Here is a 491,317-nt window from a genome sequence, read left to right as displayed (position 1 = left end):
AGGCAGGCAGATCACAAAGTCAAGAGATCCAAGACCATCCTGGCTAACACGGTGAAACCCTGTCTCTACTAAAAATACAAAAAATTAGCTGGGTGTGGTGGTAGGCACCTGTAGTTCCAGCTACTCGGAGGCTGAGGTAGGAGAACGGTGTGAACCACGGAGGTGGAGCTTGCAGTGAGCCAAGATTGTGCCACTGCACTCCAGCCTCGGTGACAGAGCAAGAAAAAAAAAAAATTCCATCTTAAAGGTGTCAGACTCAGACTCTCAGTTAATCTTTTGTAGATCTGGACAAGGGAGGGCTCAGAGAAAGCCTGGCTGCATCCATGCAGTGTTTTTTTTGTTTTTTTGATTTTTTTGTTTTTTTTTTTTTTGAGTTGGAGTCTCTCTTTGTCTCCCAGGCTGGAGTACGGTACCACAATCTCAGCTTACTGCAAGCTCGGCCTCCCGGGTTCATGCCATTCTCCTGCCTCAGCCTCCCGAGCAGCTGGGACTACAGGCGTCCACCGCCATGCCCGGCTAATTTTTTGCATTTTTAGTAGAGACGGGGTGTCACCATATTGGCCAGGATGTTCTTCAACTCCTGATCTCAAGTGATCTGCCTGCCTCAGCCTCCCAAAGTGCTGGGATTATCGTGCCCGGCTCCCTTCCGTTTTCTCTGCAGATGCCAATCTCCCCCACACAAGACAGTTTTTCAGCTATTTTTGTATTTGCAGCCGTCCTGAATAGCCATCTTGAAATATATCAAAGAAGTATATTTTGGGGTGAAATATTTTGGTTTCCTTCAATACAGAGAGCAGGGAGGAAGACCAAGGCCAGGGTGGGCTAGCGCTTCAGGTTCAGTGACAGGAGATAGGCCTTTCAGGGGACACTAAAAATCACCCAGCAAAAGAGAAAAACCTACAAAGTGCTTGCCATTGAAGCTGATGGAAAAGTTTCAACAAAGGGGATGTGGTCAGCACTGTTCATTGCTATTGGGAGAGTTGAAGTTTGTGGAAGTCCTGGCAAGCTGAGGGAGAGCCGGGGGAAGCCAGATGGGATTGCCTTGAGGAGGGGCAGGAGGCAAGAGAGATGGAAAAAATAGACTTGCTTGTTTTATGCCTCTACTGTCCTGCAAGATAGGAATTGTGTGGTCCCTGTCTTAAAGATAAAGAAACTAAGGCAGAGGGACACGGTGGCTCACGCTTGTAATCCTAGCACTTTGGGAGGCTGAGGCAGGCGGATCATCTGAGGTCGGGAGTTCGAGAGCAGCCTGACCAACATAGAGAAACCCTGTCTCTACTAAAACTACAAAATTAGCCGGGCGTGGTGGCGCATGCCTGAAATCCCAGCTACTTGGGAGACTGAGGCAGGAGAATCGCTTGAACCTGGGAGGTGGAGGTTGCGGCGAGGCAAGATCGTGCCACTGTACTCCAGCCTGCGCAAAAAGAGCGAAATTCCATCCTGAAAAAAAAAAAGAAAAGAAACTAAGGCTCGGAGAGGACGCCAATATCACACCATCAGTGAGGCAAAGCCAAATTTTTTTTTTTTTTTTTTTTTTTTTGAGACAGAATCTCACTCTGTCACTCAGCCTGAACTGCAGTGGTGTGATCTCTGCTAACTCTACCTTCTCCTCCCAGGTTCAAGCGATTCTCCTGCCTCAGCCTCCCGAGTAGCTGGGATTACAGGTGTGTGCCAACATGCCCAGCTATTTTTTGTAGTTTTAGTAGAGATGGAGTTTTGCCATGTTGGCCAGGCTGGTCTAAAACGCCTGACCTCAAGTGATCCACCTGCCTCGGCCCCCCAAAGTGCTGGGATTACAGGCATGAGCCACCACGCCTGGCCAAAAGCCAGGATTCTAATGCAGGTGGTTTTCTGGCTTTGTGGCACTTGGCTATGATGTCACCAGCAGCCCCATGCCTCCTAGTTTGCCACTGACATTAACCCAGTTGCCTGCCCAATCTGAATAACTTCTTGGCAAAGCATAAGCCTAAAATTGTCCAAGGGGCGGGAGGACAGCAGGAAATCGTGGTCATCTGTGAAGAGAAAGGCCACACTGTCCAAAGCCTGAGAAACAGCTGCTAAGATTAGTTTTGAGTCAGCCTACCCTGTGACTTGGAGCCTGCTCCACTTCTTTTCCAGCTCCTGACTCAGGCAGGCCCACTTCAACTCAGGGGACTGCTCAGCAGTGTCTACCTAGTGTTTTAGGCATCCTGGGGACACGCTCCTTGCTTGAAATTGAACTGTGCAGGAAGTGGGGATGCTTTGGACTGTCGGGGAGGCCTGTCAACACCCCACAGCATCTCCAGGCCAACAGCTGAGATGCCCACACTCCCTTTCCACATCCCCCACACAGATGGAGAATTTTTCCTCCATGAAAGCCATCCCTGGTACACGGTATATAGAGCAGGGTCAGAACAAAGCCAACGGATTGGAATGCAGGTGATTCGGGAGTCTCTGCTCTGGCAACACACATGGCTCAAGTGAGAATGAGCGTTACCTAGCATCTCCCAAGCTCCTCATGTTAAGTTACCCATGAGAAAACAGAGGCCGCGACACAAGTCACCTGCCAGGGTCAGAAGACCAGTCAGTAGCAGAACCAGAACAGAATTCTAGCCTTTTGACTCCGAATTTAGTGCTCTTCCAGCTCAAATAAAAGGCAGACCATTCTTGGAAAGACTAATCACTGGAATATTTTTTTTCACTGAGAAAATATTTTCAGGAGTTCAAGGCTACAGTAAGCTATGATTATACAACTGCATTCTAGCCTGGGCAACACAACAAGACTCTCTCTCTCTCTCTCTCTCTCTCTCTCTCTCTCTCTTCTCTCTCTCTCTCTCCTCTCTCTCTCTCTCTCTCTCTTTCTTTCTCTCTCTCTCTCTCTCTCTCTCTCTATCTCTTTCTCTCTCTCTCTATATATATATATATATTTCCCTCTGATTTCAATATAATTTTCATTTTATTTTATTTTATTTTATATATATATATTTTTTTTTTTTTTTTTTTTTTTTTTTGAGACAGAGTCTCGCTCTGTCGCCCGGGCTGGAGTGCAGTGGCCGGATCTCAGCTCACTGCAAGCTCTGCCTCCCGGGTTTACGCCATTCTCCTGTCTCAGCCTCCCAAGTAGCTGGGACTACAGGCGCCAGCCACCTCGCCCGGCTAGCTTTTTTTTGTATTTTTTTTAGTAGAGACAGGGTTTCACCGTGTTAGCCAGGATGGTCTCGAACTCCTGACCTCGTGATCCGCCCGTCTCGGCCTCCCAAAGTGCTGGGATTACAGGCTTGAGCCACCGCGCCCGGCCATAATTTTCATTTTATTTATTTTTATTTATTTTTTGAGATGGATTTTTTTTTTTTTTTTGAGATGGAGTCTTGCTGTATTGCCCAGGCTAGAGTGCAGTGGCACTGTCTCAGCTCACTGCAACCTCCGCCTCCTGGGTTCAAGCAATTCTCCTGCCTCAACCTCCTGAGTAACTGAGATAACAGGTACCTGCCACAATGCCCGGCTAATTTTTATATTTTTAGTAGAGACGAGGTTTTAACCATGTTACCAGGCTGGTCTCGAACTCCTGACCTCAGGTGATCCACCCGCATTGGCCTCCCAAAGTTCTGGGATTACAGGCATGAGCTACCACACCCGAACTGTTTTAGGGGTTTCACTATGTTGGCCAGGCTGGTTTTGAACTTCTGTCCTCAAGTGATCCACCTACCTCAGCCTCCCAAAGTGTTAGGATTACAGGCATGAGCCACTGTGCCTGGCCTATTTATTTATTACTATTATTTTTGAGATGCCTAACTCTGTTACCCAGGATGGAGTGCAGTGGCGTGATCTTGTCTTACTGCAACCTCTGCCTCCCGGGTTCAAGGGATTCTCGTGCCTCAGCCTCCCAAGTAGCTGTGACTACAGGCATGCACCACCGTGCCTGGCTAATTTTTTGTGTTTTAGTGGAGACAGGGTTTCACCATGTTGCCCAGGATGGTCTCGAACTCCTGAGCTCAGGTGCTCTGCCCACCTTGGCCTCCCAAAGTGCTAGGATTACAGGCGTGAGTCACTGTGCCCGGCCAACTTACTCACATTTTCTAGTCAAAATAGAAAACTACTTAAGTCACTGTCTGCAGAAGGGCAAAAAAAAAAAAAAAAAAGAAATAAGAAATAAAAAATTGAAAACTGCTGATCAGATTCAGAAAAACATAAGATTATTAACTACCTAAAGAGAAAAAATTTCAGCCGAAAGGGAAAAAAAAATTCATTTTTGTCTTAAGGCAAATTCACAATTTTTGAGATTTTAACAAAATACATGCAGAAAGACAAGGTCACCCTGTAGAACGTGCACACAACCCTAGGCTTGGAAATGGCTGGATTTAATAATATCTGGTCTTTCTCCATCCTGGCTAACACAGTGAAACCCCGTCTCTACTAAAAAATACAGAATGGCCGGGCGTGGTGGCTCAAGCCTGTAATCCCAGCACTTTGGGAGGCCGAGACGGGCGGATCATGAGGTCAGGAGATCGAGACCATCCTGGCTAACATGGTGAAACCCCGTCTCTACTAAAAATACAAAAAACTAGCCGGGCGAGGTGGCGGGCGCCTGTAGTCCCAGCTACTCGGGAGGCTGAGGCAGGAGAATGGCGTGAACCCGGGAGGCAGAGCTTGCAGTGAGCCGAGATTGCGCCACTGCACTCCAGTCTGGGCGACAGAGCGAGACTCCGCCTCAAAAAAAAAAAAAAAAATACGGAAAAATTAGCCGGGCATGGCGGCGAGCGCCTGTAGACCCAGCTACTCAGGAGGCTGAGGGAGGAGAATGGCATGAACCCAGGAGGCAGAGCTTCCAGTGAGCCGAGATCACGCCACTGCATTCCAGCCTGGGCAACAGAGCGAAACTCCATCTCTAAATAATAATAATAATAAATAAATAATATCTGGTCTTTCTTTGAGCCCTGAAATTCTCTAACACTATGTCTTGGAACATAATGTTACTGTTTTCAGTGGTTATAGAGATTTGCTTTACAACTTAGCATTAGTCTTTACCCATGATTTTGTTTGATGCCAACTTGTTGGGCAGGAATGCATCCCCCGCCCCCTGCTTTGTTATGGCCTTGCTCCTAGAGGGAAAGAACCTCTGCTTTAAGGCCGGGCGTGGTGGTTCCCAGCACTTTGAGGGGCCAAGGTGGGCAGATGACCTGAAGTCAAGAGTTTGAGACCAGCCTGGCCAGCGTGGTGAAACCCTGTCTCTACTAAAATTACAAAAATTAGCTGGGTGTGGTGGCGCACACCTGTAATCCCAGCTATTTGGGAGGCTGAAAAGGAGAACTACTTGAACCCGGGAGGCGGAGACATATATATATATATATATATATATATGTATGTGTGTGTGTGTATATATATATATATATATATGTCTGCTTTAAGTGTGCAGGCACGTGTTTGTGCTGAAAGGCAGGAATGCCAAACTCGGTTGCATGGTACCAACTAGGGCCTGCAGAGTTCCAAGGAGAATGAACAGTTGGTTCCTGAAGGCTGGGGACTCGTATCAGACCCTGAAGACTAAGCATGTGCTGGGTCCATTGTGGTCCTGCACCCATGGTGGTGCACTAAACACCCAACCTATATTTAAGTGTTTTTGTTTGTCAAAAAAATGTCTTTTTTTTTTTGGAGTCAGAGTCTTGCTCTGTCACCCAGGCTGGAGTGCAGTAGCATGATCTCAGCTCACTGCAGCCTCCGCCTCCTGGGTTCAAGCGATTCTCTTGTCTCAGCCTCCCAAATTGCTGAGATTATAGGCACACACCACCATGCCCAGCTAATTTTTGTATTTTTAGTAGAGACGAGGTGTCTCCATGTTGGCCAGGTTGGTCTTGAACTCTTGTCCTCAAGTGATCCACCTGCCTCAGCCTCGCAAAGTGGTGGGATTACAGGCATGAGCCACCACGCTCGGCCTGCCTTGTCCCTTCTTAAAATGAGTTGTCCATTTGTAAGCTGCTGATTTCTTTTTTTTTTTTTTGAGACGGAGTCTGGCTCTGTCACCCAGGCTGGAGTGCAGTGGCCAGGTCTCAGCTCACTGCAAGCTCTGCCTCCCGGGTTTACGCCATTCTCCTGCCTCAGCCTCCCGAGTAGCTGGGACTACAGGCGCCCGCCACCTCGCCCGGCTAGTTTTTTGCATTTTTTAGTAGGACGGGGTTTCACCGTGTTAGCCGGGATGGTCCCGATCTCCTGACCTCGTGATCCGCCCGTCTCGGCCTCCCAAAGTGCTGGGATTACAGGCTTGAGCCACCGCGCCCGGCCAAGCTGCTGATTTCTTTGGGACATTGTCTCCATAAACTTTTCATAAAGCATCAGTGATTTCACCATTCTTCCACCCAAGCTTCACCATAAATTTGTTGTTTGTTCTTGCTTCAATTTTAGCAGAATTTCTTTAGCTCTGATAAGGGCTCGCTTCACACTGAGGTCTTATCCTTCTTAGTGCCTCAAACTACATCCTGATCACTCATGTTATAGCAAGTTATTATGAGTTTATTTTGGTGCACAAACATTTTTTTAAATCCATGCAGTGTTTTTCATAATACGTATTTTCCATGAACTTTGTGAAGACCCCTTGTAGATGTCTGCTCTTTAAACCACCCAGTTTACTGTAATTTTTTTTTTTTTTAGATGAAGTGTTGCTCTTTCACCCAGGCTAGAGTGCATTGGCACACTCTTGGCTCACTGCAGCCTCTGCCTCCCAGGTTCAAGCAACTCTTCTGTCTCAGTCTCCCGAGTAGTTGGGATTACAGGCTCGTGCCACCACGCCTAGCTTATTTATGTGTTCTTAGTAGAGACAGGTTTTCACCATGTTGGCTAGGCTGGTCCCTAACTCCTGATCTTGTGATCGGCCCGCCTTGGCCTCCCAAAGTATTGGGAGTACAGACATGAGCCACTGCACCCGGCCTACAGTAATTTTGTAACAGCCCAGGCTAAGATAGCCATTTCTGGGTATAAGAATGTAATGCTCAGCAGGCCTGCAACTGTGAGTAAAAGTCTGCAAAGAGGAGGGGCAGTGGCTCACATTTGTAATCCCAGCACTTTGGGAGGCCGAGGCAGGTGGATTACCTGAAGTCAGTAGTTTGAGACCAGCCTGACCAACATGGTTAAACCCCATCTCTAGTAAAAATACAAAATTAGCTGGGCGTGGGTGGTACCTGCTTATAATCCCAGCTACTTGGGAGGCTGAGGCAGGAGAATCACTTGTACTCAGGAGGCAGAGGTTGCAGTGAGCCAAGATCGTGCCACTGCACTCCTTTCTGGGTGACAGAGACTCCATCTCAAAACAAAACAAAACAAAACAAAACAAAACAAAAACAACAAAAAAGCCGGGTGCGGTGGCTCACGCCTGTAATCCCAGCACTTTGGGAGGCCAAGGTGGGCGGATCACAAGGTCAGGAGATTGAGACCATCCTGACCAACATGGTGAAACCCCGTCTCTACAAAAATTACAAAAATTAGCCGGGTGTGATGGCGGCGCCTGTAGTCCCAGCTACTTGGGAGGCTGAGGCAGGAGAATAGCAGGAACCCGGGAGGTGGAGCTTGCAGTGAGCCGAGATCGCGCCACTGCACTCCAGCCTGGGTGACAGAGCCAGACTCCGTCTCAAAAAAAAAAAAAAAAAAAAACCAACAGGTAGGTCACAGTGGCTCATGCCTGTAATCCCAGCACTTTGGGAGGCTGAAGTGGGCAGATCACCTGAGGTCAGGAGTTCAAGACCAGCCTGGGCAACATGGTGAACCTCTGTCTCTACAAAAATACAAAAATTAGCCGGGCATGATGGCGGGTGCCTGTAGTCCCAGCTATTCAGGGGGCTGAGGCGGGAGAATCGCTTGAACCCAGGAGGCAGAGGTTGCAGTGAGCTGAGATCTCGCTATTTGCACTCCAGCCTGGGTGGCAGAGTGAGACTCCGTCTCTAAAAAACAAAACAAAATAAAACAACAACAACAAAAACCCAAAATATATATTTGTATTTAATTTAATTTTATTTATTCTATTTTGTTTTATGTTAATTTATTTTTTTAGAAACAGGGTCTCATTGAGGCCAGGCATGGTGGCTCAAGCCTGTAATCCCAGCACTTTGGGAGGCCAAGGTGTAGGTGGGCAGATCACCTGAGGTTGGGAGTTCGAGACCATCCTGATCAACGTGGCGAAACCCCATCTCTACTAAAAATACAAAAATTAGCCGGGTGTGGTGGCACATGCCTGTAATCCCAGCTACTTGGGAGGCTGAGTCAGGAGAATCACTTGAACAAGGGAGATGGAAGTTGCAGTGAGCCAAGATTGTTCCACTGCACTCCAGCCTGGGTGACAGAGCCAGACTCCATCTCAAAAAAAAGAAAAAAGAAAAGAAAGTAAAAGAAACAGGGTCTTACTCTGTTACCCAGGCTAGAGTGCAGTGGTGCAATCATAGCTCATTGCAGCCTGGAACTCCTGGGCTCAAGTGATCCTCCTGCCTCAGCCTCCTCAGTAGTTCAGACTTCAGGCATGCACCACCATTCCCAGCTAATTTTTATTTTATTTTGGTAGAGATGAGGGTCTTGCTATGTTGCCCAGGCTGGTCTCAAACTCCTGGCCGCAAGCGATCCTGCCTTGTTGGCCTCCCAAAGTGCTGGGATTACAGGTGTGAGCCGCTGTGCCTGGCCTAAAAATATGTATATGAAAATATATAAGAAATGGGCCTTCCAGGAATTAAGGTGTTTGTGGGAGTCTTGGTCCCCAGTTTTTCTGCCAACACTCCCTGTTCCCACACATGACCTGGTCTAGACCCCAAACAGCTGGGCCCAAAGGACAGGTGAGGTGAGGCGAGAACTTGTGCCTCCCCATGTTCCTGCTCTTTGTCCCTCTGCCCTACTTAGACCCAGAACTAATATTTGCTTTGGGTACCACAAACAGGAAATGGGGGAGGGACAGGAGCAGGGCTGGGTGGAAGGCAGGGGAGGGACAGGAGTAAGGCTGGGTGGAAGGCAGGGTAGGACCAGAAGCCTCGCTAGGCCTGGCCTGGGGCAGGCAGCCAGGGAGAAGGAGGGCCATGCAGTGGAGACCCAGGGATTTGGAGTAGCCCCTATTCCAGGACAGGCGCAGGTCCTGGGAGGTGACAGAAGATAGACCAAAGGCCCAAGAGTCCCTGGACCTGACTCCTCCTTCCAGGCAGCTGCCACACACAAACACACCTCCAGGCACCCCAGACAGGAAGGGGGAGAAATGGGCCCCTCCTCCAGTGGCTGAGAGGCTTGGGCAAATGTTGGCTGTTCCTATTCCTGGTGCATCCCAAGGCGAGGGGCAACTTCCATCAGGCCACACCTTTTATCTTTGTCTCTATTTTTGATATCTGTGTATTGTGATTACACAAACCCCCACATTGGCCTATATGCGCAGATCTGATTATTAAGAACTTACAATATTCCATGGCTTTCCATTCCTAATCTCCTTTAGTCCTCGCAACAAAGTATTATTCCCATTGTACAGATGAGGAAACTGTTGCACGCAGAGATGAAAAGCAACCACCACTGTATGTTAGGATTGGAAGGAGCTCCAGGAAAGTCTCGTAGCCCCACTGGCCAGAATGGGCTAAGTCTCAGAGAGGGAGGATGGGAGATGGGGGTGACAGTGACCTTTTTTTGTGACTCCTCCTAGACCATCTGTCCCTGGTCCCAGAAGGACCTGTCCTCTCAGATGGCATGGGTAGACAGGAGGACTATCTACCCACCCGTCCCCATGGCCCTGACCCTCTGACCTCACCCTCTCCGCTGATTTCTTCATGTTAGTTCAACATTAACCCAGAGGGGTCAGGACAGACAATTCCTCAGTGACCCAGGAGCTGACACACTATGGCGCACGTCCGAGGCCTGCAGCTGCCTGGCTGCCTGGCCCTGGCTGCCCTGTGTAGCCTTGTGCACAGCCAGCATGGTAAGGGGGTGCTTGCAGCCTGGAACAGGCTGGAGGATTGGGGTGTGGGCCCATGGGCCTGGGTCTCCTGGCTGGACAGAGCACACGGAGCTGGCCCCTAGGTAGGTCTCAGCCCCAGGCGGCCAGCTTGGGGAAGAAGTCAGGAGCTCAGGGCTGGAAAGAGAAGGGCTGCTTCTCTCTTCCAATATGGGGAGCAGGCTGGGGGCAAGGGGCAGTGTAGGAGGGGCACAGGGGGCCACCTTTAGCAGCCTTCCAGGCACTTCCACCAGCCCAGACAGCCCCTCTAAGAAGCCAGCAGGGGAGGGCGGGCTTGCTTCCTGCCCCTGCAATGGCCAAGACCACCTGCTCCTGAGGCCGCTGTCCCATGACCCCCCCACTGCAGTGTTCCTGGCTCCTCAGCAAGCGCTGTCGCTACTCCAGCGGGTCCGGCGAGCCAAGAACGGCTTCCTGGAGGAGGTGCTCAAGGGCAACCTGGAGCGAGAGTGCGTGGAGGAAACGTGCAGCTACGAGGAGGCCTTCGAGGCTCTGGAGTCCTCCACGGCCACGGTGAGCCTGGGCTGCTTGGACGGCTCCAGGGCCTCAGAGCGGGCCCAACTCTAGACACTTCCACAGAGAAGCAAGCGAGGAACGCCACAGCCCCTTCGCCGCTCACAGCTTCATTTCAACTCTGAGCCCCTCCTCACGAGGCTGGCTAGAGGAACGGCCTCAGCCTTTCCTGGGGGTCCCTGTGCCTGGACTCTGTCAAGGTTCCGGGGTCCTGTGTGGCTCCAGGATGTGGGGAGGCCTCCACAGTCTTCAGACATCCGCCTGCCCTGGGGCTCTGTGTCCACATGGCCTCCTCAGCAGCAGCCTCCTGCACCACCCTTGAGGGGTGGGACTCTGGGGAGGCCTCCACAAGCCCCGGACTCAAGACTCAGTGTTCCTGGAGCTCTGTGTCACCTTCCCTGTCTATAGGGCTCTGCCAGGGTCCCACGGCCTCCTCTCCTCCCATCTCCCCCTCTTGTTCAGTCTCGGTGTGTGTGTTGGAGAAACTCCCCTATCCTCAAATATTCTTCTCCTTTTGGAAACAAAAGTAGGAAACTCTGCCACAAACCTCCCCAGATCCTGCCCCCTGCGTGACCAGGGTAAAGGAAAGTGTGAGGAGGAGACATGACGTTTACTAAACACAAAACAGGAGCTGCCGTAGCCTCACTCCCAGCCCTTGTTTTTCAGGACGCTTTCTGGGCCAAGTACACAGGTGAGCACCAGGAAGGATTTGCCCCAGGAAGGGAGGCCTGGGACCCCAGTGAGAGAATTCTACCTGGAGAATCTTCTGCTGCACCCAGCCATCCACCTGTCCACCCCTTCCCCACTCCTTCCTCCGTCCCTCCCATCTGTCCATCCATCTCTCTGTTTCTCACCAACATCCCATCCACCCTTGACTCCAGCCCATCCTGGCTATACCCCAATCACAAGGGTAAACACCGGGGTCTTTTCCAGCTTGTGAGACGGCGAGGACGTCTCGAGATACGCTCGCTGCATGTCTGGAAGGTGAGCAACTGACACGGGGTTGGGGGTCAGGACATGGAGGGGAGCCCGAGAGAAGAGCTCAGGGGTGGGTTTGGAGTGTGGCAAGTGGAGGCCGAGGCGGTCCCCAGTGTCTGACATTGCTCCCATTCCTGGGGTCAAGAGGTGTCTTTGTACCTGGATCTGTGTCTGGCATGCAGTAAGATGATTCAAGTTGGAGGAACGAATGAATGAATGAATGGATTAATTAATGTTTTTTTTTGGAGACAGAGTCTCACTCTGTCGCCCAGGCTAGAGTGCAGTGGCACGATCTCAGCTCACTGCAGACTCCACCTTCCAGGTTCAAGCAATTCTCTGCCTCAGCCTCCCAAGTAGCTGGAATTACAGGTGCCCGTCACCACGCCCGGCTAATTTTTGTATTTTTAGTAGAGACTGGGTTTCACCATGTTGGCCAGGCTGGTCTTGAACTCCTGACCTCGTGATCCACCTGCCTTGGCCTTCCAAAGTGCTGGGAATATAGACGTGAGCCACTGTGCCTGGCCATGAATTCATGTTTAAGGCTTCATTCTCCTTTGCCTGACCCGAGTCTCTGCCCCAACCTAGTCAGAGCTCTGATGATGTCACATTCCCCTTCTAGCTTTAGGTGTCATTGCACCAAACGGGGACCCAAACCCCCAGCTGCTCTGACACCAAGGACTTCCCTAAGCGTGCCAAGGTGTTTCTAGCACCTGGCCTTGCGTATGTTGTCGATTTCCTCTGGAGCAACCATCACCACCCACTGAATACTTCCCTGTCCTTCAAGGACTGCTTCAAATGTCGCCACTTTTGCTGAGACTTCAGGGAGCACCCTCCCTCCTGCACTGCATTCTGAAGGTACCTTTAGCACGACAAAAGGCTCCATTACTTGGAACTCTTTATTTGTTTATTTGTTTGTTTATTTGTAAGAGACAGGGGCTCCCTTTTTTGCCCAGGTTGGTCTTGAACTCCTGGGCTCAGGCAATTCTCCCATCTCAACACAAGTGTGAGCCACCGCACCTGGCTGCCGTACTTTTTTTTTTTTTTTTTTTTTTTTTTTGAGACGGAGTCTCACTCTGTAGCCCAGGCTGGAGTGCAGTGGCACAATCTCGACTCACTGCAAGCTCCGCCTCCCGGGTGCACGCCATTCTCCTGCCTCAGCCTCCCGAGTAGTTGGGACTACAGGCTCCTGCCACCTCGCCCGGCTAGTTTTTTGTATTTTTTAGTAGAGACGGGGTTTCACCGTGTTAGCCAGGATGGTCTCGATCTCCTGACCTTGTGATCTGCCCGTCTCGGCCTCCCAAAGTGCTGGGATTACAGGCGTGAGCCACCACGCCCAGCCCTGTTTTTTTTTTTTTTTTTTTTGAGATGGTGTCTTGCTCTGTCGCCCAGGCAGAGTGCCGCAGTAGGATCTCAGCTCGCTGCCACCTCCTCCTAGCGAATTCAAGCAATTCTCCTGCCTCTGCCTCCTGGGTAGCTGGGATTACAGGCACATACCACCATGTCCGGCTAATTTTTTGTATTTTTTAGTAGAGATGGGGTTTCACCATGTTGGCCAGGCTGGTCATGAACTCCTGACCTCAGGTGATCTACCAGCCTCGGCCTCCTGGGATTACAGGCGTGAGCCACCGCGCCCGGCCTCATTTGTTAAATTACATACTCAACAGATATTTTGGGAAGTTCCTGCTATGTGCCAGGTACTATATCAGGTGCTGGGGATTTTAAGAGAATCAAATACAGTCTGCCTTCAAGGAATTCACAATCTCAAAAGAGAACAAAAATACAAAATATTAAAGTGATTGCGGCCGGGTGGGCTCAAGCCTGTAATCCTAGCACTTTGAGAGGCTGAGGTGGGCGGATCACTTGAGGCCAGGGGTTCGAGACCATCCTGGCCAACATGGTGAAACCCCCACCTCTATTAAAAATACAAAAATTAGCTGGGGCGTGTTGGCACGTGCCTTTAATCATAGCTACTAGGGAGGCTGAGGGGGGAGAATTGCTTGAAGCTGGGAGGTAGAGGTTGCAGTGAGCTGAGATCGTGCTACTGCACTCCAGCCTGGGCAACAGAGCAGAACCCCATCTCAAAATAAATAAATAAAAACAAAAAATAAATAATTAAATAAAGTGATTGCAAGAAAAGTTCCGTTTAAGGCACCAAGAGAACACAGGAAAATGAGTGTCTGGTTTGCCAGAAGAACGAGAGATGACTTCCCAGGAGAGGCAGAGTTCTGCCTGGCCTCGTGGGATGCATGGATGAACAAGCGGGCATTCCAGGCAGAAGAAACAGCCCGTGGAAAGACCCAGAGGCACGAGGAGCCAAGCTAGCAGGGACAGGTAGACCAGGGCCAGATGAAAAGGCCTTGGTCACTTTTTCATCCTGCTGGCCAAGAGAAGCCACTGAATGGAAGCTCCATGTGGGAGCTCCACAGCTCCATGAGGGCAGGGCTGTGACTGTCCTATTGTTTGATGTGTGCTGAGCACCCGACAGTGCCTGTCACATGGTAGGCACTCAGCAAATATTTGGCGGCCACTGTTGAGTGAATGGGAGAACTACTGGATGCAGAGGAGGAAGGGCTGGGTGAATGCAGGTTAAGGATTGTGGACCTGCATGAGCTTGGAGGCGGGGGATAGACAGAACTTTGCTGGGAGAGAGGAAATAAGTCCCCAGGCTCCAAGGCTGACCGGGGTGGGGTCTCCGCAGGTAACTGTGCTGAGGGTCTGGGTACGAACTACCGAGGACATGTGAACATCACCCGGTCAGGCATTGAGTGCCAGCTATGGAGGAGTCGCTACCCACATAAGCCTGAGTGAGTGAGAGGCCGGCCTTCCCACCAGGGGCTGAGAACAGGGAGCAAGGATATCTCGTGCGCAACAGCCTCCTGTTGGGCAATTTCCTGTTCCAGAATCAACTCCACCACCCATCCCGGGGCCGACCTGCAGGAGAATTTCTGCCGCAACCCCGACGGCAGCACCACAGGACCCTGGTGCTACACTACAGACCCCACTGTGAGGAGGGAGGAATGCAGCATCCCCGTCTGTGGTGAGCTGGGGCCGGGGGGTGGCCCATGGTCAAGGCCCAGGGGCTTCATGGGGCCTGGCAGCCTGGGATGGGAACCAAGAATGCTGGCGGGCACAGTGGCTCACGCCTGTAATCCCGGCACTTTGGGAGGCTGAGGCAAGTGGATCACCTGAGATCAGGGGTTCGAGATCAGCCTGGCCAACATGGCAAAACCCCATCTCTACTAAAAATACAAAAATTAGCCAGGCATGGTGGCGGGTGCCTGTAATCCCAGCTACTCAGGAGGCTGAGGCAGCAGAATCGCTTGAACCTGGGAGGCGGAGGTTGCAGTGAGCTGAGATCGTGCCATTGCACTTCAGCCTTGATGACAAGAGCAAAACTCTGTTTCAAAAAAAGAAAAAAAAAAGATTCTGACCACCTTCAGAGCTGGCATCAGTCATTCAGATCATATCTGTGCCTGTTGCTCAGTGAAGTCAGGGAATCGGGATCTGAGTGGGGGATCTACCAGCCTCCTCCTCCCGCTTCCCACTCTTGACTTCCTTATGGTCCAGGCTGTGGCTCGTTCCAAACATGCCTCCTTTCTGATCAAGGCACTCCTCCCTCCGGGAAGCCCTCCCTAGCCATTTCAGTCCACACGCCCTGTTCTGAGTATCACAGAGCAAGCCTTGTGCAGTTTGGCCCTGCAGGATTCTGTCATTATTATTTTCCCTGGTGTGTTAAGTAGCTACAGCTACCCTTCCCCAAGGCAGACCACAATAAGCATTTCTTTTTCCCATGAGGGTTGGCGGGCGTGGCGCTGCTGATCTCAGCTGCACTCGCTGATGCGTCTGTAGAGTCAACTGACAGAGGCTGGCCCTGGCTGGGTGGCTCTGATTCAAATAATGGGTCCAGCTGAGCCTGGTTCCTCGTTGAGTGTTGGGCCTAGATCTGCTCCACGTGCATTCATGCTGGGGCTGAGGCTGAAAGACAGCAGTACCTGGAAAAACTCTTCTTATGCTGATGACAGACACAGAAAACAATGAACAGAAAAGCATCTTCTGTCCTGAAGGCCTAGGCTCAGAACAGGCAGAGTCAGCCCTGCTCACGTTCCATTGGCCAGAGCAAGTGTATGTTCAAGGCTAGGGTCAAGAGGTAAACTACACTTCAGCCTGTAAAATCACAGAGCAAAGGATGTGGATGCAGCCAGGGTAAAGAATTTGTGCCGGTTACCAGCCCACAAACATGGGTTGGTATTCTTTGTTCTCTAGGCATCCCTGTCGGGTCCATTGCTCGTTGCTGGGGTTGGTCTTTTTTTTTTCTTTCTGAGACAGAGTCTCACTCCCTCGCCCAGGCTGCTGGAGTACAGTGGTGCGATCTCAGTTCACTGCAACCTCCGCCTCCCAGGTTCAAGCAATTCTCCTGCCTCAGCCTCCTGAGTAGCTAGGATTACAGGTGTGCGCTACCACTCCCGGCTAATTTTTTTTATGTAGTAGAGACGGGGTTTCACCATGTTGGCCAGGCTGATCTCAAACTTCTGACCTTGTGATCCTCCCACTTCGGCCTCCCAAAGTGCCGGGATTACAGGGGTGAGCCACTGTGCCCAGCTTTTTTTTTAATTTTTATTTTTTGGACAGAGTCTCATTCTGTTACCCAGGCTGGAGTGCAGTGGCACAATCTTGGCTCACTGCAACCTCCACCTCCTGGGTTCAGGCGATTCTCCTTCCTCAGCCTCCCATATAGCTGGGACTGCAGGCATATGCCACCACACCTGGTTAAGTTTTGTATTTTTAGTGGAGACGGGTTTCTCCACATTGGCCAGGCTGATCTCAAACTCCTGATCTCAGGTGATCTGCCCTGCTCAGCCTCCCAAATTTCTGGGATTACAGGTGTAAGATACTGCAGCTGGCCCCTGGGATTGGTCTTATAGCAAGTTTATCCTAACAAAAACAGCTACCATTTACCCCCCAACCCCCATACACATGCGCACACACTGATGATAAATAAGTTGCAGGCTTGCAGAAATTGACCTATCAAGGTGAACAGCTTAGTGATCCCAGCAAGCTTTCTGCTGTGCCACCATAAAAACACAGACTCCTCCAGCAGCCCCAGGCAGCCACTACCAGTTGATTACAGATAGCCCAGCAGGCCAAACCGGGTTATTATCTCTGGTTTATTATGTGCCAGACACGCTGTATATTTTGTTTAATCTTCTCAACAAGCCTGCAAGAGTGGCATTAGTAACCCCTTTAAAGGCGGACAGACAGAAGCCCAGAGAGGTTAAGTAACCTGAGGTCACACAGGCAGAAAGCAGCAAGACCGGGGTTCACATCCCTCTCTGTTCCGGTCCATGTGTGGTCTCACTCACTCTGCTGCCTCCTTACCCCTCACCCACCAGGCCAGGATCAAGTCACTGTAGCGATGACTCCACGCTCCAGAGGCGCCAGTGTGAATCTGTCACTTCCGTCGGAGCAGTGTGTGCCTGATCGGGGGCGGCAGTACCAGGGGAGCCTGGCAGTGACCACACATGGGCTCCCCTGCCTAGCCTGGGCCAGCGCGCAGGCCAAGGCCCTGAGCAAGCACCAGGATTTCGACTCGACCGTGCAGCTGGTGGAGAACTTCTGCCGCAACCCAGACGGGGATGAGGAGGGCGTGTGGTGCTATGTGGCTGGGAAGCCTGGTGACTTTGAGTACTGCGACCTCAACTATTGTGGTGAGCTGCCTGGGTAGGGGCCTGAGATGCAGGGACAAATCCTGGTGGGAATAACAACAGTTGCTTCTGCTTACCGAACACTTACCACGTTGAGTGTGCTCATTACAGCCTTACAGTAACCAGGTAGGGGTAAGGTCCTGTGCCCATTTCATAGATAAGTACACTGAGGCCCCAGGAGGTTATTGCCTAGTAGCCCAACTGTGCATGCACGCTTAACCTCTGCACCAAACGGCCTCCAAGGCCCGTAGGGGAATTGGGGGGATCTAGGGGATGGGTGAGGAATGGCCCAGCCGAGTCCCAGCCGGTGCCTGGGTCCCAACAGAGGAGGCCGTGGATGAGGAGACAGGAGATGGGCTGGGTGAGGACCCAGACAGGGCCATCGAAGGGCGTACCGCCACCAGTGAGTACCAGACTTTCTTCGATCCGAGGACCTTCGGCTTGGGAGAAGCAGGTGAGGTAGTAGGCATCCGAGGGACACGGGGCTGTGGGGCTGGTGGCCAGGACTTGCCCCTCACCGCTTGGCTTGCTCTGCAGACTGTGGGCTGCGACCTCTATTTGAGAAGAAGTCGCTGGAGGACAAAACTGAAGGAGAACTCCTGGAATCCTACATCGACGGGCGCATTGTGGAGGGCTGGGATGCAGAGATCGGCATGTCACCTTGGTGTGTCCCGGATCCCTGTGCTACCCTTCACTCTTGGGGGCAGGTGTGCTGATGGCCCCCCACCTCAGGCCCTGCCCACATGCCGGGCTTTACAGATGACAACAGCTGAGCATCCAGGATCCCACCAACTCCGCACAGCAGCCACATGAGATGGGTTATTTACTTCTTCTTTTTTTTTTTTTTTTTTTTTAAGATGGAGTCTTGCTCTGTCACCTAGGCTGGAGTGCAATGCTGCAGTCTCGGCTCACTGCTGTGATCTCGGCTCACTGCAACTTCTGCCTTCCAGGTTCAAACGATTCTCTTGCCTCAGCCTCCTGAGCAGCTGAATTTACAGACCTGCGCCACCACACCCAGCTAATTTTTTTATTTTAAGTAGAAACAGGGTTTCGCCATGTTGGCCAGGCTGGTCTTGAACTCCTGACCTCAAGTGATCCACCTGCCTCAGCCTCCCAAAGTGTTGGGATTACAGGCGTGAGCCACCACACCTGGCCCATGGGTGCTTTACTTCTAAGCAGATGGTAAAGCTGAGACTCACAGAGCTGGTGGCTCACCTCCGCACACTGCTAATGGGTTTGAATCCAGTTCTTCTGATTCCAGAGCTGGGCTACGCTCTGTGAACTCTGGACTGGAAGGACCTAGTAAGGGAGTACAAAAAGCAGGAGGCAGGTCAGGCGCAGTGGCTCACCCCTGTAATCCCAGCATTTTGGGAGTCCAAGAAGGGAAGATCACTTGAGGTCAAGAGTTCAAAGTCAGTCTGGGCAAAATGGTAAAACCCCGTCTCTACTAAAAATGCAAAAATTAGGTGTAGCAGCCCATCCCTGTAGTCCCAGCTACTAAGGAGGCTGAGGCGGGAGGATCGCTTGAGCCCGGGAGGTTGAGGCTTCAGTAAGCTGTGACTGTACCATTGCACTCCAGCCTGGGTGACAAGAGGGAAACCTTGTCTCAAAAAAAAAAAAAAAAAAAAAAGTGTGAGGCAGTCCCTTAGCATCACATGGAGGCTCCAGGCCCCAAGGGCAGCCAGCCAAGCTTGGATCTGGGCCCCGGAGGCAGCTCTGCCCAGCTGGATTCTTAGACCCTGGACTTGCTACTTCTAGGGCTGGTGTAGAGGCAGCCCCTTCACCCTCAGCTCCTAATGCTTCCTGCTCCCCCTCCTAGGCAGGTGATGCTTTTCCGGAAGAGTCCCCAGGAGCTGCTGTGTGGGGCCAGCCTCATCAGTGACCGCTGGGTCCTCACTGCCGCCCACTGCCTCCTATACCCGCCCTGGGACAAGAACTTCACTGAGAATGACCTTCTGGTGCGCATTGGCAAGCACTCCCGCACCAGGTACAGAACTGGTGGCCTGTGGGTGTCTGGCAGGGGTCTGAGTCCTCCAGAGCGATCATGAGTAGCCCTGGTGGCTCCGGGACACGTGGGATGTTCTGTATACCTCCCAGAATATGACATCTCGGCAGCCTCTGCTGGAAAGTCCATTTGGTCATGTCCTGACTGAGGCTTGGAGCTAGAGGGGAGAAATCTGTCTCCTGGGCCCTCCAACACCAGGATATGGCCCATGTGGGAGTCTCTGAAAATAGAGTCTGTCTGGACCAGGGCGTGCAGCCTGTGCCCTTGTCCCTGTCCTCCTGACTGTCTGACTCCAAAGCCCTGCACGGCTTTAGGCCCAGGAAGAAATGGCCAGGGGGCTGCCACGGCAGGAGCCAGCCCTCTCCCCTCCCTGGTGGCCTGCAGGACACCCTGTCTCTCAGACCCCAAGGGCAGGCAGTTTCCTGCCCCTTGCTGGGTGAACCTGCGGCTTCTCCATTTCTCTCTTGGGGTCTCTGCAGGTATGAGCGAAACATTGAAAAGATATCCATGCTGGAAAAGATCCACATCCACCCCAGGTACAACTGGCGGGAGAACCTGGACCGGGACATTGCCCTGATGAAGCTGAAGAAGCCCGTTACCTTCAGCGACTACATCCACCCTGTGTGCCTGCCCGACAGGGAGACGGCAGCCAGGTGGGCCACCAGACGCTTATTAGCTGAGGGGCAGAAGCGGAGTTCTGGGCCTGGCTCTGATACCAGGCAGCCTTGCAGGAGCCCCTTTCCCTTTTCCAGGCCTCAGTTTCTTGGAGTGAACCCAAAAGTTCTTTTCAGCACTGGCATTTTATTTTTTATTTATGTTAAATAAACATAATAAATAATTTATTGACGGAGTTCCACTCTTGTCTCCCAGGCTGGAGTGTAGTCGTGCGATCTGGGCTCACTGCAACCCCTCCTCCCGGGTTCAAGCGACTCTCCTGCCTCAGCCCCCTGAGTAGCTGGGATTACAGGCTAATTTTTGTATTTTTACTAGAGACTGGTGGGTTTCACCGTGTCAGCCAGGCTGGTCTCAAACCCCTGACCTCAAGTGATCCGCCTGCCTCGGCCTCCCAAAGTGCCGAGACCAGAGGCATGAGCCTCCGTGCCCAGCCAGCACGGACGTTTTAGATTCTGGTCTCTAAGAAATGGCGTTGGGGCCAGGCGGCTCCTGCGAGGGTTGGCTCTCACCAGGCCCTTCTTCCTTCCCCAAAGCTTGTTCCAGGCTGGATACAAGGGGCGGGTGACAGGCTGGGGCAACCTGAAGGAGACGTGGACAGCCAACGTTGGTAAGGTGCAGCCCAGCGTCCTGCAGGTGGTGAACCTGCCCATCGTGGAGCGGTCGGTCTGCAAGGACTCTACTCGGATCCGCATCACTGACAACATGTTCTGTGCTGGCAAGTCTGGGGCGGGCTGAGGAAACAGTGGGGCCCAGGTTGGGAGGACTGAGTTGTGCCTGGGTTCAAGGCATGTGACTTTGGGCAAGTTGGCTAACCTCTTGGTGGCTCAGTTTCTTCCTCTGTAAAATGGAGGTAAAAGTCTCTATCCCATAAGGTTATGGGAGGGTTAAATGAAGTAGCATATATTAATATATTTGGCATAGTATCAGTCACCAGTGAAGTGTTCACTCTATGTGAGCTCAAGTAGCAGCAAGAGGCTGCGGGTGGGGAAACGCCATTCATTCAACCACTCAGCAGATATTTATCGAGCGCCTATTACCTTCCATGCAGTGTTCTAGGGTATACAGCAGGGACCCAGACCGACAATGTCTGTGCCCTCAGAGAGCTTCCTTCCTAGGAGGAGGGCACATCCGTAAACAGATCTAAAACAGCAGTCCCTGACCAGTGCTGTGAAGAAAAATGAAGCACAGGGAGAGAGAAGGGCTGATGAGGTGGGCTTCTAAATAGGGTGGCCAGACGAAGCGGGCAGATCACTTGAGGTCAGGAGTTCGAAACCAGCCTGGCCAACATAGTGAAACCCCGTCTCTACTAAAAATACACAAATTTGCCAGGCATGATGACGCACGCCTGTAATCCCAGCTATTCAGGAGGCTGAGGCAGGAGAATTGCTTGAGCCCAGGAGGCGGAGGTTGTAGTGAGCTGAATTCGGGCAGTGAGCTGCACTCCAGGCTGGGCAACAGAGTGAGACTCCATCAATCGATCGATCAATCAATCAATCAGGTGGCCAGAGAAGGCTGGAGAAGGCCTCCCTGAGAAGGTGATGTCTGGGCAGAGACTGGAAGAGGGGAAGGAAAGAGTGAGCAGCATGTCTAGGGGAGGAGCACCTCAGGCTGGGGGCATGGCAGGCACAAAGGCCTGAGGTGGGAGCACACTTGTCTTATCTGGGGAGCAGTAGGGAGGCCTGGGGTGCTGAGGAGGGGCAGCAGTGGGTGAGGGGAGAGAAGGGGCCAGGCAGAGGATAGCCACTTCCTTTAGGGCCTGGAAGGACTTTATTGAATGAGATGGGAAGTTATCGAGGGGCTTGAGGCAGGTTAAGAAATGATCTGGGCCGGGCGTGGTGGCTCAAGCCTGTAATCCCAGCACTTTGGGAGGCCGAGACGGGCGGATCACGAGGTCAGGAGATCGAGACCATCCTGGCTAACACGGTGAAACCCCGTCTCTACTAAAAATACAAAAAACTAGCCGGGCGAGGTGGCGGCGCCTGTAGTCCCAGCTACCCGGGAGGCTGAGGCAGGAGAATGGCGTGAACCCGGGAGGCGGAGCTTGCAGTGAGCTGAGATCTGGCCACTGCACTCCAGCCTGGGTGACAGAGCAAGACTCCATCTCAAAAAAAAAAAAAAAAAAAAAAAGATCTGACTGACTTGAAAAGTAAAAAATAAAAATTTAGTGTAATTTCAGACTCACAGAAAAGTTGCAAAAATAATACAAAGATTTCCTGTATACTGTCATCCAGATTGTCCTCCATTCTGTGGATGTGTGGGAGTTATATATATATATGCATAGTTTGAGAGCAAATCGTGAATATGGTTTCTTTTTACCCATAAATACTTAAGTATTTCAAAAAAAAAAAAAAAAAAAAACCCAAGGATGTTCTCTTATATAACCACAGTACAAATATTAAAACCCAGAAATTTTTTTTTGACACAGCCTTGCTGTCACCCAGGCTTGAGTGCAGTGGCACAATCTCGGCTCACTGCAACCTCCTCCTCCCAGATTCAAGCGATTCTCTTGCCTCAGCCTCCCGAATAGCTGGAATCACAGGCATGTACCACCATGCCCAGCTAATTTTTGTATTTGTAGTAGAGACGGGGTTTCACCATGTTGGCCAGGCTGGTCTCGAACTCCTGACCTCAGGTGATATGCCCACCTCAGCCTCCCAAGGATTACGGGCATGAGCCACTGTGCCAGGCCATACGTTGTTACTACTGTTATTTTTTTTGATGCTCAGATGATCCCAAGTTTGGCCAGTGGGAGTCCCTTCAAGCTGGCTTCTGTGACTTGGGGAGATGTTCTGTCATTCTTTGAGTACTTTCTTACTTTCTGGCATAACAAGATGTTTCAGGTTAATCCTACTTTCCTGACTGTACTGTTGGAAGCAGCCATTTCTCCAGGGAACCCTTCTAGTGGAGACTGGAATTTAGAACTGAGATCTGGGTGCTGGCATGTGCACATTGCTAGTGGGATGTCATTACTTCTAGGCTCTCTTAGTGGACAGGACCAGAAAAAAATTATACGATGTATATACCAATATCTCTCATCTATATAAAAAACCGTGAGTTCCTACTGAAACCTCCAATTCCATTCTAACACCACAGGATTAATTTTAGCTTTTCATTTGCCATATTTGTAACTCTCTCTGTTGACAGTAAGAAACCTGACCCCCATTATCTGTAATGCATTTGCCTATTTGAGCAATACTAGATTATAGTTTCAAAATCCTCCATCCATAACACTGTTAAAACCAATCCTATGGCTGGGCTCGGCCCACTGCAACCTCTGCCTCCTGAACTCAAGCCAACCTCCCACTTTAGCCTCCTGAGTAGCTAGGGCTACAGGCACACACCACCATGCCCAGCTAATTTTTGTATTTTTTGTAGAGGCTGGGTCTTACTGTGTTGCCCAGACTGGTCTTGAACTCTGAGCTCAAATGATCCACCCAACTCAGCCTCCCAAATTTCTGGTATTACAGATGTGAACTATCATGCCTAGCCTCTCCTAGGAAATTTTTAGAAGTAGAGTTGTTAGGTCAAAAGGCAAACATGTATGTCATTTTTTAGAGATTTTAAAATTTCTTTCCATAAGGGTTGTAGCAGTTTACATTTCTATCACAGTGTATAAGAATGCCTGTTTCCCCACAACCTTGCCAAAAGAATGTCACAGTTTTAAATTTTTACCAATCTGAGAGGTGAGAAATAGTACATCAAAATTGTTTTAATGGACAGCTTTCAAATTGAAAATGAGGTTGTGGCTGGGCGCGGTGGCTCACGCCTGTAATCCCAGCACTTTGGGAGGCTGAGGCGGGCGGATCATGAGGTCAGGAGATCGAGACCATCCTGGCTAACATGGTGAAACCCCATCTCTACTAAAAATACAAAAAAAATTAGTCGGGCGTGGTGGTGGGCGCCTGTAGTCCTAGCTACTCGGGAGGCTGAGGCAGGAGAATGGCATGAACCTGGGAGGCAGAGCTTGCAGTGAGCAGAGATTGTGCCGCTGTACTCCAGCCTGGGTGACAGAGCAAGACTCCGTCTCAAAAAAAGAAAAAAAAAAAAATGAGGTTGAACATCTTTTTGTATGATTAAGGACCTTTTTTTTTTTTTTTGAGATGCCCTCTGTCACCTAGGCTAGAGTACAGTGGCACGATTTTGGCTCACTGCAACCTTCACCTCCCGGGTTTCAAGCGATTCTCCTGCCTCAGCCTCCCAAGCAGCTGGGACTATAGGTTCGAGTCACCGTGCCGAGATAATTTTTGTATTTTTAGTAGAGACAGAGTTTCACAGTTTTGGCCAGGCTGTCTCGAACTCCTTACCTCGTGATCCTCCCGCCTTGGCCTCCCAAAGTGCTGGGATTACAGGCATGAGCCACCACGCCTGGCCTAAGGACCGTTTTTATATAATTATTTTTTTTGAGACAGAGTCTTGCTTTGTCACCCAGGCTGGAGTGCAATGGTGCAATCTTGGCTCACTGCAGCCTCCACTTTCCCTGGTTCAAGTGATTCTCCTGCCTCAGCTTCCTGAGTAGCTGGGACCACAGGCACGTGCCTGGCTAGTATTTGTATTATATAATTTTTTTGTGAATTCTCTCTTCATGGTTTTTTGCCCATTTTTTGGTCCCTTTCTTATCAATTTTTGTGAGTTCTTCACATTTATACTAGGCCTTTATTTGTGATATACATTGCAAATGTTTTCTCCTAGTTTGTCAGTTTTTTTTTTTTTTTTTTTTTTTTTTTGAGACGGAGTCTTGCTCTGTCGCCCAGGCTGGAGTGCAGTTGCCGGATCTCAGCTCACTTCAAGCTCCGCCTCCCGAGTTGACGCCATTCTCCTGCCTCAGCCTCCTGCGCAACTGGGACTACAGACGCCCGCCACCACGCCCGGCTAGTTTTTTGTATTTTTTTAGTAGAGATGAGGTTTCACCGTGTTAGCCAGGATGGTCTCGATCTCCTGACCTCGTGATCCGCCCGTCTCAGCCTCCCAAAGTGCTGGGATTACAGGCTTGAGCCACTGTGCCTGGCCATTTGTCAGTTTTTTTAACTTCATGTATAATTTTTTTGGCCATGTAGTTTAAATAATTACTAGGTAGTCAAATTTATCATTTATTTTATTAAATCTGGATTTTGAATCAGAGTTAGATAAACTTTTCCTGGCCAGGTGTGGTGGCTTACATCTGTAATCCCAGCACTCTGGGAGGCAGAGGCGGGGGATCACCTGAGGTCGGGAGTTCCAGACCATCCTGGCCAACATGGTGAAACCCCCATCTCTACTAAAATACAAAAAATTAGCCAGGTGTGGTGGTACACGCCTGTAGTCCCAGCTACTCAGGAGGCTGAGGCAGGGGAATCACTTGAACCCGGGAGGCAGAGGTTGCAGTGAGCTGAGATGGCGCCACTGCACTCCGGCCTGGTGACAGAGTGAGACTCCATCTCAAAAAAAAAAAAAAAAAAAAAATTTTTTTAAATTAGCTGGGCATGGTGGCATGTGCCTTGTAGTCTCAGCTACTTGAGAGGCAGAGTTAGGAGGATTGCTTGAGACTAGGAGTTCAATACTGCAGTGAGCTATGACCGCTCCATTGCACTCCAGCCTGGGCGACAGAGTGAGACCCTGTTTCTATTAAAAAAAAAAAAAATCGGCCAGGTGCGGTGGCTCACACCTGTAACCCTAGCACTTTGGTGGGCCGAGGCGGGCGGATCACCTGAGGTCGGGAGTTCAAGACCAGCCTGACCAACATGGAAAAACCCCGTCTCTGCTAAAAATACAAAATTAGCCAGACGTGGAGGCGCATGCCTATAATCCCAGCTACTCAAGAGGCTGAGGCAGGAGAATCGCTTGAACCTGGGAGGCAGAGGTTGCAGTGAGCTGAGATCCCGCCATTGCACTCCAGCCTGGGCAATAAAAGCAAAAACTCCGTCTGGCCAGGCATGGTGGCTCACGCCTGTAATCCCAACACTTTGGGAGGCCGAGGTGGGCAGATCATGAGGTCAGGAGTTCGAGACAATTCTGGCCGACATGGTGAAACCCTGTCTCTACTAAAATACAAAAAATTAGCCAGGTGGCGTGCGCCTGTAGTCTCAGCTACTTGGGAGGCTGAGGCAGGGGAATCACTTGAACCCGGGAAGCAGAGATTGCAGTGAGCCGAGATGGCACCACTGCACTCCAGCCTGGTGACAGAGTGAGACTCCCTCTCAAAAAAAAAAAAAAGTCTATGAACTAGTGATTTGAGATTTCATGTTTATCACGTTCTAGATTGTATTTTATTTTCATTTATTTATTTGAAATAGAGACAAGTCTCCCTATGCTGCCCAGGCTGATCTTGAACTCCTGGCTGGGCTTGAGCAGTTCTCCCGCCTTGGCCTCCCAAACTGCTGGGATTACAGACATGAGCCATCATACCTGACCTAGGTTTTAGTTTTTAGTTTTATTTTTTCCTGCACCCAGCTAATTTTATTTGATTTGTAGAGACAGGGTCTTGCTATGTTACCCAGGCTGGTCTCGAACTCCTGGGCTCAAGTGATCCTCCTGCCTTGGCCTCCCAAAGTGTTGGGATTACCAGCATGAACCACGGTGCCCAGCCCCACATTCTAGATTTCTATGGATAGAGTATGCTTAGGGATGAGTATGTTTCTGGACGTTTGACTTGGCTCTCCTGGTCTGTTGTCTGTGCACAGCGTCACATTGTTTTAATGATAGAGGCTTTAGCATACATAGCTGGGAAGGCTAATGTTCTTTTTTAGTTTTTCTTTCCAGTGTTTTCCTGGCAATTCTTACATGTTTGTTTTTCCATATGAACTGTAGTATCAATATATCTAGGTCTATAAAAAAAGTTGGTGGTGGCCGGGCGCGGTGGCTCACGCCTGTAATCCCAGCACTTTGGGAGGCCGAGGCGGGCGGATCACAAGGTCAGGAGATCGAGACCATCTTGGCCAACACGGTGAAATCCCGTCTCCACTAAAAATGCCAAAAATTAGCCGGGCGTGGCGTCGGGCGCCTGTAGTCCCAGCTACTTGGGAGGCTGAGGCAGGAGAATGGTGGGAACCCGGGAGGCGGAGCTTGCAGTGAACCGAGATCGCGCCACTGCACTCCAGACTGGGCGACTGAAGACTGTGTCTCAAAAAAAAAAAAAAAAAAAAAAAAAAAAAAGCTTGGTGGTATTTTTATTGGGATTATGATACTTTAATAAATTAACTGGAAGAATAGACATAGTTTTTATATTGAGTCATTTTATCCAAGGATAAGAAATGTCTTACTATTTGTTCAAGTCTATTTTTTTTTTGTTTTTTGGTTTTTTTTTTTTGAGACGGAGTCTCACTCTGCCACCAGGCTGGAGTGCTGTGGCCAGATCTCAGCTCACTGCAAGCTCCGCCTCCCGGGTTCACGCCATTCTCCTGCCTCAGCCTCCCGAGTAGCTGGGACTATAGGCGCCCGCCACCTCGCCCGGCTAATTTTTTGTATTTTTAGTAGAGACGGGGTTTCATCGTGTTAGCCAGGATGGTCTCGATCTCCTGACGTCGTGATCCACCCGTCTCGGCCTCCCAAAGTGCTGGGATTACAGGCTTGAGCCACCGCGCCCGGCCATCAAGTCTATTATTGTATCTTTCTTTCTTTTTTTTTTTTTTGAGACGGAGTCTCGCTCTGTCACCCAGGCTGGAGTGCGGTGGCGCAATCTCCACTCACTGCAAGCTCCGCCTTCCGGGTTCACGCCATTCTCCTGCCTCAGCCTCCCATGTAGCTGGGACTACAGGCGCCTGCCACTGTGCCCGGCTAATTTTTGTATTTTTAGTAGGGACGGGGTTTCACCGTGTTAGTCAGGATCGTCTCGATCTCCTGACCTCGTGATCCGCCCGTCTCGGCCTCCCAAAGTGCTGGGATTACAGGCGTGAGCCACCGCACGCAGCCTATTGTATCTTTCTTGACTGCTGCAATGTATTCTAATTTTTTCCCTTGGTATCTTATTTTATGTATTTGTAATATCTTATTTTTCTTGAGTAAATTAGCTAATGGTTTGCCGATTTTCTCAAAACAAATACCTAGGGATTTGATTTATGAAAGTATTAGGCCTATTATTTTTCTTTTTTTTTTGGTTTTGTTTTGTTTTGAGACATAGTCTCACTCTGTTGCCCAGGCTGGAGTGCAGTGGTGTGATCTCAGCTCACTGCAACCTCCACCTCCTGGGTTCAAGTAATTCTCCTGCCTCAGCCTCCCAAGTAGCTGGGATTACAGGTGCATGCCACCATGCCTGGCTAATTTTTTTATATTTTTAGTAGAGACGGGGTTTCACCATGTTAGCCAGGCTGGTCTCGAACTCCTGACCTCGTGATCTGCCTGCCTCAGCTTCCCAAAGTGCTGGGATTACGGGCGTGAGCCACTGCACCCGGCCATTTTTTTTTTTTTTTTTTTAATTTGAGACAGTCTTGCTCTGTCACCCAGGCTGGAGTGCAGTGATCTTGGCTCACTGCAAGCTCTCCTGCCGTAGCCTTCTGAGTAGCTGGGACTACAAGTGCACATCGCCATGCCTGGCTAATTTTTTGTATTTTTAGTAGAGACAGGGTTTCACTGTGTTCGCCAGGATGGTCTCCATCTCCTGACCTTGTGATCCGCCCACCTCAGCCTCCCAAAGTGCTGGGATTACAGGTGTGAGCCACCACGCCTGGCCCGGCCTATTATTTTTCTATTGTGGTTCATTAATTTCTGCTTTTATCTCTTAAAAAGTTTTCTTATGTTTCTGTCTGGTTTACTTTGCTGTTCTCTTGCTAGCTTTTTTTTTTTTTTCTCCAGATAGGGTCTTGCTGTGTTGCCCAGGCTGGAGTACAGTGGCACAGTCATAGCTCATTGCAGCCTTGAACTCCTGGGCTCTAGCAATCCTCTTCTTGCTTCAGCCTCCCACGTATAGCTAGGACCATAGGTACATGCCACCATGTCCAGCTAATTATTTTATTTTTCAAGATGGAGTCTTGTTCTGTCACTCAGGCTGTACTGCAGTGGTGCAATCTCGGCTCACTGCAACCTCCACCTCCACCTCCTGGGTTCAAGCAATTCTCCTACCTCAGTCTCCCGAGTAGCTGGGATTACAGGTGCATACCACTATGCCTGGCTAATTTTTGTATTTTTAGTAGAGGCAGGGTTTCACCATGTTGGCCAGGCTGGTCTTAAACTCCTGACCTCATGATCTGCCTGCCTTGGCCTCCCAAAATGTTGAGATTACAGGTATGAGCCACAGCACCTGGCGAAGGTGTGGATTTTCTGTGTAGGTTTTATTGTTGTTAGTGTCGTTCTGTATTGTTTGTAGAGGTTACATGGGGAGATTTGGGTAAAGACAAACTACTACTATTATCCTCATCAGACTTGTAGGTCTAACTTTTTTTTAATTTTTAAATTTTTCTTGGTCTTTTATTATTAATTTTTTTGAGACAGGGTCTCACTCTGTCACCCAGGCTGGAGTGTAGTGACACGATCATGGCTCACTGCAGCCTTAACCTCCCAGGCACAAGGGATCCTCCTCTCTCAGCCTCCCAAGTAGCTGGGACTACAGGCATGTGCCACCACACCCAGCTAATTTTTTGTAGAGACAGGGTTTTGCCATTTTGCCCAGGTTGGTCTTGAACTCCTGAGCTCATGTGATCTACCCGGCTTGGGCATGAGCCACCTCCCCTGGCCTGGTCCAACTTTTTAAAAGCATTATTCTGCCTGTTGGGTGGAGAATACATTGTAGGTAGGCAAAGAATGAAGGAAACTAGTGGTTCAGGAGCTGGAGCTAGAAATGGTGAGAAGGGGTTGGATTTGGGATCTATGTTGAAGGTAGAGCCGACAAGATTTGCTAGGACTGGATGTGTAGGGTGAGGAAGTGAGGAGAGCAAGAATGACTGGAGGGGTAAGTGGACTGTCACCAGCTGTGTCTCATGAAGGGGCGTGGCTGGGCTATGAGCTATGCTCCTGAGCACGGATGGCTGTTCTCTCTCAAGGTTACAAGCCTGATGAAGGGAAACGAGGAGATGCCTGTGAAGGTGACAGCGGGGGACCCTTTGTCATGAAGGTAAGCTTCTCTAAAGCCCAGAGCCTGGTGAACTCATCTGGGGATGGGGAGAAACTTGTATCTAGAAACAGTTGCCTGGCAGGGGAATACTGATGTGGCCTTGAACTTGACTCTATTGGAAACCTCATCTTTCTTCTTCAGAACCCCTTTAACAAACGCTGGTATCAAATGGGCATCGTCTCATGGGGTGAAGGCTGTGACCGGGATGGGAAATATGGCTTCTACACACACGTGTTCCGCCTGAAGAAGTGGATAAAGAAGGTCACTGATGAGTTTGGAGATTAGGGGGCCACTCATATTCTGGGCTCCTGGAACCAATCCAATGAAAGAATTATTTTGCTGTTTCTAAAACTATGGTTCCCAATAAAAGTGACTCTCAACGAGCTTCAGTGCTCCCAGTGCTATTCATGGGCAGCTCTCTGGGCTCAGGAAGAGCCAGTAAGACTGCTGGATAAAGAAGACTTAAGAATCCACCACCTGGTGCACACCGGTAGTCCCAGCACTCAGGAGGCTGAAGTGGGAGGGTTGCTTGAGCCCAGCACTCCAGCCTGGGTGACAGAGTGAGATCCTGTCCCAAAAGAATCCACCATCTTCAGAGCAGGGCCAGGTGAGAGGAAAGATGGCAGGTTGAATTTACAGGCATTTAAGATATTCCACCCTCTGGGCTTTAACGGATTATCTCATTTAATCCTCATAAGAGGTAGGTGAGTAAACTGAGATTTGGAGAAGTACCTTGTCTAAAGTCACATGGCTAAGAAAGGTCAAAGTAGGACTTCAAATATAGAAAATATTGAGTGAGGCCGGTGCTTTTTTAGTTAACTCCCTACATCTTCCCTCATATCATTTAAAATGATGTCAGATCAGGTGGGGCATGGTAGCTCACATCTGTAATCTCAGCAATTTAGGAGACTAAGGTTGAGGCTAGGAATGCGAGATCAGTCTGGGCAATGTGGTGAGACCCCAAAAAATAAAATTAGCTGGGTGTGGTGGCATGTGCCTGTAGTCAAGGTTACTTGGGAGGATCACTTGAGCCCAGGAGGTTGAGGCTGCAGTGAGCCATGATCACATCACTGCACTTGCACTGTAGCCTGGGTGACAGTGAAACCCTGTTTATAAAACTCAGGGCCGGGTGCAGTAGCTCATGCTGGCACTTTGGGAGGCCAAGGCGGACGGATCACAAGGTCAGGAGATCGTAGACCATCCTGGCTAACACGGTGAAACCCTGTCTCTACTAAAAATACAAAAGTTAGCCGGGTGTGGTGGCGGACGCCTGTAGTCCCAGCTACTCGGGAGGCTGAGGCAGGAGAATGGTGTGAACCCGGGAGGCGGAGCTTGCAGTGAGACAAGATTGCACCACTGCACTCCAGCCTGGGCGACATCTTAAACAGAAAAAACAATCGGATCTGACTGGATGTGGCCCACACATGTAATCCCAGCACTTTGGGAGGCTGAGGCCGATGCAGACAGATCATGGGATGGAGCATGGCTCCGTCTTGATAAGTCTCATCCATGAGCTCAGGGAAAGAATGAGTATCAACGTCTGCCTTAGGCACAGGATAGTGGAGTGGAGCAGGAAAATCCTGTGGCTATAGTACCTGGCCTAGGATCTTCTAACATGGTTTTCAGCGGGAAGGGACCTGAGATAGGGATCTTTAGCGCCCTCCCCTCAACCTTTTTTTTTTCTCCTCATTTTTCAACACATCAGAAAACAAGTAGGACAGAGTTCCTTGGCCTCATTCTTTGGTTCTGGTTGACCGAAAGGTAGTGAGCTTGCAGGATGTGGCAGCCCAGGGCATCATCTCGATCAAGGGGGAAGGGATTCAGAATTGCCTGTAACATGCAGGACCTGCTTTTTAAACAAGAACACACATTCTTGTAAGTCTGTTTTCTTCCAACATAGCAGTCAGTGTTGTAAGCTCTAGGTACTTGGGTTTTTCAAGTCAGCTGTGCTAATTCCAGAACCGGAGTACAGCCACTCTTTTTTTTTTTCCCTCCTCATTTTTGAGACAGGGTCTCGCTCTGTTGCCCAGGCTGGAGTGCAGTGGAGTGATCATGGCTCACTGCAGCCTTGACCTCCTGGGCTCAGATGATCCTCCCACCTCAGCCTCCCAAGTAGCTGGGACTACAGGCTTGAACCACTATACCCAGCTAATTTTTGTTTTTTTTTGGTAGAGCCATGTTGGTCTTGAACTCCTGGGCTCAAGTGATCCACCCACCTCAGCCTCCCAAAATGCTAAGGTTATATGAATGAGCCACCAGGCCCAGCCTTTGTAGCCATTCTTTCTAAATATGTCTTTCCACTATAGAAGCAAACGCCTCCATCATCCCTCAGTGGACAAATACCCACTCCCATGTTCCCACTATAAAGGAGAGACAAGTTTAATTTCAGGAGGCTCCAGGGTCACCTGAAAACGATGACTGGAACCTTTACAGGATTAATCTTCCATCAGTCTTTCATTTCTTAGACATCAATTGAGTTGAAGGTAGGCTACAACAGACAAGTTCCTTTGAACTTTACAACTGCCCAAAATCTCCTCCTCAATCCAGAACCTTTTCATCCTGAAGAGTTTTTCTGACTGTGGAGGGAGGTCCTGTGGAATTTATTCCAGAGGTGAATACTCAGCTTTCTCATCCTTACTCTGACTGAACGTGAAGCAACTGTTAGCCTGGACCAAAAGAGACTCATATAACCAAGCAGGAAACCACTAAGCTTTCCAAACTCCATGAGTCAAATGAACACAAATCTAGTTGTAGTGTGAGAACCACTGAAGCCCAGCCAATCTCTGGGCGCAATCTTGTGTGCCTTTGGTCAGCAAAGTGGTAGGATGCCCAAGAGCTCCTTCAAACAACTGGTGATGAGCAGAGGGAAATCATGACCAAAATCTCAAAACAAGGAAGGATGAGATTTTTCTGCTCCCTAGGCGCTGCATGTGGAGAGCAGGAAAGGAGAGTTCCTTCCATTCCAAAGGAATAAAAGACAGCTTCAAGTCTGTGAGCCAAGAAAAAGGGAAGCTCTGTAAGCAGTAATGAACCTTCCTCTAACTGGCTCAATACCCAGCTGGTACCAAAAGAAGTTAAAAAATTGCTGCCCAACACTCCATGATATGGAGCATCTTGGGAGTCAGGTATAGTTAATGCAAACTTTATTTATAAAAGACTCTTAAATTAGTTGTATCATGCCATGCATTCATACAGAATACAGTGACCCTTCAGGGCGACAGAGAAGAGCTCACAAACTGAAAGGAAAACTATTAAAGAGTTTCTAATATTAACTATTAGAAAGCTAGGAAAGATTAGGACAATTTTACAAATGAGCAATTAAAAAGAAAAGGATCTGGGAACTAGACTGAGCAAAGGGGGCAGCTGTTTACAAGTCTGTACACTAAACTCATCCACGGACAGTCTTCTAGAGCAGCGGGACCCTGACGAAGAGAAGCAGAGTATGTACAAGTACTTGTGCCACAACGACTCCTCCCCCAGCTCCACGGCATGATACGTACAACCAGTCTGTATACACTAGGCCTGCTGAGGCCACTTTAAACTATGAGGACTTCTAGTTTAGTAAACTAAAGCTGCAGGGTGCCAGGGGAATGGGGCAGCTTCATTTGCGACTGCTCTTTATTCTCTCCAGTCTTTTTTTCAAGTCGTCTATGTTAGCTGTGGAGGAGGAGGAGGTCACAGTTCCTGAAGAGTGAGTCTGGTTAGAATCCAGGTCTGAATGCTGGTGCTGCTCCCGAGACTCCCGGAGCTGAGAGAGTTTGCTGTGGAGCATGTCTGTGGAAGAGGCAACAGTAGGAACTGCTGGTTTGGAGAGCAAAGAGGTCAAAGGAGGTCGGTCATCTTGCTATTGAGAGAAGGAGAGAGATTGTCTAAGGTCAGGTCAAGCAGGTCAAGATGCAGCTCCAGAACCACATACAGCAAGTCTAAGCTTTACACTTCTCTGTGGGCCAGCCTGCCTCGGACCTGCTTGTGACTACCCTCCCTGAGCTGCACAGAAGAAAAAGAGCAGTACCTTTGTGTTGTCCAGACCACATCGCTGTCGGAGGATCTTTAGCCTTTCCAGGTAGACAGATGGCCCCACTTCTTCCCCATTTGTGTTACCTATGGAGGACACTGTGCTTGTGGGTGTGGGCACACATGTGACCTCCATCTGAGGGGAGATGCCTAGAGAGGAAAAGGTAGAAAGAATATTCAGATATCCACATATCCCCCTTCTAAAGTGCCTTGGTTAATGTCCCACCAAAAAGAACAATTAAGAATTTCCTGGGGCTTGAATATTGTTACTATACTTGAAAACTAAAAATTCCACGAGAATTTACCTGGAGTTGGTGATAAGGGTGCTCTGAAATATACAATATAAGCTTCTTGAGAAAAATTGATAGAGAAAGGCAGAATGTAAATTGGGTCATCCATCTGCATCCTGGGTTATGCAGGGGATTATACTCCAGTAATCCCAGGGCTGACTTGGGCAATCCAAAAAGCTGAAGCTACTCCTGAGGATACTGTAATTGCCCAACTGAAAAACCAGAGGACCTTAAATGTTTGGAAGAATTAGATTACGTTTGGACCAATGTCACATAGGAGACACTCATTTGAACCTGTGAAGGAAGCAAGATGTCCAAGGCTATGGTGTATTCATGGGGAAGAGAAGGAGGTGTCCAACAATTACCTAAAGAGGGCGTCGAACTGGAGGGTCTGTAACCTACCACTAAGATCAATATCTGGCAGGAGAGAGGAAAACCAAAACAAGAAAAAATCCATCACACTTCCTAAATTTCTGAGAATGAACAATGATACAACGCAGGCCTTTAAAATATTTCACTTGGTATCAATGCAAATGCACTCCACAGGCCCCAAAGGTAAGATACTGGGAGGAAACACTGCCTTATGGTAAACAGAAAGGTAGAACAGGTTACTCCAGGGAAAAAGGACTCCTTTAATGTAAAGATGAGGACAATCCTCAGAGGGGGTGAAAAATGAACTATGTAAAAGCCAACAGTAAGAGATGTCTGAATACTCTAAGGCACAAAATCAATTTAATAATCAGTGGGAATACATGCTGGGTTGCAAATGTGCTGTTTAGGCCAAAATTATCACATGTCGAACATCCCCAAAAAGGGCTTTGGAAATGAGGATAGAATGCCTGCCCTGATCAAACCATGGTATGTTTACATGTGGCATACTGTTTGACATTTTGTGCACCACACTTTAACGCCTTAGAGGTCTTTTTCATTAAAGACCAGCCTGGGCAACAAAACAAGACCCTGGCCAGGCCCAGTGGCTCACGCCTGTAATCCCAGCACTTTGGGAGACCGAGGCAGGTGGATCACTTAGAGGTCAGGGGTTCAAGACCAGCCTGGCCAACATGGTGAAACCCTGTCTCTAAAAAAAATTCAAAAATTAGCTGGGGATGGTGGCTCACACCTGTAATCCCAGCTACTCGGGAGGCCAAGGCAAGAGAATCACTTGAACCCAGGAGGCAGAAGCTGCAGTGAGCCTAGATCGTACCACTGCACTCCAGCCTGGGTGACAGAGAGAGACCCTGTCTCAAAAAAACCCCACAAAAACAAAGAGACCTCATCTCAAAAAATAAAAAGACTTGTAAAGTCTTGGAAAGGCATAATTTAAGGTGTCAAAAACAAGAACTCCTGTTTAAGAGAACAAAATTAACTGAAGCTTCAGCCCAGCAAGACACAGGCTGAGAGTAGATATGATCAGGGTCTGAAAACCACAAAGAGACATGACATGCTTTGACAGGCAAACACATTCTCAAATGTAAGAGCAGGTGAATGTCACTAAACTCGGAAAGAACTAAGCACAGGACTGATGAGAGAGCACTTTTGCACTTGGGTCTGTCTTGTCTTGGTTTAAGGCTCATGATAGTTATTCTTTTTTTTTTTTTGAGACGGAGTCTCGCTCTGTCACCCAGGCTGGAGTGCTGTGGCCGGATCTCAACTCACTGCAAGCTCCGCCTCCCGGGTTCACGCCATTCTCCTGCCTCAGCCTCCTGAGTAGCTGGGACTATGGGCGCCGCCACGTCGCCTGGCTAGTTTTTTGTAGTTTTTAGTAGAGACGGGGTTTCACCGTGTTAGCCAGGATGGTCTCGATCTCCTGACCTCGTGATCCGCCCGTCTCGGCCTCCCAAAGTGCTGGGATTACAGGCTTGAGCCACCGCGCCCGGTCTGATAGTTATTTTCTATAACTGAAACCTCCTAAGTCTTCTGTTTGTCTCTAGATCCTGTGAGCAGTTAATTCTCAAACAGGGACTTTCTAACTGTGGGGGCAGTAACATTTCAGCTTAAACTTAGTTACTGCATTCATTCATATCATTTAACGAATAACATCATGTGGCTTAAGGGCAGGGGCATGTTCTGAGAAATGCATTTGTTAGGTAATTTCATAGTTATGCGAACACCTAGTTGGTATAACCTGCCACATATCTAGGCTACAAGCCTGTATAGCTTGTTACTACACTGAATAGTGTAGGTAATTTTAACACAATGTTAAGTATGTATCTAAACAGAGAGAGGGTACAATAAGAATGCCATATAAAAGATAAATGGTACACCTGTGTAGGGCATTTACCACGAATGGAGCTTGCAGCACTGGAAGTTGCTCTGGGTGAGTGAGTGGTGTGTGAAGGTGAAAGCCTAGGACACTACTGTCAACTTTATAAACACTGTACACTTAGGCTACACTAAACTTATACAAAAATAATTGTGCTACGACATTATGACAGCTATGGTATCATCAGGTGATAGGAATTTTTCAGCTCCATTATAATCTTATGGGACTGGCTGGGCATGGTGGCTCACACCTGTAATCCTAGGACTTTGGGAGGCCGAGGTGGGTGGATCACGAGGTCAGGAGATTGAGACCACAGTGAAACCCCGTCTCTACTAAAAATACAAAAAAATTAGCTGGGCGTGGTGGCGGGTGCCTGTAGTCCCAGCTACTCGGGAGGCTGAGGCAGGAGAATGGTGTGAACCCGGGAGGCGGAGCTTGCAGTGAGCCGAAATCGCACCACTGCACTCCAGGCTGGGCGACAGAGCAAGACTCTGTCTCAAAAAAGAAAAAAAAAAAAAAACACAAAATTAGCTGGGTGTGGTGGCATGCAACTGTCCAGCTACTCAGGAGGCCAAGGCAAAAGAATCACTTGAACCTAGGAGATGGAGGTTGCAGTGAGCCGAGATCGTCACTGCACTCCAGCCTGCATGACAGAGTGAGACCCTGTCTCAAATAAATAATCTTATGGGACCACCATCATATATGCAGTCCATCATTGGCCAAAATATTGATATGCATGACTAGACACAGATGCTGAACAATTAACCTAATAAATACTACATTATATAGTATGTTAGAGGTGTAAGTGCTATGGTGGGGTGAGGGATAGGTTGTAAGTTTTAAACAATAAGGTTTTACTGGCCAGGCACAGTGGCTCATGCCTGTAATCCCAGTACTTTGGGAGGCCAAGGAGGGCAGATCAACTGAGGTCAGGAGTTGGAGACCAGTCTGGCCAATATGGTGAAACCCTGCCTCTACTAAAACTACAAAACTTAGCTGGGCATGGAGGTGCACGTCTATATTCCCAGCTACTCGGGAGGCTGAGGCAAGAGAATCTCTTAAACCTGGGAGGCAGAGGCTGCAGTAAGCCAAGATCGTGCCACAGAATTCCACCCTGGGCGAGAGGGCAAGACTCCATCTCAAAAAAAAAAAAAAGGTTTTACTAAGATGGTATTTGAACAAAGATGTGAAAAAGGAAAGGGAGCTAGGCAACAAAGCCATCTTAGGAGGAGCATTTATTTGTAAGAAATAGCCAGTGCAAAGGCCCTAAGAAGACACATGGCTGGTGTGTTCCAGAAACAACCGGGAGAGAGGCCAGGCATGATGGCGCACACCTGAAATCCCAGAACTTTGGGAGGCCGAGGTGGGTGGATCACTTGAGCCCAGGAGTTAGAGAGCAGCCTGGGCAACAAGGAGAAATCCCGTCTCTACAAAAAATACAAAAATTAGCCAGGCATGGTGGCATGCACTTGTAGCCCCAGCTACTCGGGAGGCTGAGGTGGGAGGACTTCTTGAACCCAGTGAGCCATGATCACACCACTGCACTCCAGCCTGAGTGAGAGAGCGAGACCCTGACTCAAAAAGAAACAAGGGGGCTGGTGGGGCTGGAGTGAAACAACAGGAAGAGGACTAGGGGATGAGGTACTAGAGGCATTCGCAGGTCCTATAAACACAGGACCTCAGAGACCTTTAAAGGGCCTTTTGCTTTTGCTGAGTGAAAGGGAGAGCCTCTGGAAAATGTTTCATTAGAGTCATTTTGATGCTATGTGTAGGAAAGAATAGAGGGAGGCAGGGTAGAAGCAGGGAGATCAAGTAGGAAGACAGTACAATAACACAGATGAGAGAGAACACACCACACCAAGGTAGTAGCAGTGAAGGTGAGGAGAAGTGTGGATGAATTCTGCATATGGTTTGCAGGTACAGCCAAAATAATTTCCTGACAGAAGAGAAGACTCAAAAGCTTTGGATCTGAACAAACTTGAAGGATAAAGTTGATGTCAACCAAGATGGAGAAAAATGTAAATGAATCGGCTGGGCGCGGTGGCTCACGCCTGTAATCCCAGCACTTTGGGAGGCCAAGGTGGGCAGAACATGAGGTCAGGAGATCGAGACCAGCCTGGCCAACATGGTGAAACCCTGTCTCTACTAAAAACACAAAAAATTAGCTGGGCGTGGTGGCAGGCGCCTGTAGTCCCAGCTACTTGGGAGGCTGAGGCAGGAGAATTGCTTAAACCTGTACTGCACTCCAGCCCGGGCAACAGAACGAGACTGTCTCAAAACAAAACAAAACAAAAAACAACAAAACAAAACAAAAGTAAATGGATCAGGCTTACAGGATGATCAGGACTTTAGTTTTTTTTGTTGTTTGCTTTTGAGACTGGCCAACATGGCGAAACCCCATCTCCATCAAAAATACACACATTAGCTGGGTGTGGTGGCACCTGCCTGTGGTCCCAGCTACTCAAGAGGCTGAGGCAGGAGAATCACTTGAACCTGGGAGGTGGATGTTGCAGTAAGCGAAGATTACACCACTGCACCCCAGCCTGCTGGGCGACAGAGTGAGACTCTGTCTCAAAAAAAAAAAAAAAAAGAAACAATGTCTATTTGAAACCCAGGTGGAGATATCATGTAGGATATAGCAGTTTGGAAATCAGGAAGGAGGTCTAAGCTGGAGATTTAAATGTTATTTAAAGTGGTGAAGTAGATGAATTCATCAAGGAAATAAGAGAAAGAGAGAAGACAACCATAGACTGAACCCTGGGGGATGTCCGCATTAAAAGGTCAGAGTGAGGCCGGGCGTGGTGGCTCATGCCTATAATCTCAGCATTCTGGGAGGCCAAGGCAGGCAGATTACCTGAGGTCAGGAGTTCCAGACCAGCCTAACATGGAGAAACCCTGTCTTTTTTTTTTTTTTTTGAGATGGAGTCTCACTCTGTCCCCCAGGCTGGAGTGCAGCGGCGTGATCTCGGTTCACTGCAACCTCTGCCTCCTGGGTTCACACCATTCTCCTGCCTCAGCCTCCTGAGTAGTTGGGACTATAGGCGCCTGCCACGGTGCCCGCCACCATACCCGGCTAATTTTTGTATTTTTAGTAGAGACGGGGTTTCACCGTGTTAGCCAGGATGGAGAAACCCTGTCTTTACTAAAAATACAAAAAATTAGCTGGGCGTGGTGGCGCATGCCTGTAATCCCAGTTACTCAGGAGGCTGAGGCAGGATAATCGCTTGAACCCAAGATTGCGCCATTGCATTCCAGCCCGGGCAACAAGAGCGAAACTCCGTCTCAAAAAAAAAAAAAAAAAAAAAAAAAAGAGGTCAGAGCGAGTGAGCAAGAATCAGTCAAAGGCCAAGAAGGAATAGCCAGTGAGACTGGAGGAAAACAAGACAGCACGGAGAACTGGAAGTGAAGTGAAGAAGCTGTCTCAAGGGCAGGGAACAATTTGCCACTGTGAAATACTGATGATGGGCCAATTCAGGTGGCTAAGAATTGACTACTGGATATAGCAATGGGAAGATCATTTGGTGACCATTAAGTATTGAGGTTCATGGATATGAATTTAAACCAACCAAAACTTCAGGTTCCTGAGCTAGGAGCTATTTTGAGCTTATTCCTGGAGCTAGAAAAGGAAATCATACCTGTTGAAGTGGAAATACGACCTTTGCCCTCCCTCTCCATCTCAATCACCCGAAGGCCTCTTTCAACATAGCTCTGGAAGAACTGTGAGGAATTTTTCAGAAATGGTTCAATGTCAGCATCTGAGTATTTCTTCTTATATTCATATAACTCTGCTAGCCCCTGGTGAACAGGAAAAGGGAAGAGGTGGGGATGAATGTTAGTGTCCCTTTACCATAAAGCAGACCCCTATTCAGATTAACCCTTTCACTCTCACCTCTTTAGTGTTTTCTTTAGAGCCAATCTTCTTAAAAATCTCAGCTAAGAAATCATTCACTTTGGCCTTTGATGATTTTTCATCCTGAAAAGTTGAAAGACATAAGGAAGAATTGGTTAGACTTGAGTTATTAACTAGGAACTGATGGTTGGATGTGAACAGAAAATATCTCAAAATCTGGGGCCTTATTGGTATGTTCCTACAGATAACAGATGCACCAATGATGCAGGTCTTGCAGCAGAAGCACTAACATTCTGGGTTACTGAATGCCTCCAGTCTCAGATTTCCACCTCAACTTGATGGAGAAGGAACTGACACATTCTTTCCAGGTTGAGTAGAGCTAGCTATTTATCTGGTGACCAATGCCTTAGGCATCTTTCTTGGGGACCAAAAAACACATGGTTATATTTAGTTTAGATTTTAAAATTTCAAGGTGGAAATGGTTACTGCACCACAGCAGGAGACTGACTGGACCAGTCCACGAACCTTCACCTTGGACCTTCGGAAAGAGTATCCTGGTGACCTACAACTTAGATAAGATCACTTCCGGTATAGCCTCATTTCCCTCAATCTTTCCAGTCAGGCCACTCACTATTCGAGATGCTCCCTTTTCTGTTTCCTTATCAGACTTGCTCCCAGTCTGGTCCATACTGTGCTTCATCATCCGGCAGAGATGGGCCTCCAGCTCAGACTCGTTTTTGTTGTCGATCATCGTTAGGTGGTCCAGGATCTGAGGGAGACACATGCACGACTGATAGCATTGCCATTTCTATGATTTTCTCTCAAGCTCCCTCAGAGACCAGTTGTGATTCTTACTCACCTTGGGTCCTTTTAATTTGCATAAGGTGTGTAGCAGGGTCTTTAGGGTCCTTATGGGAAATTCACTTTTGCATTGCTTCAGTTTCTCTTTGGGGAAGACCTTCATGAAAATGTGGATATCCAGAAGAATTCTGTCTAGGTTAATGCTATTGATGGTATCAGGCAATAGTCGAACCATTCTCCAGAGACACTATTGAAAAAAGAATAAAAGAGTTAGAAGGAGTGACTGAAGAATGAGGATAATTTGTCACCATTCATATTCCCTAAGCTCTGGGCTCACTTCTAAAAGATGGCCAGGGCTATAAATGTGGCACATCATATCTTTCAAGTTCAGCTGCTAAAACATGAAAGTTTTAAATCAATTCTATCATGACACCAGCTGAAGTGTGTCCAGTCATTCATATCTAATCATCCATCTCCACTTCTTCCCACTCCCCAGAGCTAGGGGCCATCATTTAACCTGGTGGAAATTCTCTCTTGGGTTTCCTTGGTTCCTGAGAGTAAAGTAGTTCATATTGCTTAACCAAATCTAATGCAAGGGGACAAAATATCTGATACTAATTCAGTGTAATAACAGTATTACAATGTTATAAATATGTTCATTTGGTCTCTTTCACAAAAGAGGCCAAATATCATAGGGCTGTACATATCTTTTTCCCCAAAATAAATGAAATCTGCTTCAAACTTCTTTCCTTTTGATCCTCACAGAATTAGTAAAATATTTACAAAATACCTCCTCCCTTTCACTGTTTGAGGCCACGAACTGTTTAGGCCTGAACTTAGAATACAAATTGTAGGAAGGGAAAAACTGAAGACCAATTCATATATATATATGTGTGTGTGTATGTATGTGTATGTATAATATATACATATATAATACATATATATAACACACACACACACACACATATATATAAACCATAAACACATATATATTTTAAAGATTGGGTCTCACTGTTGCCAAGGCTGGAGTATAGTGGTATGATCAAGCTCACTCCTGGGTTCAAGTAATCTCCTCACCTCAGCCTCCCGAGTAGCTGTTACTATAGGTGCATGCCACTGCACCTGGCTAAATTTTTTAAAAATTATTTTATTAATATTTTTATTATGAAAAATATATTTTCAGGTATGACTTGGTTGATATGAGCCTATGTCTTTCTTAGCTCCAATTCCTCTTTCCCCATACTTTTAACAAAGTGATTGCATCTTTGAAAGAAAAGAGATCAAATCATTTCAACTTCACCTTCATAACAAGCTCTGAGAATTTGGGAGAACTGGCTGTTGCTAGCAGGCTGTCTTGGAGCAAAACAAGTAGGGCACTGGAAGAAAAATCCAACACAACAGCATTAAGTTTCAAACCTGCATTCCAATTAAAATCAATAGTTGAAAGGGCAAGTGAGATTACTCTATTCATCTAATAAATTGAGAGGTCATGGATCAGGAATTGTCTTGGACTACCTAACGTTCAGTTAAGAAAATAAAACATTGTTTAAGCCTTTTAAGTCACCACTTGGTAAGTGTAAGGTTTGTGACTCTATTTTTCATTGTCATTGGTAGCTGAGAAAGAATAAAAGGCACCTGAAATGTACAAGAAAAATGTAACTGACAAACTTTACAGTCCTATTCTAGAAAATGCATGATATTGGCTGGCTAAGTATTTACTAGTTTTAGCTATGGTCTCAGGCTAAAATACGTTTGGTCCACGATGAAGAAGAGTAATAAATCAACTTCCTCGGCACGCTCAAAGTTATAACTGATATAACTACATCAGTTATAACTTTAAGCGTGCCGAGGAAGTTGATTTATGATTGTTAGCTTGCCTAGGAAGTTGACTATGGATGTTATGGTTTCTAAGCGTAGACAAAAGAGAGGATGCCCCAGGCTCTATTGACTGAGAGTACAGATATACCTCAGGATGTTGGTCTGGTCTGACTTCTCCAGAACCTTCACCACCAAGAGGTTCACAGAGCGGATGACCTGTTGTCCTTCCTCAAGATCTTCAATCCGAGAATCAAGCATTAAGGTGATGAGGCCATGCATTAGGTCTTTTAGTACTCCAGTGGACGCCTCCCGGGCAAGGCTCTCTATCTGAAACAGCTATCCAGACATACTTGTGTCAGGGAGGTGTAAAACTCAATATAGAGAGTGAAGAATAGAAATGTGGGTGGCATATTCTGGTAAACATTCAATTATGTTGTTTTTTTTTTGAGACAGAGTCTCCTCTGGTGCCCAGGCTGGAGTGCAGTGGCGTGATTTCGGCTCACTGGAAGCTCTGCCTCCCTGGTTCACGCCATTCTCCTGCCTCAGCCTCCCAAGTAGTTGGGACTACAGGCGCCCACCACCACGCCCAGCTAATTTTTTGTATTTTTTTTTTTAGTAGAGACGGGGTTTCACTGTGTTAGCCAGGATGGTCTTGATCTCCTGACCTCATAATCCACCTGCCTCAGCCTCCCGAAGTGCTGGGATTACAGGTGAGAGCCACTGTGCCTGACTATGTTGTGGTTTTTAGTGTTTACAGTATTAACGAAAAAACAAAATCACCACACTCCCCAAAGCCTCTAGTAATAGGCAAAATTAATCAGTGTGCTTCTTTCTAATTGTAAAAGTTTGTTTTTGTTTTTTTTTTGAGATGGTGTCCTGCTCTGTCGCCCAGACTGGAGTGCAGTGGCATGATCTCGGCTCACTGCAAGCTCTGCCTCCTGGGTTCAAGCAATTCTCTGCCTCAACCTCCCGAGTAGCTGGGATTCCAGGCGCCCGCCACCAGGCCTGGCTAATTTTTTGTATGTTTAGTAGAGATGGGGTTTCACCATCTCGGCCAGGCTGGTCCTGAACTCCTGACCTCGTGATCCACCCGCCTCGGCCTCCCAACGTGCTGAGATTACAGGCGTGAGCCACTGCTCCCGGCCAAAGTATTTGTTTTTACATGTGAAATTATTTATTGTTATGCCAAATTTGTAATTTCTGGCTAGTTGGTATCATTAAGTCCACCCTTTTAGCCCCAATTTAAGAAAGCATACTGAAATCCGAGTGAGGATGTCTTTATTATCCTTACAATCTGCTCTAAAGGTAAAACATTGACACATTTTTTCCCTTTTATTTTTAGCTAACATGTAATAACTGTACAAATTTATGGAATACAGTGATATTTCAATACATGTATACAATGTCTACTGATCAAACCAGGCTAATTAGCATTTTTAATGTAACCATACTTATCTGTGGAAAGGCAGCTATGGCCTACCATGCCTGATGAAGAAACTGACAGCAAGAAGCTAGGTAGTCTGTAAGCATTTTACTTTATATCCTAACAGTAAGGTGGGATGGAGTGTAGCCAAACATTCAATGGAGGCCATCAGTAACTTGCTATACAATGCATGTAAAATTCTACCAAGTGACACAGGACTCACTGCAACATCTGCATAGACTCTGGCTTTTGAACCTATGTAGGCTGAGAGATTGATGGGAAGCTGAAATCCTGCAGAGGTGCCCTTACCGAAATCATGTTGCCAATGATACAGCTATACAACTTGATGATCTCATCCTTCTCCAATTTCTCATCTGCCATGTGTGTGTTGTAGATGAGTCTTAGCTGCATAAACGTGGCTATCAGAAACTGATCAATATGGCCGGACATGGCTTCAGCTTTGTCTTCCTGTCTCAGGACTTCATCGATCTGATAACAAAATTTTCAAGATATATTTTCCAAGCTTTATATTCTAAAGTAGCAGGAAGACACTATACGAAACTTCTCTGTAAGAATATTTAATAGCAAAGCACTTCCAAAGTCTTACCTTAAAAAAAAGCCCATTTACTTTATTTATTTATTTCATTCATTTATTATTTTGCTCTTTCACCCAGGTTGGAGTGCAGTGGCACAATCTTGGCTTACTGCAACCTTCACCTTCCGGTTTCAAGTGAGTCTCCTGCGTCAGCCTCCTAAGTAGCTAGGATTACAGGCGCCTGCCACCATGCCCAGCTAATTTTTGTATTTTAAGTAGAGATGGGGTTTCACCATGTTGGCCAGGCTGATCTCAAACTCCTGACCTTGTGATCCACCCACCTCAGCTTCCCAAAGTGCTGGGATTACAGGTGTGAGCCACCGCGCCTGGCCCCATTTATATATAAATAACTAGTCCTTAGGGATTCAGTCATTCAACAAATATTTACTGAGCAAGATATTAGATAAATTAGTCACAGGTTCGATTCTAAGAGGCTCATTGTCTAATTCAGGGAATAATAATCCTTATGTTTGGCTGGGTGCAGTGGCTCACGTCTGTAATCCCGGCACTTTGGGAGGGCAAGGTAGGTGAGTCACTTGAGGTCAGGAGTTGGAGACCAGCCTGGCCAACATGGTGAAACCCCATCTCTACCAAAAATAGAAAAATTAGCCTGGTGTGGTGGCAGGCACCTGTAATCCCAGCTACTCGGGAGGCTGAGGCAGGAGAATTGCTTGAGCCCAGGAGGCAGAGGTTGCAGTGAACCAAGATCACGACACTGAACTCTAGCTTGGGCGACAGAGCGAGACTCCGTCTCAAAAACAAAACAAAACAAAAATCCTTATGTTTAAATGTTCAATTTATTAAAAAGAGTGCTTTTTAGACTCTTTAGACAGGGCTGATATTACGATCTCCATTTACCAGATGAAAAGTGAGGCTCAGAAAGATCAGACTACTGGTCCAAACTCAAAACCTCAGCTTTCTCACATATTGGTCTAGTGTCCTGTTTCAGTGCACTGGTTGTCACTAATGGTAATAAGGCATTGTTTATATCCAATCTATTAGCAAGTTCTGGATTCTACTTCCAAAAGAAACCCTGAAACCATGACTTCCTTCCTCTTCACCATTATCATCCTAGTGGCACATAGTACCTTTCTTTTTTTTTTTTTTGAGACGGAGTCTCGCTCTGTCGCCTGGGCTGGAGTGCAGTGGCACGATCTCCACTCACTGCAAGCTCCGCCTCCCGGGTTCACACCATTCTCCTGCCTCAGCCTCCCATGTAGCTGGGACTACAGGCGCCTGCCACCACGCCTGGCTAATTTTTGTATTTTTAGTAGAGACGGCGTTTCACCATATTAGTCAGGATGGTCTCGATCTCCTGACCTCGTGATCTGCCCGTCTCGGCCTCCCAAAGTGCTGGGATTACAGGCGTGAGCCACGGCGCCCGGCCCATAGTACCTTTCATATAAATTTTGGCCACAACTTCCTAAAAGAATTACTGGAATTCACTCTTGCCTTGAATGTAATTTCTTCCACAATTAACACAAACAAAAAATCTGCAAAGGTGAAAAAAAAAGTACATTACAGAAACGTTGAAAGGGTGGTAAAGGAACTCTTTTATCCTGAATCATTTAAAAGTTGTCAATCTGATGTTCCATGACCCTGATACTTTAGGGTATACTTATTAACAACAGGGACATTCTCCTTCATAAGTACAATAAAACCATCAACATCAATAAATTAACATTGATGTCACTACAATCTAATCCTCAGACCCCATTCCATTTTCTCCAATAACCTCAATTATGTCCTTTAAAGCAAAAGACCAGTCTAGAATCACGCACTGCATTTACCTGTCATGTCTCTCAGTCTCTTTATAGTGTAGGACAATTCTTCAGTGTTTCCTTGACTTTCTGGACCTTCAATCTTTTTTTTTCTTTTTTTTTGAGATGAAGTTTCATTCTTGTTGCCCAGGCTGGAGCGCGATGGTGCAATCTTGGCTCACAGCAACCTCCACCTCCCGGATTTCAAGATATCCTCCTGCCTCAGCCTCCTGAGTAGCTGAGATTACAGGCGTGCGCCTCCATGCCTGGCTATTGTTTTTTGTATTTTTAGTAGAGACAGGGTTTCTCCATGTTGATCAGGCTGGTCTCGAACCCCTGACCTCAGGTGATCTTGCCCACCTTGGCCTCCCAAAGTGCTGGGATTACAGGCGTGAGTCACTGCACCCAGCTTTGACCTTGAATCTTTATAAAATGTCCTTAATTTGTACATGTTTCCCATGATTCAGGTTATGCAACATCAGAAATATCAGCAAAGTGATGTAGAACTCTCACTGGATCCCATCAATGTAGCACCCTACGCAGTGTCTCACGCCTGTAATCTCGGCACTTTGGGAGGCCAAGGCAGGTGGATCGCCTGAGGTGAGGAGATTAAGACCAGTCTGGTCAACATCATGAAACTCTGTCTTTACTAAAAATACAAAAATTAGCTGGGCATGGTGGTGGGTGCCTGTAATCCCAGCTGCTAGGGAAGCCGAGGCAGGAGAATTGCTTGAACCCAGGAGGCAGAGGATTCAGTGAGCTGAAATTGCCCCACCGCACTCCAGACTGGGCAACAGGGTGAGACTCCATCTCAAAAAAAAAAAAAAAATTACAAAAAAATCTCATTTTGTCACATTGTTGTTGATTCACTTTGGGTTATTTTTAAAATTTTATTAATTTATTTTTTGGGGATGGAGTCTCGCTCTGTCACCCAGGCTGGGGTATAGTGGCACGATTTCGGCTCACTGCAACCTCCGCCTCCCGGGTTAAAGTGATTCTCCTGCCTCAGCCTCCCGAGCAGCTGGGACTATAGGCATGCGCTACGACGCCCAGCTAATTTTTGTATTTTTAGTAGCGATGAGATTTCACCATACTGGCCACGCTGGTCTCAAACTCCTGACCTCATGATCCACCCACCTTGGCCTCCCAAAGCACTGGGATTACAGGTGTGAGCCACTGCACCCGGCCTATATATATTTTTTTGAGACATGGTCTCACTCTGTCGCCCAGGCTGGAGTACAGTGGTGCAATCACAGCTCACTGCAGCCTCAACCTCCCAGGCTCAAGCAATTTTCCCACCTCAGCCACCTGAGCAGCTGGGACTCCAGGCAGGAGCCACCATACCCACCCGTGACTTGTTTTAAAAAATGTCTAATGGTTTCCCATCATAATTGAAATAAAATCCAAACAACTCACCCTGGTGCTTTTAAAGCCCTACATGATATGATCACTGTCTGCCTCTCAAATCTCATTCTGTATCATTCTCCCCCTTTAACACTATGCTCCAGGCACATGAACCTTCTCTCATTTCCTTGAACTTCAAGCTCATTTCTGCCCTAAGGCCTCTGAATACGAGCTCTTTCCTCTCCTTGGAGTACTCTTAGCCCCGAGGATATCAGGAGTTTTCCTGATCACCCAGTCTAAGTATCTACTCAGTTCCTCTCTGTCATTACCCCATTTAAGTTATATTTACACAGTTGTTACAACTGTGTGATATTTTGTTTACTTGTCTCCGTCCACTAAAATCTGAGTAAGTTCCATGAGAGTTGGTCCTTACTTGTTAGCTGCTGTTTTATCTCTAGCCTCTGGTGAATCAATGCAATTATAAAAAATGCAAGGCTTAGCCAGGTGCAGTGATGCAAGCCTGTTGTCCCAGCTACTCAGGAAGCTGAGACAGGAGGATTACTTGAGCCCAAGAGTTTGGGGCTGCAGTGTGCTATGACCGTGCCTGTGAATAGCCACTGCACTCCAGCCCAGACAACATAGTGAGACCCGGTCTCAAAAGAAAAAAAAAAAAGTAAGGCTCTATTAGAGCCACATCCTTTGAGGCACATGATGACTGAGTGGCACCTGTGCATTTCTCTCCTCGGGAAAGTAAGAAACTGCCTGCATCCCCTAATACTATGACTCTGCGAGTGTGCAATTCATCACATTTATAGCCTCTATGTCCACCAATGGAATCCCTGTCACGGAAGCACACCCATTACCTGTGTCAGAGCTTGGATACTTGTGTTGATGTCACCACTGGCTACTTGGGAGATAATGAAATTGATTGTGGATGCTGTATTACTATGCATATCATCGAAGTGTGGAGAAACAGCCCGGATCCTGGATAGCAAAGCAAAGAGAAAACTTCAATCTCTATTACAAGACATCCCAGTCAGTTGGAGTTATACAATTCTCCACTAGGTCCAGGTCTTAGTTAACAACTGCTATCATTCAGAAAGTAATCAGTTCTAAAAAGTTTTAACTGCACATTACCACAAAAGGCACATTTCACGTATGCCATCTGATCATATGAACTGCTCATATTTAAATGAAAGTTTAACTCACTTGGGTTCAGGAATAAGGACTGGCTCAAAAATGTCATCCAGTTTGTGCTGAACAAGTTCTGGCATTTCACATCGGACTGTACCATTGTCATTCTCAATCTCATCTAGATCCAGCTGGAATTCTCGGCGGACCATCTGGGCTGCCTCAGGATGCCCACTCATGCTTCGGGCTTGGCTAAGGGAAGCAAAAGGAGGCTCCTGAACTAAGAGAGACTTCTTAACCAAAGGGCAAGAGTAGCACTGTCAGTTGCCCCAAAGCTTCAGGACAGATGTTCAACTTCTGGTTTCAGCCCCCCTGAATGATTTAAGTCCCTGAGTCTAAGCAAGTGCCTTTAATAGGCAACAACATTGGTTCATGAATATCCTAAGAGGGCAGATAACTTTAACTTGTACTTACATTACCTGCCAAGTTATAAGTATTTGTTCTAGTTCACTAAAGTCCATAAACCTTGTACTTCTATTCCTGATGGGGCAGAAAACAATAAAACATATTTATATTGACTCAAAGTTCACTACTTATGGGCAAATATATAAGAAAAATCTAGACTGGCTGGTTCTTTTCCAACAAATTAACCAGTGCTTTAATTTTGCTAATCATAAGTACCATTCCATGCAGTGTTCAGCACATTTTATACTTTGTGAGACCACTAGTCACCCCTTTTTAGAATATTCACTCTTGACAGGTCAGGGCCAGCTTTACATCCAAGAAATAGGGATTCAAAGTTTCCAAATTCAAGTTGGTTAAAATTATACTCATGACACAACCCAAAATAGAGCTGTCTTGCTTAGGAGGCAGTATTTTGAGTCCCTAAGCCAATTTTGGGTTGCATGTATTTTATTTAGCCTTATCTCAAGAATAGGAAACTAAGCACAACCAAGTATAACACAAAGAAGAAAGTGAATCAATATTTTAGCCACATGACATTGAACTTTTGTGGAAGACTTGATTCATGGGGTACTTATGGACACCCTCTACCCTGATTATAAACTCTAAGCTAGTCACCCTCCAGAGGGGATGAATCCAAGTCAGAAGTTAGAAAGATATAAGAGCCCTGCTAATGAGAAATTAGCAGGCAGTACTTACATCCTATAAGTGCGATACATAATTCTGTCCACGGAAAAGCAGTGAAAGAAGGCACAAGACCATTTAGAAGTGGTTTTGAGACAAAGACAAAGACAATGAAGACTGAAGGATCAGACATTTGGTTACAATACATTTACCCAGACACTCTGTCATGCATGATAATGGCTACAAGAACTCAAGATTATGTTACAGGACAGGCTGTGAGCACACAAGGCAAAGGCCATAGAGATGCTCTTAGACAAGTATCTCTATCTACATACTTGAGTTTGGAAGACATGTCCTCAGCTGGTCCCTTGCGTAACATGTTGGCATTGGAGCTTATGTTCTGTGCACGCTGAGGTTTCTCTTCCACTTGTTTTATTGGTGCAGCAGAGGGTCTCTTTGCTGACCGCTTAATCCTCTCCTCAAGCATGCTCATATCCTTTTCAGAAAGCTGTAAAAAGAGGCCAAATTTAGAAACCTAACTGGATAACTCAATAATATCTATTTTCATATCAAAACAAATAGAACCTTCTATGTTAGGACATGTTTACTTTCAAAGCACCACACTTCAAAATGAACTACTGTTAATACCTGCCTAGCTGCTAACAGGAAGAGGAGATACGAAAGAAGGAGAGGGGCTGGGCACAGTGACTCATGCCTATAATCCCAGCACTTTGGGAGGCCAAAGCAGGAGGATCACTTGAGCCCAGGAGTTTGACACCAGCTTGGGCAACATGGTGAAACCCTATCTCTATAAAAAGTATAAAAATAAGGTGGGCATGGTGGCACACGCCTATAGTCCTAGCTACTCAAGAGGTTGAAGTCAGAAGATCACTTGAGCCTGGGAGGTCGAGGCTGCAGTGAACCATGATCACACCACTGCACTCCCAGCCTAAGTGACAGAGCAAGACCCTGTCTCGGCCGGGCGCGGTGGCTCAAGCCTGTAATCCCAGCACTTTGGGAGGCCGAGACGGGCGGATCACGAGGTCAGGAGATCGAGACCATCCTGGCTAACATGGTGAAACCCTGTCTCTACTAAAAACACAAAAAACTAGCCGGGCGACGTGGCGGGCACCTGTAGTCCCAGCTACTCAGGAGGCTGAGGCAGGAGAATGGCATGAACCCGGGAGGCGGAGCTTGCAGTGAGCTAGGATCGGGCCACTGCACTCTAGCCTGGGTAGCAGAGCGAAACTACGTCTCAAAAAAAAAAAAAAAAAAAAAAAAAAAAAAAAAAGACCCTGTCTCAAAAAAAAAAAGGAAAGGATAAAAAAGAAAGCCAGTTAGTAACTACAAATAAAAAGGTCAAAAATTAAATGAAGCTTCCCCATTTTTTGTTATCTAGCTGTGTGACTATGGGCAAGAAACTTCATTTTTGGTCATCTATAAAATTCCCAACTGCTTTATATTCTTCACTGAGTAGTAGTGAGAATTAAATCAGAAAATATAAGTAAACATATTTAAGCCCAGTGTAAATATATGGTGACACTATGAGGTAGCTGAAGACAGAGGTCCAGACTCACTCAAATGAAATAAGAGGTCAGAGGCAGAACCTAATATGAGTGGAAAACTGGCTCATGGCTGTAGCTCAAGACATGATCTGACAGATACTGTTATCCACACTATACACAAGTAAGCACTTTCTAACCAAAAACTCCATGCAGTAAAAATTACAGAGCAGACTGCCAGGAGGAATTTAAACCCGGGACTAGCTCAGATTTCTTGATTCAAAAATAGCACTCATTTCTAAAGCAAATTTGCTATGAATAGAATGCTCAGAAAAGAAAACTTGATTTCCATTAAAACAGCCTAATCAGAGACACCTCAAGGGTCTATCCGGATTCTAGGACACATTGATAGGTTGAGTTGACTAAAAAGTAGTAAAAACTTAGCTATAGTTGAGAGGACAGGAAACCTAGCACCTAGGAGATCTTGCAATTCTTTTCACAACATGCTGACAGTGTTCAGAGAAGTCACTCACATTTCCAATCAGTTTGAACACCTGATCCCCATGTACATTGTACACCGTTACAATGGTGTTGAGTGCAGCATTGCGTACAGCATTGTCACGGTCTCCTATGTGAACAGCTATTTCCTTTAAGGCTTTTCCTGGGGTTGGTTGGCAAACATTCATGCCATAGGACTCAACCAGACATCCCAGCTCTTCCAGGCACTCTGATGGGGGAGAAAGGCTAGATTAATGAAACAACACATATTTGGGATATAGACTTATTCTTACTAGAGAAATTTCCCTTGGCATATATGAAGGACTTAAATCTGACTCTGGCTCTGCCTAGGATTTTTTGTTTACTGCCTTTTATCAGTTAAAAAAATGGTATTTCAGCAAGTGCTCCTGAAAGGAAGAGATGCCTGTGAGTCAGATGGCCCCTGTGCACTTGATTTTGTCACCAGGGTGATACTGAGTGGTGCCTGTATCACCTGATACCATGGCTCCACCAGTGTGCAACTCATCACTCTCACAGTCTAAATCAGGAGGTTGGAATCAACTACATAGGCACTGGAGAAATTTATTTGTTCATCTAGAAACTATTTCTTCTATAGTCTACTGCTGCAGAGATTCACATCTCAGTTTAAACTATTTGCTTCACCTGCTCTCTGCTTAGAGTTTTTGGATTTGGTTCCTTCCATGATAAAGGGAAACATCTTGCTAGCTGGGTAGACAAGGCACATCCGGTTCAGGATGGCACGAACATCTTTACGAATGACGTCCTTTGGTTCTCCAACCTAGTCAACAAGGAAAATAATGATTAAGTGAGGCATTTCCTAAGTAGCAATGATTCTCCCATGCATTACTATGTTTTGAAAGAATAGGGAAATAGGGATGAGTAGGGAAGGTACCATGATATAATCAGTAAAAAAGGGAGAGGAAATAAAAGTATAGAAACTGAGGTCAGCTGGGAACTTAAGCAGTCTCCCAGAGAGAGAACACCACATTACCTTGACAACAAGATAGGGGATGAAGGAAGATGCTTCACTCTCAGTAAGATGATATTCTTCCTCACTTAGCAAGGTGAAGAGCAATTTTAAATATTCTAGTGCTTTCATCAGGACACTTGTATTGGTGTCAAAAAACCTCAGGGTAAGCCACTTTAAGATAAGATCCAGGCAACCAATAACACCTTCTTTTTCACTCTCCAAGTGCTTAAAATAAAACAAAACAAAACTCCCACAAATAAGAATATACAAAATCTCAATTCTACTAGGCAAGTGTCTCTTAAAATTTTATTGGAGCCCAAAAATAAAATGACAGATTTTTAAGCCTTCAATTAAGACCTAAAAAATATACACACATTCATTTATTCTACCAAATAATAAAACAGCTCTAAAAAATAGAGAATATAGTATATTCTACTTCCTTTTCAAGTCATGCAAACTTCAGATTATTTCATAGGGCTCAGTATTTTTACATGTCTGAGATACATGTATATTTATCTATTGCAGACTTACATCAACCATAACAGCCAGGGCTTTGTTATGATGCTGAAAGTCTGAGTGAAACATCTCATCTTGTAACCATTTAGCCACACAGCTAGACATTTGAGTCTTTAGTTGCTCAATGTATTCATCCCGTGGGGTAGTAAAATTCCACTTTAGCACCTGGAAAAAACAAACAGTGAAAAGTAGCTACAGGGTGTTCAACTGAAATGAGGTAGAGAGCCTTATATAATGCAGCTGCAGGAACAATTTAATAAAATTATTTAAAAATTCAACAATATTCATTTGTAATTAAATATGAATGCAGATTTCAAGGTGTCATACTTCTTGAAGCTTAACAACTCTGAAAATCTTATAGGAATACACATTTTTGGAATTCTTTGTTTTTGAGACAGAGTCTCGCCTGTTGCCCAGGCATGGCAGAGTGCAGTGGCACGATCATAGATCACTGTAGCATTAACCTCCCAGGCTCAAGTGATTCTTCTGCCTCAGCCCCCCAAGTAGCTGGGACCACAGGCATGCACCACTATGCCCAGCTAACTAAAAAACATTTTTTGTAGAGACGAAGTCTCACTATGTTGTCCAGGCTGGTTCTGAATTCCTGGGCTCAGGCAATCAATCTGCTTGCCTTAGCCTCCCAAATTGTTGGGACGACAGGCATGAGTCACTGTGCCTGGCCTTGCAATTCTTACTAAAGAAAAAAAAAAAATCAATCCTACATGTAACTATATAACATGGTGGACACTGCTGCCACATCTTTGATAGAGAGAAAATTTGAAATATCTATCAAAATTACGCATATCGTCATTCTAGGAGTTTAATATAGATACACTCACATATGTGTAACAAAGACCTACATTCAAAGATATTCACAGCAGCACTGTCTGTAATAGTGAAAGACAAGAAACAACCTAAATGTCCAACATAGTGGGATAAGGATAAAGAAAGGTATATACATATAATGCACCAATACAGTGATACACACATATATACACAGATACGAATGATCTTTCAGATATTTCAAACATCATTAAAAGAAAATAGTGAGATACAGAACAAACAATATGGCATGTCCCCATCTGTATAAAAGGAGGGCTATATAAAAATATACATATGATAGTAGAGGTACAAAATATTTCTGGAGTAATACATTGAAAAAATGAGTACTAATATCCTCCCTGTGGAGGGATACTGGAACAGAGACATGCTTTTCATACCATACTTTGCACTTTCTGTACTGCAAATAATTTTTAAAAAAGATTATGCATTTTGAAAACAAATTTAAGTACCTAATGAAATCAAAGCAACATAAGATAAATTACTGAACTAGCCATTTATACAGTCACAAAATCTGCCTTGTAAGGTCTTAAAAAGAAAGATTAATGAAGAAACATATATCCAGTTAATTAAAAAAAAAATGAATACATTTCATTCTTTGATTTTAAAAATGAAGATACCAAAAACCTACGAAATCATTTATTTCTATTTACGGGGAAAAATAGGCAATAACTCTATTCTATAGTTTATTTGTAGGAATTAATGCTCCCATAAACTAAAGAATAATATAATTTATAAGCAAAAGAAACAATTCCTATTTCACAATAACATGGATTTCAGACAGCAAAACTATTCTTGAATAACAATACAAGCAAAAATCTCCTGACGATTCTTAATCCTTCCTTACCTTCAATCCTTTTTCATCTTTCATCCTTTGCTCTTTTCCATTTGGAACAACAATAAAAATAGGCCCAGATTTGTCTTCATCCTCCTTTAAGCTGGTTTTGCTTGGCACCTTCTTCCCTTGTGCACTCTACAACCAAGGTTCAGGGAATACTGATTAGCTTGGCCACCTCTCCTTAAGAATATGATGCTGCTGCCCAGTAAAAGGGCACCATAGAAAACAGAGAAATCTTTCTACATGATATTTCACACACAAAAAAACATGCATCATAGAATCTTGTATATGTTTTTGAACAGGTTCTTTAGAAATTTTTCTGAGAATATTCTTTTTTTTTTTTTTTTTTTGAGACGGAGTCTCGCTCTGTCACCCAGGCTGGAGTGCAGTGGCGCGATCTCGGCTCACTGCAAGCTCCGCCTCCCGGGTTTACGCCATTCTCCTGCCTCAGCCTCCCGAGTAGCTGGGACTACAGGCGCCCGCCATCTCGCCCGGCTAATTTTTTTTTGTATTTTTTTAGTAGAGACGGGGTTTCACCGTGTTAGCCAGGATGGTCTCGATCTCCTGACCTCGTGATCCACCCGTCTCGGCCTCCCAAAGTGCTGGGATTACAGGCTTGGAGAATATTCTTAAGTAACTGTTGGTTAGTTCTTGGACTAGCATGTTATGTAGTTGGAAAAGCTGCTATTACTGATCATTAGTCTAGGTCACAAACTTTTTGTTTACTGGATACTTTTTTTTTCTTGAAATCTTCAACATTATAGCTTTCCCTATTAATGACATTCTTTTTTTTTTTTTTTTTTGAGATGGAGTCTCACTCTGTCGCCCAGGCTGGAGTGCAGTGTCGTGATCTCAGCTTACTGCAATCTCCACCTCCTGGGTTCAAGTGATTCTTCGGACTCAGCCTCCTCAGTAGGTAGGACCATAGGCACCCACCACCACCCCTGGCTAATTTTTGTATTTTTAGTAGAGACGGGGTTTCACCATGTTGTCCGGCTGGTCTCGAGCTCCTGACCTCAAGTGATCCACCCACCTCGGCCATTAATGACATCTTGAATGGCATTTACACATTTCAAAACACTTAGTTTGAAAGCTTTTCTGTTTCTTCCCATTGATATTTAAATGTATCTCTATCATAATAGTATAACTGAAGACCTTTTGAACTTGCTTCTAGAGAAAGTTACAAGAAATGCTTTACATACTTAAGTCACTAAAGTGGTTTTAAAAAATAATCCAAGATTTAAAATCTTCATATCAAAGAAAATAGTACACAATAGTACACATATTTAAGGTAAAATTCAAATTTCTTTACTGGAATCATTATTATTATAAATGTAGCATGGCCACTATTTCTAGTTGGCCAGAATTTCTTTCTAGTATAAACACTAAAGTCATTCAGACCAAACAAATATGAGATCATTTATATGAAACTGCTTTGTAAGCTTAAAAAGATTGGAAAAAAAATTACGGCATTAAGAACAGAGTCAAAAATACTGCAAAACACTCGTGATCAAAACTAAAATAAGCACTTGTTAAATCTGGGATGAGGACAGGCAGACAGGAAAAGAACAACATCATTGGATAGTTTAAATTAATTCACTAAGGAGTTAAAGGGCCCGAGCATAGGGAAGAAAAATGGTTAACTGTAATATTTAGAAGAATGGCCCCAGAGTGTATACTCCAAAATGGGGGTGTAATAATACATGTACTGGCTAAAAAATATTCTCACTCTATATTTTTTCATCAATTACAGGAAGTAAATTAAATTCTCTATTTAGATTATTAGATTTACTAACCATTGCAGTTTTGCAATTTTCCTTTTGTAAGTATTCAATAATTAACGTTCTGAATATGTTTATTAATCTGAATCTTGATAGAGATAATGATAATTTTCTGTGATTTATAAACCTAATTAAATGAAAAAATCACCCAGGGGATAAAGTTGAACATTTGAACACACTGCTTTAAATTGTCCAACTCTCCATGAATACTGAAAGAATTGGTGATGCATCAAAATAAATCCCATTGGGACAAACGGTGTTTCCCTGCAGACTAACTGAAACATCTTCTAGTATGACAACAGTGCCAAATTTGAAGGAAGTTGATTTAACTTCCTTTTCTTAAATCCAAATCAGCCTAATATGCCAGAGCTACAAATGCTTTCTTTCTCCTTTTTTTTTTTTCCCCCTGAGTCTCGCTCTGTCACCCAGGCTGGAGTGCAATGGTGAAATCTTGGCTCACTGCAACCTCCACCTCCTGGGTTCAAGCGATTCTCCTGCTTCAACTTCCTGACTAGCTGGGATTACAGGTATTTGCCACCATGACCGGCTAATTTTTGTATTTTTAGTAGAGACAGGGTTTTGCTATCTTAGCCAGGCTGGTCTCGAACTCCTGACCTCAAGTGATCCACCTGCCTCGGCCTCCCAAAGTGTTGGGATTACAGGTGTGAGCCACTGCGCCCGGCCCTTTCTTCTTTCAATAAAGTATCTTTCCCTGAAAATCTACATGAAAGGAAGATGACAGCACCTCTTGAGAGCAGGACGTCTCTGTTTTAGGACCTTATTAAAAATGAGCCACAGAAATTTGTATAAATAATTTGATAATATCAATAGCAGTGATGTTCTTTTATATATAATGTGATCCTTCCTAATAGAATGACTCAGTGTATAAAATATATTTAAAAGCAAGTCTACATCAAAGTATACAGAGTTAACATACCTTTGCTTTAGAGGATAATCCTGGAGCTTTGGCCTTTTTTGGATCAGGTTTGGGTTCTGCACTGCTGGAAATAGAATCTTCAGCAGGTGCTTTGAGAAAAAAATATATATACTATAAACTTTAACTAATATTTTATTTTGGACAGGTTAAATATATGATGATGACAAGGAAGCCTGCAGTCTTAAATGTATCAGTTTATAAGATGTTTTCAGTTAGTTTTTCTTTTTTTTTTTAATGAGACAGGATTTTGCTCTATCTCCCAGGCTGGAGTACAGTGGTGCCTTCACGGTGCTCACTGCAGCCTTGACCTCTCAGGCTCAGTGAATTCTGCCATCTCAGCCTCCCTAGTAGCTGGGACTACAGGCCCGTGACACCACACCCAGCTAATTTTCTTTGCATTTTTTGTGGAGACAGGGTTTCGCCATGTTGCCCAGGCTGGTCTCAAACTCCTGGGCTCAAGCAATCCACCCACCTTGGCTTCCCAAAGTGCTGGGATTACAGGCGTGAGCCACTGTGCCTGGCTCAGATTTTTTTTTTCCTAATACTTTTTCTCCCAAAATCTCTCTTTAAGCATAATCTATATCTCATTTACCAACATTTAAACTGTAGTTTCATTTGTTTGTTTAGAGACAGGGTTTCTGTCACATAGACTAGAGTGCAATATAGCATGATCAGGGCTCACTGTAGCCTTGACCTCCCTGGCTAAAACAGTCCTCCCACCTCAGCTTCCTGAAGAGCTGGGACTATAGGCGTGTACCACCAAGCCCAACTAATTAAAACAATTTTCTTTTTTTAGAGACAGGGTCGCACTATGTTGCCCAAGCTGGTCTTGACCTCCTTGTTCTCTCAAAGTGGTGGAATTACAGGTGTGAGCCACCATGCCCAGCCCAGACTGATACTTTTTTAAGGGTAAGGACATCTTTGATATTCAGTATCTGCTACATAGCAAGATCCCAATAAAAGTTAAAACTGAATATGCACTTTAATAAAGAGTTTTACACATGTAAATTTTTTTTTTTTTTTGGAGACTGGTTCTGGCTTTGTCACTCAGGCTGGAGTGCAGTGGTGTGATCGTGGCTCATTGAAGCCTCAACCTCCTGAGCTGAAGTGATCCTCCCACCTCAGCCTCCTGGGTAGCTGGGGCCACAGGTGTGCGCCACCAAGCCTAGCTAATTTTTGTAATTTTTGTAGAGATGGGGTTTTGCCATGTTGATCAGGCTGTAAAATTTCTAACTTTATAGCATCAACAATTTCTGTTCCACTAAATTCAAGAATATTGTTAAGCAGTAAGTCTAAAAATGAATTGGTCACAGGTTATATATTATCGAATTTTACTTATTTAGTTTGAGACAGAGTCTTGCTCTGTCCCTCAGGCTGGAGTGCCGTGGCGTGATCTTGGCTTACTGTAACCTCTGCCTCCGGGATTCAAGCGATTCTCCTGCCTCAGCCTCCTGAGTAGCTGGGATTACAGGTGAGCACCACCACATCCAGCTAATTTTTGTATTTTTAGTAGAGGTGGGGTTTCTCCATGTTGGCCAGGTTGATCTCAAACTCCTGACCTCAAGTGATCCACTGGCCTCGGCCTCTCAAAGTGCTGGGATTACAAGCATAAGCCATCCAACCTATTATGGAACTTTAGTATCAGGATAAAGAAATCAAGAATTTTCCCTTAAAGAAGGTTAATAAAGTAGATTAAGCTAGATTCTCCCAATTCCTCTTCTAATTATAGTATCCAGGAGCAGAAAACAGTTGTGGAAACCTTAAATGTAGGATGCAACACTTCAGAAAGGACTATTTTGATGTGCTATTCCAAAACTCCTTTTGGGGTCAGGTGTGGTGGTTCAAGCCTGTAAGTCCAGCACTTTAGGAGACTGAGATGGGAGGATCGCCTGAGGCCAGGAGTTTGAGACCAGCCTGTGCATCACAGCAAAACCTCATCTCTACAAAAAGTAAAAAATTTAGCCAGCTGTGATGGCGCATGCCTGTAGTCCCAGCAACTTGGGAGGATGAGACACGAGGAACACTTGAGCCCAGGAGTTCGAGGTTGCAGTGAGCTATGATCATGCCACTACACTCCCTCCTGGGTGACAGAGCAAGACCCCAACTCTAAAAACAAAACAAAACAAAACAAAACCAAAAAAACCGTTTTAGAATTAGAAACCAAATTAGTCACCTTTGTACTCTTAGTACAGTTTCTGGCATAAAATAGGTACTTGACTACTTGACAAGTGTTTGTGAAAGGAAAGTAAGGAGAGAAGGAAGGAGAGCTTGGATCTAAGCTGTAAGGAAATGTGATTTAAAAAAGACAAGGCTGAATGTCTTTTTAGAGTTCCTCAGGGCTATTTCCTTCCCCTTTAACCCTCTTAAGATAGAGTTACCTGATGCAGGCTGGAATTTGGCTGGAGCAGACCCTCCCATTGGTTTAGAAGTTGCTTTAGCGGGTGGAGCAGGCTTGGCTGGCATGTTAGCTTTGGCTTTCTCTAGCATGGCCAATACCTGATCTTTAGAAGTTGGCTAGAGAGACAAAATAACATAAAAAGTGAGAGGTCACATAAATGATAAAGTCATACAAAGCTTATGAACAAATCCTTTGTCAAACAAATGACTGAGCTCCTGGTTTTGAAATACCACTGAAGTAAGGGAGGCAGCACATGGTGTCAGAAGTCACACACATTATGAAGTCACACTAAGGTAGGTATCATTCTAGAAGGTCACAGTTTTCACTCCTGTGAAGTCAGCAGATTTTTACTTCTACACTGCTTAATATTTTATTTTTGCTTGTTATGATTTCAAATTGAGACTCACAGGAAGTAATATGGTTTTCTGCTCATATAAATTCATGTTTAATATATATATTTTTTTGAGACAGAGGTTCGCTCGTTGCCCAGGCTGGAGTGCAGTGGCACAATCTCAGCTCATTGCAACCTCTGCCTCCTGGGTTCATGCAATTCTCCTGCCTCAGCCTCCCAAGTAGCTGGGATTACAGGCATGTGCCACCAAACCTGGCTAATTTTTTTGTATTTTTTGTAGAGATGGGGTTTCACCATGTTGGCCAGGCTGGCCTTGAACTCCTAACCTCATGATCTGCCTGCCTCGGCCTCCCAAAGTGTTGGGATTACAGGCGTGAGCCACCGTGCCTGGCCCATGTTAAATGTATTTTTTAATAGCTTTTAACAGCAGTAGCAGCAACAAGAAGTAGTACCTTTAGTTTCCCAGTAGCCTTGGCCATTTTTTCAAATCCTAAATGCATCATGAAGAATGGCAAAGCATCTTGGGCCTTCTTTCGCACATCTCCATTTCGATCTTCTAGGCAAGAGTAGAGATGAGGAACACAAAGGATAAGGTCTGTAGGGGTGGAACGAAGAGTAGGTAGTTTCTCAGCCAGCCAGCCCAGAAGCTGCCAAAAGAAATAAAGACTAGTTACACACTTCAAATGAAGACTGTTATCATGTATGATCTCAGGCTTAGTGATTTCATTAGTCTCAAGCGCTGAATTAGCTTTCACACTGTAACTTTTCAATATGAAATCAGTACTTTTCTTTTTTTTTTTTTTTTGAGAGCGGAGTCTCGCTGTGTCGCCCAGGCTGGAGTGCAGTGGCACGATCTTGGCTCACTGCAAGCTCCGCCTCCCGGGTTCCCGCCATTCTCCCGCCTCAGCCTCCGAGTAGCTGGGACTACAGGCGCCTGCCACCGCGCCCGGCTAGTTTTTTGTATTTTTAGTAGAGACGGGGTTTCACCGTGTTAGCCAGGAGGGTCTCGATCTCCTGACCTCGTGATCCACCCGCCTCGGCCTCCCAAAGTGCTGGGATTACAGGCTTGAGCCACCGCGCCCGGCCGAAATCAGTACTTTTCATAATTCAAGAACTGTGCTATATTTAAATAATATATTCAATGATGACAATCATCTTTAAGATAAGGACACATTTCTCTGGACTGTATTTGGGTATTAAAGTATAATACCCAAATTAATAGTTATTAATAGAACTATAATTAATAGTTCTTAACACATCTTAAAGATGAAAAAGTTTGACTTATCTCCCTTTAGTTCTGAAAAATATTTAGCTAGAAGACCCAAAGCACTTATTGTGATCAAAAGGTTACAAATTTTACCAAGACTTCTATTTTTTGCCTTATGTTGACATTTTTTTCTATATATCCCTAAAATAGTTCATATTTGTATTTTTCATTTTTGAGACAGGGTTTCACTCCCATCACCCAGGCTGGAGGGCAATGGCATAATCTTGGCTTGCAGGCCAGTGGGATTGACTTTAGTCATGCAGCATAATTCCTTGGAGATTTATCTGAATTGTTGCATTTACCAGCAGTTTGTTCTTAATTGCTAAATAGTATTCCATGTATGGATATACAAGAGATTTGTTTAACCATTCACCTATTGAAAGGTATCTGAACTGTTTCTAGTTTTTGGCTATTATGCAGTAAAAATCTCTACCCTTGAGCTATAATCCCAGTTTTTGGCTACTATGATTGAAGTTGCTATGAATATTTGTACATGGATTTTTGTATGGACATAAATTTTCATTTTTCTGAAATAAATGTCCAAGAGTGCAATTGCTGGCTCATATAGTAACTGCATGTTTCGTTTTTTTTTTTTTTTTTTTTTGGAGACGGAGTCTCGCTCTGTGGCCCAGGCGGGAGTGCAGTGGCCAGATCTCAGCTCACTGCAAGCTCCGCCTCCCGGGTTTACGCCATTCTCCTGCCTCAGCCTCCCAAGTAGCTGGGACTACAGGCGCCCGCCACCTCGCCTGGCTAGTTTTTTGTATTTTTTAGTAGAGACTTTCACCGTGCTAGCCAGGATGGTCTCGATCTCTTGACCTCGTAATCCGCCCGTCTCAGCCTCCCAAAGTGCTGGGATTACAGGCTTGAGCCACCGCGCCTGGCCGCATGTTTCGTTTTATAAGAAAATGCCACACTGTTTCCTGAAGTGGCTATACCATTTTACATTCCCAGCAGCAATGCATGACTATTTAGGTTTCTCTAGCATTTCACATTACCATTATTTTTAATTTTAGCAATTCTGATGATTGTATAGTGATATTTCATCATAGTTTTAATTTGCATTTCCCTGGTTGCTAATAACACTGAGTATTTTTTTGTTTTGTTTTTTTCTGAGATGGAGTCTTGCTCTTGTCACCCAGGCTGGAGTGCAATGGCAGGATCTCAGCTCACTGCAACTTCCGCCTCCCACATGCAAGCAATTCTCCTGCTTCAGCCTCCTAAGTAGCTGGGATTACAGGTGCCCGCCACCACACCTGGCTAATTTTTGTATTTTTAGTAGAGACGGGATTTCTCCATGCTGGCCAGGCTGGTCTCAAACTCCTGACCTGGTGATCCGTCTGCCTTGGCCTCCCAAAGCGCTGGGATTACAGGCGTGAGCCACTGCGCAAGGCCAACACTGAGCATCTTTCATTGGCTTATTTGCCATCTGTGTATCCTCTCCAGTGAAACATTTGTTCGTGTCTTTTGTCCCATTTTCTATTTTAAAAGAAATTTTCCCCTAAAACAGGCTTGGCCATGGATACCCATTTTCTGATTTTTCTGTTGTTGTTACTATTGAGTTTTCAGAGTTCTTTGTATATTCTAGATATCAGTCCTTTATTGGATACTGGCTTACAAATCTTTTCTGTTGTTCTGTAGCTTGTTTTATTATTTTCATGTGGTTTTTTTGCAGAGTAAAAGTTTTTATTTTTCACGTAGTCCAATTTATCAACTTGACTTTTACGGATTATGGTTTTGGTTTTAAGTCTAAGGATTCTTTGCCAGCCTTACATCCTGGAGATTTTCTAGTTTGCGCTTAAAAGTTCAATAGTTTTATGTTTTACATTTAAGTCCATAATCTGTTTTGAGAGTGTGAGGTTTAGGGTGAGGTTCATTTTTTTGTTTACGGATGTTCAATTGCTCCAGAATCATTTGTTGAAAAGACTATACTTCCTCCATGGAATCAGTCTGTAGCTTTGTAAAAAATTAGTTGATCATATTAGTGTGGGTCTATTTCTGGGTTCTTTCTGTTGTTCCAATGATCTATGTGTCTATCTCCACCCCATTCTCCTACTACCACTATCACAGTGTCTTGATTACATTAGCAATATAGTAAGCTAATTGTAAAGTGATTCCTCCTTTTTTTGTTTGTTTGTTTTTGAGACGGAGTCTTGCTCTGTCACTCAGGCTGGAGTGCAGTGGTGCAATCTTGGCTTACTGCAACCTCTGCCTCATGGGTTCAAGTGATTCTCCCGCCTCAGCCTCTAGAGTGCTGGGACTACAGGCGCATGCCACCACAACCAGCTAATTTTTGTATTTTTGGTAGAGACGAGGTTTCACCATGTTTGCCAGGATGGTCTCGATCTCTTGACCTCATGATCTGCCTGCCGTGGCCTTCCAAAGTGCTGGGATTACAGGCATGAGCCACCATGCCTGGCCCTCACCATTAAATTTCATGTTATCTATAGAGGTTGTTATGCAGATGCTTATATCAAGTCGAGGTAATTCTCTTTCATTACTAACTTGCTGAGAGTTTTTAATCATGAACGCATGCTGGATATGTCAAATGCCTTTTTTGCATCAATTGATATAATCACGAATTTTGTTATTCTGTTGTTATGATTACTCTGATGGATTTCTGAATGATTTTTTTTTTTTTTTGAGACGGAGTTTTGCTTTTGTCGTCCGAGCTGGAGTGCAACGACGCGATCTCGGCTCACTGCAACCTCCGCCTCCCGGGTTCAAGTGATTCTCCTGTCTCAGCCTCCCGAGTAGCTGGGATTAGAGGCGCTCACCACCACGTCTGGCTAATTTTTCTATTTTTGGCAGAGACGGGGTTTCATCATGTTGGCCAGACTGGTCTCGAACTCCTGATCTCAGGTGATCTACCCACCTTGGCCTCCCAGAGTGCTGGGATTACAGGCGTGAGCCACTGCAACTGGCCTATTTTTTTTTTTTTTTTTTGAGATGAAATCTTGCTCTATTACCCAGGCTGGAGTGCAGTGGCGTGATCTCAGCTCACTGCAACTTCTGCCTCCTGGATTCAAGCGATTCTCCTGCCTCAGCCTCCCAAGTAGCTGGGATTATAGGCCTGCACCACCACACCCAGCTAATATTTTGTATTTTTAATAGAGATGGGGTTTCACCATGTTAGGCAGGCTGGTCTCCAACTCCTGACCTCAAGTGATCTGCTCGCCTCGGCCTCCCAAAGTGCTGGGATTACAGGCATGAGTCATTGCACCCAGCCTCTATTTTTATGTTCTGATTAAAACCTCTGATTTTCATAAGAGCTATTTATGACAAACCTCACAGTCAATATTACACTGAATGGGCAAAAGCTGCATGGATTTCCTTTGAAAACCAGCATAAGACAAGGATGCCCTCTCTCACCACTCCTATTCAACATAGTATTGGAAGTTCTAGCCAGGGCAATCAGGCAAGAGAAAGAAATAACGGTATTCAAATAGGAAGAGAGGAAGTCAAATTATCTCTGTTTGCAGATGAACATGATTGTATATTTCCAAAACCCCATCCTCTCAGCCCAAAAACTCCTTAAGCTGATAAGCAACTTCAGCAAAGTCTCAGGATACAAAATCAATGTGCAAAAATCACAAGCATTCCTATACACCAATAATGGACAGAAAGCCAAATCATGAGCAAACTCCCATTCACAATTGCTACAAAGAGAATAAAATACCTACGAATACCTCTTCAAGGAGAACTACAAACCACTAATCAACGAAAAAGAGAGGACACAAACAAATTGAAGAACATTCCATGCTCATGGATAGGAATAATCGGTCTCATGAAAATGACCATATTGTCTGAAGTAATTTATAGATTCAATGCTATTCCCATCAAGCTACCATTGACTCTCTTCACAGAATTAGAAAAAAACTACTTTAAATTTCATATGGAACCCAAAAAGAGCCTGTATAGCCAAGACAATCCTAAGTAAAAAGAACAAAGCTGGAGGCATCATGCTACCTGACTTCAAACTATACTACAAGGCTACAGTAACAAAAACAGCATGGTACTGGTACCAAAACAGATATATAGACCAATGGAACACAACAGAGGCCTCAGAAATAATAGCACACATCTACAACCATCTGACCTCTGACAAACCTAACAAAAACAAGCAATGGGGAAAGGATTCACTATTTAAAAAATGGTATTGGGAAAACTGGCTAGCCATATGCAGAAAACTGAAACTGGACCCTTTCCTTACACTTATACAAAAATTAACTCAAGATGGATTAAAGATTTAAACCTAAGACCTCAAACCATAAAAATCCTAGAAGAAAACCTAGAATACCATTTAGGACATAGGCATGGGCAAAGACTTCATGACTAAAACACCAAAAGCAATGGCAACAAAAGCCAAAATTGACAAATGGAATCTAATTAAACTAAAGAGTTCCTGCACAGCAAAAGAAACTATCATCAGAGTTAACAGGCAACCTACAGAATGAGAGAAAATTTTTGCAATCTATCCATCTGACAAAGGGCTAATATCCAGAGTCTACAAGGAACTTAAACAAATTTACAAGAAAAAAACAACCCCATCAAAAAGTGGGCAAAGGATATGAACAGAAATTTTCAAAAGAAGACATTTATGTGGCCAACAAACATATGAAAAAAAGATCATCACTGGTCATTAGAGAAATGCAAATCAAAACACAATGAGATACCATCTCACGCCAGTTAGAATGGTGATCATTAAAAAGTCAGGAAACAACAGATGCTGGAGAGGATGTGGAGAAATAGGAACCACTTTTACACTGTTGGTTGGAGTGTAAATTAGTTCAACCATTGTGGAAGACCATTGTGGCAATTCCTCAAGGATCCAGAACTAGAAATACCATTTGACCCAGTAATCCCATTACTGGGTACTACCTAAAGGATTATAAATCATTCTACTATAAAGACACATGCGGCCGGGCGCGGTGGCTCAAGCCTGTAATCCCAGCACTTTGGGAGGCCGAGACGGGCGGATCATGAGGTCAGGAGATTGAGACCATCCTGGCTAACATGGTGAAACCCCGTCTCTACCAAAATATACAAAAATCTAGCCGGGCGAGGCGGCGGGCACCTGTAGTCCCAGCTACTCTGGAGGCTGAGGCAGGAGAATGGCGGGAACCCGGGAGCGGAACTTGCAGTGAGCTGAGATCCGGCCACTGCACTCCAGCCCTGGTGACAGAGCGAGACTCCGTCTCAAAAAATAAAAAATAAAAAAAAAAAAAATAAATAAAGATACATGCATATGTATGTTTACTGCAGCACTATTCACAATAGCAAAGACTCAGAACCAACCCAAATGCCCATCATGTTAGACTGCATAAAGAAAATGTGGCACATATACACCATGGAATACTATGCAACCATAAAAAAAGATTGAGTTCATGTCCTTTGCAGGGACATGGATGAAGCTGGAAACCATCATTCTCAGCAAACTAACATAGGAACAGAAAACCAAACACTGCAATTTCTCACTCATAAGTGGGAGTTGAACAATGAGAACATATGGGCACAGGGAGGGGAACATCACACACTGGGGCCTATCGGGGGTTGGGGGGGCAAGGGGAGGGACAGCATTAGGAGAAATACCTAATGACGATGGCGGGTTGATGGATGCAGCAAACCACCATGGCACATGTATACCTATGTATGTAACAAACCTGCACGTTCTGCACATGTATCCCAGAACGTAAAGTATAATTAAAAAAACAAAAACCACAAAACCTCTGATTTTACCATTTAAATGTTTAAGAAAAGGGAAAAATTCCACAAAAAGCCTAGTCCTCTAGAAAGTGTTATTGATCAAGAAGCATGTGAAAGGAAGAAAATGGAAGCACATGAATACAAAGGCCCCAGGAATGTGGTTTCATTTTATTAACTGTTTTATAATGAAACTCATTCTAACCACAAATGCGCATTTATCAGACAGGCCCAAGCCCCTATGGAAGTAAATGACATGAGTAATGCACATGATTAATTTGTGATACTAACCTCTTGCCTCAAGAAAGGATTTTCCTTTTTGAGCTCTTCAGAAAGATCTTCTCCTTCCAGCCATTCCTTCATGCCAGTCTGTTCTGCCCAAGCATTTACAGTCGCAAGGGCAGCAGCTCGAACATTGTTCTAAATGGAGAAGATAATCAGCAAAAACAATATCTACCACAGTTTGGAGGTAGGGGGTAATCACTGTTGCTTTATGAACATGAACAATGGAGGGTTCTCTAAGGCCCACATGAACATACATGAAGCCATCTTCTCTAAAACAGAAACTAGTTCTATGATTGTACTAAAACTCCAAAGTAAAGTAGAAATATAAAACTCCAAATTGTAAAACTTGTGTACTCAGTTAATCAGGCAAAACAGTGAGTGATCTGGGCATAAAATATCATGTAAGAATAAACTCTTATATTTTGCTTCCTGAAAAGCTGGGGGCATTTACGTCCATGTCTGTCTGCTAAAGAATGAAATTCTAAATGTTAAAGACATCATAATGGTTAAGACTGAAATTGCTAATAAACTGACTGAAAATTATTTATGTTTTTATATTAATTTACATTAATATTAAAATAGCACAAATTATATTAAATAAAGTTACTCAAGTTAAATAAATTATACAACATTATATTCAAATATTTAGTCTAGGGCTAAACACTGTAACCTTCAATGATATTTCAGTGACTTCTAGGACTATGAAACTACAAATATCTTGCTGAGCTACTAGAAGATCCCACTCTAATAGTTCAGAAAAATAAAAGTAGAAAATAACTTAATGAACTCCAAATTCATGTATTTATTCACTATAGCAAAATGTTACACAATTATGTTATAATCATAATAGCAACCATTTGTTGTGTGCATATTATATGAAACAGGCACAATAAAATGTACCTTACATACAGACTCATTTAATTCTGTCAGAAAGAAATTTCACAGATAAAGAAACTGACCCTCAAAGAAGATAGCTTATCTAAAAGTCACAAAACTAGTAAGTGATATCTGGTCACCTTAATCCTGCCTGGAAGATAAAAATGTTTACTGTTTTTCTTCTAATATTTTCATCTTTATAAAGTTTATAAGGTCTTTACATTACTCTAAAAAGATAATTATCTTTAACCCAAGAATATGGCTGGCCTATTGCAGAATGGAGCCGTGGTGAAAAGAGTTAGGTTTACCTTGCTGTCTCCAAGGACTGTGATGATAGGGATGCCTAAATTTTTTACATGTTGCTTAATATTTGGGCCCATGGCTACTGCCAGTTGTTGCAGGATATTCAATGTTTGCTGTACCTGAGTGGAAAGATCCAATACTTTATGTTGAAACCATAAGCAAGTTGTGTGCAAACTTCCGTAAATTTGCTGCTATACTGTCAATACAGCAGGATATTTCTGGCCTACTCAAGAGACAGAGACATTGGCTTGTCATGCTATTCTACTTAGATTATTCTAATTATTTTTTAGGCAGTGGCCTCTCTTTTTATCATCAGTTCGTAAAACTAGATTATCAGAATTTTAGACCAGAGATTATGGTACTTTACAACTTTAAGGTAAAACCTAGTTTATGGAAATCCTGATATAAAAATCCACATTTAAAAACAAGAAATTATTATGTTTATGTACATTACAAGCAGTTTTATACAAATATATTCAATACTGGATTTCTGCAAAAAGCAAATTCTGAGACTCATAAAAATTTGATGACTAAATCTGCCAACTATCATCATATCTTGAGATACACTTAATAAATTAAAGGCAGCTATTTCTAGTTCAATGCAAAGAAAGTAATCACGTATTTTTTGCTAGTGAAGGCTACACTGAAAAGGTAACTCCTGCAGCAGTGGGGAGGGAAGATAAAAAGAATAGCCATATGCTCTACATACCAAGATTTTATTTGAATCATTGAGTCGACCCTTCAAGGCAGTTGGAAGTTCACCTATATTCGGTTGGATAAATTTTGCTTCATTGATAATACCTGCCACTTCATCAAGCCCTTCTTTCCTAATCTTCCAATTCTTATCACCAATCTTAGATACCAACTCTGAAGTGATTTTATCACTGAAAAACAGAAAATAACCTTTAATTCCAGACTCCAAAAATGATGATATCACATAAGTTCCCCTCACTGAATTCAAAAAGAACATTCAGAATTCAACACGATGAATGAAATAAACCATTTCACAGACTGGAACCTACCTGATCTCTGTCCTCGGCAAAAGATCAACGACATCATTGCTCCCATCATCTGGTTCATCTCCATCTTCTCCTTCATCTGTACCACTTGTGCTATGCTTGGAAATTCCCCTGGTTGGAGCAGGTGGGCTTTGTCCCTGCATCTATACACAAATGAATGAGTAAGGGTAATGAAATTTATATAGGATATGAGAACAAATAAATTAGAGAGGGTGCCCGTGTCAAACTCTCATTCCTTTATAATACCTATTTACACAGTAGGTAATTTGACTGCTACCTAGATTACAATTTTGAGACTGTATGTCAAAACGTATTTTTATACAAAACCTACTAGAAGGCAGGGTGTGGTGGCTCACACTTATAATCCCAGTACTTTGGGAGGCCAAGGTGGGTGGATCATCTGAGGTCAGGAGTTCGAGACCAGCCTGGCTGACATGGTGAAACCTCATCTATACTAAAAATACAAAAATTGGCCAGGCGCGGTGGCTCAAGCCTGTAATTCCAGCACTTTGGGAGGCCGAGATGGGCGGATCACGAGGTCAGGAGATCGAGACCACCCTGGCTAACATGGTGAAACCCCGTCTCTACTAAAAAAAAAAATACAAAAAACTAGCCGAGTGTGGTGGCGGGCGCCTGTAGTCCCAGCTACTCGGGAGGCTGAGGCAGGAGAATGGCGTAAACCCGGGAGGCGAAGCTTGCAGTGAGCTGAGATCCGGCCAATGCACTCCAGCCCGGGCAACAGAGCGGCGAGACTCCGTCTCAAAAAAAAAAAAAAAAAATTAGCAGGGTGTGGTGGTGCACACCTGTGGTCCTAGTTACTCAAGAGGCTGATGCAGGATAATCACTTGAACCCAGGAGGAATACGTTGCAGTGAGCTGAGATTGCCCACTGCACTCCAGCCTGGGTGACAGAGCCAGATTCTGTCTCAAAAACAAAACAAAACAAAACATTCCCCCAAAACGCATTAGAATTATGAAGCTGTCTTTTGACTTATATACTCAAGACAATACAGAGCAAGTGTACCAACACTCAGCAATTTCAGTTAGAAATATTATTTGAGGAGGGTCTTCTTTTTTTTTAAGACGGAATCTTGCTCTGTCGCCCAGGCTGGAGTGCAGTGGCGTGATCTCGGCTTACTGCAAGCTCCACCTCCCGGGTTCACGCCATTCTCCTGCCTCAGCCTCCCCGGTAGCTGGGACTACAAGCGCCCGCCACCATGCCCGGCTAATTTTTTGTATTTTTAGTAAAGACGGGGTTTCACTGTGTTAGCCAGGATGGTCTCCATCTCCTGACCTCATGATCTGCCCACCTCAGCCTCCCAAAGTGCTGCGATTACAGGCATGAGACACCGCACCCGGCCGAGGAGGGTCAAGTTTTTAAATTTATGTTTTTATTTTAAATTTTTCAAAAATGTTATATTTGGCCAGGAGCAGTGACTCACGCCTGTAATCCCAACACTTTGGGAGGCTGAGGTGGGAGGAGTGCTTGAGCCCAGGAGCTCAAGACCATCCTGGGCAACAAAGGGAGACCTTGTCTCTACAAAAAATTTTAAAAATTAGCTGAGCATGATGGCATGTGGTTCCAGCAACTTGGGAGCTAAGGCAGGAGGACCACTTGAGCCTGGGAGGTTGAGGCTGCAGTGGGACATGATTGTGCCAATGCGCTCCAGCCTGGGTGACAGAGTAAGACCCTGTCTCTAAACAAAATTAAATAAAATGTTATATTTAATGTACTTTTTGACCAGGTAATACATTTACAACGTTTGACATTGTATCAAAGAACATAAAGAGAAAAATCTCCCATTCTATACCATAGCTACCTAGTTATCTTCCTCATAGATAAAATCATTGGTTGGTTGTGGTGGCTAACACCTGTAATCACAGCATTTTGGGAGGCCAAGATGGGCAGGTCACCAGAGGTCAGGAGTTTGAGACCAGCCTAGCCAACATGGTGAAACCTCATATCTACTAAAAATACAATAATTAGCCTGGCATGGTGGCACATGCCTATAATCCCAGCTTCCCAGCTGAGGAGGCTGAGGCAGGAGAATTGCTTGAATCTGGAAGGTAGAGGTTGGAATAAGCCCAGGAAGCGCCACTGTACTCAAGCCTGGGCAACAAGAGCGAAATTCCATCTCAAAACAAACAAACAAACAAAACAACCCAAAAACAAAACAGACAAACAAAAAAAAAAAATTATTTTTTTTCTTTTTGAGACAGTCCTGCTCTGTCACCCAGACTGGAGTGCAGTGGCATGATCTTGGCTCACTGCAACCTATGTCTCCCGGGTTCAAGTGATTCTTATGCCTCAGCCTCCTAAGTAGCTGGATTCCAGGGCATACCACCACACTCGGCTGAATTTTTTTTTTTTTTTTGAGACAAAGTCTCGTTCTCTCGCCCAGGCTGGAGTGCAGTGGGGCAATCTCGGCTCACTTCAAGCTCCGTCTCCCGGGTTCACGCCACTCTCCTCCCGAGTAGCTGGGACTACAGGCACCTGCCACCAGGCCCGGCTAATTTTTTGTATTTTTAGTAGAGATGGGGTTTAGGCATGTTAGCCAGGATGGTCTCGATCTCCTGAACTCGTGATCCACCCACCTCGGCCTCCCAAAGTGCTGGGATTACAGGTGTGAGCCATGGCGCCCAGCCACTCGGCTGATTTTTGTATTTTTAGTAGAGATGGAGTTTCGCCATACTGGCCAGGCTGGTCTCCAACTCCTGACCTCAACTGATCTGCCTGCCTCAGCCTCCCAAAGTGATGGGATTATAGGCATGAGCCACCAAGCCCAGCCAAAATCATCAATTTCTTATGAACTCTTCCAGGAATACTTTATTGTGCATAAAAGCAAATACATATTCTTCATTCCAGAAAGACAGAGTCTCAGTATGTTGCCCAGGCTGGCATGCAGTGGCTATTCTAATTGTGATCCCACTACTGATCTGCATGGGAGTTTTGACGTGCTCTGTTTCTTTTTTTTTTTTTCTTTTTCTTTTGAGAAAAGGTCTGTCTCTGTGGCCTAGGCTCAAGTACAGTGGTACAAACATGGTTCATTGGAGCCTCAACCTGCTGGGCTCAGCTGATCCTCCCACCTTGGCCTCCTGTGTAGCTGGGACCACAGGCATGTGCCACTATGCCTGGCTAATTTATTTATTTATTTATTTATTTTTGTAGAGACAAGGTCTCATTTTGTTGCCCAGGCTGGTCTTAAACTCCTGGGCTCAGGGGATCCTTCTGCCTTGGCCTCCCAAAGTGCTGGGATTATAGGCATGAACCGCTGCACCTGGCCGACCTATTCTGTTTCTGATCTGGGCCAGTTCACCTCTCCTTGGGCAACCTGGTGGCCTCAGCTCCTGGGAGGTCACAATACTAATGCTGAACTTACTGTGGACACCCAACTGGCATAGCACACTACAGCCCCCAAAACATCTGCGCTTAAGCAATCCTCCTTCCTCAGTAGGAGTAGCTGGGACTACAAGTATGCACCACCACACCCAACAGTTTAGTCTTAATTAATGAGATTCTCAAGTCCACTAACAGATTGTATCATTTGTGGAAATTTTACCTTCTCAAATTCTGCATCTATCTGGGATAGGAGGGCAGGTTTCTCATCCTCAAAGAACATTCGCAAAGAGGGACCAACATACAGATACATCACGCCAAGCAGGGTTATGGCAGCAGTCCTCACAGCCTGCCAGACAGAAGAAAAAGAACTTTTTAAATTACAAAGATGGCAATAATAACTTTTTAAATCACAAAGATGGCAATACTGCCCTATATATGTTGTTATGTACTCACTGGGTTTGTTGCAGCAAGAGCTGTCTTCACATTGCTAATGAAAGCTTTCACATTCAACCTAGAAGAAACACTTAGAATTAAAAGCAAACAAACGAAACCTTCAAAATACTCAATAGAGTTTTATAAAGCCAGACTCTAGGACTGGCTCCCTTTGGCAACGTTCTCACTTTTTCTCTTCCTACACTAACTTTATTTTATTTTGTTTTATTTATTTGAGACACAGTCTTGTTCTGTAACCTAGGCCGGAGTACAGTACATGATAGCTCACTGCAACCTCTGCCTCTCTGGTTCAAGCAATTCTCATGCCTCAGCCTCCTGAGGAGCTGAGATTACAGGTGTGCAACACCACACCCAGCTAATTTTTTGTTTGTTTGTTTTTAGTAGAGATGGGGTTTCACCATGTTGGCCAGGCTGGTCTCACACGCCTTACCTCAAGTGATCTACCTGCCTCAGCCTCCCAAAGTGCTGGGATTACAGGCTTGAGCTACCACACTCAGCCTCCTACACTAACTTTAAAGTGAGCTTTAGGCCAGGTGCGGTGGCTCAAGCCTGTAATCCCAGCACTTTGGGAGGCCGAGATGGGCGGATCACAAGGTCAGGAGATCGAGACCATCCTGGCTAACATGGTGAAACCCCGTCTCTACTAAAAAATACGAAAAACTAGCCGGGCGAGGTGGCGGGTGCCTGTAGTCCCAGCTACTCGGGAGGCTGAGGCAGGAGAATGGCGCAAACCCGGGAGGCGGAGCTTGCAGTGAGCTGAGATCCAGCCACTGCACTCCAGCCTGGGCGACAGAGCAAGACTCTGTCTCAAAAAAAAAAAAAAAAACAAAAAAACAAAACAAAACAAAAAAAAAGTGAGCTTTAAATACTATCTATATGTTGACAATCCTTTCATGCTTAAATACAACTCTTAAATCCAATCTTGAACTCTCTCCTGAACTCCAGATTCACATCATCCAGCTGCCTTTGTGATATTTCCATTTGTATACCTGGAAGACAGCCTACACGTAATATGTTGAAACCAAACTCCTGATTGTCCTTACTCCAATCCCAAAACCTGTTCCTCCCAGTCTTCTCCACCTCAGTAAAGAGCCACATTTTTCTTCCAGTTGCTCAGGCTATCCTTGACTTTTTGAAGTTATCCCTGACTTGTCTCTCTCTTATATCCTGTTCTGTTCTACTTTTTAAATATCTTATCAGTTAAAACACTTCTACTTCTACAGTCTATGTCCAAGCCACCAGAATTTCTCGACAGAATTATTCCAATAGCCTAATAATTCGTCTCCCTGTCTTTGATCTCCTGTTTTCTCTGACAATAGTCAGAATATGAACCCGTTACTCTTCTGCTCAAAAATCCCTAATGCCTTCCCAACTTACTTAAAATGTTGAGGCCCCACATGACCTGGCCCCCTATTCTTTCTCCAGCTTTATCTCCTACCACTTCCTACCCACTCACTCATTGTCCTATAGCTACATTCTGAAGGAAATACACTCCTTGCTATTTTAAATATATCACATGTGCTTCTACCACAGAGCTTTTGGCATTTGCTCTTCCCTTGGTCTAGAATGCTCCTCTCTGATTATCACAGCTTGCTCTCTCATATCCTGGTCTCTGCTCAGATGTCATTTTTTCAGGAAGAACTCTTCAACTACTATATAGAAAACAACATCATCTAAACTATACCACATTATTCCATTTAACCCCTCATCCTGCTTTACATAAACATACATATGTAAAAATATATGTATCTATTTTTTGAGATGGAGTTTTGTTCTTGTTGCCCAGGCTGGAGAGCAATGGCATGATCTTGGCTCACTGCAACCTCCGCCTCCTGGGTTTGTTCACATGATTCTCCTGCCTCAGCCTCCTGAGTAGCTGGGATTATAGGCATGTGCCACCACACCCAGCTAATTTTGTATTTTTAGGAGAAGTGGGGTTTCTCCATGTGGGTCAGGTTGGTCTCCAACTCCTGACTTCAGGTGATCTGCCTGCCTCAGCCTCCCATAAGTTCTGGGATTACAAGCATGAGCCACCGCACCTGGCCTGCCTGCCTCTCTCTCTTTATATATATATATGTACTGTTTATTACCTATCTTTCTTTACTCAAACGTAAATGCATGAAACAGAAATTTAATTTTGTTCACGATGTATTCTGAAGGACTGGAACAAACAATTGGAACATTGTAGTAGCCAATATGTAATTGTTTAATACATGAATAAATGAAAGATCATAACAAAAAAGAGGAAAATATGTGGCTTTTATAAGTGACATGCCAAGAGATTCGTGCTATATCAAAGACTATACAATTAAGAGGAATTATAACAATATCCTCAACTATGGAAGAACACCACAGATAATAACATAACAAACATCAAGCCTGTAATCCCAGCACTTTGGGAGGCCGAGACGGGCAGATCACGAGGTCAGGAGATCGAGACCATCCTGGCTAACACGGTGAAACCCCGTCTCTACTAAAAGAAATACAAAAAACTAGCCGGGCGAGGTGGCGGGCGCCTGTAATCCCAGCTACTCGGGAGGCTGAGGCAGGAGACTGGCGTGAACCCGGGAGGCGGAGCTTGCAGTGAGCTGAGATCCGGCCACTGCACTCCAGCCTGGGCGACAGAGCAGCGAGACTCCGTCTCAAAAAAAAAAAAAAAAAAAAAAAAAAAAAAAGAAAACATAACAAACAGTTCTTTGCTATTTGAGTAACTTCTAGAACAGTGTTTTTTCAATCAGTAGAACTCAAAATACCCTTTTACGAGATATTAACAGGCATGTTGCAAAATGTAGCATGGCACAGACAAAGGCAACATAGTATAGCAGTTACATCATTCTTTCTCCAAACCAGAATGCCTGGATATTTGGTTTTGCCACTTTCCTAACTATGATGGGCCCAAATTACTTAAACTTTCTGCGCCTTAGTCCTCATCTACAAGATAGAGATAACATAATGCCTCACATAGTTTTTATGACGATTAAATCAAATGAATTATGATTTAGAAAGTGCTTTTTAAAAGTACCTGGAATAAAGTAAACTGCATAAAGTTTTGTTGTAAATAAACAACTGTGCTCTATATGCAAATAAGTTTGGGAACAGTGGGTTAAAGTTAAATAAGCTCTTCTATTGAAGATTTCTGAGAGCATTTCATTCGCCAAGGCATACTATAGGTCTTTAAACAAATGTAATTATATACAGAAATTTCCTAATGTATTTGACTAGAAATTCTTGGAACTGGATTTTCTGTGGGACAGCTATTAATGCTTAAGGAAAAATAACTTAGGGAACTCTTTCAGTGAATATCAAAATGCAGGAACACAAGCCAATATAGACCTTTGAGAACAAAGGTAATTTTATTTTATATAAATGAGACAATCCAGCTCTCGCGCTTCAGAAATAAGCAGCAATAGCTACGATGAATCATGACTTAGAAACTGACAGAACATTTAACTATTTTCCACTTGATTTCGTTCCGACTTACCCAGAAAAACCAAATTCTTTTATGGCATTTGATAGCCAATTCAGAGTTTCTGACTGATTTTTGGGATTCTTTTGTGAGAAAGCCATTGACACAACCTGAAACAGGGGAAAACCAACAGATCTGTGTTTTATCTCGTATTTCTTATAGAAATACACACGACATTAAGGCAGATGTGCATTAAACATAGTTTTCTGATGCTAAAACAACTGCAAGAATGCCTTAGGAACAAGAGTTAATCTACACAAGAAAATGAGGTGAGTGACAGTGGGACTAAAAGGCATTCTGGACTGTTTATAGCTTTTCAGCAATTACTCTGCATTATAATGTCTTTTATTTTTAGAGACAAGGTCTTGCTCTGTCACCCAGGAGTACAGTGGCACAATCATCAATCATTGCAGCCTGGAAAGCTCGTGGGCTTTCACCGTCTATAGAATGTTTTGTTTGTTTGTTTTGAGACAGTCTCACTCTGTTGCCCAGGACGGAGTACAGTGGCATGATCTTGGCTCACTGCAATGTCTATCTCCCGGGTTCAAGTGATTCTCCCGCCTCAGCCTCCCTAGTAGCAGGCATTACAGGTTAATTTTTATATTTTCAGTAGAGACGGTGTTTCACCATGTTGGCCAGGCTGGTCTCAAACTCCTGGCCTTACGTTGTCCTCCCTCCTCGGCCTCCCAAAGTGCTGGGATTACAGGTGTGAGACCCTGTGTCTGACCAAATATTTTTGACTAACATAAATTTTCATCACTAGGCAATAGAGTATTTTTAAAGGTAAAAATGGAAATGCAGTATCAAAGGGCCGGGTGTGGTGGCTCATGCCTGTAATCCCAGCACTTTGGGAGGCTAAGGCAGGTGGATTACCCGAGGTCAGGAGTTTGAGACCAGTCTGGCTAACATGATGAAATCCTGTCTCTATTAAAATTCAAAAATTAGGCAGGTGTGGTGGCAGGTGCCTGTAATCCCAGCTATGCGGGAGGCTGGAAGCAGGAGAATCACTTGAACCCAGGAGGGTTGCAGTGAGCCGAGATTGCACCACTGCACTCCAGCCTGGGCGACAGAGTGAAATTCCATCTCAAAACAAAATGCAGTATCAAAAAAGATTTTACTTGAGAAGATAAAAACTAATGTTTAATTAGTAAGCTTAAAGTTTGGGTAAAAAAATGAGGAAAACTGGAGGAATAAGAGTTCTATGTTACTAACCTGTTCAGCAGTCCACGGTAACATACAGGCTTCAGCTATTGCTGTCATAGCTTCTTTTGCATTGTTCCCACATTTCACATCTCCAATCTTGTCCACAAGGCCATCTAACACAATCTGAGCTGACGTTTTGGAAAAATTTCCCTTCTGGGCAATCAAAGCAACTATGTGAAGCTTCATTTGCATCACCTGAACAAGGATAAGTATCATAAAGTTAGGAGCAAGCCAAGGACATTTATTTATTTACTTGTGTTAACAGCATGTAACAGATATGACACAGTTAGGGACAGCTGAGAACACAACTAAAGTAAAAGGAGGATTTTAAACAAATATGCAAAATAATTTGTATCCTTTAATTGTTACCAATTACTTAACTGACAGTGAACAGAGGGAAAAAAAAGCTACTCAGTGTTCCAAAATATTAACAAGTAATACTGCACAGAAAGTTTATGAATTGAAAAATCTGATTTTTAAATTTTCCTCCTCTTATGATTATTTGCATTTAGTACTGAATACACATCCTAAAATACACAACAAATTACTACTGACTGCATAACAGAATTACTACTAGGGCTGCCTACAAAAACACTACAACTCTCTTATACACACACACAACACAGAACTTGAGAGATTTTAGAGAACTTGTTGGCTTTTAAGTAAAAGAATAAAAACATCTGTGGACAATAATTTAAAGATATTATTGTGATGACAGATCTATGGGATTAAGGACCCCTTTGCTCATAAATATTTTTCTTTGTATTGTGTGAATATTTTAACTTTGTTAAGCCACTAGAAATTCTATTATACAGATTCATTTAGGTGACAAATACCCTCACTTATTTATTTATGTATGTACGTATTTATTTATTTGACAGAATCTTGTTCTGTCACCCGGGCTGGAGTGCAGTGGTGTGATATCAGCTTACTGCAACCTCTGCCTCCTGGGTTCAAGTGATTCTCATGCCTCAGCCGCCCAAGTAGCTGGGATTACTTATAGGCACCTGCAACCACGCCTGGCTAATTTTTGTATTTTTAGTAGAGATGAGGTTTCACCATGTTGGCCGGGCTGGTCTCGATCTCCTGACCTCAAGTGAATGTCAAGTGGATCTCAAGTGGATCTCACCTCAGCCTCCCCAAGTGCTGAGATTACAGGCATGAGCCACTGTGCCCAGCCACACAAACACCCTCTTTAAAATGCAATTATTGCCTGGCTCATGCCTGTAATCCCAGCACTTTGGTAGGTTGAGGCGAGAGGAATGCTTGAGGCCGGGAGTTCAAGACCAGCCTGGTCAATATGGAGGGACCCCAGTTCTACAACAAGTACAAAAATTAGTTGGGTGCGGCCCTCGCCTGTAGTCCTAGCTACTTGGGAGGCTGAGGTGGGAGGATCACTTGAACCCAGGAGGCTGAGGCTGCAGAAAGACATGTTCACACTACTGCACTCTAGCCTGGGCAAGAGAGTGAGACTTTGTCTCAAACCCCCAAAATTTGACATAGCAGGCGTGTGAAAAAAATAAAAAAGTAGGCCGGGTGCGGTGGCTCAAGCCTGTAATCCCAGCACTTTGGGAGGCCGAGACGGGCGGATCACGAGGTCAGGAGATCGAGACCATCCTGGCTAATACGGTGAAACCCTGTCTCTACTTAAAAATACAAAAAACTAGCCGGGCGACGAGGCGGGCGCCTGTAGTCCCAGCTACTCGGGAGGCTGAGGCAGGAGAATGGCATAAACCCGGGAGGTGGAGCTTGCAGTGAGCTGAGATCCGGCCACTGCACTCCAGCCTGGGTGGCAGAGCAAGACTCCGTCTCAAAAAAAAAAAAATAAAAATTAAAATAAAAAAGTAAAAAATTAAAAAAATAATCCCAAACCAAAAAACAAAACAAAGAAATGTAATTATCTTGAGTGGGACTTCTGCAATTGTAGAGTCAATACCTCTGAAAAACTGATCTTCCTTAAAAGCAACAGAACACTGGCAAAAACTATCCAAATCAACTTACCTCACAACTTTGACAATTAAAAAAGGCTTGTAACAATACAAGAACCATTTAAAGACAGGATGCTGAAATTTCAGTAAGGACAGTGAGGTTTCTGGTGATTTAACTTGCCTTGTTCCCCTTTTCTTCCAGCTCCACAGTAGCCTTCAAAACCTGAAGTCTTGTAACCATAGCAACTATGAAAACCAAGAGCTGTGCAGCCACTGGCAGGTGGGGGGACAGCTCAGGTTTGGACTTCCTCAAAAAGTTTTGACCCAAAGTACCGTCTTTTCTGGCTGCTTCCTAGAAAAGCTCCATTTGAAGGGCCTGTTATTTGACCGGACTCTAGCTAGCTCAGTGGGAAAAGCCCTATCCCCAGGGATTTTGTTGAAAACAACAAAAACAATGAGTGGCAACTGCTTAACATCTAACATCAGAGCTGTGCAAGTCCACAATACCAGTTGGGAGAAACCAGCTTGGTCAAAAACATAAAAGGATCTAGGGAATAAGGTATCCACAGAGGACTCTGAGAATCTAGAAGGTCATGTGAATATTCACGGTTGTGTGTATGCCCAGGAAAGACTGAAAAGGGCCCTAATCTCGGATCTCTGACTGACTTTCAAGACCTTGCTTAAAAAGTGAATTCCAGGGTAAAGCTGTAAAGTGCCTGAGTATCTCTGGCATGACCCAGCGCGCACACACACACAAACACACACACAGACACACATACACACACACACACACAACCCCGCCCTTGGCAGAGGGTGGGAGACAGATCATATTGGTTCAAGGCATTTAAGAAAATCTGTCCAGGCCGGGCGCGGTGACTCAAGCCTGTAATCCCAGCACTTTGGGAGGCCGAGACGGGCAGATCACAGGGTCAGGAGATCGAGACCATCCTGGCTAACATGGTGAAACCCCGTCTCTACTAAAAATACAAAAAACTAGCCGGGCGAGGTGGCGGGCGCCTGTAGTCCCAGCTACTTGGGAGGCTGAGGCAGGAGAATGGCGTGAACCCGGGAGGCGGAGCTTGCAGTGAGCCAAGATTGCGCCATTGCACTCCAGTCTGGGCGACAGAGCGAGACTCCGCCTCAAAAAAAAAAAAAAAAAGAAAATCTGTCCAATCATTAGCTCGTCATTAAGTTAACCAAGGAGAGAGTCTTTGGTGGCTGAAAATCAAAATCACAATGAGATTACACTTCATACTCTCTAAGAATTTGAGAAAAAAATTAGCAAGGTGTAGTGATGCATGCCTGTGGTCCCAACTACTCCGGAGGCTAAAATGGGAAGATCTCTTGAGCCTAAGATGTCAACGCTGCAGTGAGCCACGTTTGCACCACCACACTCCAGCCTGGACAACTGAGTGAAGGCCTTTCTCAAAAAAAAAAAAAAGTGCTGTGAGAGCAAGAGGACAACTCAAGAATCTTTTAGAATATTTAGCCTTTGTGGAGCTGGCCTATACGAGTAAGGTGCTATGTAACCTATGTAACACAATCTAAGGGAAACACAGTGTATGAGAGACCTAAACATCCTAGAGGCAAAACAAGAGGTGGCAGCAGAAGAGAAACCAAAAAGAGACTAGCAGGATGCCAAAAATAAACCTGATACATTTCAAGTTTGTTTAGCATAAGATCTATTTTATGTACATCTAGAAAAAGAGAAGGAAACTTTTTCTCATTTTCCTTCCTGTACCACTTTCCTGTACTTCCCTCTATACCCACCCCTTAGACTAATAACTTGGTACTGCTAAATTTCAGTTCTATTATCAGTTAATGGGGCTATACAATTGATTATATTGTAAATTTTCATTGGTAATTTAAGGACTGCTCTTATTTTTTATCCCATCAAATAAAAAAGCTATCTCACTGTTTATTTCTCCCTTGAATATGTAAAGATTAGATAAGAAGCCTTCTAGGCCTAAAAATGAGAAGAAAAAAATGCATATATCTAAATTATACAAATTATATATGGATGTATATATTTACATATTTATACATATATAAATTCCTAGTTATATAAAGTTATACAGTTGACCCTTGTACAACATGGGTTTGAACTGCAAAGATCCACTTATGCATGAATTTTCTTCTGCCTCTGCCACTCCTGAATCAGCAAGACAAACCCCTTTTCTTACTTTCTCCTCCTCAGCCTATTCAACATGAAGATGATGGGAAATGAAGACCTTTATGATGATCCATTGCCATTTAATAAATAGTAAATATGTTTTCTCTTCCTTAGGATTTTCTTAATCACATTTTTTCTCTAGCTTACTTTAATTGTAAGAATACAATATACAATACATGTAACATACAAAATACGTTAACTGACTATGTTATCAGTAGGGCTTCTGGCAACAGTAGGCTATTAGTAGTTAAGTTCTTGGGGAGTCCAGAGTTATATGTGAAGTTTCAACGACACAAGGGGTAGTGCCCCTAATTGCCACATTGTTCAAGAGTCAACTGTAGTTATGTGTTCAATCAAAATGCACACACCCCATTGTTCATTAAAAATCATTACCAAGCCAGGCACGGTGGCTCACACCTGTAATCTCAGTACTTTGGGAGGCCAAGACAGGCGGATCATCTGAGGTCAGGAGTTCGAGACCAGCCTGACCAACATAGAGAAACCCGTCTTTACTAAAAATACAAAATTAGCTGGGCGTGGTGACGGGTGCCTGTAATCCCAGCTACTCGGGAGGCTGAGGCAGGAGAATCACTTGAACCTAGGAGGCAGAGGTTGCAGTGAGCCAAGATCATGCCATTGCACTCCAGCCTGGACAACAAGAGTGAAACTCCATCTCAAAAAAAAAAAAAATCAAAAAAAAAAAAAAAAATTCATTACCAAAACTATTCCGCTGTATTACTCCATAGGATGATGTAATGTAAATTACTTCAATAAAAGACATCAAATCTCACATTTTAAATACCTGAAAATTAGTTTCTTTCCATCCAGGTTTCTTGGCTAGCATCCTCACTAATGCCTGGCATGGCATTTCAGTTCGGTCCATTAGCTCAACAGCCTTGAAGTAAATTAAGAGAATAAAAGAGTTAAAGGGTTAAAGATTTAGTTCCAAAGAAAATACCAAAGTCAAGTAAGTGGTTACCTCTGAAGAAAGGAGTGGAATAGAACTGAGGAGGGTTATTGAGGGAGCTTATATAGCTTCTGCTGTTATGCTTTATTTCTTTGTGTTTTTATGTCTATGCTTTATTTCTTAAGCTAGATGGTTGGTATATGGCTGTTAAATTAGTATCACTGAACATTTATCTCACATTTCAGGAATTCACAAAAAGTTTGCACCATGCAAAATAATAGTTTTCATTTGCCTAGTATGTAGCAGAAACTGCTTATACATATTTTCTCTTCCTTGATTTTCCTAAAAACAGTAAAGCAGAATAGATTCGAAGTTCTAAAGTACTGAATATTAAAGATGTACAAACTCAGATCTAAACCGAATGGGCAGCAGAAGCAGGACTGGAAGGCTTCTCTGCCTTAAGTGACAGTGCTCTTGCAGTTGCTCCTCACCCTTCCTCATTAGAATCACCCGGTATATGCCAAAATGAACTGCCATGTTCCTTTACAACACAGGTTTTTGAGAGGTTTTGTCCAATTCTACCAAGGAATCATGATGATAAAGCCGGAAAAAAGTACTGGATGAGGGATGGTTTAAGTAGAGAGACCTATTTGCCTAGGAAGTTTATGAGCAAGTATCATAGTTAAAAAATTAATCTAAGCTGGGCTGGGCCGGGCGTGGTGGCTCATGTCTGTAATCCCAGCACTTTGGGAGGCCGAGGTGGATGGATCATGAAGTCAGGAGATCGAGACCATCCTGGCTAACACAGTGAAACCCCGTCTCTACTGAAAATACAAAAAATTAGCCAGGCGTGGTGGCGGGCACCTGTAGTCCCAGCTACTCAGGAGGCTGAGGCAGGAGAATGGCATGAACCCAGGAGGCGGAGCTTGCAGTGAGCTGAGATCACGCCACTGTACTCCAGCATGAGCAACAGAGCGAGACTCTGTCTCAAAAAAAAAAAAAAAAAATTAATCTAAGCCTTATAATTCAGAATAAGAATATAATTTTCTTAAGTATTAAGTCATGAGCTTATAGAGGCCATAGAATACTGATGTTTAAAATAGCAAACACTACACAGCTACAAAAAATAAAAAGTCCCACCTCATCTTTAATGCCATGAAATGTGTTCACTGGTTATAAAACACCACAATTAGGACAAATTCTTTATTATCAATTTCACTGCTTCCATATAATCTGATTTTCTTTCATACTCAATTCATCCCTATGCACTACCTTCTGGAACTCTTCCATACAAGCCAGCCTTTCTTTCCAGTTACTGCTGTCAAGAAACTGTATACAGGTAGGGGGAAGAACAGCCGAAGCTTTTTCTTCACATACTTCTATCTGTAAGATACAAAAACATACTAGAATTAGGAATTGCTTAAGGGAACAGATGACAAAAATGTAAACATACTCCAGTCAAAACTAAAAGAATACTCCCGTGGTATGCTATAGTTTCTGAGGCTTCTATTATACTTTGATAAAGGAGACTGTCCCAAGGCAGTTCCAATAAGCTAAAAGATATCAATTAACTGTATGTTGCAGAACCCACCAAGAACTCCAGTCTTCTCATAGGTCTCACTTTGCAGGGTTCATGAGTTTCAGGCTTAGTGTGTAATACTGACCGAGAGCTCAGGCTCCACTATTTCTTTGGTCTCCAGTCCTTTCTTGTTCTTGGTTCCAGTATTCCCTGCGCCTCCTGGTGCAGCTGGTTTCCCCTTCTTCGGTGGCCCACCAGCCTAAAACAATTTAAAAAATAAAAATTAAACCACTTAAGGATTTAAAATGGTGGAGTTATTTTTTATTTTTTTTGAGACAGTGTCTCATTTTGTTGTCGAGCCTGGAACGCAGTTGCACAAGCTCGGCTCACTACAGGCTCAACCTCCTGGGCTCAAGGGATCTTCCTTCCCACCTCAGCCTACTGTGTAGCTCGGACCACAGGCGTGTGCTACCAGGTCTGGCTAATTAAAAAAAATTTTTTTGTAGAGACAGGGTTTTGCCATGTTGCCCAGGCTGGTCCCGAATTCCTGGCCTCAAGTGATCCTTCTGTCTTGGCCTCCCAAAGTGCTGGGATTACAAGCATGAATCACTGTACCCGGCCTAAAATAGTGGTTTTTAAACTTTTATTGAGTCACATTCTCCCTCAAAAGTTTGATTAAAATGAGGGATTACCCTAAAATAAACATTTTTTGTACCTACAAAATTTAGCACAGTTTCAAGGTCAGACAGAACCCCTGAAGACCACCTATGGGGTAATCTGTAGACCCCATATTAAAAATTTGATTTTATAATTAATGAGATAAATGAAACAAGAGATGGCCTCAAATTATACTACATTTACAAATTAATTTGAGAATGACATCCCGATACCTTTTTTTTTTTACATTTATTTGGGGTTTGTTTGTTTTCTGAGACAGGGTCTTGCTCTGTCATCCAGGCTGGAGTGCAGTGGCCCGATTACGGCTCACTGCAGCCTTGACCTCCTGGGCTTAAGTGAGCCTCCCACCTCAGCTTCCCAAGTAGCTGAGCACAGTAGTTCACACCTGTAATCCCAGCACTCTGGGAGGCTAAGGATCCCTTGAGCCCAGGAGTTTGAGACCAGCCTGGGCAGTATGGCAAGACCCCATCTTTACAAAAAAATACAAAAAATATTCATTCCACTCGTTTTCAAAAGTCCCAAGATACAAAAGCAGAATATGTATGGGGGGAAAAGTCACAAGAAAATAGTATATCACAATGTACACAGCAAATGATAACTATATTATGGCAACACGCATCACCATTCACATTGTTCCTTCTACCTATTTTGGATATTTGTTATGAAATGCCGCAAACCTAAAAAGAAAAGATAAAATAACAGAGGACCAAATTAATCTTCAGCATCCAGAGTTGTTCTGAAACTAATGTTATCTTGAATATATTCCAATATTTTAAGTTGTAGTTAGCAAAACCAAGGATGCCAGTTTTTAACTAAATGGAAGCCTGTAATACTTACCATGTCATATCAACAGTATGGTTTTGTTGGTTCATAGTAATAACCCCATAAAGGGATTTATATTCTAACCCTAAAAATAGAAAATTCTGTACTTTTTGATTAACTACGATACCTCTTCTGGATCTTTCTCTGTAACAGCATTCTCTATATGCAGAGATACTTCAAATAACAAATCTCCTACTATTCTTTTTGTTGTTGTTAACAGACATCAATTTTTACTTATTAATTGACAGATTTGCTGAGGCTGGGCATGGTGGCTTATGCCTGTAATTTCAGCACTTTGGGAGTCTGAGGCAGGCAGATAATTTGAGGTCGGGAGTTTGAGACCAGGCTGGACAACATGGTGAAACCTTGTATCTACTAAAAATATAAAAATTAGCCAGGGGTGGTGGCAGGTGCCTATAATCCCAGCTACTTGGGAGGCTGAGGCAGGAGGATTCCTTGAATCTGGGAGACACAGGTTGCAGTGAGCCGAGATTGCATCACTGCACTCCAGTCTGGGCAACAGAGCGAGACTCCATCTCAAAAATAAAAAAGTTAAGACAGTAAATTTTATGTTAAATTGATAAAAATACACTTCTGTGCCTTTGTTACCATTTTTATCTCTATTAAAGCTTCAAATAGCTGAATTTATTGCTGGAATATCCTATCTTCATTAACAGATTTTCTGCTGTATTTTTAATGTGGCAAATGAATTCATTTCTCAAACAAAATAATTTTAGAGGAATAACCATGAACCTGAGACTCAGACCCTTCCTTACTAAATTCTATTTTCAAATAACCTATTAACCTTAGCAGCAGGTGCCTTTTTTAGAGGTCCTGGTTTGGGTGCAGAAATGTCCTTTGTGTCCTTATCTCCTGCAGCCCCTGAAGCAGCAGTCCTTCCAGGCAGAGGTTTGAATTCCTTCTTATCAGCAGCTAGTCCAGCTTTCTTACCATGTATTAGTTCTACCTTTTCTGAACATTCTTTGATCTGGAGAATGAAAATGAGATGAACATCATTAAGCCCAACTTTGAAACACAACCACTATGTTATTACATTTCTAAACCACAACTACACGTAAGAATTCAGAGAAATGGCTGGGCAAGGTGGCTCAAGCCTATAATCCCAGCACTTTGGGAGGCCGAGATGGGTGGATCACTTGAGGTCAGAGGTCTGAGACCAGCCTGGCCAACATGGTGAAACCCTGTCTCTACCAAAAACACAAAAAAATTAGCCGGGCATGGTGGCAGACGCCTGTATTCCCAGCTACTTGGGAGGCTGAGGCACAAGAATCGTTTGAACTCAGGAGGCAGAGGTTGCAGTGAGCTGAGATTGTGCCATTTGCACTCCATCCTGGGTGACAAAGTGAGACTCGTTCCCCCCCAAAAAAAAAAAAAAGAAAATTCAGAGAAAAAATTTCCTTTTCAACAAAGATAAATTATCCACACTTTTCTGGCAGTAGATAGGCATATGTAAGATATTAATCTGACGTTTTATTTCTTTACAAATTAGAATTGTAATAAACTTAAAATGACCATATTGTTTATGGAAGACATTCACATATAGGAAGGTAACTTTCCGGACTTTAGAAATAAATTTATCTCACAGAACTGTTTTCATCTTCTCTACAGATTGGTCACTCAGCTTTTTTTGGTTACAATTTGAAAGATATTTCTACTATTATCACCATCATAGCCTTAAATGAAACTTAAATTCTCAAAAGCTGTTTTCAAACTCTAGGTATGAACTACCAGTGGAGGATGAAATAAATTTCCTGAGGTGATATCAGCATTTTTTTTCTTAGTAAAACAACAGACAAAATTGAAGACAAAAAGTACCAGAGAGCATCCTCCAAAACTTGTTTCAATTATGCATCTCTTTCCTACTGTAAAGGGCGATTTTTTAAAAAATCAAGAAATCCTGATCAAAAGAATACCAGTACTCTCCAATTGTCAAGAGACAAAGCCATGATGCAGAGAGACAGGACTGTTGTCCAAATTCAGTCCAATCCATTACTAACCTACCTTATCAAGCTTGAGTTTGTCCACATCAGCTAAGAATGGGTTTACTGCTTTCTCGCCAACCACCTTCAAAGCAGTACCCAATGCTTCAAATGCAGCATCTCTGACTTCAGGAGCAGAATCATTGATGTGCTATAGTCCAGAAGTAAGCAAAATATTAATGCAAGGTATTTTAGGCATTACTCATTTTAATTCAGACTGATGGTTGCTGGATAAAGAATTTGCTTTTTACAATTTTCTGAAGCTAAGTGTAGCTTTCCTTGTGCCAACTGACAGTTCCTCTTTCAAAAATTCTTTCTGGGCCAGGCATGGCGGCTCATGCCTGTAATCCCAGCACTTTGGGAGGCCAAGACAGGTGGATTACCTGAGGTCAGGAGTTTGAGACCAGCCTGGCCAACATAGTGAAACCCCATCTGTACTAAAATACAAAAACTAGCCAGGCATGGTGGCACACACCTATAATCCCAACTACTCAGGAGGCTGAGGCAGGAGAATTGCTTGAGCCTGGGAGGCAGAGGTTGCAGTGAGCCAAGATTGTGTGACTGCACTCCAGCCGGGGCAACAGAGCTAAACTCCATCTCAAACAAAAAAAACAAAAACAAAAACAAACAAAAAAATTCTTTCTGGGTTAAGGAAACCCTTGGTAATCCATTTAGCAAAATTAAGTGCTTCCTTTTCCTCTTACCCTCTATCTAAAATGACTCATTCCCAGATGATCTTCAAATACTCCACATTTGATGCCTATGCTTGGCCAGATCCAGCTGAACACCAGTATATGGGCCAAGTAAGAAACAAAATATTTAACAGTTAATGGAATCATAACACTAACTTGTGCTTTCTTTAAAGAAGAGGAACACAGTTATGAGAATTTGGATTCAGTTTCCAAGCTGCAAAGAGTCTGTTCCTCAAAAGATTATGACCTCTATAGTCTGAAAGTCAAGTAGTCACTGTACATAATTAGCAGGAAAAAAATCTTGCCTAGGTATAATTTCAATATTCCCCCAATTTCAAGGAGAGTCTGTACCTTAAGTAGTGCAGCACAAAAGGGCTTTAGCAAGCTCTTTGGCAGGGTAGAAGCAGTGCAGTGGCGGAAACTTCTTGCAATAAAAAGAGATGTCTGCTGCTTGATGGTTGGATTTTTATTATCCATTACTGCTAAAACATCCTCACTGATGTTCTGTAGTGTGGTCTTTAGGAAAAAAATGTGCTTAATGAACTTTTTTCAATTGTAAAGAACAATCAAAATATTATATTGACAAACTTTACTTCAGATAAAACTACAAACTCACGCTGTCAACTTACAGTAAGGAAGATTGCATCAATTGCCTCCTGCAAGGCTTGTACCACTTGAGGTTTCTTCTCTTTGAATTTCTCCAAGATGGTTGGCACAACCTGTAAAAGTGAATGGCTAGAACATTATTCAGCAACAAAGAGGAATGATATATTTATGTATACCAGAACATGGCTGAACCTTAAAAATAGTATGCTAAGTTTAAAAAAAGCCAGTCATAGGCTGGGCACAGTGACTCATGCCTGTAATCCCAGCACTTTGGGAGGCTGAGGCAGGTGGGTTACTTGAGGCCAGGAGTTCAAGACCAGCCTAAGCAACAGAGTGAGATCTTGTCTCTACTAAAACAAACAAAAAAATGAGCCAGGTGCGGTGGTATGTGCCTGTGACCCCAGCTACTTGGGAGGTTGAGGTGGGAGGATCACTTGAACCCAAGAGGTCAAAGCTGCAGTGAGCTGTGATTGCATCACTGTATTGTAGCCTGGGCAACACAGCAAAACCCTGTCTTCCAAAAAAAAAAAAAGCAGTCGCAAAGACCATGCTTTGTACGATGACTCCATTTACATGAAATGCTAAAACCACAGAGACAAAAAAGTAGATTAGTGGTTGCTAGGGTCAAGGGCAAGGAGCAGCACGGGAAGTGACTGTTAATGGGCAAGGGGTTTCTTTCTGGGGTGATGAAAATGTTCTGGAATTAGATAGTGCTGATAGTTACATAACATTGTGAATATTCTAAAATCATTTTAAGAGGGTAAATTTTATAGTATGTAAGTTTTATCTCAAAACTTACTTTCTAAAAACCACCTTGTAAATTCTATGGCACATAAGTTTTATCTCAATAAACCTTGTCTCCACCAAAACAAACCAATAAAGCAAACATTTAAGTGGAATAAAAAGTCATTTCCTTTCTTGAAGGACATAGAATCTTATGCTGCAACAATGAAGAGTTCTCATTCTCTCCCACTATGGCAGTGCTTCTCAATCTATTTGCTGCCTCTGCACCACAGGGTCTCGCTCTGTCACCCAGGTGGGAGTGCAGTGGGATGAACATGGCACACTGTAGCCTCGGCCCGCTGGGCTCAAGTAATCCTCTCATCTCAGCCTCCCGAGTAGGTAGGTCTCAGGTATATGTCACCACATCTGATAATTTTTTTTTTTATTATTAATTTCTTGACCACTTCCCTGTAAATATAATTTTTTATTTTATTTTTTGTCGAGACGGGGGTTTCTCCATGTTGCCCAGGCTGGAGAAGGAAATTTCTAAGGTCCAAAGGACACAGTAAAGCTCAATGGCATCCAAAAAAAGGAAAAAATTGTTTTCAAGATTTCACAGAAGTGGTTATAGACTACTTGGTATAGTCCAAGGACTATGGTTCCCATGGAAAAAATATGAGACTTTTTAATACTAGTTATAAACTTGAACATCAAGATATTTTAATGTCTATAAAGCTAACGTTCACTTTTATAAATATTGCCAAAAAGACAGTTTGTAAACATTTAAAGAAAATAAAGCCAAGTCACTAACATGCTTGATACTAACACCATATATATTACAGTATTAAGGCAGGGGAGACCCCAAACTATAGAGCAATGGAGACATTCTTTACCAGGACAACAAAGTGAAACAAAGCCAGAATCAGAACTCAAACTGGAAAGCCAGGCAATTATCCGATCATAATTTGGTAAATTAAAATGAATTTTAGGCCGGTGTGGTGGCTCAAGTCTGTAATCCCAGCACTTTGGGAGGCTGAGGCAGGCAGATGGCTTGAGCCTAGGATTTCGAGACCAGCCTGGGCAAGATGGCGAAACCCCATCTTTACCAAAAATACAAAAAGTAGTCAAGCGTGGTGGGGTGTGCCTAAAGTCTCAGCTACTCGGGAGACTGAGGTGGGAGGATCACCTGAGCCTAAGAGGTTAAGGCTGCAGTGAACTGAGATGGTGCCACTGTACTCCAGCCTGGGTGACAAAGTGACACCCTGTCTCAAAAAAAAAAAAAAAAAAAAAATTAAAATTATTCTCTGAACTGATATTTAAGTGGTTTAGGAAAAAATTGTTCTTTATCTTGAAAAATTATTCCCAATACAAAAGTGAAATATCCTACTAAGTAACACAAAATTGACCAAAATAGCATATACACATAGATATTATATAATACTGATTGCTATAAAAATATATTTTAATTTTATTTCAATTTATGATGTACATGTCTAAGGGTTTTATAGTCCCTTATTTTTATTTCCCTAGTAATAAGCCAGTCATGATTTATTTTTATTTGGTAGTGTCTTCTTTTTCTTCAGTTAAGTTCTCTGAGATTATTTTTAATGCTATGAGTAAGCAAGCTCCAAATACCATAGCTCATGTGAGGCTAGATATTAGCTTCACAATGTAAAATGGACACATGACTAGGGACTATTAGGAAACTCCTAAGTCAGTCTAGGGAATCAAATGATGAAGTGGCTAGCAAGCTAAACTCTAAAGATCAATAAGGTCAATTTTTAGGATGAGCCATTCTTAGTAATTCAGACCAGATTTAGAGGCCAAAGGACAGAAGTCACAGTTAAAGAAAACATCTTAATTAATTAAAATTATTACCAAATTTGATTGGAAACAAACTTATACAAATAGTATAGTCAACAAATGTCTCCAGTCAGATTTTCTTTGAATAAGTAAAATGGAGATAACCTACATAAAATATACAACATTGTAACCTATATAGAAGTCTCAAATACATAATTATATATTAAAATAGGAAAACACTATAAAACACATTTTATATATTAACCTCATAGTTTTACATTTATAGTTTTTTATTGCCTTTCCTACTCTCATTTTCATTCTGGTCCTGGTCGTTACAAGTTTTGTTTCATCTTGTCATAATGTGTATAACATTGTAAGAACAAAGTAAGATACTAGTAAATAAGTAATAAGCAAATAAACCAACTCAACTAAGTACTTTAGGCCTAGTCCCTGACTTTCTACACAAGGCCTATAAATTTTGTTATAACTGACATCTACTGAAATTTATAAGATATGCTGAATATTAACAAAACAGAGAGAAATTTACTGGTACAATATATACACATCTATGCCAAGGAATTGTTTTAAAGCAAACAGCAAACTAGGCCTACCATTTTTGATAAATTTTGTTGATCTGTATCTAAAAAGGAGTGTTACTTACATGTCCTGCATATTGTCCAAATTTCTTCCTTAGCCCAACAGCCAGGCCAGTAAGACATTTTGCTGCCAAAGCCACCAACATGACATTGGTATCCTTTCCAACAACCTACAAAGCGGGGGGGGGAGGATGTGGAAAGGAAAACAAAATAGTCACAGCCATGTAGAAGAGTATTGAAATTTTATTCTCAAAAGAACTCTGAGGCCAGGTGCAGTAGCTCATGCCTGTAATCCCAGCACTTTGGGAGGCAGAGGTGGGTGGATCACCTGAGGTCAGGAGTTCGAGATCAGCCTGACCAACATGGTGAGACCCTGTCTCTACTAAAAATACAAAATTTAGCCAGGCATGATGGCGGGCACCTGTAATCCCAGCTACTTGGGAGGCCAAGGCAGGAGAATCACTTGAACGCGGGAGGTGGAGGTTGCAGTGAGCCAAGATTGCACCATTGCACTCCAGTCTGCAACAAAGCAAGACTCCATCTCAAAAAAAAAAAAAAAAAAAAAGAACTCTGAAAGCTCTTATGCTAATATATGACCAATTTTATTTACTACAAGACAGGAGAAATTCTTCTTTTATTGTATTGAATTTAGGAGCTTCCCTTCATTATGTTTAGTCTTCTATCTTGAAGTTCTACTAATAAAACATAGATAAAACCACAACATCAAATTTCTCACTATCCAGTAGTGGCAGTCTGGGCTGCCAGCACTGTTCAACTGTGCAGGAAATGACCCTGATAATGGCAGATAGACTAGAGGTCTGCTGACTTTGCTTTGGGACAAGGAAAATGAAAAGACAACGTATCTCTGAAAGACACGACTGGGCAACAGCTCTAGCATTCATAACCAAGAAGCACCAGTAGAAACTGCTGCAGGTACGTTCAGGAAGTCCATGGGGACTCTAAATTGTTAATGCTATTGCAACCATTCTTCTGAGGAAGCTTCTGGCCTTGAGGCTGCCACTTCAGTCATCTAATGATGGTTAAGCTTCGATTCAGAGTCTCAGCTGATTCTCCTCTAGCACTGCTTATACTACTGCCCTCCTATGCCACACCCCACAAAGCCCAGCACTTATCTAAACTCATGGGTAGTAGCTGCATCTGTGTCAATTTAGCAAGACAGTGATTATGACTGGGTTCCTTCCTGGTAAGATTTTGCTGTGGTACACTGCCCAATCAGCTGGTGTTAAAAGGCTGCTTTATTACACAATAATATAGGCACGGTGGCGTATGCCTGTAGTCCCAGCTACTTGGGAGGCTGAGGCAAAAGGATCACTCACTTGAACCTGGGAGGCAGAGGTTGCAGTGAGCCAAGATTGCGCCACTGCACTCCAGCCTGGACACCAGAGCAAGACTCTCTCTCTCTCATATACACACACGCATACCCACACGCATACACACACAAACACAACTGCTTTATTTATAAATGTCCCCAAACTCTTCTTTTTTCACTCTTTTCCTAGTAGGAGTAATGCCTCCCATCTACTTTGAATTTTATCTAGTCCCTACAATCTAGTGTTCCATAAGCAGAATGCTTTCTTCTAGATTCTCTGCATTAAACAACTCCTAACATGCAACATGCAGGAAGTTCTACTTGGCACTTATATGCACTCCTTAAGTGCTGAGGAATAAGAATGAATAAACTAACATTTATTAAAAAAACAAATTAGACACCAACATTTTGTAGGCACTTTATAATCCTTTTTAAATTTAATTTTCGCCCAAACCCTATGAGGTAAGTACTATTACTATTTCAACTTTGCAGATTCACAGCCAGGCGTCATGGTTCACGTTTATAATCTCAGGACCTTAAGAGGTTGACGCGGAAGGATCGCTTGAGTCCAGGAGTTCAAGACCAGCCTGGGCAACATGGCGAAACTCTGCCTCTACCAAAAATAGAAAAATTAGCCAGGCATGGTGGCACGCGCCTGTAGTCCCAGGTACTCAGGAGGCTGAGGTAGGAGAATCGCTTAAACCTCGGAGGCAGAGGGTGCAGTAAGCCAAGATCGTGGCACTGCACTCTAGCCTGGGTGACAGAGCGAGACACTGTCTCAAAAATAAAAAACAACAAAAAATGTGCAGATTTCAAAAAGAAATTTTTTTTTGAGACAGAGTCTGGCTCGATCTCAGCTCATTGCAACCTCCCCCTCCCAAGTTCAAGTGATCCTCCCATCTCAGCCTCCCGAGTAGCTGGGACTAAAGGCAAGTGCTACCACACCTGCTAATGTTTCTATTTTTTGTAGAAACAGAGTTTCTTCATGTTGCCCAGGCTAGTCTTAAACTACTGGGCTCAAGGGATCAGCCCCCCTCGGCCTCCCAAAGTGTTGGGATTATAGATGTGAGCTACTGTACCCAAACCAGATTCTAAAAATTAAATAGAGATTAATGTGCTTACAGTCAGGTAGTTAGCAAATGGTAATGCTGTGCGATTCAAACCCAGGTCAATTCTGACTCCAAAGCTTTTGCTTCCTTTATTAAGTAAAGCATGTTCTTCCTCTAAACTTGTGTTAAGTCCACTTTCCTCACGAGAGGATGAGATCAGGGTCGTAATAAACATTTTGTTAAATCTCTAATTACTGTAAGTCTATGGAGAAAAAATTTTCCATTCATTTCTGTATTGAAATCACTATTGGTATTTACAAATGTTTTGATTATTTTTCCTTACCAAAATATTTCTCAGATATGATTCAGATGCTAGACTTTATATTTAGCATCTAAATATATATTCTAGGAATGGACACCAGAAACATGTAAGACCCCATTCCAACAAATTCTAGTTCAATGAATCCAGGATGAAATTTGGACATCAGTATTTTTATATGGCTCAAAGGGTGATTTTGTCATATGGGCTCAGTTAAAGAACTATCATTCTATCCCTTTCTTAAAGAATACCTCTTCCTACCCATTGTTGGAACAGTAACCAGTGGGAGCTAAACTCTAGACACTCATGATCTTAATGTATAGTATTGAAGAAGATACCGTGAATCTGTTAAATTTCAAGATTGTGAAGGCTCAAATAAACTTATAAGTGAGCAATGGACCAGATACCCTAATACAGTATCTGCCTATCACACTCATTGACACGTATCCCATAAACAAGTTATTCTCAACTGGAAAATGAGAGTAGGAAAGATGGAGAAGTGTTTATTTTTAAGAAAAGTAACATTATGTGGGGAGACTCCATTTCAGAGGTAACAATCTTTTCAGTAATTTCTGTTCTAGACCAGGGAATGGAAGCTTTAGCTCATAATCTCAATATAATCTAAACAATAGGAAATTTTGTACACAGTTATAAGTACTGTCACTTTTCTCATAAATTGAGGCCTACAGTATTAAAACACAAAGTGCTTTAAAGTAATTATCAATTGGTATTTATCTTTAACTAGAAATGAAAGCCATTAGTTAATAATAAACAAAAACACACTGTTGACAGAGGGAAGGAAGCAAATTAATGAAATTTATTACGAATTACTGTGTTTAGAAAACTATGACGAATACAAGCAATAATTAAGAGGGGAAAGTAGAAAGAACAAGTGAAAAAAAGATTAATAATACCACACAGAAGTCTAAAGATTATATAAGAAAGCACTTTGAAAATCCAAATCTTAATGTAAAGATAAATAAATTATATATATATTAAAAAAACCAAATGCCCATAGGCATAGGCAAGTGACAAAATCAAAGAAGCGATGAGGTAGGAGGGAGGCATCTTATAAATAAAAGAACTATAGGCCAGGCACAGTGGCTCATGCCTGTAATCCCAGCACTTTGGGAGGCTGAGGCAGGCGGATCACTTGAGGACAGGAGTTCAAGACCAATCTGGGCAACATGATGAAACCCTGTCTCTACTAAAAATACAAAAAAAAAAAAATTAGCCGGGCATGGTGGCACACGCCTGTAATCCCAGCTACTCGGGCGGCTGAGGCAGGAGAATCACTTGAACTCGGGAGGTGGAGGATTCAGTGAGCTGAGATCGTGCCACTGCACTCCAGCCTGGGTGACAAGAGTGCAACTCTGTCTCAAAAATAAATTAATTAATTAAAAATAATAGAAAAAAAAAGAACTATAATCTGTGAGAATAGGAAAGCCCACATAATATGCTAAATCAGGTGACAACTCAAAACAGTTTAAAAATAATTTCAGGAATACCATAAGAAATTTTAAAGTGCATGTCTTTTTACTACTTTCATTAAAGGAAAAAAACTGAGAAATGAATGGGATTACTTGATTTATACAATACAAAGAAGAGATTATTATGGAGGGAAAAAGGATTGGTCTGTAATCTATTCTTCAATCTCATCCTCTTTTTTCCATTTCACCATTTCCCTACTTTTGTTATGTTTCTAGGAAGTCAACATAATACAAAGTTTGTGTGTACATATAACTAAAATCAAATGGAAAAAATAAAATGTCGGTTGGGCACCGTGGCTCATGCCTGTAATTCCAGCACTTTGGGAGGCCAAGGAGGGTACATCACCTGAGGTCAGGAGTTCGAGACCAGCCTGGCCAATATGGTGAAACCCTGTCTCTACTAAAAACACAAAAATTAGCTGGGCGTGGTGGCAAGTGCCTACAAATCCCAGCTATTTGGGGGGCTGAGGCAGAAGAATCACTTGAACATGGGAGGGAGAAGTTGCAGTCAGACGAGATCGTTCCTGGGCAACAACAGTGAAACTTCATTTCAAAAAAAAAAAAAGTCTCTGTCACTACTCAATGCAAAAAGAAAAGAAAATGTCTTGTTTCAGGTTAATTTTTATAACTGAAGTTAACTTTTCATTGTTTTAAATATTTTAGCTACAAAATTCACTTTCTTTTTACTTGTTTGTGGTCTTTAATTCCCTCCACCCCACCATGTGAAAAGGGAAAGAAATTTCTACTGCTACCCTGGATCTCTCAGAAATCAAAATCCATGATGCTCTCCTTATATAGTACAGCAAGAGATTATATTTACATTCACAATGCCAGTGGAAACCACAGAACTGTCTGTGTGAGAAGCTAATATCCTTAGAAAATGCATGTAGAAAACACATAATGATAAGGAAAAAGAAAAGGTTTTCTTTGACACATTGAGAATTCAGCACCAGAGCAATAAGATTTCTAATAATAATCATATGCTGGAAGAACTGACGGAGAATCTGTAGCTCTCTTCATACGCCACTGGAATCTGACTTTCCCTTTCTCAGTGTCCTCTACTATTCCCCTTCCCATTCTTTCCTCTCAGGTTCCAGGATGGTAAAACTCTTTTTCCCCTAGGGCAATTCTCTTTTAATTTATTTTACACAACTGTGGCTCTTCAAGATGGAAAACTGATGCCTGAACAAAGATTTCATAAATCATATCTCAGCCTCCAAGTCCCACAGGAGGAAAGCCTAGGAAGGTTAACTACTAGAATATAGTTGATCCTCATCATTCACGAATCCATATTTGCAAATTCAACTACTTGCTAAACTTACTTATAATCCCCGAATCAACATTCATGGTACTTTCCTGGTCATTCACAGACAAGTTCAGAGCTGTGAACATTTTGTGTTGTCTACTGTGCACATTCCCAGCTGAGGTAGACAAGATAACACTCTGCCTTCTTGCTTCAGCTCTTACACTATAAACAAGTGTCTTTTTCATGGTTTATTCAGTGCCATGTTTTCGCATTTTTGTGTTTTTTGTTGGTGCTTTTGTTGTTTAAAATGGCCCCTAAGTGTAGTGCTGAAATGCTGTCTAGTATTCCTAAGTGCAAACAGGATGTGATGTACCTTAGGGAGAAAATACATGTGTTAGGAAAAGCTTCGGTCAGACAAGAGTTACAGTGTTGTTGGCCAAGAGTTCAGTGTTAATGAATCAACAATATATATTAAATATGGTATCTCCAAACAGAATAAAACAAAGTTATGTATTGATTGATGGAAATGTTGTGATCAAAGGGTTGCAGGATCCTAACGCTGTATTTCTCTTAGAGGCAACGATTCAATATTCACTAATTTAGTGTTCTCAGTGGCTTTACAGAATATAACTACTACGAGTAATGAGACTCACTATACTTAGATGTGCGTATAATTAAAAACCAACTTCCTCCCATCACCATTATAATCCTCTGTAATTTTAGACTGAGGAAGCAAACAAAACAAAATTTTCATTCTTGCTGTATTCAAGATGTTTTCAGAGTTTGTTCTTAAGCACTATAATCATATCCACAGTGTTTGATCTATACTTACAGGTTTCATAAAAAGTTACTACATACAAAATGTCCACCAGCAGCATTCAACTTGCTTGGACCTAAGCAATACCAAAAGAGTATTCTCTAAAAATGTTTATTTCTTACTTAGTACTTGCCTGTTTCAAAATTGATCACATATTCCTATACTCTTTATTTTACATACTGATACAATGTAGTGTGTTATCATTTGCTATCATCATGTTTAATATTTGTCCAATTAAATACAGCTAACTTAAATAGCTCATCCTATAGAATTATAAAACTGGAATATGTAGTTTTAGATCAGCAACTCTCTTTTCCTAGAGAGTTACAGAAGCTATCAAATAGCATACCTAAAGTCAAAGTGACAAAAAACAAAGACTGAAAATGAAACTAACTCACAACAGTAATTTAAAACAATCCTTTAAAATTGTATGTCTATAATTCAAATACTATCAGTAATGTTCCTTAAGGGCAATGTATATGTAATTAAAAAGATGACTGATGAGAAATGCAAAGGCCTGATTGTTGTTACGATACCAGTACTGAAAGTCCTCATATTTACCTTCTTTAATGCTTTTACTAAATCTGCATAATCGCCAGCTTCCAGTTTGGGGTTTTTTACTAGTACTTCTACAGCCTCTAGGGCCTCTTTTCTCTCTTGCCATTTTTTTGCCTCCTGCAAGATACAATATGAGTTATTTGTAACAGAAAATAAGAGAGCAGAATAAAAGTCTATTTTTTGCACTCTGTTAATTCAAAGATATATAATTTTTTTAAAAAGTTATAAAACTGGCCAGGCACGGTGGCTCATATCTGTAATCCCAGCACTTTGGGAGGCTGGGGCAGGCAGATCACGAGGTCAGAAAATCGAGACCGGCCGGGCGCGGTGGCTCAAGCCTGTAATCCCAGCACTTTGGGAGGCCGAGACGGGCGGATCACGAGGTCAGGAGATCGAGACCATCCTGGCTAACATGGTGAAACCCCGTCTCTACTAAAAAATACAAAAAAACTAGCCGGGCGACATGGCAGGCGCCTGTAGTCCCAGCTGCTTGGGAGGCTGAGGCAGGAGAATGGCGTAAACCCAGGAGGCGGAGCTTGCAGTGAGCTGAGACCCGGCCACTGCACTCCAGCTGGGCGGCAGAGCAAGACTCCGTCTCAAAAAAAAAAAAAAAAAAAAGAAAATCGAGACCATCCTGGCTAACACGGTGAAACCCTGTCTCTACTAAAAAATACAAAACATTAGCCAGGGGTGGTGGCAGGCGCCTGTAGTCCCAGCTACTTGAGAGGCTGAGGCAGGAGAATGGCATGAACCTGGGAGGCAGAGCTGGCAGTGAGCCAAGACCACGCCACTGCACTCCAGCCAGGGTGACATAGTGAGACTCCTTCTCAAAAAAAAAAAAAATTTTTTATAAATATATATATTTTATTATATATTTATATTTGCCTAGTATATATATACTTATATATACATATATATATTTATATTTATCATCTAGTGGATAAAAGCCAGAGATGCTGCTAAACATCATACAATGCATGGGATAGCTGACAAAAAACGTCAACATGCAACTTATATTTTATTAAAGGCAATCCTTTATTTCTATATTTATTTTATAAATATATATATTTTATAGCTATATCAGAAGCAATTATATAATATATATAATTATATATGTGTTTATATGTTATATATTGTATATAAATATATATCTATAATATATATTTTATAGATATATATTTTATAAACATATAAATATCTTATAAACATATATAAATATATATTATATATATAAAAAACTGGAGGCAATCAGAACAATTGTTCACATATATAAATTTTTGTTCATATATAAAAGTATTTTCATAAGATATTATAACTAAAGTAATATAATAAACAGAATGCCATAGACGTTTCATTCTCATTTTCTAGGCAAACATTAGTAAGCAGATGTCAAAAAGAAAATATTAATAGAAAGCATTTCTAGCCCACCCATCTCACAGTGGCACAATTACAGGAGAGGAATTTCTACACTGACAGCATTAAAAAGACCAGAGAAGAACAATCACATAACCAACAACTCACTACTACAGCGGTGGTTGGGATAAGACTGTGTTTCTCAACTGGGGATGATTTTGTCTCCTAGGGAACATCTGGCAATGTTTGAAGACATTTTTGATTGTCATGACTTAGGCAGATGGTATTACTGACATCTAGTGGATAAAAGCCAGAGATGCCGCTAAGCATCATACAATGTACAGGACAGCTGACAAAAAAATGTCAGCAGTGCTAAGGTCAAGAAACCTTGGGGTAAAGTAGTGGCAGTAGAAATGGAGAAAGGGGAGAAATCTGGAGATCTTTAAAGTTAATCAGAGAGAAAATGAGAAAAAGGAAGTCAAGAATGTTCTGGTTTTATGGCAAGACATGTTTTTAAAAAGTGCTATAATATATATATGTATAAAGCAGTGTGGGAGCAAAGAGGAAGAAGCAACTAACTCACTCTACTAGGGAAGATATGGGGTGGAAGGGGGTGCACCAGGCAAAGGCTCAGCAGAGTGTTCTAATTCTATTCAAGTAATTATTTTACAAGAAATAAATGAAAGAAGTTTAACTATTACTTACAATTTTGTCATAAAAGTCTTTGGGAAGTTTGGAAAGGATTTCTACAGCTTCTAAAAGCTCATAAGCATCTATCTGTGGCACCTCATCACCATCATCACCACCTTCAAGGAGAAAAACAAACCTTAAAAATGGTTAAAATTGTTTTACTTATCAGTTATATCAGTCCTTTCACAATCCTGATGAAATTTTAATAGAGAAGAGACCAGAGTTATTAAAGCTACTTGCAACTTATATTTTATTAAAGGCAATCCTACAAAATATGCCTAATGAACACAGATTCTTGTGGCAGTGCCAGTTCTGGTTAATTTTTGCAGAAACCAGTGTTTAAAATTGGCTTACCTCCTTCAGCATCTCCACCAGCAGACTGTTGTTGTTCCAATTTAGCTTCTAGCTCTTGTTGGGAACGAAGAAATCGAGTAGGTCTAGGAGCACTTGTTGGCAATTTGACCCATTCTTCTTCTAGTTCTTTCAACTGCAAATATCATATAATATTTTAAATAACATCTGCATCTCCACCATTAGTTTAACATACTTAATACTTACATTTATTGACATATCAGGACCCATTTCTTTCTTTTTTTTTTTTTTTGGAGACAGAGTCTTACTTTGTCACCCAGGCTGAAGTGCGGTGGCATGATCTTGGCTCACTGCAACCTCCACTTCTTGGGTTCAAGCATTTCTCGTGCCTCAGTCTCTCTAGTGGCTGAGATTACTCGAGTGGCTGGGATTACAGGGGTGCACTACCACATCCGGCTAATTTTTGTATTTTTAATAGAGATGAGGTTTCACTATGTTGGCCAGGCTGGTCTTGAACTCCTAACCTAAGGTGATCCTCCTGCCTTAGCCTCCCAAAATGCTGGGAATACAGGTGTGAGCCACCGTGCCTGGCCTCCAATTTCTTATTTATGTGGCTCTACCAGGGCAAACAAGAAAAGATTCATTCATTCATTGAGAGACAGGGTCTCAACTCTGTTGCACAGGCTGGACAATTTTGGCTCACTGCAGCCTCCACCTCCCCAGGTTCAGGTGATCCTCCCACCTAAGCTTCACGAGTAGCTAGGACTACACGCCGTGCCACCACGCCCGGCTAATTTTTTTTATTATTTATAGAGATAGGGTTTGCCATGTTGCCCAGGCTGGTCTCGAACTCCTGGGCTCAAGTGATCTGTCTGCCTGGGCCTGCCAAAGTGCTGGGATTATAAGTGTGAACCACTGCACCAGTGGAAGAAAATATATAATTAAATTATATTTCTTTTACAGCATAAGTCAAACCAACTTGAATTTACTATAAGGAAGACGTATGTCTAAGCACTAAGAAAGAACAGTAAGTCCCACTTTTTAAGACACTCTCATTAGTTCATTAATTCAGATACATTTACATCATCAGAAGAGTCTCCAAAACCAATTGTAATAAAAAGCCAGAAAGAATGTACTTCACATAGATAGTAAGTTCTGCCACCCAACAGAATTGCAGAGAAAGTTAAGTTATGCTCAGAAAAGCTGACTTCAAAATTAAGAATGAAAAATAATAATAATTTTTTTTTTTTTTTGAGGCGGAGTCTCACTCTGTCGCCCAGGCTGGAGTGCAGTGGCTGGATCTCGGCTCACTGCAAACTCCACCTCCCAGGTTTACGCCATTCTCCTGCCTCAGCCTCCCGAGTAGCTGGGACTACAGGCGCCCGCCACCTCGTCCGGCTAGTTTTTTGTATTTTTTAGTAGAGACGGGGTTTCACTGTGTTAGCCAGGATGGTTTCGCTCTCCTGACCTCGTGATCTGCCCGTCTCGGCCTCCCAAAGTGCTGGGATTACAGGCTTGAGCCACCGCGCCCAGCCGAAAAATAATTATTTTTAAGGATAGAATATCAAGAACGATAGGCAGAAAATATTTTCATATTAACCTTACTCAAAAGCAACCAGAAAACTTTTTGTCTCACCTGAACAGAATTTATATTTTGTAATGGGGGTCTCAGAGCATCTCGAATCCATCTGTAAATCTCCACAGCAATCAGTTTGGCTTCATCTCGAACAGCCTTCTCTCGAGACTCAAAGAGTTTTGGCAACACTTTGATAATTGGCTTAAGCAAGATGATTTTGGAACCAAATTCACTACAAGTAAAAAATTGGGGAAAAACTGTCAACATGGAATGCGATTAAGTAAAGCATTAGCTTTTCTTCATTCAAACATAGTTTCATATCTATATAATTAGAAGAATTACATAAGTTCAGTTTTTTTAAGGCAACAAAAGGAACTCATAACCACTTACCTACTAAGGTGTTGTTCTTCCAAGAATATTATTTAATGTGGAGGGCCCAAAATAATATTACCATTTTAAAACACACTTTCTAGGTAAGCAGACTAGGAATAATTAAAACCTGTAAAGGATCAACATGTGTAATACCTTTTTTTTTTTTTCGAGATGGCATTTTGCTCATTGCCCAGGTTAGAGTGGTATGGCGTGATTGCGGCTCACTGCAACCTCTACCTCCCGAGTTCAGGTGATTCTCCTGTCCCAGTCTCCCAAGTAGCTGGGATTCAGGCGTGTGCCACCACACCCAACTAATTTTTGTATTTTTAGTAGAGATGGGTTTCACCATGTTGGCCAGGCTGGTCTCGAACTCCTGACCTCATGTGATCCACCCACCTTGGCCTCCTAAAGTGCTGGGATTACAGCTGTGAGCCACCATGCCCAGTCTAATACCTCAAATATATATGTATATACATACAAAGCTTACAAATATAAACTAGTTTATAAATATTTAGATGAATGAAATCTACTTTTAATAAACCTTTAATAGCTCCTATAATTAAAGTGATTCATTTACCTAGATAGATCACAAATCCTGGCAGTATTTTGTTCCTGACTTTGTGGCTATCACACTATAACTCTGGGCATCTTAAATCTTTCACTGCGTCAGTTTTTTATGGGGAAAACAGTTGCATTTTGACTTCTTTCAAAAAGCATATTTTGCCGGGCGCAGTGGCTCACACCTGTAATCTCAGCATTTTGGGATGCCGAGGCGGGTAGATCACCTGGGGTCAGAAGTTCAAGGCCTGCCTGGCCAATATGGGGAAACCTCGTCCCTATAAAAACACAAAAATTAGCCAGGCATGATGGTGGGCGCCTGTAACCCCAGTTACTTGGGAGGCTGAGGTGGAAGAATCACCTGAAACCGGGAGGTAGAGGTTGCAGTGTGCTGAGATGGCGCCACTGCACTCCAGCTTGGGCAACAGAGTAAGGCTCCATCTCAAAAAAAGAAAAAAAGCGTATTTAACCTTACATATCTGTCATAGATTACATTTCCACGTTCCCAACTGGCCAATTTTAGCTATCTAATATCACTATTAACATTTCTGGGCCGGGCGCGGTGGCTCAAGCCTGTAATCCCAGCACTTTGGGAGGCCGAGACGGGAGGATCACGAGGTCAGGAGATCGAGACCATCCTGGCTAACACGGTGAAACCCCGTCTCTACTAAAAAATACAAAAAACTAGCCGGGCGAGGTGGTGGGCGCCTGTAGTCCCAGCTACTCAGGAGGCTGAGGCAGGAGAATGGCATAAACCCGGGAGGCGGAGGTTGCAGTGAGCTGAGATCTGGCCACTGCACTCCAGCCCGGGCGACACAGCGAGACTCCATCTCAAAAAAAAAAAAAAAAAGCATTTCTGAGTATCAAATTCTAGAGCAGAAGAGATTTATTTATGAAAGAACACTGAAATTCTGTATGAGTAGTAGGACCCAAATGTATTATTTTTCTATTATCTAATGTGCACAAATTTATCTCATGTGAGCAAATGGAACAAAATTATTCAGTAATAGCTACTAGTGTACTCCAGTGATTTTTTTTTCTTGGTTTTTGTTTTTAATTTTTTGGAGATAGGGTCTCACTATGTCATCCAGGCTGGAATGCAGTGGTGTGATCACAGCTCACTGCAGCCTTGACCTCCCCTGCTCAAGCTGTTCTCCAGACTCAGTGCCCCAAGCAGCTGAGACTATAGAGGTGCACCACCATGCCCAGCTAATTTTTTTTTTGTATTTTTTGCAGAGACGGGGTTTCTCCTTGTTGCCCAGGCTGGTCTTGAACTCCTGGGCTCAGGCAATCTGCCTGCCTCAGCCTCCCAACCCAAAGTGCTGCGACAATACAGGAATGAGCCACTGCTCCTGGCCTTAATCATCATCATTATTATTATTATTATTGAGATAGTTTCTTACTCTGTTACCCAGGCTGGAGTACAGTGGCACAATCATAGCTCACTGCAGCGTCACCCCCTGGACTCAAGTAATTTTCTTGCCTCCTGAGGAGGTGGGACTACAGGCGCAATAAAAAAAGAATTTTTAATAAGATACCTGGCTATGCAATATAGTTTAAGTATAAATATCATAAAAATAACCTACATAATCTCTAAGATTTCTTTTAAAATGCCTTTATATTGGGCTCAGTCGATTAAAGAAAAAATGAGAAATTATAGTGGCAATAAACCATTTTGTTTTAGTGATATTTAACATGGTGCCTGAAGAACTTAACATTTGAGATTTCTTAAATCTTCCTATATATTATCACTGTTTCATCTGACTCTTTTTTCCTTACAGGCCTACTTCTGTAAGGAAAAAAAAGATGGAGCAAGTCCACATGGAAAATAGACATCTTAATAAAACAAAACCTAATTTTGATACTAAACATATCACTATAGAAAACACAAAAGGGTACTAGAAACCTGTTTTAGGTACCACAAATGTTTCTGGTCACCTGAAGCTCTCACTAACAATGCTTTAGCAAGCTCTGGAACCCAGGATCAAGCAGTTTGGCCTCAGGGTTCTTGAGGGTCCCAGAGAGCTACCTAGTTAAACTATAGATTCCGAAATGCTTTAGGACAAATAAAGAACCACACAGCGATGGGATACATAACAACATCTATGAGGAAAACATGAGATATACCTAACTTGTTATTATCCTACCCTTATTTTCCCAGTTTAGCTAAAAAATGAAATAACCAGAATACACAGTACTCCAGACTAGAAACTTATAATGTAAACGTAGAAGATTATAGGCCAGGTGCGGTTGCTCACATCTGTAATCCCGGCACTTTGGGAGGCCGAGGTGGGATCACTTGACGCCAGGAGTTCCAGACCAGCCTGAACAACATGGTGAAACCCCATCTCTATTAAAAATACAAAAATTAGCTGGGCATGGTGGTGCTCACCTATAGTCCCAGCTACTCAGGAGGCTTGAGGCACAAGAATCACTTGAACCCAGGGGCGGAGGGTGCAGTGAGCTGAGATCGCATCACTGTACTCCAGTCTGGGTGACAGGGCGAGACCTTGTCTCAAAAAACAAAACAAAACAAAAACACCAAAGATTATAGTATATTTTTTAAATTCAGACACCACTAAGGACACAAAAGATTTATTGATATAAGTGTAGTTCTGATAACTAAGACAAGTCACTAAATTTCTAAGACGATAGAATGAGCATACTGTTACTACTCAGAAAAACACCTGCTTGCTATACCATAATCGGCTAGAAACAAGGAAACTTCATTCACGTAAGAATCTAAGCAAGTCAAATTTTATAAAAGTACATTATGAACAAAGCAAAAATAATATTAAAGACCTATAAATCAAAGATCGTTCAACAAAATTCAAGAGTTTTTATACTTTCACAGAAGATAAACACCAAAGGAAACATTTTTCTCCAAGATATAGGTCATACACAAAATCACGAGAGGTGAGGTGGATGATCTTCATTCTGTGAGGGTTTCACTATAGCCGCTTTCTAAAATATCTCATATAGACAGTACTTGGGGACAGGATATCAGATTAGAAGAACTGCCAAATCTGAACAAACTAGTGATCTGTCTAATTCAGATTTCCACAGCAAATTACAGCCACTTGTTCCTGAAAGAGATCCTATTCATGAAAAATTTCATGGCCAAACAACAAGGAAGTCTAGGGTTGAAAAGAATTTACTACGTAAGAGTAAATGTTACTTTTCTATTTGCTTTCATTGTGCTTCTCTTTAAAGGCATATAGCATTTGCTTCTACTTTACTAAAAAGGCACCTAAATAAAGGTTTGCTTTAGTCCATAAACTATATCTTTAGCCAACATCTCAAAGTATAGACTTCGAAAGTCTATACTTAACAAGAGAAAAAGAGCTGCTTAAATACCCTGAGGAGTAGTTTTCCAACAAAAGGCCAGTACTTTTTTTTTTGCAGTGCTTTTCCACCAAAAGGCCAATTTTTTAAATGTATTTATTTATGTATTTTTGAGTCTTGCTCTGTCGCCCAGGCTGTAGTGCAGTGGCGTGATCTCGGGTCACTGCAACCTCTGTCTCCCAGGTTCAAGCGATTCTCCTGCTGCAGCCTTCCGAGTAGCTAGAATTACAGGCACGTACCACCATGCCCAGCTAATTTTTTTGTATTTTTAGTAGAAACAGGTTTCACCATGTTGGCCAGGCTGGTCTCAAACTCCCGACCTTGAGATCTGCCTGCCTCGGCCTCCCAAAGTGCTGGGATTACAGGAGTGAGCCACTGAGCCTGGCCATTATTTATTTTTTAAAGAGACAGGGTCGTGCTCTCTCACCCAGGCTGAATTGCAATGGCACAATCACAGCTCAGTGCAGCCTAGAACTTCTAGACTCAAGGAATCCTCCCTACCTCAGCTTCTTTTTTTTTTTTTTTTTAAGAGACGGAGTCTCGTTCTGTCACCCAGGCTGGAGTGCAGTGGCGCAATCTCGGCTCACTGCAAGCTCTGCCTCCCAGGTTCTTGCCATTCTCCTGCCTCAGCCTCCCAAGTAGCTGGGACTACAGGCGCCCGCCACCACGCCCAGCTAACTTTTGGTATTTTTAGTGGAGACGGGATTTCACCGTGTTAGCCAGGATGGTCTCAATCTCCTGACCTTGTGATCCACCCACCTCAGCCTCCCAAAGTGCTGGGATTACAGGTGTGAGCCATCGCACCCGGCCCTCAGTTTCTTTTTTATAGTGGCAGGGTCTCGCCATCTTGCCCAGGCTGGTCTTAAGCTCCTGGCCCCAAGTGATCCTCCTAACTCGGCCTTCCAAAGTGCTTGGATTACAGGCATGAGTCACTGCCCTCAGTTGAAAAGCCCAATTCTTAATCTGATAACAGGTCAGAAATCTCTATTCATCTTCATTAGAAAGGGATGCAGATAAAATAACTATACAACACACTTGAAGGCTAAAATTAGTCACACTTGGGGAATGACTTTCCTTGCTCAGGTCACTTTTCTTGCTTGTTTTGGCATGCTAAGTCAAATTCTGCAGTTTCCATTTCTGTTTAAACCAGGAATCCAAACTCAACTGAGATACTCTAGTTCAGGGGTCCCTAACCCCTGGGCTGTGGAGCAGTACAGTGGTCTGTTAGGAACCAGACACAGAGCAGGAGGTGAACAGCTGCCAAGCAAGCATGACCACCTGAGCTCTGCCTCCTGCCGGATCAGCAGAGCATTAAGGTTCTCATACGAGTGTGAACCCTACTGCGAACTGCACACGTGAGGGATGTGCATACTCCTTTTGAGGTGGAACAGTTTCATCTCAAAATCATCCCCCATCCGCAACACACAATTCTTCCGTGGAAAAACTGTCTTCCATGAAACGGGTCCCTGGTGCCAAAAAGGTTGGGGACCACTGCTCTAGTTAACAGAACTAAAACAAAGTCTTACCTTAAGGCTTTCCTCAGTGTCTCTACACAGGCCACTATGATCTTGGGATTCTTATTGTCTAAGCCTTTCAAGAGCTCTTCTTGCACAGCCTCTCCTTTCTCAATCTCTATGTACATAAGACAGATCTCTATGCCCAGCTCCTTGGCTTTGGCTTTAGGTTGGTTGAATACTTTACTTACAACACCTGACACAACTTCTCCTGTGGTTCTGTAACATATTATAAAGAACAAAGACCCCACTTTAGTAGTAAGAATTGGAAAATGGTCATGGAAAGGGGGTGTACAAATACTTTTACAAATGCTAGAAATACAGTAAATGATTAATTTTTAAATTTATGTTCAAGAATATTTTAAAAACTTATGTTAACCATAAAATTTTAAGACATGTCATAGCAGACATAGTAACAGTTTATAAATGTAGAACATTCAAACAAAAAAGTAAAGATCCCTTGATATTCCACCACCCAGAGAAAACTTCTTTCAACTTTTTGATATCCCTCCTTCCAGACCTTTCTCTAAGTGTGTGTGTATATGGACATACAAATATATTTTATAAAAGTAGGGTAACAGAATGCTTGCTTTTATTTTTATTTATTTGTTTGTTTGTTTGTTTGTTTTTTAAAGAGACAGGTTCAGTCGGGTGCAGTGGCTCATGCCTGTAATCCCAGCACTTTGGGAGGCTGAGATGGGCGGATCACCTGAGGTCAGGAGTTCAAGACCAGCCTGACCAAAATGGTGAAACCTCGTCTCTACTAAAAATACAAAATTACCCAGGTGTGGTGGCGCATGCCTGTAATCCCAGCTACTCAGGAGGCTGAGGCAGGAGAATCGCTTGAACCCGGGAGGTGGAGGTTGTGGTGTGCCAAGATCGCGTCATTGCACTCCAGCCTGGGCAACAAGTGCAAAACTCTGTCTCAAAAAAAAAAAAAAAAAAAAAAAGAGAGAGGGTCTTGTGCTGTCACCCAGTTGGAGTGCAGTGGTGGGATTATAGCTCATTGTAACCTTAAACTCCTGGGCTCAAGCGATCTTCCTGCCTCAGTCTCCTGAGTAGCTAGGACTATAGGCACATGCCACTGCATCTGGGCAAAATTTTTTTTAAGTCGTTTTTAACACTTTTTAGGAAAAGAGGATTTCTTCACAGAGGGAATGGATATGTACCTTTAATAACAAAAGACTACTCTTGACTCCTTAATAAGACTTTACAATAGCTTTACTGCTTTGAATCTCTTCTAAATGAAATGAAACCTATACTACTGGGAATTAGAAGAACTGAGTGGGTTGAGATTACATGCAGTATTTATCAAAAAATAGCTTCTGGTATCAGAAGAGAAATTAAAAAGTGATAGTTTTGCTAATGGTAAAGGAAACCCAGTGATGCCAGTTAACCAAATTGTCGAATTAATGATGATCTTTACTGGTATAATCTTTGAAGTTAAGTCAAGTATGTATTTCTTGTGCAATTAAGTCAAGTGTTTCAACTTTTTTTTCATATGGAGGGTTCCTTTCCTTTCAATAACCCAGAGACTAGAGTTAGGAAAATCAGGTCTATGAGGTATGGAATAGTAGGATGACTAGAAATCTGTCATTCACAGATCAAGTTAAACAGGCCAGGAGTCACTGAGGTTGTTTAGTAAGCATTATCTCCCCCAAGAAATAAAAATGCCTAATGAACACAGGGAGATGATTCTAATATCACCTAAGAACCCTTGTAAAAAATTTAGTTTTTTATAACGCCCAAATCTCTTCAGTGGAATTCTGATAATTCCTTTACTGACAATCTCTCAGTTTATTTTTGAAGTTTACTGACTCTTCCTTTTAGTTTAGAATAATTCCCATACAAAAAGCTTAAAAGGAAAACCACTTGGTCATCAAACCTTAAAGTAAACTCTCAAAATATTATTTCTAATTTACTCCTCTACAGATCTCATGTACCATTTAGATTTCGGGGAATAAAGACTGAATGAAAAACAAGTATTAAGAAACTGTGAGGCCGGGCGCGGTGGCTCAAGCCTGTAATCCCAGCACCTTGGGAGGCTGAGACGGGCGGATCACGAGGTCAGACCGAGACCATTCTGGCTAACATGGTGAAACCCCGTCTCTACCAAAAAATACCAAAAACTAGCCGGGCGCGGTGGCAGGCGCCTGTAGTCCCAGCTACTCGGGAGGCTGAGGCAGGAGAATGGCATAAACCAGGGAGGCGGAGCTTGCAGGGAGCTGAGATCCGGCCACTGCACTCCAGCCTGGGCGACAGAACGAGACTCTGTCTCAAAAAAAAAAAAAAAGAAAGTATGAAAGTAAGAAAATTCATCTATTCTAAAACTGCTAATAACTAAGGACAATGATCTACAAACACATATAACTTATGTAACACCAAACAGGGGTTTTTATCAGTAAAGTTGGAAAGAAAGTACTTACTTTCCTGCTACATGGGCATTTTCAACGTAAACAAGTGCAGCTTCTAATCCTTTCAATTGAACCACTGCATTGGAATCAGTGACAAATTTTTTGATCAATCCTAAAAATTTGGACCATTCTGGGCTCTTTTCATCCTTTATTTTCTGGAAGATCTTCAGGGCCTCTTCATACCCACTTAACCTTGCTTTCCACAGCTAAAAGAAAAGTAGTATTTTGAAACAAAACACAATTTAATGATATTATCATCTACTGTTAATTTGAGCGGGAGGGTGTGAGAGTAAAAATGAATACCCCACGTCAGGTAATGTGAACAAAGGACCCCATGACTGGAAACAAAAAAAGAGTTTAAGAAATTGGCAGTTTTCAAAAAAGATTAGCTAATAAACTTCTTACAAGTGTTTAGTGTTTATGATACTCTGCCATTCATAATAGGCCATTATAAATGAATATCACATTGTATCTAAGAATTAGTTATTACTTCTTTATAATATTGTATTAAAGATGTGACAACTCAAACATGAGAAATCACCCTGATGAAACTGCCCCATCTCCAAAGTATATGCTGTTTTTTGGTTCTATTTTTGTATAATCATTAGGCAGCTTTATATTACACTGTATATTAATTTCAGCCAGTAGATTTCAGACATTTTTACTGAAGTATTCTTTTTTCATTAATTTATTAAACAGGTGTTTAATAAACAAAAATCAATTCAGCTCTGGCCCTTGTGGAGCTTACACTCCAGCAGAAGGGGACATTAAGCTATCTTACAAATAAGTTTAAAATTAACAAAACATTAAGTACTACAAAGGAGAAGCAACTTGGTGCTATGAAAGTATATATTATAAAAGGCTTTGTCTCCGTGTTAAGAAAAATTTTCCTGAGAAACAGTAATTGAGCTGAGCCCTGAAAGACAAATAGGGACTAATCAGGAGAGAGTGGCAAAGGGGTAGAAAGAACATTCCAGAAGGAACAGTATACTCCAAGGCCCTATGGCAGCAGGGAATATGGTATTTCCCACTCCTATAAAGAAAGAGAAGGGGAGCATGGTACAAAATAAGCTGCAGAGGACTGGAAAAGGCCAGACCATGCAGGACTATGAAGGCCAAAGGAAAGATTCCACTCATTATTCTAAGATCAATGGGAAAGCAATGAAATGATTTGGGGGCAGTTAAATGAGAAGTTAGTTTGTGGGATGATCAAATTTGCATTTACTGTGTTAGGCATTAGTGAAGAATTAGATGTCTGTCCTCTACACTATTAGATCAAAGAGACAGAAGGATCAACATATGATTGAAAAACAGAAATAATTTACATGTTATTTGTTTAAATGAAAATGTAATTTGGGGCAGGTGCTATGCTCACAGAAAAAACTGTTCCTTCTAAGGAAGGAATGCTGCCTAACCCACTATAAGATGAGTTCATTAGGAAGAAGGCATTACCTATTCTGCAACATTAGAGTGACGTATAACATAAATTAGTATCATAGTTGTACATTTACTAATCAATGTAAACCAGATTTATTTATTTTTTTTAATTGGGCAACATCTCATTCTATAAAGTAGAATGAGTGTTCCCTAAAGCAGATTTAACATCTCTATTCTTTAAGTTTCAAAAACACATAATAAATGCTTAAAAAATGAAAAAAAAAAAAGCACCAAATCACACGAGATTGAAAAACTCTTAGCACATATTAACCACTCAAAAATTGGAAAACCTTTAAGATTTATATATTTTTTCTGCCCCTTTCAGCGAGAAAATACATAATCTACCAAAAAAAAGCATTATAAATAGTTATGATTCTAAATAAGTTCCAAAATTCGCCCCAAAATTTTTGTTGCAATTTAATGTACTACATACCAACAATTTCTATGCAAATTAGAATAAAAACCAACTAGCTCACTGTTAATCTGGTCTTATTTGAAGAGCTACATGTTGATTTTTGATACAGTATTCAGCCTTGGCTAATTTATTATATAGGATGAAGGAATGGTTCTGTGGAGGATATAGGGACCATGGCTCCAAATTTCTACTCTACATACGTAGAACTGTATGTATACAACTGTGTAAGTTAGTATATTTTATTCAGTATTTTTAATAATCAACAACCATAAATCTTGAATACTCAAATTCAAAGCAAGGCCGGGCGCGGTGGCTCAAGCCTGTAATCCCAGCACTTTGGGAGGCCGAGACGGGCGGATCACGAGGTCAGGAGATCGAGACCATCCTGGCTAATACGGTGAAACCCCGTCTCTACTAAAAATACAAAAACTAGCCGGGCGAGGTGGCGGGCGCCTGTAGTCCCAGCTACTCGGGAGGCTGAGGCAGGAGAATGGCGGAAACCCGGGAGGCGGAGCTTGCAGTGAGCTGAGATCTGGCCACTGCACTCCAGTCCGGCAACAGAGCGAGACTCCGCCTCAAAAAAAAAAAAAAAAAAAAAATTCAAAGCAAACTTTAAAAGAACTGTCAAGAACATAAAGTGTGCCGGGCACGGTGGCTCACGCCTGTAATCCCAGCTCTCAGGGAGGCAGAGGCGGGAGGATAGCTTGAGCCCAGGAGTTCGAGACCCGCCTGGGTAATACAGCGAGACCTCGTTCTCCACAAAAAAGGAAAAAAAAAAAAACACACACACACACAAAAAAGAACATAAAGTGGTTAACCTGAGGACTTTGAGTAGACTACATTTACAAGAAGAAATGAAATTCTAAAATCTACCAGATGGTAGATGTTTGTAGTTTTTAAAATGATTAAAAATAAAAGAAACTAGAGGCGGCCGGGCGCGGTGGCTCAAGCCTGTAATCCCAGCACTTTGGGAGGCCGAGACGGGCGGATCACGAGGTCAGGAGATCGAGACCATCCTGGCTAACAGGGTGAAACCCCGTCTCTACTAAAAAAAAAAATACAAAAAACTAGCCGGCGAGGTGGCGGGCGCCTGTAGTCCCAGCTACTCGGGAGGCTGAGGCAGGAGAATGGCGGAAACCCGGGAGGCGGAGCTTGCAGTGAGCTGAGATCTGGCCACTGCACTCCAGTCCGGGCAACAGAGCGAGACTCCGCCTCAAAAAAAAAAAAAAAAAAAAATTCAAAGCAAACTTTAAAAGAACTGTCAAGAACATAAAGTGTGCCGGGCACGGTGGCTCACGCCTGTAATCCCAGCTCTCAGGGAGGCAGAGGCGGGAGGATAGCTTGAGCCCAGGAGTTCGAGACCCGCCTGGGTAATACAGCGAGACCTCGTTCTCCACAAAAAAGGAAAAAAAAAAAAAACACACACACACAAAAAAGAACATAAAGTGGTTAACCTGAGGACTTTGAGTAGACTACATTTACAAGAAGAAATGAAATTCTAAAATCTACCAGATGGTAGATGTTTGTAGTTTTTAAAATGATTAAAAATAAAAGAAACTAGAGGCGGCCGGGCGCGGTGGCTCAAGCCTGTAATCCCAGCACTTTGGGAGGCCGAGACGGGCGGATCACGAGGTCAGGAGATCGAGACCATCCTGGCTAACAGGGTGAAACCCCGTCTCTACTAAAAAAAAAAAATACAAAAAACTAGCCGGGCGAGGTGGCGGGCGCCTGTAGTCCCAGCTACTCGGGAGACTGAGGCAGGAGAATGGCGTAAATCCGGGAGGCGGAGCTTGCAGTGAGCCGAGATCCGGCCACTGCACTCTAGCCCGGGCGGCAGAGCGAGACTCCGTCTCAAAAAAAAAAAAAAAACAAGAAACTAGAGGTATAGTTGGGGAAAAAATAAGATAATCTGAAAGGATGCCCGCCAAATAATGACATGATGTGATAAATTGTCTCTTATTAGCTTAAACTAGAAAATAAAGATTGGGGCCGGGCACGGTGGCTCAAGCCTGTAATCTCAGCACTTTGGGAGGCCGAGACGGGCGGATCACGAGGTCAGGAGATCGAGACCATCCTGGCTAACACGGTGAAACCCCGTCTCTACTAAAAACACAAAAAACACTAGCCGGGCGAGATGGCGGGCGCCTGTAGTCCCAGCTACTCGGGAGGCTGAGGCAGGAGAATGGCGTAAACCCGGGAGTCGGAGCTTGCAGTGAGCTGAGATCCGGCCACTGCACTCCAGTCCGGGCAACAGAGCGAGACTCCGCCTCAAAAAAAAAAAAAAAAAGAAAATAAAGATTGGTAGATTCTGAGGGTAAATACTGGAATGCAGATTATATACATCAGAGAACCAAAAAATGTTGGATTTCTAAGGTCAAATTCAGAACACATCTCCAAAGAAGAGTCTCTATATAATAAAATGTTAGTAAGTACTTAGGTATCAGAGGTATATTGTACTGTATATAGAAGGAGATGAAAAAACTAGCCAGTTACTAACTTTTTATAGATACCACTTACTTTTCACTTCACTAATATCTTTTCTTGGAATTCTTTCCAGAGACCCAAAATAATTTTTAGTTGAGCTAGAGAAACCTATTTTCAATGAGAAAAAATAACATATCTAACAAGGCTTCAGTATTTTTGAAACTGCCAATGTTTTCACATGCTTCTAAGTAAGATGATAGTATAACTGCTGACAAAACAAGCCAATGACACTGAAATCGAATTTCAGAAGAGTCTTACCTTGTGTTCACATTTCTGATCAACTGGTAGTTTCAACCACTCACTGTCATCTCCCATTGTGCTTCCAGGTTTTCCTTAGAATTAAGAGTATTTCCTGGTCAGATAAAGGCAGAAACCTACTTAGCAATCAGGCAGTCTCTTAAGACAAAAATAACTTTTCTGAGATTATTATTTTATCATTCATGCAATAACAAGAGTAAAAATCCCATTCTTTGGTCAGATCCCCACTTAATTCAATTAATATAACTTTTTTTTTTTTTAAGTCACTCAAAAGACAGGGCATGGTGGTGGCTCACGCCTGCAATCCCAGCACTTTGGGAGGCCGAGGCAGGCATATCACCTGAGGTCAGGAGCTCAAGACCAGTCTGGTCAACATGGTGAAACCCCGTCTCTACTGAAAATACAAAAATTAGCTGGGTGTGGTGGTGCACACCTGCAGTCCCAGCTACTCGGGAGGCTGAGACAGAAGAATCACTTGAACCTGGTAGGCAGAGGTTGCAGTGAGCCAAAATCATCTCACTGCATTCTAGCCTGGGCAAAGAGTGAAACTCCATCTCAAAAAAATAAAGTCACTCAAAAAATATAAATATAAATATATTCAAGTCTGGGCAACATGGTGAAACCCTGTCTATGCTAAAAATACAAAAATCAGCCAGGTGTAGTGGTGTGTGACTGTAGTCCCAGCTACTTGGGAAGCTGAGGTGGGAGGACTACTTGAGCCCAAGAGACAGAAGTTGCAGTGAGCTGTGATCATGCCACTACACTCCAGCATGGGCAACAGAGCAAGACCCTGTCTCAAAAAAACCAAAAATTTGTTTTTTAAAAAATGATGCTTATATATTCTCACAAATGAGAACTTCTTAGATATAAAAGAAAGCTAGAATAAAACTGAATTGCTGAGCTATCTGGCCTTTTAAAAGGCCAAGAAAAAAGTTTTGGAAAAAGTCATACTTTCACCTAGAATTACTTACAGAAAATAATCAATATGGGGGCCAGGTGCGGTGGCTCACGCCTGTAACCCCAACCACTTTGAGAGGGCAAGGCGGGCAGATCACGAGGTCAGAAAATCGAGACCATCCTGGCTAACACAGTGAAACCCCATCTCTACTAAAAACACAAAAAATTAGTCGGGTATGGTGGTGGGTGCCTGTAGTCCCAGCTACTTGGGAGGCTGAGGCAGGAGAATGGCTTGAACCCGGGAGACAGAGCTTGCAGTGAGCCGAGATCGCACCACTGCACTTCAGCCTGGGTGACAGACTCCATCTCAACAAAATAAATAAATAAGTAAATAAAAGAAAACAAAGAAAATAATCAATATGTAAAAGTGTTGATGCTGCCAAGCTCCCTTATTCTGGCAAACATGACTAGTCAATGTTTACATAAACGACTACAAAATTAAATCCCTGAATGAACCTTTATACTTATTCTTTATGTAAACCATTTTTTTTTTAAGTGAGGCTTACAGTCAACATCCTTTTAATAACTTTATGCTACCTATCTTCTTTTTTTTGAGACAGCATCTCGCTCTGTCGTCCAGGCTGGAGTAGAGGGAACACGATCTTAGCTCACTGCAACCTCCACATCCTGGGCTCAAGCAATCCTTACACCTCTGCCTCCTGAGTAGCTAGGAGTTGCTGGGACTGCAAGTGTGCACCACTATGCTGAGCTAATTTTGAAATGGGTTGTAGAGACAAGGTCTCATTATATTGCCCAGACTGGTCTCAAACTCCTGGGCTCAAGTGATCCCACTGATCGTGAGCCACCACAACCACTCCTATGCTATCTACCTAGACAACACCTTTTTCTTATTATAAAAGTAATGTGTGTTAACTGCAGAAAATTTAGTAACTACAGAAAAAACATAAGTATTAAAACAATTTCACCACCACCTAATAACCATGAGGAACACTAAATTATGTATCCACTTGACTCCTTCCAGTTTTTTTTCAATACACATGTAGTGTATAAATTATATGAAAAAGACAGGCATAATCCTCTTATAACATTTTTTTATATGATCACAAACATTTTCCCAGATTTGAGAATATGATGTTTAAAGTCTACATAGCATTCCATTTTACGAATGTACCATAATTACCAACCCTACCATTGGACATTTGTTTTCAATTTTTCTTTTTCATTTTTGAGACACTCTCACTCTGTCACCCAGGCTGGAGTGCAGTGGTGTAATCATAGCTCACTGCAACCTTAACGTCCTGGGCTCAAGTGATCCTCCCAACCTCCGCCTCCAGGTTCAAATGATTCTTTCGCTTTAGTCTCCCGAGTAGCTGGGACTACAGGCACATGTCACCATGCCCAACTAATTTTTAGTTTTTGTAGAGATGGGGTCTCACTATGTTGCCCAAGCTGGCCAATTTTTCAATACTAAAAATAACATAGAAGAGGTCCTCCTTAATTCTCCATCCCTAGTTCTGGCTTGACACAAAATATGTTTTCAATAAATATTTGTTTACTGAATATATACTCTGATATTATCTATTCTGAATCAGGCACTGTGCAAAGTACTTTTTAAACATGCTAATTCACTTTGTACTAACATCAACTACATGAAAGAAATATATTCTCATTTTACACTAGATTCATAAAGATTAAGTAACCTGCGAAAACAACAAAACTGGTAAGCAATGCAATTAAACTAAGATGCAGTCTGTGCTTCTTCCTTTACATCTTCTTCCCTCCCATCGCAAAGAAGAAAATATCCCAGAGAAAGATGGAATTGTAAAAGTTTATTAGGATATGTGGAACTTTCACTAAGACTTTTCTTCAAAATCCCTAGGATTGCTATGAAACAGCAGCAGCGTAATTTAAAGGAGTCGAGAGAATCTGCAGGAACTCAAATACAGCAATGATGGGAGACAGAATAGAACAGTCTGGAAAACTGTATGGCGTTATCAGATACACATGCCCTACAACCCAGCAACTCTATTCCTAGGTGTATAGCCTAGAAACTGATGCAAATTACACCAGAAAACCTATATAGTGATAGTCAGAGCAATGTTGTTCACAATAGTCAAAAGCTGGAAACAGTTCACATGTTCATCAAAATGTGCTTTTCAAACTCAGAACCAGTCTTCCCCCACCACCCCCACCAACTGAATACTGGTATGTCTGTAAAATACAATAAAAATTATTATATCTGTGCATTTTTTAAGTTGAATGCCAAATGGCCCAGCTGCTGTGAATGCAAAATGGTCTAGCTGCTGTGTAAAACCATTTGGAAGTTTCTCAAAAAATTAGAGTATCATACAGGGATGAGCAGACTGATCTGGATTTTATAAACAGATATAAGAAGCCAAGTTTTTGGTACACAATAGAGTTTGATGCCTAAAGAGCAAATAAAATTGCCAACAAAGAGAAGCATTAATAAGATTAATCTGAACTATATATATAATGCTTGCTGTGGTTTATCTGATCTAGTCCCTACTAAAGACACATATTCAGAAATTTCAATTATTCAGAGCTCTCAGATTTTTATCCCAGTCTAAAATAGAGGCAAAGACAAGGAGGCCAGCTAAAATAAGTACGTTTTACAGAAATATTATAATCATATACCGCTGATCTAAAAATGTCTACCTAAGAGCTCAAATACCATATAGTCCATGTTATTGCTGAAAAGGTTTAGGTGTAATTGTTTATTTGTAGACTAGAGGTTAAGAAACGTTTTCAAGGTTATACATGAAGGCAGAACTTAGAATAAATTCGAAATTGTCTGATTTTTCAGTTTAGTGTTCAAATAAATAACAAATTTCCTATTAAATATGCACTATATCCCATCATAAAAGAGACCCCAAAATCTGTGCATTTTCTCATTAACCAACCAGTTAAAAGTAAGGGACAGAGAGATTAAGTCATGAGTAATATTAGAGCTGGGCCTAGAACCTATGTCTCTTACTTCCCAGTCTATCTCTCTTCCCTACAACCCATGGGCCCAAATGTGGTGTCTTTTTAGTTTAAATTCCTGTATTTTGACAATCTATAAGAGTAATTACAGAGCTACTGTACAGATTATTTTCTCTTCTACTTAGAAAAAAACCACTGGCAGTACGACTATTTTATGGCAAATTCGCAAGCTCTTGACCTACAAAGGCTCTTCACTATCACAATACAAGAGATCTGAATTTGATTACCATTCCTGGACTCTCACTTCTGGCTAAGGAGATGCTATTGCAGAAGCACAGAATTACGTGAACAGAAGTTTGAGAAAAACTTCTGCTCTATCAAAAAGCAACCCATTTGAATGACCACTGAGTGTGATGATAGGCTCATAAAAAAAATTATTAAAAAAAAAAAAAGCAATGCATACACATGCCCAGAAATCTACTCAAACCATGTCTAGGAAGGACAACTGGATTAAAGAAACATAACAACTATGTAACTGTCGTAGAAAACTTAAGATTTTTATTACTTAACCAAAATCTGACAAATTCCATCTCTGAGTAGCAGGTGGCAAAAATGACAAGACTTTCCCTCAAATTAAAAAAACCTCACTGTCTCCGGGTATTTCCCATTAACAAGGACAAGTGTTATCCTCTTGCTGGAGTATTCTGCATTACCAGGCGGCCAGAAATCTGAACTGTTTTCTAGCTGATTATCTCAAACTTTGGTGTGTTTGCTTTCCTAATCTTGGGATGGTGGTGTCCCACAAATTCCTTTAGAGACGGAGAGGGGTAAAGAGCTGTCTCTTTCACACGGTGCTCTTCGTATCAGGAGGAAAGAAGGTTAACTGGACTCTTCCTAAGAGATGATCACTGTCAACATATCCAAAAGGGTACGGGATACCACCAATATAGGCCTCTGGAGAGACAGAAAGCTAAACCTGCTGTGAATTAGGACAACGTGGAGTTGCTGCTCGCCTGTACCAAGGTAGATGAAAACCTAATGCTTACTCATCCCAAAGCTACCAAGGTCTTCAAATACCGGGGTAAGGATCCAAGGCCCAGAGCAAGAGATTCAGCTCCACCCATTCAGCTCAAATGGGTTATACTCTGGTAAAAGCAAACCTCTCCTCACCCCAAGTAAGAACCAGGCGGGGGCAAAGCCAGGTTGTGGGCACTGCTCACCCATTGCATACCCAAACAAGCACCCTACGGCTGCTGTCACCACCCAGAAGTAGAGCAGATGCCCTGGCTTTAGCTCACTGCAGCCGGCATTGTTTACGCTCTTTCGCCGCCTTAGCCTCTGATAGGCCAGGAAAGTCCCCAGTACTGTCCACCAGGACTTGCAGCACGGTCGCAAGATGCTTGCCCCTTGCCTGTGGTTTGACACTTACGCTCCCTGGGCAGGGAGAGGTCACGGGACCTAAGGTCCGAGCAGGATCAGCAGGAATACCCGGCAGGCTGTGGCGGCGGCGGCGGCAGCAGCATTGGTGCTGCTGACCGCTGGGAAACGCCTCCTCCGAGGGCGGGGCCCGGAGCGCCACTGCCAGAGTGCCCGCCCCACCCTCAGTTCCTCTCCCCGCACACACTGAAAGCTTAAAGGGGCCGCAGCCCAGAGGTTTGCAGGCCTCAGGCGCTGCTTCCAGGTCATAGGCTTTCCAAGGCAAGAGGCAAATGATGGACCAACTAGGAAGACTACTGCGGTTCGGTGGACCTCTTTTTTTGGTGGTATTACACATAATATTCCAGAAACAAAGGAGATAACCAGTTCCCACTATCACAATCCTAATCCCTCCTCCAAGGGTGAAAAAAATTACTGCAGGTAACAGCCAAAGCATCAACGTAAATACACAGCCCCTCATTATATGTAAGCTGCTTACTTCATGAAACTCCTTTGGACTCGAGCAGTTCTTCAAATGGCATCTCAAAGGCCCGGAAAAGAACCTAGAATGCTCCACCTCACCTTTTCACGGAATTCCTTCTTTATGAAACTGGAGGAGGAATCCTGGACAATGATACAAGATGAGCAGGAAGGTAATAGAAGGTGAAATAGAAAAATACCAGCCTGGGCAACAAAGTGAGACCCCATCTCTACAAAAAATAAAAAATTAGCTGGGCATGGTGGTACAAGCCTGTAGTCCCAGCTACTCCGGAGGCTGAGGTGGGAGGATCCCGAGCCCAGGACTAGGCTGCAGTGAGCCAGACTGCACTACAACACTCCACCCTGAACAACCGAGTGAAACCTTACCTCTATAAAAGAAAAAAAAGAAAAATAACCTTCCCCTTCTTGTGTGTAAAATGTGATCTTTCAAAAATTGCCCTAAAAGTCAATGTTAATAAATGTACAAGTCTATGTAAGTAATCTTGCATGCCAATACAATTGTAATGTGCAGTCACCTAATGTAATATGAGGAGTTCTTAAGAAAATTGTAGTAGAAACAGCATTAATATTTCAAGGAGTTAAGTCCTAGTCTCTGAGATCTCCAAAGGTTAGCAACTAGTTTTAATTTTTCTTTTTGTAGAAAGAGTTTGTCCTGCCGGGCGCGGTGGCTCAAGCCTGTAATCCCAGCACTTTGGGAGGCCGAGACGAGGATCACGAGGTCAGGAGATCGAGACCATCCTGGCTAACACGGTGAAACCCAGTCTCTACTAAAAAATACAAAAATCTAGCCCGGCGAGGTGGCGGGCGCCTGTAGTCCCAGCTACTCGGGAGGCTGAGGCAGGAGAATGGCGGAAACCCGGGAGGCGGAGCTTGCAGTGAGCTGAGATCCGGCCACTGCACTCCAGCCTGGGCGACAGAACGAGACTGTCTCAAAAAAAAAAAAAAAGAAAAAAAGAAAGAGTTTGTCCTGAATCCTAGTTTACAAAGTTTGACTGCATTTTGTGTCTCCCATCATACCAACAGGAAAGATATGTGCTTTTTAAGTCCGTATTACTCCACCTAATTTAGATGACTCAACACACCTCCTTAAAGCCTTAGGCCATCACCAGATCAGTACAGGAATCAATGTAGTAAGCTTAAAGACCATTTGTAAGAAACCCAATTTCTCCTCTCCCCAACAGGAGTAAAGCAGAAATTTAAGAATCCAAAGAACAGTTATGAAGATTGCTCCACCAGGGAACAGACTCAGGTTACTCTTATTCTGAAGGTTTTAGAGAACCCTAACTTAAAGTTGCCAAGTACCGTTTCCTTACTTGGGTGGGGGCGGGGTAGATAAATAAATAAAGTTGCCAAATAAAAAACTGATTCAGATTAAAATAGTCTGATTTTTGAACTGCCAAGACAATCTCATTCTAAAATGCATTTAACTGTAAAGAATACCTCTGAATTACGTAATTAAGACCTTCGTTCATTATATTCCCATCAAGCTTAACACTATTCTGAGAGTAATAGTTTGCAGATCAGCCTTTCTCATCAGATTGTGAGTGCCTCAAGGGCAAGGGCTGGAATGTATCTTAATTATCTTTTTCTCCCAATGTGTGATACAAAATAAGTACCCAACAAATATTTATCACAAGAGGTATGACCAACATTTTCTGTTATGTAGCATTCTAGTGACACAGGACTTCAGTTAACCACAATAAACATAGTACAATGAGTGTATGTGTACATGTACACACAAATGGATAATACCCTGTGCTGTGCTTATGAGTGAATTAAACATTTTAAAAATTAGAGAAAAAAAATCTACTAACAGTCACAAAAAAAGCCAAATACTGTATGATCCCACTTTTATGAGGTATGCAAATTCATAAATTCATAGAACCAGAAAGTAGAATGGTAGTAACCAAAGATGGAGTGGGGGTGTGCCTCGGGAGGGGGATAGGAGAAATATTTAGATACAGAGTTTCACATCAGCAAGATGAGAAAGTTCTGGAGATCTGTTTCATAACAATGTGAATATACTTAACACGATTGAACTGTACACTTAAAAATGGTTGGCCGGGCGGGGTGGCTCAAGCCTGTAATCTCAGCACTTTGGGAAGCCGAGATGGGCGGATCATGAGGTCAGGAGGTCGAGACCATCCTGGCTAACACAGTGAAACCCCATCTCTACTAAAAAATACAAAAAACTAGCCGGGCGAGGTGGCGGGCGCCTGTAGTCCCAGCTACTCGGGAGGCTGAGGCAGGAGAATGGCGTAAACCCGGGAGGCGGAGCTTGCAGTGAGCCGAGATCTGGCCACTGCACTCCAGCCTGGGCGACACAGCGAGACTCCGCCTCAAAAAAAAAAAAAAAAAAAATGGTTAAGACGGTAAATTTTACACTATTGTTTTTATTTTTTTATTTTTATTTTTTTTGAGACGGAGTCTCGCGCTGTCGCCCAGGCTGGAGTGCAGTGGCTGGATCTCGGCTCACTGCAAGCTCCGTCTCCCCGGTTCACGCCATTCTCCTGCCTCAGTCTCCCGAGTAGCTGGGACTATAGGCGCCCGCCACCTCGCCCGGCTAGTTTTTTTGTATTTTTTAGTAGAGACGGGGTTTCACCGTGTTAGCCAGGATGGCCTCGATCTTCTGACCTCATGATCCACCCGTCTTGGCCTCCCAAAGTGCTGGGATTACAGGCTTGAGCCACCGCGCCCGGCCTCACTATTGTTTTTATACCATACACAAAAAATGAGACATTCATTTATATAAAAATTGCTTTGCAAATATTTAAAGAAAACAAAACATGATATGGAAGACAGAAGTAACTATATAAATACAGTTGACCCTTGAACAACATGGATTTGAACCGCACAGGGTGACTTGCCTGTGAATTTTTTTCTGCCCGTCACCCCTAATTCACCAGGACCAACCCCTCCTCTTGCTCAGCCTATTCAACATGAGGATGATAACAAGGATGAAGACCTTTATGATGATCCACTTCCATTTAATGAATAGTAAATATATTTTCTATTTACTGGGCAATAAAGTGAAACCCTGTCTCTAAAAATAAAAATAAAAAATTATCTGGGCGTGGTGGTGCATGCCTGTTAGTCCCAGCAACTCGGGAGGCTTAGGTGGAAGGACTGCCTGAGCCCAGGAAGAGTGAGTCAAGAGGGGACCACAGCACTCCACCCTGAAGGATGAAGTGAGAAAAATATTTTTTCCTCCTTCTGATTTTCTTAACATTTTCTTTTCTCTAGCTTACTTTACTGTAAGAATACAATATATAATACATATACAAAATATGTGTTAAACAACTGTTTATGTTATCAATAAGGCTTCTGGTCAACAGTAGGCTATTAGTAAAGTTTTGGGGGAATCTAAAGTTATATGTGAAGTTCCCACTGCACAGGGGGATCCCTAACCTTGGCATTGCTCAAGGGTCAAATGTGCCAATGTGGAAGAAATCCATTAAGTTTTAAGAAGAAATTTGCAAGACAGTATATGAAGTCTAATTCCTTTTTTGCGTGTGTGTGTGTGTGTATATATATATATGTCTCACATACACATTTACATATGCATTTGTGTAAGCTAATAATGACCCTCAAAGAGATCAGGTTGTAATCCCTGGAACTTGTAAATGTTACTTTATTTGGAAAAAGGGTCTTTGCAGATGTGATTAAATTAAGGATCTCGAGATGGGGGGATTACCCTGGATTATCTGGGTGGGTCCTAAAGGCAATCACATATATCATTACGGGCAAGACAGAAGGAGATTTGACACAATGGAGAAAGTGATACGAAGAGGGATCGGAGAAAGATTAGAACAGAGTAGAGTAAGATGGCCACAGGCCTAGAAGTGCCAGCAGCCACCAGAAGCTGGAAGAGGCCAGGAACCGATTCTTTCCTAGGGCCTCTGGAGGGAGTGTGGTCCCGCTGACTGACACCCTGATGTAGGTCCATAAGACTCATTTTGGATTTCTGGCCTCCATACTTTGAGAGAACAAATCCCGTTGTTTTAAGCCACCAAGTTTGTGGTCATTTGTTACAGCAGCCATAGAAAACTAGGACAACATTGTACATGTTTGAATGTACATAAACATTTTCTGGAAGGATCTGTAGAAAATTGTTAACCATGGCTACTTCTGAGAGTGTGTCTAAGGGTTAAGCAAAGAAATTTTTTTAAAAAACTTTTACTTTTAACTTTAATACCCATCCATGCCTTCTGATTTTTAATAATGAGCTTCAGCATCTTTTATAATAATTTTATATTTTTTATTATTAAATTTTTTTCATTTACTTTTTCTTTAACTCCCACTTAGATGATAAATAATGCTTTTAAAAGCTTTATAACTTTAAAATTCCCACTTAGAGCCTTGAAGCTGGATCATCTGCCTATATTCATCCCAAAGGCTACACTTCACTTTCCCTCTTAACATTTTTCTTGTGTGCATGATATCTCCTTTGTAAGAAGGAACTCAGTTTTATTCATTATCCCAGCATTGAGCATAGTGCTTTGTACTCTAGTGTAAAATTTCTAAAATGGCACCATTTCATCAAGTCACAGAAGTCTTTTTGTTTTCTGTTTTTTGGGACAGGGTATTGCTCCATTGCCTAGGCTGAAGTATGGTGGTGCAATCACCGCTCACTCTAGTCTCAACCTCCCAGCCTCAAGTGAGCCTCCTGCCTCAGCCTCCTGAGTAGCTAGGACTACTGGGGCATGTACCACCACATCTGTCTAATTTTTAAATTTTTTTGTAGAGACAGGGTTTCACTATGTGGCCCAGGCTGGTCTCGAAGTCCCAGGCTCAAGCAATCCTCCTGCCTCAGCCTCCCAAAGAGTTGATATTATAGGCATGAACCACCCAGCCAGAAGTTTTTTTTTTTTTTTTTGAGATGGAGTCTCGCTCTGTCACCCGGGCTGGAGTGCAGTGGCCGGATCTCAGCTCACTGCAAGCTCCGCCTCCCGGGTTCACGCCATTCTCCTGCCTCAGCCTCCCGAGTAGCTGGGACTACAGGCGCCCGCCACCTCGCCCGACTAGTTTTTTGTATTTTTTTTTAGTAGAGACGGGGTTTCACCGTATTAGCCAGGATGGTCTCGATCTCCTGACAGTGATCCACCCGTCTCGGCCTCCCAAAGTGCTGGGATTACAGGCTTGAGCCACCGCGCCCGGCCCAGAAGTCTTAAATATACAATAATTGTATCTTTTTTTTTTTTTTTTTGAGACAGGGTCTTGCTTTGTTACTGAGGCTAGCATGCAGTAGCACCAACAGGGCTCACTGCAGCCTCAACTTCCTGGGCTCTGGCAATCCTTCTGCCTCAGCACCTCATATGGCTGGGACCACAGGTATGTGCCATCATGCCCAGCTAACTTTCTTACTTTTTGTAGAGATGGGGGTCTCACCATCTTACCCAGGCTGGTTTTGAACTCCTGGACTCAAGTGAACTGCCTGCCTCAGCCTCCCAAAGTGCTGGGATTACAGGCATGAGCCACCACACCTGGTCTTATAAAGAAAATTTTGTAGAATGTGTATTTCAAATGTGTTGAGAAAGCAAGATATATTTAATTAAATTCTGAAGTAAACCCTTTTCTTTTTTTTTCTTTTTTTTTTTTTCTGAGACGGAGTCTCGCTCTATTGCCCAGGCTGGAGTGCAGTGGCCAGATCTCAGCTCACTGCAAGCTCCGCCTCCCGGGTTCACGCCATTCTCCTGCCTCAGCCTCCCAAGTAGCTGGGACTACAGGCGCCCGCCACCTCGCCCGGCTAATTTTTTTTGTATTTTTTAGTAGAGACGGGGTTTCACCGTGTTAGCCAGGATGGTCTCGATCTCCTGACCTCGTGATCTGCCCGTCTCAGCCTCCCAAAGTGCTGGGATTACAGGCTTGAGCCACCGCGCCCGGCCGTAAACCCTTTTCAAAGTGAAAATAAATCACTCAGTAATATTATTTTGAAATTTTCCAAGATTTTTGCCACTGTTTTCCTAGTTACTTTTTTATTATAAGATCTACTAAAGAGGGTAATTTCATTTTTAGAATCTTTCACTTTGGCAAAGCCATGGCAGTAGAACAGTTGCTTGAAGGAAATCTTACTGCAGAACGCTCTACTCTAGATTAAATTTAGTGTAAACCTGGAGTCATGTTGAGCTCTGGAGGTAGACAGATTGAGTTGTAAACCTTGCTCTGCCACAAACCAGCTGATCCTCAGTTTTATCAATCATCATAACAATACCATCTTCATGTTGCTCCCTATTTAAGACACACTTCTTGAGCATATATTATGTGCCAGGCACTATCCTAAGCACTTCACATGTATTTACTCATTTAATCCTTAAAACCCTTAAGTTGATATTATTATCCCTATTTAATAATAAGGCAATTGAGGCAAAGAGGGTAACTTGCCTAACATGACTCAACTAATCATTGTTGTAAAGATTAAATGTTGTACATGTTGGCCGGGCGAGGTGGCTCAAGCCTGTAATCCCAGCACTTTGGGAGGCCGAGGTGGGCGGATCACGAGGTCAGGAGATCGAGACCATCCTGGCTAACAAGGTGAAACCCCGTCTCTACTAAAAAATATATAAAAAGGCCGGGCGCGGTGGCTCAAGCCTGTAATCCCAGCACTTTGGGAGGCCGAGACGGGCGGATCACGAGGTCAGGAGATCGAGACCATCCTGGCTAATACGGTGAAACCCCGTCTCTACTAAAAATACAAAAACTAGCCGGGCGAGGTGGCGGGCGCCTGTAGTCCCAGCTACTCGGGAGGCTGAGGCAGGAGAATGGCGGAAACCCGGGAGGCGGAGCTTGCAGTGAGCTGAGATCTGGCCACTGCACTCCAGTCTGGGCGACAGAGCGAGACTCCGCCTCAAAAAAAAAAAAAATATATATATATATATATAAAAAAATTAGCGGCCGGGCGCGGTGGCTCAAGCCTGTAATCCCAGCACTTTGGGAGGCCGAGACGGGTGGATCACAAGGTCAGGAGATGGAGACCATCCTGGCTAACACCATGAAACCCTGTCTCTACTAAAAAATACAAAAAACTAGCCGGGCGAGGTGGCGGGCGCCTGTAGTCCCAGCTACTCGGGAGGCTGAGGCAGGAGAACGGCGTGAACCTGGGAGGCGGAGCTTGCAGTGAGCTGAGATCCGGCCACTGCACTCCAGCCAGGAGACAGAGCGAGACTCCGTCTCAAAAAAAAAAAAAAAAAAAATTAGCCAGGCGTGGTGGCGGGCGCCTGTACTCCCAGTTACTCGGGAGGCTGAGGCAGGAGAATGGCGTGAACCTGGGAGGCGGAGCTTGCAGTGAGCAGAGATCACACCACTACACTCCAGCCTGGGCGACAGAGTGAGACTCCGTCTCAAAAAAAAAAAAAAAAGAATTTCAAATAAATTAGGTAGGTACTCCACCCTAAGACCAAGGAACTCCCCATTCCTTAAGTGTGGGCTACAAACAGTGACTTCCCTTCAAAGAATACAGTATAGAAAACGAGGGAAAAAAAGTAAATTCACACTGTAGAAACCTCACAAACACTATTTCAGGTCAATATGAACAGTCAAGGTCAATATTAACAGTCAAATCATGTTGATAGCATGTACCCTTGATATGATATGATGAAATGGCACTTTACCTCTGTGGTCTTCCTTCCTAAAACCCATAACTCCAGTCTAATGAGAAAAACATCAGACAAATTCCAGTAAAAGGACATCTTAAAATGTATTTGACTAGTACCTCTCAAAACAGATTAAAATTTTTTTTAATTCAGATCTATAATTTTTCTAACTTTCTTAGTTGAAGTCTTTCTGAACTAGTCTAAAATAAAGTTAATTTTGAGACTAATTGAGACTGTTGAGATACTGCTTACACCCAAAGACACACGAACAAACCTGGTGCAGCGGCCCACGCCAGTAATCCCAGCACTTTGGGAGGCTGGAGCCAGAGGACTGTTTGAGGCCAGGAGTTCAAGACCAGCTTAGGCAACATACTGAGACTGTGTCTCCACAAAAAGAAAAAATTGAGGGCCGGACACGGTGGCTCATGCCTGTAATCCCAGCACTTTAGTACTTTGGGAGGCCGAGGCAGGCAGATCACTTGAGTCCAAAAGTTCAAGACCATCCTGGGCAACATAGTGATACCTTGCCTCTACAGAAAAAAAAAAAAAAAATTAGCTGGGCGTGGTGGCACTCGCCTGTAGTCCCAGTCACTACAGGCTGAGGTGAGAGGATCCCTTGAGCCTGGGAGGCGAAGGCTGCAGTAAGCAGAGATGGGGCCAACACACTCCAGCCTGGGAGACAGAGTGAAACCCCATCTCAAAAAAATAAATAAATAAATAAAATAGCTGAGCCACCCTTGTCACAGTATTTTTTTTTAGAATATAAAAATCAAAATAAAAAAAGAAATACAGCCAACTGGTTAGTCAGATACTGTTTTGGTCACTTTGTCATACAGAGAAGATGATGTCAGTTTTGGCCAATTTTGTTCAACAAATATTTTTGACCACCTAGTTTGTTGCAGGCATTGTTGAGCCACTGAGGTAAACTCGCAGGAAAAAAAAAAAAAATCTATGCTGTGCTTTCATTTCTACGAGAAAATCTAACAATATATAGACAAACAATAAACAATTATATAACAATATATGCCATGAAGTAAATAAGGAAAAGTGAAGTAAAAGTGACCAAGAGGGCTCCTCTAATTAAGAGCTGAGAATAGTATCTCTTTAAGGAGATATTTAAGTTGAGGCCTGAGAGTGCCAGTAATAAAGCCTGGGGGTAGGGGTAGAGTGACGTGGAAGTTCCAGAACAGAATGCAAAGACAGAAAAGAATAAGCATAATGTGTTGGAGTTACATACATCAAGTAGGTAGAGTAACTGCCCTGATAGAAATGACCTAAGTAATGTATTCTAAACTCCAGAGGCAAGAATAGGAAAATCATTCAAAAACCTTAAAACTCTCCAACATTGACTACCAAGAATCCATCAATCCTAATCAGATTAAGAACTCAATTTTTATGCATCCCTTTAGCTACCTCCCGCCACCACTGTCACAGTTGTCCATCTCCCATATGGTAAATGCTATTCTGCATTGCCCCATCTTCCCTCTAAAAACTATCATGCTGGTCATTCACATTTCATCGCATCTCTGGTAGAAGTACTTTTTTAAAGGGGCTGGGGGAATTCTACCCAGAAATTGCTCTTGCATTCTCCTACAGATCCCTACTTCATGTAGTACAACCATAGGTTAAGAGCAAAGGCCCTAGAGACACACTAACCTGGGTTCGAATTCAGGTTCCACCACTTAGTTCTATGATTTTGAGCAAGTTGCACAGCCTTTTAAAGACTCAGTTTCCTCATCTGTAAAACACTGTGAGGATAAAAAAAGATAAAATATAGCTGGGCGTGGTGGCTCATGCTTGTAATCCCAGCACTTTGGGAGGGTGAGGAGGGCAGATTGCTTAAGCCTAGGAGTTTGAGACCAGGCTGGGTAACATGGCAAAACCCTGTCTCTACAAAAAATACAAAAATTAGCTGGATGTAGTGGCATGTGCCTGTAGTCCCAGCTACTCGGGAGGCTTAGGTGGGAGGATCGATTGAGCCCAGGTTGAGGCTACAGTGAGCCATGATCACACCACTACACTACAGCCTGGGTGACAGAGCGAGACCCTGTCTCAAAAAATAAATAAATAAAATAAAATAAAATGTGGGACCCAGTAGGCATTCAATACATGTTAGCTACTGCTAGTAAAATTATTTGGGCATGTATTTTATTCAAGGAACAGAGCTGAGCCCAGAGGGATTACAGAAACTATAATTTGCTACAGTAAATTGTTTGAGAGATAAAACTGTCAAACTCCCTTAGGTCAGGACCTTTGTCTTTTTCTGGTTCACCAGTGTATTCCCTGAATCTAGAACAATGTGTAACAGACATTAAGCATCAATCTCAATATCTGTTCAATGAATGAATAAGACCTCATTAAAGAAGCAGAAGAGAGCCTGGCTTTACCTTAACATATTCATTCCTGTCAACATTTTTAACACTTATCCTAAGGCACTGTTAAAGATGTTTATTACTTTTAATTGCTTACCAAAAACCTAAACAGTGTTCATAATATTAAGGCACTCAAATTTATTGCAATTAAAACTTTGCTGCTGGAGCAGCTGAGAGCTGAAAACATGGTGGTCCCTGGAGCATGGTATGCCCAGAGAGGGCATGGAAGCTCCATGCCTCTTCCCCTATACCTCACCCTATATAGCTCTTTGTATCCTTTGCAATATCCTTTATAATAAACTGGATGGAAAATGTGTTTTCCTGAGTTCTGTGAACAGCTCTAGCAAATTAATCAAACCCAAGGCGGGGGTTGGGGGATTGTAGGAATGCCCATTTATATAGTCAGTCTACAGAAGCACAGGTTAAAAAAAAAAAAAAAAAAAACCTGGGGCTTGAGATTGGCATCTGACTCGGGGGGAGATTGGCATCTGACTCGGGGGCAGTCTTGTGGGACTAAACCCTCAACCTGTGGGATCTGACACTACCTCCAGATAGAGAGTGTCAGAATTGGCCAGACACGGCGGCTCATGCCTGTAATCCCAACACTTTGGGAGGCTGAGGTGGGCGGATCACTTGAGGCCGGGAGTTCAAGACCAGCCTGGCCAAAATGGAGAAACTCCGTCTCTACTAAAAATACAAAAAATTAGATGGGCGTGGTGGTGGGTTCTTGTAATCCCAACTACTCAGGAGGCTGAGACAGGAGAATCGCTTGACTCCAGGAGACAGAGGTTGCAGTGAGCCAAGATCATGCCACTGCACTCCAGCGTGGGCGACAGAGCGACTCTGTCTCAATTAAAAAAAAAAAAAAAAAGTCAGAATTGAACTGAATTAGAGGACACACAGCTGGTGTCCACTGCTGAAGAACTATTTGCTTGGTGTGTGGGGAAAAAAATCCCACACATCTGAGGTCACAGAAGTTTTCTGTATTGTGAGAGTATAAGATAAACTTATTAAAGTTTCTTATTCTATATTCTCAGAATTAGTGTCAGAACTGGGATTTGCTAGAATGACTTTGGCTCACAGACACATATGGTTTGGGAAGAAAAAGGATAAAAGGATAGGGATGAAGAACTTTGATTCCTAGGTGGCTAAGTGGTCACCTATGGCAAGGAGCCGAAGTTATGCTGCCATCTTACATTACTCAAGGTAAAAATTATCCATGGAATCTAGAGATGGATCCAATTGCCTGGGAGTTGGTTCACAGGATGCACAAGGAAATGCAAACTAGTATTAAAAAAGTGAAATGTTGGCTAGGCATGGTGGCTCACGCCTGTAATCCCAGCACTTTGGGAGGCCAAGGCAGGTGGATCACAATGTCAGGAGATCAAGACCATCTGGCTAACATGGTGAAATTCCATCTCTACTAAAAATACAAAAAAATTAGCAGGGCGTGGTGACTCACATCTGTAATCCCAGCTACTTGGGAGGCTGAGGCAGGAGAATCACTTGAGCCTGGGAGGCAGAGGTTGCAGTGAGCTGAGATTGTGCCATTGCACTCCAGCCCTGGAGACAGAGTAAGACTTCGTCTCAAAAAAAAAAAAGAAAAAAAAGTGAAATGTTAAATCCCTTGGTTATTGTTATCTGTAAGAGCTAAAATGAAATTAAAAGAGAGTGGTGGGTTGGACCTTCCTGCTAGACCAAGCTCAGACTTCAGTGAGTGTGAGAGCTTGGGCCTCACACTAGCCTCAAAGCTGTCCCCCAAGGGAAAAATTTATGCCGGGACCACAGAAAGTGCTTCTAAGACCTCTGGTAACCAAGAAGGTGGTCTGCGAAAACCAAAGAACTATAGAAACCAGGGGGTACAATGTGAAGGAATTGTTTGATTTTGTACATTAGTATCACAAGCTCCCTGAAGGGGACAGTCTGATTCCACCTATAAATGCCAAGTGGAACACCCCAGATCCAGATAAGGCCACGGATATGCTTCATATGCAAGCCATGTGAAACTGGCTTTATGATGACTAGGACATTTGCCCTCTGAATATGCCCACTAGCCAGTCATGGTAAATGCTGTGGTTAAGGGTGACCCCTTAATGTGGATAACTTTACTGTTGCAAAATCAAAAGACAGGTCGAGAAGCCTTATCAAATGTGCTGTCTCAGTTTCCTCTCGTGAGTCTTACAGATGCTAATAAAACTATTAAGTTAAGAGAATGGTGAGACAGAGGACAAATGGATTCATCCTGGAAGGTGGAAATTTTTAAATGGTTATTAAGAAATAAGGTAGCAGGGTGCGGTGGCTAATGCCTATAATCCCAGCACTCTGGGAGGCCAAGACGGGATGATCACTTGAGCCCACGAGTTCAAGACTAGCCTGGGTGCCAAAGGAAGACCCTGCTGGTGTCCCAACATTAAGGGGTTCCAAACAAGTTTGCTATATTTACCCTAGTTTGCAGAAATTATAAGTCAGGAGGCAGATTAGAATAAAAATCTGATCTGAAATTGTGGAGGCAATAGGTAGATGAGTCAAGATAAAGACTGACAAATGGACAAGAGTCTCTTGGCTCAATCACCTGCTGGGGACCCCAAGCCTTCTGTATACAAGTAGGTAAAATGGTCAGGGAGTGGCGAAGAGAAATTCCTGGGGCTCCTTCATATGGAAGCCCCAGGCACAGTGGTACCAAGAGCCATTGGTGAAGCCCCGAAGAGGACTACAATTAGATTCAGAGAAGGCCAGGCGTAGTGGTTCACACCTGTAATCCCAGCATTTTGGGAGGCCGAGACAAAAGAATCCCTAGAGCCCAGGAGTTCGAAACCAGCCTGGGCAACAAGGCAAAACCCCATCGCTACAAAAATTTGCCAGGCATGGTGATGCACATCTGTAGTCCCAGCTACTGGAAGGCTGAGATGGGAGGATCACCTGAGCCCTGGAGGTCGAAGCTGCAGTGAGTCATAATTGCAGCACTGCGCTCCAGCTAGGGCAAAAGAGTGAGATCTGATCACACACACACACACACAAAAAAAACCAAAGATGTAAGTGTTGACAGAACTATGAAAGTTGGAAGCTGTGTCTCCTATACATAAATGTTTTATGGGAATGGATATTATGTCTGGCTGGGGAACACTTCCCCTACCTGGTATTGCAAAAACAAAACCTGTTGATGAAGTCCTAATAGAAGCTCCAGTTAGAAAAGTTAGGGTTAGCCAGGTGTGATGGCTCACACCTATAATCCTAGCACTTTGGGAAGCTGAGGCGGGTGGATTACTTGAGGTCAGGAGTTTGAGACCAGCCTGGCCAACATAGTGAAACCCTGTCTCTATTAAAAATAGAGCTACTTGGGAGGTGGAGGTGGGAGAATCGCTTGAACCCAGGAGGCAGAGGTTGCAGTGAGCCGAGATCGCACCACTGCACTCCAGCCTGGGCAAAAGAGCAAGACTCTGCCACAAAAAAAAATTTTTTTTAAAATAAAAGAAAGAAAAGAAAAGTGAGGGTTGATGGAATTAAGATAAAAGTTTAGGCCGGGCGCGGTGGCTCAAGCCTGTAATCCCAGCACTTTGGGAGGCCGAGACGGGCGGATCACGAGGTCAGGAGATCGAGACCATCCTGGCTAACACGGTGAAACCCCGTCTGTACTAAAAAAATACAAAAAACTAGCCGGGCGAGGTGGCGGCGCCTGTAGTCCCAGCTACTCGGGAGGCTGAGGCAGGAGAATGGCGTAAACCCGGGAGGCGGAGCTTGCAGTGAGCTGAGATCCCGCCACTGCACTCTAGCCTGGGCGACAGAGCGAGACTCCGTCTCAAAAAAAAAAAAAAAAAAAAAAAAAAGTTTACAGGAGAGTTGGTATATTCAAACACACTTCATGTGAGCATAAGAGCTCTACACCCTTCTCCCATACCTACTAGCCCTATGCCTCTCTTCATCTGTATGATTTGTAGCATCATTTATGATAAACTGTAAAAGTAAAAAACAAACAAAAAAAAACACTAAAAAAAAAAGCTGCTGCTAAAACTGAACTGTCAGTTGTAAAAGACTGTGATGGAATTACCACATACCATTGTTCAAAATTCAAAACTGATCAAGACTTTAAAGTAATGGAGAATAAAGTAAAAGGCATGTTAATTGTTACGGAATACCTTTGCTTGCCATTGCCTCAGTGAACAGCCTTTAAATTTTTTTTTTTTTTTTTTTGAGACAGAGTCTCGCTCTGTCACCCAGGCTGGAGTGCAATGGCTGGATCTCAGCTCACTGCAACCTCTGCCTCCCGGGTTCAAATGATCCTCTTGCCTCAGCCTCCCAAGTAGCTGAGATTACAAGTGCCCGCCACCACGCCCAGCCATTTTTTGTATTTTTAGTAGAGGGAGAGAGACGGGGTTTCACCATGTTGGCCCGACTGGTCTCGAACTCCTGACCTGGTGATCCGCCCGCCTCAGCCTCCCAAAGTGCTGGGATTACAGGCGTGAGCCACGGAGCCCAGCCTAAAATCTTATTTTAAAAAAATTTTACATTAGTTTACCAACTAGATTTAACTTATGGTAGCAAAATAAATTGATTTCACATTTATCTATATCATTAAATTTTATAAAAGCATTACAGTTTGTCCAGTCACTTCAGAGAAGTCAAAAGTCTTTTATAATTTCTTAAAAGTTTCAAAAGATTCTTAGCTTAATTTATTGGCTCTTTAGGTCAAAAGAAGGACTTCTCAGGGTGATGAAAATGGGGGAAGGAGGAACTCACCTTTCTAAAAATGAGTTTTCAATTACTATAATTATGCATAAGAAAGGCAGCATTTCTGGGCCAAGATTTGATGCCTTGGTCCCATGAGAATTAAATTAGAGCCATGCATAAATTTGGGGCGAGTTCTGCAAAAGCACTTCAACCTCTATTGATACTGAATGAAAAACTCATTGTTAAGATTCATCAACACGAATATATTTTCTAACACACACTAGCCACTCTGGCAACATCCCTTTCATCATTTTCTATCCAAGAAACAGAATGGAATGCATTTCAATCCTGCCCAACAATGACCACGATTACAAGTCGGGAGACAGCTCAAAAGTAAGAATCTAGTTCACCGAGCCCCGATCTAAAAGTAGCAAGGCCCAGCCCACATTGCTGGCTATTGTATTGGTTCCCCCACACCTCCAGGGCTGGAAGGACACCTGAACGCTCCCGACACCTTGAGAGAGAGAAAGCCAAACGTTAAGGGCGGGGTGGTGGATGATCGGAATCGTTCACATCGCAGCAAGCCGGGAGGGACACAGGTGTGCGGCCAGGCCCCGCTGCCGCTGTCCTTGCCACGCTCCGAGAAGACAAGGCCCTTCGCAACCACCACAGCCCTAGTAGGCGCTTACTTATTCATTCGCTTGACAATTACGCGAGGGGCACTCTAGCAGGGCCGGCTCTCGGGGCCCCCGCCCCAGTCCCGGTACACCGCTGCCGCCAGGCGCGGCCCTGCGCCGCCCGCGCCCCCCAGACGCTACCACCCGTGCCCCGCTGCGGCGCGCTGTGGCACCCGGAGCCCACCCCCGGCCTCCGCAGCACACCAGCGCCCACGCCCCCCGCCCTGCCCGCCGCAGGTCCCCCGGCCTCCGCCCCGCTTCGCCGCCTCAGACCTGCCGGGTTCGTGTGGCAAAGGAGGCGCGCGTCTGGAGGACCCCAGCAGCCCAGGATCCAAGGGCTCCTCTGAGCGCGCGATGGCTCCACTCGAGGGCCTCGCGGGTGGGGCCACTGACCACTCACCTCAGCCGGGTCAGAACCAAGGGGCCTGCTCTAAGCCGTTTGAAACCGCTTGGGCCGCCGCACACCCCGCAGTGTCCTCGTTCTTTATTGGTCCTCGACAGACCGCCCATCGGCCTTTTATTGGTCCATTTGAAAGGCCTATGGGCACGCGCCGCCCGCAGCCTTAAAGGGGCCGCGAGCAGCCGTGTTTCCCTGTGGACCAGACGCTGCCTACACAGGTGGGGACGCTGGTCGCTGCCGGGGGCAAGCTGCCGACGACTCCAGAAAGAAGGGCGAAAGATGTGTGTAGACCTGGGCATCCCTGGCCATCAGCATGTTTGCTTTATTTAATTACAGATGTTCAAGCTGCTGTCAACACCTGGCAATTTTTTTGGTCATTATTCATTCGCCTGAGATTGACTGTGAAGCTAAGTGCTGTGAGGGAAACCAGAGGCAGCTGAAAGTAACAGCGAATGAAGCCAGGACGCTGGATTCTGACCTCGGACCTGTTCTGAGTAAATCACTTTTCTCAGTAAATCTTCTGGAGTTGTTTCCTTATCTGTAAAATGGGATAACGATGTTTCCCTTACAATTTAATGGGAGGAGTTAATATAACTAATAGAATGTCTTGAGAAAAGCCTTTGTGAACTGTAACGCATTCTGCAACTGCTGAATACTCCCTTATAAAAATGAGAGGCTGGGTTAACGTGATCTCCAGAATTCTAGCTTAGTTCTACATTCAGTGTTTCTATGAATGAGTTCAGGTCCTTACTTCCAAGGAATTTGTAATCTACAATGGTTAGAGGAATATAACATACAGAGTAGTCACTAAAATTCAAAGCAGTGTAATAACTGTATAAATGAAAAGCTATAAATGCTTAGACACAGGAGAAATTTGATGGGGAGGATCTGTGAGGAAGGTGAATTTTAAATCTAGGATTTAAAGAATGTGTAGATTCTCAACAGGCTAAAAGATGGAGAGGGGATGGATAAAAGTAAATGAAACAATTACATGTTTTTTAATTGTCAAGTTGGCAGAGATGAAAAAGTTCAACAACCTTTGGTTGGTACAGATTTGGAAAAACAGGCCGGGTGCAATGGCTTATGCCTGTAATCCTAGCACTTTGGGAGGCCGAGGCAGGGGGATTGCTTGAGGCCAGGGGTTTAAGACCAACCTGGGCAACATAGCAAGACCCCGTCTCTGTTTTTTAAAGTAAAAAATAAAAAGATTTGGAAAAACGGACACTCAAAGTCACTATTGGCAAGAGTATAGTTGGTACAAACCTTTAGGAGAACAATTTGGCAGTAACTAAAATGTACATAATCTAGTTCTGGCCCAGTAATGCCACTATGAGGAATTTATCCTACAGATCTGTGCAAGTATGCAAAGAAAAATGTACAAGGATGTTTACTGTGGTACTGCCTTTTTTTTTTTGAGACAGAGCCTCACTCTGATGCCCAGGCTGGAGTACAGTGGTGCGATCTCGGCTCACTTCAACCTCCACCTCCTGGGTTCAAGCGATTCTACTGCCTCAGCCTTCTGAGTAGCTGGGACTACAGGCGCATGCCATCATGCCCAGCTAATTTTTTGTAGTTTTAGTAGAGAGGGGTTGCACCGTGTTAGCCAGGCTCATCTTGATCTGCTGACCTCGTGATCTGCCCACCTTGGCCTCCCAAAATGCTGGGATTATAGGCGTAAGCCACTGCGCCTGGCTTTTTTTTTTTTTTTTTTTTGACAGAGTCTCGTTCTTGTCGCCCAGGCCGTAGTGCAATGGCGTGATCTCGGCTCACTGCAACCTCTACTTCCTGGGTTCAAGTGATTCTCCTGCCTCAGCCTCCCAAGTAGCTGGGATTACAGGCACCTGCCAACATGCCCGGCTAATTTTTTTTTTTTTTTTTTTTTTTGTATTTTTAATAGAGATGGGGTTTCACCATTTTGGTCAGGCTGGTCTCAAACTCCTGACTTCAGGTGATCCGCCTGCCTCAGCCTCCCAAAGTGCCGAGATTACAGGCATGAGCCACTGTGCCTGGCCCATTTTTTTTTTTTTTTTTGAGACGAAGTCTCGCTCTCTTACCCAGGCTGGAGTGCAGTGGCACCAGCTCAGCTCACTGCAACCTCCACCTCCCAGGATCAAGCGATTCTCCTATCTCAGCCTCCCAAGTTGCTGAGATTACAGGCATGCACCCCCAAGCCCAGCTAATTTTTTGTATTTTTGGTAGAGACAGGGTTTCACCATGTTGGCCAGGCTGGTCTTGAACGCCTGACCTCAAGTGATCCACCTGCCTCAGCCTCCCAAAGTGCTGGGATTATAGCTATGAGCCACTGTGCCTGGCCAGCACTGCTTAAGATTAAAAAAAAAAAAAATTCTGGAGGCCAGGCACGGCAGCTCATGCCTATAATCCTAGTGCTTTGGGAGGCTGAGGTGGAGGATTACTGAAGTATGGGAGGTCAAGGCTGCAGTGAGCCATGATCATGCCACTGTACTCCAGCCTGCGTGACAGAATGAGACCCTGTCTCTAAACAAAAAATAAGTAAATAATCTGGAAATTACATGTTCATCAACAGGGAACCTTTTACATAAATTATGATATATCCATTCAATAGAACACTATGCAACTGTTAAAAAGAATGTGGTTAATCTATGTGCTGGAACAAAAACACGCAAAGATTTTACTAATTGAAAAAAAAGCAACTTGCAGAACTTGTGGAATGATTTTATTATATATGGTTATAAATGTATGTGTGTTTGAGGGCATGCCTAAAAATGGTTAGAACATTCCTGGAATTATAAGAAACTTAATAGGAGTGGGACTCAGGAGGGAAATGAATTTTTACCATTGACGTGGTGTGTTTCTTTTTTCTTTCATAGAAGGAGCAGAGAGTAGTGGAGAAAGTGTGAGTCAGGGCACAGTAACAAGAAAGTGCATCGTATGTATAGGACTGAACATGTGGGGTTGATTTTAGGACTGAAATTATGTTGGGAAGTAGTGGAACACAAGATTGACACAGAAGGTTAGGAATAATTCTTTTTTTTTTTTTTTTTTTGAGACAGAGTCTCACTCTGTTGCCCAGGCTGGAGTTTAGTGGCGTGATCTCAGCTCACTGCAACCTCCACCTCCCGGGTTCAAGCAATTCTCCTGTCTTAGCCTCCCAAATAGTTGGGACTATAGGCGCAAGCCACAGTGCCGGGCTAATTTTTTTGTATTTTAGTACAAAAAAATACAATAAGGTGAGACGGGGTTTCACCTTATTTCCCAGGCTGGTCGCAAACTCCTAAGCTCAGGCAATCTGCCCGCCTCAGCCTCCCAAAGTGCTGGGATTACTGATGTGAGCCACCGCGCCCGGCCAGGAACAATTCCTAAAGGATCTTGAATCCCAGGGTATGGAATTGGTACTTTATTAAGTAGATAATGGGGGGCTATTAAAGTTCCTGAGCAAGAGAGTGGCAAAATCAGAGTTGTACTTTAAGAAAATTAATTAGCTTGATTGTCTAAAATGGTTTAGAGTTGGGAACCCAGCTAGGAGTCTTATATGAGGTGTTAGCAGTGGAGAGGATGAGAGCAGATTCAAGAAAGAATGAAAGATTTGGCAACTGATTAGATTAGGTACAAAGGCAAGGGTGGGTCCCATTTAGGGAGGTGAGTCAAAGAGAATTCCAGGATTTGATTGCGCAATGGAAGTAGGAAGGCAGGAGAAGCCGGTCTCAAGGGGAAGGTGAGGCATTTAAATTGCAACCTGTTTACTTTTAGGTACCAATGATGCATTCTAATGGAATCATCTGAGTAGGCTTAGAAAATACACGATGGAAGCTGGAAGAATAGATGCAGAAGCAATGATATAGATTTGGGAATCACATTGATAGAGTGAATGAGACCACAGATCGGGGGGTTGGAGAGAGTGAAAGGATGGATAATGAGGACAGATCCACATATAGGAGAAGAAGAAAGGAATGAAAGCAATACGGTCATGGTAACCTTGGAGAAATTGGTGAGGATATACAGAAAGTTTTCTTTAGTCATTGGTCGTTGGCATATTTACTTTATTTAAATATTACCAGAAATAAACTGAAGATTACATTTAAGGAGAGGGTGTGATGGTAATCTGGAATTGGCTTAATAAAGGATATGTGTGCAGTCTGGGTCCTGGAGAGTTTTAGAACAAGATGGCAAAATCCCTTTTTGTCTTGGATGACTTAGATGCAGCCCTACTTTAAGATGAGAATTAGATGTCTGATTTTACTCATTTATGCATTCAACAAATATTTATCAGCACCTAGTATGTGGTGGGACACTTCTAGGCACTGCAATGATCAGTAGACAAAATAGGCTCCCCAACATTTCCTCCCCTTGTGGTGCTCACACTATAGTGAGGAAACATTGACAATCAATACATAAATAAATTATATAGTATGTTATTAGACAATATGTCCAGTGGGAAAAGAAAAAGAATAAAACTTGGTAAAGGGATAGGGAAATGGGTTGGAAAGACTGTAATTTTATTTTACTTTTCAACCTGTATTTTAGAATTGAGGGTACATATGCAGATTTGTGATAAAGGTATATTGTGTGATGCTGAGGTTTGGGGTATGATTGAACCTAAGTAGTGAGCATAGTACCTAACAGTAGTTTATGAGTCCTTGTTTGCAGGGGTCCGTCCCACAGACCTTGACCCAATAACGGATGAATAACGTACACTAACACAGATATTCTGCCTGTCAGTCCAGCTAAGGGTCTAGGCCCCTCACAGACACCAAGAAAGGTTCTGTAAAGAGTAGCAGCTGTCCTGATCAGCCAGTGAAGCTTGCATTTATTCAGTATAGGTTAAATAACAAAGGTTTTCAAAGGTCTTGAGTAAACACCACTAGAGGGTTATTGACCTGTAATTGCCAACACCCCCCACCCCACCACGGTTATGCACCCACGATTGATCAAAGGTTGGTCTTAAGATCATATGAGTAAACAAGCTATTTAGATAAACTATACTACATTCCTTTGTATCTACTTTAAGCTGTTTATTCAAGGTAAGGATTAGGCTGCTTTCAGCCATAACCCTATCCTGACACTTTTGCAAAACCTTCCGGCTTTCCAAGAAGATTTGTGTCTATATTTTATAACTTCATCTTAAAATTTTTCCCACCATCCTGACTGAACTCCCACACTTGCTCCTCTCCTACTCTCCCATCTCTAGTAGTCCCAAGTGTCTATCGTTCCCTTCCTTATGTCCATGTGTACCCAATGTTTAGCTCTTATTTCTAAGTGAGAACATGCAATGTTTAGTTATCTTTTAGTTTGTTTAGGATAATGGCCTCCAGCTGCATCCAGGCTGCTACAAAGCACATTATTTCATTCTTTTTTATGGCTGCGTAGTATTACATGGTATATGTACCACATTTTCTTTAATCCACCATTGATGGGCACAAGGGTTGAGTCCACGTTTTTGCTATTGTGAATAGTGCTGCAATGACATATGGGTACATGTGTCCTTTTGGTAGAATGATTTATTTTCCTTTGAGTATATACCCACTAATAGAATTACTGGGTCGAATGGTAGTTCAACTCTTAGTTCTTTGAAAAATCTCCAAACTGCTTTCCACAGTGGCTGAATTAATTTACATTCCCACCACAGTGTACAAGTGTTCCCTTTCCTCTGCAGCCTTTCTAGCATCTATTAATTTTTTACTTTTTAACAAAAGCCACTCTGACTGGTATGAGGTGGTATCTCCTGGTTTTGATTTGCATTTCTTTGATGATTAGTGATGATGAGCATTTCTTCATATGTTTGTTGGTCACTTGTATCTCTTTTGAACGTGTTTGTTCGTGTCCTTTGCCCATTATTTATTTATTTATTTATTTATTTAGAGACAGAGGCTCATTCTGTCTCCCAGGCTATACTGCAGTGGCGCAATCTCAGCTTACTGCAACCTGTGCTTCCTGGGTTCAAGCGATTCTCCTGCCTCAGCCTCCCAAGTAGTTGGGATTACAGGCACCCACCACCGTGCTTGGCTAATTTTTGTATTTTTAGTAGAGATGGGGTTTCGCCATGTTGGTCAGGCTGGTCTCAAACTCCTGACCTCAGGTGATCCGCCCACCACGGCCTCCCAAAGTGCTGGGATTACAGGCGTGAACCACTGCACCTGGCTTGCCCACTTTTTAATGGGGTTGTTTTTCACTTGTTGATTTAAGTTCTTTATAGATTCTGGATATTAGACCTTTGTTGGATGCATAGCTTGCAAATATTTTCTCCCATTCCGTGGCCTATTATTCCCTTGATAGTTTCTCTTGCTGTGCAGAAGCGCTTTACTTTTAGTAGGTCCCATTTATCCATTTATCAATTTTTTTGTTGCAATTGCTTTTGAGGACTTAGCCATAAATTCTTTGCCAAAGCTGATATTGAGAAGAGTATTTTGTAGGTTTTCTTCTAGGATTTTTATATTTCAAGGGAAAGGCTTTTTGTTTTGTTTTGTTTTGTCTGTTTGTTTTTTAGATAGGGTCTTGCTCTGTCACCCAGGCTGGAGTGCAATGGCGGGATCTCAGCTCAACTGCAGCCTTGACCTCCTGGGCTCAAGTGATTGTCCCACTTCAGCCTCCCGAGTAGCTGTAGCATGCATGAAACCTCCTTTTTTTTTTTTTTTGTAGAGACAGGATCTCATGTTACCCAGGATGGTCTCAAACCCATGGACTCAAGCAATTCTCCTGCAACAGCCTCTCAAAGTGCTGGGATTACAGGCGTGAGCCGAGGGCAGGTGGATCTCCTGAGGTCAGGAGTTCGAGACTAGCCTGGCCAACATGGTGAAACCCGTCTCTACTAAAAATACAAAAATTTGCCAGGCATGGTGGCAGATGCCTATAATCTCAGCTGCTCGGGAGGCTGAGGCAGGATAATCTCTTGAACTCAGGAGGCGGAGGGTGCAGTGAGCCGAGATCGTGCCATTGCACTCCAGCATGGGTGACAGAGCATTACTCCATCTCAAAAAAAAAAAAAAAAAAAAAAAAAAAAATATATATATATATATATATATATATGAAAGGGCAGTCAGGGTAGGTTTCACTGAGATTACATTTGAGCAAAGACTTAAAGAAGGTGAAGGAGTTAGCCATGAGTATATCTAGGGGAAGAAGTGCCAGCAAGGGCCAACAGCTGTGCAAAGACCTTACGTTTTTGAGGAAGATGGAGGCTAGTGTCGCTGGCCCAGAGTAGGATGCAGTAGGGGGGTAGTAGGAGATGAAATCTTGTAACAGTTGGGGGTGAGAAGTGGCAGATCCCACAGGGCCTTGAAGAAATCTTATACAGTACCTTGCCTATAGTAGGTATTCAATAAATGTTTGCCCAGTCATCTTTTGCCATCTAGGATTATTATCAAATAGCATTTATCTGTGTATTTATTGGAGTTACGTGTGCTTTCTTTATTCTAGGGTCCTCTCAATAGTCCTTTTACATAAGGAGTATATTTATGAACATACTGCCCTCCGAGGGCAATGAAACCCTTGTGGGCATTAGAGATCAAAGTGAATGCTATATTTTTGAACTGCAAACAGGAAACAAATGTCAAATACTGTGGCTGCTGAATAACTGTGCTGGGCATTTCTAAAAAGTTTGTTAGGGTTGGGACAATCCTCATTCTTTTGTAATCACAAGCTGAATTCTGGTTGAAGCATCCCTACCATGGGATATGTATCCATATTTCTAGCCTAAAAGGAGCAGCTTCAGTGATGAGCTTCCTTCAACTTTCAATCCAGGTGCCCTCTGCATTATTTCCCTGGAGATAGAAGTGGTGGCATTAATACAGATTTTAAGTGGCTGTGGGTTTTAGTGCCTTAACTGTCTTCCAGGATTGCAAAGCCTACCCTGGCTTGCACTTGATTGCATTTAGTAGGTGCTGGTTGAATGAAGGAATGAATAGCCTTTATTTTTTCTTTTCTCATACTCATTTTCCATAGCCCCCAAAATATAGACTGTCCAAGAACTTTGACCACAGAAGCATCAGCCCCACCAAAGAGGAAAGGGAGAAGGGAGAGATAGAGACCTCATTAGCAGGCTATCAACAGGCTTTTAGGGCCTGGAGGGAAAAACATCAGGAAGGGCAAGATATGTGAAAGTTCTTCGCTTTTTATGTCTTATAAAATGAAATAACCAGATTGTGTAGCTTGGGGCTAACTTAGCCTTGGGTTTAAACTGTGACCCTTAGTTAGGCTGTCTGGGTCTGTTTTAACACTATGTCAAGGAGACCAGAGTTATGAGTTGGAGCCTTGACTGGACATCAAACTCTATTCCCTATGTTGAGCTCTGCTAGCCTCTCCAGCTGGTTAACAGGAGAATGGTGTGGAGAGAAAATAAGTGGGCAGATGAGGGAATGTTTCAAAACAAAGACTGCCTAAAACATCCCAAAACACACATCCTATTATGTGGATCAGTTGACTCATCTTCACATTTGAAGAAAAGATATATTACAGAGTGTTTCGTAGCCATAAAAAGGACTCAACCACATTTCTTTTATCATTATGTTCATAAATAGAAACCAGAGAATTTAAGCTCACTGGATAACCTTGGATGTCGGTGCATTATTGGGTCCTCTTAGAACCCTCTTAGATACCTATGCACCCTCAGCTTTTGTAGATGCTGCCTCTGAGTTCCTATGCATTGACTTTGTGTTTTCTTCAGGCCTAAGTTTGGTGAGAGCTTCCGTTTATGCCATAGAGTCCTTTCTATGGGCCAGAGATCCTTTCATTTTAGATTCCACAGTTTGTTCACACACCATAGACAGACCGTGACTGTATTTTGAGTGAGTTTGCAAAAATATGGTCAGTTTGTTAGAACTTGACCCACCATCTGCTCACTTATCAGTTTCAGGGTTTTTTGTTTTGTTTTTCTAGTGACAAGGTTTTGCTCTGTTACCCAGGCTGGAATGCAGTGGCATGATCATAGCTCACTGTAACCTTGAACTCCTGGGCTCAAGTGATCCTCCTGCCTCAGCCTCCCTAGCAGCTGGGACTACAGGCATGAGCTACCACACCTGGCTAATATTGTTAAATTTTTTTGTAGAGATAGGGTCTTGTCATGTTGCCCAGGCTGATCTTGAACTCCAGGCCTTAAGCAATACTTCTTACTTCTGTCCTGGCCTCCCAAAGTGATGAGATTACTTTGGTCTAGCCACTGTGCCTGACCCTAGTTTCAGATTTTATATCCAGAGAACTAGACAAGGAATTCCCAACCTTTGTTTTATCCCAAGATGTCCTCCTTTTCTTTTTTCCCCTTCAAAGAGAACAGTGGGGGTTGGAGGGATGGTTATCCTTGGGCTATTCTACTTGTTTTTGTTCTGGCACACCTACTCCTCACTACAGTTAGAAAAATTATACACTGTAGTTTATACTCAGATCTCTGGCCACTGAAATACAAAAAGCTTCAGTCTTTCTTGCTTTCTTTTTTTTTTTTTTTCTTTTTTGGGATGGTAGTGGTAATGGTGTTGTTAGACTCTAAGTTCTATAAGATTATGTCTTTGTTTAGGCATGGGCAGTGCCTAGTCCACAGCAGATGAATGAATGAATGAATGGGAATATTATCCTATAGATGGTGTGTGGTTTAGAAAATCAACTATTGAGACTTGACATGAAATTCTACATCGGGCATTGAGACTAACATGATTCCCAATTTTCACTGAGGGATATCACATCTAGAGAACCTGAGAAGGGATCCCTAGAGCTCCTTGTTCTAGCCTTGAGAAGTAGTGGATGAGCTATAAAAAGACAGCCTTTAAAAATAAATGAAATCGGCCGGGAGCGGTGGCTCAAGCCTGTAATCCCAGCACTTTGGGAGGCCGAGACGGGCGGATCACAAGGTCAGGAGATTGAGACCATCCTGGCTAATACGTTGAAACCCCGTCTCTACTAAAGAATACAAAAAACTAGCCGGGCGACAGGCGGGCGCCTGTAGTCCCAGCTACTTGGGAGGCGGAGGCAGGAGAATGGCGTAAACCCGGGAGGCGGAGCTTGCAGTGAGCTGAGATCCGGCCACTGCACTCCAGCCTGGGCGACAGAGCCAGACTCCGTCTCGAAAAATAAAATAAAATAAAATAAAATAACAAAATAAATAAATGAAATCCTAGTGATAATTTGATCCACTCTCAGACTAACTATGAAAGTTGACTAAGATCAAACAGAGCTGGTGGCAGATCTGGGACTGGAATTAGCCCTCCATGTCCCCAGCTCCAGTACTTTTCTTACTACCTGAGATAGTCTTGCCAATGACCATCACTGCAAGGGAAAGTAAAGTTCTGTGACAAAGACCTAGAACAGAAATAGATGATACATGGTGTACATGCCATGCCATTTCCTTCCAGTGCACAAAAGAGATGTCACTAGCCATATGACATTCTTCCCATTGGGTGTGAACAGGCCCTCAGGCAGCCACTACCAACCAATCAGAGTTGGCACTCAAGAAGAAACCCATCTACCATTCCTCTTCCAGAGGAAATAAAGGTTTCATCAGTCAACGAACTCTGGCCTCGACCTGTCTTCTCCAGATGAGCTGAAAACTCCAGGAGGAACCTTACACTCTTTATTGCTCTTCACTGTCCCCACATCCACAAAGGACTTAAAAGTGACGTCTGTAAGCAGGTTTTCCACAGCATGGATCTGCCAGACAGAGCAGGTGCAGGATTAGTCATGACTCCAAGCCAGGCAAGGTGATTAAGAAAAGCTAAATTTATATTAAATTATCATAAAGTCCTAAAATACTGAACATAGTGGTTAAATAACTCCAGAAAGTCCAATCTCTCCAGTGAGTAACGTTAAAACCATTACACATGAGCATGGGAGAATCGCTTCCATTAGTTTAGGACAGAGAGATTTTGCTTTTTACAGAGTAAATCAGTGCTCAAATAGATACTTCCTCAAATATGTCCTTTCTACATTCTGAACAGCCCAAGTGCAATAAGATCCTTCCCTCTTTCCAATCAAGGAAATGCCACTTTTCTACTTGCTCTTCCTCCCCAGACATGAGTGTAAGGACCCAAATTGCTCCCTCCTTTACTGCTTTGTCAAGTGTAATGTGGGGAGGCTGTAATGTGGGGAAGCTCAGACCTGGGGCTGATGCTACTGAGAGCAAGGCTAAGGGCTTGGTATCTCTCTCTAGCAGTCTTAGAACTGACTTGATCTTGTCCTTTTTCACCCATGTTTGGTAGCTGATTTCTCAATACCAGTAACCACAGGAGAAGTTTCAACTCAGGAAACTTCCCCTAGAAATTCTCCCCTCCATTCCCAGCCCCTGTTGTCCTCTCCTGCCACTTCTAATTCCTGGGGGAGAAGAGGTCTGGGTCTGCCGTGGGCTAGGAGGGCCTCATCAGTGGTGCTCTCTACCTTCCCACTCCTTGCCTACCTCTTTGCATCTTTATTTATTCAGCCCTCCCACCACAGGACTTTGGAGATTGCTGGTGCCACAAGGCTTGGTCAGAAAAAGCAAATTAGGCAAAAAACAAACGGGAAAAAAAACAAAAAAACAAAAAAACCGACCCACGAAGAACAGCTAGGGAGACGTTTTAGGGCAAAAATAAGTCTCAATTTCCCTCATACTAGGCTGAGACACATGCCCTTTGTGTGAATGAGCATGAACCAAGTGATGGCATCCCACACGGAAACTAAGCCCCTTAGCTGAGGAGACAGCTGGAAGAGGAACGTCACCACCCCACAGCCACAGGCTCGCTGTCCACTAATTTAGATCCCTGAGCACTTGAGAAAGAACACAGGAAGTTTGACAGGAAGTTTGACCCTCATGGATACTTCTCTTTAGGCCCTGGGTGTCCCAAGTCTCCAACCTGATTGTTCTTTCTGACCATTTATGACAACTTCTGGTTTTTCTTTGAAAGCTTGTTTCTAGGTCTCTTCCCTAGAATCCCAGGGAATGAGGGAGAGAGGGTTTAGGTGGTATATACCATGTTTGGTCTAGGCAGAGCTTCTTAGACTTTTCAGAGACTCAGCCCCCAAGGCCTAACATTCACTCAAGCCACTGGCTCACAACCTGGTTACTCTGATCAAAGACTTAGGAAAGATACTGGCCAGTGGTGGCACCAGGAGGGAATTCATATTAGCCAGCAGCCTCGTGATAGGGGCCCCCGTTATCCGAAGGTAGAAAGAGCTCCACACATTCTAGCAGGAGGAAGAACAGCTTGAGCCACCCCCATCTCACCAGTATCTGCTGCTGTAAAGGCAGTGACTCTTAGGGCAAGAATAATGTCCACTGCCAGCAATGGACCAGACACCCAGACCCAACTACCCCCCAAAGCTTTTTCATGTTACCAACACACTTGAGGCTGAAGGTTTCCCAGATGCCCATACCTGCTGGGCTGACTTTTCCTTCTTCTCTCAGCCTCTATCCTTCATCCCTCTTTACCCACAACCCCTTGTCCCAGCCCCTGATGGGCAAGTTCTCTCAGAGAAGCAGTCATGCTGGCTGTGATGGGGCAGAGCACAGTCCTGGGTCATCAGCTGCATCAGCACTGAGAAGCAGGCACTGAGGGTACCGGGGGAAGGGGAGGTGGAGCTCTACGCTGGCGAGGAATCATGAATAAACAGTTTCAGGGGGCCCAGGACGGAGTACAAGATGTGAGGTTCATGGTAAAATCCAGGTCTAAATTCTCGAGATGCGCCATCATTTGTTGTGCACAGGTAGTTATGGACTCAGGTGGTAAACAGCTCCGGTGAGGGCTTAGGAGCAGTTATGGGGTGGGAGGAGGAGGAGGACGAGCACACAGAAGAGGGGCCTGCGGTGTAAGCGAGCACAAGGACTAGACGTCCATAAAGGAGAAGGAACAGGCAGGCAGGGAAGAGAACGCGGGCATTTAGACCTGGCTCTCTGAGGAGAGCTTGCGTTCATGTTTCCAGCCCGTGTCTGGCAGAGAGCCTCGTCTTTCTGGAGTGGCTGCAGTATGGACGCTGCTACACTCAGACTGCTCTTCCTGTAACAGCTGCTCCGTCTCTGTGTCATCCAGGGAGCCAGAGCTGGCCTGGATGGACACTGTGTCTGTCTTCATGCATACATGATCCCGGAGGAGGCCCCCCCGTGAGCTTCGCAGTTGCTTGAGGTCATCCCACTCAGCATCATCCCCAGAGAGGAGGCAGATTCCCTCTACGATCTTGATCTTCTCCTTGGTGTAGTTATGGTCAGGCCCTCCCTAGGGTGGAGAGTGGGCAGATATGGTCAGTCAGTTGGCTTTCTACAAAGGATCCCATGGTAAACTGAAAAAGGAAGTGGATGGGGTAAGAGCAGGAGTGAAGCGCACAAAAATCCCACAAACAAATGTGGAAATGTGATTGGGCAAATGTATGAGGCCTAGCCTAAAAGTGGAGGGGCAGCTATGATGATTATTACCATTATCGTACAGGGAGGAGGGAAAACCATGGCTTCCAGTCCTGCAGCAGCCACTCACTGGCTTTATCACTTTGGGCAAATTATTTCACATTTTTAAAACTCAGTCTCTAAAACTCTGCAGTGTGAGGAGAGTAACAGTATCCATACCTCACAACCAACTGCTGTCAGGTTAAATGAGGTGATACATGGAATGCAGTTATCAGGGTGCTTGACACAAAATGCACTATAACATGTTAGCTATGTGACATTGTTACTATGGTTTATTAATGGGACATCATGCTGATATAAATCATCAAAAGCAATTGGCAAGAGCAATTAAATGTACATTTATTCAGGATGTTAAGTTACTTTAGGTGTTAGTTTCTCAATTATCTCTTTTTTCTAATTTTGTTAAGGAGAAAACTTGAGAGGTAAGACAGGGGACTCTAGAAAATCCTCTTATCTGTCCAGACGTGGTGGCTTACGCCTGTAATCCCAGCACTTTGGGAGGCCCAGGCGGGCAGATCACTTGAGTTCAGGAGTTCAAGACTAGCCTAGTCAACATTGTGAAACCCCATCTCTACTAAAAATACAAAAATCAGCTGGGTGTGGTGGCGGGTGCCTGTAATCCCAGCTATTTGGGAGGCTGAGGCAGGAGAATCCCTTGAACCCTGGAGGCTGAGGTTACAGTGAGCCAAGATCACGCCACTGAACTCCAGCCTGGGTGACAGAGCAAGATTCCATTTAAAAAAAAAAAAGAAAGAAAGAAAGAAAAAAAAAACTAAAAAAAGGAAATCCTCTTATCTGGGTCCTAAACATCACTCCAGTGGGGTCCTGCAACTTATAACCTTTTTTGGGAGGTTACTCTGGCTTTGCTGCCATGAGTCCTGGGACCATTCCCAAGCAAAACCTGGGACTCTTCCAGGCACAGCCTGGAGTTCTGCTCAGCCCTCTCCCTTTACAGCTTCTTCAAAGAGTAGCCTCATTCCTGGCTGCTGGGGTATACCAACTGACATGCCACCACTGCTAGAAGAAAATGGATCATCTTGGGTTCTGTCCCTGGGGTAGTATTCCTGCCAAGAGTTCTGCAACTGTGGCTGTGGCTCTATTTTTGTAACAATTCTATTCCACAGATATTTACTGAGCCCCTATGTTAAGCAGGAGACTCTGCTAGGTGCTTTGATGATTATGCAATAAAAAACATGGTCCCTGCCCTCTGAGAGTGACAGTCCCCTCAGCCATGCAGAGTGGGACATAGATAGCACACAAGCTAACACACAGATGTCCGTTCACCCAGCACACCCTCCAAGATGAAATCAGTGTAAGATGCAGGCCACTCAGTGTCTTAATCAAGAGACATGCTGGGGAAGTTAGGGAAAGGTGGGGGACATGGCACTTGCAATTTGGGAAACAACACTCCCTCTACAAACACCCAGCAACAGGTACCTGAAATCAAGAGGAAATCAGAAGAGAAAAGGTGAAAGACTATCAGAGGGGTGAAAGAGCTGCTGAGGAAGAAACACACAACAGAAGAAAGAGGTTACACTATTTTAATTGCCATCCTGTGGCCTTCATTGTGGTTCTTTTCTGGAGCATCAGATACTCCAGGAACCCAAGAATCTTCAAGAGTCTTTCTCTCCAAGATATTCAGGAGGGGTCTACCATTCCTAGAACTACAAGCCACCCCTGCACATTCTGTTTTGACTGCAGTAGAAGCTTTTAAAAAAGTTTTTTTAATTTAAAAATTGTTTTCAAACATCAACTTGAACCAGAAGTAATGGAAGCTTTTTAAATATGGGAATTCATGGATGCAGAAAGCACATGATTATTATGTGAAATATGTTCATTACACATGAGAGCTCTGCAGGTGTGAGAGCAGGTTCTGACTGTGCTAGATAGGCCAAAGAAGTAGACCGATTAGGGTCTTCATAAGGAATAACTTCTGATGAAGAGTTACAGGATTTTAGAGAAAAAAACAAGGCTTATATTGGATTAGGAAAATCTGAAATACCAGGTATAGTTCCCTTGTGGAAATGGGACTTTTTTTTTTTTCTTTTTTCTAGACAGGGTCTCACTCTGTCACCCAGGCTGGATGGTAGTGGCATGATCACAGCTCTCTGCAGCCTCCAACTCCTGAGCTCAAGTGATCCTCCCACCTCAGCCTCCTGGGTAGCTGGGACTACAGGCACAAGTCACCACACCCAGCTAACTGAAATGGGACTATTTTTCATGCCTTAACATTGAGCAAATAATTTTCCATTGAAGTGACAAAGAAGTTAAAAAAAACAAAAGCATGTAAACCTTCAGAATTCTAGAGAAATTTCTGTGATAAGAGGAAGAACAGTGAAAAACAAGCCATTCCCAGCCATAGGTGCTACTAGCTTGGCTAGTAATGGGCAAGTCCAGGAGCTCTTGGGTTTTTTGGGTGTCGTCTGGGAGAGCTCTCTTGTTTCAGAAACACATAGCCCTTTGTAGGGGAATGACAATTCCTGGAGGGAAAGAACCTATGAGCTTGGAAAAATATCTCCTGGCAGGACAACTGCTTTCAGACCTAAATCTTCTGAGATCTGCCTTCTAACCTGGCTCTCACTAAGGTCCCTCAGGCTAATCCCTCAGAGATTCTAGAACTTCCCAGAAACCCAAATTATATTCAGTTCTTCTGTTCACTATAACTTCCAAAATGGTAGATGGGATTACTCAGCAGCCCTTACTGACTTATTTGGGCATTTGGAGTATAACCCCTCCCCACACCTCCCCAAAAAGACCCTTGAACGTAAATTTCAATTTTTACCTCTTTCTTATAGCACAGCTGGTTGTACATGGCTGGTTTGGGGATTGCTTCAATCTTCACTTCCTGTGTGGATGTTCGGTAGGAGGGGTTGCTGTAGGTGAGGTTCCCCATTCCAGGATCAGTGAACTTGGATTTTTTATGTCTTTAGGAGGAAAGGTGATGAGAGATTAGTTGAGATCTTTAAGGGGGTGATACCTGGGAAAGCTGTAAACTGAGTCCAGTAGGCAGCCTCTAAAATGATCCCAGTGACTCTCACTTCCTGGTATTCATGCCCTTAAGAATCTCCTCCCCTTGAGTGTGGACTGGTCTGGTGACTTACTTCTAATGAAAAGATTATGCAAATGTGATGGCTACTAGATTAGGTTACCAAGAAACTGGTTCTGGTCTTGAGTTGCCCTCCCTCATTCTTTCTTGCTCTTGCTCTGGGAGAAGCAACCTGCCATGTTGTAAGCTGTCCTATGGAGAGGCCCACAAGACAAGAAACTAATGAGGAAGGCCTCCAGCCAACAGCCTATAAGGAGCTGAATCCTGCCAACAACTATGTGAGTGAGTGTGGAAGGGGATCCTTCCCCAGTCAAACCTTGAGATGAGACTGTAACCCCAGCTGATATCTAGATTGCAGTCTGTGAGACACCTTGAGGCAGAGGCACCTAGCTAACCTGCATCCAGATTTCTGACCCATAGAAACTGTGAGATAATGGTTGTCATTTTAAGTCACTAAGTTTTAGGGTAGTTTGTTATGCAGCAATGGAGAACTGATGCACTGAGCTTTAGAGTCAGACAGATCTGTTTCAATTCCACCTCTGTGATTTATTAGCTAGGACCTTGATAGATATAATCTAAACTCTGTGGCTGAGTGCAATGGCTCACACCTGTAATCTCAGCACTTAGAGAGCCTGAGGTGGGCAGATCACATAAGGCCAGGAGTTCGAGACCAGCCTGACCCACATGGAAGAAACCCTATCTCTACTAAAATACCAAAAAAAAAAAAAAATAGCTGGGCATGGTGGTGCACGCCTGTAGTTCTAGCTACTTGGGAGGCTGAGGCACAAGAACTGCTTGAATCCAGGAGGCAGAGGTTGCAGAGAGCCAAAATTGCACCACTGCACTCCAGCCTGGGCAACAGAATGAGACTCTATCTCAAAAAAATAAAGACCAAAAAAAAAAAAAAAAACTTTCTGAGCCTCAGATCCTCATCTGTAAAGTGAAGAATAATAATACCTGTATTATGAGGTTGTCATGACATTGATCTATATCCATTAATGGTAACTGTTACGATGATAATGATGATGAACAACAGCAGCAAACTGCAAGCTATATTTAAAGCATTTGAGGGAAAATATAAAGAAAGAGGGACATAAAAAGATTCTAAATGACACATTCTGCCTTTCCAGAATGATTGCTACTGAGCAATGATGTACAAACCAATATTGTAGTAAAAGGCTGTGTCTGTATAAGGGAAAAATCATTTCCAATTTAAATGGTTTGAAGTGGGGAGTACTGGGAAAGCAAAGATGTTAAGAGTCAGTCTTAGCTTTGCCTCTTACTTTGTGACCTTGGGTAATATCCTTGGTGCCCTCAACATCCCAGTCTATAAAGAAAACCCGAAGGGTTGTTGTAGTCATTCAATAAGGAAAATGCTTAGGCTATGACTGGAGAAGTATTTAGGTTTCCACCCTTTCCTTCTGCTGCCCTGACCAGGCACCCAACCTTGCAATAAGGCTGGTCAGAGCTTGATTCAGTGAACTGCAGAGGTTTGGGAGATCCCAGACATGCTCATGAAGACCAATGAGCATGTGGCCCCTGCAGGAAGACTGAAGTTACCTGTACAGCATCAAAGCTGCAATCACCACCAAAATCAGCAGAATACTGAGGAGTCCACCAATGGCGTAGCTGATACGAAGTCCTTCCCCTAGGAAAAATAGAGAACACTAGGCAGGGGCCACTGACAACTTTCTAGCTGGTGCTGGTGTGAGGAATGGAAAGCTGAAGGGCTCCTTTTGTAGGTGTTGGATCCTATATCATCTGAGGATGGCTAAGGGCCTCCTTTTCAGATAGGTGAATGGGAGGTGCAGGGAGGAGGCTGAGAAGAAATCTGTCACTCTGCCAGTATCTCTGATCCCATTTCGACCCCTTCCTAGCTATCCGACATAAGGCAAGGTGCTTAACTTGTAAGCCTACATTTTCTCTTTAGTTATACGTAAATAATAAATTGCTCATAGGACTGGAGGAGAGTATATGAGAGCATGTATACATACATGTGCACACACATGTATGTGACATATATATGGCTTATCACATGCTTGGCATATGGAAAGCAAATCATAAGCTGTCACTGTAAGTGATGAGAGCTATTATGATTATTATTTCTATGGATTTAGTTTAAAAAGAGTTCATCAACCTCAGAGTCCCAGTGAAGGTTATGAAAGATATCAGTGGAGACTTAGATTCATTACATCTTCTTTTCCAGAACAGTGGGGTACTCAGGGCTTACCTGGAGCAGCAGGAACGGCCTCATTGGAACGTGCACAGAGGCCCAGCCTGGCATCCCTTTCAGAACATCTGTGGGGCACAGAAAACTGAATGTGAAGCCTACTTATACTCAATGAAGATCATGCCTTCCTCCAGGAAAGGGGGAAAGGCCTGTAAGCGGGGGCTTTCAGGTTTGAGAATGTACCAGATGGAAGATATCAGAAGCATGGAGAGGGCAACAGCAGGAAATGGAGAGAAATCTGTGCAAGGCACTGTTTTCAAGCGTTATACCATGTTTAAATGTGTTATAAAATATGTACCTTTAAAAATGAGAAGCAGGTTTGGGAGTGAGTTGGAAGTCTGCAGAAAGAATACTAAGGACATCAATATTAGGCTTTCTTAAACTACCAGGATGAGTCAGAAGAAGCTGCTAGCCAAGCCAATCTGATTGGATAAAAATTATCACAAGAGCTAAATATCCCAAGGTCAAAAAATGTTTTTCTTCTCTTCATTCTTGCACAAGGGAATATGCAAGACATCCAGAAGGAGTGCTCAGATAACTAACTTGAAATGCTCAGAAGGTGACTTCTTTGTGGTACATTATGAGCAGGCAATCAAAGGCATCTCCTAAACAGCCAGAGAAAAGCTACTTGCAAGAGCATTTGGAACCAAGATGCACTGAATTTTCAAATAGAACTCTGACAATAAGAAAAGGTCCGAGCAGGGGTCAAAAGTTTTCTAAATAAACCTAAAGAAAATCAGAGAGTAATAATGACTGATAGTACTTAAAAGTTAGTGAGAAAGGCACATGTTTATACCTGGGTGTTTCCTTTTCTTTACAAACTGTAGTAAAAACAGAGAATGGGGGCACACAGCATATGAATTTGATCATGTGCAAATCTTGTAACTTTAGGGACACTGAGTCTAAAGTTTTTATTTGGGATTATTATTATGTTTCTGCTTTCAGAATTGAAATCAAGTGTTAACTACCTTGTAAGCCACTGATGATATTAAAAATAAAGAGACCAGTATGTTGCAGTGGGAAAAAAAAACTGTTCTCATTAGAAAAATGTCTAGAAAGGATAGACATCAAAACATAAGAGTAAATTATATACAGGCATAGGATATTCACTTCTTTATTCACATCTGTATTTCCAGATTATTTATTTATTTATTTTTGTTTTTTTGGTTTTTTTGAGACAGAGTCTCAGTCTGTCACCCAGGCTGGTGTGCAGTGGCACAATCACAGCTCACTGCAGCCTAAACCTCCTGGGTTCAAGCGATCCTTCCAACCTCAGCCTCCCAAGTAGCTGGGACTACAGGTATGTGGCACCATGCCTGGCTAATTAAAAAAAAAAAAACTTTTCTGTAGAGACAGGATCTCACTATGTTGTCCAGGCTTGTCTTGAATTCCTGGACTCATGTGATCTGCCCACCTTGGTCTCCCAAAGTGCTGGGATTACAGGCACGAGCCACTGTGCCTGGCCCAGATTATTTTTTATAAAGTATAAATGGAAAACACGGTCATTAGAATTTTTTGCCAGGTGCAGTGTCTCATATCTATAATGCCAGCACTTTGGGATGCCTAGGCGGGTGGATTGCTTGAGCCCAGAAGTTTAAAACCAGCTTGGGCAACATGGAGACGCCTCATCTCCAAAAAAGGTACAAAAAATTAGCCAGGTATAGTGGCACACACCTATAGTCCCAGCCACCTGGGAGGCTGAGGTAGGAGGATCACATGAAACTAGGAGGTCGAGGCTGCAGTGAGCTTGAACTGTGTTCATGCTACTGCACTCCAGCCTGGGTGACAGAGTGAGACCCTGTCTCAAGAAAAAAAAAAAAAAAGAATATATCTGAATTGAATGTAACATAATATTTAATCAATTTTAAGATGTTTGTTTTTTCTATGGTCTACCATCTCTGAAACAGGAATGTAACTTATGATCAATAGCATTTCACATTTGCTGTTGGTTATCTTTTCAGTTTAATTTCTCAAATCAGGATGCATTTTATAATGAATAGCACCTTTAATTTAATGAAATAAGATACTTTATATTTGCTTTGAGAACTGTTCGTGTTTATGCTTACTTATTTAATAATAGTGTTTGTGTATGTGTGAGGGAGGTGCACGTGTCATTATAAGCTAAGGCCATCATATCTCTGGGGAAGCCTTTTTGTTTCAAGTTATCAAGCCACAACCCAGAGACTACTGTTGGACAAGCCAGTATGCCAAACCTCTGATGTGAGAGCAAATGTCACAGAGAGAAGAAGGAGGAATACCATGTGGGAGGGTCCTCCTAAGTGATTTCTGTTTAAAGTTTTTTTGTTTTTTTTTTTGTTTTTTTTTTTGAGATGGAGTTTCGCTCTTTGTTGCCCAGGCTGGAGTGCAGTGGCGCGATCTCAGCTCACCGCAATCTCCACTTCCCAGGTTCAGGTGATTCTCCTGTCTCAGCCTCCCGAGTAGCTGGGATTATAGGCATGCACCACCACGCCCAGCTAATTTTGTATTTTTAGTGGAGACGGGGTTTCTCCATGTTGGTCAGGCTGCTCTCGAACTCCTGACCTCAAGTGATCCACCTACCTCGGCTTCCCAAAGTGCTGGGATTACAGGTGTGAGCCACTGCACCTGGCCTTAAAGTTATTCTTAAAGCTTCTTGCCCTCAGAGCTAAAAAGGGAATCACTTGCAACAGTCTACAAGTCTGAATATCACCTTCTGTCCCAAATAACAGGGACTGGTAGCTCATGACGTAATCTACCTCCCAACTACCTGATCGAGCTGGGACTATGAGCTACTGGTCGTGGGATGGTGATTTGAATCAAAGGGCTCACGAGCCTGCATTGAACCTATTTACCTTCCTTCCACCTCCTCCAGAGACATGCGGGTCCGGGTGGTTGAAGAATGCAAGGTGGTAGGTAGTGTGTTGGGTAGCACCGGGCTCTTTTCACTCATGCCAGTGGACCTAGGAGCTGGTGGTACCAGGCCAGGCACTAGACAAAAAAGAGGATTGGAGTGGGCCACTGGAACCACAGACCTCTACATATGGCCCAAGAGTAGCAGCTGGAGAACTTGACAAAACAATCTTTTAGCTGCCCTAGTCACAGGCACCTTCATTAGTAGCCCTTCTTAATACTATAAATAAAAAGGAGTTAGATTCTATAATAGTAGCTCTGGATGGGACAGCTGGCTCACCAAAGTCAGGAAGAGAGAGTGATGCACAGGCCACTGATTATCCTACAGCAGGGACCTGGGAATCAAGAGACCTGAATTCTTGCAAATGCCAGAGGGCAGACAAACCCAGGTCTGAGCAATTCCCAAAACCCAAGCAGATTGCTACCAATCACTCCACTAATAAGACCTTCTATATGGGGACCCCACCCAGAAGGACAGATCAGACCAGGATCAGAGGCTGCTGACCCTCAGCCCTTCCAGGGGCTCTGCTGAGTGGCTCCAGCCATACAGTCCAACTCACCAAGAGAGCAGGGCTGGCTCTCAGGTTCGTCAGGACAGGCACATACGAAGTCCGAGGCTCTGGCAAAGCAGAGGTGGGTGCAGCCACCATTGTTCACACCACAGGCATTGGTCCCTAGAGGCAAAGTAGATGAGTGTCTTATCTGGGACAGAATCAGGTCTCCCAATTTAAGGCTTCTCAAAAACAGGAAATCCAGGATTACCCTACTCCCAGGGACAGGGGAGCAGGAGATATACAACTGTGAGGGAGTAAAAAGGTTTAAGCATTTAAAATGTGAACCAAGAAACTCTCTTGTGGCCCTGTCTTGGTCCCTAACAGTCCTTGGGGTGACAGACCAATCCCACAGATGTTAAGGAAGCAGGCTCGGTACCCGGGAGCCCACCTGTCTGCCGCTGAGGGGAAACCACGATGATATCCATGAGTCCTTCCACATTTGCCAGCACTGTCTCCTTGTTCCGGCCTGAGTATTTGTCAACACGCTGGATTGACTTGGTCTGCCAGTCTGTCCAGTAGATCCACCTGTCTTGCTACTCAACAGGAGAAGCCCACAAACAGTAAATGTTATTCAGCAAGCAGACTCCCTCTTGTACAGCTTCTATGCCTCACCATTGGCCACTGCCTCTGCTGAAATGACCTCTTCATCTCTTCCTCATTTCTGTGCATCCCCAGACATGACACTGTCAAGGAAATCTCCCCAAATCCATATAGACTTCACCATTCTCTCCTCTATACAGTTCTGCACCTTGTAGTCACTTGCCCAAGTGCGTTTTTATACTCAAGCAATTTGTTTACAGGTCTGTCCATCCTACCAGATTAGTTCTTCAAGGGCAAGAATGTGTTCTATTCATCTCTGAATTTCTGGCACCTAACATTCAGTCCCCATTCAGTTGATTGACTGGCTCCCTCTCTAGCAAATAGGAGGAAATCTGAAGGTTATTCTAGGTTCCTCTGGGCCCTTTGCTCAGAGCACTGCCCCAAATCCTCTGCTTACTTCTGTAGGCAGTTTTCTTCTAATGCAATGATGGTGAAATTCTCAGCCAAGGGTAGGGAGGGGCAATGAAGGTGTTCTCATCCCCATCCAAGGGTATATATCAGAAACTGTGGGGAAACCTATAGATTGAAAAACCTATATACAGTATTACCCTGTAGTTTTACATTTAGAATATGAAAAAAAAGCCTATCATTAAGTAAAACCAGATAAAATCTTTTTGGCTAGGCCAGGCGTGGTGGCTCATGCCTGTAATCCCAGCACTTTGGGAGGCCGAGGCGGGTGGATCATGAGGTCAGGAGTTCAAAACCAGCCTGACCAACATAGTGAAACCCTGTCTCTACTAAAAATACAAAAATTAGCCGGGCATGGTGGCATGCACCTGTAATCCCAGCTACTCGGGAGGCTGAGGCAGGAGAATCACTTGAACCCAGGAGGTGGAGGTTGCAGTGAGCCAAGATCGCACCACTGCACTCCAGCCTGGGCAACAGAGTGAGACTCCATTTCAAAAAAAAAAAAAAAAAAAGAAAAGAAAAAAAAATTAGCCAGGTATGGTGGCGCATGCCTGTAATCCCAGCTACTTGGGAGGCTGAGGCAGGAGAATCGCTTGAATCCAGGAAGCGGAGGTTGCAGTGAGCCAAGATCATGCCACTGCACTCCAGCCTGGGCTACACAGCAAGACTCCATCTTAAAAACAACAACAAAATAACAAAAATCTTTTTGGCTAGTAGAACATAATACAGAATACAGAGTTGATAATATTTGGCAAAAAAGGGTCAAATTTATTTCTCTTTATTTTCTTTCCTTTCTTCTTTTCTTTCTGTCTCTCTCTCTCTCTCTCTCTCTCTCTGACTCTCTCCTCTCCGAGATAGCATCTTGCTCTGTTGCCCAAGTTGGAGCACAGTGGTACAAACGTAGCTCACTGCAGCTCAACCTCCTGGGCTCAAGTGATCCTCCTGCCTCAGCTTTCTGAGTAGCTGAGACTACAGGTGTGTACCACCACACCTGGCTAATTTAACAAAAAATTTTGTAAAGACAGGGTCTCGCCATGTTGCCCAGTCTGGTCTCAAACTCCTGGGCTCAACTGATACTCTGGCCTCAGCCAGGGTGCTGGGATTACAGGCATAAGCCACTACACCTGGCCAAGATTTTTAAATGATTGAGAATTCCTGTTTTGGCCTCAGGCCTGGTAGATCTTCTTTTCCTCGCCCAAATTATTTTTGTGTTAGAACTCAAAAGTGACAGCTAATAATAATTAAAATGGGTAGCGATAACATGCGTGTGGTGCTTACTGTGTGCCAGGTACTATATTAATGCTTTGTCTCTATTTCAGGAGGATACTATTATTAGGCTGATTTATTTTGTAGGTAACTGAAGCTGAGAGAGGTTCAGTCACTCCGGTTCAAAGTTACCCAGTTATTTAATAATACAGATAAAACTTGAACCCAGGTACCTGGCACATTGATGGTATCCATTAAATACTTACAAACTGGCTAGATGCCTCAAAACTCTGGCTTTTAGTCACTCCACTCTGTTGCCACTAAGTGAGCTCCCTAAGCCCAGATGCTGGGACCACAGCATTAGGATTAACTGGGGAACTTATCAAAATGTATTTTACTGTGCCCAGCCCTCATGAAGCTGCTTCTCTATAACCTCTATAGTCACGGCCTAGGAACCTGCCTTTTAACAAGTGCCACATCTGATTCTGTATACCACTCTTTGAGAGCCACTCCTTTGAATGCTAGAACATGGGAATGGCAGGATAGGAGTATGAGGGCACTGGGTGGCCCTAGCAACCTACCAAGGCTTCAGGGCACAGGAAAAATTCCTAAAATGAGCTTCAATAGCATGTCTGTTCAGTAGCAGCTACAGCTGAGACTGCTGACTTAGAACCCCAAAGAAACATCCCAGTCAAGGAGGTTAGTTACCTCTCTCCTGAGCCAGTACCTGTGTGAGGGCAAAGGGGTGGGACACATGGCTGACCAAGACCTGCCGCAGTTTCCCGTTGAGGTCAGCACTCTCGATCCGGTCCAGATGGGCGTCTACCCAGTAGATCCTGCGAAGAAAACGAAAAGAGTGGCTGCGCCAAATGCTTGCCAGGAAGCCCAGCTCTTCCCCCTAAGAACTTATCTGTCCCCTCCTGAGCTGACTGGCAGGTGCTATGAAAACTCAAGAAGCACCCTTAATGAGGAGTCACTGTGAGTCCCAAAGCTGAAGAGGGGAGCTGGTGGTTCATGGGTGGGGAGGTCAGGGCTGCTCTGGGGAGGCGCAGAAAGTCTAGTGACCTCAGAGGAACCACCACCCAGCCTCATCTTCAGGAATTTGATTGCCCTTTGACTCCTACTCAAGAATCAAAGCCCAGATTCTTACAAATGGTCTTTAAGAGAGCTCAGTTGGCCGGGCATGGTGGCTCACACTTGTAATCCCAGCACTTTGGGAGGCTGAGGCAGGGGATCACTTGAGGTCAGGAGTTTGAGACCAGCCTGGCCAACATGGTGAAACCCCGTCTCTGCTAAAAATACAAAAATTGGCCAGGCGCGGTGGCTCAAGCCTGTAATCCCAGCACTTTGGGAGGCCGAGACGGGTGGATCACGAGGTCAGGAGATCAAGACCATCCTGGCTAACATGATGAAACCCCGTCTCTACTAAAAAATACAAAAAACTAGCCGGGCGAGGTGGCGGGTGCCTGTAGTCCCAGCTACTCGGGAGGCGGAAGCAGGAGAATGGCGTGAACCCGGGAGGCGGAGCTTGCAGTGAGCTGAGATCCGGCCACTGCACTCCCGCCTGGGGCGACAGAGTGAGACTCCGTCTCAAAAAAAAAAAAAAAAAAACAACAAAAATTAGCCAGGCATGGTGGCATGTGCCTGTAGTCCTAGCTACTTGGGAGGCTGCGGCACGAGAATCGCTTGAACCCAGGAGATGGAGGTTGCAATGAGCCGAGATCATGCGACTGCACTCCAGTCTGGGCAAAAGAGTGAGACTGTCTCAAAAAAAAAAGAAGTGAGCTCAGTCTACATGGACCTCACTGAGGTTAAAAGAAGAAGGCATTCTACCACCGTTCCAGAAGTCTTGGATTCCCTTTCCCTTCTTTTGGGTCAGAAGGGGGCACAGACTTCTTCAGAGTCCCTTCCCCCTGCCCTCAGCATTTCTTATCTAGACAAGTAGTTGTACATTCTGGAGCCTGGGTCAGGCGTGGTGGCTCATGCCTGAAATCCCAGCACTTTGGGAAGCCAAGGCAGTAGGATTGCTTGAGTCCAGGAGTTCAAAACCAGTCTGGGCAACATAGCGAGATGCTGTCCCTACAAAAAATTTAGAAATTAGCTGGGCATGGTGGTATGTGCCTATAGTCCCTGCTACTTGAGAGGCTGAGGTGAGAGAATGGCTTGAGCCAGGGAGGTTCAGGCTGCAGAGAGCTGTGACTGCGCCACTGCACTCCAGCCTGGGCAACAGAGCAAGATGCTGTCTCAACAACAACAAAGTTCCAGAGCCTGAAGGGATCAGGATTTGTTATATTATAACAAATACAAGAATCAGCCCTTAAATGAGTAGGGGTGTGAGACCTGTGGTCCAGCCAGAAGACATGCTCTGCCAAAGGCACTCAAATTAGGAACATGTAAACCAGCCAAACAAAACCCACCTAAGGGTTGAGGGCTGGATTTAGCAATCGCTGCTCTAAGAATACATTCCCTCATCCTTCTCAATGGTTTCTCTTCCCCACATACCAAGAAGCTTTCTATCTTTTCATTTTTCCATTTTAATCTCAACCATTCTCTCTTCTGCCCACCCGATCTCCAGGAGGCTGTTTGGTGCAGGACTCCCACCTGCGGGTATCATAGTCCAGGGTGAGGCCGTTGGGCCAGCCCAGGTCTGTGTTGATGAGGACCTTCCGCTCAGAACCGTCCAGGTTCGCCCGTTCGATCTTGGCAATGTGGCCCCAGTCTGTCCAGAAGAGGTACCTGAGACACAATAGTGCCATCATCATCAAGGCAAGGGAAGACGGCACCCAGAGGTTGAGAGAACACAGCAGGTAACACCATCTTTTCTACCCAGCCCTTCTTCCCTGGATCTCTTTTCTACTGGCCATAAACTTACCCCTTCCTGGGGAAAACAGCAATGGCCCGGGGCTCATCCAGGCTATTGTTGATCAGCACTTTGCGGCAGGAACCATCCAGCCTGGATGCCTCAATGGTATTTCGACCTGTGTCTGTCCAGTACAGGTTCCTGGCCACCCAGTCCACTGCCAGCCCGTCAGTGGTCTTCAGCCCACGCCCGATCACTGTCTCCATGTTGCTGCCATTCAGGTCTGCTCGCCTTGGGGAGAGCCCAGTGTTGGATGAGCAACCAGACTGCCCCAGAATAGAGTAGAACTCCTTTAACCCATGTTCCCATAACTGGACCCCCACTGAACTGTAAGCTCCACAAGGACAGAGACCAAGTATCTGTGAGTACATTCCTCAGCACCCAGCATGATAAATGCTCGATAAAATAATTGCAGAATGAATGAACCAATTCTTAGGAAGATAGAGTATTTCCTGCTAACTGGAAATAGTGGCGGTTGCCAGGGGATGTCTTGCTAGAAGACAGGTTTATCATTCCCCACATATCTTTGGGAAGAGACAAGGATTGCTAGGTGGTGATTATAAGAAATACAGATTTGTCAAAACCTACCTGTGCATTTTTTAAAAGTTAAAAACAATTTTAAATACAAGTAGATATGAGGTTTCATTATGTTGCCTAGGCTGGTCTTGAACTCCTGGGCTCAAGCACTCTTCCCGCCTTGGCCTCCCAAAGTGCTGGGATTACAGGTATGAGCCACCATGCCCGACCCTACCTGTGCACTTTTGCAGAGGCCCTACGGGCAGGAGGGAACTCTACCTCAGAATGGGGAGCATGTCACTGTCACCTAGGGGACTTCCCGAAATTGCATATGCCTACCTGTCCCCAGCTTGAGATTCTAATACATCCCTTGGGGAGAGCAAAGAGGAATGTTCCCTGTTCCTCCCTGTGAGAATCTCTGCCATGGGAAACCACTCTTACTGGTAGCAGGGCATCATATTCCTAAGCTTTGTTAGGGCCACAAATTTAAAGAATTAAAATAAAACAACAACAAAATAAAAAACAACAGCTTTGTAAACCACCATACGCCTTGGCATTTGGCTGGGGCTCCTTTACTGCAATACAGATACTGGTAATGTGGCCTACTCATCAGTAAGTCCTTGGGGATTCTTGGAGCTCCTTCAGGGCACAATGGTAGATGTGAAAGGCTCCAGGTCCCCACCCTGACTTTACCTGTTTTTTATTGTTGTTGTTTGTTTTACATACTAGGTTTCCATGTAATCTCTAAACAAACAAAAGTTTGAAACTCTGCTCTAAGTGACAACACTACAAAGTGAACAAGTCAGGATTAGAACTCGCTATCCAAAGTGCCAAATCACTCATCCATTTAGCGGTCAGAACATAACCTCACCCATGGGCGATCAGAAGCAAATCTGTGTCCTCTGGAGGTTTCAGTGTTGCTCATACCTGATAACATCCAGGAACACATCTGTGTAATAGACCTTTCCATCCACGCTGTCATAGTCCAGGGAGATGACATTGTTGAGCTCAGGAACAGGGACATGCACATCAGTGTGGTCACTGGTGTCCAGTGAGATACGCCGGATGGAGCCACGGCTGGAGAAGAGCAGGTAGGTCTCAGGAGAGGGATCACAAGTCTTCCCATCTCCCTTCAGCTGGATGCCAGTGGGACAGGCACAGGAGAAGCCAGAAGGCCGAGGCAAGCAGAGGTGGGAGCAGCCGCCATTTCTCGAGCCACACTTGTTAAAACCTGGTGATGAGAAGCACAAGTGTTCACGCCTAGCTTGGAACATCATCTGAATCTTACAAAGGTCCCAGTTGCTTGTGGCTGACTCTTTGCTGTTCTAAGTGACAGGATTCAGTGCCTGGCGGGGTGAGGCAGAAGAAGGGTCTGCAGGAGGATCTCCAGGAGTCCTCTGAAGGTGACAGCTGCAGTACCAGCCATACCCAGAGAGAACACAGCCCAATCCTGAAAGGGAGCTTAAACAGGTTACTGTCTTTCTGGCTGTAAAGGAGCTCTGTGCTCTGGATCTATCTCTGATGTTGAGATGGCCCCAGAAAGCCAGAGGCTCTGACTCACAGCCCCAGCCCTCTGACTCTCACCTAGTGGCTGTGCCCGGTCCACAGCCTGGATGTCCATGAGGCCTGGCAGGTTGGACCTCACGAGGATAACGTTGCTGCCAGTACCCTTGTCGGCACGGTGGATGCTCCGGGTCTGCCAGTCAGTCCAGTATATATAGGAGTCGAGGAGGGTGAGGCCATATGGATGTTGCACCGGTGACACCAACGTATGCCGACTGGCACCATTCAGGTCAGCAGCCTCAATTCGCTGCAGAGGAAGGAGCGGGTGGGGGGTGGTGATCAGCAGATAGGGAACTATCCGTGGAGATCTGAGGCAGGCCCTTCCCATCTTCCCAGGCTCCTGGGAAGCACCAAGGGCACGGCTCTCACCTCGGTGTGGGCATCGGCCCACAGCAGTTGGGAGCTGGCCTTGTCCACAGTCAGTCCATTGGGCCATCCTAGGTTGTTGCTGATGAGCACCGTGCGGTCTGAGCCATCCATTCCGGATCGCTCTAACTTGGCATTCTCCCCCCAGTCTGTCCAGTACATAAACCTGAGTGAGGAAGAATATTAGCTATATTAGCTAGTTATTCCAGCAGCTACCACATACCATGAGTACTTAACAGTATGTCAGATACATTTGAGTACTTATAGTATGTCAGGCAAAATTTTTGCTTGACAAAATGCTTTGCAAAATACTTCATGTGCATTATCTCATTCTTCATAAGGGCGACAAGGTATGTATTTTCACTAGCACCTCCATTTAATAGATAGGTAAGGAAGCTGAGAATCAGAGAGGTTAAATACTGGACCCAAGTGATATAGCTAATACATGATGAAAACATTTCAATCCTGGGATTCTGATTCCAAGGCTCATGCTTTTAACTTCTACACTGTACTGTCACCCTGCGAGAAGTCACAGGAGAGTGGAAGAGCCCCAAGGAGGTGACCTTGTTCCTGTGATGCAAGCTTGCTCTCTGCTACCCACCTTCACCCCATCATAACCCCAGGTGAGCTGACCCCCCGCACTACCCAGTGTGATATAGGCAGCTCTCACCCCATCTCATGGTACAGTACGATTGCCCGGGGACTGTCAAGGTTCTGCCACACCAGCACTTTCCGCATGGACCCGTCCAGGTTGCCCACTTCAATCCGGTTTGTTCCCGTGTCTGTCCAGTACACTTTCCGGCCAATGGCATCCACTGCGAGCCCATCTGTGGTCTGTAGCCCTGTGGGAAGTCAAAAGAGCACACTGGCTCCTATTTTTAAACAGATGGGCTATTTCCCCAGCCCTGTCGCCAGACAGGTGGTCCCTGGGCTGGGAGGAAGTCCCACCTGTGGTGATGATGTCCTCGTGCTGTGAGCCATCCAGATTGGCACGGCTGATCCTGTGCAGTGTGCTGTCAGACCAGTACACTTTTCCTGGAGAGGGAAAGCTTGGCTCAACCAAGACCCTCACCCCCTACAATGGGACACACACAGCTGATTCGTGTCCTGAAACACCAGAGCATGTCAGAGAGCCCTGGAGCCTCTAGCAGAGGAAATCAAGGAAAATGCAGAAATAGCATAGCAGGATAGCTCTTGGCAGAGATGGAGAGAAGAGGGCCCCAAACCGTGCTCTCACAACCAAAGAGAAAGTGCTAGAGAGACAGGGACAGGGGCTATGCCAGAGGGTATGGGAAACCCCTGGCTCTTGGCAGGAGACAAAGGTGGTGGGAGAGGAAGGACAGTAATTGCTGAAGGGCAGGGACAGAAGGCCAGGTGGGAAGGGAGGGCCACACAGACCTTCCTGGGGGTCTACTCCAATGGCAATGGTGTTCTTCATGGTAATGTTGATTGGTACCACCACATCAGCAAAATAAGGGATGTCCAGGGAGACCATGCGAATGTCTATCCTCCTGGCGAAGATGAGGAAACTGTTCATGCCTGCCAGGTGGAGAGGAGGGAAGAGATCACTTGAGCACAGCCATTAAGTGGATTTGGAATCAGGCAAACTGAAATTCATGCCCTGTTCCTGCTAGTTTCTAGCTATGTTATTCTAGGCAAGATATTTAAATTATTATTATTTTTTGAGACAGCGTCTTGCTGTGTCACCCAGGCTGGAGTGCAGTGGCATGATCATGGCTTACTGCAGCCTTGACCTCCTGAGCTCAAGTGATCCTCCCACCTCGGCCCCCTGAATAGCTGGGACTACAGGCACACGCCACCATGCCCAGTGAATTTTTGTATTTTTTGTAGAGATGGGGTTTCATCATATTGCCTAGGCTGGTCTCAAGCATCTGCCCATCTCAGCCTCCCAAAGTGCTGGGATTACAGGCGTGAGGCACCACTCTCAGCCTAAATTATTAAGCCTCAGTTTTCTTATCTATAAAATGGGGACAATAATAGGGTGGCTGTAAGGGTTAAAAGATCATGTACATGAAGCACTTACCATTAGGTCTCACACATATTCATAAATAATGCCTCTTTATTAACATTATGAAAGTGGCTCTCTTTGATGGACCCTTTACCATGAAGATTAAGAAAGAGAAAAAAAGAAAGGGAATAAAGGGACCCCAGTGGGCTCTACTCACAATCTGGGAGGCACAGTTCACAGCTGCTTTCTCACTCAAATTCCCAGGGAGGTTAGAGTTCAAATGCAGCCTGCCCTGCAGCATGTCCTAGGGGAAAACCTTGACTTCCAACATCTGGGTAGCCAGGTACTGCTTCTGGGACCCTCCAATAAGGTTGCCACCTAGGTTGTGTACTCACAAAAGTGGCACATCTAAGGGGGAGGGTACCATGACATTGTAGATAGCATACATTTCTGTTTTTATTATACCAATTTTAGGCAGTTAGAAGTGTCTTTTTTTTTTTTTTTTTTTTTTGAGACAGAGTCTCACCCTGTTGCCCAGGCTGGAGTGTAGTGGCGTGATCTCTGCCCACTGCAACCTCTGCCTCCTGGGTTCAAGCGATTCTCCTGTCTCAGCCTCCCAAGTAGCTGGGATTACAGGCACGTGCCACCATGCCTGGCTAATTTTTGTGTTTTTAGTAGAGATGAGGTTTCACTATGTTGGCCAGGTTGGTCTTGAACTCCTGACCTCTAGTGAGTTGTCTGCCTCGGCCTCCCAAAGTGCTGGGATTACAGGTGTGAGCCACCGTGCCCAGCCAGAAGTATCTTATTCCAACCAAATCAGTATATTATGACAATGTACTAAGAGATGAGAGGAAAGTGTCTTGAGAAAGGAGCAACTTTATCTAATATGCATGAAGACATTATAAGAACTAGGTGGACCCTGCCTCCAGTCCTTTCTATCTGCTTCCAAGGGCCTCTCCCCAGGCCCCTCCCCTTTTCTAAAAGCCACGAGTCTCTCCCCTGGGCCTCTAGAAGCAGCAGGACTCATGGTTCCTCAGACCACATTGGAGCCCATCTGCAAGGAAGGAAGAGAGTCATTGCCCCCTCCCAGAGAGGCTGCATCTAGATCTGTGATGCTTTCACTCACCTGGTGAGCAAGTCTTGCCATCAGGCAGCAGGTTGATGCCTGTGGGGCAGGTACAGCTGAAGCCGCTCGGATTTGGGGACCTAAGACACAGGTGGCTACAGCCGCCATTCTCCATAGCACATGGTGTAGACACTGGGTAGAGAGGAGGGGACGTTCAATGGGGAGGGTTAGGGCATAGGAGGGCCAAGGAGAAGCCAATGCGAGCCAAGGGCTGGTCACCTGGGGGCCGGCGGCGGTGGAAGACATGGATGTCCATCAAGTTCTCCAGGTTCTCCTGCAGAGTCTCCCGGTCCAGCCCTGTCAGCCGGTCAGCGCTCTGTATACTCTTGGTCTGCCAGTCAGTCCAATAGATGCGCTCTCCATAGAGGGTCAGCCCAAATGGGTGGGGGAGCTGGCTTCCGATCAGCACCTGCCAGGGCCCCAACACTGTGTCATCTTCAACAAAGTCTGACAGCACAGAGCAGTGGTAAATAGCTCACTGTGGACTCAGAAAGTGGCTCTCCCACTAACACCTACTGTGTGACCTCCAGTAAGAGCTACTTATAAAATCTCTCTGAGCCTTGCTCTATCAATCTGTGACTTGATCGTGCCTGGCTCTAAGGGTCATGTGATGGTTTCATTGGAATATGTTGGAAGTCATCTGTTACTCACATCATCTCAAAGTATCTCTGTACAAATTACTTATTAAGTACAAAAGAAAAAAATAGCAACTTTATAGTGGACACTACCTTAACCATACAATAGCAGTAAGTATCACAATAATGGAACAGGCCAACACCTGTGTCTACTGATGAGACACACTGAGAACTCAAGGACGTGACTTCACTTAGGGTAGTGTTCCTGCTGCAAATGCACACTATGAATCCAGTCACAAGGAAACATTAGATAAATCCAAGTTGAGAGACATTATAAAAAAATAACTGGACTTTACTCTTTAAAAAATGCAAATGTCCACTTTGGGAGGCCAAGGTGGGCGGATCACCTGAGGTCAGGAGTTCGAGACTAGCCTGGCCAACATGGCGAAACCCTGTCTCTACTAAAAATAGAAAAAGTAGCTGGACATAGTGGTGGGCGCCTGTAATCCCAGCTACTTGGGAGGCTGAGGCAGGAGTACTGCTTGAACCCAGGAGGCAGAGGTTGCAGTGAGCCGAGATTGTGCCATTGCACTCCAGTCTGGGCGACAGAGCAAGACTCTGTCTCAAAACAAAACAAACAAAAAATGCAAATGTCAAGAAAGCCACAGAAAAGCTGAGGAAATGTTCCAGATCAGAGAGTAAAGAGACTAGATTAGCTGGGCCCAGTGGTGCACAGCTCCAGCTACTCAGGAGGCTCAGATGGGAGGATCCCCTGAGCCCAGGTCAGCATGGGCAACACACCAAGACTGCAGTCTCAAAAGAAAAAAAAAGTAAGCTATGTGTGGTGGCTCATGCCTATAAACCCACATTTGGGAGGTCAAGGCAGAAGAATTGCTTGAGGCTAGGAGTTCAAGACTAGCCTAGACAACAAAGTGAGACCCCCATCTCTACAAAAAATAAAAAAATCAGCCGAGTGGCCTCAAACCCATAGGCTCCTGAGTAGCTCGGTTGCAGTAGTAGGTGCCTGTGGTCCCAGCTATGCAGGAGGATCCCTTGGGCTCAGGAGGTTGAGGTTACAGTGGGCCATCTTTGTGGCACTGCACTCCTGCCTGGGCCACAGAGTGAGTGTCTAAAAATAAATAAATAAATAAAAATTAAAAGAGACATCATTACTAAACACAATGGGTGATCCTTATTGGATCCTAGATTAACAAAGAAAAAAAAGTGGGGTGAGGGGAGCTATAAAGGACATTATTGAGGCAATCGGTATTGAAATTGAGCAAGGACTATGATTAGACAGTAATATTGGGCTGGGCATGGTGGCTCACGCCTGTAATCTCTGCACTTTGAGAGGCTAAGGCAGAAGGATCGTTTGAGGCCAGGAGTTTGAGAATAGCCTGGGTAATACAGGAAGTCTCCACCAAAAAAAAAAACTAGCCAGGCGTTATGCCTCATGCCTGTAGTCTCAGCTACTCAGGATCGGAGGAGGTCGAGGGCGCAGTGACCCAGTATCGCACCACTGCACTCCAGTTTGGGTGGCAGAGCATGACCCTACCTCTAAATAACCAAAAACCAAAAAAAAAAAAAAAGATAGTAATATTGGATCAATGTTAAATTTCCTGATTTTGATCGTTGTACTGTGGTAATGTAAGACAACATCCTTGCTTTTAGGAAATGTGCACAGGAATAGTTTGGAGTCAAGGGTAGGCTGTCTGCACTCTAATCTTAGACAGCTCCAAAAAATAATAGCGTGTACCAAAACAGAATGATAAAGCAAATGTGGCAAAATTTTTTTTTTTTTTTGAGACGGAGTCTCGCTCTGTCGCCCAGGCTGGAGTGCAGTGGCCGGATCTCAGCTCACTGCAAGCTCCGCCTCCCGGGTTTTACGCCATTCTCCTGCCTCAGCCTCCCGAGTAGCTGGGACTACAGGCGCCCGCCACCTCGCCAGGCTAGTTTTTTGTTTTTTTTTTTTTTTTTTTTTTTTGAGACGGAGTCTTGCTCTTTCGCCCGGGCTGGAGTGCAGTGGCCGGATCTCAGCTCACTGCAAGCTCCGCCTCCCGGGTTTTACGCCATTCTCCTGCCTCAGCCTCCGGAGTAGCTGGGACTACAGGCGCCCGCCACCTCGCCGGCTAGTTTTTTGTATTTTTAGTAGAGACGGGGTTTCACCCTGTTAGCCAGGATGGTCTCGATCTCCTGACCTCGTGATCCGCCCGTCTCGGCCTCCCAAAGTGCTGGGATTACAGGCTTGAGCCACCGCGCCCGGCCGTTTTTTGTATTTTTAGTAGAGACGGGGTTTCACGGTGTTAGCCAGGATGGTCTCGATCTCCTGACCTCGTGATCCACCCGTCTCGGCCTCCCAAAGTGCTGGGATTACAGGCTTGAGCCACCGCGCCCGGCCGCAAAATTTTATTTATGTATTCTTTTTACCTGTTCTTGCAACTTTTCTGTAAGTTTGAAATTATACCAAAATAAAAACAAAAAGAGATCAATCATGGGCCCACAGTGCAACTGGTAATTAACAAGCAATAGTTGTGCTGGTTCACAGGAAAGTTTGTGCATTTACATCCCCAGCTCATAATCCACACAAGTCTTTTCATCATCAACCAGTAGTCCTTTCCCACCACTGCCCCCAAGCTCTGGACAGCACCCACAGCCTCAGAGAAACAGCACATGCCCCATGCTGGTCCCCTTAGCTCTGATCAGGACCAGTGCCAGCCGAAAAGTATCATCCTGGAGGCTGTCAAGGCCGGGGGAAGATGTTTTAGTGCCACCCTTACCTTCCTCTTACTGCCATCCAGTCCAGCAAATTCAATTGTCTTCATGCCGGCGTCAGCCCAGTATAGCCGCTGGGAACCGTAATCAATAGCTAGCCCATTAGGCCAGGTCAGATTAGAAGAGATAATGACTTGGCGGCCTGAGGCATCCATGCCCGCTCGTTCAATCTTGGGGCTCGCACCCCAGTCAGTCCAATACATGTACCTGAGCAAAGGCAAGGCAAGGGAGGTCTTACAAGCTAGTTAATATCCAGCAGGGACTCAGAGTACCTAGGATTTCAGGGTTTCTGCCTGAAGTAGCTACCTCAGCCTCCTGCTTCAGTGTCCAGCCCAGCCCTGGGCTCAGCGCTATCTCTGAATGCCTTGTCTTCTATCATTATCAAAAGCTACAGGGTCTTAATAAAAGCAGAGGCCACAGCTTAAGCAGAACTCAGCAAATAAAGTGTACATGGGAATAAAGAAAGAGGAGGGGTGAAAATGAATAAGAAATGTTTCCTTGGCCAGGCGCCATGGTTCATGCCTATAATCTCAGCACTTTGGGAGGCTGAGTTGAGAGTATTGCTTGAGCCCAGAAGTTTGAGACCAGCCTGGGCAACATACTAGGATCCCATCTCTACCAAAAAAAAAAAAAAAAAAAGTGCCAGATATGGTGGTGCACATCTGTGGTCCCAGTTACTTGAGAGGCTGAGATAGGAGGATCATTTGAAACCAGGAGGGCAAGGCTGCAGTAAGCCATGATTGCGCCACTGCACTCCAGCCTGGGCAACCAGTGAGAGTCTGTCTCAAAAAAAAAAAAAAAAAAGAAATGTTTATTCACTGGATGGGTTAAATAATTTAACAGAACTCTATATAACCAGTAAGAACAACATAGGCCAGGTGCAGTGGCTCACATCTGTAATCCCAGCACTTTGGGAGACTGAGGCGGGATTGCTTTAGCCCAGAAATTTGACACCAGCCTAGACAACAAAGCAAGACCCCATCTCTACAAAAAAAAAAAAAAAAACCTGGAAAAATTAGCTAGGCATTGTAGTCTGTGCTTGTAGTGCTAGCTACTTGGGAGGCTGAGGCAGGAGGATTGCTTGAGCCCAGGAGGTTGAGGCTGTAGTGAGCCGTGATTTGCACCACTGCACTCCAGCCTGGGCCACAGAGCAAGACCCTGTCTCAAAACAAACAGCAACAACAAAAACAAGGTAGATCTATACACTCAACTGGAAAGATACACAAGATATATAGGCAAGCAGAAAAAAGTCACAAAAATATGCTATTTTTGTAAAACCAAAACCATCACCACCAACAACAAATGTTTACATACATTTAGTAGAAAACCCGGAAAAAAAATAACCTAAATTGTTAACTTACTGCTGGAGAGTGAGATCACAGAGAATTTTTACTTTCTACAGATTAAAATTTTTTTAACAATGAGTTACTTTTGTAAGCTAACCAACAATAAAAACGAGATAAGGAAAGGAAGAATTGAAAAGTTTCCTTGTCCACAGAGAGTACAAAGTTGTCACCAGCCTCTGGTTTCTGTAGCTGCTCTTGCTTCCTTGTATATCCATCAGATTTGGCCACTCTTCCTAATCTTTTGACTTCTCTCTGGAACTCAGATCTTGGGAGGGGTGAGTGGAGGTCATTCCCAAGGGGCAGCCACTCACCCGCCCATGGGTTCCACCACGATGTCCCGAGGACGATCAAGGTTCTCCCAGATGAGTACTGTTCTCATGCTGCCATCTGTGTTGGCTACTTCAATCCGGTCTGTACCTACCAAGAAGGGATACAGAGATTAATTCTAGTCTTGTTCATTCACGCTCTTACCTTCCATGGCCAACACAAGAGCCTGGTATGTGCCAGCGGAGCACAGAGTAGGTACTCAAAAGATATTTTGTGACAGATGCACAATGGAAATTTAGTGACTTGAACTGTAAGAAGAAATTCAAGGATGTGGTCAGTTGGATTTCTTGAAAAAGCAAGACTTCCCAAACATAGGCAACCATAATTTAAGGCAATGATTCTCAAACCTTAGTGTGCGTTAAGAATCAGGAGAGCTTGTTAAAACACAGATTCCTGAACCTAACACCCAAAGATTTTTTTTTTAAATAAAAATATTTGGCCGGGTGTGGTGGCTCACGCCTGTAATCCCAGCACTTTGAGAGGCCAAGGCGGGTGGATCACGAGGTCAGGAGTTCGAGAGCAGCCTGAACAACACGGTAAAACCCCATCTCTACTAAAAATACAAAAATTAGCTGGGCGTGGGTGGTGCACACCTGTAATCCCAGCTACTTGGGAAGCTGAGGCAGAATAATTGTTTGAATCTGGGGAGGCAGAGGTTGCAGAGAGCTGAGACTGCGCCACTGAACTCCAGCACGGGCAGCACAGTGAGACTCTGTCTCAAAAAAAAAAAAAAAAATTCTAGTCCATTTCATGCTCACTACGCCCCTAAGATTCTGATTCAGTAAGTCTTGTCTTTTTTTTTTTTTTGAAGACAGGGACTTGCTCTGTTGCCTAGGCTGGCATGCAGTGATGCGATCATGGCTCACTGCAGCCTTAAACTCCCGGGTTCAAGCAATCCTCCCACTTCAGCCTCCCAGTAGCTGGGACTACAGGCATGTACCATTACACCCAGCTAATTAAAAGAAAAAAATTGGGGGGGGATCTGGGGGGGTCTTGCTGTATTGCCCTGTATTGCTGATCTTGAACTCTTAAGCTCAAGCGATCTTGCCTTGGTCCCCCAAAGCGCTAGGATTACAGGTGTGAGTCACCATGCCCAGCCCTAATTCAGTACGTCTAGGGTGGGGCCCAAGAATCTGCATGTCCAACAACTTCCCAGATGATGCTGATGCTGCCACGCAGAGGAGGCAAGGTTGTCGTCAGCCTCTGTGGTCCAGCAACCACACGCCGAGTAGCACTTGTTCAGGGTGTCCCCTTGCCTCCCAAACCCAACTGGCTAATTAAAAATGCCTGATCTGGCCGGGCGCAGTGGCTCACACCTGTAATCCCAGCACTTTGAGAGGCTAAGATGGGTGGATCACGAGGTCAGGAGATCAAGACCATCCTGGCCAACATGGTGAAACCCCGTCTCTACTAAAATACAAAAAATTAGCTGGGCATGGTGGTGCATGCCTGTAGTCCCAGCTACTCGGGAGGCTGAGGCAGGGGAATAGCTTGAACACGGGAGGGGGAGGTTGCAGTGAGACCATATCGCGCCACTGCACTACAGCCTGGCGACAGAGCAAGACTCCACCTCAAAAAACACAAAGCCTGATTTACCCAGAAAGTTACGGAAAGAAAACCACAAGGCATAGGTTCACGACCTGAGATGCCTTAAAACACTCCCCAGCATCAACCACACAGCAGAAGCAGCTGCCACAATGTGAGCTTCTCACGTGGGAGCTTCTCACTTCAGCTCTGCAGCAGACCTCCTGCTTCTGACCTACCAAGGACTTCAGGTGAAGACAGAAGTGGCCCAGGAGGGGCACAGGGCCCCTTCTATCTGAGGCCAGGGTTTTAAACAAGAGGAATCCCAGGAAGCCAGGCAGGCCATGGCTCCCCTATACATACCTGCATCTGTCCAGTACAGTTTGTTGGTGACCCAGTCAATGGCCAGGCCAGCTGGGCTCTCCAAACTGGTATCCACTACCACCTGGGCAGGAAGTAAAGCTGTATCACCAACTGTACTTCCACTCTAGTACTGGAGCCCAAACTCCACCAATTCTCAAGGTTGGCAAAGGTATGGGAAGCCCTTACCCTGGACATGGCAGATTCCACCCCTCGATCTCCCCACGCTGGGCCCTACCTCCTGTCCTGTTCCATCCCACTTGGCCCTGCTGATGGTATCAGTGCTGACATCTGTCCAGTACACGTGGTCATCCCGGGAGTCCCAGTCAAGGGCCACAGCACTGCGTACGTCAGCCAGTGGGATGACATCATCAGACAGGTCCTCTGTGTCAAAGCTGATTCGACGGATGTCCATCCTTCGGGCAAAAAGCAGGAACTTGTCAAGACCTGATCAAAGGCCGAAAGGGGTCTTCTTTTAATGCTCTAAAATCCAAGAACAGTGACAGACACAGACGCTCACCTGCGTGACATCTGGTTCAATCACAACTTCCTGGGATCTGGTGCCCTTTGCCCCCTATGCTTTATACCTCAGGCTCTCTTTAAGCACTGCCATGCTGGCAGAATCAGACTTCTAAATCAAATGGAGACAGACTCTACCACGGTCCCAGAAGTGCATGCTGTTTAAGCATCTGTCGGCTTCATCTCAACTTTTCTGTCTTCTTACTTTTCTCCACCTCTTCTGGTGCCCTGGCTTGCCCACTGCCAACCCCTGACCCCTACTTCTCTGATGTTCATGACTGTGTCACGGCTCCTGTCCCTCCACTCCATCACCTGGATCCCTTCCTCTTGCTCTCCTCTTCACAACTTTAAGCCAGTAGCTTAAGCTGAGCACTTTCCTTGCCAGGCACTGTGCTTGGGGCTTTTTTGGTCTCACACCAAGCTTCTATTGTGTGTTATTCTCATTCCCATTTTCTAAATGAGCAACCCTGAGGCTAACAGAGATTAAGAAACGTGCCCAAGATCCCATGGCTACAAAGCACCAGAGCTGGGACTCAGGTCTGACTCCGGAGGAAGAGCTCTGGCCACTCCTCTACGAAGTTTACTTTCATCCTCTGCCTTCCTCTGGCCAGTCTGAATACTTTCTCAGTAGACTTTTCATCCAGAAAGGCACTTCCTGCCTAACGTTGCCAAATGTCTTCTTCCTAGCGCTGGGAAATCCTTAAGGGGAAGCTGGCAGGGGACAGGGGGCTTTACTTCTTGCATCTCACTAAGACCACAGGGGAAGTGCTGGGCACAAAAGAATTCAAGGGGAAAGGGCCGGGCATGGTGGCTCACGCCTGTGATCCCAGCACTTTGAGGGGCTGAGGTGGGGGCATCATTTGGGCTCAGGAGTGTGAGACCAGCCTGAGCAACATAGTGGAACCCCATCTCCACTAAAAATACAAAATTCACTGGGCGCGGTGGCTCATGCCTGTAATCCCAGTACTTTGGAAGGCTGAGGCGGGCAGATCACAAGGTCAGGAGTTCAAGACCAGCCTGGTCAATGTAGTAAAACTCCATCTCTACTAAAAATACAAAAATTAGCCAGGCATGGTGGCAGGTGCCTATAATCCCAGCTACTTGGAAGCCTGAGGCAGAAGAATAGCTTGAACCCGGGAGGTAGAGATTACAGTGAGCCAAGATCATGCCACCACACTCCAGCCTGGGTGACAGAGTGAGACCCTGTCTCAAAAACAAACAAAACAAATAAAAAACCCCACAAAATTCACCAGGTGTGATAGTGTATGCCTGTAGTCCCAGCTACTTAGGGGCCTGGGGCAGAAGGCTTGCTTAAGCCCAGGAAGTCGAAGTTGCAGTGAGCACTGTTTGCACCACTGCACTCCAGCCTGGGTGACAGAGCAAGATCCTGTCTCAAAAAAAAAAAAAAAAAAAAAAAAAACGCCAGATGCGGTGGCTCATGCCTGTAATCCTAACATTTTGGGAGGTGGGCAGATCATGAGGTCAGGAGTTCAATACCAGCCTGACCAACATGGTGAAACCCCATCTCTACTAAAAATACAAAAATTAGCTGGGTGTGGTGGTGCACACTTGTAATCCCAGCTACTCACAGGGCTGAGACAGAAGAATCACTTGAATCCAGAAGGCGGAGGTTGCAGTGAGCCTAAATCATACCACTGAACTCCAGCCTGGGCGACAGAATGGCTCTTTTAAAAAAAAAAAAAAAAAAAAAAAAACCCGGGTGCAGTGACTCATGCCTGTAAGCCCAGCATTTTGGGAGGCTGAGGTGGGCGGATCACCTAAGGTTGGAGTTTGAGACCAGCCTGACCAACATGGAGAAACCCCATCTCTACTAAAAATACAAAATTAGCCAGGCGTGGTGGCGCATGCCCGTAATCCCAGCTACTTGGGAGGCTGAGGCAGGAGAATCACTTGAACCTGGGAAGGGGAGGTTGTAGTGAGCCAAGATTGTGCCATTGCACTCCAGCCTGGGCAACAAGAGCAAAACTCTGTCTCAAAAAAAAAAAAAAAAAAAAAGAATGCAAGGGGAAAACTCAGAGCGTGAAATTAGGTTCTTAGTTAATATGTGTATGAATGAAACTTTTGAATGTTTTCCCTAACCACACTCTCTAGAAAGGACCCAGGTCCCAGGAGAATTTTATTTTACCCAGATTTCAGAGGGTCAGTCGGGTACGCAGCAGTAAACAAGAACAGCTGCTGATGTGTGAGGAATCACCCCAGGCCCCCTGCTGGTCGTGCCATACGCCCGGACTGCTCCTCTCTGGACTATTCTTAGAAAAAGTCATCATGTGCAGAGCTCTCCAGGGCTACCCTCTCAAAGCAGTAACCCCGCAGGAGCCCAAAGGAAGCCAAAGTAGTAGTTCAGGGAGAGACCAGGGAATCCCACAATCTTCCACTTGTTTGACACATATTTATCCAGGACCTGCTCACACAGAACATCATCAGAGATTCTAACTTTGGCTTCCTGGTTTAACGGCCGAAAGAAAGTCTTCAACAGAGTGAGGCTAAAGGTAAAAAGGTAGGAAATCATTCCCCTGTTTTCTAGAAGAGCATAAAACCCTCTTGCTGCCTATGGAGAAGGTATCCTGCCTGGTAAAATGACACATGAGCCTGATTGCAGGTGTTCACACTCGACCGGGTAGTGTTGCTGAGCCTTCAGCAGCTAGAGCTGGGTCCTCAGTCCTCAGCTTTGATAGAAGATCCCTCAGCCTCTTAAGTTCTTCCTCTCCAGGGCTCCCTGAGGAATGTGGTTTTTCCCACCACAGGCAATCCCTCCACCTCCTATCCCTTGTTCCTTCTCCCCATCCTCACAACAGCCTCCGTAGAGGCTGGTGTTGCAGACCCACTTACTCTGGGCACAGGCGTGGCTGCTGATCTTGCGGAAGCCAGTGGGGCAGGCACAGGTGTAGTTCTGGCCACTGGGCAGACACAGGTGCGTGCAGCCTCCGTTGTTGTCCCCACAGCGGTTCTGCCCTGCTCAAAGAGCCCAGGGCAAGAGGATTAGCAAAGGTTTGCAAAAGTGACCCCAAGACTAAGGAATAGGGGTTTAGGTAGGGTGATAGTTCCCTGAAGGGAGAAACTATGTCTTATTCTTTTTGACATCTGCCCCCAGCTGCTAGCACAGTGAGTACCCGGCACAGAAGAGATGGCCTGTAAATGTCTGCCTGAATTAGATGGGAACGGTGAAGCCTAATGAGTCTTTTCGTGAATCTTGTTGTACTGCCCTGAATGTCCAGCAGAGGGAGGAGTTAGCCCATGTCAGTGCCCCGCTGGGTTTCCCCATCAGAAGAAATGGCAACTCCTAAGGGGAAGGAAAGTTCTCAGAGGCACCAGAGGCCACCTCAACCATGAGACTACTTTGGCTCACCCAGTGGGCAGTTTTTTACCTGCAGGTTGGCGCTGCGGGTGCAAGGTGTGGATGTCCATAGGGAAGTGGAGTTTGTTGCGAATGATTTCCTGGTTCTTCCCTGTAAATTTGTTAGCGCTATTGATGCTCTTGGTGTGCCAGTCTGTCCAGTACAGGCTGTCTTCAAACACTGTGATGGCGAAGGGATGCGGAAGGCCTGGGGAAAGTCCAGGAAGACCTCAGTCTGGACGTGGTCTGCCATGGTCTCTGGGCCCAGGCCTGGCAACTACACAAAGCCTCTGCCAAGGCTCCTGGGGGGCAGGGACAGGGGCAGGAGGACAAGAGATGGAGAGTGAAGGAAGGGGCTCACCCTGGCTAATGACAGCCTTACGGTGACTCCCATCCAGATTGGCCCTCTCGATGACATGGTGCTTAGCATCCACCCAGTACATACGGCGCCCAGCATAGTCGATGGTGAGGCCATTGGGCCAGAAGAGATGGGTATCAGCAATGATGCGGCGTCCAGAGCCATCCATGCTGGAGGCCTCAATACGGGGGGTGTTGCCCCAGTCTGTCCAGTAAATGGTACTAGGAAGAGAGAAAAGTAAATTGGGAAGTGGGCAGCAGAAAACAGGTAGGTAACCAGGAGAATAATCAGGTAGGGGGCTTTTATCCATTTAACTCAGGGGACTCCAATGTTTGGTCCACAGAATGCATTTTTTTTTAGACAGGGTCTCATTCTGTCACCCACGCTGGAGGGCAGGTGCGATCACAGCTCACTGCAGCCTCAATCTCCTGGGCTCAGAAGGCCTCCCACCTCAGCCTTCTGAGCAGCTAGTACCACTACACCTAACTAATTTTTTTTATTTTTATTTTTGTAGTAGTAGAGATGAGGTCTTGCTATGTTACCCAGGCTGGTCTCAAACTCCTGAGCTCAAGCGATCCTCCTGCTTCGGCCTTCCAAAGTGCGGGGATTACAGGCATGAGTCACCATGCCTGGCCTCAGAATGCTTTTTAAGTGTTTGAGTTTAAATGTCTTTAGACAGGGCATTTATTCATTTAATAATTTTTTTTTCGTACTGGCAACAGGCAGGACATACTATCTTAGGCACTGGAAATCCAGTAGTGAACAAAACAGACAAAGCCTCATAAATGACAATACAATGTAATATTAGGACAGGCACTTTCTTCTTTGTCACAGTCTCTTCCACTGCCTTTTGTATTTTATTTTATTTTATTTTTGAGACAGAGTCTCGCTCTGTTGCCCAGGCTGGAATGCAGTGGCATGATTTCAGCTCACTGAAACCTCCACCTCCTGGGCTCAAGTGATTCTCCTGCCTCAGACTCCTGAGTAGCTGAGATTACAGGCAGCCACCACCATGCCCAACTAATTTTCGTTTTTTTAGTAGAGATGGGGTTTCACCATGTTGGCCAGGCTAGTCTCAAACTCCTGACCTCAAGTGATCCACCTGCCTCGGCCTCCCAAAGTGCTGGGGTTACAAGCTTGAGTCACCACACCCGATCCCTTTTGTATTTTATACACACACACACACACACACACACACACACAGAGTTTCTAAAACAGTTGACACATACTGCAGGACCTTATAAGACACTCCCTTCATTGACTGAATAGAATTTTTAAAAGCCAGACGTAAGAAATTCATTTCGGGAGTTTTTCTTTAATTCAGATTTCTGAATTTTAAATTTAATTTTTTTTGAGATAGGGTCTCACTCTGTCATCCAGGAGTGCAGTGCCATGATCATGGCTCACTGCAGTCTCGAACTCTGGGACTCAGGTGATCCTCCTGCCTCAGCCTCCTGTGTAGTTGGAACTACAGGCATGCACCAATAAGTCCAGCTAATTTTTGTACTTTTTATAGAGATGGGGTTTTGCCATGTTGCCCAAGCTGGTCTTGAACTCCTGGGCTCAAGCAATCTGCCCACCTCAGCATCCCAAAGTGCTGAGATTACAGGCGTGAACCACTGAACCTGACCAGATTTCTCAATTTTATTTATTTAACTTTTTTTTGAAACAGGGTCTTACTCTGTCACCCAGGCTGGAATGCAGTGTTGCAATCACGGCTCCCTGCAACCTCGACCTCCCAGTCTCAAGCCATCCTTGCATCTCAACCTCCCAAGTAGCTGAGACTACAGTCATGCACCCACTAAGTCAGGCTAATTTTTAAAAAAATTTTGTAGAGATGAGGCCACACCATGTCACCCAGGCTGGTCTTGAACTCCTGGACTCAAGTGATCCTCCTACCTGGGTCTCCAAAAGTACTGGAATTACAGGTGTGAGCCACCATGCCTGGCCCCTCTATTAATTTTTAGGCTATAATAATTAATTACAATTCTTATGAATTACTAATAACTTAATTTGTATTAATTAGGTCAACCTTATGAGCTAATAATAAAAATACTAAACACCTACAACTTATCTAATGTGTATTATATGCAATTTAAAATGCATCACCTCATTTAATCTTCACACAACTATGACGGAAGTATTTTTTTTAATCACCAATTTAGAAATGAGTAAACAAGGCAGACAGAGATTAACTGGCCCAAGGCCACACAGCCAGTTACTACAGAGCCAGGATCCAGACTCAAGTGTGGAGGACAGGGCCCATGTTATTAACATTACACCTTTTTTTTTTTGAGACAGAGTCTCGCTCTGTCGCCCAGGCTGGAGTGCAGTGGCGCAATCTCAGCTCACTGTAACCTGCGTCTCCTGGGTTCAAACGACTCTCCTGCCTCAGCCTCCTGAGTAGCTGTGATTACAAGCACCCGCCACCATGCCTGGCTAATTTTTGTATTTTGCAGAGATGGGGTTTCACCATGTTGGCCAGGCTGGTCTCGAACTCCTGACCTCAGGTGATCTGCCCGCCTCGGCCTCCCGAAGTGCTGGGATTACAGGCATGAGCCACCACGCCCAGCTATACCACACTTTGAAGATGTACCCCCAGAACATCTAGTCCAGGTAGCCTGGGAGCTGTCCCGAGAAGTAGCAAGAGAGATTCAGCAGCCTGAGATACAACTTACCCCTCCATGGGATGCAAGGCAATGGCCCGGGGCTTCTCCAGGTTCTGCCACAGCAGCACCTTCCGGTGGGCCCCGTCCAGATTGGCCACCTCAATCCTTGAGGTGCCTGAGTCGGTCCAGTAGAGTTTGTCATGGACCCAATCCACAGCCAGGCCCCCTGGTGAGAAGCAGCACAAAAAATGTCAAGGAGTCAACCCAGGCTCCCCTTTCCCATAGTAACAAGAGCAAACTCTTACAGGAAGCAATTTCTTGGGCCAGGCACTATTGTCATCATTTTAGATACATGAATTCATTTAAGCATCACAACTCTGTGAGCTAGATACTGTAATTTCCATGAGGATGAGGAAAGTGAGGCACAGAAAAATCAAGTAACTGTCCAAGGGCATGCACTTCCTCCTCACAGCCAACCACACCTCACTTCCTGAATTCCGCCTCCCTGACGCATTCCCAGGGTCCCCCACTGCTCTGACCCTGGGGTTTGTAAATTGTCATCTAGGGTTTTGCAGAGGCATTTCAGAAGTTCTCTAAGCATTTGAGTCCAATGTGCTTGATACCAAATTAGAATTTGACCACTTCACCTGTTTGTAAAATAGTCAGAGATTGCCAAGTGAGCTGTTTCTGTGGTTTGTTTGTTTGTTTGTTTGTTTTGAGATGCAGTCTCACGCCCATTGCGCAGGCTGGAGTATAGTGGCACGATCTTGGCTCACTGCAACCTCCACCTCCTGGGTTCAAGAGTTTCTCCTTCCTCAGCCTGGCAAGTAGCTGGGATTACAGGCGTGCTCCACCACGCCTGGCTAACTTTTGTATTTTTAATAGAGACGGGGTTTCGCCATGTTGGCCAGGCTGGTCTCAAACTCCTGACCTCAGGTTATCCACCTGCTTCAGCCTCCCAAAGTGCTGGGATTACAGGCGTGAGCCACCACTCCTGGCCTGTTTTTGCTTTTTTTTTTTTTTCCTTTGAGACGGAGTTTTGTTCTTGTTGCCTAGGCTGGAGTGCAATGGCACGATCTTGGCTCACCACAACCTCTGCTTCCTGAGTTTAAGCAATTCTCCTGCCTCAGCCTCCTGAGTAGCTGGGATTACAGGCATGTGCCACCACGCCCGGCTAACTTTTGTATTTTTAGTAGAGATGCGGTTTCTCCATGTTGGTCAGGCTGGTCTCAAACTCCCAACCTCAGATGATCTGCCCACCTCGGCCTCCCAAAGTGCTGGGATTACAGGCGTGAGCCACTGCGCCTGGCCTGCTTTTTTAAAACCTATAAAACATTTTGATATACTTATCCAGGTCAATCCAAATATTCCTAATACTAAGCAGTTGAAACAAAACTTAGAAATAAACTAGATGCAAAGGCTGATAGAGAACTCTGTCATCCATCAATCTGATTCCCATGATTACAACCACCAACGTGCTCCGATTATTCTCACTGAATGAGCTCAATCATAAGCAAATGTTATATTTGAACCTATAAAACATATATATTAACAAATGTTTTCTATATTAGAGCTCCAGCTAAGATTTCCCTGCCTAAGGTTTGCAAACCACTGGCCTGCTCCTCCCACCGTTGCTGCGCGTGTGGCATGGCTAAGCCCCTCTCCATGGGGGCTCATTCCCTACCTGGGCTCTCCAGCCCAGTAGACACAACCTCCTCCACGTTGCTGCCGTTGAGGTTGGCACGGAGGATCCGGTCCAGGGTGACGTCTGACCAGAAGACAAGCTCGCGGCGGTGGTGGAAATCAAGGGCAATGGCGTTCTCCAGGTTGTTAAGCAGCAGTGTGTACTCAGAGCGGTGCGGCAGCACCTGCCGGATGTCAATGCGATTGGCGAACAGCAGCACAGGCTCTGGCCCTGGGACACAGTATAAACATGGGGTCCCCACTGGGTTTCAGAGCCGCCCCTGGTACCCATCAGCAGGTCTTCAGCTGACCGATGGAGCCACGTGCCCACAGGGGCATGCCCCAGGCTGTCAGCATCAGTACCAGAAGAGTAGCAACCCTTAAACTATACTCCTCCACCCCTCCCCACCCCACTCCACCACGGCAGCTTTTCTTGGGGCTCAGAATGCAACTGTTGCTCCGTTTTACTGCGATGGAAATCTCTCTACCTCTCTGCAAATCCCTGAGCACCAGAGCACTTGGCCTTCCTCCAGGCTCAGCCCTCTCCCCACCCAGCCAAGTGCCAACAGCCCTTACCCAGAGCCTTGCAGCTGCGCCGGTCGGGCCGTAGTTCATAGCCTGTTTCGCACCAGCACTGGAAAGCCCCTTCGCTGTTGGTGCAACCCTGGCTGCAATACCCCTCCTCGGCACACTCATTCACATCTGGGAACACCAGGCACGTCAAGAGATCTCCCTTCTGTCGTCTTCCCACCCCTGCTCCCAGGCTGGCGAGCTGCTTTTCTGCCCATATCCCCATCTACTTTCCAGGCCTAGTGGGAAGGTTGTCTAAGAAATAGTTAAGGGCGGCTGGGCATGGTGGCACGCACTTATAGTCCCAGCTACTTGGGAGGCTGAGGCAGGAGAATTGCTTGAACCCAGGAGGCGGAGGCAGCCGTGAGCCGAGATCGCACCACTGAACTCCAGCCTGGGTGACAGAGCAAGACTCCATCTCAAAAAAAAAAAAAAAAAGAAATGGTTAAGGGCTTTAAGGTCATGTAGACCTGGGCTGGAATCCCAACTCTGCTGCTCACCAGCTGTGTGGCCTTTGGTAAGTTACTTATCCTCTCTGTGCTTCAGTTTCCCCATCTGTGAAATGGGAAGGATGATCCCCACCTCCTAGGGTTATTTTGAGGATGAAATGAGGTCACAGCCTTCACATGCCTGACCCATAGGAAACACAGCTGCCTGTCTGCTGCCCCTGCTCAGAACCCCGACTCTGCTGCAAACCAGGCCTCAGCTCACCTTGGCACGTGTGTCCATCCTCTGTGAGCCGGTAGCCTGTGTGGCAGGTACACTGCACTGCCCCCCGCACCATCTGGCACTTCTGGGCACAGCCACCGTTGTTAACATTGCAGTTCTCCTCACCCGTCCGGGGCCCTGTGCCAGCCAAGCCAGAGTTGGGAGTTGAGCCCAGAATCCTCCCCCAGACAGCCAACTTGGCATTCCACCTGGACCGGGAACAACAGCTCCCAAAGCTGCAAGAGTCCTGAGGGAGGATTCCCTTTGAACCCTATGGGTGGGGTTCGGCCACAAACCATGGGCCAGGTCCGCCCACTGGGGACACTCACGGCAATTCTGCTGTGGGCTTTCGTCGCTGTTGTCACCACAGTCGTTGACCCCGTTGCACAGCTTCCTCTGCCCAATGCAGCGCCCATTCCAACACAGAAACTGGTCCGAGGCACACTGGGGGCTTCCTAGGGAGAGGGAGGGTCAGGTCACAGCAAGGCAGGGCTTGGGTCAACAAAGAGATGGGAATCTGTCATTTTCTAGGGTAAGCTGGAGACAGATGAGACTCAAGATGGGAGGGTGAGGGTCCTGGGCAGGAAGCAGCTCAGACAGGGCTGGCTGGATGTCTGCATTTGCTTTCTCCCCAGGACACCACAGTGGGATGATGAAGAATATGGAACAGAATGAAAAACTACATCCACATGCTCAGTACTGGGTATGGCCAGGGGAGCACCCATGGGGGCTGCCAGATGGAAGGTAGTCCTTCCTCAGTAGACCAGAGCTAAAGGCACTGGCTGTGTGTGAGTTAGAATAGGAGTGGCAATTGAAACTCGCAGCTCTGATACCATGCTCCAGGCCATAAGGCCGCAGGTTAATGATGCACCTGGATTTTACACTGGTAAAACCTCAACCCGACTGGAAAGACAGCAATAACACCCTCTTTTCCACCCTTCCACCCCAACTATAGGCTAAGGGTTCTGGGGCACCCTGGGAGACACCACCTGTATTCTCACAGTTCTCTTCATCGCTGTTGTCCGCACAGTCGTCCTCCCCATCACAGCGCCAGGACAGGCGGACGCAGCGGCCTGAGCGACAGCGGAACTGTTCTGCTGTACACATGGAGGTGGCTGGGCAAAGCAAAGGCCTAATGAAAGGTGGGCCCCATTTCAGCCTGAAATTCTCCCTGCCACCCAAAACTGCAGCTTATGTCAGTACCCATGCCACTCTTGACACCAGGATCACAGCTGGTCTATATGGCATCTTTGTGTGAATCAGAAAAAGGTATCCTTTCCTCAAGACACTTTACTGCCATCTGCTGGAAAACTGCCATGATGATTATATAAATCTATTATGTGACTGGCTTCCCTTTGAACATATTGCCTCTGCACAGTGCACAACCTACACAACTGTACATGGTGGTCTTACCCAGTGTCTTCAAGATTTATGGGTAGTGGCCTCTTTGTCTTTTTTTTTTTTTTTTTTTGAGATGTCATCTCACTCTGTCACCTAAGCTGGAGTGTAGGGATGCTGTCTTGGCTCACTGCAAACCCTGCCTCCTGGGTTCAAGCAATTCTCCTGCCTCAGCCTCCCAAGTAGCTGGGATTACAGGCATCTGCCACCACACCCGACTAAGTTTTGTATTTTTAGTAGAGATGGGGTTTAACCATGTTGCCCAGGTTGGTCTCGAAGTCCTGACCTCAAGTGATCCACCCGCCTCGGCCTCCCAAAGTGCTGGGATTATAGGCGTGAGCCACCGTGCCCAGCCAGTAGGGGCCTCTTTGGCTCCACAAGCCTTCTCCTTAGTTCAAGCCCAGCCTAATACCATTCCCCCACTCACTGCAGTTGCGCTCATCAGACTGGTCATCACAGTCCGCGTCACCATCGCAGCGCCAGCCTGCATTGATGCACAGGCCACTGTCACACATGAACTCCCCAGAGCGGCAGGGCTGGTGGGAGGCTAGGGAAACACAAGACTTCTGTCTCTAGCCAGTCTGTGCACAGTGTCCCATGGCAGACTAGAAGGCCACAGTCCCAGAATCCCAGTTCCTCCATCTCTTCCAAAGAGGGACCAGAAAATCCAGAAACTCCTCTCTGAACTCCTGCCCCAGCTGGCACCTGTGCCTTGCCACCCGAGGAGTTCTTCCCAGTCTGACCTCCCCACCTCCCAGTTGGCTGGAGCACTCACAGCAGTCAGACTCGTCCGACCAGTCTCCGCAATCATCGTCGCCATCGCAGTGGTAGATATCGAGGATACAGCGGCCATAGGCACACTGGAACTCCTCCAGGTTGCAGGGAGGTGCTGGCACTGCTGAGGCTGGAAGGAAGGCAGGGGTGGGGAGGGGCACATACTCAGGCCTGGATGAAGGAGAGGGGCCCTGATTCCTCAAGCAGGCAGGATGCTCAGGCAGGAGAGCTTCTTCAAGTGAGATGCAACCAGGTTTCATCTGGGACAGCCCTTATAGACACCCATATTCAGGTGGACCAAAGGGAGCCTTCCTTTCCCACCTGGGGAACTTGGTCCCTCCCTAGCTCAGCCCAGGAGGAGCTGCTGCTGAGGCACCCATGCTCCTTGCCCTTGGTATACGCACCCCACAGCCTCACCCTTAGCCCATGGGCAGAACCATGCGCCCTTATCCAACCCAACAGCCTGAGGTCTGGGGCCACTCACGACAGCTCTCCTCATCAGAGCCATCTTTGCAGTCGGTGTCACCGTCGCAGTACCAGTGCTCAGCAATGCAGCTTCCGTCACTGCAGCGGAACTCCTTGTCGGAGCACTTGCGCATGTCTGGGGGGATGCGATGGGACAGCAGTTCTGAGAGGGCCCCACAGGCAACCCTCTCACCCTCCTCTCTGACTCCCCAACCTCACTGGCTTTGGCGGGTCTGACCCAGGCCCTGAAAGGCACCCCAGAGTCAGTGCAGACTCTCCATGAAGAATGGAGGCCCTGGAGAGACTGGGCCTCAGCCTCCTGGTCCACAGTTTCTCGGGGGTCTGAGCACCTCTGCCCCCTCTGCCTTCCTCTAGCTGCTCCAGATATCTGGGCAGTTCAAGGTTTGGCAGTGCTGGGGCCATTGCTGCTATCTCTTCCTATGGCCAGGCCACCCACTGGCCACCTTGTCTGCCTCCCCCCATTGGGGCCACCCACCACACTGCTCATCGCTGTTGTCACCACAGTCATTGTCACCATCACAGTGCCACAGACTCCGGATGCAGTAGCCGTTCTGGCAGGGAAACTCGTCCTCCTCACACTCCCGGGGGGCTGTGGACACAGAACAGTCAGTCTGCTGCAGGCAGTGGGGGTCTGGTGCCTGGAAGCCTGACTTAAAGCCCTCCGGAGCAGTCAAGTAGCTCCAGTGCTGCCCCGAGGGCTCCGAAGGAGGTGGCTGCCTCTCAGCAGCTTATCTGACTGCTAGAGGAAGTAAAAGGACAGGACCAAGTGCTGAAAACACAAGGGCTCATGTGGACCTGGGACATCACTTTCTGATTGAAAATCCTTTCCCAATAGAACTCAGTGGAGTTCGCCCAGCCCCTGCCAACACTTACGACAGTCCTGCTCATCCGAGTCATCCTCACAGTCGTTGTCCCCGTCACACACCCAGGAGCGGCGGATGCACTTGCCATTGTCACAGTGAAAGTCGAGAGGGGAACAGGTAGGTAGCACTGAATCCCAGGAAAAGGAAGGAAAAGTCAATCAACCTGGTATACTTAGTCAGGCTCAACTAGGCCAGATAGCCTTTTACTCCAAATTCCCTTGTCTTTTTTGTTTTCCTTTTTTGAGACCGAGTCTCACTCTGTCGCCCAGGTTGGAGTACAGTGGCGCAATCTTGGTTCACTGCAACCTCCGCCTCCTGGTTCAGGCGATTCTGACTCAGCCTCCCAAGTAGCTGGGATTACAGGCATGCTTCACCACACCCAGGGGAGGTTTTTTTGTTTGTTTGTTTTTTTGTTTTTTTGCATTTTTTGCATTTTAGTAGAGACAGGGTTTTGTCATGTTGGCCAGGCTGGTCTCGAACCCCTGACCTCAGGTGATCTTCCTACCTCAGCCTCCCGAGTAGCTGGGATTACAGGCATGCTTTACCACACCCAGGGAGTTTTTTTTGTTTTGTTTTGTTGTTTGTATTTTTAGTAGAGACAGGGTTTCGTCATGATGGCCAGGCTGGTCTCGAACCCCTGACCTCAGGTGATCTTCCTACCTCAGCCTCCCGAGTAGCTGGGATTACAGGCATGCTTTACCACACCCAGGGAGTTTTTTTTGTTTTGTTTTGTTGTTTGTATTTTTAGTAGAGACAGGGTTTCGTCATGATGGCCAGGCTGGTCTCGAACCCCTGACCTCAGGTGATCTTCCTGCCTCAGCCTCCCGAGTAGCTGGGATTACAGGCATGCTTTGCCATACCCGGGGAGTTTTTTGTTTTGTTTTGTTTTGTTTTTTTGAGACACAGTCTCACTCTGTCGCCCAGGCTGGAGTGCAGTGGTGTGATCTCAGCTCACTGCAACCTCCACCTCCTGGGTTCAAGGAATTCTCATGCCTCAGCTTCCCGAGTAGCTGGTATTACAGGTGCCCACCACCACGCCTGGCTTTTAAAAAAAATTTTTTTTTTTTTTGGATTTTTAGTAGAGACGGGTTTTTGCCATATTGGCCAGCTGGTCTCGAACTCCTAGACTCAAGAGATCCACCTGCCTCGGCCTCCCAACATGTTAGGATTACAGGCGTGAGCCACCACGCCCAGCCCCCTTGTCTGTTTTATAGTCCTTCCTTACTGACTCCTCGGCTCATCCCCAGCTGATGGAGAAGCTTAGCAGAAACTACACCTAAGACAGAGATTCAGAAGGCAATTGTGGTGAGGGGTTCACAGGGCAGGGGAAGAAGAATAACCCAAAGAACTCACAGGCACTAAGAAAACATAAGAAAAACATGAGCAAGAGAAAGAAGCGCTTTTTTTCCCCTCCTTTCCGTTTGTTAAATGATTGACACACCTGGGCTCAATTTCCAGTTAATTACGTAGCACTCTGAGCAAGTCATTTACCCTCTCTGAGCTGAAGTCTTTTGGGCTGTACGATGGGGATAATTATACCCAGTTCATAGAGGCCTTTTGATATAATGCCTATGAAAATGCTACATGAAAGTGAAGCATTTATCATCAACACAATTAGCTGAACTGGTTAGGGTTAATGAGGTCCAGGTTGTACCGCCGTTCCCATTAGACTAATTAGTCAGCCTCAGACATAGATGCCACAGGTAGGTCAGAGATTGCACCTCTAATCCAGACAACTGGCTTAGCAGGGATATTTCTATATATCCAAGACAGGTCACCCTGGCCAACTGTGCAGATATTACCATGCTAGGGGAAAAGGGACATTTAAAGAAAATATAGGCCAGGTGCGGTGGCTCAAGCCTGTAATCCCAGCACTTTGGGAGGCCCAGGCGGGCAGATCACGAGGTCAGGAGATCGAGACCATCCTGGCTAATACGGTGAAACCCCGTCTCTACTAAAAAATACAAAAAAAACTAGCCGGGCAAGGTGGCGGGCGCCTGTAGTCCCAGCTACTCCGGAGGCTGAGGCAGGAGAATGGCGTAAACCCGGGAGGCAGAGCTTGCAGTGCGAGACTCCATCTCAAAAAAAAAAAAAAAAGAAAGAAAATATAAAATTCCTTCTTTTTTTTAGATGGAGCCTCGCTCTGTTGCCCAATCTGGAGTGCAATGGCACAATCTCAGCTCACTGCAAGCTCCACCTCCCGGGTTCACGTCATTCTCCTGCCTCAGCCTCCCAAGTAGATGGGACTACAGGCGCCCGCCACCTCACCTGGCTAATTGTTTTGTATTTTTAGTAGAGATGGGGTTTCACCATGTTAGCCAGGATGGTCTCGATTTCCTGACCTTGTGATCCTCCAGCCTCAGCCTCCCAAAGTGCTCGGATTACAGGCGTGAGCCACCGTGCCCAGCCTAAGAAAATACAAGATTTCTTACAAAGTTTATATTACTAAGAAAGGTGTGGCCGGGTGTGGTGGTTCATGCCTATAATCCCAGCACTTTGGGAGGCTGAGGTGGCTGGATTGAAGTCAGGAGTTCGAGACCAGCCTGGCCAAAATGTTGAAACCTCATCTCTACTAAAAGTATATAAAATTAGCCGGGCATGGTGGCACATGCCTGTAGTCCCAGCTACTCAGGAGGCTGAGGCAGAAGAATCACTTGAACCTGGGAGGTGGAGGTTGCAGTGAGCCGAGATCATGCCCCTGCACTCCAGCCTGGGCCACAGAATGAGACTCTGTCTCAAAAAAAAAAAGAAAAAAAAGAAGGTTTTATTGTACAAAATACCAAAATAAGAAACATAGAAATAATCAATATTTGTGTATAGTATATAAATTTTAAAATGCACAAATATGCGGTACATATACACAAACATATATTCACATAAATACAGAGAGACCTATTTAAAGAAACTCCCTGTTGTTTCAAGTGTGTTCTCTTCTTTTACACTTGTTTTCAAGTTTGTTTTCTTGGACATATATGCATGAACCAACAAAAAGAAACACAGGAGAGTTGGAGCCATATATAGTGAAGAAACCACCCAAATGTCACTATCTATTAAGCTTGCAAAAGATCAACTCTCTGAGTCCAACACAGTTGACGCCAAGAACACTCCATCAGCCTTGTCCTTGCCCCCTACCCCCGGGTCCCTCTCCACCACCTCCCACTGCCTCTGGGGAGGTACTTACTACATCCGTCCTCATCGCTGTGGTCCCCGCAGTCATTGTCTCCATCACACTGCCACTGGGCAGGGATGCAGGTACACTCGCCAAGAGCACTCACTGCACATGTGAAGTGGCTCCGACCACAAGCACACTCGGGGCTGCTGGCCAGGCCTGGGCAGAGGGAAGAGGAATCAGTGAGGGCTCAGCTCCCGCTCAACCAAAGCCCATTCCGAGGGGAAGGTAGAGGGGCCTAGTTAAGGGGCACTGTCACTGGGAGAGTCACAGTGACACTTCAAGGGAGATGCAGGCGGTAAAACCATGTCTCCTCCAGGGCATAAACAATCCAGAAGATACCCTCTGACTTTGGGCTTACAAAGAGTCCAAGTGACCCCCTCTATGACAGGGCTTTTTTGCATAGCACCTCTAAGGGCCCAGAGACAGATGATGCCACCTAGGCTAGGCACAGTGGCTCATACCTATATCACAGCACTTTGAGGGGCTGAGATTGGAGGACTGATTGAGCCCAGAAGTTTGAGACCAGCCTGGGCAACGTAGTGAGACCTTGTTTCTACAAAAAACTAAAAAATTAGCTGGGGGTAGTGGCACGTGCCTGTAGTCCCAGCTACTTGGGAGGCTGAGGTGGGAGGACTGCTTGAGCCTGGGAGGTCAAGGCTGCAGTGAGCTATGATCACACCACTGCACTCCAGCTGGTGCAACAGAGCAAGACCTTGTCTCAAAAAAGAAAAAAAAAAAGAAACAACCCCCACCCCAAAATAACAAATAATGCCACTCAGAGGTTTAGTGCTCTTGAAGAAGAGGAACAAGGGACAGAAGGAGTGATGTTGAGAGGCCTCCATATCCTTCTCACCAAAACTAGGTTGAGATATGGATGCTCTGCCTCTGTCCTGGACCAGACCCTGGGATGTTGGCCAGGGAGGGCAAGAACTAATGGTGGAATTAAAATGCTGGAGCCTCTTTAAGATAAGGAATCCACACAGGGGAGCAGGAAGCAGGGTGGGCTGCTATGAGTCCCCCAGGCCACCTCAGGGCAGAGGAACTGGGACCTGCCAGGGCCTTCTTGTCTGTGGCACAGGCCACAGCCTTGAGGAAGGCTGGCAGATGCAGCCCCTCCCCCGGCTTCAGCAGCACGCAGCTGGGCTTCCCTATTGAGCATCGAGCTATCTGCCTGGCCAAGTCCCATGACCGGCTGCTGTGCCCCCTCCCCAGCGTGCCCAGCAGGATGCCCTGGGATGGCGTGTGAATGGCTCAGTGCCCCGCTCCAGCCTCAGCTGGAACAAAGGGTTCTGCCAGGGTCACTCTCCCCCCTCCCAGCATTCATCCAACCCGCTGGGTTGCTCTGCTCGCAGCTGGGGAAGGAGGGGGCCGCAGCGCATGGCTCATCTCTCCCCCTTCCTTTCTTCTCCTCTTCCTCCCCTCAGCTGGGCCCTGCCCTCAGTCTGGGCTGAAACAGAGACGGAGTCAGCTCGAAATTGTCACCCCTCCTTCTATTCTCTGTACCTGGTCCAGCTTTTCTCTCTCAGCTCATCTCCTTGATGTACATCCTTGTCTCACATTACAATTCCTTGGCCTAGTCTAGGGCTTAGGGCCCGGGATAAAAAGGTGTGCTGCCATGCCCTCCAAAAGCAGGGAGAGAGCTCTAGAACTTTCCCTCTCCATTTCAACCCCAAGAGTAAGTGTGAGCATAAGGTAGAACTTCCTAGCCTGCGAAGGATGGATGGATGGATGGATGGACAGACAGATGGCTGGCTGGCTGGCTGGCTGGCTGGCTTTTGGGATCTGTGAATCCCTGATGCTATAGGTATAATGTAAGTTTCTGGGTAAGGAATCACAGCTCTCACCAGATTCTCAACTGAGGCCTGGCCCTCTCCCTCCACATGCTATGGGAATCAGCTGCCCTAGAAAAGATGCGGGATTGCGCTGGGCACGGTGGCTCACGCCTGTAATATCAGCACTTTGAGAGACTGAGGTGGTGGGTCCCTTGAGCATAGCAGTTTTGAGACTAGCCTGGGCAACATGGTGAAACCCTGTCTCTACAGAAAAGAAATTTACAAAAGTTAGCCAGACATGGTGGTGGACGCCTGTACTCTCAGCTACTTGGGAGCCTGATGTGGGAGGATCACTTGAGCCCAGGAGGTTGAGGCTGCAGTGAGCCATAATCTCATCACTGCACTCCAGTCATGGTGACAAAGTGAGACCTTGTCTCAAAAAAAAAAAAAAAAAAAAGATGCAGGATTTCCTGCGGAAGCCAAGTGAGGTCCAGTTGTGAGGTGCAGTGTCTCTAGACCTCACAGGAAGGCCTTGCTCCAAGCCCAGTGCTCCTGTCTCTTCGGGTCTCTCTGCAAATGCAGGGTAGAGGATTCTTCCTCAGGAAGCACTAAAAGACACAGCTGCTCCTGCCCCCACTCCATCCTTTCTGGCCTGAGAACTCTGAGAAGGGAGGAGGGCTTTTCTCAGATCCTGGACAACACAGCCTGAGGAACTTCAGTACTATGACAGGCTCAGCACAGCTACAGGCACCCTTTTGGTGAACTCTAGCTGGACTGAACAGCAAAGATGTTTAATCCCACTCCATGTGATGGGGCTCCCCAGTACACAGATCCCCTTCCTGGGGTATCATGGTGAGAAAAAGGATAAGGCTAAATCAGTGGATCTCAACTGGGTATATTTTGTCCCCCGGAGGACATTTAGCAATGTTTGGAGACATTTTTGGTTGTCATGCTTCGTGGTGCTTACCGACACCTGGTGGGTAGAAGCTAGGGATGCTGCTAAAGATTCTATAACTGTATAATTCTATACAGGATTACATGCCTGCAATCTCAGCACTTTGGGAAGCCCAGGTGGGCGGATCACCTGAGGTCAGGAGTTCAAGACCAGCACGGCCAACATGGTGAAACCCCCATCTCTACTAAAAATACAAACATTAGCCAGGTGTGGTGGTGGGCACCTGTAATCCTAGCTACTTGGGAGGCTTAGGCAGGAGAATCGCTTGAACCCCGGAGGCAGAGGTTGCGGTAAGCTGAGATCGTGCCATTTCTCTCCAGCCTGGGCACAGGAGCGAAAATCTGTCTCAAAAAAAAAAAAAAAAAAAAAAAAAAGATTCTATAACGTGCAGACAGGCCCCTATGATAAAGAATTATCTGACCCGAAACATCAATAGAGGTTGAGAAATGCTGCTAACCACACACAGTACGGAGTGGGGATATACCAGAGGGGAGTTCAGGATGAAAGGTGTGACAAGGACAGAGAGGAAGATGGGGCGGGTGGGGGGGGGGAACTGGAGGAGGAGGTTGGGCAGAGGACAATGCACTGGACCTGGAACAGACAGACTTGGGTTCCATCAACCAGCCAGGTGACCTTGTGCAAGTCACGTAGCTCCCTAAGCTTCAGTTTTCTTGTTTGTAAAAAAGCCACAAGGAGCTGAACCTGGTGGCTCATGCCTATAATCCTAGCATTTTGGGAGGCTGAGGTGGGCTTGAGGTCAGGAGTTTGAGACCAGCTTGGCCAACATGGTGAAAACCTGTCTCTACTAAAAATATAAAAATTGGTTGGGCGTGATGGTGCACGCCTGTAGTCCCAGCTACCAAAGGAGCCTGAAGCGAAAGAATTGCTTGAACCCCGGAGGCAGAGGTTGCAGTGAACAGAGATCATGCCACTGCACTGTAGCCTGGGCAACACAGCAAGACTCTGTCTCAAAAAAAAAAAAAAAAAACCAACAAAGATTAGACAAGAAAATAAAGGTGGAAAAAACTAACCTTGTGCCTTGGCACACCAAAGATGTTCAATAATGGAGGCTGGGGTGTGCGGATGCAGGGGTGTGCAGATGCGGGGCCGTGGGGGTTAAATTTTTCCAAAAGGCCTTGATATTAAAAATTGGAGTACCAGAATAGAGCAAGTGTAGAAGAGTCCTGGGGCTGTGTGCAAATGAAAAAGCGTACTGGTAGGGAAGAACCTTAAGCTCTTTTGTTTCTTTAGGGCCCCACCCCCGCCTTTGGCTGAGTGATAACAGAAGTCCTGATTTCCCCGCGCAGACTTTAGGAACAAAGCATTCCATCGGTGGGCATCAAGTTAGTTGCAGGCAGTTGAAGGGCCTTGACTTCCTGCATGTCAAATCAACATCTCAGCATCCGCTGCAGTGAAGGGCCGGCAGCCACTGGTCAGGCAAACGCTTGACTTGGGCATTCATACAGTAAACAGACACATTATACTCCAGAAAGCCAGCTCTTCTGGACAACTGCTGTCCCTCTGGGGTCCTCAGAGGTGGAATTCTGCCTTTTCACTCAAGTCCCGGCTGTGATCATAAAGGCAGCTTTTAACCCTTTTTAAGGAAAAGAATGGTGAGTGAAGAAAGAAAACAAATGACTGTGGGTGGCAAAATGCAGCCTTCATTTTAAGAAGTGTTGAATTAGAACACTCTGCTATGCTCTGGCCTTGAAAGCTGCCAGCCGCACTGCAAGCTCCCTTAGCGTCCAGGGGCCTGGGCTCTAGCCCCTCCACCTAATGCGATTCACCATGGAAAAGGTCTCTCTGCAAAGTATCTTTGATCATGAGGCCATCCAGCTTTTGGGATTTATGTTAATGTGCTCATAGGATTTTTCTCTAGAGGGTAACTAAAATCTTCCCTTTTATATCTCGTCTCTCCCGCTCCCGCCACCTTACCAATTTCTCACTGCTTTCATGTAAAGCAAGCTTGTCCAACCTGTGACTTGCATGGCCCAGGATGGCTTTGAATGCGGCCCAACACAAATTCATAAACTTCCTTAAAACATGAGATTATTTGCGATTTCTTTTTTCTTTAGCTCATCAGCTGTTGTTAATGTTCATGTATTTTATGTGTGGCCCAAGACAATCTTTCTTCCAATGCAACCCAGGGAAGCCAAAAGATTGGACACCCCTGATATAAAGGAAAGAAGGGAAACATCCATCTGGTATACAAGACACCCTAACTTAGTAGTAGACAACAGAGATTCTAGAGTCAGAGAGACGAAGGTTCAAATCTTGGTTCTACCACAAATTCTACAACTTTGAGCAAGTTAATCCCTCCAGGCCTCAGTTTCCTCATCCATAAAATGGGAATATGAACAGTTCTATCTCAAAGGGCTTTGTAAAGATTAACCCATATGAACTGCTTAGCACAGGGCTAACACACAGCAAAAGCTTCATAATAATACAACCATCATTTTTTTTTTTTTCCAAGATGGAGTCTTGCTCTGTTGCCCAGGCTGGAGTGCAGTGGCGCGATCTTGGCTCACTGGAACCTCCGCCTCCTGGGAAGCAGTTCTCCTGCCTCAGCCTACTAAGTAGCTGGGATTACAGGTGCCCATCACTGCGCCTGGCCATTTTTTGTAGTTTTAGTAGAGACAGGGATTCACCATGTTGGCCAGGCTGGTCTTGAACTCCTGACCTCATGATCCGCAAACCTCGGCCTCCCAAAGTGCTGGGATTACAGGCGTGAGCCACTGTGTCCGGCGCCATCATTTATTAAATACTTACCAGGTGCCCTCCGAGTACTTTTCTAAGTACTTTTCGTATGCTACATCACGGAAGGCTCTCAACAACCCTTGGAGGTGGTAGTGTTATTAGGCTGACGCAAAAGCAATTGCGGTTTTTGCCATTACTTTTAACGACAAAAATCGCAATTACTTTTGTGCCAACCTAATATTATCACCACTTTACAGCTGGGGACAATGAACCACAGAAAGGTTAAGTCTATAGATAGATTGCACAAGTACTAAGGGTTGAGGCCAGCATTCACACCCAGGCAGGTGATTATACTGCTTCCCAATAAATGGTATTACTGTTGTGAGAATCTCCAAAACCCCAAGGTCAAAAGGGGGAATTTACAACTTCTGGATCCTTCTCTTTTATGTGTTCTCCAATAGCAAATATGCAGTGAATTTATGGGACTCAAACAGTGACCTCTTTCTGGTTACTGCTAAGGTAAAGACTTATTTCCCTCGCCTGAAGGTAAAGTAATGAAGCGGGGAAAGTCTAGCATCCCAGCACTTTTGAATCAGCACTGGAGTGTTGTTGGTCCAGGAAGGAACAGTGCTTCTGATAACAAATAATTACACTTTGCAATTCCTCTTTAGTGTGCAAGCTACTTTTGCATATGCACTTGCATTCTCATTGAATCATTACAATAACCCTGAGCACTGACTGCAGGGCCTATTCAACAGGTAAGGGCACCCGCTTTGGCCAAGGTCATGAGGTATGTGGGAGAGCCAGGATGGCAGCCCCATTCTGACACTTAAACTAGTATTCTTCTCTTAGTGTGATCTCAGAGTCTGGACTTTCAGTAAGCTTTCCGGGTGACACCGATGCACACTCAAGTGTTGAGAGGCGCTGCTCTCCACTATTCCACAGAATGCACAGCTGAAGGTGGACCACACCTGTCACGTGGAGGCACATGGGTAGACCGTGACTACACACAGCTACAGAGCAGCTTTTTCAAGTTGAACCAGAGATGAGAAGGCTTAAGGAATGCCCTGTGAGTGTTCTGGAGTCTGGTGGCTACCCCGGTGTGGAAGGTATTAGGATTACAACGAGAAAAGGAGGAATCACCATTCATTTATAATATGCTAAAGCATATTAGCATATGCCTCTCTCCTTTTATCCACTGGCAGCAATAAATACAAGTTTGTTGAATGAATGAATGAATGAAATACTCCTGTAGAATCTTGTGAAAGCTGGAGTCAAAGGAAAAGGGACTCAGAATATCATAAATAAAAGTAGTTATTTCCTACCTAACCAGTACCCAAGAGAAGAGATATCTTTTCCTTTGCAAGGCAGCCTCTTAGTCCTATCCAGGTTTTGTTTACTCCTTTCTCCTACAAGAGTTCTTTCACCAGCTGTATTATCCAGCTGTAAAACTGACACGCCATGACTCTACTTATTTCTGTCCCATGGTCCCTTTTATTCCCCTGATCCCTAGAGGCCAGCTTAACTTGGTTGGTTTGGAAAATCTACCGGGTGAAGTCTTCTCCTCAGTGGGCCGTTTCAAAAGGGACACTATCAGGCACGTGATTACAGGTCCAAGCAAGATCAGCCCTCTCTTGCTACTGTTACATATAGAAAAGAAGTCCTTAATGGTTAGCCTCCAAAGTTATGAGGCAGAAGAACATAATGTTAAGCACATAGGAACAAAACTTCCCAGAATAAAAATCCTGACTCTGCTAGTTCCTAGCTGTCTGACCCTGGGCAGTTATTTAATCTCTTTCTATCTAATTTTCTCATCAGGAAAATTGGGACAATAAAAGCCCATACCTTACAGGGATGTTATGAGAAATAAATTAGTTAATTCATAAAAAGGACTTAGCATTACTGCCTGGCACATACTAAGTGCTCAATAAATAATAGCTCTTGCTATTACTATTAAAGATTTGGCTTACCCCAGAACTGTCACATCCAGCCACTCCATGATTAAGACCTGCTATTTTAGGACTTGAGATGTTTGAAAACCCTACCATGTACCAGGCAGCAGTACCACCCCCCTTGGGTTAAGTTGGTGGCATGAATAACCACAGTCTTGCTTTACTGCCTTTCTCTGGAAGAGCTTGAGGCACATGGTATCCTTTATCCTTGCCTTTTTTTTTTTTTTTTTTGAGACGGAGTCTTGTTCTGTCACCCAGGCTGGAGTGCAGTGGCACAATCTCAGCTCACTGCAACCTCCATCTCCCGGGTTTAAGCCATTCTCCTGCCTCAGCCTCCCAGGTAGCTGAGACTACAGGTGTGTACCACCATACCCGGCTAATTTTTGTATTTTCAGGGTAGAGACAGGGTTTCTCCATGTTGACCAGGCTGCTCTCGAACTCCTGGCCTCAAGTGATCCGCCTGTCTCGGCCTCCCAAAGCACTGGGATTACAGGCATGAGCCACCACACCCGGCAGATCCTTGCCTAATTTATCACCAACTAATTCTGAGGAGCCAAGGACAGGAGAGAGAATCCAGAACCTAAAGCAATTAAAAAATGGATTTGTTTCCACTGTTGTAAATCAGGAGTAATAACAGCATCTATTTCATAGGGTTGCTAAGAGGTCTAAATGAGATAATACATATGAAGTTCATACTAGACAGCTGTTACTGTTGTTCTTGTTACTTGTACTAATCCCATTATCTTCATCTGGATATGTCCTCTCTCTCAACCCAGTAATGTAGCCAATGCCAGGCTATCTTGGTATAGATGCTCAAAATTCTACCTGCCCTACCTGGAAGCTGTCAACAGATTTCACAAATCCAACAGGGCTCAAACATGGCTGTGCTCTGTGAAGGGCTGCTCAAAATATTGCTTTCCTCTCCCCCTGCATCTCAAATCAGAAAGTCCACACAGTAACAAACTACATTTGTTTGTGGTTGCTCAGGGAGCAACAGACCACATTTTCTGGAAGCCTTTTAAAGTCTCTCGCTTCTTCTGAGCCCATGAGTTCAAGGCCACAGTGAGCTATGATCATGCCACTGCACTCCAGCCTTGGCAATAGAGTGAGACCCTGTTTAAAAAAAAAAAAAGTAAATAAAGTCTCTCTCCCTCAAAAAGGACCTGAGAAGTAATTTGTTATGCATTGAGACTCCCTGAGAAGGAGATGTCTGAAAACAGAAAGGAGAGGTCAATCCAAGGTGAAATATAGACCTTCCCAACCTAGATCTTCTGGGATAGCCTGGCTTGAAAATACTCTATTTCGAGAGGTAGCATGGATTGGGGGTTAACAGCTTAGACTCTGGGTTCAAATCCTGGTTCAGTTACTCACTACTTGTATGACAGCAAACTGCTCTAAGCCTGTTTCCCATCTGTAAGATGGGAATCTGTTTTTTGTTTTTGTTTTTTTGAGATGGAGTCTTGCTCTGTCGCTCAGCCTAGAGAGCAGTGGCACAATCTTGGCTCACTGAAACCTCTGCCTCCCAGGTTCAAGCGATTCTCCCACCTCAGCCTCAGTCTCCTGAGTAGCTGAGACTATGGACATGTGCCACCACGTCAGCTAATTTTTGTATTTTTAGTAGACATGGGGTTTCACCATGTTGGCCAGGCTGATCTCGAACTCCTGACCTCAAGTGATCCACCCACTCCAGCCTCCCAAAGTGCTGAGATTATAGGCGTGAGCCGCCACACCTGGCCAATGTAAGACAGGAATCTAATGATACCTACCTCATAAGGATATTGTGAGGGATAAACGTGATATCATATACTAAATGCTTATCACAGTGCCAGGGACACAGCAAAGCTCTCAAAAATGCTAACTGCTCCAGAAATATATTTGGATTTTTTAGACCACATATCCCAGTTTGTAAATCCACACTTCCCACAATTTGCAAAAATTGTCATTGGAGGAGATCATTCCTAGAAGAACAGAAATTCTCATTTGGGGAAGATACATTGTAGAGTTGTTGGCTTTTACTGGCTTTCAGAGCCTGTAGTTGAAACTTCTTGTTTAAACTGCCCAGGGCTAGAAGGTGGAAAGCCTGGGGCTCCCCTTTCCTATTTGCTAGGCTTGTGGATGTCATAACCTGGCCTCTCCACTTGGTTAGAAGGAGGCTACAGTCAACTCAACAGAGAAGCTGTCTCTTGTGCTCATCCAGGCTGGCACGTGGTTGCAGGCCAGCCCCAAGGCTGGGGCCGGGGAACACAGGAAGGGAACACTTAGAGCACTACCCCTCCCCACCTCCCCCTAGGCGTGACAGGAAGTGGAGCTGCTGAGCTTGGAGAGATCCCTGGAGGCACTTACAACCTTGCAGCTTCTTTATTTCACATGCTAATCAGGTGTCTCTCCGGATACCCTTCTCTGTACCTGCTTCGCCCTACACCCAGACAGAGGGAGGGTACCTCTCCTGCAAAAAGGCACTGCCTGGAGCCAGGAGCTTTCCGGCTCCAGAAAACCTCTGGTGATACATTATGCAGCAGCACCTCGGTGTCACTGCCTCTCAGCCAGATGGGAGGTTTGCTTTTGTTTCTGGCTCTGCTTGCCGCTCTGATCCTCAGCTCTGCACAGAGGTGAGGGGGAGCTCCCATAGGCCAAGTCAGGGCTTGCAGCAAGTCCCAGCCAGGCTTTCCCCAGTTGGGTCCCAGGCAGCGCCCCTTCTCTCCTCTTTCGAACCTGAATGATGGGGGAGTCCTATTCTGCAGGGGAGACAGGGCGTCAGGGAGCGCTAACAGTCAGTCCGCTCATCTGTGAGCAAGGATGGGAATCTACGAGCAGTGAAAGAATGAAGCCTGCTTAGACGGGCGTAAGAGGCACTCAAGGGCACCTAGGATGTTTGCTGCTTGCTAAATCAAAAATGCACAACAGAAAATGGAGTCAAACGACCGCCAGGAAGCTAGAGAATTGGCTCTTTTTAACAGCTGCTCTTGGTTACGGTCAACTTTCCGCAGCTCCCAAAAACATCACATCACTGGCACCAACTTAAAAAGAAGAAACAAAAGAGACAACAGAGGTCAAACTTTGAGGTGGAGGAGCTGGGGGTTGGGGGCCGTTCGGGGCTGGAGACCCACATCAATTAGGCCTGCACACTGACAGGCTTCCTGATTGAAAAGGGTAGCTGCGAAGGCTCCACAACAGCCCAGTCCCAAATTGGGGCAATTACTACCTTATGAGCTCTGGAGCCTGACTCCTTTCTCAGGCCAATGGGAGAGAGGGCTTGGAATTCTAAACTGTTCCAGCTACAAGAGTCCCCGGCCAGCCCCTTTCACCCCATGTCACAGGAATCTTAGGGGGAGAAGTTGCTAGGCTGCATCCCTGACCACTTAAGAAGGGAAGCTCTCAGAGGAAAACCTCCACTTCCCCAGACCTCTCTCAAGAGAACTAAGGTGACATGAGTTCCCCTAGACTGATGTTATAGCTTAGTAGATCACTTTTCTAGGAGTGGGCACAAGTGGGAACTATGCTTCGGTTCTGTCACGTTTTCAAGGGGAGAAAGAAGGGGCAGATCTTTAAAAGAGACAAGCAAAAGACCAGCTGCAATGAATGAAGGAGCAAGTCTCAATTTTAGCACGGAACACGGTAGCATAATTATTTATCTGGCTCCCATGTTCTAAAGCCAAGAATCATCTCTGATCCACTTACCTGACTTTGCTTACAGCTAACTTTTATCTAGCTCTATAGTAACACAGTAGTTGCCAAGCTCTGTGCTGCATAGTTTGAACATGCTATTATCTCATGTAAGTTTTATGATATTCCTATGTGATAATTTATTACTACTTTTCTTCCTCTACCCTACTCACCTTTGCAGGTAACAACCCTGAGGTTCAGGGAGATTTTGCGCAGGGTCACCAAGAATTGCCAGAGCCAAGATTCAAACCCAGGTCTGTGGGTGCTTCTTAATTACCGAGCTTCGTATACAGTGATTATATTAATGCTTGACATATGTGTGCTTGCTGAATGAATGAACAAGTGAATGGGTGTGGAGCCCAGTTTGAGGAATGCTCCCGATTGTATGAGGAAGAACTCATCCCTGCCAGCTCTAAGCCGGAGTGAGAGTGGCAAACCCATGCAGTCATCAGAACTATTTATAAGGCCAAACTCAGGCTCTGCCAGCTAACCAGTCAGCACTGAGTCTTCCCTGGGACACTGAATCCTCACAGGCTGAGGAGGGGAGGAGGGCTTCCGCTGCTAAAGATGAGATGGCAGTCCAGACATAGTCTGGGGCCCAGATGCCCCATGTCCAGGCAACTGTGACAAAACTCATGGCTAAGCTGCATCAAGGAATGTAGAGAGACCCTGGCTGGAACAGGCTAACAGACCTAGTCGACGAAGGGCACAGACTGTCTCATAATTTTGCCCAATCATAGAAAAGACAAGACTACTTCTTAAAGTAGTCCCTGAAATTCTGTTCCTATTCAGGAACCTTCAGTATTTATTTTTTCTTTAAAGGGGCAGCAGCATAAACAATTTTTCCCATTTTCCTTCTAACAGTTAAGACTGGCAGTTAATCAGCAGAAAGAGTGAGCGAAGAGCTATAAAACACTCTGTCTTCTGTGACCTCCTGTGTTCTTTGCTGGCCCAGAAGATGGACATACCCAACGTGCTCTGTATCAGACATGGCCAGACTTGGCTCCCTTGCACCTGTCATTCTTAATACCACGTGCCAGTCCAAAAGATGTTATCTGATATTCATCAGGGTACAGAAGAGGAAATCCAAAATCAGTGACAAGCCAAGTATGTTTCACAAGTCCAACAGATCAAGGACAAGGTCACTCAAGCACCATGACAACCATGGTCACGACAACAGCGAGATGGAAAGCAGACCAGTCTCAGCTCAATTGCTCTGCACTTATTCTCAGATACAACCTTCTATCTACCCAAGCATACCTAGGCAGGAAGTTTTAACATTTCCCTTACCTGGATGAGACCTCCAGAACAAACACAGTTTCCACTCTTCCAAGGCTTGTCATCTATGCCCTTACTTCAATCTTCAGGATGAAAATGCTCAGGGCTATGACCAGCCATCAAGTTTCCTTCCAAAATCTTTAAGGTTGGAGAGTTATGTGGGTTGAGTCCAAACCAATAGGCTCTAGGAAAAGCCCAAAGGACTACCAGCATCCAAATAAGCACCTTAAACTTTATGTATTTATTGAGATAGAGTCTCACTCTGTTGCCCAGACTAGAGTACAGTGGAGCAATCTTGGCTCATTGCAACTTCTGCCTCCCAGGTTCAAGCAATTCTTCTGTCTCACCCGTTCAAGTAGCTGGAGACTACAGGCATGTACCACCATGCCCGGCTAATTTTTGTATTTTTAGTAGAGACAGGGTTTCGCCATGTTGGCCAGGCTGGTCTTGAACTCCTGGCCTCAAGTGATCCGCTAGTCTCAGCCTCCCAATGTCACCTCAAACTTTAGTGTCTTTAATTCATGCCTTGCTGAGGTCAGGTCTGCCTAATGGATCTACTACTACATTTATCACAACTGCTGTCTCCCTGAGCCCCCGGAATTGTCAGTACAAAAGATGTTGTGTTGGTGGTATTTTTGGTTGTTTTTTTTTTTTTTGGTTGTGCTGGTTCCAGGCTCTGAAACTGCTCAATCTCACTGGTGAACTGTGGATCTGACCCCTCCAGACCGCCGAGGATGGCTCAGTATCAGGCCAGGTGATGTGTATACCTTCACCCCACTGCCTACCCTTACAAACATGTGCACAGAAAGCTTTCCATGCTTAGACATTTCTATTAAACTTTTTTTTCCTTAAAAAGAAACCTGGGCTGGACACAGTGGCTCACACCTGTAATATCAGCACTTTGGGAGGCCGAGGCAGGTGGATCGCTTGAGTCCAGGAGTTTCACATGGTGAAACCCTATCTCTAGAAAAAAAAACAAAAATTTGTAGGGTGCGGTGGTGCATGCCTGTAGTCCCAGTTACTCAGGAGGCTGAGATGACAAGATCACTTGAGCTTGGGAGGTCGAGTCTGTAGTGAGCTATGATTGCCCCACTGCACTCCAGCCTGGGCAACAGAGTGACACCCTCTCCAAGAAAAAAAAGAGAAAGAAGCCTAAAAGAGTTACCACGAATCCTCCCATTCTTTTTCTGTGAAACATTAGACATATGCAATTCTCTCCCCCCATTCTCACCCCCTTCCTTTATGCACATGTAATATTTGCAGCGTTGACAGCTCTGGAGCAGTAAAATCTTCTTGGCCAGTCTCAGCCCGGAACCTTCCAGCTCCCCTTTCCCTAGGGCAGAAGGCGACAATCTCCTCTCTGGCTTTGTTAGTATCCGTTTTAACCCTAATTTTTTTTTTTTTTTTTTTTTTTTTTTCCCAGTGCCTTGCCATTTCCCTTGATCTTTTTCAAAACTTCCTCCAGGGGGCCGAGAGGAAAGTTCCATCCCCTTTCCTTGCAACCCGAAGGGGGAACCCCCCAAAAAGCAAAGCTGTCCCTTTAAGGGGCCCATGTGGTGGGAAGAACAGCTACATTCCTACCCCAGTAGGGCCGCTGTCCCAACACGCCAAAGAGGCTACAAATAACCATCCAGGAGAGAGCCGGGGAGGGGAGAGCGCAGAGCGGAGCGGAACGTGGGCCGGCCAGGCCACCGCTCCTCAGAGAGAAAGGGCTCAGTCCGCGCTGGAGAGGACGCGGAAAAAGCCTCCTGAAAACCCACAGGTAGTTTAAATAAAAGACATGAAAACTCTGTTTTGGATTTGGGAGGTACACCAATCTTTAAAACGAGTGCCCAGACATCTCCACGCCCTGCCAGGCAAGTTCCTAAATCTCACTGACTTTTTCCACACGAGCTGTCCTACGTGAAAGAAAGAACCGGTGCAAGGCCAGGCAGGATCTGCAGACCCCTTCATTCTGAGCCCCAGCTCCCTACATCGGGGCTGCGAGGAAAATGGGGAGACTCGGAACTCCCGCCACGATGAATAACGATGGGTGAATAGGGCTGGGGTTCAAAGATCAAAGTTCTTTGATCTCTGGGCACAAACTAGAGGCAGTTGCTCAATCACGGGGTGCACCCTGGGTCGTTAAGAGACCGCGGAGAAGCCGATTCCACCGGAGCCCTAGTCACACATAACAGGGGGTACGGGCACCAAGGAGTCCTGCTGCAGCCGTCCAGCTCCCCTGAGGGCCCGGACCCCGCCGCGCGGGCCGGGAGGCTGCTTTCTGGGGTTCAGGGATACCCGCCCCCTGCCCCCCTACCCCGGCCAGGGCAGATCTGCGGGAGCCTTCCAGCAGTTTTTTCCCTATATTTCTCCTCAGCCCCCTTTCCAACCACCTCCCCTGGGGACGATCCAGGGCTGGAAGTTGACTGGCCGCAGCCAAGAGAGGGACCCCGAAACACCGCCGAGGGGAGATGCTGCCCGCAAACAGTGTCCCAGAGTCCCTTGGTGGGAGCAAGACCTGGAGTCCGGGAATTGTTCTCCAAGTAGAGGAATCCCGGTGCCCAAGTACTCAGATTCCACAGGGGCCCTTCTCCGCAACCCGCCCGAGCCCCCAGCCCCAGGAAGGAGAGCTATTTACAACTTACGGGTTTAGCGACCCTCTTCGCCCGCCTCCCTTTCTTCGCACGCATTCATTCGCACCAAGGACACAGAGCCCCCGTCCTAACCTTAAAGGGAAGCAGTCCCCGCTCTTCAAAGAGCAGTGAGGGAGGACGAGCGAAAGAACGCCCCGGACCTTACCCACGCCCCGGCCCAGACCCGAGCCCGCGGGAGCGCCTCCGCTGATGCCCCCGCTCCGGCTGCTGGAGCCGGGGCCGCTCCGGGTCCACTCCCCAGCACACAGACCCAGGGCCACGGCTAGCAGCGAGGGCGAGGGGTCTCAGGCCCTGGCCCGCGCCGTCCGGGTACCGGGAGGCGAGTCCTGCAGCGGCCGGACCCAGGGACAAACTTTCCCGGTGGGCGCCGCTTACCGTGTGCGCAGAGCAGGGCGCCAAGCAGCAGCGCGCTCCACTGCCGCCTCATGGTGCCGCCCGCGCCGCCCGCCCGGGGTCCCGCCGGCTCCCGCGGGACGGCGCGGCGGAGGAGCCCGCGGAGGGTCCCCGAGGGGGAAGCGTCCCGGGTGCACGGCGGCCTGCGCGCCCCGCAAGTCGCCCTCTGGACGCCGCCGCCTCCTCCAGTGCTGCCAGAGCCGACGCTGCCCCTCCAGGGGACCAGGAGGGGGTGTCCCGGGCCAGGCCGCCCCGCCCCCCGCGCCGCAGCCCCCGCCACCGCCACCGCGCCTGGGCCCGCCCCCAGCACCGGCCCGGCCCCTTCCCGCCCTCGGCCTCGGCTCCCCGGTCCCCCGACCCCACCCGCCGGCGTCTCCTGCGCGGGGCCCTGCTCCTCCTCAGGCCGCCCCCACATTCCTGGCCCGAGAGAGAGCCCCCTCCCTGTCCCTATTACTACTGCTTGAATGTCCCTAACTTAAAAAAAAAAAAAATTATCCTAGCGGCAAGTCTCGCCCACGCTCACCCCAGCTCTATGCTTCAGAGGAGCACCTGAGCTGACCCAAGTCGCCTGGACATGACCCCGGCCCCCCCTACCGGCCCCAAGTCCAGACTTGATTGATGTCTCCGAATACGTAAGGCTTGCGGATGCATAATCCTCTTGGGTCTTTATTGACATCAAACAAGGGACATCAGGGGGCCTGGAGTGCTATATCTTAACTAGCGTTCTCCCTGTCAAAATTCCTTTTCTGAGATTTTCTTCTCCCTCGCCTCCCCCGGTCTAGGCAGCGTTGTTCTTGGGCTAAATAATTCACCGACCCCCTCTTTTCATTCACTCATTTCCTGAGCTGGTTGTCTGGGTCCTGTTGCTCCAGCTCAGACGCCCAGATTCGGCCCAGACAGACTTAGTTCCTCCTTGCTGTCTTTATAAATCACCGTTGTTAGCCTCTTCACCTTCTTTGACTTTGTGATCCTGACAGGGAAGGGAGGGGGTCAGGAAAGAAGTCCTCATGGGCAACTGCACTCCCACAAAGCCCTCAACCTCCTTCTAGCCCCAGTCTGTAGGTCCTTACCTCAGATTTAACTTTTGATTTACTACATAAAAATCATAAACTTGTCTCTAGTCTTCCTTCCTTTTGTGGTCTACTCTCCCTAATGCATATTAATAATACGGGTTAATTTCACCACCTTCCATTTTTTCCAGGTTGAATCTTGTTTTGTTCCTTTTGCCCAAATGCCCAACTTTCTGATGGCCCAGTATATCGTTTTTTTCCCTCCCAGCTGACATGCCAGCATTTCCTGGCTTTGGATCGTCTATGGATATCATTAACTCACTTTCTTCACCAGTAAATACAGTCAGGAAGACCCAAATGCCCCCTGTTAGCTGAGGGGAAAGTAATTTGGCATAGTGCAAAGTGGTTATTGGATTTCTCCAAATAGATACATTGACATTTCATCCTTGCTTGTTTTTTTCAATACTTCACTTCAAATTACCATCTTTTACCAAAGCTAAGATGAACCGTACTTTGCAACAGCAACAGCAACAACAACAACAAAAAGATGTAAGGTGTTAACTCCTTGTTAGGCAGTAGTTTTCTATATCGTTTTGCCTGAAATTTTTACCCAGATGCAATGTGGTTGAACTGGCATCACCATGGTAACTATTACTGAGGCATTTTCTGGGTGTGTAGTTCTTCTTGCTAACTGAAGGCGGCAGTAGAGTCAGGTCAGGTTTACATGATCTTGGGGCTAGGAAAGACAGTCAACCTTTCTGGCCTCCATCAGCTATCATAGCCTAAAATCCGAGGAGAAAAAAAAAACGTAAACAGTAGAGGCTGATTCCTCAGCACCCTCCTTCCCACCTCTCCTCATTTCTTTTTTTTTTTTTTTTTTTGAGACGGAGTCTCGCTCTGTCGCCCAGGCTGGAGTGCAGTGGCCGGATCTCAGCTCACTGCAAGCTCCGCCTCCCGGGTTTACGCCATTCTCCTGCCTCAGCCTCCCGAGTAGCTGAGACTGCAGGCGCCCGCCACCTCGCCCGGCTAGTTTTTTTTTTTTTTTTGTATTTTTTTAGTAGAGATGGGGTTTCACCAGGTTAGCCAGGATGGTCTCGATCTTCTGACCTCGTGATCCGCCCGTCTCGGCCTCCCAAAGTGCTGGGATTACAGGCTTGAGCCACCGCGCCCGGCCCCCACCTCTCATTTCTTAATACAGGTTTGGTTATTCTCAGGGTTTCATATATGTTGCTTATGAAGACTTGTTTTTTTTTTTTTTTTTCTTTTTTGAGATGGAGTTTTGCTCTTGTTGCCCAGGCTGGAGTGTAATGGCGCCATCTTGTCTCACTGCAACCTCCGCCTCCCGGGTTCAAGGGATTCTCCTGCCTCAGCCTCCCGAGTAGCTAGGATTACAGGTATGTGCCACCACGTCTGGCTAATTTTGTATTTTTCATAGAGACGGGGTTTCTCCATGTTGGTCAGGCTGGTCTCGAACTCCTGACCTCAGGTGATTCGCCCGCTTCGGCCTCCCAAAGTGCTGGGATTATAGACGTGAGCCACTGTGCCTGGCCGAAGACTTTTTTTTAAATCTGTTGGGAAAGACCTTGGGATTCTGGAGACCATATTTTTTTCCATCTGAAAACCAGGGACATTTGGTAGAATGAGTACAGTTGTCCCAAAAAAATCCAGGACAGGCGGTCCCCATACTTTCAGTGTCAGGGGATTAAGAAGTTATAAACAGTTTCCACTCTGTATGCAAAGGACAGGTTCCTTTCCAGAGGCATGATTTGTGTTGTTTTTCTGGAACTGGAGAAGAAATGAGACGCTAGCTGTCCCTGTCTGACTCAGCTCGAGAGACTGTTTCCTATGTGCATCCCAAGTCCTTCTCTAAGGTTCAGCACAGTTCTGGTGCGCAGAGTCATCTCTGGCTGCTGTGAGTCAGTGGGAATATCAATGGGTAAGAAACTAGCTTCGTGCATAGTCCCTGTCTGGGTCACCCCCTAGGGTGAGTTAAGTCTTGGCTGTCAGAAACTGTTCTTGTGCCAGGAGTACTAAGCCATATTTATTTTTACGAGGCCTCTCAGACTTTCTTGTTTGGAGTGAGAGATCCTGAAAAGCATGCCAGAATGGGCTGTTTGTCTCCCTTTCATTGTCCTCTGGGACATGCCCCTAGAAAATTTGTAGGGGACTGCCAATTCCAGAGGGGTCTCAGAGGCCTTGGTTTCCTCAGAAACACCACCCCTTTCCTTCATCTTTCTAGGACAGTCCAGGGGACTGAATTTCCAAGATCAGAATATTGCCATGAATTAGACCATCACTAGTGGTCTTTTCAAAGGAAACACAGGCAGTGCTAAGGAAACAAGATAGGGGTGGGCACTATTTTGATCCAACTGGGTTGGTAGAATTCTCTTATAACCTGGGAATCATTCAACAACCTGAATTTCTATATGTAATTCTTCTGCAAGAGAATAAAGCCTGAAGTTTAACACTTCAACACTTCTCAACCACAGGTGGTTCTCAACCACAGGTGAATTGGCAGGCATGGGGCAATATCTAAAGACTTCCTTCCTTCCTTCCTTCCTTCCTTCCTTCCTTCCTCCCTCCCTCCCTCCCTTCTTTCCTTCCTCCCTTCCTTCCTCCCTTCCTCCCTTCCTCTCTTCCTTTCCTCCTCCTTCCATTTGTCCCTTTCTCTCTTTCTTTTCTTCTTCCATTTTATTTTATTTTGTTTTGTTTTATTTTATTTTATTGAGACGTAGTCTTACTCTGTCACCCAGGCTGGAATGCAGTGGTGTGATGTTGGCTCACTGCAACCTCTGCCTCCTGGGTTCAAGCAATTCTCCTGCCTCAGTCTCCTGAGTAGTTGGCATTACAGGCATGCACCACCATGCCTGACTAATTTTTGTATTTTTAGTAGAGACGGGGTTTCACCATGTTGACTGGGCTGGTCTCGAACTCCTGACGTCGGATGATCTGCCCACCTCGGCCTTCCAAAGTGCTGGGATTACAGGTGTGAGCCACCATGCTTTTTCTTTTAGAGACAGGGTCTCACTATGTTACCAAGGCTGGAGTGCAGTGGCTGTTCAGAGGCACAACTACAGCACACTGCTGCTTTGAACTCCTGGCCTCAAGTGATCCTCCTGCCTCAGCCTCCCAAGTAGCTAGAACTACAGGTGTGCCCCACCGCACCCAGCAATTTTGGGGAGTTGATGTTACTGGCATCTAATGAATAGAGGCCAAAGATGGTGCTTAACATTCTACAGTGAGCAGGGCATCCCCCACAACAAAGAATTATCCATCCCAAAATGTTAATAGTGCCAAGGTTGAGAAACTGCTTTAAAAGATTAAAAACATGAGACTGCAAAGAATTACTCTATCCTATTTCCAGAATCACTTTCTTGTTGAAGGCAGTGTCAATGGAGATAAGTTTTGTTTTTGTTGTTTTTGGTGTTGTTGTTTTGTTGTTGTTGTTGTTTGAGACAGAGTCTCCCTCTGGGCCCCAGGTTGGCCTGATCTCAGCTCACTGCAACCTCTACCTCCTGGGTTCAAGGAATTCTTGTGCTTCAGCCTCCCAAGTAGCTGGGAATACAGGCGTGTGCCACCACACCTGACTAATTTTTTTTTGTATTTTTAGTAGAGACAGGGTTTCACTATGTTGTCCAGGCTGATCTCCAGTGATCCGCTCGCCTTGGCCTCCCAAAGTGCTGGGATTACAGGTGTGAACCACTGTGCCCGGCCAGTTCTTAAAACTTTAGAAGAGAAAACACAGCTAAGGGGACTAATAGAGTCCTATACCTATTTGCTTTAGAAAGGCTTAATGTCAGGATTCGCTTAATCAGTAACTACTTATAAAGGGTGTATTATGCGCCAGGTACTCTGAGGCAATGATGAACTAATAAATATATTGGGTCCCTGGAACTTACAGTCTGATGGTTGAAGGAGGCTGCAAGTTTGCAGAGGCATTTAAACAATGCTCCCACAAATGAATTTGAAGTTACAAATGTTAGAGGCTTTGAGGGAATAGTACAGGGTTCTATGAAAGGAAAGACTGGACTTAGATTTGGGGGTTCAAGGAAGGCCTGCCAGAGGCACTGACACCTAAGCTGAGTAAGAGCCATCAGGCTAGGAGTGGATGAGGCCTTCCAGGCAGAAGGAACAGTGTGCGTGTAGGCTTGGAGCCAGGAAAGACTCCATAGGATGTAAGGAAAAGTTTTTCTAACTTTCAGCAACAGGTTTGCTTTTATCTAGGTTCAGGGGGCTACTACTGAAGACCAGAAACAGTGAAAGCGTGAAAGCCTGAGAGAATAGTCTCATTTGCATTTCTGTGCTTTTTAAAATTGCAAACCCTCCACACTGCCATTTCTTTTCTTTTCTTTTTTTCTTTTTCTTTCTTTCTTTTTTTTTTTTGAGACGGAGCTTCACTCTATTGCCAAGCTGGAGTGCAGTGGCGCGATCTCGGCTCACTGCAACCTCCACCTCCTGGGTTCAAGTAAGTCTCCTGCCTCAGCTGCCCGAGTAGCTGGGATGTGCACGCACGACCACACCCAGCTAATTTTTGTATTTTTAGTAGAGATGGGGTTTCACCATGTTGGCCAGGATGGTCTCGATCTCTTGACCTGGTGATCCGCCCGCCTCGGCCTCCCAGAGTGCTGGGATTACAGGCGTGAGCCACCACGTCCGGCCCACACCACCATTTCTAGTGCCAATAGTTTTCATGTTCCAGCTCAGTAGTGGTTCTCTAGTCAGGATCTGGGGCATGTGGCTGATTCAGATCCCTGGCCTAACTTGGGGCACACCCTGATAGGTGGGGCTTTCTGGCTCATTTTCATCTCCTAGAAGCCTGATATTCACACACCGGGCACATATAAATAGAGTCTCTGCAGCAAATAGCTCAGTATATCTTGCTTCTTTTAACAGTAAAGATATATTCAGAATGTTGGAGTAAACAGATCAATGAATAAATGCTCATCTGATAACAAATATGAATGAAGCATCTATGTAAATGGCCTCTCTGTTTTCACACTTGCCCCTTTATAATGTGTTCTCTGCACAGCAACCAGAGTGACTTTTTAAAAAATATTAACTCATGGTCTGGCACAGTGGCTCATACCTGTAATCCTAGTACTTTGGGAGGCCAAGGTGGGAGGATTGGTTGAGCCCAGGAGTTCAAGACCAGCCTGGGCAACATGGTGAAACCTCATCTCTACCAAAAAAAAAAAAAAACAAAAAATTAGCCAGGCGTGGTGACATGTTCCTGTAGTCTCAGCTACTCAGGAAGCCGAGGTGGGAGAATCACCTGAGCCCAGAAAGTTGAGGCTGCAGTGAGCCATGATCTCGCCACTGCACTCTAGCCTGGGTGACAGAGTGAAACCCTGTCCCAAAAAATAAAATTAAAATAAAAATAAAATTCAGGCCGGGCGCGGTGGCTCAACCCTGTAATCCCAGCACTTTGGGAGGCCAAGATGGGCGGATCACGAGGTCAGGAGATCGAGACTATCCTGGCTAACACGGTGAAACTCCGTCTCTACTAAAAAATACAAAAAACTAGCCGGGCGTGGTGGCGGGCGCCTGTAGTCCCAGCTACTCGGGAGGCTGAGGCAGGAGAATGGCGTGAACCCGGGAGGTGGAGCTTGCAGTAAGCTGAAGTGAGCTGAGATCCGGCCACTGCACTCCAGCCCGGGCGGCAGAGCGAGACTCCATCTCAAAAAAAAAAAAATAATAAAAATAAATAAATAAATAAAATAAAATAAAATAAAATTCAGATCATGGCTTAAAATTTTCCAATGCTTTCCTGTTGCACTTGGAATAAAATTCTTACTTCTTGTGTCACCTTCAAGGTCCTTCATGACCTCACATCTGCTTACTTCTTTTTTTTTTTTTTTTGAGACAAAGTCTTGCTCTGTTGACCAGGCTGGAGTGCAATGGCACAATCTTGGCTCACTGCAACCTCTGCCTCCTGAGTTCAAGCGATTCTTCTGCCTCAGGCTCCCAAGTAGCTGGGATTACAGATGTGCGCCACCATGCCCAGGTAATTTGTGTATTTTTAGTAGAGACAGGGCCTCACTATGTTGGCCAGTGCTGGGATTACAGGCGTGAGCCACCACACCTGGCCCTGCTTACTTCTTTGACCACTTTTGCCTCACTCATTCCGCTCTAGCCACGCTGGCTCCCTTTCAGTTCGGCAACTTGCCATTGTTTCTGTCCTACAACTTGTGCACATGGTGTCTCCTGTACTTCTAATGCTGTTCCCCTAGGCCAGGTGCAGTGGTGGCTCATGCCTGTAATCCCAGCACTTTGGGAGGCTGAGGCAGGTGGATCACTTGAGGCCAGGAGGCCAGGAGTTCGAGACCAGCCTGGCCAACATGGTGAAACCCTGCCTCTACTAAAAACACAAAAAGTAGCCAAGGGTGGTGATGTGCACCTGTAATCCCAGCTACTTGGGAGGCTGAGGCAGGAGTCCCAGCTACTCGGGAGGCCGAGGCAGGAGAATCACTTGAGCCTGGGAGGTGGAGGTTACAGTGAGCCCAGATTGTGCCACTGCCTCCAACCTGGGCGACAGAGGGAGGGAGACTATCTATAAAAAAGAAGAAGTCGAATGCTGTTCCCCAGACCCTTCCTGTGACTGGTCTCAGCTCAATATCACGTCCTCAGAGAAGCCTCAACTTCAGAGATGTCTCATCTTATCACCCTAAAGTTGCCTCATTCTCACTTACTGCCGTATCCTATTTTATTTTCTCCACAGAGTTTATCATTCTTTGAAATAATCTTGTTTGTTGTTGTGTATTTATATCTGTCTATGTGATCACTATTAGATGAACTCCAATGGAGCAGGGATTTTTTTTTTTTTTAATTCTCCAGCACCTGCGAATAGTGCCTAACACATATTGATCAATAAATTTTTGGTAAATGAATGAAAAGTAGACAGTCAGCTAGGGCCAAGGAAATACAAAGATGAGTAAGATAAGGTCCACAGGGCCAGGTGTGGTGGCTCACGCCTGTAATCCCAGCATTTTGGGAGGCCAAACGGGGAGGATGACTTGAGGCCAGGAGTTTGAGACCAGCTTAGGCAAGAGAAGGAGACCTCATCTCTGAAAAAAAAAAAAAAAAAAAAAAATTAGCCAGGCGTGGTGGTGCGTGTCTGTTGTCCCAGATACTCGCGAGGCTGAGATGGGAGGATGGCTTGAGCTGGGAGTATTGAGGCTGCAGTGAGCTGTGATCATGCCACTGCACTTCAGCCTGGGCAACAGACGGAGATCCTGTCTCAAAAAAAAAAAGATAGGCTTCATAACTTTAAGAAGCTCAGAATCTAGAGGAGAGGAAGACTTCAAAAGCAATGACAGCATGATAGAAGTAATGTATAAAGGATTGTGGGAACAGAGAAGAGAGGACCTTTAAGTTTGGAATAGCTGGGCATTAAAGGTGGGGGAAATTGCACCATGTAAATAAGGGAAAAAATGAGGAGGGGGCACATATTCCAGATGGAGGAAATGGCATCAGCAAAGGCATAATGTCTTGCAAGTGGCTGCCATGTTTGGAGAATGATCAAAACTCTTGTGTGGCTGGAAGAACATAGGGTGATTAGGGAAAGTAGAAAGGAGACCTCTTTTCCTTTTTTTTTTCTTTTTGAGACGGAGTCTTGCTCTGTCGCCCAGACTGGAGTGCAGTAGCACAGTCTCGGCTCACTGCAACCTCTGCTTCCCAGGTTCAAGCGATTCTCCTGCCTCAGCCTCCTGAGTAGCTAGGACTACAGGCGTGCGCCACCACACCCAGCTAATTTTTGTGTTTTTAGTAGAAACGGGGTTTCACTCTGTTGGCCAGGCTGCTCTCGAACTCCTGACCTCAAGCAATCTGCCCAAGAAAGGGGACCTCTCAATAACCAACTATTACTGAAAATTGTTTCTGAATTAAATGCCCTTTATATTTTTTATATCTGTTTATTCAATGAGCAGTAACAGTTTCTACAAACTACAAGGGAGGGATTGTACTTTTATTTTTTTTGGTCTTTTTTTTTTTCTTTTTGAGACGGAGTCTTGCTCTGTCGCCCAGACTGGAGTGCAGTAGCACAGTCTCGGCTCACTGCAACCTCTGCTTCCCAGGTTCAAGCGATTCTCCTGCCTCAGCCTCCTGAGTAGCTAGGACTACAGGCGTGCGCCACCACACCCAGCTAATTTTTGTGTTTTTAGTAGAAACGGGGTTTCACTCTGTTGGCCAGGCTGCTCTCGAACTCCTGACCTCAAGCAATCTGCCCAAGAAAGGGGACCTCTCAATAACCAACTATTACTGAAAATTGTTTCTGAATTAAATGCCCTTTATATTTTTTATATCTGTTTATTCAATGAGCAGTAACAGTTTCTACAAACTACAAGGGAGGGATTGTACTTTTATTTTTTTTTGGTCTTTTTTTTTTTTTTTCCTTTTTGTGGAGAATGGGGTCTCGCTATATTACCCAGGCAGGTCTCGAACTCCTGAGCTCAAGCTATCCTCCCGCCTCTGCCTCCCTGAGAGCTGGGATTACAGGCGTGAGCCACTGCGCCCGGCTATTTTTATTTTTAAAATTCATCTTTCTATTCTTTTTATACCTTTGACTCTAGACAAATAATACTTTTCCCAGGAGAGAGATGGGCTAGGTAGTAGGTTTACATCTGGTTTTCTTTTTTTAAAATTATTTTTATTTTTTTAGAGATAGGCTCTCACTGTGTTGCCCAGGCTGGAGAGCAGGGGCTATTCACGGGTGCAAGCACAGCACACTATAACCTCAAACCCCTGGCCTCAAGTGATCCTCCTGCCTCAGGCTCCTGAGTAACTGGTTCTATAGATGTGCATTAATGCACTTTTTTTTTTTTTTTTTTTTGAGACAGAGTCTTGCTCTGTCGCCCGGGCTGGAGTGCAGTGGCCGGATCTCAGCTCACTGCAAGCTCCACCTCCCGGGTTTATGCATTCTCCTGCCTCAGCCTCCCGAGTAGCTGGGACTACAGGCGCCCACCACCTCGCCCGGCTAGTTTTTTGTATTTTTTAGTAGAGACGGGGTTTCACCGTGTTAGCCAGGATGGTCTTGATCTCCTGACCTCGTGATCCGCCCGTCTCGGCCTCCCAAAGTGCTGGGATTACAGGCTTGAGCCACCGCGCCCGGCCTAATGCACTTTTTTTTAAAAAACTGAAACCTAAAATATTAGTCTCCTAAGAAAAGCTTAATAAATTAACTTAAATATTCTTTTTTTTTTTTTTTTTTTGAGACGGAGTCTCGCTCCATCGCCCAGGCTTGAGTGCAGTGGCGCCATCTCTGCTCACTGCAAGCTCTACCTCCTGGGTTTACGCCATTCTTCTACCTCAGCCTCCCAAGTAGCTGGGACTATAGGCGGCCGCCACCACACCCGGCTAGTTTTTTGTATTTTTTTTTAGTACAGACGGGCTTTCACTGTGTTAGCCAGGATGGTCTTGATCTCCTGACCTCGTGATCCGCCCGCCTCGGCCTCCCAAAGTGCTGGGATTATAGGCGTGAGCCACCACGCCTAGCCGATTAACTTAAATATTCTTAAGAAAATCTTCCCCAAAGAGCAAAAGAACTACAATGTCAGGACAGAGCCTAAATTCTGTCTGGTCTAGGTTTATGCCTCTGATGATGCCTCTAAGTGGGTTTGTCAGGGTTGTCCTTTGATGTCCCCCTCAAAACAACAGTATCATAACACACTAGATTCTAGTTGCCCTTCAAGGCTATATGGAACTATCATCAATGGGCTTATCTAAACCCATTTTGAAGCTGTGTGGATATTCATTCTTTTTGATAAGTTCTTGTGTCCCCACCCAAATCTCAACTTGAATTGTATCTCTCAGAATTCCCACGTGTTGTGGGAGGGACCCAGGGGGAGGTAATTGAATCATGGGGGCCAGTCTTTCCCATGCTATTCTTGTGATAGTGAATAAGTCTCACAAGATCTAATGGGTTTATCAGGGGTTTCCGATTTTGCTTCCTCCTCATTTTTCTCTTTGCCGCCACCATGTAAGAAGTGCCTTTTGCCTCCTGCTGCAATTCTGAGGCCTCCCCAGCCATGTGGAACTGTAAGTCCAATTAAACCTCTTTTTGTTCCCAGTTTCAGGTGTGTCTTTATTAGCAGTGTGAAACGAACTAATATAGTAAATTGGTACCAGTAGAGTGGGGCGTTGCTGAAAAGATACCTGAAAATGTGGAAGTGACTTTGGGACTGGGTTATAGGCAGAGGTTGGAACAGTTTGGAGGGCTCAGAAGAAGACAGGAAAATGTGGGAAAGTTTGGAACCTCCTGGAGACCTGTTGAATGGCTTTGACAAAAATGCTGATAGTGATGTGAACAATAAGGTCCAGGCTGAGGTGGTCTCAGATGGAGATGAGGAACTTGTTGGGAACTGGAGCAAAGGTGACTCTTGTTATATTTTAGCAAAGAGACTGGAGGCATTTTGCCCCTACCCTAGAGATTTGTGGAAATTTGAACTTGAGAGATATGATTTAGGATATCTGGTGGAAGAAATTTCTAAGCAGCAAAGACTTGGGTGTGTTAAAAGCATTTCATTTTAAAAGGGAAACAGAGCATAAAAGTTCAGAAAATTTGCAGCCTGACAATGCAGTAGAAAAGACAAACCCATTTTTTGAGAAATTCAAGCTGGCTGCAGAAATTTGCATAAGTAGCAAAGAGCCTAATGTTAATCCCCAAGACTATGGGGCAAATGTCTCCAGGCCATGTCAGAGACCTTTAAAGCAGCCCCTCCCATCACAGGCCCAGAGGCCCAGGAGGAAAAAGTGGTTTTGTGGGCTGGGCCTAGAGTCCCTGTGCTATGTGCTCTCTAGGGACTTGGTGCCCTGTGTCCCAGCTACTCCAGCCATAGCTGTAAGGGGCCAATGTAGAGCCTGGGCTGTAGTTTCAGAGGGTGGAAGCCACAAGCCTTGGCAGCTTCCACGTGGTGTTGAGCCTGTGGGTGCACAGAAGTCAAGAATTAAGGTTTGGGAACCTCTGCCTAGATTTCAGGAGATGTATGGAGATGCCTGGATGCCCAGGCAAGTTTGCTGCAGAAGTGGGGCCTTCATGGAAAACCTCTGCTAGGGCAGTGCAGAAGGAAAAGTGGGGTGGGAGCCCCCACACAGAGTCCCTACTGGGGCACTGCCTAGTGGAGCTATGAGAAGAGTGCCACCATTCTCCAGATGCCAGAATAGTAGATCTGCTGGCAACTTGCACTGTGTGCTTGAAAAAGCTGCAGACACTCAACACTAACCAATGAAAGCAGCCAGGAGGGAGGCTGTACCCTGCAAAGCCACAGGGGCAGAGCTGCCTAAGACCATGGGAATCCACCTTTTGCATCAGCGTGACCTGGATGTGAGACCTGCAGTCAAAGGAGATCATTTTGGAGCTTTAAAATTTGACTGCCCCACTGGATTTTGGACTTGCATAGACCCTGTAACTTGTTTTGGCCAATTTCTCCCATTTGGAATGGCTGTATTTACCCAATACCTGTACCCCCATTACATCCAGGAAGTAACTAGCTTGCTTTTGATTTTATAAGTTCATAGGCAGAAAGGACTTGCCTTATCTCAGATAAGACTTTAGACTGTGGACTTTTGGGTTAATGCTGAAATGAGTTAAGACTTTGGGGGACTGTTGGGAAGGCATGATTGGTTTTGAAATGTGAGGACATGAGATTTGGAGGGGCCAGGAGCAGAATGATATGGTTTGGCTGTATCCCCACCCAAATCTCAACTTGAATTTTATCTCCCAGAATTCCCACGTGTTGTGGGAGGGACCCAGGGGGAGGTAATTGAATCATGGGGATCGGTCTTTCCCGTGCTATTCTCTTGATAGTGAATAAGTCTCACGAGATCTGATGGGTTTATCAGGGGTTTCTGCTTTTGCTTCCTCCTCATTTTTCTCTTGCCACCACCATGTAAGAAGTGCCTTTTGCCTCCTGCCATGATTCTGAGGCCTCCCCAGCCATGTGGAACTGTAAATCCAATTAAACCTCTTTTTGTTCCCAGTTTCAGGTTTGTCTTTATCAGCAGCATGAAAACGAACTAATACAGACTTTTGACAAATACTTCTGTCTTTCTGGGTAGTGGAAATATTATAACAGCAAATAAAACATGTTCCCTGGCTGCACACAATTCTCAGTCCAAGAGGAGCAATACCCAGGCAAACAAATAAGTAAAGAATATGATAAATGCTAAAATACAGGTACATATCAGGTGCTAACTGGCTCCTTGGGAAATTGGATAAGGTATCATGGATGTGGTGACATTAAGCCTAGGTCGCTTTTGTTTTTGTTTTTGTTTTGAGACAGGCGTGACTCTGTCACCCAGGCTGGAGTGCAGTGGTACAACTGCAGCTCACTGCAACCTCCACCTCCCCAGCTCAAACAATCCTCCAGCCTCAGCCTCCCGAGTGGCAGAGATGGGGTTTTGCCATTTTGCCCAGGCTGGTCTTGAACTCCTAAGCTCAAGTCATCCATCTGCCTTGGCCTCCCAAAGTGCTGGGATTACAGGCGAGAGCCACTGTGCCTGGCCGTAACCTAGGTTTTAAAGGATGTGTAGTTTACTAGGCAGGAAATATGGTAGAGGTACATTCTAGACAGAAAGCTTACACCAAAGCAAAGGGTGTGAAAGAGCCCAATATGTTGGGGGATATCAAGTAGGAAAGCGTGGCTGTATGTGTCAGTTTGTAGAGAAGACTGAGTGGTGAGATGGCTGGAAGAGGAGGTTGGGACCAAGCTGTGAAGGGATTTATATGTCTGCATGTGAAGTTTTGCTTCTTCCTAGTAATGGTGAGTCAGCAGCAACACCTTTTTTTTTTTTTTTTTATGTAGATATGGTGTCTCGCTATGTTGATCAGACTCATCTCAAACTCCTGTCCTCAAGTGATCCCCCCACCTCAGCCTCCCAAAGTGCTGGGATTACAGGTGTGAGCCATTGTGCCTTGCCTAGCAACACTTTTTAAGAAGTAACATGGTCAAATTTGAACTTTAGAATAACACACTCTTGTGACAATATAGAGGATGATTTGGGGGAAAAAGAAAAAATAGACACAGAGACTCCAGCTTCTTGTCCTAAGATTCTGAAATTTGGGAACTCCCAGTTCATATCCTAAATTTGATATCTAGCACATTCCTTCTCATCCTTCTGAACTAATTCTCTTATGTACACGAAGCATTCTCTCTAAATGCTTTGTTATTAGTTACTTTCTTCCTGGGAATTTGTTTGTTTGAAACAGGGTCTCACTCTTACCAAGCTGAAATGCAGTGGCATGATCATGGCACACTGCAGCCTTGAATTCTTGGGCTCAAGTTATCCTCCCATCTCAGCCTCCCAAGTAGCTGGGACTTTAGGCGTGTGCCATGATGCCTGGCTAGTTTTTAAGTTATTTTAATTATTTATTTTTAAAAATATTTGTTGTAGAGATGGGTCTCACTATGTTGTCCAGGCTGGTCTCAAACTCCTGGGCTAAAGCAATCCTCTTGCCTTGGCTTCTCAAAGTCCTGGGACTATAGGCATGAGCCACCATGACTAGTCTGGGCACTTTTTTTTTTTTTTTTGAGATGGAGTCTTGCTGTGTCACCCAGGCTGGAGTGCAGTGGCATGATCTCAGCTCACTGTAACCTCTGCCTCCTGGTTCAAGCGATTCTTGTGCCTCAGTCTCCCAAGTAGCTGGGATTACAGGTGCATGCCACCGTGTCCAGCTAATTTTTATATTTTTAGTAGAGATGGGGTTTCACCATGTTGGCCAGGCTGGTCTTGAACTCCTGACCTCAGGTGATCCACCCACCTCAGCCTCCCAAAGTGCTGGGATTACAGGCGTGACCCATTGTGCCTGGCCAGTCTGGGCATTTTATACATGGTTATTTAGGTGTAGGAAGGATTTGCCAGTGCTTTCTGATTGACTTTTAATGTCTTTCTCAATGATGCCTTTTGTTTTTCTGGCCATTTTGTTTTTTTTGGTTTTGGGTTTTTTTTTTTTTTTTTTGGAGACAGGGTCTCCAGGTTGCTCCAGGTTGGAGTGCAGTGGCATGGTCACCCCAGGCTCAGTTAATCCTCTCACCTCAGCCTTCTGAGCAGCTGGGATTAAAGATATGAGCCACCATACTTGGCCACCTTTTTCTTTTTTTTTTTTTTTTTAATGAATTGATTGCCATGAGGCACCCACAAATCCTATTGATTGGTTGGTCTTTGTTTTCTAAACTTCTTTTTTTTTTTTTTTTTTTTTTTTTTTTTGAGACGGAGTCTCGCTCTATCTCCCGGGCTGGAGTGCAGTGGCCGGATCTCAGCTCACTGCAAGCTCCGGCTCCCGGGTTTACGCCATTCTCCTGCCTCAGCCTCCCGAGTAGCTGGGACTACTGTTTTCTAAACTTCTAATCTAGAAGGAAACAAACTCATTTAACAGACATTTATTGTATAACTGCTTTCTGCAGGCACTGCATGTGGTCCCAGAAATTTAAAGATGAGTGAAGACTGTCTCTGCCCTCATGGAACTCACAATCTAGTAGGAAGAATTTTTTTTTTTTTTTTTTTTTTTGAGACGGAGTCTTGCTCTGTCGCCCGGGCTGGAGTGCAGTGGCCAGATCTCAGCTCACTGCAAGCTCCGCCTCCCGGGTTTACGCCATTCTCCTGCCTCAGCCTCCCAAGTAGCTGGGACTACAGGCGCCAGCCACCTCGCCCGGCTAGCTTTTTGTATTTTTTAGTAGAGACGGGGTTTCACCGTGTTAGCCAGGATGGTCTCGAACTCCTGACCTCATGATCCGCCCGTCTCAGCTTCCCAAAGTGCTGGGATTACAGGCTTGAGCCACCGCGCCCAGCCGGAAGAATTTTTTAAAAAGACATAAATGGTTATAAAAGTGCATACTAGCTGGGCGCGGTGGCTCATGCCTGTAATCCCAGCACTTTGGGAGGCTGAAGCGGGTGGATCACCTGAGGTCGGGAGTTCGAGAGCAGCCTGACCAAAATGGAGAAACCCTGTCTCTACTAAAAATACAAAACCAGCCAGGCGCAGTGTGCATGCCTGTAATCCCAGCTACTCAGGAGGCTGAGGCAGGAAAATCACTTGAACCCGGGAGGCGGAGGTTGTGGTGAGCCGAGATCACGCCATTGCACTCCAGCCTGGGCAACAAGAGCGAAACTTCGTCTCAAAAAAAAAGTGCATACTCTAGGACAAAAGAAGGCATAACTAATTTTTGTGGGCTATCAAGAAGAATCAGTAAATCATCCTTCCTTTCAAACTATGTGAATGTGTAATTTGCAACTGTTTTTGCAGCATTTGAAAACATAGAATAACAAGAAGGTAAAGCCCATAATTACCTTTGAACTTCAGTTCAATTTAAGCCATATCCCCTTAACTACTTTCTTATAATGCATTAGTTATTCTTAACTGTCCAAGAGTTTGTGAACATTTCTTTTCTTTACAAATTACTCCAAAGCTCTGGTCTATTGGCTTGTGGCAGTACAAAATGACCTTCTATAAATAGCATTTTTAATTGAAACATATGAATCCCAGGCAGTGGCATCACACTTAGTTTCTTCTGTGCTCTTGTGGAAGATAAGTCTTTCATGCAGAGCCTAGTAGCTCAGCGTGAATTTCATGACCTGCATTTCTTAGTAGCTACTTTGCCTTTAGCATCTTTTCTGCTTGATGAGTGATAAAAGCTTGTCCTAGTTTCTTGAACCTGTTTTATAGCAATAATTCAGCCTGCATTTATTCTTTTCTTATTGCTTCCTTGAAGTTTAAAACTGTTTAGTGTATTCATCATTTGCTTTTCTATAGTCTTCAATTATAGGGAGGATTTTCTCCCATAGGTCTTCTGCAGAGCCAGAGATGTCTATTATTTTCTCATTGTAAAATCAGAAATTATAATCTGATAAATTGATATCTCAGCTGGGTGCAGTGGCTTATTAATGCCTGTAATCCCAGCACTTTGGGAGACTGAGGCAGGAGGATCGCTTGAGCTCAGGAATTCAAAACCAGCCTGGGCAACCTAGCAAGACCCTGTCTCTACAAAAATAAAAATATTATCTGGGTGTGGTGGCATGCACCAGTGATCCCAGCTACTCAGGAGGTTGAGGTGGATTACTTGAGCCCAAGAATTCCAGACTACAGTGAGTTGTGATTGCGCCATTGCACTCCAGCCTGGGTGACAAAGGGAGATCTTATATATATTCAAAAAAAAAAAAAAAAAAAAAGGCTGGGTGTGGTGGCTCATACCTGTAATCCCAGCATTTTGGGAGACTGAGGCGGGTGGATCACTTGAAGTCAGGGGTTCGAGACCAGCCTGGCCAACATGGCGAAACCCTGTCTCTACTAAAAATACAAAAATTAGGCGAGCGTGGTGGCACACACCTGTAGTCCCAACTACTCGGGAGGCTGAGGCAGGAGAATGGCTTGAACCTGGGAGACAGAGGTTGCAGTGAGCAGAGATTGTGCCATTGCACTCCTTTCCGGATGATGGAGTGAGACTCTGTCTCAAAAAACAAACAAACAAAAATGAAAACCGTCTCAATATATTCTATCTCTTGTTTTTTTCTTATTGTTCTGAATTTGATGTTTACATTCCTCATGGTGTAGTACTGCCTTTAACATCTGATGCTCTCTCTATTTTTCATCAATATCATATCACTTGCCTCTTGCCTCTTTTCAGGATTGTGGAGTTATCTTGTGACTTACAGATTTACTTGGGTGATTTTTTTTTTTTGGTAAATTTTTAAGAAATATATTATTATTAGTTAAGAACCTGAAAAGTCAATTTAAATCAAAAGCTGACATTTTTTTCTTTCTTTCACATTCAAGTCACAAAAAATACACTTGATTTTAACAACTCTTATATATTTCTACTCTTCTTAAGACTGGTGTAGTGTATGTTCCATTGAAAAATTTCATCAATAACCAATGTGTTTCCAAAATCTATTATCATGTAATCTATGACAGAAGAGAAATCTAGCAGTGGCTTCTTTTTGGGAAAAACAAACACTATCTGGAAGGTCATCACATCTGCTTACAAAATTTTAAAGATTTTCATGCCACTCATTTATTATTTGTTTGTTTTTAGGTTATAATACATGCATATGATAGAAAAACTTAAGACTATAGAAAAATATAAGGAAGAAAAATGTAAACAGTAATTCCACTACCAGTAAGGCCACCTGTTGTTTCCGTGAAACTTCAAATTTTTGTGAAGCCTTACTCTAGCAACCTCCTACTTTTCTCAGTCCTCCTCCTCAATAAACTGTTCAGGACATTCAGAGTGGAAGACTGACTTTGAATACAGGGGTCCTTCGGATTTTTATGGAAGGGATGGAACTGCAGGAAAAACCTACAAATTGCTCCAGAGATGACATCTTGTTCTCATTTAGCCTTCTTTGAGTCATTAACAGTCGGGCGCCACTGGTGCTGAAACTTATCATTATTATAACCACAAATGGGTTAATGCCCAAACAAAGCTATATTCTTGGGGCTGGTTCCCAGCTCCACCACACAGACCCCAGCAGCCAGCACCTGCCAAGTCCCAGGATGATGCTCCACAAATAAGACGATGTCAAATGTCCAGCCTGGACTCAACATTATCTTCTTTTATCTGGGAGCTTCCAGTTGCTAGCAGGGCAGAGCAAAGGAAAAATAAATAAATAAAAGCCAGGTCAACAAACCCTAAAAAAAGAGACTGTGTGGTTTAGTGGTCAGACCACTGGCTTGGATGTTGGGATAGCTGAGATCCAGTTCCAGCTCTACCACTCTGTGGCTGCATGATGCTAGGCAAGTCACTAGACAAGTCACTGTTGTGACTTGTGCCTCAGTTTCCCTAGTTAGAAAAGGGGAAAGTGCCTTAGAAAGTTGTTTTTTTTGTTGTTTGTTTGTTTTGAGACAGAGTCTCGCTCTGTTGCCCAGGCTGGTGTGCAGTGGTGTGATCTCGGCTCAGTGCAACCTCTGCTTCCCGGGTTCAAGTGATTCTTCTGCCTCAGCCTCCTGAGTAGCTGAGATTACAGGCGTGTGCCACCATGCCTGGCTAATTTTTGTATTTTTAGTAGAGATGGGGTTTCTCCATATTGGCCAGGCTGGTCTCGAACTCCTGACCTCGTGATCTGCCCACCTCAGCAGAAAGTTTTCATGAGGACAAATAAGATTATTTGCAAATAGCTACAAGTTGCTTGGGAATAAAGTAAAATTATCACTCTTAATAATTACTATGGTATTACCTTACTAATAAAATAGTAAAAAGCCACAGCTGTGGAACATATGAACCTCCCATAACCTCAAGCTAGATGGGGGAAGCAGATAAGAAGGCAATTAAAAAAAAAATCAGATTTGCTGGACTTCACACCAAATACCAAATTAGTAAATTTGCCTCAAGACACTAAGCCCTGCTCCTACTTTGGCTCTGTCCTTTTATCCTCACCACATCCAAACTTAGAGTGACTCACAGGAGCCTAGAATTGAGACACATATACAATTTTAAGGGAAAGCAAGAATTAGGAGGTTTGAGGCTCCTTGCTGGAGGAGGCTAAGAATAGGCCACTTGGAACACAAAGAGAAGAACCTCCTCTTTCCTTTTCCTCCCAGTGTAGGTGGTCTACTGGTTTCCCAGTCATTCCTTTGATAGCTTGATTTTGTTTTCTTTGTCTCTTTTTCACAAACCTCACCTTGTTGGAGGGGGAGGGCACCAAAAAAGTGAGGACAGAGTGGCTTTTTCTGCTATGACTGAACTGTGTCGAGTGCTACAGATCTCTGACCTGTTGTCAGGAGTAGGGAGGGACAAAAAAGTATTTGGGAACTTGAAAACCAAAGAATATTCTCTTAAAGGAGAAGTGAGCAATTGGGCATATGGGGAAAAAAATCTAATTGGTGATGTCGTTTCTGCAGCCCCTCCCCCTCAAGAAGAGCAATGTCTTGGTAGGAAAAAGGAAAGACACCTGGGAAGGTACCAAATAGTAAGGGCTAGGAATAGAAAGAAGAACCAAAGATAAAAAGGAATTGAGGCCGGGCCGCAGTGCCTCACGCCTGTAATCCCAGCACTTTGGGAAGCCTGAGGCGGTCGTATCACCTGAGGTCAAGAGTTCGAGACCAGCCTGGCCAACATGGTGAAACCCCCGTCTCTACTAAAAACACAAAAAATTAGCCAGGCGTAGTGGCGGGCGCCTGTAATCCCAGCTACTCCGGAGGCTGAGGCAGGAGAATCATTTGAACCCAGGAGGCGCTGGTTGCAATGAACCGAGATCATGCCACTGCAATCCAGCCTGGGCAACGGAGTGAGAATTGAGAAGAAATGGCAATTATCTCAGAGGAGTTAATGAGCACCTTTTGTGTGTCCAGTTGTCGTAGGCAGAAAAGACACATCTCTGACCTCTAGAAGCAGCCAGGGTATAAAGATACCTAAGCACTTTGTAGCAATTTAAGATAGTAAATACCAAAGAGATAAAAATAGGTAATGGGATACTAAGTGTTTACGAGGGCCAAAGGGCGGGGGCTATTATTGAGTTAGGATAAACAGTGTATAAAAGCAGGGATACTTATGAAATTCAGAAACTGCGTATATGGGCGGCTGACAGCAATTCTTCGACACCGGGAAACATAACGGATTCAAAAGAATTCTTCATCTCAGATTCCTCTAAAACCAAGTCTTCAAGAATGGGAGTCCAAAGAAACCTGGACCGTCGTGAAGCGACTGCCCCCGGAACTTGAGTTGCCAGTTCCACTTTGAGACACGGAGACTGTTTGTGTGACACCTCCTCCAGCTCCCGTCCCCTTTCCGCCGCGTGGGTGCCATGGCAACGGAGAGAGACGGCAACCTGGGTTCCGGAAGTCTGAGAGCTGGAGCTTTGAAGCCACCCGGGTCAAAGGATGCTGAGTCCGGAGCGCCTAGCCCTACCGGACTACGAGTATCTGGGTAGGAACCCCCCTTCAACTTTGGGGAGGAAAAGACTTGCAGACGAATTAGGCCGGGGTCTGGGAGGAGGCGGGGGCGGGGGCGGGGGCGGGGTCTGAGTGGGATCGAGTCCGGGTGATATGGGGAGGGGCGGAGAGACGGGGGTTCTAGGGCCTGAACCTGTAAGGCCGAGCAGGAAGGAGAAAAGCACCTGGGAAGTAAGAATTGTTTGAAGTGTAGGGGCTGGAACTCAGGCAATGTGGATTGTGTTCAAAGTGGGTCAGGTTGGAGTTGAGGATTTGGGGCCCTGTTGGGGTATTATTGACATGCTGTTAGTGGAGTAAGAATAACCTTGGAACCTCAAGTGCCAGATCAGTCATTCCGTGAATAACTGTCTTACCATTGCGGCGGCAGCGAACATGTCGAGCTTTTCTTTTTCATTAGGCACTGTGCTAAGCATTTTACATGCATTATTCTTCATTTGAATTTCTCACCTGCCCTAGGAGGAATTACCGTGTTTTCTTCCAGTTTTGCAGGTGGAGAAACTGGGGCTGAAGAGATAACTTGTGTAAGTTAGGCCACACAGCTAGAAAATGGTAGCACTAGGATCAGAACCGGATTTGCCCACTCCAACAGAACTTGAGATATTGACTTAGCTCTTGAGCTACGACTGTATATGTAGTACTTTGTTGAGCATCTTTAGTGTGTAACGCATTTAATGAATGAAAAAAGGCACACATACGCATGGATATGTACACACACACATATGCACACAATACACATTTTTTTTTTTTTTTTTTTTTTGAGAAGGAGTCTGACTCTGTCGCCCAGGCTGGCGTGCAGTGGCGGCGATCTTGGCCCACTGCAAGCTCCGCCTCCCGGGTTCACGCCATTCTCCTGCCTCAGCCTCCCAAGTAGCTGGGACTACAGGCACCCGTCACCTCGCCCCGCTAATTTTTTGTGTGTTTAGTAGAGAGGGGGTTTCACCGTGTTAGCCAGGAAGGTCTCAATCTCCTGACCTCGTGATCCGCCCGCCTCAGGCCTCCCAAAGTGCTGGGATTACGGGAGTGAGCCACCGCACATGCGAGAAGTTTTAAGTTTACAGAAAATTGAGCAGATAGTACAGCGAGTTTCCATATATCTTGGGTCTCCCTCACTCACAGTTTCCCCTATTATTTATGTTTTGCATTAGTGTGGTACATTTGTTACACTGGATAAACTAATATGGACATATTATTATTGCATATAATATATAATAATTAGGGTTACTTCTTTGTGTCGTTCAGTTCTGTGGGTTTTGATAAATGTATAATGTCATAGATTCACCATTCCATTATACAGAATAGTTTCACTGTCCTAAAAAATCCTCTGTGCTCCACCTATTGATCCTTCTCCCTCCCCCTGCAGCCCTTGCCAACCACTGATCTTATTGTCTCTAAAGTTTTGCCTTTTCCAGAATATCATGTAGTTGGAGTCATACAGTGTGTAAATTTTTCAGATGGGCTTCTTTAACTTAGCAGTAAGCATTTAAGTTTCCACCATGTCTTTCTGTGGCATGATAGCTCATTTCTTTTTTTTTTTTTTTTGAGACGGAATCTCACTCTGTCGCCCAGGCTGGAGTGCAGTGGCCGGATCTCAGCTCACTGCAAGCTCCGCCTCCCGGGTTCACACCATTCTCCTGCCTCAGCCTCCCCAGGAGCTGGGACTACAGGCGCCCGCCACCTCGCCCGGCTAGTTTTTTGTATTTTTTTTTTTTTAGTAGAGACGGGGTTTCACCATGTTAGGCAGGTTGGTCTTGATATCCTGACCTCGTGATCCGCCCGTCTTGGCCTCCCAAAGTGCTAGGATTACAGGCTTGAGCCACCGCGCCCGGCCGATAGCTCGTTTCTTTTTATTGCTGAATAATAATTCCATTGTATGGATGTACGATGCACATCTTTTTCTTTCTTTTTTTTTTTTTTTGAGACAGTGTCTTGCACTGTCACTCAGGCTGGAGTGCAGTGGCACTATCACGGCTCACTGCAGCCTCAACCTCCGGTCTCAAGTGATCCTCCTACCTCAGCCTCTCAAGTAGCTAGGACTACAGGCACATGCCACTGCCCCTGGTTAATTTTTTAATTTTTTGTAGAGAAAGAGTCTCACTATGTTGTCCAGGTTGGTCTTGAACTCCAGGGCTCAAGTAAGCCTCTTATTGTGGCCTTCCAAAGTGCTGAGATTACAGGTGTGAGTCACTGCACCTGGCTTACATCTTTTTTTTTTTTTTTTTTTGAAGATGGAGTTTCACTCTTGTTGCCTAGGCTGGAGTGCAATGACGCGATCTGGGCTCACTGCAACCTCCGCCTCCCGGGTTCAAGTGATTCTTCTGCCTCAGCCTACCTAGTACCTGGGATTACAGGCATGCGCCACCACACCTGGCTAATTTTATATTTTTAGTAGTGACGGTTTCTCCATGTTGGTCAGGCTGATCTTGAACTCCTGACCTCAGGCGATCCACCCACCTCGGCCTCCCAAACTGCTGGGATTACAGGGGTGAGCCACTGCACCCGACCAATATCTTTTTAAATTAAAAACAACTCTGTTTTAAATTTTGTTTAATTTATTTTAAAAATTAATTTTAAAATATTTTTTAAGGTTGGTAATATGGAAACTTGATTCAAAATATTTTTTAGGCCTGGCAAGAATAAGTTCCACAAAGTAGAATTGATGGATCAAGGGCATATGCATTGAAGTATTGATAGATATTGCCAGATTGCCCTTCATAAGTGTTATACCATTTTGCCACCAGCAATGAAAGAGAATGCCTGTTTCCCCACTGTCCTGACAACACAATGCATCAAACTTGGATTTTTTTCAATCTAAGTGACAAATAGTCTCAGAGTAGATTTAATGTGTATTTTTAAATGAAGTCGAGTGTCTTTTTACCAAGTTTAAGGGTTGATTGGTCTTTGAAAGCTATATATACACACATATATACATGAACATGTATATATAAAATATATATATATGCACACACACATATAGTGAGCTTAAGACAGTGACCACATCCATTAATCAGCTAAAAGGGGATACTGATATCACAGACAATTTTTTATTTAATGAATAACAATATCAATGTCAAGCAATGCCTAGACTTTTTCCAAAGATTTTGTGTATTTTATTTACCCAGTACTCAATGAATATATGAAATATTTGAAAACCCTAGTTCATTGTTCAATTCCTTGGGTGTTTGCTGTTTGAATTTTATGTCCCAAAGGCTTGGCATATTTGGCATATTAGTGCTTTGGTGAATAGAAGTTGGTGGTCTCTTCATAAATGGCTTTTTCAGGAAGGTCAATTCAGTAGTAGTGTTGAGAATGAATCTACAAACAGAATCAGAGTCTCAGGTTGGTTGAAGAAGCTTCAATGTGAAGTCCAACCAACCACCTAATACTTGAATCCTATACAAATGCTTCTTCATGCTTTGTTTCATATTTAAGTGTCTTAATTCCTTGTCCTAACCACTGACTAGACATTCATACTGCCCTCAGCATAGTCATACCACTCACTGGCTTCTCCTGGTTCATCAAACCGTATCACTCTGCTGAAATGCGTTTGTCTTTAGTTGAGAACTATCCCTGCCTATTACAATTTGATCTGTCTTAGAAGCATGCTGCTTTGACCTATTCACCCTCAATCTTTTTTTTTCGAGACAGAGTCTTGCTGTGTCACCCAGGCTGGAGTGCAATGGCATGATCTCAGTTCACTGCAACCTCTGCCTCCAGGGTTCAAGTGATTCTCATGCCTCAGCCTCCCAAGTAGCTGGGATTACAGGCGCCTGCCACCATGCCCAGCTAATTTTTATATTTTTAGTAGAGACAGAGTTTTACCAGGTTTGCAAGGCTGGTCTTGAACTCCTGACCTCAGTTTATCCACCCACCTCGGCCTCCCAAAGTGCTGGGATTACAGGCGTGAGCCACCGTGCCCGGCCAACCTATTCACCCTCAATCTAATGACCGCTTAAAACCACTCCCTAGAGAATAGATTAATAGATTAATTAAATATTTCCTGATTTAACTTTTTAAATACCTGTGGTTTTTCAATTTGTTTTTGTTTTATAAATTATGTGTAGGCCTAAAGAAGACTATATTTACAGAGAAACAAAACTGCAGACTGGAAAGCCCTAGGCATTCAGTGAAACCCAAAAGCTAAAGTTGAGTTCCCCTTGGTTAGTGTATCTAGAGACCTCTCTTTAGGATTATGGTGTAATTACAGGGATACCTATCCAATGAATATCTAGAGATATCCCTTTCTCCCTGCTAGCTAGGGATTATATTTACCTTTCTGACTATTAGTGAAGAAATCAATCTTTCATCATGTTGGGTAAACTGATCCTTTCCCCACTGACTTTGTAGATTAGGAACCTGTAATCATGGCCTTGCATGGCTTAAGATCTTAAGATCATCACTAAAGAATAGCTTAATTATGTTAATGTCTGTAGTCATCAGAATGTAGTGATAAAAATTGTGTTAATGCCTAGGCCTGAAGAGAGAAAGGAGAGTCTGGTAAGGAGATGAAATAAGTAGAGACCCTTTGCGCAGGACCCGCAGAAGATTTCCAGCCTTATGAAACCTACTTAGTGGAAGCTTCTGCCAGAGGCTGGAGGTGTGTCTGTGTATCTGGTTGGGTGTGGCTAGCTCTCTAGAGCCAAAGGGCAGCCTGTTCTGGTCCCAGGTTTGCCAAACCTATCACCTACATGCTGACCTGAGTTTTTCACTCCACCTAATTTGGTAAGGTGCATGCTTTCACTCACGCTCCAAGTTGCCTCTTCTTTTCCATGGAACCTGCTTATTCTTACTACGGCTGATAGTGGGTTAGCATAATAGATAACTCTAGAAATCAAAGATGGCCTTTCTCCTTTGGGGACTAGACATTTAGAAGAATTACAGTAAATTGGGTAGTTTTTTTTTAAGCTATAGTTTTTGAACTCTTCCTATATGCCTGGCACTGTGGTTTGTCTCATTTAATTTTCACAACTACCATATGAAGTGGGTATTCTTACTAGTCCCAATTAGTAGTTATTAATATCATCTTGTCATTCTATAAAGAAGGAAGCTGAGGCTTAGAAAGGCTAATTGATTTGCACAAGGTCACACAGGCAATGATGCCTAGTAAAGCAGGGGTTCAAACCCAGGTTTGTCAGATTCCACAGCTTGTGTTTTCTCCTCTTCACTAAAAAGATAAAAACAAACCAAAAAAACCCTATTGGTTCAAATGGCAGTAATTCTTGCTTCCTTATTAAGGATGGGGCTCTTGCAAATAAGTTTCTTGGAAACAAGAATTGTATTTTACTTATCATTGTCGACCTTCTGTCATTGTCTACCTTTTATCATTGTCTACCTTCTATCACTGTATACTCTCCCACACTTAATTCATACGTATATGTGAAATGGAATAGAATAATCTGACCTTAGGGTACCCCAAACATGAGTAGCTAACAAAAGCAACCAGACTTATTAAGAACTTACTCTGTACCAGGTACCATTTTAAATGCTTTACATATATTGATGCATATGAAGATAGTTTCAGTTGTTATCTCCATTCGGCAGATGAGGAAATGACACACAAAGATACCAAATAACAAGTCAGTAAGTGGTGGATCTAGAATTCTAACCCAGCAGTCTAATTCAAGTCCACATGGTTAAACTCTATGCTATAAATACTTTGAGCAACTCCCAAAGTGAGGCTCCAACTATTGTGTAGACCTATATGTGGATCCTGGAGTAAGGTCAAGTGATTCCAGTGTCTTCATTTAACATTTCTGCCATGAGGAGGCATCTGAGGAATGAGGATGGATCAGAGAATGGTAAAATTCCAATTTCTTCTTGCCACTGGCCTCATCTCTCAGAGGCAGGCAATGAGGAAGATAACTTCTACCATTTGGGAGAATTTTATTGACAGTCATCTTTGTACTTTGGGTAGCTGTATGACCTAGAAGAAATTACTTAACATTTCTGTGCCTTAGTTTCCACATCTCCAAAATGTGGGTAATAATAGTACTGTCGTGGTGGCTCACGCCTATATTCCCAGCACTGTGGGAGGCCAAGGAGGGAGGATTGCTTGAGCCCAGGAGTTTGAGACCTACGTGACATAGTGAGACTTTGTCTCTACTAAAAAAAAAAAAAAAAAAAAAAATTAGCGGAGTGCGACAGCATGCACCTGTAGTCCTAGTTACTCAGGAGGCGGGGGTGGGAGGATGCCTTGAGCCCGGAGGTCAAGGCTGCAATGAGCTGTTTTCATGCCACTGCACTCCAGCCTGGGTGACACAGTGAGACCCTTTCTCAAAAAATTTTAAAAAGGCCAGGCACGGTGGCTCATGCCTATAATCCCAGCACTTTGGGAGGCCAAGGCGGTTGGGTCACCTGAGGTCAGGAGTTCAAGACCAGCCTGGCCAAAATGGTGAAACCCCGTCTCTACTAAAAATGCAAAAATTAGCAGGGCGTTGGGGGTGTGTGCCTGTAGTCCCAGCTACTCAGGAGGCTGAGACATGAGAATTGCTTGAACCCGGGAGGAGGAGGCTGCCGTGAGCTGAGATCTTACCACTGCACTCTAGCCTGGGTGACAGAGTGAGACTCCGTCTCAAAAAAAAAAAAAAAAAATTGTACTTACCTCATATATGAAAGCATTTATCCTGTTAGAGCACCTGTGTAGGTGCTCAATAAATATTAGCTGCTAGTGTTATTGCCGTGTTTTTGTGCAAATATGTAAACATCTGGTGGCAATCACGAATGCATGCCTCTCAGATCTCCTACTGTAGGGAGGGAAGGGTAATTGACTCCTGACCCCAGCTCTGAATCTAACGCCTTGTTCACACTGAGGTCACTCTTTCCACAGACTGCTCCTAGTCAATGACTGGGCAGGACAGACCCACTTCTATGAGATGTTTTACTCCTCTGGTGGGTGACTTTGGCTTAAAGACTCACTGCACACTGCTAAGTCCGTCATTCTCCCTTCTCCCTCCTTTACTAGGGTCACACCTGCATTTGATCTCTTAGCTCTCCTAGACTCCTCCGGCTTCCTTCCCATTTTCTATCATGGGCGTTTCCCCCAGTACATCTCTCACATGTCTGATCCTGTTTTGGTCTGCTTCTCACAGTATCTGAGCTAAGACAACATCTAACAGTTACTGATATAGTCTCTTCCAGCCATGAGATTAATACAATTTCTTTAGGCCTTGGCAAAGGTTCTGACATAGGACCCCTTCTATGTGGAAGATAAGTGTTGCTAATCTTAATTTTTTTTGTATTTGCCGATACCACAGTATGTGATATTTACTTGTCTGACTGCCAGATACATTTTATTTTTTGTTTGTGAATGAATCCTGATAAACTTATTTTTATTTGAATATAACTAGTGAGCCTTCCAAACCCAATTCTATGCTAGGCAATATTGCCGTTTACAGTAAGTTAGCAGAAATTCTCTTAGGGCCTTAAAGTGTTTGGTTGCTGCAGAAAGGAAATGAAATAAAATAGGTGTTACACTGACTTCCTAAATCTTTGGAAACTAGGTTTATAACACATAAAACTTTGAAATGATTATGGGCCAGGTGCGATAGCTCATGCCTGTAATCCCAGCATTTTGGGAGGCCGAGGTGGGCGGATCACTTGAGGTCAGGAGTTTGAGACCGGCTTGGCCAACATGGCAAAACCCTGTCTCTACTAAAAATATGAAAAATAGCTGGGCTCAATAGCTGGTGCGCACCTGGAGTCCCAGCTACTTGGGAGGCTGAGGCAAGAGAATCGCGTGAACCCGGGAGGCAGAGGTTGCAGTGAGCCGAGATCACGCCAGTGTACTCCAGCCTGGGCGACAGAGCAAGAATCTGTCTCAAAATAATAATAAATAAATACATACAATAATTGTGAACATGTTCACGAAGTCACCTCTTTCTTTCCTTTTTCCTCCCCCTACCCTTCTCCTTCCTTTTCTTCCTTCCTGAATACCTTCTCTATATAAAGCCAGGCATGAATATATGAATATAAAGCATCCCTCCGCCAGGAAACTTACACAGTAGATGGGACATATTCATAAATGACCATAACATAAAAGGACAGTGTAATAAGTAGAGAGTATGTGAGCTATCTGGTTCTAGAGCCAGCAGCTATCTTGGCCTTTTCCCAGTTTGGTCAGCATCTTCTCAGTCATCGAAGGGACAGCAGTTCCCTTGGTAGCCTAGTTGTGGAATGGGCCTTTTGGGAGTTGTTCCTGGAAGGTCAATCTAGATTATTTTCCTTTTCCAAAGATTCTGTAACCTATTTAATACATGTAATAAATAAATATCTTTTTGTTGGGGGGAAAAAAGCAAGTAAGTTCTAAGGCATGTTGTTCCCAACCCTTGCCTACCCCCATTTCTCCAAAGTAAATTGCAGAGAGATTTCAATGTTATTTTGGGGTTTTAAGATAGCTTTAAAATTTTTGACTTTGTTTATTATAATTATATTCAAGTAATGTTAAAATCTTTATTCCAAATGCTATTCAGAAGTTGGGGATCACTTTTATTTGCACAAATGCAATATATGCTAAATGAATAATTCTAGGAGGCTGAGTAGATAAATTAAGTTTTAAAAATAATAGTAGAGCAGAAGAGACATTTCTGGTTCATCATCCTATTTATGTCCTTCATAGCACTTGTTTATCTACTTGTATACTTGGTTATTATCTGTTTCTTTCTTTTTTTTTTTTTTTTTTTTTGAGACAGAGTCTCGCTCTGTCACCTAGGCTGGGGTGCAATGGCACGATCTCGGCTCACTGCAACCTCCGCCTCCCAGGTTCAAGCAATTCTCCTGTCTCAGCCTCCCTAGTAGCTGGGATTACAGGCATGTGCCATCATGCTGGGCTAATTTTTTGTATTTTAGCAGAGACAGGGTTTCAGCATGTTGCCCAGGCTGGTCTTGAACTCCTGAGCTCAAGCAATCCACCTGCCTCGGCCTCCCAAAGTGCTAGGATTACAGGCGTGAGCCATGGCACCCGGCTGTCTGTTTCTTATTAGAATGTGAGCCATGAGGGCAGGCTTTTTCTCTCTAAAATCTAGCACAATGCTTGGCCCAAGTGAAGTGCTCAATTGTTGAATGAATGGTGTACTTTAAGTAACAGAATAAACTTTAAAATAAATGGGAGAAAGGAATCCAGTTCAACAAATAGTTACTGAATTCCTAACATGTGAGAGAAACTATGCTTTTCCCCCCTTCCATGAATGAAAAAGGATGACTGATTAAATCTGCTGTGGATCTTTTCGGTTTTAATTCTGATTATACCTAAGGTTAATTTCTTGGTTGATACCATAGTTTCTGTGTTTGGGTTACATAACACTAAAATTTAATCCATTTTGTAAAAGCAGTATTTTAAAAAGGAAGGAGATTTTCTACAATTTTGGAGCATCTCAATGAGATCCTGTCCTTTAGTTGGACAGAGTGATATGCTTTGATTAAGACTGGAATTACCCTTGTAAACTAATCCCTGGGTCCTCTTTCTGTGCTGGGATCACCCTTACACTACTTCCCTAGGGGCCTTAGGAAATAGCTCATTCTATGATTGGAATTTCAAGTCAAAACACATTTATCTGAGCAGAATTTTAATGATTTATCAAAGAGAGAAGGGATTTTCCCAAACACATCTGAACTTACCAAATTACTGATCCCACTAGCTATATTTTTTCTTAAGCACCTTTCTTTAAACAAAGCAATTACTGCTGAAATCATCAAATGTATTTTTTTCATGGAAAGCTTTTGACTAAGTTTTGTTTGATTAGCAGGAACCTAGTAAAAGTCAATATTGTTTGAGACGGCACTTTCAGAGCCTGTTCTTTTTCTTCATTCAATTAGCTTTTAAAGTGCTGTTCTTTGGAGAAAGTAAGAGCCTTTTTTCTAGCTGTCCTATTGTGTAACTCAAGGTCTCCTTAATACTATTATCTAGCCCTGAGATTACAGGTAATTGTGATAAAACACAAGCTTCAGTTTCTGTAATCTCAGACAGAAATCTGCTTGTGCCCCACGACTTCATATCAGGTGTTTTTTAAATTCAGACTTCTCTCACCTGGGGCAGTCCCATTGGCCCAAAATAAACAGAGGCATCTGGCAGGGATAGAGCTGCATTATGGCCCATTGCCACTTTTTTTCCCCTCCTTTAAATTAACGTGGCAGAACTCCTCCTGTGGCCAACTTACAAAGGCCTGTTCTAAATGGGAAAATTCTATATTTTAAAATAGGCATGTTTGAAACAATATCACTTTTGAATGTAAGATATATGAAAGGCCACATGTCTTCGGCTTTGCTTGTCAAATGGAGAGGCTGCCAGAACCGGTCGGCTCTATGGTTCTCATGCCCCAAAGTCCTGCAAATTGACACATAAGTAGGCAACACACAAAGAAGTTCAGCCCATGAGAAAGTGAGTTTGGGCACTTGGGCTGGCCTCCTTTCTCTCTGTGTGGAGTTCTTTCCAGCTTTGCCTCTTCTGTCCCATCTTAGTTTTTCAGAAAGGAGAGATTAAATGTGTCTGGTATTTCAGCATGTTAACTGCTTGGGCAACATGAATCTAGCACTCAGGCCACTGTTCAGCCTGTCATATGGAAGGAATTGCCTTTCAGAGGAGATTATAATTGTGTATGTAGCCACACAAATGCACATTCTGCCTGGAGGAAAATGGACAGAAGAGGATGCCTTATGCTGCCACTCAGGTCTCTTTGTGGAAGGCTGCATAAGAAGCACTTACATGGCATTGTCCCCTCTTTTGGGCTTAATGAGTCATCTTTTTGTGTGATGGCTACTTAAAAAAATAAAATAAAATAAAATAAAGGAAAGAAGAAATGTACTCTTCCCCAAGAGAGCTGCTTTTACTGGCCCTGCTGCTTTGTCTAAGAGTTTTGTACATTCCTCATGACATCATTTATAATGCTAGTGCACAGACAGTAAACAAAACATAATTTAGCCCTTGGGTACCTCTATGAAACTTAAGTAGTCCAATTTAGAGAAATGATAACAATAAACTTCATAAACAGTGAACACGTGAGCTTAAACAGCTAGCATGATTCCAGTCCTTTTTGGAATGCGACGCATTGAAAGATGGCTATAGAGAAAACTAGAAGCTCCACATGTCAGTTATGTGCAGTTAAGCCTTGAGTCCATGGTCTAGTGTTAATCTCAAGCAGTACATTCTAGTTAGTGGATAAAATACAGGCTATCATGTGAAGTCATTAAGCTCCTTGAGCCACAGCATTTCACCTATAAAAGTGGAAAGGTAATATTGCCACCTACCTCACAGGAAAGAAAGATGATTGAGAAGATAAACTTGTGGAGTTCTTTATAGGGAAGGTATTTTGTAAATAGAAAACACTGTTATTATTCTCCTTGATCAAATTTCCCCAACAAATGGAGTTGATAAAAGCTACCTCACAGAGGGTTGAGAGGATGAATTAATTAATATATGTCAGTATCTTAAGAGTAAACTATTTAATGAAACCTAAAATTGATTGTCTTTCTTGATAGTCTGTAAACCACCAGACCTGCTGTTTAGAAACATGATTGTCTTCTAAAGTCTCGCGTGTACGATCTTTGCTTTCCCTTCAAGAGTTGGCATGGTAAAGAATCGTGAATGTACAGGCAAAAGATAGGTTAAATCTTCAGGGAGAACAGCCTTGCCTTTTTTCTTTTCAAGGTTATATTTACAAATAGCCTTTGGAGTCTTGCTAATCTTCATTACTATGCCTGAACATAGGGACTGTTTTGACCTTTGTTCTTCCAATAAATATTTATTTTTGATATCGTATTTCTAAATGAGAAGCACACTTAGAAGGAAAAGAAGTGGTTGAATTTATCTCACATTATAAATTTTTTCTTATCTTTCCTGGGATGGTAAGATAAAATTTTTTTTTTTTTTTTTTTTTTTGAGACAGAGTTTTGCTCCATCACCCAGGCTGGAGTGTAATGGCGCAATCTCAGCTCACTGCAACCTCTGCCTCCTGGGTTCATGCAATTCTCATGCCTCAGCCTCCTGAGTAGCTGGAATTACAGGTGCTTGCTACCATGCCTGGCTAATTTTTGTATTTTTAGTAGAGATGGGGGTTTCGCCATGTTAGCCAGGCTGGTCTGAAACTCCTGATCTCACGTGATCCACCTGCCTCGGCCTCCCCAAATGCTGGGATTACAAGCATGAGCCATCGTGCCCGGCCTGAAAATAGCTATTACTGAAGGACCTGACATCAAGCTCTTCAACTGGAAAGTCCTCAAACTTAGCCAAGTAATTAAAAACGGCTTTGGTTGTTCAGAATTTAATCTTTTGTTTTCAATTACAGTTAGTAGTATTTGGGTAACTTCATTTCCCAGATTTCATTTGCTATTAGGTGACACAAAAAGGGGAAAGACTTTTCCTTTTTTTTTTTTTTTTTTTTAAGATGGAGTCTCGCTCTGTTGCCCAGGCTGGAGTGCAGTGGTGCGATCTCAGCTCACTGCAAGCTCCACCTCCCGAGTTCATGCCATTTTCCTGCCTCAGCCTTCCAAGTAGCTGGGACTACAGGCGCCCGCCACCTCGCCCCGCTGATTTTTTTGTATTTTTAGTAGAGACGGGGTTTCATTGTGTTAGCCAGGATGGTCTTGATCTCTTGACCTCGTGATCTGCCGTGATCTGCCCGCCTTGGCCTCCCAAAGTGCTGGGATTACAGGCGTGAGCCACCGTGCCCGGCCTAAAGACTTTTTCTTTTAAATTCTAATCCCTTAGGCAGGGATCGTGTCTCATATATATATTTTTAAATACAGAGATAATATTTCAACTTTTAAGTAGTACAGCTGCCTAAATACTGTCTTAAGTGGAAACTGTTTTCTTTCTTTCTTTTTTTTTTTTTGAGTTGAAGTCTTGCTTTGTTGCCCAGTCTGGAGCGCAATGGCATGTTCTCCACTCACTGCAACCTCCGCCTTCCGGGTTCAAGCAGTTCTTCTGCCTCAGCCTCCGGAGTAGCTGGGATTACAGGTGCCCACCATCACAGCTGGCTAATTTTTGTATTTTTAGTAGAGACGGGGTTTCACCATATTGGCCAGGCTGGTCTCTTGGCCAGGCTGGTCTTGAACTCCTGACCTCATGATCCACCCACCTCGGCCTCCCAAAGCGCTGGGATTACAGGCATGAGCCACCATGCCTGGCCCGGAAACTGTTTTCAAATAGGTGTTCTTCATATGCCATCTAGAGTCATTCTCATATTCAGGAAGACTGAAGGAGACAGCAGTCTCGTTCAGTTCTCACAGCAGGTAGACACCAGGCTGATCCCACTTTTCTTTGAGGAAACTGGCATTTAAGTTATATAACTTGTCCAAGGTCACTGAGCTAGTATGTCTGGAGCTGAAGTTTAAATGAAGTTTATGTGACTTTAAAGCCAGTATTGTTAGCCACTTTCTTTCAGGTTTTGTAATTTCTAAGGGCCTTCTTTCCCATTCAGTTCAATAACAATTTTTTTTTTTTTTTTTTTTTTTGAGACGGAGTCTCGCTCTGTCGCCCAGGCTGGAGTGCAGTGGCTGGATCTCAGCTCACTGCAAGCTCCACCTCCCGGGTTTACGCCATTCTCTCGCCTCAGCCTCCCGAGTAGCTGGGACTACAGGCGCCCGCCATCTCGCCCGGCTAATTTTTTGTATTTTTTTTTAGTGGAGACGGGGTTTCACAGTGTTAGCCAGGGTGGTCTCGATCTCCTGACCTCGTGATCCGCCCGTCTCGGCCTCCCAAAGTGCTGGGATTACAGGCTTGAGCCACCGCGCCCGGCCTCAGTTCAATAACAATTTAAGTGTCAGAACTTAAATTCAGTAGAAAATTCTACAGAATATATGATATATTCCTTAGACTCTTTTTTTTTTTTTGAGACAAGGTCTCACTCTGTCATCTAGTTTGGAATGCAGTGGCATGATCACAGCTCACTGTAGCCTCGACCTCCTGAGCTCAGGTGATCCTCCCACCTCAGCCTCCCAGATAGCTGGGACTATAGGTGTGTGCCACTATGCCTAGCTAATTTTTAAATTCTTTGTTTACTATGTTGCCCAGGCTGGTCTCCAACTCCTGGGCTCAAGTGATCCACCCACCTTGGCCTCCCATGGTGCTGAGATTACAGGCATGAGCCACCATACCCTGCCAGATTGTTTTAATATATAGAAGATAATTTAACATTTTCTTGGTGAGGTAGTGTCATTATTTTAGACCTAATTTATTATATTGTGCTATAAATATGTTATAACATTTACCCATGAGGATGAATGTTATTTTTATTATGCATGAGAAGAAATGGGGGCTCAAAGAACTTACGTAAATTTTCCATTTATATAGACAGCAGTTAGTGAAGCTATGATTTGATTCTAATTCTTCTAATTTGAAATTAAGTGGTTTAGGTGCCATTCAGTGTTAGTTAAATTCTAATTTATAGCTATTAATTAATAAGAAGACATCTCCCTGCTCCCCCACCAGTACTTACCATTCCCTTCTCTCCAGACTAATGTTTCCTACTGAGTCAGTAAGCTGTTGAGGTCTACTGAGGTTTGGCACTTCAGGTGGTTTGGTGCTCCTAGTCTCTCAGGGTATTAGGGTGAGGGCTGAGCTGGTGTTATAAAAACAAAACAAAACAAAAAACTCCACCACTTAACACCCCCACCCTCCCAGTGCAATGGCTCATACAAGAAAGCACTTTCTTTCTTTCTTACTTAATTCAAATCCAGGATGTGAAAGGCAGGGTCTGCTTTAGGAAGTCATCACTGGATTTCAGCTAGCAGAGCAGTCAATGAAACACATGGTTTCCAAGGCTGCCTCAATTGTAGCCATTTCTAGCCAGCAAAAGGGGAAGCAGTGAATCCAGGGCAAGGACCTTTTAGGCAAGTGAAGCTGAAGATGCAAACATCACTTGTGCTCATATTTCATAGGTGAGAACTTAATAAGGTCCCTGCTAACTGCCAACGAGGCAGGGAATTTGAGTCTAATGGAAATCGTGTGCAAGAAGAATGGCAGCATATTTTTGGCGGGACACAAACAGGAAGCTGTCATACCTAGTATATGCGGTGCAGACATCTCCCCTATTCAAGGCAAGTTGTATTGTTAGTAGCGGCTTGCCCTTATTCACAGGTGAAGCACAGATGTGCTGGTCAGTATTTGGTTTTTCTCCTGTACCTCTGCCTCTTGAAGTACAAAGTTTTTTTGTTTGTTTGTTTTTTGAGACAGTGTCTCGCTCTGTCGCCCAGGCTGGAGTGTAGTGGCCCGATCTTGGCTCACTGCAAGCTCTGCCTCCTGGGTTTACGCCACTCTCCTGCCTCAGCCTCCTGAGTAGCTGGGACTATAGGCGTCTGCCACCACACCTGGCTAATTTTTTGTATTTTTTTTGTAGAGACGGGGTTTCACCGTGTTAGCCAGGATGATCTCAATCTCCTCACCTTGTGATCCACCCACCTTGGCCTCCCAAAGTGCTGGGATTACAGGTGTGAGCCACCGCACCCAGCCCTAGTACAAAGTTATTTTATCCCTGGTCCCTGTCTCTGAGCTTAGTTGTTCCCTTTTTACAATGGTTATTATTTTCTTTCTTAACTTTATGTTGCCTGTCATTTCTCTGTGTCACTTCCTGTCCTTTGTAAACATTTCCAATAATCAGAATAGTTCCTTTCTATACTCTAGTGAGTCGTTCACCTTAGTGAGAGAATGTAATTTTAGAATTTTTAGTTCTTTATAATTGGTTTGTTGCTGGGCGTTGGAGGTAACTTTGCTGCTAAATAATTTTTTTTTCTATTATGAGTTAGAGACCCATTGTAGAAACCAAAATCTTCTTTCCAGAGAGCTAGTTTTACAATAAAGAAAGATATATATCCTCCTAGACTGGAAAGTGATTGGTAAGAGATTTAGGAGGAGAGTAAGAAAAAGGCAGTGCTGCAGACACTGGGGATGTGGGGGTGGAGAGTTTCAAGATGGAGGAAGTGTTCAATGATACCAGATGCCTCAGAGAGGTCAAAAAAGATAAGGGCTGCAAAACAGGTTGTTAGTGGCATTAAGGGAGGTTTCTATGGAGTAGTGTGGCAAGATTCCTGATTTTGCTGGATTGAAGAGTAAATGGGAGGGTGAAGGCGTTGAGAATAGACTAAATTCGTTTCAAGAAGTTTGACCAATTAGGGAAAGGAGGAGAGGGGGTGATAGCAAGAGGAGGAAGAGAGAGTTTATTGTTTTTAGTTTTTAGATGGGAGAAACTTGAGTATGTTTTTAGGCTGAAGGGAAAGGAACCATTGTACAGGGAGAGAGGGAAGATCCAAGGGAAGGAAAGGATGATGAATACTTGATGGAACATTTTTAGAAGTGCAAGGAAATTTAGGATCAAAGGCAGAGGTGCAAGGCTATTTTGGAGGTGGGAGTCAGGACCATATTTATCCAGAAGGCACTGTTTGTGTGGTGCCTAACCTACAAACTGTTATGGGATCTTTGAAAATATTTGAGACCTAAAAAAAAAATTTGTCAACCCTAAAGGGTGGGTAGATGTTTTATTATGTGTGTATAAAACAATATAATGTCAACTTTCATTATTACATGTAATATTGACAGACATTTTACCATATTTGAAAGCAATTCATAAGTAAGAATTTTCTCAATTAGGAAGAATTCCCAAGTGAGAAATCAGGTCTTAAGGTGGTCTTAAAATAGCTTCACATGGCATAATTGTATTTGAAGAACAAGGTAGGAAGTAAGGATGATGAAGGACATGGTTAAACTTAGAAATGGAACTAGAAGTTGTTGTTCTTTAGCTGATGACCTCTTCTTTGTCTGAATTAAGAATCAAGATTATCTTCTTAGAGTTAGGGAAGCAGAAGTAAAAGGCTTGAGGAGAGCGAAGAAAGTCTGTATTAGCTACCGGGGGAAAGAAGAAAGATAGCTCAACTAGGGCCAAGTAGAAGTAATCTGAGCTGCATTAAAGTATGTGAAGTAAGGCTGCATAAATCATTTTTTAAAAAGAAGTAACTAAGAATGCTAACAGGAGCAAAGTTGACTATGGAAATTGGTAAAAGAAAAAAATACAAAAGCATTACAAAATAATAATTAGAAGAAACAGTTGAAAAACTCTTTTAGGAAAACATGATGTCACAAATAATGGATAAGAAGAGGGAGATCTGGCTGGACGCGGTGGCTCATGCCTGTAATCCTAGCACTTTGGGAGGCTGAGGCTGGTGGATCACTTGAGATCAGGAGTTCGAGACCAGCCTGGCCAACATGGTGAAACCCCATTTCTACTAAAAATACAAAAATTGGTTGGGTGTGGTGGCAGGTACCTATAATTCCGGCTATCCAGGTCACTGAAGCAGGAGAATTGCTTGAACTCCGGAGGCAGAGGTGGCAGTGAGCCGAGATCGTGCCACTGCACTCCAGCCCGGGCAACACAGTGAGACTCTGTCTTGAAAAAAATAAAATAAAATAAGATAAAAATGAAAAAGAAGAGGGAGAATCCAGAGAGTGCAAAATTCCACTTCTTCCATTGAAGAAAGTCCAAAGAATTGCTGGATTTAAAGTTTTTGATGTTTATTTTTCTTAACTACAGAATTTTAAAAATCAAATGGGTCTATAAGAGTTATAACAGGCCGGGCGCGGTGGCTCAAGCCTGTAATCCCAGCACTTTGGGAGGCCGAGTCGGGTGGATCACGAGGTCAGGAGATCGAGACCATCCTGGCTAACACGGTGAAACCCCGTCTCTACTAAAAAATACAAAAAACTAGCCGGGCGAGGTGGTGGGCGCCTGTAGTCCCAGCTGCTCGGGAGGCTGAGGCAGGAGAATGGCGTGAACCCGGGAGGCGGAGCTTGCAGTGAGCCGAGATCCGGCCACAGCACTCCAGCCTGGGCGACAGAGCGAGACTCCGTCTCAAAAAAAAAAAAAAAAAAAAAAAAAAGAGTTATAACAAAAAAAAGCAGTACCCCCTACATCACAGCCTTCTTACCTCGAAGTCTCATTTCTCAGAGGAGGCCATTTTCAAATTTTTCACCATTAAAAACAATTTTTTTTGCTGCATATTTTAAAATAACATGCTTAAATTGCTCTTCTTGATTTTTCCGTTTTAGATATTACTTAATGACTTTGTATTATAGAAGATGAGGATTTAGGCCTCTTTTTTTTTTTGAGAGGGAGTCTCGCTCTGTCGCCCAGGCTGGAGTACAGTGGCCGGATCTCAGCTCACTGCAAGCTCCGCCTTCCGGCTTTACGCCATTCTCCTGCCTCAAGCCTCCGGAGTAGCTGGGACTACAGGCGCCCGCCACCTTGCCTGGCTAGTTTTTTGTATTTTTTAGTAGAGACGGGGTTTCACCGTGTTAGCCAGGATGGTCTCGATCTCCTGACCTCGTGATCCGCCCCGTCTCGGCCTCCCAAAAGTGCTGGGATTACAGGCTTGAGCCACCGCGCCCAGCCTAGGTCTCTTATACTACTCAATTTCCCTTCTTTCTAGTCTTCCAAAAAATTATTATAATTTTTGGTTAAATCAATATTCAGTGTTTATTATGACTATGAAAATTATATATATGTATATATGTATACATAGTATATATGTATAATAGTATACAACATATATATGTAAAATATAGTATACTATGATTACATTTCTCCTTTTTGCACTTTTTTTCATTTTCCTGCAATTAATAATTGCCTTTCCTTTTGTGCATGGTTTTCTATGAACTTGTCCTTGATTCATCCGCAGACTTTATAGCCTAAGGTCAGTTCAGACACATCAAGCATCCTCTCAGTTTCAATTTCTTTTCTTCAAGATAACTTTTCTGAAGTACTCCTTCATCTAACTGGTCCCCCTGCTCCAGTCTGGCCTGGCTGCTCTCTAAATCCTTCATCCTTATCATGGGTATTACTTCATCCTTCATCCTTATCATGGGTATTACTTGCCTTGCTTAAGTAAGTTATATATAGTGCATATTTCCGAAAGCCTATGTCTTCCTTTTTCCTTACATGCTCCTTTTTATTAGATTGCATCCTCTAGTAGCTTTCTGAGAAAGGGTGCATGCAAAGTAAAATTTTGGGGAATCTTCTGTTTCTGAAAATGACTTTATACTACCCTTACACTTGATTGATAGTTTAGATAGGTATAAAATTCTGTGTTGGAGATAATTTTCCCTTAGAATTTTTAAAGCATTTCTCCCCTATCTTTTAGCTTTCTGTATTGCTATTGAGTGATCTAATGCCATTCTGATTTGTGATATTTCATGTGGTTATACATTGGTGTGGATCTTATTTCATTGTCTTGAGATCCTTTCAGTGTAGAAATTCATGTATATCAGTTCTGAGAAGTTTTCTTGAATTATGTGTTCAATATTGTCTCATCTGTGTTCTATCTCTGGAACTATTGTTACTTAGACATTGGACTTATGGATTTGTTCTCTAATTTTTCTTGTTTTTCTCTTTTCTGTCTTTTTTGATTGTTACATATTATATGAATATCCTTAACCTTTCCAATCCTTTTGTTGAATATCAAAAATATCTATTGTATTAGCCAGGGTTCCCCAGAAAAACTGAACTAATAGGATATGTAAAGACCTAGATACATAGTTATATAGATATACAGCTGACCCTTGAACAACACGGATTTATATTGTGTGGTCTACTTATACACAGATTTTCTTTGCCACCTTTGAGACAGTAAGATCAACCCCCTCCATTTCTACCTCCTCAGCCTACTCACAGTGAAAACGAGGATGAAGACCTTTATAATGAGTGATGTACTTCCACTTAATGAGCAGTAAATATATTTGCTCTTCCTCTTGATTTTCTTTTTTTTTAATTTTAAATTATTATTATTGTAGAGATGGGATCTTGCTTTGTTTTCCAGGCTGTTCTTGAACTCCTGGCTTCAAGTGATTCTCCCCCCTTGGCCTCCCACAGTGTTGGGATTATAGGCATGAGCCACCACGCCTGGCCCCATAATTTTCTTAATAACATTTTCTTTTCCCTAGCTTACTTTATTGTAAGAATACAGTATATAATACATATACAAAATATGTGCTAATTGACTGTTTATGTTATTGGTAAGGCTTCCAGTCACATATTGGCTATTAATAGTTATGTTTTGGGGGAGTCCAAAGTTATATGCAGATATTTTTTTATTTTCTTTTTACAGAGATAGAGTCTCGCTATATTGTCCAGGCTGGTCTTGAACTCCTGGGTTCAAGCATTCCTCCCTCTTTGACCTCCCAAAGTGCTGGGGTTACAGGCGTGAGCCACTATACCCAGGTCCCACTTTGTTAAAGGGCCAGCCATATAGATTTATTTTGGGAATTGGCTCACATGACTATGGAGGCTGAGAAGTCCCACCATTTGTGCCTGTAAGGTAGAGAACCAGGAAAGCCAGTGGTGTAGTTCAGTCTGAGTTCATAGGCTTGAGAAGGTAGGGGTGAGGAGGAGCATTGTGCTGGTATAAGTTCCAGAGTCTGAAAGCCTGAGAACCAGAAGTCTTGGTGTCCCAGGGCAAGATGAGGGGGAGAATTTGCCTTTCCCCTCTGCCTTTTGTTCTGTGTGGGCCCTCATTGGGTTAGATGGTGCCCCCCCACATTGCTGAAGGTGAATCTTCTTTACTCAGTCTACTCATTCAAAGGCTAGTCTCTACCAGAAAGTCTCTCACAAACAACCAGAAATGATGTTTTACCAGCTATCTGGGCATCCCTTAGCCCAGTGAAGTTGACATAAAAAATTCATCTACTATGGTAGATTTGATGATTTAAATTTCTACTCCATTTAAAAAATTTTTGAATTACTAAATATAAGATTTTATCTTGCCTTTCTGAGAATATTAATTGTAGAGTTTCTTTTTTGTTGTTTTATTGTTGTTGTTGTTGTTTTGCACATGAATGTCTTCTACATTTTCTTTTTCTCCTGAGTTCTTTTTTCCAGTTTTTAAATGTGTGTTTCATATAGAGACTTTTCTCAAGTTTTTGAAACTACTTGTTTAGGAAAGGGTCTTACAGATCAATATGTAGAGTTTTATGTAATATTCCTCTTTTTAGTAGGGCATCTCTGTCTTCAAACTGTTCTTGGTGTTCCCAAGTTCAACATCCTTCTGATTCAACTTCTCAGTAGAGAACAAACCTTTAATTTTAAACCCGGGTGGAGGAGGAGTGGTAACTTTACTATACAAGGTTGGGAAGAGGATCTAGAAATATAACTGCTTCTTATGTAGACTTTAAACCCGATTTTCTGTTTTTACCTTTACTTACTCCCACAGCTTTAGAGGTACCTGATACCTACTGTTCCTAAGCCTTTCTGATGTTGTATAAGTGGGTGTGCTTGTTTTTTGTCCTCTTTTCTCAGTATAGCCACTTAAGTTTTAGCTTTTTTTCTGTTCGTACAGTAAGTTGTGTGTCTAATTTCCATTTTCCAAAATTTTTAACATTTCTTATCTGCTGCCATCAACTCTATTTTTATAAATCTGTCTTCTTTTTCTGAGATATGTTTAACATACCAATTCAGTGGGGTTTAAATAACTTTTTTTTTTTTTTTTGAGATGGAGTCTTGCTCTGTAGCCCAGGCTGGACTGCAATGGTGTGATCTCAACTCACTGCAACCTCCACCTCATGGGTTCAAGCAATTCTTCTGCCTTAGCTTCCCAAGTAGCTGGGATTACAGGCACACGCCCTGGCTAATTTTTGTATTTTTAATAGAGACAGGGTTTCACCATGCTGGCCAGGCTGGTCTTGAACGCCCGACTTCAGGCAGGCTGCCCACCTCGGTCTCCCAAAGTGCTGGGATTATAGGCATGAGCCACTGCGCTGGGCCTAAATAATTTTTTTAAAGACACAGAGTCTCAATATATTGCCCAGGCTGATCTTGAACTCCTGGGCTCAAGTGACTCTCTTGCCTCAGTTTCCTGTGTAGGTAGGATTTTTTAGTATACTATGCATGACCCCACAATGCCTGGGATTTTTTTCGTGTACTCACAAGGTTGTGTAACTACCACCATGATATAATTGCAGAACATTTTTATTACCCCATAAAGAAACTCCATACCAATTAGCAGTCACTCCCATTTTACCTTCCCCGCAACCCCTGGCAACCACTACTCTAATTTCTGTCTCTATGAATTTGCCTATTCTAGATATTGTATACAAATGACAATTATTATACAATACGGGGTCTGTTGTGTCTGGCTTATTTCACTTAGCATGTTTTTTTTTTTTTTTTTTTGAGACGGAGTCTCGCTCTGTTGCCCAGGCTGGAGTGCAGTGGCCGGATCTCAGCTCACTGCAAGCTCCGCCTCCTGGGTTCACGCCATTCTCCTGCCTCAGCCTCCCAAGTAGCTGGGACTACAGGCGCCCGCCACCTCGCCCGGCTAGTTTTTTGTATTTTTTAGTAGAGACGGGGTTTCACTGTGTTAGCCAGGATGGTCTCGATCTCCTGACCTCGTGATCCACCCGTCTCGGCCTCCCAAAGTGCTGGGATTACAGGCTTGAGCCACCGCGCCCGGCCAGCATGTTTTTAAAATTCATCAATGTTTGCCAGGCGCGGTGGCTTACCCAGCACTTTGGGAGGCCAAGGTGGGTAGATGACCTGAGGTCAGGAGTTCGAGACCAGCCTGACCAACATGGTGAAACCCCCGTCTCCACTAAAAATACAAAAAATTAGCCAGGCGTGGTGGCAGTCACCTGTAATCTTAGCAACTCAGGAGGCTGAGGCAGCAGAATTGCTTGAATCCAGTAGGCAGAGGTTGCAGTGAGCCAAGATCGTGCCACTGCACTCCAGCCTGGGCAACAAGAGCGAAACTCTGTCTCAAAAAAAAAAAAAAAAAAAATTCATCAATGTTGTAGTGTATTTCAGCACTTCATTCCTGTTGTGGCTAAATAATATTTTTGATTGTATGTGTACATCACATTTTGTTTATTCATTCATCACTTGATGGACCTTTGGATTATTTTCACCACTTGGATGTTATGAAAATACTGCTGGGAACATCTGTATACAAGTTTTTGTTCAAACACCTTTTTTCATTTCTTTTAGGCATATACCTAAGTGTGGAATTTCTAGGTCATTTGGTAACTCTTTGTTTAACTTTTTAAAGGATTGTCAAACTTTTTCAAAGCAGCTGCTCTATTTTACCCATCAGCAGTGTGTGAGGGTTCCAATTTCTCCATATCTTTTCCAATACTTGTTGTTGTTGTCTTTTTTGTTATAGCCATCCTAGTGCATGTGAAGTAGTATCTCATTGTGGGTTTGTTTTGCATTTCCCTAATGATTAATGATGTTGAGTGTCTTTTCATGTGTTTTTGGCTAAGGGTTTGTCTTCTTGGAGAAATGTCTACTCAAATCTTTTGCCTCTTTTTTTGTTTTGTTTTGTTTTTTTGAGACAGTGTCTCACTCTGTCGCCCAGGCTGGAGTGCAGTGGTGCAATCTCGGCTCACTGCAAGCTCCACCTCCTGGGTTCATGCCATTCTCCTGCCTCAGCCTCCTGAGTAGCTGGGACTACAGGCGCCTGCCAGTATGCATGCCTAATTTTTTGTATTTTTAGTAGAGACAGGGTTTCACCGTGTTAGCCAGGATGGTCTCTATCTCCTGACCTCATGATCCGCCCGCCTCGGCCTCCCAAAGTGCTGAGATTACAGGTGTGAGCCATCACGCCCGGCCTTTTTGCCTCTTTTTAATTGGGTTGAAGTTAAGATGGCAGTTCAGATCTGGATTGTTGAATTGTAACAGTATTTACATATTCTGGATACTAGACCCTTACAGATATATGATTTGCAAATATTTTCTCCCATCTTGTGGGTTGTCTTTTTACTTTCTTGATAGTGTCCTTTGTAGTACAGTTTTTAATTTTGATGAAGTCCATTTATTTTTTCTTTGGATATTTATGCTTTAGGTGTTATATCTAAGAAATGGTTACCTAAACCAAGTTCACAAAACTTTGTACCTATTTTTTATTCTAAGAGTTTTATAGTATTAGCTTTTACATTTAGGTCTTTGATCCATTTTGAGTTAATTTTTAATATGGCTTGAGGTAGGAGTCCAAAATCATTTTTTTACATATGAGTATCCACTTGTCCCAGCACCATTTAAAAAAAAATACTGTTCTTTCCCATTGAGTGTTTTTGGCACTGTATTAGTTCATTCTCACACTACTATAAAGACATACCTGAGACTGAATAATTTATATAGGAAAGAGGTTTAATTGACTCACAGTTCAGCATGACTAGGGAGACCTCAGGAAGCTTACAATCATGGCAGAAGAGGAAACAAACATGTCCTTCACATGGCAGGAGCAAGGAGAAGTGCTGAGCAAAAGGGAGAAAAGTCCCTTATAAAACCATCAGATCTTGTGAGAACTCTCTCACTATCACAAGAACAACATAGAGGTAATCACCCCCATGATTCCCCCACTGGGTCCCTTCCATGACACATGGGGATTATGGGAGCTGCAGTTCAAGATGAGATTTGGGTGGGGACACAGCCAAACCATATCAGGCACGTATGTCAAAAATCAATTTGCTATAAAATATAAGGGTTATTTCTAGACTCTCAATTCTGTTTCATTGATTTCTGTGTCTGCCTTATGCCAGTACCACACAGTCTTGGTTACTGTAGCTTCGAATAAGTTTTGAAATTGGGAATGTGAATCCTACAACTTTGTTCTTCTTTTTTGAGATTGTTTTGGTTATTCTTGGTCTTTTGCATTTCCTTATGAATTTTAGGATCAGCTTGTCAATTTCTCTCCAAAAAGCCAGCTGGGATTTTGATAGGGACCGTATTGAATTTGTAGGTCAGTTTGTGGAGTGTGCCATGTTAACAATATTAAGTCTAACAACTTATGAACATGAAGTGTCTTTCCTATTATTTAGGCCTTTAATTTCTTTCAACAGTGTTCTATAGTTTTCATTGTATAAGTCTTATACTTCTTTGTTAAATGTGTTCTTAAGTATTTCATTTTTATATTATTATAGTTAGCACTGTTTTCTCTATTTCACCTTTGAATTGTTCATTGCTCCTATATAGAAATATAGTGCCAGCCTGGGCAACATGGCAAAACCTCATCTCTACTAAAAATATAAAAAATTACCTGGGCGTGGTGGTGCTTACCTGTAGTCCCAGCTACTCAGGAAGCTAAGGTGGGAGAATCACCTGAATCTGGGAAGCTGAGGCTGCCATGAGCCATGTTCACACTACTGCCCTCCAGCCTGGGCAACGGGAGTGAGACCCTGACCAAAAAGGAAAAATGATCTTGTATCTTGCAACATTGCTGAACTAGTATATTAGCTCTAATAGTTTCTTAGATTTCTTAGGATTTTTTATACCAGATAATGTCATCTGCAAGTAGATCTTCCTTTCCAGTCTGGATGCTTTTTTTTTTTTTTCTTGCCTAATTGTGCTTGTTAGAACCTGCAGTACAATGTTGAGTCGAATTGGCAAAACTGGACATCTTTGTGTTGTTACTGATAGGAGGAAAGCACATTTTGTCTTTTGCCATCAAGTATAGTGTTAACGGTAGGGGTTTTGTAGACATTCTTTATCAGGTTGAGGAAGTTCCCTTTTATTCCCAGTTTGTTTAGTTTTAGTTTTTTTTTTTTTTTTTCATGAAAGGATGTTAGACTTTGTCTAGTAGTTTTTCCACATCTTTTGAGATGATCAGGTAGTAGGGTTTAAGTCTTTTAAAAATCCCTTCAGTGATATTTTAGCAGAGGTTTTGGAGGGAAAAAAGGAAACACGTTTAATCTGATATATTTAACTGCAAGATATAAAAGAGACTTTAAAAAAGATATTAGGGGCCGGGTGCGAGGAGGCTTAGATGGGCAGATCATTTGAAGCCAGGAGTTCAAGACCAGCCTGGCCAACATGGTGAAACCCGTCTATACTAAAAATACAAAAAAAAATTAACTGGGTGTGGTGCACACACCTGTAATCCCAGCTACTTGGGAGGCTGAGGCATGAGAATCGTTTGAACCCTGGAGATAAAGGTTGCAGTGAGCTGAGATCACGCCACTGCACTCCATCCTGGGCAACAGAGTGAGACTCTGTCTCAAAAAAAAAAGATATTAGGAATGAATGTAGTTTGTTTGAAGTTGGTCATAGCTAGACCATAGTTTAAGAAATTTGGAAATTTGGAAAAGATAACTGCTTGACCATGCTAAAACACCTAATTATTTTTAAATGTATAATTAAAATAATAAATAATAACCTATTATCCCTCTAAGAAAAAGGAAAAGTATAGATTTTTATTGGATGACTCAGCAATTTTCTATCTGGTCTTGTTACCTTCAATTATTTCTCTTTATTTCTATCAGCGCTATCTTTCTAAAACCTAAATTGGATCTGGTTAAAATCTTTCACTAACTCCCCATGTTAGCATGGCATACAAACCTTGTGATATGACAGCTTTTTTCCCTCCACCTAGCGCAATTCTTCCATCGAACTGTTTTCTCCAGCTATGCCGAGCAATGTACAGTTCCAGAATTCACAGTGCCTTCTCTTTCTCTCTCTCTTTTTTTTTTTTTTGAGATGGAGTCTCGCTGTGGCTCCCAGGCTGGAGTGCAGTGGCGCGATCTCGGCTCACTGCAAGCTCCGCCTCCGGGTTCACGCCATTCTCCTGCCTTAGCCTCCTGAGTGACTGGAACTACAGGCGCCTGCCACCACGCCTGACTAATTTTTTGTATTTTTAGTAGAGATGGAGTTTCACCAGGTTAGCCAGGATGGTCTTGATCTGCTGACCTCGTCATCTGCCCGCCTCGGCCTCCCAAGGTGCTGGGATTACAGGCGTGAGCCACCGCTCCTGGCCTGCAGTGCCTTCTCTTATCTCTGGGCCTCAATACAGACTGTTTTGTTTACCTAGAACTGTAATTCTCAAACTTTTTGGTTTCAGGATGTCTTTACACTTTTAAAAATAATTGAGGATTTCATTGCGCTTTAGGTAGGATATATCTATCAAATTGTTACTGAAACTCCAGGGGTTTGATGTAGGTCCTATTGGTTGCCACACAGAAAGCTGATCACTGAGACTGACGAGTATTGCCAGGGAACAAGGCTTTAATCGGGTGCTGAAGCTGAGGAGATGGGAGATGAGTCTCAAATTCATCTCCCTGACCGACTAAAATTGGGGGTTTTTATAGCAGGGAAGAAATGTAACCATGTGTGGGAAAATGGGAATTAGGGAGGGCTAAGGAGAAGGAATTGGTCAGTAGGAAGCTGGTGGTTGGACAGACAATCATGACAGGTGAGTGCTCAAATTTTAAGACTGGGAGGGTCAATTTCTATGTTTAGTCAAAGAAGCCATAAACATCAGTTCTATAGGACAAGTGGACCACTTTCAAAATATTACTATATTTGAATTTAAAACAGAAAATTTAAACATTAATTCATTTAAAATAACAATAATAAGCCTATAGCATATTAACACAAACAGCTTTTTTTTATTTTTTTGGAGACAGAGTCAGGCTCTGTTGCTCAGGCTGGAGTGCAGTAGTACAATCTCAGCTAACTCTACCTGCTCCTCCCGGTTTCAAGTGATTCTTCTATCTCAGCCTCCCGAGTAGCTGGGATTACAGGCATGCGCCACTATGCCTGGCTAATTTTTGTATTTTTAGTAGAGATGGGGTTTTGCCATGTTGGTCAGGCTGGTCTCGAACTCTGGACCTCAAGTGATCTGCCCGTTTCAGCCTCCCAAAATATTAGGATTATAGGCATGAGCCACCGTGCATGGCCTAAATAGCATTTTTGTTAAAAATATTTTCCGGCCGGGCGCAGTGGCTCAAGCCTGTAATCCCAGCACTTTGGGAGGCCGAGAAGGGTGGATCACGAGGTCAGGAGATCGAGACCATCCTGGCTAACACGGCGAAACCCCGTCTCTACTAAAAATACAAAACCTAGCCGGGTGAGGTGGCGGGCGCCTGTAGTCCCAGCTACTCGGGAGGCTAAGGCAGGAGAATGGCGTAAACCTGGGAGGCAGAGCTTGCAGTGAGCTGAGATCCGGCCACTGCGCTCCAGTCCGCGCGACAGAGCGAGACTCCGCCTCAAAAAAAAAAAAAAAAATTTTTTTTCCAAAAACCAAAATAATTAGTGAGAATAGTAGCATTATTTTACACTTTTGCATATCTTTAATCTTTTAGCTGGGCGTGGTGGTGGGCTCCTGTAATCCCAGCTACTTGGGAGGCTGAGGCAGAAGAATCACTTGAACCCGGGAGGCAGAGGTTGCAGTGAGCAGAGACCTTGCCATTGCACTCCAGCCTGGGCAACAGAGTGAGACTCCATCTCTAAAAAAACAAAAAAAAGAAACAGGCCAGGCACGGTGACTCATGCCTGTAATCCCAGCACTTTGGGAGGCCGAGGTGGGTGGATAACTTGAGATCAGGAGTTTGAGACCAGCCTGGCCAACATGGTGAAACCCAGTCTATACCAAAAAACAAAACAAAACAAAACAAAAATTCGCTGGGTGTGGTGGTGTGCACCTGTAGTCCCAACTACTTGGGAGGCTGAGGTGGGAGGCTCACTTGAACCTGGGAGGCAGAGGTTGCAGTGAGCTAAGATAATGCTGCCGCATTCCAGTCTGGGTGACAGAGTAAAACTCTGTCTCAAAAAAAACAAAACAAAACAAAACAAAAATTCGCTGGGTGTGGTGGTGTGCACCTGTAGTCCCAACTACTTGGGAGGCTGAGGTGGGAGGCTCACTTGAACCTGGGAGGCAGAGGTTGCAGTGAGCTAAGATAATGCTGCCGCATTCCAGTCTGGGTGACAGAGTAAAACTCTGTCTCAAAAAAAACAAAAAACAAACAAACAAAAAACACACACAAAATACTCCAATTTTTACCTGGAGATTGGAGAAATTAGGGAAGAAACCAAAGAAACTATATTTCCTTATAAAATAAAAATTGAAGAAAAAAAAAAGGCTGGGTGCAGCGGCTCACACCTATAATCCCAGCACTTTGGGAGGCTGAGGCAGGAGGACTGCTTGAGCCCAGGAGTTTGACAACATGCTGGATGACATAGTGAGACCCTGTCTCTACAAAAAAATTAAAAAATTAGCCAGGCATGGTGGTATATGCTTGTAATCCCAGCTACTCAGGAGGCTGAGGTAGGAGGATCGCTTGAGCCTGGGAAGTCAAGGCTGCAGTGAGCCATGATCACACCACTGCACTCCAGCCTGGGCAACAGAGCATGACCCTCTCTCAAAAAATGTTTTAAAGTTAAAAAAGAAAATATATTTCTGTAGTGCAATAACAAAGTGATTTGTGCAGGGAAAACTAAAAATTCTGGAGACTTTTTAAAACTCAGCAATATTTGTATAAAGAAATATTTATAATGTGAAAACAAAATACTTCATTAAATTTTGAAAAATATATTAAGCAAAAAAGGAAAGAAAAATGAGAAAGGAAAAATGCTAGAAATACAGGAGATACATTGGTTTAATTTTAACCCTCTTATGTATATGTATTTCTAGCTCCTTTTACTTTAGCTTTTCTCATCTCTTAGGTAATGAAAATGTTCAGTTGTTGCCGTGATTTTGCTTGCTTTGTACAAATAAAAATGTTAGCTTTGTGGTTATAGACAGAAATACAGAAAACTTTAGAGCTACTTTGAGCAAGCCCAAGAACTTTGAATCATTGAATCAAGAGGAGAAAAAATGAAGAAAATATTTCAAGTTCTTTATCTGTAAAATGATGGAGATAAACAATATGATCTGAAAGTCCTTCTACTTCTTAAGTTTTTATAATTCAGGAGCAGCGGTAAGAATAGTAATGAAGTTTCTAACTACTACTTCCAAGTTAAGTACAATCCAGAGATGCCAGTGGGACAGAATCTGTGGGAGGATGTGGAAGGACTTAAGTGGTTTTAAGTCTGGGTGAAGAGGAATAGTGTGTTTAATAGAAATTGGTGAAGACAAGGAATTTTCAGGTCAGGGGGCTTAATGGTTCATCATTGTGTTTGTTACAGAGTTTTAGGAGAGTGGTGGGGAAAAAGAGAAAAAGAAAATGGACTATGTGCTTCTAGGAAGAGAGATGTGAGTTCTGGCATCGTTTTCTAGCATGTAGGCAATGAACGCTCAGGGGAGCTATAGATGAGCGTTAGGGTGTTCTTGAATGCTCTAAAATTATATGCAACCTATTATATTCATTTTTCTGTGAGAAAGCACTTGTAGCTTTAATCAGATTCTTATCATAAGCTAACAAAGCCACTTGCTCTTAAAAATGAATAATAAAGATTTTAAATGATTAAAAATGGAGAAAAAGTGACACTTCAGTGTTCCTGCAGTGGGTGAATATAGTCATTGTGATATTTTCAGAGTAAGCTAGGTTTCAGTCACACACACACACGCACACACACACACACACGATGAGAGAAATGTATAGAATTGTGGGGAATTTGCTGTACAGTTTTGGGTTTTGGCTTGCTATTATTAGGTGCACCTTGGGCATGTTACATAACCTCCCTAAGCCTCAATTTCCTCTGCTATAAAATAAGGATAAAAGTACTTTAAATGGTAGTTGTGAAAATTAGAGACAATGTAAGTTGAGTACATAGTACAGTGCTTGGCATAGAATAGGTATTTGGTAACCCTCTCCCCACAAGAGTTTTTAAAGTTTCTGTATTTACTTTAGGGCCCTTATTGTAAACAGTCATCCATCAGTATATGCAGGGGGTTAGTTCCAGGTTATACCAAAATCTGTGCATACTCAAGTCCTGCAGTTGGCCCTGTGGAACCCGAATCTATGAGAAGTTGGGCCTCCCTATACATGGGTTTTGCTTCCTGAGAATACTAAAGATTTGGCTGAATACTTTGAGATTTGGTTGGAAAAATATCCTCGCTTTTAAGTGGACCCAAGCTATTCAAATCCATATTGTTCAAGGGTCAACTGTATTTCACTTTGAAGGACTGGTCCTCAGCAAGTTCATCTTCTGAACTACTCAGTGATGCTCACACTCAAGAAGACCATATCTTATTAAGTGGTTAGTTTAGAGGCTCTTTCCCATGCAGATTTGCAAGCGGAGTGTGTAAAAATCACACATTGCACTTGTTGCCTGGCAGCACGTGTCCCTGAGTGGTAGTACATGGCTTGCATTGTAATGTTATCAGTGCTGGGGCCAGCTGGCTAGACATGTCCTGCCACATGGGCTAGGGACTCCATTCCTCAATAAAACAGCAGCCAGCACTAGGGTTAACAGAAAATGACAAACCAGGCATGGATGAGGGAGGCGCCAGCACAGCAGCGGGATATCCTTTGATTTGCTTCTGTTATTTGCATGTCTCTCTTGTGATGTCTGTGAAATGTTTAGAATGACAGAGTTTTTAAAAGACCTGCTGACTCCGCCTGAAAAATGTGAAAAACCTCCCGTTTAGAGACCTATTATGTCCAGCTAGCCTGCATTTTCTATATCTTTTTCTTTATTTTTTATTAATGCAAACATTTGCATGAAGACAGAACCTTTGTTTCTTAAAGAGTTCATCTGCTCCTGCTGCTTACTGGCCCTGCCACGCAAGAGCACAACAGAACCTTTGTTAGGCTTTCAGCAAAGCTGTTTATGAACGGTGGCTTACTGAGGACTGCTTCCTGTGCTGTGTGCTTCCATTTTGTCTAAAAAGAAAAAAAGAAAATAGTTCTTAGGAGTGAAAAGAATTTGGACTTTCTTTTATTCAAGTCCTGGATGTTGAAATGACAAGTATCCCCCAAATTTGTGAGGAACTGGTAATTGCATCGAATGCATTTTTTCACTTTACCTTGAACATAATGAGGCTCTTAGTAACAATAGAAGGAACAAATGCCTTCTCATTGGACTAGAGAGAAGGAACAGTAAAAAGACAACAGAAAGAGTGGTTGAGAACAGAACAAAAGTGGCTTCCAGTAAGAACCCTAATGTTGTAATAGAATGTGTTTTGGTATTTAGTGTTTCCCACCTGGGAGGCACAGTCCTAAAGTGGTTGAGTTGAATAAAGAACAGCATCACAGTTTATAAATAGTGGATACAGCTTGTATGTTCATTCAGTAAATATTTGAATGTCTACCATGTGGAAGACACTGAATGGTCCTGAGTGTTAAAGGAAATAAAATGTAAATGAGTATGGTGCCTATCTTGAAGGATCAGGACATCCAACAAAGAAGATAACATATGTATAACAGAAATAACTATATATCAAGGTAGAAAATGCCGCTGGAAATATTTAAAATAGTTGTTTAGGGAGTTCAGGAAAAGAAACGATCACTTCTGGCTGGGACAGAATCAGGGAAAGGTTCACGAAGAAGGTGGCATTTGAGTTGGGCCTGGCAGGAAAGGTAGGATTGAACATTGCAACATTTCTAAAATTGATGAGTCAAAAATTTTATTGGTCTAGTAAAACAGATCCAAAGTATGTTTTTATCGGGTACTTTGGTGGTGTTTTTATACCATTAAGTTAGATGATATGTTAAGTGTTAGTATGAGTTTTCTGTGTAAACTAAACTGGGGCCTCTCTGTCTAGCCTATTCTGTTCCAACCCTTTGCCCCATATGGTTTTTGTGCACTTTGGCCTAGGCCTTTTTGTATCTATAAATATCTACAATAGCATCCTTTACTTTCATAACAAAAATAGAAACTCAAAGGGATTATTGAGCATTATTACAGCTATATCCCATAAACAGTATGCGGAGATAGTTCTTAGTGGGGATTTGACATGTGAGACTCTTATTTGAAAAAGAATCTCCACCTTCGTGCAGAGCCACATCAACCACAAGAAAGAGGATAGGGAATTCTAAGCCCGTGAGTTTTCAGTTACTTTAAATTAGAACTTTTCTGTATCTTTTTGTCATTAGCAAAAATGAGATCCTGTTACTGTTAGTTCGGTTGTTGTGAAAGCCAACTAATTTTTATGTAATATTTTTAATGTAAAACACCAAGCAAATGATTAAGTTGTTGTATTAGTATCTTATTGCATTACTATCACTGATCTGTATATTCATAGTTAAATTACATATTACCAATTAATATTAATCTGTACATTTAATAATAATCGATAAATACATGGTTTGCCCCCAAAGGCTGTACTTTTTTTTTTTTTTTTTAAAGAGACAGGAGTCCTACTATGTTGGGCTTGAACTCCTGGGCTCAAGGGATCCTCCTGCCTCAGCCTCCTGAGTAACTGGGACCACAGGCATGCACCACCATGCCTGGCTGCAAGACTACAACTCGCGCTATAGCGCAATTACTTTTCACCTTGTAATTTTATTACTTCCCTGTTTGACAACATTATGAGTGGCATATGATTTACTACATGTTTAGCAATTTATGGGATTTTATTTTTTACCCATGATACTTTCTGGAAAATAGTTATGTGAATGTTTATGGCGTTGACTTGATAGCTATACTGCTGTATGAGTAATTATTTTTGCAAAGTTATTGCCATGACACATATTACTTGGGTTCTTCATATGTCCCTTAGATTGTAACTGTGGGAAACTTAAGTGCTACTTTAGATTTCTCTGGTGTTCAGGACGTACATTTTGTTATGGTCAGCTAGCTGAGTGCTTTAAGTTTGAACTTATATGAAAATCTCCTTAAAAAAAAAAAAAGAGGCTGGGTGCGGCGGCTCACGCCTGTAATCCCAGCACTTTGGGAGGCCAAGGCAGGCAGATCACCTGAGGTCAAGAGTTCGAGATCAGCCTGGCCAACATGGTGAAACCCTGTCTCTACTAAAAGTACAAAAATTAGCCTAGCATGGTGGCGGGCGCTGTAATCCCAGCTACTCAGGAGGCTGAGGCAGGAGAATCACTTGAATCCTGGAGGCAGAGGTTGCAGTGAACCAAGATCACGCCACTACACTCCAACCTGGGTGACAACAGCGAGACTCTGACTTAAAAAACAAACAAAAAAAGATTCTGTAGTTTCTGGCACTTGAAATCGTAGGACTCCAACCTACAAATGCTGTATTATTATGAGATTTAGGCTGGAAATACTGAGGCAGTAGGATTTAAGCACTTACCCTTAATTGACATCCCAAAACTATAAAAAACAAAACAAAACAACAAAAAAACAGTTTTAGGAAGGAGAAGGGAGGAGGGGAGGATTAATGGTTGACCAGAGACTGTTTTGAATGTCAAGGCACTCAGCTTTGCACAGCTATTAACCAGTACAATACCCCTTTTGGTTGAAGGAAATAGACTTCAGTTTTTCATCCTCTACTTAACATAAAGATCTTTAGTCACCTCTTGTTTTCTGGTTGTCACAGGTGATGTTAGCATATGTGTAATGCTTTGTTTGCCTCTGGCGTGTCTTTTAGTATTTGAGTTTGACTAGCCGTATAGCAGCACTTTAGTGGTTTGGATGCATAGATGCAATGTATTGCTTTTGTCTGTTGTATAATTAACAATTATAAAACAAAAGATCGTTCCTTAATTTGCAAATTTGTTCTCAGAAAGTTCCGTTTGATACATGTCATACTGCATGGCTCTTTAAAGGTGGCAGTATCTTGCAGTGCAGACTGGAATATAGGATAATAGGCTTATACACTTGGGAGTAGAGAAGGCCTTTTTGAATAGGACAGAAAGCACACCAAAAAAAGCCACAGATACATTATTTTGACTGTATCAATATTTAAAACTTCTGTAAAATGAAAGATGCCACAGACAAAAGAAAACCATGAAGTAGATATATGTATTTGTGACATGTATAGAATTATCTACAAGTCAAGAAGAAGAAAAAAAGACAACCAGAGAAGAAAATTGGCAAAGGATAAGAAATACAAATAAACCTGAAAATGTGCTTAACTTTATTTGTAATCAAGAAAAGTAAAATTAAAACAACAGAGAAAAGCTATTTTCTAACTATTAAATTGGCAAAATTATAAAGCATTAGGCCAAGGATAGTGAAAATAGATACTCATATGACTGGTAGCGTGCAAATTGGAATAACTAATTTGTAAAAGCAATTGTCTATCTCTGGTAAACATGAAGATATCCTGTGTATCCTATGAAATGCCAATTCCATCTTGAGGTATTTACCTTAGAAAAACTCTTGTACATATGTACAGGGAAACACGTACAAGAGTGTTCAACCCAGCCCAGTTTATTATAGTGAAAACATGGAAACAACCTAAATGTTTATCAATAGGGAAATATTTACCATTGGGAACTATCAAAAGGGTAAGTAGGTTCCATTTTGTTTTATAAAAGATCTCCAGACATTGTTGAATAATAATAAAAAAAAAACAAGATACAGAAAAGTATATATCATACACTTAAAAACAACTTAAAGCATGAAAACAAAACAAGCTTACAAGCCATATTTCTTTATTTTTGAAAATATGCACCCCAAACTGGTAATAGTTGTTATCTGTGGGAACTGGGATTAGTCTTTAGCTTTGTCTGTATTGTTTAAACCTTTAAAAATTATTATGTTTAACTAGAAATAAACATTTTTTAAAATTTAAAGATCATACCAATACTTTGATTTACCAATTTAAGCTTCTTAATACTATAAAGTATTAACAGTGAAGAGTCAGCAATTTCTAGATAATACAACATAAGATGGGGCACATTGTAGGTTTTTGGATTTTTCTTGTTTTGCTTTCATTTTTGGTTTTAAGAGGTAGTGGGGTGAATGGAAGAATATGGGCTTTGGAGCCAAATCTAAGTTTGAATCCAAGCTCTGCCATTTATTTAGACTTTGGGCAGGTTTCTTAACCTCTCTAAGTTTAAAAAAAATGCTGTTACCTACTTCGTTGGGTTGTGTAAGAATTACATGTGCTAGTTTTCCTCATTTCCCCCCTTCCCTTTGGTTAAGGGAAATTGGTCTAGTGTGGTCTAAGATCAAAGATGGTCTCGTATGGATGACAAAATGTTTCACAAGAACACACAATATCCTTGGACCAGGATATACCAGTAAAGATGGAGGATGTAAATAATTAATTTTAGAGGTCTGTTAACTTTTTAAACCATTAAGCTATCTATCTGTACCTCACAAGATCAAATACTAGATTATATTAGTGATTTATAAATGATATTGAACTTGAAACTTCTAAGTAGTTTACATGACAGGTTGTTGATTAACAGGTCTACTTTTTTTTATCTTAGAGAGCATTTTAATTTAGTTCAGCAAACATTTATTTGTGCCATCCAGGATCTCAATCTCCAGAGGCCTCATAGACCAAAATATGTCTCAAAAGGAAGGGAGGAAAACTCTATGTATTTATCAATTTATTTATCAAACTCTGGCAAGGGAGGAAAAAGTTGAGTATATGTATATACTCTGCTTTTCATTTGTACTGCTATTGCCTATGTGTGTATCTGTTAATACCATATATAGCAATTCATGTGAAGATTTTTTTCCAGTGAGACTTACTTGTTCTAGTATTGGGACTCTGTATTAAATAATATTTTTTAAAAAGAGTGCTCTAACTAATGTTAAGGTGGAAATTCTAGACCCCTCAAGCAAAAATTTCCAAATAGGACCCCTTATCATTTAATTGTGAAATAAACAACTAACACTTTGATGGTATTTATGCTTGGGAAGAGAGTAAAAAGAAATAGTTTTGGATTTTCCCCATATAAATTAGGGCCTGCCGAGTAATTAGCAGTTAATAAATGAATGCTTCCTACAAGTTTAAAGGCCATACCTGAAATGGGTATATGATGATGTATATTTTTATTTTTATTTATTTATTTATTTATTTTTTGAGACGGAGTCTCGCTCTGTCGCCCAGGCTGGAGTGCAGTGGCCGGATCTCAGCTCACTGCAAGCTCCGCCTCCCGGGTTCACGCCATTCTCCTGCCTCAGCCTCCTGAGTAGCTGGGACTACAGGCACCTGCCACCTCGCCCGGCTAGTTTTTTGTATTTTTTAGTAGAGACGGGGTTTCGCCATGTTAGCCAGGATGGTCTCGATCTCGTGACCTCGTGATCCACCAGTCTCGGCCTCCCAAAGTGCTGGGATTACAGGCTTGAGCCACCGTGCCCGGCCGATGATGTATATTTTTATAGTTGTAGGTTTTATATATCCCAAGAATCTTTGAAGATAATCTAAACATCTTGGTTTGAAGAGCAGAACTTTCAATAAGGAGGTAAAGGGCTAATATTGTTTGAGCACTTACTATCTGCCAAGCACTATTCTAAGATGATTACACAGATTATTTTATTTAATCCTCACCACAGTCTTCTGTGGCAGGTACTAGTATTGCCCAATTTTATAGAAAAGGGCAGAGAGATAAAGTAATTATTATATAAAGTCACACAGTCAGTAAATGACAGAGCTAGAAATCAAATCCAGATTCAGTTGGTCAAGAGCCCATGTTCTTAACCATTGCAGTAAAAATTATTATGCTGTTTTAATCTATAGAGTCAGCATATAGCAACATTAATATAATCATTGACATGTTACCTTTTGCATATATTAAATGTTTTCTAAAGAAATAGTTTATTATCAGACATATTCTTAGAATCATACCCATTTTATAGCAGGATTGACAGTGTTGTAAAGAGATTATGTGATCACCATGGGGTGAGTCAACAGAACCAAGAAGTTTCTGATACACAGTTGCCTTCACTTGCTAGGTTCGAGTAAGGATCATATAGTGTTTACTTACATTTGCCTTAGATTTTTCAGTATAGCATGATGAAATTCTAAATGCTTATTTCAGACAGTGATACTCTCTGAGCAAGACATGGACGGTTGGGCATTAGAGTGAATTTTAGGACACTAGATCATAGGTACATGTTCGAAAACTTAATCCTCATCTTGTTATGGAACTCATGGCAAAGCCAAAGAGGAAAAGCCTGTCTTAAATGCTTTTCCTTTTCCAAGAGGGCAGCTAAGGTGCCCAGATATCTTTGCCCTCCAGGGATGCAGGTGTGCTGTTTTTATTCTTTAATCATTCACGTAAATTAAAGCCTATTCCTTTGCATTAAAAAAAAATGTAAAATGACACTCTCCATGTTTTATTGCCAGGAAAGAGCTTTGAACTTCTGTCTCATTGAAGTTTGATAAACTAAGGATTTTCCAGTGTTGGGTGGTACCCTTAACCACAGAGGGAACATTAGACTGATAAGAGCTGCAGGTGAAGGAAACCATCAGGGCACAGCAATTAGGGAGAGCTTTGCATTTGGCTGTTGGCTCGTGTAAAACTCTCGCCAGAGAGGAACTTTTCTTCTTAGCTTCTTCCCTTCACCCACACATAAAAAGAACACCAGGGCTTTCTCTTTCTACTTTGTGAACTAGGAATAGATGGGATGGTTCCTTTCAAGAAATTCTGAAATTTAGGGACAAGTTCTAACTTCACACAATGCTGATTGGTATGAAGGTGGGGGGACAGGACAGACAGACATATGCACACATATAAATTCACATGGACCCAAATGGACCGTATCTCTCAGGTGATTTTACTATTAACATACATTCCTGCCTTTGTGCACTGTGTAAAATAAAGATAATTTTTAAAGTGTTAATGGTGAGGCAGTGTGTTAAGAGAATGAGTTTTTGGTATCAGGTAAACCTTGGTTCAAATCTTGGCTTCTCTTCCCATTAGCTGTGTAAATTATTTTAATTTTATAAGTTTCAGTTCTTCCACTTGTAAAAATAGAAGTCTAAGAATAACTATTATAGTATTGTATTTGGAACAAATAGAATAAAGCATGTGAAACAATTAGTACAATACTGTATCTGTCACATTGTTGTTTAATAAATTGTACAAGTACTCAAAAATGGTAGCTGTTATTATTTGTAATATGAAACTAAATGTCTGATTGGCAGATAAATGTTAAACATGCATGGTCCAATATATTTCTTTCTTTTCTTTTTTATATTTTTGGTATAAAGTCTATTTTCCAGAAAATTCCTCCCTTTTTTTTTTTTTTCTTCTAGAAGGACAAAAGTACTTTGATTTTTACTGCTCTGAAAATATTTCTCTTGTAAAGGGCTTTCACATTAACTTTGAGTCCCTGGAGCTAGGGAGGAGGAGAAGCAGGATTTGCTTCTAAGTACAGCTCTTTCATTTCTACCATCAAAAAGAAAAAAAAAAATCCTGTACTAGCCTTAGGTAGAGCTAAGTCATAAAAGGCCATATAGCCCAAGGAAGGAATCTTTTTGTAAGATCAGGATAAAGCCATAGAAGAAAGGAAGGAGAACACAGAGGTGAAAATGCAGCTGATTTTAATGTTTCCCTGGCCATTTTTCCCTCCCAATTTAATATACACCTAATTATAATTATTATATTTTGAAAACAGTGTCATAAATTGGCAGGTATTATCTTACAGCTTCACTCTCAGTTTTGGCCATTTCTTAAAGAAACAGTTTTCTAGTTGGATGAACTGTTGAGTTGAGGAACTGATTTTGTTTTTACTCCTTTTTGGGTGGGGTTGGGGGTGGGCAGTCAGGGTTTGCAGTGACTGATAGTTGTTAGTTTGGGGAAGCACTCATTTAGATAGAACGAGTCACAGAATGTACACAGGCCATCCATCTGGACTTCAGGCTGCTGGAAACGTGGTGAAACCTTAGTCACTGTGATCATTATGGTCAAGTGAAGACTCTTGAGCTCAGGTTGGCAGATAAACTTACTTGTTTTATGAGCTTCACTAGACTACTAGGACTTCAGAAAGTTTTTTGAAACACCAGTATTTATAAATTTTAGGTAATTCCTTCATATTTTCCTGAGGAATGAAACTGTGAAAGAAGTAAATGTCTGCTTTGGCAGCAACTTCATGGAATTACTTTTTGGAAGGATATTCGTCACTTAGGGTTTTTTGTTCTCACTGCTCCAGATGAAAGTATTTTTCTGAATTTTTTATGGTAAACGGGGACACTGAATTGGAAGCTTCTGTGTAAAGTTTGTCAGGATACCACTGTCATACCTAAGGACAAAATTCAGAGAAGGGGAAGAAGTATTTGAGTATCTGACATCTAAGAAGTTCTGGCCTATGTTGTTTACTGAAGTAAACTCCCAATAACGCCATTTGAGATAGGCTTTTAAGGAAACATTATCAGTCACGTACTATGCACCAAGCACATAGTGGTGTTTTACCTGTATTATCTTACTTATTTCTCATAACCCTATAATGTAAGTACCATTATTACCCCCATTTTACCATGAAGAATAGGCTTGAAGAGTAATTTGTTTATGGTCACGTAGCTAGGAAGCGGCAGAGCTCAGAATGGAGCTCTCAACTCTCTATAGTCCAAAGCCGAAGTTCTTAACCAGTGATTCTTAAACTTAAGGTACATAGGCCGGGTGCGGTGGCTCAAGCCTGTAATCCCAGCACTTTGGGAGGCTGAGACGGGCGGATCACGAGGTCAGGAGATCGAGACCATCCTGGCTAACACGGTGAAACCCCGTCTCTACTAAAAAATACAAAAAAAAAAAATCTAGCCGGGAGAGGTGGCGGGCGCCTGTAGTCCCAGCTACTCCGGAGGCTGAGGCAGGAGAATGGCGGGAACCCGGGAGGCAGAGCTTGCAGTGAGCTGAGATCCGGTCACTGCACTCCAGCCCCGGCGACACAGCAAGATTCCGTCTCAAAAAAAAAAAAAAAAAAAAACTTAAGGTACATAAGAAGCACCAGGGGTACTTGTTAAAAATTATTGGGCTCTAGTAAGAAATTTAAGGTCACTAAATCTGGGACAGTGCCAGACTATAAAGCTGCATTTTAAACAGGGCATCCCCGGGGATTCAGATCAAGAAATTGATTGACCATATTTTGAGAAACATAGTTAAATTATATTGCTTTCCATGCTTGATAAAGAAGAAAACAGGTGCAGGCTAAGTAACTATCCAAGATTAAGCTACCAAGACAGAGCCATGATTCAAACTCAGGTCTGTCTCACTCTAATACTCATAGTTTTTATTATACGCCCATGATTAACTCACACACTTTCAAGTCACAACAAATGCAGAAAACATGATATCTAATAAACCGAGCCAGACAGATTTCATGGTCTTGTTATTTACCAAAGTTAATAACTTGCATACACACCAGTATTAAAATTTTCATGGTCCTTAAACTTTTTTTTTTTTTTTAATTAACTGAGTTTTCTTTTTTTTCTTTTTTGAGATGAAGTCTGACTCTGTCGCCCAGGCTGGAGTGCAATGGCATGATCTCGGCTCACTGCAACCTCCACCTCCCAGGTTCAAGCGATTCCCCTCCCACAGCTTCCTGAGTAGCTGGGATTACAGGCATATGCCACTGTGTCTGGCTAATTTTTGTATTAGTAGAGACAGGTTTTCACCATGTTGCCAAGCTGGTCTGGAACTCCTGACCTCAAGTGATCTGCCTGCCTCAGCCTCCCAAAGTGCTGGGATTACAGGCGTGAGCCACTGTGCCTGGCCAGAGTTTTCTTTACAATCATACCATCCATGCTTCAAGCATGGAATTACAAACTCCCTGGGATAAGTTTCTGATGCAGAAGTGGAAAAGAATAGGAGGTAGAAAGAAAAGAACTTCCAGGTGTATCTGCTGAATGGTGCTAAATCTCCTCTTCAACCCACCCTTGTCATTGAAATGAAGAATAAAGGGTTGATGCTAATACTAACAGCCAGTCAAATGGCAATAGGTCATGTTCACATCATCTCCCAATCTATCCTTTGAGACTATAGCTCAGTTAGGGTCAGCAAGTTTGCTTTGCCTATTCCAGTCCACTGATGAAGTGTCATCAGACAGAGCCAACACCTGGATTGCCTTACACATAACCTACTAGGATTGGGATCATTCTTTTTTTAGTCTTTCTCTCATTTTCTCTTTCTCTCTTGCTATTTGATTACAGCTCAGCGACATGTCCTCACCTACATGGAGGATGCAGTGTGCCAGCTGCTAGAGAACAGAGAAGATATTAGCCAATATGGAATTGCCAGGTTCTTCACTGAATAGTAAGTACATGAATGTCGTACTAATACAGTGAATCCAGAGGAGGCGCTTGGAAGCAGGCAGGACACTTGAGGAACAGAGTGGGACAATGCTGATTATGTAGTGGCAGTGAATGTTTAGTTTTGGTAGGTTGGTTGTGGGCCGCCCAAACATGTTTTGGATCATGCCTTTGGTGAGCTAGTTTTGTCCAGTGATGTCTCATGAATGGTTTTGATTACAGTAGCTTAACAACCGCTTGTTTGATCTATTAGATCTGTTTCTTTAGGTTCCTCTTTTAACTTTCTCCTTTATTTAAAATATTCACTTTGATTTCCTTTAGCTGGTGTTCATCTGGCCTGTTTTTTTCATGGCTGGCTTTTCTTATGGAATTGTTTAGGCTAATGCTCCTTGCAGTTTTCTTTCTACAGGATGCTGTGCCAATCACTTAATGATTTAAGAGTATTTCTAATCAGCAAAATGAAGAGACAACCCACAGAATGGGAGAAAATATTTGCAAACTACCCATCTGACAAGGGATTAATAACCAGAATATATAAGGAGCTCAAACATCCCTATAGGAAAACATCCAATAATCCCATCAAAAAACGGACAAAAGATGTGCATAGACATTTCTCAAAACAAGACATACAAATGGCAAACAGGCATAAGCAAAGGTGCTCAACATCACTGATCATCAGAGAAACGAAAATCAAAACTACAATGAGATAACATCTCACCCCGGTTATAATGGCTTATATCCTAAAGACAGGCAATAACAAATGCTGGCGAGGATGTGGAGAAAGGGAACACTTCTACACTGTTGATGGGGATGTAAATTAGTATAACCACTATGGAGAACAGTTTGGAGTTTCCTCAAAAAACTAGGAATAGGGCTGCCATATGATCCAGCAGTTCTGTTGCTGGGTATATAACTAAAAGAAAGGAAATTAGTATATCGAATAAATATCAGTACTCCTATGTTTGTTGCAGCACTGTTTAGAGTACTAAGATTTGGAAGCAATCTAAGTGTCCATTAACAGATGAATGGGTAAAGAAAATGTGGTACATACACACAATGGAGTATTATTCGGCCCTAAAAGAGAATGAGATCCTGTCATTTGCAACAACATGAATAGAACTGAAGATCATTATGTTAAGTGAAATAAACCAGACACAGAAAGACAAACATTGGATATTCTCACTTATTTGTGGGATCTAAAAATCAAAACAATTAAACTCATGGACAAAGAGAATAGAAGGATGGTTACCAGAGGTTGGGAAGGGTAGCGGGGGGCTGGGGGAAGAGGTGGGGACGGTTGATGGGTACAAAAAAAAAATAGAAAGAATGGATAAGACATGCTATTTGATAGCACAACAGGGTGACTAGAGTCAGTGATAACTTAGTTGTTCATTTTAAAATAACTCAAAGAGTTGGCCAGGTGCGGTGGCTCACGCCTGTAATCCCAGCACTTTGGGAGGTCGAGGCGGGTGGATCATGAGGTCAGGAGATCGAGACCATCCTGGCTAACACAGTGAAATCTTGTCTCTACTAAAAATACAAAAAATTAGCTGGGTGTGACGGTGGACGCCTGTAGTCCCAGCTACTCGGGAGGCTCAGGCAGGAGAATGGCGCGAACCCGGGAGGTGGAGCTTGCAGTGAGCTGAGACCACGCCACTGCACTCCAGCCTGGGTGACAGAGCAAGACTCCGTCTCAAAAAAAAAAAAAAAAAAAAAAGTATATTTAGATTGTTTGTAACACAAAGGATAAATGCTTGATGGGGTGGATACTCTATTCTCCATGATGTGACTATTTAACGTTGCATGTCTGTATCAAAACATCTCATGTGCCCCCAAAATATATACACCTACTATGTACCCATGAAAATTAGAACTTAAAAATTTTTTTAAAGAAATATTTCTAGAGGGAGGATATCTTTCATAGATTATATATTTGAAAGGTCATACTTAGGCCGGGCGAGGTGGCTCACGCCTGTAACCCCAATGCTTTGGGAGGCTGAGGAGGGCAGATCATGAGGTCAGGAGTAGGAGACCAGCCTGACCAACATGGTGAAACCCCATCTGTACTAAAAATACAAAAATCAGCTGGGCGGCCGGGCGTGGTGGCTCAAGCCTGTAATCCCAGCACTTTGGGAGGCCGAGACGGGTGGATCACGAGGTCAGGAGATCGAGACCATCCTGGCTAACATGGTGAAACCCCGTCTCTACTAAAAAAATATATATATATAAAAAATTAGCCGGGCGAGGTGGCGGGCGCCTGTAGTCCCAGCTACTCGGGAGGCTGAGGCAGGAGAATGGCGTGAACCCGGGAGGCGGAGCTTGCAGTGAGCTGAGATCCGGCCACAGCACTCCAGCCTGGGCGACAGAGCGAGACTCCGTCTCAAAAAAAAAAAAAAAAAATCAGCTGGGCATGGTGGCACGCACCTGTAATCCCAGCTACTCGGGAGGCTGAGGCAGGAGAATCGCTTGAACCCGGTAGGCAGAGGTAGCAGTGAGCCGAGATGGTGCCACTGTACTCCAGCCTGGCCCAGAGAGAGACTCTATCTCAAAAAAAAAAAAAAAAAAGGTCATACTTCTTTGTAAAGTATGCTTAGAATGTATAAAAGTCAAAATGATTACTACCTTTTTATTTTTTTGAGATAGAATTTTACTCTGTTGTTCAGGCTGGAGTGCAGTGGCATCATCATGGCTCATTGTATCCTTGAACTCCTGGGCTCAAGGAATCCTTCTGCCTCAGCCTCCCTAGTAGCCGGGCCTACAGGTATGTGCTGTCATGCCCAGCTAATTTTAAAATTTTTCTTTTGTAGAGACAGTGTTTCAGTATGTTGACCAGGCTGGTTTTGAACTCCAGGCCTCAAGTAATCCTCTTGCCTTGGCCTCTTGAAGTGTTGGGATTGTAGCCATGAGCCACCATGCCCAACTGATTACCACTTTTTGAATATCACAGAACTGTTTTTAGGCTGAATGAGATAAACACTTTAAAAATACATTAATCTTCTTTTTCTTCCAACTTTTATTTTAGATATAGGGAATACATGTGCAGGTTTGTTACATGGGTACATTGCACCCAGGTAGTGAGCATAATACCCAATAGGTAGTTTTTGACCCATTACCCCCCTCCTTCTTTCCCTCTAGCAGTCCACAGTGTCTGTTGCTCCCATGTTCATGTCCATGAATGCTCAATGTTTAGCTCCCACTTATAAGTGAGAACATGTGGTATTTGGTTTTCTGTTCCTACATTAATTCACTTAGGATTATGGCCTCTAGCTCCATCCATGTTGCTGCAAAGGACATGATTTCATTCTTTTTTTTATGTCTGCATAGTACTCCATGGTATATATGTACCATATTTTCTTTATCCAATTAACCTTGATGGGCAGCTAGGTTGACTCCATGTCTTTGCTATTGTGAATAGTGCAGCGATGAATGTACGAGTGCATGGGGAGAATGATGTATTTTCCTTTGGCATACCCACTAATGATTGGGATTGCCGAGTCAAATGGTAGCTCTGTTTTAAGTTATTTGAGAAATCTCCAAACTGATTTCCACAGTAGCTGAACTAATTTACATTCCCACCAACAGTGTGTAAGCATCCTCTTTTCTTAGCAGCCTTGCCAGCATCTGCGTTTGTTTGTTTTTTTTTCCTGACTTTTTAATAATAGTCATTCTGACTGGCATGAGATGGGATCTCATTGTGGTTTTGATTTGCATTTCTCTGATGCTCAGTGATAATGTCTCTGATGATGAGTGATAATGAGCATTTTTTCATATGTTTCCTGGCCACTTACATATCTTCTTTTGAGAAGGTGTCTGTTCATGTCCGTTGACCATTTTAAAATGGGGTTATTTGATTTTTGCTTCTTGATTTAAGTCCCTTACAGATTCTGGATATTAGACCTTTGTTGGATGCATAATTTGTGAATATTTTTTCCCATTCTGTAGGTTGTCTATTGATAGTTACTTTTGCTGTGCAGAAGCTTTTTAGTTTAATTAGGTCCCACTTGTCAATTTTTGTTTTTGTTGCAATTGCTTTTGGGGACTTTGCCAAGAATTATTTGCCAAGGCTGATGTTGAGAAGGATATTTCCTAGGTTTTCTTCTAGGATTTTTATAGTTTGAGGTCTTACATTTAAATCTTTAATCTATCTTGAGTTAATTTTTGTATATAGTGAAAGGTAAGGGTCCAGTGTCATTCCTCTGCATATGGCTCGCCAGTTATCCCAGCACCATTTATTAAACAGGGAGTCCTTTCCCCATTGCTTGTTTTTGTCAGCATTGTCAAAGATAAGATTGTTTTAAGTGTGTGCTTTATTTTTGAGTATTCTATTCTTTCCATTGGTCTACGTGTCTGTTTTCGTACAGTACCATGCAAAACACAATCTTCATGAAAGGATGTGCTAGAGAAATACAAAGCATTATTTTTATTACCAATATGCCATCACATATTTATATAATCATTTCGATTCTCTTTCCTTTTCTTCTGGTTTATTGGGAACATTCTAAGAAAGGAAGAATAATCCTTATAGGCTTCCATTTAAGTGAATCTTGAACTCAAGTTCATCTTCCTTGAACATAGATTTTTTTTTTTCCTTTCTGTTCTCCAGAGGCTCCTTGGAGATCAGACAGCTATTCAAATGGCCTCAACTTGGGTTGCTGTTAGGGGAATACTTGAGATTCCCTAGCTCTTTTGCTGAACTCTGAAGTTCTTATCAATGAAATCTAGATTTTTTGTGGATTGGCATTTTAGGTTCCTTGGAAAAAGAAGCTTTCTGGGAGTAAAGTTGTTCCTTTCACCCAGTCTTCTAAAGGAGGATGAAGTAGAGAAAGGAATTTTACTTGTTCTCGTGATGCGGGCTGGAGCAAATGAGGTGGGCAGGGAATAAAGACTGAGATTGAATAGCCTTGCTTGCTTTTATAGAACTGACAAGCGAACTGACAAGCCTACAGGTCAAGTTTCTAGGCCATTTAATCTGTACCAGCACTCTTGAGGCTCCTTGCCAAGTGAAATATGACTCTTCTGGGGGTAATGCTTCTTCCTGGCTTTTTTCATTTTACTCCCCTCCTCATCTCTGTTATCAGTTTTTTCCCTATTACACTGGTTCCTTGAAGGTAGGCTTTTTTTTTTTTTTTTTTTTGAGGCAGAGTCTCCCTCTGTTGCCCAGGCTAGAGTGCGGTGGTGTAGTCTTGGCTCACTGCAACCTCTATCTCGCAGGTTCAAGAGATTCTCCCGCCTCAGCCTCCTGTGTAACTGGGATTACAGGCGCCTGCCACCATATCCAGCTAATTTTTGTATTTTTAGTAGAGATGGGGTTTCACCATGTTAGCCAGGCTGGTCTCGAACTCCTGGACTCAAGTGATCTGCCCGCCTTGGCATCCCAAAGTGTTGGGATTGTAGGCGTGAGCCATTTGCATCCGGCCTCATTTAGTCTTCATCTTTGCATTTCTGGTACTTGGCATGATGCTTCGCATATAATAGATGGTAGGTAAATATTTATTGAATCTACAGCAGTGTCTATATTTTAAGTTATTGAATACTTTCTACTCTTCTAGATTTTGTTATAATAAGGACTGTTTTCTTGTTTTTTCCTCCCTTTCTTATTTTTGGTAAAGCTCTATTTTCTGCCATTTTAGAAGCTGTATACCGTGCACCTAGCACTCCAAAAGTGAATTCCACTTTTCTGTGTAGCCAGTTCTGAGCTGTAGTGAACCAACAGTAAGGCTGACTGTAGGCAGCTTTTATCTACCAATACACTGTTGAAAAAAAATCATTAGCCAGTGGTGGTGGCACATGCCTGTAATCCTAGCTACTCAGGAGGCTGAGGCAGGAGAATCTCTTGAACCTGGGAGGCAGAGGTTGCAGTGAGCTGAGATTGTGCCATTGCACTCCACTCCAGCCTGGGCAACAAGAGCGAAACTCTGTCTCAAAAAAAAGAAAAAAAATCGTAAGATTTTCTACAGTGCTGATAGAAATGTACTTGCCAAGCGGGCTGTTTCTTGTCCCCAAAAAGCTGAAATTTACATAATATATGAGTGACACATACCTGACACTTCCATAACTCTATGACACCAGATTGGCCTGAGATAAGTTATTTCGAGAAGTGAAAAGTAAACCAGCTCCAAAAACTTTTGGGCTTTTTTTTTTTTTTTTTTTAAGACTTGAAAGGTGTGGATGTATGACAGAATGGGAAGTAATGTAAGTATAATTTGGTAGACACAGAGACCTGGATGATGGAAGCTCCTGAGTTTACTTTGTGAATTTGATTTAGTTAGTGAAAATCCTTCACTTTCAGGCTTCAGTTTTGTTTTTTTTTTTGAGATGGAGTCTTGCTCTGTCGCCCAGGCTGGAGTGCAGTGGGACGATCTCGGCTCACTGCAAGCTCCACCTCCTGGGTTCACACCATTGTCCCGCCTCAGCTTCCCGAGTAGCTGGGACTATAGGCACCTCCCACCATGCCCAGCTAATTTTTGTTTTTTGTATTTTTAGTAGAGATGGGGTTTCACTGTGTTAGCCAGGCTGGTCTCGAATTCCCGACCTTGTGATCTGCCCACCTCGGCCTCCCAAAGTGCTGGGATTACAGGCATAAGCCACTGCGCCTGGCCTCAGGCTTCAGTTTTGTATTGATTTATAAGAGAAACATAATGAAGTGGAAAGAGCACTACCACTACCCTAGAAGGAAGAAGAGCTCCTTATTCTTATAAGTCCTCACTCTATAACCGTGGGCAAATTTCTGAAATATGGGCTTCAGTTGCCTCATCTATGAAGTGGGTTTAATAAAGCCTTACATGCTAATCATAATCATAATAATAATATATTATAATATGCAGTTTTTACTAAACTAATACTATGTCTCAGCTACTACAGTTCTTTGAGATGGGTACTATTATTATTGTTATCTCTGTTTTATAGAGGAGGAAGTGGATAGTCAGAAGGGTTAAAATAGCTTCTTCAAGTTCACAAGCTATTAAGTGACAGAGTCAGGAATCAAGCCTCATCTGCTGTATTACAGAGACCACTGTTCTCTGTTGCCTCCAACTCACTTTACTGCTTAATGTTGCTAGGGCTAACCAGATCATATTTGGAGGTTTCTTCTAGCTATAATTTCTCCTATTTTTGAATTCTCCCTTATGAACTATACTTTGCAAGCTTATCACACAGGCTTAGCTGGTGACCTCAGTTCATTGCCATTTAAATGTTTAATATTGGCCTTTTGGGGGATGCAACTGGAGCTGACTGTAAAGAGCAGGAAGCATGATTTTTAAAAATATGTTAACGGTACCCTTGCATCTTACAGTTTCAAGTTCGCATCTTGAGACTTTCATATATTTAACCATGGGTGATTTACCTTTAAACAGTGATAAAAGTACTCCTTGAAATTGTTTTTGGAAGGCTTCTCTTCTGATTTTCTTCTCTGGGTCTGCTTGCCCTCTCACCTATGCTGTCTGTCACTCCTTGGTTGTTGGTGTTTTCAAACAAGTCCGTGACTATTCCAGCAAATCTGGATAAACTGCAAAACACAAGTGGCTGAGCAGTACTTTGTATATGTCTGCAAGTCCATGAGCTCTGTAGATCATATTCCTCTGGACACTCTTGAAAGACGGGTACTAAATCCCAGAGGATTTTCTTTTATGTTGTATGTAACCTCTACCTCTGAATGTTGTCCTTCAACAAGTGGAAGGTAAAAGAAATTAATATTTAGAGGTGCTACTCTAAGAATAGACCAAATGTCAACACTGGGTCAGGACCTCTGAAGAAGTACATCCAAGAAAATGAGACGAGAGTACTCTAACTTAGAAACCACAGCAGAGTGTGACCAGATTCTTGTGGTAAAGATAAAATGAGAAATGTGGCTTTTTGAGACATTGGAAAATAATGATGAGAGAAAAACAGGCTGAAATCTGAGAATTCCTATCAGAATTGGGAACCATTCTTCACAGGCTAAATTGATAGTTTACAATACTGTGGCATCAGGGAGCTTGACCTCCACATACTAATATAGAAATGAATAATATTCTGTGGTCTTAGTTGGTGGGCCCAGGAGAGCTCACTTTTATGGTCAAGTGTCTTGTTTTTGTTTTTTAAAGGATGATTTTAGTTTTTTGGTGAAGTTTTTGTGATGACTGTTTTGGTTGCAAGGGAAAGAAGTATACAGACTACCTTTGGTTTATTTTAAGAATACGTGGGCCGGGCGCGGTGGCTCAAGCCTGTAATCCCAGCACTTTGGGAGGCCGAGACGGGCGGATCACGAGGTCAGGAGATCGAGACCATCCTGGCTAACACGGTGAAACCCCGTCTCTACTAAAAAAAATACAAAAAATTAGCCGGGCGAGATGGCGGGCGCCTGTAGTCCCAGCTACTCGGGAGGCTGAGGCGAGAGAATGGCGTAAACCCAGGAGGCGGAGCTTGCAGTGAGCTGAGATCCGGCCACTGCACTCCAGCCTGGGCGACAGAGCGAGACTCCGTCTCAAAAAAAAAAAAAGAATACGTGAGAATATAGGACGGCATTCATTTGCAAATTATTCATTCACAAATTATTTTTGGGCCTGTGTGTACTATGCAATGGGAATGGAGCAGTGAGTAAGACAAATAAGGTACCTATTTATGAACCTAGTGTTTTAATGAAGGCGGTAATCAATAAACAAGCAAATTGATGAGGATGAGAATAGCTAACAGTTAATAAACACCGTGTGCTAGGCACTGTTCTAAGCATATAATAACTATTATTTAATCTTCACAGTTCTATAAACAGGGTATTAGTATCATCCTCATTTTACTCATAAGGAAATTCAGGCGCTTAAAAGTAACATTCTCATGGTTACACAGCTGGTAACTGTAACAAGACAAATAACAAGAAAACAGCCAGAGTAACATAATATATAGGATGGACAGGGAAGGCCTCTTGGAAGAGATAATGATTGAGAGCTCATCCCATCAGAGAACCAATAACCTAACTCAGAGGGTGACTCACCTTCTCTTTGTCCACCTTTATTATCTAAGTAAGCTTCCTGTGTCCAAAAAAGATCATTTGATTGATTTTATTTGTTGCTACTGAGAGTGGAGTACCCTTAATAGGCAGTGTTCCTAGGACCCCCTCATGGGTAGTTGGCCTCCCTCATGCCCTGCTCCTATTTAACCAGTGAAAGTAAATAAAATAATTAGTCATCAAAAGTACTTGTGTTCTACACTACATAGTATAAATATGGAGATGGAAATCTTTGTCAGTTTTTAGAAAAGAAGCATTAATAATTTCATTTTGATACATGTTAATCATCAGAATTAATTTTGATTCAAATAAATCCATAAAATATGAACTTCATTAATTCATCCTTGGAGAAAAAAAGAGATTCCAATAGTGCATATCCATTTTTTTTCTTTTTTTTCTTTTACTTTAAGTTCTGGGATACATGTGCAGAGCGTGCAGGTTTGTTACATAGGTAATAGTGCATATTCCTAAATAACTTAAAATGTAACTCTAATGAAAACAATCCATGATTATAAAATACATATCGTTTCTTTTTTTGTTTTTTCAGACAGTTACTCTAAACCCTATGAAAAGATGACCTACTTCTTTCCTACATAATCTAGAACAATCAGGGTATAAACATTCATTCTAAAGGTGACAGATTTTTTTAGGATCATTCACCATCTAGAGTTTAAGTAGTGTTGTTTGGGGTTCTTCTTGTGTCCGTGGTAACAGAGGAGCAGGTGTGAGCCAACAAGAAGCACATCAGAACAAACCAAGACTTCACTGATTTCCAGGCTTGTAGCTTTGAATGAGAGATGGACTTGAGACTTCTTTGGGCCATTTCTGCTCATGTTTTCTCTACTTCTTTTTGTTAAATTGAGCCAAAATGTGGTGTGGTGAAGTAATGGTGACTAAACCTATTATAGACTTCTTCAAAAGGGGTAATGCTTCCCCCTGTACCCACCCCCTCCCCTGCCTTTTTTCCATAGTTCAGTTCTTCAGCTGGAGTTGACACATTGTAACAGAAAATTATCCATTTCTCATTGTCAGCATCTGGATTCCCACAAACTCAGGTAATTGTCAGGAATAGATTTGCCTTCAGTTAAAGCAACCCTATCCCCACTGTTACTCGGCCAGGCACCTCTGTTAGGCCATCATAGAACCAAATCTATAGAGGATTCTGGCTCTTTTCTATATTACTAGAGAGATGCTATAGCATAAAGACTGCAGGAAGCCATAGTGGTAAGTTAAGAGTCACCAAAATCTGTTTTGAAACTTAAAAATCCAGGGTCATTGAGGATGCAAGAAGTTGCCTGTTTTTATAGAATCCATCTCACTTCTTCAGTTCCTTTGTGTTATGGTTACAGGAAACTATCTAGCAGCACTTGACCTGGTAATGGAGGAAGCTATTTCACAGCCCACTGGTCCCTTGACTCATTTGGAAGTCAGAGTCAAAGGTTACAGAAGTAATAATTGGGCCCAGATTCTCCCTGTCAGGAAAGACCTTACTCCCCCCCACCCCCTGCCTGCTACAAGTTAGGAGAAACTTACCTGTTATGAAACCATTCAATAAGAGGAAATGAAGAAAACACCATCCTTGGCTGAAGTGTCCTCAAGCCCCAATGATATTATTTCTGTTTTCATGGGAGCTGCTTTTGCAGCTAGCTAGTATAAAATTTAGGTCTGTTTTTTTTACATTAAAATATCTCCCCTTAGAGAAATAACTTGATTTATTTCAATCTATAAATAATATAAAGGATCTTTATTTGGTTCAAGCCCTGATATTCCTTCATACCACCACTCTGATAATTCCCTGAATACTCCTCTGGGAATCAAGTACATACACATGAGTCTGAATTAACAAGTGTCATGCCATTAGCAATGTAAAGTCAGTCATCAGCAGTTAAGAAACTAAGCCAGATGTAGTGACTCACACCTATAATCCCAATACTTTGGGAAGCCAAGGTGGGAAGATCACTTGAGGCCAGGAGTTTGAGACCAGCCTGGGCCACACAATGAGACCCCTGTTTCTACAAGAAGAAGAAGAAGTTTAAAAAGCTTTACTTCACCAACAACAGAACAATTTAAAATTTTCAGTGCTTTTAATTTCTTCCATAATTTGCTCAGAACTCCAGCAGATCAATCTGTGGAACTAGTGGCACAGGCTTGGCACTAGAGTAGGAAAGAATGACACAATTTGGCACCTTTAACTAGAAGATCTTTAATGAGCTGGCATGGGGGTGGAGGGGATAGAGAGGAAGGAAGGACAGTTAGGATTTTGGCAGTAACACAAAGGTTCTTCTTCCCTGAGAAAAGTGAAATGAAAGTCAAATGAAGCTTCGCTCTGCTTTTAGAATTTGCTAAGATGTTTGTCTGTCTCTCAGCTCCCAGGCCCCTTGCAGGTGCATCTTTATAGTCAATGACTTCTCCAAAAAACAAATTGTCTCTCAGGATCCTTCAGGAGGGGTCATATCTAACTAATTTCTTGTCTGAGGACATAATTGTGGTTCCCTTCTTCAACTATCAGATGCAATGCTACCAGCACTGCAGAAACTGTCTTATCAGAAAGTGACACAAGTGTGCACATTTCTCTTAGGACACAGTTCTAGTATTGCTGAGTTCTGGGGCTACAGCAGTAGATAATACTACAATGAAAGGTGTTTGGGAAAAGCATTGTTTCCTGGGTGGCTGTAGAAGCAGACTTGAAATCATCCCTTTGTCATTAAATAATATCAACAACAAATGTCTTTGTTGATGTCCTTGTATTATAATTTTCTAGGTCTAGATTTTCACTAGGGATGATAATACCTATATTCTAGGGTTGTTATGCAAATCACATGAAATGACACATATAAGATGTCTGGCTGTATATAATTCATCTTCATTATGTGTTGTTCTCCTTAAGCTCCACTTTTCTGGGATTTTGCATCTCTGTGGCTCTGGATAGTCTTCCTTTTCTCTCTCTTTAAATGGCATCAGAGTTGAAGATCTTGAGGACTTTTTAGTCTCTCTTTTGTATTTTTTTTTGGTTGTTGTTGCTGTTTTGTTTGTTTGTTTGTTTGTTTGTTTTGAGATTGGGTCTCACTCTGTCACCCAGGCTGGAGTGCTGTGGCGCAAACATGGCTCACTGCAGCCTTAACCTCCTGGGCTCAAGCAATCCTTCTACTTCAGCTTCCCATGTAGCTATGGTCACAGGTGTGTGCCACCATACCCAGCTAACTTTTTTTTTTCTTTTTTGTAGAGACAGGGGTCTCATTTTGTTGCTCAAGCTGGTCTTGAACTCCTGGGCTCATGTTATCCTCCTGCCTCAGCCTCCCAAAATGTTGAAATTACAGGCGTGCACCACTGTACCTGGCCTCTCTTACTTTCTATAACACTTCTTGCTTGCCCTGTATTTTGTGTACATTTTTGGAGATTAAAATATTCAATGATTGCCTGCATGACTCTTAGCCACTCCACTCATCCTTTAGTTCATTCACAGAATAGCCTAAGAAAGTTTTTCTATCTTTGTTTTCTTTGCATATGCCATTTTCTCACTTCCTGTCTTTACCCCCTTTACTCTACATACTAGAATTTTTTTTTTTTTTTTTTTTTTTTTTTTTGAGGCGGAGTCTCACTCTGTCGCCCAGGCTGGAGTGCAGTGGCCGGATCTCAGCTCACTGCAAGCTCCGCCTCCCGGGTTTTACGCCATTCTCCTGCCTCAGCCTCCCCAGTAGCTGGGACTACAGGCGCCCGCCATCTCGCCCGGCTAGTTTTTTTTTTGTATTTTTAGTAGAGACGGGGTTTCACCGTGTCAGCCAGGATGGTCTCGATCTCCTGACCTCGTGATCCGCCCGTCTCGGCCTCCCAAAGTGCTGGGACTACAGGCTTGAGCCACCGCGCCCGGCCTACATACTAGAATTTTAAAACTCAAGGTGTAATGGGAGACTTGAGTCAGTCAACTCTATCCAACTTGTGTTGTTCCCACTCTTAGCTCTAGCGGCACAGTGATGTGCTCAGGGTAATGAAAAGCAGACTTTCTCTGCTGAGGTCATTGCTCCTCATGCTGGCAGCCTGCTCCAGGAAGCTGTTTATCTGTGCTTGCAGAGCCAAGCTCCAGCCTCTGAACAGTTGGAATGTATTGAGAAACCACAGAGCCCAAAGAGAGAACATTACACAGGCAGTTCCAGGCAGGGAGAGTATATTTACACCAGACAAACTGCAGCTTACATGTGTGGGGATAATTGTTCATCGCACACTCTCATACTTTACCTTCTACACAATCTATATACCTTCTCAAGAAGGTTTAACCAGGAGAACTTATACTGCTGTGTCCAAATTACCCTGAACATCCCCTAACATGTCATAAGGAAAAAGAGATACTATAGAAAATTTGATGTAAAAACTTTTTAAGGTAGTTTTTTTTTTTTTTTGTGAGTCGAATTTGATGTTTAGAATCTTAGACCTTATAAGCCTGATCACTAAAGCATTCAAAAATGCTGTTTCTTCATGGAAATGTTTTTCTTCATCCCTTTACAAAAATATTCAAAAATATTAAGTATTGTTATAGAGCTTCAAATGTGCTCTATATTAATAGGAATATAAGATATGGTCACTTCCCTGTGAAATGTAATCTGGTTAAAGAGATAAAAACTCATTGGATAACAAACAATTACAGAACAATACAAGATCTTATATAATGGCATTAATTTATATGGCCTAGTACACTGAGAACTGACAGTAAGAAAAAATAATGACTATTAGTTAAGTAAAAGTAGTTAAGTCATTATAGAGGAGTTTGTCTTGATTTGGAAAGGTAGGTAGAGTTTGGATAAACAAAACAGAAAGGAGACGTATTTTGTGACATGAAAGCACCATAACATAGTGGTTAAGAACATGGACTTTGGAGTCAGATAGGTCTGTGTTAGAGGGCCTACTACTTACTGGTATGAGATCTTGAGCAGATTGCTTACCTCATCTATAAAACAGGGAGACTCATATATAAAATATAAAATGCATGTTACATAATTGTTGGAATGATTAAATGAGTTAATGAAAGTAAAGTGCTTGGTATTCCACTTAAGATACAGTAAGTATTGAATTAATTGATAGCTACTGCTACTACTGTTGTTCGCTCCTTCATTCAATGTATATTTACTGAGTGCCTATGTCTTAGTCAGTGTTCTAGATACCAGGGATATAGCAGTGAAAAAAACAGACCAGAAATTTCAACTCTATGGAGCTTCCATTCTGAAATTGTCTCTATTTTACCTTTTTAGAATGTGTGTGAATTATTTTGGACTTACACAAAGTTTAAAAAAAATTTATATATGGAGTTCCCACATCCATTTCATACAGCTTCTACTAATGTTAACATTTCCTGTATCCATAGTATAACTGCCAAAATCAAGAACTTAACATTAATTTAAAGCTATTAACTAATCTATAGGTCTTACTTAAATTTTCACGTTCATTTTTTTTTTTTTTTTTTTTTGAGACGGAGTCTCGCCCTGCTGCCCAGGCTGGAGTGCTGTGGCCGGATCTCAGCTCACTGCAAGCTCCGCCTCCCGGTTCACGCCATTCTCCTGCCTCAGCCTCCCGAGTAGCTGGGACTACAGGCGCCCGCCACCTCGCCCGGCTAATTTTTTGTATTTTTTTTTTTTTTTTTTTTTTTTTTTTTTTTTTTTGAGACGGAGTCTCGCTCTGTCGCCCAGGCTGGAGTGCAGTGGCCGGATCTCAGCTCACTGCAAGCTCCGCCTCCCGGGTTTACGCCATTCTCTCGCCTCAGCCTCCCGAGTAGCTGGGACTACAGGCGCCCGCCATCTCGCCCGGCTAATTTTTTGTATATTTTAGTAGAGACGGGGTTTCACGTGTTAGCCAGGATGGTCTCGATCTCCTGACCTCGTGATCCGCCCGTCTCGGCCTCCCAAAGTGCTGGGATTACAGGCTTGAGCCACCGCGCCCGGCCCAATTTTTTGTATTTTTTAGTAGAGACGGGGTTTCACGTGTTAGCCAGGATGGTCTCGATCTCCTGACCTCGTGATCCGCCCGTCTCGGCCTCCCAAAGTGCTGGGATTACAGGCTTGAGCCACCGCGCCCGGCCTCACGTTCATTTTTGAAGGGCAGTTTTTTTCCTGAGATAAATTCTAGGTTGGCAGCTGTTTTACCATTCCATTATCTTTTGGTTTCTACTGACTTTGCTGAGAAGTTGCTCTCAGTTTTATTCTTGCTTCTTTGAAAATAATCTTTTTTTAAATTTCTGGATGGTTTTTGGATATTTCTGCTTGGTCTTTGGTTTTTGATAGTTTTAGTGTAATGTGTCTAGGTTTGCTTTTCTTTATATTTGGTGTTCTTAGTGCTTCTTGAACCTATAGCTTGATATCATTTATCAGTCTTGGAAAATTCTCAATAATTAGCTCTTCAGATTTACTTCTGTTCTACTCTCTCTCTCTGTCTGTGTCTCTTTGTTTTGAGGCAGGATCTCTGTCTGTCACCCACATTGGAGTGTAGTGGTGCAGTCATGGCTTACTGCAGCCTCAACCTCCTGGGCTCAGGCAATCCTCTTGCCTCACTCAGCCTCCCAAATGGCTGGGACCACAGTTGCATGCCACCACAGTCAGCTAATTTTTTTTTTTTTTGGTAGAGATAGAGTCTTGCCATGTTGCCCAGACTGGTCTCAAACTCCTGGGCTCAAGTGATCCTCCTGCCTCGCCTTCTCAAAGTGCTGGGATTACAGACATGAGCCAACACAACTGGCCTCTGCTCTCTCTTTACTCCTATTGGGATTCTAATTATACAAACATTAGACTTTTTCATGGTATTCTCTGTCTCTTATGCTCTTTTTTGCATTTTCTATCATTTTGTGTGTGTGTGTGTGTTTTTGAGACAGAGTCTCACTCTGTCACCCAGGCTGGAATACAGTAGCATGATCTCGGCTCACTGCAACCCACGTTTGCCTCCCAGATTCAACTTGCTCCGCCTCCCAGGTTCAAGTGATTCTCCTGCCTCAGCCTCCTGAGTAACTGGGATTACAGGCGCCCACCACCGCAGCTGGCTAATTTGTGTTTTTAGTAGAGATGGGGTTTCGCCATGTTGGGCAGGCTGGTCTCAAACTCCTGACCTCAAGTGATCTGCCCGCGTCGGCTTCCCAAAGTGCTGGGATTACAGGCATGAGTCTCCATGCACAGCCCATCATTTTGTAGTTTATGCTTTATTCTGGATATTTTCTTCTGATCTATTTTCCAGGTCATTAATTCTCTCTTCATTCCTGTGTAATTTACTATTAAAACCATCTACGGAGTTCCTAATTCTAATTATTGTATTTTTTTAGCTCAAGTATTTTTATTCAGTTTTTGTTTGTTTCCTTGCTAAATCTTGCCTTTCTTTGCTTGAACACAGTAAATAATAAAGCATGGTTATTACAAAGTACATAATTTATTATCTGGATTCCCTGTGGGTCTGTTTCTGTTTTCTGTCCTATCTCTTCATTTTTTTTTTTACTCCATTATCTTATCTTGTGTTATATATTTTTTTTCTCTAGTTGAGTTCTGTAAATTGTGTTTGAAAAACCATACAGATAATGTGAGGCCCAGAATGATGCTATCTTTCTTCGGAGGGGATTTATATTTGCTTCTGGCAGATGGCCTGGGCATTAGCAATGGTGGATTACCTCAATCCCATGAGGGTTTGAAAGGATTTGAATATAGATTTACATATCAGGGAGGGCTAATTTTCAGTAAAGCTCTTAGGAGTGCCAAAAGAGCCTTAGGGGTTTACCAGAGTTCCACCCCTCAACCTGGGTGGGTCCTGAACTCTAATTTTTTTTTTTTTTTTTTTGAGACTGAGGCTCACTCTGTTGCCCAGGCTGGAATACAGTGGCATGATCTTGGCTTACTGCAACCTCTGCCTCCTGGGTTCAAGTGATTCTCCTGCCTCAGCCTCCCGAGTAGCTGGGATTACAGGTGTGCGCCACCATGCCGGGCTAATTTTTTATATTTTTTTAGTAGAGACGGGGTTTCAGCCTCTACTAAACCTTCCATGCTGGCCAGGCTGGTCTCGAACTCCTGACCTTGTGATCTGCCTGCCTTGGCCTCCCAAAGTGCTGGGATTACAGGCGTGAGCCACCATGCCCAGCCAACTCTAATTTTTTGTCTATAAGCCCTAACAGCATTTGAAAACCCAGGAATTTAACATTAATTCAAAAGTATTAACTGCTTAGTGTATCAGTTGAATCTTCCAGAACTGGCAAAGGCCCCTAGAGCTACCAGTGAGTATAATAATACCTTATTTCTGAAGTGGTGATGAGTATAAATGATATTGTGAGATATCTGGTGTGACAGTAATGTTATATGAAAATATCTGAGATTTCTTTTTTTTTTTTCATTTTAAAGTTTTTTGTAAAGATTTGGTTTTCCTGTATTGCCCAGGCGGCTCTCAAACTCCAGTCCTCAAGTCATCCTCCCGCCTCAGCCTCCTAAAGTGCTGGAATTGCAGGTGTGAACCACTGTGCCTAGCCAATATCTGAGATTTCTATTACTGAAAGAGTCACAGGTACTGTTAATTCTATGTTTATATTCATAATAGAAGGAAATGCCAAATTCCAGTTAGAAGTTAGTAAAAATAGACATATAAAAATTTCCCTGGCTCATGCCTCCCAGCACTTTGGGAGGCCGAGGCAGGCAGATCACGAGGTCAGGAAATCAAGACCATCTGGCTAACAGGGTGAAACCCTGTCTCTACTAAAAATACAAAAAAAAATTGGCCAGATGTGGTGGCAGGCGCCTGTACTCCCAGACTTTCGGGAGGCTGAGGCAGGAGAATGGCGTGAAACCGGGAGGTGGAACTTGCAGTGAGCCAAGATCATGGCACTGCACTCCAGCCTGGGCAACATAGCGAGACTCCATCTAAAAAAAAAATTCCCCATCCAAGCGTGTGGATCTCTTGAATTTAATCCATGGACCCTTCTGTTTAGAAACCCCACACATTGGGAAAAGTGGCACTAAATGCTCAGCTCACCTTTCTCGGTTTTATTCTATCATAACTTGGCCTTGTCATTCTTCATTTGCCTTGGTGACTCTCTGATGACTTCAGACAATTGCCTTGAATAATTTATCCATTTTTTTTCTCAGCCAGAATGGTTAGTCTGAATTACCTACTCTACTTCTATTGGAGGAAGAACTCTTTTAGAACTTGCATTCTGATGGAACATATTAATAATTAGTTAAAGTAGAAAATATCGTACACTGCAAGGGATCATAAAGGAATCTAATTTGACTTGTGGAGGACTCGTACAAGGTAAAAAGCAGCAAACAGAAAATGTATAATGAGGATAGGGCCAGTTTGTGGAAGGCTCAATTATATTGAAATAAGTAGAAAGGTAAAATGACTGAATGTGGTGGCTTAAGCCTGTAATCCCAGCACTTTGGGAGGCCAAGGCGGGAGTATCACCTGAGGTCAGGAGCTCGAGACCAGGCTGGCCAACATGGTGAAACCCCATTTCTACTAAAAATAGAAAAATTAACTGGGTGTGGTGGCGGGCGCCTGTAATCCCAGCCACTTGGAAGGCTAAGGCAGAAGAATTGCTTGAGCCTGGGTGGCAGAGGTTGGGAAGTTACAGGGAGGTTGCAGGGACCCAAGATCACACCACTGCACTCCAGCCTGGGCAACAGAGTGACAGAGTGAGACTCTGTCTCAAAAAAAAAAAAAAAAAAAAGAAGGCAAAGACAGTACCTTGTAAATGCTGAGAAACTCATTGTTTGGTTTTCTTTCAATTTTTAAAATTTAGTAACTGTTTATTAAATAGTTATCATATGCCAGTCACTGTGTGTCAGATATAGTCCTCAAGAAATTCACTGTCATGTAAAAATTAGATAGTGACACAAATACAATTAAAATAGAGCATTAGAAGTTCTGGACTAGTGAGTAAACTTTGATAGGAAAAGTGATTATTTATACAGTCAGGAAAGAATTCACAGAATAGTGACATTCAATTTAGGTTTAAAGAATATGTAGATAATTATCAGACAGAGAAGGGAGAATGGAACTCCGGGAAGCGGGGACTACTTGGGAAAAGAGTGGAAATAAAAAGTAGATCCCAAGTTTAGTGTGCCTTGAGCAAAAAGAAGAAAGTGGATGGAAATGGAGATCATACTGAGAAATGAAATTCCTCAAAGAGTGGGACCAGCTTTTCTTCAAAGAGTCTCACTTTATACAAATTCTGTAGCAGTAAATTTTCTTGGCCAAAGCAACAGAAACTATCTCTGGCCATCTTAAGCAAAGAGACTTTAGTGGAAAGATGTGTCAGTTGCAGTAGCTGCTTGTGGATCAGACTGTTGTGGTGAGACCTTTGCCTCCAAAGCTCCCTTGATTCCTGTTTTCCAAGTCTAATGGTTCAGCCACGTGTGGATTTTATGAGCCACTAATAATACCCTTCGAGCAGAGCCCTTTTTTGCTTAAGATAGTGAGATTTGGTTTCTGTTGCTTGCAACCAAGAACTCTGACTATTATTGTTATTAATTTTTTTGGTACATTCTTGAGTCATTTAGGAGTGTATTAGTTACCAGATGAAACTGAATTCTCATAAATGTTATTTGGTAGTGACTTTTACTTTATAGGGAAAAAGAGGTATGATTGGACTGTTATTCTTATTTACAGGTAATATTTAGATTTTGTTTGATGTTAACACTATCCCTGGTAAATTTTTTTCTTCTTCTCTCAAACTTCAGTGTGATTCCCCAGGAAAATCTTGGAAATTGCCAGTAGAGAAGATGTATTACTAAGTATCAGAAGTTTTCTTGAAAGGACATCTAATCAGTTTCCCAAGATGTGATTCTGCCTGTTCAGTAGTTGCTTGAGTGCTGATAAAATTCCCCCCAAATACTTCCTAATATATTATTGAAATATATGAGATAAAGCAAAGCTAAACATATTAAAACTAATTTTTAAGTGGTGAGAGAAGTGGAATTGAAGTCTATTTTAGGAATTTGAAACATTTATCAACCATGGTTTTTCCAAAAATACACATTTGTGTCAGTCTGTCAAACTTTTTATCAAAAAAAACCTGTGAATTATCCATTTAAAATATGTTTTTATTACATTTTCTTCTGTATCTGAGAAATATGCCAGATGGTAGAAATTACCTAGAAGTCTCTGACACTTACAGATTGAAAGATGAATGGCGAAAAGACAAGAATTTGGATATCCAGATTGGTAGAACTTTACAACTATTGACTTCTTATTTGCCCTTGTTGAGTTTCGAAAAGGAACTAGGCAGGGTAGATGAAAATAGAGATTCTTCTCCCTTCAGTACCCATGTAATTTAACACAGCCATAGAAGGCTCCAAGTTTTGGGGTGTGTGTACTATTTCAAAGATACATTTCTATGAAGCTTCTTGAGAGTGATATGAAGAAGAAACTAAGTATAGAGGCTCTCAGATGCAAAAATCACTTAGAGCTAGGCCATGCATCCATCCTTATCACACTTCACTTTTTCTGAGAACTGTGATTTGCTTGTCTTTTTTGGCTTTTTAAGAATCTAACTTCATTGTGTAATCAGCTTATTTCCTCTCCATTATTAATGCCCTAATTGGCAGGTTTTCTGACCCATTTTCTTTTCTGTGATGCTCTTCTAGATGTCTAAACTTTTCTTTTTTTTTTTTTTTTTTTTTTTTTGAGGCGGAGTCTCGCTCTGTCGCCCGGACTGGAGTGCAGTGGCCGGATCTCAGCTCACTGCAAGCTCCGCCTCCTGGGTTTACGCCATTCTCCTGCCTCAGCCTCCCGAGTAGCTGGGACTACAGGCGCCCGCCACCTCGCCCGGCTAGTTTTTGTATTTTTAGTAGAGACGGGGTTTCACCGTGTTAGCCAGGATGGTCTCGATCTCCTGACCTCGTGATCCGCCGTCTCGGCCTCCAAAGTGCTGGGATTACAGGCTTGAGCCACCGCGCCCGGCCTAAACTTTTCTTTTTTTTTTTTTTTTGAGACGGAGTCTCACTCTGTCGCCCAGCTGGAGTGCAGTGGCTGGATCTCGGCTCACTGCAAGCTCCGCCTCCCGGGTTTACGCCATTCTCCTGCCTCAGCCTCCCGAGTAGCTGGACTACAGGCGCCCGCCACCTCGCCCGGCTAGTTTTTTTTTTGTATTTTTTTAGTAGAGACGGGGTTCACAGTGTTAGCCAGGATGGTCTCGATCTCCTGACCTCGTGATCCGCCCGCCTCGGCCTCCCAAAGTGCTGGGATTACAGGCTTGAGCCACCGCGCCGGCTAAACTTTTCATATCACAACATGGATTTAGGTAGTTTTTCAGTAATAAAAGTTGGTATTGAATATGCTGTAGTATATGGATTAATTAACATACATTTAACAAATGTTTATTGAAGGCCTACTGTACCCTAGACATGTAATAAATAAATAAACAACTAAATTAGTAAAGTAGCTTCAGATAGTGATAAATTCTACTAAGAAAATCAGGAGCCGGACATGATGGCTCGTGCCTATAATCTCAGTGACTTGGGAGGCTGAAGCAGGAGGATTGATTGAGGCCAGGAGTTCAAGACCAATCTGGGCAACGTCATTTCTTAAAAAAAAAAAAAAAAAAAAAATTAGCCAGGCATAGTGGCACACACCTATGATCCCAGCTACTCGGGGAGCTGAGGCAAAAGGATTGCTTGAGCCCAGTGAACTATGATCATCCCACTGCACTCCAACCTGGGCAACAGAGTAAGACAGTGTCTCCAAAAAAAGAAAATAAAGGGCCAGGCGCGGTGGCTCAAGCCTGTAATCCCAGCACTTTGGGAGGCCGAGACGGGCGGATCACGAGGTCAGGAGATCGAGACCATCCTGGCTAACACTGTGAAACCCCGTCTCTACCAAAAAATACAAAAACTAGCCGGGCGAGGTGGCGGGCGCCTGTAGTCCCAGCTACTCGGAGGCTGAGGCAGGAGAATGGCGTAAACCAGGAGGCGGAGCTTGCAGTGAGCTGAGATCCGGCCACTGCGCTCCGCCCGGGCGACAGAGTGAGACTCCGTCTCAAAAAAAAAAAAAAAAAAGAAAGAAAGAAAATAAAGGAGAGCTTTGGATACTGAGTGACTGGGAGATGGAAATCTACTTTCAATAGTGTAGTCAGAGAAGGCCTCACTGAGGCTTTCTATTGCCATTGCTATTTTAGATACTTGCTTAAAGAGAGGTGGTCTTTTAAAAAGTATATTATTGATTAAGATAATGGAGAGAGAAGAGGAAGAAGAAAGGGATATTACAACCTGTAACTGTATAGGAGAAAGGAAGATAAAAAAGATAGGGGATAGGGGATAGCAAAGCAAACTTTATTTGCTTTGTAGATAGCTGTATAGGGGAAAGGAAGAGAAAAAAGAAAAAGAGAAGCTTGAATTTATTATTTGCTTTGTAAATAATTTGTGACCATTGACTTCCATTTCAAGGATATAATAATGATAGGAATTGACCTATAATTGATAGGTATGACTGGATTCACAACGGGAGCCCTTTCTTTAAATTATGGCACTAGGTCTTCTCTGAGGTGCCTTCTATATAAATCAGGATTTATAATCTCCCTGATTTTACAGGAGCCAGGAACTGAGTCTTCTTTTCTTTCTATCCCTTGTAGGAATAAAAGGGGGAAATGAACATTTTTATACTACGAGGTCAGGTATCCTTGGGTCTAATGTTAAACTTAAAAATTTCGGAGACAGCCCTTTTATCCTTTGTTATTTAGAAAATACTTGACCCTGGCCGGGCGCGGTGGCTCAAGCCTGTAATCCCAGCACTTTGGGAGGCCGAGACGGGCGGATCACGAGGTCAGGAGATCGAGACCATCCTGGCTAACGCGGTGAAACCCCGTCTCTACTAAAAATACAAAACTAGCCGGGCGAGGTGGCGGGCGCCTGTAGTCCCAGCTACTCGGGAGGCTGAGGCAGGAGAATGGCGTAAACCGGGAGGCGGAGCTTGCAGTGAGCTGAGATCCGGCCACTGCACTCCAGCCTGGGCGACAGCCAGACTCCGTCTCAAAAAAAAAAAAAAAAAAAAAAAAGAAAATACTTGACCCTGGCCGGGCGCGGTGGCTCAAGCCTGTAATCCCAGCACTTTGGGAGGCCGAGACGGGCGGATCACGAGGTCAGGAGATCGAGACCATCCTGGCTAACGCGGTGAAACCCCGTCTCTACTAAAAATACAAAACTAGCCGGCGAGGTGGCGGGCGCCTGTAGTCCCAGCTACTCGGGAGGCTGAGGCAGGAGAATGGCGTAAACCGGGAGGCGGAGCTTGCAGTGAGCTGAGATCCGGCCACTGCACTCCAGCCTGGGCGACAGCCAGACTCCGTCTCAAAAAAAAAAAAAAAAAAAAAAAAGAAAATACTTGACCCTCCTGCTCTCTTGCTGTATTGGTGCCAGAAAGAATGGTAATATATATATTTTATTATATAAATAATAACATATATAATCATATATATAACATATATAACCATATATAGTTGTATATAAATGGTTTTTTATATATATATATTTTTAAGTTCCAGGGTACATGTGTAGGATATGTACATTTGTTACATAGATAAACATGTGTGGATGGTGATTTGCTGCGTCTATCAACCCATTACCTAGGTATTAAGCCCAGCATGCAGTAGCTATTTTTCCTAATGCTCTCCCTCCCCCATCCTTCCCAACAGACACCAATGTGTGTTGTTCCCATCCCTGTGTCCATGTATTCTCACTGTTCATCTCCCACTTATAAGTGAGAACATGCAGTGTTTGGTTTTCTGTTCTGCATTAGTTTGCTGAGGATAATGGCTTCCAGCTCCATCTATGTCCCTGCAAAGGACATGATCTTATTCCTTTTTATGGCTGCATAGTATTCCATGGTGTATATGTACCACATTTTCTTTATCCAGTCTATCATTGATGGGCATTTGGGTTGATTCTATGTCTTTGCTATTGTGAATAGTGCTGCAATGAACATATACATGCATATATCTTTACAATAGAATAATTTATATTCCTTTCGGTGTTTACCCAGTAATGGGATTGCTGAGTCAAGTGGTATTTCTGGTTCTAGGTTTTTGAGGAATCATTACACTATCTTCCACAATGGTTGAACTAATTTACATTCCCACCAACCATGTAAAAGTGTTCATATTTCTCCACAGCCTTATCAGCATCTGTTGTTTTTTGACTTTTTAATAATAGCCAGGCACAGTAGCTCACACCCATAATCCTAACACTTTGGGAGGCCAAGGTGGGTGGATTGCTTGAGCTCAGGAGTTTGAGACCAGCCTGGGCAACATGACAAAACCCCATCTCTACAAAAAAATACAACAAAATTAGCCATGCATGGTAGTGCACACCTGTAGTCCCAGCTACTTGGTATGGCTTGAGCACAGAAGGTCAAGGCTGCAATTAGCCATGGAGTACAATAGCCATTGTGCTCCAGCCTGAGTGACACAGTGAGACCCCCGTGAAAAGGAAGCGAGAAAGAAAGGAAAAAAGGAAGGAGGGAGGGAGGGAGGGAGGGAGGAAGGAAGGAAGGAAGGAAAGAAAGTAAGAAAGAGAAAGAAAGAGAAAGAAAGAGAAAGAAAGGAAGGAAGGAAAGAAGGAAGGAAAGAAAGTAAGAAAGAGAAAGAAAGAGAAAGAAAAAGAAAAAGTAAGAGAGAGTAACAGAAAGAAAATAAAAGGAAAGAAAGGAGGGAGGAAGGAAGAAAGGAAGGAAGGAAAGAAGGAAGGAAAGAAAGTAAGAAAGAGAAAGAAAGGAAGGAGAGAGAGAAAGGAGAGAGAGAAAAGAAAGAAAGAAAAGAAAGCCAGGCGTGGTGGCTCACACTTGTAATCCCAGCACTTTGGGAGGCTGAGGTGGGCAGATCACCTGAGGTTGGGTGTTTGACACCAGCCTGACCAACACAAAGAAACCCTGTCTCTACTAAAAATACAGAATTAGCCAGGCATGGTAGTGCATGACTGTAATCCCAGCTACTCAGGAGGCTGAGGCAGGATAATCACACTTCAACCCGGGAAGCAGAGGTTGCGGTGAGCAGAGATCACACCATTGCACTCCAGCCTGGGCAAGAAGAGTGAAACTCTGTCTCAGAGAGAGAGAGAGAGAGAGAGAAAAGAAGGAAGGAAGGGAGGAAAGGAGGGAGGGAGGGAAGGAGGGAGGGAGGGAAGTAGGGAGGGAGGGAAAGAAAAAGAGAAAGAAATTAGAAAAAGAAGAGCAATTTAAAAGTTAGGGGGGAAGGGGATGAAAAGAGTAAAGATTAGAGTGGAAATCGATGAAATAGATACCAGAAAAACAGTAGGGAAAATTAGTGAAGCCAAGCAGGTTCTTTGAGAAGATAAATAAAATTAGAAAATCATGAGCCAGACTGATCACAACAAAAGAGAGAAAAGACACAAATTACCAATATCAGGAACGAGAGAGATACATCATTACAGACTCTATAGGTATTAAGAGATGATAAGGAAATATTATCAATGTCATGCCAACAAATTCAATGACTTAGATCAAATGGACAGAGACACAGAGAACATTCAAGAATAAATAGGTAACTTGAAGAAACTGAATTTGTAGTTAAAAATAATCTCACAGGCCGGGCACGGTGGCTCACGCCTGTAATCCCAGCACTTTGGGAGGCCAAGGCTGGCAGATTACGAGGTCAGGAGATTGAGACCATCCTGGCCAACATGGTGAAACCCCGTCTCTACTAAAAAAAAATACAAAAATTAGCCAGGCATTGTGGTGCGCGCCTGTAATCCCAGCTACTCAGGAGGCTGAGGCAGGAGAATCGCTTGAACCCAGGAGGAGGAAGGTGCAGTGAGCCGAGGTCATGCCACTGCACTCCAGCCTGGCGACAGAGCAAGACTCCATCTCAAAAAAAAAACAAAAACAAAAACAACAACAACAACTATATATACACACACACACACACCCCAAACATACCAAACATATTAGGAAGAAAGAACACCAGTTCTACACAAATACTTACAGAAAATTGAAAAAAAGTACTTCTCAACTCAATCTAGGAGACTAGCATTATTCTAGTATCCAAATAAAACAGAGACATTTCCAGAAAAGAAAACTGCAAACCAATATTCCTTGTCACAAAAATTCTTAAAATTTTGGTAAATTGAATCCAACAATATATCAAAACCATGTGGGGTTTATTCCAGGAATGCATGGTGGTTTAACATTTAAAAATCAATGTAAACTTAAAAATTCTGAAAAAGAAATGTGTAACCCACCATATAAGAAGAAAAAAAAACATTATTTCAATAAATAGAGAAAAAGGATTTTATAGAATCCAGCATTCATTCTTGATTCAAAAAAACAAAAACAAGACCATTCATGCTGGCTTTTACCTGTAATCCCAGCACTTTGGGAGGCTGAGGCAGGAGGATTGCTTGAGCCACTGAGGTGCAGGTTGCAGTGAGCTGAGATCATGCCACTGTACTCCAGCCTGGGCGATAGAGCCAGACCTTGTCTCAAACAAGAATAACAAAGACCTCCTAGCAAAGCAGGAATAGAAGGGAATTTTCTCACCCAGTGAAGGGCATCTACGAAAAACCTATCAAGCTTAATGGTGAAAGACAGAAGACTTTCCTGCTAAAATCAGAAACAGGGCAACTATTTCCACTCTCACCATTTTTGTTCAACATTGTCCTGGAGGTTCTAGCCAGTGGATAAAGCAAGAAAACTTCAAAAAACAAGTTTGTGGCCGGGCCCGGTGGCTCACGCCTGTAATCCCAGCACTTAGGGAGGCCGAGGCAGGCGGATCATGAGGTCAGGTGATCTAGACCCCGGTGAAACCCCGTCTCTACTAAAAAAAAAAAAAAATTAGCCGGGCGGGGTGGCGGGTGCCTGTAGTCCCAGCTACTTGGGAGGCTGAGGCAGGAGAATGGCGTGAACCCGGGAGGCGGAGCTTGCGGTGAGCCAAGATCGCTCCACTGCACTCCAGCCTGGGCGACAGAGCGAGACTCCGTCTCAAAAAGAAAAAAAAACAAAAACCGAGTTTGTTCGCATAGGACATGATTGTCTAAATAGAAAAGCCTATGGAATCTACAAAAAAAAAAATGCCACTACAACTAATAAGTCAATTTGTCAATGCTGTATATCAATATGTAAACATTGTATTTTTGTATTATATCAAAGAGCAATTGGAAATTTAAATTTTAAAAGCAGTGTCATTTACAATAGCATCAAAAAATACAAAATACTTAGAAATAATTCTGACAAAAAGTTTACACTGAAAATTACAAAACATTGCTGAGAGGAATTAAAGACTATAGTGACTAATTAATATATGGTAACGGAAAGTATATCGGTTGCGGACAGGAGGTCACAGGCAGATAGGAGGGAGGAATTCCAAATAGAGTCAAAGGAAACTTTGGGAAGTTATGGGTATGTTCATTATCTTGATTGTGGTGATGGTTTCTTGGGTATATGCATATATAAAAACTTATCAAATTATATGTGTACTTTTTCATTTAGTACTTTTTTTTTTTTTTTGAGACTGAGTCACGCTGTCACCCAGGCTGGAGTGCAGTGGCCCAATCTCGGCTCACTGCGAGCTCTGCCTCCCAGGTTCACGCCATTCTCCTGCCTCAGCCTCCCGAATAGCTGGGACTACAGGCACCCGCCACCTCGCCTGGCTAATGTGTGTGTGTGTGTGTGTGTGTGTGTGTGTGTGTGTATGCTTATGGTAGAGACAGATTTTCACTGTGTTAGCCAGGATGGTCTCGATCTCCTGATCTCGTGATCTGCCCGCCTCAGCCTCTTAAAGTGCTGGGATTATAGGCGTGAGCCACCTTGCCCGGCCACTTTTTCATTTAGTTCTATGAATTTTTCTTTTTTTTTGAGATGGAGTCTCACTCTGTTCCCCAGGCTGGAATGCAGTGGCGCGATTTTCGCTCACTGCAACCTCCGCTTCCCAGGTTCAAGCAATTCTCCTGCCTCAGTCTCTCGAGTAGCTGGGACTACAGGTGTGTGCCACCACGCCCGGCTAATTTTTGTATTTTTAGTAGAGACAGGGTTTCGCCATATTGGTCAGGCTGGTCTTGAACTCCTGACCTCATGATCTGCCCGCCTTGGCTTCCCAAAGTACTGGGATTACAGGCGTGAGCCACTGTGCCCGACCAGTTCTATGAATTTTTAACACATGTATATATACAGAACGTATATATATATACAGAACAGTTTCATCACCACAAAAAAACTCCATACTATCCCTTTATAATCTCCTGTCTCCCAACCCAAACCCCTGAACTGATTTGTTCTCCATCACTGTAGTTTTGTCTTTTCAACAGTGTCATAGTATATAACTTGTTTGTTTGTTTTTTTTTTTTTTAATCGAGACAGAGTCTCACTCTGTTGCCCAAGCTGGGGTGCAGTGGCGCGATCTTGGCTCACTGAAACCTCCCCTTCTTGGGTTCAAGCAATTCTCATGCCTCAGCCTCCCCAGTAGCTAGGATTACAGTACCACCACATCTGGCTAATTTTTGTGTTACTACTAGAGATGGGGTTTCACCTTGTTGGCCAGGCTGGTCTCGAACTCCTGGCCTCAAGTGATCTGCCTGCCTTGGCCTCCCAAAGTTGTTGGTATTATAGGCATGAGCCACCATGCCCAGCCTTATACAGTGTATAACCTTTGAGATTAGCTGTTTTCACTCTGCATAGTGGTTTGAGAGCTTTGAGATTCCTCCAGGTTGTGCCATGTGTCAGTACTTTGCTTCTTTTTATTGCTGAATAGTATTATATTGTATATCTGTACCACAATTTGTTTATCCATTCACCCTTAGAAGGATATTTGGGTTCCCCCAATTGGCAATTATGAGTAAATACTCATGTACTCATTTCTGTGTGAACATACATTTTCTTTTCTCTGAATTGCATACCCAAGAGTAAGATTGCTCACTCAATCACATGGTATGTGTATGTTTAGCTTTTTTTTTTGAGACGGAGTCTCACTCTGTCACCCAGGCTGGAATGCAGTGGTGCAATCTCAGCTCACTGCAACCTAGGCCGCCCAGGTTCAAGCGATTCTCCTGCGTCAGCCTCCCGAGTAGCTGGGACTACAGGCACCTGACACTGCGCCTGGCTAATTTTTGTAGTTTTAGTAGATACAGGGTTTCACCATCTTGGCCAGGCTGGTCTTGAACTCCTGACCCCATGATCCACCCGCCTCTGCCTCCCAAAGTGCTGGAATTACAGGTGTGAGCCACCGCACCCAGCCATGGTTAGCTTTTTAAGAAACTGCCACAGTGTTGTCCAGAGTGGCTGTACCAGTTTGTATTTCTACTAGCAATATATGAGTCATTGGGTTGTTCTATATCCTTGTCAGCGCTTGGCATTGTCAGTATTTTTCATTTTAACTATTCTAATAGGTATCTCATTGTGGTATTAATTTGCATTTCTCAAGAGGCTAATGATGTTGAAAAACTTCTTATTTGCCATTCACATATCCTCTTTGGTGAAGTGTCTGTTCAAACTTTGCCCATTTTTAAATTGGGTTGTTTGTTTTCCTACTGTTGAGTTTTGAGAGTTGTTTATATATATTCTGGATACAAGTCCTTTGTAATTTGCAAATATTTTCTACTAGTATTTAGCTTGTATTTTCATTCTCTTCTCAGTGTTATATACCGAGCAAAACTTTTTTCTTTTCTTTTTTTTTTTTTTGAGATGGAGCTTTGCTCTTGTTCCCAAGCTGGAGTGCAATGGCACAACCTTGGCTCACAGCAACCTCTGCCTCCCAGGTTCAAATGATTCTCCTGCTGCAGCCTCCCGAGTAGCTGGGATTACAGGCACGTGCCACCACGCCTGTCTAATTTTTTCTATTTTTAGTAGAAATGGGGTTTCACCATGTTAGCCAGGCTGGTCTCAAACTCCTGATCTCAGGTGATCCGCCCGCCTCAGCCTCCCAAAGTGCTGGGATAACAGGCGTGAGCCACCCTGGCCAGCCTAAAAGTTTTAAATTTTGATGAAATTCAATTTAATTGATTTCTTTGTTTTTTGGATCATGCTTTTGGTGTCATATCTAAGAACTCTGCCTAATTTCCAGATTGCAAAGATTTTCTCCTGTTTTTCCTCTAAAATTTTTTTTCTTTTTTTGAGATGGAATATTGCTCTTTCACCCAGGCTGGAGTACAGTAGCGCCATCTCGGCTCACTGCAACCTCTGCCTCCCAGGTTCAAGCAATTCTCCCTGCCTCAGCCTCCCGAGTAGCTGGGATTATAGATATGACACCACACCTGGACCCTTTAAAAGTTTTATAGGTTTATCTTTCACATTTAGATCCAAGATCCACTTGAGTTCATTTTTTTATGTAAAGTTTGAATTTTAGGTTGAGGTTCTTTTCTCTTTTTTTACATTTTGCATTTGTTGAAAAAAGTATCTTCATTGAATTGCTTATGTACCTTTGTTGAAAATCGATTTGCCACACTGTCTTTGTGTGATTTCTCTAATTTTTTTTTTTTTTTTTTTTTTTGTGATGGAACCTTGTTCTGTTGCCCAGGTTGCAGTGCAGTGGCATGATCTCAGCTCACTGCAACCTCTACCTGCCGGATTCAAGTGATTCCCCTGCCTCAGCCTCCTGAGTAGCTAAGATTACAGGCGTGCACCCCCATGCCCAGCTAATTTTTGCATTTTTAGCAGAGACATGGTTTCACCATGTTGGCCAAGCTTGTCTCGAACTCCCGACCTCAAGTGATCCACCCACCTCGGCGTCCCAAAATGCTGGGATTATAGGCATGAGCCACTGCGCCTGGCCTCTCTAATTTTTCAAGAAACATTTTCTTCCATTTTGTGGGTCTTTTTTACACTGTTGATAGTGTCTTTTGATGCACTTAAAAAAAATTATGAAGTCCAATTTGTCTTTTCAATAGAAATTATTTTGCCTTTAAAAATGTTTAAGGCCAACACATAAAGATTAATCTATATACTAGCAATGTACAATTGAAAACCATTTATACATGAAAAAATCCATTTATAAGAGCTCTTCTAAAATGAGATATTTAGGTATAAATCTAACAAAACATGTACATAGCCTGTATGCTACAAAATGCTGGTAAAAGAAAACAGAACTATAATAAGTGGACAAACAGTATTCATGGATTGAAAGATTAAACATAGTAGAGATATTGGTTCCCCACCTTTTTTTTTTTTTTTAGGTGACAGAGTCTCCCTCTGTCACCAAGGCTGGAATGCAGTGGCGCGATCTCGGCTCAATGCAACCTCTGCCTCCTGAGTTGAAGAGATTCTCCTGCCTCAGCACCCCCAAGTAGCTGGAACTACAGGCGCATGTCACCATGCCGAGCTAATTTTTGTATTTTTAGTAGAGACGGGGTTTCACCATGTTCGCCAGGCTAGTCTGAAACTCCTGACCTCAGGTGATCCGCCTGCCTCAGCCTCCCAAAGTGTTGGGATTACAGGCGTGAGCCACTGTGCTCAGCCCAATTTTCCCCATATTTATCTATAGATTTAATGCAATTACAACGAAAACCTCAGCAATACATTTTGCAGATAGAAACAACCTGATTCTAAAATTTTTACCAAAGTGTAAAGGGATAATAAAGTCTAAAACAATTTTGAAAAATAAAAACAAAATTAGAGACTGGGTGTGGGGGGCTGACACCTATAATCCTAGCACTTTGGGTGGCCAAGGCAGGAGGATGGCTTGAGGCCAGGAGTTTGGGACCAGCCTCGGCAACACAGTGAAACCCTGTCTCTACAAAAAATACAAAAATTAACCAGGCATGGTGGCACGCGCCTAAGGTCCTAGTTGCTTGGGAGGCTGGGGTGGGAGGATTGCTTGGGGCCAGGAGTTCAAGACCAGTGTGAGCAACATAGTGAGATCCCATTTCTACAAAATAAAAAAAATTGTTTTAATTAGCTGGGCATGGTGGCACATGCCTGTAGTCCTAGCTACTCAGTAGGCTGAGGTGGGATGATCATTTGAACCCAGGCATTCAAGGTTGCAGTGAGCTATGAATGCACCACTGCACTCTAGCCTGGATGACAGAGACCCTATCTCAAAAACAAACAAACCCTGCAATGAGATATCATCTCACACCCATTAGGATGGCTAGTACTTTAAAAAAGAGATAATTACAAGTCTTGGTGAAGATGTGGAAAATTTGGAACCCTTGCGTAACATTGGTGGGAGTATAAAATCAAATAGCCACTGTGGAAAACAGTGTGACAGTTCCTCCAAAAAATTTAACATATAAGATTCAGCCATTCCACTTCTGGGTATATACCCCAAAGAATTGAAAGCAGGGTCTCAAAAATATATTTGTACACTCAGGTTGAGAACAGCATTTTCTACAATAGCTAAAATGTGGAGGCAGCCCACATGTTCACTGGCTGATGAATGGATAAGCAAAATGTGGTCTATCCATACAATGGAACATTATTTTAGCCTTAAAAATGAAGGAAATTCTGACGTATGCTACATCATGGATGAATCTTGAGGGCATTACACTGAGTGAAATAAGCCAATCACAAAAAGATAAATACTGTGTTGTTTCACTTACGTGAGGTAAGTAGAGTAGTCAAAAAATACACTAGAAAGTAGAATAGTGGGTGTGAGGAGGGAAAATGGAGAGTTGTTGTTTAATGGGTACAGAGTTTCAGTTTTATAAGATGAAAAGAATTATGGAGATGGATGGTGGGGATGGTTTCATAATATTATGAATGTATTTAAAACCACTGAACTGCACACTTTAAAATGGTTAGGATGGTGAAGTTTATGTGTTTTACTACAATAAAAGTTTTGAAAAAAATCTATTGATAGTTTTATCTGAATATAAAAATGATATATGTGCATCATAATATGCACACGTGCCTCTCAGAATGTACAAATAAAACTCACCTGAAATATCTGTCTTAGATGACCACCATTAGCATTTCACATCTTCAGGCTCTACTTCTAGTTTTCTTGCTATATCCACCACATCTGCAGTTACTTCCTCCACTGAGGTCTTGAACTCCTCAAAGGCATCTGTGAGGGTTGGAATCAGCTTCTTCCAAACACCTGTTAATGTTGATATTTTGACCTCTCATGAATCATGAATGTTTTTAATAGCATCTAGAAGGTGAATTTACTTTGCCCAGATCCACTAGGAATTACTATCTATGACATCTATAGCCTTATGAAATGTATTTAAGTAAGACTTGAAGTTGAAATTACTCCTTGATCCCTGGGCTGCAGAATGTATGTTGTGTTAGCAGGTATGAAAACAACATTAAGTTGTAAGTAAGTAAGTCTTTACTTACTCCTTTAAAGTGGGCTTAAAATATTCAGTAAACCATGCCATAAACAGATGTGCTTTCATGCAGGCTCTGTTGTCCCATTTATAGAGCACAAGTACAGTAGATTAAGCATAATTCTTAAGGCCCTAGGATTTTTTAGAATGGTAAATGAGCATTGGCTTCCACTGAAAGTCACCAGCTGCATTAGCCCCTAACAAGAGCATCAGCCTATCCTTTGAAGCTTTGAAGCCAGGCATTGACTTCTCTTCTCCAGCTATGAAAGTCCTAGATGGCATCTTCTTCCAATAGAAGTCTGTTTTGTCTACATTGAAAATGTAGCTTCATTTTGTAGCTACATTTGAAAGCTTCAAAATGTAGCTTTCATTTCAACAACATTGAAAATCTCTTATTTCGTGTAGCCACCTTTATCAATGATCTTAGCTAGATCTTCCAGATAACTTGCTGCACCTTCTCCATCAGCATTTGCTGCTTCACCTTGTGCTTTTATGGTATGGAGGCAGCTTACTTCCTTAAACTTCATGAACCAACCTCTGCTACCCTCAGACTTTTCTTCTGCAGCTTCCTTACCTCTCTCAGCTATCACATAATTGAAGAGACTTAGAGCCTTGCTCTGGATTAGGTTTGGCTTAAGGGAATGGTATGGTTGGTTTTATCTGTCCAGACCATGAAAGCTTTCTCCATATCAGCAGTAAGGCTGTTTCGCTTTCTTATCATTTGTTTGTTCATTGGAATGCATTTTTTTTTTTTTTTTGGACAGAGTCTCACTCCTTTACCCAGGCTGGAGTACAGTGGCATGATTTCAGCTCACTGCAACCTCTGCCTCCCAGGTTCAAGCGATTCTTGTGCCTCAGCCTCCCTAGTAGCTGGGATTATAGGTATGAGCCGTCATGCCTGGCTAACTTTTTTGTATTTTTAGTAGAGACAGGGTTTCACCATGTTGGCCAGGCTGGTTTCAAACTCCTGTCCTCACGTGATCCGCCCACCTCGGCCCTACCAAAGTGCTAGGATTATAGGCATGAGTCACCGTGCCTGGCCTGGAACGCACTTTTCTTTCTGTAAATCTGAAATTACTTCAAAATGGAAAGTAAAAAAAAAAAAAAATTTCTTTCAAGAACTTTTTCTTTGCATGCACAACTTGGCTAACTGTTTTGTGTAAGAGGCCTAGCTTTTGGCCTGTCTTGGCTTTTGGCATGCTCTCTTCACTAAGCTTAATAATTTCTAGCTTTTAATTTAAAGTAAGAGACTCTTCCTTTCACTTGAACACTTAGAGGCCATTGTAGGGTTATTAATTGACCTAATTTCAATAACATTGTAGCTCAGGGAATAGAGCCCACCAAGGAAAGGGAGGGAGAAAGGGGAACAGCCTGTCGGTGGAGCAGTCAGAACATACAACATTTATTAAGTTCACCCTCTTATATGGATGTGGTTTGTGGCACCCCAAAATAATTACAGCAATAACATCAAAGATCAATGATCACAGACCATGATAACAGATATACAAATGATGAAAAAGTTTGAAATATTGTGAGAATTACCAAAATGTGAAGCAGAGATATGAAGTGAGCACATGCTATTGGCACCCTAGACGTGCTTGACACAGAATTGCCAAAATCCTTCAATTTGTAAAAAATTCAATATCTACAAAGTATAATAAAGTGAAACGTAATAAAACAAGGTATGCCTGTAAATGGTACACTACGCATGCTATTCTGTATAATGAATTTTTCTGATTACATAGGCTATATATATTTTAAGATTATTAAATAATATGACATTTAAACATAGGCAATCATATAAGCAAAGTTGTTCAGCTATTTCTCACACCTGAAAGTGGCCCCCACACCAAATAAAACATTTTTAGATTATGTGTCCCAATTTGGACTTCTGAAAGTATGGTCACCATATGCCAAGGCATGAAGGCATTTAACTGGGGAATGAGTATGGAGTTTGATGCCTTTCATCTCCTTTGCTCATCTGTCTCTACCTACATGATGGCTGCATTTGAAATGAAATAAAGTCTACATACTGGACAGTAGTGTAGAAATCAATATTTTATGAAAACAGTTATGTCTAATTTTTTATTTATTTATTTATTTTTATTTATTTATTTATTTATTTTTTTTTTTTGAGGCGGAGTCTCGCTCTGTCGCCCGGACTGGAGTGCAGTGGCCAGATCTCAGCTCACTGCAAGCTCCGCCTCCCGGGTTTACGCCATTCTCCTGCCTCAGCCTCCCGAGTAGCTGGGACTACAGGCGCCCGCCACCTCGCCCGGCTAGTTTTTTTTGTATTTTTAGTAGAGACGGGGTTTCACTGTGTTAGCCAGGATGGTCTCGATCTCCTGACCTCGTGATCCGCCCGTCTCGGCCTCCCAAAGTGCTGGGATTACAGGCTTGAGCCACCGCGCCCGGCCTGTCTAATTTTTTATAAAGTAATATATTTATTTGAGTCTTAAGCTTAGTGATGTTATTAAAAACTTCTTTGATTTTTTCTTAGGAATCCAAATCCTCTCTTTAATCATTTAAACCCTTTAATTTGCTAAAGATAAGTTTTGTGCCCTGTTGACCACCTAATGGAACAAGCAAGTGTTGAAGATCTCATGTGGTTTTTTTTTTTTTAGTTGCAAATTCTACCAAGCTAACCCATTTATTGCAGTGGATGGGAGCTGGAGAGCTGTTCATTTGGCAATAATAGGCAAAGGGTGGTGGAGGGAAGAAAACTATCTTTCTGATATTTTTGCTTAGGAATTTGGGGATTCAGAGTTGAGTCATAAACAACTAGATTAATGTGTTTAAATACCTTGAATAACTTCTAAATCATTCCTTGTTTTGTAACATACAAGATCTTAGAGATAACTAAAACAGTGGTTGAAAAATTCTGTTGTGGATTGAAGATCCTCCAGAAGCATCATTCACTAATAGGCACAGTGTTTGGGGTGATAGGTAAACAAACATCTGTGTCCTGTGGTTACCTCTCTGTATAGGAGGAGATATATAGTTTTCAGGCAAGAGATTTCTTTGGAGAGTCCACTGTCTCTGTTTTGCAAGTTATTTATTTATTTATTTTTAATCCAAGAGATAACGAAAACATGTAGTGGCAGTAGATGGTATTATTCATCAGGATTTTAGCATGTTAACATGTTAGGCTGTTTAAAATAAGACAGAAAGGATTACTTTTTGCCAGCTGCATCATTTCTGGCACGAGCTTACTACTTTGCTTATTAGGGTTATTGTTGTGGTTGTTGTTAACCCATTAGAGAAACTAACCACTACATTGGTTCTAGCCAAATCCTTGTCATCATTGGCCTTACAGTCTCTTGGGGACCAAACAGCACCTGGTCATTCTGAAAGCTTCCATCCCCAGTGACTGATGCTCATCTCTGCAGGCTCTTTCAAACTTGCCTCCCATTTTTTCCTGAAGCACCTTCAAGCATTTCTGCATGGCTACTCACTCTCTTGTATTATACCTCCTCCTCCTGCCTTTCTGAATACTGGATTTCCCAGCTCACAACCCTAAGAAGGAGCTTTATTTCAGAGTAGAAAGGGGCCCCCATATGTGGCCTATTATATCCATATCAACTTGCTTACCCTTTTCAAACAGCTATTGTCTTTTAATAGGGTCCTGCCTGGCAGGGGGAGTCCTTAATTCCTGCCATATAAGAATGGGCAGCTTGAGTTACAGCTAGCTGCAGTTTGGTGCTCTGATCAAAAGGCCTCTGTTGTTTTTTAGGGTTTTTCACCCTCCCTGTCTCTCTCTTTCTATATCCTGGGCTAATAATTCAGCACAGCAAGGTCATTACAGGCTTTGAATTGAGAGCTGAGAGTGTTAAATTACTGACCTAGAATAAAAGAGATCTGGGGGGCTCTCAAGAAAGATAAAGGGATTCCGGCTAGTAAAGTGCAAGCCCAGCAACCTCACTTCTTAACAATATTATTATTATTTTTAATCCCCTCTGTCTCTAAAAGTCTTTTCTGGGACAAGGAGAGATCTCCTGCCAGAGAATTAGGTTAGAAACCCAATGGCATCTTCTGAGAGTTGTGGCCCAGATGCTGGCAGCTTATGGGTGCCTGTGTATTGTCCTTTTTGTCTCCCTACCTTGTCAGTATTTCACTCTCTTCTACCTTGGTTTCTCAGCCACATATATGGTTTTTATCACATAAGTCATATATATTTATGACATTTCAGCTGAAAGGTAATATCGCATGAAGGGATTTCAGACATGTGGAAAGCATACCACTTAGCCCCTAAAATATCTTAAAAACATGACATCATCTTATTAAAAGCCACTTTATTCCATTTATGTTTTGTAAATAATATTAGTCTGGGCTGGGCGCGGTGGCTCAAGCCTGTAATCCCAGCACTTTGGGAGGCCGAGACGGGCGGATCACGAGGTCAGGAGATCGAGACCATCCTGGCTAACAGGGTGAAACCCCGTCTCTACTAAAAATACAAAAACTAGCCGGGCGAGTTGGCGGGCGCCTGTAGTCCCAGCTACTAGGGAGGCTGAGGCAGGAGAATGGCGTAAACCCAGGAGGCGGAGCTTGCAGTGAGCTGAGATCTGGCCACTGCACTCCAGTCCGGGCGACAGAGCGAGACTCCGCCTCAAAAAAAAAAAAAAATAATAATAATATTAGTCTGGTCCTCATAATTTAACAACAACAAAAAAAGCCCCACTGTAAATAAATTTGAGGTCTCCACTCTATTCTACATTGTATCTTCTGAAGAAAGTCATTTCCATTTCTTCATACTATTTTCTTTCATATATCCTTTTTTTTTTTTTTTTTTTGAGATGGAGTCTTGCCCTGTCACCCAGGCTGGAGTATAGTGGTGCGATCTTGGCTCACTGCAACCTCCGCCTCCTGGATTCAAGAGATTTTCCTGCCTCAGCCTCCCAAGTAGCTGGGACTAGAGGCGTGCGCCACCACATCCAGCTAATTTTTGGATTTTTAGCAGGGTTTCACCATGTTGGCCAGGCTGGTCTCAAACTCCTGACCTCAGGTGATCTGCCTGGCTTGGCCTCCCAAAGTGCTGGGATTACAGACATGAGCCACTGCACCCAGCCACTACATTTATCTCTTAAAGCCAGACACCATCTATATCCTCTGGAAAATATTGATTTTCTAAGACTAATATTTTTAGAAAAGTTCCTAAAATCAACTTTCTCAGATTTTCTGCATGGCAGAGTAATAATAATAAAACAGTCCCTGAATGTGCCAAGCATTTTACAGAATGCATTATTAACACATTTAGCCTTTGGCAACCTTATGTAATAAGCATTCCTATAATCACTAGTTTACAGAGAAAAATAATTGCAATACAAAGTCATACAGCTAGGAAGATTTATCCCAGACTAGTGCTTCTTGAACTTTCATGTTTGTGTGAATCACCTAGGGATCTTGTTAAAATGCAGAATCAGATTTTGTAGATATGGGTTGGGGCCTCAGATTCTGATTTTTAACAGGCTTCTAAGTGATGCCAGTGGTGCTGTCCTTGGTTCACATTTTCAGTAGCAAAGCCACAGTCATTTTTTCTTCCAAACTACTCAAAAAGTTTTTGGTTATAACTTCCAGTTTTTCGTTCCATCAGGCAATTCTATGAATATATATAGTGAATATTTGACACCTATATCATACTTTTTAAAAAATATGATAAAACATAGCACTTAGCCTACAAAATATCTTAAATGTTAGAAAATATTTAAGATATTTTGCTTCCTGTTGGCCCTGCAGAAGCTGGGCCTCCTGGACTGTGTGACCTACTTCAGTGGCTCCTCAGGCTCTACATGGTGTGAGGATCCTGGGGACTGGAAGAGCAGAGATTATCAAGGCCCATAGGGGGCCTGGTTAAAATTGACTATTTTAACTATTTTCAAGTGTACAGTTCTGTGGCATTAAATACATTCACATTGTTCTGCAACCATCACCGTCATCCATCTCCATAGCTTTTCTGTCTTCCTAAACTAAAATTCTGTACTCACTAAATACCGACTTCCCAACTTCCCATTCCCTCTGACTCCCCAGCTCCTGACAACCACCATGCTACTTTCTGTATCTAAGAATTTGACTACTCTAGGTACCTCATGTAAGTGAACTCAAACAATATTTGTCTTTTTTGATTGGTTTATTTCATTTAGAGTAATGTCTTCAAAATTCATTCATGTTGTACCGTGTATCAGATTTCCTTCCTTCTTAAGACTAAATAATAGTCCGTTGTGTGTATGTATCACATGTTGCTTATCTGTCATTAGACACTAGGGTGGCTTCCACTTTTTGACTATTGTGAGTAATATTGCTGTGAATGTGGGTATACATGTATTTGTCTAAGTCCCTGCTTTCATTTCTTTTGACTGTATACCCAGAAATGGAATTACTGAATTATATGGTAATTCCACCAATATCTTACTTTTTAAGGTACCAGTTTATGTTTAAGTTATTGTGTTCCCTTTTTTTTTTTTTTTTTTTCTTTGTGAGACAGGTTCTCACTTTGTTACCCAGGCTGGAGTGCTGGAATGCAGTGGCGTGAACACAGCTCACTGGCCTTGACCTCTTGGGCTCAAGGGATCCTCCTGCCTCAGTCTCCCAAGTAGCTGAGACCACAGGTATGTGCCACCACTTCTGGCAAATGTTTAAAGATTTTTGCATAGAAACGGGACCTCGCCATGTTACCCAGGCTGGTCTCAAACTCCTGGGCTCAAACAATCCTCTTGCCTTAGCCTCCCAAAGTGCTGGGATTACAGGTGTGAGCCTCTGCACCCAATCCTCTCTCTCTCTCTCTCTCTTTTTTAAACATTCCTTACATAAAGTAACTCTTGAAAGGTTTGGCAGGAAAAGTGAGTTTTCAGTACAGATTTTCGTTAAAGTCTATTGTCTGTAGCTACTTTGTAATTTTCAATCAATCATAAAAGAATATTGAGAAATGTCCTTTGATCCTTAGAAGGTTGGTAATTGGTTAGGCCGGGCGTGGTGGCTCAAGCCTGTAATCCCAGCACTTTGGGAGGCCGAGACAGGCGGATCACGAGGTCTGGAGATCATCCTGGCTAACACGGTGAAACCTCGTCTCTACTAAAAAAAATACAAAAAACTAGCCGGGCGTGGTGGCGGGAGCCTGTAGTCTCAGCTACTTGGGAAGCTGAGGCAGGAGAATGGCGTAAACCCCGGAGGCGGAGCTTGCAGAGAGCTGAGATCCGGCCACTGCACTCCAGCCTGGGCGACAGAGCGAGACTCCGTCTCAAAAAAAAAAAAAAAAGAAGATTGGTAATTGGTTAAATAGCACCAAGTAGAGAATTAGAGAGAGAGTGCTCATGTTCTAAAATAAACCAATACTAAGAAGGTTTGTATCACAGAGAAAGTTTTATGTAAATGAATTTGAGACCTCATCTGACAAACAGGTATTCAGGGAACAGATGAGCCCCTTGTTAAATTTATGCTCTCCTTTTAAGATTTTCTGAAACAACTATCCAAGGATCTTCAAAAATTTTGTGGCACCTCTTTCTCTGTGGTCTTTACTCTAGTAATACATTAGATTCTCGTTTGTTTATAAGAGTTTGGTGCAAGATTCTGCCTGCTACCTAGAGGTCTTTCCTTATGTATCTTTAGAAATGAAATTCTCTGTTGGAAATAGGAAAAGAAATAAAATGATACTGAAACCTAATCAGTTAATTAGAACATTTGAAGGGAGTTTTAAAAAGGTATCAAGAAGAAACTGATTTTTTTCCTATGGCATAATACGGAATCATTAAGATAATAACTTTAATCATATGTGCCTATAGTGCTCTTATTTTAGGAGTTCCTAGTTACTACAATGGGCTTGAACTTGGCAAGGTAAAACAATACAAAATAACTTTTAACTAAAGTTGGAATATGAGTGCTTGAAAAATATACATGGATTTACCAGTAGCTTTAGAGGGTAAATATACCTGGCTACTGAAAGAATTTTCTAAAAAGTGAGACCAACTTTGGAGATAAAACAAATAAAAGAATGAACAGAAGGCGACTCTGGAAATAATGGTAGTAAAGTTATACAGGACATGTTAAGATTATAACCATGAAGAAGAGAATCGAATCATTATCTGTAAGTTTCATGTGGATGGTTCTAAAAGAACAAACCCTGCATCCTAAACCCCCTTCGATTTTATTATTTTGAATTATAATCAAGTCCAAGAAGACTTGGCCTATTACTAACACCTTTGTACGAAGTATTTTTTCAACTGAATTCATATAATCTTGAATAAGAACAAAGGATGATGGTTTGAGAATTATTATACTTGCTGGACTTTGAACCAGCAGAATTGGCATATTTAATACTTCCAGTTCTTGGATGAGGTGGTATTGAGGAAGGGGTTTGTCATATCTAAGGGGGCCCATAAAAATAGTGTTGAGTTTGCAGTGAAATCTACAGGTGATGCTAAAGGGATCCCAGTGAGAACAAAAAGACAACAAAAAAGAACCTAAAGGCTATAGCTGCAGGCAGAAAATAGAATAAAATTTACCTTAAAATGTTGTCTAGTGCAATGCCAAGTGTAGATATACAGTGGATGGGCAAAATCTTGTAAGACATTAGTATTGAGTTGCAAAAGTTATAGAAAACAGACAAGAAATTAGATGAAACTATGGTATGTGATCTGGCAGTAAAACAGACAAAAGCTATTTTGAGGTCTGGAGATAGAGAGGAGGGGAAGGAATGGCAGGATTTGCAGATGACTGAGGGAGGCCTCACCTGCAACTAAACTCAGCTTCAGTAGCGGAAGAAAATAGTACAGACAGGGTAAACCAGTTGACAAAAGAGATACAGAGGTTGGAGCATAGAGCTAAAAAGAAAGAAATAACAGATGACAGGTTTAGAAACCACATAAAGAATGTAAGATATAATATGTAGCAGAAGGTGAGATGTAACAGAAATACTGTAGCATTCTAAAGAGAAATGGTCTGTCCAGAAACTCTTCCTGGGGGATAAGGCTAAGGGGTATTTCCCCAGAGAAACCATGAAAACACAATTATTCTGGATTTCAAGTGAAATTAGGCAAGCTCCTGGAAGCTCTGTTATAAAGAGCTCTGCTTAGAGGCCTTGTTGAAAAGACTGAAGGATCGTGTAGGAACAAGACAAATTAGAGATTTATGATAATCGTTTTTTCTTTTTTTTGAGATGGGGTCTCACTCTGTCTCCCAGGCTGGAGTGCAGTGGCACAATCTCCGCTCACTGCAAGCTCCGCTGCCTCCTGGGTTAACGCCATTCTCCTGCCTCAGCCTCCCTAGAAGCTGGGACTACAGGCGCCCGCCACCACGCCCGGCTAATTTTTTTTGTATTTTCAGTAGAGACGGGGTTTCACCATGTTCACCAGGATGGTCTCGATCTCCTGACCTCGTGATCCGCCCGCCTCAGCCTCCCAAAGTGCTGGGATTACAGGCGTCAGCCACTGCGCCTGACCAGTCATTTTTTTTTTTTTAATTGACATAATGTTACAGAATATTTGGAAGACAGGAAGAAATCAATAATAAGCCCAAACCCTAATCCAGTGAATAAATACAATTCATGTCATCTTAATTTTTAATCACTTTCCTTATGCAGACCTACTTTAAAGTAGCTAAAATTGGCTGGGCACGGTGGCTCATGCCTGTAATCCCAGCTTTTTGGGAGGCGGACGTGGGTGGATCACTTGAGGCCAGGAGTTTGAGACCAGCCTGGCCAACCTGGCGAAACCCCATCTCTACTAAAAATACAAAAATTAGCTGGCCATAGTGGCATACGCCTGTAGTCCCACCTACTCAGGAGGCTAAGGCATGAGAATCGCTTGAACTCAGGAGGCAGAGGTTACAATGAGTTGAGATCGCGGCACTGCACTCCAGCCTGGATGACAGAGGAAGACCCTGTCTCAAAAAAACAAAACATAAATAAATGAAGTAGCTAAAATTATCGTGTACACACAATTTTGTTTCCTTTTTTGTTTGTTTCTTCTTTTATTCTCAGTACCTTCCTCAGGATCCTCCTTAAATATAACATATGAATCACATTTTTATAATTTAAATTTCTAACATGCTATAAAGAGTACATATGTGTGCAGTAACCTTTTCCCAGGGCTCAGCGCATTGATTTTCCATCCGGTATTTCCCTGTTCCTACTGGCCTGGAGTAACCAGCCTTATAAAAAAAGATGTTCCTTCATATTTAAAGCTGCAAGGGGGAAGCAGATGTGAATTAATCATCTTACATCAGCAGGTAAGGAGCTGATATGTTAGGTACGGCACCTGTGAGTTTACCATAGCATGCCAGGCCTTCAGGAATGAGTTTTGAAGTTTGAGGGCTTCAAAGGGGAGTTTGAAACATTTTAAAACCCTGGCAGGTTTTACCTGAATTATATGCAAAGATCCAATGGGGGAAGAGTTTACTTCAGAGAAGCAGCACCTGAGAACCAGGTCCTTTGCGTAGTCTTCCTGGAAAGAACCATCTTTCTCCCTTAGCAGTAGCCCCCAGGGTAGGACCAGTGCTCTATTTCATGGCTATTTTAAGAAGATCCTTTATGGATTTGGGTAACAGAAAAGCACTTGGTGAAGTGATCAAGGAAAGAAACTAACTCTGCTACTGAGGATTACTTAGGCAGAAAAAGAAATCTTGTTATGAAACACCAGTGTTTAAGTCCTTAGAGTGAACTGATAAGCTGATTTGGGGCTTTTTTGCTATTGCAGAAATTATAAATCCTATTCACTACAATGGCAGCTCAGTTCTCACACATGGGTTCACCTATCCTTAGACAGTAACTTAAGATGGATAGTCCCTATTGGATTTCTTCCCAAATTTTTTTTTTTTTTTAAAGAAGCCAAAGGTCTAATTCTAATCAAGCCACTGCTGACAATAAGAAGATGAAGAAGATTGTGAGTGCTCACTTGCAGTGTGGCACATTTCTATTTTCTATAGCATTTACACTTATTTCTCTGTAGCCAACAGAGGAGTTACAGTCAATGAACCGATCGATTCATGATGCATATCCATGGAGAGAAGCTAATTCTGAACACATCATATGTTAAATTTATCCTTGGATTCAGGATCATATTGTTCACTTACTTTTTCCTATAGTCAGCATGTTGTAATTTTGAACAATAGAATAATAGATAGCAACAGCCTAGTAGAGAATTAGAAATACTGTGGTTCTAAGAGCTGTAGTTCTTAGAAATACTGCATTCAACTTTTGTAAAGAAACTTTTTTGTATCACTATATAAGAAAGAAGCTGGTTTGTAAGGCAACTTCTGTGCACATATGTTGTCTAAATTGCTTTGGGGTTCTGCAACATGGACTAGCTGACTTGCCTCACTGATTTCTCTTACCAAGTTAGCATTGCCAAATTTTATAGCTGATAGGCATGGGAAGAAAGCATTTAAGGGCTTTAGGCTTCCTGTGAATTTCACAAGGAAACAAAGAACAAATCCAGGGATTGTTAGTTCAGGAGACAAAATCATGCCACAGGAGTTTGTATCTTTTTTTTTTCTTCTTTATTTTCGGGGGGGGGGACAAGGCATGACTCTGTCACCCAGACTGGAGTGCAGTGACGTAATCTTGGCTCACTGTAACCTCTCCCTCCCGGGCTCAAGCCATCTTTCCATCTCAGCCTCCCAAGTACCTTGGGACTACAGGCACCTGCCACTATGCCTGGCTAATTTTCATTTGGTAGAGACGGGGTTTCACTATCTTGCCCAAACTGATCTCAAACTCCTATGCACAAGCAATTAATCTGCTTCGGGCTCCCAAAATGCTGGGATTACAGGTGTGAGCCACTGCACCCAGCCACAGGAATGTATCTTTAGAGCTTGGTGACTTCTTGCTCAAGAAAACTCCAGTTAGCCAACCTGTTCATGGAAAATATGCCCCAAAAGTCTTCTCCCAGCTTGCCCCTCTCCAACTCAGAATATATTTTTTCCTTCTGCTTGTAGAAGCAACACAAAGTTACTTTAAATCATAATTTTGGCTAGGTGTAGTGACTTACTCCTATAATCCTAGCACTTTGGGAGGCTGAGGTGGGCAGATCACCTGAGGTCAGGAGTTCGAGACCAGTCTAGCCAACGTGGTGAAACCCTGTCTCTACTAAAAATACAAAAAATTAGCCAGGTGTGGTGGTGGCCACCTGTAGTCCCAGCTACTCAAGAAGCTGAGGCAGCAGAATCTCTTGAACCTGGGAGGTGGAGGTTGCAGTGAGCCAAGATAGAAGATCATGCCACTGCACTCCAGCCTGGGTGACAGAGCGAGACTCCATCTCAAAAAAAAAAAAAACGAAAGGAAAAGAAAGAAAGAACATCTTAAAAAAAATCATAATTCTTCCCAAGATGTTTTGGATCTTTGGTCTTATATATTCTGTTTAGGCTGATTCATGTTCTGTGTTTGTATCACCTTGGTGTGGCCAGTTTGTGCTGCATAGTTGGATGTGATCTGTTCTCCTGTTTTACTTCTTGGCAGATATCTTTAGGATTCCTTGAAAAAAAAAAAAAAATCTGGGCACAGTGGCTCACACCTGTAACCCTAGCACTTTGGGAGGCCGAAACAGGAGGATCGCTTGAGCCCAGGAGTTCAAGACCAACCTGGGCAATATAGTGAGACCTCGTCTCTACTGAAAAAAAAAAGGAAGAAAGAAAACTAGCCGGGCATGTTGGTGCACACCTATACTCCCAGCTACTCAGGAGGCTGAGGCAGGAGGATTGCTTGAGCCCAGGAATTTGAAGCTGCAGTGAGCTATGATCACACTACTGTACTCCAGCCTGGGTAACAGAACAAGACCCTGCCTCAAAACAAAACAAAACAAAAACTATCAGAAGAGAAGTCTAATTCCAATTCTAACACAAGATAGTCCACTCTAATGAGCTGGCCTGGTTTTAGAAAGAAAAAAGGAGATAGGAGAATGGCCTAGGAAGACTCTCAACTGCCATAATCCAATTAAATGGTGCAGGTCAAGGTTCATTGGCCGTTTTCAGTTTGAGTGAGAGCAAGGAGCACCTGGAGGACATAGAGTGCTGTTGGAGTTTTGAAGTTTTGCCTCTTTGCACATTAAGAATGAACTGGAATATTTTAATTTGGTCCTCTTGCCCATATCTTTATTACTTCTATATGTGGAATGTGAATAGCTATTTATATAGAGATCCAGTATAGTTACAGTTATTTATTTATTTACTTATTTATTTTTAACTTTTAAGTTCAGGGGCACTTGTGCAGGTTTGTTATGTAGGTAAACCTGCGCTGAGGGGGTTTGTGGTACAGACTATTTCATCACTCAGGTATGAAGCCTAGTACCCAGTAGTTGTTTTCCCTTATCTTCTCCCTCTTCCCATCCTCCACCCTCCAATAGGCCCCAGTGTGTGTTGTTCCCCTCTGTGCATCTGTGTGTTCTCATCATTTAGCTCCCACTTATAAGTGAGAACATGCAGAATCTGGCTTTCTGTTCCTGCATTAGTTTGCTGAGGATAATGGCCTCCAGCTACATCCATGTCCCTGCAAAGAACATGACCTCATTCTTTTCTATGGCTGCAGACTATTCCATAGTGTATATGTAGCACATTTTCCTCATCCAGTCTATCATTGATAGGACAGTGTGAAGAATCCTCAAAGATCTAAAGTCAGAAATACCATTCGACCCAGCAATCCCATTACTGAGTATGTACCCAAAGGAATATAAATCATTCTATTATAAAGATGTGTGGTTACATTTATATTTAATTCTTTCTTGGTAGTCCCTGCTGGCCACTTCACCAGAATAATTTAAATCAATTCTTGCTTTTTGCTAGTTAATATCCAAAATTAAGATGTTTATGTAGAATTGACATCATACATAAATTGTTAGAATCTGTATCTAGTTTTTCAGGAGAAAATAGATACCACTTAATAGAATTCTGTATGACTTTTTCTGCACAAACAGCTATTGTTACTAGAAGAGAACATGAAATTGTATCAAGAACTCCCATTAGCTTAACATGTTTACAAATGTCTGATTATAAAATTATTAATTTTTAATACAGCTCCTGCTGTGTTTTCTTAATATATTACTGGAGAAAACTGCCATAGAGCTGGGCATGGTGGCTCACGCCTGTAAGCCCAATGCTTTGAGATGCCGAGGTGGGAGGATTGCTTTAGCTCAGGAGTTTGAGACCGGCCTGGGCAACATAACGAGACTCTGTCTTTACAAAAAATAAAATAAACAAAATTAGCCAGGCATGGTAGCACGTGTCTGTAGTCCCAGCTACGTGGGAGGCTGAGGCAGGGGGATTGCTTCAGCCCAGGAGTTTGAAGCTACAGTGATCTATGATCGTGCCACTGCACTCCAGCCTGAGCAACAAAGACCCCATCTCTTAAAAAAAAAAAACTGCCCTAATGTTAAATGTTGTATTAGTCAGAGATCTCTAGAGGGACAGAACTAATGGAATAGATTTATATATATAAAGGGGAGTTTACTAAGTATTAACTCACACAATCACAAGGTCCCACAATAGGCCATCTGCAAGCTGAGGAGCAAGGACAGCCAGTAGAAGTTCCAAAACTGAAGAACTTGGAGTCCAATGTTCCAGGGCAGAAAACATCCAGCGTGGGAGAAAGATGTAGGCCAGAAGGCGAGGGCAGGAAACATCCAGCTTGGGAGAAAGATGTAGACTGGAAGGCGAGGGCACGAAACATCCAGCATGGGAAAACGATGTAGGCTGGAAGGCTAGGCCAGTCTCTCTTTTCACATTTTTCTGCCTGCATTTTATTCTAACTGGCTGGACTGGCAGCTTTTTAGATTGTGCTCACCCAGATTAAGGGTAGGTCTACCGGCCGGGCGCGGTGGCCCAAGCCTGTAATCCCAGCACTTTGGGAGGCCGAGACGGGCGGATCACGAGGTCAGGAGATCAAGACCATCCTGGCTAACACGGTGAAACCCCGTCTTTACTAAAAATACAAAAAACTAGCTGGGCGAGGTGGTGGGCGCCTGTAGTCCCAGCTACTTGGGAGGCTGAGGCAGGAGAATGGCGGGAACCCGGGAGGCGGAGCTTGCAGGGAGCTGAGATCCGGCCACTGCACTCCAGCCTGGGCGAAAGAGCGAGACTCTGTCTCAAAAAAAAAAAAAAAGGGTAGATCTACCTTTCCCAGCCCACTGACTCAAATGTTCATCTCCTTTAGCAACACCCTCACTGACACACCCAGGATCAATACTTTGTATCCTTCAATCAAGTTGACACTCAGTATTAATATCACAAATATTAAGCTAATAAAATAGGAAACCTATGGAATTTATTTTATTGTCAAAACTATAGGGAGATTTGTACTCAGCCCGCTTCATTTTTTTTTTACATTAGAATTTTTAAATTTCCAGTGAAACCAAATTTTCCTACTGTTGTGAACACAGTCTTCACATTTGATGCAAATGGGAGGGCTTAATTATAATCACTTAGTGACAGTATTGTAGACAAAGCCAATAGTGTATGCCACATAGATGATTATATCTTCTGGAGAGAGTTAACTGATAAACTTGACTTTACAATTAATACAAACATATTCAACTAAAGAAAATGGATGCACTGTCAGACCATTTCATCTTTTTTTTTTTTTTTTTTTGAGACGGAGTCTCTCTCTGTCGCCCGGGCTGGAGTGCAGTGGCCGGATCTCAGCTCACTGCAAGCTCCGCCTCCCGGGTTTGAGCCATTCTCCTGCCTCAGCCTCCCGAGTAGCTGGGACTACAGGCGCCCGCCACCTCGCCCGGCTAGTTTTTTGTATTTTTTAGTAGAGACGGGGTTTCACCATGTTAGCCAGGATGGTCTCGATCTCCCGACCTCGTGATCCGCCCGTCTCGGCCTCCCAAAGTGCTGGGATTACAGGCTTGAGCCACCGCGCCCGGCCCATTTCATCTTAATAAATTATACCTTGTAAGGTTAAAAATATGTAACTCACAAATAAATTTTAGTTTAAATTTTTTTAACCTTCATGTCACAGCCAAGTCCAAAATATTTTAATTTTGATGTCTCTGGTTCTCTTGTGGTTAGAGAATCCATAGCGATTTCCTGAACTTCTTATTCATGATAGCTTACAAAGAAACATTCAGAGCCCTGTGAATTGGACAAAAGAATATCTATTTTATGCTACTTCTTGTGTAAGGAAGAAGAGGAAATAAAAACACAGTGGGCCCTTGAACAACATGAGGGTTACGGTTGCCGATTTCTCCCCTTCACATAGTAGAAAATCCATGTATAATTTTGGACTCACCAAAAACTTAACTACTGATAGTCTACTATTGACCTTACCAATAGCATTAAAACAGTTGATTAACACATACCTTGTATATGTACTATATACTGCATTCTTACAACAAAGTAAGCTAGAGAAAAGAAAATGTTATTAAGAAAATCAAAAGGAAGAGAAAATGTATTTACTATTCATTAAATGAAAGTGGATCAGGATAAAGACCTCCATCCTTGTCTTCTTGATGCTAAGTGGCTGAGGAAGAGAAGGAGGAGGAGGAGTTGGTCTTGCTGTCTTAAGGGTGGCAGGGGAGAAGAGGTGGAGGTGGTAGAAGGGGAGGAAGGCACACTCGGTGTGACTTTATGAAAACACATGGTGATTTCTGATTTTTTTGCCTTTTCATGTCTCTAAAAATGTTTCTGTATGGTACCAATTTTTCTTCCATTTTATTTAGTTTTAGTGCCTGTATCACTGAAGAGTTCATGTCATAAAATAAGTCAAAAGCAGTCTTGAATAGTTGGAACTCTTCTGCCATATGATCAAATGTCAGTTTGTTTTCTGGCCCTGCTTCTGCGTCTTCTTTCTCTTCTATGCCTTCTTTTCTGGCACTGGTTCAGAAGCACTCACCTTCATCAAGTTGTCGTCTATTAATTCCTCTGGTGTGATGTCTGTTAGCTCTTGAATTTCTCCAGGATCCACATCTTGGAACCCTTCCCCCACCTTCTTTGCCATATCCACAATCTCTTTCGTGATCTCCTTGATTGGCTCTGTCGTAAATCCTGTGAAGTCATGCACAACATCTGGATGCAGTTTTCTCCAGCAGGAATCTATTGTTGGGGGCTCAATGGCTTTTTCCATAACAACAGTGGCATCTTCACTGGTATAATCCTCCCAGACTTTCTTGATGTTCTATCAGGAATCTCTTCCATAGCGTTGATAGTCCTTTCCAATAGAGTACTATGTGTAATGAGCCTTAAAGGTCCTTATGACCCCCTGTCTTAGGGGCTGAATTAGAAACATTGTATTTGGGGGCAAGTATTACAGACCACTTTGATACCTTTGGTGTTGAACTCATTGGTTCTGGGCGGCCAGGGGCGTTGTCCATTCAAAAGAACTTTAAAAGGCAGTCCATTACCAGCAAGGTACATCCTGACTTTCTGAACGATATTGATGAAACCCAGTCCATAAAAAATGGTTCTCATTATCCACGCCTTCTTATATAACCAAAACTGGCAATTGGTGTTTATCTTTTACCTTCAAAGCTCAGGGGTTAGCAACTTTATAGATAAGGGCAGTCCTAATCATAAACCTGACTGCGTTTGCACAAAGTAGTAGAGTTAGCCCATCCCTTCCTGCCTTAAATCCTGGTGTGTGCATCTCTTCCTTACTAATAAGTGTCCTTTGTGCCACTTTTTTTCCCCCATCATCGGCATTAAAAAACTGCTCAGGAAGATATCCTTTTTCCTCAAAGATTTTAAAAAGCTTCTTCTTCTTTTTTTTTTTTTTTTAGAGACAGGGTCTCATTGTGTTGCCCAGGCTGGAGTCCAGTGGCATGATTATAACTCACACCACCTCGAATTCCTGTGCTCAATTGAGTTTCATGCCTCAGTCTCTTGAGTAGCTGGGACTACAGGCTTGTGCCACTGTGGTTGGCTAATTTTTATTTTTGGTAGAGATGGGATTTTTCCATGTTGCCCAGTCTGGTTTCAAACTCCTGGGCTCAAGCGATCCTCCCACCTCAGCCAAAGTGCTGGGATTACAGGCATGAGCCACTGCACCTGGCCTCCTCAATAATTTTCTTTTTTTTTTTTTTTTTTTTTTGAGACGGAGTCTCGCTCTGCCGCCCAGGCTGGAGTGCAGTGGCCGGGTCTCAGCTCACTGCAAGCTCCGCCTCCTGGGTTACGCCATTCTCCTGCCTCAGCCTCCCAAGCAGCTGGGACTACAGGCGCCCGCCATGTCACCCGGCTAGTTTTTTGTATTTTTTAGTAGAGACGGGGTTTCACCATGTTAGCCAGGATGGTCTCGATCTCCTGACCTCGTGATCCGCCCGTCTCGGCCTCCCAAAGTGCTGGGATTACAGGCTTGAGCCACCGCGCCCGGCCTCCTCAATAATTTTCTTAATGGCATCTGGAAACTTGTTTGCCTCCTCTTGGTTGGCAGAAGCTACTTCCCCTGATATCCTGATATTTTTTCAGCCAAAACTTTTTCTAAAATTATCAAACCATCCTTTACTGGCATTAAATTCTCTAGCTTTAGACCCTTCACCTTCCTTCTGCTTTAAATTGTCATATAATGACTTCACTTTTTCTCAGATCATATTAGGGTCGTATGCCTTTCTTATAGAAATCCTGCACTCATATAAAAGCTACGTTTTCAAGACAAGTTAAAAAAATATTTCACCAAAAGTGCAATGTTTTTATGCCTGGTGATGTAGCTGCAGCAACTGCTTCATGAATTTCCTTTCCTTTGCTTACAGTTGTCCTTACGTTAGATTCATTTATCTTGAAATGGAGGCCAACCACAGCTGCAGATCTCAATCTATGATGTATGTCAAGCAATTCAACTTTGTATTGTAACGTCATGAATTGTCTCTGCTTCTTGGGAACACTTCCAGCATCACTAGTGACACTTCTTATGGGTCCCATGGTGTTACTTGAGGTTTATGGTTTTGTACTGAACACGATGAAAAATACATGAGAACCATGAGAGATCACTTTTTACTGTGATACACAGTTTACTGGAGAAATGAACTGCCCATGCAGAGATGATTAGCATCACATGGTGTTTTAAGCAGATACTTGCAACACTTGTGCTCACTGCAATAGCAACAGGAGTTGGCTATGAATGAAATTATTATAGTAGTACAGTATGAGCTACAGTTAATTTTATACAGTTATGATTTAATACTGTATGTTTGCTTACATTTCTCTCCACTGTGAATGGCACCATATATGGTCTGTAAGTGTGTGTGTCAGTTTTGCTAAACGTTAACTTTTTATAACAGATTTGTGTATATTTTAATGTAGTAAATGATAAAATGGACTAGTGTCTACATATTTTATGCATTCATGACATACTTTTTCTTAGTTTTTCCAATATGTGTAGGATGCACAGTTGGTCTGTGAGTTTTTTTAAGTTGTTGCAAATCCTTCCAAATTTTCTAATATATTTATTGAAAAAAATCCATGTATAAGTAGACCCACACAGTTCAAATCCATGCTGTTGAAAGGTCAACTGTATATACATGTATCTGCTCATCTAAGAAAAAAATATGCACACAGGAAGAATAAATCAGAGACCAATGAGATTCATTATCTATAAGATGTTGGTGAGATGGAGTGAAAAGATAAAAGTGGGATAGATATGAAGGTCACTTATCGAAGAATTTTTTTTTGCACATGTCTTACTTTTGGAACTATGTTAATATTTTATTTACATAAGTAAGTATATATTCGACAGGATTGGGGGAGTTTCTAAAATTGAAAACAAAAAAATAAGTGAAGCAAATTGTATTTCAAATGAATAATATACCATACTGAAGGGGGTTGGAGAAACTAATCTAAGGAACACAATATTTGGACTATATACCCTCAGATTAAAACAACCCTAAACAAGTATTAAACTCTAATTAGCAGGCTTCTTTTTCACAGAGGAATGGGTTAGCTAGCTTAGTACATTTTAGGATTAAGCAAATAAGTAAATATGTTATAGATAATAGGAACCTTTTTCTCACTTTAGAAAAAGGACATTTCAGATATGGAAAGGGGAGATGATAGAATGTAACCTGTAGTGTTGAACTGGAATTGAATCAGTGTGAGCTCATAGATTTTGTTTTGTTTTGTTTTGTTTTGTTTTGTTTTGTTTGAGACAGAGTCTCTCCTCTGTTGCCCAGGCTGGAGTGCAGTGGCACAACTTTGGCTCACTGCAACCTCCGCCTCCCAGGTTCAATCAATTCTCCTCCCTCAGCCTCCCGAGTAGCTGGGATTACAGGCAAGTGCCACCACGCTCAGCTAATTTTTGTATTTTTAGTAGAGGGGGAGTTTTGCCATGTTGGCCAGGCTGGTCTCGAACTCCTGACCTCAGGCGATCCTCCCACCTCAGCCTCCCAAAGTGCTGGGATCACAGGCGTGAGCCACTGCACCCAGCCTATTCTTTACTAAAAACAACTGGGCTTCTTGGATAAATGGCTGGCTCCAGGGTGAGGTAGGGAAAGAACAAGATGATCCTGGAACATCTTATTCTATCAGAAAAGAAGGAAGTGATCAGATAATTATGTAGATGTGTCAAAAGGACATAGAAGTCAGCTTGAAGGGCTTCCATGGCCAAATATGGGATCATATGAGCATAAAAATATATAATGATAGTAAAGGATTATAACCTATTGAATAAAGTAAGAATCCATGAGTCCACAATGATATAAATAAATAAGAAGGGAAAGCTTTTCCTTATTGTAGAAGATCAACTTAAAAACGTAGATGAAATGACATAGTTGGAAAAAGATTCACCATTTGGCAAAACCTTCATATTCATTATTGGTTCTGGCAACAATTATTAATAGATACTAAAATTTGTGAATGAAAGTTTGAAGAGTAACTATATATTTCCACAGACTCAAAATATCTTCCCACGGGATACTTATCCGTTATAAAGGCCAACTTTATAGTGGCAAAACCTGGCAGATGCTGCTCTAACCAAAGAATCAAACATCCCCAGTAATTAGACTAATCAGCAAGTGCCCCCAGATGTGATGCACTGAGAAGAACTCAGCGTCACCTTTGTGATGATCCTGCCAAAGGGGCATAACCTGAATTGAATTATGAGGGGGCATCAGACAAACCCAAATGGAAGCACATTCTATAAAGTAACCTGTATAACAGGTTTTCAAATAACTGTTTCATTTAATATCATTTTCATTATAACTGTTTTTTCTGGTTAAGATCATTTTATTGAAGAGCAAGAGGCAGGGAGAGATGGCAGGGAGGGCACCTAGAGCACTTCTACCCCCACCAGGAGAATAGACTCCCTCCCTGCTTCCTCTTGTACTGGACCCCTATTGGCTTCCGTAGGGATGGCACCATGTTTGCGAGGCTGAAAAAGAGACATGGAGCCAGCAAATGAAACATAAGGTTTATTGAGGGGATTTACATACAGGGCAGTCCAAGGGCAGCATGATGAACAGGAGAACTGCTACCACTTATAAAAAAGCATGCAGTTTATACAGCATTTTCACTTAGCTCCCCCCACCCTGGCAATCTCCACCTAGCAACCTTCATCCAACCCAAAACAAAGGGCCTCAAACCCCTGTATGGCCTGTGATCCATGGGATGGATCAGATGGTTCAGATGTTCCTCGTAGATAAATAATGAATCTCTGGGTTGGCCATTCCCAAATTCCTTCACTCAGAACTCTGAACACACATTCATCTTAGACCACAGGGTCATTCTCAGGGTATGCTTCAATTATTTCCGACAGGTCCATCTACCATACACCTGCTCCCCAAGTGGCTCCCCTTGTACTATGGCAGAGGTGGTGGGGAGGGATTTGTGTAACCTCTGCCCTGGAGAGTGGGGAAGGTAAAGGTTGAGTGTAAAATGGCAGCAGCTGGGGCTGGCAGTGGTGCTGCTGGGTGCTGCAGGGCTTACAGGGTTCTATGAAGAGGGCTGAGAAGGTGTTGACTTTGTCTGCCCCCTGCACCTCATGGGGAAACAGTGGCAGTTTCACAGTGCAAAAGTCTTTATAAGCGTCCTCCATCTGGTTCAGATACTTGGCCTGAATCTTGTGTCAGGCCTCACATATCTTTCAGGATTTTCAGGGTTGGGGAAGAGAAGCTGGGTGATGATGATGTTGTATGTGTCAGTCTTGTACTTGGCCAGCTCCTGGAAGAACTCAGGGATACATTTGCAGATGATACAGGTAGTCTGCTCAGGGCCCTTGAACTGTTTGCTGACAAAGTAGATGATGAGCAGTGTCTGCTTCAGCATGGAGGACAGCAGGTCTATGTTCATGTCCCCCACACCTCGCATGTTGCACATTTGTAAGATGAACGGGCTGATCTGGTTCTTGATCTGCTGAGTGTCATGTCAACCACCACCACTGAGAAGTTCATACCCTTCACCAGCCTCATGACTTCAGCATAGCTCATGGCCTCATTGATGGCCTTCCTGCATCAACTTCTTGCTCATGCTCAGCATGTTGTCCTCCTCAAAGAACTCACTAGGCAGCTATGCTGCACCCTGGCTGGCGTCAATCTCCATAGTGAAGAGGTTGTCAGAGCCTTTGACCTTGGTAGGCGCCATTGAGAACTTCTGGTCAAAACCATCTGAGATGTTGTGGGCTAGGTCTGTGGAGATGATCAGAATACTCTCATGCCCTTTCAATAGGTGGATGGCCAGGCTGCAACTGCAAGTGGGCTTTCCCATGCCACCTTTGCACCAGCAAGGATCCACTTAACTTAAGACTGCACTTCTCGATGACGTTGCTAAACCTAGGCTCCAGTGGCTCTTGGAGGCTGACTTTGGGAGACTGAGGTGGAAGGATCACTTGAAGCCAGGACTTCAAGATCAGCCTGGGCAACAAAGCGAGACCACATCTCTACAAAAAAAAAAATTTTTTTTTTTAAAATCAGCCAGGCATGATTGTGTGCGCCTGTAGTCCCAGCTACTCAGGAGGCTGAGGTGGGAGGATCGCTTGAGCTCAGGAGTTCAAGGCTACACTGAGCCATGATTGTATCACTGCGTTCCAGCCTGGGCAACAGAGCAAGTCCCTGTCTAAAAAAAAAAGAAAGAAAGAGAGAAAGAGAGAAAGAGAGAAAGAGAGGGAGGGAGGGAGGGAGGGAGGGAGGAAGGAAGGAAGGAGATTTCCTTAGTTTTAGGAAATATTTTTAGGAATTCCTTATTTCCTAATTTTTATTTATCTTGCTCAGCACTTTAAACTGACTTCTGTTTTTTGTTTGTTTGTTTTTGTTTTTAGGAAATACTGTAGGAGTAAATGAGTGTCATGTATATAATTTACTCATAAATAGTTACAAAAAATGATAATATGTATATACATATGTACTTATATGTCTGTGTGTGTGTATGTGAGAGAGAGAGAGCAAGAGAGAGAGAAAAAAGAGAGTGAGTGAGAGTAAATGTAGCAAAATATTCACATTTAAGTAATCTAGGTAAAGGATATTCAGGAATTCTTTGTGCTATTATAGCTTTTTGGTAAATTTGAAATTACAATACGTCAAAATTTTTAAAAATTAAAATCTTCAAGGAAGAACTCCAACAACTTAAGAATAAAAAAATTGCTCAATGAAATTTGAATACTCATTTTGGCAAAATCTGTTTATGGCAGACATATGGTGTACTTCTGTATGGCCTTTAAGATATTTTTAGGAACTTTTTTGTTTTACTTTAGAGGAAAGATTAATGTCTATTAAAGAACTTTGTAGTTTAGTCAAATACAATGAAAAATTAGTACAAATATGCATTTTTAAGCTTGGTGGGTCAAATGTTTGTTTTGAATTTCTGGTCATGATGGCTTGCAGTGTTCATGACTTAGGCCTCTTACTCATTCCACACACATGGTAATGATATGTAAAATTTTCTAAGAAGAGAAGTTTAAGGACGTAGCCATGCATAAAATTAATATAAATTCATCTTACTAGAAACTCAGTAAAACCACAGTGCAGTACGTGGGACTGTAACCACATGCCTCCTGTGCTCTGGATTCAGAAGGTGTAGGTAACTGAAAGCTCATTTCTTGAATGGTGGAGATTCAAAGTGTTGTACACACAGTGCAGGAGACTGAAGCCAGCCCCTTCTGCCTCCACTACTTTAACAGAGACTCAAAAAAAGTTACGACTGCTACCTGAGAAATGGCTTACATAAAACCTGGAGGTTTAGCCAGGTGCGGTGGTGCACGCCTGTAGCCCCAGCTGTTTGGAAAGCTGAGGCAAGAGAATCCCTTGAGCCAGGAGTTTGAGACCAGCCTGGGCAACATAGTGAGACCCATCTATTAAAAAAACAAAAACCTTGAGGTGTGAGAGGAAGCAGACAGCCTTACAGCCAGGTCTTAGTGGGTCCAACCTCCTTAGCGGTACAGTGACAATCTCTATGATGTCCCTAATATCAGGAATGGAGCCATAAGTCATCCAGTACTAGACCTGGTTCTGGACTAGGGTCTGTCCACAAGAGACAGTTAAAACCTCCCACTTCATATGAACTTATATGCTGAAATTCTAAAATACATGAGGAACACTAATATTGAGAAAGACAGTCAATAAACCCAATAAACATAAATTTACTCCAGAGAAAATAAAAATAGTTGAACATTTAAAACTGACTTGGAGGCCAGGTTGAGGTGGCTTATGCCTGTAATCCTGGCATTTTCAGAGGCCAAGGTGGGTGGATCACTTGAGCCCAGGAGTTTGAGACCAGCCTGGGCAACTTGCCAAAACCCTGTCTCTACAACCCTGTCTCTAGATATAAAAAGTCATGGTGGCATGCGCCTGTAGACTCAGCTACTTGAGAGGTACTTACTATCTTTTAAATTATTCATTCTCTATTCTGTCTGATCAGCCTGAGTAATGCAGATTTTACAATGTATCTACCATGTAGGTTTATTTTTATTTATTTATTTATTTTGAGATGGAGTCTTGCTCTGTCACCCGGGCTGGAGTGTGGTGGCATGATCTTGGCTCACTACAACCTCCACCTCCCGGGTTCAAGCAATTCTCCTGCCTTAGCCTCCCAAGTAGCTGGGATTATAGGCATGCGCCATCATGCCTGACTAATTTTTTTGTATTTTTAGTAGAGACGGGATTTTTTGTAATTTTAGTAGAGACGGGATTGGCCAGGCTGGTCTCGAATTCCTGACCTTGTGATCCACCCGCCTCGACCTCCCAAAGTGCTGGGATTGCAGGTGTGAACCACTGCTCCTGGACAGTTTATTTGTATTTAGTTTGCTCAGCACTTTGACTTCTGTTTTGTTTTTTGTTGTTGTTGTTGTTAGTTCTGGAAAATTATCAGCCAATATATGTACATATGTATTTTTTGAGATAGGATCTCACTTTATTGCCCAGGCTGGAGCACAGTTGCATGAATCTTGTAGAATTGTAGAATCTGCATTACTTAGGCTGACCAGACAGAATAGAGAATAATAACTTAAAAGATAATAAGTGTAACATAAAGAGCTAAAAAACTATGAAGACAGGTAAGAGACATTAAAAAGCTACAATGTATATCTAATAGGAGACAGAAGAAAATGATATAGGGAATGGCAAAGAAGCAATATTTTTAAAATAATTGGGGAGTGCAATGACTCACATCTGTAATTCTAGCATTTTGGGAAGCTGAGGCAGGAGGATCGCTTGAGGCTAGTAGTTCAGGACCAGCCTGAGCAACATAGCGAGCCCCCATCTCTACAAAAAAGTTAAATTTAGCCAGGCATGGTTGTGTGCACCTGTAGTCCCAGCTACTCAGGAAGCTGAGATGAGAGGATCACTTGAACCCAGGAGTTCAAGCTTCCAGTGAGCTATGGTCATGTCACGGCACTCCAGCCTGGGCCACAAAGTGAGATCCTGTCTCAAAAAATATTTATGTGGGCTGATAATTTTCCCAAACTGACAAAAAACAGAAGTCAGTTTAAAGTACTGAGCAAGATAAATAAAAATAAACCTACATGGTAGATACGTTGTAGAATCTGCATTAATGATAAAGAAAATTGTTTATATGGATGATAAGAATGATTAACTCCAAAGGAATGGCAGGAGTTTGACAGCAGTCTGCTTGATATCAGTGATAGGTACGAGGTGACAACGGGGTGGTATCTTTAAAGTGCTGAGAGAAGATAGGTAATAACCAGAATTCTCCATCGAATTAAATTTCATTCCAATAGGTAAAATAAAGATATTTTCACTCACAGGCTTTTGCTGAAAGAACTACATGTTTATGTCTATTAATAAATTCACAATTCAAAAAAAGCTTTGAAAACTTGAAGTTGTCCTTTGGTAAGTTTTCAGCAAACTCATTTGGGGGGTAAACTTGACCTGAACTAGTTCACGGGCTAAGTTTGGTCTTTGTTTATCTCACTTAGTGTGAATACTTATATGTTTCACTGTGGAGACTTTAATATGTTTGAATCCATGGGGTGCTATCCCAACCCTGCTGGAGGTGTCATATCACATCTGGTTTGTGCAATGTATTACCTTTATAAAGTCTCAAAGTTTGTCAATTCCAAACCAGAAAGGTGCCAGGATTTCAGTAAGTGATTATGGATCTTATTAAAGGATGTACTTCAGCAAGAAAATGATTGAACCAAGAGTGAAGGAGCAGAATGTGGGAAACAGTAGTGAGCATGAAAATTGATTTCATAAATATAGGTAGACTTAATTCATTATTGACTTTTTTAAGTAGTAATTTTTTTCTTTTTTTTTTCTTTTTTCTTTTTCTTTTTGAGATGGAGGCTCACTAACGCCCAGGCTGGAGTGCAGTGGTGCCATCTCAGCTCACTACAACCTCTGCCCCCCGGGTTCAAGCGATTCTCCTGCCTCAGCCTTCCCGAGTAGCTGGGATTACAGGCATCTGCCACCGCACCCGGGTAATTTTTGTATTTTTAGTAGAGACGGGGTTTCACCGTGTTGGCCGGGCTGGTCTTGAACTCCTGACTTCGTGATCCACCCACCTCGGCCTCCCAAAGTGCTGGGATTACAGGCATGAGCCACCGCTCCCGGCCTAAAGTAGTAAATTTTACATTTAAAGAAGTATGTTGTCCTCTAGGTATGGGAGTGAATTTTTTAAAAAAGGAAAAGGTAGATATCAAAAGAAATAAAAGACATCCAAATTGGAAGTACAAGGTAAAATATATTCACAGGTTACATGATCCTATGCATAAAAAGCATCCCAAAGAATCCACCAAAAAAAAGAAAAAAGAAAAAAGAAACTTCTAGAGCTTATAAATGAATTCAGCAAAGTTTCAGGGGACAAGAGCAACACATAAAAACCAGTTGTTTCTGTATATTGTCGATGAACAATCTAAAAAGGAAATTAAGAAAAGCAATTGTGTTTAAAAGAGCATCCAAAAGGTTTAGTCTATTAGGAATAAGTCTAACAGAGGAGGTGAAAGACTTGTACACTGAAAACTATAAAACATTGCTGAATGAAATTAAAGAAGAGCTAAATAAATGGAAAGACACCCTGAGTGCATGGACAGGATGATGTAACACTGTTAACATGTCATTACTACCCAAAGCAATCTGCTGATTCAACACAATTTCTTTTCTTTTTTATTTTATTTATTTATTTTTTGAGACAGAATCTGTCACCCAGGCTGGAGTGCAGTGGCATGATCTCAGGTCACTGCAACCTCCACCTCCCAGGTTCAAATGATTCTCCTGCTCAGAATCCTGAGTAGCTGGGATTACAGGCATCCACTACCACACGCAGCTAAGTTTTGTATTTTTAGTAGAGATGGGGTTTCGTCATGTTGGTCAGGCTGGTTGATTGAACTAACTTTCTTTCTTTCTTTCTTTCTTTCTTTCTTTCTTTCTTTCTTTCTTCCTTCCTTCCTTCTTTCCTTCTTCCTTCCTTCCATCCTTCCTTCGTTCCTTCCTTCCTTCCTTCCTTCCTTCCTCCTTTCCTTCCTTTCCTTTCCTTTCCTTTCCTTTCCTTCCTCCCTTCCTTCTTTCCTTCTTTCCTTCCTCCCTCCTTACCCACCTTCCTTCCTTCCTTCTTTCCTTCCTTTCTTTTCTGATGGAGTCTTACTCTGTCTACCAGGCTGGAGTGCAGTGGCATAATCTCAGTTCACTACAACCTCCACCTCCCAAGTTCAAGCAGTTCTCCTGCCTCAGCCTCCAGAGTAGCTGGGATTACAGGTGCCTGCCACCACACCTGGCTAATTTTTTGTATTTTTAGTAGAGACAGAGTTTCACTATGTTGGCCAGGCTGGTCTTAAACTCCTGACCTCAGGTGATTCGCCCTCCTTGACCTCCCAAAGTACTAGGATTACAGACGTGAGCCACTGTGCCTGGCAATTCAGCACAATTTCTATCAAATTTCCAAACAGGCTTTTTCACTGAGAGAAAAAGCTAATCCTCAATCATATGGAATCGCCAGGACAATCTTGAAAAAAGAATATAAAATTGGAAAAATCAAACTTTCCAACTATAAAACTAGCTGTGAAGCCACAGTAATTCAAGTATTATGGCACTGGTATAAAGACAAACATATAGACCACTGTGATAGATTAGGGAGCCCAGAAGTAACTCTTTACATATATGGTCATTTGATTTCCTGCAAAGGTGCAATTCAATAGGGAAAGGACAGTCTTTTCAACAAATGGTGCTAGGAAAACTGGATATCCACATGTGAAAGAATGAAATTGGACTATAAAACTCTTAGAAGAAAACAGGGGAAACTTTTCATGACATTAAATTTAGCAATTATTTCACGGATATACCACCAAAAACATAAGGAACAAAAAATATGAATAAATTAGACTTCATCAAAATTAAGAACTTTTGTGCATCAAAGGATACTATCATGAAAGTGAAAGGACAACCTACACAATAGAAGAAAATATTTGCACATCATATCTCCAAGAAGGAAGTAATATCCAGAATATGTAAAGAACTCCTGCAACTCAACAACAACAAAACAAACAACCCAATTTAAAAATGGGCAAAGGACTTGAATAGACATTTCTCCAAAGAAGATACCCAAATGGCCAACACATGAAAAGATGCTCAACATCATTAGTCAATGGTGAAGTGCAAATCAAAACAACAATAAGATGCCACTTCACACCCTCTAGGTTGGCTATTTTTTAAAAAGGAAAATAGCATGTGTTGGTGAGGATGTAGACAAATTGGAGCCCTTGTGCATTGCTAGTGAGAATGTAAAATAGTTCAGCTGCTCTGGAAAACGGTTCAGTTGTTTCTCAAAAGGTTAAACCTGTAACTACCATATGACCCAGCAATTGCATTTGTAGGTATAGATCTAAAAGAATTAAAGAAGGGACAGAAACCGATATACCAGGAAAATACCGATCAAAATAAAGCTGGTATTGCAATATTATAACAAAAGTATCAGACCCAAAGCCTGGAATTTAGAAAAATTAAAAAGATATAGACTTTCAATATTTCATGTGTGGCTAGCTTCAAAGATACATTCTACCTGGCATCACTTACCTATCTTTCTTATCTTTCTAAATCAATTTCCACAAATATTTATGAATAATTATGAGTTAGGTAATATAGTAGAGACAAAGATGAGTACAACCTGTGCTTACTCCATAGAACTGACAGTCTAATAGGGGAAAGTCCAGTAACTTTAAAACGAAGTAGCAAATTGTGAGCACTGTTAGAGAATTTTAAGCGAGATACGGTGGAAATTGGGCATGGGAGATAAAATCAGGAAAAGACTTTACACAAAATTTGGCATTTGAGATAGTCTTTAAAAGCTATAACAAAGCTATAATTTCATTAGACCATGACCTAGACATCAACTTTTTCTCTCTTAGAATATGAAGCACGCTTTGGGACTACTTTGCTGGATAGCTTCATGAATTTAGGCTACAGTATTATCATTTCAGACTTCATTTGCTGGAAATGTAGCCTACTGCATTTACCTATAACAGCTCATTTCCTGTATTTTTTATTTTCCTTTGCTTAAGATAATAGCACTGCATGGTTAGGTTAACACTTTCGTTGCTTTTGAAAGCCCCTCTACTAACCTAATCTTTTGCCAGCTGATGTCCTCATACTTCCTCAGGGTGTCTTAGAAGTAGATTTCTATGCTAGCTCTCCATGAAAGAAGAAGAGTATAGAGTTTGTTTTTTCATACAGTGCTGTTACTATTAACAGGAAGGAACTGACTTCATCCTAAATGAAAACATATTCTATATTAAAGACAAGTTAGACTCTTTCCCATGAAATTGGTCTTAGAGAAGGGAAACGGAATAGATGGCTCCTGAAATTTTTTCTTGTTCCATTCAGTCAGATTTTTCCCCCGCTTTATATGGTCAGCAAATGAAAACTGGCATTTGGAATTACCACCGTTCCCCCCATTGCTTGCCATCTTCAAATTTAATGTCTGCTTCTCCACAAAGATTAACATGTTTTCCGTTCATGATTTACTTGTCAGAGAATTTAGAAGTTTTCTGGAACCTAAGTTTGCTCTGGTAGGGATGATTACTGGATAATTGCCTATTCTTCAGTGGAATTTCCATTTTTAGATTACACCAGGCTCTACAGCCTTTATTTCTTTGGCAGGAAAACCCAAAGTCAATGGAGTATGTTTTTTTCCCTTCCCTGGCCCAGCTTAAACAATGACTCACTTGGGCCCTGGGGCTGTGCTTCATACTCTCATTTAGGGGCCACTTTATACCCTTGTTTCTATTTTCCTTTCTTGTTCTGTTTGGACCCTTTATATCCTTTGGCACATGGGATTTGTCTCTGGGGTTATTGTCAGAGAGATATATAAAACCACCCCAAACTGGAACAGACACTCCAGTTATGTCCCCATAAGCCATGTTATCCTTATGACAGCTGGTATAGGCCAGGGAGAGTACAGAAAGAATATCTTTTTTTTTTTTTTTTTGAGAATGAGTCTCACTCTATTGACCAGGCTGGAGTGCAGTAGCATGATCTCGGCTCACTGCAACCTCCACCTCCCAGGTTCAAGTGATTCTCCTGCCTCAGCCTCCCGAGTAGCTGGAATGACAGGCGCACGCCACCACACCCAGCTAATTTTTGTATTTTTAGTAGAGACAGGGTTTCACCATGTTGGCCAGGCTGGTCTCCAACTCCTGACCTCAAGTGATCCACCCGCCTTGGCCTCCCAAAGTGCTGGGATTACAGGCGTGAGCCACTGAGCCCAGCCCAGAAAGAATATCTTTAAGGAAACCTAATTCCAAATGGAGTAGAGGGAAAAGTGTTCTCCAAAAAGGAAAATATGAGTGTCAGTGTCATCCAGTTAGAGACTAAAAAGGCTTTCCTCCGTATGCGATGCTCTAATGACTGATTTAGATGTCCTCTGTGTATACCTGTGGAAGGTGGGAAGCACTCAGAGGAACTGGCCTCCAAGAGTTTTCGGAGAGATATGGTTATATGAAGAGACTTCCCCATAGAAGGACTAGGTCTAATCTAGAGTTCAGAATTTTGTTGGGGAGAAAAATTCCGTCTTTTTGGCAGTGGTTCTCTCTGGTCTCAATTCTTCATTCTGATTCCAGCCTTCTGGATTCCATCTAACAATGATTTCTTGATTTTTCTCTTTGCAGTTTTAACAGTGTATGCCAGGGAACACACATTCTCTTTCGAGAATTCAGCTTCGTCCAAGCCACCCCCCACAATAGGGTATCATTTTTACGAGCCTTCTGGAGATGCTTCCGAACTGTGGGCAAAAATGGCGGTAAGTCTTCCCGAATCCTTCCTTCCTTCCTTCCTTCCTTCCTTCCTTCCTTCCTTCCTTCCCTCCTTCCCTCCTTCCCTCCTTCCCTCCTTCCCTCCTTCCCTCCTTCCCTCCTTCCTTCCCTCTCTTTCTTTCTTTCTTTCTTTCTTTCTTTTTCTTTCTCTGTCTCTTTCTCTCTCTCTCTCTCTTTCAAACTTTTTCTTTTTTTTTTTTTTGAGACGGAGTCTTGCTGTGTGCCCCAGGCTGGAGTGCAGTGGCGCGATCTCGGCTCACTGCAAGCTCCCCCCCCCCCCCCCCGGGTTCATGCCATTCTCCTGCCTCAGCCTCCCGAGTAGCTGGGATTACAGGCGCCCGCCACCACGCCCAGCTAATTTTCTTGTATTTTTAGTAGAGACGGGGTTTCACCGTGTTAGCCAGGATGGTCTCGATCTCCTGACCTCGTGATCCGCCCGCCTCGGCCTCCCAAAGTGCTGAGATAACAGGCTTGAGCCACCGCGCCCGGCCCAAACTTTTTCTTTTGTTCCTATAAATATTGTTTGAATCCATGCTATTCAAGGTATTTAGAATACCTCACCTTTGAGGAATTGTCTGGTTTATGTCAAAGATATTACTATTACCACTACCATCACTAATTATACCTATTAAGAGCCAAGTGTAGCTCTTTACATGTAGTAATTCGTTTATCTTTACAAGGGCTCTCTGTGGTAGATACTATAATCCCCATTTTGTAACTAACGAAACTGAGGATCAGAGAGGTTAAGTAACTTGGCAAGGTTACATAGTAAATTCTGGGCCCAGATTTATACCCAGGCAGTCTGACTCTACAGCCCTTGCTCTTGGCAGATATTAAAATGCCATGCAGTAAATACAAGGAACAATGTGAATACAAAGAAAGAAACTCCTGAATGGGGGTAGGATGGGGTTACTGTTGTTAGAGGAGGGAGAGAAAAGTGGAGCAGAGAAGGTCCTCCTTAGAACTGGCTGTTTGATCTAAGCTGGGAAGGAAGAGTAGGAATCATTCACATGGATAAAGGAGAGAAGGGCATCCTAGGTAGAACATATGCTGAAGCACAAAAGAACCTGGAATACTTACATAACAGATCAGAATGTCTAGGGTTTGTGTGGACTTTGTGAAGGAGGTTAGGGGAGATGAGACTGTGAAGGAATAACGGAGCTGCTGAAAGATCATTTTTTAGCCATATAAAAGAAATTGGGCCAGGCACAGTGGCTCAGCCTATAATCCCAGCACTTTTGGATGCCAAGGCAGGTGGATCACTTGAGGTCAGGAGTTTGAAACCAACATGGTGAAACCCTGTCTCTACTAAAAATACAAAAATTAGCCAGGTGTGGTGGCGCACTCCTATAATCTCAGCTATTCAGAAGGCTGAGAAACGAAAATCATTTGAACCCTGGGAGACAGAGGTTGCTGTGAGCTGAGATTGTGCCACTGCAATCCAGCCTGGGTGACAGAGCAAGACTCTGCCTCAGGAAAACAAAAAAAAAGAAAAGAAAAGAAATTGGGGCTGGATGTGGTGGCTCACACCTGTAATCCCAGCATTTTGGGAGACCACGGTAGGAGGATCACTTAAGCCCGGAAGTTTGAGACCAACCTGGGCAACATACTGAGACTTTGTCCTACAAAATAATAAACAAAATTAGCCAGGTGTGGTGGCACATACCTGTAGTCACAGCTACTTGGGAGGCTCAGGTGGGAGGATCACTTGAGCCGGGAGAAGTTGAGGCTACAGTGAGCCATGATTATGCCACTGACTCTAGCCTAGGTGACAAAGCAAGATCCTGCCTCAAAACAAACAAACAAACAAAAAAGTTAAATTGTATTCTCTGGGTATTATTTGAAGGCTTTTGTTTTGTTTTTTAAGTCCCTGTTGCAACCAGGCGCGGTGGCTCACGCCTATAATCCCATCTCTTTGAGAGGCCATGGTGGGCGAATCCCAAGGTCAGGAGATCGAGACCATCCTGGCTAACACGGTGAAACTCCGTCTCTACTAAAAAATACAAAAAAAATAGCCGGGTGTGGTGGCAGGTGCCTGTAGTCCCAGCTACCGGGGAGGCTGAGGCAGCAGAATGGCGTGAACCCGGGAGGTGGAGCTTGAAGTGAGCCAAGATTGCGCTACTGCACTCCAGCCTGGGCGACAGAGCAAGACTCTGTCTCAAAAAAAAAAAAGACCCCGTTGCCCAGGCTGGAGTGCAGTGGCTTGATCATAGTTCACTATAACCTTGAGCTTCCGTGCTCAGGTGATCTTCCTAACTCAGCCTCCCAGCTAGCTGGGACTGCAGGTCCATGCCCACCGTACCTAGCTAATTTTAAATGTTTTTGTAGAGACGGGGTTTTGCTGTGTTGCCCAGGCTGGTCTCAAACTCCTGAACTCAAGGCCTTAGCCTCCCAAAGCACTGGGTTTAGAGACGTGAGCCACCATGCCCCATCTTATTTGAAGGCTTTTAAATAAGAGAGTGGTGTGGTAATATCTGAGCTCTAGAAAGATCATTCAAAAGGCAGTGTAGAAGATGGTCTAGACTGGAGGCAAGGAACATAGAAGTCTGGTAGTAGTTGAGTGAGAGATTAGAGCCAACACTAAGGCAGTATGGAGACGGAAGGGGCGCTTTTAGAGATAGAATCCATAGGATTTGGTGATTGGATTTGGCATTAAGATGAGAGAGAAGACCAGTGATAATTTCCAAGTTTTTGGCTTGGGCCAATGCCTAAGAATATTAGAATATTTTTTTAAAGCCTTAAAGTAATAGCCACAGAATAAATTTCAACTTTTTTTTTTTTTTTTGACAGGGTCTTACTCTGTCACCCAGGCTGGAATACAATGGCACGGTCTCAGCTCATTGTAGCCTCAACCTTCCAAGCTCAGGTGATCCCTCCCACCTCAAGTAGCTGGGAATGTATTTGTGCACTACCATGTGTGGCTAATTTTTGTGTTTTTTATAGAGTTAGGGTTTCACCATGTTACCCAGTCTGGTCTCGAACTCCTGGGCTCAAGCCACTTGTCCACCTCAGCCTCCCAAAGTGCTGGGGTTATAGGCGTGCGCTACCATGCCTGGTCTCCTACTTTCATATTATGTGTTTTTATAAATACCTTTAAGACAGTTTCTTGCTTGCTTGCTTTTCTTTACTTTTCTTTCTTTCCCTCCCTCCCTCCCTTCCCCCTTCCTTCTTTCCTTCCTTCCTTCCTTCCTTCCTCCCTCCCTCCCTCTTCTCGTCTCCCTTCTCTTCCCTTCCCCTCCCCTCCCCACTGAGGTTACAGTAAGTGAATAGGTAGACTCCCTGCTTTTGAATTTATGAGATTCCCCACTATGCTCTAATCAATGCTACTGCTACAAAACTATAACTTTTCTAAATAGCTACTAAATATATAGCTATTAAACTTTTATATATAGTTACTAAATCTTTTCTAAAACTTTTCCACCCAATATCTTATTAGTTCCACTGTCCTAAGAAATAGGTAAAGTGGGTATTATTGTGCCCATTTTATAAATAATGAAATTGTGTAACTTGCAGAAAGATTTCATGGTGGATTAGTATCAAAGCTAGAAATAGAACCCAGATTTACTAATATGCTGATGTGCTATTTCTACTATTTTTACTTCAATCATTGCCTCTTTGACATGTAACTCTGGAGATCATGCATCTCCATTATAGTATTATTAAAGAAGTACTTAGTGTACTGAGGATCGTATCATTTCCTTTACAGAATAAATGCACTAATAGGCAAAAACCAATGTGGACTCAATTTTAAGTGAAGCAACTCAGAAACACTATTCCATTGGTCTCTATATAAACAAAACTGGGAACTGTGAGTGTATAGGTAAAGCTTGTGCTAGATTAACAGAGGTTGTCTTTCCCAGTCCCTTACTCAGTCAGCAAATATTTGTTGTAGACCACCTAGTACAGTCGTCTCTCAGTATATGCAGGGATTGGTTCCAGAACCCCCGTTTATACCAAAATCCATGCATAATCAACGCCTACATTAGTCCTGTGGAACTCTCATATGTGGAAAGTCAGTCTTCCGTATACAGGGCTTCATAGCCTAGAATAGTGTATTTTCGATCCATATTTGGTTGAAAAAAATCCCCCTAAAAGTGTAGATCTGCACAGCTGAAACCTGTGTTGTTCAAGGGTCAGCTGTATATTGAAGAATATGGCTAGAGCTAGTTTCTGTGATACAACATATGAAGATAACTATGGAAAATGGTCTTCAGATAGCCTTAACTTTTTTCCTGATACAGAAGTGGGGCCTCTTCAAGAATGTATTTACTATCACAAGGGATTCATATAGCATTTGGACTCTTAGCGGATGTGGGTTTCTTTATCTTTCTAATAGCAGCTGCCAGTGACTCATCCAGCTGCTAAGAATAAGCAGCTCCAAATTCCCTGTTTCTCCTTGTGCCATAAACAAACACAAAACATAGATTTTATGCTGGCTGTTTATTGTTATGCTTCTTCTTTTTTTTTTTTTTTTTTTTGAGACAGAGTCTCGCTCTGTTGCCCAGGCCGGAGTGCAGTGGCCCAATCTCGGCTCACTGCAAGTTCCACCTCCCGGGTTCACGCCATTCTCCTGCCTCAGCTTCCCGAGTAGCTGGGACTACAGGTGCCCGCCACCATGCCCAGCTAATTTTTGTATTTTTAGTAGAGACAGGGTTTCACCTTGTTACCCAGGATGGTCTGGATCTCCTGACTTCGTGATCCACCCGCCTGGGCCTCCCAAAGTGCTGAGATTACAGGCATGAGCCACCGTGCCCAGCCTATTGTTATGCTTCTTAGTCAGACAGCCTCAGACTTCTTAGACTAAATGCAACATCGGTGTCTGGGTGATCCTAAAATAATTGGTTAAGTAGCTTTAATATATTCTCAGCTTTTTCTAGGAAACTTCAGAACATCTTTCTAAACCGGAATGTGTCAATCTCCAATTTTAATCCAGAATGAGTGAAAGCTCTTGGAGGCAAGATTCTAAAGGAAAGGATTTATTAAGCCCCATTTTATCAATTATAATGCCAGGTACCTACCTACTGAGTGGAACTCCTACTGCATTGTTCTTCTGCAGATAACTTCCTTAGAATGTCATGTGCATACTTCAGCATGATCAAGTGGAAACTAACTCTTCTGGGAGGTAGCAAAAGAAGAGCATACGTATCTAAAAATGAAGCCACCTGTAGAAATCTAAGGACCTGGTCCCTTTTGACAAAAAATATTTTATTCCAGTTTTTACCAAGTACGGGGGTATAATATCATTTCTGCATGACTGAGCACTGATGCTAATTATCTTGTCCAAATTTTAGATAATCTCATGAAGACTGTAATGAACCTCTTGGTATCTAAGCAACTTTAGGCTCTTGGAAGCAAAAAGTTTTATTAGAATTTTAAAAGCCTTTAAAATTACACTTCTCACTTTACTAATTTTTTCTGTATAGGAATATTAATCTGAATTTTCTAAGTCTGGCAAAGATTGATATTCTCTTGATGTAAATCTTTACTTCCATTTAGGGATATCGGCTCAAAAGAGCCTTCTCCAAGTTTATTTTCAATTAGAATTTAATTTTGAGTATATACATACATATACATACATACATATATATATTTCATTTGATAAAATAATGATAGGTACTTCCTCTGCTATCTGTGAAGAAGTATCTGCTAAGGGAATTGCCCTCTTGCTACTAACAGTGAAAGACTCAGAATATCTGAAACAACAGTTTTCAGACATTGAGCAATAGGCAGGTGGGGACTGTGGATTCTGAGAGGCAGTTTCCAAGCAACAGTATAGGGAGAGAGATTGTCAAAGAGCTTAGCAGTGTTATTGAGTTGAGGAGGCAGAGACTGGGGTTTAGGGAGGCTGGAGCAGCCAGAATTTACAGATCAAAATCCAAAAGAGGAAGAAGTTGTTCAGTGAGCTCCAGAATCTTTGGCTACAAACTGCATATGTGTAGGTTGGAAAAAGAACCACCAGAAAACAGTGGGCCAAACAATTTCTGGAGTATACAAGGGGCTAAGTATAATTTACACTTCTACCAGTCATAGTGAAGAGACCTCAAAACACACAGGGCACTGGGTAGAGTTCTCAACAGTTTAAAAGCAAAAAGGATTAAATTGATCTGCAAGTAATTTAACTCTATACAAGAACAAAATTCAATAATCTTTAAAGGAATTTAACAAAATCCAGCATTCAGCAATGCAAAATTCACCAAGTCTGACATTCAATTCAAAATTACCAGACAGGCTAGGCATGGTGGCACATGCCTACAATCCCAGGACTTTGGGAGACCAAGGCAAGTGGATTGCTTGAGCGCAGGAGTTCATGACCAGCTTAGGCAACAGGGCAAAACCCTGTCTCTATAAAAAATTTTAAAAATTAGCCGGGTGTGGTGGTGTACACCTGTGGTCCCAGCTACTCAGATGGCTGAGGTGGGAGGATTGCTTGAGCCTAGAAGGTTGAGGCTGCAGTGAGCTGTGATCACACCACTGGCACTCCAGCCTGGGTGACAGAGAGTAAGGCCCTGTCTCAAAAACAAAACAAAACAAAATTACCAGACATTAAAAGAAGCAGGAAAATACAGCCCCTGACCAGGAGAAAAATTAATCAATAGAAACACAGATCCAGAAATGACAGAGATGATGGAATTAACTAACAAGGACCTTAAAATAGTTATTTTAAATCATATAAATATGCTTAAGTATGTAAAGAAAACATGAATATGATTAGGAGATTAGTGGAAGATATTAAAAAGATCCAAATGGGATTTCTAGACATGAAAAATACAGTATAGTGAAAATGATAGTAGCAATTAACATTTATTAAGTGCTTCTAGATAGATTATCTCATTTTTCTTCACAACAACCCTATGTGTTAGGTAGATGCTATTGCTTCTTTGCACAGAAAATGAAACAGATTTAGAATGTTAAATAACTTGCTCTAGGTCACACACCCAGTCAATGTAAAAGCCAGTGCCAGGAGAAGCCATGAAGCCTGACTCCAGGCTGTATTATTGCTTCACTGTGTTCTGCGTCAACACTGCATGAGAAGCTGGAAATACAAATGAGTAAGTGAAAATACTTGCCCTCAAGGAGCTCTTATTCTAGGAGAAGAAACAGAGTAGCATAGGAACCAACCCAAATGCCCAACAATAATAGACTGGATAAAGAAAATGTGGAACATATATACCATGGAATACTATGCAGCCATAAAAAGGAATGAAATCATGTCCTTTGCAGGGACATGGATGAAGCTGGAAGCCATTATCCTCAGCAAACTAACACAGGAACAGAAAACCAAACACTGCATGTTCTCACTCATAAGTGGGAGTTGAGCAATGAGAACATGATGGACACAGGGAGGGGAACATCACACACCAGGGCCTCTTGGCGGGTGGGGGTTGAGGGAAGGGAAGTTAGAGGACAGGTCAATAGGTGCAGCAAACCACCATGCACACGTATACCTATGTAACAAGCCTGCACATTCTGTGCATCTCTCCCGTTTTTTTTTTTTTTTTAGAAGAAATAAAAATAAACTAGATTATTAATTCAACCCCGCCCCTGCTCCGCCAAAAAAAAAAACAGAGTGGTGTAGAAATAGTCTCCATAGAGTACAGGTGATTTTTAGAGCCACGCATAAGATTCTGTAATAGCACAAGGGAGAAAATAGTCAATTCTGTAGAAGTAGGTGAAGGCTATAAAGGAGCAAACACAGTTGGGATGGATCTTGGAGCAGTAGAAAACTGTTAAGCAAATAAGGAATACATTAAAAAACAGGGAACACGATTTCCAAAAGTATGATAACATGAAACAACATGGTTCCTTTGGAAAGTGGTAAGAAGTCATTGTGGCCAATACTTAACACATAATAAGGAAACACTATCACAGTCCATAGGAGATAATGTGGAATGCTTTTATGTGCCATACACTGAGCAAAATGTTTACATGTATTCATTCATTTAATCCACACAATAAATATATGAGTTGATATGATTACTGTCCTGTTTTATATGTTAAGAAACAAAGTCGGCTGGGTGCGGTGACTCATGCCTGTAATCCCAGCACTTTGAGAGGCCGAGGTGGGTGGATCCTTGAGGTCAGGAGTTTGAGACCAGCCTAGCCAACATGGTGAAACCCCTTCTTTACTAAAAGTATAAAAATTAGCTAGGTGTGGTGGCACATGCCTGTACTCCCAGCTACTCAGGAGGCTAAGGCAGGAGAATCGCTTGAGTCTGGGAGGCAGAGGTTGCAGTGAGCCAAGATCATGCCACTACACTCCAGCCTAGGCAACAGAGTGAGACTCTGTCTAAAAAAAAAAAAGGAAAATAAAAAGAAATTGAGAGTCAGAGAATTAAGTAACTAGCACAAGGCCACAGCGTTTATAAGTAGCACAGCTCATATTCCAACCTATATCTTCACAAAGTTCACATATCACACTCTTTCTTTTTTTTTTGAGACTGAGTCTCATTCTGTTGCCCACTCAATGCAACCTCTGCCTTCTGGGCCCAAGCAATCCTCCCACCTCAGCCTTCCTAGTGGCTGAGAATACAGGCACATACCACCACACCCAGCTAATTTTTGTATTTTTTGTAGAGATGGGGTTTCACCATGTTGCCTAGGCTGGTCTCAAACTCCTGGGCTTAAGCAATCCACCCACCTCAGCCTCCCAAAGTGCTGATTACAGGTGTGAGCCACCACTCTCAAGCCCACAAAGTCCACATTCTTAACTTGCTGTGTATGCTACCCCAGGTTACAAAGGGCTTTGTGTGCACTAAAAAGCATAGGAATGATACAATGGACTTTGGGGACCTAGGGGAAAGGATGGGTTGGGGGTGAGGGATAAAGGACTGCAAATTGGGTTCATTGTATACTGCTTGGGTGATGGGTGCAACAAAATCTTACAAATCGCCACTAAAGAACATACTCATGTAACCAGATACCACCGGTTCCCCAAACACCTATGGAAATAAAAAGTTTCTCCTGAAGTTAGTAGAATCTTCTCCATTTGTGTGGTATTTTCACATGTAACACAGACAAAAGCATGAAAAATAGAATGCAAGGCAGGTAAAAGTGAAAGCAAAGACCAGTTAGGAGACTCTTACAGTATAACAGAAATGACCGTGAAAATGAAGAGCTATTTAAGAAGTTGGTTTGACAGGATTTGCTGATTGACTGGGTGAGGGATGTGGCAGAGAAAGTCAAGAATGAATGCCAGGATGTAAAGTATGACCAGTTTCATCCCTTGCTTGCTTTTTTCCTTTCCTTTTTTTTTCCTTTTATCTTTTATGTTTCACTCTGAATTGACAGTGGTTTTATGTTCATATTTATTCATTCGACAAACATTTATGTATCAGTTGCTGGTGATAAAGCAGTGACTGGGACAGACAGAAATTTTTATTCTTATCAACTTTGCTGTATGATCAGAATATTGACAAAAATCCCTGCTTTTATAGAGCTTACATTCTAGGAATCAGGGAATTGCAGTGGGTCTATCTGATTATGTGATAAAAATCTATTACTTTTTCTAAAATATCTAATGTTTATGGTGGACAAAGTGATGTCAAGGGAAAATGCAGACACTTTAGGCTGAAATGAAGCTGTTGGTCTGACTTCTTTGTGTAATTGCCTTGAACTTCCACTTGATTTTGCTTGTCACTAAGCCTCATCTTCACCAGTAAAAATCATTCAGTGAGGATTAATAGTGCTTTACTACAGGAGTGGGGTGGCTGTCTTTGAATTATTAAAGAGCAATTGTTGCTTCTGTAATGTTTTAAACAAACAAGAACCCTTCCGTGTGGTCTCTTCACTAATGTGGGCCCCACCAGCCAATTATGTTCACCTGCTCCAACCAGTGCATCGCCTCTCCTCATTTTCTCCCGGAAACCGGATGTAGACAATCAACAAGAATTTCAGTGCCTGTTTCCTAGCTCCCGTTTTGTTTATTTCTCCTCAGTTCCTAATTTTCCCTTCGTTTTTCATGTTTATTTCCTTCTTCAAAATCTTTTCTCCAGGGAGAAAATTGACAATTGATGACCCCTCAAATCATTCACCTCTCTACCTCCAATAACTTTAATCTTTCCCCCTATTTAATGTTCTCTTTTTTTTCAATGTTGGTTATTTGGGGCTGTTACACAAGCATTCCTGGAATGCTTTTGTCACTATCTTCTCTCCCACCTGAAACTCCTCAACCCTCCATACATAATACCTGTACGTTTTAGTTTTAAAGGTCAGGTCCTTAAAGAAGCCTTCTCTGTGACTCCCTTCCTTACCTGAATTGGGTCCTTCCATTATAATTTTTCAGATTATCCTCTGATTTTTAGTCATATCATTTATTACAGTTTCTGAATCAGTATTTACTTGAATGACACTTAATGTCCATATCCCTTATTAAAATTATAAACTTAATGAGGACAGGAACCTTGTTTTGCCAGTAATTATATCCCTAGCACCTAATATAGGTGAATGATTTTTTTGTTATATAATATGAAGGCTTACCATTTCCCAATAATGATACAGAAGATAGATTATTGAATGGATTATATTATCATTCATTTTATCAGAGGATAGGTTAGTTTTTAAAATCTGCTTTACATTAACTTTTCTATATTGTATAGGAACTTCTGATTTAAATTAATAAATCTTATTGACAAAATGCTATATACCAGGTACTAAACTTCATGTTCAAAGTGCCCCACTAAAAACCTGTGCAATCAAAGCTATAGTATAGTAAATAACACCTAATTAAAATAATATTCAGTATTCCAAAATAAGGATTTGAAAGATTTAGATCATTATCTGTAATCAAACTTTAAACACTGGTGAATAGTACCTCCATTCCTTCTTTTGTATTCTGGGTTTTTGCCTTCACTCCATGAAAGGTATCACAAACTAGTAGTCAGCTAACTACACATGCCTTGGCCTACAGATGTGTCTTCTTTGGCTTGCAGTGTTAAAAATATTTAGATTGAATTAGATGCCAATGTTCCACATAAAATCTCAATTTCAGTTTCACTTGAAGAATGAAAAATCCTCCCAGCACCATGCCCACATTCCTGCAGGGAGACAGTTCACCAGGGCAGAGATGTAGCTGCTCCCTTTAGACAGGGCGTGTGGTCTCAGATTTACCACCAACCCAAGGTACCCTGCTTTACCTGCTGATGTTCACTGCACGTCGTCTGTAGGCACTGGAGTTTGCTACCATTGCCAGAGCTTCTTGGTCCATTTATAATCACTAAAAGGTAAACTTACACTCTTAATTCAGTCAGGAGCTTTTTTTTCAACTATTAATAGATTCTCTTTCTCTTTTCTCCTTGATATCTCCATGATATCACATAAAATTTTAGAATTAGAAGGGACCTTAGAAATCATTTCATCTTGGCCGAGCGCGGTGGCTCAAGCCTGTAATCCCAGCACTTTGGGAGGCCGAGACGGGCGGATCACGAGGTCAGGAGATCGAGACCATCCTGGCCAACACAGTGAAACCCCGTCTCTACTAAAAATACAAAATCTAGCCGGGCGAGGTGGCAGGCGCCTGTAGTCCCAGCTACTCGGGAGGCTGAGGCAGGAGAATGGTGTGAACCCGGGAGGCGGAGCTTGCAGTGAGCTGGGATCCGGCCACTGCACTCCAGTCCGGGCGACAGAGCGAGACTCTGCCTCAAAAAAAAAAAAAAAAAAAAGAAATCATTTCATCTTGAAACTAGGTCTTAAATATATATATATTTGGTGTATGACCAAATGACCATATATATGAGGATTTTTGTTTCTGGTATTTGCATTCTCTTTTGTTGGTTTATCTGTCCTTGTGATTACTGTGGCTTTGTAATAAGTTGGGGATTTTTGGTTGGTTGGTTGGTTGGTTGGTTGTTTTGAGATGGAGTCTCACTCTGTTGCCCAGGCTGGAGTGCAGTGCCGCGATCTCAGCTCACCGCAACCATATATATATATGTGGTTTTTCTTATTATTGTGGTAAAATATCTAACAAAATTTACCATTTACCACTTTTTAATTTGAGAAATCTTTTTTATGGGGATAAAATCCATTTAACAAAATTTACCATTTTAACCATTTTTAAGTGGAGAGTTCTGTGGCATTAAGTACATTCACAGTGTTGTGCAACCATTATTACCCTCTGTCTCCAAAACTCTTCATCTTGCGAAACTGAAACTCAGTAGCCATTAAACAATGATTCCCATTTCTCTCCTCCTCCAGTCCCTAGAAACCACCATTCTACTTTCTGTCTCTATGTATTTGACTATTCTAGATATATCAGATAAGTGTGTACAATATCTGTCCTTTTGTGTCTCACTTATGTGACTTAGCATGATGTTTTCAAAGTGCATCCATGTTGTAATGTGTATCCGAATTTCATTCCTTTTTGTGGCTGAATAATATTCCATTGTGTATATATACCACATTTTGTTTATTCATTCACCTATTGATGGTCACTTGAGTTGTTTCTACATTTTGGCTGTTGTAAATAATGCTGCTATGAACATAAGTGTACAAATATCTTGGCCGGGCGCGGTGGCTCAAGCCTGTAATCCCAGCACTTTGGGAGGCCGAGACGGGTGGATCACGAGGTCAGGAGATCGAGACCATCCTGGCTAACACGGTGAAACCTCGTCTCTACTAAAAATACAAAAAACTAGCCGGGCGAGGTGGCGGGCGCCTGTAGTCCCAGCTACTCCGGAGGCTGAGGCAGGAGAATGGCGTAAACCCGGGAGGCGGAGCTTTCGGTGAGCTGAAATCCGGCCATTGCACTCCAGCCCGGGCGATAGAGCGAGACTCCATCTCAAAAAAAAAAAAAAAAGTGTACAAATATCTTTCTAGAACCTGCTTTCAATTACTAATTACTTTGGGCACATAACTAAAAGTGGGATTACTGTATCATATGGTAATTTTTTGTTTAATTTTTTGAGGAACTGCTGTACTGTTTTCTACAGCAGCTGTATCATTTTACATTCTCACCAGCAATGCATAAGGGTTCCAGTTTCTCCACATCCTCAATAATGCTTGTTGCTATTTTCTATTTTTCTGATAATAGCCATCCTACAGAATGTGAAGTGGTATCTCGTTGTGGTTTTGATTTGCATTTCCCTAATGACTAGTGATGTTGAGTATCTTTTCATATGCTTATTAGCCATTTTATATCTTCTCTAGAGGAATATCTATTCAAGCCCTTTGCCCATTTTTGAATCAGGCTGTTTTGTTGTTGAGTTGTAGGAGTTCTTCATGTATTTTGGATATTCATTCCTTATCAGGTATATGATTTGCAAATGTTTTTTCTATTCTGTAGGTCATCTTTTCACTTTTTTTAAAATCATATCCTCTGATGTACAAAAGTTCTTAATTTTGATGAAGTCCAATTTATCTATTTTTGTTTTGTCCCATATGTTTTTGGTGTTATATCCAGGAAATGATTTTCAAATCCAGTGTCATGGAGATTTCTCCTACGTTTTCTTCTAAGAATTTTCTAGTTTTAGCTCTTAAATTTAGGTATTTGATCAATTTTGAGTTAATTTTTATGTAAGGTATTAGGTAAGGGTCCAACTTCATTCTTTTGCATGTACATATTCAGTTTTCCCAACACCATTTGTTGAAAAGACTATCATTTCTCCCATTGAATGGTACCCTTGGCACCCTTGTCAAAAATTAAATGACCATATATATGAGGATTTTTGTTTCTGGGATCTGCATTCTCTTTTGTTGGTTTATCTGTCCTTATGATTACTGTGGCTTTGTAATAAGTTGGGTTTTTTTTGGTTGTTTGTTTGTTTGTTTTGAGACTGAGTCTCACTCTGTCGCCCAGGCTGGAGTGCAGTGGTGCGATCTCAGCTCACCGCAACCTCCACCTCCTGGGTTCAAGTGATTCTCCTGCCTCAGCCTCCTGTGTAGCTGGGATTACAGGCGCACACTGCCACGCCCGCTAATTTTTGTGTTTTTAGTAGAGACAGGGTTTCATCATGTTGGTCAGGCTAGTCTTGAACTCCCAACGTTGTGATCCACCTGCTTCGGCCTCCCAAAGTGCCAGGATTACAGGCTTGAGCCACCGCACCCGGCCTTGTAATAAGTCTTAAAATCAAGAAGTATGAGTCATCCAACTTTGTTCCTTTTCAAGGCTGTTTTGGCTATTCTTGGTCCTTTTAGAGATATTTTATAAATGGTTTTTTCTATTAAAAAAAATACCATTGGAGGCCGGGCGCGGTGTCTCAAGCCTATAATCCCAGCACTTTAGGAGGCCGAGATGGGAGGATCACAAGGTCAGGAGATCGAGACCATCCTGGCTAACATGGTGAAACCCCGTCTCTACTAAAAAATACAAAAACTAGCCGGGTGAGGTGGCGGGTGCCTGTAGTCCCAGCTACTCGGGAGGCTGAGGCAGGAGAATGATGTGAACCCGGGAGGCGGAACTTGCAGTGAGCTGAGATCTGGCCACTGCACTCCAGCCTGGGCAACAGAGCGAGACTCCGTCTCAAAAAAAATAAATACCATTGGAATTTCAATAGGATTTCGGTGAATCTATAGATCACTTTTAGTAGTAGTATCACCTTGACAATATTAAGTCATTTAATCTATGAACATAGGATGTGTTTCGATTTATTTAGGTCATCTTCAGTTTCTTTCAGCAATATTTTTAAGAGAAAGTGTCTTGCTCTGTTGCCCTGGCTGGAGTGCAGTGGACACAATCCTAGTTCATTGTTGCCTTGAACTCTTGGGCTCAAGCAATCCTCCCACCTGTGCCATCAAACCCAGCTAACTTTTTATTTCTTTTAGAGATGAGGTCTCTTGCCCAGGCTGGTCTCAAACTCCTGGCCTCAAGCAATCTTCCTGCCTCTGCCTTCCAAAGCACTGGGGTTGCAGGCATGAGCTACCACACCCAGCCTCTTTCAGTGATGTTTTGTAGTTTTCAGTATACAAGTCTGTCACCTCCTTAGTTAAATTTATTACTAAGTATTTTATTCTTTTCATGCTATTGTAAATGGAATTGTTTTTCTTAGTTTCCTTTTCATATTTTTCATTGTTAATTTATAAAAATATAATTTTTTTTTTTTTTTTTGAGACAAAGTCTCACTCTGTCGCCCAGGCTAGAGTGCAGTGGTATGATCTCGGCTCACTGCAACCTCTGCCACCCGAGTTCAAGCAGTCATCTGCTTCAGCCTCCCAAATAGCTGGGATTACAGGGACATGCCACCACCCCAGCGTGTAGTTGATTTTTGTGTCTTGATTTTGTATTCTGCATCTTTGCTGAATTCATTTATTAGGTCTAACAGTTTCGTGTGTGTGTGTGTGTAATCTTGCTTTCTGCATATAATATCATATCATCTGTGAACAGAGGTTATTTTATTTCTTTCTAATTTGGATGCCTTTTTTTCCCCCTTAATTGCTCCAGCTAGAACTTCCTGTACTATGATGAATAGAAGTAGTGAAAGCAGGCATCTTTGTTTTGTTCCTGATCTTAGGGGAAAAGTTTTTCCGTACAGCAGGTCCTCAAATAACATATTGCATTACAACATTGATGAGAAAAAAAATTGATTCCCAGCTGGGGCCACTGTCTATGTGAAGTTTTCACATTCTCCCCATGTATGCATGGGTTTTCTCTGGGTACTCCAGTTTTCTCCCACAGATGTATGTGTTGGGTTCATTGGTGTGACTAAGTGGTCCCAGTGTGAGTGAATGTTGGTGTGTGTGTGTGCTCCCTGAGATGGAATGATGTCCTGTCCAGGGCTGTTCACCTTGTGTCCCAGGCTTCCAGGATAGGCTCTGGCCACCTGCAACCCTAAGCTGGAATAAGCAGGTTGGAAAATGAATGAATACAAATTATTATCAAATACAGATTTATAAAGTAGATGATAATCATACAACTGCACAACAATAAGTGATGCAGTATGAAAGCGTTCAGCCAGCCCACCATATTCGTGATTGTTTTGTAATTCCTGGTAGGAGGAGGTGCTCCTTAAATTTTTCTACTTGCAAACGTCTATTCCTTGATTTAATCCACCACCACTACAACCATCGTCATTCAGTGATTCACCAAAAATTGGGTAATCTTACTTGTTATTAACCTTTCTTAAATGTATGTATGACCCACATTTATTTCAATGTTTAATATTAGAGGTGTTTGGGGTCTTCATTTAGAAGTTGGGTGATTATTTGTGACCAGAAATATGCCATAGGAACTTAACTCTTGTTTATGTCAATTAGCCTATGATGAAATTGGTTTTATTATACCTTGTTTCACTTAAAGTCAGTTTCCAAGAACCTATTGATGAGGTTGAGGATTTTTATTTGGTTTTAAGGTACAAGTGTGCGAAAAAATTGAGATTCATACAGATAAGTAGCTTCAAATACTAATAGATTTGTTTTTAACATTTTGACTAATCTTTTTTTTAGCTTTACTAATGTTCAGAAAGGGAGTGATAGTAAATTTGTGTTTCAAAGCTGAGTTGCTCACATTCCTAATTAATGAGTAATCACTCTGGAGAAGTCAACAAATTTTCTCAGTTTTAAAATTTTATTGTTTGGAGACAAATAAATGTATAGTATAACATCATATATAAGTTGTTCAATGGTGTTATTTTTTGAAAAGATCAGATAACTCAAAGGCTAGTACAACTGAACTGTGTCTGCCTCCCAAATTCCCATGTTGAAGCCATACCTCCAATGTGACTATATTTGAAGAAATTCCTCCTGTAAGGAAGAAATAAAGGTTAAATGAGGTGATAAGAGTAGGGCTTCATGAGATAGGAAGGATTAGTATCCTTGCAAGAAGAGACACCAGAACTGGTGTCCTTGTAAGAGGAGATACCAGAGAGCTGCCCATGCCCCTCCATGTAAGGACACAGTGAGAAGGCAGCTGTCTGCAAACCAAGGAGAGAGCCTTTACCAGACACCAACTCTGCTGGCACCTTGATCTTAGACTTCCAGTCCCCAGAACTGTGAGAAAATTAATTTCTGCTGTTTAAGTCACTCAGTTTATGGTATTTGTTATCGAGCCTGGGCAGACTAATACAGAGATCTTCTTTTTAACTCACAGTTTCAGCACAGAAAGATTCATTTTATTTTGCATGTTGAGTCCAAAACCTGCTTTGATTCATCATTAACATTTTATCCGAAGTTGTGAGTATGGCCGTGTTGCCCTGCATTATCAAATTGAGCCATCTAATTTATTTAAAATATCAGTAAAATTTCCACATTGATAAACTTTTATTCAATGGATTTTAGTTTAAGGTAGAAATAATCGTAATTACTTTTTTTTTTTTTTTTTACAATTGTCCTGATACCTGCCTTATGTCAATCAGGAAACTTTAGTACAAAAGAATAAATTTTGATACAACTGCTTACATCCCTGCAAATAACTCAGAAAGATCTGCAGCTTAAAGACTTCGTCCTAATAAAATTGACAGCCTGTATCAATCTGTATGTTATCCAGTGTAATATTTTTTAAAATGTAAATGTTAATTTTGAAAACTGCTTGTGTAATTTTGGCCAGGCACGGTGGCTCATGACTGTAATCCCAGTATTTTGGGAGGCTGAGGTGGGCAGATCATTTGAGGTCAGGAGTTCAAGACCAGCCTGGCCAACATGGTGAAACACCGTCTCTACTAAAAACACAAAAATTACTGGAGCATGGTGGCACATGCCTGTAATTCCAGCTACTCAGGAGGCTGAGGCGGGAGAATTGCTTGAACCCAGGAGGCAGAGGTTGCAGTGAGCCGAGATCACGCCACTGCACTCCAATCTGGGTGACAGAGCGAGACTCCGTCTCAAAAAAAAAAAAAAAAGAAAACTGCTTGTATAATTTTAACTGCTAGTGCTTATCTACACAGTATTTTTGGCCTTCTCTTTTATATGATCCTCTACTCCTTGAATTTTTTTCTGTCATTGCCTTTCCAGTCACGATACAAATATGACTACCTCATACTACTTTGTTAGTATCTTAACACTTAAAGACTTCCATTTTATAATTATCAAGCATTTTATAAAATAATAAATCTACTTTGCATTTGCTTCCATACCCAGATCATGTAAGTAAAAGGAGAACTTGACAATATCTGTCTTCTCATCCAGTATGAAGATTTTATGTAATCTCAGCCTTTATGCCAATATAGTCCTGGATTAAAAAGAAAAGAAAAAGACCAGAGCAGATAAAAACTTCCTAATCAGTGGCATATTTACAGTTGCAAATATATGTATATTTGTGGAGTAGGAGAAATTCCACAAATGAGTTAACCTATGAGCACAGGTTGATAATGTGTATACATTAAAATTTACTGTGCAACATATTTAGTGTACATTTTGTTTTTCTTATAGACTTTAAATAAAAGTATGTTTTTAATGAGAATTGAAATTAAACTTTTATAGAAACTTCTAAGTGCCTCTGCAAAATTCTAAGCTTCTGTGAAACATGGTTTGAAAACTACTGATCTACTTCAACCCTTCCCCATTGTGTAAATGTAAAAATCGAAGCCAAGGTCTCCTAATCACTTGGTAGTACCTGTAAAACCAAGACTAAATTCAAGTCTTCTGGTTGTCAGTCAAATGTTCTAGCCATTATGCTCTGCTGCTAAATGAACATATATACAGTTTGTGTCATTTAGTCTCTGAGATGAATGTACAATTTTCTAGCCCAAAATGTAATTGTAGTAGTTAAGGCATAAGAATGCATTGCCAGTGTGATTTTATTTCTTCTTTCATTGTTTTATAGATGAAGGTAAAGTAGCTACAAGTTAAGTTCCATTTTACCTATCTTCAAGAGAAAAAATAGTTACTCCACCTGGTTTAAAATTTAAAAATAATAATTCTTATTAGAGAGTGATGTATAATACTTGTTTATTGGATGTTTCATGCTTTGAAGGACATAATAAGCAGATTTTGGAAGTTCTTTGAAAGTACAAGAGTTTGTTGTTGTTGTTGTTTATTTATTATTTATTTTTGAGACAAAGTCTAGCTCTGTAGCCCAGGCTGGAGTGCAGTGACAAGATCTCACTCACTGCTACCTCCGCCTCCTGGGTCCTGGTTCAAGCAATTCTCCTGCCTCAGCTTCCCAAATAGCTAGGATTACAGGCATGCACCACCATGCCCAGCTAATTTTTGTATTTTTAGTAGAGACGGGGTTTCACCATGTTGGCCAGGTTGATCTTGAACTCCTGACCTCGTGATCCACCTGCCTTGGCCTCCCAAAGTGCTGGGATTGGGCATGATCCACCGCACCCGACCGTTGTCATTGTTTTTTAATTTTAAAGTTAGGCTGAAGTGAGACTGTAACACACAACATTATTAAACCCATTCTCTAAAGTATATCTACCAAGCCAGGCACAGTGGCACATGCCTGTAATCTCACTTGAGCCCAGGAGCCCAGGAGTTCGAGGCCATAAGTGCACTATGATTGTGCCTGTAAATAGCCACTGATCTGCAGCCTGGGCAACAGAATGAGACACCATCTCAAACAGGGTGGGTGTGTGGATGGATGGATTGATGGATGGATGGATGGATAGATAGATAGGTAGATAGATGATACCTAGATGTACCAGAAATTGAATGATACCTCTTAGGCTTCTGAAATCTCTTGCTCTTGTTGTTCTGTTAGAAACAAAAGTAAATGACTAAGTTAAAGTTTATACACTATGAATCAAAATAAAACCACCTTAGGTTAAAGATGTCAGTTTAATAAACCATACTCAAATTTGGTTGTTTTGGTGGGTTTAAAGCTGGACGTATATAAAAGCAAATATAAATAATGTTGAAAATTTAATATTTTCCAGTTTTATTTTGCTTGGCATAACCTGCTCTTGATTCCCACTGCTACTGCCTGACCCTAATTTAGAACACTAATTAGACACCTTGGGGAGGTTGTCAAAAAGACAGATTCCTTGATCCCACCTCAAACCTACTTGACTACAGCCAGCAGGCAAGGGGCCTGGGAATTAATTTTAACAAGCATTTCAGGTGATTCTTACGATCACTCAAGTTTGGGAAACATTAAGTGATTTCAACCCTGCTTGCATATTACTATCAGCTAGGGTGCTTTTAAAAAATACTGTTGCCCAGGTCCCACCCCAGGCCACTTTAATCAGAATCCTTTTGGTTGGGACCCAGGCATTTTAAATGCTCTGCAGGTAGTTCTCATACACATTGAAGCTTGAAAACTCCTGCAAGACTGTTGGAAATGTAATTCTCTGAAGCACAGCCCTGGGCTTATCACTTCTGCTGAGAACGTCAATGGTTCTGTATTGCCTACTAATGAAATATGAATTTATGACTATCATAAGACCACTCATGACCCAACACCAGCTTTTCCAACCACTACTCTCCTACTCATAAGACTATTCTCTAGCCACACAGAAACACTCACTTTCCCCAAACACTCTGTGCTTTCCCCCCTTTCACAACTCTGTTTTTGCTTTCCCACCATGTAGAACTTTCCCCTATGTCTGTCTGTCACAGTCCTGCCCATCCTCAAATAGACCCAGCTCAAGTAGATTCCCATTTCCTCCTCTCCTTGCCCTCCCCTGCCTCCATTCAAAAGCGACCTCTTAGGGCACTTGTCCTATCATACCTTATATTTAGTTATTGGCAAATACATAATCCCTTTCATAAAATGCCATGTGGAATTAAGAATAAGTGGATTTTTATCTTTCCTTTTTCCTGATCTAGATTGTAAATTTGTAATATCAACTATCTGTTTACCTCTGTGTGAGGCACTAAAGAGAAAGACTTTAGAGTCGAATGGCCCTTAGTTCAGGTGTCTTTTTTATTGGATATGGCTGTGTGACCAAGGTCAGGTTAATTTTTCCAAGCCTTAGTTTTCTCATCTATAAAATGAAGAATATACTACTTCAGTGTTGTGAAAACTAGATTTGATAACTGACTGGAGCATTCCGTAATCCTGATATGTAAAAACTGCTCTGTCAAAGTCTGTTGCTTTTATCATTGTGATAATGATCATTGTTAGCTCCCTTGAAGGCAAAGACTGCATACTTTATCTTTGGATCCCCATTCTGAACCTTGCTTATTGTAGGTGCTTGATAAATACTGGGTGAATAAAGCAATGAACGCCTGCTGGGTCGAGCTTACTTATATAGTCCACTACCAATCAGTTCAGCCTGTCTTGGAGGGAGCACTTCAGATTTCAATTTAACCATCAGATAAAGACAGAAAATAGGATTTCCACTAAAAACTTTAAAAACTGTATTAAAAAGGCCAAAACCCCAGTTAAACCGTAAGACAGCTGGTTTCTTTCTGCTGCCAGGAAATAGAGAAAACCCTCCAAGAACCATTTGCTGTTTGTTTGTTCATCATATAATAAACATGCCGTGACTTGGGGAGAGCACACACTTCCCCTGCAGGCAAGCTTGGATTTGGGGAAGTTGCATGTAGCAGCAGTGAGGAAGAAATCCCCCACTCTGTGGGAGAGGTTCCTTTAGGGACTCCACTAAGCCCATTTGCAGTTTTCCTGAGTTATTTACTAAGATGAAGGGACTGGGTGTGGCTGGTCTGAGATTCCTCCTGGGAAGTCACTTCAAGAATCTCCTTAATTTCCTCACTCTTCATCTTTGTTCCTCTGGCTTTGGTGCAAGGGTGCAGTCAGTCGCACCCAGTTGGCTGCTGTTCCCAGCATACTGAATTCTTTGAAGCTGGCTGGGGCAGCCAAGGATTCCCTGTTCTGTTCTTTTCCCTTTGCCCTGATTTGAAAAACAGTCTGGAAATTCTCATCTGGCATGACCAGAAGGAACTTAGTAGGTTGCAAGCTGTTTTTCTAGATGCACAGGACCAAAAAGAACCTTTAGAGCTGTAAATTACCATTTCTCCAAAACTCAATATGATGGATTTTACATGGACAAATTATATAACATAGACTCTACCATCACCACTGTCATTTAAACAAGAGGCCATCCAATTGAGATGAAACTGATATAGGAAAGTAATTATCATCAGCTTTGTCACTTGAAGAAGGAATGTGAAGACATATTAGCTAATTAAAACCTCAGGAAAGATGTATAACGAAATGTATAAGGATTAATGAGTAGTCCACAAAAGTGTTTACCAGGTGACCAATATCTTTTAAAATATATGGATGTATTGCAGCTCTCTTTTAATTAGTAAATACACACACACACACACACACACACACATATATGGATGAAAAATGAATTTATGTTATAATTACAATAGATGTGATGACAAAAGAATTCATAGTCTGAAAAATATATAATTTCAGTGATCAGAGCCTTATGTATTATGCTAATTGGCCAATAATTCCTTAAAAGTACATTTCTACTTTTAAAATTAAATTGAGAAAGCAATGATGAGCAAATATGTGATAATATTCTAGGCGGATACTGAACATTTATATTTATTGTAAGAACAGCATGATGGTAGAGTACTATTTATATAAAATTATGTATCTTTATGTCTTTATGTTTACATACATACAAAAATATTTGGAAAGAGGTTTACTGAAATGTGAATGATTTTCTCTTAGTGTTGAGACTACTTTTTTCTTCACACATTTTTATATTGTCTGAGTTTTTTTATAATGAGCATATAAAGTTTTTATAATCATAGTAAAAACAAAGCTATTTTTATAGCTTTAATAAAGGAAAATTTTGCTTGAGCATCTGCTATGTGTCCAAAGTGATACTAGAAATTATGAGATATAGGAAAGAAGGCTGTGCCCTGGCTACCAAGATGCTTACAATCTAGCTGGGAAGACAAGTAGGGGGTGGGATCCTATAGAATGTAATCAGGTGTTGGGATGTATGGTTCAAAAAGGTGCTACAGAGCATCAGGAAGAGGCGAGGAAGCTTTCATTGGAAGGAAGCTTTCATTGAAAAGGAAGATTAGGCTGGGCGCAGTGACTCATGCCTATAATCCGAGCACTTTGGGAGGCCAAGGCAGGAGGGTTGCTTGAGCCCAGGAGTTCAAAACCAACTTGAGCAACATAGTGAGACCCTGTCTCTATTTTTTTTTGAGAAATATTTCAAAACTTAAAAAGAAAGAAAGAAAAGGAAGCTTAGATTGGACCTTGAAAGATGGACAGAAATTGAATAGGAGGGAGGGAAGAAGGCATTTTAGGCAGCTTGAGCACTAAAGTAATAATAATATGCTTTTTGAAAAGAAAGGAGGAAACCAGCTTATCTAGAATAATAAGCAAATATGGTATGTGATGGAGAAATTTGCTTTATTGCTAAGTTTATTTCATAAGGTATCTTTGATATATTACAAACTATATTTTTGTATACTTGAGCAGATCCTAGAAAAATATTTTGTAATTGTTCTGAATATTGACTCTAAAGTGATATAAAAACTATGACTACTATGAAAATTTCAGTATTTTAGTGTATGGAGGGTGGAAGATTTCAGTACATATGCTCTGTAATACTGGCATCTCTGTGTACAAGCTTGTTCTCAAGTCGGTAAGTGGCTTTTTGTATAGTCTCTTAATTTGTGGTTAATATGTTCCTACACCTTTCTTCTTCTATTAAAAAAATCAAATTAGCCGAACATGGTGGTGCACACCTGTAATCCCAGTGACTTGGGAGACTCAGGCAGGAGAATCTCTTGAACTCAGAAGGCAGTGGTTTCAGTGAGCTGAGATTGCACTACTGCATTCCAGCCTGGGCAACATTCTCAACAACAACAACAAATCAAAAAGCACCAGTTGCCATGGCTCATGTCTGTAGTCCTAGCACTTTGGGAGGCAAACGTGGGAGGATTGCTTGAGCCCAAGAAATTGAGACCATCCTGGGCAACACAATGAGACCCACATCTCTACAAAAATAAGAAAAACTCACCAGGCATAGTGGCTCACGCCTCTGGCCCCAGCTACTTGGGAGGCTGAGGTGGGAAGATTCCTTGAGCTCAGGAGGTCAAGGCTGCAGTGAGCTGTGATCGTGCCACTGCATTTCAGCCTGGGCAACAGAGCAAGACCCTGTCTCAGAAAAAAAAAGTCAAAACTAAGGATGGGGAAAAGGGGAAAATTTCTTTTAAAAAAGATATTAAGATGGAGACTTTTCAAACAATGGAATCAGAATTCACTTTTAGCAGTTACTTAGTTAACAGGACTACATTCTGTTTGTAGTGTATACCCTAAATAGCCATGTAAGTGATACTTATCATGTACACAAGTCTCCTGAGAACCATATATTTGAAATTTTAAGTACAAAATGTCAGCCATAAAGTTTTCCTTTTTGAATTTGTGTATTATTAAGTGCTTTCAATGTTCAAAGCTCTATGTCAGGTGAAAGATATACAAGGAGCTCACTCATTCATCAATTTGTTTATTCAACAGTATTTTTTTAGTGTGTCCTCTGTGCCAGGTATTATTCTAGGTGCTGGTACCAAAAGAATAAGGAGAATATAGTTCTTTTTTTTTTTTTTTTTTTTGAGACGGAGTCTCGCTCTGTTGCCCAGGCTGGAGTGCAGTGGCGCGATCTCGGCTCACTGCAAGCTCCACCTCCTGGGTTCACGCCATTCTCCTGCCTCAGCCTCCCCAGTAGCTGGGACTACAGGTGCCCGCCACCACGCCCAGCTAATTTTTTTGTATTTTTAGTAGAGACGGGGTTTCACCATGTTAGCCAGGATGGTCTCGATCTCCTGTCCTCGTGATCCACCCGCCTCGGCCTCCCAAAGTGCTGGGATTACAGGCGTGAGCCACCGCGCCCGGTCTTATAGTTCTATTTTTAAGGAGTTCACAGTCTCATTTGAAAGAAAATGGACATATAAATAGTTACAGACCTCTGTAGAAAGTGTCAGGCCAAATACATGTGTTTATTTGCTCTCTCTGTAGAGCACACTAAAATTGTAATATGTCAGGCATGGTGGCTCTTGCCTGTAATCCCAGCACTTTGGGGAAGCCAAGGCGGAAGATCACTTGAGGTCAGGAGTTCAAGACCAGCTTGGCCAATGTGGTGAAACCCCATGTCTACTAAAAATACAAAAATTAGCTAGGTGTGGTGGCAGATGCCTGTAGTCCCAGCTACTTGGAACTTGAGGCAGGAGAATCGCTTGAACCCAGGAGACAGAGGCTGCAGTGAGCCGAGATCACACCACTGCACTCCAGCTTGGGCAACAGTATAAGACCTTGCCTCAAAAAGTAAATAAATAAATAAATCTAAATAAATAAAATAAAAGTATAATAAAGAGGGAGAAAAGATGTAAAGGCAAAAGGACAAAGAAAACAAAGGAAGACATGACAGGAAATAATAGATGTCCACCAAATTTTAGACGGTGGACAGCAGACGCATAACTAAAAACTAATTTGGTAAAGGAAGCTGATGTGTAACTAGCAAAAGGGAAGAGGTATGTTTGTGCCATTTAGGCCTAAAAGGGTTCAAGAATTGGAGGCGGGTTCAAGAATTGGAGGTGTCGGCCAGGCACGGTGGCCTCACACCTGTAATCCCAGCACTTTGGGAGGCAGAGGCAGACAGATTACCTGAGGTCAGGAGCTCGAGACCAGCCTGGCCAAGATGGTTAAACCCCATCTCTACAAAAATACAAAAATTAGCCCCACATGATGGCGGGTGCCTGTAATCCCAGCTACTCAGGAGGCTGAGGTAGAAGAATCTCTTGAACCCAAGAGGCGGAGGTTGCTGGGTTGCTGTGAGCTGAGATCATGCCACTGCACTCCAGCCTGGGTGACAGAGCAAGACTCCGTCTCAAAAAAAAAAAAAAAAAAAGAATTGGAGGTGTCAAGTACTCTGAAACTGGGAGTGAGAGGAGAGCTGAAAATAAGAAGATATATTGAAAGTCATTATGAGGAGCAATTAGATCCCCAGATCCCTCCCCCAACTTCAAGCATCAAGGTCACTACACTTCTTCATTCCATGGAAGACTGGAGATATTAAACTAGAGGAGCTCTTGACTCAGGAGCACCAGGCACAGAGCGTAGGTGAGATGCCCTAGTGAAAAAAGATTGTCAGTGTCTATCTGCTAAATGTTGACAGTTCTTTTCTAGCTCCCTTCCCTTGCTTGGCTGTCAGAATGCTGGCTGCCAAATAAATATCCCCCAGGTGGGATTCTGGAATATTTTCTGGAGAAACTGAAATAGCCTCAGAGGAAGTCTCTACAAATCTGACATGTAGGAGTTGCACAGTGAAATGACCAGGTTTCCACCCAGTCATTCTACAGTGAAGCTCAATATAAACAAGCTCCAATTCATTCAGATAACCAGTTTTTTAGTACCTCGCACCAAATAGGAATGAACATACTCAAGTATTCAAGGATCACCAGAAATTTGGGGGAAGTCTCTAGCATGATAGCCAGAAGCCAAAACGAAACAAAATAGAGGCCAGGCGCAGTGGCTCACAGCTGTAATCCCAGCACTTTGGGAGGCCAATGAGGGCGGATCACCTGAGGTCAGGAGTTCAAGACCAGCCTGGCTAACATGACAAAACCCTGTCTCTACTAAAAATATAAAAATTAGCTGGCCGTGGTGGCATGTGCCTGTAATCCCAGCTACTCGGGAGGCGGAGGCACAAGAATTGCTTGAACCCCGTAGGCAGATGTTGCAGTGAACTGAGATGGTGCCACTGCACTGCTACCTGGGTGACAGAGCAAGACTCTGTCTCAGAACAAAAACAAAAACAAAAAAAAACAAGAAAGAGTCCTTAGAAATTAAATGTTGTAATAGCTGAAAGAAAAATTCAGTAGATGGGTTGAAAGATCAAGAAATTACCCAGAAAACAGGAGGAAAAAAAAACAAGAAAACTAAAGGCCCAGTCCAGGACTATAAGATCTAAAAATCTGGAGTTCTAGAAAGAGAAGTTGGAAGAGCTAGAATGCCATCAGGCTTCTCAACATGAGAAGTTAAAAAAAAAAAAAATGTGCAATGCTTTTAGTATTCTAAGGGAAAATTATTTTCAATCTAGAATTCTGTACCAAACCGAACTATCAATCAACCGTGAGGGTAAAGTTGTTTTTTTGTTTTTGTTTTTGTTTGTTTGTTTTTGAGACGGAGTCTCAGTCTTGTCACCCAGGCTGGAGCGCAGTGACCTGGTCTCAGCTCACGTGCAACCTCTGCCTCGTGGGTTCAAGCAATTCTCCTGCCTCAGCCTCCCAAGTAGCTGGGCTTAGAGGCACCCGCCACCACGCCCAGCTCATTTTTTGTATTTTTAGTAGAGATGGGTTTCACCGTGTTGGTCAGGCTGGTCTCCAACTCCTGACCTCAGGTGATCTGCCTGCCTTGGCCTCCTAAAGTGCTAGGATTACAGACATGAGCCACTGCACCCAGCCGAGGATAAAGATTTTTAGATGGGCAGGGTTTCATAAATTTTAACTCTTTTTTTTTTTTTTTTTTTTTGAGACGGAGTCTCGCTCTGTCACCCAGGCTGAGGTGCAGTGGCCGGATCTCAGCTCACTGCAAGCTCCGCCTACCGGGTTTATGCCATTCTCCCGCCTCAGCCTTCCAAGTAGCTGGGACTACAGGCGCCCGCCACCACGCCCAGCTAGTTTTTTGTATTTTTTTTTTTAGTAGAGACAGGGTTTTACCGTGTTTGCCAGGATGGTCTCGATCTCCTGACCTCGTGATCCGCCCGTCTCGGCCTCCCAAAGTGCTGGGATTACGGGCTTGAGCCACCGCGCCCGGCCAATTTTAACTCTTATGCAGCAGCCTTTCTCATGAAACTACTGAAGAGTATGTTATATCAAAAAATGAGAATAAGTTTAGGAAGATGAAATTATGAGATCTAGCATCAAGGGATGCTAGGAGAGATAAAAAGAGAATTCTTAGAATGATAACGGAAGGTAGTTGCAGGACAAGTTTGTGCAAGATAGCTAGAAAACAATTCAGATTGAAATAGCAGGACAGAAGGCTCTAGGAGGAATTTCTGCAGGAAAATTAAATAATAGAACTGATAGATTATCTGTTGTGTAAAAAAATTTTTTCAACCTTCAGTTGGAGAATTAGGGTTTAATACTTCAGTTGAAGAAGCACTGATTAATACTTAGAAACCCCAACAAACCGAGAAAGAAATAATTATTCTAAGAAAAACAAAAGGTTGTATAAGAAAGAAAATATAATAATATACCTTGTGTTTTTGCTGTGCACAATATTTACATAGTCATAAATGAGTAAATTTATGACTAGAAAGAGAAATAGGAAGAACTAGAATGCCATCAGGCTTCTCAACATGAGAAGTTAAAAAAAAAATGCGCAATGCTTTTAGAATTCTAAGGGAAAATTATTTTCAATCTAGAATTCTGTACCAAATATTGGTAAGCCAAAATTAGTATCACGAAAAGATGGACAGATGGGAAGTATATGTGGGTGGTGAAAAAGATAATTTGTCACCTTCAACTGGAAGTTAAAAGATAATGTCTAAAATTTAAAAATCAAGAAATAGCAGTATAAACATATTATTTAAAAATGCAAAGCAAAACACAGAGGACTCAGTGAGTTTTGCTAAGTATGAGAGGTTAGAAGATTTGCCACAGTAGTTTGGTTGGGGTGAAGTGAGTTATAACTTCAAAGAGAACAGTTTTAGTTGAGTGATGGAAGCAACGTTGAAGGAGTTACTGAGTGAATGGATGGGTGGTAAGAAAGAGGAGATAATGTACATAGCATGCTCCTCTGAGAAATCTGGCTTTGTAAACAAAGGTAGGAGAAAGGAGTGTTAGTGAGGAGAGTCTATGAAAGATTTTTTAGATTAAAGGACCACTTAAATATGTGCCCATAGACAGCAAGGAGTTAATGGAGAAGGTAAGGTCAACCATGCAAGTGTAAAGGAGATAGTTGGTGGAGTAAGGTCCCAGAAACTGAGGCAACATGGACTCAAGAGCATAGATGGAAAGATTAATTGTAGGAAGAGAAGGGGAAGATTTCTTTCTCTGAAAGAAGTAAGGAAGAGGTGCGGATAAGTGAAAATGCAGAGAAATATTAAGGTATAAAGGAAGGAAATTGAGGGACTTAAAAAGGTGGCTTCAGTCTTCTCAAGAAAATAAGAGGTCCTCTGCTGAGAGTTTGGATTTGGGGCATAGGATTAGCTTGGAAATTTGAGAATGGAAAATATCTAAAGGCATGTGATGCCAAGTTAAAAGGAGATGACTAAAAGGATTATCCAGTAGCCATGAGTGTCCAGTTGAGGTTAGATAATAGAAATTTGTAATAAAGCCAAACAATATGGTTTCTGGACTTCCTTCAAGAACATTGTATCTCCAAAAGTTGTGTTAATCATCATCTTGGCTAGGATAGCGTTTCCTTGGAGTGTCTTAAGAGACATCTGAGGGTTCAAAAACTTTAGACAATGCTTGCTCAAAGAGAGTCAGTGCTCAAGAATACCAGAGGGAAGGTTTTCTTGTGGGATACTTCAATCTAGGTCATTCGGAGGTCTTGTGGGGGATCATGGGCAACGAAAAAGAAATATACTTAAGAGACTTAAACGACACAAAACAGTTTGATATCAAAAAGATCTATAGCTGCATGGACATCTGCACACAAATCTGAGGGTGGAAGCATGTTGGAGAACACCTGGATTCAGATAAAAGAAGAGCAGAAGAGAGGTGACATCATTGTGGGATTAGACTATAGACTACCTAGCCAGATGGAAGAAATAGATAAAGCATTCCTGATGCAGGTCGCAAAACTGGCCTGAGTCAAGAGAGCTTGGTGATAGGGATTTCAAGCATCAGCACATAAGCTCAAAGTCAAGTTGAGCCAAAAGTTGCATACTTGATTCTTTTTTTCCTGTTTGTTTATGTTTTTCTGATCATCAAAGAAAAACTTGCTCATTGTAGAAATGTAGTAGTACAGGAAAGTGTAATGAAGTAGAAAAATAATCATAAATCCACTCACCATTAAAATACTTGCTAATTATTTCTAGTATTTTTATGCATTGTTGTCTTTGCATAGTAGAGATTATGCTGAATATACATTTGTCAGCTGTTTTTTGACATAAAAGACTTTTCTCATATATATTTCTTATATCATATATTTTCATATATATCTGAAATTTTTTTTATATGTTCATCTTTCAGACGGAGAAAATACGGCCAGGCGTGGTGGCTCACGCCTGTAATCCCAGCACTTTGGGAGGTGGAGGCAGGTGGATCATTTGAGGTCAGGAGTTCGAGACCAACCTGACCAACATGGTGATACCCCGTCTCTATTAAAAATACAAAAAAACTTAGTCTGGCATGGTTGAACACACCTGTAATCCCAGCAACTTGGGAGGCTGAGGCAGGAGAATCAGTTGAACCGGGGAGGCAAAGGTTGCAGTGAGCCAAGATCATGCCATTGTACTCCAGCCTGGGAAACATGAGTAAAGATCCATCTCAAAAACAAACAAACAAAAAAAAAAAAAAAAAAAAAAAGGAAGAAATATGAGATAGGAGTCCTAGATATATATAATTATAAAAACAATTTCAGGGCCGGGCGCGGTGGCTCACACCTGTAATCCCAACACTTGGGGAGGCCAAGGCAGGCGGATCACAAGGTCAGGAGATTGAGACCATCCTGGCTAACATGGTGAAACCCTATCTCTACTAAAAATACAAAAAATTAGCCGGGGGTGGTGGCATGCGCCTATAGTCCCAGCTGCTCAGGAGGCTGAGGCAGGAGAATTGCTTGAACCCGGGAGAGAGAGGTTGCAGTGAGCCGAGACTGCGCCACCGCACTCCAGCCTGGGCAACAGAGTGAGACTCAGTCTCAAAAAATAATAATTTCACTGTTTACTCTTTGCTAACATTATTTCCATCTTTCTGAAAATAACCAGTCAGTGCTACTGTATTAGGCAGGAAAAAGAAATGAGGCATAAAAATTTTAAAGGAGAAGGAAAAATTACATGATTGCAGATGATGTGATTACTTAGCTGGAAAGCCCAAGATAATCAAATTGAAATCTGTTATAAACATTATGCTTCAGCAAGGTAGATCGACAAAATATACTAAAATCAATAATTTAGTTTAAAAAATAATAAGGGCCAGGGGCAGTGGCTCACACCTGCAATCCTAGCACATTGGGAGGCTGAGACAGGCAGATTGCTTGAGCCCAGGAGTTTGAGACCAGCCTGGGAAACATGGTGAAACCCTGTCTCTACAAAAATTAGAAAAATTGACCAGGCATGGTGGTGTGTGCCTGTAGTCCTAGCTACCGGGAAGGCTGAGATGAGAGGATCACTTGAGCCTGGGAGTTTGAGGATGCAGTGAGCCAAGATCACACCACTGCACTCCAGCCTGGGTAATAGAGCAAGACTCCATCTCAAAAAAAAAAAAAAAAAAAAAAAAAAAGGTTACATACCTAGGAACAAATGTAACAAGAATATGCAAGAACCATATGAAGAGAGCTTTAAAACACTACTGGAAACAAAAAAAGACTTGGACATATGGAAAGGCATGGTATGTTCTTAGGAAGATTTAAAATCATAAACTTGTCAGTGCTCCTTAATTTAATCTATAAGTTAACATGATCTCCGTAAAAAAATACCAATAGTACTTTTTGCTTATTTGCTTATTTTCTTGAGAGAAATGATTGTAAAGCTCATACAGAAAAAATATGTAGACTAGAATAACCAGAAATATCCTGAGAAAGAAAAGAATGAGATACTAGCCTCATTAATATCTATAATAGATATTAGAATCTGTTATAAAGCTATAATAATTCCACTATAATTGGAAACAATAAACACTATGTGCCAGGCACTGTTCTAAGCCCTTTAAATAGAACAATTCATTTAATTCTCTTAACAGCCCATTGAGATTAACCTACTCAAACTCACACTGCCAATAAGTGACAGAGCTCAGATTTGAACTCAGGTGCTAGCTCCAGAACACGTGCTGTCTTCATCACCACACTCTTCATTACCAGCACATTTATTATTGACATATTAATAGATAGGCGATCAATGGACCAGAATCAAAAGCTTAGAAATTGACTCAAATATAAAAATAAAATTAATCTACATTGGGGAGGGCATTTAAATCAATGAGCACAACTGGTAGCCATGTTAGGAATATGATACTGCATCTTGTATGCAAATAAATTCTAGATGGATCAAAAATTTCAATATAGGCTGGCTACAGTGGCTCATACCTATAATCCTAGCACTTTGGGAGGCCAAGGTAGGAGGATTGCTTGAACCCAGGAGTTCAAGACTAGCCTGGGCAACTTAGTAATGAAATCTGTCTCTACAAAAAAACCCTTTTTTTTTTTTCAACCAGCATGGTATGGTGGCACATACTTATATTAGCTTGGTGCAAAGGTAATTCCAGGTTTGCCATTCATGACAATAGTCTCAGCTACTCGAAAGGCTAAGGTGAGGGGATCACTTGAGCCCGGGAGTTGGAGGCTTCAGTGAGCCATGATCACACCACTGCACTCCAGCCTGGGAGACAGAGTGAGACCCTGTCTCAAAAAAAAAAAAAAAAAAATACAAAAAACAAAAACATAAACATAAAGAAACCCCAGGAAGATGTTCTTACAATCTCACAGAAGGGAAGATGTTTCTAAGACAGCTGATAAAAAAAACCTGGAAGCCATAAAAGAAAAGATTGATATATTTTGTTGCAGAAAGAGGAAAAAAAATTGCTTGCCAACAAATACTGTAAACAAGAACAAAAGATTAACAACAAACAAAGTATTTGCAACTCATATCACAGATGAAGGGCTAATTTCCTTATACACAGAGTTCCTAAAAATCAGTAATAAAAAATACTAAAAACTCAGTAGAAAACTGAAGGATGAAAATAAACAAAGTTTATAGTAAAGGATTGTATAAGTGGTTCTTTTAAAATTATTATTATTATTTTTTTTTTTTTTTTTTTTTTTTTTTTGAGACGGAGTCTCGCTCTGTCTCCCGGGCTGGAGTACAGTGGCCGGATCTCAGCTCACTGCAAGCTCCGCCTCCCGGGTTTACGCCATTCTCCTGCCTCAGCCTCCCGAGTAGCTGGGACTACAGGCGCCAGCCACCTCGCCCGGCTAGCTTTTTTTTGTATTTTTTAGTAGAGACAGGGTTTCACCGTGTTAGCCAGGATGGTCTGGAACTCCTGACCTCGTGATCCGCCCGTCTCGGCCTCCCAAAGTGCTGGGATTACAGGCTTGAGCCACCCCGCCCGGCCTAAAATTATTTTAATAACTAGATTGAGATATAATTTACATACCATACAATTCAGCTATTTAAAGTGTACAATTCAGTAGTTTTTAGAATATTCAGAGTTGTAAGACCATCACCAAAATCAGTTCTACAATATTTTCATCAAGTCCCCTCCGCCAAGAAAAATACCCCATACACATTAGCAGTAACTCCCCTTTTTTCCCACCCACGAACTCCCAGTCCTAGGCAACCACTAACCTACTTTCTGCGTCTATGGATATGCCTATTCTGGACATTTCATATAGATTCTATATAGATAGAATCATATAATATATGGGCTTCTGTATCTGGTTTCTTTCACTTAGTGTTTTCTTTTCTTTGTTTTTATTTAAGTTCTGGGGTACATGTGCAGGATGCGCAGGTTTGTTACATCGCTTGCTAAACTTGTGCCATGGTGGTTTGCTGCACAGATCAACCCATCACTTAGGTATTAAGCCCAGTATGCATTAGCTATTTTTTCTAATGCTCTCCCTCCCCCGACCTCACCCCCCAACAGGCCCCAGTATGTGTTGTTCCCCTCTCTGTGTCCATGTGTTCTCATTGTTCAGCTCCCACTTATAAGTGAGAGCATGTGGTATTTGGTTTTCTGTTCCTGCGTTAGTTTGCTGAGGATAATGGCTTGCAGCTCCATCCATGTGCCTGCAAAGGACATGATCTCATTCCTTTTTATGGCTGTATCACTTAACTGTTTTCAAGATTTATCCATGTTGTAACATGTATCAGTACTTTATTCCTTTTTGTGGCTAAATAATATTCCATTGTATGGTTATACCACATTTTGTCTACCCGTTCATCCATTGATAGACATTGGATTGTTTCCACTTTTTGGCTATCATGAATAATGCTGCTGTGGATGTTTGTGTACACACTTTTGTGTGAATGCGTTTTCAGTTCTCTTGGATATATACCTAGGAGTGGAATGTTGGGTCATATGGTAATTCTGTGTTTAAAAGAACAGCCAAACTGTTTTCCAAAATGCCTGCACTCTGTTACATTCCCAGCAACAGTTTATGAGGGTTACAATTTCTCCACATTCTTGCCAACACTTGATATTGTGTGACTTTTTTAATATAGCCAGCCTAGTAGGTGTGAAATTTTATCTCACTCTGCTTTTGATTTATATTTTCCTGATGACTAATGAATGATGTCAAACATCTTTTTACATGCATATTAGCCATTTGTGTATCTTGTCTGGAGAAATGTTCATCCACATTGTGGTATGTACCAGCACTTCATTCCTTTTTACTGCTATGTAGTATTCTGTTGTATGAATATAGCACACTTTGCTTTTTGTTTACTTGTTAACGTACACTTGGGTTGTATACAGTTTTTGCCCATTATGAATAAATCTTTTAGGAACATTTGTCTCCAGGTCTTTTTATGGATGTGTGTTTTCATTTATGTTGGGTAAATACCTAAGGGTTGAATTACTGACTGCTTTCTAAAACAGTTGTACCATCTTACATTCCCCCCAGCAATGTATGAGAATTCCAGTTGTTACAATTGCTTGTTAACATTTGGTGTTGTCAGTCTTTTGCATTTTATCTATTCTAGTGGTTGTGAAATGAAATCGCATTGTGGTTTTAGTTTGCATTTCCCTGATGACTAATGATGTTGAATACTTTTTATTGCTTGTTGGTCATTTGTGTATCTTCCTTTGTGAAGTGTCTCTTCAAATATTTTGCCCAATTTTTAGTGGGTTGTCTTTTTATTATCCAGTGGTAGGAGTTCTTTACATATTCTGGTTACAAGTCAGATATATTCATCACAAATATTTTCTCCCTCTGTGGCCTCTTTATTTATTTCCTTAGTGATGTCTTTCATTGAGCAGAAGTTTTAATTTTTTAGCTTTTTTTTTTCTTTTATGGTTAATGCCTTCTGGGTCCAGTCTAAAAAATCTTTGCCTACCCTAAGTTTGTGACAGTGTTACCCTATATTTCTTTCTAAAAGCATTAGAGGTTTAACTTTTATGTTTAGGTCTATAATCCATCCTGAATTATTTTTTGTTGGTAGTTTAAGATTGAGGGTCAAGGTTTTACCCCGCTCCCCTCATGGATAGCCAGTTGATACAGTATGATTTGTTGAAAAGACTTTCCTTTTCCTACTTATTTTGGTTCCTTTGTTTAAAAAAAAAAAAATCAATTGACCGCATATTAATATGTGCATATCTATCTCTGGATTCTCTATTCTGTTCCATTGATCTAAGGCAGTGTATGCCCTTCAACTTTTTCTTTTTGAAGATTGTTTTATTCATTCAAGGCCCTTTGCATTTCCGTGTAAAATTTAGAATAAACTTGCTCATTTCTACAAAAAAAAAAAGTCTGAGAATTGGATTGAAATTATTAAGAATCGCCAGGCATGGTGGCTCACACTTGTAATCCCAGTGCTTTGGGAGGCCAAGGCAGGTGGATCACCTGAGGTCAGGAGTTCGAGACCAGTCTGATCAACATGGAGAAACCCCATCTCTACTAAAAATACAAAAAAAAAAAAATTAGCTGGGCGTGGTGGCGGGTGCCTGTAATCCCAGCTAGTCAGGAGACTGAGGCAGAAGAATTGCTTGAACTCGAAAGGCAGAGGTTGCAGTGAGCCAAGATCACGCCACTGCACTCCAACCTGGCGACAGAGCAAGACTCTGTCTAAAAAAAAAAAAAAGAAATTATTAAGAATCTATAGATCGGCCGGGCACAGTGCTCACACCTGTAATCCCAGCACTTTGGGAGGCCGAGACGGGCGGATCACGAGGTCAGGAGATTGAGACCATCCTGGCTAACACGGTGAAACCCCATCTCTACTAAAAAAAAACCAAAAAACTAGCTGGGCGTGGTGGCGGGCGCCTGTAGTCCCAGCTACTTGGAAGGCTGAGGCGGGAGAATGGCATAAACCCGGTAGGCGGAGCTTGCAGTGAGCTGAGATCCGGCCACTGCACTCCAGCCCGGGCGACAGAGCGAGACTCCGTCTCAAAAAAAAAAAAAAAAAAAGAATTTATAGATCAATTAGGGGAAAATTGTCACCTTTACTATATTGAATCTTCCAATCCATAAACATGGTACATTTTCCCTTAGGTCTTCTTTAATTTCTCTCAACAATATTTTATTGTGTTTAATGTACAGATCTTAAACATTCTATTAAATTTATCCCGAAATAGTTCATGTTTCCTGCTATTCTTGTAAATGGTGTATTTTAAAAATTTGTTTTTTAGCTAACTTTGCACTTTGCATTTCAAGAATATAGACATATAACTGCTTTTTATATATTACCCTTGTATCCTGTGACCTTGCTAAACTCACTTATTAGTTCTAGTCGTTTCTTTGTAGATTTCTTAGATTACTCTACATAGAAAATCCTGTCATGTGCAAGTAAAAGCAGCTTTATTTCTTTCTTTCCAATCTTGGTATAACTTCTTTTCTCTTTCTTTCTTTATTGGACCTTTATTACAATGTTATATAGAAGTGATGAGAGCAGATAGCCTTGCCTTGTTTCCAATCGTGACAGAACAGTTTTCAGTCTTCCAAATTAAGTTATATTTTTCATAGATTCCCTTTATTAAGTAAAGGAAATTTTCTTTTTTTTTTTTTTTTAGATGGAGTCTGGCTGTGTCGCCCAGGCTGGAGTGCAGTGGCGCGATCTCGGCCCACTGCAAGCTCCGCTAATTTTTTTGTATTTTTAGTAGAGACAGGGTTTCACTGTGTTAGCCAGGATTGTCTCGATCTCCTGACCTCAGGTGATCCACCCGCCTCGGCCTCCCAAAGTGCTGGGATTACAGACGTGAGCCATCGCACCCGGCCGGAAGTTCACTTTTCTTTTTAGTTTGCTGAGAATTTTTATTGTGAATCAGTATTCGGAATTGTTTACATCTATTGAGATGATTATGTGAATTTTCCCCTTTATGCTATTAATGTGGACAAATCCACTTAGTGATTATTTGTTATCCTTTTTATATACTGCTGTATTCTTTTTACTAATATTTCGTTAATGATTTTTGCATCTATCTGCATGAGGTATTTTAGGCTACAGTTTTCTTTTCTTGTAATATCTTTGTCTTATTTGAGAGTCAGCATTATGCTAGCCTCATAAAATCAGTTTTGTTTTGTTTTGTTTTGTTTTTTGAGATGGAGTGTCACTCTGTCACCCAGGCTAGAGTGCAGTGGCGCAATCTCAGCTCACTGCAACCTCTGCCTCCTGGGTTCAAGCAATTCTCCTGCCTCAGCCTCCCTAGTACCTGAGATTACAGGTGCCTGCCACGACGCCCAGCTAATTTTTGTATTTTAGTAGAGACGGGGTTTCACCATGTTGGCCAGGTTGGTCTCCAACTCCTAACCTTAAGCGATCCACCCACCTCATCCTCCCAAAGTGCTGAGATTGCAGGTGTGATCCACCACACCCAGCATAAAATCAGTTTTGAAGTGTCTTCTTCTTTTCTGAAAGAGTTTATTTAAGATTGGTGATATATTTTTTTAATGTCTCTTTTTCTATGAAGACTTTTCTGAACTTTAGGTTTAATATGCATTTTTCTAGCTTTTTCTTAACTTGTCATGCATATAATTATGTCTTCCTCATTAGACTGTCAGCTTCATGAGAGCATTTATCTGTCTTGCTTTCCCCTATGCTCCTAGCATCTAGATAAGTGCCTGCTTCAAAGTATCATATATGTAAATGAATATTTACTGAATTGTGTTAAAGGGAAAATAAGAGACCAGAAAAACTGGGAATTGTGACACAATACTAAAGACAATATAAAAAGGCTTTTTTAAAAAGTTACATTGGGAGCAAAAAGAACAAGGAGGCCTAGGTGGGTGGTATCATATTAATGAATGAAAGAAAGAAAATAGAGCATTCACCTCTATTTTGGTTTAGTCTTCTCTGTCAAAGAGAATACTCTTTGGACTGGAAAAGATAAAATAAACACTGGTTACAGGGAATGCAATCAAACATAGTTGAGATTGAAAGAGGTCACACAACTGCTTTAAATGATTTCAAGTTCCTTAATCTAATATTTCAAGATACTGAGGACTAGGCTGGGCGCTGTGGCTCACGCATGTGATCCCAGCACTTTGGGAGGCTGAGGTGGGTGGATCACCTGAGGTCAGGAGTTCGAGACCAGCCTGGATAACATGGCGAAACCCTGTCTCTACTAAAAATACAAAAATTAGCTGGACGTGGTGGCAAGCACCTGTAATCCCAGGTACTAGGGAGGCTGAGGCTGGAAAATCACTTGAACCCAGGAGGCAGAGGTTGCAAAGAGCCAAGGTCGCACCATTGCACTCCAGCCTGGGTGACAAGTGAAACTCTGTCTCAAAAAAAAAAAAAAAAGATACTGAGGACTAGTCAGTCTTTGAGAAAGTGTGCATGGGGAGGGGGAAATAGGGGATGAGGGTCGGGGATGGATAGAAATTTCAGAAGACTGGAGTCAAGGAACTAACATTCAGGAGGTCACTTCAGCAGACTTGACATCCATCTTAGGTAATATTCTTAAACTACTTACGAACAAGAATAAATTAAGAGGCCGGGCACAGTGGCTCATGCCTGAAATCCCAGCACTTTGGGAGGTGGAGGCTGGCAGATCACTTGAGGTCAGGAGTTTGAGACCAGCCTGGCCAACATAATGAAAACCCATCTCTACTAAAAATACAAAAATATAGCTGGCTGTGGTAGTACGTACCTGTAATCCCAGCTACTCGAGAGGCCAAGGCAGGAGAATCCCTTGAACCCGGGAGGCAGCGGTTGCAGTGAGCCAAGATTGTGCCACTGCACTCCAGCCTGTGTGATGGAGTGAGACTCTGTCGAAAAAAATTTTCTTAAAAAGAATAAATTAAGAAAAGGAAGTTGGGATCACTGTAAGCTTACCAGAATTTATTGAAGATGGAGACAGAAAAGGGGAGGAAGTAGGAGGTAAAGAGGGGAAGGAAGAAGGGAAGAGAAGAAAATAAAGGGGAAGGTAAGGAAGGGGAGGGGAAGGAAAAGGAATAGGAACATATCCCAGGCTTAGTGGGTAAAGAAGATTTGATTTCAACCCTGGCTCTTTTACTTCTCAGTAAAATGATGTTAGGCAAGTTATTAATTGCTATAAGCCAGATTTCCTTATTGGTAAAATTGAAATGATAAGAGAAGCTACTTCATAGAGTAGTTCTGATGATTAAATTAAATAATGTGTATAAAGTGCTTATTTATCAAAAGCAGTGATAACTGTGAAAGGGGTGAATGATGGTAATGACAATAATACTGACAGAGAAGGAAGAGGAGTAGTCAATGTAAACTTACTCCCTTTTTGAAGAGATTACTGCATTGGTAAGTTGGGAGAAATCTGTACAGTATAGCTGTATTTAGTGTAGCTATATTTAGTATATTTGTTTGGCTCAATTGGATTTCAACAAGACTTTGACAACATCTCCATGACATCCTTGCGAACAAGGAGAAGGAATACAGGCTGGTTGAATAGTCATAAAGTGTGCTGATTAATGGGTTCCTGTCATGCTGAAATTCTCCAGAAGTATAAATCTGGACTATGTACTTAGCCAAGCTTTTTTAAAAAATCATTATTTGCATAAAAGCATTGATAGCAGGCTAATTAAATTTGGGAACAATAGCTAATAAGCTGGCTGAAAAAAAAACAGGACCTAAAAAGAAATAGTATAATACAGAGCGAAGAATATGGCCTTAATGTCATGGATCTATCACTACTAGCTGTGTGACTTTGAGTAAATTGCTTAACCATCTGAGCCTTTGTTTCCTCATTTTCATGAAGATAATACTACATATTCCATGTAGTTGTGAGAATATAAAAGATAATATATGTGTATTATCACGCCTGTAATCCCAGCACTTTGAGAGGCCCAGGGGGGCAGATCACGAGGTCAGGAGATCGAGGCCATCCTGACCAATATGGTGAAATCCCGTTTCTACTAAAAATACAAAAATTAGCTGGGCGTGGTGGTGCATGCCTGTAATCCCAGCTACTTGGGAGGCTGAGGCAGGAGAATCACTTGAACCAGGGAGTCGGAGGTTGCCGTGAGCCGAGATTGCACCACTGCACTCCAGCCTGGCGACAGAGCGAGACTCAAATATATATGTGTGTGTCAAATATATATGGATGTGTGTGTATTATTTATTTCTGTGTTATAAATCTCCCAAAAAAAACCTGGGGGCTTAAAACAATAAACATTTATTATTTCACAGTTTCTTTTTTTTTTTTTTTTTTGAGACGGAGTCTCGCTCTGTCGCCCAGGCTGGAGTGCAGTGGCCAGATCTTGACTCACTGCAAGCTCCGTCTCCCGGGTTAACGCCATTCTCCTGCCTCAGCCTCCCCAGTAGCTGGGACTACAGGCGCCCGCCACCTTGCCCGGCTAGTTTTTTTGTATTTTTTAGTAGAGACGGGGTTTCACCGGGTTAGCCAGGATGGTCTCGATCTCCTGACCTCGTGATCCGCCTGTCTCGGCCTCCCAAAGTGCTGGGATTACAGGCTTGAGCCACCGCGCCCGGCCTATTATTTCACAGTTTCTAAAGGCCGGGAATCTAAGAGCAGCTTAGTGGGGTGGTTCTGACCCAGAGTCTCTTTTAAGGTTGAAATCAAGATTTTGATTGGGACTGCAGTTATCCAAAGGCTTGAATGGATCTGGAGGGCCTGCTACTAAGCTCACTCATGTGGGAGGCCTCAGATCTTTAGCACATGATCCTCCTGATATAAGGAGCTGGCTTCCCCAGAGCAAGTGGTCTTAGAAGGGAAGAACAAGCAGGAAGCCACAGTGCCTTTATCACTTGGCCTCTGACATCACATTCTTTCGCTTTTGTTTTATTTTCTCCATTAGAAGCTGGTTGCTAAGTTTAGCTCATACTCAAGGGAAAAAGGAATTAGGATCCTCCTCTTGAAATGGGGGAGTATCGTAGAAGTTTGTGGGCATATCTTAAAATGGCAACAATCTAAAAAATACTCAGTACAGTGCTTAGCACATAGGTGCTCCATAAATGGCAGTTGTTATTCTACTATTAATAATCTACACTTAATATACATATACAATTAATATACATGGTCCCTACTATGAAACTGGTGTGGGTAGGACAAGATAAACTCATGATATCTTAGATTCCTAGAAAACACAGAAAAAGAAGTACCACATATCACTACATTCATTACATCTGTTTTGTACACCAAAATGAATGGATTATTTTTGTACTGCATGTAATGCACTAAGAACAGGACTAGTAAAAATAAATTCTAGTAATATTTACTTACTTGTTTATTTATTTTGAGACAGAGTCTCTCTCTGTTGCCCAGACTAGAGTGCAGTGACACGATCTCAGCTCACTGCAACCTCCGCCTCCTGGGTTCAAGCGATTCTCCTGCCTCAGCCTCCCAAGTAGCTGGGACTACACGCGTGCACCACAACACTGGCTAATTTTTGTATTTTTAATAGAGATGGGTTTTCACCATGTTGGCCAGGCTGATCTCGAATGCCTGACCTCAAGTGATCCACCTGCCTCGGCCTCCCAAAGTGCTGGGATTACAGATGTGAGCCACTGCGCCCGCCCAAATTTTAGTAATATTTAATAGGCATACCTAAAATGTATAGTCTGTAAATACCAGTGATGTGAAAAATTTGAATGACAACCTAAAAATGATATTGTATGGTTTTGTTAAAGAGTTTTATATGTATATTTAAATACAGGTATTGATCATCTGAGCATTCATCAAAGTTTAACTGAGTAATATACCAACATGTCTTTCTGAGTGTCCTTTTCTCATTTCCACTTAAAAATGTGCCGTAGCTAAGACTGACAGGCCCCAGTCTGCAGCAAAAATGGGGAATACTTGCTAGTTCACACACCTCCCCCGAGGGCAATTTTGGGGGGATGTAAACTAACAAACATAAAAGTATTGTATCAGCAAAGGAGTCGATTAAGTAGAGTCGATGTTGACAGTAAAAATTTAGAAGCAATAATTAATATGACTGAATCACTAGATAATCTTTATATATATTATATATATATTTATATATGGGTACATAATGCCCATCATTAGCCTCAAAGACTGTCTAATGTTAATTGGAAACAAAAACATAAGAACTCTCCCACCCAGGTGGACAGAGTAATTTACCGAGCCACTTTGGTAAGATAAGAACATTAGATTGAAGGTAATATCACACCTTAAACTTGTTAATTTATTGGTGTTTTGATTTGCATTAAACATTAGACAGATCCTCAGGCCAGTGGCTGACATGGTAGAACTCTTCTTAGTATCTCACCAAAATAGCAGTCAAACTTCTAAGATGTTCAAAACATAGTTACTAATTTGAAAGTAACTAAAAACAGTTGCTGAGGAGCCAGTATTTACAGAGGTTATATGCATCTTTGTAGGTGAGGCAGGAAGTCTCCTAAGATTTCACAGGGAGCCTTCTGACTTATAAATGCATAAATCACAGTATCGATTTGGTCAGCAGTGATAGATAAAAAGTAGTGACGTGAGTTTTAACCGTTGCTAGCCTTAGCCACACACTGACAGTTGTGATAACAGAAAAGGGAGTTATTAGAGATCCAAACAGTGAAGAGAAAATACATATTTAAAAAACAGTATTTTAAGATAGGTAGTAATTTACTGTGTAGAGGACAAATAAATGGCTTTATACGTCTTTTTGTTCTTTTTTTTGGGGGGGGGGACCGAGTTCCACTCTTGTTGCCCAAGCTGGAGTGCAATGGTGCGATCTCACCTCACCACAACCTCTGCCTCCCAGGTTCAAGCGATTCTCCTGCCTCAGCTTCCCGAGTAGCTGGGATTGCAGGCATGCACCCAGCTCATTTTTTGTGTGTGTTTTTAGTAGAGACGGGGTTTCTGCATGTGTGTTAGGCTGGTCTCAAACTCCCGACCTCAGGTGATCCGCCCGCCTTGGCCTCCCAAAGTGCTGGGATTACAGGCGTGAGCCACTGCAGCTGGCATGTCTTTTTGTTCTTTAAGAGTATCTATTATGGTCCAAGAAAATGATCAGTATGCACAGTGTTGAACCACAGTTGATAAACAAAAGGTAACTGATGTTCACTGTCATCTTTTTTTTTTTTTTAATTCTTCAGCTAAAAGGAGCGGAAGAGGTGATTTATTATAGGGTTGTTACACTCGGCCACAAATAAACACAGAAATAGTCCAGAGTGTCACAAGTCCAGGGCAGAGGACCAACATGGGCAGTTTTGTTTATGAGCAAGGTGGGTCTCAGAGGTAATCGGCTATCAGAGGGCGATGAAGTTCTAGATCCATTGAGACAAGCTCTAGACAGTAGCATGCAGTCCCACAACTTGTACCAGCATCCCCAGCACCTGGCATTCCATGTTTCTGCTCTTGTGGCCTCCACGATGCAACAAGCTGGCGGTTTACTTGGACCTCTGCCTCATCTTTCTTCTTTTGCGCTTCAGCCTGCGCGTTCGCTTCTTCCTCCACTTGGCTCTCATGGCGCAGAGGCTTCCAAGAAAACGGCGCTAAGGCCGAGAGCCACTGTCATCTTTTTTAGGAAGCCAAGTAAGTTTGTGATGTTGTTTACAGAGACTTCTATCAAATATTAAAATGTCTTAAGATGGAAAAAAAAAAACAGCTTTAACACTCAAGTAGGTTTTACGTATTAACCTATATAGAATGCACATGGAAGAAAGGGTCAGAGAGGTCCCTGGAAATGCCGTGTACTGATTCAGCATCATGGGGGTTGCACAGCCTGCACTGTGAGTAATAATTATAATAATAGCTATTATTTAATGAGCATTTACCATGTGTCAGGAATTAGGTTAAATCTTTACATGAATTACGGTATTGAGCCCTTTTATCCACCCCTTGAGTAGATATTATTATATCTATTTTAAAGATAAGGAAATTGAGACATAGTGGTTAAAAATTTACCTAACATTGGCCGGGCATGGTGGCTCACGCCTGTAATCCCAGTACTTTGGGAGGCCGAGGCAGGCAGATCATGAGGTCAAGAGATGGAGACCATCCTAGCTAACACGGTGAAACCCCATCTCTTCTAAAAATACAAAAAAAAAAAAAAAAAAAAAAATAGCTGGGCACATCCAGCTACTCGGGAAGCTGAGGCGGGAGAATCACTTAAACCCAGGAGGCAGAGGTTGCAGTTAGCCGAGATCACGACACTGCACTCCAGCCTGGGCGACAGAGCGAGACTCCATATAAAAAAAAAAAAAAAAAAAAAAAAATTTACCGGGCCAGGCGCGGTGGCTCAAGCCTGTACTCCCAGCACTTTGGGAGGCCGAGGCGGGCGGTTCACGAGGTCAGGAGATCAAGACCATCCTGGCTAACACGGTGAAACCCCGTCTCTACTAAAAATACAAAAAATTAGCCGGGCGTGGTGGCGGGCGCCTGTAGTCCTAGCTACTCGGGAGGCTGAGGCAGGAGAATGGCGTGAACCCGGGAGGCGGAGCTTGCAGTGAGCCGAGATCGCGCCGCTGCACTCCAGCCTGGGCAACACAGAGAGACTCCATCTCAAAAAAAAAAAAAAAAATGAATGAGGATCTCCTCCTTTATTATTTATTCATGTGACCCTTTCTTCTCCTTCACCCTGTGGGAGGCTGAATAATGGCCTTAAAGATATTCAGGCCCTAATCCAGGATTATCCAGGTGCACCCTAAATGTAATCACAAGTGTCCTTTTAAGAGGGAGTCAGAGAGAGGTTTGATGATGGGAGAGGAAGAACGCAATGTGACACCAGAAGTGAATGTGTTTGGAGCAGGGGAGTGACTGTGATGTGGGGCCACAAGCCAAGGAATGAGGATAACCTCTAGAAACTGGAAAAAGAAAGGAAACTGATTCTCCCCTAGAACCTCCAGAAGGAACCAGCTTGCTGACACCTTGATTTTAGTCCCATTGAGACTCATTTTGGACTTCTGGCATCCAGAACTCTTAAGAGAATAAATTTCTGTTGTTTTAAGCTACCAAATTATGGTAATATTTTATAGCAACCATAGGAATTGAATACATATCCCATATTACTGGCTTCAGGACTTATTTGCTTTATACTTTCTCCTTGTATTTTTCCTACACTTTGTAATTGTTTATTACTTCCTGAATGTAACTGAGAGTGTGTAAATAACATATTTGTAAAAGCATTGTTTCAGATAAAGTCTAAAAAAGAGGTCTTTTATTTTAGAAGAATATGCAATCCTATGGCTATCCCATATCCCAGCCTTTCCAATGGCTGCAAAAGGGAAAATTATGGGATGAATGTTGTCAAGTGTATAAGGAAAGGAAATCTTTTCAACGTGAATGATTAATGAACTTGTAGAAAAATGTCCACCATAATGAGAGTCACACCAGTTAATCATAACCCACATCTCTGACTAGGAACGCAGTAGGTTTCCCTCACTCCCACCACTCTTTATTTGGAGATTTGTTGAAACCTACAAGAGAATTATGAGAATAGTATGAAGGCACCTGTCTGCCCTTCACCAAATGCTAACTAACATGTCACCATATTTGTGAACAATAGATAGATAACTTGAAACTAAGTTATGGGAATCATGACATCTTACCCCTCACATCCCTCATCTCCTAAGAGTAAGGACTTTCTCCTCTTCTCCTGCATAACTCCAATGTCATTTGAGAAAATAACACTAATTTTATAATATCACCTAACATTCAGTCCAGTGCAAATTACAATTTCCCCAGTTGTTCCTAAACATTATTAATAGCTGTTTGTTTTCTGACCCAGCATCCAATCAAGGTTTAACATTGTACTTGGTAATGTCTGTTTAGTTTCTTTTTTTTTTTTTTTTTTTTTTTTTTGAGACGGAGTCTTGCTCTGCCACCCAGGCTGGAGTACAGTGGCCGGATCTCAGCTCACTGCAAGCTCCGCCTCCCGGGTTTACGCCATTCTCCTGCCTCAGCCTCCCGAGTAGCTGGGACTACAGGCGCCCGCCTCGTCGCCCGGCTAGTTTTTTGTATTTTTAAGTAGAGACAGGGTTTCACCGTATTAGCCAGGATGGTCTGGATCTCCTGACCTCGTGATCCGCCCGTCTCGGCCTCCCAAAGTGCTGGGATTACAGGCTTGAGCCACCGCGCCCGGCCTGTTTAGTTTCTTTTAATCTGGAACAGACCCCTTACAATTTTGTTTTCATGATACTGACTTCTTTGTGTTTTCCTGATCCTCCTGCACTAGAATGTAAATTTTACAGGGGCAGGGATTTTTGTCTCTTTGTTCATAGCCATGTCCTTGGCATTGAGAATGGTGCCTAGCACTTTGTAAATATTTGTTTAATAACTAGATGAGTGAATAATTAATACAAGTATAATGAGTGTCATGAAAGGTGATTTAGAGGATGCCAAGGGGCCTGAGAATCTAACCTGTTGTTGTTTGTGTGTAACTCTTACCTCTGCATTACATATATTGTGTTACACATATACGTGTTCCAGGCTTCAGCAAAGGGCTCATTTTACAAATCAATGGGGAGATATAAGTGTAATAAATATAAATAAGAATTGAGGCCGGGCGCGGTGGCTCAAGCCTGTAATCCCAGCACTTTGGGAGGCCGAGACGGGCGGATCACGAGGTCAGGAGATCGAGACCATCCTGGCTAATACGCTGAAACCCCGTCTCTACTAAAAATACAAAAACTAGCCGGGCGAGGTGGCTGGCGCCTGTAGTCCCAGCTACTCGGGAGGCTGAGGCAGGAGAATGGCGTAAACCCAGGAGGTAGAGCTTGCAGTGAGCTGAGATCTGGCCACTGCACTCCAGTCCGGGCGACAGAGCGAGACTCCGTCTCAAAAAAAAAAAAAAAAAAAAAAAAAAAAAAAAAAAAAAAATAAGAATTGAATTTTAAAAAATACCTAAGTTGGTCAAGATAAAAAGGCATGATAGCAGGCACTTTAACAGCAAAACTACAAGAGACTTAAGCTGAGTTTGGGCAGCTATGTGATGTGACTGGAAAGACACTAAATTAGCATTAGACTTAATACAATAAGAACAGAGGCCATAATGAAGAAGGTGATTGTCTTGCTCTATTTATTCATTCTTTCATTCGACAAATATTTATTGAGTGCGTCCTGTGTCCCAGGCACTGTTTTGGTGCTGGATATACAGAATTGAGCACAACAAAGTCTTCAGCCACATGGAGCTTACATTCCATGATGAACAAACAATACTTAAGGTTTTGAGGGTAGGGGCTCCGTGCTTTCACAAGAGAGGCAACATAGCGAAATGGTCAAGAGCAGTGGTTTTTGAGTCAAGAGACATAGGTTTGAGTCCTAGTTTGTATACTTTTTTGCTACTTGGTCTCGGGTAAGTTCCTTAAGCTCTCAGAGCCTGAGTTTCCCCAGTAGTAAGGTCATGGCAAATAACAGTACAGCCTCATAGGTTGGGAAGGGATGTAAGCGAGATAATGCATGAGAACTGTCTCACATGGTGCCTGGCACTTAATAGCTTCTTGATAAATGTTAGTTGTTGTTTTCATCATTATTAACATTGACTGACTAAAACATGCCTTACTAGAAAAGGGATTTGAAACCAAATGATGAAGAACAGTTCAAGGAACTAGGGATGTTAAACTCATAGAAAAGTAAATGGAATACATGCTTCCTGGTTTCAAATACTTGATGATGTAGCATGTGACCTGAGCTTACTTATTCTGTGTGGCCCCAGAAAACAGAATTAGGTCCAGCGGTGGAAGTTACCAGGAAGACAGCTTTCACAATGTAAGAAGAAATGTTCTTAATAATTAGAATTATCTATAAATAGAGCTACTTGAGAGGAAATGGATTTTCTGTCATTAGAGATAATAAAGCACATACTAGACATGTGCTCTCCAATATGTAGCCGCTAGCCTCCTATGGCTGTTTAAATTTAAATTAATTAAAATTAAATACAGTTATAAAAACAGAGGATAGGATGGTGGTTTCCAGGGATTGGGGGAGGGAGACATGGGGTATTATTGTTCAATTGGTATAAAGTTACAGTTATGCAAGATGAATCGATTCTAAAGATCTGCTCTACAGCATAATGCCTGTAACTAACAAAATTAGGAACTTAACAATCTATTAAGAGGGTAGATCTCATGTCAAGTATTCTTACCATACACATATACACACACACACACAGAGAGAGAGAGAGAGAGAAACTTTTGAGGGTGTGGATATGCCTATTATCTTTATGGTAGTAGTGATTTCACCATTTTATGCACGTATCCAAGCTCATCAAATTGTACATATTAAATATGTATAGTTTTTTGTATGTCAGTTAAACCTCAATAAAGCTAATTTTTAAGAAATTAAATACAAATACAATTCACTTATTTAGTCACATTAGTCACATTTCAAAGTGCTCACAAGCCACATATGGCTAGTGGTTACTGCCATATTAGTGCAGAGTAACAAACATTGCCATCATCACAGAAAGTTCTGTTGTATAGTGCTGTTCTGGACAATGACTGAACAAAGATGTTAAAGAAGAAAGAGGCACAAGATGAGAAAGAAGAGCTGAATTAATTAGGTAACTTGTAAACTCCATTCTAAGCCTCAGTTTTATAGATCATTAAAGGTATCTTTTTAACTATGTAATAATAGTAGACAGATAATCATTTCATTTTGGAATAAAGGAAGAGTTATTCTCACAGAAATAAAACTGTTGTGTTGTTTGGAGATATTTTTATTTTACTGATTTGACTTAAAAATTGCTTCTTGTCAGATCATCACTCTAGTTAGAAAAATAAATTTCTGAGGGGAAATGGCCTAGCAATGGCATGGCCCAGGAGAAGTACAGTAATCGTTGCATCTTTTTCCTGAAAGAACTTCCCATGATTGTTTAGTTCAGCCTGAAGAGCCATTTATGACGCTTGAAAATCAATGAGGGGGAAAAACGGGACTGAGCTGGGCCGGTTTTCAAAGGACATGAGGGGTGAGTCTTGTTTCAGTTGCTAGTATTAGACAGGATTTCATTTATGAACTTTGTTCTCTTGTCCAACTCCAGTTCCTACAGGTTTCCTTTTTCCTTTGCTCTCCAGTCAAAAGGAAAAATACTCATATGATTATTAGAAATACTGGAGCAATAAATTGTTTGAGGGACTTGAAACACCCTTTTTTTCTTTCCCTTCAAAGCCTTAAATGATACTTGCCTCATTGAAGCTTACATGATTGTTAAAAGCAGTCCTGCCAGGGTGTTGTAATATATGTTTTAGCTGCCAATTGAAAGAAAATCTCTACCAAACTAACCTTTGAGTCATACAGAATTTTTTATTTTCTATTTTTGATGTCTTGGGTGTTCCGGCAACTTTTTCATCACCTGCCATATACAAAATTCCCATATCTTATTTCAGCCAAAAATGAATCCTGGTATCACCTCTAACAATTACAAATTTCTAGCCCTTTTCAACTATGTTATTATTTGCCTATTTTATTTATTGTAGAGCAGTTCCCAAGGAGTAATGTCTTGGAGAAACAGAAATAACACCATAGAAGAGCAGTAGTTTTATGGACATTGAGAGTATCATTGCAAAACCTGATTTTTTTGCATCTTCGTGGCTTCAGTTTCGAGTAATTGTAGATTGGCAGAGGCCGAGCTGTTTTCAATTTGACCCTTGATTAAGCTAAAAACTACATAACAACTAAGGGTACCCTATTTCCTGTTACAGAGAAAGATACATAAAAGGGCCAGATTAACAAGAAAGCAAATAACCAGTCTGGAGTATGACCAGAGAATCTGTAACTCTAATAAGCACACCAAGGGATTCTGGTGAACAGACTAATTTGGGGAACTGCCTAGGTCCACGTTATTTTGTAAAGGAATGATTGAAGAACCTTTTTCTGAATTTTTAAAAATAAGACATCAATTTTTTATTGTAGTAAAATGTATGTAACATAAAACTTACCATTTTCACCATTTTTAAATATACAATTCAATGGTATTAAGTACAACCATCACCATGCATTTCTAGAACTTTTTCATCATCCTAATCTGAAACTGTACCCATTAAACAATAACTCCTCGTTCCCTGCTCCTTTCCCTCCCAGGCCCTAGTAACCTCTATAACACTTTCTGTCCCTCTGAATTTACCTGTTCTAGGTCCCTCATATAAGTGAAGAGATAATTGATTTTTAGCAAAAGTTGAATTGCTTTCTTGCCTGGAGGCATGGGTCTGAGTGAAGGGGAGCAAACATTAATTGGTGTCTTGACATGACAAGTCAAGGTCACATTCAGATTTACTGGATTTATCTCAAGCAATAGAAAACTGTGTTTTTAAACTTTAGTTCCATGAAATCATACAGACTCCTTTTATTCTAATTATTTTTATCATGACCTATGTATTCACCTATGAAATTCATTCATTTGAAATTGTTACTGACTAGTTGGTAATATTCAATCTGATTTTCTCATAAAAAGTAGTAAGTATGCTTCTGAAAATCTCCTCTCAATTATGTCATTCTAAACAATTTCTGCAATATTAAGGGCCAGCAGAAAAAAAAAAAAGTTACTATCAAAATGTTTCCAATGTTCAAAAGCAGAAGAATTAGCACTTTTTAGTTTCTTTTTATAAAATGTATCTACTTCAAGCCATAGCAAATTTGAAATTTCACATCCTCTGGCCACAAGATTGAGTACTTGACGATAGCCCTTTTGGCTCCTTCCAGATCTCCTAATAAAGCAGGGAGCTCCTTCAGTGTCCAGCGTACTACTCTGGGGAGAAGGCTTCTTCATCTTGTCTAGTGCAGGGCTTTGGATATCTGTGCCAGAGGCTCAGGAAAGCACCTACCACTTGGAATGTAGAACAAAAGAAATGATTGTTTTCTTTTTTCTTTTTTTATTTCTGGAGATGGAGTTTTGCTCTGTTGCTCAGGCTGGAGTACAGTGGCAGTGGCGGGATCTCAGCACACTGCAGCCTGCGCCTCTTGGGTTCAAGCGATTCTCCTGCCTCAGCCTCCCGAGTAGCTGGGATTATAGGTGCCTGCTACCACAGCTAGTTTTTGTATTTTTAGTAGAGATGAAGTTTCACCATATTGGCCAGGCTGGTCTTGAACTCCTGACCTCAGGTGATCTGCCTGCCTCGGCTTTTTTGCTTATTTTAAACCATTTTCCATAAATTTATAAAGCCATTCTCCATGACATGCTTGCCACCTTCATGGTCTGTGTAAATCTGATCCATCAGTAATATAGTATGACAGCACTTAATTATGTGTTTTGTGAAAAGCTATACAACAAAAAGTACCACGTGTTACTTAGCTCTCTAATTGTAAAATTGTGTTTTATTTCTGTGCCCTGAGGTTGGACCACAGTATTGTGATAAACCATGGGACTGATGGGTCTTGCCACCCATTCCTGTTCTCCATTTAAAAAAAAAAAAAAAAAGTAATCAGACTTCTTCTAACTCTCAAACCTCTAAAAGCTCTTCTGAAAACTTAGATCTAACTGTTTAAAGTTGACCCCTGGATTCTATAACCCTCTCTGTCACAAATCTGCTTTGTAACTTTGAGATAATTATTTATCTTAAACACTTAACTTACCACACAACTATTCATTGAGCATAAAACCTGGATAATGATACTACTTCTGGAAAAAAGGATTCGTGACTCGGTCTGTTTCCCTACTTAAATCTGGAAGGTAAAATGCCTTCCTACTCTTCCTTCTGAATTTTCCCGTTTAGTCCCTGGCACAAATGAAGACTCGCTCTTCTTGGCAGCATCCATGGCTGCTAAGAGGAACTTTGCCCCACTGCCTTTGATGTGGTGAAACAAAGCCTTTACCAGAGTGCTTGGAGGATCTGGCACCCTGGAGACTCCTAGAGGCCCCCATCCACACCCTCTTTGGGAAGTTCTTTTCCTAAAGTTGTATTCAGATTTATACCAATATGCAGAGGAGTTATAAAAAGCTTGCTTTTCCTCTCAAAGTTGTGAGGAAGCTGGTGAAGGGGAAGTTGAACTGGGTATAATATTGGCAAATGTTTTGAGCACTTCAGATAAAAATGTTTGATAAGTGCAGTCTTGTTTGTATCGCCTCATCATACTGCTCATTGGAGAAGGTGTTTTCTTTGGTCACCTGCCAATGAAAACGATTAGCCTTTTCCTGCATTTAAGATTGTTTCTTTGACTAGTTATGTCGGTAGAACAAGATAGACAAATGCTGCTGAACTTAGCAAATCAGTATTGGAACACAGTGATACTCATTTCTCCTCAGTGCCCTTTCCAATTCATTGACAGTTGCCGCAAGCAGTATGAATGGGTTTTTGATGAGACTCTCTTTCTCTCCTTACCTATTCCAATTTGTATTTTCACTGTAGTTCCCTTGCTCTGATGTTCAAGACTTGAAAGATTTGCCACTCCCTGCCACACCATGCTTTCCTATTTTATAGAATCCAACAAGAAACATTTTTTCATTTAAATGCCTCTTCTGTAACATGAGTCACCTTTTAGATTTCTATACCTTGTATCTTCTAGTTTCTATTTTAGTCCAGAAAAATTATAGTTTCATCTTCTTTGAGGCAAGATATGAAGATTTTTTTTGCCCTCCCTCAAATTTATTCCTTGTTTACAGCAAAGGAAGCCACTGGCTGCTTTTCTAACATTTTTGTATCAGAACCTAGTTGAGCTAAATATATATACTTTTATATTCCCCTTAATATGTTTAGATAGATCTGGGGTATATCTTTTGGCTCTGGACATTGTGAAACAATGTTAAGCCCTTTAACTCATCATCAGCCTATATCCATCTCTTCAAACAAAAAGGAAATGAACTTCCACTGCTGTAGGAAGAATTTATATCACACATAAGGGCAAATTTGTTAGCAATAATGTTATTCAAGCCTTCTGTGGTGGCACATGCCTGTAATTCCAGCACTTTGGGAGGCTGAGGCAGTGGATTGCTTGAAACCAGGAGTTCGAGACCAGCCTGGCCAACATGGCAAAACCCTATTTCTACTAAAAATACAAAAATTAGCCTGGCATAGTGGCATATGCCTGTAGTCCCAGCTCCTCGGGAGGCTGAGGCACAAGAATCGCTTAAACCCAGAGGCGGATGTTGCAGTAAGCAGAGATTGTGCCACTGTATTCCAGCACGGGCGACAGAGGGAGACCCTGTCTCAAAAAACAAGCAAAAGAGATAATGTTATTCAGTACTGGGTTCCTAAGCAGTATTGAGAATAACCTTCTCTGAAATTCTTTGCTTTTGTTTTTAATAGAATAGATTCTCATAAGGAATGGATTAGGTGCAGACCTTCTTGACAGCATGAGATAACAAGTTATCTCTTTAGAATAATTAAGTTGTATTTTATTCTGAGGGAATTTTTTCTTTTTTCTTTCTTTCTTTTTTTTTTTTTTTTTTTGAGACAGAGTCTTGCTCTGTCACCCAGATTGGAGTGCAGTGGTGTAATCTTGGCTCACTGCAACCTCCACCTTCTGGGTTCAAGCAATTCTCCTGCCTCAGCCTTCTGAGTAGCTGGGATTACAGGTGCCTGCCACCACATTAGCTAATTTTTTTTTTTTTTTTGTATTTTTAGTAGAGATAGGGTTTCACCATGTTGGTCAGGCTGGTCTTGAACTCCTGAACTCAGGTGATCCGCCTACCTCAGCCTCTATTCCAAGGGAATTTTTTTTTTTTTTTTTTTTTTTTTTTGAGGCGGAGTCTCGCTCTGTCTCCCGGACTGGAGTGCAGTGGCCGGATCTCAGCTCACTGCAAGCTCCGCCTCCCGGGTTTATGCCATTCTCCTGCCTCAGCCTCCCGAGTAGCTGGGACTACAGGCGCCCGCCACCTCGCCCGGCTAGTTTTTGTATTTTTAGTAGAGACGGGGTTTCACCGTGTTAGCCAGGATGGTCTCGATCTCCTGACCTCGTGATCCACCCGTCTCGGCCTCCCAAAGTGCTGGGATTACAGGCTTGAGCCACCGCGCCCGGCCCCAAGGGAATTTTAACATTGATTTAATTGAGAGAGTTAAAAGAGCCTGAGGCTAGTTTACAGAGAAGAGCCCTTTTAGGTAGGTTTTTTTTTATTTGACTTGCCAGCCTCTAATTCTCACTCACTTATGGTGAGTTTCAAGTATGGATAGTTTTAAGATGTGGTCAGTTCCCATGACTACAAAATAAAATATGAATTTCCCATGTTACTTGAAGACTGCTTGTGGGAGGTCTTGATTTAGGTCTTTGCATCTTCTGAGGAGCATATCATAGTTTAATAGCCTCTCATCTGAATCCTGCAAAGATAGTGATATTCGGCCGGGCGCGGTGGCTCAAGCCTGTAATCCCAGCACTTTGGGAGGCCGAGACGGGCGGATCACGAGGTCAGGAGATCGAGACCATCCTGGCTAACACGGTGAAACCCCGTCTCTACTAAAAAATACAAAAAACTAGCCGGGCGAGGTGGCGGGCGCCTGTAGTCCCAGCTACTCAGGAGGCTGAGGCAGGAGAATGGCGTAAACCTGGAGGCGGAGCTTGCAGTGAGCTGACATCCGGCCACTGCACTCCAGCCTGGGCGACAGAGCGAGACTCCGTCTCAAAAAAAAAAAAAAAAAAAAAAAAAAAAAAAAAAAAGATAGTGATATTCATCTTAGAAAAAATAAAGCAAACAAACAAAAAAAACTTGCATACCTCCTTATACAGCATTCTTTGCTGCCACCTAAAGCCATTTGCTGATGAAACAGTAACCTTTAGAACAATAGCCTGAGTTCTCTTCCTATCAGTCAATTCTTACAGATTCTGTTAGCACCTTCCTTTGCTTTTGTTCTGTCAGATGGAGAGAAGGGGTTGGCAGAAGCAAAACAACCTTTATAAATTTTTCTCAGAGGTCCGTGATCCTAAAGTAGGAATCAGAAGACATCAGGTCTAGAAATCCTCAGAGTGACCTTGTTTGACAGAGAAGATATTTATATGATGAAACATCAGTGCTAGTGACCTAAATTAAGCTACCTAACCTCTCAATATCATCATTTCTCTGCTTGTAAAAGGGAGATAATAACACCACTCACTACCGTCCTCTGGAGTTTGAGAGATACTTAATGAAATAATGAACTTCATGCTCCTCTTACAAGGGAATATATTGTTGACTTTTAGGAGAATGATTTGGGGGTCCCTAAGGGGCTTGACAATCTATTACCTCTCTGGCACTCAAATAGGATTACTGTAAAAAGCTAATCTACTGCTAAAAAGTAAGCCATTTATTCTGTGGATAGATCAGGTCCAGTGTGGAAAAAAAGGATTTTGATCTCTTTTTTGGAATAACTATTACTAACTAGATAGGCACAAAGATGTCTTTTTTTCCTTTTTTCTTTCTTAAAAAAAAAAAAAAAAATCAGAACAGAAGTGTAATTGTGTTTGATGGTTCACCCTGGGAGATTGTTAGGTTCAATCCTGGAACACAGTAAATCAGATGATATACTTCTTTTAAAAAGCCTCTAGAACATGCCTTCTCAATTGAGGCAATATTGCCTCCAAGGGAACAAAAATTGGTTCTTTGGGAGACAAAAAAAAAAAAATTAGATATTATAATGGTTTGTGGCCCTCAAAAAAGAGATAGATAGGTAATATGTTCATGATATCAAAATTTCATGGGGAGTGGACAAACAGAAAAAAAGGTCTAAAAAGCTAGGGGGTGATGATGAAAAAAAACTGAGAAACGTTTCTCAAGTCTAGAATGTGCATATAACTGTCAGTTACTCTTTCAGTCGTGTTTGTCCCTAAGCATGGGCAAGCTGCACACTGTCAGGTCAAAACAGCTTGCTATTGATTATTCCTTCAGTCTGAGAGGAACTGAGTTCATAGAAAACTTGAAAGAAATGAAATTTGTACCCTAAGGGGTAATGATTTCAGACAGACAAACGTAACAAACATCTATCTGTTAGAACCAATACTTTGCACTTTAAAATGTGGTTAAGCCTTTAAGGTAAGAGGTTTCTTTTTTCTCTTGCCTCTTTAGCCTTACAGAAAGGCATATCAAGGGTAGGAATGATCTTCAAAGTGCCTCACAGAAAAAAAAAAAAAAAAGCCAGATTGGGAGAAAAAAGAGGGTGTGGCCCCAAAGGCAGGAAGGGAATAATTGACTAAATCGTAATGTAAAGTGTACAGCATCTGCAGGGCACAGTGGCTCACGCCTGTAGTCCCAGCACTTTGGGAGGCCAAGGTGGGAGGATCACTTGAGCCCTGGAGTTCAAGACCAGCCTGGGCAACAAAGGGAGACCCCGTCTCTACAAAAAATACACAAAAATTATCCTGGTGTGGTGGCATACACCTGTAGTTCCAGCTACTCAGGAGGCTGAAGTGGGAGGGTTGCTTGAGCCTGGGAGGTGGGGGTTGCAGTGAGCTGAGATCACGCCACTGCACTCTGGCCTGGGCAATAAAGCGAGACCCTGTCTCAAAAAAAAAAAAAAAAAAATGTACAGCATCAAAGTCAAGAAAATTGACGAGAATTGACACTGAAGTACTTAAGAAATTTTAAGTTTGCTATTGCTGCTACTATTAATAAACTTTCATATATCCAACATATTTTTCCTTCTACCTTTCTCATACGTCCTATTAGTTCTTTTGAACACTCAGAATGGATGGGATGACCCAAAATTGACTTGCTACATACTGGGGAATTTGAAAGAGACCTGTGTTTCGCTTAGCAGCCCTGAAACAATAGAATGGCTCTTTTTTTTTTTTTTTTTTTTTTGAGACAGGGTCTCACTCTTGCCCAGGCTGGAGTGAAGTGGTGCTATCTCAGCTCACTGTAACCTCCGCCTCATGAGTCCAAGCAATTCTTGTGCTTCAGCCTCCGAGTAGCTGGCACCACAGGTATGTGTCACCACACCCTGCTAATTTTTTTTTTTTAATTAATGGGGTCTCACTATGTTGTCCAGGATCTCGAACGACTGAGCTCAAGTGATCCTCCTTCCTCGGCCTCCCAAAATCCTGGGATTACAGACATGAGCAACTGTGCCTGCTAATGGCCATATTTAAAAATTTATTTTTTCCTCAGTCTCAGACTCTTCCTTGCTTGATCATCCTATTCTTTAATACACAAACCTATAACTTTGAGGAAAGAGAATCAGAGATTATTTCTCCCTACTTACCCATTTCACAGTGTGACAATGAGCACTCTTTCTCCAAGCCAAGCATTTGATAAGCATTCGTTGCTATGGGCATTTTACTGCCTTAAAGAAATCTACCCCAATTCCCTGCCTATTGATTTCTTAAGATCACAGAAGAAAGTGGAATGAATCCTAGAGAGGCCTTCAAGCTCCCTGACACCCATGGGGCCCACTCATCTCCACCCCCCTACTCCAATTCCAAAATCTAACACATTGTCCTTTTCTTAGTTCCTCAGTCCCCTGCCCTTCAGTTTCTTTGTTAGCCACTGGGTGGGTGTAACCAAAACTCAGTCACACTGTGGCCCCAGCAGCTGGGCTTCTCTCTCCCCCATTACATTGCAGACATTCTTTTCACATCATTTTGTCCTCTCTGCTGCATTCCCTCCATTTGGCTTCATTCCCTCTGTGCAAACTTCTGTTTCAAGGCACAGGAGTTTGCCAAGGAGATGCTGGCAGAGAGGGTCCAGTTCTCTCCTTTCTATCTGAAGAGCCCAGTGTCATTCATTAGCATATGAGAAGAATGGTTGTAAATAAACATCAAATGAGGTTAACGAGCTGCAGCTCATCAATATTAATGAAGTCCACCTCACAGCCTTGGTATGAGGTACCAATGGCTCTAATCACAAGAAGCAGTTTCATAAGGCCCCAGTTACAGGGCAGGAAGGGTTAGATATCCAGCCTGTTGAAATGTTTGTCATTTTATGACCCCAGGAATGCTGCAGGGTAAGGTGGTCTGATACCAGATCTGTGCTTGCAAGCCCCTCTTGTGTTCAGATTACATCTGTTTGTCTCAACAGGTGAAAGCGTAGGAAAAGGCTGTATCTGCTAAGCCAGAATCTGGGGTGGGAATACTCCAGGTCAATCTGCAGTTCCCAAATCAAAATGAAGTTCCAGAGTACCAGGGTTTGATCTCTCATTGTCCTTCCATCAGTTACCCCAGATAACCCAAACACTTGTTTCCAGTGTAGTGAAGGACGGTCTGAGGATCTACTAAGCCCAGCTTGGTAAGGAATGAAGAAACTCCCATTTCATGTAGCTCATGTGCCCGCCAGCCACCAGTTAAGTCCCTGTGCCTATTATTTAGAGGATTCAAATGGTAACAAGGGCCAGGCATGGTGTCTCATGCCTGTAATCGCTACACTTTGGGAAGCAGAGGTAAGGGGATCACTTAAGGTGAGGAGTTCCAGACCAGCCTGGGCAACATAGGGAGACCTCTCTCAAAAACAATAAATAAATAAAAATTTTAAAAGTACTTGGGCGTGGTGTCATGTGCCTGTATTCCCAGCTATTCAGGAGGCTGAGTTGCGAGGATCACTTGAGCCTAGGAGTTTGGGGCTGCAGTGAGCCATGATCCTACCTCTGTACTCCAGCATGAGCAACAGAGTGAGACTCTATCTCTGAAAAAAAAATTTTTTTTAATTAAAAGAAACAGTAAGTACAGCTATCATTTACTGAACTCTTACTGTGTCCTAGGCATGGTACTAAGCATTTTTGTTATATAACCTTTACAATAATCCCATGAAGCTATTCCCATTTTACAGATGAGGAAGTTGAAACTCACTGATTTGATGTCATGGGTCTAAGATCACACATCAGCAAGTGGCAGAAGAGGAGCTCAGATTTCGATCTGTCTGACTGCAGAGCCCATGCTCTTACTTCCTACTCTCTGTGGTATCATCTCAGAGCCAATCACATAAAATGCAAGCTTTTGTGCTGCTCCTTCTCGTCAAAGATGTGTGTCCTTCTCCAGTTTCAAGGGACTAAACACAAAGTAGTTCCTTGGAAGTAGAATCGGAAGACTTTAGAATTAATTTTTTTAAGTCAAAGCGCCTCTTTGAAATTATTTTTAGAAAGGAAACTTTCATTAAACATGTTTTCCTTGATACATAAATTTGGGGTCAGAGGGATTCAGCTTTGAGAATATGTGTGTGTATGCACAACCCAGTATGTATTGATAGCCATGATACTGATTTATCCACCTTGTCACACTAGTTCCTTTTATGATTAAGCACACACCTTGCATGAGGTCAGTGACCATGGAACACAGAGAAACCGCTCCCTGGCTGATTTGAGCCTATGATCCTAGCCTCAATTACCTTGTTTCAACAACAACGCCTGGTTTATTACTTAAAATACTATCATTGTACTTTGTCTTGGGGGTGGGAAGGAGAACCGATCAAATTGTTGTTATCACAAAAGCTACACCTGATTGTTTGTAAAGAAGGACTTCTAGGCCGGGCGCGGTGGCTCAAGCCTGTAATCCCAGCACTTTGGGAGGCCAAGACGGGCAGATCACGAGGTCAGGAGATCGAGACCATCCTGGCTAACACAGTGAAACCCCGTCTCTACTAAAAAATACAAAAAACGAGCCGGGCGGGGTGGCGGGCGCCTGTAGTCCCAGCTACTCGGGAGGCTGAGGCAGGAGAATGGCGTAAACCCAGGAGGCGGGGCTTGCAGTGAGCTGAGATCCAGCCACTGCACTCCAGCCTGGGTGACAGAGCGAGACTCTGTCTCAAAAAAAAAAAAAAAAAGAAGGACTTCTAGTGAAAGGATGAAAGTGAAACAGCTACTTCTCTTTCTTCCATTTTTCTCCTTGAAAATTCAGGGACCTAGGCCAAGCAGGCAGATCACTTGAGGCCAGGAGTTCAAGACCTGCCTGGCCAACATGGCAAAACCCCATCTCTACTAAAAATACAAAAATTAGCCAGGCATGGTGACACGTGCCTGTAGTCCCAGGTACATGGGAAGCTGAGACATGAAAATTGCTTGAACCCAGGAGCGAGAGGTTGCAGTGAGCCAATATCACACCACTGCACTCCAGCCTGGGTGATAGAGCAAGATCCTATCTCAAAAAAAAAAAAGAAAAGAAAAAAAAAGAAAAAGAAAGAAAGAAAAAGAAAACTCAAGGACCTTACTTGGTAATTTTTACCTAGGCAAAACGCCCAGGAATGTTTCCACAGAATGGCACCCAAAGCCCACCCATGCAGGAGCTCTTCCTGCCACCAAGGTAACCAAGGCCCAATTGAAACTGGGCCTTCCTTTCCCAGGCCTGTGGCTGTCAACTTGGCTCAGAAAGGGGCAGACTGATGACTTTGTCTCCTTACCCAGTCACACTACCACACAGTTCTCATTTGAGCCTGGTCACATGGCTGTGCCTTCTTATGGCCAAACAAGGGTTCTTTGCACCCTGGGTTTGGCCTGAGCATCATTAGATGAAACCATCAGGACCCCCAAACCTTGAAGCTTTTCCAGGGGAAATTGCATGCATGGGAAGGAGGGGCTGAGCTGTATAGTGGAGCAGCGGATGGTGTGCAGTCGGGATGTTTGCAAGAGCCAAGGGGTTAGTTCATTGCTGCTTTGTATACTCAGGCACAGCAGAAAACTCAGATTAATAGGCTGTTTATTCTTCAGCATGTTCCTTGAATCAAAGGCTCTGGATGGTATTATTCAAGAGTGTTTGTGAGAATGCCCTGGAACACTCCTCCTGGGCTCCGCTCACTGAAGAGAAGCGATTGAGTCCTTTCATTTCCTGGGCAGCATCCCTCTCACTCATTGCTCACTGTAGTATAAAGGTCTGCAGAACCTTTGTTAGAAACAGGATCTTTTGTTCTGTCCTTATGAGGTCCCATTACCTATATAGCACCTTGATCTGTTGGAGTCTAATTATTTAATATTCCTGTCTTTTGAGCTACCTGAACCTAATGAATGCAGTCCACTCTATCTCAGGGAGTTGTTTTGTTTTGGTTTTTTGCCTCTATTTGGCACCAGTTTCCTGTTTGGACAGTATTGTCTTTTTTTTTTTTTTCAAGGAGTTTGTCCAGGAGGGAAGGAGACATCCACCTGAACCCTACTCCGTGAAGCAAATGAATATGTTTTTTCTATTAGAAGATTCTCCTAAAATGAGAATCGCTGAACCCAGGGAGGCGGAGGTTGCAGTGAGCCGAAAATTGTGCCACCGTAATCCAGCCTGGGTGACAGAGTGAGACTCTGTCTCAAAAAAAAAAAAAAAAGAGTCTCCTAAAATGTTATATAGTTTGTTCATACCTGGGAATTGAAGCATATTGAATTACAAAAGAGTTACTTCCTCCACCCCTACCTCCTGCAGTAGAGATTTATACTGGAGAAGGTGGCAAAAAAAATTAGGAGAGAAACTGCTCCGTACAATTCCCCCCAGTTCCCTTGGGGCAGCAGTGTGCCGCACATGAGGGATCACTGTACCTTGTTCCCCCAGCAGTGATACTGCTCTGTGGCCAGGCAAATACTGTAGTCCAGGCCTTCCACAACTTCTGCATGTGCGTGCGCGTGCACACACACACGCACAAAAATATACCCCTCCTAGGCATCCCCTTAATACAGAGGCATCCAGTATATTGCAAAGGTACTCCTCATTATACACAATGCAAACACTCAGCACATTTGTAGGCACTCATTTATATCAAACAAACCCAGTACGAATAATAAGCAATAGTTTGGGATCTGGCACAACACTTAATTACCACAGCCAGAGGCCAGGAAATGAAATCAGGGTCATATATCTGAGGTTGGAACTCTAGAATCTATCTGGCATCCTATAGCCCAAAGCACCACCAGGGAGGTACACCTTGGAGCAATGGGAGCACTGTCATCCAGAAGACACTGTCTCCTCACTTTCCTCCAAAACCAGCACAGCTGTTTGGACGAGGGCTATCTGCCGTATTTACAGTGAGACTAAGATATATGTACACACCCTGGCGCTTCGCCTGATTTCTTCTGTGAAGTCCATCTGTTTATGCAGTTCCAGATCCCAAAAGGCAGTCACCAAAAACTAAATAGTGAGAAGGGACAGGGTTTTTTTTCTTTCTTTTTTGATAAACATGTTACAGTGAACAAAACAGATTTTGCAAACACATTCCATCTAGTAAATCTTACCTCACAGCTGTGTGAGAAGGACTTGGAGGAGAGAAGGATAGGGAGCAGGAGGGTCTCAGGACTTGATTGGAGAATCAGAAACCCACGAGGGTGGGACAGTTCAGTATTATCTACTTTTTTTTTTCTTTTTCTTTTTCTTTTTTAACAGAAGTTTATTCTTAAATGTACAACAGCTCCAAGACAACACTTAATTCCAGCTTTAGGTGGCAAAAGATGTTATGGCAGGGAATATAGATGTTTAAGGATGAAATAAAGGGTCACCATCTCCTCAGGCACAAGGAACAGCTTACTTTTTACCAGATTTCTTAATTCCACCTGTGGCCAAGGGCCCCTTCCCCGCAGTCTTCGCTTTTAGCTCCTCGAGTTTCTTCTGCTCCTCTTTTTGTTTCTGCTTGAAAGCCTTATCTTCCTCGTCCGTCTCCTTGGCCTGCTTCTTAGGCTGTTTCAGTGACTTCTTGCCACCTTCGCGGCCGGACATGGTGCCTGCCGCCGCTTCCCCAGACCCTGCCACCGGACTCTCTTTTTTTGAGATGGAGTCTCGCTGTGTCACCTAGGCTGGAGTACAGTGGCACGATCTCGGATTACTACAACCTCGGCCTCTTGGCTTCAAGCGATTCTCCTGCCTCAGCCTCCTGAGTAACTGGGATTACAGGCGCTGGCCACCATGCCTGACTAATTTTTGTATTTTTAGTAGAGACAGGGTTTCACCATGTTGGCCAGGCTGGTCTTGAACTCCTGACTTCAAGTGATTCATCCACCTCGGCCTCCCAAAATGCTGGGATTTCAGGCATCAGCCACCGCCCCCAGCCTATCTACTTCTTATAGGGTGGTAATTGGCTTTTACCCTTCATTCTAGCCCCCATCCTAAACCTGGGATCTGTGATGGGCTCACCAAAGATAAAGATCTGTCTGCAGACGTTAGCTTCTTTCACTGAAAAGCTGATCTAGCCAGACTTTATCTTCAAAGGACAGGCCCTGCACTTCTGATGTTCCTGAACCTCTCCCACTGAGCCTGCTCTCATCCACTGCAGCCATGATGCTTTCTGGATTCAGACAATGGTGTGTTGTCCCAGAACACTGTATCTGGCCTATTTCTACTTCACATCTACCCCTTTGGCTAGGAAAATGAGGGACACAGCTCACATCAATAACTTGGATTCTGAAGACTGAGGACAAGCAGAAGAAATTGACCTTTTGCCTCAGAGGCGGCTGGATGTTTGTGTGTCTCTCTTCAATGTGCAATTGGCTCACTGAACCACTCAAGAGTTGTTTTTTAAAAATGTTCTGCTCACTCCTCATTTGCGGGTCAGATGCTTTGGATAATCCAGTGGAATTCTCTCTGCTTCACTGTTGGTTGCTGCCAGACACAGAGTGCTAAATCCTGTCAGTTGGTGACTTGAAATGACGATGTGTGAAACAGTGCTGTGATTTGGACATCCTGCACTCATTTGCACGGACTCCTTTGCCAGTTAACCACAGTAGTGAAATGGGGCAGCCTGGGGCAGCTTCCACAGCCCTTGCCTTATCTTTCCTCAGTGTCCCCACCCTCCCCCATGGCAGTATGTAGCTCCCTTGGAATTCTGTTTCATTCAATATTATTCCCTTCCCAGGCATCATAGAGCAATTTCTTTAACAGATTGCAACATGCCAGAGACAGAGAAATAGCATTTGTGTGCAGAATGGAGAAGCAGGAAGCAAAACACTCTTGTTGCTGGTTCCCATCTCCCTGTCTGCCCTTCCTTCTTTCCCTAGATTGCGTGGCTGCCTCCTCATCTGGTGCGTTCTCAGTTCAAATGGTACCTTCTTAAAGATGAGCCTGGCACAGCCGTCTCATGTGGTCCCACCCTCTGTCACTGTGTATCACACCACCCTGCCTGATTTATGTCATTGCTCTCCTCACTTCCTAAAAGTATTTCTTTCTTTTGTTACTTTTTATTGCCTGTCTCCCCAACCACCGCTGCCACACATACACACTAGAATGTAAGTACCATGAAAATAGGAATTTTTATCTGGCTTATCCCTTGCTGTTTCTGCAGAATCTAGCACTGTCCCTGGCATACCTTTGACACTTAGTATATTGACTAAATAAGTAGCTAAGAATGTAGCAATTAAGAACTTATAAAGCAAATATCCATGGTTACTATCAGGAAATAGTAAAGGCAGACAGAGAGTTTGAGGAATGGAATGAGAAGACTTGATTTCTTATACTAATTTTAATAATGGTCTTAATTACAAATTGAATATGTTAAGTCAAAGATCATAATATTGAGTCGCTCTTCATTTCTTCTGACTCAGACTAAACTGCCCCTTATTGAGTAGGTTAGGTCAGGGTCATAGAGACCAAGTACTACAAACTTCCTGGCCAAACTGGCATAATTGATGCCACAAAGGATGCCCACTTCCAGATTTCCATTGGACGGTGCCTGGCTTTGCTTTCCTTAGGGCAGGTGCCAGAAGAAACTGGCACAATTTAAAGCAGTTTAAAGCCCAGCCTGGGTATCTTCATCTAGCCTTTATTATATTCTTGCCTGCCTTCAGTTCCCAAAATGACTGCATTCCTGTCTGCAGCTCCAGGGCCCTGCAGCCCCTTCAGTCATTAAGGCCATGGAGGTGGGTTAGCCCTGATCTGCCCAGCGTGAGACAGTATGACCAAGAAAACACATCTTTTTTTTTTTTTTTTTTTTTTTTTTTGAGACAGAGTCTCTCTCTGTCACCCAGGCTGGCGTGCAGTGACGCGATCTCAGCTCACTGCAAACTCCACCTCCCAAGTTCATGCCATTCTCCTGCCTCAGCCTCCCGGGTAGCTGGGACTACAGGTACCCGCCACCATGCCCGGCTAATTTTTTTTGTATTTTTTTAGTAGAGACGGGGGTTTCACCATGTTAGCCAGGATGGTCTCGATCTCCTGACCTCGTGATCCGCCCACCTCGACCTGAGAACACATCTTTTAGTCCGGCAGACACGTGGCACTCTTCTCCTCAAGAGTCCTTCACCCAAACGAGAATTTTTAGCTTCTCAGAAGTTATGCTTTGTCTTGTTGGGGCAAGATCTGTGCCTAGTGTCAAGAGAGAGATTAAGATTAAAGAGCCTCCACCAGGAAAGGGAATGGTTTTGCCTGAATCTCTTAATTTGTTTTTCCCCCCTACAAGTGCATTCATGTTGCTGGACTCCTTGGCTTACTCCCTGATGGTTTGCAGTCGTTTTCATCATGACTTTGTGGTTGCATTGATAATCAGAATGAGTTTCCACTGCTGTAGAGGATGCTTCCATGCTCCATTGCTTTCTCTCTTATGTTGCTAATGACTCTCCTGTTGGTTTCAGCCCTTAGCCAAGCCCACCCCACTCCACACCCAACTCCTTCCCTGTCTTTTATTGATGGCTATGTTGACTTTGCATGCCTCGGTTAGTTCAGTTTTCTGAGCACCTGCAGAGAATTAACCATCTCTGCTTGCTGCTGTGGATCACCTAGGCCTTTGATCTGTTTGATTTCTGTACTTTTAAAAATGTTGAAGGACTCTCTAACCCCACCAAAGTACATAAATGATACTAGAGTCCCTGTAGCCTGACCCCTTCCAGACTAGCTCTGCTTAGGGACCAAAAGATTTTCATGTAAATACAGATGTAGACACCATTTATTAAATATTTTCTATGTACCATTTTACTGTTCTAAGCACTTAACGTGAATATTTCATTTGATTTTTGCTTGTAGAGCTAAAAGGCCATATACATGAACTGGCCCGTTATTTCTCTAACCTCATCTCTTCTTCCTTTCCCCCTTATTCTTTTGGCTCCTCCCACACTGATTTCCATGCTGTTCCTCTTACCCAATAGGCACACTCCCTCCTTAAGACTGTAAAGGCTATTCCCTCTGCCTGGAATGCTCTTCCCTCAGATGTCTGTGTCAGTTACTCCTTAACCCCTTCATATCTTTGCTTAGGTGTTACCTTCTCCATGTAACCTACCTAGACCACTCTACATAAAATTGAACCACCAGTACCACCTCATATTCCCTATCTGACTTGCTGTATTCTCTTTTTTTCATTATACTTATCACTGAATCTCTTAATTTGCCTCGCTTAACTTTCTGTATAGCTTACTTGTTTGTTTGTTTATTTATTTATTGAGACTGAGTCTTGCTCTGTCGCCCAGGCTGGAGTGCAGTGGCGTGATCTCAGCTCACTGCAGCCTCTGCCTCCTGGGTTCAAGCAATTCTCCTGCCTCAGCCTCCTGAGTAGCTGGGATTACAGGCATGCACCACCACACCCGGCTAATTTTTGTGTTTTTAGTAGAGACAGGGTTTCACCATGTTGGCCAGGCTAGTCTCAAACTCTTGACCTCAAGTGATCTGCTTGCCTTGGCCTCCCAAAGTGCCGGGATTACAGGCATGAGCCACTGCACCCAGCCTATTTGTTTATTTTCTTTATCATTCATTATCTGTCTTCCCCACTGTAAGATAAGCTGCATGAAGGCAAAGAGCTTGTCTATTTGTTCTCTAATGTATCCTAAGCACCTAAAAATTAACTTCTGACACATAATAGATGCTACATGTTATCTATTAAGTGAATGAACTTTGTCTCTTAAAAACCCATGAGGTAGGTTATTCTGTTATCCCCATTTTACTTGTTTATTTATTATTGTTTTTATTATATTTTAATGTAATAAAACTGTAATATAATAGGGTACACGTGCACAGCATGCAGGGTTGATACATAGGTATACATGTGCCATGTTGGTTTGCTGCACCTATCAGCTCATCATTTACATTAGGTATTTCTCCTAATGCTATCCCTCCCTCAGTCCCCCACCCCCTAACAGACCCTGGTGTGTGATGTTCCCCACCCTGTGTCCAAGTGATCTCATTGTTCAGTTCCCACCTATGAGTGAGAATATGCGGTGTTTGGTTTTCTGTCCTTGTGATAGTTTTCTGAGAATGATGGTTTCCAGCTTTATGCATGTCCCTGCAAAGGACCTGAACTCATCCTTTTTTATGACTGCATAGTATTCCATGGTGTGTATGTGCCACATTTTCTTAATCCAGTCTATCATTGATGGACATTTGGGTTGGTTCCAAGTCTCTGCTATTGTGAATAGTGCCACAATAAACATACGTGTGCATGTGTCTTTATAGTAGAATGATTTATAATCCTTTGGGTATATACCCAGTAATTTGATTGCTGGGTCAAATTGTAATACTAGTTATAGGTCCTTGAGGAATCACCACACTGTCTTCCACAATGGTTGAACCAATTTACACTCCCACCAACAGTGTAAAAGCATTCCTGTTTCTCCACATCCTCTCCATGTTTTCTGACTGTTTAATGATTGCCATTCTAACTGGTGTGAGATAGTATTTCATTGTGGTTTTGATTTGCATTTCTCTGATGACCAGTGATGATGAGCATTTTTTCATGTGTCTGTTGGCTGCATAGATGTTTTCTTTTGAGAAGTGTCTGTTCATATCCTTTGCCCACTTTTTGATGGTTTTTTTTGTTTTGTTTTGTTGTTTTGTTTTGTTTTTTCTTGTACATTTATTTGAGTTCTTTGTAGAATCTGGATGTTAGCCCTTTGTCAGATGGGTAAATTGCAAAAGTTTTCTCCCATTCTGTAGGTTGCCTGTTCACTCTGATGGTAGTTTCTTTTGCCATGCAGCAGCTCTTTAGTTTGATTAGATCCCATTTGTCTATTTTGGCTTTTGTTGCCATTGCTTTTGGTGTTTTAGTCATGAAGTCCTTGCCCATGCCTATGTCCTGAATGGTATTGCCTAGGTTTTCTTCTAGGGTTTTTATGGTTTTATGTCTAACATTTAAGTCTTTAATCCATCTTGAATTAATTTTTGTATAAGGTGTAAGGAAGGGATCCAGTTTCAGCTTTCTACATATGGCTAGCCAGTTTTCCCAGCACCATTTATTAAATAGAGAATCCTTTCCCCATTTCTTGTTTTTGTCAGGTTTGTAAAAGATCAGATCGTTGTAGATGTGTGGCATTATTTCTGAGGCCTCTGTTCTGTTCCATTGGTCTATGTATCTGTTTTGGTACCAGTACCATGCTGTTTTGGTTACTGTAGCCTTGTAGTATACTTCGAAGTCAGGTAGCGTGAAGCCTCCACCTTTGTTCTTTTCGCTTAGGATTGTCTTGGCAATACAGGCTCTTTTTTGGTTCCATATGAATTTTAAAGTAGTTTTTTTCCAATTCTGTGAAGAAAGTCATTGGTAGCTTGATGTGGATGGCATTGAATCTATAAATTACTTTGGGCAGTATGGCCATTTTCTATCCCTGAGCATGGAAGATTCTTCCATTTGCTTGTGTCCTCTTTTATTTCGTTGAGCAGTGGTTTATAGTTCTCCTTGAAGAGGTCCTTCACGTCCCTTTTAAGTTGGATTCCTAGGTATTTTATTCTCTTTGTAGCAATTGTGAATGGAAGTTCAACCATGATTTGGCTCCCTGTTTGTCTGTTAATGGTGTATAGGAATGCTTGTGATTTTTGCACATTGATTTTGTATGCTCAGACTTCGCTGAAGTTGCTGATCAGCTTAAGGAGATTTTGGGCTGAGACAATGGGGTTTTCTAAATATACAGTCATGTCATCTGCAAACAGGGACAATTTGACTTCCTCATTTCCTAATGGAATACCCTTTATTTCTTTTACTTGCCTGATTGCCCCAGCCAGAACTTCCAACACTATGTTGAATAGGAGTGGTGAGAGAGAGCATCCTTGTCTTGTGCCGGTTTTCAAAGGGAATGCTTCCAGCTTTTGCCCATTCAGTATGATATTGGCTGTGGATTTGTCATAAATAGCTTTTACTATTTTGAGATACGTTCCATCAATACCGAATTTATTGAGCGTTTTTAGCATGAAGGGCTGCTGAGTTTTATTGAAGGCCTTTTCTGCATCTATTGAGATAATAGTGGTTTTTGTCTTTGGTTCTGTTTATATGCTGGATTACGTTTATTGATTTGCATATGTTGAACCAGCCTTGCATCCCAGGGATGAAGCCGATTTGATCGTGGTGGATAAGCTTTTTAATGTGCTGCTGGATTCAGTTTGCCAGTATTTTATTGAGGATTTTTGCATCGATGTTCATCAGGGATATTGGTCTAAAATTCTCTTTTTTTGTTGTGTCTCTGCCAGGCTTTGGTATCAGGATGATGTTGGCTTCATAAAATGAGTTAGGGAGGATTCCCTCTTTTTCTATTGATTGGAATAGTTTCAGAAGGAGTGGTACCAGCTCCTCTTTGTACCTCTGATAGAATTTGGCTGTGAATCCGTCTGGTCGTGGACTTTTTTTGGTTGGTAGGCTATTAATTATTGCCTCAATTTCAGAGCCTGCTATTGGTCTATTCAGGGATTCAACTTCTTCCTGGTTTAGTCTTGGGAGAGTGTATGTGTCCAGGAATTTATCCATTTCTTCTGGATTTTCTAGTTTATTTACATAGAGGTGTTTATAATATTATCTGATGGTAGTTTGTATTTTTGTGGGATTGGTGGTGAGATCCCCTTTATCATTTTTTATTGCATCTATTTGATTCTTCTCTCTTTTCTTCTTTGTTAATCTTGCTAGCGGTCTATCAATTTTGTTGATCTTTTCAAAAAACCAGCTCCTGGATTCATTGATTTTTTGAAGGGTTTTTTGTGTCTCTATCTCTTTCAGTTCTGCTCTGATCTTAGTTATTTCTTGCCTTCTACTAGCTTTTGACTGTGTTTGCTCTTGCTTCTTTAGTTCTTTTAATTGTGATGTTAGGGTGTGGATTTTAGATCTTTCCAGCTTTCTCTTGTGGGCATTTAGTGCTATAAATTTCCCTCTACACACTGCTTTAAATGTGTCCCAGATATTCTGGTACGTTGTATCTTTGTTCACATTGATTTCAAAGAACATCTTTATTTCTGCCTTCATTTCGTTATTTACCCAGTAGTCATTCAGGAGTAAGTTGTTCAGTTTCCATGTAGTTGTGCAGTTTTGAGTGAGTTTCTTAGTCCTGAGTTCTAATTTGATTGCACTGTGATCTGAGAGACAGTTTGTTGTGATTTCTGTTCTTTTACATTTGCTGAGGAGTGCTTTACTTCCAATTATGTGGTCAATTTTAGAATAAGTGCAATGTGGTGCTGAGAAGAATGTATATTCTGTTGATTTGGGGTGGAGAGTTCTGTAGATGTCTATTAGGTCTGCTTGTTGCAGATCTGAGTTCAGGTCCTTGATATCCTTGTTAACCTTCTGTCTCATATTGACAGTGGAGTGTTAAAGTCTCCCATTATTATTGTGTGGGAGTCTAAGTCTCTTTGTAGGTCTCTAAGGACTTGCTTTATGAATCTGGGTGCTCCTGTATTGGGTGCATATATATTTAGGATAGTTAGCTCTTCTTGTTGAATTGATCCCTTTACCATTATGTTATGGCCTTCTTTGTCTCTTTTGATCTTTGTTGCTTTAAAGTCTGTTTTATCAGAGACTAGGATTACAACCCCTGCTTTTTTTTTTTTTTTTTTTTTTTTTTGAGATAGAGTCTCACTCTGTCACCCAGGCTGGAGTGCAGTGGTGTGATCTGTGTCTTTTAATTGGTGCATTTAGCCCATTTACATTTAAGGTTAATATTTTTATGTGTGAATTTGACCCTGTCATTATGATGTTTGCTGGTTATTTTGCCCGTTACTTGATGTAGTTTCTTCATAGCATCAATGGTCTTTACAATTTGGCATGTTTTTGCAGTGGCTGGTACCAGTTGTTTCTTTCCATGTTTAGTGCTTCCTTCAGGAGCTCTTGTAGGGCAGGCCTGGTGGTGACAAAATCTCTCAGCATTTGCTTGTCTGTAAAGGATTTTATTTCTCCTTCACTTATGAAGCTAAGTTTGGATGGATATGAAATTCTGGTTGAAAATTCTTTTCTTTAAGAATGTTGAATGTTGGCTCCCACTCTCTTCTGGCTTGTAGGGTTTCTGCCGAGAGATCCGCTGTTAGTCTGATGGGCTTCCCTTTGTGGGTAACTCAACCTTTCTCTCTGGCTGCCCTTAACACTTTTTCCTTCATTTCAACCTTGGCGAATCTGACAATTATGTGTCTTGGGGTTGCTATTCCAAGGAGTATCTTTGTGGTGTTCTCTGTATTTCCTGAATTTGAATGTTGGCCTGCCTTGCTAGGTTGGGGAAGTTCTCCTGGATAATATCCTGAAGAGTGTTTTCCAACTTGGTTCCATTCTCCCCATCACTTTCAGGTACACCAGTCAAATGCAGATTTGGTCTTTTCACATAGTCCCATATTTCTTGGAGGCTTTGTTCGTTTCTTTTTAGTCTTTTTTCTCTAACCTTGTCTTCTTGCTGTATTTCATTAATTTGATCTTCAATCACTGATACCCTTTCTTCCACTTGATCGAATCAGCTATTGAAGCTTGTGCATGCGTCACGAAGTTCTTGTGCCATGGTTTTCAGCTCCATCAGGTCATTTAAGGTCTTCCTACACTGTTTATTCCAGTTAACCATTCGTCTAATCTTTTTTCAAAGTTTTTAGCTTTCTTCCAATGGGTTCAAACATTCTCCTTTAGCTCGGAAAAGTTTGTTATTACCGACCTTCTGAAGCCTACTTCTGTCAACTCGTCAAAGTCATTCTCCATCCAGCTTTGTTCCATTGCTGGTGAGGAGCTGCAATACTTTGGAGGAGAATACTTTCCAATACTTTGGAAATCAGAAAAATTCTGATTTTTAGAATTTTCAGCTTTTCTGCTCTGGTTTCTCCCCATCTTTGTGGTTTTATCTACCTTTGGTCTTTGATGTTGGTGACCTACAGATGGGGTTTTGTTGTGGATGTCCTTTTTGTTGATGTTGATGTTATTCCTTTCTGTTTGTTAGTTTTCCTTCTCTAACAGTCAGGTTCCTCAGCTGCAGGTCTGTTGGAGTTTGCTGGAGGTTCACTCTAGACCCTGTTTGCCTGGGTATCACCAGCAGAGGCTGCAGAGCAGCAAGTATTACTGCCTGATCCTTCCTCTGGAAGCTTCGTCCCAGAGAACAGCCACCTATATGAAGTTGCTGTTGGCCCCTATTGGGAGGTGTTTCCCTGTTCGGCTTCACGGGGATCAGGGACCCACTTGAGGAGGCAGTCTGTCCATTCTCAGCTCAAACACCATGCTGGGAGAACCACTGCTCTCTTCAGAGCTGTCAGACAGGGACGTTTAAGTCTGCAGAAGCTACCTTTTGTTCAGCTATGCTCTACCCACAGAGGTGGAGTCTAGAAGCAGTAGGTCTAGACCTACTAGTAGCTGCAGTGGGCTCCGTCCAGTTTGAGCTTCACAGCCACTTTGTTTACCTACTCAAGCCTCACCAATGGTGGATGCCCCTCCCCCAGCCAGGCTGCCACCTGAGACTGCTGCGCTAGCAGTGAGCAAGGCTCTGTGGGCGTGGGACCCACCAAGCTTGGCACAGGAGAGAATCACCTTGTCTGCTGGTTGCTAAGACCTTGGGAAAAGTGCTGTATTTGGGCAGAGAGTGTCCCGTTTTTCCAGGTAGTCTGTCATTGGCTTCCCTTGGCTAGGAAAGGGAATTCCCCCAACCCCTTGTGCTTCCCGGGTAAGGCAACGCCCCATCCTGCTTCAGCTCACCCTCCATGGGCTGCACCCACTGCTTAACCAGTTCCAATGAGATGAACCAGGTACCTCAGTTGGAAATGCAGAAATCACCCGTCTTCTGCGTAGATCACGCTGGGAGCTGCAGACCAGAGCTGTTCCTATTTGGCCATCTTGTAACACCCCCCACTTATTTTGTATTTTATTTATTTTATTTTTTTGAGATGGAGTTTCGTTCTTGTTGCCCAGGCTGGAGCGTAATGGTGCGACCTCGGCTCACTACAGCCTCCACCTCCCAGGTTCAAGCGATTCTCCTGCCTCAGCCTCCCAAGTAGCTGGGAGTACAGGCATGCACCACCACGCCTGGCTAGTTTTGTATTTTTAATAGAGACGGAGTTTCTCCATGTTGGTCAGGCTGGTCTCGAACTCCCAACCTCAGGTGATCTGCCCACCTCAGTCTCCCAAAGTGCTGAGATTACAGACATGAGCCACCATGCCCGGCCTTATCCCCATTTTAATGATGATGGAATTGAAGCTCAAAAAATTTAAGTGACTCACTTGCCCCAGGTCATTTGTCTAGTAACTAGTAGAGCTGAGATATGAACTCAGGAACCCAGGATTGACTAACTCCAAAAAATGTGCTTTCAACCATGAGGACAATCCTAAGAGTCACCTGATCTATTTAATTAAATGTAGATTCTCACTCTCTTGACCCCAGGGATTCTGATTTTGCTTCGGTGGGTTTGGGGCAGGTGATTCATGATCATATGTTGAGATGCTTTGAGATATACTACATTGCTTTTAGGGTTTCACATCTGTATAGGGAGGCATAGGGATAAAATTCATTGAACATTTTTTAACTGCATACTGTGTGCCAGTTCCCATGGTATGTACAAGCAAGTGAGATGGAGTCCCTCCCCTCAAGAGTTGGTCTAATGGGATCTTCGAACCCTGCCTTGACTCTGTCAGACTACCTCACTTGAGCAAGCCACTTACTCTTTGAGCCTTAGTTTCTGTATCTGTAAAATGGAGATAGTCAATTATTTACTTCAGAGCAAAAGACCTGATCTATGATCCTGTGATTCCCAAGGCTCTTTTAAGTTGTGAAGGCACAGAGAGTGGACTAACTTCCAATGCTGAGAACAATAATGGGATGGTGATGGGTCAAATAGACAAATAAATCAATAATTCAACCACCAATAAATAGTGGAATCTGTAAAAGCATGTGCTTTGGAATCTGGCAGATCCATGATTCAAAGCTCGAATGTGCTTGCCTCTTGCTAGTTATGTAACTGGGCAAATTACTTCACCGTCCTGTGTCTGCAAGTAAAGTGAGGACAGTACTTAACCCTACAGGACTGCTGCAAGACACTCAGTGAGAATAATGATGCACAGCACTCAGTACGGCAGCTTAAAAACAGGTAACACCATGAGGCACTACAGAAGCAGTGATCAATAAATGGTTTAGAGACAGTAAACATCCAAAGATGCAGAAGAGTTTTACAGTTTTACAGCCTACTATTTTATAGTTTAAATTTGGGTACCACATTTTTTGTTGTTTTTAATATAACTTACATGGAAATCTTTTAAAATGTATATGATATGTATACAGTGGCCTTCCCTGCCATCTTATATAATTTAACTCCTCTGGGCATCTAAGCATCATCTTTGTCATCATAAATTATTTTACTCTGCTGGAAAACATTATTGCCTCCAGGGCCTACTGAAATATGCCCTAAATGCATCTAGATTATATTTTAAATATCTTTTTCTGCCTCTCTGTTAGGTCATGTAGTTGATGCCTAATTACAGTTCTTTTTCCTCTCCCTGTTTACCCTGTCTAATCTGTATTGGGCTTAGAAATTAGTGGCCAACCCTGTTAAAACTGTGAGTATAATCAGTATGTCTTGGAAGCCTGTAAGTTAGCCACACAAGCTTTTGTATGTGGACTTCATGAAATCCTCTTGCCTACTTGGAGACTTACTGACATTTAGATATTTGACATTGACTGTTAGTTAAGTTTTAAATTGACTAGATATTACTGTGTGGGGTACAGATACCTGAAAAAAAATCCCATTATTCTCAGCTTTGGAAGTTGATCCAATCTGTGACTTCACAAGTTAAAAGAACCTCGGGAATCATGGTCTCATAGGTCTGGCCTTTTACTGTCAAGTAAATAGCAATTGATTATTATCTCTTTTTTTACAAATAAATTGAGCCCTAAGAGTAAGTAGCTTGTTTAAGTGAGGTAGTCTGGCAGAGTCAAGGCAGGGTTCCAAGTCTCCCAAGCCTGCCCTTCTGCTCTGCCACGCTGTTCCCAGGAGGAAACAATCATCTGAGGCTGTGGAAAGGAAGGAAAACTATCAATAAATATGGTTAAAGATTAGAAAAATGGCCCAGCACGATGGCTTATGCCTATAATCCCAACACTTTGGGAGGATCGCATGATCCCAGGAGTTTGAAACCAGCCTGCGCAACATAGTAAACACAGTGACATCCCTACAAAAAAAAAATTGCTGAGCATAGTGATGTGTGCTTATAGTCTCAGCTACTCGGGAGGCTGAGGCAGGAGGACCACTTCAGCCCAGGAATTTAAGGGTGCAGTAAGCTATGATCACACCACTGCACTCCAGCCTGACAACAGAGCAAGACCATGTCTGAAAATACATATATATATATATGAAAAATGAAATCTATGGAGGATATTGTAACTATTCAGTTCTATGCCCTTATTTTAATAGATGTTTTTCCTGTCACTCCTGCCCTCATTTGAAGGGGTTTATAACCTTGTTATGCCATCAGTGAGCCTGAACATCTCTATAAGGGAGGACCGAGGGGCATTATAATAAAATCCAAAACATAGAGAGAATTATAAAAGATGATGATCTTTTCATCATGGACAAAATAAGGTGTAGTAAAGGAACTAAATGGCATTCAGGTGACTTGGGGGGAGGAAAGAGCCACTGAGAACGAGGGACATGGAAACAGGTTTCTGAAGGAAGGTACACACTTGACCATCTCTGTGGATGGTTTCCCGCCTGCCGGCCTTCCTTCCTTCCACAGCTTTGTTGAGATGCAATTTACATACCATAAATCAAAATGGCTTTTTAAAAAATAAATCCTAAAAAATTTTTTTTTTTTTTTTTTAGATAGAGTCTTGCTCTGTCGCCCAGGCTGGAGTGCAGTGGCGAGATCTCGGCTTACTGCAACCTCCGCCTACCAGGTTCAAGCAGTTCTTCCTTAGCCTCCCGAATAGCTGGGATTACAGGTGTGCACCATCATGCCTGGCTAATTTTTGTATTTTTAGTAGAAACGTGGTTTTGCCATGTTGGCCAAGCTGTTCTCGAACTCCTGACCTCAAGTGATCCACCAGCTTCGGCCTCCCAAAGTGCTGGGATTAAAGGCATGAGCCACCGCACCCAGCCAAAAAATAAATCTTATTCTTCTGATTGCAAGAAAGCACACATCACCCACAGTCCCCAAACACAGAGGTAACTACTATTGTTAACTGTTGATATATTCCATTATTTTCCCTATGCAAATTTTTCTCTTTTTTTTTATTTTAAAGCAAAGATGGAACCATACTCTAAATAACAATTTTTATTTTGCTCTTTCCTATTAATATCATGAGGTCATGTACTTTATTTTCATCTTAAACTCATTTCATCAGATGAATTAAATCTTTATTGTAAAAGCTTCCAAAGAGAAATTCCTCATCTGGGGTTGAAAATTCAGACGCCAACACTGGCCAGGCAGGTAAATGTAAGAAGCACAGGTGTTTTTGGTGGTAAACTGGCAAGGTCATCCTCTTACCCAACTCCAGCTGATTGTGGTCGTGCTGGAATGATGGCCCATTATTGCCAGATCTTCTGATTTTTTCTAAAAAAGAGAGCTATCTGAAATCTAGATTGTGTTGTAAGAAATATCTTAATGTTTTGCCTCGAATTTTAAAAAGTTCACTTCAAGTCAAACAAAACCTGCCTGCCAGCTATATTCTCTGTCCCAGACAGTGAGTGCTAAGAGCTTCATAAGCATTATCTCATGTATTCTTCACAGCAGTCTTGCTCCTCTAATGGTTACTTATTAGGAACCAACAATGAATAAAAGTCAAAATTCTTGCTCTCTTGGGGCTTCTGTTGGGGAGACAGTTACTGCTCTGGAGAAAAAATAAAGCAGGAAAACAAGATGGGGGCAGGGGCAGAGTTCACAGCATTCCCACTTTGCTAGGAAGTTATGTACTAGATGGTCAGATTATGGCTGGGCACGGAGGCTCATGCCCATAATTCCAACACTTTGAGAGGCCGAGGCAGGTGGATCACCTGAGGTCAGGAGTTCGAGACTAGCCTGGCCAACGTGGTGAAATCCCACCTCTACTAAAAATACAAAAATAAGCTGGCACAGTGGCTTGAACCCAGGAGGTGGACATTGCAGTGAGCCGAGATCATGCCATTGCACTTCAGCCTGAGTGACAAGAGTGAGACTCCATCTCAAAAAACAAACAAACAAAAACAAATTATGCACTACCCAGTCTTTGGGCTACTTCCTCAACCACAGAGAATGACAATGAAAGAATCCTAGAATGTTAGACCCAGAAGCAACCGTCACAATTATTGAGATTAAAATGTTTGTACATTTTCAAATAGTTCTTAATGGTCTTTTTTTTCTTGAGACGGAGCCTCATTCTGTCACCCAGGCTGAAGTGCAGTGGTGCAATCTCGGCTCACTGCAACCTCCACCTCCCAGGTTCAAGCAATTCTTCTGCCTCAGCCTCCTGAGTAGCTGGGATTATTACAGGCACGTGCCACCACGCCCGGCTAATTTTTGTATTTTTAGTAGAGATGGGATTTCACCATGTTGGTCAGGCTGGTCTCGAACTCCTGACCTCGTGATCTGCCTGCCTCAGCCTCCCAAAGTGCTGGAGCGTAAGCCACTGCACCTGGCCTTAATGGTCTTACTTTATAAAAATCCTTTGATGTCTTCTCATTGCTCATACTTTTGTTTATTTTCTTAATTTTAAAAATAGGTTATACATGAAAATGACAAAATTCAAAAGGGTATACAATCTTATATACTTTAAAATATATTTTACTTAATCTAATCAGCCTTGATCATTTATTTACATGCGAGGCATGATAGGAATAAATTGAGGCACAGAGTTAGTATCCAATGGAAGGCCACCCATTGATGGGGAAACCAAACCCCAGTGAGTAAAACCAGACTTTGTCTTTCAGAATTCTTGTGCATGAAAGAAGTTGGAGCTGGGTACGGTGGTTCACGTCTGTAATCCCAGCACTTTGGGAGGCCGAGGTGGGCGGATCACAAGGTTAGGAGATGGAGACCATCCTGGCTAACACGGTGAAACCCCATCTCCACTAAAAAAAAAATACAAAAAAGTAGCCGGGCGAGGTGGCGGCGCCTGTAGTCCCAGCTACTCGGGAGGCTGAGGGAGGAGAATGGTGTGAACCCAGGAGGCAGAGCTTGCAGTGAGCTGAGATTGCGCCACTGCACTCTACCCTGGGCCACAGAGTGAGACTCCGTCTCAAAAAAACAAAAAACAAAAAGTTGGGTGGATTCACCCTGATGCCACTGGATATTTTTCCTTTTTTTCTTTATTTTTTGTATGCCTGCCAGTCCCAGTGAAAGATAAGGATCAGGGTTCAGAAAGCCTAACTATTGTGTCGTTTCCCAGGATGGAGAGCACTATCATTTGGTTCACATTTTTATTAAAATAAGATGAGTGATTCACTCACATTACAGGCAAAGGATTCTTTACCAGGAAACCATACTTTGAAAAACAAAGCTGATGGCTTTAAGGAACCGTAACTGCTAACATCAATTTCCTTTCCCATCAAGTCCCAAAAGAGTCAGACACTCTTCTTTCTCTAGCTGCCTCATTCTCTTCCCGATACGTATCCATGTAATTATAGATAGGGTACATTACATATGCCCACAAAAGACAAAACAGCAGGAAAGACAAAGGTGGATTCATCTGAAGAGATGTGTGTGTTTATCTATACCCAGTCTTCTTTCTGGTTCTTGCTGTTTCTGTTCCTTACGTCTGTTTTTTCAGTTGATAGGTAGCCGTAAATCCATCATCATTGGTGGGAGCTAGCGGATTCTGACGAGAAAACAGGCTGTGGTCTTCATAAGCACGCCTACATGCTGGCCACTGTCCTCCCCTGCTCGCACACCCATCAAGAATCAGAGAACTTAGATTGTTGCTTTTTTATTTTTAGTCTGTCTTGGTTCCACTCACCCTCAGTGAATAACCCCGTTAGCCACTGCTTCTGTTTATATTTATTTAGAAAAGAAGGAAAATGCATTTTAAGAAAATCAAATGCATAATCTGTTCCACTTCTTATTTATTCTGTGGCTGCTTTGGACAGTGGAAAGCTCAGAGGAAGTATAATAACTTTTATTATTTCTTGTTTTCTGTGGCTTTCTCTCAAGTTCTCATCAGACAGTTTTGCTAATAACATAAAATTTCATCCTAACAATAAGCCTGATTTTAAATTGCAAAGAAAAAGGTAGTGGGGCCAGGAGCAGTGGCTCACGCCTGTAACCCCAGCACTTTGGGAGGCCAAGGTTGGCAGATCACTTGAGGTCAGGAGTTCAAGACCAGCCTGGCCAACATGGTGAAAACCCATCTCTACTAAAAATACAAAAATTAGCCAGGCATGGTGGCACATTCCTGTAATCCCAGCTACATGGGAGGCTGAGGCACGAGAATTGCTTGAACCCACGAGGCAGAGGTTGTAGTGAGCTGAGATTACACTGCTGCACCCATCCTGGGTGACAGAGCAAGATTCTGTCTCAAAAAAAAAAAAAAGTGGGAAGTATTTTTTATATATGTAAATTAAATATACTTTTCCTCATCTGTGTCTAGTCCTGTTAAAATTGCAGATACAGGCTTATAATGGCTTTAACTCTTTATTAATTTTGTTGCCTCTTCTCTATTTTCTTATAGGCATCAGTAGCAAGTCACCTAAAATAGAAAAGGCCTGTTAGTTTTGGGGGGAAGCAAGGATGTTACGAGCCAGATAGACTACATCTGACCCTGGAGCCACCCTATGACAAAAGGTGATAGAAAGTGATGGAATAGCTAGTGGGAGATTTAAATGTTCACAGTAATAATCACTGGCCAGGTGCGATAGCTCACACCTATAATCCCAGTGCTTTGGGAGGCCAAGGCAGAAGGATCATTTGAGGCCAGGAGTTCCAGAGCAGCCTGGGCAACATATCAAGACTCTGTCTCTAGAAAAAATAAAAATGAAAAAATCAGCCAGGCGTGATGGTGCACGCCTGTAGTCTAACTACATCCCGCCTAGGCTAAGGTAGGAAGAGCGTTTGAACCCAAGGAGTTCCAGGCTGCAGTGAGCTATGATCATGCCACTGCACTCCAGCCTGGGTGACAGAGCGAGACCCTATCTCTAAAAAAATTAAAATAATGGCCAGCATGGTGGCTTACGCCTGTAATCCCAGCACTTTGGGAGGCTGAGGCAGGTGGATTGCCTGAGCTCAGGAGTTTGAGACCAGCCTGAGCAACATGGCAAAACTTTGTCTCTACAAAATATACAAAAATTAGCCGGGCATGGTGGCATGTGACTGTGGTCACAACTATTTGAGGAGCTGAGGTGGGAGGATTGCTTGAGCCCAGGAAGTGGAGGTTGCAGCAAGCCTACGTGACGCCACTGCACTCCAGCCTGGGCAACAGAGCAAGACCCTATCTCAAAAAAAAAAAAAAGAATAAAATTAAATAATACACAAAATAATAATAGCAGTTGCAGCTAACATTTAATGGGTTCTCACTGTGGGAATTCACTGTGCCAGGTGTTTTTCATCCATAGACGAAGGAAAAGCAGGCTGAGTTCCCAGAGACTTACAGCAAAAAGAAAAGGACATCATAGGGAGCCAGCCTGTGTAGCCTTTGAATGAGAAGGCTTGATCTGATCCAGGAACTACCACTTATGTGGCAATTTTGTCCTTTGCTGAGCCTCATTTTCCATGTCTATAAAAATGGGAATTAGGCCGGGGGCGGTGGCTCAAGCCTATAATCCCAGCACTTTGGGAGGCCGAGACGGGTGGATCACAAGGTCAGGAGATCGAGACCATCCTGGCTAACACAGTGAAACCCCGTCTCTGCTAAAAAAAAAAAAATACAAAAAACTAGCCAGGCGAGGTGGTGGGCGCCTGTAGTCCCAACTACTCGGGAGGCTGAGGCAGGAGAATGGCGTAAACCTGGGAGGTGGAGCTTGCAGTGAGCTGAGATCCAGCCACTGCACTCCAGCCTGGGCGACAGAGCGAGACTCCGTCTCAAAAAAAAAGGGAATTAATATCATTTTCTTTTCTCTGCCCCACAAAATTCTTATGGGGATCAAAAGTGATAATGCATATGAAAATGATTTGCATAATTCTACCATGTCTGCAAATATGATGAGCCATCAGCACTATTAAAAGTGAGGCGATAGAGGATTGGCAGTGCACTGACAGTCCGGGACAGTGGCGCACCTGCCTTCAGGCAGGAACTCTGTTATTCATTCATCAATAAAGAAAAAGGCATGATAAAATAATCATGAGATAACAAATAAGATCGTTTCAGCCACCCACTGGCTGGAGCTAAGGAGAACTTTGATAAATTGTGCCTTTTGTTACACAGGTGCCATCCCACCTGTGTCTGTGTGCCTTAAATGAAGGAAAGTAATAAGAGTAGGTACTGTTGATTGGATGCTTATCTGTGCCATGTACCAGCACCTTAATTTACCATCTCTTCCTTTTAAAAAAATGATTTTTTAATCCTCTCAAGAATTCATGATTAGCATTATCATTATTCATAACATTATTACTATATTCACTCTCATTTCTAATTGGCTTGCCCAATGTCACATGGCTAGTTAGCAGAAGAACCAGGATTTGGACCCAGATCGGCTGATTCAGGAGCCTTGATTTTTTTTTTTTTTTTTTTTTTTTTTTGAGATGGAGTCTTGCTGTGTCATGTTGCCCAGACTGGAGTGCAGTGGTGTGATCTTGGTGTACTGCAACCTCCACCTTCCAGGTTCAAGTAGTTCTCCTGCTTCAGCCTCCTAAGTAGCTGGGATTACAGGCACGCACCACCAGGCCCAGCTAATTTTTGTATTTTTAGTATAGACGAGGTTTCACCATGTTGGCCAGGCTAGTCTCAAACTCCTGACCAAGTGATCTGCCCGCCTCTGGCTCCCAAAGTGCTGGGATTACAGGCGTAAGCCACCATGCCCTTCATGAGCCTATACTCTTAACCATTGCACTATGTAAGACCCACTTAGGTGTTAGGGCCTAACTGCCCTTTGTAGAGCTCTAGAATTTTAAAGTAGCACCTCAGGCCTTCTTTCCTCAACTTCTCGTCTGGGTGAGAGCTGTTGAAGAGAAAGTTGGCTAAAAAAGGCTTTGTTTTTATAGATATTAAATATTGAGATTCCTTACAAGATTTTCATTTGTTATTTCTTTGAGACAGGGTCTCACTCAGTCACCCAGGCTGGGGTGCAGTGGTGCAGGCTGCTTACTGCAGCCTTAACCTCCTAGGTTCAAGCCATCCTCCCACCTCAGTCTCTCGAGTAGCTGGGACTACAGGCGTGTGCCACCATGCACAGCTAATTTTTTCATTTTTATTTTTTATGGAAATGAGGTCTCACTATGTTGCCCAGGCTGGTCTTGAACTCCTTGGCTCAAGCAATTCTCCCGTCTTGGCCTCCCGAAGTGCTGGGATTACAAGCGTGAGCCACTGCACCAGACCTAGATTTCTATTTTTTAAAATGTATATATATAAAAACATTTTTTTCAGTCCGGGTGTGGTGGCTCACAACATCCTTATTTTACAGGTGAGAAAACTGAGGCCTAGAAAAGTTGTGCCCAGATAGGTATAATCCTTTGCCGAAGTCAGACCAAGTTCTTTTCTCTATCATGGTGTGTCTCTATATAGGCTTTTCCCCCCTAAAACAACATAAAAACCTTCATTCTGGCCTTAAACCCGCCCCCCCGACACCCCGCAGAAAAAAATTTAAAATTCTGCTTCTTTTTCAAAGGTTGAGTGAGGTATATTACCATTGGGAGGGCGTGATGTTTTCCCTTGCCCTTACTCACCATTAGGAGGGATTAAGGTTTAATCTCCAGTTTAGCTGTTGTGCCTGTTTAACCATTTCTGTTCAATTAAGAACAGGAATGGGTTTCAGGAGTTTGTAACAACACCTGCTTCTTGGAGAATTATACCTTGGCCCTAAGGTGTCCGTTTCAAAGGGCCCACCCTGTCCTCCTGTTTCCAAACAAAAATGGGAAGTGGTAACACCTGGTGGAGCTGCATGAGCACGTGAGTGGTGGTGCAAATTCTAGGCTGGAGTCACTTTGATGGGCTGCCGGAGCCTTTGGGAGCTTATGGTGCCAAGATCCTGCTCTACATTTTGGTGTCCAAAACTGCCTTCCATTTCCTCAATAATGGGTAGGAAACTGTGTCCATGCCAGAGTAGCTAGCCCCGTTGCTCTTAGAGAGGCTTTTTTTACTCCTGGCACTGGTGCTTCCTTCCACAGTGCCATACGGCTGCCCACCCTAGCCACGTGCAGCCTGTGTTTCACGTCCTCAAACTTTCTAAGACAGGACCTCCCCCAGAACAAAGCCTTGCCTTGGTCCTCCAATCGCGAATGGCCCCATCATGATGAACACACCCCCAAGGGTTTGACACAGTACAGGGGAGTCTTATCAGATCAGGCCTGTGGTTTAAGCCACCAGTGGTGGCTCAGGATGGCCATGGGTCTCCTAAAACCTGATCAGATTGCCATGGTATGTCCTACATGACCCTGGGAAGAATGTTGAGATCCTGGTTAGAAATGCCCGAATTTCTTTAAATCTTTACCTGCTGTGTATAAACAGTTCCTGGAGAGTTGTTTTTGTTCATTTTAAACATTGCCATAAAATTGTTACTGTGCCTGATTTAATACTTTGCCTAGAACAAAGATACAGCCAAATAGAAATAGACTAAATACATTTCTAGCTTGGTGTTTGGCTTAGTCATAATAAAATATAAAACTAAAGGGGCGGCCAGGTGTGGTGGCTTACGCCTGTGATCCCAGCACTTTGGGAGGCCAAGGCGGGCGGATCACGAGGTCAAGAGATTGAGACCATCCTGGCCAACATGGTGAAACTCCATCTCCACTAAAAGTACAAAAATTAGCTGGGCATGGTGGCAGGCACCTGTAGTCTTAAGTACTCGGGAGCCTGAGGCAGGAGACTCGCTTGAACCCGGGAGGCGGAGTTTGCAGTGAGCCGCGATAATGCCACTGCACTCCAGCCTGGCGACAGAGCAAGACTGTCTCAAAAAAACAAAACCTAAAGGGGCTTTCTGCCGCCATTGGAACACACTGAAGATGCTCTGGGGAGTAATGAGCTGGCAAAGGATAGTGTTCATAATGGCCCAAATACTTTACCCCACAGGTATCATTCGAGGCCATTGCTTCTCATTCCTTTTGTAAGGTCATTTCCCATTCAGTCAACTAATTATCATTGCCTTCCATTTGTAATATAAAACAACAGTGCTGCCAGAGGAGATAAAATTGAATATCAGAGCCTTCTCTTCTTCTGGGTCTTTGCTTGACAGGAACATGGCCCTAGTAGGGTAGCAATCTTTCTGTGACTTGTGATACCAACTGCTACATGGGGAGTGATGCCGTCAGATGTCTTGCCTCCTTCTTCCCTTCCCCCACACTGTCCCTCACTCCCTTCCCCCTCCTCACAGAGTAGCACTGAGAAGTATTTACTCAGCTGTGGCCTGGTAACAAAGCCTTGGTGCCCTAGGGATTGGAAGGGGTGGTGTGGTCATGCCCCAAACTATCCATGTCCTTCCAAGCATCTCTTGGCAGAGCAACCTGGCTGAGGATGAGTGTCATTTAGAGTGAGCCTTCACAACCCCTGCATAAAAGAACATAAAAACAATTGCAGCTGAAAATTGAAGAGTCCACACATGGGCTGTGGTATTCTCTGGCCTCTGTGGTAGTCCTATTGAGATCATGCAGCCAACCAACTAGAGGCTGTTCAGTCCTCTGGGATTCCCATGGCTTATAGCATTTCATTATCTTCAGCTCTTGTCCAGCACTAGCTCACACAACCAACATGCAGGCACTCACACAAATGAATTTAGACTGAGCCCCATTTCATCCCCCATACATTTAGAGCTAAAAGTCTTTGACTTTAGGCTTTAGGGAAGGCTTTCTCTGAAGGAATGAATATATGGCCCCAGTTCCTTCCATTTGGCACTCCTCCATGGGTCTTCTTTAGTGACCCTGAAAAAGGTACCATTTCCCAGGAAGAGGAGAGGTATCCGATCTACAACTACCTTCCACCACAGTTCTTCTGAGCAAATGTGGGTACGCATGGTGCTCTGCAGGGAGGATGTAGAAATGACTAAGCTGCTCCCACAGAGCTTCAGAAGCAAGACTTGCCACAGCAAGAATTCAGTCCAGATGTCAAAAAGACATCCTTTTCCTACAAGTGAGAATGAGTTAGCCCTTGAATATATTGGGAATCAATAATTTCTGACTAGATTCATTTTCTTGGCTAAAGTAAATTCATCTAACACTCTCTAGGATTAGAGTGGATATAACCAACAGAAGAATATTTTGAGTCAGAGCACTGCTTATCTTGAAAGCAGTAGTATTCATGCTACAGTTGTAATAGCAATAAAGTTAATTTCTGCAAAGTGAACCCTAAGCTTCCTTTGGTTTTCATAGACAAATCAGTGACACGGCCTGGTGCAGTGACTCATGCCTGTAATCCCAGCACTTTGGGAGGCTGAGGCGGATGGATCACCTGGGGTCAGGAGTTCGAGACCAGCCTGACCAATATGCTGAAACCTCTCCTCTACTAAAAATATAAAGATTAGCCTGATGTGGTGGTGCATGTCTGTAGTCCCAGCTACTTGGGAGTCTGAGGCAGGAGAATCGCTTGAACCTGGGAGACGGAGGTTGCCATGAGCCGAGATTGTGCCACTGCACTCCAGCCTGGGCAACAGAGTGAGACTCTGTTGGAAAAAAAGGAAAATTGGTGATACATTCTTATGAAAAGAAATATTCAAGCTGATTGAATTGAGCACTTGGTGCGAAGGCCAACGAGCCCATGAAGTGTAGTACATCGGCCATGGTTTATCATGTTTACTGAGAGTTATAGTACCTAGCATGTAGGGGATTTTCCTTTTTTCACACTTCACAACTACTGGCTTCTCCTCATACCCCTTAAGTTTGCAGAAATGCCTCCTGTGCCTGGAGATCTCCTATCTCTGTGTTCACACAGTGACCAGAACTTTATCCCTGTGAATTTTTATTTGGGTCACTATGTGAGGCATTTTTTTTTTTTTTTTTGAGACGGAGTCTCGCTCTGTCGCCCAGGCTGGAGTGCAGTGGCCGGATCTCAGCTCACTGCAAGCTCCGCCTCCCGGGTTCCTGCCATTCTCCTGCCTCAGCCTCCCGAGTAGCTGGGACTACAGGCGCCGCCACCTCGCCCGGCTAGTTTTTTGTATTTTTTTAGTAGAGACGGGGGTTTCACCGTGTTAGCCAGGATGGTCTCGATCTCCTGACCTCGTGATCCGCCCGCCTCGGCCTCCCAAAGTGCTGGGATTACAGGCTTGAGCCACCGCGCCTGGCCCGTGAGGCATGTTTTTATGTATTCATTCCTTCAACAGATGTATACTGCAATGCACCAGGCATTGTGCTAATTGCTTTAGCTAAGTTCAAAGATTCCTTAATTTCAGGACTTCAAGTTTTAATCAGTTAATAATTATAAAATAATGCTACCACTTATTGAGTACTTTGCTAACTATTTTCAGAAAAGTATATATATTACCTCTTTTGATCTTTTACAATTCCATTAGGTAGGTACTGTAATTATTACACTTTTAAGACAAGGAAACCAAGGTTCAGGGAAGTTGTACAGCTTGTCTAAGTCATGCTGATGGCAAGTAGTAGAGCCAGGTTTTGCAGCCAGGTCATCTGATTGCAAAGTCAGAGCTTGGCGCTAATACAGCTGCCCTGCCCAACCACCCTGCGCTGTTTAAAGTGGCCGGCCTGAAGGGTATCTGTATGTTTAACTTAGATATAAAGTCTGTCAGTCATCTAGTGTGAATAATCCTATCATCAGAAGTCCTTCACAAACCAGCTGGATCCCACCTGCTAGGGTGGAACTTGCAGGACCTTCAGAGCCTGTGCTAGGCCTAGGTCTGAATCTCAGCCCTTTTCCTAGCTGTTTCCTTGAGAAAATGATTATGCCTCACTGAGCTCTAGTTTCTTTATTTCTAAAATAATAATAGCAAGTACTAACAGACGGCCCTTATGATGGGTCAGACACTGTTCTAAGCACTTTACATTAACTCACAACAACTCTGCAATGTTCATACTGTCATTTCGTAAATGGGGAAACTGAGGCATGGAGAGCTTAAAGGTTAAGTAACTTGAAGTCAGTGGCAAAGCTAGAATTTGGACTCGAACAATCTAACTCCCAAGTCCATGCTATTAACCACAACGCTATGCTGTGCTGCCTCTGGAGAAGATAGGATCAACGGCGTAAAACACCTCTGGTCTGGAGCCAGCCACACAATTGGTGAGACTAGTGCAAGGCTTAGAAGAAGAAAGTTTGGCAGTCTGACCACCCACGAAAGGAGACACACAAATTTGTGGAGAGTGTTCTGATTTTGATCTTACATCAAAACCTTATTATGTCTTTGCCTTTGAACTTGCAGGACCTACTGGCTGACACTCTTCTAATTGTGGGGAGATTTCTAGAGGTGTCTATTGATACACAATACTTAACTCCCCTGCACCTGCCAGGTAGAAGAGTGGCGGGCATGAGATGGGGATGGGGATGAGAGACCACGGTGTGGCCACCAGCACAGGTGTCCCCCAGCCCATGTCCTCTGGCCTGAGGCTGCTGTGCTGGAGCCTCGGTCTTCGCTGTTGACAGTAATTAGAACCTTTAAGACTCGGTTGCTTACGTGGAAAATGTCAATTCACTTGAATTGTCTTCTTGATCCAGTTCATCTGGAGCTATTTAGTTCCTGCAGTTAGTTTGGAGGAGAAAACAAGCTCTTAAGCCTCACACATTATAGCTGATAAGATCAAGGTGCTGACAATGTTAGCTGGGTGGGCTTTCGAGCCAGACTGCCTGGGTTTGAATTCCAGTTCTACCTCTTAAGTGTGCACAATCTGAGTTTTTGTTTCTGTGAAATGAGGGTAATAGTAGTGAAGATTAGTGAGGTAACATATGTAAACCCCTTAGATCAGTGCCTCCCCGAGAGACGTGCTCAATAAATGTTAACTGTGTTATTGTTAAGCCCCTCCTGCCATCAGCCTCCCTTCTCTCCCTTCGAGCCTGAGATCTTGCTCAGGGAAGACAGGTCCCCTTCCTCTCCCCTATCCTGGACCCTCCTCTCCTTGCTCACCAGCTTATTTCATCCCTCTAAATTTTCTCATCCTCATCTGTGAAATGGTACTGGGAATAATGGAGTCTACTTCGTAAGGTAGTATGCTCTGAAGGCTAAGTGAGTTAATTTTTTTTAATTTTTTATTTTTTTGGGGGGCGGCGGGGGATGGAGTCTTGCTTTGTCGCCCAGGCTGGAGTGCAGTGATGTGACCTCAGCTCACTGCAACCTCTGCCTCCTAGGTTCGAGTAATTCTCCTGCCTCCCGAGTAGCTGGATTACAGGCACCTGCCACCATGCTGGGATACTTTTTGTATTTTTAGTAGAGATGGGGTTTCGCCATGTTGGCCAGGCTGGTCTCAAACTCCTGACCTCAGGTGATCCACCTGCCTCGGCCTCCCAAAGTGCTGGGATTATAGGCATGAGCCACTGCACCTGGCCTAAGTGAGTTAATTCAAGAGCTGAGCACAGATCTCCATGACTACTCACTCTCTTTACAGTTACTGCTGGAGCACAAAAGGCTGGGAGAAGGGCCTTTGAGATCTTGGACAGTTCTAAGAGCTAAAGGACCCAAAATGGACAGGAGCATTAGGGTGAACTGGTGCCCAAATGCAGGCCACAGAAGCTAGGGGGACTGCTAGCTTGTTCATCATAATGGGGAGCCTGGAACAGAGCAGGCACATGGGAATAGGAAGTGAGTGGCCACTGCAGGAGAGTGTTCAAAACGGATTTGGCTCAGGCAACCCAACAGAGAACTTGCAAGGCAGAACACTTTTAGGTGTTTAAATGTCCAAATTCAGCAACAGCCAGGCTCATGCCTGTAATCCCAGCACTTTGGGAGGCTGAGGTGGGAAGTTTGTGACTAGCCTGGGTGACGGCACGAGACCCCGTCTCTACAAAAATTTTTTAAATGAGTAGGGCTTGGTGGCATATGCTTGTAGTCCCAGCTACTTGGAGGCTGAGGCAGGAGGATCGCTTGAGCTCAGGAGTTCAAGACTGCAGTGAGCTATGCCACTGTACTCCAGCCTGGGTAACAGAGTGAGACCCCCCCATCATAATTAATTAATTAATTAAAATTTAAAATGAAAAAAAAACCTCAGCAACAAATACCTTCCTCCTCTCTTCTCCTTGCCTCCAGAATTTAAAAACAGAACCAAAACAAACTCCCACTGTTTGATGTTACTAAGTTCTAGACATTCTGCTAAGGACTTTATAGACATCATCTGTCTTACAGTTGACTTTAACCCTGAAAAGTGTCGGTATCACTTGCATTTTACAGATGAGAAACTGAGACTTAGAGATGTTAAGCAATTTGCCCAAGATTACATACCTGGTGAATCGCAGAGCCAAAATTTGAATCCTAGCCTATGGAGCAGAAAGGGAACAAGCTCCCATATGCTTATCAGTATTCTGATTTTGAAACAAGTCTTACCACTCATAGTTCTCTCAGTACCCACTGTACAACAGCTGAGGAGTGTCTTGAAGTAGCAGAAATCATCTGCCCTTGATATTATTTGGTCACTACTTCAGTAGAATTAGAACTCCTCTCTCCACATCCCCAACACAGAGTCTGCGTGGAAGAATAATAATAACAATAATATAACTACTCTCTCCACAATTAAAAGTTGTTTATTTGCTTGCATTTTCATTAATCTCTTTATATGACTACTGTCCTCACTTAACATTTAGAAGAGTCAAGTTCCAGAAGTGGTGCTGGATGTATTCTGTTTTTCATATTTTTAAGAGCTTTTGTCGTATTAGAGAAGCACACAGTGATTTTTGTAAATCATTCTTCTGTCCTCAGAAGCAAGTATTTGAAGTACATGAGTTAGAATAATATCAAAAACCTGAAGAGGGCCTAGGGTCTAGAAACCAGGAAGCTAATGTTGATTCCTAGCATTGTCTTTCTTAATCAAGTAACACTCTCTCTCTTTCTCTCTCTCTCTCTCTCTCATTTTTTCATTTTCCTTCATTCTGTTATCTTCCCAAGGATATTTTGTAGGTAATTTGGGAGATAAATGTAAGTTCCTATGAAACACTCTGACTCTCCCTAAGAATGCTATCAGATATATCCACCAAAGTTTAGCCTAGAAAAGCACTGATGATTCAAAGATAGAACTTTCCTTTATTTACTCCCTGCCCTGCCGGAAATCACTCTTCTCTTCTCTCTAGATGGTGAGTTCTGGAGTGAGAATAAAGTGGGAACACACTAGATTCAGTGGCTTTTCTCCCTTCCCTTCACCTTTTTCCTCACCCCAAGCCTGAGACCACGAGTGGCGATGACTCCCTCCCTTGAAGAACAAGACCTCCTGCCAGGCTGTGCCCGAGGTCAGGCGAGTGGGAAGAGGAGAGTGCCACAAAACCATCTTGATCCTTTGACCTATATTGACGCTGAGTCTGTTCCTTTGGTGTTTCTGACTTTGGCAGTGTGGTTAGTCAAACTCTCTGTCCCCACATTGAATTGAGCTTTGATGAAAAAGTACTAGGAACCCAGGCCTTTCCCTGGAGATTTGGGGTTTTTGTCTTGGAAAAGCATCAACCGAACTAACAGGGGCAGAAGATCTGGATTCCTGTGGCTTGAGCTAACTTAGGTCCAAAGAAACCAAGTGCCTATGATCATCATCTTCATTCCCCAAATGTAGCCATGCCCTCTGGATTCCCTCCTCTCACTCATCCTCCTCCCAATTAGGCAGGCTTCGGGGTGGATTGCTCTCACTTTAGCATCACCGGGCCCTTCCATATTCGAAATGCTTTGGTATATGGTAATACTTGCACATTCTTACTCCTTGTCTGATCTAAAATCTTTTGCCTTCAGTACATGCAGCAACAAAATAACTTAAGCATCAGTGTATTTCTTCTCCCTTGGAATCCTATAAATCTCTCTGAGATTCACCTGTCTAGGTTATCTGCTGGACCACAGAGCCTCATCTTGGCTCACCTCTCCCGAAGCACTGCTTCTGTATATCAGGAATCATTTGGTTGCCTTGACTGTATATCTTGGACCTTTGTCTTGGCTTCTTATAATAGGATGACCAGATTTGTGTTCAGGCATTCAAAAGAAGCCAGCCTGCTGCAGTACTGGATGACAGAGTAATGAGGTCTGTGGGTTTCTATGCTATACTCTTCTCCTCCATACACAGCAAGACTGTTTCCCTTAGTACTGCTTCCAGATATTCTGTGGATGGTCTTTGGGCATGTGGTGGGAAATGTTACCATGCCAGAGAATTTCAGCAGATTTAACCAACTTTGGAATAACTTGTTCTTCCAGATTTTTATATACAGGGAAACCCAAAGAAGGCTGATGAAGGTGCCTCTCTTGTTTGCTCTCTTCACCCGACCAACTTTCATGCCAGTGAGGCTCCTTTGGTCAAAATGTTGTAACTGGATGCTTCCCACCCAGGAAAAGCTTTGTAGAAATATTGATCTTAAAAATCTCACACCTGGAGGTTAGAGACTAGCATACCCTTAACACTGACTTGCTTTTAAAAGAGCAACTCGGCCGGGCGCGGTGGCTCAAGCCTGTAATCCCAGCACTTTGGGAGGCCGAGACGGGCGGATCACGAGGTCAGGAGATCGAGACCATCCTGGCTAACACGGTGAAACCCCGTCTCTACTAAAATATACAAAAAATTAGCCGGGCGAGATGGCGGGCGCCTGTAGTCCCAGCTACTCGGGAGGCTGAGGCGAGAGAATGGCGTAAACCCGGGAGGCGGAGCTTGCAGTGAGCTGAGATCCGGCCACTGCACTCCAGCCTGGGCGACAGAGCGAGACTCTGTCTCCAAAAAAAAATAAAATAAAATAAAAGAGCAACTCTACCAAGACCAAGTCTGAAACTCATGAAATGAACAAAAAGAGGCCAGTGACTTGAAATGCAGAGACCTAATGTGTTCCTCTCCATTTCCACTTCAGATTTGCTGACCATGAAAGAATATCACTGTTTGCTGCAATTACTGTGTCCTGATTTCCCGCTGGAGCTCACTCAGAAAGCAGCCAGGTATGTCTCCTGGATTCTTGAAACCAACTCAGCTCTCTGTGGGCCGCTGCTTCCTAGAGAAACCTGAAGTGTATACAAATGAAAAAAAGGAGCATTTAGGAAAGAAACTGGCAGTGGGAGAGGGGTCTATTTGGGATGTGCCCCAAAACATAATAGATTCTGCATTTCCAAAGGGAAGCGAAATGATCCTTTGTGGTTTCTGTGGGGAGCCTCAGGGTCTGAAGATAGAGTTGGAGGGTGGTGAGATGAAGATGAAGAAAAAGGCTAAACCCCTCCAATCCCCCCTCACACACACACACACCCTAGAGGATATTCTGAGAAAAGAGGGGCTGCATTTTTGTGTTTTCACACTACTGTAAAGATACTACCCAAGACTGTGTAATTTATAAAGAAAAGAGATTTAATTGATTCACAGTTCCACGTGGCCTCAGGAAACTTACAATCATGGCAGAAGGCAAAGGGGAAGCAAGGACCTTTTTCACATGGTAGCCGGAGAGAGAAATACAGGCAGGGGAAATGCCAGACGCTTATAAAACCATCAAATGTCTTGAGAACTCACTCACTATCACAAGAACAGCATAGGGGAAACTGCCCATGTGATCCAATCACCTCCCACCAGGTCTGCCTCTCAACACCTGGGGATTACAATTCGGGTTGAGATTTAGGTGGGAACACAAAGCCTAACCATATCAGGGGCAAGGGTTGGCAGTGACTTGTGATGAAGAGAGTTGAGGTTGGGGACCAGAAGGGCGTAAAGGTGATAAAGCCCCAGTTGAAGGAAGGGCACATTATATTATTTATGCCAGAAGAAGCTTTTAAAGATCCGTCCAGAACCAAGACTTGGCAGAAATAGTTAGAAGCCCCTAATTTCTGTGTTGGGTTTCACCATCATTCACAATTTTTAACCACATGAGGTATATTGGACTATGCCTCAGTTAACTTTTACTTACTTAACTCAAAACCTGAGCTAGGCCAGGCGCAGTGGCTCACACCTGTAATTTCAGCACTTTGGGAGGCCAAGGCAGGCAGATCACCTGAAGCCAGATATTCAAGATTAGCCTGACCTACATGGTGAAACTCCATCTCTACTAAAAATACAAAAAAATAGCCAGGCACGGTTGCGCTTGCCTGTAGTCCCAGCTATTCAGGAGGTAGAGGCAAGAGAATCTCTTGAACCTGGGAGGCAGAGGTTTCAGTGAGCAGAGATCGCGCCATTGCACTCCAGCCTGTGCGACAGAGCAAGACTCCATCTCAAAAAAAAAAAAAAAAAAAAACCCGAGCTAGGGTTGCAAATGGACATGTAGCAAAAATCATGTTTATTGAAGAATGCCTTACCTTCCTTAAATCATATTGAATGCATTTACCTTCACTGTTCTGTTTAAATTTGTTTACCTTAACTATCTCACCTAATCCTTGTAAAAACTGTTACTTCCTTTTAAAATGATCCTTTGTGGTTTCTGTGGGGAGCCTCCGGCTCTGAAGACAGAGTTGGAGGGTGGTGAGAGTATTAGGCAAACAACAACAACAAAACACACACACAAATACACACCCACACTCCCACACATACCCCTAGAGGATATTCTGAGAAAAGAGGGGGCAAGGGTTGGCAGTGACTTGTGATGAAGAGGGTTGCGGTTGGAAACCAGAAGGGCGTGAAAGCAACTGGGCGCGGTAGCTCATGCCTGTAATCCCAGCACTTTGGGAGGCCAAGGTGGATGGATCACCTGAGGTCAGGAGTTCAACATGGTGAAACCCTGTCTCTGCTAAAAATACAAAAATGAGCCTGGCATGGTGGTGGGCACCTGTAATCCCAGCTGCTTGGGAGGCTGAGGCAGGAGAATCACTTGAACTTGGGAGGCAGAGGTTGCAGTGAGCCGAGATTGTGCCACTGCACTCCAGCATGGGGAACAGATCTCTTTTTTGAGACTGGATCTCAAAAAAAAAAAAAAAAAAAAAAAAAAAAAAAGGCATGAAAGTGATGAAGCCCAGTTGAGGGAAGGGTACTGTTACTGCTCACTTCACTGAAGTGGGAACTGAGGCTCAGACAGGATGACAATGTGCGAATATACTGATAGCTTGTAAGTAGCAGTGGTGGGACTAGAACTGCAGTCAGCCTGAATCCAGAGATGGGGGATCAGGAGCCCAAGAAGATTCAGAGTCTCCTCATGCTCCCACCTCCCTGTGTCATGGCATCATTTCTGCTTTGTGGTTTGACCCACTGAAAACAAAGTGCATTGGCTGCACTGCACCAAGAATCAACTCACTCCTTTTGAAACGTGCCAGCCAACTCCTCCACTGACTTGGAAGATGGGAACTCCATTGCTCCCAGTGACAGACACCAGCCTCAAGGTGGGGCAGGGTGTTTTGCAGCTCACAGCTCATGACCTAGTTTTGCTGGTCATGTGCGAAACCTGTTTAGTGATCACACACTCAAAATTGTGTAGGTTTTTTTCTCCCTCATTATTCAGTGGATAATTTTCTTTCCTGATGGCAACTGGCCACTGGTAAAAGCTGCAGTTCAGGTTTTATAATTTTAATTTATCTGCTATCCAAAGGAGATTTGGATATTTTTTTCTTCACTGAAAAAAAAAAAAGTACGGGAGATTATCTCTTGTAATTTAAAAGCAGCCAAATGGAGTTAGCTTTAAATTTCCATGATTGTTCCCTTTTGGGCAGAAATCATTTTATTAAAAAAAAATTTTTTTTGTTTATTTGTTTTCTTTGAGACAGAATCTCACTCTGTCGCCCAGGCTGAAGTGCAGTGGTGCAATCTCGACTGACTGCAACCTCCACCCCGCCTCTCCCTGGGTTCAAGTGATTCTCCTGCCTCAGCCTCCTGAGTAGCTGGGATTATAGGTGTGCACACTATGCCCGGCTAATTTTTTTTTTTTTTTTTTTTTGTATTTTTAGTAGAGATGGGGTTTCACCATGTTGCCCAGGCTGGTCTCAAACTCCTGACCTCAAATGATCTGCCCACCTAGGCCTCCTAAAGTGCTGGGATTACAGGCATGAGCCACCGCAGTCAGCCTGGGCTCAGATCGTTTTAAGGAAGATTCAGCCCCAGAATCTGGGGGATAAACTCAGCATCCTTAAAGACTGAACTTAAGGCCAGGCGTGGTGGCTCATACCTGTAATCCCAGCACTTTGGGAGGCCGAGACAGACGGATCACGAGGTCAGATTGAGATCATCTCTACTAAAAAAAAAAAAAAAAGAAAAAGAAAAATTAGCCGGGCGTGGTGGTGGGTGCCTGTAGTCCCAGCTACTCGGGAGGCTGAGGCAGGAGAATAGCGTGAACCTGGGAGGCGGAGCTTGCAGTGAGCTGAGATTGCTCCACTGCACTCCAGCCTGGGCCACAGAGCACTCCAGCCTGGGTGACACAGCAAGATTCCATCTCAAAAAAAAATAAAAATAAAAAATACTGAAGTTAAGAATGAAGGTATGACAATAATTAGAGAGTTTCTAAATAAAGAAAAGGAACCATAAGTGTGAGTATGTATGTCCCAAGAGGCAAGTAGGATCCATAGTAATCTTGTTTGCTGCTTAATCACTATCACTTAGCATAGTACCTAGATACATGCCAGACACTCCATAAATGCCTGCTGAATGAATCAGTATATGAGTGAATGTGTGAGTGAATATTCCTTGTCTGGCATTTTACATGATTCTAATAGTCCATGATTCCAAGTAACTCTAAGAACAAGAGTCAACAACTATATCCTATATTTATTTGTTCATTTGTTTATTCATCAAATATTTCTTTTCAACAGCTTTTTGGGATACAATTCACAAACCATACACTTCACCCATTTAAAGTGTAAAATTCAATGGCTTTTAATGTATTTCCAGAGTTGTGCATCCATTACCACGGTACATTTTAGAATGTTTTCATTACCCTAAAAAGAAATCCTACACCCCTTAGCCATTACTCTTCAGTCCCCTCTCTGCCATCTTCCCCAACCCTAGGCAACCCCTAATCTACTTTCTGTCTCTATAGCTTTTTCCACTGGGCATTTCAAATAAGTAGAATTGAGGCCAGGCACAGTGGCCCCAAGTGCTGTAATCCCAGCACTTGGGGAAGCCAAGTGGGGAGGATTGCTTGAGCTCAGGAGTTCCAGACCAGCCTAGGCAACATGGTGAACCCCCATCTCTACCAAAAATACAAAAAACTTAGCCAGGCATGGTGGCGTGTGTCTGTGGTCCCAATTACTTGGGAGACTGAGGTGGGAGAATTGCTTGAGCCTGCAGGGCAGAGGTTGTAGTAAGCTGAGATCACACCACTGCACTCCAGCCTGGGCAACAGAGTAAGACTCTGTCTTTAAAAAAAAAAAAAATCAAATAAGTAGAATTGCATATGTGGTCTTGGCCAGATGTAGTGGCTCATGCCTGTAATCCCAGCACTTTGGGAGGCTGAAGCAGGCGGATCATTTGAGGTTAGGAGTTCAAAACCAGCCTGGCCAACATGGTGAAACCCTGTCTCTACTAAAAATAAAAAAATTAGCTGGGCATGGTGGTGGACGTCTATAATCCCAGTTACTTGGGAGGCTCAGGCAGAATTGCTTGAACCTGGGAGGCGGAGGTTGCAATGAGCCAAGATCATGCTGCTGCACTCCAGCCTGGGTAACAGAGCGAGACTGTGTCTCAAAAAAAAATAAAAATAAAAATAAAAAAATGGCCAGGCACAGTGGCTTATGCCTATAATCCTAGCATGTTGGGAGGCCAAGGCGGATGGATCATGAGATCAAGAGATGGAGACCATCCTGGCCAACATGGTGAAACCCCATCTCTACTAAAAATACAAAAATTAGCTGGGCGTGGTGGCGCACGCCAGTAGTTCCAGCTACTTGGGAGCCTGAGGCAGGAGAATCGCTTGAACCCAGGAGGCGGAGGTTGCAAGATCGCACCACTGCACTCCAGGCTGGTGACAGAGTGAGACTCTGTCTCCAAAAAAAAAAAAAAAAAAAAAATTTTGTGACTAGTTTCATGTTTTAGGTTGGTGTAAAAGGAATTGAGGTTTTGCCATTATTTTCAATGGCAAAGACTGTAGGTACTTTTGCACCAACCTAATAGCACAGTGTTTTCATGGCTCATCCATCTTGCTGTATGTGTCAGCACTTCATTTCGCCAAATGTTTCCTGAGTGCTGATTTTGTGCCGGGAGCTATTCTGCAAATGAGGATACAGTCATGAATAAGATATAGTTCCTGCCCCTCAAATAACTTGATTTAGAAGGCGACTGCTTAGGTACTGGTTACTGGCTGCCACCACTCTGTGACATATGACCTTGGTTTTGATCAATCACTCCAGAAGACTGACCTCTTTTCCCTTTCCTGTGATGTGAGGGAGCTTATGAGAGTGAACCTTCGATATGCATCTTAGCCCCCCACAGCCACAGCTTTGCATTTGCCCCAGCTCTCTCCTCAGTCCCTTCCAAACAATCAGATACATGAAAGCACCACAAGATTTGAGTGTAGGTGGTAGAATCCTGTAAGAACCAAAAATTCTCAATACCAAGGTAGAATTATACAGTTATTGATACTAAGGGGCTTCTGGAATGGTATTCCTCTATTTGTGGCTGGAAACCTACCCACTCCTCACCTAGAGGCCTGCTGTTTGACAGAAACCTCAGACCTTTCTGTTTGAGCAGGAGGAAGCATCGTAGCCAGTCCATGTCAATAGCAGTGTGAGGGAATTATGGGAATGGCAGTAACAACAGAAGGGCCAAGGTTACCCACACGGCACCGGCTGCAGTTAGAGATGAATTCAGAATTAGGATAAGTTTGTTTTCTCCCCAAGTATAAGCATCAAGCTTCTGTGTCAACCTCATCTCCTCAATGCCATGCTTTCCCCACTGTACTGCAGCTGGTGCATATGTAGAAAAACTGTATGTATCCCAGAAAGCATCCCCTGATTTTGTAAGCTATTCTCATTTTGTCCTCAAGGTCAGGGCCCCAGCTTCCCCACACACACACCTATGCATCTGATCAGAACTGCAAATGGGGGTGGTAGAGACTTCAAGGCAGTTACTATTGCTAGAAGAGGAACTGCCCTCTCCCATCTCACTGCCAGGCTTACTTTATCCAGGACGCTGAAGTCTGGGGACGGGCTGCTGAAGGAGGCTCCAGTCTGTGATGATGTGTGCGTAAAAGAATGTAATCCACAGGCAGCTGGAAGCCGGAGCCTGTTCAGGGGCATGGTGTCTCCACATGCGCCTGCCTTATGTGCTGCAAGCATCATGGCTAGGCCCTGGGGCAGCAGGTGTGAGCTGGAAAAACAGGAAAAGAAAAAGCAAATAGACTCCACGACAGCAGCCAAGCCAGAGATCCCCTCCACCTCACATATTCATCTGCAGCTAGTGGAGTAGTTCTTTTATCCCCAGATGATCACCAGAGCATCTCCCGCTCCCCATCCTCCATGGACTGGAAGCTTTCTGGATGGTTAAGAGCAGGCAATTGGAACCAGACTTCTTGAGTTCAAATCCTGGTTTCACAACATACTAGCTGTGCCCTTGAGAAAGGTATTTAATTTCTTTGAGCCTGTTTCCTCATTTGTAAAATGGGAATAATAATAGTTGTAATGATTGAAGGAGAAGTATATGATGTGCTTAAAATGGTGGCTGGCACAGAGTAAACTTGTCATGATCGTTAGAAGTGGTAATATTAACCTTGACCTAGAAGAACACAGGCCCCATGGCGTTAGAAAGATCTAGTGTACATCCCACCTGTGCCCCATTAACTGGATGACCTTACGGATATCTCATAACTTCTCTGGGCCCTGTTTTTATATCTGTAAAATGGGGATGACAATAATAATAGTAACTAACTCATAGGGTGTTTGTAAGATTTCAGTAACACCAACAAAACCATGAAAATTGCTTACCACGTTGTAGACATTAAATAAGTAATAATTTTTTTTTTTTTTTTTAGATGAAGTCTTGCTTGTTGCCCAGGCTGGAGTGCAGTGTGATCTTAGCTCCCTGCAACCTCCGCCGCCCAGATTCAAGTGATTCTTGTGCCTCAGCCTCCCAAGTAGCTAGAATTATAGATGCCCGCCACCATGCCTGGCTAATTTTTTGTATTTGTAGTAGAGACAGGGTTTCACCATGTTGGCCAGGCTGGTCTCGAACTCCTGACCTCAAGTGATCCGCCTACCTCAGCCTCCCAAAATACTGGGATTACAGGCATGAGCCACCACACCTGGCCAGTAATAATTTCTTGCTGTTACAATTATGTTGGCATTATTAATAGTACCAGATTTTAAAAAATAAATAAATGAGACGTTGCTGGGTTTCCAAAGCCAATACTTCCTGGCCTTTTTGCACTTCACAGCAATCAGAAAATAATATATAACAAAAATCTCCAGTAAAGACAAGACTACTTGTGATTGGCCTGCAGGCTCTGGCCTCCTCCCAGCTGGGCCAAGGGGACCATCACACCTCTAAGTCATTTGAGACCCAAGTGACAAAGGGTTGGGAAGCTGTGTTCCAAGGGTGAAGATTTAAAGCACTGGTTCTTAAACTTGAGCATGCATCAGAGTCACCTGCAGGGCTTGTTAAACCACACATGGCCGGACCACACCCCCAGAGTTCAGTAGGTTTAGGGCAGGGCTCAAGAATGTATAGTTCTAAAAAATTCCCAGGTGATGCTGATGGTCTGGGAAACACACATTGAGAACCACTGATTTAAAGTATTGCCTGCCATTCTTTTTTTTTTTTTTATTTTGGGACGGAGTCTTGCTCTGTCACCAGGCTGGAGTGCAGTGTCGTGATCTGAGCTCACTGCAACCTCTGCCTCCCAGGTTCAAGCAATTCTCCCGCCTCAGCCTCCCGTAGCTGGGACTACAGGCATACGCCACCATGCCCGGCTAATTTTTGTATTTTTAGTAGAGACTGGGTTTCACACTGTTGGCCAGGATGGTCCCAATATCTTGATCTCGTGATCCAGCTGCCTCGGCCTGCCAAAATGCTGGGATTACAGGCGTGAGCCACCGCACCCTGCTGTATTGCCTGCCATTCTTATTCTGGCCAGGCACGGTGGCTCATGCCTGTAATCCCAGCACTTTGGGAGGCTGAGGCAGACGGATCACTTGAGGTCAGGAGTTCGAGACCAGCCTGGCCAACATGGTGAAACCCCATCTCTACTAAAATACAAAAATTAGCCAAGCGTGGCGGCACATGCCTGTAGTCCCAGCAACTCGGGAGGCTGAAGCAGGAGAATCACTTGAACCTGGGAGGCAAAGGTTGCAGTGAGCTGAGATCACACCGCTGCACTCCAGCCTGGGCAATAAGGCAAAACTGTCTCAAAAAATAACATTAAAATTAAAAATTAAAAAAAGTATTGACTGGGCACGGTGGCTCATGCCTGTAATTCCAGCACTTTGGGAGGCCAAGGTGGGTGGACCACGAAGTCAAGAGTTCGAGACCAGCCTGGCCAACCTGGCGAAATCCCATTTCTACTAAATACAAAAATTAGCCGAGTGGGGTGGCGCGCGCCTGTAATCCCAGCTACTCAGGAGGCTGAGGCAGGAGAACTGCTTGAACCCGGGAGGCAGAGGTTGCAGTGAACTGAGATTGTGCCATTGCACTCCAGCCTGGGTGACATAGCAAGACTCTGTCCCCCCCAAAAAAATTATTTTAAAATGTTATTATTTTTTGAAATGGAGTCTTGCTCTGTCACCCAGGCTGGCGTGCAGTGGTGCATTCATAGCTCGCTACGGCCTCAAACTCCTGTGCTCAAGTGATCTTCCCACCTTAACCTCCTGAGTAGCTAGGACCATAGGCACATTCTACAAAGCCCAGCTAATTTTTTATTTTGTAGAGATGGGGGCGGTGATCTTGCTGTGTTACTTAGGCTGGCCTCGAACTCCTGGCCTCAAGCATTCCTCCTGCCTCAGCTTTCCATAAATTATTTTTATTTTACTTTATTTTATTTTATTTTAAGATGAGGTCTTGCTGTGTTGCTTGGGCTGGACTTAAACTCCCGGGCTCAGGCAATTTTCCTGCCTCAGCCTCCCAAGTAGCTGGGACTACAGGTGCACACCACCACACCCAGCTAAGAACTTTTTTATAAAGAATTCCTACAAATTGGCTGGGCACAGTGGCTCACGCCTGTAATCCCAGCACTTTGGGAGGCCGAGGTGGGTGGATCACCTGAAGACACGAGCTTGAGACCAGCCTGGTCAACATGGTGAAAACTCCTCTCTACTAAAAATACAAAAAAATTAGCTGGGCATGGTGGTGGGCACCTGTAATTCCAGCTACTTGGGAGGCTGAGGCAGGAGAATCGCTTGAACCTGGGAGGTGGAGATTTCAGTGAGCCGAAACTGTGCCATTGCACTCCAGCCTGGGCAACAAGAATGAAACTCTGTCTCAAAAAAAAAAAAAAAAAAAAAAAAGAATTCCTACAAATCAATAAGGAAAAGATTAAGGCTCTCAGTAGAAAAATAGTCCAAAGATATAAACAGGCAATGCACAGAAGAACATTAGTAATAAACCTTTGGGCATATTTTCATGCCCACACTCATTAGTAATCAGGAAACTGCCAATTATATTGAGATACCTCCTCATACCTATCAAATTGGCAAAAATTTTAAAGTTTCATAATACAGATATTGGTGAGGATGTGAAACAGTGGAAACGCTCATAAACTGCAGGTAGGAGTGTAAATTGTTACAATTACGTTCGGACAATTTAGCCAAATTTTAAAAGTCCAAGAGCTACCCCTGGGAATAAGGAAACATGCAGTATTGTTTGTAATAGCTGCCACTGGAACAATCTGCATGTCCCTCTGCCGAAGGAAAGAATAAAGTGTGGCATATTCATACCATAGTTGTGGAATTCTTTCCAGCAGCTAAAATGAATAGCTATATATGCATCAATCCTGATGAATCTCAAAATATCAAAGTTACAGAATGACACAGAGTGTGAGAAAAAGCAAAACAAAGCTATATAATGTTTTAAGAACACAGGCCGGGCGCAGTGGCTCAAGCCTGTAATCCCAGCACTTTGGGAGGCCGAGGCGGGTGGATCACGAGGTCAGGAGATCGAGACCCTCCTGGCTAACACGGTGAAACCCCGTCTCTACTAAAAATACAAAAAACTAGCCGGGCGCGGTGGCGGGTGCCTGTAGTCCCAGCTACTCAGAGGCTGAGGCGGGAGAATGGCGGCAACCCGGGAGGCGGAGCTTGCAGTGAGCTGAGATCGCGCCATTGCACTCCAGCCTGGGCGACACAGCGAGACTCCGTCTCAAAAAAAAAAAAAAAGAACACAGACATTCGCATGAGTTAATTATAGTATAAAGACATGCAGAGGAATGCTAGACCCCCAAGTTTTAGTAAATCATGGTGATCCCCCCAGGAAGAAAGGTAGATGATAGGATGAGGGAGGGGTGCACAGGTGGCTGAAATGGTTATCTGTAATGCTGCATTTTACAAAGCTTTTGAAGACTGAAGCAAGGATAGTAAGACGTTATGGTATGATAACATTGGCTAGTGGGGACACAGGTGTTTCTTACGTTATTCTCTGTAGTCTTCTGAGGTTCTAAACATTTCCTTTATATAAAAAATGATGGGGGGATTAGGTAGAGAGCAGTGAGAGCAAAAAGCATTTCGGGGAAAGTAAGCGGCATGGAAAAGAAGCTAGGCTCTCACCAGTGATGGCCTGGAGTTTGAGGCATTTGAGGGCAGAAGGAGGGAAAGTGGGGCTTTACAGGCCATACATTGGGTTTGGGTCTTTATTCTAAGGTCTGTGGACCAGTTCACCCCTAGCTCTCAGGCTTCTTGGGAGGTTCCAGAGTAATGAGGCCTTCAGACTGTCTGCAGGGAAGCAGCAGCACCCAGGCCAAAGCTTCCAGTCCTTCTGGGGGCAGCTGCTCTAACAAACACTGAGACTGGGAGAAGTGAAAGGGGCAGCAGGAAGGCTTCATTACCATGAGACAGCACAGAGCCCACTCTTCCTTACCAGAAGTGACTGCAGGTGGTCTCGGAACTGTGACTAGCGTCAGAGAGGCCTGTATTTGAAGTGTAGCTCTTTCTCTCCTGTTTGTAACCTGCGTCAGGTTTCTTAATTCCTCTGAACATCTGCGTTCTCCATAAAGATACTCACTGAACTGACCTCATAGGATTAATACGAGCAGAAAATGAACTTATGGGTGTGTAGTGCTAACAGCCCTTAGTGAATACTCACTATTATTATCATCGTCATCATCATGTTGTTTCCCACACCCTCTGGATCAAGCATCTTAGGCATTTCAGGGCAGGTAGGGTTTGGGGTACCCTGGAGGTGCAGACTAGAGCCAGGGCAGAGCAATGACCTGGACATCCCACGCCACTTCAAGGGCCTAGGCTAGAGGCAGCTTGTGTAGCACAAGTGTGCCCCCAACACAGTCCAGAAGAGGAGCAACCCTCAGGAAATGACCCAGGACACCTTCGTAGCAGCCTTTTTCCTCCCACCTGGAGAAGGTAACCAGACATCGTGTCATCACTACTTCTCTCATGGCCCTGACATTCAAACAAAAACCCTAGAGGTGCACTGTGAGCTCAAACAGACATGGGGACACCCTTCAGCCACCCTATGACTGACGCTAGTCATGTGACCTCCTCAAAGAAGTCCATTCATGGAAAGTGGCTTTTCTTTCTGGCCCTAGCTGAGGACTAGCTTCCCCCAAAAGTAAACGGGAAACTAGATCGCTGGCTTCCGCCTGAGACCTCTGCCTGGTGGATGATGGTAGCACACACTTCCTCTGGGCTCTCTTTTTATTTGCTCTTTTGGGCTCTCCCACACTTTAAACCAGATAGAATATACTTACTGATTACAGCCTGCGCTCATTCTGAGCGCCTGTTAGACACTAGCATATATAACATCATCACGCTGACTCGCCACAAGAATCCTGGGAAACAGGAACTATGATTGTATCCTCTTCACAGATGAGGAAACTGAGGCTCAGAGGGAAACAGTCACTTGGCCAGTGAATGGTGGAACTGGGACTTAATCCTGGGGTCAACTAATCCAGAACTTCAGGAAAATGGGTGCAGCCCATGCCACTAGACCAGGGAAACTGACCCTAATTAGGGGTGAATAGGAAGTTGGCAAGTCAGTAGGTTCAGGCTGGAAGCTGTTGCTTACTTGGCACCCTTACAACTCCCATCCAGACTGCCTATCCCAGCTGCTGGAAGTCAGCAGGGGAGGGAGAAAGTGGCCAGTCTCAGACCGGCCATGTGCTCTTTCTCCACTCCAGTTGCCTGTCCTAGGCTCCACCCCACACATGGTTCTGCTCCGCACAGCCTGAACCAAAGTGTCTCTACTTCTCCCCCAGAGTCCCTCTCTCTAGCCCTGAGGCATGGCCCACAAGGGTCCCTCCATGATCCAATAGATCTGTGCAGACTGTCACTGGCAGCAGCTCCCTGTTGGCTCCACTTCAAAGCAGGGGCGGCCAGGCACCTCCAGGTGTCAGAAGCAGCTGGCACATTAGCAGAAGGCCTCTGGCAGGAAGGGGTGTTGAGCCAACTGCCAGCAACTGGAAAACAGCACATGGGGATGACCTCGTCTCCAAGAAGATTCTTTCCCGAGCCCTCTGCGAGTGGCATCGAGCTTGAGTTCAGAATGAAGGAGCTGTCTGTGGGGATAAAAGGGTTGCAGGAAAAGGCAAAGAGGTAAAGACAGACCAGGAGCTTCCTGCCTGCCTTTTCCCACAGTTCTGCTGAGATTCCAAAGCAAGATGCAGATGCCCACAGCTAGAAAGATCCCATAGGCGGGTTAAAGACACAGATGCCTAGAACTTTCATGGGCCTCAGCATTCATTTGGAGATGGACAGCACAGCATATGGTGTGATTAAATGTACCTTTCAGTAAGTCTTCCGCAGCCATAGACCTCTGAACTTCAAACTCTCTCCCCACTAGATTTAGCACTAACAGGAGGAGCTGTTAGTTCTGTCCACCCGTGGGACAACACTGTCGGAGCTGGAAGAAGCCCTTTGGGAAGTATGAGCCTTCAAGCTTCTGCTTGAACATTTCTGGCAATACACATCTCATTCCTTTACAAATCAGCCACTGCAGTCCTGGAAGTACGCAGCTTGAAAACATCTCTAGAGCCAAACTCTAGATCCCTGTGGTATCTCCCCAAGAGGCAGTCCTTTGAGAGTTGGGTCTCAGCCCTCACTTCCTCCCTAGTCTTCGCTTCTAAGCAAAAGGATCTAAATGCAGTCATTTGTCCAGTATCATGGTTTTTAGACTGTCCACCAGCCTGACCCTCTTCTCCGGGACTCTAGTTTACTCCCCTTAAACAGACTGTCCAGACATGAAAGTATTAGTATTTGAATGATAGCTCTTTCATTCCTAGCTTGTAACCTTCGCTAAGTTTCTTAATCTCTCTGAATGTCTGCATTCTCCATAAAGATTCTCACCAAGTATCTTTATGAGAGGGATTAAGAAACTACTCCAGGTGTCACCTGGCCAGAGGAAAAGGGGACCGTGGCTTCTCTCACTCATTTGTTCATGCATTTCTTCATTCAACAGACATTGACTGAGTGCCTGCTATGTGCCAGGCACCATACCAGAGTCAAGCCACAGGCAGGGAGACAGAGGTGTCACTTGGTAGATCTTATGTTCCCAGGACAAAGACAACAGTGTGAGGAGGCTGCTGAGAACTGCAGAAACCAGTAGCAGGGGGGCCTATTCTAGGCTGGGTTAGAAAAAGTGCTTTCCTCTTTCATCTTCCCCAAGAGATGCTGTGGAGGCTTCAGCCCGAAGAATATGGAGATATCTGGTAGGTGAGGAGGAGGCATGGAGGGCAGGGAGCATTATGGCTAGAGGGACAGACTTGTCTGGAGGGCATGAGTAAGGACAGCTTCAGGGAGGACGGAAAGACTAGTGTGGCCAGAATGCAGTGGGGGAGTCGAGGGAGGCAGGGGGCAGATGGAACGGGCTCACAGGCCAGATCCAAATGGGGGACCATGTCCTAAGGGCAATGGGAAGACTGTGAAGGTTTTTTTGGTTTGTTTGTTTTTGTTGTTGTTGTTGTTGTTAACACGGAGTCTCGCTCTGTCATCCAGGCTGGAGTTCAGTGGTGTAATCGTGGCTCACTGACATGGCCACCTCCCAAGTTCAAGTGATTCTCCAGCCTCAGCCTCTCGAGTAGCTGGGATTACAGGCATGAGCCACTGTGCCCAGCCTCTGTGAAGGGTTTCCAACACAATGGTAAAATGGTCACATTCACATTTTAGGAAAATCTTTCTGACCACAATATGGATACTCAATTAGAAGAAGGCTCACACCTGTAATCCCAACACTTTGGGAGGCCCAGGTGGGCAGATCATGAGGTCAAGAGATCAAGACCATCCTGGCCAACATGGTGAAACCCCATCTCTACTAAAACACAAAAATTCGCTGGACATGGTGACGCGTGCCTGTAGTCCCAGCTACTCAGGAGGCTGAGGCAGGAGGATGGCTTGAACCCAGGAGGCAGAGGTTGCAGTGAGCCTAGATCGAGCCACTGCACTTCAGCCTGGCGGCAGAGTGAGATTCTGTCTCAAAAAAAAAAAAAAAACAAGCAAGCAAGAGTAGTTGCAGGGAAACTGGATAGGAGGTCATGCCATCATCAAGAAAAGAGAGGTGGAGGCTGGGGGTAGAATGGTGACTGTGGATGTGGAAAGTAGATGGATTCAAGAGAAATTTCAGCAATAGCATTGATAGGACTTGGTGAATGGTTTATTGGCTTGGGGTGGGGTGGGGGGAGTTTCCAGGATGTCTAGGATGCCCCACATTTCTGGTTGAGGAGAGTCATAGCCGGTGTTGCTGTTAACACAAGCTCAGATCCAGCTGGCTTTTTAAAAGGTAGCCAGTCTTATTGCTTGCAATAAAAAAAAACCCTCAGTCCTTTATACATGTGCTGCTATGATCCAGCCACATGTCCCTCCAAAAGAAAGCCCTCACCTCTGTCTGCCCCCCCTTCACTCGCCCCCTACTTCCTCCTGCTTGGCATGTTTCAGCTCCCCAGTCTCTGAGCCTCACACTCTTCACCTGTAGAATGGAAATAACAAGACCCACCCATAGGACTGCTGTAGGATAAAATTTAATTAATATAGTCAAATGCCTTAATAGCCTGCCATGAGGTAGGGTACTCATGGAAAGGTACCTGCCTCTACGGGCAGATCACTTGAGGTCAGGAGTTCGAGACCAGCCTGGCCAACATGGTGAAACCCCCGTCTCTACTAAAAATACAAAAATTAGCCAGGCATGGTGACAGACACCTGTAATCCCAGCTGCTAGGGAGGCTGAGGCAGAAGAATCACCTGAACCTAGGAGGCGGAGGTTGCAGTGAGCCAATCTGCGCCACTGCACTCCAGCCTGGGCAACAGAACAAGACTAAAAAAAAAAAAAAAAAAGGCCGGGCACGGTGGCTCAAGCCTGTAATCCCAGCAATTTGGGAGGCCGAGAGGGCGGATCACAAGGTCAGGAGATCGAGACCATCCTGGCGAACACGGTGAAACCCCATCTCTACTAAAAAAACACAAAAAACTAGCCGGGCGAGGTGGCGGGCGCCTGTAGTCCCAGCTACTCGGGAGGCTGAGGCAGGAGAATGGCGTAAACCCAGGAGGCGGAGCTTGCAGTGAGCTGAGATCCGGCCACTGCACTCCAGGCTGGGCGACAGAGCGAGACTCCGTCTCAAAAAAAAAAAAAAAAAGGTATCTGCCTCTATTGTTACCCGTATTACAGGGCACCTGCAGGGCTGCCCTGCTCCAACAGATACCCCTGCCCTGCCATGGTGTGCACCCCCTCTTCTGCAACAGCCCATCTCCAAAGGGACTGCTGATGTTCGAGGTCAAGATGGCCCCTAGCAGAAAGCTGCAGACCACTTCTGAGGCTGGAAGGGTGTGCCCTGTTTACAGCTTCTAGTCCCATCTGTGGCTGAAAGAGGAAGATGCTTGTGGCACTCAGCATTAAGGCTTCCACGAGACTGTGAAGCCCTTTGGGAAGTATGAGCTCAAGCTTCTGCTCCGAGGCAGGCTCTGGAATGGGCCTATTGGTGAGAATTGCAAATGGAGGTAACTTCTGCAATTAGACAGTGGTGACAGTGACGCTACTTTGTGAATATACTAAAAAACTGAATTGTACACTTTTAAAGGGTGACTTTTATGGTGTTTCATTATATCGCAATGTAAATAAATAGTAAGTGGAAGTTGCTGCTATGGGAGCATTGTGTTCCAACTGATGATCAACAGAAGCCATGGAACATGGGGAAAGGCTTGGGCTCCTTGGTGGTTTCCTGCTTGGGGATATTCACAGCCCAGTGCTGTTCTGTTGTAATTCACTTTAGACTATTGGGGCTCCAGCTGTCCTGAGAGCAGGGCAGGAAGGGAAAGTCAGTGACTTCTCACGTCCAGAGCCTTTGTCTGCCCTGCTGAGCCTGCCAAGGAAAAGCTTTGAGGTGCTGGTGGCTCTCGCTCCCTGGGAGAGCTCACTCTTCCTCTGCAGTTTGGGGGTCTTTGCTAATGCCAGTCCTCTCTAACTGCCCGCTCTCTGCAGTCTCCCTGCTCCCCCAATCCAGTTGTCAAAACAGATTCTGCCATCTGGGTGGGGAAGGAGCGGTTTTGCTGCCTGGGTTTTCCTTGGGTTATGAGAGAGAGGGTAACCACTTGGCCTTTGGCAGTGCACTTAGTCCCGTGAACTACTGATGGAGGGACCAGGGCACTCTCTTGTGGCCCTCAGCGGCACTGCTTCTTCCCACCCTCCAGTCTTGAATTTTTTCCAGCTGGAATTCTAGTGTTGAACTCTGGTGGTGGAGGCAGCTGTCGTTCTCCCCAGGAGATGCCCTAACATATCAGTAACAAGAAAGAAAATAAATCAACCACAGAAACTAGGAGGTAAAATGTTAGTGTTTTTGCTCTGTAGCTTTATTTTCAGAGGTAGTGTGGCCTCATGGAAGATGCGTGGCCTGTGGAGTCCAGCAAGCTCCCCAGCTGTGTGTGTGATTTTGGCAGGCTGACCTCTGAGCCTCAGACTCTTCACGTGTAGAATGGAAATAATAAGACCCACCTGTAGGATTGTTGTGGGCCAAAATTTAACGAATGCAGTTAAATACCTCAATAGCCTGCCATGCGGTATGGAGAGTTTAAAAACAATAAAAAATTCAGGAAATGGTACTTGCTTCTATTGTTATCCATATTACAATAAAGACAAGGCAGGAACCGCTGTCTCTCTTTAGGGAGATGGCAGCAAGGGGAGTGGCACCACAATATCGCAGTCTCTGTGGAGCCCCTTCCCCAGCAGTGAGCAATCCTGGCTTTCTCTGGGGCTGATCCAGTTGCCAGTCTGGGGAACCTCTGACTCAGGGAAGTGGAAAGAGATTTAGCAAAATACAAGAGAGAGCAAAAGAAAACAATTTTTTTTTTTTTTTCTTGACAGGGTCTCTGTCTCCCGAGCTGGACTGCAGTGGTGCAATCTTGGCTCACTGCAACCTCCACCTCCCAGATTCAAGCACTTCTCCTGCCTCAGCCTTCCAAGTAGCTGGGACTACAGGCACGTGCCACCACGTCCAGCTAATTTTTGTATTTTTAGTAGAAGTGGGGTTTCACCATGTTGGCCAGGCTGGTCTTGAACTCCTGACTTCAGATGATTCACCCACCTCAACCTCCCAAAGTGCTAGGATTACAGGCATGAGCCACTGCACCCGGCCAAAAACAATTTAAAAAAAAAGAAAGAAAGATAAAGCCAGAAGGGCCTGATCAGAAACAGACTGCGGGCCCGCCCCACCCCAGCGGATGGCTTGGCGCCTGCCTGGCATGTGATAGAGCCCAGCAAGCGCTCGTTTCCTTCTCTTCTTGTCCCGGCTCAGAGGAGGCGCTGAGCAGAGGACGAACATAGCCTTGGTCTAATCCTTTTATGAGTCAGATGGTTTTCTTCCTGTGAGGTGGGTCCTCAGTGGGAGGGACTAGAGACAGGAAAACCATGGGGTGGGCAACCTGTGAACGTGGACAGCAAGGAGGAGCAGGGTGGCAGCACAAGATGAGTGTGGGTTTTGACCCTCACAAGTGCAGATTCCCCAATAGCTCTTTGCCCTCTCCCCTTGTCTGCCATCTGTGTCCCAGGGTGGAGGTGTCTGTCACTGTTCTGGCCCTTTGGTAGCTTATTAAATCTCAGTACCACTTGCCAAGACCCTTTAAACCCCTTGGCTGTTCTTTTTGCCTTTTCTGATCAGCTGTATTTATTCTGAACTAAATGGTCCTCACAGCAGAATGAAAGGATTTACTGCTTAAGTATATGAAAAGAAACCTTGGCTGCATTACAGTTGCACCCTCTCCTTGCCACCCCCTGCCCATACTCCATCCGCTAGCTGGTGCCACTGAGACTGAACCAGGAGCCCACTCTGGGTACAGTGTGGTCAGTTCAGTTTGATAGTAGAGTCCAGTTGATGGAGCGGTGAGGTGACTGGGAGGAGCTTGCTTTTGGGAGCCCTCTCCTAAATGTCCTGCTGCCCCAGGGGAGACTGGCGGCCCAGGAACAGCTCTCTCTCTCTCTCTCTCCCTCCCTCCCTCCCTCTCCCCTGCACTTTTCCCTTCCTCCCTCCCCCTCTCTCCCTCCCCTCCTTAAACCTCCCTCGCCCCTCCTTAAACTTCCCCCAGTTCTCTCTCTCAGATTCTCTCTTTCCCCTTCAGGATTGTGCTCATGGACGATGCCGTGGACTGCTTGATGTCTTTTTCAGATTTCCTCTTTGCCTTCCAGATCCAGTTTTACTACTCAGGTGAGTGTTCCCGGGCTCCATCTGGCTCCGCACAGGACCCTGCCTCCTTGTCCCGCCCTGCTGCCCTGCCCATCTGTATGCCTGGCACACGTTTCTCTTCCCCACCTCCTTTGGGGGTGTGCTTCATTGCGGGTCACTAACAGGATGTCTAGCGTTCAGTGGTGGTCACAAGATTCAGTCTGCAGAGCTGACTTCCTCAGCCTCCTGAAGACACTGGAAACCACAGTGCTTTCAGTCAGCAACTCAACAAATCAGTTTAAGTGATAATGACAGCAACAACATCCACAGCATTCACTGCTTACTGAAAACTTACCATGTCGCAGGCACAGCACTGACTTTAATCTTGACAACAGCCTTAAGAGAGGTCCTTTCAGAGACAAGCTCACAGAAGTAAGTAGCCAGTCATGCAGCTCATAAGCGGTGGAAACCAGACCTGGAGGCTGACTCCAGAGCCAGTGTTCCCGACCTCACTGCTATTTTACTGCCTTCAAGGGTCTCTCCCTTGGCAACCGATTGTGTGTTTGCGTGCACATTCTCCTCCACCCCACAGCTTTAAAAAAACACACACCAGTCCTTTGTCACACTCCCACTCTGTTCCCCAGTTCTCCCAGCTGCACCCTTAAGTCTCTCTGGAATCAGATGGAATAAATACAGACAAATAAATATAACTATACACCAGCTCACACACAGAGACATCAAATGGAGTGCTGGGTTTACAAATTGCTGACTGTATTCATAAACAAATTTGCTTAAAACAGGCTCTTCCAGTAAATAGAAGGCTATCCTTAGATCCTAGAGGTGGCCTTCCTGTCAACTGGTGTCCCCAGCTAGCCCTAGCCTCACTTGGGCGCCACATTCTGTTTACTTGATGGCAGCCCAAGGGCTGTGCAGGCAGGGGCTGGAGCCTGGGGTCTTGCCACCTGCTCTTAGCAGCACCAGTCATTTCCCATTTCTCTGAAGCTCTTGGGCCCTAGAGAAGGAGCAGCCATGTCTGGGAGAACATTTTCCCCTCAATGCCTCCCCAGCCCTCTTCTCACAGCGCCCCCAGAGGGATGGGACAGCTACCACATTGGACCAGGAGCATTACTGACACTGCCCAGCAGTGTGTGCTAGGGATGAGATGGGCCAATAAGTCAGCAGTTCTAACAATGGCTCAACTACGAAATTTGAAAACCATTTCAAATGACTGACTCAGCAGCAGCTTGCGGGCTTTCTCTGTTCCTCGCTGGTATTCCAACACACTTTCTTGAGGTAGAGAGGCAGGTGGCCACACAAGATGGGGCTTACCAGTGGGAGCATACTCATGTTCACTCCTCCAAAAAATATTTATGGCCTTAATGTGTGCCAAGCACAGTGCTAGGCAGGACAGGCCAACCAGGCATGACCCCTGCCTTTGTGCATTCCAGCAAGGAGACAGACAATTAATGACACAGAAAGCTCCTCACTGGCTAAGTGCCAGAAAAAAAAGCCTAGGGTGCTATGAAAGTGTGCAATGGCAAGTCTCACCTAGTCCAGGAACAACTGAGGGATGGGACATTTGAGCGAAAGCACAGATTAGTGTCATCTCTCATCAATGTGCTGTCAAACAAGGTTGAGAACTTCTGCTCTCAGGACACCATGCCCTGAGCACTGAGGCTGGTGTGGAACTGGGCTGACAGAGAAGGGAGGACATAATGAAGAGACAAAACATGTCCTCCCTGCCTGAGCTGTCCACCCCCACCCCTGCCCCCACGGTTCCAGAATTCCTGGACAGTGTGGCTGCCATCTATGAGGATCTGCTGTCGGGCAAGAACCCCAACACAGTGATTGTGCCGACATCATCCAGTGGGCAGCACCGCCAACGACCTGCCTTGGGCGAGGCCGGCATGCTGGAGGGCGTGGAGGCGTCGCTGTTCTACCAGTGTCTGGAAAACCTGTGTGATCGGCACAAGTACAGGTGAGGAATGGGCATGCAGCCCCCAGCCCCCCAGCCCCAGGGAGCTCAGACTGCTGGCTGTGGAACAGAGCTCTGCAGGATGTTCTGCCAGGCCCAGGGATTCTAGGGCCCTTGCTGGTCATAATGTAACAGTGCCATTTGCCCCCAAACCAGTTGTTGACTGAAAGGCTCCCAAATGGCTCACTTCAAAAGGACTGCTTTCACTTGGGCAAGACCACTGTAGATGACCAATTTACTGGGTGACAGACTGGCCTTAACATTTTAGAGAGAAGGAAAGAGTACTCCTTGTATAAAACTTTTCTACACAGAGAGAGGGGTAAGCTGTCCTGTGTGGCACAAGTATCCTTAGGGGCCGAGCAACGGATTTGGTTTCCCTAGCCATTTCCCACCCCTGCTCCCCACTCCGGTGAAAGCACCAGTTAGTGAACATGCCAGCCCCTCCTGACCACAGTGAAGGCCTGGATCCCCAGGGCCTTGGGGCTCCCAAGGCAGGTCCCTGGCTTGGCTGTGGGTATCCTCGTGAACTTGAAAGTATGGATACAGAGATGTCCCTGAGGCTGGCTAGGCTCTGAATGTGGCATCTCTCCTTCTTAGCTGCCCACCCCCAGCACTTGTCAAAGAAGCCCTCAGCAACGTTCAGAGACTGACCTTCTATGGGTTCCTCATGGCTCTCTCAAAGCACCATGGAATCAACCAAGCCCTCGGTAAGTCAGAGCTAGCAGCCGTCAGCCTCTCCTGCTGCACAACACAGGGAGCAGCTGGCCTCTGTTGGCAACACGGCTCCATGGGGAAGGGGCATCACCATCTCTGCCTTGACTTTCCAGGGCCAGACTCAGTCTCAGGGAGCAGGAACATGCGCGACAAAACATGGCTCTTACACATTCCCATGGTAGAGGACAGCCTTCCCTGCCTGCCGCCCTGCCCCAACATGAAGCCGTCTCCCCACAGCAGAGGCGCGCCCAGCCCCTCCTCAGAGAATCCCCAGCTCTGCTTTGGATCCCCATCACTTGGGCCTGCAGGTTGGGCAGACACAGGACTATTTACTCAGTGGCGCTAGAGATTATATATCAAAGAGACCTGAATCCCATTTATAAACAGGGCAAAGGTGTGTCTGGGGAGACCTTTATTCCAAGCTGAAAAAAAAATTTGATTAATCTGAAAGGGAGAAAAACAAAAGTGGGGGAGCCTGCAGTGGTCCAGTTCTCCCTGCTTGCTGGTTTTTCACTGAGCCTTCTCTACCCACCCCACTGTTCCCCCTCCCACAGCCACTGCTCTCCTAAGGGAAGAGCCAGTAAGCCTCCATTCTACTAGAGTTTAAGGGGTTTTGTTTTTGTTTTTGAGACAGAGTCTCACTCTGTTGCCCAGGCTGGAGTGCTGTGGTGCAATCTCAGCTCACTGCAGCCTCGACCTCCCAGGCCCAAGTGATGCTCTCACCTCAGCCTTCCTAGTAGCTGGGACTACAGGCATGAGCCACCATCTTGGAAAATGTTTGTGTTTTTTGTACAGACTGGGTTTCGCCATGTTGCCCAGGCTGCTTTCAAATTTCTGGGCTCAAGGGATCCCCTCATTTTGCTCTCCCAAAGTGCTGGGGTTACAGTTGTGAGCCACCGCGCCCAGCAAGGGCTTCTTTTTTGTGTCTCAAGAGATCCTCCTGCTGTGCTTGCGATCCCAAGTGCCTGAGTCTCAAGAAAAAGACACACAGCATCCCCCCTACTTCCTTTTGCTAGCTGAGGGAATGGGATTAAGGGAAGGAAAGTTAACATTCACTAAATGCCAACCACAGCAGGCTAAGTACTGTGCTGCATGCTTTATATTTCTTATCTTACACAGTATACAGTTAGCCAGAGATGCTCTGGGATACACAAGCACAAACCCTAGCAGGCTGAACTGCATGCCACCCGCAGCCTGGTTATTCTGAGTCAGTGCTTGGGGCTTGCACAGGTCTGGGGAGCCCTCAACTAACTGAAGTTGGTAGCTGAGGTTACCCGCTGAACTAGGACTAGAAAGGAGGCAATTGACAGGTCGGGCGTGGTGCCTCACGCCTGTAATCCCAGCAATTTGAGAGGCTGAGGCAGATGGATCACCTGAGGTCAGGAGTGTGAGACCAGCCTGACCAACAAGGAGAAACCCCATCTCTACTAAAAATAGAAAAATTAGCTGGGCGTGGTGGCACACGCCTGTAATCCCACCTACTCGGGAGGCTGAGGCAGGAGAATCGGTTGAGCCCGGAAGGCAGAGGTTGCAGTGAGCCGAGATCACGCCATCGCATGCCACCCTGGGTGACAGAGCAAGACAGTCTCAAAAAAGAAAAAAAAACAAAAAACAGGGAAAAATCAGGAATCAAGAGTAAGGGTGAGGCGGATGGGATCTGCCCTGGTATTTTTTCATACTCCTAGTTATGACCACCCTTCCTTCCCACCAAAGCAGGAACCAGGAAGGAGAAGGAAAAGCCAGTTAGCAACTGAGTCACAGCTTGGACTAACCTCATCCCCCTTTTCTAAGGGCCTTTAAAAAGGACACTGGCCAGGTGCGGTGGCTCATGCCTGTAATCCCAGCACTTTGGGAGGCCGAAGCGGGTGGATCACCTGAGGTCGGGAGTTCGAGACCAGCCTAGCCAACTTGGGGAAACCCCGTCTCTACTGAAAATACAAAATTAGCCCATTGTGGTGGCACATGCCTGTAATTCCTGCTACTGGGGAGGCTGAGGCAGAAGAATCACTTGAACCCAGGAGGGAGAGGTTGTGGTAAGCCAAGATTGCACCATTGCATTCCAGCCTGGGGAACAGGAGCGAAACTCCATCAAATAAATACATAAATAAATAACACTAATAGCCAGACGTGATGGCTCCACCTGTAATCCCAGCATTTTGGGAGGCTAAGGCAAGAGAATCCTTGAGCCCAGGAGTTAACGACCAGTCTCGGCAATATAAGGAGAACCCTGTCTCTTTAAAAAAAAAAAAAAAAAAATTAGCTGGGTGTGGTGGCATGTACCATTGGTCTCAGCTACTCAGGAGGCTGAGGTGGGAAGATCGCTTCAGCATGGGAGGTCGAGGCTGCAGTGAGCCATGGTCACTGCACTCCAGCCTGGGTGACAAAGCAAGACTGTCTCAAAAAAAAAAAAAAAAGTCACTGTCATTCAACCACTTTTACTGCACGCTAACGATGGGTGGTTGGGTGGAATGGGAGACAAAGAAGCAGGTGGTCTCGGGCCTCACCTGCATCTCCAGTGTGTAAAATAGAAATCTGGAGATACACTGCTTGCCACGTCATGGAGGTCAGCCCTGTTCCCTTAGTCCCCAGGGCACCCCCCAAATGAGAGGGTTCTGTGAGATGTAGTTTGAAAAACACTAACTTAGGGCAAGAGGGGCCAGGAGGCATCATCTGAAAAAGATCTGGACAAATTGGCAATCTGCCTATGCCAGGTTAACTCTGGCCCTGACCCAGCCTTCTCCTCTTGCCCTAGGATCCTCTTTGGAGAAGCAGAGGCAGCATTTTTTTTTTTTTTTACCATCTGTCTCCAAAGTGGGGTCACCCTGATTTGGGGACACAAAATTAGGTAATGTCTGACCTTTGGGCTTAGCCTGGACCATATCCTTTTCAGCCCAGTTACCTGAGGCCTCAAGGAAGAACTCAACTCCCAGCACCAGGTCACAACCACCTAGTGTTGGAAGGGGATCACCACACTTGTCTGGGAGTGTCTCCTTGGCTGTGGTGTCTGCCCTAGACAGGGAAAGCAAGCAGTAGGATTCAATAAATGTATCAAGCGGCAGCCAGGACCTTCCTGCTCCGTGACTGTTCTTGGCCCCTCTAGCAGTCCTCAGATCTTCAGATCAGCCCTCCCAGGGTCAGCAGAACAGGGAGCTGTGAAGGTGAGGGGCATGGAGGAATCTGTTGCCTGGCTGAAGGGCCCTCGTTTTAACTGCTGTGCCCCCAATGATCTCCTAGGAGCTTTGCCTGACAAGGGGGATCTGATGCACGACCCAGCAATGGACGAGGAGCTGGAACGGCTGTAAGTGTCAAGTGGGAGGATGCTGCCCCCTTGTGGGGGCCAGACGGGTTGAACACGGCTGCGCCCCATCTGGGGCCAAGACCACTTTTCTGTAACATCCTGCATCTGCCAGGGAAGGGTCTGGGGGCCAGCAGAGGCCTGAGATGTCCCTCCCTCTGAGTCCTTTGGGGGCTGCAGCCCAGGGGTTTACCCTAGTGTAAGAGTGGGCATGGAGGCCCCGCTCTCTGGACAGCAGGCCTCTCGCTGCCCTCCAGGCTTCTTCCCTTCTTCAGGCTGGCCCAGGTCCCAGGCCTGGTCAACTCGGTCACAGCCAGTCCAGAGGCCAGTTGCCTGCCTTCCCGGACCCCTCCCCGGGTTGGCTCCCCCTGGAGACCTCTCCATCATTCCCGAAAAGTGGATGGAGAAAGCGATGGCTCCACTGAAGAGACAGACGAATCGGAGACTTGATGAGTCCGAAGGGTCCTGCCCACAGCGCCCTATACCTGCTCCCACCCAGCCCTTGGCGTGCCCACCCAGCCTCCTCTCCAGCACCTTGCTGTGCTGCCCTCTGCTGCTGACAAGGTGAATAACAGCCCCAAGAGTGGCCAGAGGGGCGCTGATGATCAGCCCAGCCAGTGGCCCCAGAAGGGAATGGCCTGCTCTCCCTGGCCCTGTCAGCCTGCGAACTTCACTCAGGCCCCAAGCTGACAACCTGTGCTGAAGCCACCGTATCACTAGGAAGGGGACTTGGCCATAGCCTGTTAGTCCCCCTAACCTCTTAAGAAGAGTGGTCTCTTCTGAGCCAATCTCTGCTGGTCCCCTGATAAGGTTCATCTCCTCACAGCAACTCCATTAAGGGGGAGAACCCGAATAGCCACGCAGGGCCTTGCACCATCAAGGGTGACACCTGCGACGCAAGTACCAGGAGGACATAACCGCTGTGGCCTTCTGTTGGAGAACAGCCAGTAGCCTTGGTAGGATGGAGAAGGGTGGGCCAGATGATTTCACTTGCAAAAACTGCTTCAAGTCTTGACCCCTTTGTGTCTAATAGCTAAACATGTGAAATAAAGTCTCTCGTGTCTGGTAAGTGGTGAGTCTAAAGCTCCCAGGCTGAGGGGAGAAGGGAGAGGGTGAGTTTGGGTTTTCAGTGCTTTTCTGGCAAGACTAGGAGGTAGGGGCCAGTGGCCCACTCAGGCCTGGGGACCTGCCTCAGACAATAAGCAGAGGGGCCCAGCTTCGCACAAGAGCAGCCTTCCAGAGGAAAAGGTGCTCACAGCTGGAACAGCCTTCAGGAAACAGGTGCAGAGGGTTCAAGGCCAGGTTCCCATAATTTTAAAGACCATGGCCACAAAGGGTTAATACTGCACCGCCTTCGAGCCAGGGTTTCAGTCAACATTTGCCAAGCACCTGCTTGGGGTCAGGGCAGTGGGATGCAGCTGTGAAAGACATAGCCTGGGACAGACACATCCCATCCAAGACTGGAGGCAGGTAAGGACAAGTGGTCTTCAACTTCTTTGGATTGAGGGCTGCGGGGGCAGGGTCCCCCAGAAAGCAAAACCCACCTAGAGGCCCAAGCATAACAGGGCTGCCTCCCCTGAAGGCGGATGTCACCACTACTAGGCACACACATTTCCTTGGGCGCATCGCTACCCACAACATATAATTACAGGAACTGCCTCCCAAACCCGCCAAGACTGGACATTCCAGCCCAGAAGCAGCTCCACGATGCGGTGGCTCATTGCCTGTAATCCCAGCACTTTGGGAGGCCAAAGTTGGCCCACTGCTTGAGCCCAGGAGTTCAAGACCACCCTGGGAAACATAGTGGGACCCTATCTCTACAAAATAAACTTAGCCAGGCATGGTAGCTTGCACCTGCAGTCCCAGCTACTTGGGAGACCGAGGTGGATCATTTGAGCTCAGGAGGTTGAGGCTGCAGTGAGCCATGATCGTGCCACTGCACTCCAGTGACAGAATGAGACCGTCTTTAAAAAAAAAAAAAAAAAAGCTCAGACCACGTGATGAGCTCTCTAGGCCCACAATGATCCACAGCCCATAACAGACATGGTTCTCAAATCTTGGTGTCCTCAGAATCACAGGGAAGCCTACTGACAATGCAAATTACCAAGCTCCAGAGAGTCTAACTCTACCAGCTTGGGATGGAGTCCGGAAATTTGAGATGATCCCAAAGCTGAATGAGTCCCAAACCTACACTCTGCAAATCCATGGCTTAGGGCCCCCTGGCTCCCTCGGCCCATCCTTTCTAATCATCCATTTCCCGGACCAGTGCTCTGTAACTACCGTGAGGACTCCTAAGGTGGCACAGAGATGTTTCAGAAGCCCCCAAGAGAAAGGGGTGGCCAAGCCAAGGGTTTACAAACACATCTTTTCTTCCCGAATTTAAAGGGTCCCATTAACATCTAAGAGTATGTGTGTGATTGTATATATATGTGTATATATATATTTTTTTTTGAGACAAGAGTCTCACTCTGTCTCCCAGGCTGGAGTGCAGTGATGCGACCTAGTCTCACTGCAACCTCTGCCTCCTGGGTTCAAGTGACTCTTGTGCTTCAACCTCCTGAGTAGCCAGAATTACAGGCATGCACCACCACCCTCAGCTAATTTTTGTATTTTTAGTAGAAATGGGGTCTCACCATTTTGGCCAGGCTGGTTTCAAACTCCTGGCCTCAAATGATCCACCCGCCTCAGCCTCCCAAAGTGCTGGGATGACAGGCATGAGCCACCGTGCCTGGCCTTAAATATTTCTTAAGCTCCACTGAAACCCATCCGCAGTCAAGCCTACTGCTGTGACAAGGGGCAGGACTGCTGAAGTTGCTCGCTCGCCCTCAGCCAGCAAGTTAAAGGGTCAACTAATGCCAGCTCTTTCCTCTGCGTGCCACAGGGTGGTGAGGTCGAAGCTGCACCGGACCTCATGGCAGCACAGAGCCAAGGAGCCAGGGGCCTTTGGCTTTCAGAGAAGAGAGAAGCAGGAGGCCCTGGAGAGAGTGTCCTCAGCTTCGGTACCAACGCCCTACCATGACCGGTGGGAGCCCCGAGAGAGAGGCCAGGGTCCGGCACTGGGCAGGGAGGCAGGATCCAGAGGACACTGCTTCACTCAGACCAACAGGGAGCAAGGCCCTGCGGGGGCTTTATTTTGACACCACTTTGTTTCAATACAAACAGTCCAGAAAGAAAGTCATGTCCCTCTGGGGGAGGGGCAAGGGGAACAGTGGTCTGTGTTGCTTGGGAGCCCAACCTACAACCCAAAGCTAGGGGCTGGGCTGAGACTGCCGGTGCGGCAGGGGAAGATGGCACCAAGAATGACACAGTGCTTGGCTCAGCTGCCAGAGGGTGAGGCCCACAGCTCTCACTGGCGGGTGCTATCCAGGCTCCCAAGCCCAGAATGATGCAGAGGAAGGAGCTCAGCCCCAGGAGCCTGCCTCTGCCCCTCACATCCTCTGCTTCCCTGGCCAGCATCAAGCTCACAGCCTCCAGAGTCAAATCACAGCAGAGAAGACCCTCCATGGTCACCAACCAGGGGATGAAGGGACAGAGAATGTTGCAGAGGGTCCTGCGGTCCACAGCAGATGGTACAGAGGGACCCTGAGACAATCTTCCAAGTGCTTACTGTAGAAAGGGGTGGTGAGACGGGAGAACCCGTGGGTCTCCAGTCTGATCCCAAATGAAACCTTTAGGTACCAGGTAGTTTCCTGTCCTTGGTAATGCCTAAAAGGGCCTTTCCCTCCTTTGCCCTCTCCTGGCACCCAGAAGAGGCCACTGGCAGCAGCAGCAGCAAGTCCACAGCCTCTTTCCCCAGGGGACGGGTCTACAGTGAACTCCTTCCAGGCCTCCCCATGGTTCCAGAGGATGGAGACCCAAGCCCTCGAACTAGAAGAATCCTAGAGCCAGCAAAAAAAAAGCCTTCTACCTTCCACTTTCCCTACTTGAGGAAAGGCTGGACCCAGAATAAGCCATCCTGGGGGAACCCCCTCTCCCAGTGTGGCAGGACAAGTGAGCAGCAGCTGTGGGGGCAGGACAGAAGGACAAGAGTCTAACACACGGAGGGTGGTGTGAGAGGGAAAAAGGGCTCAGTCCACAGGCAGAGGAAAAAGGCTGGTACTGACCATTCCCCTCACATGAGTGAGCGCCTCCAAGACCACTCCACACACACACCACACATACAAAGTAACAAATCCTCCCCAGCTTCCACAAGGCAAAGCATCCCCAGCCTGGGAACTGTGGAGTTCTTGTTGCAGTCACCACTGTAAGCCTGAGTCACAGAGCTTGGATCAGTAGGAACCATAGCGATCCTGGGGGTGAGGGAGGAGAAAAAAAACAAAGTCAGAGGCTCTAAGCTGCAGCAACTTCCCAGCAAACACACTGTCTGCCCCAGCACCCCATAGCAAGACTTGGGAGGCAGGGGCTGGACAGCCCAGGGAGGCTGTCCATGGTGAGAGCTGGGGCAGGGGCCACTCGGGCACCCAACAACGGGGAAGCCCTGCCTGGCCTCGCAGAAGCTGGGAAAAGAAGAGAAAGACCGGTACAGGTGACAAGGCCGGGGAAGATCATGGCAGACACAGTGGCATCTCGGAGAGGCCCGGCCCTGGTATGGAGCTGAAAGGAAGGAAGCTGCCCTCCAAGAAAAGAAAACGCCTCTCTCTAGACTCTTGCTTTTTTGTGGGTTTTTTTTTTTTTTTTGAGACACAGTTTCACTCGTCACCCAGGCTGGAGTGCAGTGGCATGATCTCGGCTCACTACAACCTCCCGGTTCAAGCGATTCTCCTGCCTCAGCCTCCCGAGTAGCTGGCATTACAGGTGTACGCCACCATGCCCAGCTAATTTTGTATTTTTAGTAGAGACAGGGTTGTGCCATGTTGGTCAGGCTGCTCTCAAACTCCTGACCTCAAGTGATCCCATCTCAGCCTCCCAGTGCTAGGATTACAGGTGTGAGCAACCGCACCTGGCCAAAAATGCTCTTTAAGGCTCAGAGGGGCTAGGCAGTAGCAGTGTCTCTGTGTGGTGGCAAAGGGCAAACCTCCCAGCACTCCTCATTAGGCCCCACTTCAGCCTCACCTGCAAGGAATTCATCACACCATTGGCCAGCACAGCCATTTTCCCGGCCACAGACTTGACGCCCTGCTTAAACTGGGCAATGTCCGCTGTAGGCAGCACGTTCCCCAGAGATACACTTCCTGTAAAAGCAAGGGCAGGGTGACCCATAGCCCAGCAGGAAGCCCTTCCCAGTCACAGCAGGGCCCTCCCGCCCTGCTCCCAGGCCTCGCTTGGTGCCTGCCACCCCACCAGGGCCCTACCTGCTCCATGAGCTCCATCCATGTCCCCAAAGAGGTCTGAAGAGCTGATGGCATTGCTGCCTGAGAGCTGCTGCAGCCGAGACCTGGCCTCATACTGTGGTGAGGAAAAGGCCAGGCCTGGGGATCTTGGGGCCGAAGACCCAAGGACTCACACAGGCCAGGCCCTCCTGGTGCTAAAGCCCAAAGCAGTGGCAGGGAGAAAGCTCATGCTTCTGCCTGCTGCCTCAGACCTCGGGGCAGACAGCCCCACTTACCTCCGCATCCATCTCCCGCCCAAAGAACATGTCAGATGAGATGGCTTTGGCTCCTGCGAATTTCTGACGTGCCTCACTAGACTCGAGGCCTGAGCTCCGGCTCTCCACTTCCCTCCGGTTTGTGGCTCTAAGGGGAAGATGTGAAATAGCTCAGACTGTTACCGTTACCATCAGGGGAGGCAGAGTACAGAGACCAAACAGAGCACCAATGGCCTTTTGGTGATGGGTTACCAGGTCCCATTCTGTCTGTGGCTCTGTGACTCTGGGCCCCTCTCCCCTGGTAAGGAGTCACCCTTCTCCACACTGAGGCCAAGGCCCAGAGAGCTTAGTAACCTGCACTAGGCAGGGTGGACATACGGTCGGCAGTGGCCTAGGCTCCTGCCCAAAAGCACACAGCTTTGTCAGCATTCAGGAGGCCACAACTGCTGCTACCCTAATCCTAGTGACAACTTGCCTAGTACTACAATGAGCATATGTGTCAGTCTGCCTGGCTTTATACCTACTCTTGTTGTAACCATGAATAGCAAACTGCCCCCTTTACTCTCAAAAGCATCCTGGTGTTGGAAAGGGAGATGGTTGCTCTCATCTTGCGATGAGTGTGTGGACACTGGGCCAGGTACTTCCGGAGACCCTGTAAAGTAGTTGCGCTCCCGTTTTATAAGGGGATAACTCACAGGTATTATGTCAACTAAACACATCCCAGATGAAGATGGAGTAGGGTTTTTAAAATAAGGGGGCTGGAGACATAAAACCCTTGAAAGGAGGTCAGGACTGAAGCATAAAATCAGGTCCCTCCTGCCAGAGAAATGGACCCCAAGCAAAAGAAGCTGCCAGGCCCTCTGTGATGACAAAGCACAACTCAAACCGAAGCCTGACTGCTGCACTGTCTAATGAGGCAGTGCCAGCCACTGGTGGCTATTTACATTTATCAAAAATTAAACTACATTACAAATTCAGTTGCTCAGTTGCACCAACCACATTTTAAGCGCTCACAGCCACACAGTAGTGGCTACCGTATTAAACAACACACAGAACATTTCCATCATCACAGAAAGTTCTTCTAGACAGTGCTGCCTTAGACTTCTCTACCTTCAACTTGTAAAAAAAAAAAAAAAAAAAAGAAAAGAAAAAGAAAAAGAAAAAAGACAGAACAGCCCACTCTACCTTTCTGAAATAGGCCGGATGCTTGAGATGGTCACTTCTGGCTCCTTCTCCTCTACCCTGTCCATACCCCAGGCAGCATCTGTATCCCAGCGGGAACCAAAGCTTTCCCCTAAGGAAAAGGGGTTGTCCTTGTACCTATGGAGACAGTAGAGTGGCTCAGAGAAGCCTGATGAGGAACACAGCAGTCAGGTTTACAGCTAGAAAACAGCCTTACTTTGGGGGTCCAGAGGCGAAAGTACCAACATCGTCAAACAAGTCCAGCTGCGAGCGAGAAGATTTTGCGCTCACTGGGGTTTCCTGCTCGATCACCTGCATCTCAGACAGCACGGAGTGGGAGACAGAGCTGCACAGCAAAGCAGAGCCAGGCCATGAGACCAGTGGACAGACATTAGCATCACTGCACAAAAGACAATAACCAGCGGCTGGGTTCTCCTTCATGGAGCATCACCCAGAACCTTCTGTCCTTACCCAAGCACAGGGCTAGGCCAGACCCCAAAAGAAGGCTGTGTGTGGTGACCTGTGAAGCAAACCTCAGAATTCTTTACACATCAGCTTTGTTTATTCAACGTAAGAGTTCCCTGGCCAGGGACCGTCTGCCTGTTATAATTTTATTTTATTCATTTATTTATTTGAGACAGATTCCCACTCTGTCACCCAAGCTGGAGTCCAGTGGTGCAATCTCGGCTCACTGCAACCACCGCCTCCTGGGTTCAAGCGATTCTCATGCCTCAGCCTCCCGAGTACCTGGGACTATGGTGCACGTCACCACGCCCAGCTAATTTTTTGTGTTTTTTCAGTAGAGACAGGGTTTCACCACATTGCCCAGGCTGGTCTCAAACTCCTGAGTGCAGACAATCCACCCACCTTGGCCTCCCAAAGTGCTAGGATTAGAGGCGTGAGCCACCGCGCCCGGCTCCTGTTGTAATCTTTTATTTATTTACTTATTTATTTTGAGACGGAGTCTCACTTTGTCGCCCAGGCTGAAGTGCAGTGGCACGATCTCAGCTTACTGCAAGCTCCGCGTCCCGGGTTCACGCCATTCTCCTGCCTCAGCCTCCCAAGTAGCTGGGACTACAGGCGCCTGCCACCATGCCCAGCTAATTTTTTGGGTATTTTTAGTAGAGATAGGGTTTCACCGTGTTAGCCAGGATGGTCTCGATCTCCTGATCTTGTGATCCGCCCACCTCAGCCTCCCAAAGTGTTGACCGCACCCGGCCTCCTGTTGTAATTTTAATAATGTGCACCAGATGCCAGTGGTCTCTGTCCTGGACAACTCCCTGCCTTGTGCACTATGAACCCCATCCTTCACTGATGGGGTTCACACGGCAAAGGAATGGATGAAAGAATGCCCCAGAACCAGGGAAAGGAGCATGATTGCATCAAAGGATGAGTTCTTCATCATCCTACTCTTTATTAAAAAAAAAAAAAGCCAAGCGGGTGGCTCACGCCTGTAATCCCAACACTTTGGGAGGCTGAGGCGGGCAGATCACAAGGTCAGGAGATCGAGACCATCCTCGCTAACAAAGTGAAACCTGTCTCTACTAAAAATACAAAAAAATTGGCCGGGCATGGTGGTGGGCGCCTGTAGTCCCACCTACTTGGGAGGAGAATGGCATGAACCTGGGAGGCGGAGCTTGCAGTGAGCCCAGATGGCACCACTGCACTCCAGCCTGGGTGACAGAGCAAGACTATGTCTCAAAAAAAAAAAAAGCAGGCCGGGCGTGGTGGCTCAAGCCTGTAATCCCAGCACTTTGGGAGGCCGAGACGGGTGGATCACGAGGTCAGGAGATCGAGACCATCCTGGCTAACACGGTGAAACCCCGTCTCTACTAAAAAATACAAAAAACTAGCCGGGCGAGATGGCGGGCGCCTGTAGTCCCAGCTACTCGGGAGGCTGAGGCAGGAGAATGGCGTAAACCCGGGAGGCGGAGCTTGCAGTGAGCTGAGATTGCGCCACTGCACTCCAGACTGGGCGACAGAGCGAGACTCCGTCTCAAAAAAAAAAAAAAAAAAAAAGCACCTCAAAGCACAAAGACTGGCCTTATGCACTAAGACCTAGAATTGCTGTCTGGTTCTCATAAAAAAAAGGGGGTGTAGGGTTGGCAGGCAATACAGTACAATTCTTGATGCCTCTCATTCCTCTGTCAGGCTCCACAGGGACATTTTAAGGATTAATTTGATTTAAATCAATTCATTTAAAAATATCCATAGCTTTTAGCTAGAAGAACCCCAAGGAGTGATTATTTTGCAATAGGGCTGAGTTGGGCCAGGCGTGGTGGCTCACACCTGTAATCCCAGCACTTTGGGAGGCCAAGGCAGCCAGATCACCTGAGGTCGGGAGTTCGAGACAAGCCTGACCAACATGGAGAAACCTACTAAATCTACTAAAAATACAAAATTAGCCGGGTGTGGTGGCACATGCCTGTAATCCCAGCTACTTGGGAGGCTGAGGTAAGAGAATCGCTAGAACCCAGCGGGTGGAGGCTGTGGTGAGCCAAGATCACACCATTACACTCCAGCCTGGGCAACAAGATTGAAACTCTGTCTCAAATAAATAAATAGGATGAGTTGGGTTTAAGTAAACAATTGTTACACTGCTGAAAAATTGTTCATATCCCTTAACCCAGTCAGTCATCCTTAACCCCTTGGTCATCTTTTAACCCAGTCATCCCTTAACCCAGTCAGTCATCCCTTAACCCCTTGGTCATCCCTTAACCCAGTCAGTCATCCTATAACCCCTCAGTCATCCCTTAACCCAGTCATCTGTTAATCCAGTCATCCCTATGTGACTGAAACAGGGAAAGGAAGGAGTCTCAATGCCCTTTCAAGTTAAAATTTTATCCTCTGGCCGGATGTGGCTCACATCTGTAATCCAAGAACTGGGTGCCGTGGCTCACACCTATAATCCCAATACTGTGGGAGGCCGAGGCGGGCAGATCATTTGAAGCTAGTAGTTTTAGACCAGCCTGGCCAACATGGTGAAATCCCGTCTCTACTAAAATATAAAAATAAGCTGGGTAATCACAGCTTCTCAGGAGGCGGAGGCAGGAGAATCGCTTGAACCTGGGAGGTAGAGGCTGCAGTGGGCTGAGATCACACCACTGAACTCCAGCCTGGGTGACAGAGCGACACTCCATCTTAAAAAAAAAAAAAAAAAAGCCAGGAACGGTGGTGCACACCTGTAATCCCAGCTGCTTGGAAGGCTGAGACAGGAGAATCACTTGAACCCAGGAGGTAGAGATTGCAGTGAGTCAAGATCGTGCCACTGCACTCCAGTCCGGGTGAAAGGTTAAGACTTTGTCTCAAAAAATAAAAATAAAAAACCACAAAGGCCGGGCGCGGTGGCTCAAGCCTGTAATCCCAGCACTTTGGGAGGCCGAGACGGGCGGATCACGAGGTCAGGAGATTGAGACCATCCTGGCTAACACGGTGAAACCCCGTCTCTACTAAAAAATACAAAAAAACTAGCCGGGCGAGGTAGCGGGCGCCTGTAGTCCCAGCTACTCGGGAGGCTGAGGCAGGAGAATGGCGTAAACCCGGGAGGCGGAGCTTGCAATGAGCTGAGATCCAGCCACTGCACTCCAGCCTGGGCGACAGAGCCAGACTCTGTCTCAAAAATAAAAAATAAAATAAAAATAAAAAATAAATAAAAAATAAAAAACCACAGCAGCCAGACATAGTGGCTCACACCTGTAATCCCAGCACTTTGGGAAGCCAAGGCAGGTAGATCACTTAAACCCAGGAATTCGAGACCAGCCTGGGCAACATGGCAAAACCCCGTCTCTACAAAAAATACAAAAATTAGCTGGGCATGGTGGTTCCCGGCTGTGGACCCAGCTATTCAGGAGGCTGAAGTGGAAGGATCGCCCAAGCCCAGGAGGCAGAGGTTGCAGTGAGCCGAGATCACACCATTACACTCCAGCCTGGGCAAGAGAGCAAGAATTTGTCTCAAAAGAAAAAGAAAGAAAGAAAACCATAGCAAACCCAGTGGTTCCGAAACAGGATTTTCTGCCCAAACTGAGGGCATCTGAAATGTGGGTGGATACTTTAGGGTATTGCAGGGAACACAAATGGCAACTCTAGACAGGGATTAAGGAATTAAGGATAATACTAAATGCACCTCAATTCTCAGGGAGGTCTGGAAAAATAAACTGTCCCATGACTCAAAGTGCCATCAAGAAAAACCACCCTGGTCTCTTGAAGATACTGAAATAACACCTGATCCTGTGTTTCATTCATACACCTATTCACTCATTCAACTCACTGAACATACACCTACTATGCCAAGCACTGTATTAGGGACAATAAGCCAAGCGATCTATTCAGACTTGGAGACACAATAAGCCTAGAATCCCAAACTGCTGGGAAGGCCCCGCAATGGTTCCCAGGAAACAACGGCATCTCCCTGCCACAGCGGGAGCTGAGCCTCACCTTCGGGATACCAAGCCCATGCCCAACCTCTCTGCCTGCTCTCGCTTCTTCCCTTCCAGATTCTGTAGCTTCTTCTCCTCTTTCTTACGATCAATCTGGAGCTCCTGGTAGGCCAGACGCATGGAGGCGACCCTTAGAGGGAACAAAGGTGTCAGTGGCCACCACCCATCCGGACCTGTCCAGCCTGCCCACCCACCAAGCCCCACACAAGCCTGAGGACCCAGCAGCAAACACTCACATGGACTCCTCCGCCTGCTTCTTGGCATCGGCTGCCTGCTGCTCACGGAGCTTCTCTGCTACCTGGGCCTGCCGCTCAATCTCACTGAAGCTCTGGCTGCTCACCTTCTGGGCCCCGAGGCCTTTCTTGGCACCCAGCTGGGAAGAGAATCATGTCAGGGGCCTTCCCAATCACACTCTCCTCAGACCCCTCCCAGGCTCAGGCACTGTAGTCACACCCACAAGGAAAAGGCCCTTCTTAAAATTTAGGGTAAAAAATAGGAGCCCAACCAGCATGGCCAAGAGAACAGTGCTCCGCTGGAACTGGGCATGGGCAGCTCGCACAGCCCCGGCACAGCCCAGACCTGAGGATGCCAGTTAATGCTGACAGGGCCGAGTATGCGCCAAGCACCCCGCCAAGCACTAGACGCGCTCCATCTCACCCACCCTCCCAGGAGCCCCGGAAGACAGGCTTCGATCCCTTCACAGGCGAGGTCGGAAAGCACAATACCTTTGCCAAAGCCATACAGCTGGTAAGTGGTAAGGTCAAGAGGTGAACCCAGGTAGCCTGCACCCAGCTCCTAACCTTTCTAACACACCACCTCTCCCCACCTACCCCTTTCTTAGCTGCTGCTGGCTTCTTCTTGCCAATGATGGAGCTTTTCAGTTCTGCATGAGAAAGGGGGTAGGCATGAGCTAAGACAAAGGCAGCTCAGCGGCAGTAGCACGCCATGCAGCTTCATGGCAATAGCTCCTAAGAACAGCTTCAGGCAGGGGAAGGCAAAGCTGCCAGCACCAGCTCCAACCAGCGGTGTCCAAGCCAAAGACAGAAGTGGCTGGGGTACTTACTGGCGCCCAGCAGAGTGAGACAGGAACCTAGACTTGAAGCACCAGAGACACTCAAAGTCCCTGAACCAAAACAAAGACTGCGAGGCAGGGAGCAGATGGTGAGCACCACGCTCAGCTCCTAAAGCAGGAAGCTGCGGGCAGGGCCTGGGCTCCCCAAGCAGCTGTCAGTTACCTCTGGCAGGAAGGGCCCCTTTAGCTGACAGATACATGGACTCTGGAGGAGAAACAGACTTGTGGCTAACAAGAGGCCCACCCCAGAGCCTCCACAGAGCTCTCAAGCCCAGCGGTCTCTAGGAAGCGCTGCTTCAGACCAAGCTATGCCAGCCTTCTCATGGATCAGTTTGACAGTCACTCTACTGGGTTCCAGTCCCAACCCCCAAGAGTCAACAGAACAAACCGAGGTCAGCAAATGGACTGTTCACCCTGAACCAAGTCTGAAGGACACTAAGGAAAATGTAGAAAAGAGTTAAAGGACAGGCTGGTAGACTGGCTGAGAAAGAACAATGTCATCTCCAGCTATCAGCAGCTCCGAGCTGTCCCTCCACCCCAGGAAATGCACCAGACAAGCCAGTCCTGCCTCAGAGCCCAGGAACAGGTGTCCAGTCTCATGCTGGCCTCCCCAACACTTTGGCTAGACCCAGCCCCACACTCAGAGGCAGACCCCAGGCCTTACACACCAGCCCACCCAGATTCATCAATTCAAAGGGCTCGGCTCTAAAATCAGTGTTGCAGCCACCATTTCAATCACAGTCCCCACTCCAGAGAGGTCAGACATGGTCAGTCTCCTGTGGCCTCTGTCCACAGGACAGAGCAGCAGGCACTGCTGGCCAGGCAGCAGGCACTCTGAAAAGAACATTTGAGGTCCACCCTCTCCCAGCCACCCCACGCCCACCCGCTAGCATACTGACCCAGTGAGGCTTTGGGTGAGGTGCCAAGCAGGTCTGTGTTGGGGCCATGCTCCGGCTCTGTGGATGCAATGGTAAGAGTTAGAGATGAAGCTCCTAGCTTCCTGCAACCTCCCCTTGAAAGAAGTGATGGGACGTGAGTCAGTGGCTTTCCTCAGCTTGCCACCAAAAGATAAAAGGAATATCTACCACTTCCTCTAAGGATTAAAATGAATCCCAGCCCATGCAAAGATACAAGAGGACCCCTGCTCCTATTGTCATGGCCGGATATCCCCTTCCAAACCCTGAGTCCTCTCCTAGGACCAGGGCACCTGGTTGGAATCTGGGCTGAACTCACGTGCCAGGCCACTGCTCTCTGCAGACGGGGCTGGCTGCTGGGTCCCTGAAGGCTCAGTGGCTGGCGCATCCCAGGCAGGAGGCTGAAAAGGAGGCCAGATAACAGAAGGCTCGGTGAGCCGCTCCTGCTTGCAAGGAGCACCAAGACCTACAAGCACCTTCTGGGCAAGAGATCGTACTTCAAGCCCATGAGGAAAGGGAGCGGAGGGGAGCAAACACGATCACAGTTGCTACTCACTGTGGAAGAAAGCAGGAAAACAAGCAGCCCCCACCCCAACCCTTTCACTATTTACTTAAAGCAAGAGTCCATTCTCCTAAGTGAAAGACAGTTACCTCACGACCTAGGCAGGAACAGATCTAAAGGTTCCTCACACACAAATACATTTAATTATCACTGCAACCCCTATGAAGGAGCTCTAGCGCCACTTTAGAAACGAAGGTTTTGACAGGTCGAGTCACTTGGCCACCATCACAGAAATGCTGAGTAGAGAACAGGAATCGAGGCCAAGAGTCTAACTTCAGCACCCAGGGTCAGTAAAGAGGAAACCATCCTCAAAGGGGTGGGGTGGGGAGGAGGGAATCCTTCCACTGTCCCCAAGCACAGTGCCTTTCTTATAAGGGAAGAAGCCAGGAAAACTTGTTTGGGGCCGTAAACACCTCTTGAACCTTCAAGAAGCTGCTCCTCTTCCCCACCAGCCCAGTTTATAGGAGTCTATTTCTAAGGAGGGCTACACTGCACCCCCATTTATGGAGGAGGAAACACCCAGGCCTACCCAGCAGGAACAGCAGACTCTGTACATTCCAACTCAGTGGACTTCAGATGTGGTGTCCGAGACATCACATCAAAGCAAATGGAATCTATAGCCATGATCACAGAAGGCCTTGGCCTTGGTAAACTGCTTGTCAAGAACAATTGGGAAAAACGTTCCTTGTGGGCACTCACTTGAGTGTGTTCTGTGAAGAAATCAGAGTCCTTCTTCTCCGGGGAGTGATTAGGAACGGCACTACTTATGTTGTCTATCCAAAGCTAGAAAGGAGAAGGCACCCCTGAAACACAGGGCTCTGAATACTCCTAATCCTCCCACCCCAGCCCCAAGAACAGGCACTTACATCAGTGCCGTGCCTAGCCAGGGCCGCACTCCCCAGCTGCCGGATCTTCTCCCGGTACATCTGGGCAGCTCGGCTATTGTATTTGGTGTTGGCATCATTGGCTGTGCATCCATGTTGGCGGAAAAAAGCCGTCTGGAAAGCAAAGAAGAGAGCAGCGCGAGCTACAGGTGATTCTCAAGAAGGAAATGTGTTGGCTGTAGGAAGCATCCCCTTATGACAGCTGAGTTATTATCTATACAGGATGATACATGCTACTGACACTGGTTTTTCAGAGATACAGTTCCTCGAAATTCCTGCAAAAAAACACCTTGCAGCCTGCCATCCTCTGATATGACTGAAGCACAGGCTTCACTGAACCCTGCCTGAGGACAACATGCCATTCCCAGCCTTCCCATCTTTCATCCAGGGCAGGCCCACAAGACTCAATGACTGTGAAGGCTCCAACTCCTGAGGCTTTTCCCCAAGAACACCTGCCCAGTTTAATCGGAATTTGAAACCCATTTAGGAGAAGCTGTGACCAGTTTCGAAGTTTTTAGAAAATGGCTTATGGTGGTGTTATAGAACAGAGAACCCGCTGAACAGGGAAACCGAGAGGGCCTCTTAGGGAGTCGTGCAAAGTTAGTATCCACGCAGAAGAATGGAAGGTGGGGGAGGTAGAAGGAGCTTTACCGCATTGGCATTCCCGCCGACCTGCATACATCTCAGCTGGAACCAGTTCCAGTTGGAATCCAACTCTGTGGACCTGTGTACAAGGGCTGCGTCTCACCCACCAGCAGATACCAGCAGAAGGGTTTCCCTGGCAGCCCGATACCTGTCACTTGGTCTCAGGCTGCTGTAGGCACCCAGGAAACATTAATTAGCCATCACCCCATTTCCTCCACACTACCCTGTCCATTAAAACTTTACTCTTCATTCATCTACTCCAAAGAGTACTAATTATGTCCCCAGATCCGAAAGGAGGTCACGTTCTCAGGCACGCACCCCTGGATTTGGTTTTCCCCTAATGGATGGTCACAGTTTCACTGGAGACATATTAGGCCAACAACATATCAGCAACAAGGTCAATGCCTCCCTTTCCTCCCAACTAACGCTCAGAGTCTCAAGTCTGACCGTCAAAAAACAGCGAGTTTCGGCCCAGAGGCGGAGACGGACCGCCTATGTGCCAAGGAGCCCACACAGGTGGTTCCCTCCGGCAGGAGGCTACCAGACCCTCTCGGCCCGGAGGCTTTCCACTTAATTCAGAGCGGTCCAAGTCGAGGCAGCCACTCTCCCTTGTTGCCCACACAGTCCTGGCCGGCCCAGTGGAAACACGGCAACCGCGCAGAAACCCAACCTGATGAAGCTCAGATGGACGCCCAGGGAGCGGTGCACCCCGGAACAGTCAATGCACAAGAAAACACCATACGTGATGCTGGCCCAACTCGGATTCTTGGCGCCGCAGTCGAAACAGGCCTGGGTGGAGGAAGCGATGAGCGAATGGTCAGGGGCCCCGAATAAAGGCCAGGCGCAGACATCCCAGAAAAACAACCCACCTCCGCCCTTCTCCCTCCCTCAGGCCCCAGAGGGACGAGAGACTCCGCGCTCCCCGTGCTCACGCACCTTGTTGGTTGGAACTGCGCGAAGCCTCTTAAAAAGAGTCTGGATTTCGGTCTTGTTGGGCTCCGCCGCCATTTTCTCTCCTTCCCAGACACAACCGCGACCGACGGGTCCCGCCGCGGGCCAATCCACGGCGGGGAGGGCGGGCTCACCAGGTCGGCCTCAGCGGTGCCCGAGCCAGCCGAGGGGTGGGGTGATTGGGGCCCGATCTGGACCAATGGGCAGCCGGCAGGACGGGGGCGGTGACGTTAGCCACGGCCGCAAGAATCAACGCCGCGCCGGGCCAATCCGCAGCCGGGACGGAGCGACGGCGCGAGAACCGGCCCAAACCTCCTCGCGCGCACAGCCCCAGACGCGTCAATCCCCAGGTGGAGTCGCCCCTACGCCGCACAGGCTGCGGGAGCTTGGGGGCGGGAACCCCCACTCCAGCCAATTACAGATCGATGAGTAAGGATTAGGCTGCCCAAGCGCTCCTCTTCCCTCTGGCCTGAACGGGCAGACGTAGTGACCGGCCTCTCGCCCAGCCTCCAGCCGTTCTCGGCTCACAGCAAGCCTGACAGCGAGTCCCCTCCACCCCAGACTAGGATCTCAAAACTCCAGAGCAGGCACCAAGCAGGCAAACCCTTTTCCAACCCCGGCTCCATAACAGACGCTAGGCCTCTCTCTAGATGCCCTCTGGAGGCCTGGCACGGGTGTCCTATCAAAAAAATGCACATGAGCCCGACAGTGGTTTTTTTGTTTCTGTTTTGTGTGTGTGTGTGTCAAGTTTTAATACACGCTAGAACAAGCCACAAAAGAGGGTGCTGCTAGGCCGGAACTACACTCACCCCAAGCCCACCTCAGGAACCCCAAAGCAGAGGTCAGGAACTGAGTTCACAGCTCCTGGGGAGGCCTAGGCACCCCTGAACCCTCTCACTTCTGACCTCCCATCTTGCCCTCAGCCTAGACTCATCCCTCCCTACCAGTTCCTTCCTAGACAAAGGCCCCTCCCCTCCCTGGGTCCCAGGACTTCCTCCCTCAAGGGACAGAGGAGCAGCAGGGGAGCGACGGTTCAGGGCCCTGAGGGTCCGGCTCTCCAGAAGCTGGGATCTCACCCAGGGTGGGTAAGCGTCGCAGAAGGGCTGTCAGGACACTCAGGCGCCCACGCACTCCACGTAGTTGGCAGGGTACAGGCCAATGCGGCCACTCTGCAACTGGCCTTGGCACCAGCCCTGCTCATCCTCCTCACTCATCTTCAGCAGCTCCTCCCCTGAGGGAAAGGGGATTGGTCACTGCCAGTGGCCCTGGCCCAGCCCGTTCCTGCAGCTGGGTCAAGGACTGAGGGGGATGGTGTGGTCCCAGAGCCCAGCTAGCAAAGACATGGCTCAGACAGAGGCAGGTCAAGGTCAGCAAGCTGCCCCACCCCAGACCCCGAATGCAGCCACCAGGCACCAGCTGTCTGGACCTGGAACAGCTGAAGGGCCAGAGGACTGGCCCTTAAGAAGTGGGTATTTGGCTTCCCTTTCGGACATCCCTGCTCAGGCGGGTAAAGCAGAGACCGACCGAAGCTAGGAAAGGGGTCCCAGGGTACCTGCTCGGAAGCTCAGCTCATCAGCTTCCTGGCCGGCATAGTCATAGAGTGCCCGCACCCGAACCCCGGTGGCAGCCTTCCGGGGACTCTCTTCATCTGACCACTCCTCATCCTGCCCCGTGCTGGAGAGGGCAGGCAAAGGGAGCAGCTCAGTGTGCAAGGAACACGAGGCTGGACATCTCACCCAGGATCAGGGCAAAGGCCTCCCTATCCCCAAGGGCACCTGGGAGAGGCAGGTGAGGTGCTGAAAGATTCTAGCTCTATCTCGCCATGCGGGACTTTGAGCAGAGGCAATTCCCGCCACACGCAGCTGATTTAAGGCATAAATGAGAGGGAACGTGGGAAATGCCTGGCAAATCTAAACCACTATGAGAACTGATATCATTACAACTACTAAGTAGGCCCTCAGGTCCCGGCACCAATTTTCAAACCATTTCAGGTGTGAAGGGAATGAAACCAAGGAGAAAGGAATGGAGGGTGGGCGGCAGGGCTGTTTCTTTGCCACAGCCACGCTCCTGGCTCTCACCCTGGGGACCCCGGGGACTGGGGTGGGGGTGCGGTGCCATCTCTTGTGGGCACGATGCTGGTCAGGGTAACCTCATCAGGGCTGCGGCCACCCTTCTCTTTCCGACTGATTGTCCTCTGTGTGTCCAAGGACCACTCCTGTGGGGACAGTGCTTACAGTCAGGTGGGGCCATCCGGACCACCTTCGCTTACTTCACCCCTAGCCCTGGCCGAGCTGAGTGGGAGCCCATCCCACCTCCCAGCCCCACCCCGCCTGGAACACATGCCTCAAACTGTGGCCAGTTCATGGCCATGCCTGGCCCGTGGGTGCTGCGCCACCAGCGCAGATCCTCTTCGTCACTGGCTGCCTCAATGCCCTGGTGCAAGTCGCGGTGGAGTTCATGGAACCTATGGCCCAAGGCACACCCTCAGTCTAGGAAGTCTAGACCCTGCATCCCTCAGTCCCAGCCAGGGCCTAGGGGAGCTGGAGGGGACCCAGTACTACCCCAGATCTCCACACCCACTAGGCAGTGCATACTTCTCACTGCTGGAAAGGTCCAGGTGCTGGTGTAAGGTGAGCAGCATGTCCTTGAAGAAAAGAAGCCGCTGGCGCTCCGCGGCCTGGCAGGTCTCAAAGGCCTGCTCCATGTCTTCCATGTAGCGTGGAGTGTAGCGATGCAGCTCTGCCAGTGTCTGCTCATACTGAGCTTTTGTCTGGGTGGGAGAGGAGGATTCTGGTGAGGACCAGACCGTCTTCCACCCAGGACTCCACCAGTGTTTACCAGACACTGCCATGGGCTGCTAGACCCGGGGCTAGCCACTAGGGGCTATCAGTCCTAAGACCCAATTCCTGCCCTCAAGAACCCCAGCAGCCTGGGCCGGGCGCGGTGGCTCAAGCCTGTAATCCCAGCACTTTGGGAGGCCGAGGTGGGCGGATCACGAGGTCAGGAGATCGAGACCATCCTGGCTAACATGGTGAAACCCCGTCTCTACTAAAAATACAAAAAAATTAGCCGGGTGTGGTGGTGGGCACCTGTAGTCCCAGCTACTCGGAGGCTGAGGCGGGAGAATGGCATGAACCTGGGAGGTGGAACTTGCAGTGAGCCGAGATTGCGCCACTGCACTCCAGCCTGGGTGACACAGCGAGACTCTGTCTCAAAAAAATTAAAAAAAAAAAACCCCAGCAGCCTAACAAGGGAGGTGACATCAGGCGCAGCAGATAAGAGTGTGGTGAAGACTGAAATGAGGTCAACCTACAGGAAAGGATGGGAGAAATCAGAAAAGGCTTCCTGGAGGAGGTGGAAACTGCAGCATCTCAGGATGGTAAGGATTTGCATATACAGAGCTGCAGGAAAGGACACCAGGCAGAGGGATACTGTGCAAGGAAAGAGCTGGAAGTTCTCAACTGCTGAAGTCATCCCAGTGCCTGAAACTCCATTTCTTTCCCTGGGTCAAGTATCACCTTTTGTCAGGTTCCTCCTTTAAATGATCATCTAGAGAGAGGGTGGCAGGTGAGGATTAGGGTAATGAGAGTGCTGGGGACTGGACAAGGTATTCAAGGAGCAAGATGCATTCAGGAAGCCATGCCCTGGGCGGGAGCCAGGGCTGGTACCTGTGGCCCGCACCTTCTCGGCCTCCTTGGCACAGCGTTCCACCCGTTCCTGCAGTTTGCGCAGCTGCTCCTGGGAGACGGCGCTGTCTGCCTTCGCATGGCTCTCCCTTGTCTGGGCTGTCTTCTCGTCCTTCCGGGCTGCATGGTAGCTTTTCTTGGAAGCCTCAACCTGGCATGCATGGGGACCACGCTGGACCCTGGATGCCACACCCTGGCCCCCTCGATCCCTTGCAGACCAGGAAGGAGCCTGCCTCGGATACCTCTCCCACCCAGCCTCACCTCCTTCAGCCTCTTCAGCCAGGGCTTCTGGGCCTTGCGGAAGCCGTCCTCAGCTGCCCGGCTCTCGCGGAAGCCACCCAGCACAGGCCGGTGGAAAGCCCCCCGCTGCCAGGCGCGCACCCGCTCACTGTCCTGACCTTGCAGCTTCTCCCGAACCTCCAGGTGCAGGGCGCTCAGCCGCTCGGCCGCCGTGAAAAAGGCATGCCAAGCCTTCTCCAGTGTGCCATACTGGGGGCCTGTAGGGAGGAACAGGGCTTGGGCCAGTCCTGGGTACCACCCAAAATAAGCCCAGCCCCTCTCATTGGGTACGAGGCATGGAAGCATGGGGTACAGGCATAGGGTGCAAAGGTGAATGACAACCCTGTCAGCTGGGCTTATTGAATGCAGACCGTGTGCCTCATCTCACTGAATCCTTGTCTCAGCCACCACCGTGAGGACAGTGACATTGCCAACATTGAACAGGCAAAACACTGAGGCCCAGAGAAGTGAACTCGCTCAAAGCATTATGGCTACAAGAGGAGCTGAGGGCCGGGTGCAGTGGCTCATGCCTGTAATCTCAGCACTTTGGGAGGCCGAGGCAGGTGGATCACGAAGTCAGGAGATTGAGACCATCCTGGCTAACATGGTGAAACCCCATCTCTACTAAAACTACAAAAAATTAGCCGGGCGTGGTGGCACGCGCCTATAGTCCCAGCTACTTGGGAGGCTAAGGCAGGAAAATCACTTGAACCCGAAAGGAGGAGGTTACAGTGAGCTGAGATCACGCCAGCCTGGGCGACAGAGCGAGACTCCCATCTCAAAAAAAAAAAAAAAAAAGGAGCTGAGATTCAAACCCATCTGTTGCATAAACACTACACTCCATTGCCTCAAAGGAAGAGCCTGTGTGTGCCCTCGAGGAAGACAACTTGCAGGGTGGAAGGATCCATGCTCCCAGTCAGAGGGCCCGGGCTCAGCCTTCAGCACTTCCTAGCTGTGTGCCTTTAGGCAAGTCCCTTAGCCTCTCTGAACTTCCAGTTTCTCCTCTAGAAAATCATAAAACAGGCCAGGTGCAGTGGCTCACACCTGTAATTCCAGCACTTTGGGAGGCCAAGGAGAGGATCGCTGGAACCCAGGGGTTCAAAACCAGTCTGAGCAACATAGCAAAACCCCATCTCTACAAAAAATACAAAAATTAGCCAAGTGTCGTCCATGCCTGTGGTCCCAGCTATTGTGGTCCCAGCTATTCAGGAGGCTGAGGTGGGAGGATCGCTTGGCCTGGGAGATGGAGGTTGCAGTGATCCATGATTGTACCACTGCACTCCAGCCTGGGTGACAGAGTGAGACCCTGTCTCAAAAAATAAATAAATAATTAAGAAAGGAAAGAAGGTCAGATGCAGTGGCTCACGCCTGTAATCCCAGTACTCTGGGAGGCTGAGGTGGGTGGATCACCTGAGGTCAGGAGTTTGAGACCAGCCTGGCCAACATGGTAAAACCCCGTCTTTACTAAAAATACAAAATTAGCCAGGCATGGTGGCGGGTGCCTGTAATCCCAGCTACTTGGGAGGCTAAAGCAGGAGAACCACTTGAGAGGCGGAGGTTGCAGTGAGCCAGCATCGTGTCACTGCACTCCAGCCTGGGCAACAATAGCAAAACGTCTCAAAAAAGAAAGGAAAGGGCCGGGCGCGGTGGCTCAAGCCTGTAATCCCAGCACTTTGGGAGGCCGAGACGGGCGGATCACGAGGTCAGGAGATCGAGACCATCCTGGCGAACACGGTGAAACCCCGTCTCTACTAAAAAATACAAAAAAATTAGCCAGGTGAGGTGGCGGGCGCCTGTAGTCCCAGCTACTCGGGAGGCTGAGGCAGGAGAATGGCGTGAACCTGGGAGGCGGAGCTTGCAGTGAGCTGAGACCCGGCCACAGCACTCCAGCCTGGGCGGCAGAGCGAGACCCCGTCTCAAAAAAAAAAAAAGAAAGGAAAGAAAATGGGTAAAACAGAACCATCTCTGCAGGGTTCTTGGAACTATCAAAGTAACTCATGAGCAGCCTTTGTAAACTCTTTAACACCACAGCCGTAAGGATGACCAGGAGGATCTTCCCTTTCTAAGGGAGGGTAGACATGGAGGCCTCAAACTTCCCACAACACGTGCAAAAAAAGAAGCTGGCCCGACAGTCCTGCACTCAGCTGCCCTCTGCCCCCTGCGAGGGCCTGGCTCACCCTTCTCCACGGTCCCCCTCCACTTTCGGGCCCAGTCGGCCAACTGCTGGGCATAGGCCTTTTCGATGCGTGCACGCTCCTGGAAGCAGCTGACCAGGTCCCCGCACAGCCGGTGCCCGTCCTCCACCCGCTGCACTGTGCGCCTGTAGTTGCCAGCCTGGGCATACAGGAGAAGGGCGCTGTCACCGGGGAAAAGCCTCCTTTTGGGCTGGGGCTGTCAGTTGGGCTCCTCCCCTAGACAAGGAGCTGAGCCCAGGACCCAGCTGCTCACCTCCCAGAAACTGCCCCCTAAGGCCTCCCCTCCAGCGTCCTCTTCTGGAGCCATGGTGTCCCCGCAGCACGGAATGGTGGCGGATTTGGGGCTGTGGAGGGCAGAGGGGTAAGCAGGAAAGCTGGACATATGTTTTCGGGGATAGGAAAAGACCCTCTCTATACCTGGACCTTGCCCCACCGCCTTCCCCACCACCCAAGGAGCAGTCAGAGCTAGGACTTAGCAGGCAGGGCGCTGAAGACCCCAAGAAGGGCCAGGATGGGTGAGGATGGAGTCTCAAAGCTCTTCCTCTCGCTGCTCTGCCCTTCCCCTCTTGCCCCCCACATACCTGGGGCCTAGAGATCACTTCAGGGACCTGGGTGTCCAACTTTCAATGCTGCCACCGTGACTCTGCCTTGAAGGAGAACAGAGCAAGGGTGAGGGTGGGGGCCTAGAGCATCCAGGGCGGTGCCCGGCACCCCCGATATAGCAACTGCTGTCAGAAGCGCCAGATTCCAGGGAGGAGAATGCCAGACGGGTCACACGATCCAGCCAGGGATTAAATGGCAGGCGGGGGTGGGCGGTGGGCAGAGGGCCCCACTCCCCCAACTGCCGATGAGAGAAGAGGACTCCTGCCCAGGCCAGGGCCTCTGTTGCCTTCCCTTGAGTGACAAGATGACCCCATTACCCAAGAGGCCAAGTCAGAGGGTGTCTGGCCACATCCCAGTAGCTCCCTGTACTGAGGAGGGCACGAAGGGAGCCAAGAGGCCTGGCTTCTGTCTTGGCCAGGAAGCCTGAACAAGTGTATGTAACGGTCTCCTCCTAAGGAGGCCCCAGTTCCCTCTAAGATGGAACTCCTCTGTGTGCTCAGCTGCCATGCCAGGGCTGGTGTGAAACTCAAACCAAGCAACGCACCAGAAATACGAGGGGCCCTGCAGTCACACGAAGATACTCATTTCAGTCCACACATCCATTGAGGGCCCACAGGACTCCATGGGGAACACACAACCCAGGCCCACCCTCCAAAGGCCTGGCGTCCAGGGCAGCGTGGGGAAGTGAGAAGCGATGACCAGCTATAAGAATGTTCCCCAGACTGGGTGTGGTGGCTCATGCCTGTAATCTCAGCACATTGGGAGACTGAGGTGGGTGGATCACCTGAGGTCAAGAGTTTGAGACCAGCTTGGCCAACATGGAGAAACCTCATCTCTACTAAAAATGGAAAAATTAGCCAGGCATGGTGGCAGACACCTGTAGTCCCAGCTACTTAGGAAGCTGAGGCATGAGAATCACTTGAACCTAGGAGGTGGAGGTTGCAGTGTGCCGAGATTGCACCATTGCCTGGGCAACAGAGTGCGGGTCTCAAAAAAAAAAAAAAAGTTCCCTAGAATTGCAGAGGCGGGCAGGCCAATTCCAAGCCCAGAGCCACAGCCCCAGAGACTCAAGGACACAGTGGCATGTGGCTGCTCCCCGCCTGCCTCTGGGCAGGGTCTCAGCTGTCCCCTGTCCCCAGTACCGACTGACTCACAGGCCCTAGAAGGAAATCAGTTCCTCTCTGAGCAAGCCCAAGGGACATAGCCAGACCCAGGAGGACAGTGTGTGCCCTTTGTCCCCAAAGCAGGGCGCTGTCACAGAGCTTCCTCCAAACTCATGCACCTCTGCTCCTCCTTCAAACCTCCAATTAAGGCATCTTCTCCTCAGTCACTTCCCCTGTTCCTCTGTCCTTGCTCCCATAGCCCTGGGTGACCCTTCAGCCAGGGCGTATAACCCATGGAGTTGTGGCTGACAGGACAGTGTCTGTCTTCAGTCACCGACAGAGGCTTCGGGGATTCTCGTTTGTGTGTCCCCACGAGCTGGAATCAGCAATAATTAGTTAAGTGAGAAAACAGGTGATGTCCACCTGGAGCGCAGTAAACACACCGGCTCCAACAGCTGTGGGAACACTTGGTGCAGGTGGGCTTCCCCCTCTGCTAACAGGAAGCAGAGCTGGGGCTCCGCGGAGACCCAGGCAATGGAGATGCCCACCAGGGGCCTCACGAGCTCGTCACTTGGTTCCCTCTGGAATCTGTCCTGCCTGTCCAGAGTGGGCCTGACAGGGCGATGGAGAGAAAGAGAGCTGCCACCATGAATCACAGAGCTCTGGAGCCTGCCCCAGTCCAGCCTCAGGAGCCTGGGGCCCCTTGCCTGTTCCAGCCTCCGAGTTCCCTGCTCCCCAGAGAGCTGCCCCCCACCCCTTCCCTCTCTCTGGCCCCAGAACAGAGCAAGCTGTGTGTACTGGGCTGGCACAGCTCCCTCCGGCCTCCCAGAGCAAACACAGGCCCAAGCCCCGGGTGCAGCCAGGCCCCACAGCCCCAGCCTGACCTCTCTGTGGTGGTGAGGGGGGGGGGGCTTGCACCTTGGCCCCTGTTGAGGGGGTTGGCACCCTGTGCCTCCTGAGCTCAGCAGAGACCCAAATCAGTCCCCACCACAGGCAAGAGCTCAGAAAGCAGGTAATGCAATCTTCCCAGCCCCGGGAGCCAGCACGTTCGGCTCCAAGAGGTCTTCGTGGGCTTGGCAGGTTCTCCTTGCAGCTTGCACGGGCCAAGGTAGGAGTCCCTAGTTCAGGGAAGACCCACTCTCCCTACCTGAGGCCTGAAGGTACCCGGCCCCAGACCAGCCCTAACCCCTTCCAGAAGCTAGGGGCTTGCCCCTGGTAGGGAGCTCAGCCATTCTGCCCGGCCCATCCCTAGGACCTGAGTCACAGGCTGCGCCCTAGGGCTTCTTCCCCTGGCGGCCCCTCCCGGTGCGCCCGCAGCCCTAGGATTTCAGGACAGAGCGGGGGGGGGGGCGGGGTCAGTCGGCTGGTCCGGAGAGGGGCAGCGAGGTTAGAGGGGCTGGAACCAGAAGCCAGAGCCAGCCAGGAGGTCAGGAGGCTGGGGGAGGGGGTGGCGCAGCCAAAGGGGGAGGAGGCAGGGCCAGGGAGGGGCATAACAAAGGGACACTTTTGGAAACCCGACCTGCCGGCCGGGGTGCCTTCTCCCAGATGACGCACTCTGAACCCCAGCCTCCACTCCAGAGCTCGGCGCCCAGGGGCTACGTGCCTCTGGCCTCAACCCTTATAGACCGCGCCCCTCGACAGGACCCCTTGCCGCCCGGAGCTGCATAACTCGGAGCCCGCGGAGCCACGCGGAGCGGCAGGGCCAGGCCTAGCCACCGAGCTCTAGGACTTCTTGGCCAAACTTGTTGAACTTGGTCTCGGCGGGGGTGGGGCCACCGATCACTGCCAAGGGGAGGGGACACCCCCGGCCCGGGCCGGCCTCGCCGTGGGCTCCAGATGGTGGCCCCGGGCAGCAGACCCAGGAATCGGGGCTCGCAGCAGAGGGCGATGGGTCGCCAGCGGGCGAGGACCCTCTAGGGCCCCGGGGCGTGCGGGAGGCGAGCGGATGGGGGCCCTCGAGGGGCCCCTGGAGACGGCTCAGCCCTCCAGCTACTGCGCCCCCTTCCCCAGGCGGCCTGCGGAATTGCGGAGCCCGCGGCGCGGCAGATGGGACGGCCCCTCGGCGCGGCTACGGCCCTTCCCGTCGGCACGCAGAGCGGGGTGGCGGGGGGCTCCCTGGGCGGGAGTCGGCTCCACTGCAAACTTCAGAAGCCGGAGCAGGACAGGGCGGGCTCGAGCCACTGCACCCGCCGCCGCGTCCCCGCGCGTCCCCTCCAGGGCACTCACCGCCTCCTCCCTGGGCCCCTCGGCGGGTGGGGGTCCGGCCACGCTCCGGCCCGAGTCCTGCCGCTCCCGGGCCCGCGCCGCAACCTCCCGGAGCGCGCCGGGCCCTCCCCCGGGAAGCCCAGCCCCCCGCCCCCGGCCCCGCCCTCTCCTGGCCGCCGCTGCCTCAACCCCACGCGGCGGAGCGGCTGGGCTGCGGGGCGGCGGGGCTGCGGGGCTGCAGGCATCGCGGCGACCGGCGGCTCTTGGGGCGCGGGCCGAGGTTTCTCTGCTCCGCCCGTGTGCGGAGTGCCTGGGCGGGCTCCCCAGGGTTGCACGCCGGTGCTGCAGGGAGCCAGATTTCGGCTTTGCCCCTCCCCGACCGTTGCAGAGGCTGGGAGACCCGAGGGAGTAAGAAGGGACCGGGCCGGCACGGGCAGCCTTGGAGCGGGGCCGGGGGCTGCACTGCCTTACATTTTTTGCTGAGCACAGCCTGTTTAGAAATTGGCTCAGGCGAGCCTCACAACCACCCCTTGTAAGCATTAGGATTCCCACCATACAGATGCAAAAACTGAGGCTGGGAGGCTTTTCAGAGGTTTGCCCAAAATTTCCCTTTAGTCGGACAGGGCCGGGACTCCAGAACCGTGCCCTACCCTGTACAGCTGCCCTGCTAATCTGGGGCGCCTTCTAAGGCCTGAGACGAACACGGGGTGGGGGTGGGACAAAAAGGCGTAAGCTCCTCCCCCTCCGTTTTCTTATTTCCAGATTTTTGTACCACGATTCATTCTTAAATCCCTTCGCCCCCCTTTATCAGTCTGGTACATTTTTCCATATCGCCACGATCCCACTCCACGCTAAATAAATCCCTTCTCCCTCCCCTCTTCCCGCTTCCCCCTGGGGGAAGATTTTGCAGAGCGGCCCCGTCTGTTATTTATATCCACTGGAGCGGTCCAAGAATGTTCGAAGCTGACCTAATCGCCACCTGCTCGGCCTTTCCGCCCCTCCCGCTCTCTCCTGGGCCCGGTGACCCAGCGGCGGTGCCCTGAGCGTTGGAGACTAGGGGGAGCGCGGGCCAAAGGGGTCGAACGCCCCGGGAGCGCAGATTCGCAGCGGGTGGGAGAGCCCCGGCGCTCTCGGAGGAGTGCTCCCCCAGGAACGCGGCGCTGAGCTCTCGGAAGCTGAGGCGCCTCGCTGCGCTCTCTGAAGCTCCTACTATTCCTCCCACCCCCAGCTCCCTGAAGAGTGTGAGTGCGTGAGCGCGGAGTTTTAAACGGCAACTTTAAAAATAGCAAAATTATGTTGTTTCTAAATCCAGGAGGAATCACTGACGCGTTCTTTCCGCAGATGAACCCGCTCACAAAATGGAAAAGGGGCCTGGAGAAAATGAATGGGGGTAATTTTGCCTGCGGAGGGCTCACTTGCTGGGCAGTGCTGATGGAAGGGTAAAACTGAAAGACACCTGTGGGGCACCCAAGACACGCCACCTTTGGCCTGAGGATTCTGGCCGTGCTTGGCAAATCATACCTGAGTAGTGAATCTGAAACCTGGGATGTGGTTTCTGAAACCAGTTTCAACACCCACTCTCTCTTAGGGCTTGGACAAGTCTTCTCTCCTTATCTCTATTTCTACCTCTGTAAAACATGACAGGTGACCCGGATGACCTTCCACTGAGCCATGAGCCCCAGCTAATTAGTGATTGTAAAAATAACTGCAGATCAGAGGAGCTGGGAAAATGGCAAATGACAGCCACAGGGTTTTGTATTCTTTAAAATCAGTTAACATCCCACCTAGCGCCTGAAGGCCTTTAGGCACATAGACCGAAGTGTGAAAACACAAGAATGAAATTAATTACAGGAGTCACCTATTAAAACCTCATTAAAAATAAAGTTTGCAGCCAGGCTGTGGGATCTGGGAAAGCCAGGCCATAGACTCAGAAAACAGGGCTGTTCATTAGACCACAAGGAGAAGGGGATGTGGACTGGAAAACATCTGGCTTCCCTTGGGCTCAAGTCTGGGAGCAGAAAGCAGAAATGTTGCAGCTGATCTTAATTGCCCCTAAGGTACTGTAGGGGGAAAAAAACAACAAAATAAAACCCAGAGTATAGGGGGCTGCTTCTAAGGCGAAAGTAGACAGACATGCCCTTGGAAAGCCAGCTCCGAGCTAATGCTACCCCCAGGGCTCCAATTCTGTGTTCTATGGCCAGAGCCCTTAACATCTACACTGCTCCATCAGTGCTGTCCTCAACCCAGAATTCAAGATGAGATGTCAATAGATAGAGGGCTGCATAAAGATAGAAATCTGGCCGGGAGCGGTGGTGGCCCATGCCTGTAATCCCAGCACTTTGGGAGGCCGAGGCAGGTGGATCACTTGAGGTCAGGAGTTCGAGACCAGCCTGACCAACATGCTGAAATTCCGTCTCTACTAAAAATACAAAAATTACCTGGCCATGGTGGCGGGTGCCTGTAACCCCAGCTACTAGGGAGGCTGAGGCAGGAGAATCGCTTGAACCCGGGAGGTAGAGGTTGCAGTGAGCCGAGATCGTGCCATTGCACTCCAGCCTGGGCTACAAGAACAAAACTCCATCTCAAAGAAAAAAAAAGAAAAAAATGACAGAAATCTAAAGCTGGCGTGGTGGCTCACGCCTGTAATGGCAGCACTTTGTGAGGCTGAGACAGGTGGATCACCTGAGGTCAGGCGTTCAAGACCAGCCTGGCCAATATGGTGAAATCCCATTTCGACTAAAAACACAAAAAAACTAGCTAGCGTGGTGGCAGACGCCTGTAGTCCTAGCTACTTGGGAGGCTGAGACAGGAGAATTGCTTGAACCCAGGAGAGGCTGAGGTTGCAGAGAGCTGAGATTGCGCCACTGCACTCCAGCCTGGCAAAGGAGACTTTGTTTCAAAAAAAAAAAAAAAAAAAGACAAATCTAGCAAGGCACTTGGCTCAGGGTACCAATGGGCAGATTGGTCCATTGCCAAATATCGCTCCACTCACAGACTCACCTTGAGTTTCTGGAATGTCCTAACCACTGTGCCTTCATTTGTTTGTTTATGCATTCATTCATCCAGCCAAGAAAACACTTGAATTTTTACTCCATGCTAAGCTCTATGCTAGGAATGTTGGAGGTACAAAGTTAAATAAGGCAGAGTCCAAGTGTACAGTAATGATGCAATGCAGAGAGGAAGTATTGAGGGAAAACAGGCAGAAGGGATGGCCTTTCACAGGACATGACACTGATAGGTCTTGATGAGTAGGAATTAGTCATGTGGACAGGCATCCTAGGCAGGAGCTTCAGGGTGTGCCAAGCCCCAGGGGTGTTACCATATGACTTTGTGACCTAGCAATTCTACTTTTCAGTATTTACCCTGGACGAACATGTACAAATGCAGAAAGAGGCACAACGATGTTTGCATATAGTACTGTGTGCAACAGGGACGAACTAAAAACAAATGTTCATCATGAAGGCAATAGTTGAATAACCTAAAGTTCATTCATGCTGTGGATTACTCTGCAAAAACTCAAGAACAAGCTAGAGGCAGGAGTTGGAGACCAGCCTGGCCAACAGAGTGAAACCCCTTCTCTACTAAAAATACAAAAATTAGCCAGGCATGGTGACGTGTGCCTTTAGTCTTAGCTACTTGGGAAGCTGAGACAGGAGAACCGCTTGAACCCAGGAGGCAGAGGTTACAGTGAGCTGAGATTGCGCCATTGCACTCCAGCCTGGGCAACAAGAGCGAAACTCCATCTCAAACAAAAACAAACCAAAAGAAAAAAGAAAGAACAAGGTAGAGAGAGATGTATACTTTTTTTTTTTTTGAGACGGAGTCTTGCTCTGTCGCTAAGGCTGAAGTGTAATGGCGTGATCTCAGCTCACTGCAACCTCCACCTCCCAGGTTCAAGTGATTCTCCTGCCTCAGCCTCCTGAGTAGCTGGGATTACAGGCATGTGCCACCACGCCCAGCAAATTTTTGTATTTTTAGGAGAGATGGGGTTTCACCATGTTGGTCAGACTGGGCTCAAACTCCTGACCTCATGATCCGCCTGCCTCGGCCTCCCAAAGTGCTGAGATTACAGGCATGAGCCACTGCGCCTGGCAGAGAGATGTATTCTTTTTTTTTTTTTTTTTGAGACGGAGTCTCGCTCTGTCACCCAGGCTGGAGTGCAGTGGCCAGATCTCAGCTCACTGCAAGCTCCGCCTCCTAGGTTTATGCCATTCTCCTGCCTCAGCCTCCCGAGTAGCTGGGACTACAGGCGCCCGCCACCTCGCCCGGCTAGTTTTTTGTATTTTTTAGTAGAGACGGGGTTTCACAGTGTTAGCCAGGATGGTCTCGATCTCCTGACCTCGTGATCCGCCCATCTTAGCCTCCCAAAGTGCTGGGATTACAGGCTTGAGCCACCGCGCCCAGCGAGATGTATTCTTATAGGAAGATCTCCAAGACAATGTCAAAGGAAAAAAGCAAAATGCAAAACACACTAAATCTTCACAGAGAATATACATCATACTGATTTTGGCATTTACCTTTAGGCAGAGGTCTAGAATTGGTAAGGGACATTTTTGTAATGTTAGAACATTTACAATGAGAATGTACCCATGTGTAAATTATGTAACTAAAATTAAAAACTGGGGGGTGGGTGAATGGGTATTTGTATCTAAAATAGTGCTGTCCAGTTATTTTCTGCAGTGGTGGGAATGTTCTATAGCTGTGCTGGCCTATCTGATAGCCACTAGTAGCATGAGACGAGCACTTGAAATGTGGCTATTGAGAACATAAACTTTCAATTTAAAAATTTTGAAATTAGGCCAGGCATGGTGGCTCACGCCTGTAATCCCGGCACTTTGGGAGGCCGAGGCAGGAGGACCACTTTAGGCCAGGAGTTCAAGACCAGCCTGGCCAAGATGGTGAAACCACGTCTCTACTAAAAATACAAAAATTAACTTGGCGTGGTGGTGTGCACCTGTAGCCCAGCTACTCAGGGCAGGGCTGAGGCAGGAGAATTGCTTGAACTCAGGAGGCAGAGGTTGCAGTGAGCCGAGATTGTGCCACTGCAGTCCAGCCTGGATGACAGAGCGAGACTCTATCTCAAAACAAAACAAAACAAAACAAAAAGCTGAGTGTGGTGGCACATACCTGTAGTGCCAGCTACTGAGGAAGCTGAGGTCACCTGAGCCTGAGAGGTCAAGACTGCAGTGAGCTGTGATTGGGCCACTGCGTTCCAGCCTGGGAAACAGAGTGGGACCCTGTCTCAAAAAAAAAAAAAAAAAATTAACAACTACATGTGAGTAGCGGCTACTGTATTGGACTGTGCAGGTCTCGAATCTCTAGAATAATGAGGTCATGATGGGGTGGAAGTATCAGAGGCGTTTGAACCAGAGAGACTCCAGCTTGAATAGGGGCTGGGTAAAATAAGGCTCAGACCTACTGGGCTGCATTCCAAAAAGGTTAGCTATGCTGAATCCAGCAGATAAAAGGATGCGATAAAGAAGCCAGCCAAAACCCACCAAAACTAAGATGGCAATGTGACCTCTGGTCGTCCTCACTGTTCATTATACGCTAAATCTAATACATTAGCATGCTAAAAGACACTCCCACCAGTGCCATGACAGTTTACAGATGCCATGGCAATGTCAGGAAGCTACCCTACATTTAAAAAAAAAATGAAGTTACCCTATATAGTCTAAAAAGGGGAGAAACCCACAGTTCCGGGAATTGCCCACCCCTTAACCAAAAAACTCAGGAATAATCCCCTTGTTTAGCATATATTCAAGAAATAACTATAAGTATTCTTAGGTGAGCAGCACTTGCTGCTGCTCTGCCTAGAGAGTAGCCTTTTGTTTTGTTTTGTTTTTTGAGACAGAGCCTTACTCTGTCACCCAGGCTGGAGTGCAGTGGTGCGATCTCGGCTCACTGCAACCTCTGCTTTCTGGGTTCAAGTGATCCTCCTGCCTCAGTCACCAAAGTAGTTGAGTTTATAGGTATGCACCACATGCCTGGCTAATTTTTGTATTTTTGTAGAGAAGGGTTATCGCCATGTTAGCCAGGCTGGTCTCAAACTCCTGACCTCAGGTGATCCGCCTGCCTCAGCCTCCCAAGGTGCTCATTGCAAGCTCCACCTCCCAGGTTCATGCCATTCTCCTGCCTCAGCCTCCCAAGTAGCGGGGTCTACAGGTGTCCGCCACCACGCCCAGCTAAGTTTTTTGTATTTTTAGTAGAGATGGGGTTTCACCGTGGTCTCTATCTCCTGACCTCGTGATCCACCTGCCTCAGCCTCCCAAAGTGCTGGGATTACAGGCATGAACCACTGCGCCCGGCCTTATTCCTTCACTTTCTTAATAAACTTGCTCTCACTTTATTCTATGGATTCGCCTCAAATTCTTTCTTTCGCCAGGCCCAAGAACCCTCTCCTGGGGTCTGGATCAGGACTCCTTTCTGGTAACAGAAGCAGGTGGAAGATGAAGCTGGAAAGATAGGTTGGGATTGGATGGTAAAGATTTGCAAAGTGAGATAGGGAATTTGGACTGTGTCCTATAGGCAGTGGGAAATCTGCATGGGAGTAAGTAGATCAGATTTCCCCTTTTATTTTATTTATTTATGTTTTTGAGACAGAGTCTCGCTCTGTCGCCCAGGCTGGAATGCAGTCGTGTGATCTTGGCTCACTGTAACCTCCGCCTCCCAGGTTCAAGCGATTCTCCTGCCTCAGCCTCCCAAGTAGCTGGGATTACAGGTGCCCGCTGCCACAGCTAATTTTTGTAATTTTAGTAGAGACAGGGTTTCACCATCTTGGCCAGGCTGGTCTTGAACTCCTGACCTCGTGATCCACCCACCTCTGCCTCCCAACTGGGATTACAGGCATGAGCCACTACGCCCAGCCAGATTTCCCCCTTTTTTATTATTATTATTATTATTATTATTTTATACTTTAAGTTCTAGAGTACATGTGCACAACGTGCAGGTTTGTTACATATGTATACATGTGCCATGTTGGTGTGCTGCACCCATTAACTCGTCATTTACATTAGGTATATCTCCTAATGCTATTAGCAGATTTCCCCTTTTTAACGATAACTCTGGCCACCCTGCCGAGAGTAGATCAGAGCTGGTTGAGTGCTGTAGGCAGGGCTGTCTCCTCTGGATGCTGCTTTGTGAGTTTCCCTCCGTGGCCTCTGGACATTGCCCCAGCATTCCTGACAGGCAGCTGAGTAAAGTATTCTAATTTCACAGCTATGTTTTTCAGAGCTCAGGCAGTCCCACGTAAAGACTGGTCCCAGCTATTGATAGCAGTTAACCTCAGTGGGGGAGACTGTTTGTGGATAGCCAGGCAGACCGATGGTGCTCGGGTGAAAATGAATTGCAGGTTTCGAGAGTACAGCCTATAGAGAAAGCTTCTCCAGGGTCAGGAAGTTACCCTATTAAGAAAAAAAAAAAAATTAAGTTACCCTATATAGTCTAAACAGGGGAGGAACCCGTAGTTCCAGGAATCTGCCATTGCCCCAGGCAGATTCTCTAGCTCGTCCCTGTGTTGGCAGGAGACGCCCCAGGAGTTGCCATTGTGTACTCCGGGTTTCAGCTCTGTTGGCCAGGAGGCTCCTGCTCCGGAAGCCTACCCTGCTGCTCCGGAAGCCTACCCTGCTGCTCCGGAAGCCTACCCTGGGCCCTTCCACTGGGGTCTCCTTGCCGGTGAATGAGGAGTTCCTCATGGCAAATCCATTCATTTCATAGGTTTTCAGGGAACACCTGTTGTGTGCCCAATACCAGGCTGGGTGCTCAGTCCTTAATTCAAAGAAAGCAGGCTGGGCATGGTGGCTCACGCTTGTAATCCAAGCATTTTAGGAGGCCAAGGCGGGCGGATCACTTGAAGTCAAGAGTTCAAGACCAGCCTGACCAACATGGTGAAATCCCGTCTCTACTAAAAATACAAAAATTAGGCCGGGCGCGGTGGCTCAAGCCTGTAATCCCAGCACTTTGGGAGGCCGAGACGGGCGGATCATGAGGTCAGGAGATCGAGACCATCCTGGCGAATACGGTGAAACCCCGTCTCTACTAAAAATACAAAAACTAGCCGGGCGAGGCGGCGGGCGCCTGTAGTCCCAGCTACTCGGGAGGCTGAGGCAGGAGAATGGCGGGAACCCGGGAGGCGGAGCTTGCAGTGAGCTGAGATCCGGCCACTGTACTCCAGTTCGGGCAACAGAGCGAGACTCCGCCTCAAAAAAAAAAAAAAAAAAAAAAAAAAAAAATACAAAAATTAACCGGGCATTGTGGCGCACGCCTGTAGTCCCAGCTACTCGGGAGACCGAGGCAGGAGAATTGCTTGAACCCGGGAGGCAGAGGTTGCAGTGAGCTGAGATTGCGCCACTGCACTCCAGGCTGGGTGACAGAGTGAGACTCCGTCTCAAGACAAAAAAAGAAAGCAGACAAGATGCCTAACTTCGTGGAATTTTCCACTGAAATCAAATAAAGGTTCAAAAACATCATTACCAATTGTCATGACTGTTTGAAGGAAAAAAAAAAAAAAGGACAGTGTGCTGGAAAAGAATACTGGTAGTGTGGCTTCAGGGAGTTTACGCCTCCACCCAAAAAGACCCAAAAGACAAATGGAAGTTAAAAAGGTGAAGAGGGGACCTAAGGAACGGCATTCCAGGCAGAACAACTGAAGACATGGATGTAAAGGTCCTTACATGAGAACTTGACCTTCTGGGACAGAAGGGTGGGGTGGGCAGGGCACGGTGAATGAGCAGGTGAGAGGCCCAGAATGAGGTGGGAGAGGCAGGCAGCACCCAGACACTACCAGGCTTTGTGAGTTCTGTTTCGAATGCAGGAGGAGGCCCTTGGAGGGATTTAAGCGGAGGAGGGAACTGAATGGCCTTTTTGGATGTTGCATGAGAAATGGATTAGAGCAAGGAATTAGCAAACCATGGCCTGTATGGCCCACAGCTAAGAGTGGTTTTTACTTTTATTCTTTTTTTTCTATGGAGACGAGGTCTCCCTGTGTTCCTCAAGCTGGTCTCGAACTCCTGGGCTCAAATGATCCTCCTGCCTTGGCTTCCCAGAGTGTTGGGATTACAGGCATGAGCCACTGCCCTGGGCCAGTTTTTACCATTTTAAATGGATGAAAAAATAATAATAAAAAGAAGACTATTTTGTGACACACAAAGGTTATAGGAAATTCAAATTTTGGCATCTATAAATAAAGTTGGATTGGAACACAGCCACACTCATTTGTTTATAAACTGCCTTTGGCTGTTTTCACACCACAATGGTAGAGTTAGTACTGTAGTTGCAACAGAAATCATATGGCTCAGACAACCTAAAATATTTACTATCTGCCCCTTACACAAAACTGGCCTGACTCATGGATTGGAGAGAGAGAAAAAGCAGGGAAATCAATTAAGAGGTACCTGCGGTAGATGGTACAGGGGTGAGATGACCACATAAGATGAACAGGGTGGCTTGTTCCAGGGTGGTAGCCATGGAGGTATGAGACGTGCATGGGTCCAGGCAAGGTGGCTCACTCCTGTAATCCCAGCACTTTGGGAGGCCAACGAGGGCAGATCACCTGAGGTCAGTTTGACACCAGCCTGACCAACATAGTGAAACCCCATCTCTACTAAAAATACAAAAATTAGCCAAAGCCAGACGTGGTGGCTCACACCTGTAATCCCAACACTTTGGGAGGCCGAGGCGGGTGGATCACCTGAGGTCAGGAGTTCGAGACCAGTCCGGTTAACATGGTGAAACCCTGTCTCTACTAAAAATACAAAAATTAGCAGGGCATGGTGATGAACATCTGTAATCCCAGCTACTCGGGAGGCTGAGGCAGGAGAATCGCTTGAACCCAGGATGCGGAGGTTGCAGTGAGCCGAGATCGCGCCATTGCACTCCAGCCTGGGCAACAGAGCAAGGCTGAATCTCAAAAAAAAAAAAAAAAAAAATAGCTGGGTGTGGTGGTGCATGCCCGTAATCCCAGCTACTTGGGAGGCTGAGGCAGGAGAATTGCTTAAACCCAGGAGGCGGAGGTTGCAGTGAGTGGAGATCATGTCACTGCACTCCAGCCCAGGCAACAGAGTGAAACTCTATTTCAAAAAAGACAAAAAAGCGCCGGGCACGGTGGCTCAAGCCTGTAATCCCAGCACTTTGGGAGGCCGAGACGGGCGGATCACGAGGTCAGGAGATCCAGACCATCCTGGCTAACCCAGTGAAACCCCGTCTCTACTAAAAAAAATACAGGAAACTAGCCGGGCGAGGTGGCGGGCGCCTGTAGTCCCAGCTACTCGGGAGGCTGAGGCAGGAGAATGGCGTAAACCCGGGAGGCGGGGCTTGCAGTGAGCTGAGATCCGGCCACTGCACTCCAGCCTGGGCGACAGAGCCAGACTCCGCCTCAAAACAAAAAACAAAAAACAAAAAACAAAAGGCCGGGCGCGGTGGCTCAAGCCTGTAATCCCAGCAATTTGGGAGGCCGAGACGGGCGAATCACGAGGTCAGGAGATTGAGACCATCCTGGCTAACACGGTGAAACCTCGTCTCTATTAAAAAATACAAAAAACTAGCTGGGTGAGGTGGCAGGCGCCTGTAATCTCAGCTACTCGGGAGGCTGAGGCAGGAGAATGACGTAAACCCAGGAGGCGGAGCTTGCAGTGAGCTGAGATCCGGCCACTGCACTCCAGCCTGGGTGACAGAGCAAGACTCCGTCTCAAAAAAAAAAAAAAAAAAAAAGGCAAAAATGATGTCCAGATGTCCAGCTACCTGGAAATACCATTTACTGAGATGAGGGAAACTGTGAAAGAGACAGAAAAAGAGCGAAAAATCAATAGTTCAGTTTTAGACACATTGGATTTGAGATGCTGATGAGATGTCTGGGAAGATTTGTCAAGAAGGCAGGGCCATGCACTATTCTGGACATCACCAATGAGCCTGAGACCCAGGAAAAGGTATAGGAACCCTGCTCCTCAGCCTTGCAATGGGAGTTCTGTGCCGGAGGTGAGGTTGGACCAGGGTGGAGAAGGGGGAGGATGGGAACTCATGCGTTAAGTCTTGTCTGTGGTACATCTGTCATTCCGCTCAGCACTCTGTCACCACGGCCTTACAACAACCTGGCAGAGTAGGACTTACTCTCCCCGTTTTACAAAGGAGGAAACTGAAAATCAGAGAGGGGCTACGATTTGCAGAGGGACACATCTAGGAACTGGGGAAGTGAGGGCTGGAAGTGAGGGCTGCTGTGTGCTGAGCACCACAGCAGAGACAAGGTGTATTTGTTTCCCAGGGTGACTGTAATCAATTACTGCAAATGAGTGACTTCAAACAACAGAAATATATTCTCTCATAGTTCTGGAGGCCAGAAATCCAAAACTGAAGTGTTAGCAGGGCCACACTCTTTCCCCAGGCTCTGGGGAAGATTTTTTTTTTTTTTTTTTTTTTGAGATGGGATCTTGTTCTGTCAT

General features: G+C 44.2%; 8 protein-coding genes, 3 long non-coding RNA genes and 1 other non-coding gene across 25 annotated transcripts; 4 read left to right on the top strand and 8 right to left on the bottom strand.

The window, feature by feature from the left end:
* Positions 1 to 9,639: 9,639 nt before the first annotated feature.
* On the top strand, positions 9,640 to 30,207 carry F2 (coagulation factor II, thrombin). The gene is made up of 14 exons (XM_033207820.1): positions 9,640 to 9,898; positions 10,281 to 10,444; positions 11,111 to 11,135; positions 11,378 to 11,428; positions 14,121 to 14,226; positions 14,323 to 14,459; positions 16,813 to 17,127; positions 17,450 to 17,578; positions 17,662 to 17,788; positions 18,944 to 19,111; positions 19,609 to 19,782; positions 20,338 to 20,519; positions 29,752 to 29,822; positions 29,964 to 30,207. Exons 1-14 carry the CDS (start codon positions 9,820 to 9,822, stop codon positions 30,105 to 30,107), a joined length of 1,872 nt encoding a protein of 623 aa, XP_033063711.1. The 5' UTR covers positions 9,640 to 9,819; the 3' UTR covers positions 30,108 to 30,207.
* A 2,736-nt stretch (positions 30,208 to 32,943) lies between these two features.
* On the bottom strand, positions 32,944 to 138,322 carry CKAP5 (cytoskeleton associated protein 5). 4 transcript variants are annotated; one of them, XM_033207816.1, is made up of 44 exons: positions 138,227 to 138,322; positions 116,746 to 116,839; positions 112,164 to 112,357; positions 109,750 to 109,956; positions 104,009 to 104,180; positions 102,415 to 102,547; positions 102,076 to 102,176; positions 100,021 to 100,134; positions 93,274 to 93,378; positions 90,110 to 90,199; positions 89,832 to 89,996; positions 88,811 to 88,939; positions 87,594 to 87,776; positions 85,434 to 85,547; positions 85,042 to 85,152; positions 83,665 to 83,757; positions 78,771 to 78,956; positions 77,574 to 77,668; positions 74,093 to 74,150; positions 73,860 to 73,985; positions 70,304 to 70,443; positions 69,991 to 70,165; positions 69,287 to 69,400; positions 68,109 to 68,237; positions 61,303 to 61,497; positions 60,479 to 60,614; positions 58,101 to 58,189; positions 55,392 to 55,517; positions 53,720 to 53,869; positions 53,210 to 53,413; positions 52,861 to 52,996; positions 52,233 to 52,426; positions 50,533 to 50,705; positions 49,190 to 49,363; positions 48,844 to 48,964; positions 44,591 to 44,770; positions 43,007 to 43,194; positions 42,341 to 42,416; positions 41,099 to 41,287; positions 40,871 to 41,008; positions 40,279 to 40,362; positions 40,025 to 40,184; positions 33,835 to 33,986; positions 32,944 to 33,666 (listed from the first exon to the last, which is right to left on the bottom strand). In XM_033207816.1, the coding sequence occupies exons 2-44, from the start codon at positions 116,800 to 116,802 to the stop codon at positions 33,424 to 33,426; spliced, it is 6,099 nt and encodes a 2,032-aa protein (XP_033063707.1). In that variant the 5' UTR covers positions 116,803 to 116,839; positions 138,227 to 138,322; the 3' UTR covers positions 32,944 to 33,423. The 4 variants fall into 4 exon arrangements, with proteins under 4 accessions (XP_033063707.1, XP_033063709.1, XP_033063708.1 ...); XM_033207818.1 differs by lacking the exon at positions 138,227 to 138,322 and adding an exon at positions 131,769 to 131,788 and having other exon boundaries at positions 32,951 to 33,666; XM_033207817.1 differs by lacking the exon at positions 138,227 to 138,322 and adding an exon at positions 122,036 to 122,157 and having other exon boundaries at positions 32,951 to 33,666.
* On the bottom strand, positions 52,623 to 52,733 carry LOC117081880. Its single transcript, XR_004436354.1, has one exon. It is a non-coding gene; the product is annotated as a small nucleolar RNA SNORD67 (small nucleolar RNA).
* Positions 91,120 to 111,809, top strand: LOC117081635. Its single transcript, XR_004436210.1, has 3 exons — positions 91,120 to 91,208; positions 103,336 to 103,399; positions 111,670 to 111,809. It is a non-coding gene; the product is annotated as an uncharacterized LOC117081635 (long non-coding RNA).
* A 78-nt stretch (positions 138,323 to 138,400) lies between the features above and the next one.
* Positions 138,401 to 138,742, top strand: LOC117081634. Its single transcript, XR_004436209.1, has 2 exons — positions 138,401 to 138,444; positions 138,563 to 138,742. It is a non-coding gene; the product is annotated as an uncharacterized LOC117081634 (long non-coding RNA).
* A 10,143-nt stretch (positions 138,743 to 148,885) lies between these two features.
* Positions 148,886 to 209,956, bottom strand: LRP4 (LDL receptor related protein 4). Of its 4 annotated transcripts, none has more exons than XM_033205258.1 (39): positions 209,614 to 209,956; positions 194,295 to 194,441; positions 191,124 to 191,240; positions 190,726 to 190,839; positions 190,249 to 190,365; positions 189,766 to 189,894; positions 189,418 to 189,537; positions 188,582 to 188,707; positions 187,922 to 188,047; positions 187,596 to 187,730; positions 186,891 to 187,016; positions 186,316 to 186,546; positions 184,701 to 184,857; positions 182,026 to 182,243; positions 181,696 to 181,872; positions 181,160 to 181,282; positions 178,029 to 178,237; positions 177,794 to 177,875; positions 175,891 to 175,996; positions 174,239 to 174,440; positions 171,106 to 171,295; positions 170,887 to 171,018; positions 169,190 to 169,330; positions 168,740 to 168,826; positions 168,462 to 168,633; positions 167,795 to 167,957; positions 167,447 to 167,672; positions 166,790 to 167,093; positions 165,359 to 165,577; positions 165,088 to 165,222; positions 163,214 to 163,322; positions 160,661 to 160,805; positions 160,279 to 160,392; positions 159,661 to 159,796; positions 156,830 to 156,897; positions 156,160 to 156,247; positions 154,336 to 154,477; positions 152,991 to 153,052; positions 151,285 to 151,368 (listed from the first exon to the last, which is right to left on the bottom strand). In XM_033205258.1, the coding sequence occupies exons 1-38, from the start codon at positions 209,663 to 209,665 to the stop codon at positions 153,008 to 153,010; spliced, it is 5,430 nt and encodes a 1,809-aa protein (XP_033061149.1). In that variant the 5' UTR covers positions 209,666 to 209,956; the 3' UTR covers positions 151,285 to 151,368; positions 152,991 to 153,007. The 4 variants fall into 4 exon arrangements, with proteins under 4 accessions (XP_033061146.1, XP_033061147.1, XP_033061149.1 ...); XM_033205259.1 differs by having other exon boundaries at positions 152,991 to 153,049; XM_033205255.1 differs by lacking the exon at positions 152,991 to 153,052 and having other exon boundaries at positions 148,886 to 151,368; positions 209,614 to 209,953.
* A 377-nt stretch (positions 209,957 to 210,333) lies between these two features.
* Positions 210,334 to 230,326, bottom strand: LOC117080901. The gene is made up of 4 exons (XR_004436002.1): positions 230,115 to 230,326; positions 228,109 to 228,204; positions 211,252 to 211,423; positions 210,334 to 210,601 (listed from the first exon to the last, which is right to left on the bottom strand). It is a non-coding gene; the product is annotated as an uncharacterized LOC117080901 (long non-coding RNA).
* CUNH11orf49 (chromosome unknown C11orf49 homolog) lies at positions 230,304 to 456,906 on the top strand. Of its 4 annotated transcripts, none has more exons than XM_033206304.1 (9): positions 230,304 to 230,491; positions 272,152 to 272,254; positions 336,881 to 337,011; positions 428,887 to 428,971; positions 447,617 to 447,702; positions 449,443 to 449,638; positions 450,233 to 450,342; positions 453,584 to 453,647; positions 456,526 to 456,906. In XM_033206304.1, the coding sequence occupies exons 1-9, from the start codon at positions 230,446 to 230,448 to the stop codon at positions 456,779 to 456,781; spliced, it is 1,077 nt and encodes a 358-aa protein (XP_033062195.1). In that variant the 5' UTR covers positions 230,304 to 230,445; the 3' UTR covers positions 456,782 to 456,906. The 4 variants fall into 4 exon arrangements, with proteins under 4 accessions (XP_033062195.1, XP_033062199.1, XP_033062197.1 ...); XM_033206308.1 differs by lacking the exon at positions 456,526 to 456,906 and adding an exon at positions 454,471 to 454,713; XM_033206306.1 differs by lacking the exon at positions 456,526 to 456,906 and adding an exon at positions 453,920 to 454,713.
* Positions 380,149 to 380,541, bottom strand: LOC117080900 (60S ribosomal protein L41-like). The gene has a single exon (XM_033206310.1). It carries the CDS (start codon positions 380,515 to 380,517, stop codon positions 380,440 to 380,442), a length of 78 nt encoding a protein of 25 aa, XP_033062201.1. The 5' UTR covers positions 380,518 to 380,541; the 3' UTR covers positions 380,149 to 380,439.
* LOC117080899 (translation machinery-associated protein 7-like) lies at positions 399,150 to 399,565 on the bottom strand. The gene has a single exon (XM_033206309.1). It carries the CDS (start codon positions 399,488 to 399,490, stop codon positions 399,299 to 399,301), a length of 192 nt encoding a protein of 63 aa, XP_033062200.1. The 5' UTR covers positions 399,491 to 399,565; the 3' UTR covers positions 399,150 to 399,298.
* ARFGAP2 (ADP ribosylation factor GTPase activating protein 2) lies at positions 456,734 to 470,058 on the bottom strand. 4 transcript variants are annotated; one of them, XM_033206298.1, is made up of 17 exons: positions 469,800 to 470,058; positions 469,534 to 469,652; positions 468,870 to 468,942; positions 468,201 to 468,332; positions 468,034 to 468,117; positions 467,092 to 467,173; positions 466,758 to 466,814; positions 466,022 to 466,063; positions 465,617 to 465,669; positions 465,023 to 465,159; positions 464,785 to 464,916; positions 460,568 to 460,750; positions 460,354 to 460,488; positions 459,190 to 459,316; positions 458,936 to 459,029; positions 458,697 to 458,815; positions 456,734 to 457,933 (listed from the first exon to the last, which is right to left on the bottom strand). In XM_033206298.1, exons 1-17 carry the CDS (start codon positions 469,869 to 469,871, stop codon positions 457,913 to 457,915), a joined length of 1,662 nt encoding a protein of 553 aa, XP_033062189.1. In that variant the 5' UTR covers positions 469,872 to 470,058; the 3' UTR covers positions 456,734 to 457,912. The 4 variants fall into 4 exon arrangements, with proteins under 4 accessions (XP_033062189.1, XP_033062192.1, XP_033062191.1 ...); XM_033206300.1 differs by having other exon boundaries at positions 456,746 to 457,933; positions 460,568 to 460,696; XM_033206301.1 differs by lacking the exon at positions 466,022 to 466,063 and having other exon boundaries at positions 460,568 to 460,696.
* Positions 470,059 to 470,523: 465 nt separating this feature from the next.
* Positions 470,524 to 480,052, bottom strand: PACSIN3 (protein kinase C and casein kinase substrate in neurons 3). 2 transcript variants are annotated; one of them, XM_033206302.1, is made up of 11 exons: positions 479,907 to 480,052; positions 476,556 to 476,621; positions 476,228 to 476,318; positions 475,957 to 476,113; positions 473,762 to 473,997; positions 473,496 to 473,651; positions 472,409 to 472,584; positions 472,158 to 472,278; positions 471,893 to 472,029; positions 471,367 to 471,488; positions 470,524 to 471,045 (listed from the first exon to the last, which is right to left on the bottom strand). In XM_033206302.1, the coding sequence occupies exons 3-11, from the start codon at positions 476,279 to 476,281 to the stop codon at positions 470,930 to 470,932; spliced, it is 1,275 nt and encodes a 424-aa protein (XP_033062193.1). In that variant the 5' UTR covers positions 476,282 to 476,318; positions 476,556 to 476,621; positions 479,907 to 480,052; the 3' UTR covers positions 470,524 to 470,929. The 2 variants fall into 2 exon arrangements, with proteins under 2 accessions (XP_033062193.1, XP_033062194.1); XM_033206303.1 differs by having other exon boundaries at positions 476,556 to 476,617; positions 479,907 to 480,024.
* Positions 480,053 to 491,317: the final 11,265 nt, after the last annotated feature.

This window comes from Trachypithecus francoisi, unplaced genomic scaffold (genome assembly GCF_009764315.1).
Source record: "Trachypithecus francoisi isolate TF-2019V2 unplaced genomic scaffold, Tfra_2.0 Lachesis_group8, whole genome shotgun sequence".
Taxonomy (NCBI): Eukaryota; Metazoa; Chordata; class Mammalia; order Primates; family Cercopithecidae; genus Trachypithecus; species Trachypithecus francoisi.
Note: the sequence above shows the minus strand (reverse complement) of the source record. Positions and strands in the feature narration are given on the sequence as shown.

Excerpts from the sequence above, each read along its gene's own strand:
- F2 (XM_033207820.1), top strand. The coding sequence starts at position 9,820 with ATGGCGCACGTCCGAGGCCTGCAGCTGCCTGGCTGCCTGGCCCTGGCT. Across the intron at positions 19,783-20,337 it reads GACAGGGAGACGGCAGCCAG|CTTGTTCCAGGCTGGATACA; the intron begins GTGGGCCACCAG and ends CCTTCCCCAAAG. Across the intron at positions 29,823-29,963 it reads GGGGACCCTTTGTCATGAAG|AACCCCTTTAACAAACGCTG; the intron begins GTAAGCTTCTCT and ends TTTCTTCTTCAG.
- CKAP5 (XM_033207816.1), bottom strand. The coding sequence starts at position 116,802 with ATGGGAGATGACAGTGAGTGGTTGAAACTACCAGTTGATCAGAAATGT. Across the intron at positions 88,940-89,831 it reads TTTGTGCTGCACTACTTAAG|CACATCAATGATTCTGCTCC; the intron begins GTACAGACTCTC and ends TCTGGACTATAG. Across the intron at positions 74,151-77,573 it reads AAAGAATTTGGTTTTTCTGG|GTTGAATGTGAAAGCTTTCA; the intron begins GTAAGTCGGAAC and ends TGTTTCTTCTAG.
- LRP4 (XM_033205255.1), bottom strand. The coding sequence starts at position 209,665 with ATGAGGCGGCAGTGGAGCGCGCTGCTGCTTGGCGCCCTGCTCTGCGCA. Across the intron at positions 191,241-194,294 it reads CAGCGATGAGGACGGATGTA|TGCTACCTACCTGTTCCCCT; the intron begins GTAAGTACCTCC and ends CCTGGGATTCAG. Across the intron at positions 184,858-186,315 it reads TACTGGGCTGGAGAGCCCAG|GGGGCCTGGCTGTGGATTGG; the intron begins GTAGGGAATGAG and ends GCTTCTCACCAG.
- CUNH11orf49 (XM_033206304.1), top strand. The coding sequence starts at position 230,446 with ATGCTGAGTCCGGAGCGCCTAGCCCTACCGGACTACGAGTATCTGG. Across the intron at positions 272,255-336,880 it reads GCCAGGTTCTTCACTGAATA|TTTTAACAGTGTATGCCAGG; the intron begins GTAAGTACATGA and ends TTCTCTTTGCAG. Across the intron at positions 453,648-456,525 it reads GACGAGGAGCTGGAACGGCT|GGTGGTGAGGTCGAAGCTGC; the intron begins GTAAGTGTCAAG and ends TGCGTGCCACAG.
- LOC117080900 (XM_033206310.1), bottom strand. The coding sequence starts at position 380,517 with ATGAGAGCCAAGTGGAGGAAGAAGCGAACGCGCAGGCTGAAGCGCAAA.
- LOC117080899 (XM_033206309.1), bottom strand. The coding sequence starts at position 399,490 with ATGTCCGGCCGCGAAGGTGGCAAGAAGTCACTGAAACAGCCTAAGAAG.
- ARFGAP2 (XM_033206298.1), bottom strand. The coding sequence starts at position 469,871 with ATGGCGGCGGAGCCCAACAAGACCGAAATCCAGACTCTTTTTAAGAGG. Across the intron at positions 467,174-468,033 it reads TCTTCACAGAACACACTCAA|CCTCCTGCCTGGGATGCGCC; the intron begins GTGAGTGCCCAC and ends CCTCCTTTTCAG. Across the intron at positions 466,815-467,091 it reads AGAGAGCAGTGGCCTGGCAC|AGCCGGAGCATGGCCCCAAC; the intron begins GTGAGTTCAGCC and ends TTGCATCCACAG.
- PACSIN3 (XM_033206302.1), bottom strand. The coding sequence starts at position 476,281 with ATGGCTCCAGAAGAGGACGCTGGAGGGGAGGCCTTAGGGGGCAGTTTC. Across the intron at positions 472,585-473,495 it reads GTGCCAAGGAGGCCGAGAAG|ACAAAAGCTCAGTATGAGCA; the intron begins GTGCGGGCCACA and ends TCTCCCACCCAG. Across the intron at positions 472,030-472,157 it reads TGAACTGGCCACAGTTTGAG|GAGTGGTCCTTGGACACACA; the intron begins GCATGTGTTCCA and ends CTGTCCCCACAG.